Source organism: Phycodurus eques, chromosome 17 (assembly GCF_024500275.1).
Source record: "Phycodurus eques isolate BA_2022a chromosome 17, UOR_Pequ_1.1, whole genome shotgun sequence".
Lineage (NCBI taxonomy): Eukaryota > Metazoa > Chordata > Actinopteri > Syngnathiformes > Syngnathidae > Phycodurus > Phycodurus eques.
The window spans coordinates 3,843,685-4,371,184 of NC_084541.1; the positions used below are offsets into that span (position 1 = coordinate 3,843,685).

The window sequence follows — 527,500 nt, forward strand, 5'->3', positions numbered from 1 at the left end:
TTTTGGGCTGTGCCCGGCCGGGCCCCATGGGTGCAGGCCCGGCCACCATGCGCTCGCCTTTGAGCCCCACCTCCAGGCCTGGCTCCAGAGGGGTGACCCGCGTCCGGGCAAGGGAAACCTAGATCCATATATTTAGTTCGTCATAGGGGTTTTTGGAGCTGTGGTTTGTCTGGTCCCTCACCTAGGACCTGTTTGCCATGGTTGACCCTACCACGGGGCGTGGAGCCCCAGACAACTTAGCTCCTAGGATCATTTGGACACACAAACCCCTCCACCACGATAAGGTGATGGCTCAAGGGGAGGTAAATGACATTTACTGTATATACTTGTTTACTGTATACTGAGTGAATCTTAAAGTATTCTCTATTCAGGTCATGTATTCTAATCAGTCAGGTCAAACCAACATTACAACATGACAGAAATAATGGGTGCTAACTTACTGTAATTAAATTACTTTATTGTAATTAAATTACTTCACACATACCGAAACCTTAGAGCATGATTCGACATTATGCCGGAATGTTTACGTACAACCGTTAGTGCTAGCACTAGCTTGCTAGGCTACATAACGTTTTGTTGCCTGCTTGCGATCAGTATCGTCTTAAAAGTATGTTAACATACCTCAAGCCATCCATGAATTAGTCCTCTCCCGAGCACCGGTGCTCACCATTTTGTTCTTATAATACACAACGCGATCCATTGTTGTTGTCGCCGCCATGGTGACGAGTGTATCCGGTCACGTTTGAGTTGACAATATAAAGCCAAGTGATCATAAAAGACAGGATGCGGTGGTATCGGAATACAAGATTTTATTGCAGTAGTCCGACAAGCAATCGTGAAAGACCAAATTTGTCTTGTAGTCTGATCCAGGCATTACGTGTTGTCTGTCTCAGACACGTTGTCTGTCCTACAGTACTACATCAAAAGACACGAGACAAGGCTAAAAATAAACTAGCTTTTGGATTTAAATATACTACATGATGGCGACGCGGAGTAAATGTTTTTCGCGGATCGATCGAATCAGCGAATTATGACTTAAATGCTACTTATCGGCGGATACCGATCAAGCCGATCAGATTGGTGTAAAGTCTACGAAGAAGAATGGGCAGCTTTACGAGATGAAAAGGCGGTGAAACCAAACCATGTTCTCCTGCTGATTAGTAAAGAATGGAAAAAGCGGTTCAGAAAAAGGAAGGAAAACGTATCCCCTGGTGAACAAAGAGAATCTACTTTCTTTTGGTAGGTTCTGTGCTTTGTTGGCACAGAACCCGATATTATGTGGGTCTTGAAAGATCAGTCAAAATGTTCTAAAAACGGTGGAATAATGGGGAATTCTGCTTTGAAAATGGCTTGCAGTGAATCTGTTTCTTGTTCTGTGATGTGACCGGATTCCTTTTTTTTTTTCCAGATACTATCAAGTTCTCATAAACAATTTAATCTTAGAATTGTTCAACTGACTGTATACTGAGAGTATAAATGTTTTCTTGATCCTCTGTCTTCCACACAGGAGGCCAAAGCTAAGTTTCTTCAGTGTCTACACACGCAAGTAAATGATGATGGCCTTGTCATGATGTCAAAGGCATCCCTCAGGATATTGCCCAGTACTGAGCTACAAGATGGTGCTTTTCTGCATGACTGCTCTCTTTCGCTCTTCACTGACACTCCTGAGTCACAGAACTGGGACCAGTTTTGTTTAGATACCTACTGTAATAACCTGACAACCGTTCTGCTGGGGCATACCTTGCTGTATGCTGAGGTTGTTTCATCTACCATGGACCTGGTTGAAGGGTAACGCATTTTTCTAATCTCAGGCATGTTTTGTGATGATGATTACACTGTTTGCATGTGTGACAGTGTGTATTCTGAGGATGTATAAGGACACTATAAAAATCATCTGCTTCTGTTGAGTTCTTAACTTCAGATGAACAACACAGGGCATAACACATTGTGTCATTACAGCAGAACATGAAGTCCTCCAACCCGACCCCGACCAGACACCACTTCAATACTTTCCAAAAACAAACGACTTTGAGTTTAATAGAATCTACATGCACTTACCTTTGTGGCTGACACAGTTCCTTCTGCAGTGAAGCATTAAAACATCAAGTTTATTTGTATAGCCCTTAATCAAAAGATTCTCAAAGAGCTTCACAGGCCCACAGTTGACAAAGATTTACAACAGAACATAGTCTTAACCCCCCCCCCCCCCCCAAATCGTGCAAGGAAAAACTCAAAACCCCATTAGGGGAAAAATAAACCTTGAGAAGGGATTGCAGATGTGGAGATCCCCCATTCAGGATGGAGCATGGTGTAATGGATGTCAAGTGGGCAACATTTATCACATCGGTACGATGAAGCACTGCATATAGATGCCTTCAGGAAAGTGGTCCTGCCTCAGGACCTGGCCCAGTCGGTCGGAGCAGAATGCTCCATAGGACGACTACAGGAAAGTGGTCCACCCCAGATCTTATCCCAGTTGGTCAGTGTAGAATCCATACAGCAACAGCCTCAGATTAGCTCATCGCCACCTAGCCCCCTCTCCGACAAGGAGAGGAGGGGGGAGAGATGGGACAAGGGACAGTAAAACAGGCCTACATGTACTTTAACTAAATGCCAAAGTGTAAAAATAAGTGTGAAGTCAAGATTTTTATTTTTTTTGTGTGTCCTGTTAGGTCAAGCTGAAAGGAGGATCTCTATCCTTTTTATGCCAGAACAGTTTTACTGTGCCACAGTGGAGTTTTTAAACTGCCACTGTGGTTCTTTGCATTCTGCTCGATATTTATTCAAAATTTCAATTGGACCAAACAAAGTTTTCAAGGGGAGTGACAGAAAAAAACAAAAGGGAGAGACAGTGAAGAGACCAATAAATATAGGAAGAGCAGGCAACAAAAGACAGGAGTTTAGCTGTAATAAAGATGAGGAAAGTAAATATTAATATGCCTAGTACAATGACACAATAGATTTGAGTGTTGTATGGGGCAATAGTGCTACACCCTGTGAAGGAAGGACAGGACGATATAGGACAGGACAAGGACAGAAGGGGAAGCATGTAGGACAGAGGTAACGGAACTGGCTGTACAGCTGAAGTGTTGTAGGACCAGGGTGCTGGGGCAGTGCCGGCTGGCACCCACCTGGGTCCCCCGCTCTGGCTGCTGATGGAGGCGGTGGGGCCCCCCTTTTGCTCCTCGGGCCTGCTTCCTCTTCTCTCCATTCTTTGCGTCCTGCTGTGGTCGCCTCTTCCTCTTCCCGTGGGGGAGACGGGCGGTCCCCAACGGGCTGTGGGGCCTGCTGGGGGGTTTCCTGCCTGGTTTGGGGGGGGGGGGGTCCACCTCCCACATTCAGGGGTGGTTAGTGGGTGCTGCGGGTCTGGGTGGGATGGCCCTCTTCATCGGTGGCCTAATGGGCCCGACCTGCGGGAGCCATGCCTCTTAATCACACAGCACACACTCACAACATTCACTGTTTACATTTCTCACTAATCACATCTGGGCACATACACATATCAAAAGGTTCCTGGGGGACTGGTATGGGATCGGGAGGGTGTGGGTGTCGGATTGGGTTTCAGCACGTATGTGCTGTTTCCCGGTCCGTGCGTCCTGCCCCTCCGCCCTGCCTCATAACCTCCGCCCTGCCTGCCCCCATGGATTTTAAATGCATCACACACACTCCCCATGTTTTAATGCACCACATACACCTATCTCTGGGGGGCGGTGGGTAGGGGTGGTTTAGCTGTTAGGCAGTAGTGCCTGGAAGCCCTGCCCCCACCCCCTCGGCTCACTGACCTATCCAGATTTTAATGCACCACAACACTCGGGGGGGCACTGATTCACAGGGAAGGGCCAATGACTGCCAGTCGGGGACCTGGAAGTCATAGTAACAGGGGGGTGGGTGGGTCTCACTTACTTGGATGGTGGTGCTCCCAAGGCCGGGCCCCCCGGGCTGGATGACTACTTGGTGTTGGGGCTGACCTCTCATGGCCCGCGGCTGCTCCTTGGGTTCCGCCCCCTTATCGTTCCCTTTTCGGGTGCCCCTATCCGCCCTCCTTTCCAACAAACAAGGGACACTCTCCTGCCCTCGGGCTGGGTGGGGACTTGCTGCGGGTTGGAGAGGGTGTCTGTCTGTCTCTCCTGGGGGTGGAGGGGGCGGTGGCGTGGCGGGGCGTGTGGGGCGGTGGGTGGTGTGGTTGCCTGGGGCGGGCGGGGTGTGTGGCATTGGGTCCCTGCGGCTCCCGCTGGGTGGCTGGTTATTGGGGCGCCTCGATGGGGCCGGCGGACCGCTTGGGTCCCTCGGTGTGGGACGTGTCACCGTCCGCCGGGCTGCTCTCGGGTGGACCCTTGGGCGTGATGCCGCCCCTCGATTGATTGGGTGGGGTCCTCAGCCGCTGCGGTGCGGCCACAGCAATTACAGGACACTTCTGTCAGTCTTTGTGCATGTAAAACAGTATCAATTTACTTCCATGTATCTGCAGGCACACTGGGTGTGGGGTCATGCACTTACTGCAACAAATAACTCATGAATATGCAAATCGCTTGTGTATCCCCTCACTTTTACTCTCGTACTGTAGACTTTTATAATTTACATAATTAATGCCACTACACTTCCGTTGTACAGTCGGGTTCACGACCCTTGTCCTGCATGCTTCTTCTCCAGTCCTTGTCCTGTTCTAGCTTGTCCTGGCCTTCCGTCACAGGGTGTAGCACTACAGCCCCATGCAACACTCATATTTAATGTTTCATTGTTGTCGATAATGTAATGATTTACTTCTCTCATCCTGTTTACAATTAGTGCTTTGTCTTTTGTCTTTGTTTCTTTCTTCCTTCTAGAAACTTTGTTCTGTTCGACTGATCAAGTCTGATTCTCAATAAACCTCAATTATAATACCATAGCGGAAGCTTAAAAACTCCACTGTGACACAGTAAAACTGTTCCGGCATAAAAGGGATACAGATTTTCCATTCTGCTTGACCTAACATCCGAACAGGACAAAAATACAAAAAAAGGACTGGCTATTTAAATTCTAAACATCTTTCGAAACTAGGTGCAAGTGAGGGGATACCGAGGAAGTGCGCATAGTTAGTTAGTTATGAGTTATTTATCACAATGCGAGAGTGGACCCACACCAATTGAATTAGTCCCAGGGGTGTGTCTGCGGACACATGCAAGTGAATTGACACAGTCTCTCATGCACGATAACCTTCAGAAGTGTCCTGTAATTGCTGCACCTGCACTGCGGGGGCTGAGGAACCCACCCCACCCACCCGAGAGTGAGGGTCGGGCCCAGGAGCCCACCAAGAGCAGCCTTGTGGACGGGACATCACCCATACCGAGAGACCCAGTGTGGTCCACCGGCCCCACCAAGGTGCCTCTAACCAGCCACCGGAGGAGGCTGCAGGGGTCCAACGCCACTCCCCCAGCCAACCACCACCCACGTGACCCACCTCACTCCCACGAGAGCGAGACACCCCCCCACACCAACCCACAGGGCCAGCCGATCTACTGTAGCCAGTACCCGCCCAGTCCCCGTTTTGTATTAACTGCAGGCTTTTAATACTCGACATGGGAAGACCAGAAAGCAGCAGTTTACAATAGTCGAGGTAAGATGCAATAAATGCATGGACTATGAACTCTGCATCACTAGTGGTTAGGATGGGCCGTATCTTAGCGATATTGTGAAGATGAAAAAAAATGCAGTTTTGGGAATATCCTTAATGTGCATTTGAAAGGAGAGATTTTTTGCTGAGTCACTTTGGGTAATGGTACTTTTGTCAAAACTCAGAGTGGTGTCCTAAAATAGGTGCCTGTTTCTAGCAGGACTAATAATCAACAGCTCTTTTCTTAGGGTTAAGAAGCAAAAAGTTACAGGACAGCCATTGTTTAATCTCAACAAGACATGCCTTCAGATGCGTTGGTTAGTTAATTTTAGTGACATCTATTGTATAGTTGGGTATCGTCGGCATTACAGTGAAAGCTAATCTTATATTTGTGTAACATATTGCAAAACAACAGCATATAAATACTGAACAAAGGAGGGCCAAGAATCGACACCTGTGGGACTCTGCAAGTGACGTTACAATACAAATTACCATGGTTTACGCGGTGCATCCTCTCTGAGAGATAAGATTGAAATCTAGAAAGTGCTGAGCCTGTAATACCGTTATACGTTTCAAGAGGATCTAGTAGTATGTTATAATCGACGGTATCAAAGGCAGCACTGAAGTCGAGTAATAATAATATTGAGGAGGCATAGCAGTCAGTAGCTAGTAAAAGATCATTCATCACTTTTACAAGGCCCGTTTCAGTAGAGTGGTCTGCCCTGAATCTGGACTGAAAAAGTTCAGATTGCTTGAAGCCATGTGATCATTAAGATTCTGTGCTGCAATTTTTGTTCAAATTTTTTGAATAATTTTCAAAATACTTGTATCAGTCAGCAATGTATTAGTGGGTAGTGTATCAGAATGTATAATATGACGCTCTCTTCTACATAAAGAATTATATGTTGTTAGAGTCTTAGCCTTAACCTTACACACTCCAAACCTGTTCTAATAGGCTCGCTAAACACCTGTGTCCTGGCCTGCTCTACTGTGAGTTGTAATGGAAGGCTCAAACAGTAATCTATGTTTCTAGAACGGGTGCTGGCGCCTCCCCCATTAGGGTGAAGGCCATCCTTCCTCAGCAGATCTGTTTCTCCAGAAAGAAGGCTACTTATCTACAAACTGCAGTCCCTGTTCACTACAAAAACTATTCAGCCACTGGTTAAGTGAGAATAATCTGCTAAACCTCTCATCATTGGCTCTCGCAGCCAAGGGGCTAGAGACAAGTAATCGATTCCCACTCATCTTTATGGCGAGATTAGGAGTACTAAATATTTTCTTCTTTTGTCATCTCTGCCTCATTCTTATATCATTGGAGCTGATATGTATAACTATATCCAAGTAGCTAATGTTGTTACCCCCACGTTGGTGTCTAGGCCTGCTGCGTGCCAGCTCCCTAAGGCTAGCTTCAATGTAGAGCGCGCAGGCCCCAGGCATACGCATTACAGTGGCTGGGTTTTTAAGCTTAATGTTACAAGTGATGGAGTCACCTTTGACTAACGTGTGGGAGCCAATAGACCAAGGAGGAATGGTACTAGCTAAAGGAGTGAATCTCTTATACATCTAAACAGGCTTGAAGCGGCTAGGTCGCATCTTAGTCTTAATGCAAACAGGACTAGTAGGTCAGCTACAACCTACGCTTTCAGGTAGGCCTGCCCCATCTTCATCTACAGTTACCAAACTATTTTGCTCTAGTTGGCGGACACATCCCGCTAGCAGGGAAAATCTCTCAATGAGAAGGGTGCAAGTGGTGCACGACTCCAAACTCACGTTTATACGGCCAGAGCTTTGGAAGCGAAGACGGTGGGATAGCCACGTCAGCCTCGTCAGTGTCAGAGCAGTGGTGCAGGCTACTCAGCTCTCAAAAGTTCAAAATGGTGTCAAAAAAGTAAAAACAAAGGCTAAAAAAACAACAACAACATAACAATGCAGGTAGACTGATAAAAGCGAGTTCGTTGTTTTGGGTGTCTCTCAGATACACACAGCGTCGCATGACTGGAGTTGAGAGTGGGCTACGTCTCAATTCGCCAACAATCCATTTTTAACATTACAGGCTTCCTCAGATGTAGCTAACCTAAGTTTTCACTCGTTATTGTCTGAAAAACATCCAGACTGTCAAGCTTGAGCCAACAATGATGCCGCACAGCTCCGCAGTTGTGCGAAGGAGTTTTACATTTCTCAGACAGTGGAGATTTCAAGAATGTTAATAGACTTGTTCTCAAGATATTGTCAACATTTTAAAATGGTGAATGTGTGAAAAATAAAAATATAACAGGCATGGGGATAATAGTATAGCACCTGCAAATTCTATTGCTTTCTGCAATGTGTCAGCCAACACAATTCAATGGAGCATCCTGGTAGCGAATAACTTGCTCTGGCGCTTCAGTCACCTCCAGTATGCAGCTGATAATATGATTTCGGTCAAGATGGTGCCCCCTTCAGTTGGGTAATTAGTCTGTTTTATTATTATTCCATGAACATGGTATTAATCAGAGTACTGTGTTTTGAGTACTCTTTTGTTGATCAATTCAGAAATTGATTTGAAGATTACAAAAATATTTCGTTCTACAGTTCTCCAAAACTCCAGAGCCCTATTTATCTCAATGTATTTCAGATCACTGAACATCCACAACCCTTTTCACACTAAGCTTGTGCTGGCTGTTTCTTACCTCGAGCCAAAATTTGCACTGGTCTTTTTTTTTTTTTTTTTTTTTTTTTTTTAATTTTCTCAACTGGCAAAAGCACCCACCTAGAGCTGGCATCAGCAAAATAATATGATAATGATAAAAGGCTCAGCATCTGAGGACGTTGACCACAGGTACCTGACATGAGCATTCAGCCAGCAAGAAGCCAGCAAACTTTAGGCAATATTAGATTGTGGTTGACAGTCATATGTTTATTCACAGCTCTTTTTTGTATTGAAAAAATACTTTAACTGAGACATTGCAACACACTGAAGGGGGTTTAAAAGAATGTTATCTGCAAGGATCTTAATACGGTATGTTGTTTTTCCCCCAGATAATGTCCACACACAACATTGTTCTGTGTTTAATTGTTTTCCATTGTTTTCTTACTGTTTAATTCAGTACACACAGTCCAGCTGCAATGATGCCATGCTGTTAACAGAACTCACACATACAGCCTACAAACCTGTGGTGGAAAACACAAAACCAGTGTGTGTGGCATATGGAACCAAAACGTGACCCATAATTTGGTATTTTTGGTATTATAGTCTTACAAACTGTATGACCATTTGCTTAGTTTTTATATTGTACATAAGGACACAGTGTGTTGCTCTTTGAAGGTTCTTTTTACCTAATTTTAAGACCTGGTAAACAATATAAATTATGTAAATCATTGTCACAAACAGTTTTCTGTTTCATTTATTTATTTATTTTTTTACCTAAATATTTGTCTCCCTCTAGATTTAATCTGCATTTACCAGAAGATGTTGGTTTAATAGTCGTAGCTGCTCAACAAAGTCATGGCAGAGGTCAGTGCTCCTGGATAGCTAAGTCTGCATACATACTGTCTGTGTACTGACACAGAAACGATTGTGTTTAGGGTGTTTGGCATGTTTGCATGGGTTCTCAAGTCAAATCAATCAAATGTATTTTTGAAAAGGCACATCTTTTTTTAACAAAAATATACACAGTTACATGTTCAAAATGCATTATTAAGCAAGTTTTAAAGATATACAAGTAAAATTCAATCTCAAAATTCCACTCTGAATACAAAATTAGATTTCACTTCGCATTCAGAGCTAAACTAAGAAGGAGCATGACAGCTGCTAGCACAAAAAAAAAAAAAAAGTCGTCCTTTTGGTTTTGACTGAATATACAGTAGATACACGTGTGTCAAACGGGGGTCTTTCGAGCCTGCAACGATTGACACATACATATGACAAGGCCCAAAGAGGCTCAATTTTCAACAAGTTGGACATAGAGAATTTATTAATGGGCTTTGAGCGTATGACTCGCACATTTAGCTGGTTGCAGCATGAATGGGCTTGTAGACTTGTTCCTCTCTTGTTCTTGATGCCTCTCCTCAATCGAGGAGGATGCTTCCAAAATTTGTTAATCTTAAAGCTGAATTCCTTGTTAAATTGTATAGTTCACCTTAGACCTACAGACTCCGATTGTGTGCAACACACGCTGCCCCCCTCCCAAATCAGTTGCTAAAGAACACAACAGACTCAAAGGACTCTACGGAAGATGGTTCAAGCCACAGCAGCGCTCTCAGGATGAGATTGATTCTTGATTCTCCGCATGCTTCCCAATGAAATGAGGACCAGGGTCAAGGAACATGAGCCAGAAGATGGGCTTACTACTAAAAAACGTGCTTGCCAGTATGAGTTTAAGAATACCAAGACAGCACAACACCCAAGTAGCAGCTGACCACACAAAAGAGGAGTTCCACGAAACAATAGGGTCTACAGGTAGAAATCCAGTGAAGGATCTGATTTGCTACCATTGTCAACACCTTGGGGACCAGGCCTCAGTGTCTCCCTTGAAAAAGCTGTTTGGCTTCTGTCACATTTCATACACTGTACTGTATACTTCTTACTGGAGCTTGTGGAGAGGAAACGAGTAGTTTCACCCAACTAATAAATGCAGAACCAAAACCAAATTTCTCTAAAATATAAAACAGCCGATAGATGGGAGTGCGGTTTCCAGAGGGTGTGCAAGCAATTTAGAAAGTTTTAAATTAGGTATTAAGCAAGCTTATTGGCCGGTATGATCTGCAGAGCAATGGATCCTTGACTTTTTTTTTTTTAATTGCAAGGATAACAGGAGAGTTTGTGGAAGAGAGCCAGAATCAAAAGATTATGTGAAAACCACTATCAGCAATGATGCTATTTTCCCCCAAAATACTTAAAAATAAAAATAAAATACTATAAAAATCAGCCAAAAAACATCTTGCCCCAGACTGTTACCGGATTGTAAAGATGTCACTGCTTCTGCAATCGTATTGGTTTCTCCAATACCATGGCCAAGTTTGGGTCAAAGACAGGGATATTTACTTTATCGCGGAAATAATCTAGTCATTCTAGTCAATCTGACATTGTGGAGTAAACTTCAGATCTGTAAAGTAATTCATAAAATTCTCTAAAGCCACCATTAATCACCAGTGGATCAGGGGTTAAACCAGATTTTGCCTGTATTCGCAGGATTATTTGGGAAGTCTATGGGCTAACAATTTGCTTTGCTTGTCTCCATGCTCATAGAACATTGACCTGGACTGGAACAGTTGCTTCGTAGCGTGTTGTGTCATCAACAAGCCATACTCCACTTGCAGCGTTAACCATTTCTTGTATGCTTCCAGCGATTTGGTCATGGAGTATCTTAAATTTAATTCTGCGATATCCTGAGCCAGCTCGTCGAATTTGCTCCTCCATGCCCATGATATTATTTCGCCCCGAATATATGCTTTAATAGTCTCCCACAGTAACGAAGGAGAAATATCTGGGGTCCTATTAGTATGGAGAAATAAATCTGAGATCAGGTATACGATTAACAAAGTCTGCCTCCAGAAGCAACTAAGAATTTAAACGCCAGGGTGCATACGTCATTGCCTTTATTTTTAAAAACAGTGGGTACTGAAAGTATTGAGACCCCCTTAAAATTTTCACTCTTTTTTTATATTGCAGCCATTTGCTAAAATCATTGAAGTAATTTTTTTTCCTCATGAATGAGCAGCACCCCATATTGACAGAAAAAATGGAATTGTTGAATTTTTTGCAGATTTATTAAAAAAGAAAACTGAAATATCACACAGCCATAAGTATTCAGACCCTTTGCTGAGACACATATATTTAACTCGGGTGCTGTACATTTCTTCTGATTATCCTTGAGATGGTTCTACACCTTCGTTGGAGTCCAGCTGTGTTTGATTATAAATATTGGACTTGATTAGGAAAGCCACACACCTGTCTATATAAGACCTTACAGCTCACATTGCATGTCAAAGCAAATGAGAATCATGTGGTCAAAGGAACTGCCTGAAGAGCTCAGAGACGATTGTGGCAAGGCACAGATCTGGCCAAGGTTACATAAAGAAATTCTGCTGCACTTAAGGTTCCTACGAGCACGTGGCCTCCATAATCCTTAAATGGAAGACATTTGGGATGACCAGAACCCTTCCTAGATCTGGCCGTCCGGCCAAACTGAGCAATTAGGGGAGAAGAGCCTTGGTGAGAGAGGTAAAGAAGAACCCAAAGATCACTGTAGCTGAGCTCCAAAAAGTTCTCAAAAGTCCACCATCATTGCAGCCCTCCACCAGTCGGGGCTTTATGGCAGAGTGGCCCGACGGAAGCCTCTCCTCAGTGCAAGACACATGAAAGCCTGCATGGATTTTGCTAAAATCACCTGAAGGACTCCAAGATGGTGAGAAATAAGATTCTCTGGTCCGATGAGACCAAGTTAGAAATTTTTGGCCTTAATTCTCAGCGGTATGAGTGGAGAAAACCAGGCACTGCTCATCACCTGTCCAATACAGTCCCAACAGTGAAGCATGGTGGTGGGAACATCATGCTGTGGGGTGTTTTTCAGCTGCGGGGACAGGATGACTGGTTGCAATTGAAGGGAAGATGAATGTGGCCAAGTACATGGATATCCTGGACGAAAACCTTCTCCAGAGTGCTCAGGACCTCAGGAGGGCTGAAGGTTGACCTTCCAACAAGACAATGACCCTAAGCACACAGCTAAAATAACAAAGGATTGGCTTCAGAACAACTCCGTGACTGTTCTTGAATGGTCCAGCCAGAGCCTTGACTTAAACCCAATTTAGCATCTCTGGAGAGACCTGAAAATGGGATCGTATTTATTTTATTTTTATTATTATTATTTTGATATTAAACAGTTTTAATTAATTCCAAAGTTATGTTAGAGGATGTGGTCCAAAACATGCATATAGAAAAAACTAATTAAGAGCTAAGAGTGAACAAATTGCATAGGTTGTTAAACTAGAGTAATGAATCAATATAGCACAGTAAAGATGGATATTTCGTTGAAAAAATTCAGGAAATTAGCATGGGATGCAAAAGAAAATATGAGCCATATGCCGTTCAGAGTTATGTCACAAGCAACCACGCCAGGGGCGGATATGGGCTGAAATACACTATATTGCCAAAAGTATTCTCTCACCTGCCTTGACTCACATATGATCTTAAGTAACATTCCCTTCTCAATCAATAGAGTTTAGTATGACACCGGTCCAGCTATAACAGCTTTAACTCTTCTGAAAAGGTTTTCCTAAAGGTTCAGGAGTGTGGTTAGGAATTTTTGACCATTCTTCCACAACCGCATACCGGATGTGAGGTCAAACAGTGATGTTGGACGAGAAGGCCTGGCTTTCAGTCTGTACTCTAATTCAGCCCAAATGTGTTCTATCAGGTTGGTCTCAGGACTCTGTGTAGGCCAGTCAAGTTCATCCACACCAGACTCTCCCATCCATGCCTTTATGGACCTTCCTTAGTGCATTCGTGTACAGTCATGTTAGAAATGGAAGAACTGTTCCTGTAATTGGTGATGGCTTGTAGGTCTTGCCACACACAGTCGTTTGCAGAAAACTCATTCTTTATCTTTGCTGCATAGCTTCTTATGGCAATGTTTATTTCCTTTGTCAGCTGGTTTCTAAAGCAAAGACCGGTAGAACATTCAAAGTCCTTGTTGGTCCTCATGTGGAGAAGCAACTCGTCAATTTGTTAGGCAGAGAGCATAGATTAGCGTTATTCACGTCTCCAACAGGCCCCATAGAGTGCAGCTGCTCTTCCGGTTATGTCCCAAAAAACTATGGATTTGTGAAAGTTGGCAAAAAAAAAAAAAAACATCCCGAGTAGCCTGCATGATGTTGAGCAAGGCTTCCCTTGTGTAGGTTAACCGGTATAGGAAAAATAACAAAAAAAGGACGAGAGAGTACAGTACTGAGATGCTATCGTCCATCCATTTTATATCTTAATTATAGTCATGAGTTAGCTGGACCTATCCCAGCTGACTTCATGCCAGGGGCGGAGTACATCCTGGACTGGTCGCCAACACAAATACAGTAGATATATAGTCCGTTCGTACTGCCAGGTATCAGTGTCCCTAATAATAAATAAAAATTGTTTTCATTTCAAGAAAGCCTTGACTTACTCGTCCTCGTACTCAGGCCTATTAAGAAACAAAGTGATTTAAATAGGGTCCTTGTACCTCTGTGCTCGGGCTCTAAGTATAAATAGTTGAATATTTAAAATGACACAAGATGTAATTATTCTACACTTACACTTTTTAGCATCATGTGGTCAAAAATGACTATACATGGAAGCCTGGACTCAAATATGTCAAAACTAGTCCCAATTTTTTAAGAGACATCCTACAGTGAAAGGTTTACTCAGAGGTGTCAAATTGATTTTTGTCACAGGCCACATCGAGTGTTGCTTTCCCCCGGAGGGCCGTTATGACTGTCAACCCATATTATGTAATATTATCACATATTCACAACAATTTGATGGATAACTAAAACAAATTGATATATAACTAATTTTAAAATCAGAAGTCAGTAAAAAAATGTTTTCTCAACTATTATTCAATTTCTTTTAAAAGGGGAATTGATGAAATGTCTCAACGTCATCAAAGGTCAACGCAGTTTGCAATTGTGGTATTTTAGCAAGAAACTTTAAGTCAACACGCATAATTTGCTTTCGCGGGCCTACATGAAATTATGTGGTGGGCCGGATCTGGTCCCTGGGCCACAAGTTTGACACCTGTGGTTTACTGAGAAAGGGAAGTTATCCCTTGCGTAAATGTTTTTAATAATGGTCTGATTCTAAATGTCATTAAATAAATTATATTAATTCATGTAATTTATCTCCCCGCTGCAGGGCGGGGAAGAAATGCGTGGCTTAGCCCTCTTGGCTGCGCTATGTTCACACTATGTGTCCAGATAAAGCTGAGTTCGAGGCTTGGACAGAAGATTTCCTTTCTGCAACACCTGGCTGCTCTTGCTGTAATTGAAGCTGTGCTTACACTTCCTGGATATGAGGTATCATTATTCACATTATATTGTGTCAGCTCTCTCCACACTCATGGAAATATTACCGTACTATGTACAAGTACTGTAGGTGTCAGATTTACTAAATGTTTGGGTGTGGAAAAACAGGCGCAAACTTGATTGCTCACACAAACAGATGGGGAAGCTTATCTACTCACCGGGCACACCCAGGATTGAGCCTGCAAAACGAGGAAAATTGCCCAGTTCTTTTTGCGCCTTCTGGGAGGAGTATATGCAAACTGATGAATTTAACACTTGCAAAGTGATTAATGAAACCTGAGATGAATTGTGATGGCTGATTTTGAATCTTTAAATCCCATGTCTAAAAGTCAGGTTTAAATCAGCCCTCACAGTGCTGCAAGTGTAGCGCTGCAAAATGAGAGGTGGTGGGGAGAACTTTTCTGCTTGTGTAAACATTTCTGAAATGCCACAAACAAAACTGATTGACATATATTCTATTCAATAATGCAATTTTTGAGCTTCTGAATGATGTAAGGGCTGACTTGGAGCCAGTCACAAGGAAGAGTCTTGCCATAGCACCTATGACAAAACGCATCAACTCTGCATTTCCTTGTCTGCGTCGTCATTTCAGTGCACGGTGACAATGTGTGCAGGCCTCTCCCAAGTTGTAAACACGTTACACAGGATGGGCGGATGCATCCCATTCCCACGCACTTGGGGCAAGTTAAATGAAACAAAGCCATGGCTTTTATGCGGTTGCTGGGTTTCCCCAAAATTATCAGAGTGATAGATTTTTTTCTGTAACTAATACCCTATGATTTTGGCTCTTCCACTGACACTTTGAATTCTATCACTGTGTGGAGTTTCCATGTTCTCCCCGTGCCTGCATAGGTTTTTTCCGGCTTTCTCCCACATCCCAAAAACATTGCATGGTAGGTTAATTGAAAATTCTAAATTTCCCGGAGGTGTGAATGTGAGTGCGAATGGCTGTTTGTTTATATATGCCCTGCGATTGGCTGGCGATCAGTCCAGGGTGTACTCTCTCGCCCAGAGTCAGCTGGGATAGGCTCCAGCATGCCCGCGACCGTAGTGAGGATAAGCATTATGGAAAATGGATGAATGGACAGTGCTGTCCTAAATTTTACGTAGTAGTGAAAACCATCACAGCTACCTTAACCGCAAAGCACATCTATTCCATCGAGTTTATACCTGTTGCGAACCAACCCCGCAATCTCTTAAGCGAGTGAACACGCAATTTAACACCAGCTATTTGAACTCTTAGTAAATTAGGCCCTCAAAAATATTGGCAAATAAAGAAAGAGAAAATTAAAGACAGCTTAAAACATTTAATATATAAAGTGTGTGTGTGTGTGTGTGTGTGTGTCTGCATCTGCGTCCGCGTGCATGCGTGTGTGTGTGTGTGTGTGTGTGTGTACATATACAGTGGCTACGGAAAGTATTCAGGCCCCCGTTAAATGTTTCACTCTTTATATTGCAGCCATTTGCTAAAATCATTTAAGTTAATTTTTTCCCCTCATTAATGTACACACAGCACCCCATATTGACAGAAAAAAATGGAATTGCTGAAATTTTTGCAGATTTATTCAAAAAGAATAACTGAAATATCACACAGCCATAAGTATTCAGACCCTTTGCTGTGACACTCATATATTTAACTCTGGTGCTGTCCATTTCTTCTGATCATCCTTGAGATGGTTCTACACTTTCATTGGACTCCAGCTGTGTTTGATTATACTGATTGGACTTGATTAGGAAAGCCACACACCTGTCTATATAAGACCTTACAGCTCACAGTCCATGTCAGAGCAAATGAGAATCATGAGGTCAAAGGAACTGCCCGAAGAGCTCAGAGACAGAATTGTGGCCAAGCTTACAAAAAAGAATTATGCTGCACTTAAGGTTCGTAAGAGCACCGCGGCCTCCATAATCCTTAAATGTAAAATGTTTGGGACGACGAGAACCCTTCCGGCCAAACTGAGCAATCGCGGGAGAAGACCCTTGGGGAGAGAGGTAAAGAAGAACCCAAAGATTACTGTGGCTGAGCTCCAGAGATCGGAGAAAGTTTAGCCCTCCATTAGTCGGGACTTTATGGCAATGGGTCGACGGAAGCCTCTCCTGAGTGCAAGACACATGAAAGCCCACATTGAGTTTGCTTAAAAAACCCTGAAGGACTCCAAGATGGTGAGAAATAAGATTCTCTGGTCTGATGAGACCAAGATAGAACTTTTTGGCTTTTTGTGGAGAAAACCAGGCACTGCTCATCACCTGTCCAATGCAGTCCCAAGAGTGAAGCATGGTGGTGGCAGCATCATGCTGTGGGGGTGTTTTTCGCTGCAGGGACAGGACGACTGGTTGCAATCGAAGGAAAGATGAATGCGGCCAAGTACAGGGATATCCCGGACGAAAACCTTCTCCAGAGTGCTCAGGTCTTCAGACTGGGCCGTAGGTTGACCTTCCAACAAGACAATGACCCTAAGCACACAGCTAAAATAACAAAGGAGTGGCTTCAGAACAACTCTGTGACTGTTCTTGAATAGCACAGCCAGAGCCCTGACCCAAACCAAATTGAGCATCTCTGGAAGGACCTGAAAATGGCTGTCCACCAATCGTTCACCATCCAACCTGACAGAACGGGAAGAGGATCTGCAAGGAGGAATGGCAAAGGATTTTTTTTCTGTCAAAATGGGGTGCTGTGTGTACATTGAGGAAACAAAATAACTTAAATGATGCTAGCAAATGGCTGGAATACAACAAAGAGTGAAAAATTTAAGGGGGTCTGAATACTTTCCATACCTACTGTGTGTGTGTGTGTGTGTGTGTGTGTGTGTGTACACACGCACGCACACACACACACATATATATATATATATATATATATATATATATATATATATATATATATATAAATGCCCAACGCGTTGTCATCGCTTAGGGGCTTAACTGTAGGTAAAATTACGGGACTAAGTTTGGGCAATCTGCCAACACGCATTGGGCCAGCGTGGCAGATAAGGGCCTATTCCTTCTTAATGGCAGTACAACAAAAAACACGGCCCTCATTCACCAGAGGCCAAAGAGCCACTGGCGTTTGGCGGCAGAGGATGCTAAGAATCACCGGGCTAATTATGGCTGCTTACGGACAACGGACTTGGCTATGCTAGACCAGAACACGGTTACTCCTACAAACATTTTAAGTCAAACCAAAGGACAATCTTTAGAGGTAGCAAGAAAGAATCAAAAAAGACATTACGCACGAAATCTTATTTTTGGGACGCTCAACGTGCGAACGCTAAAGGACAATTCTCGATTAGAAGAGCTACAACATGAGCTAGAAGCCATCAAATGGGATATAATTGGACTGGGTGAAATACGTCGGAAAGATGAAGCTATGTTGACTCTCGATAATGGCCATCTGTTTTATTACAGAGGATCAGAAAGTGGACCCAATAGTGGAGTTGGTTTCATTATTAATAAAAGTATTGGCAATTACGTTACCAGCGTCAAAAGTGTTTCCGATAGAATCGTCACATGTATCTATCTCTATTAGAAAGTGTTACTCGCTTCAATTGATACAAATATATGTGCCGACCATCAGCCACACCGACGATGAGGTGGAAGCATTCTACAAGGATTTATCCCATCTTTATAGTCAATCGAAGCACAAATTTTTAATAGTCATGGGTGACTTTAATGCCAGGATTGGCCTTAACTCTGACGAGAAATCAATTGGATCCTACGAAATGGGATCAAGAGACTGAAAGAGGAGAACCCTTAATAGAATTTGCTGAACAAGAAGGCTTATACTTCATCAATTTGTTCTTTAACAAGAAATGGAACCAAAAGTGCACATGGATAAGCCCCAAAGGTAACACTCGCATCATAGACTACTTCCTGTCCTACGACAAAGGGGTATTTACGGATTGCACCACCCTAAACAAATTTGACATTGGAAGTGACCACAGATTGGTTCGGGTCAAAGTGCAAATCAACTGCCAACTTGAACGAAAGAAACTTCTAAAGAGCAAATTTAATTGAATTCAAGAAAGAAGCGACGAGTTTCAAATACGTTTGGCTAATCGCTTTAAAGCTCTTCTAATACTGGAAGACACAGATCTGTCAACACACGACGACGAAATTGTAAACGGGATTGTTCAAACTGCACACAAAGTAGCGCCATCAACGAGAAAGACGACAACATCCACAATATCTAAAGCTACTCTCGACTTAATGAAACAACGACAAGAAATGAAGAAAAGGCGCAGCATTATCAACAAAATTGAATATGTTGAATAGTGCAAGACGATTCGGAAAAAGATACGAGAAGAATTGAGAATTTACAACGTTCGGCTTGTTCAGAAAACGCTTGAAGCAGGACATAAAATGTGCATTAATTCGCCACAAGAAAATATTTTTTTTTTTTAAAATGGAAGATGGAACGATATGTCACAGCCGCCAAGAAATCGTACAACGAGTTAAAATGTTTTATACAAATCTATACAGTGACCCTCATTGAATGATTACTGGAAAGGTAGAAGCAGACCCAGTTCCATTTATCCTGAATGAAGAGGTTGAAAATGCTATTAGTTCACTTAAGGCCGGAAAAGCTTGTGGTCTGGATGAAATTTCTGTTGATATGCTTAAAGCAGCGGCACGGTGGACGACTGGTTAGAGCATCAGCCTCAAAGTTCTGAGGACCCGGGTTCAATCCCCGGCTCCGCCTGTGTGGAGTTTGCATGTTCTCCCCGTGCCTGCGTGGGTTTTCTCCGGGCACTCCGGTTTCCTCCCACATCCCAAAAACATGTATTAATTGGAGACTCTAAATTGCCCGTAGGCATGACTGTGAGTGCGAATGGTGGTTTGTTTCTATGTGCCCTGCGATTGGCTGGCAACCAGTTCAGGGTGTACCCCGCCTCCTGCCCAATGACAGCTGGGATAGGCTCCAGCACGCCCGCGACCCTAGTGGGGAGAAGCGGCTCAGAAAATGGATGAATGCTTAAAGCAGGAGGGAACGAACTTAATAAGATGCTTGTAAAACTATTTCAACCCTGCTTGGACTTGCAAGAAGTACCAGCGACATGGAAAGACGCAGAAATCATTTTGCTACATAAATCAGACGATAAAATGGACCTAAGAAAGTATCGTCCAATAAGCCTGCTCGCAACGATTTATAAAGTCTTTGAGATATTAGACAAACAAATTGAAATCAAACTCCGTGAAGCACAGCCGATAGAACAAGTGGGTTTTCGTAGCGGTTTTAATACTATGGACCACATACAGACAGTTCAACAAATAATCGAATGACACGAGTACGAAATGCCTCTGTGTGTAGCCTTCATCGACTATGAAAAAGCATTGGACTCAGTCACCACCACTTCGATACTGCAGGCGCTAGTAAATCGAGGGATAGAGCCGACCTATATCAACATTCTACAATCAATATACGATTATTCAGGTTCAATACAAATTGATGATAAAAGAGTCTAGGAAATAAGTCTAGGAAAAGGGGTCAGGCAAAGGCGGCGCACTGTCTCGGAAGCTATTTATAGCTTGCCTTGAAGAAATATTTATAAGCTCAATTTTGAAAAAGAAGGACTAAAAATTTACGGCGCTTATTTGAGCCATCTTCGTTTTGCAGACGACAAATTTATTCTCCTACGATGCTGAACAAATACAGCGTCGCATTCAGGAATTAGAGTTAGAAAGCCGTCGCTCAAGTCTGAAAATTAACAAAAGCAAAACAAAGGTGATGTTCAATCGTTACTGTCCACAAAAAGATGTCAAAATGGAGGACTGTGTTCTAGACGCCGTGGACAACTACATCTATTTAGGCCAACTTGTAACAATGGATGGAAATACAAGCACTGAAGTTGAACGCCGCATAAAGCTTGCATGGCAGGCTTATGGAAGGCTGAGTGTTATATTCAAGAACAATCTTCCTGCTTGAAAAGAAAAGTTTTTGATCAATGTATTTTACCAGTCCTCACTTACGGTAGTGAAACTTGGACTATGAATGCCAAAGTTATACAAAGATGACGTGTAACCCAAAGGTACATGGAACACCAAATATGGAAAATAAGCATTAGCGACAAGAAAAGATGCAGTTGGATAAGACGGCAGACGCGAGTTACCGACGGCATTCAAAAAATAAAAAGCCTTAAATGGAAACGGGCTGGCCATGTTTCCCGAAGAGCTGACAAAAGGTGGACCACAGAAACTATCAATTGGATACCACTGGACACAAAGTGACCATGGCAAAGACCTGAAAGTCAATGGATAGATGAAATCATTAAACACACCGGAATACACTGGGAATAAATTGGAAAATGTCGTAGTAGTTGGAAACGTGAAGAGGCCGTAATCCTGCAGTGGATTGAAAATACTCTCATTATTAGAAAATAACAGAAAATTTTGATAAGCCAAATTGACCTAAAACAGTCTGATTTCATGTCAGAAAGGAAAAAAAGTGAATGCGTCTATTGTTATGGCTAAAAACTGGGGTGCGACTATTTATTAGCATGACTGTACATCTTATGTGCCCGGGCAGCTGTGTCTCAGTCGTTAGAACGGGTCGTCCAGTGACTGGGAAAGGTAGCTGGTTTGAATCCCGGCTCCGACTGTCTGCATATCGAAGTGCCCTTGGGCAAGACACTGAACCCCAATTTGCTCCAAGTGGGCATGGCTGCAGTCACCCATTGGTGTATGAATGTGTGGGTGAATGTGAGGCTTTATAAAGCGCTTTGGGCACTGTGATAGTGTAGATAAAGCGCTATGTAAGTGCAGTCCATTTACCATTTATTGCCATTTTTAAGCAAGTATATGATACATTACAACGTGACATCATTAAAAAAAAATCAGTTGCATTAGTTTTGAATAGAATCAATTGTAAATGGTGATATTTTATTATATTCCAACCTTCCTCAGGACATTGACTTGCGGATAAAGTGGCCCAATGATATCTACAACAGCAAACTGATGAAGCTTGCAGGAGTTCTTGTATGTCGCCCATTCGTGTGTGAATGTGTGGGTGAATGTGAGGCTTTGTAAAGCACTTTGGGCACTGTGATAGTGTAGATAAAGCGCTATGTAAGTGCAGTCCATTTACCATTTATTGACATTTTTTAAGCAAGTATATGAAACATTACAACGTGACATCATTAAAAAATATTCAGTTACATTGGTTTTGAATAGAATGCATTGTAAATAGTGATATTTTATTATATTCCAACCTTCCTTAGGACATTGACTTGCGGATAAAGTGGCCCAACGATATCTACAACAGCAAACTGATGAAGCTTGGAGGAGTTCTTGTATGTCGCCCATTCGTGTGTGAATGTGTGGGTGAATGTGAGGCTTTGTAAAGCACTTTGGGCACTGTGATAGTGTAGATAAAGCGCTATGTAAGTGCAGTCCATTTACCATTTATTGACATTTTTTAAGCAAGTATATGAAACATTACGTGACATCATTAAAAAATATTCAGTTACATTGGTTTTGAATAGAATGCATTGTAAATAGTGATATTTTATTATATTCCAACCTTCCTTAGGACATTGACTTGCGGATAAAGTGGCCCAACGATATCTACAACAGCAAACTGATGAAGCTTGGAGGAGTTCTTGTAACTTCCACTGTCATGGGTTCAACATTTCATCTACTAATAGGTAACCTCTTCTTCTGTCCTCCTCGTGCTTAATTAACTCTTATCTTCAAGGTCTCTGCTCTTGCAATCAAGAGTTATTGCAAAAAGATAGACTGCCATTTTAAAGTGTTTAATGGTTTTCAGTACAGCTGTTCTCAAGTCATTGACTTGATCGCATCTGGATTGGTCTGGTGTCTTTGAAAACGCTTTGCCTCTCATTCGACTGAGCAGGCTTTTGGATGAAATTACATAGATGAGTGAAGATATTCACAGGCAAGATCTGCTGTTTGTTACATCCTCACAATGAACCAAAAAAGAAAGCTTTTCAAAAATAAAGTGGCCATGGTCGAAAAACAATTCCCAAAACAGACAAAATAGTGATCACACATCAAAGCCTGACTGAAGTTTGGCAAGAAAATCTTAAACATGGCAATGACTTTTGGAAGTCGATCCTCCAAAAATTCAGGCCATGGGCGCAGGCCTGACCACCAGGTCCTCTCCTTCAAGCCCCCGCCTCCAGGCCTGGCTCCAGAGGGGGACTTCGGTGACCCGCGTTTGGGTAAGGGAAAACTGAGTCCAATTTTTGTCGTCATCATAAGGGGTCGTTGAGCCGTGCTTTGTCTGCTCCCTCACCAAGGACCTGTTTGTCATGGGTGACCCTGCCGGGGGCATAAAGCCCCAGACAACTTAGGTCCTAGGATCATTGAGACACACAAACCCCTCCACCATGATAAGGTGACGGCTCAAGGAGGGGTGTTCAATTCAGAAATGGCCAATAAAAACGGAAAATGACTGTACTTAATATTTTCCTGGAGGATGCATTTGGGTTTAGCCTTTGAAGTTGGTAATAGTGAAAAATTAAGTGAAACAGACAATGATTTTAATCAATTATTTTCCATAAGGAGAATGCTGAAAGAGGAGGATGCTATTCATGTGGCACAGCTTGAAGCAGGCATCAGTAGGAGGCCAAAACAAAAAAGCAAAGAAATGAGGCAAATTTAATTTTAATCTTAAATTTATACATCAACATGTACTGGAGCTGTGTAAATACATGTTTTTCTGTGTGAAGATTTTTTTTTTTTATGTTGCCTTATTGTACTCTTCATTCTTCCAGATTGCTTAATTTGTTTTAAAATACAAATAAAAATTCTCTGCCGGGGCCTGGGGGATTCCCCCAGATCTCCCTACAATGTTTATTTTTATTTATTTATTTATTTGTCACCTTTTTCATGCCTATGGTGTTTGCTTGTCTGATCATGAGATGTGTCTTGACTCACACCTTGGCAATGAGACCTTTTTGTAGGCCATCAATTACCAGCTGATATTCATTTGCACTAACAAGGAGCTGGATTGCTGTTTGATTATTGATAGATTTTAGGTGTTGTCTTGGCTTAACATGCCTTTTTGCACCTCCCTGTCTTCATGTGTTCAATAATTTTTCCCGTGTCATTTCACATTTTTACACACAACTTAATTTCTGACCTTATTTATTTCTTTGTATGTATGGATTACTTGGGTTGTTCCCAACATCTGGTGAAATTGTCATGTCAATAGCACCTTTGGAAATGTATTTATTTGAGAAAAATGGTGACGTGTTAAGTACTTATTTCAGCCGCTGTACATGTACATCGTGTATAACAGCATGGTAAATCATGACAGTTAGTAATTTAAAGTTCATTTTAAAGTTAATTTTATTCTAACCTAAAATTTGACTGTAATAATGAACATTGAACATTTACTGTATATACATATCTGAACAAGAATCAGCCATGTACAAATTTGATGGCATTTTTTACCTGGTCGTTTGGATTGGGAGTGACCACCTGAACTTCGAGGTGTGTTGTCAGCCATCTTGAATCCAACCTTTAATGTGGTATATCCTTAGTAGGAGTGTAATGTCCTCAGAATTGGACACCAGACCCTCGTAGAGGAAAATGTAGTACTGTGGTGTAGACCAGTGTTCCCCAACCTTCTTTGCACCGCGGACCGGTTAGGAGTCGGCATTTTTCTCACGGACCGGCTGTGGTCTGACACACACACACACCTCGCTTCTGCTTCCTCCTTTGCCGTTCGTGGTGCGTCCACTCTGGGAGTAATGCAGGAGTGGGGGTCGGAGCTCCTCAATGAGAGTAGACTTTTAACTCCGTAAAAGTAGTTCTGCCTGTGTCGAGCAGCAACTAACGTCTGTATCAGAGCGGACTTGGTGCGTGAGCGTTAACTGTTGCGATAAACCCGTATTTTAAGTAGGACCGATATAGTGTTGTTTCATTTGCGAATGTTTCGTTCACAAGAACAAATCTTTTCAGTAAACATAATGAACTGAATTAGTTTATGAAATGATTTCGTTCTTTGAGCTCTCCCGCCATTAGCCAGCCCGCTCGGACCGTAAACGGAAACGTTCGAGCCGGCTGGGACCGGCAATGGAAGCGTTCTGTGCAGTCTCGACGTGTCAATTGAGACGGGCAGCTGGTGTAGCGGAAAAGATTCGGTCAATTTTCAAAATAAAACACATTGACACGTGAATTGCAATAAAACAGAAATTATATAAATTGGCCATTCTTTCTCTGTGGCACGGTACCGGTCCGTGGCCCGGTGGTTGGGCACGACTGGTATAGACGACTGAAAATGGGAAGTCCACATACAGTATGCCGACGCCAGGTCTTCTGAGCAAATAGGTAAATTGGATTAACCTGCTAGCAGGAGAACAGCGAAGTATGAAACGTGAGAAACTGGTGGTTAATGCTGGCGCCCATATCGAATTTTAAATAAAACTCCATGCAATACACTTTCTTCTCATAAGAATTATAGTTCAGAAATAAATTACAAGTACTTAAAAATAGGGAGTTACTTTTCAATCACCCGGTATATAGAACAAAATATTGTCAAACAGATGTGTCAGGGCTTGACTAGTATGAACCATGTGAAGTCTGGGATTTTCTGGAGCATGTAAAGAGGTGTTACTAAACATTTTCAGTTTTTTAGCAAATACATTTTGAATGCAAAATTTTATGCCCTGCCCAGCGTGGCACCGAATGAAAAGCTTTGAATAACTTTTCATCTTCAACATCTTCAGATGAGACACCAATCGGATTAAATCTATAGTTCTGTTCGTTAAAAAAAGGTGAAAAATAAGGTGAAAATTGAAAGCAAAGTAAAAATGGTAGATTTCCTGCTGGTTTTAGGGTATGGCTCCAAGAGACTTTTGTAGGACGTGGGCTGTTACGTATGCCTCCCAATTTTGGTAGCCCGAGGTGAAACGTACAGCCGTTGCTGCTTTTTTGAAAATTTGTAGGGTGTGCTACTGAGCCATTAAAAATTGCACAAAAATACCTATAAAATATTAAAAATGTGCACCAGGCTTGATTTGTGTGCAAAGTTTCATGAGTTTCCATGCATGTTTAGACCCTCAAAGCAGTGTTGGGTTCTTGGCAATGAGCGTGGCAAACAGCACGTCGCCACTGCAACGCTGTGTCAAAAACTGACAAACTTTGTATTGTGAGGTCATGAAGGCCTGAACATCATGCGTAGTAAATGTTGGATAGATTGGATTAACCTGCAAGCAGCATGCGGAGTAAATGTTGGATAGATTGGATGAACCTGCTAGCAGGAGAACAATAATGTATGAAATGTAATTTCCTTGTGCCAGTAGGTGGCGCTATTGGTAAGATTAAAATTTGTTCCATAGATCCCTGAAAGTATGGACTGTCATTTAGTGTGCGAAATTTTAAAAAGACTTCAATGAAAGTGCAGAACCATCTCAAGGATGATCAGAAGAAATGGACAGCACCAGAGTTAAATATGAGTGTCACAGCAAAGGGTCTGAATACTTATGGCTGTGTGATATTTCAGTTTTTCTTTTTTAATAAGTCGGCAAAAATTTCAACAATTCTGTTTTTTTCTGTCAATATTGGGTGCTGTGTATACATTGAGGGGAAAAAAATAACAAACGATTTTAGCAAATGGCTGTAAAAAAGAGTGAAACATTTAAAGGGGTCTGAATACTTTCCGTACCCACTATATTTATCTCAGGTGCTGTCCATTTCTTCTGATCATCCTTGAGATGGTTCTACACCTTCATTGGAGTCCAGCTGTGTTTCATTATACTGATTGGACTTCATTAGGAAGGCCACACACCTGTCTACATTGGGTAATGAAAGTATTCAGACCCCTTAAATGTTTCACTCTTTGTTATATTGCAGCCTTTTGCTAAAATCATTTAAGTTCATTTTTGTCCTCATTAATGTACACACAGCACCCCATATTGACAGAAAAAATCTGAATTGTTGAAATCTTTGCAGATTTATTAAAAAAGAAAAACTGAAATATCACACAGCCATAAGTATTCAGAGCCTTTGCTCAGTATTTAGTAGAAGCACTCTTTTGAGCTAATACAGCCATGAGTCTTTTTGGGAATGATGAAGTTTTTCACACCTGGATTTGGGGATCCTCTCCAGTTCTTTCAGGTTGGATGGTAAATGTTGGTGGGCAGCCATTTTCAGGTCTCTCCAGAGATGCTCAATTGGCTTTAAGTCAGGGCTCTGGCTGGGCCATTCACGGAGTTGTTCTGAAGCCACTTCTTCGTTATTTTAGCTGTGTGCTTAGGGTCATTGTCTTGTTGGAAGGTGAACCTTCAGCCCAGTCTGAGGTCCTGAGCACTCTGAAGAAGGTTTTCGTCCAAGATATCCCTGTACTTGGCCGCATTCATCTTTACTTTAATTGCAAGCAGTCGTCTTGTCCCTGCAGCTGAAAAACACCCCCACAGCATGATGCTGCCACCGCCATGCTTCACTGTTGGGACTGTATTGGACAGGTGATGAACAATGCCTGATTTTCTCCACACATACCGCTTACAATTAAGGTAAAAGAGTTCTATCTTGGTCTCATCAGACCAGAGAATCTTATTTCTCACCATCTTGGAGTCCTTCAGGTGTTTTTTAGCAAACTTCATGCGGGCTTTCATGTGTCTTGCACTGAGGAGAGGCTTCCATCAGGCCACTCTGCCATAAAGCCTCGACTGGTTGAGGGCTGCAGTGATGGTTTACTTTCTAGAACTTTCTCTCATCTCCCGACTGCATTCCTGGAGCTCACCCACAGTGATCTTTGGGTTCTTCTTTACCTCTCTCACCACCTCTCTCTGTACCCATTGTATATAAGACCTTACAGCTCACAGTGCATGTCAGACCAAATGAGAATCATTAGGTGAAAGGAACTGCCTGAAGAGCTCAGAGACAGAATTGTGGCAAGGCACAAATCTGGCCAAGGTTACAAAAAACATTCTGCTGCACTTTAGGATCCTAAGAGCACAGTGGCCTTCATAATCCTTAAATGAAAGACGTTTGGGACAACCAGAACCTTTCCTCGAGCTGGCCATCCGGCCAAACTGAGCAATCCTCCGCCAGTCGGGGCTTTTATGGCACAGTGGGCTGATGGAAGCCCCTTAATTGTAAGCGGTATGTGTGGAGAAAATCAGGCATTGTTCATCACCTGTCCAATACAGTGAAGCATGGCGGTGGCAGCATCATGTGAAAAAAAAAAAAACACCTGAAGGACTCCAAGATGGTGAGAAATAATATTCCCTGGTCTGATGAGACCAAGATAGAACTTTTTTGTCACATAGGCATCCCAATTTTAGTAGAACTTGGTGAAATTTACAGCTGAGGCTGCTTTATTGAAATTTTGTAGTGGTCTCCACTACTTTTTTATTTTTTATGTTTTATTATTTTTTTTTTTTATTACAGAATAATCCTATAAAATATTGAATTGTTTGCCAGGTTTGATGTGTGCAAAATATAATGAGTTTGAGTGCATATTTCGACCCTCAAAACAGCGGTTTTCTTGGCGAACAGCATGTCGCCACGGCAACAGCGTTATACAAAATGGAAAAGCTTTTTATAACTTTTCATCTTCCATATCTTTAGATGAGATACTCAGTTTGAAGTCGATATGATTAAACCTCTAGGAGGAGTTCGTTAAAATGTGACCTCTGTAAAAGGCAAAAAATTAGGTGACAATCAGAATCACCCTTATATGCCAAGTCTATCAAAAACCACCCTAGTACGACAATAGACAGCCCATTTTGACAAAAAAATACTTTTGAGACACAAAAACACACCACAGAGTGTCCCTTAGCAATGAAACTGGTAATGTGGTATTGCTGATACAAGTACAGTTGTCCAAATGATGCCACTAGCAATTTAATGGCAAGAGGGAAGAAGCTGTTGAAATGTCTGCTTGTTTTAGTTTGCATTTATCGATAGTACCTACCTGAGGGAAGGAGCTGGTATAGGTGGTGACCAGGATGTAGAGGATCCAAAAGGATTTTGCATGCCCTTGTCTTAGTTCTGGCAGCGTGCAAGTCCTCAAGGGTGGGTTGTGGGGTCCCGATGATTTTTACGACAGTCCTGATTGTCCATTGCAGTTGGAATTTGTCCTCTTTTGTGCGAGCAGAACTGTGATGGATGAACACAGGACTGATTTGATGACTGCTGTGTAGAACTGCCTCAACAGCTCCTGTGGCAGGCCGTGCTTCTTCAGAAGCCACAAGTACATCCTCTGCTGGGCTTTTTTGAGGATGGAGTTGATGTTAGTCTCCGACTTCAGGTCCTGAGAGACTAATTCCCAGGAACTTGAAGTTCTCGACGGTTCTCCATGTTTGGCTACATGGAAAAACTCTTACTCTCCAGACAGAGCTCACAAAATATTTGCAGGAACTTCCCTCAACTAACATTAGTTATTGTGTAACAGTAACTCAGAAGTGGTAGCAGCCTTCTCCAGATGTGCACGCCATAGCAGTATTTGAAGAGATCTGGCGCGAATAGAACATTCTCGTTACCACAACGTCTTTCAATTCCAGGAAAGCAACATCATCCCTGCACTTTGTAATAAATCCATTCCAGTAGCCAACCATTGCGGGCACTGTCTGTCTGTGGTGAAGGACACCAATTTGTACACTAGGAGCTGGGTTTTCTCAACAACATTTTTGAAGACTGAAATATGTCCTCTCCTCGCGTGTGTTCTTTTGAGGGCAGTACTGTTAACAGCTCCTCTTTTGCAATCATGTCAGCAAACTCCATCCGATTAAAAATATTCGGAAATGTCACTCACGTCTGTTGACTCGTCCAACTGCAGTGAGAAACACTCGCAATCTGCAGTCCTTCCTGAAATGCTCCATCAAATCCTGGGCCATGGCTTCCCTGCACCGTGTGACTGTAGTTGAGAGCTGGAGAGCTTTGGTCGAAGGCCCCCCGGAGAGCATGGGGGCCCAGCCACAAACAGGGCCCAACGCAGGAGCCAACTGGAATCCTCAGTTGTGTTGACATCCGGCTCGAAGGACCAATTTAATGTTGGATCTATCTCGCCCAACACCTATAAAAATAGACACAAAAAGGAATGAAGACGCTGGTTTCTTTTGCTCATGAGGAGGACGTATGGGAGATTGTTCAGATTACAGCCTCCCATCACGCTCTAAACAATCTCTCCCGTCGCTCCTGTATTTATTTGAAATAGGGAGGTTTCTAAGTTACAAGACATAACATACTAAGCTACAAGACACAACACACAAAGGGGAGGATTTCAAGGTGAAGACATGAGACCAACACCGGCCACGTCCTTGGTCAAGGCGTCCTTCTCTCTGATGATTCCTGCTGAGTCATCTTCTTGAAGGCGAGACATCTTCCTTTCTCTCACGGTCAGCAAGCAACCATCAAAATCGTCCATAATACTAATGCAAGATAAGCAAATAAATTATAACTTCTACAATATATTTAACATTTCCCTCCTGTTTATCATGTATTTGCACAAATTCTCATCATTTTACAGTCACTTCATTTCGATTTTTAACTGTAGAATCATTTTTATGAAACAAATACATTTGTCATACATGAATGTTGTAGTTTAAACATCGTAATCACCTGGATCAGGAAACAAATCAGGTAAAACAACATCATCATCATCGTCTTCATTATCAACATCCAGTAAAGGATACATCTGCTCCATACGGTTATCCATGGGGGTAATTGCTGTGGTGATTAATCTACTGATTAAAGCCCGAATGCATGGGATACAACAACATCCACACAATGTCAGAATGGCTGCAAAAACAGCAATTGATGTCAATATTGGTGAAATTAGGGTTTTGTATTTACCAAAAACGTCCATCCAGCTGTCCCACAAGGAGGTGTCCACACCAGAGTGTTGATTGAGGGTCCGTAGACCATCGATGGCTCTGGTCAAGCTGCCATCTGAAGCAGTATTGTTTGGAATGTATGTACAACATTGTCCTCCTAACATACCGCAAACACCTCTCTCTCTTGCGACGAGCATGTCAACAGCTATGCGGTTTTGGAACGTCATGAAAGAGGTAGCCTTGAGCTGCTCATGCACAGCTTCCAACCCACTCTGAGTCCAATTTCCTAATCTCTGTACATTGAAGTGGATATAGTTGATCCCATCAACATTTTTATTAATCGTACACCACCAGCATATGAGGTACTCAAATCCTCCTGCAACTTGGTCAGCTAATTTGTATTGATTAGGAACCCCACGAGGAACACCTTTGGCGTCGATGTATGTTTTATGTTGGATAATTTTGCCCCTGCCTCTTGTTTGTCTTTGTTCTAGATTTGACAACAACATTGGTGCTTTTTCCATTAAATCTTGAACAGGCATAGGGTACACAGCTGTCCTAATTTCTTGCCTTTACTAATCATGTTTATACAAGTAAAATTACTCGGTGCTACTAAAGTAGAAAACATTGGTTTGTGTTTGTCGACGTTTGTTACGGGATATATAGGATCCCATGATTTACACCTCTCAGTTGGTATCATTCAGGGTGGGACGTCCCATATACCACATAAACAAAACCAACACATAGTAGCCAAAGTTGCTACGTAACAACCTATCGAATCTTGTAACCAACGCAGGTGTGCCTTTCTGCTGAGTTCTCACTAAACGGGCTGGTCTTTTTTCTTCACTGACCAGCAAGCGTTTTCAGAATCTACACATCTGCTCCCGCTCCGTTATCAGACTTTTGCTCACCTTCCCTATTTGAGTACTCAGCTGAAATGACTCTTTTACAGTGTGTTAAATGAACTCCACTGCCATTGAGGCTGCCACAACTGCTCTGACACAATGCGGTAATGCACACATGACGCTGTCCAATTTAGTTGAAAAATAAGCTATTGGTCTTAGTTTATCACCGTATTGTTGTGTAAGTACAGAGGTCATGTAATAGCTTTTACAATCTACCATTTGAATAAATGGTTTATCATAATTTGGAAGGGCCAGCGCAGTACTGGACACCAAATGTTGTTTAATGTCACAGAAGACATTTTCTGCCTCTGTATTCCATTGAACAGGTGATGTCATTTTAAGGTTGTCTTCATACATTAATTTTGACAATGGTGCAACAATTTCTGCATAGTTTGGAATCCATGCTCTACAATAATTTGTCAGACCTAAAAATTATTATTATGTTTCTTTGTCTGTGGTTTAGGGGCTTTTAAGACTATAGCTTTCCTGTCTTCTAATATAGTCTTTCCTCCTACACTTAAATTATGGCCTAGATATTTGACTTGCCTTTTACACAATTGTAATTTATTTTTGGTAACTTTATGTCCCTCTTCTGCTAGATGATGCAGTAAGGCTAATGAATCTTTGATGCATGTCTCTCCATCTGGAGAATCTTTGCACAATGAAATGTGTGGGACACTGTCAGAGAAGTTTCTTCAAAACAACTGAGACAAGCCTGAGGACTGTATTGAAGTGAACTCACACCAACCAAGATTGTCCTTTTCTGCTCGCAAGGGACAGCAGAGCAACTCACAGGGAGAGTGCTCACCAAGTCTGTCAAAGAATTGCTGCCCTCGTCCGCTATTTATTTGAAGCAAAGCAGGATGAACACAATGGAACTTTACCGAAATGCGCAGCTGCACCGGAAAATGCTCAGATCGTTTCCTGTTATTCTAACAGTTTTTAACAGACAGCATAGTTATACCTCTGCTTGAGCAAGTGTGAAACGGACAGCTTCCTTGTCTCGTCCACAAATCTGCATGGGCGAATTTCTACAAAATGTGAATATGCTTTAAACATGATAAACAGGAGGGAAATGTGAAAGAATTCATTACTATTCTAGTTATCATGATTAAAATAAAACAAAACATCAAACATCATCAAAAGCTATTGCTTGAGTGGGAAGAAAAATACTCAAAAACCCAGTGGGGAAAAAGGTAGAAACCCTTCCCAAGCAAGAGCCAAGCACAAAGGTGAGGGCAATGACTAAAGCTGTTTTTAGTCCAATATATGTATATACAAGGTAAACCCAGAAACATCAAACATTCACAACTGCATTGCTTTTCTGTGAAGTCGTCAAAAAAGGGTTTACATAATAGTAGCTGTAGGTTTCCCAGGATGGACGTAGACAGCAGTCTATGACTGGGCGACTGTTCTGTGTTGGTGCTTTCCTGGCTGCGAGGTTGTGCACCACCTGCCATCAGGCACAGCCCTGCAAGAATGTAAACGGTATATTTGGCCGACAGGACTGCGGTCAGCCTTTGTCCGGTGGTCCGCTCCATCTTCCCGAGAGGGGTTTGTTTGCCATGGAAAACCCTCTCTCCAACTGTGGTCTTTCGTCGGTACACTGAGGTGAACGTGGTGGAGATCCTAACCCGAGGGACTGGCGTCGCTAGGCCCGTCAGCAGGGAATCGGAGGAGCTTGCACTGCGACTGGTGGATCCAGCCGTCACGCCCCTCGACCTTTACAGCCGTAGGAGTCACTGCAATCACCTGGTGGGGGCCGTCCCAGCGTTCATTGTCCCAGCGAGGTCGTCTCAACACTTTGAGGAAGACTTGGTCTCCCACGCGGACGTGGTCTGTCTGTGGATCAGAACACACTGGCAAGTCATTGTGTTTATGCATCTCTCTCCGGTCGAACATGTTTTTCATATGGGCTGGGACCGATGTGCCAGTTGCCGGTGATTCTGACAAGTCGAGGTCTGGAAGTCTATATGGGCGGCCATATAGAATTTCAAATGGGGATAGTGTTTTTCCTTCGGTTGGCACTATCCTCATTGCCGTGGCGACGATTGGAACACAGTCAGGCCATTGTCTTCTTGTTTCCCTCATTGTCTTTACGAGTCTAGCTTTGACAGTTCCGTTGGTACGTTCCACAAGCCCTGCAGACTGTGGATGGTACACGCAATGACGCTTTAAGTTGATTTTCAGCAGCTGTCCAACTTTTGTCACAGCGTCATTCACAAAATGTGTGCCATTGTCACTTCGAATCACACTTGGAATGCCGAACGTTGGAATAATGCGATTACACAGTGCTTTTACGACTGTCGATGCATCAGCATGCGCTGTTGGAAACAACTCAACCCATTTGGAGAACACATCAATTATCACCAAGCAATATTGCATCCCTAATGCTTTGTTTAACTCAATGTAATCCATATGGATTCTGTGAAACGGTTCTGGAGGAAAAGGAAATGTTCCTCTTCGTGGTCTTAAATACCCTTGTGCGTTGTTCTTCAAACAGATAACATTGTTTGCAAAAAATTTTGGAAAATTGTGTAAATCCATGTGTGTGATAATATCGTTGTGTCACTGCCACCATCCCCCCTGTTGACACATGACTCAACCCATGTGTCAATCTTGCTGCCCATTCAAACAATGATTTAGGCAGCCAGGGTTTGCCATCGGCCAATTTGCTGACCCCGTCCGTCCTCGTCAAATTTTGAGCCTTTGTTCTCCCAATGTGTGCGTTCAGTGAGTGGTGCTTTTCTCTGACGTGAAATCAAAATGTCATGTTGCTTTACTGTGTGTGTTTTTGTTTCCTCTTTCACTAGTGCTGTGTCAACAATGGGGATTTCTTGGGCTGCAGCTTTGGCTGCTTTATCAGCGAGTCTGTTGCCAATTGTGATTGGGTCATTTACTGTTAAGTGAGTTTCACATTTACAAATGGCTACTTTGTCCGGCAGTTGTACTGCGTCCAGTAACTGCTGGAGAAGGGCCTTGTGAGGAACTTCTTTTCCCGTTGTGGTTTTGGAGCCCCTGTTTGCCCATTGTCGACAGAACACATGACCTGAGCCCCAGCCATATTGGCTGTCAGTCCAGATTGTAACATGTTTCTTGGAAACATCTTACAAGCCTGAATTGGTGCAGGCAATTCTGCTGCTTGTGCTGAACATACAGATTTCAGTGTTCCTTGAAACAAGACCTTGGTTTGTGTCGTTATAGCAAATCCCACCCTGTTGCGGCCGTCTTCCCCTTTGCTTGCTGATCCGTCAACAAAAACAACCTCTCCAGTCGGGTGGGGAGTGTCCATGAGGTCAGGTCGCGGTTTGGTGGAAATTTGGACGTGGCTTCCACAGTCGTGCGGAGTGCCATCTACTGGTGTGGGCAAAAGTGTCGCTGGGTTGAGTGCCCCACATCTTACAATTGTGATGTGTCCCTCTGACAATGTCGCGGTGCAATGCAAGTGTCGTGCTGGTGACAAAAATGTCATCTTTGTTTCCAACAGAAGGACTGAAACTGCGTGTGGCACTTTCAGTGTTAACTGGTGGAACAAGACTACTTCGTGCTACGGAATCCAATTGTTGCGAATAGTTTGCAACTGGTCTCATTTTTCCTCCATGTTTCTGCAGCAACACTGAGGTCATGAACCCGTTTTTTGCGGTCACTGTCTGCTCAAATGGCTTGTCATAATTCGGTAGTGCTAACACAGCTGAATCAATGAGTTCCCGCTTGACATGATCAAAAGCTTTGTCGCCCTCTGGCGTCCATGCAATTTTGTCTTGTAATGTCATTGGCTTGTCATAAATGATGTCCAGCAATGGTCGTGTGATTTCTGAGTAATTTGCAATCCAGATGCAACAATAATTGCAAAGACCCAAAAATGACATCATTTGTTTTTTTGTTACTGGTCTAGGAGCCTTGGCGACGGCTTGTTTCTGTTTGTCACCGACAATGCGTCCCCAAAATGTATCCTAGATATGTCACTTCCTGTTTCCACAACTGCATTTTGTCTTTCGAAACTTTGTTTCCTGTGTCGTGCAAATATTGCAATAACGCCAATGTATCGATTTTGCATTGTTCTTGGGTGTTCTAAAATGTCGTACACGTGCCAAAATTTGGCTTTTGTGTGGGGCATTAAAGGAGGCCAAACACCTTGTGATTGCTTCTGAGAAAATCGTTGGGGAGTCACAAAATCCTTGGGATAACCTTGTGAATGTTAATTTTTTGCCTTTGAACGTAAACGTGAACCAGTATTGGCTGTCGGGGTGGACAGTAATGCTCCAAAAGGCATTACTTAGGTCCACCACCGAGAACCACCTGGTTCCGGGTATTAATGAGTTCAAAAGAGTGTGTGGATTAGGAACATTTGGCGCACGCGATTGCACTGCTTGGTTTATTGCATGCAAATCCTGGATTAATCTCCATTTGTTTGTTTGTGCTTTTCGGACTGGGAATATAGGCATATTACACGGTGAGTCTGGGCACGCACGTAAAATTCCTGCCTTTTGTAGTTCGTCAACTACGGGTTGGATGCCCATTTCAGCGTCATTTTTCAGCGGGTATTGTCGAACTATTGGTCAATATTCCGTTTTTCCCTGTATAATTACTGGCGGTGTGTTTGTCATGAGTCCAACGTCAGCGGGTCCAATGCTCCACAGCCCGGATGGGAGATGACAAATGGCATCTTCCGCAACAGGAGCGAGCACATAAACTTCGGCTAATCAGCTGTAGTGGACTCGTGCAAACGTATCAAAATTCCATCGAACATGCAATTGGAACCATCCTGATTCTGTTTCTTCAACGTCGGTGAATTTCTGTGACGGGACCCAAATTTCGTGTGGAATCGTTCCGGCCAAATCGTTCGTGTCTCTCCATTCTCGTTGCTTTGGCTTTGCGAGTGAAATGTGTGGCTGTTGCCCAGGAGGAAGCAGCGTTTTTACTTCCGCAGTGAGTCTAACAGTGGCAAAGCACCACTTTCCTTTCCAATAAACGTAATTGACCTGCAGTTGTTGTTCAGCCAATCCCAAAATCAATTTGGTGTAATCTGGATCAGGGCCCGGGGATTCTTTGTACCTAATGGTGACATGCAAATTGTTTCGGTGTTGCATGTCGCCTCCAGGCCGGACCCTCTTGTGAGCTACTTCTAGTAAGTTCTCAATGCCGCATTCTTCCTCGGGCAAATCCAGCGACCAATAATAATGTGCCCCATTTTCTCGAATTTTGATGCTTGCTTCCATTTGCCCCTGTTTGTTGACTGTGATGATAATGTCCAATTGTGTCAATGCATCGTGGCCTAATAAATTGAACGAGCACCGTGGCTGTAGAACTGCTTCTACACACGCCTTTTTATTTGGGTCATCGGGGCTCCGCAACTCGATGGTATGGGACAAAACTAAAGGTTGAACTAAACCGTGAGCTCCGCGCATGTAAACCTTTTTTCTGCTTGGTTTAACTGTCGCGGGGTCCCATTTTCCTAAAACGGTCACATCAGCGCCTGTGTCTACCAGGAAAACGGCTGGTTTTCCCTGGACTAGTAAAGTCAGTTCTGGTTTCATCATGAGTTCAGTTTGATGACGCATTAAGTAATTCTCGAGGTCGAACGTGTTTAATGTTTTCCTCAACATCTTCATCATCAGCGTGATGTGGTGATGTTTGTGTCACGGTCTGGTCTTGGTTAGTCGTGTTAGGTGGTGGTCAAGTCGTCGTCCATTTTCTTTTTCTTTTCTGCAGTCTTACGACTTTGAATTTGTCTGGCCCTATCAAGAAGGGCCTTTCAACAAAACCACTGTTTACCGTGGGTGTTGTCTTTTCTCTTCTGTCTGTCTTTGAGAGACAATTTACTGAGAAGTTTGTCCAATTCTTCACAGTTGTCTACATTTCCAGGAAATCCGTACTTTTTCTACCATTTTCCGGTGAATTGTGTTGTTCCCTTATAATCAATTTCAGCCAAACGGCACTTTTCCTTTACTTCAGCCTCGGAAAGTGGACAATTGGATTTCTTGGTTGACTTTGCCACCATTTCTGACGGTCTTATTTCGTATAGGTGTCTAGATATGGTTCTGGCCTCGTGGAAAAGGAGGACTTTCCGAGTCTCCTGGAGACTCGGACGGTGCACCGTTTTCAGTTGTCGTCGATCATCCACCGAAGAGAAGATGTTGTCATCCGGCTCGAAGGACCAAGTTTTAGAATGTCAGAGAAGTTTCTTCAAAACAACTGAGACAAGCCTGAGGACTGTATCGAAGTGAACTCACACCAACCAAGATTGTCCTTTTCTGCTCGCGAGGGACAGCAGAGCAACTCACTGGGAGAGTGATCACCAAGTCTGTCAAAGAATTGCTGCCCTCGTCCGCTATTTATTTGAAGCAAAGCAGGATGCAACACAATGGAACTTTACCGAAATGCGCAGCTGCACCGGAAAATGCTTAGATCGTTTCCTGTTATTCTAACAGTTTTTAACAGACAGCATAGTTATACCTCTGCTTGAGCAAGTGTGAAACTGACAGCTTGAGTTAAGTGTGAAACAGACAGCTTCCTTGTCTTGTCCACAAATCTGCGTGGACGAATTTCTACAAAATGTGAATATGCTTTAAACATGATAACTATAATAGTAATGAATTCTTTCACAGACACTTGTATTTTTATCCAGTTCCTTTAATTTGTCTGGTAAAATGATTCCTGCCGCAACTTTTGCTTCATTGCCTGAGTACAGATAATCTACAGTAATTTTAGCAGGTGTTGCATGTCGTAGCCTTTTCTCATATCAATGTCTACTTTGTAGGGTGTGATGCCGGCTACGGCCTTTTTCACATCCTCATTAGTCCAGGTCCTTTAGACCAAAATAGTATCTTTTTTTGGTCCTCTTGGACATTTGGATTTGCCACCTCAACTTGACCAAGGCCACGTCCTTGGTCAAGTCGTCCTTCTCTCTGATGATTCCTGCTGAGTCATCTTGAAGGCGAGACATCTTCCTTTCTCTCACGGTCAGCAAGCAACCATCAAAATTGTCCATAATACTAATGCAAGCTAAGCAAATAAATGATAACTTCTACAATATATTTAACAGGCATGATTAGTGAAAATTAACCAAAAATTTTTAATTTTAATTCATTTTAATTCATGAATTAACAAGAGGGGTAATTACTTTTTCACACTGGGCAAGGTAACTGAATAGTTTTTTTCCTTAATGAATAAAATCACCATTTTAAAAAAACATTTTAAGTTTACTTGGGTTATATTTGTCTATTTACATTTTTTTATGATCTCAAAGTGGAGAAACTATGCAAAACTATAAGAATTTGAGAAGGAGGCCAATACTTGTTGACGGCACTGTACCCTTCCCTGAGCCGTCACCTTATTTTGGTGAAGGGGTTTGTGTGTCCCAATGATCCTAGGAGCTAAGTTGTCTGGGGCTTTTCAACCCTGGCAGGATCTCCCATGGCAAACAGATCCTAGCTGAGGGACCAGACAAAGCATGGCTCTGAACCCCCTATGATGAGTACCAATGTTGGATCACGTTTTTCCTCACCCGGACGCAAATCAGGGGCCAGTCCCCGGAGGTGGGGCGTGATGGCGAGCGACTGGTGGCCGGGCCTGTACCCACTGTATATAAATAATCAAATAAATATTTGGTTGCTATTGCGGGGTTGATCTGGAACATAACCCCTGCAATAAACGAGGGATTGCTGTAGTCTAATTGGCAGGGAAGTCTGACAAAAACAAACACTGAAATAACATTTACAACATACTTTAAAGCAAGTACACAGGATTTGATACAAACACACTTGTTGCCAGTTACAACAAGAAGCGCAACAGTTCACAGCCATGGCTAAGTTGTTAAAATTGTCGCTTGCCGCCGTGGGGAACCCGGTTCAGGTCATTGCCCGGCAGAAAAATGTGGTGGGTGGTGGGAAATGTCAACTTGACAACGCTTGAGAGGATGCGGCAACAGAAATTGTGATGGGTTAAATGCAGAGGAGGAATTTCATGTGCATGTGTTCACAACAATAAATGGTTCTTCTTCTATTTGTTTATAATATGCACTTGATAAAATGTTAGTTTATTTAATATATAGTAAATAAAGCATGCACATTTCTATTTTTTTATTTTTGCTTTGAGTCCTGAGACCTTAACCTGAAACACCCCTATGTTCTAATTTTCTTACATAATCTCCAGGCTGTGGTTTCAATGTGAGCAACAGTAATCCAACAGTGTGCATCAATGACCTAATCCAGAAGTACAACATTCAGCACAATTGCAACCTGCAACCCCTGAGCTGTGCACAGCTTATTGCTCGGACAGTCAGCTGCCTGGAGGACCTCATAGACTGCTTTCAACGCGGCGGTGCAGAGGCAATCCTTCCACTCTACTACAAGAGATGGCTTCACAGGTGAGCGCAGGTGACTGGGTTCAGGTTAAAAGGAATGAGGAACTGGTAATTCTGTCGAATGGCCACTGCATGGAATAAGGGCGCTTTGTGTTTATATAGTGGGGAATGGCCTCATGGTAGAAAGTATATATTTTAGCCCCGCTCAAAAAATCTGGCCAAACGAGATGAAGAAAAATAGTCTTCAGCGATATCTCAATAATTCAGTATTATATTGTTCTCAGTCTTTGCACGTTTTCAGCACATTCCTAACCCTAACCCTAACCCTACAACCCCAATTCCAATGAAGTTGGGACATTGTGTTAAACATAAATAAAAACAGAATACAATGAGTTGCAAATCATGTTCAACCTACATTTAATTTAATACACTAAAAAGCCAAGATATTTAATGTTCAAACTGATAAACTTTGTTTTTAGCAAATAATCATTAACTTAGAATTTTATGGCTGCAACACATTCCAAAAAAGCAGGGACAGGGTCATGTTTACCAATGTGTTACATCACCTTTTCTTTTAACAACATTCAATAAATGTCTGGGAACTGAGGACACTAATTGTTAAAGCTTTGTAGGTGGAATTCTTTCCCATTCTTGCTTGATGTACAGCTTCAGCTGTTCAACAATCCGGGGTCTCCGTTGTTGTAATTTACACTTCATAATGCGCCACACATTTTCAATGGGAGACAGGGAGGCCAGTCTTGTACCCACACTCTTTTACTACGAAGCCACACTGTTGTAACACGTGCAGAATGTGGTTTGGCATTGTCTTGCTGAAATAAGCAGGGGTGTCCATGAAAAAGACATTGCTTGGATGGCAGCATATGCTTCTCCAAAATCTGTATGTAGCTTTCAGCATTAATGGTGCCTTCACAGATGTGTAAGTTACCCATGCCATTGGCACTAACACAGCCCCGTACCATCACAGATGCTGGCTTTTGAACTTTGCTTCTATAACAGTCCGGCTGGTTCTTTTCCTCTTTGGCCCGGAGGACACGACATCCACAATTTCCAAAAACAATTGGAAATGTGGGCTCGTCAGACTACAGAACACTTTTCCACTTTGCATCAGTCCATCTTAAATGTGCTCGGGCCCAGAGAAGCCGGCGGCGTTTCTGGGTGTTGTTGATAAATGGCTTTTGCTTTGCATACTAGAGTTTCAAGTTGCACTTACAGATGTAGCCCCGAACTATATTTACTGACATTGGTTTTCTGAAGTGTTTCTGAGCCCATGTGGTGATCCTTTACACATTGATGTCGGTTTTTGATGAAGTGCTGCCTGAGGGATCGAAGGTCACGGGCATTCAATGTTGGTTTTCGTCTTTGCCGGTTCCATGCAGTGATTTCTCCAGATTCTCTGAAACCTTTGATGATATTATGGACCGTCGATGATGAAATACCTAAATTCCTTGCAATTGTACATTGAGGAACATTGTCCTTAAACTGTTCAACTATTTTCTCACACACTTGTTCACAAAGAGGTAAACCTCGCCCCATCTTTGCTTGTGAATGACTGACAGGGAAGCTCCTTTTATACCCAATCATGGCACCCACCTGTTCCCAATTAGCCTGTTCACCTGTGGGAAGTTCCAAACAGGTGTTTGATGAGCATTCCTCAACTTTATCAGTCTTTCTTGCCACCTGTCCTAGCTTTTTTTGAACATGTTGCAGCCATAAAATTCAAAGTTAATGATTATTTGCTAAAAACAATGAAGTTTATTAGTTTGAACATTAAATATATTGTCTTTGTAGTGTATTCAATTACAAATAGGTTGAACATGAATTGCAAACCATTGTATTCTGTTTTTATTTATGTTTAACACAAGTATATATGTTTTGGGGGACTTTCCCTGATCCATTGCTGTTATGTGGACGCAGAAGCGACACAAAATCAAGTGCGGCAGCGACTTATTGGATGAGCCGACTCCGCACTAGCGAGCTCACTGCCTCGTTAGCTTGCTAGCCATTTTGCTTGTTCGCGTACAAGGTAGCACACTAATAAAGTTATCTTTCCCTATTCCTCTGCATGGAATAAGGGCACTAGGTACTTACAGAGTGAGGGAGGGACGACTCATGCCAGAGGCCTGCTTGTGTCATCTGGCTTTGTTTTAGCCCCGCCCCAAAAAAACAGTCATCTGAGAAAGTGAAAAAGAGTTGAATGCAATATCTCAACAATTCAATACTAAATTCTTTGCATGTTTTCAGCTCTTCAAACATATTTAATGTATTTAGAAAGAAAAACAAAACACCACAATTACTTAACTGGGTCTTTAAGTTTTTGGTTGTAAGTGTGGTAAAATGTGAAAAAGTTCAAGGGGTGTGAAATTGTATCCACTGTAATTACAACTACACAAAATCAGGATCGATAGATGGGTTGATATTTTATAAAAGTTGACTGATGTCTATTGTTTTTTTCTTTCAGCGGAGGTCTGGTGCATCTTTGGAGCGAGGATGGACCTGACGCTGAGGTGGTGGGTCTAGATAGCAATGGCTTTCTTCAAGTCCACAATATGAACCAGGGTATTGTTTCAGTTGAGCCAGATGGAAACTCTTTTGACATGCTGAAGAACCTGGTGGTCATCAAGCAACATTAGGACCAAAAATTACCTTGTCCTTGATAAGAGGGTGCTGTATTTATTTCCTTTTATGTATTATTCAATATGTAACTATGTTTTGTTAATCTGACACATTTTGGGCAGTAGTACATACTGTTTTGCTTGAACGTCAGTTTAAATAATTTTGAATACATTTTTATTAACAAAGAATATCCATCCTATTTGTTGTCACAAAATGTATTAAAATCAACCATCATGGACAGTGTTATGTAATAAAAGCAAAACTATCTCAAGAAACAATATGTAAATGAATTTTAATTTTCTGTCATGGTGTTAATAAACCATAAATAAAAGAGAGGGTGATGGTGGCCACACAATTAGTATTTCTCCATTTGTCCACATAGCAACCACAGCTTCACTATTTTCTGCAGTATGGGTTTGTTTTGCATGAGAATTATTTTAATCCAAAAGGGAGTTATTTTTATATCACGGCAGAAAACAGTCAGAAATGCCACGTTTTGCAGGGATAATTTTGACACCATCGGGCACATCGTCACTGAATAAAACTGTTAAATTGTCAGTGCGCCGACTGCAAATGTTTCTCCTCGTGAGATTGGTAAGAAAAGAAATATGATGCCTACAAGCCTTCGGAGGATCCTACACTACCCGCCGCTGTGAGGCGAGCGAGTCGGCTGGGAGCGGAAATGGAAGTGCTGAAAGTTCTGTCACTCACTTCTGAATCTTCGGCAAATGACCAATGAGCACCCAGCGTGCAGGCGGAGACAGGACTTCATTAAACACATTGCCATGTGATTTGCGATTCGCCAGCGTTGTCGCTCACTTCGGCGAATGGCCAATGGGCAGCCAGCATCAGGCACCGCCGTGCAGATGGGCAAGGGACTTAATTGAACTGAATGTACTGTTGCACTCAAGAATGATTCATTCGGGTGAGGGACTTAATTGAACTGAATGTACTGCTGTACTGAAGAACTGAAAAGTGATTAGTTTGTTGATCTTCGTTCGCGAACCGTTAGACATGAGTCATTCGTTCGTTGAACTTCTTCGTTTGTGATCCGCTAAGGAGTGATGTACTAGTACGATGAGTGATTTGTTTGGGCAAAGAATGACATACTAAGCAGTGAACGTACTCGAGTGATTTTAACCGCAAGGACGTCAGGACTAGCTTACACTAGCAGCTGTTTCTTCAAGCTAACAGCTAATGTTGAGTCAGTCAAGCACATGAAAACAAGAACACATTTAAAATAAATGTAAACAAATAATAAATGTATGTATGTATGTGCACATATCATTCCCTCTGTGTCTAATGCGATTATTAAAGCTTTTTATTTCATGATAATAATAATATCGCAGGAAGCAGAGTTGGAGGTGGCGGAAATGAAGATGTTGAGGTTCGCTTTCGGAGTGACCAGGTTGGATAAAATTAGAAATGAGCTCATCAGAGGGACAGCGAAGGTTTGATGTTTTGGAGACAAAGTTAGAGAGAGCAGACTTCAATGGTTTGGACACATCCAGAGGAGAAATAGTGAGTATATTGGTAGAAGGATGATGATGATGGAGCTGCCAGGCAAGAGAGCTAGAGGAAGACCAAAGAGAAGGTTGATGGATGTCGTGAGGGAAGATATGATGGCAGTTGGTGTTCGAGAGGAGGATGCAGGAGATAGGCTTACATGGAAAAGGATGACGCGCTGTGGCGACCCCTAACGGGACAAGCCGAAAGGAAAAGAAGAAGAAAGATTTCATGATAATAATACATTAAACATATTGCGCTTCTCAAGACACTCAAAGATGCTTTACACTAATCCGATGACAATAACAGTAAGGTGGGTGAGCAGGAAGCCCGGGTGGCGGGTGCTGGTGTCAGAGACACTTGTCCACTGCGGTGGAATGCAGAAAAGTCATGGCAGCCAGTAAGAGCCTAGCTGGATGTAAGGAAGGATGTTCGGTAGCTGAGCTTGCTGCACGCATCTTCATGCGTCACAACCAAAGCCGGTATTCGAGAGCTTGCTGAGAGAGAGAGAGGTAGGTGATAATGCATCTTAAGTCTTTTAATTGTTTTATTTTTTAAATCTCCCCCGCCTATAATACGTGACAAACGCATAGTCCTTCGGGGAACGTGAATCTCGAATGATTTTGTGAAAAAGAACGATTTGGTGAATGAATCTTTTGAACATTTTTTTTTTCAATGAACGGAGTCTAATGATTCAGTACACTCTAATGAACTGCTGTGCCCATCACTAACCTTATTGTTTTACGACATGATAATATGAAAACTGACAACATAATGCTAAATTAAAGTAAAGATTGTGTCTTAGGTTAAAGTGTCTCAACAATTATTTCTAAAGTGTGGTTGTGCATTATAATTTAGCCGTTATGCTGTGTTGGGCACACTGTGGAAGAGTAATTGACCAAGACGTCATTCTTTGACACACTTCCTAAAGTAGTCTTTACACGATCAGGAATTTTGGGGCCGATCAGCAAGTTTAAAAAAACGATAACCAATCACCGATCCGATCACAAGATGGAGCAATGTGTCATGCCCATTTACATAACTTGTTCATTTATTGTATACACTTGTGTACTGTATACTGAGTGCTGTATCCATCCATCCATTTTCTGTAACACTTATCCTCACGAGCGTCGGGGGCGTGCTGGAACCCATCCCAGCTCAAAATTATTCTCTAGCATTTTAGACAAAAGTGAAAACATCAATGACCTCTAGGGGGCATTCAAGGATTGGCCACTGACATAAGTTTAGGTCAGTGCAACACTACAACGTGACAGAAATAATGGGTGCTAATTTACTGTAATTAAATTACTTGAATAAATACTGTTAATGACATGCTTACTCTAACTTTCTCACTGTCCCGGCTATATGGACGTGTGTTGTCCAGATTTTGGGTCCATTTTGGCTTTTCCTTTTTTTTTTTTCCCCCCCACGCTGCGTTGCTTGAACGCGGCATGCTCATCCTCCTGTACATTCTTCAGGTGCGAGATCAAATTTGTGTTGAAGCATTTCGATGATGTTCCCCACAACGTACTTAAGTTGTGCACAGACTGGAAATAACTTTATAACTGTTGTTTGTTTGAGACGCCGCAAAAGAGTCCCACACCGATGACGTGTTTTTAACCGACAAGATTGAAAAAAAAACTACTGGTCGTCAGATAGTTACAGTACTGCGCAACAAGACACGTAACAAGGCTAAAAATAAACAAGCTTTTGGATTCATACGCAACGGCGACGCGGAGTTAAATGTCTTGTGCGGAGCCGATCGAAGACGTCATTGATCGGATCGGCGAATTATGACATGAAAGCCGATAAGCATAAAATGCTAATTATCGGCCGATACCAATCAGATCTGCGTAAAGTCTAACCTAAAGTCATGGTTTCATTTAAAAAAAAAAAAAAGACATCAATTCACAATAAATGTGACAGCTAAATATGGTATACACTCCAAGAGTTAACAGAGCTACTATTAAAATACAGCTCAGCCATTCCTTTCTACCGGAAGACCTCAGGCAAGCATTGGAGTGCTGTTCTGAGCAACACCGCCCCTCTTGGGTCTTTCGGTAGAGCAGGGAGGCTAGGCTGAAAATCATGTAGTGGTCGAGGATGGTTAGGGCCACTAAGTTAAGGTCTGTAGCACAGCCAGAATGTGCAAACAGGGGTTTTGACACCTTAGACACCACCGTGATGTCAAACTTCTGAGTTCCTTCAAATCTAAGTTGTTCCAACATTTCAGGGCTGTTGGATTTATTTTACCCAACATTATAATGAATAGACACAAAAGGAATGAAGACGCTGATCTCTTTACTCATGAGGAGGGCGCATGGGAGATTGTTCAGGTTACAGCCTCTCAACACGCTCTAAACAATCTCCCCCGTCGCTCCGACATTTATTTGAAAATAGGAGGGTTTTACAAGACATAATGTTCTAAGCACTAAGACACAACATAAATCATGGGAAACTTACGGTCGAGGGTCCAAATGGGACACTCGTTATTGGTTCGCCGATTATCATGTTGTTTTGTTAGCCCCTTTCGCTACAGTATCGTTGGGATTTCTCATCTTGTGTCTTTCGCACGGACACAACACAAAACATGGGACCAGACCAACACCTGCCACGTCCCCGACCACATCCGATCACGTCCTTGGTCAAGGCGCCCTTCCATCGGATGATGCTGAGTCATCTTGTTGAAGGCGAGACATCTTTCTTTCTAAAAATTGTCCATAATACTAATGCAAGCTACAATGCAAAATACTAATGCAAGCTAAGCAAATAAATGATAACTTCTAAAATATATCTAACAAGGGCCAAATTAAAATTTGTGCTGTTTGAGAAACTTAGAAATCACAATTTGGATGGTAGGTGGTACCAAGTGGCATCCTCACTGTGCAACGTGGCATCTTTGAGGGCATCTTTGATTGCGCAAGCGACAAGAACAGTTTTTCTTTGAAACTCAGGATTGACATGCAGAGCTGTGGAGCTTGTAAGGAAAGACCTGAGGTGGCCTGGATTGGTGGGGCCTGTTGGACCGAGTAGACCGAGTGATTTTAGTAGAGCTGAGGGGTACCAAATGTGGGAGAATTCTTGCCAAATTGTCTCGAAAGGGAGAAATTTCACATAGCCTGTCGTTTATCAACATGTTAGCAATCTGTGTGTGTGCATAAACCGTTAAGAGCGCAGATGACAGCGTGGTTATGGCCTGACTAGTTTGGTTTAACATTACACAGCAAATGTTGAGAAGTAAAATGGCTACTTTTAGCAGGTTGCTTATCAACCAGGAATTGACTACTTTGTTAGCCATGCGTTGACGGGTGGTTGGGATTTTGGACTGCAATTCCCGAAGTTGTCTCTCGATAGTAGTAATGCTACAAACATCCCCAGTGGGGGCGCTGTGGATGTGTTTTATTTTGGTCGTTATGTTAGCGGTTTGCGGTAGAGCACCGTGTTTGGTTTCACCTGTGTCTTGGTTGAGCATCTTCGTTGGCGGACTTGGTGGAGCAAGGATGCTGTCACGGAGGCTGGACTTGCTTGCGGTCACACCGTGTTGACCATCCTTTGTTTCGTGCATGGTGTACCATGGGCGGAGTCTTGTGTGACCCCCCCCTTCGCTGCGTGGAGTCACAAGAGGCTGAGAAGTGAGCTCCGCGGAGGCGCAGTAACAAAAATCCACGATAATGCAAATGAGCAGGTGCAAAGCCAAGGAGAAACCAGAGTTAAGCTTGCGCAGCGCGCAGGAAGAAACTATTGCGAGGGTGGCAAGCCACGGAAAGATTAAATGAAAAACAGGCAACTTCGACATCACAAATGACATAGAACAGAAGAGGAAGGCTGGGAACCAGCACCGAAGGAATTGCACATCCCAAGGGGTCGTTGCAGGTGCACCAGAAGAGTTGGGTTTCAGGTGTTGCATTGGAAACGAAAGGGTGGCCAGGGTGGGAAAAAAGATGGCACAGAGGTGCGCTTTGCAAGGTGTACATAACAAGTGCACAGGAAGTTTGAGGTCTCTGATAAGAGACGATGCCCACGTCCTGTGCTGTTGGAGCCATGCGTGTGTGAAATTCACAAAAGAAGTACAATGACTTAGCGGCCACTGAGAGTGACGGCCAGCTAATCAAGAAAGACACAATCAAGGTTAGAGTGACAGCTGAATGGATGGACCAATGATGAGGGCAGGGGCCCGTAATATGCGACTCATAGGGCGCAGTTTTCCATCTCACCGAGAGGTCTTGTGGTCTCGAAAGCTTGGAAGAATTGGCGCGAGAGCGCCCACAGGTGGACATCTTCAGCATTTCTGGTGTGCACATCACTTTCGTCAAGCTGTCATCTGGCTGGGATTTTGGTAGCGGCGACACATCCATGAGGCTCAGCCCCCCTTTCGTCAAGCTGTCATCTGGCTGCAATTTTGGGAGAGGCGGCGCATCCAGGAGGGTCAGAGCGTAGCACTGGGAGGATTCTAGTCGCTTGCCATCGCTAATTGGAGAATCAGCCGAATGCACAGAGACATTGGAGTCAGACCATCACGGTGGGCTCGCCGAGCTCGGGGGCATCGCCTCCAGGCAGGTACTCAGGCTGTCGTGGGTCTTGCTTCACATTATTCCCCAAGCTGTGGATGAGCTCAAGGATAGCATGTGCAGCAGTACCAAATTCCTTGTTAGCGACCCCTTGTGGGGTTCTGAAGGAGGATACATGACTTTTGGGATTGTCACGTTTGAGCGAACCGGACCAGGCGTCAGTTTTTCCCAGCAAATGTTCAAAGTCTTGGCGCACGTCATTATTTTGGTAGCTCAAGCCACAACTGTTGTGAGCCGACAGCTTTGTGTTGGTCTTTTTATGAATAGCGAATGATGCTACCCCCAAATGTTGCTTTGCATACAGATGCATGTTTCCAACAAAAATACTTTTAAATGTATGTCTTCCTCCATGTTGAGTTTGTTCAAATTTCCGAAGTACGCTTTACGCAAACGACAGTAATAAGCTTGTGGCGTTTCGAGGCTCTCCTGTTTAACAGTAAGAGCCGCCAGGAAGCCGGTTGGGGCCTCTGGATCATCAAATTCTCGAGACAAAGCCTGACAGAGGGGTATAATACATGTGGCTGTTGTCGTTCGATTCAGCTACTTACTTCCTGGTTAGATGTAACTCAAATGAGGTACAATTTATTGTCTGTAGTAGCGGAAGGAAATCGTTTAAGGTAAACGTTAATGTCTCTCAGGTACTCGGCTTTGTCGTGTGAACCGTCATATTTAGGTTCGAATCTCGGAATGTTGCGCGCAATTCTGTCTAGGTCTTTTAAGCTCATACCTGTAGTGACGCCAGGAGAAGAGACAAACGCAGGGGCAGCATTGAGGCGGGCTGCAATTCGCATGGCGAGCTCCCGACGTGGCGGTGCCAGGGTCGGAGAGGGGCGTTGCGAAGTGGCAGGGGCCGTTGACCGTATCCCAGGGAGGTCGGAACCAAGCGCTGCTTTGTCGCTCCTAGGAGGCAGACTGACAGGTGTGCGCTAATTGATGTCATTAGACAGTGTTTGTTGGAGGAAGACGTGTTCCCGGTTGGCAATTAGTTTGCAGGCTGTCTGCAATTCCTGTCGAACAAGTGTTATTTCAGCTTCCTGTTCTAGCCTTAGCTTTTGAAGACAGCACGTCAGATTCTAGTACTGTCAATTGTGACATGAGTTCACACGAGTACTCGACGCGTTTAGTGCGTTCCTCTTTTAGCATCTCAAGCTGCGTTTCGACATCAACGAGGCGGGCTTGTGCAAGGTTTAATCGAGTGTTGGACTCTGCTAGTTGTGCCTCTACGTTGATTTGTTGTTGCTGTTCAGCTTCTAGTTTGGGTCTAATTCTGTTTTCTACCGCATCACACCAGTTTAGCTGTGACACTAAGTTTACAACTATGCAACTGAGCGTTCGAGCAAGATTTTTATCTGTTAAGGTTTTATGCTCAGTGTCAGTCATAGGTTGTGCCATGTTGCTATTGAGGGCTTCAAGGCCAGCATCTTTGACAGATTCTGCATAGCCTGGGACGAGGTTTTTGGTAAGGTTACTTACAAGCCGTGTTAACGAGTCGAGACTGTCATAATGGCTGGGACTTTTTACTAGTTCTGCCATAATTGCGTTTTGTATGCAGTAGCTGTACTTGGCACGCAAATGGATGGTTTGTAATGTAAGCTCGTTTGAGCGGTGGCTTCCAATGATGTTGGCTTTGGCAGAGGAGAGAGGCAAAGCAGAAAAAGTTAAAAAAGCAAAGATTTCCAAACACAAATTTGTTTTGAAACTAAAAATGAAAATATTGTTTTGTAAATAAAACCCAAGGTGATAAAAAATAGACAAGCAATTAATTCATAAACTCCACGTTGTAAGAGAACCCGTTAAATAATTGTGTTTACTATCGTGGGTTTAAATCGTCATCATTTAAATCCATCCAAATCGATGGAAGATGGCGGTATTGCTGTAGCAATGCAGCGCCTTCCGTTGGTAAACCTTTTCGGCATGCCGTAATAAATCTGTTAAAAATCAAAACACAAAACTTAAATTGTACCGGTGGTGTTAAAGCAAACGAGCGAAAACCGGACTGTTTAACACTTGCGATCGTGGGTGAATGCAGGAACTTAGTGTCTCGTTAATGCAGCCCTTTGGGGGGCACAAGCCAGTGCAAACTGTAGGCCGGTCCCAAGAAATGCAGAGGGTTGCGTCAGGAAGGGCATTCGGCTTAAAACTTTGCCTAACAAATATGAACGTTCATCCAAAGAATTCCATACCGGATCGGTCGAGGCCCGGGTTAACAACGTCTGCCACTGGTGCCGTCAACCTGCAGGGCGGCGTTGGAAATTCAGCTACTGTGGGTCGAAGAAGAAGAAGAGGTGGAAAGCGGGTTCTTCGGCAGAAAGAGAAGAGGAAAGCACAGAGCCGAGAACTGAATGGGGGGACTTTGAATGTTGGGACTATCCATCCATCCATCCATCCATTTTCTACCGCTTATCCGGGTCGGGTCGCGGGGGCAGTAGCTTTAGCAGGGACGCCCAGACTTCCCTCTCCCCAGCCACTTCATCCAGCTCTTCCGGAGGGATCCCGAGGCGTTCCCAGGCCAGCCGAAGGACGTAGTCTCTCCAGCGTGTCCTGGGTCGTCCCCGGGGTCTCCTCCCGGTGGGACGTGCCCGGAACACCTCACCAGGGAGGCGTCCGGGAGGCCTCCGAATCAGATGCCCCAACCACGTCATCTGGCTCCTCTCAATGCGGAGGAGCAGCGGCTCTACTCTGAGATCCTCCCGGATGACCGAGCTTCTCACCCTATCTCTAAGGGAGAGTCCCCTACACCATGTAGCGGAAACTCATTTCGGCCGCTTGTATCCAGGATCTCGTTCTTTCGGTCACGACCCACAGCTTGTGACCATAGGTGGGGGTAGGAACGTAGATCGACCGGTAAATTGAGAGCTTTGCCTTTCGGCTTAGCTCCTTCTTTACCACAACGGACCGATACAAAGTCCGCATCACTGCAGACGCTGCACCGATCCGTCTGTCAATCTCCCGTTCCATTCTTCCCACACTTGTGAACAAGACCCCAAGATATTTGAACTCCTCCACTTGGGGCAGGATCTCATCCCCGACCTGGAGAGGGCACTCCACTCTTTTCCGACTGAGGACCATGGTCTCAGATTTGGAGGTGCTGATTCTCATCCCAGCCGCTTCACACTCGGCTGTGAACTGCTCCAGTGAGAGTTGGAGCTCACGGCTTGATGAAGCCAACAGAACCACATCATCAGCAAAAAGCAGAGATGCAATACTGAGGCCACCAAACCGGACCCCCTCTACGCCTTGGCTGCGCCTAGAAATTCTGTCCATAAAAGTTATGAACAGAATCGGCGACAAAGGGCAGCCTTGGCGGAGTCCAACCCTCACCGGGAACGAGTCCGACTTACTGCCGGATATGCGGACCAAACTCTGACTCCGGTCGTACAGGGACCGAACAGCCCGTATCAGGGGGTTCGGTACCCCATACTCCTAAAGCACCCTCCACAGGACTCCCCGAGGGACACGGTCGAACGCCTTCTCCAAGTCCACAAAACACATGTAGACTGGTTGGGCGAACTCCCATGCACCCTCGAGGACACCGAGGGTGTAGAGCTGGTCCACTGTTCCACGGCCAGGAAGAAAACCACACTGCTCCTCCTGAATCTGAGATTCGACTTCCCGACGGACCCTCCTCTCCAGCACCCCTGAATAGACCTTACCAGGGAGGCTGAGCAGTGTGATCCCCCTGTAGTTGGAACACACCCTCCGGTCCCCCGGAGGGGACCACCACCCCAGTCTGCCAATCCAGAGGCACTGTCCCCGATGTCCATGCGATGTTGCAGAGGCGTGTCAACCAGGACAGCCCCACAACATCCAGAGCCTTTAGGAACTCCGGGCGAATCTCATCCACCCCTGGGGCCCTGCCACCGAGGAGCTTTTTAACTACCTCGGTGACCTCAAACCCAGAGATAGGAGAGCCCGCCTTAGAGAACCCACACTCTGCTTCCTCATGGGAAGGCGTGTCGGTGGAGGAGGAGGTCTTGAGGAGGTCTTCGAAGGATTCTCTCCACCGACTCACAACGTCCCGACTCGAGGTCAGCAGCGCCCCATCCCCACTATACACAGTGTTGGTGGTGCACTGCTTTCCTCTCCTGAGACGTCGGATGGTGGACCAGAATTTCCTCGAAGCCGCCCGGAAGTCTTTTTCCATGGCCTCACCGAACTCCTCCCATACCCGAGTTTTTGCTTCAGCGACCACCAGAGCTGCATTCCGCTTGGCCAGCCGGTACCCATCAGCTGCCTCAGGAGTCCCACAGGCCAAAAAGGCCCAATATGACTCCTTCTTCAGCTTGACGGCATCCCTCACCGTTGGTGTCCACCAACGGGTTCGGGGATTGCCGCCACGACAGGCACCGACCACCTTACGGCCACAGCTCCGGTCGGCCGCCTCAGCAATGGAGGCGTGGAACATGGTCCACTCGGACTCGATGTTCCCAGCCTCCCCCGGAACATGAGCAAAGTTCTGTCGGAGGTGGGAGTTGAAACTCCTTCTGACAGGGGATTCTGCCAGACGTTCCCAGCAGACCCTCACAATACGTTTGGGCCTGCCACGTCGGACCGGCATCTTCCCCCACCATCGGAGCCAACTCACCACCAGGTGATGATCAGTTGACAGCTCCGCCCCTCTCTTCACCCGAGTGTCCAAGACATGTGGCCGCAAGTCCGATGACACGACCACAAAGTCGATCATCGAACTGCGACCTAGGGTGTCCTGGTGCCAAGTGCACGTGTGGACACCCTTATGCTTGAACATGGTGTTCGTTATGGACAATCCATGACGAGCACAGAAGTCCAATAACAGAACACCGCTCGGGTTCTGATCGGGGGGGGCGTTCCTCCCAATCACGCCCTTCCAGGTCTCACTGTCATTGCCCACGTGAGCATTGAAGTCCCCCAACAGAACAATGGAGTCCCCAGCGGGAGCGCTCTCCAGCACCCCTTCCAAGGACTCCAAAAAGGCTGGGTACTCTGAACTGCTGTTTGGTGCATAGGCACAAACAACAGTCAGGACCCGTCCCCCCACCCGAAGGCGGAGGGAGGATACCCTCTCGTCCACCGGGGTGAACCCCAACGTACAGGTGCCGAACCGGGGGGCAATAAGTATACCCACACCTGCTCGGCGCCTCTCACCGTGGGCAACTCCAGAGTGGAAGAGAGTCCAACCCCTCTCGAGAGGACTGGTACCAGAGCCCAAGCTGTGTGTGGAGGAGAGTCTGACTATATCTAGTCGGAACTTCTCGACCTCACACACCAGCTTGGGCTCCTTCCCTGCCAGAGAGGTGACATTCCACGTCCCTAGAGCCAGCTTCTGTAGCCGGGGATCCGATCGCCAAGGTCCCCGCCTTCGGCCACCGCCCAGCTCACACTGCACCCAACCCCTATGGCCCCTCCCACAGGTGGTGAGCCCATGGGAAGGGGGACCCACGTTACCCTTTCGGGCTGTGCCCGGCCGGGCCCCATGGGTGCAGACCCGGCCACCAGGCGCTCGCCTTCGAGCCCCACCATCAGGCCTGGCTCCAGTGGAGGGCCCCGGTGACACGCGTCCGGGCAAGGGAAAATGAAGTCCATTGTTTGTCGTTATCATTAGGGGTCTTTGAGCCGTGCTTTGTCTGGTCCCTCACCTAGGACCTGTTTGTCATGGGTGACCCTGCCAGAGGCATAAAGCCCCAGACAACTTAGCTCCGAGGATCACTGGGACACACAAACCCCTCCACCATGACAAGGTGACGGCTCAAGGAGGGGATGTTGGGACTATGACAGGACAATCTCGGGAGTTGTTTGACATGATGATTAGGAGAAAGGTTGATATATTGTGTGTCCAGGAGACCAGGTGGAAAGGCAGTAAGGCTAGAAGTTTAGGGGCAGAGTTTAAATTATTTTACCATGGTGTCGATGGGAAGAGAAATGGAGTCGGGGTTATTTTAAAAGAAGAGTTGGCTAAGAATATATTGGAGATGAAAAGAGTATCAGAGAGAGTGATGAGGCTGAAACTTGAAATTGAGGGTGTTATGGGTGTTGAGGGTGTTATGGGTGTTATGTATAATGTGATAAGTGGCTATGCCCCACAGGTAGGATGTGATGAGAAATTCTGGAAGGAGCTAGACGAAGTAGTTCTCAGCATCCCAGAAAGAGAGAGAGTTGTGATTGGTGCAGATTGTAATGGACATGTTGGTGAAGGAAACAGGGGTGATGAAGAGGTAATAGGTAAGTACGGCACCCAGGAAAGGAACTTGGAGGGACAGATGGCGGTAGACTTTGCAAAAAGGATGGAAATGGCTTTATTGAACACTTTTTTTCCAGAAGAGGTAGGAACATAGGGTGACCTAGAAGAACGGAGGTAGAAGGACGCAGATGGATTACATTTTGTGCAGACGATGTAATCTGAAGGAGGTTAAGGAATGTAAGGTAGTGGTAGGGGAGAGTGTGGCTAGACAGCATAGGATGGTGGTGGGGAGGAAGATTAGGAAGACAAAGGCAGAGCAGAGAACCATGTGGTGGAAGTTGTGCAGCTTTTCGGGAAGAGTGAGACAGGCTCTAAGTGGACAGGAGGAGCTTCCAGAAGACTGGACCACTGCAGGTGATCAGACAGGCAGGCAGGAGAGTACTTGGTGTATATTATGGCAGGAAAGGAGAGAAGGAGACTTGGTGGTGGAACCTCACTGTACAGGAAATCATACAAGGAAAAAGGTTAGCTAAGAAGAAGTGGGACACTGAGAGGACCGAGGAGAGGTGAAAGGAATACATTGAGATGCGACACAGGGAAAAAGTTGAGGTCAAACGAGGCGTATGGTGACATGTATGGCAGGTTGGACACTAAAGAAGGAGAAAAGTATCTACACATACTGGCCAGACAGAGGGATAGAGATGGGAAGGATGTGCAGCAGGTTAGGGTGATTAAGGATAGAGATGGAAATATGTTGCCTGGTGCCAGCAGTGTGCTAGCTAGATGGAAAGAATACTTCGAGGAGTTGATGAATGAGGAAAATGAGAGAGAAGCGAGAGTAGAAGAGGCAAGTGTGGTGGACCAGGAAGTGGCAATGACTAGTAAGGTGGAAGTTAGAAAGGCATTAGAGGAGGAAAAATGGAAAGGCAGTTGGTCCTGATGACATTCCTGTGGAGGTATGGAAGCATCTAGGAGAGGTGGGTGCGGAGTTTTTGACCAGCTTGTTCAACAGAATTCTAGCGGGTGAGAAGATGCCTGAGGAATGGAGGAAAAGTGTGCTGGTGCCCATTTTTAAGACAAAGGGTGATGTGCAAAGCTGTGGGAACTACAGAGGAATAAAGTTGATGAGCCACACAATGAAGTTATGGGAAAGAGTAGTGGAGGCTAGACTCAGGACAGAGATGAGTATTGCGAGCAACAGTATGGTTTCATACCTAGAAAGAGTACCACAGATGCATTATTTGCCTTGAGGATGTTAATGGAAAAGTACAGAGAAGGTCAGAAGGAGCTACATTGTGTCTTTGTCGAGAGAAAGCCTATGACAGAGCATATATATATCCATCCATTTTCTGAGCCGCTTCTCCTCACTAGGGTCGCAGGCGTGCTGGAGCCTATCCCAGCTGTCATCAGGCAGGAGGCGGTGTACACCCTGAACTGGTTGCCAGCCAATCGCAGGGCAGATAGAAACAAACAACCATTCGCACTCACAGTCATGCCTACGGGCAATTTAGAGTCTCCAATTAATGCATGTTTTTGGGATGTGGGTGGAAACCGGAGTGCCCGGAGAAAACCCACGCAGGTACGGGGAGAACATGCAAACTCCACACAGGCGGGGAAGGAAATTGAACCCCGCACCTCAGAACTGTGAGGCTGACGGTCTAACCACTCGGCCACCGTGCCGCTTTAAATGACAGGAGTTCCACAACAGCCTATGAACAGACATACGAACGAGCGAACGAGCTCCAGATAGCAGAGGATGGTTTCGATCAATTGACCTCTGGGTTATGACCCTGCCAGGGGCATAAAGCCCCAGACAACTTAGCTCCTAGGATCACTGGGACACACAAACCCCTCCACCACGACAAGGTGACGGCTCAAGGAGGGGATGTTGGGATGCTGCTCCTCTCTGCATATATATATATATATATATATATATATATATATATATATATATATATATATATATATATACCATCTGAAGAAGAACATATCCAGAGTGAAGTCTTGCATGTGTCAAGCAGACCACGGGCCTCATGCACAAAAGGTGCGTACACACAAAAACATGGCATACGTTCTTTTTCACGGCAAAGTTCAGATGTATCAAGAGTGAAATGACCATGGAAATGCTTTGAGCTCCCGACCTTTTGATTTTACAAACACTTTTCGCTGAAAGTGTTCAAACTTTGCAATGATGGAACGTGGTCGGTTTCCTGGATGAGGGCCTCCTATTCGGTGGACACGATGAAAAGTAATCTTGTAGACTGTATCATGCTGTATCTTGAGTGCGGACATCATGAACTTTTCAATCTGCACCATTCGGACCATCCGCCGTTGAAAAAGGAAAAAGACTTGAAAAGAAAAATGTTGTCTTGTAATAGCTGCTTTTCCATGTCTATGCGACGGGCAATGTTTTTCGTCCAGAATACATGAAAGAAATGCTAATGGAATATAAACTCAGTCGGGCTATGAGATCGACAGACTCAGGTCAAATAGTGGAGCACAGAGTCCAAAGCAAAAATGGTGAAGCAGCATTTAGCTATTGCCCTCACAATCTCTTCTTGTGACTCCAGCACAGCATGGGTGAGATCACGGCGAGTCGGGCAGGCAGCAGCAGCCGGTTGTTGGACCTTAATTGCGTTGGAGACGCTGGGGATGCCAGAACGGGGGGCGAATCCGCCGCGTCTGTGACACCAGTGATGCCAGCACTGAAAAAGAGGATCCTTTTAATTTAATTTTAACATTTACATAGGTTGGATATGATTAAAATCTGTTAAAATGACATATTTGTTTTCGGAGAAGAGGGGTAAATTCTGTCATTTTAACACATTCTAATCATGTGCAACCGATGTACATGTTCAAATTAAGTAAATTCAAAGTACTCTTTTTTTCAGTGAGGGACCGTGGAGGTATCCTCCACGTCTGTGACACCAGATACACTGGGGACGCTGCACCAGAATCTATAAGGGCAACTATGGGTGTGTTGTGAATGGGACCGAGAATGCAAGCAGCGTTTGGGAAATGGTGGTTCAGCTCACCACGGCACTCTCGGGTCGTGGTGAGCTTGGCCTGTGGCAATGAAGTGGCCTGATTTGCCGCAATAAATAGACTGGGTGAAATGGCGCTGACGTTCCTGAGGGTCTTGACTTGTGCTACCGAGTTGCATGGGTTCATCTAGTACAGTGGGGGGTGACATAGGCAGTCGGAGTTGCAGAAGACGGTTGAGAACTAACGATGCAGGGCCCACGGGCGAAATAAATTTACATGGTCTAACCACCCTCTCACGTGTTCTTTCCCTTAACCGGTTGTCAAGGCAAATGGATAGCTAAATGAGATCCTCGAGTGAGGAGGGCTCGTCCTTCAGCTGCTCTGAAAGACCGTTAAAGAAAATCCCCCTTAGCGCGGCGTCATCCCACCCGCATTCACCCGCAAGTATTCGGAATTCAACTGAATAGGAGGCAACGGAACTAGCGCCCCAAGTGAGCGTCAGGAGGCAGCGAGTGCCTTCCCTGCCCTGAACAGGGTGGTCAAAAACCTTCTTTAGTTCGGAGGAAAAGGAGTTAAATGACGTGAATACTGGGGATTTAGCTGCTTTATCGCGGAGAAGGTTAGTGACAAAATCGACCTTGGATTGTTCTGTGGGATAGCTTAATGGTTGTAAGTTGAAGACTAGGGACCAATTTAGGATGAATTGGCTGCATGCACCTAAGTCCCCAGAGTAGGGCTCGGGCGGAGGAACATGAGGCTCTTTGTACGGGAGGCGGGGTGGCTCGGCGGCTGCGGGCTTGGAAGGAGTACTTACGGAAGGTTGGTCTGATTGCATTTTCGAAGAAACGAGTGAGACTTGTGTGAGGGAGTGTAAGGATTCCATGATCTATTGAAGAACTTTGTCCTGTCGCCCTATGTGGGCGCCTTGGAGAATGAGTCCATGTTTTAACGCCTCCATGGTTGCTGGGTCCATGGATGGTAATGTGATATATGGTTTTATTGTGTAACTAGTCTGGGTGTGAACATGGGTGTTTTATTGCAGGGAAGAATAAAATGTAAATCAGATAAGGGTGTGGGAGTGTGATGCAGGAAAGCACCCAGCAGGGTGCATGTGGAGACCACAGGGAACATCTGTTGGCGACAACAATGGCTTCAAAGGGTTGCTGTAAACATAATGAAAAGCAAGAATGTGGAGACAGCGTCTTGAGCCAGCGGCAAATAGCCATCATTTTGCATAGCAACGATGACGTCAATGGACCATGGACCAATGGAGACCACAGGGAACATCTGTTGGCGACAACAATGGCTACAAAGGGTTGCTGTAAACATTATGAAAAGCAAGAATGTGGAGACAGCGTCTTGAGCCAGCGGCAAATAGCCATCATTTTGCATAGCAACGATGACGTCAATGGACCATGGACCAATCAACGACGACAATTCTATACTTCCTCTTTGAAACATTGTATAAGTCTGCGGCAGGAATCGATAGCTTTGTTCAATCTGCGCTGTCTCTGCTGAAGCTAGGATAAGCGTAGCTGCTGACCCAGAGCTCTGAAATATGTATTGACTGCTCTGTCAGGAATAAAATGGTTGGCTTTTAACACGTCGCTATAATTGTAGTTCTTTCACGAAAACGAACACGCATGGAACCTCGAGAGTTGATATGTGATTTTAATGCACAGATTCCTTTAAATGCTGACCCTGTATGTGATCCTGGAAGGACATTAGATAAAAGGACAGAGGAGGACATGGATTCAGTTGGACTGAAATCTCCCCGGTGCACCGACAGAAAAAGGTGACCAGAAACCTGTTGATTAAATCACGAATTCTACACATTGGAAATTGTGAAATTTGGGAGATTTGTGGTACAGTTGTTTCATTGTCAATAGGTACTAGGACATTGTGTTGGTTGTTGTTGTTGTATTAATCGGAAGTCAGGGTAACAAGGGGCCTGACTAGTCAGGGTAACAGATGACCTATATATCAGTGATTACCAGAAGCCATTGGAGGATTTGTGGATTGAAATAGAAGGTCAGTTTTTGGCTGGCATTGAAAGAAACAAACAGAATTTAGAAGTGTGTGGGCAAAGTGGAAAAATTAAAAGTTGGACACTACACGGTGGATGGAGAAAAGAGATTTGAATAAGAAAATAGATGAGAATGAAAAAATTGGGGAGAAATGTTCACATGATTTGTGCGGTGTCCACTGGCATGGCAGCTGTTCAGCAAAAAAGAGCAACAAATCCCCCCGCTAAATCCAATTACGGACCTTCACAAAAGCAGCCCCCCTGTAACTTCGAGGGAGCCGCTCAAATGACAGACCAAGACACCGGGGAAGTAAAACTCCCATCAATTCCGGACGAGCCCCCAGTCAAAAAGGTGGGTTAATATACCAAGAATTGTCTTAAAAAGATTTTGAGTTTTTACAAAAACGGCTGCCCGGACTGACTGCTGGCGGTGAAATGTGGATCCAGCCGCTGAAAAAGTTGACAGACAGTATGAGCCTGGCGTGTGGTGACGTAGTGAGATTGATTCGCGCCTACTGCATTTCAGTTCATCAATCGGATGATATTTTGACACGTTCTGGTCTGAATAATGTCAAACCTGAAATTTGATTTGCCCTCTTTTGCTCCCCCAGTGCTTGCTGTCATCCGTGACATGTTCCCGTCCTCCTCGCCGACGGTGCCGAAGCTCCCGGACTTCAAACCTCTCATGGATCCCAGATCTCATTTCGAAAATTGCATAAGTATTTGGACAGATAAGACAGGGTCACATCCCTAAGGGAAGCAAATGTTATTTATAGAATTGCTTTGCCAGCTGAAGTCCCAAAACTGAACTTATTAAAGACCCTGACCTCATGAAAGGGGGAGATAGCTACTTTAATCGTCATGAGTCTCACCATTTTAAACTTTTTGTCGACAGACACCACAAATCATCAGACGATGTAAAGGACATGCAGGAACAACTTTTGAAGTTACAATTGGCCCAGGCCCGAAAAGTGGCTACTGACAACAAACAAAAAACGGAAAAAAGGTCAGTTAGATGATAAACAATATTATATATATATATATATATATATATATATATATATATATATATATATATATATATATATATATATATATAAGAAATGAAGACAATGAGACGCAACAGGAACGCAGACAAAAGGGAGGGGTGCCTGAGGCCTCTGCTCCTCTCTTATCTGGCCCTGCGGGGGAGGAGAAGCCTCCAGCATATACTGGGTTTCCTCCACTTTCTGTAAACAAGAATGTGATAAGCCTGTATTCGCCTCTGCCAGCCAGACCAGCACATACAAGAAGTAAAATTGGAGCAGAATGATGGGTGAAGTATTAAGTCCAGACTCCTCTCCCAAATTGCAAGATTAACTGAAGGGGACCTGTATCCCATGATCAAAGTGTAAAATTCTGCATATGAAAGTGAAGGAGGCAGAAAAGGCAGTGCAATTCTTGTTGACAGACCTTGCTCAAAGGACCAACGGGAGCAGAGGAAGCGCTCGCCATCCTCCACCGGATCAAGCATGCTTCAACTGCTGTCAGCATGGACACTGGTATCGTCAATGTAATGCTCCCCCACTGATGCAACAGAGACCTCCAGCGGGACCCGGAGGGGCCCCACCTCAAAGAGGAGGCTACAGATCTCCACGCGGCAAAGGTGGACGCAGCACGGCACCCTAGCAACAGCATCCGCAGCAGGCTCCACAGCAACAACAGCCATCTAGCCAGTTCAACAGCGATGAGGACTGGTCCGAATACCCAATGGGCCCGGAGCCAGGGGACGGAGGAAAGGCAGAGCCTCTTTTCCCCGCTAAGGTGGACAAGACAGACATCCACATGCTAGTGGACACAGGTGCCACATATTCATCTGTATGTTTACCACTTCCTGATCCAAACACTCAGGGAAGACGGCCACCTTAATGAGCTTTGCAGGGGTGCCCATTAGTCTGCCAATTTCAACACCATTAAAGACTGAAATTGCTGGACAGACAGTGAACCTGATGGGCAGAGATCTGCTTATCAAAACCAGGGCTACTATCCTTTGCAGCCTGGACGGACTGACGATACGGTTCCCAGATGGGACCGTGATGAACTGTGGACGGAAATTGTCCGCCGGATGGAACATTGTGAAACATGAACTCCTGGAAGCGACCGCTGACATTTATTGGGCCTGACTTCAACCAGAAACAAAGGCGGGAGGCGGCGTCTCCTCGGCCTTCCTGGGGTGGAAGCCCTGGATCGACTCGCTTGCCTCCTACAGCCCTCTGATCGATCCCCTCCATCTCACACTGTACTATGATAAAAATGACGATTTGGTTTACAGAGAAGCCTTTGAGTCAATACAGGATGAAAATGCTGGATGCTCAATAGTACAGGTATTTACATAGGGAAGCAAGGTGTGGCAGCTGCCTCTCCCTTGACGCAAGAGCAGAGTGACTGGTTTATGATGAGTTCGACATCTTTTCCACACATTTCACTTGCACTTGCACAAGATCATGAAGCCTGAGAACTGCGACCCATGGTAAAGAAATGCCATTTGGCAAATGATTGGCGACAAGGTCAAATACCCAATGTGTTGAACTCTCCTAGTACTGAATGTTTTTGTATTCAGGGTCCCGCGGTGGACGAGGGGATGTTGGATCATGTGACACTGGCGCGATTCCATGGCAGAGAGCTCTCGGACCAGGAAGACGGCATACAGCTGTTGAACTCGCTGCCGGACTCACTGTGGTCCGAGGGGCCTGCCGGTGGGGGACTATGTGCATTTGTGACTCTGGTAACATTCGAGGTAGACCCGACTGCTTTTGTTAACGTGCCATAGTATCCCTGTAAACAAGAGGCCGCGGAAGACATTGCAGAGACCCAAATTCTGACTTCCGAATGCTTTGATCCACAAATGATTTTGTGAAACCCTCCGCTCAAGCTGCAGAACTTCTGGCCATGTGCAGGGCACTGGAGTCATCTGAAGGTCAGAGTGTTACTATTTATTAATGGTGCAGCTGATGCCGGGCTAAAAAAAGGTAGCAGGCTATCAAACGGATGATGAATGTAACTATGTTGTTAAACAGGATCAGTTGATTGACTTTCTCCCTGCAGTAACGGTTGGTGTAGTGCGCGACCTCTAAGAGGCGGCGCCAGAGGAAGACAAACGTAAGTGGCAAAATAAAGATGCTGAGTATGACGACAAGGAGAAGCTGTGGTTTGGCCCAGCGATAGGCCCTAGGAGACTGGTGTTACCTACAGGAAAGTTAATCCGGTTAGTGGTTGAGGAAGCACACGCCCCAACACATGAGAGTTATGTGTCAATGCTGTACAAGCTCCGCTTTTGGTGGCACCCTGATCTTCTGCGTAAGGTAAAAGACTTTGGTGTTTTATGTGATTTTTGTCAGAATTTCAGTGTTGGCCCTCCAACGAAGAGGGAACTGCAACACACTGAGATGGGCTGATGCCCGAATGATGTGGTAGTAATGGACTAAACCGACATGGTGGTCCCCGTAATGATGTCGACACTTTTTCTGGATGGCCCGAAGCCTATCCTTGTGCAAAAGAGGACGCACCGTCTGTCATCAAAGCGCTGGTTAACCATTAAGAAAACCCGAGTCGATTGTCATCAAAGCGCTGGTTAACCATTAAGAAAACCCGAGTCGACTGTAAGACATCCTTACAATAGTATGTTGATAGTGCAACAGTATAGTGAATGGCAATACAGTATAGTGAATGCAATCCTTTCCATTTACAAAAGAGGGAGGATGTGCCAGAGGTGTTAAGTTGATTCGCTACTGGGCATAGTGACTTGCCAGCTATGTTGGAAGGGAAAATACGATAGATGAGAATAGAGGGAGTTAGGGTGTTTGTCAGAATAAAAGTATGTTATCTCATGTTTACTCTAATCCTATTTCAAAGCATGCATTTAGCAGTATAATGTTGACTGAGTATAATGTTGATTGTATCATGTGTATTGAAGTTGTCTGTGAGTCTGTTTACACGTTGCTGCTATGTGCTCCCCCAACTTTATAGCAGCAACAGCTGTGCAACTAGGAACCGCCCTCAGAAAATAAAAAGAGAGGAATCGACAGAGTTTATTCAGAGCGATAGGAGTTTGTAAACTGCGAACAACTCTTATTGTTCTCCTCGTGAGTATATAAACCATCTCTTGTCTTCCTTCCTTGTTTATTAAATGTTCTGTTGACATGTTGTTGGCTGAGAGAGGAGGAGTCTGTGCTATGTTCGGAGAACAATGCTGCACATTCATTCCCAACAACACAGCTGCGGATGGCAGTCTCACCAAGGCCATAGAGGGACTCAGAACCCTTAATGGTAAAATGAAAGAACACTCTGGTGTTGACACCTCCATGAGGGACTCCTGGATGAATGCCTTTGGAAAATCCAAAGCCGTGGTGACCTCAATTTTGGTATCAATCACTGTTTTTGCAGCAATTTTGACCTTGTGTGGATGTTGTTGTATTCCTTCTCTGCGTTCTCTCATTAATAGATTGATAACAACAGCAATATCACCCATGGAGTACCAGATGGCTCAAATGTATCCTTTACTTGGTCTTGACGCTGAAGATAATGACACTGATGATGATAATGACGTGCATTATGAGCTGCCGGATTTATTTCTAGATCCAGGTGACTATGAATAAAGATTAACATTGCCTCTGAGTGTAAATGTATTTGTTTTCAAAAAAATGATCCTACAGTCGAAAATCTAATTGAAGAGACTGATGTAAGGTGATGTGAGAATTTGAGCAAATATGTGATAAACAGGAGGGAAATGTCAGAATAAAAGTATATAAATTATCTCGTTTACTCTAATCCTATTTCAAAGCATGCATTTAGCAGTATAATGTTGATTGAGTATAATGTTGATTGTATCATGTGTATTGAAGTTGTCTGTGAGTCTGTTTACACGTTGCTGCTATGTGCTCCCCCAACTTTATAGCAGCAACAGCTGAGTAACTAGGAACCGCCCTAAGAAAATAAAAAGAGAGGAATTGACCGTTTGTTCAGAGCGGTAGGAGTTTGTAAACTGCGAACAACTCTAATCGTTCTCCTCGCGAGTATATAAACCATTTCTTGTCTTCCTTCCTTGTTTATTGTTTATTAAATGTTCTAGGTTGTTTGAACCTGACAGTGTTTATAATGACCAGCTACATACGCCATGAGACAGTGTCTAATTTGCATCATGTACAAGGGAAATTATGTGGAATACCTTGTCTTTGAGAATGTCTAATATGGTGTGAGGATTAATCTGTTTGGTTGTCCCCCCAGATTCAGCAGTAGAGCAGGGAGGACAAAGAGGATTTTTCACATCTGTCTGGCAAGTACATTTTGAGGAGGTTTATTTATTTGTTTATGATATTTATTTTATATCGATATGTTTCGTGTTTACTGTTTGTGTCGTGTTAATTGAAAGCAGAAATGGAGCGCCAATGGAGCCGGCTAACAGAAGTGTTTGTGGAGATGTGATCACCTGCAAGAGTAAGACCCATATTAAATATAGCATCCCAAGATGTTGGGAGCCTGAGTTCAAATTAAGTACTCTTGTGCCATGCCCCTTTATTAGGACTTCAGACCCTTAGTTACCGAGGACAGTGTGACTGACAAGAGAGTACGGTCTAACAGACTGTTGATTGACTGACCTTTGCGACTGTGTACATGAGGAAGAGGGGAAGACTCTGATTTGTGGAAATTACTTATTTTACAACATTACTACATTATTTTTCAGGACGCCCAGGAGGATGCAGCTTGATAGTGTTGTTGTATTGTAGGTTGTTGGATTGCTGACTTAATGCTGATTGTTATGTGATTCTTGGTCTATTGATAGTAACACTTTTGTGAAACAGGTTAACGATTAATTGGGGAATAATATCAATGTTGGGTGACAATTGCCAACTTGTCGCTTCTCTGGAGTATGTATACAGGAATTATGTATTCCACCCCTTTGGCAGGAGTATCTTTTGCAGATTTGTGATTAATTTATATAAGGCTTGTTTGCAGGACTTGTCAGCTGGGCCTCTGCGGCGGGGAATACGACCTGTTTAATTGTGGATGGTGTTGTGTATGCTGGATGGTTTTTTTTGTTTTTTTTTTACCGCTGGTATTCGCTGAGGTGTTTTTTTACGTAGTCTACCTAGTTTGCTTGTTTTCATTCATTTTTCATTTCTTTTATCTTTGTGTATGTGTGTATGGATATTGGGTTTTGGTGTTAAATTGGTCATTTAACATGGGGAGGAATATGTACATCCTGTATGTCTGGCCGAAGAAGGTCATAATCATGACTCTGGTGATCTCCCTGATTATAGTTACAGGAATCTATTTAGGAATGCCCTCAAAACAATAAGAACGAGTGGGAAAGAGGGCCGTGAAGCCAACAGGGGCCCTAGAGTTGAACTACACACTGGGGGAAAGGACGGTATACCAATTAGATTTGTGTAAGGTGGTAGATTGTGTAATCTGGGGCGATCCGGCGGGAAATGACATTTACTTGTGCGCTTTAAGTATAGGACATGGAGGAGCTCACCGGTACCCGGTGAACCTAAAATTCAACGTGAACCACCAGGTGGAATTGTGTTACAGCTGGAAGCAGGTGATTATCCACTCGAAACCGGGATACTGGGTGCCGATGAATGGTAGAAGTTAGCAGTGGAAGGACAGGATCAAACTGGAAAAAGGTAGTATGCACCCGGTAACCTCTGGGGAGCGACACCCCGTACTGCTGACCTTGTATGATATAAATAGCCCCCCGTGGAAAGAGTGGGGCAAACCAGTGTCAACCTTTACGGTCTTAACTTTGGGAATAGATGTCTCGGGGGCCGACCCCCTAGGACAGATTATTATTAATTGGCTACGGTCTTAACTTTGGGAATAGATGTCTCAGGGGCCGACCCCCTAGGACAGATTATTATTAATTGGCTACGACCGACAAAAAGTTCATCTAATCCGATAATGAGAAAATTTGCTAATTTACCACTATCACAAAACACGGATCCGGTAGTTTTTAGAACCTCTAAAGCGACAGGATATGAGCCTAAATAATGACTTGGTCTAGGGGGTGGTATACCGTCGTGTGCTACATGGGGCTAAGGGATGAGCAGCAGGAATTAATACAGGTAATCTTTATCTTAAAAAAATTACTGTGGAAGGTAGGGACACAGTCAAAATGTATCAAAAGGACTGTCTTGTCTGTGCTACTATGAATAACCTCAATTGGATTGTTAATCCTGTGATCCAGGAAAATTTTATTGCTGCTACTAAATTCGAGTCGACCTGTGCCTACAAGCTGATGACTAATGACAATCTGGAGGGTGAGTGCCAGCGCTGGGACTACTTCTATCCTCTAACTAAGGTAAAAGGCGCTCCCCTCTATGATGTTGGAATGGTCCTGTCCCTACCTTGCATCTCCCAAAATTAGAGTAAGGTAACTTTAGGCCCCAAAAACAAGTTTTCCCGATCAAATGGCCACCTGGATCCACGGTTTTGTAATTTCACACTTTTTATTGACTATTATGATGCGGCCCGATTGAGTAAGACGAGGTCTGATTTGTGGTGGATGTGTGGTGATGGTTTGTTGTGGGACTTCCTGCCCATTGGATGGACAGGCACTTGTGCATTGGTCTCGATGATAACCCCCACAGTGATCAAGCCTCTTTCTGAGCAGGAAATCAACCATATGGCGGATTTCATCTGGGAGTGTGACTGGTGGGGTAGCTTACTTAACCTGCTCCCGCCGTGTGGTCAGTGGCTTCAACGTGGGTGGAAATGCTTGGGAATCAGGAGAGGACCCTGCCTACCTTGACGCCATTGGAGTTCCCAGAGGTGTCCCGGATGAGTATAAAGCTCGCTGTCAATTTTCTGCAGGTCTTGAGAGTATTTTTATATGGGTAACCCCGAATAAAAATATTGATTTTATAAATTACCATCATTACCAAATTCAAAGACTGGTAAATTTCACCTCCCAATTGACAGAGGGCATCCATGAGTAACTATCATCTACTTCTCTCATGGCATTCCAAAATAGGCTGGTCCGCGATAGTGTGTTAGCGGAAGAAGGGGGTGCCTGCTCTCGAATCAAGGGTCACTGTTGCACGATTATCCCCAATAATACGGCACCTAACGGAAAGATCACCAGAGCCATGAAAGGTTTGCAAGCCATGTCTGTCAAACTTAAATCAATGTCTGGAGTTGATGACAACCCATTCCATAGCCTGCTGAATAGGATGTTTGGTAAATGGAAAGGTCGCATGCTGACTTTGGCAACTACCATCCTGGTTATCATTGCTGTGCTTGCTTTGTGTGGATGGGCAGCCGTGGCCCAATGGTAAAGATCATCGCCTGCCACCGTGGGGGACCTAGATTCAAGACATCGAGTGGACCATCCGCCAACATCCCCCGGACTCACGGCTGTCCTTGAGCAAGACACTGATACCCAGAAATGCTTCCCGGGCGCTTCAGGTGCCCCCTGCTCCAGTGTGTTCCACTAACATGTGTATGTGTTCACTGTGATGGGTTAAATGCAGAGAAAAAATTTCGTTCGCATGCATGCATGTTCATGACAATAAAAGATGATTCTTCTTCTTCTTCTTCATGTTGTGTTATTCCTTGTCTCAGGAATCTAGTCCTCCGGATTGTTCTCAAGGCCTTTGAGGGGAAGGACCCCCGCGGCCAATATCAGCTGCTGCCCCTGAAAGAGGACGTGTTGTCCTCCCCCTGTCTCATACACACCTGCTCCTGAGAGCATCTTCACTACCTGTGCCTCGTTCACCCTAATTACCCCTTGCATTTAACCTCGTGTCTCATTCTTTCTAGTCGCTAGTTCGTTGTACCTTGTCGTCGCGTTCGAGCATTCCTTGTTTCCATGTCACAGACACACAGTAAAACTAGACCCTGTTCCGATTATCGACCTCGCCTTTTTGCGTCACGTTTTTGGATACAGTAGCCTTTTTTTGGATTGCCTGCCTGTGTACCGACCTCTGCTCGTTGATTAAACCTCTCTCTTTTTTAAACTGTCCATTTGTTTTGGATTAGTAAATTTTTGGATCCTATCCCATGTTCCGTTCATGACAGAACGAACTGGCCATAACATGGACCCAGCAGACTTCGACCCGGTGCGCAAAGCCCTTCGCGCGCAGGGTCAACGCCTCTCGAAGCAGGATGAGCAGCTTGCTGCCCTCCACCTTCATCTAGAGGGACTGTCAGAACATCAGGACAATATGATGAGACAGGTAGCCTCACAGTTTGCAGTTCTTATGAAAATGGGTTGGCACAACACCGATACCGCCACAGTACCAACGTTTTCATGTGAAGCAGTTACTATGCAACCACCTGCCACCTCCGCTGCTGTCTGCCCACAGCTCTCTCGACCGGAGAGGTTCTCTGGAGATTCTGGGAATATTAAGCCGTTCATCACTCAGTGCGAACTCCACTTTGAGCTGCAGGTAGCTGCCTTCCCTACCGAGCGGGCAAAAATCGCTTTCGTCATTTCCAACCTGACTGGTCTTGCGGAGGCGTGGGCTACTGCTGAATGGAGCCGCAAATTCCTCCGTGTGTCATTCGTGGGCTTTTTTCGTAAAGACTATGGAGCAAATTTTTCAGTTTTCCACACCAGATCGTGAGGCAGCTCGCTCCCTTCCCACCTTACACCAAGGCAAGCGCAGGGCTTCAGATTACGCCATTGAGTTTCGCATTCGAGCATCTGAGAGTCAGTGGAATAATAGGGCACTATTCGATGCATTTTTTCAAGGACTATCCCCCGCCGTCAAGGATCGTTTGGTCCTGCTCGACCTGCTGACCGACTTGGACACTCTCATCGCTCTCGCCGTAAAAATCGACAAGAGGCTTTTGGATCGCGAGCTGGACGGAGTTCGGTGGAGGGCTGCGTCACCACGCACTTGGAGGTGAGCCTCGGTGCCCAAACCAAGGCAGATCCCCTATTTCCGGTCTCAATCTACTGGCTAGCGTCACCACGGATGAACCCATGCAACTGGGCAGGTTCCATCTCTCCCCTGAGGAACGTCAATGCCGGCTGGGGGAAGGGCGGTGCTTCTACTGCGGGCAGTTGGGTCATTCTGTGAGAAACTGTCATGTCAAGGTTGCCGGTGCCGATAACAAGGGCATGGGAGCGGTGAGTCTAAATTTCATTAAGGAAGAGCCTACCTGGGTTCTTCCTAAAATGACACGATGCTGTCCTGATCAAGAAATTCATACACCTGTATTAATTGACTCTGACATGATTCATGACCTTATCTTAGGGAACCCTTGGTTGAAATTACATCACTCCCACATTGACTGGTCCTCTGGGCAGGTTATGTCATGGGGCACCAATTGCGCCCAGAACTGTTTCAAGCCTCCATTTAATGTTCAGGGCTATGTTTCAAATGACAATCCACAGACCCCATCTGGGGATCCTGACTTTTCTCAAGTGCCCATTCTTATCGATTACCGGGGTCTCAACGACATAACTGTGAAAAACAGGTACCATCTTCCTCTCATCTCCACAACTTTTGAGTTCCTGGAGGGAGCCAAGGTTTTCACCAAACTAGATTTAAGAAATGCATATCATCTAGTCAACTGCCCACAGTCTGGCATGCATTCCAATCGCCAACAAATTACAAGCGACAATCCCCCCCAAGATGAGAACAATAGCACACTAGCCAACAACTTGAATACCTTCTACTGCAGATTTGAAAAGGACACTTTCACACCCCACACTCACCCAGCCGCACTACCGACCACTATCACACCACCGACTTCTGTGTTAACCATCCGTGAACAGGATGTGAGACGCATCTTCAAACAACAAAAGATTAACAAAGCGGCAGGCCCAGACCATGTGTCCCCATCCTGCCTCAAAGTCTGCGCAGACCAGCTCGCTCCAGTCTTCACTCAGATCTTCAATAGATCTCTGATACTGTGCGAAGTACCATCCAGTTTCAAACGCGCTACCATCATTCCAGTTCCCAAGAAACCTGCAATCTCAGGTGTAAATGACTACAGGCCTGTCGCCTTGACATCTGTGGTCATGAAGTCCTTTGAACGTCTCATGCTGGACCACCTCAAGAGCATCACAGGTCCCCTGTAGGACCCCCTACAGTTTGCCTACCAAGCAAACAGGTCTGTGGATGATGCAGTCAACATGGGACTGCACTTCATTCTAGAACATCTCGATAGTGCAGGGACCTACGCGATGATCCTGTTCGTGGACTTAAGCTCAGCGTTCAACACCATCATCCCTGAACTCCTTTCCTCCAAGCTGCTCCAGCTCAGCGTCTCACCTGGCATCTGCCAGTGGATTTACAGCTTCCTGACGGGCAGGACACAGCAGGTGAGGCTGGGGGAGGCCACCTCATCCACACGCAGCATCAGCACTGGGGCACCCCAAGGTTGTGTCCTCTCTCCGCTGCTCTTCTCTCTATATACGAACGACTGCACCTCAACATACCCGGCTGTCAAACTCCTGAAGTTTGCAGATGACACCACTGTCATCGGCCTCATCAAGGACGGTGACGAGTCTGCATATTGACAGGAAGTGGAGCGGCTGGAGCTGTGGTGCGGCTGACACAACCTGGAGCTGAGCACGCTCAAGACAGTAGAAATGAGCGTGGACTTCAGGAGGCATCCTTCGCCACAGCTGCCACTCACGCTGTCTAGCTGCCTTGTGACAACCGTCGAGACCTTCAAGTTCCTAGGAATTACAGTCTGATTAAATGGGACTCTGTCCTCAAAAAGGCCCAGCAGAGGATGTACTTCCTGCGGCTTCTGAGAAAGCATCGCCTACCACAGGAGCTGCTGAGGCAGTTCTACACAGCGGTCATCGAATCAGTCCTGTGTTCTTCCGTGACAGTCTGGTTTGGTGCTGCTACAAAAAAAGACAAACACCGACTGCAACGGACAATCAAAACTGCTGAAAGGATTGTCGATACCCCCCAACCCACCCTTGAGGACTTGCACGCTGCCAGAACTAAGACAAGAGCGTGCAAAATCCACTCAGACCCTCCACATCTCGGTCACCAGCTCTTCCAGCTCCTTCCCTCAGGTAGGTGCTACCGATCAATGCAAACTAGAACTAGCAGACATTCCAACAGCTTCTTCCCTCTTGCAATCAACTTCTTAAACACCTAACCTACAATTCCATTGCAAGATGCTGGTAATTTCTTTGTCTTGAGTTTGTTGTCACATTTGTGTCAGGCCAATTATACATACTCGTGCACTCACTGTAGTAGTCTCACCACGCTGCACTATTTGCATCTGTTGTTGACCAATACTGGCCACTCAAGCCAGAGTAGCATCTGCTCCATTTGCACACTGATTGAGGAGTATCTGCAACATTTGCACAATCAACATTGTCCCAGATTATTGTAGTACTCGCCTGAATGTCCCATCGCAATGGTCATTGCACCGGACTATTACAATATTAGTCATTCGAACTGCTCTAAGTGCTAGAGGACTCTGCATCTTTTTGCACAATTGTCAAAAAAAAAATATATGTACCGGCATTACCAGATAACTAGCAACCGTTTATTGCTCAGTGACTGTTTTTCTCAATGTCTTTATGTCTCAAAAGTGATCTCTGTCAATTGACTGTCTGTTGTCATACTAGAGCGGCTCCAATTACCGGAGACAAATTCCTTGTGTTTTTTGCACATACTTGGCAAATAAAGATGATTCAGATTCTGATTCTGAGGATAAGGGAGGGGGATGAATGGAAAACAGCATTCAACACACCAACGGGACATTCCGAGTATTTGCTGATGCCTTTTGGACTAAATATCGCTCCAGCTCTGTTCCAGAACTTTGTCAATGATGTCTTGCGTGTTCAATGTGTACGTTTTTGTATATTTGGACAATATTTTGATATTCTCCCCGGATGAGGAGACTCACATCATTCATGTCCGCTCTGTGTTGCAGCAGTTACTGCAGAATGAACTATATGTCAAGGCTGAGAAATGTGAGTTCCACAAGGTGTCTGTTTCTTTTCTGGGGTTCGTGCTGACTCCAGGTGAAATCAAAATGGACCCTTGCAAAGTTGATGCTGTGACTATTTGGCCCACTCCCACGTCATGCAAAGATTCTTAGGGTTCGCTAATTTCTACAGAAAGTTCTTTAGAAATTTCATTTCTATAGCCTCGCCTTTGCATGATCTTACCTCGCCACACAGACCTTTCGTATGGAATACGCTTCGTCAGGCAGCTTTTCAAAAACTTAAATTGAACTTTACTTCCGCTCCCATCCTCACTTTGCCAGATCTCAAACAGCAGTTTGTGGTAGAAATTGATGCGTCTGATGCCAGTATAGGAGCAGTGCTCTCCCAGAAATGTTTCAAGGATGGTAAGTTACATCCTTGTGCTTATCTCTCCAAAAAACTGACCCCAGCCGAGAGAAATTATGACATTCGTGACCGTGTACTGGCAGTCAAGGTGGCTTTGGTGGATAGCAACACTGGCTAGAGGGGGCACATACTCCATTTTTAGTATGGACAGATCACAAGAACCTGGAATATCTTAAAACTGCTAAGAGCTTAAATGCGAGGCAGGCTAGATGGGCTCTGTTCTTCACTAGATTACATTTCACGTTACCCTACCGACCTGGTTCTAAAAATGGTCAGCCAGATGCTTTATCGCGCAGTTTCTGCACAGGGAATTCTTTGTCCAACCCTAAAACCATTTTGCCCAAGTCATGTTTTGTTTCTGCTTTTGTTTGGGACATTGAGACTGCGGTAAAGGAGGCTCTGAAGAACACTCTTAGCCCTGAAAATTGCCCTGAAAACAGGTTTTATGTGGTTCCGACCTTAAGGGGAAGAGTCATCCACTGGGCTCACACTAACCGACAAACTAATGTATGTAATTTCCAAGACTCAATCTGTGGTCGAACAGCGCTTTTGGTGGCCCAATGTTAGAAGGGATGTTACCAATTATGTCAATGCACATACCTGTGCTGTTAAACAACTCTCGTAAACTTCCTTCTGGGGAGTTGCGACCCATGCCAATACCACAACGTCCTTGGTCAGACATCTCCGTAGACTCTGTGACGGGATTACCAGCCTCGAAAGGAAATACCACCATTCTCACACTCGTGGACAGATTCTCTAAAATGGCACACTTCATTGCACTCCCGAAACTCCCCTCAGCTAAAGACACTGCCGAGTTAATGACACACCAGGTATTCAAGTTCCATGGTTTCCCCAAGAATGTAGTATCCGGTAGGGGTCCCCAATTCATTTCGCAATTTTGGAAGGAGTTTTGCAATCTCATAGGAGCTACTCTCAGTCTGTCATCTGGGTTTCACCCTGAAACCAACGGACAAACCGAGAGGCTGAACCAGCACCTTGAGACTGGGCTCCGATGTCTCGCTTCACAGGAGCCACGATCCTGGTCTCAGAAACTGGTTTGGGTCGAATTCTCTCACAATTTCCTCCCCTCTGCATCCACTGGTCTACGCCTTTTCAAGTTGTGCATGGTTACCAACCATCTCTATTTCCCGCCCTAGCCCCAGAGTCCACAGTTCCAGCTGCATTGACCTTGGTGAGACGCTACAGGATGAACGATGCAAGCCTGCCAGATGCTGCTGCGCCAGGGACGGTCCTACCAGACCGCAGCTGACCGCAGGAGGACAAAGTCCCACCAAGCATATTCCACTCCGGGTGGAGTCCGGGAAGCTTGCTCCCTCGTTCGTTGGGCCCATCCCCGTCACCAAGATCATCAACCCTGTCACCGTGAAGCTTAGGCTCCCACGGTCGATGCGGGTCCATGATGCTTTTCACGTCAGCCTGCTCAAGCCCGCCCAGGAGTGCCCTTTGGTCCCGCGTTCCAGGCCCCCTCCTCCTCCCCGGTTCGTGGATGGGGGCCCTGTCTTCACTGTGAGGCGGCTGTTGTCGTCTCGTCGGAGGGGGAGTGGGTTTCAATATCTGGTGGACTGGGAGGGATGACTGGTGGACTGGGAGGGATGACTCGCTCATTCGGGACTTCCACGTTGCGCATCCAGGGGCTCCGGGGCCATCTGGGGCTGGCCGTTAAGGTGGGGGTACTGTCATGGGTGTGTGGTGTGTGAAAAGGGCCATCATTCTGCATAGCAACGATGGCGTCAATGGACCATGGACCAATCAGATGACGACGATTCTATACTTCCTCTTTGAAACATTATATAAGTCTGGGGCAGGAACAGATAGATTTGTTCAGTCTGCGCTGTCTCTGCTGAGGCTAGGATAAGCGTAGCTGCTGACACAGAGCTCTGAAATATGTATCGACTCCTCTGTCAGAAATAAAATGGTTGGCTTTTAACACGTCATTATAATTGTAGTTCTTTCACGAAAACGAATACGAATGGAACCTCGAGAGTTTATAGGTGATTTTAAAACACAGGTTCCTTTTCACTGGACCCAGAAGCAAGCAGAGGCTGAGAGGTTTGTGATGAAAGGTTTATTGAAGAGGATATGGAGATGGATCCTTGAGGCGTACTGGTGGCTTGTTGCGACAGGGAACGTGCGGCAGACGGTGGCGTGAGCAGGTGGATGGCTTGGCGTTGTGGTGGAAGAGGTCAACACGGTGGGGAACACGGTGGGGAACACGGAAGGAGCACTGAGGACAAGGAAAAACACGGAGGTCAGAAGTGTTGCGAGGACTGGCGTAGCTTATGTGTTGGTCAGAAAGCCGGTGGACCACGGGAGAACGTTAATACTCTGATAGTGGGATCTTGGATCGGGCAGGCTTAAGTGCAGGCAGAGTAGCGTGCTGATTGGCAACAGGTGAGCGGCCAAGGTGGTGCTGATTACAGGGAAAAGAGAGAGGGGGAGAGAGGGGCGCAAAGCGCCACCCACGCTCCAACAGCGGAACTGCAGGGACAGACCATGACATTTATTTGAATAAAGTGCAACTGACATCTCTTCAAGTTGGATTAACAGTCTGTTTACCTGCTACTTCTGATGTTGTTTCTCAACATAGAAAATCTAAGCATTAAGTGTTTTATGTTCCATGATTTTTATTATTTCTAATTACATGTTGTTACTACCCATAATACTACTACTACCACTACTAATAATAATTGTGTTGGAAAATGTGTTTTATATATACCAAATATTACTTCTATTAGTTTTATACAACGTTCATAGGCTTTATTTTTATGTTCTCTCCCGGTCATACTGTGCGTACTAATTGTTCCTAGCTATGTAGTGACTACTAGCTGCTATTTGGTAAAGATAAGTTGAGTGACGCTGGACAAAGATAGTTGTTTTGTTTTCTTTCTCTGTCTCTCTCACTCAATATAACGACAGGGTTTCCTGTCTGGGCTTCAGTAAGGGGTGACAACTCGTAAGATTTGTACCTTTTCCTCTCTTTGCAAAGACTTTTATTTCTTTCTTTTCTGTAATAAAAACCCACAAAGACAAGGTTGCTTCCTCGCTTATTCTGTCAGAAAAAGATTTGCCAAAACAGTTGATGTCAGAAGTGGGATCCTAGGCTTGATCGCCGATCCAGAGGACCCGGGGAGTGATTGATCATCCAGGACCATCGCACGAGTCCTGCCTCCACCCAAAGAATTAAGGGAAGTGGGGTTGCCGGGGCTCTGGATGTCGGCTATCACCTCAGGATCCAAACGGACCTGTTGTCCTCCAAACAAAGAATTACGGCAAAGAAAATTTTAATTCCTTGAAAATCGGAGCATTTCATATGGTTTACTGTATTTGAAACAGTCTTGCCTTTGTATTAAGTGGAATTGGTAATTACTCTCCCCGCATTCCATTGGTAAGGTTTGAGTCCTTAAAGCTGAGACTATAAAGTTTCCCGGTTCGAGACCGGCAGTTAGGTTTTGAGGCCCCAGGTTCGAGTCCGACAATTAGGGGTTCGATACCCCGATAATTTCGAAGCCGTTCGAATATTGTCATAAAGAGAAGAGCTTCTAAATACTGTAGTGAGTACGGAAAATGGGAAGTGGGAAGAGCAAAAACTAAGAATTACCAGTGTACACATCACCTATTATGTTTCGTATGAGAGAAGAATATAGAGAGTGATCTGTGGAATGCGTGGCGATATGGATAAATGAATGTGGTTTCCCAGCAACAGGGAGCCTGTGCCTTCTTCTTCTTTTCCTTTCGTTTGTCCCGTTAGGGGTCGCCACAGCGCGTCATCCTTTTCCATGTAAGCCTATCTCCTGCATCCTCCTCTCCAACACTAACTCTGCCCTCATGTCTTCCCTCACGACATCCATCAACCTTCTCTTTGGTCTTCCTCTAGCTCTCTTGCCTGGCAGCTCCATCCTCATCATCCTTCTACCAATATACTCATTATTTCTCCTCTGGACGTGTCCAAACCCTTGAAGTCTGCTCTCTCTAACTTTTTCTCCAAAACATCGAACCTTGGCTGTCCCTCTGATGAGCTCGTTTCGAATTCTATCCGGGCTTGGGACCGGCCTACAGTTTGCACTGGCTTGTGCCCCCCATAGGGCTGCATTTGTGATTCCCACAATCCAATGTGGATTTATTTTTTATTTTTGCAATAATTAACATCCTTATTGTTACATTAAATGTCGTTGTTTCTGTGTATGTTAACCGTGGTTCTTGGAATGTTCTTGCCTAGAAATCTTATTCCTGTGGATGGCACGCGTTGTGTGTGCTGTGCTAGCGGGTTGGTGGAGACAGCGGCTTACTTACTCGCGCTGCTAGGTCACGTGACGGCACGAAACATGCGAGAAGGAGGAACAGCTAAGAGTGCCCGCTCGCCACTCGCCAGTTGCCCTTTGGCGTTGACTCCTGCTAAGTCATGTGACGGCACAACATCGAAACATGAGAGGGGAGATGAGGAGCATAGCTCCGCGTTGAGACAGAAATGGCGAGTATGGCAGCGCCTGTTTGATGAAACCAAAGCAGTGCATGCAAGAGTGAAACAGAAACACAATACAATGATTTGCAAATCATGTTCGACCTATATTTAATTGAATATTGTAATTGTAGTGTATTCAGGACCTAAACCGTTTAGTGATTTATAGACCAGTAGCAGAACTTTAAAATCTATCCTAAAGCTGACTGGAATTCAAATTTGCTGGTGTTGCCTCATTACATGGTATTGGTATTACAGCTACTTTCTGTTAACCACGTTTCATTTAATAACAAAAAGTCCAGATCATATTTTGTAATGATGTCATTAATCAACTTTGATTTAGATTTTTTGACCCAGTGACCTTCCAACAAAAAGAGCTCGTCTTGCAGAGATAACTGGAGACAATGGTTTGATAGATTAACATTTTATCCTAACTAAGTTTGTAGTTCTACTTTTTTTTTGTGGCATATTTCTTTGACCAAGTTTCTGTCCCTTGTAAGTCATCTTCTTCTTTTCCTTTCGGCTTGTCCCTTTAGGGGTCGTCCACAGCGCGTCATCTTTTTCCATGTAAGCCTATCTCCTGCATCCTCCTCTCGAACACCAACTGCCCTCATGTCTTCCCTCACGGCATCCATCAACCTTCTCTTTGGTCTTCCTCTAGCTCTCTTGCCTGGCAGCTCCATCCTCGTCATCCTTCCACCAATATACTTATATATATACATACAATATACTTACTATTTTCTCCTAAGTTTCTCAAACCATCGAAGTCTGCTCTCTCTAACTTTGTCTCCAAAACATCGAACCTCGGCTGTCCCTCTGATGAGCTCATTTCTAATTTTATCCAACTTTCTGTCCCTTGTAATTACAGGGATGCTTGACTCCAATATTGACAATAGCCTTCACCCTATATGTCAGACCTAACATGACATTTAGGCTTGTAGAGAGTGAGTTTTGCATTGGGCTTTGCACCAATGGGACAGGGCGGGGTGTGGGAGATTGAAAGTGCTGCCTCATCTCATTTCGTTCCTCCGATTGGTTGAGTGATGCTGATAAAGCCATCTGGGCCTCGTATTGTCTTATCTCTTGTTCCGCCGATTGTTTGGGAACTATTTTTTGTTTTTTTGTCCTTCAACCCTGTCAACAAAGCCAGTGTTTTCCTTTCGGGCCGCTGAATGACGTACACAGTAAAAAATGTTGGCAGCCAACAACTTAACCCCTTGTCTCTTTAAACAGAAACCGTCTGCCTTGTAAAGATGTCTGCACTCCCAAAAAAAGCGGAAATTGTCAACGAAATACAACGAAATACAGTACACACTTCTTTGAACCACTTACTTCATTGACTGAGCCTACTGAAACGTTCATCTCAAATTCGTACCATTAGGAGAGGTTCACTTATGAAAACCTCAGCATCTTAACATTGCAATTTTGTTAGGAGATCAATGAAATCTCTCTTCAGTACCTCTGATTAATGCTTGACAACATCCAGGGCCCCTGTGTGTATAATTACAGATTTCACAGTTGGGTGCTGATTAGTGATGTCCATTAGGGATTTTTTTTTTTTTTTTTTAGAGATATCAGACACCATGTCCTTAGTAAAACACATTACTTTGGTGTTCTTTTCACTGCAGAAAACATTTCACATCCTTGACAGCTCCAGCACCAACTATTAACGTTTGGGGTGCCATTTTTTTCTAGTATGATTCAGTTTCATACCTTTCAGTGATGGTGGGGGATGAGCATTCTTGGTCAGGGCCTTGTAAAAGTGGCTCAAATCTATTTGTAAGTCTGATCTCAATGTTTTGCATTGACTCGCATACTTTTTTCTTGCCCTTCGGCCGCTCACTCGGGTGAAGCAGCACGCAACGCAAGCCAGCCAGATTCCTCGGTAATCTGCTGGTGTTGTGTTCTACCTTTTAGATGTTGTCCCATAGCTTTGGGCTTTGCCTCCAGTAAATTCCAGGGAGAACTTCTGGATGATCCATGACCGGTTCCACAGTCCACAGCTGTCCTCTTTGTTGAGCTAAGTGGCTGTCTGTTAGGACACTTCTGCTCACCATTTTGAGACATCGGTAGAGTGGTTTCATTCCCCGACTGTCCATTGTACATCCACATACACTTCAAGACAATGGATTTTCGTTTCCAGGATTGACATCCTCTGCAGCAGTCCGTGATAGTCCTCAGTGGAAAAGGGAGGCATCTTTATTGCTGGTCTTGTTGCTAATAGCAGGCTTGTGCTAATTAGCAGGCCAGCCACGCTCACGTAATGGTGAGAGGGTATCAGAAAATATTGGAATATGGCAACAACTAACTATCTACAAAAAAAGTACAGTCCCAAAAATAAATAAATAAATAAATAAATATCCAGGAGTCGCTTCTAATATTTTTTTTTAAGAAAAACAAGGTTATCAGCAAGAAAAAATGCAAACAGAGGCGAAGCAAGCAGAGCAAGCAAAAAAGCATCTGCGAGACAGAGTAAATAGTAGTAAATAGTAGTTTGCACATATACCGGATTGGCAGCCATTTTTGAAAAAAAAGCTGTCTATTTCCCATATGATCTCACTTGTGTCTTCGGATAAATTTATTTGTATGACCCTAAGGTACTTCCATACCAAAGGGTACCTTTGCAGCTTGACTTGACGTCAAAGGCCTATTTTTATTTTGTGTTTAAGGAGTCTAATTTAGTTGATTTGTGCTATGGCAATCATAAAATTCGTGTCAGTCTGCCACCAGAAGTGGTGTGATTTGGGGTTTAAAAATAAGACCAAAACCGGAAGTGCTATGTTGGTTGCCTGAATGCTGGTGGCTTAACACCATTTTGATAGATTTGCTTTGTAAAGTCTACTCATTGATCCTGTTATGTGCCCTTGTCTATTTGTACTGTTTTTGGCCTTCTCTCTTAGAAATGCACATCCACACACCCACACCACTAAACAAGCACGAAGAATTGTATTTATGGAAAAAACTGAAGTAAAGGAGAAAAAGACACACAATATTTGAATTTGCAATTATTTTCACGAGTGCCATGGAAGAGGTTTAGTCTGTTAAAATTGGGTACCTAAAGCATTTTTTTAGTTTTGTTCTCATTTGTGTATTATTGTTATTTGAGCAGTTCACCCGATTTGTGCATGGGTTGACACCACAGTGGCTGGAGGACTGAAGCTTGCAATGCAGTTGGTAGAAAATAGTGTGTATAGGATTATAAATTTGTTTGGCTGTGTGCTTTAATGGCAAATGTGTAATGACACACAAGTAACAGTGCCCCGTTAACAATTGTCATTAACTGTCTGCTATCAGTGGCGTTGCTGGCCTGAAAAGCGTCCTGTCCGAAACATTTAGATGACACCCCTATGCCCCTAGATGGGGTCCTCCCCCCCATCCCGTCAATAGTCACCAATTTTTCAACGTTCAATGTTGGTCCAAATACTAAATTTGCACGCTACACCCAACCGAGTGTGTTATTAGACTAAAAGTAGCTAAGTAGTAGTCACTGATGGTGTAGTGGTACACTCAGATGACTTTGGTGCAGGCAGCGTGAGTTCAGTTCCCACTCAATGACTGTGTGACTGTGGGTGCGAATGGTGGTCTGTGTCTACTGTATATGCGACTGATTGGTGACCAGTTAAGGGTGTAGTTCGCTTTTCACCTGAAGTCAGCTGGGAGAGGCTCCAGCACCCCGCAACCCTGAACAGGATAAGCAGTATTGAGAATGGATGGATGGATAGTTAAGCACTGAAAGATGCTGTGTAGCAATTGCTAAAATAGCATCATAGTAAATAATCCATCCATCCATTTTCTGTACCGCTTTATCCTCACAAGGGTTGCGGGCGTGCTGGAGCCCGCCTCTCGCCCGGAGATAACAACCTGAACTGGTCGGCAGCCAATCGCAGGGCACATACAAACAAACAACCATTCACGCACACATTCACACCTACGGGCAATTTAGAGTCTTCAATCAACCGACCATGCATGTTTTTGGGATGTGGGAGGAAACCGGAGTGCCCGGAGAAAACCCACGCAGGCACAGGGAGAACATGCAAACTCCACACAGGCAAGGCTGGGATTTGAACCCCGGTCCACACAACTGTGAGGCAGATGTGCTAACCAGTCAGTCACCGTGCCGCCCATAATAAATAGTGACAATACATAATAAAATTGAAAAATGCAATTACATGAACCCTCCTTAACATTTCTGCCTGCTCCCTCAAGTATCTATTAAATTTAGGTACTTAAAGCATTTTTTAGTTTTGTGCTCAATTTTGTATTATTGTTATTCGAGTGGTCCAGTTCATCGGATTTGTGCATGGGTTGACGCCACAGTGGATGGAGGAGCGAAGCTTGCAATGCAGTTGGTAGAAGATAGTGTGTGTACAGGAATATAAATTAGTTCAGCTGTGTGCTTTAATGGCAAATGAGTAATGAGACACAAGTAACAGTGCTCTGTTATCAATAGCCACTATCTGCGATACCCGAGTGTGTTATTAGAGTGAAAGTGAAAGATGTAGCAATCGCTAAATTAGCGTCAGAATAAATAACAGAATAAAATTTAAAAATATGCTGCTACATGATGCCCCATTAACATTTCCCCTGGGCCCCCGCAGATAATTTTTATTTTATTTTAACATACATTAAGAAATCACAGAAAAACATTTCTTTACACCACTCAAGTACATGTTGATGTAAAATTTTAAGATTAAAATTAAATCTGCCTCATTTCTTTGCTTTTTGGCCTCCAAATTAATCCAGATCCATTTCCACCTGCACCTGATGCCTGCTTCAAGCTGTGCCTCATGAATAGCATCCCCTTCTTTAAGCACTCTCATTCTGGAAAAGAATTGACTAAAATCATTGTCGTTTCACTTCATATTTCACTGTTACCAACTTTAAAGGCTAATCCCAAATGCATCCTCCAGGCAAATATGAGGTACAGTATTTTTCCATTTTTATTGGCCATTTCTGAATTTGAAGTAAATTAATTCTGTGTTGTGACATAATCCCTAACATCGCTCAGTCGCTTAATACATTTAACATTAACATCTGTAAACTAATTGGACAATTGTAGGCGCGTTTCCTAATTAATACAAGATAGACGAGCAGATCAACTCTGGTCGCCGATGTTACGTGTGCTTCATGGTTCCGCTGGGACCATAACCAGAGCCACGACCCACAGCACCTGAACGAGAAAATACAAAAGACCAGTGCAACAAATACGACACTGGCTGATCTGATGAGAAAAGATGTTGCTTAATCGTAGAAGTAGCAATAGAGGATGTCCGCTCTAGAGGTGGGTAGAGTGGCCAAATATTGTACTCAAGTAAGAGTACTGTTACTTGACAATAATGTAACTCAAGGAGAAGTAAAAAGTAGTCCTCCAAAAAAAGACTTAAATAAGAGTAAAAAGTACACAGTGAAATAATTACTCAAGTACTGAGTAAATAGCACAAACAATAAAAAAAAACAAAAAAAAAAAAACACTTGAAATTTACTGCACGGTGTTTTCTCCAGTTATAAGTGAGATGAAATATCCACGTTTGGCAGACAGTGGCAGACAAATACTACAATACATGCAAGCTGTTGTTTTTGTTCATCTAAATGTAAACAAGAGGAGCGTGCCGTTGCCTTCATGGTAACGACGACCTTCCAAAAATGGTGGCCATTTAGGCACGACGATCAGCCTTATCTATTGTTAATACCTATTCCCGGGAAGCCCAATAGAAGACGTTGTGTGAGGTCATGTGACTTTCTTTTATCGTTTGATTGGTGAACAAGACTTAAACGTTGCTAGCGCTTAAATTAGATGGCGCAAACAGCGCCTAATGCGGAAGTCGAGGTTGTAGTCTCACGTACAAAAAATAAGTTGAAAAATAAGCAATAATTGATAACAAAAAGCAGCGAGCGACATTTAGATCATTGTAACGGAGTAAAAGTACAGTTACCACTAGCTGCCAGCGTTCAAGGAGTACGAAACAGCCTATGACGACAGCGACGGCTTATTTTGAGTTAAAAAACGGCGAATTTCGCCAAAAGGCGAATGATTTGCATTTATGAAAAATCCTTCTCTTGGTTTACAAAGCTTTACATCGCCTTCCACCACAGTACATAACTGACTTGCTCATAAATTACACTCCACCAAGAACTCTCAAATCTAGTAACAACTGCAGTCTAATCATTCCTCCCAGTAACACTAGGAAAGGGGAGGCAGCTTCCAGATGTGTGCATCAATGTCCCACACATCTGGAACAACCTGCCCAAGACAGTTAAACTGGCAACATCAGTGACCACTTTCAAAAACAAATTAAAACGTACCTCTTCGCAACTACTTTGGAGTAATTTATAATTTATATGTGTGTGTGCGTGCGTGTGTTGAGCATGTATGTAGGAAAATGTGTATGTGTTACCTGCGAATGGCTGGCAACCAGTTCAGGGTGTACCCCGCCACGACCGAAGATAGCTGGATTAGGATCCAGCACGCCCGCGACCCTAGTGAGGATAAGCGGTACGGAAAATGGATGGATGGATGCTGTATGTGTTACTGCATTGAGTTGGATGTGTTTTCCTATTTCAATTTGAAAAGCTCTGAACTTTTTTGTCTGCACCATTACTACTTGTATTAAAATGTTTTAACCATTTTAAAGCACATTGGAGTTGCCTTGTGCATGAAATGTGCTTTATAGATGGATGGATGGATGGATGGATGGATGGATAGATAGATAGATAGATAGATAGATAGATAGATAGATAGATAGATAGATAGATAGATAGATAGATAGATAGATAGATAGATAGATAGATAGATAGATAGATAGATAGATAGATAGATAGATAGATAGATAGATAGATAGATAGATAGATAGATAGATAGAGCAAAAAACAATAACAGCATCTACATTCAGCTTTTCAAGTATTTGAAATACAACAGTGTTGAGGTCCAACAGAGGTTAACGTGTCATGACGATAGATGTTTACAAGAGTAAACCACTTACATTTTGAGTAGTTTAGCTCCTCCATGGACTTTGTGTCACAGTGGAGTGCAAAGAATTATGGGGTATGTCTAGCTATGAAGGATGGTCCAGATGGACACTTCAATTAAGGAGGAGGACACATCTGTCAGCCAGATTTGAAAGAGCCTTTGAGCTTCATCAAATTAGAACGGCCTTTGTACGACGCAGTGACGTCACTCCCCTTTAAATGCAGGCTCCAAAGGGTGCAGACCCCGAATTGAGACACGGCAAGCATAAGCCACGGAAGGTGTTCTTCAGAACATACATACTGACATGTACTGCAAACATTACAGGGGGCGCCACTAATAGGAAAACAATTACTTCCAAAATGCAGCAAATTTTAAATTTGTTTTTGTAAATTGCTTGTGTACATCTTAAAATCCAATGTTTACAACAGAAATTCCAAAAATTTAATAAATGGATTTAACTCGCTGTTAAGATTGTGTTAGTGCCGTTTTTCTGGGACTAGGGTTTGGTTAGGAACAAAAATTTGCATGCCAAGGGCCACTTGAATGCAAAGTTTCCCGGATTCACCGTATCTGACATGCAAATCATGTAGAGGACCAGTTGGCATATGCATAGAGTGAACACAGGTGCACTCCAGTCAAAATAACAAGCGTCGATGACCACTCCACGGAGCTTTCAACATTCCCAGAGAGTGTTATTAAAATGAGAACTGTGATTTCTTTGGGATAGTGTACAGGTTGATTTAAGGTTTGGTGTGGAGGGAAGATAAAGAGTTATCTGTAACAGCTCAATCGTAGAAACTTCTCATTTGAGTGGGAGTGCTGAAGATTGAGGATCTAAAAATCTTTCAGCATGCCTCGGTCTTTCCTTGTGAAAAAGAAACATGGAGTTTTTCGAACATGCCAATGGAAAAACTCAGAGCAGACTGAGTGGGGAGAAAATAATTCAGATGGTAAGATTTTCATGTCTTAAAGAAGTCAAACATACGGAGCAGTCCATCACCATATTGTGTCATATACGGAGATAAAATGGTGTAATCCTACCCTTTCAGATCTATTATACACTTAACTATGTTTGTGGTGTTGAATAATGACATAATTCTTGATTTCACCCCCTGTAGTGAGTAAGGACCAGCGACCATGGAGTTTTGATGCTCAAGAGTGTGCCACAATGCCTCAGCCACAATCTACTTTAGAATGGAGGACAGCAATTCAAATTAAATTGCCAACGCCTTTGTCAGACTCCAGAGGAATAATTGCTGACCAAATGCATGACCGAGCCACAAAGATGCTTCAGTGCCCCTTCGATGATCCCACTACACCGGCGCTAGTCGGGAAAGAAAAGGTAAGGTCATGATTTTCTCATGAAATATTGTGAATATCAACACTGCTGCAAGAAAATAATAAATACTAAAAATCACTGTATTGTATTAATGAAGAGCTTTGTTTCATTCTACCAGCCTCAACCCCACAATTTTCCTGGTTCTGGTAGCTTTGTGTGCTCAATGTGCTACAAGATGTTCCCCCTGCAACGCATACTGATTCGCCACATGAAGTGTCATAGCTTGGTAAAGAGACATCCTTGTCGATTTTGTGGCAAAGGATTTAATGATACTTTTGACCTAAAGAGACATATGCGAACACACACAGGTGAGGAATGAGCATCTGTACTTTAATGCATACAAAACTGTTTGCATCACTTTAGCGCATACAATTGGTTACAGTAATCCCTCACTATATCGCGGTTTATTTATTGCGGATTCAGTGCATCGCAGATGTTTTTTTTTTTTTTTTAAAGGTCAGCAAAGTACTTACCTGCACATGACTAACACAGTCATCTTCGTGGGCTTATTGATTTAAATTCGTCAAAAATGAGTCACAGAAGGTCAATTGGGCTTTTGTTCTTAGCAGAAAAAGAAAACTTAGTATCTTACCAGTTTAAATCACAAGTCACAGTCAGGTTTTTAAAATAAATTCACAAATACCAACCTTTGCCCGACAAATAGCGAATGCACACACTCATAACAATATCAACAAGAACAAATTCCAGTAAAGAGCAATGTTTAGTTATATTTTCTACAATTACAGAACTGTAGTTTAAAACATTACCTCGATGAATTATGGGTACCTATAATGCTTTTCGGTGAATATATTGCCAGGACTGTGAGTGTGAGGAACGGTACAAATGGTTAACCCAAGAAATCACCTGTTCACATGATGTCCGCATGGACTTTTGTTCACAACATTTAAGCAGGGCATGCCCCATAGGTGTGTGCTCTTGTTGTGTGTATGTGTGTGTGTCTCTGTGTGTGTGTGTGTTGTGTGTGTGTGATAACCTAAAGTTTACAAATAAAATACCTGCACCTCCCTCCAAAGGGCAGTTTCACAAACTGGCATTGAAATGCATATATGAAACAAATATTTATTTAGTAATTTTTAAAAACAATTGGTCATTATGTCACAGATTTCATGTACTGCGGTTTCTGAAATGTAACCCCAGCGATAAACGAGGGTTTACTGTACTTAATATTAACAAACTGCATTGTATGTCTATGAATATTCTCCAGGTCTTTTTATTCTCAAGGTATTGAATCAATCGTAACTGGACTGTTCTGATTGGAAATTGTCTGGATAGGACAGCTCTAGCCTTGCTAGTCGTGGCGTCACAATACCAAAATTTTGACTTTGATACCATACCTGCATAAAGTAACTCGATACCGATACTGAAACGATACCATGGCAAAAATCTAAAACATCAGTAAGAGCAGTGGAATTACACCTACGCACAATTTAGAGTCTTCAATTAACCTACCATCAGTGTTGCCATAGTTACCTTGAAAAAGTAACATAGTTACTTTACCGATTACTTGTGCTTAAAAGTAACTTACTTACTTTACTGATTACTTGATTTCAAAAGTAACTAAGTTAAAAAAAATACACTTGTTAGTTACTTTCAGCAGTACTTCTCTACAGTACAAAACAATATAGCATTAGCTCAACTGTATCCATTACTTGGTAATGTACGCCACACAAGTTACAGAATGATGTCATCAACATGAACAATAACTTATATATTAGTGTAGTTGAAGCCACACTCAAGAAGCAACTTCGTGCAGACTTGACATGCCAACACAATACATACGTAAACAAGCACACAATCTCACTGCACTTCTCTAAAGACTCTGAAATAATAGATGCTGATTGTGGTCTATGAAGGCAACTGTGTGTACGTAAACGTGAACGTGAGTGACGCACACATACGCACTTAACACTTAATATGTGACGTCAGCCGTGCAGCGCGTTCAACCAGCTCACAGTCCGAACTCCAGATGAAGTTGAAAGTTCTCACTTTTAATTGTAAATATGAATTAAGCTAAGGATTGTAAATCCTTAAGTGAGTCAGTCCTTAACCTCCATGACCGATTTATGACCGCACACTTCGGTTGGGAATAATTAACCCACAATGCATTGCGCGCTTAACACGCCAGTAAAATTGGATTCTTAATCTGTAAATAAAAAAGTAAGTATCAAATACACTTTTTACTAAGGAAAATAACAAAAATAGTGTGGCACCAGTGAAATCCTTCCATCCATTTTCTGAGCCGCTTATCCTCACAAGGTCTGAAGCCTATCCCAGCTATCATCGGGCAGGAGACGGGGTACACCCTGAACTGGTTGCCAGCCAATCGCGGGCAGTGAAATCATGCATTTCTTTGCACGTTTATGGTACTGCGCCGCCCCTGTGCATTGTGTAATAAACAATCACTTCCCAAATCGCTTATATTCATTTGCCGGAGAAAAAAAAAGGAGTGGTCTCGGAAGTGGTGGGCAAGTGAAGACTCATGAAGCACTGAGGCTTCCTAACAATTGTGCCGAAAAAGATTCAAAGCTTCAAGGCTTCAGTGACAGTGACATCTGGTGGACAACTGAAGCCATAGCAACCTCTAAAGAGCACGACTGAAGCACTGGCACTGTTTCTTTCCCATGACAGCAATAAAAGTTCAGAAAGGTCTGTATGGTCATTCAAGCGTTTTATTCATTCATACCAAATAATGATTATATCATCATTACAATAAAATATGCAGATGTTCTCCCCCATACTCTAAAACACATTCCAGTTTAACCCAAAGAATAAATGAAACTCCATGAGCCAATGACACACACTGAAAGACTATAAGCCAATGAAATTTTTTGAAACATTTGAAGGAATGAAGCGCGAAGCGAAACAGCAATGATGTTCGAAGCTTCGAACGTCATCGCACACGTGACACTGCTGTTTTGATACAAGCTCCGACAAGGTGTTTCGAATCACTCCCCTTCAGGAAGAATGACACAGGCTCCAAAGCCTCGGTATCATTTGCTCATCACTAGGTCTTGGTTAATTGCTTCTGCACAGTTGGAGTGCTCTTTGTTCTAATTACCAGCTACACATTCATATTTGGTAAGAGACATTGATGATGCAAAAGTAACTGCTTTTGGTTTGAATAAGTAACTATAGTCTGATTACTTTCCTAGGAAAAGTAACGCGTTACTATCCTCGTTACTCAAAATGGCGGTATTTTGGAGTAACGCATTACTGGCATCACTGCCTACCATGCATGTTTTTGTAATGTGGGAGGAACTACCTGGAGAAAACCCACACAGGCACGGGGAGAACATGCAAACTCAACACAGGAAGTTTCAGATTTCAACCCGGGACCTCAGAACTGTGAGGCGGATTTGTTAAACGTGTCTGTGCTGCCGACGTTTGAGCTTTTATTCAATATTCTTGATATACAGCTTGAGGTCCATGTACAACTGCCTTGACCTACTGTATTATATGATATTTCTGTCACGAATGGAGAGAAGCTGGACCCAAGAGCAGGCGGAGGCAGATAGGTGATGATGAACAGTTTATTAGAGAAAGTAATGGAAGTGGTCCTTGAGGCAGTGGAGGAAGGGACAGTTACGAATCATAAACAGTAAAAGAGAGGGTCCATATAAATGCACGTTGAATACTTTTACTGTTCAACTTTCAGAAGGCCCAGCACACTCCTATGCCTGCACCAACACATTTCCAAGAATGCTAACAGACTAAAGTAGAGAACATTACAACATGCAACAATGAGCTATTGCAACTACAACTCTCATTGGAGCAGTTTGCAGCAGAATGTGAAGCGGCTGGGATGAGAATCAGCACCTCCAAATCTGAGACCATTGTCCTCAGTCGGAAAAGGGTGGCATGCCCTCTCCAGGTCGGGGATGAGATCCTGCCCCAAGTGGAGGAGTTCAAGTATCTTGGGGTCTTGTTCACGAGTGAGGGAAGAATGGAATGGGAGATCGACAGGCGGATCGGTGCAGCGTCTGCAGTAATGCAGACTTTGTATCGGTCCGTTGTGGTAAAGAAGGAGCTAAGCCGAAAGACGAAGCTCTCAATTTACCGGTCGATCTTCATTCCTATCCTCACCTATGTTCATGAGCTGTGGGTCGTGACCGAAAGAACAAGATCCCGGATACAAGCGGCCGAAATGAGTTTCCTCCGCAGGGTGTCTGGGCTCTCCCTTAGAGATAGGGTGAGAAGCTCGGTCATCCGGGAGGATCTCAGAGTAGAGCCGCTGCTCCTTCACATCGTGAGGAGCCAGATGAGGTGGCTGGGCATCTGATTCGGATGCCTCCCGGACGCCTCCCTGGTGAGGTGTTCCGGGCACGTCCCACCGGGAGGAGACTGCGGGGACGACCCAGGACACGCTGGAGAGACTACGTCCTTCGGCTGGCCTGGGAACGCCTCGGGATCCCCCCGGAAGAGCTGGATGAAGTGGCTGGGAAGAGGGAAGTCTGGGCATCCTTGCTAAAGCTACTGCCCCTGCGACCCGACCTGGATAAGCGGTAGAAAATGGATGGATGGAATCAGCGATTGTCAAGCAATAACAAGACCTCTGTCGCTGGTTAGCTTGCAATTTTAATAAACAATTCGGCAAAGCAAGAATATACCCATGTGGCCATGACACTCTCTCAGTCACTTTCTACCAACAACGAACTTACCTTGCCTGCTCCCCAAAATAAAGAAATCTTCAAGCAAGAAAGATGTCATACTTCCTTGACATCGACCACCTCTCTCTTCAGTGTTCAAAAGCCTTGAAGAACCTTTTAATGTCTCAGAAAGGGAGTGCAAATTCAAATTTTTCTTGACATAGACTACCTCTCACTTCTGTGTTCAAAAGCCTTGAAGAACCCTTCTAATGTCACAGAATTCCCCTTTTTCTTGGGGGTAGGAATGTCGCCCTCTGCAGCTGCACATAGTGCATATAGCAATTCCTGGATGTTCCTGTACTGTCAACTTTTCTTTGTGTACTGTAGTGCCAATTCACAACTGTACTGTACGCTACTGTACTTAGTTATCTCTAAATGCAAGTAATAATTTTGTTGTAAATGTGATCTAATTGACAGAATAATGTTATTAATGGCTATGTATGATCACCTCAGAAATGAAGAAATTATGCATTCAATTATGAGTAATGACACAACATAATTTTAAATTCTAGCTATTAAATACAAAATAACTACAATAAAATAAAGTCATTGTTGGACCATTTCAAACATTTGTGTTTTACACACACATTTGTAACATGCTTTGCTATTGTAGAACTCAAATACAAGTGTGCTGTTGCACCCTACCTAATGAGATGATACTATATATGGTCATTTTCAAATAATTTGATCATCCATCCATCAATCCATCCATTTTCTTCCGCTTATCCGAGGTCGGGTCGCAAGGGCAGTAGCTCAAGCAGGGATGCCGAGACTTCCCTCTCCCCAATCACTTCGTCCAACTCTTCTGGGGGGATCCCGAGGCATTCCCAGGCCAGCCGAGAGACATAGTCTCTCCAGCGTGTCCTGGGTCTCCTCCCATTGGGACATGTCTGGAACACCTCACCGGGGAGGCGTCCAGGGGGCATCATAACCAGAGGCCCGAGCCACCCCATCTGGCTCCTCTCAATGTGGAGGAGCAGTGGCTCGACTCTGAGCCCCTCCCAGATGACCGAGCTTCTCACCCTATCTTAAAGGGAGAGCCCGGAAACCCTGCGGGGGAAGCTCATTTCGGCTGCTTGTGTCCGCGATCTTGTTCTTTCGGTCATAACTCGTGACAGTCAGTGAGGGTAGGACACCATTACCTGAATCTGAGAGTCGACTTCCCGATGGACATTCCTCTCCAGAATCCCTGAATAGATCTTATCAGGGAGGCAGAGGAGTGTGATCGCCCAATAGTTGGAACACCCCTTTCTTAAAAAGAGGGACCACCACCCCAGTCTGCCAATCCAAAGGCACTTTCCTGGATGTCGACGTGATCTTGCAGAGGCATGTCAACCAGGACAGCCCCACAACATCCGCAACCTTCAGAAATCATCCACCCCCGGGGCCCTGCCACCGAGGAGCTTTTTAACCATCTCAGTGGCCTCAACCCCAGAGATAGAACCCGCCTCAGAGTCCCCAGATTCTGCGTCCTCATTGGAAGGCATGTCGGTGGAATTGAGGAAGTCTTCGAAGTATTCAGTCCACCGTTTCACGTCCCGAATTGAGGGTAAAGAAGCCCCCCCCCCTTCCCCACCATATACAGTGTTGATGGTACACTTCTTCCCTCTCCTGAGATGCTGGATGGTGGACCAGAATTTCCTTGAAGGCATCCGGAAGTTGTTCTCCATGGCCCCACCAAAGTCCTCCACAAGTTTTTACCTCAGCGACCACCAAAACCACGTTCCACTTTTCCAGCCGGTACCAATAAGCTGCTGCTGTAGTCTCAGAGGACAAAAAGGCCCGATAAGACTAATTTCTTTATCTTGACGGCATCCCTTACCGCAAGTGTCCACTAACGGGTTTAGGGTATTACCGCCATGACAGGCACCCATCACCTTACACCACAGCCGCCTCAACAATGGAGGCGCAGAACATGATCCACTCAGATTCAATGTCCCCCAGCTCTCCCGGGACATGGGTCAAGTTCTTCCGGAGGTGGGAGTTGTTTCTCCCAATCACGCCCCTCAAGGTCTCACTGTCATTGCCCACCTGAGCATTCATCCCTGCAGAACAAGGGAATCCCCAGCAAAGCTCTCTCCAGCTTCCCCTCCAAGGAGTCCAAAAAGGCTGGGTAGTCTCAACTGCTGTTTGGTGTATAGGCACAAACAACAGTCAGGACCTGTCCCCCTACCCGAAGGCGGGGGGAGGCTATCCTCTCGTCCACCACGGTAAACACCAATGTACAAGCACCGAGCCGAGGGGCAATACGGGCTGTGACCATGGATGCAGGCCAGGCCACCAGGCGCTCGCTCATATTGCTTGATATGCGCACGTTGGATCACTGGTTAGAACGTCTGCCTCACAGTTCTGAGGACCGGGGTTCAAGTCCCGGCCCCGCCTGTGCGGAGTTTGCATGTTCTCCCCGTGCCTGCGTGGGTTTTCGCCGGGCACGCCGGTTTTCTCCTAAATCCCAAAAACATGCATGGGAGGTTAATTGAAGTCTCTGAATTGCCCATAGGTGTCAATGTGTGTGCGAATGGTTGTTTGTTTATGTGTGCCCTGCGATTGGCTGGCAACCAGTTCAGGGTGTACCCTGCCTCCTGCCCGAAGATAGCCGGGATAGGCTCCAGCACTCCCACGACCCTTGTGAGGATAAGTGGCTCAGAAAATGGATGGATGGATGCTTAATATGCCTTTTCCATGAAAACTAGCACAAATGCATAGGCCTGTCATGATAATAATTTTTCAAAGACGATATATTTTCCCACGATAAACAATAATATTGTTTTTGAATGCCTCTGAAACAAGGTTATTATCGTAAATGAAAACAAAAAAAAACTAAAACTAAAAGTCAAAAAACATTTTCTTAACAGAAATAGACAACATTAACTAAAATGAAATGTTACATTTGCAAAACTGACTAAAAGTAACTATAATCATAACAAAAATATCCTTCGTTTTTGTCTTTGTCAATTAGTTTCATCCATGAGCTTTCGGCGTTGATTTTAAATGTATTTATTTCTGATCAATACATAAATACAGCGGAAGGAAGGTTAAACAGTCCTTTGGAAATTGTAGTTCACTTACTATGTCGCCAAGAAGTGACACCATTTGGTAGAGCCGTCATGTTACGTCCAAGCTGTTTTTGTTGCTCTATGTTGCTGTCTGAAACGGCTAAGACAACTATCAACTTAGCTAGGGCCTTCACGGAACCTGTACGTTTGTCTTTTGGCGAAAATTCTGAGAAACGGACAACTGCAGTGTCTCAAAATGCCGCTGTTTCCAGCTACGAAAGACAGATGTGATGCCAAAACAAGGAGTTTGTCTCGTTGACACAGCAGGTGATTGAACTACTGCCAACAACCCTTCAGCAACAGCAGGAAAACTTGAAAAGCTTTGTCACAATAATCATGAACTCAACAACAACAACAACATACAGACTGGATGCACTTTCACTGGAGATACAGCAAGTAAAAGCAAGCTTACTTTCTATCTGCCTATCTGTCAAAACATATTTTTAAAAAGGGCATACTACAGCATTTGTCTCATGAATGGTTGTACTGTACAATGTGATGCATCTCATCTAACCTTAGAAGCTTTATAAGCACTGCTCTTATTGCACATCAAATTATGTGGACTGGTATACAGTACCTGTATTTGATTTGTGAATGGTTGTTCATCATTTATAAAGTTTTTTTTTAATGGTCATTTTTTTTGTTTTTATTACACAATACTTATTGTGATCTTTTTTTTTTTAAATCTCACACTTGAAAAATACCCCCAATAAAAAAAACTAAAACTAATACTGAAACTTATAGAAACTAAGAAACTAAACTAAAACTAACTAAACTGAAACTAGAAACTAAACTAAAATGAAGCATTCAAAAAAATAAAACTAATAAAAACTAACAAAAACTCTAAACTAAAACTAAAATCTGAATTTGAAAAAGAAAAGTCAAAATGAAATAAAAACTAACTATGATGGAAAATCCAAAAGTATTATAACCCTGCTCTGAAATCATGAAAAATAAGGCCCACCCTTATTATTATTTATTATTTATTATTTATTTTATTCTACATTTTTGCTTTTAAATCAGTATTGTGGTTATTATTATTATTGTTGTTATTATTATAATTTTGTCACGATACGAAGGTATCAGTTGTGACTGGACCCAGAAGCAAGCAGAGGCTGAAAAGTTGGTGGTGAATGGTTTATTGAAAAAGAAATTGGGAATTGGACCTTCGAGGCGTAATGGCGGGTCGTCGAGACAGGGAGTGTGCGGCGGGCGGTGGAGTGAGCAGGTGGATGGCTTGGCGGCGTGGTGGAAGAGGTCGTCAAGGCGGCGAACAAGGAAGGACCACTGAGGACGAGGAAGAACATGGAAATCAGAATAATGCGAATAAAGCGAAGCTTACGTGCAAGTACTAGGCCGGTGTACCACGGGTGAACATTAATACTCTGGCGAGGGTTTCCAGGAACTGGCAGGTTTTTATGCAGTCAGAGATGATGACGGCTGATTGCAAACAGGTGCACGGCCAAGGTGGTGCTGATTACAGGGAAGGGAGAGAGAGAGGGGCGCAAAGCGCCACCCAAGCTCCAAAACAGTAACTACAAGGATCGCTCATGACAAAATTGTTAATGAAAATTCAGTTTCACCCGGGTGAAATATTCCTCTTGCCAAACTGATCATAAAAAATGTTTCGCCATGTATGCCGTCATTCAGAATAGAGCAAGGAAAATCTCTGTCTGCATATGCTTAATCTCGGTTTATGCCGTGCCGCTCCCGACAGAGCTTGTATGCAACTGAGATCTTGTTTTTTTCACTACTTATCTGTTGTTTTTATCAAGCGATTTTGTAAAATAAACATACAAAAACAACCCCAACTACTGTGCCAAATAGACGACGGACCTCCATCTTGATAAATGACGTGACGTTTACGATAAAATATGCATGTCACATGTCTACACCTGATCGGAATAGATCACATCACATGTAAACAGTTGACGAGAGATCAGCAATCGGAATGAGAATGACAAAAAAAGTGTCCATGTAAACCCGGCCACTTTGTGGTTGGTCCACTGAAGACGATCCCTTCACCTGTCAATCAAATATACGTTGACGTTCGCTGTTGTCAACTACTGGCTGAATAACACTGTCACTGAGGTTATGCTTACTTACAGTTAACATTCCAGTGTTTGTGTTAATTGGGAACTAACACACATAACAACTCTGAGAGGCGCTGAAATTTTAAACAATTGCGCTGCAGTGGAGCGAGCTGTTAAGTTCCTTAGCTCGCTAGCTCGTTAGCTCTCAGGTTAGCTCGCGAGCTAGTTCATTAATTCGTGGCCGGGCTAGTGAACACAACAAACAGTTAACCTTCCTTTAAGTTTCTCTGTTGTGTGAATCTATCCTCTGCACATGGAGCAAGGCTTTGGAGTATTGGATGGAGCCAACGCCGGCAAGAGTGTACTGGTCTGCTGCCGTTCCATGAACCCACTAGCGGCGCATGACACAGCCATCCAACTCTGTCGGCTCACTGTGTGTTGCGCATACTGCCTCACCACAACAATGACAATTTATCAAGTCCGGAAAAACTATTGTGTCCATTTTGTTTATCGAACGATAAGTCGATATAGTAATATCGTGACAGGCCTACAAATGTATCTTAGTGTCTTCAAAGTTCCTTTTTTTGGTTCTTTAACAAATGGTCCTTTTTGTCACTGAAACTGTCTTGACTGTTATTCTGGAGAAAGCCTTGTTGCAATACACCAGAGGGATCTGTGAGCTGGGATGCCAGGATGAGGCGGTCATTTTGCATTCACGCAATAGCATACAGCAAAATAAATGGTAGTATTTCTGATATATGAATGAATATGTATGAATTTGTGAGTGTCGGAACTATTACATGACTTTACCGTTATTACAATTATATAACGACAATAGTTTAATGGATATAATGAGTAGTTAGAATCATCTATGCACTCTGCAAACTGCAAACTGAAAGGCAACACACTCACAATTTTATGACGCTGTCTTTACCGTAATAAAAAGAAATGTATTTCAATGGGCCACCACATTTGCTCTGTCAATAAGGATTGCCTTTACTATGAATGCCTAAAATTTTAAATCATTAATAACTTTTTCAAAATAGGACTTTAAGCATGGCTGTTTCAGCATGGGAGGCATTTACACATATAAAGCCAAAGTGGCATATAAAAAAGCTAAATTATATATATATATTGTTTTTATTTTTTTTACAAAATACAAATGATATGAAAATGACCCATATTGAAATGCTCCCCATGGTGATAATATTTCCATGCATTGGAAAAAAACAGCAATTAAATAAAAAAAAATATATACATATAGTGAATCCAATGTACCCGAAACCTTTTAGCTGTGTATTTCTTATAGCTTTTGCCATTACACTCTTTTGTTTTTGTGAGTGACAGCCCCCCAAAGCGGCTCATATTTTAATAACTACTGATTTTTAGTTATAACTGCCTAAAGGAAATATAAAATGCAAACCTTTTTTGTACTGATTGTTAAAGGGTTAACCAGATTTGTTTGCAGAATTTGTCATTAATATAGTCATTCATTCATTTGTGCAACACAAAACACATTCTATACTAACATGAGCATGGAAATAAAAGATTCACTTCCCCTTGACTACAGGTATACGCCCCTACAAGTGTGAGCTTTGTGAGAAGGCATTCACACAACGCTGCTCTCTGGAGTCTCATATGAGGAAGATTCATGGCATTCACCAACAGTATGCTTACCGCCAGAGGCGTTCGAAGATCTTTGTGTGTGAAGAATGTGGTTACACAGCAAGTTGCCCAAATGAGTACTTTGTCCATTTAAGACAATGCCATCCCAGCAGTCCTGCTCTCCGCAGGTACTATCGCCATAAGCCACAAAGCAACAGCTATTTTGTATCTGAAAATGCTGAAGCCAGTCACTTGGTGTACCCTACATTTTACATGTAAGACCTCTTTTGTGTTTGTAGTAAGCTTACATGCTGATTTACAAATCCAAATAACGATTTTTACTTTGATTGCCATAGCTGAGTCCAATTACTATCTTGCGCATGCTCATATTCACATGCATATTTTATAATTTTTCTTTACCGTTTAAATTAATATTTAGTATACGATATGTTCTACACTTTCCAGTTTTTCTTATTTGTATTTAGCATTTTGTGAATTTGTACTACATGTAATTCATTTTATGAACCTTTGACTTCAGATTTTGTAAGAAATCCATTTGCCTGAGCTTAAACCTGATGGAGAAAAAATACTCTTTTGTGGTGTTTGTCATCATCCCCATATGTTGTTTTCAGTGGTAAATAGGGTGCTTTTGATTAAACATTTTAAAAGATCATCAAAATTCAAAGTGTACATGGCAAAAAAATGAAAAAGTGTCTATTTTGTTATGTTTTGGAATTGAGCACAAAAATTGTAAAATTGACAGATTGTTTTAGTTGAAACAGTATGTACTTAAGAGTTTGGCCTAATTTAATAATGTGAAACAGAAAATGGGCCACAGGAATGAATCTGATTTTAATATTTAATTGGTTGGGTTTACGTGACCTGGAAGTTTTAGTAATGAGCATAAGTTATGTTGGACCACCTGTAACCTTGGGCTTTGGAGTCAGAGGACATGATCGAGTCCCACCACGGACAAAATTAAACACCCGAGCAGAAAAATGTCTCGTAAATTTGACACATCACAGAAAAGTCTCTTCTTAACAAGCTGGACAATGAATGAATAGATCAAAAAATCTATATAAATAAACAGAATAAGAATAGAATATCCATCCATTTTCTGAGCCGCTTCTCCTCACTAGGGTCGCGGGCGTGCTGGAGCCTATCCCAGCTGTCATCGGGCAGGAGGCGGAGCACACCCTGAACTGGTTGCCAGCCAATCGCAGGGCACATACAAACAACCATTCGCACTCACAGTCATGTCTACGGGCAATTTAGAGTCTCCAATTAATGCATGTTTTTAGGATGTGGGAGGAAACCGGAGTGCCCGGAGAAAACCCACACAGGCACGGGGAGAACATGCAAACTCCACACGGGGGATTGAACCCGGGTCCTCAGAACTGTGAGGCTGACGCTCTAACCAGTCGTCCACCGTGCCGTTTTTTGGACATACTTGGCAAAATAAAGATGATTCTGATTCTGGTTCTGAAAATGGTACAGAGACTTCAAGAAATTTTAATGTGACTAGTAGTGTGATCATCTGGAACACTGTCAATTGTGCAAATGCTGCAGATACTTCTCAAGCACATGAGTGGCCAGTATTGGTCAACAACAGATAAGCAAAAGTGCAAAGTGGCGGGACTACTACAGTGAGTGCACGAATAATGTGTAATTGGTCCGACATAGACGTGACAACAATCTATCCATCCATCCATTTTGTACCACTTATCCGAGGTCGGGTCATGGGGGTTGTAGCTTTAGCAGGGATGCCCAGACTTCCCTCTCCCCAGCCACTTCATCCAGCTCTTCCGAGGGGATCCCGAGGCGTTCCCAGGCCAGCCGAAGGATGTAAGTCTCTCCAGTGTGTCCTGGGTCGTCCCCGGGGTCTCCTCCCAGTGGGACGTGCCCGGAGCACCTCACCAGGGAGGGGTCTGGGAGGCATCCGAATCAGATGCCCCAGCCACCTCATCTGGCTCCTCTTGATGCGGAGGAGCAGAAGCTCTACTCTGAGATCCTCCCGGATGACAGAGCTTCTCACCCTATCTCTAAGGGAGAGACCGGACACCCTGCGGAGGAAACTCATTTCGGCCGAAGAACAACAAGACCTTCGGCCGAAGAACAAGACCTTGTTCTTTCGGTCACGACCCACAGCTCGTGACCATAGGTGAGGGTAGGAACCGAGATCGACCGGTAAATCGAGAGCTTCGCCTTTCGGCTTAGCTCCTTCTTTACCACAACGGATCGATACAAAGTCTGCATCACTGCAGACGCTGCACCGATCCGCCTGTCGATCTCCCGTTCCATTCTTCCCTCACTCGTGACCAAGACCCCAAGATACTTGAACTCCTCCACTTGGGGCAGGATCTCATCCCCGACCTGGAGAGGGCACGCCACCCTTTTCCGACTGAGGACCATGGTCTCAGATTTGGAGGTGCTGATTCTCATCCCAGCCGCTTCACTGTCATGAACGGAACAGAGGATAGGACCCAAAAATGCACGACTCCAAAACAAATGGACAGTTTCAAAAAGAGAGGTTTAATATACGGGCAAAGGTCGGTACACAGGCAGGCAATCCAAGAAAGGCAACAGTATCCAAAAACGTGAGGCCAAAAGCCGAGTTCGATAATCGTAACAGGGCCTAGTCTTACTGTGAGTCTTTGACGTGGAAACAAGGAATGCTGGAACGCGACGACAAGGTACAACGAAATGGCGATGAGAAAGAATGAGACACGAGGTTAATTGCAAGGGGTAATTTGGGTGAATGAGGCATAGGTGGTGAAGATGCTCTCAGGAGCAGGTGTGTATGAAACAGGGGGAAGACAAAAACCGGAACACACACCCATGACGTTCACACTCTGCTGCGAACTGCTCCAGTGAGAGTTGGAGGTCGCGGCTTGATGAAGCCAACAGAACCACATCATCTGCAAAAAGCAGAGATGCAATACTGAGGCCACCAAACCGGAACCCCTCTACGCCTCGGCTGCGCCTAGAAATTTTGTCCATAAAAGTTATGAACAGAATCAGTGACAAAGGGCAGCCTTGGTGGAGTCCAACACTCACCGTAAACGAGTCCGACTTACTGCCGGATATGTGGACCAAACTCTGACTCCGGTCGTACAGGTCGTGAACAGCCCGTATCAGGGGGTTCGGTACCCCATACTCCCGAAGCACCCCCCACAGGACCCCCGAGGGACACGGTCGAACGCCTTCTCTAAGTTCACAAAACACATGTAGACTGGTTGGGGGAACTCCCATGCACCCTCGAGGACCCTGGCAAGGGTGTAGAGCTGGTCCACTGTGCCACGGCCAGGACGAAAACCACACTGCTCCTCCTGAATCTGAGATTCAACTTCCCGACGGAGCCTCCTCTCCAGCAGCCCTGAATAGACCTTACCAGGGAGGCTGAGGAGTGTGATCCCCCTGTAGTTGGAACACACCCTCCGGTCCCCCTTCTTAAAAAGGGGAACCACCACCCCAGTCTGCTAATCCAGAGGCACTGTCCCCGATGTCCACGCGATGTTGCAGAGGCGTGTTAACCAGGACACCCTACAACATCCAGAGCCTTGAGGAACTCCGGGCGAATCTCATCGCCTTGCCACTGAGGAGCTTTTTAACCACCTCGGTGACATCAACCCCAGAGATAGGAGAGCCTGCCTCAGAGAACCCAGACTCTGCTCCCTCGTGGGAAGGCGTGTTGGTGGAATTGAGGAGGTCTTCGAAGTATTCTCCCCACCGACTCACAACGTCCCGACAACAATCTCAAGACAAAATTGGCAGCATGTTACAATGTAAGTTAACTGTTTAAGAAGTTAATGGCAAGAGGGAAGAAGCTGTTGGAATGTCTGCTAGTTTTAGTTTGCATTGTTCAATCGTGCCTGCCTGAGGGAAGGAGCTGGAAGAGGTGGTGACCAGGATGTGGAGGGTCTAAGAGGATTTTGCATGCTGTTGTCTTAGTTCTGGCAGCATGCAAGTCCTCAACGGTGGGTATGGGGTACCAACAATTCTTCCAGCAGTTTAAATTGTCCTTTGCAGTCAGAGTTTGTCCTTTTTTGTGGCAGCACCAAACCAGACTCTGATGGATGAACACAGGACTGATTTGATGACTGCTGTGAAGAACTGCTTCAATGGCTCCTATGGCAGTGCGTAGTTCCTCAGAAGCTGCAGGAAGTCCATCCTCTGCTGGGCCTTTTTGTGGATGGAGTTGATGTTGGTCTCCCACTTTAGGTCCTGAGAGACAGTTATGACACAGGGCAGATGGACAGCGTGAGAGGCAGCTGTGGAAAAGGATGTCTCCTCAAGTCCACGATCATCTCTACAGTCTTGAGCGTGTTCAGCTCCAGGTTGCGTCGGCCGCACAAAAGCTCAACTCGCTCCACTTCCCATCGATATGCAGACTCGTCATTGTCTTTGATGAGGACGATGACTGTGGTGTCGTAGGCAAACTTCAGGAGTTTGACAGCTGGGTGCGTTGAGGTGCAGTCGTTCGTGTAGAAAGAGAAGAGCAGCGGAGAGATTTTCAAATCTGGACTAGAAGCTGTTCAAGTTGTCAGCTCTTCCTCTTTTGTTCTCTGCTTGGGAGGATGGTCGCTTTTAGTTGGTTAGCGATTGTAATCCACGCCAGACTGATTTATAGTTGTTAGCGGTAAACTGTTTTTTCTAGCTTTTCTGCATAATTTCTCTTTGCGATGTTAATTTCTTTAGTCAGCTGGTTTCTAGTGCAATTATACAGGGCTATACTCGTACGGCGAGTAGAATGACTTACAGTTAAATAAAACAGCGACTCTGCAGTGTGTGCTGAGCTCCGTGACGTCGGTACACCATTATTTTGTGATATTGAAACATATCCCGTCGACTTTTGTTTTCACAAAGCCATGTCTCTGTGAAGCACAGGGCGGGGGAACGTCCGAAGTCCTTACTGGTCTTTGTGAGAAGATGAAACTCATCCATTTTGTTGGGTAGGGAACGTAGATTTGTGAGGTGACTCGACGGGCATTCGGAATCCTCTCTTACGGAGCTTGACCTGCACTGCGGCTTGCTTCCCCCTGTGGCGTCGCCTTCGTCCCCATCGCCGTACACCGCGGCCGCACCTCCTGTAAGTAACTCAGAGAAAAAACTGAGCAGATTTGCGAAAGTTAGTGAAATACAGTCCGGGGTAGTCTTCCCTCTTGTAGTGCGTAATGTCTCCAAAGACGAACGAAAAACACAAAAAGACAGTACTAGAGATCACGTAACCGAGGCGACCATGCAGTTAGGCGACTTCTTGAATAATAATAATCTAATTTAATTACTTTTGAAATCAAGTAATCAGTAAAGTAACTAAGTTACTTTTTCAAGGTAACTGTGGCAAGATTGTCAACGGGCCACTAGTTAAATAGGCCTGGTTTATTATGTCGGATGCCATTTGAAAAAACGACAATTAAATATATTGTAGTGTCGAGGAAGTAGACGGCGGAATCCCCAGCATGCTGAGCGGCTTTGTGTAAATAGTTGACTTTTTGATTAACTTTATTGTTGATGTTAGATGTTCATCCACCCCGTCTATTTTATCACTGTTCACTAACTGTTGGTTTCTGTATTCAAGCACCGTGAGTTTCATCTTGTGATTAATGACCTGCCTTGTTGTCGCTCAGTTGTGCAGTCTAGTGGGTAATGCATGTGATTGCCCTACATAAAGAATATCATTATCAAAGCCACAGTGCCTCTCGGTACACAACACATGGCATAGTTCACATAAAAGTCAACCTGCCAAAGTGGCTAGTGGGAGAGCAATATTACTAGCCACTGCTGAGATCTATTTGGCTAGTTGGCCGGTGTTAACGTAAAGCGCTAGTTAAAAAGATGAATGAAAATAACAGTGTTGTTTAAGTAATTTGCCCCAAGTCTACAAGTCCCCTAGTGGTGTTCCGTGTGGACCTAAATGAGTTCAAAACATTGCGATCGGACAAACAGAGGTGAAAGCATATCTTCCATTTCAGATGAACTACATCAAGCCGAATACATTCATTCATTCATTCATACATCTACCGTTCCGCTTATCCTCACTAGGGTCGCGGGCGTGCTGCAGAATATCCCAGCAATCTTTGGGGCGAGAGGCGGGGTATTTGTTTAATTAATATATATATATATTATATACTCCATTTATATATTTAATATATTTTAAAATCCATATTTATTTTTTAAAAACAAATTTTATAAACAAGTGCATTGAACCTTTATAAGAAAACAAGATGGCTGATCACAATATTTGCACCTTCAAAACCAGTCGTCAAGGGGGGGCTTAGTTTATTGCCCCTTCAAAACCAATTGATCGTAGGTTTTCACTTATTCTATGTAAACCCGATGCGATTACTTATTTTTCTCACTTTATTTCTGGAGTGACATTAAACAGACCTGTCACAAATAAGAATTTGCATTCAGTAGTGCTGCAATTAGTTATCGATTATTCTACTTTTATTATTCTCCATTTTTATTGGAATAATCAAATATAAGAATAAAATATATTTTTGCTAGGTTAAAGCAATTATGAATACACAAATGAAAATGAGACATTCACTTAACGTACGATCAACTAGTTTCCTCTTTTAGATAATGAACATTGTTCTTCTTAAATTCACATTGTGCATATAGCAGGAACGTGCAATTCCAAACACAAATATAAATAGATTTCAGTTTAAACTTGGTATTTCTTGTGAGTATCAAAAACATAAGGCATTAATGTAAAAATAGAGGAACGCAAGTTTGTCAAATTATATAGCTACAACACACCTGTCATTTGTATCTTCGTTCCACCGGGGATTTCCCCAGTCCGCCCTTGGTCCAGACTGATTGTGGTGGCTAATAAACGGACGTATCTTTACTTATTACTAGAACTTCCAGATCACGTAAATCTGACCAATTAAATATTAAAATACAATTCAGTCCCACGTTTAGGATTTTTTTCCAAATTGTTGATCAGAGCTTAAAATTAGAATGTGAAAATCTGACTGTTTGGTCTCATTTTTAAAATCTTTTTCTTTAGTAATACACCGAAATTTCGGCCGCCAAAATGTTTCAGAGGAAACTAGCCCAAACCAAAAGGTTTCGAATCAAAATTCATGAAATAAAACGACCAAACTAACATCACATGCCTCTCTCTCTGTCTCTTTTTCTCTCTCTCTGTCTGTCTGTGTGTCTGTCTCTTTCTCTCTCTCTCTCTCTCTCTCTCTCTCTCTCTTTCTGATGGCCACTGTGCACAAGTGTGTACACATCAGAGTAAAGACCCATTTACTGTTAACAAGAAAAGCCCTATCGCACTTTGCTGAATATCCAGTTGAACTGACTGGGAGGTCACTTTATTACACACTCCCTACCAGTGCCACACACATTTGAACACTCATTCCATACCAGTGCCACACACATTTGAACACTCATTCCAATTAGGTTAAAATACTTACACGGCTCCATCCACAATCTCCTTTGCGCGCACACACAATTGCACACACATACATATCACGTGATCCACTCGTATCATACAAAAATACATTTATCCACTTACAGTATTATAACCATCACCATCACTTTTATTCCAGGTAAACTATGCAGCATTCAGGCAGTAATATGCGCACTTGGACCCCCAGAGCGCTCGAACTTAGGTTGTAGCCCCTCTCCGACCAGGGCCTAACAGTGTCAAATCACATCCACGGCTCCACAAAAATACCCACGCAAAGTTAACAGCCTCCTTAGTACAACATCAAAACATTTTCCAATGGAAAAAATCTCAGTCACTAAAGGTGGCTCACAGGCTGCCTACCAGCGCGCATGGACGCTCACCTGGAAGAAGAAAGCCGCAATCCAACCTAGGCACCTACATCGCCGGTTTGCACACACCTCCATTTATATTATAGTATATCATGTATGTATGTATGTATGTATTTCTATATACACACTATATATATATATATATATATATATATATATATATATATATATATATATATATATATATATATATATATATATATATATATAGGGCACGGCGGCCGACTGGTTAGAGCGTCAACCTCACAGTTCTGAGGACCCGGGTTGAATCCCCGGCCCTGCCTGTGTGGAGTTTGCATGTTCTCCCCATGCCTGCGTGGGTTTTCTCCCACATCCCAAAAACATGCATGGTAGGTTCATTGACAACTCTAAATTGCCCATAGGTGTGAAAGTGAGAGTGAATGGTTGTTTGTTTGTATGTTTGTATGTGCCCTGCGATTGGCTGGCAACCAGTTCAAGGTGTACCCCCGCCTCCTGCCCGATGATAGCTGGGATAGGCTCCAGCGTGCCCGCGACCCTAGTGAGGAGAAGCGGCTCAGAAAATGGATGGATGGATGGATATATATATGGATATATATATATATATATATATATATATATATATATATATACAACCGACAGGTTGATTTGAAGAAAAAGAAGGAAAAAGAAAAAGAGTCGGGTGGCTGAAGCGCTATGGTGACGTTTTACATGACGTGCTCAGAGAAAACTTGTGCCGCAAATCCTTCCTGCCGGATTCCTCTGTCAGGGAGCTGTCAGAATAACTCTGGGGTCGGCATGGAATGTTCGGCCAGGCACAGCCTCTTTTGGTGCGCCTCCCACGCCTCGTGGTGAGGGGTGGGGCTTCCCGGCTGGGAGCCAGTGTCTTCAGTGGAGTAGGAGAACAAGAAAGCATAGAGAACAAAAGGCGCCGGCCTTTTGTGCCAAGGAACAAGGGGCTGCCTCCAAAGGCAAGAGCGGAAAAGAAAGACCACGCCTCTCAAATGGAATTTCACTCCAGAATTTTCTGTGGGCTAAAACCAGTGGATCTAAAGAAATCTATTCCCAGCGTTTGAATTGTCTCACACACCATGGTTAATCTATGGCAATGAGTGTTTCAACCTTATTTGGTGGCTAAGAACACAATGTGCATTATGTAGCATTTCCGTGTTATCAGAGGTAAACACAGTCATCTTATTCGGTTGACAAACAGATTTGGCAGCAGACCTGAAAGAAACAGTCATTAGTGACATTGGCATCACGATATACACTTCGAACATTCGTGCAAATTCCGTAAAATATCAAAACAGACATTGACTACGGTAAAACCGTATGTACTGACAAAAAGCTTGCAGTGACTCTTAAACGCCAGTGGGTGTCGCCCTCGCTCCAATAATGATCCCAGGTGGTCCATTGCACTTCACTTGAGCTCTGCAAAGGTACACAAGTTCTTGTTCCTTTTGTGGCCTGTCTGACTAATAAATCCATGGTTGTAAACTCTCCAAAACTATCACATTTGAAAAGAGGCTTTCCCAAATTTTTGGTGAGTCTATCAGTTCGCAGAAAAAAGGTCTCTGTTGGAGGAACCAGCAAAAATGGCTGGGGGAGGGTTGATGACTAGTTTATGGCCCAGTTGATAAGAAAACCAGGTTTCCTGTGTCCGGAGGAAAGGAGTTATTTTGTGACCATTGGAAGTGTTCAATCTCATAGAATGGCAATGACCTATGGGTCAGTTCTTGGAACCCTCCTGTTCGGACTGTATATGCTACCCTTGTGTCAAATTCTTCAGAACTTTAATTTTGACTATCATAGCAATGCAGATGACACACAGTTATATATAGCAGTGTCTCCAGATGACTACAGTTCAATTGAGATGTTGTGTCACTGTCTAATACAGATAAATAACTGGAAGAGCCCAAATGTCCTTCATTTAAACCACAATAAAACTGACATAATTGTTTTTGGCAAGAAAGAAAAGAGGATTGCTGTTAGTAAAAACCTGGAGTCACTGTCTTTAAAAATCATATCAAAACAATTACTAAAACTGCCTTCTACCATCTGAAGAACATATTCAGAGTGAAGGCTTGCATGTGCCAAGCAGACCAGGAGAAGCTCATCCATGCTTCTATCTCAAGTAGACTTAACTATTATAATGGTCTTCTGACTGGGCTCCCCAAAAAGAGCAGCAGCTCATTCAGAATTCTGCAGTTCGGGTTCTGACCAGAACAAAGAGGTCACAGCATATTACATTTCGACTTTTAAATGAGATTTCTTGCACTATACGTTGTTTTAATTGTACTTTTATTTTTCTCTCTTTCTTTTAAATCTTTATAAGCTGTCTATTTTCTTTGTTTTTAAATGTCAAATGTTCATGTAAAGCACAGTGCGTTACCTTGTGTATGAAATGCGCTATATAAATAAATTTGTTTTGCTTATGCAAACAGACTGGCTCATTGAGTGTCTGAAGGCAGGAAAGAAAAAGGGTATCAGTTCTTGGGGGTTCCAGTTGACAACAGTGCTTCATAGGGCGTGTTCGTTACTCTCTATAAATATTCATCCATCCATTTTCTTTCCCGCTTATCTTCACTAGGGTCGCACGCTGCTGGAGCCTATCCCAGCTATCTTCGGGCGGGAGGCGGGGTACACACTGAACTGGTCGCCATCCAATCGCAGAGCACGTAGAAACAAACAACCATTCGCACTCACATTCACACCTACGGTCAATTTAGAGTCCTCAATCAACCTACCACGCATGTTTTTGGGATGTGGGAGGAAACCGGAGCGAGTAAACCCACCCAGGCACGGGGAGAACATGCAAACTCCACACAATAACAGTATCCTACTTTAAATAGTTTAAGGTTCTCAATTCCCATGCAGGTCTATTTTCCAATTTACTGAGCAATCAAAGTCGAACCGGCGCCGTCCAATTGCACAACCACGCTTCCACCTCTGCACCCACCTTTTTGTGTATTCATCCTTGTTTTCTTTGTTTACTTTCCATTTCTTAACAACACAGAGCCATTAAATTTAAATAATACCAAATTTAGTCAAACAATTCAAACATTGCAGATTGACAGACAGACCCCACTCCGACCACACCATGCGGCTGCCAAATTGAAACCGTAAGAAAATGCTCACCTTATTGCCGGCCGGAAATCTGAAGCAGCCCCCACAGCGCCGTTGCAGGGAACCATGGCAAAGAAGCGGATCGTGACGACAATTGAGGTGTTTTTTTTTTGCATGTAAGTCTACGCCACTAGTCCCCTGGGTGAACATCGGCTTCCCTTGGGCAGGAACAAATTAAGACTTCAATACACTGTGGGCTAATTAGATTTATTCAATTGCCTACATGTCAAAACAGCTGCTTTCAAAGTCAGATGAGAAAAAAGTCCCCCAAAATTCTTGATCACCAGTATATAAAGGTCTGACTATTAACCCTGCCCCTGGGTTTAACCGGACTGTGGGCACTTCCCATGACCATATATGGTGTTTTCTGCTGGCCATAAGGTGGCTCTCTTGTCCATGAATTAACCGCACGCATGATGGTGTCAAAAAGTCTGATCTGCCTCGAAAATGTTACTCGTTATCTCCTATGATATAAAACAGACTTCTTTGAAGGCACAAACCCCTGTTGTTAAAACAAGGACGTTATTGTCTGAAGAGAGCGGTATAGCCTTCATAAATAAACAAATGGCCTAATGATGTAGAAATACAAAGAAAAGATGGTTTGTTTGATTACTCTCCTAAATGCACTAGGCCATACTCAGAAGTCCTAAATTAAGTAGTATTTCAATATCCTAAATTATCTTAACTGATTGTGCAATGGCTGCACGGTGGGTGACTGGTTAGCACATCTGCCTCATAGTTCTGAGGACCCGGGTTTAAATCCGGCCACGTCTGTGTGGAGTTTGCATGTTCTCCCCGTGCTTGCGTGGGTTTTCTCCGGGTACTCCAGTTTCCTCCCACATCCCCAAAACATGCATGGTAGGTAAATTAAGACTCTAAATTGCCCATAGGTGTGAATGTGAGTGCGAATGGTTGTTTGTTTGTATGTGCCCTGCGATTGGCTGGCGACCAGTTCAGGGTGTACTCCGCCTCTCGCCCAGAGTCAGCTGGGATAGGCTCCCTCTGCACATTGCTGCTTACTTTTGCGAAGGTTATGATTTTTAGGTGGGTCGGTGTTGTGATGCCAAGAGACAAAGTATTGCCTTTATTAAAAGGGAATGAATCTATCCATTCATCCATTTTCCTCCACTTATCTGAGGTCGGCACATGGGGGCAGCAGCCTCAGCAGGGAAGCCCAGACTTCCCTCTCCCCAGCCACTTCCTCCAGCTCTTCCGAGGGGATCCCGAGGCGTTCCCAGGCCAGCCGAGACACATAGTCTCTCCAGCATGTCCTGGGTCGTCCCTGGTGTCTCCTCCCGGTGCGGTGTGCCTAGAACACTTCACCAGGGAGGCGCCCGGGAGGCATCCTATTCAGATGCCCGAGCCACCTCATCTGACTCCTCTCAATGCGGAGGAGCAGTGGCTCTACTCTGAGCTCCTTCCTGATGACCGAGCTTCTCACCCTATCTCTAAGGGAGAGCCCGGACACCCTGTGGAGGAAACTCATTTTGGCCACTTGTATCCGGGATCTTGTTCTTTCGGTCACAACCCACAGCTCGTGACCATAGGTGAGGGTACAAACGTAGATTGACGGGTAAATTGATAGCTTCGCCTTTCGGCTTAGCTCCTTCTTCACCACAACAGACTGATACAAAGTCTGGATCAGTGCAGACGCTGCACCAATCCGCCTGTCGATCTCCTGTTCCATTCTTCCCTCACTCATGAACAAGACCCCAAGATATTTGAACTCCTCCACTTGGGGCAGGATCTCATCCCGAGGGCACTCCACCCTTTTCTGACTGAAGACCGTGGGCTCAGATTTGAAAGTGCTAATTTTCATCCCAGCCGCTTCACACACTGCTGCAAACCGCTCCAGTGAGAGTTGGAGATCACGGCTTGATGAAGCCAACAGAACCAAATAATTTGCAAAAATCAGGGATGCAATACTGAGGTCACCAAACCGGACCCCCTCTATGCCTCGGCTGCGCCTAGAAATTCTGTCCATAAAAGTTATGAACGTAATCGGTGACAAAGGTCAGCCTTGGCGGAGTCCAACCCTCACCGGATACGAGTTCGACTTACTGCCAGCAATGCGGACCAAACTCTGACACCGGTCGTACAGGGACCGGACAGCCCGTATCAGGGGGTTACCGTACTCCTGAAGCACCCCCCTCCCACAAAACTCCCCAAGGGACACAGTTGAACGCCTTCTCCAAGTCCACAAAACACATGTCGACTGGTTGAGCGAACTCCCATGCACCCTCAAGAACCCTGCCACTGTTCCATGGCCAGACTGCTGAACCCTGCCACTGTTCCATGGCCAGACTGCTCCTCCTGAATCTGAGATTCGACTTCCCGATGGACCCACCTCTCCAGCACCCCTGAATAGACCTTACCAGGGAGGCTGAGGAGTGTGATCGCCCTGTTGTTGGAACACACCATGCCATTAATAATAATACCACAGTGTTATTATGTGGGTGATAACTGATAGTGATCGTGAAATGACTAGTTCTTTCCGATCTCCAAGTGTATAATATTATCTGATAGCTGGGGATGCCAGCTTAATGATAAATAGGAGATAGCATCCAAGTGTTGCTTTTACTTCATGACTGTGGACATGACTGCCATCCATATAATGTATTGTTATAAATTCGTTTGGCAATTTATTGTATTGAATTTGATTTTGTTGCAAAATACTGGCAGATGTTTTTGTTTTTACAGGGGTGTTCTAGAGCTGTTTGAGGTCCTGCTTGTACAACCTGTACTCTGGGACTTGTTCATGGACTGTGATAAAGGACAGTGGGCCTCACTGACTGTACACTATATGGAAGGGGACCACTGACCACGGGAGATGCGCTTTCGGGTGTCGTTGGAATTGTACTGAGTGTATGGATCACCAGGTGTTGGTCTGCAGCCAGGTACACTCCTCGCAAATCACCTCGCCGACGCCGGTAAGACTGTGTGATAGTCTCCCGCCCCCTTATCCCGACTTCGAAACTCACATGGACCAAGTCCAAGCGGATGCTGACGCCCTGCGTTCCGACAGCGTTTGCGGGAAGTGCGAATCAAACACGCCGCTTCGTTCGTTCAAGACTCATTAGACTGCGGCCTAACTGACATGCACATGGTCTGCATTACGACCCCTACAAATCCGCCGCCCACATTTGTGCGACAATATTAAATTCGGCTCGTCTCTTACAAGCCGGTACAAGAAACATTTGACGCTACGCTAGAAAAAGGCATCATTCGGCTATGCAATAGCACCTACTCTGCACCTCTCTGGCCGGTTTTAAAACTGAATGGGAAATAAAGGCCCACCATCGACTATCGAAAATTAAATACTCAAATTCCCTTGTGGCGGCACGGTGGACGACTAGTTAGAGCGTCTGCCTCACAGTTCTAAGGACCGGGGTTCAATCCCCGGCCCCGCCTGTGTGGAGTTTGCATGTTCTCTCCGTGCCTGCGTGGGTTTTCTCGGGGCACTCCGGTTTCCTCCCACATCCCAAAAACATGCGTGGTAGGTTGATTGAAGACTCTAAATTGCCCATAGGTGTGAATGGTTGTTTGTTAATGTGTGCCCTGCGATTGGCTGGCAACTAGTTCAGGGTGTACCCCGCCTCCTGCCCGAAGATAGCTGGGATAGGCTCCAGCACTCCTGCGACCCTAGTGAGGATAAGCGGCGCAGAAAATGGATGGATGGAAATTCCCTTGTCACGCTGGGTATGGGCCAGTTCGAACAAGAACTTCCTAATGTGCTCGATGTAGCCTCTGGCTTTTGGACGATTCCGGTTGATCCCACTCACCAACACAAATTGGCTTTCACATTTGCGATCAAACAATACACATTTGGCTATGCCAACTCACTTGCGGAATTTAACATTTTTCTCAACAAGGCCTGTCCTGATGCTGGAGCCAAGGAGAAACCTCATCTATGTTGATGACATCATGATGGGAAGCCCCTCGCTGGACGCCCACCTGGTGGAAATGGACCATGTCCTATCCCAACTTACCACCACTGGGGCCAAAGTCTCCCTTCTAAAGGGACAGTGGTGCCGCAAAGAAGTTGTTGGTCTCCTGGTCAGGGCCTCCTAAACATAAGCGCTCCCAATAATGTGTCCAAACTTTGCAGTTTTCTAGGCGTGTGTAATTCATTGAACACTTTGCGGATATCGCGTGCCCCCTTTCCGAACTTCTGAAAGAGGACACTCCTTTCGTTTGGGGTGACGAGCAAGAAGATGAGGTCCCTAAAAGAATGGTTATGCTCCGCCCCATGTCTTGTGTACCCTGACAGCGAAAAATAATTCTTCCTCGTAGCAGGTTTTTCGGAGCGTTGCCTTAGCGCCAGTCTTTACCAAATGTACGACCGAGACAAAGCGCGTTGTCGCCTACTGCGAGCAAAACTCGAACTTAAGTACTCCAACTGTGAAAAAGCCCTGCTGTCCATGGTCTGTGCCATCAAGCATTTCTGCAACTACCATCAAGCATTTCTGCAACTACATTGCAGGCCAAAAAGTGACCATTGACACGGACCATCATCCGGTTACCTTCCTTAACAACCAACGCATTAGAGAAGGTTGTATCGCGGCCAACCAACGGTTGTATCGCGGCCTGGCTCATAGCGTTGCAAAGCTACAATGTTCAAGTCCCCTATGCTAAAAACTCCAGACTCCCCTTGGCGTCGGACTTGGCCGCCTGACAGTATTGTCTGTCTACCGACGCGCCTTCTACCCCTGCATTGGCGCTGCCTGTTTTCACGCGCCATCGTTATTTCGATGACACTGCGTGCCGTGACATGATAACGGCTGATGTGGATGGTTGTTCCTTCCTCCACCAGGCACAGCTGCGAGCTGGCGTTGGGTTGGCGACGTGCCGTGCGAACCACAACAATTCCAATTGGGCCCGGTGTCCTCACAATATGCTGAAATTGCAGGCATCCTAATAACTTTAACCATAGCAGTGAAACACAAAATCACCACCTCAGTTATCCGCACCGACTCAAACTACGCACGTCTCTCCTTCCATTGCCATTTACCTAAATGGCAACGCAATGGGTTCCTTACGTCTGGCCGAAAACCTGTTAAACACCGTGATCTAATCGTTACAAGCGTTAATTCAAACAAAATGCATATCTACTGGAAGAAGGTCCGAGGTCACTCTCGCCCAATAGGATTTTAATGACTTAACATTAACTTAACATTGACTTAACTTTGGCAAAGCAAGGTGCCCTTCGTGGTACCTCATGGCAGTTTGACGACTCATGGCTTCCCCTCCCACCTAACCCATTGATAACTGTAGTCACGGGCCGTCGGGGCACCTCCTTAGCACCTGCCGCCACTCGGCTGCGTAGTAAGATTTCCGATGACTCTGCCGACCCAATACCTGGCACCCCTGCGTCTCATGACTTTGACTTGACTGCCCAACAATCCAGGGACCCAAGGACTCGCCAAGCTTTCCAACTGGGTCTCCGACTCTGACGCAAACCCTCTAGCTCCTGAATACCTAACCGCCAATCAAGATCTCCCAGACTTGTGGCTGAAAAGGGACAAGCTGCGCCTGGTCAAGGGCCTGGTTGTTTATGTCCCCGAGGATCACTCCATACCTAGGTTTGTGGGCCCTCGGAGCCAAAAGGGGGTAATGGTGACCTACGCTCACGACGCACATTGTCTAGGACACCATGGTGTTAAAGCAACAACCACGGCCCTGCACCAAGTAGTATTCTGGCCACACATGTACAAAAATGTAGCAGCCTACATCAAAGGCTGCCTGGTATGCTGTCAATTTCAGCCAACCAACCCCAACCACAGAGGACCTCTCCAAGAAAGAGGAGTTGCATTCCCCTCGTCTGACCTCCAGATCGACTGGGTGTGACCAATGGTCAAGTGGACACAAGGAAATAAATACTTCCTCACAGTCACATGCACATTCACCAAATGGATAGAGTGCTTGCCTGCAACAAGTTACACAGCACAAACTACCGCCAACTTGCTGATGAACCAAGTGTTCTCCAGATATGGGTTACCCTCTCGGATCAACTCAGACATGGGAACTCACTTCACCAGCGAAATGGGACAAGAACTGTGGTGGCTCCTTGGGATCAAGTCCCAGTGACACATCAGCTACCACGTGATGTCGTCGGGGCAGGTCAAGCGCATTAACTGCACAGTGGTGAGTCTCTTAAAAAATGTGGGACCTCAAACCACAAAGACTGGGATATAAAACTACCATGGATACTGATGGCCATCAGAGCCTCCCCACACGAATCCACAGGAGTGTCTCCCTTCGAAATGATGACAAGAAGAAGCATGACACTACCTCTGCACTTGTTATACCAATCTGGTGAGGCCAACATAGCCACTGCCTATACGACTCACCAATACATGACTGACCTACACACCCATTTAAAGGCTACATTCGCTTTTGCCCAGCAGCATCTGGGGAATAGTACGGAATGCCAGAAGGCATATTATGACCAGAAAGCTTCACAAAACAAATTCCAGGTAGGGGACAAGGTGTGGTATTACCTGTTTGCACAACCAGGCAACTCTAACCACAAAACCCTATGACCCATATCTCATAAATTCCTCTCCCCGCTGGGTGGGACCCTACGAGATTGTGAACAAACTCTCGCCCGTCGCTTACCAAATTAAAATGAACCAAGGCCACAAAGGGACGCTTTTGAAGTGGGTTCATCGAAATCAATTAAAAAGACACTATCGTCACATGGTCCCCGGTGAGGAACCACCGAGTCTCTCACCGGAGCCCCGACTGGAGGCCGGTCCCAACGACAAGGGACCAGTTGATCTGGTCCCAGAGGAATGATAGTTTGAAGCAAACTAGTTTGAAGCACCAAACCTGATCAAGGCCTGGACTCTGGGTCGGACTCAATGCTGGTGCTCCTCGGATGAAAACTCTGAGCCACGCCATTAAATTGACCCCAAGTTCGTAAAGTCACCTGCCTCTTCTCATTTCGTTACCAGGAAAGAATTATGCTGCTGCTGAGCCTCGCGTTGTACCTCCTTCCTGTTACTGCACAACCTGAAATTATTTGGCCGGGACCCGACTCTGGAATCGCCCTGAAGGACCAAGCAGGGCTGCTTATCACCAACTATCGAACCCACGCCAAAAAGTGTTCTTCCACCTCGAACCACGGGATGTGTACCTGAAGCATGTCGGGACGTCCACCAAGACCAGCTACGCTGGATCCACTTGGTCAAGCAACGCTGCCAGCCATGCCGCCTCCGACACGACACAGATGCTCCAACAATTAGAGAAATTTTACATCACTTAGGCCGACCTCAGCGGCATCCCAGACGAGCAAAACGTTTCATGGCTGCCGCATCCCTTGGCACCTTGTTCTGCATAGGAACACCCACGGTCAACGGCATTATCTTACACTGTTAAGAAACAGATTGGGGAACTTCATGGCGAAATTCCTAACATCCGACGCATAGACAAGCCGATAACCTCCAGTAATTAGGGGAAACACTCAAAGTCATGAATCAAACTTGACAGACTATAAGCAACCTGCTGTCGGTGGTCCAAACGAATTACACTCACACACAGATTTTTACCACATTGATGAATGACATACTACGCAAAATCTCTTCATCCATAGACAATTTAGCAATGGGTAGAATCCCTCCATACTTGTGTCGCGATTATGAATGAAATAAGAATTGTAATTCATTTAGAAGGAAACGATGAGTTGGAAGGGGCGCCTGCGTGACTTCCAGGTAATGTGATATATGGTTTTAATTTTTAACTGGTCTGTGCCTGAACTTTGTTGCAGGGAGAATATGGTTGTGGGGGTGTGCTGCTGGAAAGCTCCCAGTCGGGTGCATGTGGAGGCCACAGGGAACATCTGTCGGAGATAACAGTGGGTACAAAATGTTGCTGTAAACTTTATGAGAGACAAGAAATGTTGAGACAGCGTCTGGCACCAGTGGCAAACGGCCATCATCCTGCATAGCAACGATGACGTCAATGGACCCTGGACAAACACAAAACAAACAAGGTACAGACGAACATTGGCAAAGGAAGGGATTTGTGATGTGAGATTAGCAGAATGGGCATGTAGTGAATGCATATAGCTGAGGATTCCTGTTCTTGTTAATTTAAACCCAAATATGAACTAATATGTACTTTTAGTAGACCGCAATGTTGGACTTGAGGCAGGCGAGTCAGGCTCCTGAGTATTAGGCCGGCCCGGTCCGCACCGGGAACAGGTGGATTCGATGGAAGGGAGGAAGAAAAAGGAAGAAAAACAGGAGACCCACGAGTTCCCAGGCAGGACGTCTCTCAAGTGTCTCCATTTGCAAGACGTTCGGAGCAGGCGCATTGCGTCCGCCACCGTTCCCTCGGACTGAGCTCGGGCCCCCAAACAGGGTAGCTCGGAGCGCTTGCAGGAGGCTCTGCAGCCGGGGATCGTCCGATGTGTCCTCGCCACCTCTGGTGAGGTGGGCGTCCTGCCTGGCACGGTCGTCAGCAAGTTGGTCGGGGTGAGACCAAAGAAAAAAACTCTCTCTGATCCCAGCTCCGATCCCTTTTATGGCCGGAGCGGGACAAAAAGGGGGGGATTTACCCCCCTCCTCCCTTTCTACCACCTTCGCAACCACAGAGGGGGCTGGACCACCTTTTGGCATTATTTTTCCATTTTAGGATATTTTTGTGGTTAAAAACCATCCATCCATCCATTTTCTGAGCTGCTTCTCCTCACTACGTGGGTTTTCTCCGGGCACTCCGGTTTCCTCCCACATCCCCAAAACATGCATAAATTGGAGACTCTAAATTGCCCGTAGGTGTGACTGTGAGTGCGAATGGTTGTCTGTTTGTATGTGCCCTGCAATTGGCTGGCAACCAGTTCAGGGTGTACCCCGCCTCCTGCCCGATGACAGATGGGATAGGCTCCAGCACGCCCGCGACCCTAGTGAGGATAAGCGGCTCAGAAAATGGATGGATGGATGGATTTAATATAACGAGACCATTTCCTCACCTTGCATTGTTCCACGCTCATCCTCTTTCATACCTGTAATGAATGTTTCAAATGTAGTGTGGTGTGGAGACCATTACTATCTTCCATGTGACATTTGTGGTGTGGGGTGAAACATTTCACCTGGCTCAGTTAACAACAGATTCGAAGTTAGACATTCAAGTTTGCAGCAATACAGTCACTTGTGGCGTTCATGTGAACGACGGAACGAAACTCCAGACATTGGTTCATCTTAAAATATTAACTCCCAGTCGAGTCACAGACTGTCTTATGAACCAATGTCTGGAGTGTCGTTCCGTCGCCCGTGGGTGTCGCTGTTTCCTGTTCAAACTCCCAAGTGGGAGTCAACGGGGTGGAGGCGCCTTTGTTGGTGTTATCCTTCGACTGGCGGGAAGTTAATTAACTTTGCGTGTGAAGGGTGAACTTGGCATCCTTGGGTCTCCGCATTGAAGTGCCGCACAGCCGTAATTCGCTGAGCGTCGGCATGGCAAAGCAAATGTCTGTGTCTTGTTTTTGATGGTTTATGGCTGTTGATTCGTTTAGCGTCTGCATGTGAAGTTGCGTCTCGCCAGCTTGTAATTGTTTTCCGCGGTAGGGATCGGCGGTAGTGCGAGGCTGGGATGCAGTGTGGCATCTTTGCGTGGCGTGTCCGCTACATATCCCCCCTTCGGTGGCTTGATCTGGCTCGATGGCGGATATAAGCAACGTCTTGTTGAAAGATGGCACAGGTTGGCAGGAACACACACAACAATGCAGTTACCAAAGTACAACCTTAGTGCATATCACCCTCCTTATGGCTATAATGGTTATTCATGGTAACTTCCAACATAAGGTCAGCCTATACGTGTAAATGGCCGTTGGGGTCAGGATTGACGTGTGTGGATAGATGTATGTAGGTGTGTCTATTGGGATGGCAGCAAGAGTAGAAATATGTGGCATGGGCGAAGCTAAAACTAAGGTTAAACATTAACTTGGTGTATAGTGTTATCTAAAAGTCACACAAAAAAAACAAAAAACAAGGGGAGAAACTCAACATGGCTCTACGGAGGAGAAAGAAAGAGAAAGAAAAGGTAGCTAGCTTCAACTTGACAAATAGGGGGCACAGCGGTCAGGTGTACAACCCGGCAAATCAATCAAGGAGAGGGAAGGTGCCATGTAGAGGTTCAAATCTTGGGGAGAGCTGAATCCTAGTCTACATTCAAAAATGGGATAGAGATGGTGCAATTTAGGTCAAGGAGGACCTCCTCCCCTGCCTGTATAGGGTTAGGTTTGAGTTCAGTCGTTCTTTTGCTACGGAAAATTTTGGGTCACGCACCTGAGCACTGGTTCAGAAGACCCTGCAAGTTATGAGTCTTGCGGTAGAGCAGGCAGGCGATGCCGAAGGTCATGCAGTAACCGAGACTGACCAGGGTAATTAAGACGTTATCTGCTGCGGACCAGGAGTGCATGAGCGGGAGCTCGGGTGTTCTGTCCTCCGTGCTAATAGCGTGTAAGGTTTTGTCAATGTGGGTGATGTCAATCACCTGCGTTCCTTCGAACTGAATATGTGTAAGCGTCTCAGGATCAACTGCCAATTTGTACTGTCTGAAAAAGTTAGTAATCTCGATTTTGCTCTCATAATTTTCGGCGACGTCCTCAATATGCAAAATGGCATCTTTGGGGACGTCAAGCCACATGGTTTGATTTGGCAGGGCGAATCTCGTCGTGGTGTTGTGGTGGTCGTAACTCAGCGTTGCGCTTAGGGCTGGTGTGTTGACTAGCCACTTGGACCCAAAAATTTCCGCGTGAGTAGTAGTAACCTGGTAGCGAGGTGTAGCTTCTGCTCTACAACGCAACCCATCAGGCCACAAATGCCATCCGGTACATCTCGGATGAACGTCTTACTGGGACACACGTAATGGATGTCTTTGGTGAGGATGCATGTGCAAATTTGGCGCCAGATCCAGATCAGGATTACTATCGTGATAGGTGACTACTTCGGGAGTACTGATTCGGACGTATGTGTCGCTTTGGCGATAGATGTTGATAGATGTTGCGGGACTCGATAATTGGAAGAGTAACAAGGAAGGCTACTTCTCGGAACTCAGGGTTGACTTACAGAACAGTGGAACTCCCGAGAGAAAAAGCCAAGTGGGCTCGGACAAGGCTAATGGGGCTTGCTAGAGCTTTAGACAGGATGCTTTCGATTAAGCTCAGGGGAACCAAGTATGGAGGGATTCTACCCGTTGCTAAATTGGCTATGTATGAACAGATTTCACGTAGCATGTCATTCATCAATGTAGTAACAATCTGTGTGTGAGCATAATGCGTTTGGACCACCGACAACTGTTTACTTATGCTCTGTCCAGTTTGGTTCAGGATGACACTGTGAGTGTTGAGGACAAGGATAGTGCCCTTGAGTGTCTCACCTAACGATTGGAAGTTAGCGGTTTGTCTCTCCAAGCTGCGTCAGGTGTTAGGAATTTCGGTTTGGAGTTCCCCAATTTGTTTCTTAACCGTGTTTAAGCTGATGGCGTTAACCGTGGAGGTTCCTATGCTAAACAATGTGGCGAGGGAGGCGGAAGCCATGAGTAGGCCCCCTACAAAATGCTTTGAACGTCTGTGGATTCCACTGAGGTCGGCCTGAGTGGCGAAGAATTGTTCTAATTGCTGGAGCATGTGAGTGATGTCGAAGGCGGCATGGTGGATAGCATTGCGAGACCAAGTGGCTCATGTGTAGCTGGTTTTGGTGGACGCCCCGACGTGTTTCAAATACACTTGCCGTGGTTCGAGGGACGAATACTTTTTGGGTGTGCCTTCTACAGTTGGTGATAAGCAGCCCCGGTTGGTCTTTCAGGACGATCCCTGAGGTGGGCCCCGGCCAAATCATTTCAGGCTGTGCAGTGATGGGGAGCAGGTACAGCGCGAATCTCAACAGCAGCATAATTTTTCCTTGGCAATGACAGGAGAACAGATAGGTGACTATACTGGCGTGGGTCGGTCTGGTGCTAAGACTCACTGGTTTCAAACCTTGAGACTGAACCTCAGAGGACCCCCAGTGTAAAGTCCGACCCTGGGTCAAGGTCTAGATCACATTTGGTGTTACAAGCCTAAATTGCGTCGATTTAGCATCCCTGTGGGGCCGGAGATAATGGTCCCTTGTTGTTGGGACCGACTTCCGGTCGGGGTTCCGGTGGGGAACTCGGTGATTCCTCACTGGGGACCCCGGTGGTATCTCTTTATTTGATTGCAATGAACCCACTTTAATAGCGTGCCTCTACGGCTTTGGGACATTTTAATTTGGTACGTGACCGGAGAGGGTTTGTCCACGCTCTCTTAGGGTCCCGCCCAACGGGGAAGGAATTTACGAGATATGGGGCAAAGTTTTGTGTTGCCTGGTTGTGCAAATAGGTAGTACCACACATTGTCCCATATTTGGAGTTCGTCCTGTGAGGTTTTCTGGTCATAATACGCCTTCTGGCATTCCGCACTTCTCCCCAGGTGTCGCTGGGCAAATGCGAATGTGGCCTTTAAATGGGCGTATAGGTCGGTCATGTATTGGTGAGTCGTATAGGCGGTGGCTTTGTTGGCCTCACCAGGTTGGTATAGCAAGTGCAAAGGCAGTGGCATGCGCCTTCCGGTCTTCATTTCGAAAGGAGACACTCCTGTGGACTCGCGTGAGGTGGCCCTGATGGCCATCAATATCAACAGGAGTTTCATGTCCTAGTCTCTGTGATTTGAGGTCACAATTTTTTTTAAGAGACTCATGGCTCGACCTGCCTCGATAACATTGGGTGGTGATGGTGCAACTGGCACTTGATCCCAAGGAGCCGCCACATTTCTTGTACCACCTGGTTCCCCTGTCTGAGTTGATCCGAGAGGGCAACCCATATCTGGAGAACACGCGGTTGATCAGCAGGTAGGCAGTAGTTTGTGCCGTGTCGTTTGGTGCGGGCAAGCATTCTATCCATTGGGTGAATGCGCATGTGACTGTGAGGAAGTATTTATTTCCTCATGTGGACTTGACCATTGGTCCCACCCAGTGAATCTGTAGGTCAGACCATGGGAATGCAACTCCTCTTTGTTGGAGAGGTGCTCTGTGGTTAGGGTTGGTTGGGTGAAATTGGCAGCATACCAGGCAGCCTTTGATGTACATGCTACATCTTTATGGATGTGTGGCCAGTATACTGCTTGGCGCAGGGTCGTGGTTGTTGCTTTGACGCCGCGGTTTCCTGCACAAGGTGCGTCGTGGGTGTAGGTCTGGTGCCTGGGGTGGGACCACTCGGAGGACGGCGACCAGTAAGGCCGCACTCCTTCAAGTAACGACACCCCCATTGACGACACCGCCGAGTCCCCTGTAGCCACCTCGCCACCGCTGAACCGACTTTGAGAACTTGACACGTTTCTCTGCCATCTTGTCCAACCACCGCACGAAGAGCGCTACGGCCCCAATGTTGCTGGTGGAATTAATTTGCATGACTGCCCAACAGACGACATCATCCTGGCCTTGTGGGCTGACAAATCGGCAATCTCTCAGGCACTGTTTGACAACCTACGACTTAAGGATCCTGACCTTCAGTTAACGCTGAAAACATTTCGCTTCTCCGTTAACACCATGTCACCGTCTGCCATCACTGCAGTGGACGTATGCGCCCTGAACCTGCAATGGAACCATCAGTCGTTAACTCACTGCTTCCTATTAGTCCCCAATTTGCCGCATAAAATTTATGTTGGCGCGGATGTACTTGTCGGTACAAACCAGTTAACTGCACAATTAAAAGACCCCACCGTGTGCTCCTTGACGATGAAATGCAATACGATGAGGTGGAGGCTCAGATAGCCGACCTCACTGCTGCAGCTGAGGCTGCACAGTTGCTGCCTAAAGACAGAGGCAGATTAAACTATGATCATGATAAAACAACCGAAGCCCTTACCTCGAGCGAATTAACTTCCGGAGGTCAGTATAACCAGCTGTCCACTGACTCTCTGACTCATCCCAGTACTCTGGCCCCTGCTACAGACAACGTGGGGCCCTCCCTCACCAGAAGTGTCACCGAGCCTGACAAAACATGTGTGTTTTGTCTCTCCTTAGAGACCTCAGACTCCCCGTGCACTTCTTCTCTGAAACTTGCAAAGTGCACCTCCATGCCGTTTTAAGCCTCCCTTCCTACCCACCTCTCCTTCAAGCCACACTCTTCTAGTTCACCTGCACCATCCACGGGTGATGTCTTTCTGTGCTGGTTCCCAGCCTTCCGCTTCTGTTCCACATTGTTCGTGATGGCGAAGTTGCCTGCCTTTCTTTTGATCTTTCTGTGGCTCACCGTGACTGCCGCTCCTTTTCTTCTTCCTTCCTGCGCGCTGCGCAAGCTTGACTTCGGTTTCTCCTTAAATTTGCACCTGTCCATTCGCATTATCGTAGACTTTGGTTATTGTGCCTCTGTGAAGCGCACTTCACCACATTTCGTGGCCTCACGGTGCGAAAGGGGGGGGTCACACAAGACTCTGCCCACAATGCACCATGCACAAAACGGAGGTTGGTCCACACACTGAGACCGGACTGGTCAAGCAACCTCCGTGACAGCATCCTTGCCACGGCTAGGACTGCACCATGTCCATAGACGCCCGACCGAGACATTGGTGAAACCGAACGCACTGCTCCGCCGGAAACCAAAAACATAACGACCGAAATAACAGGTATCCGCAGCGCCCCTACCGGTGACGCGTGTAGCCTTAGTACCGTCATGACACAACCTCGTGAAGTCCAGTCCTGAATCCCCAGACGTTCAAAGCATTTTGTAGGGGGCCTACTCATGGCTGCCGCCTCCCTCGGCACATTGTTTAGCATTGGAACCTCCACGGTTAACACCATCAGCTTAAACACGGTGAAGAAACAAGTTGGGGAACTTCAAACCAAAATTCGTAACATCCGACGCAGCATGGAAAGACAAACCGCTAACCTCCAATCATTAGACGAGACACTCACAGTGTCGTCCTGAACCAAACTAGACAGAGCACAAGTAAACTACTGTCGGTGGTCCAAACGGATTATGCTCACACACATTGTTACCACTTTGACGAATAACATGCTATGTGAAATCTCTTCGTCCATAGATGACTTAGCAATGGGTAGAATCCCTATCTATCTATCGCCTAAAAGACGTAATTAATGTTGGCATCTGGCAAAGCGACACATACGTCCGAATCACTACTCCCGCTTTAGTCGTCTATGACAATAGTAACCATGATCTGTATCTGGCACCAAATTTGTACATGTGCATCCTCACCAAAGACATCCATTACCTGTGTCCCAGTAAGCTGTTCATCTGAGATGCAGCGGATGGGATTTGTGGCCTGAAGCCTATGAAGGATGGGTTGCGGTGTAGAGCAGAAGCTACACCTCGCTACCAGGTTACTACTACTCACGTGGAAATTGTTGGGTCGCTAGTCAATACACCAGCCCTAAGTACAACGCTGAGTTATGAACACCACGACACCACGACGAGACTGACCCTGCCACATCCAACCATGTAGCTCGACATCCCCAAAGATGCCATTTTGCATATTGAGGACGTCGCCCTCTACCACCCGCCAACCGAAAATTATGAGAGCGAAATCGAGATTTCTAACTTTTTCGGACAGTACAAATTGGAAGTTGATCCTGAGACGCTTACACAGATTCAGTTTGAAAGAACTCAGGCGATTGACATCACCCACATTGACAACACCTTACGTGCTATTAGCACTGAGGACTGAACACCCGAGCTCCAGCTCATGCATTCCTGGTCCGCAGCAGATTACATTTTAGTTGCCCTGGTCAGTCTCGGTTACTACATGACCTTCATCATCGCCTGCTCAGAACTCAGAACTTGCAGGGTCTTCTGAACCAGTGCTCAGGTGCGCGACCCAAAATTTTCCGTAGCAAAAGAACGACTGAACTCAAACCTAACCCTATACAGGCAGGGGAGGAGGTCCTCCTTGACCTAAATTGCCCCCCCCCCCCCCCGTTCCTCTCTATCCCCTTTTGAATCTAGACAAGAATTCAGCTCTCCCCAAGATTAGAACCTCTACTTGACACCTTCCCTCTCCTTGATTGATTTGCCGGGTTCTACACCTGACTGCTGTGCCCCCTACGTGCCAAGTAGGAGCTAGCTACCTTTTCTTTCTCTTTCTTTCTCCCCCATATAGCCGTGTGGAGTTTCACCTCATTTTTATCTTTTGTGTGATTTTTACTGAGAACTCTACACCTAGTTAATGCTTACCCTTAGTTTTAGCTACGCCCATGCTCCGTATTTCTACTCTCACTGCCATCCCAATAGTCACACCTACACATCCATCCACACACGACAATCCTGACCCCTACACCCATATACACATATAGGCTGACCTTATCTTGGAAGTTGCCATGAACAACCGTTATATCCATAAGTGGGGTGATATGCACTAAGGTTGTACTTTGGTAACTGCATTATTGTGTGTGTTCCTGCCAACCTGTACCATCTTTCAATGAGATGTCGCCTATATCCGCCATCGAACCAGATCAAGCCGCCAAAGGGGGGATATGTAGCGGACATGCCACGCAAAAGATGCCACCCGACACCGCAGCCTCGCACTCCCGCCGCTCCCCGCCGAGGTAGACAATAGAGGCTGGCGAGACGCAACGTCACACGCAGACGCTAAACGAATCAGCCGCCATAAACCATCAAAAACAAGACAGACATTTCCTTTGCCATGCCGACGCTAAGTGAATCACGGCTGCCTGGCGCTTCAAAGCGGAGACCCAAGGATGCCGAGTTTGCCCCTGGACGCTAAATTCATTATTCATTCACTGTTTTTCCTCCTTTTTTCCCTTCCTCCCTTCCGTCGTATCCACCTGTTCCCGGTGCGGACCAGGCCGGCCGAACACTCGGGAGCCTGACTCACCTGCCTCAAACGTGTTCCAGACATGTAAATCCAACATTGCGGTCTACTAAAAGTACAGATTAGTACATATTTGGGTTTAAATTAACGAGAACAGGAGTCCTCAGCTATATGCATTCACTACACGCCCATTCTGCTAATCTCACGTCACAAATCCCTTCCTTTGCCAATGTTCGTCTGTACCTTGCTTGTTTTGTGTTTGTCTGTGTTTTATCCTGTAGAAAGCCCTTTTTGTTATTAATTTTTCAATAAAATTCACCACTTGCATCGTTTTGTGTGACTGGGTTTGGAACAAAACTCAAAGTTTCTAAAGTGTAGCCACCTTCCGATAAGTGACTGATTAAAAAGGTTTATCATCATTACACCTCAAGTTAAACTTATGACGTGGTGCACCTCATATATATCAAATATCTTGATTTATAACGCTGTGATTTAAAATTACGATAACCTGGAAGTGACGCAGGCGCCACTTCCAACTCACCGTTTCCTTCTAAATTAAGCACAATTCTTATTTCATACATAATAGCTACACAGTGTTTTGAAATTTTTATCCTCTGCTATATTCGGTTCGTTTAAATTTCCGAAGTACGCTTTACGCAACCGGCAGTAATGAGCGTGTGGTGTTTCGAGTCTTCCCTGTTTAATTGTGAAGGATGCAGATAAGCCGGTTGCGGCCTCTGGATCATAAAATTCTTGAGACAATGCTTAGCAGAGAGCCGGGTAATCGGCCAGTACATGAGCCAGTTGTTGTTCTATTAATCTACTTACTTCTCGGCTAGACGTAACTTTAACAAGATACAATCTGTCGGCAGTGGTAGTGAAAGGGAATTCAAGGTCTCTAAGGTACGCGGCTGTGTCGTATGACCTGTTCAGTTGAGGTTTGAACATCGGAATGTTGTGTGCAACTGTCTTTTAGAGTTATACTTGGGGCGGAACTGGGTCGAGCGAGAGTCAGGGGTCAGTCAAAAAGGGAAGCTGCGACTGGTGGGGCCCCCACCCGTGAGGGGACCACACGGCATCCCCCGAAGGTGGATTCTGGCCCAAAGGTTGGAGATGTTTTGTAGGGTTGTGTGACACTTTTGGCGAGGGAGGCCCTCCGGCTGTCTGTAGCAGGGGCCGGAGCGATGGGAAGAGTCAGAGAGCCACCTGACATGGGCTAACTCATCTTCTTGGTCCAGGAGCTGTTGCTGGAGGCAGGACAGCTCCATCTCCAGGACCGCCATATGTGTATTGAGCTCGTAGGACTGTTCCATCTCTTTGAAGCGTTCTGCTTTGAGTGTTTCAGTGTGTTCGGTGAGCTGCTGGATGTCACAGGAAGCTTGACGCAGCAGAGGAGTTGCTCGCTGATGTTCGGCCCGTAATTCAAGCATTTGGTCATTAGATGGTCGGTCGGCTAATTCTACTAACTTAGCTTTTCAGAATCAGAATCAGAATCCTCTTTATTTGCAAGTATGTCAAAAACACAAGGAGTTTGTCTCCGGTAGTTGGAGCCGCTCGAGTATGACAACAGACTTAATACTTTTGAGACATCAAGACATAAAAAACACAGCAACACAAAGACATTTAGTCTGGGAAAAAATATTTAAAATGCAATAATTGATGATAGAAAAATGTAATAAAATAAAAAACAATTTTAAAAAATGGTTTATTATTTTTTTGGTACTAGATAAATAAAAATTCTGGTTAAACTCATGGTTATGACACGAATAGAGAGTGGCTGGATCCAAGAGAAGTCAGAGGCAGCTGTGAAAGGATGAATAGTTTATTGATGAATGGTAATGGCGGTGGTCCTAGGTGGGTTGGCAGGCGGCGGTGGTGTGGACAGGTGGCAGGCAGTGGTGAGGACAGGCGGCTGGCTTGGCGGCAGGAATTACGTGGATCAGGAACACGGGGGGAAAACACACTGGAACAAGGAGACACAGGAGTCAAAAAGGGAATGAGGAATAGGGTGACTTACGGGAGGTAAATGAGCCGTGGTACCACTGAAAGTAACTGCAATACTTCGGCGAGGATTTCCTGGAACAGGCAGGTTTATATACTGGTGGTGATAAGGCTGATTGGAGACAGGTGCTGAAAACAGAGAAGGGAGGGGAGAGAGAGAGAACGGAAAGCGCCATCCCGGCTACAATAATGGAACTGCAGGCAGTATATGACAGTACCCCCCTCTCAACGGACGCCTCCAGGCGTCCTGCCAGGCTTCCCCGGGTGAGCAGCGTATAAGTCGTCCAAAAGGGTATGATCGAGTTAGTTTCCGGGATATCTACAACCGCTCCTCCGGCCCATACCCTTCCCAGTCGAATAGGTACTGGAACCCTAGGCCTCACGTCAAGGATGCTCGACACAGTGAACGCCGGATAGTCGTCAATAATCCGGGGGGGTGGAGGGGATTCGGGCGGAGGGATCAGGGCGCAGGTGGAGACAGGCTTAAGCAACGAGACGTGGAAGGTTGGGTGAATTTTCAAGGACAGTGGAAGCTTTAACCGGACGGAAGTGGGATTGATGATTTTGGTAATCGGGAAAGGACCAATGAAACGGGGAGTGAGTTTACGGGATTCAGTCTGAAGTGAGAGGTCGTGAGAAGAAAGCCAGACAGATTGGCCCACCTTGTATTCGGGCGTCAGGGAGCGATGACAGTCTGCGAGCTGTTTGTTGCGTGCGGCGGACCGGGTCAATGCCCCACGGAAGTCATTCCATACAGCCTGGATCTGATGGAGATGATCCTTGACTGCGGGGACTGCCACTGCCTGCTCCTGCTCCTTGCACAATAGCGGTTGGTAACCATAGCAGGCCATGAATGGGGACATACTGGTAGTGGAACTGGTGAGGGAGTTGTGGGCGTACTCAATCCATGGGAGGAGTGAGCTCATCGGGGATGCGTGCGGCAACACAACGGAGGGCTGATTCCAGGGATTGGTTCGCCCGCTCCGTCTGGCCATTGGTCTGCGGATGATATCCCGATGACAAGCTGGCTGTTGCGCCCACCGCTTTACAGAATTCCTTCCACACCAGGGATGAGAACTGAGGACCTCTGTCAGAGACAATATCGATGGGAATACCGTGGAGTCTGAAGACATGCTGGACAAGGAGGTCAGTAGTTTCGAAGGCGGATGGTAGCTTGGGGAGAGGTATGTAATGGACAGATTTGGAAAAATGATCGACAATGGTGAGAATGACAGAGTTACCTTCAGAAGGAGGTAGACCGGTAACGAAGTCCAGAGCAATATGGGACCAAGGGCGGCTAGGGATAGGCAATGAACGCAGCAGCCCAGCTGGGGGAAGGTGTGAAGACTTCCCTCGGGCACAGACGGAGCAGGCTTGGACGAACTCCCAGGTGTCTTGAACAAGGCTGGGCCACCAGAGATTCTACCGGATGAACTGAATGGTGCGGGTGATGCCAGGATGACAGGTGAGTTTGGAGTTATGAGCCCACTGAAGAACGTCAGAGTGTGCAGAATCTGGTACGACCAGGCGGTTTGGAGGCCCAGTCTTGGGATCCGGGTGAGTTTTTTGGGCCTCCTTAACCACCAGTTTGATTTGCCAAGTGGCAGAACCAATGAAGCACGAGGAAGGAAGAATGGGTTCCGGTTTGTCAGGGCTGGTGGGGGGTGAGTAAAGTCGAGACAGGGCATCAGGTTTGCCGTTTTTGGAGCCAGGACGGAGGGAGAGATTGAAATTAAACCTGCTCAAGAAGAGAGCCCAGCGAGCTTGTCGGGGGTTAAGGTGTTTGGCGGGACGGACGTAAGCGAGATTCTTGTGGTCTGTCCAAATGATAAATGGTTGTTCAGTCCCCTCCAACCAGTGCCTCCACTCTTCCAAGGCCCATATAATCGCCAGTAGTTCTCGGTTGCCGACAGCATAGTTCCTCTCGGCAGGGGACAGATGACAGGGAAAAAAAGGCACAGGGGTGCAGTTTCTGGGTCGTGGGGTCCCTCTGCGAGAGGACAGCCCCTCCCACTGTGTCCGAGGCGTCAACCTCGACCACGAACTGGAGGGAGGGGTCGGGGTGGCGGAGAATGGGTGCACTGGTGAACAGGGTCTTGAGTCGGTTGAATGCTTGGGATGCTGCCGGGGTCCAACGAAAGAGGGAGCTGGCAGATGTGAGGCTAGTGAGGGGGATAGCGACCTTGCTGTAATCACGGATAAACCGATGGTAGAAATTGGTGAAACCAAGGAAACGTTGTAGTTCTTTACGGGTGGTGGGGGTGGGCCAGTTAACAACTGCTTGGATCTTAGCAGGGTCGGGTTGTAGTTGACCTTTGGAGATGACGTAGCCCAGGAAGTGTACGGAGGAGAGATGGAATTCGCACATTTCAGGTTTAACATATAGCCGGTTTTCAAAGAGACGCTGAATGACTTGGCGTACATGGAGGCGGTGTTCTTCGGGGGAGCGGGAGAAAATGAGGATGTCATCAAGTTATACAAATATGAACGGGTTGAGCATGTCACAGAGGACGTCAGTAATGTCTGGAAAACTGCAGAGGCGTTGGTTAAACCGAATGGCATGACCAGATACTCAGTGTCCGAGAGGGGTATTGAAGGGGGTCTTCCTTTCGTCCCCCTCTTGGATACGGATGAGGTGGTAGGCGTTTCATAGATCCAATTTGGTGAATACCTGGGCGTCACAGAGCGGTTCAAACGAGGGGTCGATGAGGGGAAGCGGAGATTTATTCTTCACGGTGATATCATTGAGACCACGGAAGTCAATACATGGGCGGAGAGTGGTGTCTTTCTTTGCAACAAAAAAGAAGCCGGCCCCAACTGGAGAAGAGGAAGTTCGAATGAGTCCGGAAGCCAGAGAGTCATGGATATAGTCCTCCATAGCCCTCTTCTCAGGTCGGGAAAGGTTGTAGAGATGGCTGGAGGGAAGAGGGTCCCCCGGCAGCAGATTAATAGCACAGTCATATGGGCGGTGGGGGGGTAGAGAAATGGCCAGGTCTTTACGAAATACCGGAGAGAGATCATCATATTCTCCAGGGACTCCGGAGAGGTCAACGAGCATGGAAGAGGTTGGTGGTGTACCAGAAGGACGTATAGCTGAGAGCAGGCAGTGTGAGTGGCAGTGAGGGCTCCATCCGGTGATGGCTAAGTGTGTCCAGTTTATGGTGGGGCTATGTCTTTTAAGACAGGGAATTCCAAGGAGTAATGGGGTATCAGGAGAAGGGATAACAAAAAGGGAAATGTTTTCGCGGTGATTTCCTGAAATAAGCTAGGTGAATGGGTAACAGTGGAGATGATACGGCCATCCAGAGCTGTGACCTTCTTCGGAGATGGAAGCAGTTGGAGAGGAATTTGGAGTTGGTGAATTATGGCTTCATGAAGGAAATTGTCATCGTCACTGGAATCAATCAGGGCAGTGATGGGGGTGTTAAGAGCCGAAACTATAATGCAAGCGGGAACGGTCATGCGAGAAGGAGAGCTTGAGGGGATGGAGGTTTGGCTCATCATGACGCTCTCAGGTTGCGGTGAGCCTGGTCTTTTGGCCGGAGGGGACAAGAGGAAATAAAGTGACTGGTTTGACCGCAGTAGATACACAGCCGCTGGACGATACAACGCTGACGCTCCTGTGGATCTAACCGTGACTTAGCAACTTGCATGGGCTCTTCAGTGGTTACGGGCGTGACGGAAAGGCGGAAGACTGTGCGGGAGGCGTTTGTGAAGCTGACTGCGCAGCGCTCGGAGTGGGAGGGTTTTTGCGCAAGCAAACCCCCCTCTCTCGTATACGCTCTCGCAGTCTGTTATCCAGACGGATGGAAAGGCCGATAAGATCCTCGAGAGAGGAGGGCTCGTCCCGGACTGCTTGCTCATCCTTGAGCTGCTTGGAAAGGCCATTGGAAAAAGTGCCGCGTCATCCCACCCACATTCACCCGCTAATATCTGGAAGTCTACGGAATATTCCGCTGCAGAATTAGCGCCCTGCGTGAGCGTGAAGAGACGACGGATGGCTTCTTTGTCCTGAACGGGGTGATCGAACACTTTACGAAGTTCATCGGATAAGGAATTGAATGAGTGGAGTACCAGTTGAAGATTGAAAACGAGTGAGCAATTGAGTAGAAACTGGCTACATGCACCTAGGAGTAGGGCTCGGGCGGCGGAACATGAGGTTCTTTATACGTTAGGCATTGTGGTGCTGAGGCTGCGGGCTTGGAAGGCGTACTTACAGGTGAAGGGTTAGCTAGCATCGTCGAAGAAAGGAGGGATACCTGTTGTGTGAGGGAGTGTAGGGATTCTGTGAGTTCTTGGAGAGTCTATTCTTGTTTTCCTATGTGGGCTCATTGGAGAGTGAGTGCGTTCATCAGTGCCTCCGGAGTTGATGGGTCCATAATGGCCTAAGTATTCTGACACGAATAGAGAGTGGCTGGATCCAAGAGCAGTCGGAGGCAGATGTCAAAGGATGAATAGTTTATTGATGAAAGGCAATGGCGGTGGTCCTAGGTGGTTTGTTAGGCGGCGGTGTGGACAGGTGGCAGGCTTGGCGGCAGGAATTACGTGGATCAGGAACACGGGGGGGAAACACACTGGAACAAGGAGACACAGGAGTCAAAAAGGGAACGAGGAATAGGGTGACTTACGGGAGGTAAATGGGTCGTGGTACCACTGAAAGTAACTGCAATACTTTGGCGAGGATTTCCTGGAACAGGCAGGTTTATATACTGGTGGTGATAAGGCTGATTGGAGACAGGTGCTGAAAACAGAAAAGGGAGGGGAGAGAGAGCGAGAACGCAAAGTGCCCTCCCGGCTACAATAATGGAAATGCAGGCAGTATATGACAGGTTAATTCCATTGATATAAATATATAAATAGGCACCCAAAGTGTTAACAGTTTTGTCTGAAACAATGTTTGTTGATCAAAGCAAAATTATTTATATAGCACCTGTTTCCATTAATAATGTAACACCAAGTGCTTTACAGCAATTAAAATGACAAAAAAACTTTTAAGGTATTTGAGAGATAAGACCAGGCGGCACAGTTGCCGACTGGTTAGCACTTCCGCCTCACAGTTCTGAGGACCGGGGTTCAAATCCCGGCCCCGCCTGTGTGGAGTTTGCATATTCTCCCTGCGTGGGTTTTCTCCGGGTACTCCGGTTTCCTCCCACATCCCAAAAACATGCATGCATCCATCCATCCAGCCGCTTATCCACACTAGGGTCGCGGGAGTGCTGGAGCCTATCCCAACTATCTTCGGGCAGGGGGGGGGGGGGGGGTATACCCTGAACTGGTTGCCAGCCAATCGCAGGGCACACATAAACAAACAACCATTCGCACTCACATTCACTCCACACAGCCGGGGCCAGGAATTGAACCCCTGTCCTCAGAACTGTGAGGCAGACGCTCTAACCAGTCGTCCATCGTGGCAAAAACATGCAGAGTAGGTTAATTGAAGACCCTAAATTGCCCATAGGTGTGAATGTGAGTGTGAACGGTTGTTATTTATATGTGCCCTGCGATTGGCTGGCGACCAGTTCAGGGTGTACCCCACCTCTCGCCCAGAGATAGCTGGGATAGGCTCCAGCACGCCCGCGACCCGAGTGAGGATAAGCGGAATGGAAGACGAATGAAGGAATGAGATAAAACTGTCTGACTGACAAGACGTTTGTTCAATTTATGGACCAGAGTGACTTGGTGTGAGTGACTGTGTGGTCTGGACTGTGTGGTCTGGACGCCCAGACTTCCCTCTCCCCAGCCAATTCATCCAGCTCTTCCGGGGGGATCCCGAGGCGTTCCCGGGCCAGCCGAAGGACGTAGTCTCTCCAGCGTGTCCTGGGTCGTCCCCGGGGTCTCCTCCCAGTGGGACGTGCCCGGAACACCTCACCAGGGAGGCGTCCGGGAGGCATCCGAATCAGATGCCCCAGCCACCTCATCTGGCTCCTCTCAATGCGGAGGAGCAGCGGCTCTACTCTGAGATCCTCCCTGATGACCGAGCTTCTCACCCTATCTCTAAGGGAGAGCCCGGACACCCTGCGGAGGAAACTCATTTCGGGCGCTTGTATCCGGGATCTCGTTCTTTCGGTCACGACCCACAGCTCATGAACATAGGTGAGGGTAGGAACGAAGATCGACCGGTAAATTGAGAGCTTCGCCTTTCGGCTTAGCTCCTTCTTTACCACAACGGACCGATACAAGGTCCGCATCACTGCAGACGCTGCACCGATCCTGCCTGTCGATCTCCCGTTCCATTCTTCCCTCACTCGTGAACAAGACCCCGAGATACTTGAACTCCTCCACTTGGGGCAGGATCTCATCCCCGACCTGGAGAGGGCATGCCACCCTTTTCCGACTGAGGACCATGGTCACAGATTTGGAGGTGCTGATTCTCATCCCAGCCGCTTCACACTCGGACCCCCTCTACGCCTTGGCTGCGCCTAGAAATTCTGTCCATAAAAGTTATGAACAGAATCGGCGACAAAGGGCAGCCTTGGCGGAGTCCAACCCTCACCGGGAACAAGTCCAACTTACTGCCGGATATGCGGACCAAACTCTGACTCCGGTCGTACAGGGACCGAACAGCCCGTATCAGGGGGTTCGGTACCCCATACTCCTGAAGCACCCTCCACAGGACTCCCCGAGGGACACGGTCGAACACTTTCTCCAAGTCCACAAAACACATGTAGACTGGTTGGGCGAACTCCCATGCACCCTCGAGGACCCTGCCGAGGGTGTAGAGCTGGTCCACTGTTCCACAGCCAGGACGAAAACCACACTGCTCCTCCTGAATCTGAGATTCGACTTCCCGACGGACCCTCCTCTCCAGCACCCCTGAACAGACCTTACCAGGGAGGCTGAGCAGTGTGATCCCCCTGTAGTTGGAACACACCCTCCGGTCCCCCTTCTTAAAAAGGGGGAGCACCACCACAGTCTGCCAATCCAGAGGCACTGTCCCCGATGTCCACACGATGTTGCAGAGGCGTGTCAACCAGGACAGCCCCACAACATCCAGAGCCTTTAGGAACTCCGGGCGAATCTCATCCACCCCCGGGACCCTGCCACCGAGGAGCTTTTTAACTACCTCAGTGACCTCAAACCCAGAGATAGGAGAGCCAGCCTCAGAGAACCCACACTCTGCTGAAGCTATATAGACTAAACGGTGAACAGTTGTCATTAGGTAAACATGGTATGATGTGGTCCCAATATATATATATATATATATATATATATATATATTACAAATTACAAAACTTGTAGACAATAGAATGTTTATGGTTGAAAAAGGCACACAGGGGCCTTACTGAAATTCTTAGCTGAATGGTGGTCTGAAAAATTACATGGCATCCCTTGGACAAAGAAATGCTGAGGCAGATTTTATCCAACGGAAGAAAGTCCTTCGATTGTCAGACTACTCAAAACCCTTCAGTCGTTGTTTGCATAACCTCGTGTTGACACAGACACAGTTTTTTTGGGGAAAGGAAAAGTACCCAGCTCGAGCTTTTATTCCATCCACATTTACATTTAGTAATGTTTTGATTATCAGTCTCAAAGATAGTGATAATATACAAATAATTATATTAGTATAATGCTGATAATGGATAATGGGTTGGACGATAGTGACGCTATCATGATAATGTATATAATGAAATAATGATCAATGCGTTTACAAACTACTGTCTAGATGTGGTAGACATGTTAAAGTAAGAATTGAAGTAAGTTGTGGTAGCACAACTGACCGAAATTATTTTCAGAGTTGTCTTAAAATTCTTGGAAAACATTTCTCTGACAGCAGCTTTCTGACAGATTTCAATTTGACCTTAGAAAACATGATAGCTACCACCTGCAAATAAATGCTGGAAAGTCAATTAAATTAGGTCAAGTATATATGAGGATGCATGTGCCCCTATCCATTTTTGAGATTTTTTTTTGCAGATACTCCATTTGACTGGATCCAGGTCTGCCGATGGACACACGAATCATTCAGGTATTGCACATTGACTAATCAATTTCAGGAAATAAGTCCAATCAGCACTCCCAAGGCTGGCCGACAGACCCATGCATGACATCAAACCCCGGTGACTTTGTGCTGATTAAGAACTTCCGGCAGAATATGTGGAGACATCAGCGCTGGCTGGGGTCTTTCCAAGTCCTCCTCGTAACCAACACTGCAGTGAAAGTCGCTGAAAGAGCTAAGTGGTTTCACGCGACGCACTGCAAGAAGGTCCCAGCACCTCCTATGGTCTCGACTCCTCCACTTCCCTCTCCTTCCATGATGGATGACCGTAAAGATCGGCCTAATAAGGCTAAGTAATCACCTCTAAGAAAGAGGATTCACTGTTAGCATACACGTTTAGCTACAATCAGTGCTAGTAACTGATTGCACATTGATAGGTCATAGAGGAGCAGAAGATAGGTCACAAAACTGAGCAACGACCAATCATTTGTCTGAACTGACGCACACGCACACACGCTCGCACTTGTGTAACTCGGCAGAAGAAAATATGACAATGACATCTCCCAGGGGTCTCCTTGGTGGTTTGGTATTAATTGCCATAGTTATTGTGATTAAAATCTGCATTGATGCGCTCACTTTGACAGTTGACAAAATTTTGTACCTGATGAGACGTGACAACTATGGCGAGCTTCTTTGGTTACATACGATTGCCACAACGTCTGCTAATTTCACTTTCTACAGCATAAATGTTTGGTTCCTGTATGTGGCACACTCCTAAAATCGTTCTGCTATTTTTGTTCTTTCATGCGGCATGCTTCTGCAAACCCACATGTAGTGCCTTCCCCACATCCCAATCCGTCAGCACTCCTTCCTCATACTTCGGTTTCTTTTGTCAGTCCACAATAACTTAATGAAACGATCCTTGCTGAAACAGGTTGTCCTCTCCCCTACGTCAATGTGACCAATCATTTTTATTGTTTTGAACCCACTAATGATTCGGGTATAGTGCCTTTGTTTGGCCCAGTTCACATTCGCCCCAGAGTGAAGTTCCGCTATTTTGCTATGAACAAGACCCTATTTGGGCAACGTGTGTATGTTGGGAAGGTACCAAAATCTGTATCTGTACCATGAACAACCTTTGTCTCCAACTCCTCTCTGAACAATTCCCAAACTCTTTTTGGTACTACATGTCATCCCTATATGTCTGCACCTGACCGGGGCACGTTGCCTATTGAAGGCGTGTACAGGCTTTGTGGACACAGTGTTGACACTAGACTCATTCCCGATTAGTCAGGTCGATGTGTCCCTATTGCTTTGACAGACCACTCATACATTATATTTGCCACACCCCGTTCCCGTCGTTGCAGACAGGCCCAATTTAAAGAACATGATTCAGTATGGGGCACAGATGTCTCCACCGATCACAAGGTTTGGAGTACAGGTACCAAGGTATCATACTCACTATTTCTCCAAAATGGGGTGGGCAAATTAATGTTACGATATGAAACTCAAAGTTATCGTTTTTCTAGTTTTCATAACACTACCTTGACCATTTTTCAGATTTCACATGTGGAAATTAATGCAATTTGTGAAGTAGCCCTCCAAAACCGCATAACACTTGATTTACTATTGGCTTCTCAGGACGGTGTTTGTACTCTTTTGAACCAAACCTGTTGCACAGACATTCCTGACAATGCTGGTGATACAGGCGTCATAGCCAGTGGCATTAAAAACCTCACTATACTTCGCGGTGTTGTTGCCCACAGGGAGGTGCTTGATTCGAGCTGGTTCACTGGACCTGGAAGGCAGGCTTGGCTGTATCGCTTTACCAAGATGGCGTCTACCCGTGTGGACGCCTCGGTTACGCGCTCTCGAGTATTGTTTTTGTGTTTTTCCGTGAGTCTTTGGAGAAATTACACGACTCACTTACACAAGGGGAGACTTGCTAACCATCAAGGAGGCTACTCCGGACTTTCTTTCACCAACTTTCGCAAATCCCCTCAGTTCCCCCCCCCCCGAGTTACTCACCGGAGCAGCGACCACGGTCTTTAGCGCATGGAGACGGAGGCAGCGCCACAGAGGGAAGAGAGCCGGCATCCAGGTGGAGCTCCGCAAGAGAGGATACAGATTGGCGTTACCATCCACCTCGCGAATCTACGCTCCCTACCCAACAAAATGGACGAGCTTCATCTTCTGATAAAGACTTTGGACGTTCCGCCGCCATGTGCTGTACGGAGACTTGGCTTTGTGAGGCTGTACCCGATGGCGCCGTCATGCTTCCCGGCTTCCATCTTCACCGGGCAGACCGCGACATGGAATCATTGGGGAAAACAAAAGGCGGTGGGATATGCTTCTATATCAACGAAAACTGGTGTACGGACGTCACGGAGCTCAGCACACACTGCAGCCCGCATTTAGAGTCTCTGTTTTTGAACTGTAAGACATTCTACTCGCCTCGTGAGTTCACATCATTCATTCTCACTGGTGTCTAGATTCCGCCTCAAGCTAACACGAACGCCGCACTGCTAATGCTTGCTGAACAAGTAAATTAAATTGAAAAAAAACACCCGGACTCACCCCTCATTATTCTCGGGGACTTTAACAAAGCTAAACTCAACCACAAACTCCTTAAATACAAGCAGCACATCGACTGTCCTACCAGGGAAAATAACATTTTAGACCACTGCTATACTATGCGAAATAACGCATTCCGTACCAAACCTCGTGCAGCACTGGGCTCGTCTGATGACTGCTTAATTCACTTCATACCGACATACAGGCAAGAACTTCAATGTGTGAAGCCTACAGTGAAAACAGTGAAAAAGTGGACCAATGAAGCAAAGATAGAACTTCAAAGCTGTTCAGACTGCACAGACTGGAGTGTCTTAGAAAATTCATCTGGCAGCCTGGATGAATATACGGACACTGTCACATCCTATATTAGTTTCTGTGAAGATGAGTGTGTACCAACAAAGTAATTTCGCACATTCACTAAAAACAAGCCGTGGTTCACTGCCAAACTTAAGCAACTTCGCCAACCTAAGAAAGGGGCCCTGTATAATCGAGCTAGAAACCAGCTGACTAAAGATATTAACACTGCAAAGAGAAACTACGCAAGAAAGTTGGAAAAACAGTTTAGCGCTTAACGACTAAATCAGTCTGGCATGCATTCCAATCGCTGACCAATTACAAGCGACGATCCCCCCAAGCTTAGAACAATAGCACACTAGGCAACGACTTGAATACCTTCTACTGCAGATTTGAAAAGGACACACCCCACACGCACCCGGCCGCACCACCGACCACAATCGCACCTCTGACTTCTCCGTTAACCATCCACGAACAGGATTTGAGACGCATCTTCAAACAACAAAAGATTAACAAAGCGGCAGGCCCAGACCATGTGTCCCCATCCTGCCTCAAAGTCTGCGCAGACCAGCTCGCTCCAGTCTTCACACAGCTCTTCAATAGATCTCTGGAACTGTGCGAAGTACCATCCTGTTTCAAACACTCCACCATCATTCCAGTCCTCAAGAAACCTACAATCTCTGGTCTAAATGACTACAGGCCAGTCGCCTTGACATTTGTGGCCATGAAGTCCTTTGAACGTCTCGTGCTGGACCACCTCAAGAGCGTCACAGGTCCCCCGCTGGACCCCCTGCAGTTTGCCTACCGAGCGAACAGGTCTGCGGCTGATGCAGTCAACATGGGACTGCACTTCATCCTAGAACACCTCAACACCACTGTCATCGGCCTCATCAAAGACGGCGACGAGTCTGCATATCGACAGGAAATGGAGCGGCTGGAGCTGTGCTGCGGCTGACACAACCTGGAGCAGACCACGCTCAAGACTGTAGAGATGATTGTGGACTTCAGGATGCATCCTTCGCCACAGCTGCCCCTCAGACTGTCCAGCTGCCTTGTGTCAACCGTCAAGACCTTCAGGTTCCTGGGAACTACAGTCTCTCAGGACCTGAAGTGGGCGATCAACATCAACTCCGTCCTCAAAAAGGCCCAGCAGAGGATGTACTTCCTGTGGCTTCTGAGAAAGGACGGCCTGCCACAGTGTGCTGCTGAGGCAGTTCTACACAGTGCTCATCAAATCAGTCCTGTGTTCTTCCATCACAGTCTGGTGTGGTGCTGCTACACAAAAGGACAAACCCCGACTGCAACGGACAATAAAAACTGCTGAAAAGATTGTCGGTACCCCCCTACCGACCCTTGAGGACTTGCACGCTGCCAGAACCAAGACAAGAGCGTGCAAAATCCTCTCGGACCATCCACATCCCGGTCACCAGCTCTTCCAGCTCCTTCCCTCAGATAGTCGCTACCGATCAATGCAAGCTAGAACTAGCAGACATTCCAACAGCTTCTTCCCTCTTGCAATCAACTTCTGAAACAGTTAACCTACAATTCCATTGCAACATGCTGCCAACTTTTTTGTCTTGAGTTTATTGTCACATTTCTGTCGGGCCAATTATACATACTCGTGCACTCACTGTAGTAGTCTCGCTACGCTGCACTATTTGCATATCTGTTGTTGAGCAATACTGGCCACTCATGCCAGAGTAGCATCTGCCCCACTTGCACATTGACTGAGGAGTATCTGCAAAATTTGCACAATCAACATTGTCCCAGATTATCACGCTACTAGTCACTTTAAACTCCATAAACTCCTTGAAGTTGGTCGCTTGTAATTGGTTAGCGATTGTAATGATGCCAGACCGATTTAGACTCGTTCGCGGTAAACCGTTTTCCTAACTTTACTTCATAATTTCTCTTTGCGATGTTAATTTCTTTAGTCAGCTGGTTTCTAGCGCGATTATACAGGGCCCTATCCCCACTTCGATATGCATCCTTTTAGCCTGGTGAAGTTGCTTAAGTTTGGCAGTGAACCACGGCTTGTAACAACAAGAACGTGCGAAATTACTTTGTTGTTCCACGCACCTCTTCACAGAAACTGATATTGGATGTGAGAGTGTCCGTATAGTTATCTAGGCTGCCTGCAGAATTTTCAAAGACACTCCAGTCTGTGCAGTCTAAACAGCTTTGAAGTTCTAGCTTTGCTTTGTTGGTCCACTCTTTCACTGCTTTCATCGTAGGCTTTGCGTATTTAAGTTTATGCCTGTATGTTGGTATTAAGTGAATTAAGCAGTGATCAGATGAGCCCAGAGCTGCACGAGGTATGGCACTGTATGCGTTATTTCGCGAAGCATAGCAGTGGTCTAAAATTTTACTTTCCCCGGAAGGACAGTGGATGTGTTGCTTGTATTTAGGGAGTTCGTGGTTGAGTTTAGCTTTGTTACAGTCCCCAAGAATAATGAGGGGTGAATCTAGGTGTTTTTTTTTTGCAACTTTGTTTATTTGTTCAGCGAGCGTTAGCAGTGCAGCATTCGTGTTAGCTTGAGGAGGAATGTAAACACCGGCGAGAATGAAAGATGCGAACAAGTAGAAAGGCTAGTAGAAAGGCTTACAGTTAAAAAACGGTGACTCTAAATCCGGGCTGCAGTGTGTGTTGAGCTCCGTGACGTCGGTACACCATTTTTCATTGCTATAGAAGCATATCGCGCCACCGTTTGTTTTTCCCGATAACTCCGTGACGCGGTCTGTAGTTGAAAGCCCAGAAGCATTACGGCGCCATCGGGGACGCGTTCACAAAGCCATGTCTCCGTAAAGCACAGGGCGGCGAAACGTCCGAAGTCTTTACTGGTCTTTATCAGAAGAAGAAGCTCATCCATTTTGTTGGGTAGGGAGCGTAAATTCGCGAGGTGGATCGACGGCAATGTCAATCTGTATTGTCTCTTGCGGGGCTTCACTTTGGATGCCGGCGTGCTTCACGTAACCGAGGCGACCACATGGGTAGGCGGCATCTTTTAATTGAGTAATCTCTGCATAAGCGTCGTGTAGCAGTTTTTGTTGATCTCCGGAGGTTAGTTCGCTAGAGATAGGGGTGTAGCGGACATGCAACGCAAAAGATGCCACCTGGCACCCCAGCCTCGCACTACCGCTGCTCCCCGTAGACTGTAACTCCAGAGTCACACGCAGACTCTAAACGGATTAACACAAAAGACTATCTTCAACAAGACACAGACATTTGCTTTGCCATGCCGACGCTAAGTGAATCATGTCTGCCCGGGACTTCAAAGGGGAGACCTACGGATGCTGGGTTCGCCCCCGAACGCTAAATTAATTAACTCCCCACCAGTCGAAGGATTTGACCTGCAGCGACGCCGCCACCCTGCTGAGAGCTGCTACTTGGGAGTTGGAACAGGCAACAGCGACACCCACGGCGACGGAACGACACTACAGGCAGGGGTTCATAAGACAGTCTGTGACTCGACTGGGAGTTAATATTTTAATAAATTTACATGAACGCCACTAGTGACTGTATTGCTCCAAACTTGAATGTGTAACGTCAAATCTGTTGTTAACTGAACCAGATGGAATGTCTCACCCCACGCCACAAATGTCACATGAAAATAGTAATGTTCTCCACACCACATAACATTTGAAACACTTATTACAAGTATGAAAGAGAATGAGCGTGGAACAATGCAGGGTGGGAAAATGGTCTCGTTATCTTGAATCCAATAATTAACATTCCACTGATTTTAAACCACTAAATAATCCTAGAATGGAAAAATAACGCCAAAAGGCAGTCCCGCCCCTCATTGTTCGTGAAGGTCGTAGAAAATGAGGGGGGCTGACACCCCCCCCCCCACCCCCTGTTTGACCCGCTCTGGGAGAAGTTGAGAAGTTTTTGGAGTCTTGGTGCACAAGTCTTTTTGGTCAGTCCGACCAACTCGCAGACGACTGTGCCAGGCAGGATGCCCACCTCACTCACCCGAGGTCACAAGGACACATCGGATGATCCCCGGCTGCCACTTCCTGCAAGCGCTCCGAGCCACCCTGCTCAGTCTGAGGGAAAGGAGGCGGACGCGCCCGCTCCGAACATCACCCGACAGACGTCCTACCTGAGAACTCGTCGGTCTCCTGTTTTTTCCTCCCTCCCTTCCGTCGAATCCACCTGCTCACAGTGCGGACCAGTCCGGCCAAACACTCGGGAGCCTGACTTGCCGGCTTCAAACGTGTTCCAGACACGTAAGTCCAACATTGCGGTCTACTTAAAGTCCGGATTAGTGCATATTTGTGTTTATATTAACGAGACCAAGAGTCCTCAGCTATATGCATTGGCTACACACCCATTCTGCTCATCTCATGTCACAAATCCCTTCCTTTGCCAATGTTTGTAGATACCTTGTTTGTTTTGTGTTTGTCTGTGTTTTATCCTGTACAAACCCCTTTTCATTATTAAATTTTCTATAAAATTCACCCCTTGCATTGATTATGTGTGTGTTTGGATTCGGAAAGAAACCTCGAGAAAGTCTAGAACTCAAAGTTCCTAAAATGTAGCCACCTTCCAATAAGGTTAAAAAAGGTTAAAGTTAAACTTGTAAAAATATGACGTGGTGCCCCTCATATCTATCAAATATCTTGATTTATAACGCTGTAATTTAAAATTACGATAACGCGGAAGTGACGCAGGCACCGCTTCCAACTCATCGTTTTCTTCTGAATTACCCACAATTTGAAAGTCCCCCAATAAACACTACAGAGTGCTGGCCCCATAGGGAGGTGGTACTAAGTTTTATACTGAACCCAAACACAAAACTCCCAATATCTTGCAATAAACCAAGACGGCAGCCGCCATCTTGGCAGGGTCATGTCTAGACACGTCCCCTGCTATCTAGATTGTAGCTATGTTGTCTATGTCTGAGCACATAGCGACCGAACACTGATTAACGAGAAATGAAGATTAGCCCTAGTGAAACTAGCGTTGTTGCATTGCATATTTTATTTGGATATCCGTTTTATGCGCTGCATGCTTTGAACTGTGGGGAGATTTCCTATGTAAAGTTCTGTTGAAAAGGCCTTCGAGGATCACGAACGGATCACGAATCCTGAGCGTTCGCACGGTCCTCGTCTTCTTCCCGCTATGCTCTGGAGTTGCAAACCAGACGAGCTATATGCCCGTTGTGGTGTTGTGAATTGTATTCTGAGTTTCGCTGTGTAAATAGGAGGTTTGGGAAGTCCCTGGTCACGAGAACATGTTCTATACCGAAAATCCCGTTACACGTCAGTCGAACTCTGAGCTAGAGTGCTAGCTCTTTGTGTGTGAAAAAACAATCACACACACGTGGCACCCACGACGGTCGCCATTTTCGCTTTATGTTAAAATCACACGCCTCTCACTGAACCCCTTTTGGTCATTTATAGACTAAAGGCTTCGTAATTTGTCTTCCATCTTCGAGAGACGTGACGTCATCATGACGTTGACCACCTTGGTATCTTCCTTCATGGCGTGATCCGTAGCATAAGCTCCAGGTTGTCCTCGAGTGCCCCTCGTGGACGTTCATCCCATCACGCAACTTCCGGGTATGTGACTGGAAACTTGCGCTGACGAACTCCGGCTCAAGCCGTTAGTAAGCCATTACCGATCGCGTGCTAAGCACCGTGTTCATCCAATAAACGTGGGCTTTCATAATAAGCACCGGCGTGTGTTTTTTGCGTGCTGATAAGATTCCGGTATGCGCTGCGCACACCGCGCTGCGCACACCGCGCAGCCTGTGGTCACCCGTTGCCGAGGCAACCGAACAACCCCGAGAGCTTGCCTGAATTCATGATCGTTAGAAAGAGCGTTTTTAAATTTAAAGCCTCGGTTTTCGCCGACGCCGCAATCGTTCTTTAAAGCATTATGCCTGGTATTTTTAACCAGTTTTGCACATTTACAACGTGAGACTCTTAACGAGTGTCACCGCCAGAAAGCGTCGGCACTGCTATACATATACAGCAACACCACCACCTTGCGCCAGTAAATGTGCACAACACCTTATGTCGAATTAAACTGACAACCACTTACAGTAACCACAGTTAATTAACGGCTCTCTTTGACAAAGTGGAGTTTATAAATTGATTGCTTGGCTGTTTTAATAACTCTGGAAGAAAAAGGAAAACTTGATTTGATTTACATTTTTCCAAAAAACATTTATTTTTTTGAAACTTTTCTTTTGGAATTATTTTTTTTTTAAATTATTTTCATTATGGATTTTTTAAATTCGTTTTTAAATTCTTTTTTTTATTTTATTTTTTAAAATTAATTAATTTACTTATTTAATTTAAGTTTTTCGGGGAAATTCTTTTTGGGAAAAAAAAAATATATATATTTTGGAATTTTTATTTCTTTAAATCGCTTCTTGTTTTTGATGCTTCTTCACTTGGCCTAAAAGCCACACCAGTACGAGGCATACAAGCAATCAATTAATTCACAAGTCTAATCATAAGTACATTTGACTTTTACCCGAAGTTAAATCACACTCAGCTCAAGGCCTAAATCGCTTCACCAATTGAATTGACTTGCAGTGATAGCCATCACACACCGTCAAATCAAGTTGCTTAACTAAATTATAACTAATAATAATTTGTTTACCCATCCATCCATCCATTCATCCATTTTCTACCGCTTATCCGAGGTCGGGTCGCGGGGGCAATAGCTTTAGCAGGGACGCCCAGACTTCCCTCTCCCCAGCCACTTCATCCAGCTCTTCTGGGGGGATCCCGAGGCGTTCCCAGGCCAGCCGAAGGATGTCGTCTCTCCAGCATGTCCTAGGTCGTCCCCGGGGTCTCCTACCGGTGGGACGTGCCCGGAACACCTCACCAGGCCAGACCCAGCCACATAATCTGGCTCCTCTCGATGTGGAGGAGCAGCGGCTCTACTCTGAGATCCTCCCAGGATGACCGAGCCCGGACATCCTGCGGAGGAAACTCATTTCGTCCGCTTGTATCCGGGACAGCTCGTGACCATAGGTGAGGGTAGGAACGTAGATCGACCGGTAAATCGAGAGCTTCGCCTTCCGGCTTAGCTCCTTAGGCTTCGCCTTCCGGCTTAGCTCCTTCTTTACCACAACGGATCGATACAAAGTCCACATCACAGCAGACGCTGCACCGATCCGCCTGTCAATGGAGTGTCTTTGAAAATTCAGCTGGCAGCCTGGAGGAATATACGGACACTGTCACATCCTATATCAGTTTCTGTGAAGATGTGTGTGTACCAACAAAGTCATTTCGCACATTCAACAACAACAAGCCGTGGTTCACTGCCAAACTTAAGCAGCTTCGCCAAGCCAAGGATGAGGCATATCAGAGCGGGGACAGGGTCCTGTATAATCGCGCTAGAAACCTGCTGACAGTTTAGCGCTAATGACTCTAAATCAGTCTGGCACGCATTCCAATCGCTGACAAATTACAAGCGACGATCCCCCCAAGATGAGAACAATAGCACACTAGCCAACGACTTGAATACCTTCTACTGCAGATTTGACAACCCCAACCTGGGAGCTGAATACACTCAAGAGATGATCGTGTAGAGATGATCGTGGACTTCAGGAGGCATCCTTCAGGGGGCGCCATGCGGCCACCTCACGGGTGGCAGCCTCACCAGTCACAGCTCACCTTTTCGACTAACCCCCGACTCTCCCTCCACCCAGCGCTGTTCCAGGTAAGAGACTTAGACAAAGTGGCACGCAACATTCCGAGTTTTGAACCTAAGCCAAATGGGTTACACGACACACCAGCGTACCTTGGAGACCTTGAATTCCACCTTAAATGATTCCCTTTTGCTACTATGGACGACAGACTGTACCTTATCAAAGTTTCATCTAGCCGTGAAGTCAGCAGCTTAATTGAACAACAACCGGCTCATGTGCTGGCCGATTACCCGGCCCTCTGCCAAACATTGTCTCAAGAATTTGTTGACCCAGAGGCCACAACCGGCGTATCTGCAGCCCTCACAGTTAAACAGGGGAGACTTGAGACACCCCAAGCTTATTACTGCCGGTTGCGTAAAGTGTACTTTGGAAATTTAAATGAGGCGAATATGGAGGAGGACAAAAATTTCAAAACACTGTTTGTCCAAAACCTACATCCTAACACCAGCCACCAGCTGGGCATTGCAGCGTGCCCGCGCACACTGTCCAGTGCCCAGTTGCGTGAACTGGCCTCCAATGGTTTTGCTAAACAAAAACACCCTGCCTCTAAAACCTCAGGTGTCTTCTTTACAAACGCATAACCACAGATGGAATTACAGGGCGCTACGTACAACGCACGTGTGACCGACACCACGTTCTGACGTTGTTAAACCCGACAATCAAAAGAAGTCATTTAACCCATACAACCAATCTCGGCCCGCGTACAACAACGGTCCTCGTAACCAACGCCAATTCAACGACAAATCAAAATCATGGAATGACCGCAGCTCTAATTCGTGCCAAACTTACATGTCAAAACAGGGTACACGTAACGATCTGCCTAAATCTGACTCGTCCAACCGAGACCCTAAAACGACAAGTGACAACCGGGAAAAGGGCTCCCGAACCAACAGCTCTCAAATGGAAATGAGTGCTGTGGCAGAAGAATTACCTGAGGTGCTCTGCAGCCTGTCCATAGACAAAAAGCGGGACCCATCATTATGACTTGGACTGACTGAGTCGAACAGGACCACAGAGGAGGCAATAGGTCAACCAGGTAACCTCCGCTGTTCCCCTAATGACCTGCCAAGTGCCTCTGTGACCCCGGCCGACTCTTCGACAACCTCACCTCGCCATAACCTTAGCAGACCACTTGGTGACTACCAACCCCTAAACTCCGCTCGTGCCGTCCTAATCGTCCGACGAGACCCAGGCGAAGCCCCTGACTCGCGTGACATCACATTACTAAATAACGTTTTGCCATTCCGACAGCTTTTGGGTGAACTAACCGCTAAAGGTACATCCCGAAAGTTCTATTTAGCCTTGAGCATGAACTTATCCAAGAAGCTCTGATTGACCCCGAAGCAGACATCACTGTTATGTCCCACGCTGTGTTCCATCAACTTCTGACATTGCTACAAGCCAGTGGCCGCAACCTTCAACTGCAACGCTGCGCGCTATCTGTGCATTTTCAGTAACTAATACCGAGCTAAACACCGTAACTATGCTCCACTGGACAATTGGCCCCATGACATTAGTCCACCCGGTCTACGTGTCTCCAGTTGAAACGGTCCTCCTGCTCATCGGCCAAGACCTGCTCTGCCGGTACGAGCCACTAATCGCTTACAAAAATCTTCAGCTGTGGGCGCAAGGTGGAACAGGCTTTACCACCACCAACCTGGGAACTGTCCTCAGGCCAGGGCCCAGGTTGGGACCACTCGGAGGATGGCGACCTGTCAGGCCGCACTCCTATCAAGTAACGACACCCCCATTGACGACATCCCAGAGTCCCCTGTAGCCACCTTGCCACCACTGAACCGACTTAGAGAACTTGACACGTTTCTCTGCCATCTTGTCCAACCACCTCACGAAGAGCGCTATGGCCCCAATGTTGCTGGTGGAATTAATTTGTATGACAGCCCAACAGACGACGTCATCCTGGCCTTGTGGGCTGACAAATCAGCAATCTCTCAGGCACCGTTTTGACAAACTACGACTTAAGCATCCTGACCTTCAGTTAACACCGTGCCACCATCTGCCGTCACTGCAGTGGGCGTATGTGCCCTAAACCTGCAATGGAACCATCGCTCGTTAACTCACTGCTTCCTAGTAGTCCCCAATTTGCCACATAAAGCTTATGTTGGCGCGGATGTACTTATCCGACTGGCCGTTCAAGTTGACAATATTAACAATATTTTGTGGTCGCACACTAATGGCGGCTCCGCCAACCGCGTTGTCCAACCGTTAAACCTTAAGTCGGGACAAACCATCCCCGAAGTTTTGAGCGAAGACGAAGTTATAGTAAAAGCGTCAACTATCAACTTCCCAATTCGACTGGTCGCGCGTGCTAACAGAGGCGTAACCGGTCCGCATGCGTTCTTTCAGCCTTCGCCGTAGTTTAATGACCTGGGTTTTTCACTGCATGCCACACCCCTCCTAGACGCTTCCCGAACAACTTTGCTGCTGATTCACAACCACATAGGGAACAACATTCACATCCCCAGATCCACGAGGCTTGGCCTCTTGATATGCTCCGACTTCCACGACTTCAATATCACGGTCCCTGTGATTGGTCACCTTCCACTAGACCACTTCCCATTGCCTAGCTCTGGTGGAGTAGATCTCACTGTTCCTTCGCGACACATTGCTCTCATTCCAGTGGGACCTACTGAGTGTGATGACATCATCAGAGTGGACCTGGCTACAGACCAACACCTGGTGATCCATGCGCTCAGTACAATCCCAGCTGCACCCGAAAGCGCGTCTCCCGCGACTTCACCCACTCCCTCAAACTCATCGTGAACCAACTCGCCTGCACCGGTAACACCGTGAGATAGTCGCCTGTTCCCTTATCCCAACTTTGAAACCCACATGCAGCAGATCCAAGCAGATGCTGACCCCCTAAGTTCCGAGGACGAACGACACCGTTTCCGAGAAGTGCTAACCAAACACGGTGCATCATTCGCTAAAGATTCACCAGACTGCAGCCTATCAGACTTGCACCCAGGCCGCACTCCGACCCATCGAATACAACCGCACCGAATACAGTCCCCACTCTTACAAAAGTGGGGACTGCACCTGCGATACCAAGCAGACCTGCCAGGGGTCGCTCCGGTGACACAGGACTTGCTCTCGACCTTTTGAGGCCACTGGACCCCCTAATAAATACAAAAATTGTGCCCTTCGAAAAGCAATTTGTGTACTCTACCCCTAAACATTGGCCTGCATTTTCAGCCATCACGCTGAGACTTCTCTACAGAGCTGGCCCGCTCCGTCGAGGGCCGCTAAGTCATCTTGCTTCTTCCGTGACTTTCACACAGACTCAGACTCCCCATGCACTTCTTCTCTGGAACTTGCAAACTCCATGCCATTTTAACCACCCACCTCTCCCTCAGGCCAGGCCCCTTGTTGGTCACCTGCAGCATCCACTGGTGATGTGAGCCTCCTTCTGTGCTGGTCCCCAGCCTTCCTCTTCTGTTCCACATTGTTCGTGATGGCGAAGTTACCTGCCTTTCTGTTGATTTTTCTGTGGCTCGCCGTGACCAGCACTTTTTCTCTTCTTCCTTTCTGCGCGCTGCGCAAGCTTAACTTCGGTTTCTCTTTAACTTTGCACCTGCGGATTCACATTATCGTGGACTTTGGTTATTGCGCCTCCATGAAGCGCACTTCACCGCCATTCGTGGCCTCACGGCGCGAAAGGGGGGGTCACACAACACTCCGCCCATGATGCACCATGCACAAAACGGAGGATGGTCCACACACTGAGACCGGACCGGTCAAGAAGGTCCAACCTCCGTGACAGCATCCTCGCCACGCCAAGGACTGCACCATGTCCGCCAACGCAGACGCCTGACCGAGACACTGGTGAAACCGAACGCGCTGCTCTGCCGCAAACCAAAAACATAATGACCGAAATAACAGGCATCCGCAGCACCCCCACCGGTGACGCGTGTAGCCTTAGTACCGTCGGGAAGTCCACCAAAACCAGCTACGCAGGAGCCTACGTAAGGCTATCCACCATGCCGCCTGCGACACCACTCACATGCTCCAGCAATTAGAAAAATTTGCCGGTACTCAGGCCGATCTCAGAGGAATCCCCAGACGTTCAAAGCATTTTGTAGGGGCTCATAGCTGCCGGCTCCCTTGGCACATTGTTTAGCATAGGTACCTTCACGGTTAACGCCATCAGCTTAAACATCGTTAAGAAACAAATTGGTGAACTCCAAACCGAAATTCCTAACATCCGACGCAACATGGAGAGACAAACGGCTAACCTCCAATTGTTAGGGGAGACGCTCAAGGCACTATCCTTGTCCTCAACACTCACAGTGTCATCCTGAACCAAACTATTGTCAGTGGTCCAAACGGATTATGCTCACACACAGATTGTTACCACATTGATGAATGACATGCGAAGTGAAACCTCTTCGTCCATAGACCACTTAGCAATGGGTAGAATCCCTCCGTACTTGGTTCCCCTGAGCTTAATCAAAAGCATCCTGTTTAAAGCTCTGGCAAGCCCCATTAGCCCTGCTCAAGCCCACTTGGATTTTTCCCTCGGGAGTTCCACTGTCCTGTATGTCAACCCTGAGTTCTGAGAAGTAGCCTTCCTTGTTACTCTTGCAATTATCGACTCCCGCAACATCTATTGCCTAAAAGACGTAATTAATGTTGGCACCTGGCAAAGCGACACATACGTCCGAATCAGTAATCCCACGGTAGTCGCCTATCACGATAGCAACCCTGATCTGTATCTGGCGTCAAATTTGCACGTGCATCCTCACCAAAGATTACCTGTGTCCCAGTAAGCCGTTCATCCAAGATGTAGCGGGTGGGATTTGTGGCCTGAAGCCCATGAAGGATGGGTCGCGGTGTAGAGCAGAAGCTCCACCTTGCTACCAGGTTAGTACTACTCATGCGGAAATTGTTGGGTCCAAGTGGCTAGTCAACACACCAGCCCTAAGCGCAACGCTGAGTTATGACCACCACGACATCATGACGAGACTCGCCCTGCCAAATCAAAACATGTGGCTCGACGTCCCCAAAGATGCCATTTTGCATATTGAGAACGTCGCCCGCTACCACCTGCCAACCGAAAATTATGAGCGCGAAATCGAGATTTCGAACTTTTTCGGACAGTACAAATTGGAAGTTGATCCTGAGACGCTTACACAGATTCAGTTTGAAAGAACTCAGGCGATTGACATCACCCATATTGACAGCACTTTACGCACTATTAGCACTGAGGACAGAACACCTGAGGAAAAGAACAACTGAACCCGACCTCAACCCCATAAAGAGAGGAGAGGAGGTCTTCCTTGACCAAAATGGCCCCCCCCCAGACCTTTCTACCCCCTTTTGAATCTAGACTAGAATTCAGCTCTCCCCAAGATTAGAACCTCTACTTGGCACCTTCCCTCTCCTTGATTGATTTGTCGGGTTCTACTCCTGACCGCTGTGCCCCCTACGTGCCAAGTTGGAGTTAGCTACCTTTTCTTTCTCTTTCTTTCTCTCCCATAGAGCCGCGTTGAGTTCTCTTATTTTTTTTTTATTTTTTTTTGTGATTTTTACTCAGAACTCTACACCTGGCGGCACGGTGGGCGACTGGTTAGAGCGTCTGCCTCACAGTTCTGAGGACTGGGGTTTAATCCCCGGCCCCGGCTGTGTGGAGTTTGCATGTTCTCCCCGTGCCTGTGTGGGTTTTCTCCGGGCACTCCGGTTTCCTCCCACATTCCAAAAACATGCATCCTAGGTTAACTGACAACTCTAAATTGCCCGTAGGTGTGAATGTGATTGCGAATGGTTGTTTGTTTGTATGTGCCCTGCGATTGGCTGGCAACCCGTTCAGGGTGTACCCCGCCTCCTGCCTGATGATAGCTGGGATAGGCTCCAGCACTCCCGTGACCCTTGTGAGGATAAGCGGCTCAGAAAATGGATGGATGGATGCGAGTAAGTGTAATGCAATTATATGTTTATAAGAATATCTGAATGTGTATCTGTAATGGGACGTATCAAATAAAAGTGTATGCAGTGTTGTGTAAGCGTGCAGCCAGTCATTTCTAACAACTCCCGCTGTTGAGGTGGCCCAAACGGTTATTATCGGCCTAATCATTGAAGTTCTACCTCGACCAGAATAAAACAACCGGGCAATAGAGGTTTGTACGGTCGACAGGTTATACCCGGGCTGCAACTTTTCTTTGTTCTCTTTTCCTAACCTCTAACAATGTTCATGATTTGATTTAAAAAAATAATAATCAGGTTACTCACAAATTAGGGTGTAACCCGTCTCCTGCCCAATGATAGCTGGGATAGGCTCCAGCACGCCCGCGACCCTAGTGAGGAGAAGCGGCTCAGAAAAAGGATGGATGGATGGAACTCTACACCTAGGTAATGGTCGCCCTTAGTTTTAGCTACGCCCAATGCCCCGTATCTCTACTCTCCCTGCTATCCCAATAGCCACACCAACACACATCCATCCTGACCCATATACACATATAGGCTGACCTTATTTTGGAAGTTGCCATGTTGTAGCCATAAGGGTGGTGATATGCACTAAGGTTGTACTTTACTTGTACTGCGTTGTTGTGTGTGTGTTCCTGCCAACCTGTGCCATCTTTCAACGAGACGTCGCCTTCATCTGCCATCGAGCCGGATCAAGCCGGCGAAGGGGGGATATGTAGCGGACATGCTACGCAAAAGATGCCACCTGGCACCCCAGCCTCGCACTACCGCCGCTCCCTGCCGAGGTAGACTGTAACTCCAGAGTCACATGCAGACTCTAAACGGATTAACACAATAGACTATCTTCAACAAGACACAGACATTTGCTTTGCCATGCCGACGCTAAGTGAATCATGTGTGCCCGGGACCTCAAAGGGGAGACCCAAGGATGCTGGGTTCGCCCCCGCACGCTAAGTTTATTAACTCCCCGCCAGTCGAAGGATTGGAACCTCCACCCTTCTGAGAGCTGCTACTTGGGAGTTGGAACAGGCAACAACGACACCCTCGGGCGACGGAACGACACTACAGACAGGGGTTCATAAGACAGTCTGTGACTCGACCGTGAGTCAATATTTTAAGAACTTTACATGAACGCCAATAGTACTGTATTGCTGCAAACTTGAATGTCAAACGTCAAATCTGTTGTTAACTGAACCAGATGGAATGTTTCACAGCTCTGAGGACAGCGACAGCAGATAAATAACAGATCATAGAAGTAAACCACAAGATCATAGTCTCACATACTCATACTCCAGGTCTCTCAGACTGTCTCGCGGCATCAAGCAGATTTTACCCAAAGAGGGAGTTGTTCTTAAAATATTTTCCATGAAAAGATTCAAACAGATTTAACAGACAAATGTGCCCACAAAGGTAAATATGTATGTATGTATATAAATACACAAACGTTAAACAGTCAAATCATACAGCGAGTACACAGTCTTCTGTTTTCATGGAAACCCACAGACTCTCAGCTACAATAATTGGTCAGACCAATTTTTTTTCTGTGTTGCAGAAACAGAAAGCAATTTTATAATTGACTGTTTTTGTGAAATATTGTAATATATATGAATAAGAACAGTGTAGTATGTATGAGTGGTTAAAGTGTTAATTTTGAAAGCAAAAAAAAAAAAAAAAAGATTTAATGATAAAACAATCTGGGGTAGCCGGCACAGTGAGCGACTGGTTAGCACATCTGCCTCACAGTTCTGGGTACTGGGGTTCAAATCCCGGCCCCACCTGTGTGGAGTTTGCTTGTTCTCCCTGTGCCTGGGTGGGTTTTCTCTGGGCACTCCGGTTTCCTCCCACATCCCAAAAACATGCATGGTAGGTTGATTGAGGACTCTAAATTACCCGTAGGTGTGAATGTGAGCCGTAATGCCTAATATACACAAAATTAGGAGTGGCTGGCTTGACTTCTTTTCGAGTGGAGGCTGGCTTTGACCGCAGTTGAGAACTGGAGGTGGCGTTATTGCTTTGAGGATGCAGCGCCACTCGATAGCTTGGTTGGTTGCTATCTCTAAATCTCAAAACTGGTTAAAAATACTAGGCAATAAAGCTTTAAAACAAAATCGCGACATCAGCGTTTTGACAAAATGAGCGAAAACAGAGGCTTTTAAATTGACAAAAGTACAATCGCCATCATGGGTGACTGCAGTAGCTGAGCGGCTAGTTAGTCAGCTCGCGAGGGACGGTCGGTTGCTAGGTAATGTGTGCCGCAAGGTTGCACGGCACTCACGGTGGAGCGCTCACTGAAAATCAGTGCACAACGAAAGCTTAAACAAGCAGGGAAAGCACTTGGCAGTGCTATCGGCAAGCTCAAGTTTATTATTTCAAAAGCAACGACCAAGAATGAACACGATGTCTCAATGTGTGTTCATTAACAGCTTCCTAGCGGCTGAGCAGCGGCTAGGCGGCTAACAGCTTCCCGGTAGTCTACCGGAAGTTGCGTAATCGCATGAACATCCACAAGGGGGCACTCGAGGACAAACCGAAGCATATTCAATGCCAAAAAGAATCGAACCAAAGTGGCGACCTCACGATGAAGTCACGTGGAATGTTCTCTCAACAATGACAGCGAATTACGGACGCCTTGAGTCAGACCAAATTGTGTCCTACGCAGGGGCGTCTTGGTTATAACAAAGCAAAAATGACGACCGTCACGGATGCCACGTGTTTTCCCAAACACTTTACCTCGGAGCCTGACTTACACACAGTAGGCATTCTTAATGTAGAACGCATTTAACTGTAACCAGTGACTTTCCAAATCTATTACGCAGCGAACCTCCAAATAAAATTCCCCACAACTATATAACTTGTCCGAATAGCTACTCCGGTGTACGGGGAAGAACTTACGTAGGAAAACTTACCACAGTTCAAAGTATGCAATGCACAAACAACGGATATCCAAATAACATTTAACAATGGAATAAACTCACCCCAGGTAAACATTCGTAAAGCAGGTCAAACGTGTGATGTAGGTGTGAAGTGAGAGTGTGCAAGTGACTATACGGAAGCTGGAAGTTCCCGTTACCGTTATTTTGAACCCATATATGCACCAATCTGTACTTTAGTGGACCGCACGGACTTACGTTGCGTGTGACACAATTTAGGCAGCCTGGTCGATCGCCCGGATGCTTGGCCAGGGCGCCGGAAAAGGAAGGTTTGAAGAAAAAGGAGAAAGACAAAAAAAAGGGAAAAAAGGAAACAAATAAATAAACTTCAGGTGGAGGACGACCGAAGCCCTTGAGTGGAGCTGGTCGCCACGGGCTGGGTGCTTTGCACTGTCACGCACACACACCCTGTTTAATCTATGCAATGAGTGTTTCAATTTTTTGTGGTTGCTGAGAGCATTTAATATTTGCAATGTGGCATTTGTGTTGTGTGGGGTGAAGCGCCTCATCTGGTTCAGTTGACCAACAGATTTGACATCAGACATTCAAATTTGAAGAAATACAATCACTGGTGACACTGGTGTGGTGGTAAACACTGGAGCATTCATGCAAAGTTTTTCAAATATCAAAACAGACTTAAATTCGGTGAAAAATGTCACTCGTGATTTCGCAGTTGCAGTAACTCTCCACCGCCTGTGGGTGTCGCTCGTGTTCCATCAGTTGTCCCAGTGGGCTTGGCAGCTCCCTGCATGCAATGTTTGAATATCAAAAGAACATCGTCTTGTTAAAAAGGCGGTGAATATTGATTCCATTGTTGTCAAACTGTCGTGAACAGTCACACTTAAAAAGCGGATTTCTGAAATTATTGGTCATCAAGTCAGTTTGCAGAAAAAGGTCTTTGTTGGTGAGACCCTTCAGACTGGCTGGGGGGGTGACTGACTGTTAATTAGTTTAGCGTCCGGGTGAGAAACCAGGTTCCCTGTGTCTCTACTTTGTTGACGGAGTCCGCTGCATGTCAAATTGACACGTTGAATATCATGTGTCAAAGGGGGGTCAGAAGACAAAGACATATTAATACGTTTTCGTTTTTTTTTTTTTTTGTTTGTTTGTTTTTTTTTAATTGTAAGAGTGGTTTTGGCGCAGCTCGACAATACACTGTAATTTTCATACTACTGAACGTGTTTATTGAAGTGTCATCATCAAAATGTCATCTGTTGTGTTGGCTCTGTGATAAAGCTGTCTGCACTGTTTTTAAAATTGAGACAACAGCATATGAAACGTAACCATGAATCTTATGAGAATTGTCACTTGTCCAGAGTCAGTGCTTCTAAATAAATTAACAAACCCAACTCAGTGATTTAATTAAAGTAGAGGACACAGGAGGAATGCATATTTTGCTCACATTACTTTTTTTTTAAGCATGGCAACATTTTCATGTCATGTGTTATTCCCTTAATTATGAATCTCTTTCATTCTCCTTTAGCCCATTAGGTACTAATCTATCTATATTTGACCAACAGAAAACAGTCTTGGCTTTTGCTTGTGTTCTCTTAAGAACCGTAGGTGTTACTAGGCTGTCACCTAAAAGCACACAGCATAGTTTGTTCAGAAATAAAGTTTAGTTAAATTCAGTTTTAAACAATTCAGTGCAATCAATGCAATTAATCATAATCTCAGTTGTTGTTCATTTAACTTTTATAAGGTATGAAGAATTTTTTTAGGGTTAGGATTTATGGGGAAAAAATTGTGAAAAAACATTATTACCACTACATTATACTGTATGTTGCGACTGGAGCAAGATTGTATGACTTGACTTACGACTTGCTGAAACGAAGTAATCACTTCACTCGACTGGCTTGAAATTTAGTGGCGTCTCGGACTGACTTGCTTGATTTTTTTCCCCGCAGTAACTTGGGACTTGTTTGAGACTTGAAGGTTATGACTTGCGACTTGCTTGTGACTTGCACATATGTGACTTACTCCCACCTTTGTTTGTATACAAATAGTTGTGTCTCTGGAGTGCCCGCACGCCACTGTTAATTTTTATTTAGTTTTAGTCAAAGTATTTTGACTAAAATGTAATTTCATTTTAGTCATAATTTTATCTAAATTGTTTTAGTTTTTGTCTAGTTTTAGTTGACAAAATACCATAACATTATAACCGACAAAAACACCAGTAGATTAAGTCGACCAAAAAATAAATAAATTTTAAAAGATAATATGTAAACGTTTTTAATGTCATTCCATTCAGCGAGAGCAGCATTTCTCAAAGTGTGCTCGTAGGTAGCAGTGGTAAGAACCACCAGTGACGTGCGGGCTGCCTATGAAGGAACCACTGAATTAAATAAGTTAACTTCAATACATTTCAGTTAATCTTTTCTAGCCAAAAAGATTCTGCTGCACTTAAGGTTCCTAAGAGCACAGTGGCCTCCATAATCCTTAAATGGAAGATATTTGGGATGACCAGAACCATTCATAGAGCTGGCCGTCCTGCCAAACTGAGCAATCGGGGGAGAAGAGCCTTGGTGAGAGAGGTAAAGAAGAACCCAAAGATCACTGTGGCTGAGCTCCAGGAATGCAGTCAGGAGATGAGAGAAAGCTCTAGAAAGTCAACCATCACTGCAGCCCTCCACCAGTCGGGGCTTTATAGCAGAGTGGCCCGATGGAAGCCTCTCCTCAGTGGAAGACACATGAAAGCCCGCATGGAGTTTGCTAAAAAAACACCTGAAGGACTCCAAGATGGTGAGAAATAAGATTATCTGGTCTGATGAGACCAAGATAGTAATGTTTGGCCTTAATTCTAAGCAGTATGTGTGGAGAAAACCAGGCACTACTGATCACCTGTCCAATACAGTCCCAACAGTGAACCTTGGTGGTGGCAGCATCATGCTGTGGGGGTGTTTTTCACCTGCAGGGACAGGATGACTGGTTCCAATCGAAGGAAAGATGAAAGCAGCCAAGTACAGGGATATCCTGGACAAAAACCTTCTCCAGAGTGTTTAGGACCTCAGACTGGGCCAAAGGTTCCCCTTCCAACAAGATAATGACCCTAAGCACAAAGCTAAAATAACGAAGGAATGGCTTCAGAACAACTCCGTGACTGTTCTTGAATGGCCCAGCTAGAGCCCTGACGTAAACCCAATTGAGCATCTCTGGAGAGAACTGAAAATGGCTGTCCACCAACGTTCACGATCCAACCTGACAGAATTGGAGAGGATCTGCGAGGAGGAATGGCAGAGGAGCCCCAAATCCAGGTGTGGATTTGGGGCAGGTGTTTTGGGAATGATGTGTTGCATCATTCCCAAAAAGACTCATGGCTGTATTAGCTCAAAAGGGTGTTTCTACTAAATACTGAGCAAAGGGTCTGAATACTTTTTTAAATAGATCTGCAAAAATGTCAACCATTCTGTTTTTTTCTGTCAATATGGGGTGCTGTGTGCACATGAATGAGGGAAAAAAACTTAAAATGATTTTAGCAAATGGCTGCAATAAAACAAAGAGTGAAAAATTTAAGGGGGTCTGAATACTTTCCGTACCCACTGTATACGAGCCTTCATTTCTCGGATAAACGCCGAATTTGGCAACCAGTGCAGCCATGGGAGCGGAGCTGCGTGAGAATGCGAGATATGTTCATGGACACTGCGTAATGGGAGTGAATGTGTTCTTTGATAGTTCTTTTGGAATACACTACATAACTGTAAAAATGTATTACTAGGAAAACTATTATTTGTACAAGAATGCTTCAGTTAAAATTCTGTACTATCACACTGTGATAATATGAATTTATTTTGTCTTGTAATATAAGAACTGATAAAATATTTGTTAATATAGTCAGCCAGAGCTGCGAGAAATGCAAACTTATCAATGTCCTTTTACCCTTTTGTTCCTGTCATACTGTGTTGCATGTTTTTCTTTGCACATTGAGGACAAATGTCCCGGTTTTGTTTTAATTACTCATTTTTAAAAAGACCAGTCATGCAACACATTTTTCCTCATGCTTTTGAGATTGTAAGACGAAAGCTGCAGCTGGCTACTAGTGTGGACTGAATGGGTGACAACAATGGGAAAATGAAATGCCAGTATTTTGAGGGTGGAACATATTGTCAGCAACATATTGACAACAAAACAAACTATGAACTAGTTAATTTGTGGAATGGTGAATTTAGTTCAAAAGTTTGAATTATGAACTATGAACTGGACTAGTTAATTTTTGGAATGGTGAACTTAACTTTGAACTAGTTTGCGTAGAAAATGAACTTTCCCAACACTGAAAAAAACAGCTGGCCTGGAGAATGGTGAAGGAGTAAATTGGTGTATCTGATAAGTATATTTATGTTAAGTATATTTATGTTAAGATGGCTGCTGGGGTGCAGCCACACAGTTTGGCAGGTACTGTGCGTTTGCTTACAAAGTCATCCAAAGATCAAATAGGACCATGGATTATGCTATCAACGTATTCCTTTGCTGTTTGGATAACCCTCTATCTTCTGCTAAATTCAACATGTCCAAGAAAAAGGGGCATTCTAACCTTGTATCCAGCCAGATGGAGTCAGCACATGCTATTCACAAGGGTACTGGACTATGGCCATGCTAGGCCACCCCCAGGTGAGCAGAAACAGGCTGTCACAGGCAAACCACTCCTGGGTGTTTTTAATCTCTTGCTGATACTTCTTTTGGCTGGTGATGTTGAACTAAACCCTGGGCCACTGCTAGCTGGGCCTCCACCTCTGCTACCTGGGCCGACATCACTGCCAACTGGGCCTTTACCTCGAGCAGCCGGGCTAACACCAATGCTAGATCAGCTAACATCATTGCTAGCTAAGCCTCCACCTCTACCGGCTGGGCCTCCACCACTGCCACCTGGGCCAACACCACTGCTAGTTGGGCCAACACCACTGCTAGTTGGGCCTCCACCACCGCGAGCTGGGCCTCCACCATTGCCGGCTGGGCCTCTACCACTGCTAGGTGGGCCTCCACCACTGCTAGCTGGGCCTCTACCACTGCCACCTGGGCCAACACCACTGCTAGTTGGGCCTCCATCACTGCTAGCTGGGCCTCCACCACTGCTAGCTGGGCCTCTACCACTGCCACCTGGGCCAACACCACTGCTAGTTGGGCCTCCATCACTGCTAGCTTGGCCTCCACCACTGCTAGCTGGGCCTCCACCACTGATAGCTGGGCCTCCACCTCTGCTAGCTGGGCCTCCACCACTGCTAGCTGGGCTTCCGCCTCTGCTGGTTGGGCCTTTGCCTCTGCTAGCTGGGCCTCTACCACTGCCACCTGGGCCAACACCACTGCTAGTTGGGCCTCCATCACTGCTAGCTGGGCCTCCACCACTGCTGGCCGGGCCTCCACCACTGCTGGCCGGGCCTCCACCACTGCTAGCTTGGCTTCCACCACTGCTAGCTGTACCTCCACCACTGCCGGCTGGGCCTCCACCACTGCCGGCTGGGCCTCCACCACTGCCGGCTGGGCCTCCACCACTGCCGGCTGGGCCTCCACCTCTGCCGGCTGGGCCTCTACCACTGCCGGCTGGGCCTCCACCACTGCCGGCTGGGGCCTCCACCACTGCCGGCTGGGGCCTCCACCACTGCCGCCTGGGCCTCCACCACTGCCGCCTGGGCCTCCACCACTGCCGCCTGGGCCTCCACCACTGCCGGCTGGGCCTCCACCACTGCCGGCTGGGCCCCCACCACTGCCGGCTGATGCGGAAGCTGGGAGCGTAAAGCTATATGCAAACATTGCCAATAAAAGAAACAGGGGGCTTCCAAACCCCGCAATACTAAAGCACCGGAAATGCAGGGTGTTCCAAACCGTTAATAACTCTAAATTAATATGGGACTCAACACGTAAACCAAAAGGCATTATTTGTGCACACTTAAATATACGAAGCATTTTAACAAAAAGTAATCAGGTCAAACACCTTCTCACTGACTCAAATATTGACTTCCTCTGCCTATCTGAGACATGGCTCCATGAATCTTCGCCCTCAGCAATACTATCTGTACCTGGTTATAAAATGTTTAGAAATGACAGACAGGGTTCTAAGGGAGGAGGTGTTATGATTTATGCCAAGGACACTTTTAATTGTAATGAAATACATGTTACATATGAGAATGGATTAGAATTTCTTGGACTAACTGTTTCTTTGTCACAGCAAATGTCTTTTATTCTTGTAGTTATTTATAGGCCACCCTCATCAAATGCCGCTTTTTATGAAAAGCTGGAAATTTTACTGAAACAACTCAATCTTGCAAAAGAGGTGATAATAATGGGTGACCTAAATGTTAATTGGAAAGTTAACAAAGTTAGGAAACAATTGAAAAGGGTCATGGATGATATGGATATGACTCAGGTAATTAATGGCGCTACGAGAATTACAAACTCCACCCGAACTCAGATTGATCTAGCTTTTACTAATAGGCCAGAAAGGATCTTGAAGCCATACAATATGCTCACAGGATTGTCTGATCACGATCTTATAATGGTCACAAGAAAATTAAATAAAAAGCGCTTCAAACCCTTGGCCACCACTGAATCCAATAGGATACCAAAACATGAACAACAAAATTTCCAAGATTCTATCCAAGAAGTAAACTGGGATGTATTACTTGCTGGTAAAAATTTAGATGAGGATTGTTCTAAATTTGCCAACAAAATACAAAAAATTATTATACAATTTACACGGATAATTAAACTAAAAGCTAGAAAGAATGGCCTTCCTTGGTTAAACACATTTATTCTGAAACTGATGAAAGAACACGATCATTCCTTGAAATTGTCGGTCAAATCAGGATACAATAGACACCACTTTATTTCACTGAGAAATAGGGTAGTGAAAGAAATAAGAAAATCTAAAGCTGACTTTTTCATTACTGCTTTGAATAGTGCGAAGGGAAATTCAAAAATAACCTGGAATTATATTAAAAAACTCTTGGGTAATACACATAATAACAAAACAAAACTAATGCAAATTAAATTAAATGGAAACATCCTGACGGAACCTCAAGTGATGGCTGATGCTTTTAACAACTACTTCATTGAATCTGTGTCAGAAATCTCTTCTAAGTTTGCAGTAAAACAAAGGAAGGAATACCCTGCATTGTCTGCAACGCAGTTCTTTACTATTACTTAGACCAATGTTATCGATTTAATTCATTCACTCAAACCATCTAAGGCAAAGGATGTTTTTGGAATGGACACGAACATGCTCAAAGATCTAGGTTCAACTCTTGCTACTCCTATTGCCTCAATCATTAATCTTTCAATTTCATCTGGTCACTTTCCAAAGGCCTGGAAATCTGCTATTGTTACCCCTGTCTTTAAATCCGGTGACTCAAATTGTCTGAATAACTACCGACCTATAAGCATTCTTCCGGCCATTTCCAAAGTTGCAGAAAAATGGGTGTCAGAGCAGATTGTCCATTATTTAAACAGCAGCTCCCCCTCTCTCCACGCCATGCAGTTTGGTTTCAGATCCAAGCATTCCACTGAAATGGCTACATGCCTCTTCATTGAGAAATTAAAATCTTCTCTCGACAAGGGTGGAGTTGTAGGGGCGGTGTTCTTGGACCTCAGGAAAGCTTTCGATACAGTAAATCACTCTGTTCTTCTTACCAAGCTCTCAAAATTTAACTTCTCTCACAAAGCTGTGAGCTGGATTGAATCATATCTGCATGACCGAACACAATCTGTATCAGTTAACAACTACAGATCAGAGTCTCTTAGGCTAACATCTGGAGTCCCTCAGGGATCAATATTAGGCCCCCTTTTATTAAGTCTTTAATATCAACGATTTGCCCACTGTTTGTTCTGAAGCAGAGTGCGTAATGTATGCAGACGACACGGTTTTCTTTGTTCATGGTCGCTCCAAAGATACTGTTGCTGCTAAACTCACTAATACAATGTCCTGTGTCACAACTTGGTTGCAGGAGTGCTGTCTACAGCTAAATGTTTCTAAAACTGTCGGCATGTATTTCACTAAAACAAATAGAGTATCACCTGACCCCGACATACTTGTTAATGGAGAAAAAATGCAAATTGTCAGCCAATACAAATATTTTGGGTTAATAATAGATTCACAGCTTTCCTTTAAAGCCCATATTGACAAATTGTGTAAAAATATCAAATTAAACCTCGCAAATTTTCGTGCAATTCGAAATGAAATGTCAACTGAAGCCGCAAAAATTTACTTATATTCAATGATTCTTAGTCACTTTAACTATTGCATAACCAGTTGGTCCCAGGCTGATCAGAATGCAAAAAAAAACATTGGAAGTTTTGTACAAACAAGTAATTAAAGTGATGGATAAAAAACCAAGGCACTATCATCACTGTGCAATTTTAAAAAAATACAGTCTTTTAAACTGGGACAGTCTTCACATATTTGCAGATTTAAATTTGATTTATAAAGTACTGCATGATTTGGCTCCAGCTCCTCTGGCTGAGTTCATCAGCCAAAGAAACAGCTCTGAGCGTGTCACTCGAGGCTCTGTCAGAGGTGACTGTCTCATTCCTCTGTACAGGAGCACTTTCAGTAAGTCAGCCTGGTCAGTGAGGAGCACTGGTGAGTGGAACTCAGTACCTGAGGAGGTTAAACTGCTTACAACATACAAGGCCTTCACAAAAAAACTGAAAATGTGGTTAGTTAACACCTATAGCTGCCAACACTAAAAGACAAGTATGTTATGATGTTTTTTTTTTTTTTTTTTTTTGTTATGATCAAATGATTTGTGGTTTTATTCTCTCTTAATAGTAAGTCTTTATGTATCCTGTTTTATATTATATTGTCTTGTAGATGTATTTTACTGCTTTTTTACATCATGGCCAGGGGACTACAGATGAAAACTAGCCTTCTGGCTAATTCTGGCTTTTTTAACCATGTGTATTTCATGTGTTTTATGAAATTGCATTGTCCCCTTTCAAATAAACTGATTAATAATAATAATAATGTTACTTGTTTACAGTTGTCGGTTGTACTTTACTGTGAATCGGTTACGTGTGGCACGAATGAACCAAAGTTGCGTTAGGTGTGCCCACAACTACCGCGATCAAACTCGTGTGAGTACGCAGTAAACGCAACATTGTTTGTACGGCCTTGATCCTTGGGATATTTTGACAAAAAACATGTCAAAGGCATGTTATTAAGACACCAGGGAACTGTTTTGAATTGTCGGGGGGAGCATAATGTTGTTTTAAATTTTCACTTCGTAACAAAAGCAAAATGAAACCAATTTCAGCTTTAATATGAATATGTAAGTTTACCTGTAACTTTACATGATGTAGTAATAGTTTCTAACTAAAAGGTGAGCTCCCTCTTATGAACCGCTAACATTTTGAATAGTACAGACACGAAGGAACCTCAGAGCTAGAAGTCTTATGATTAATATGACTGATAACTGCTTCATCATAGATTTGGCTGATGTGATGGTAACAAAAGGCTCTCTGATCTTGAAAGTTTACAGACTATTGTTAACTGTTACTATTTTGAACAATCTGGTGTTTTTTCTCAAAAGTAGCTTTGAAGATGCTGGCTCTGTAGTACTGCAGCTCTTTTATGCTCTCCCTGATGTCCTCCAAGGCTCTGAAACAGAAAACAAAATTCCTGCTTTTTGAATGATCCTCTAAATCTTGAGGTTGAATATTAAAAACAAATTTTAAGTCATTTACAAAGCAAAGGTTTTTAATATTGAGAAAAAAATATTAGAAATAGCAAATCCTGATGAAAATAATTTTAAAATAAGTTAATCTTTATGAAAATGGTAATTGTTTACAAATTTGGAAGCATTATTTGTCTCAATATCTAAAAATAATACTGATGTTCCTTTATTGTGTGAATACTGAGAGGCAGGTATTCAACATCAATTGTATTTATTTCATATTATTTCACCAGGATAACTTATTAAGATTAAAAACCTCAAGCGTTTCATGGCAGCATCCTATTTCACACCATTCACAAATAAAGGGGGAAGGCAGGAATTAACAAGAGCCTGAAGGTTATCGAACCCCCACATTAGGCATGGGACGGTAGGTATCAGATTCTGATGGTATGATAACCTTGAGCAAACATACCACAGTATCACTGTATTTAAATTACAGCTCTAAAATCTATTATTTAAAAAAATTGGGGTAAATAAAAACTTTTTTCAATTGAACACAATCTGTTATTTTTAAACAAAATATGTAATATTTGGTACATTAATAAACATGTTCCATGTTAAGTTTCAATAAATAAATAAATACATACACTGCCACCAGAAGGTATTCCCACCGGTTCACGTTTTCCACATTTTGCTCAGACTTAATCTCAAACTGATTTGAGTATAGTTTTATTCTTAAAAGAAAATCTACATAAAATATCCCATAATGACAAATAAAAACAAATCATCAGACATTTGTGTAAATTTATTTAAAAAAACTTGCACATTCAAACATAATAGGTACATAAATGTTCACACCCTTTGCTATGACACTCAAACTTAAGCTCAGGGGTATCAGATTTCCACTGATCATCCTTGAAATGCTTCTACAACTTGAACAGAGTCCACCTCTGATAAATTCAGTTGATTGAACATCATTTGAAATGGCACGCACCTCTCTATAAGGTCTCATCATTGGGAGTGCATATCAGCCTAGAAACCAAGCAATGAAGTCAAAGAAATTGTCTGTGCAGTCTAAGGAATTGTCTGCAGACCTCCGAGACTGGATTGTGTCAAGGCACAAATCTGGGGAAGGATACAAAAGAATTTCAACAGCATCGAAGGTCCCGAAAAGCACTGTGATCTCGATTAGTCAGAAATGGAGGAAGTTTGGAACCACTGAGACCCTTCCTAGATCTGGCCGTCTGACCAAGCTGAGTAACCGTGGAAGAACGGCCTTGATCAGGTAGGTGCACAAGAACCCTATGGTCAATAACGCAGAGCTCCAGTGTTCTCTTGTGGAGAGAGGAGAACCATCCAGAAGGTCAACCATTGCTAACGCACTCCACCAATCAGACCTTTATGGTAGAGTGGCCAGATGGAAACCACTTCTCACTAAAAGGCACATGGCAGGCTGCTTGGATTTTGCCAAAAGGCACCTTAAGCATTCTCAGACCAGCAGAAACAAAATTCTCTGCTCTGATGAAGCCAAAATAGAACTTTTTGGCCTGAATATCTGGAGAAGAAGAGGCACTGCTCATCACCTGGCTAACACCATCCCTACTGTGAAGCATCGTGGTGGTACCATCATGCTGTGGGGCTGTTTTTCTTCTGCAGGAACTGGACAACTCGTCCGCATAAAGGGTAAGATAACAGCTGCCAAATATAGAGAAATTCTTCAAAAGAACTTGCTCCAGAGTGCTCTGGAACTCAGACTAGGGCGTTGATTCACCTTCCAACAAGATAATGACCCAAAGCACACAGCCAATATAACAAAGGAGTGGCTTCAGGAGCAGCCAGTGAATGTCCGTGAGTGACCCAGCCAGAGCCCGGACTTGAATCCAATTGAAAATCTCTGGAATGACCTAAAAATGGCTGTCCACTGATGCTGCCCATCCAACCTGACTGACCTTGAGAGGATCTGCAGAGAAGAATGGGAGAAAATACCCCAAAACAGGTGTGCCAAGCTCGTACAGACATACCCAAGAAGCCTTGAGACTGTGACTGCTGCCAAAGGTGCTTCAACAAAACATTAAGCCAAGGGTGTGAATACTTAGGTACATATTATGTTTACATTTTTATATTTTCAATACATTTGTACAACTGTCTGAAAATATGTTTGTTTTTTTTCAGATTTTATTTTATGTAGCTTTTTTAAAAAAAAGAAAACTATACTCAAATGAGCTTTAGAATAAGTCTAACATAACAAAATGTGGAAAAAGTGAATGCGTGTGAACACTTTCTGGTGGCACTGTACATACATAAATATTTTTTTTAACCTGTCCTGTTCAGCTGCACGGCCATGCAGAATGGTGGATCTGTATGCCATTTGTGCTGCAACAGTTTTGCTGTGCAACAGGGGAGTTTGAAATACTCCTTCTGCTTATTTTTTAAAAAATTTTATTACTCTTATGTCTATTGAAAATGTTGCCGTACAGAAAAGGGACAAGGGGAATAGGGGTGCAAAACACAGCAGAACAATAGTTAGACAGTCTAGATATTTGACCACAAGTAATGTTGCAACAGTCAAATCATGTTCTTATTTGTGGATGGGGTTACACCCGTTGAGGACATGCAACAACTAACCAATAGAACAAGATGAGAGAGGACAGAAAAGGACAGGAGAGGACAGGATGTGGGAAATGAGCGAGGCAGTGCTACTGATGAGTGGTGCATGGTAAATACATAAATATTAACACTTAGGGAATCGCAATGTCCCATCAGTAGGTAGCTATTTTTACAACGGACCCGAGGGCTACTCATGTGGTCCTTGGGGTCTACCTGGTGCTTGCAGGCACCATATTGGTGATTCCTGCGCTTACATAGTGCTACAAGAAATATATAAAATACATAAATGTAAGAATGTACGAATAAACTTTTGACTATTTTAGGCTTTTAACATTTTTCTAACAAAAACTTTAAAGTAAAAAAAACAAATAACTACAAAAAAATATAAATAAAAATTAAGCACAAACAAAACAAAACAAATCAGCATCCAGATAACTTGCCTACAGATAAGATTGGCATTGAGAAACACCAAGTACCTCAAGCTTTGGCGAGATGATCCAGTTTCTACTATCTGGATATGATCTGTCCTGCTTTTGAGAAGATTCTCTCCTATGCACATTCATTATATGTGCAGCAAGTCAGCAACAGTTCCATTCACTGGCACCGTCATTAATTCTTTTTTTTCTGAATTTGTATTGTCAATAACATTGAAATATGTCCAGATGATTCTCCGATTCTTGCTGCCGTCACTTGTTGCCTTATGAGTGCGTTCGTCTCACAATTAACCCACTCGTTCCCTTATCAGCGCGTTCGTCTTACGTTAACCGAGAAAAAAAAAAGGCTAGGCTGCTCGGCGCTCCATATTAACATCAAAGAGGCTGATTGTTTAGCGTGTGACAGTCTTGCTTTTGCAAGCAGTCAATCATATTGCAGCACCCCCAATCCCCACAAAAAAGCTAATTACCGGTAATGGACAGCAAAGCAGTTATTGAAACCTTGACTTTAACTGCGGGATACCTTCAAAACAGTAATCGGCCCATGCCAACCCCAGACCACACAGAGATCAGCAGAGTGTTGTACCAGAACGAGTTCAATGAACGAAAGTTCATGAGTTCAATGAACTAGTTCATATTTTGGGCGAATGTGAACTACACTTAGTTCGTTTCTGCCTGATGAACATTATTAACAATGCATTCTTTCTGGCGCATGTGAACACTTTTCAAAAGTCTATTGATTGTCATTCAAGAGTTCGAGGTTTTGGTTGGGACTTCCAGGACAAAACCCGTCTGAACACACTATATTAGAGCCATTATATGTCGGGGGACAAATGGCGTATTTGGCAACCGATTCAGTGCAGCTGCCATTCATGTTTCCGTAAGTGAGGGGCATTCAGGGACACTCAGTAAATGGGATAGAACGTGTTATTTGATACAAAATTGTAAAAATTGATTACTAGGAAAATTATTATTTGTATCAGAATGCTTTAGTTAAAACACTGTACAATCACACTGTCATGATATGGAATTAATTTTGTTTTGTTATATATGACTAGATAAGAGGAATGGTGCACTGAACTTTGAACTAGTTCACGTAGAAAATTAACTTTCCCAACACTGGAGATCAGAGCACGCCAGCCTACCGAGCCCATCCCAGCCATCATCGGGCAGGAGGCGGGGTACACCCTGAACTGGTTGCCAGCCAATCGCAGGGCACACATAAACAAACAACCATTCGCAATACGGCACGGTGGCCGACTGGTTTGAGCGTCAGTCTCACAGTTCTGAGGACTGGGGTTCAATCCCCGGCCCCGCCTGTGTGGAGTTTGCATGTTCTCCCCGTGCCTGCGTGGGTTTTCTCCGGGCACTCCGGTTTCCTCCCACATCCCAAAAAACATGCATAAATTGGAGACTCTAAATTGCCCGTAGGTGTGACTGTGAGTGCGAATGGTTGTCTGTTTGTATGTGCCCTGTGATTGGGTGTACCCCGCCTCCTGCCCGATGACAGCTGGGATAGGCTCCAGCTCGCCCGCGACCCTAGTGAGGATAAGCGGCTCAGAAAATGGATGGATGTATATATATATATATATATATATATATATATATATATATATATATATATATACACAACCCCAATTCCAATGAAGTTGGGACGTTGTGTTAAACATGAATAAAAACAGAATACAATGATTTGCAAATCATTTTCAACCTATATTTAATTGCATTCACTACAAAGACAAGATATTTAATGTTCAAACTGATTACTTGATTGTTTTTAGCAAATAATCATTAACATAGAATTTTATGGTTGCAACACATTCCAAAAAAGCTGGGAGAGGGGGCAAAAAGACTGAGAAAGTTGAGGAATGCTCATCAAACACCTGTTTGGAACATCCCACAGGTGAACAGGCTAATTGGGAACAGGTGGGTGCCATGATTGGGTATAAAAGGAGCTTACCTGAATTGCTCAGTCATTCACAAGCAAAGATGGGGGGTCGAGAAGTTCCGACTAGATATAGTCGGGCTCGCCTAAACACACAGCTTGGGCTCTGGTACCAGCCCTCTTGAGAGGGGTTGGACTCTTCTTCATTCTGGAGTTGTCCACGGTGAGAGGGGCCAAGCAGGTGTGGGTATACTTATTGCCACCCGGCTTGGTGCATGTACATTGGGGTTCACCCCGGTGGACGAGAGGGTAGCCTCCCTCCGCCTTCGGGTGGGGTGGGGGGGAGGGTCCTGACTGTTGTTTGTGCCTATGCACCAAACAGCAGTTCAGAGTACCCACCCTTTTTGCCGGTCCAACCTGGCAGGCCGTATTGTGAGGGTCTGCTGGGAACATCTGGCAGAATCCCCTGTCAGAAGGAGTTTCAACTCCCACCTCCGACAGAACTTTGCTCACGTTCCGGGGGAGGCGGGGGACATCGAGTCAGAGTGGACCATCTTCCCGCTTCTATTGCTGTGGCGGCCGACCGGAGCTGTGGCCGTAAGGTGGTACCGACCACCTTACGGCCACAGCTCCGCCTGTCGTGGCGGCAATCCCCGAACCCGTTGGTGGACAACAACGGTGAGGGATGCCGTCAAATTGAAGGACTCCTATCAGGATTTTTTGGCCAGTGGGACTCCTGAGGCAGCTGATGGGTACCGCCTGATGGGTACCGAATGCAGCATTGGTGGTCGCATAAGCAAAAACTCGGGCATGGGAGGAGTTCGGTGAGGCCATGGAAAAAGACTTCCTGGATGGCTTTGAGGAAATTCTGGTCCACCATCTGGCATCTCAGGAGGGGGAAACAGTGCATCATCAACACTGTGTACAGTGGGGATGGGGCGCTGCTGACCTCGTCTCGGGATGTTGTGAGTCGGTGGGGAGAATACTTCGAAGATCTCCTCAATGCCACCAACATGCCTTCCCATGAGGAAGCAGAGTCTGGGGTCTCTGAGGCGGGCTCTCCTATCTCTGGGGTTGAGGTCACTGAGGTGGTTAAAAAGCTCCTTGGTGGCAAGGCCCCAGGGGTGGATGAGATTCGCCCTGAATTCCTAAAGGCTCTCGATGTTGTGGGGCTGTCCTGGTTGACACGCCTCTGCATCATCGCGTGGACATCAGGGACAGTGCCTCTGGATTGGCAGTCTTGGGTGGTGGTCCCCCTTTTTAAGAAAGGGGACCGGAGGGTGTGTTCCAACTACAGGGGGACCACACTCCTAAGCCTCCCTGGTAAGGTCAATTCAGGGGTGCTGGAGAGGAGGGTCTGTCGGGAAGTCGAATCTCAGATTCAGGAAGAGCAGTGTGGTTTTCGTCCTCGCCGTGGAACAGTGGACCAGCTCTACACCCTCGGCAGGGTCCTCGAGGGTGCATGCGAGTTTGCCCAGCCAGTCTACATGTGTTTTGTGGACTTGGAGAAGGCGTTCGACCGTGTCCCTCGGGGAGTCCTGTGGGGGGTGCTTCGGGAGTACGTGGTACCGAACCCCCTGATAAGGGCTGTTCGGTCCCTGTACAACCGGTGCCAGAGTTCGGTCCGCATTGCCGGCAGTAAGTCGGACTCGTTTCCGGTGAGGATTGGACTCCGCCAAGGCTGCCCTTTGTCACCGTTTCTGTTCATAACTTTTATGGACAGAATTTCTAGGCGCAGCCGAGGCGTAGAGGGGGTCCGGTATGGTGACCTCAGTATTGCATCTCTGATTTTTGCAAATTATGTGGTTCTGTTGGCTTCATCAAGCCGTGATCTCCAACACTCACTGGAGCAGTTTGCAGCAGAGTGTGAAGCGGCTGGGATGAGAATTAGCACCTCCATATCTGAGACCACGGTCCGCAGTCAGAAAAAGGTGGAGTTCCCTCTCTGGGTCTGGGATGAGATCCTGCCCCAAGTGGAGGAGTTCAAATATCTTGGGCTCTTGTTCATGAGTGAGGGAAGAATGGAACAGGAGATCGACAGGCGGATCGGTGCAGCGTCTGCAGTGATGCGGACTTTGTATCGGTCTGTTGTGGTAAAGAAGGAGCTCAGCCGAAAGGCGGAGCGCTCAATTTACCAGTCGATCTACGTTCCTACCCTCACCTATTGTCATGAGCTGTGGGTCGTGACCGAAAGATCAAGTTCCCGGATACAAGCGGCCGAAATGAGTTTCCTCCGGGTGTCCAGGCTCTCCCTTAGAGATAGGGTGAGAAGCTCGGTCATCCGGGAGGACCTCAGAGTAGAGCCGCTGCTCCTCCACAGTGAGAGGAGCCAATGGCTGGGGCATCTGATTCGGACGCCTCCCTGGTGAGGTGTTCCGTGCACATCCCACCGGGGACGACCCAGGACACGCTGGAGAGACTACGTCTCTCGGGTGGCCTGTGAACGCCTTGGGATCCCCCCGGAAGAGCTGGATGAAGTGGCTGGGGAGAGGAAGTCTGGGCGTCCCTGCTAAAGCTACTGCCCCCGCGACCCGACCTCGGATAAGCGGTAGAAAATGGATGGATGTACTTGTCTGAGTCGTTTCAATGCAACATCCATCCATCCATTTTCCATACCGCTTATGCTCACTTGGGTCGCGGGGTATGCTGCTAACTGCGGGCAGGAGGCGGGCTACACCCTGCACTGGTTGCCAGCCAATCGCAGTCAATGCAACATACTTACTTGCATACTTTTATTTGAGTATTTATGTGAAGAAGAATCCATACTTTTTTTCCGTTACAAGGATCGACCTGCCGCTCGCTACTTTTATTTATCCATTATTGATCTATAATAGGGATCTATTTTTATATTTCTCTCTCTCAGGCAGATAGATAGACAGACAGACACACACACACACACACACAACCACACAGTATCAATAGGTCTGGTCAGCAATCAGCCTCTGCATTCAGTCATTCAAGTGAATAAAGCAAATAATGTTTCTGTAAGGCCCAATACATGTGTTGTTGGTTTTTGGGCAGTTAAAAAATGTAATTGTGGCAGGTGTGTGTGGACTCCCATATATATATATATATTTTTTTTTTTTTTAATTTGACGTTCATGCTCTGATTATTATTTTTTTTAAATCACAAGTTACTCACAAGTTACTCTTTACTTGAGTAGTTTTTGTCACTGAGTACCTTCTTACTCTTCCTCAAGTAAATACTTGGAGAACTGCTATTTACTTGAGTCATATTATTCTAAAGTAACAGTACTTTGACTTGAGTACAATATTTGGCTACTCTACTTGTCAACCTTTAAATAGGCCGACTGATTCAAGTTTGATGAATCCTGTGATGCTCATGAGAGGACACACCTTGTTTGAACAGGAGACTGTTTCATGAGTTTGTTTTTTTAAATAATTCTGTTGAGCCACAATTCGATAGAAATGTCCGATTTTCATTGGTTAAGTTTCATTACATTTTTATTAATTATTACTTTTTTTTCAGATTTAACTTATTTCTGTGACCACTATGGGTTTTTCGTTCATTAACAGAGGGGTACCAACAATTTTATCCCTATGTGTAGATAGACCACTTGATCGAACACACCTTAACCTGGCCTTTTCTTTTTTTCCCCAAAAAAATCTGAATTGGATTTTCACATTCTGGACTCTTTTCATTTGTCATCGAGTGAGCCTTCTAATGGAACCGACTTTTTCCTTGGACTGATGTTTTTGGGTCATTTTGGTTTTGAGCTCAAAGGATCAGCTTGAAATGTTTTATCTCATTTATGAATGAGTAGATGTTTCACATACAGTTCCTTTTTGTAATTTGTTTTATTTTCATGATTTGATGCTTATGCCCTTTTTAAATTGTATTCATTAAAAAGCCTTTTTCTGATGGTAGAAATGAATCCCTTTTATTTTAAGAATGATAGGCACTGTGTTAACTATATTGGCAGATATAATAACACTTTATCAACACAACCTAGAAAATGTTTTACTCCTATTCTTGAAAGGTTATTTTGGCTATAACATACATTGAAAACAGGTCCTGACTGTCGTATAAAAAACGTCTCATAATCCTAAATCAGTAACAAGTGCATAAAGATCATAAAAAGAGGGAGCAGCTATAAAAAAAAAAAAAAGTGTGGTTAATCTCCGCCCGTCATCTGTTAAGGTTACTCTGTCAATGTGTCGGCTAACTTGAACTTGAACTTGAAATGCAATCATCATGTCACTTGATGCAGAGAAAGCTTTCAATAAAGTTAACTGGGCTTTCCTGTTTGCAGTTCTTTGCAAATTTGGCTTTGGAGACTCATTTATACATTGGATAGCAACATTATACAAATCGCCGAAAGGGACAGTCACCACAAATAGGATTACATCACAAAGTTTTACTTTACAAAGAGGAACCAGACAAGGATGTCCACTCTCACCAATGCTATTTGCAATATTGATCGAACCTCTTGCTAACGCTATACGTCAGAATGCTAATATTAAAGGTATCTGCTCCCTAATGACAGAACACAAAATCAATCTGTTTGCTGATTATATACTTTTTATTTACAGGAACTCAAGTCTTCTCCTCAGGCAGTCTTCAATCTCATTAAAACATTTTCACAAATTTCAGATTACGCTATCAACTGGACGAAATTAACAATACTCCCAATAACAGCAAACTCATGGAATCCTGCAGATCAAATCCCATATTAACCCCATTCCTATAGGAAACATTAAATATTTAGGTATTAATATTTCGCCAAAATACCCTTTGGATGTACAACCGCCTAAAATCCCATGGCTCAAGGTAGTATTTGGAGGACTACTCTTAATAGTTTTACTAGCAATATTAATAAGCCCGTTGAGTAAGAATGACGACTTAAGGCTTCTTCATACTCGTATTGGCTAGGACACCACAGGGTGGAGTTTCCGCTGCATTTTTTGGGCCATTTCCGGTCGCTGTTTTTCCTTTCCTTTCCGTAAGAGGGAACAAAGCAACAACAATAGCGACCGTGGAACAGTGTCTGCTAGAACAAATGGACCTAGATGACCAGATGATACGTTTAATTATGCTGCGAAATCGATTGAGAAGACGGCGGCGTAGATGGTATGTAGAACCAAGGGGCACACTGTGTACATCATCATAGCATGTGACTAAAACGGAACAATCACGAGAGATGATCTCCGCAGCATTCGACGCGTCACAACAAGCTACGCAGACGGGCCGCACGGGGCAATTCGTCGGTCACGTGGCCTTTAGACGGAACTAACTTCAAAGGCATGTATGAATCTTAAAGTCTCACTTAATCCCTGTAAAACATGGAATCTCTAAAGTGTACAACTGGACTTGCTGGAAGACAGTTTTACACCTAATCGGCGTCGACTGGATGGTTGAAAGTCTAGAACCAAGTTAGACCAGCCTGTTACGGTCAAGACTGAGATCCAACGACTTGACTGGCCTGACTGCTGAAGGAAAAGATCGACTTCAAACAAGCCATCCAGAAGGAAAATTTGGGATCCTTGAACTGGATGGTGAGACAGTTTACAGTACAGGAGAATGGGTCCAAGTTGGTACTCATTAGGATACTGGAAAATGTGATGTGAACCGTGTTGCCACTACTTGACCTTCACCTGCAACCCACTGACGAGCGACTCTACAAATGTTCCTGCATCCACACTAACACCATACGTGACTTCCACGACATCACAGCCAAATAGAAGAATTGTATACTTTCGAGCAAGGAACAAACGACGCCAAGGATGCTCCTTGAACAGTAGGAAAAAGGTTCAGAGAAAGGTTCAGGCTGGAGGAGGCTGGATAACAGACCTGACCTGCCTACGACACTTTAGAACATCCCTAAACCTCTGCTTTTGAAACCTTGGTGCTTTTTGTCAATGTCACTACCAAGTCAACATCGATGACATAATCTCGTCTCAACGTAGGTAGTCCAGGTAACGGATAACAAAAATGTGCCCCACGAACAGTGGCTTATTCAATCTTTTAACTGAGTAATGGGCAAGACCAATAAACCACCACACAGCCGCGTTCAAAGCAAACAGCCTAAGAGCCAGTCAGGATCTTAGTGGATCCTATCGCCGCCTCATGTACTATTAACGCCTGCCAATGCCTAAGGACTTACTCTCGGTGCCTCAAGAGGACTTTGACAAGATATACCAATGTGTAGTGAAGAAGATTTTTGATGGATTAAATGCAACGGACTTGAAAGCAAGTAATTCCCTCACTGTCCCCTGAAACAACTTCAGTGGACTGTTTTGACAAGGTGGATACCCAACTGCACTAGTCTATTAAAAAATCTAACCGTCAAAGGAATCCTGCAAGCATGGAAGGGAGTTCACAAAAGGGACATGTCCAGAACCTAGTGGGGATTTCAGCAACAAGAGATGAAAGACTGGGTCCTTCCCTTCTTAAAGGTAACATCTAACTACAGGGTACAATACCAGTTTATGTACACAGTATATTCTCTAGAACAGGAGTACCCATCTACCCATCCGGTTACTGGTCACCCTACCTGTACGTAAATCCCAGGCCATGGCGACTGACCTGTAATAAAGAAAGGACCGTTTGCAAAAGTCGGCCTAGCCAGAAGGAATTGTGGAGACCTGTCAGAATGGAGGGAACACTGTGATAAGCGTAATCAAGGTCAATATGACACCTTTGAACAGGACGCTACATAGATAAAGGACAACCAAGGCATGTGGATAAGGTCAGTACCACCCAATTCAAGCTGTCTCTACAAATTGGTGAGGGAAGGCTTAATGAGAAGGAAAAACCTGCCACGAAATGTTAAGAGTTTTTTAGACTATTGTACGCAACTCTAAGATACTCATTGCTGAAGGACAGGCCTTCCAACAATGTTTGTGCACAAAGAATTGATAGGTTTCGACTGGGGAGGGAAAAACAAGATGTTTAACAATAGGACCTGTTACTCTGCTGAAGAAAGATGGCTGCATTGCATTAACAAACACGAATGCGCCTGCTATGAGACAGGAGGGCTTGCCATTGTCAGAGCTACTGAAGCCGTGGTCAAAACTGTTGCTGAGATCGTTGAAGATGGAGCCTACGAACTTGGACAATGGATCATCAGTGCGACCTGGCACTGGTTGCTGTTGGGAGGTGGCATTATCATCACGCCATAGCAGTCTATGCAGCTGTTAGAGGTGGAAACTACGCTACTTGCCTGAACCGGAAGAAGAAAGAAGTTGCCGAAGTCAAGAAGACAGCCTGGACGTTCTATATATAAACATTCCACGCCTCCAGGGAGGAGCCTCTCAGCCTTTAAAACTCAAGGCTGAGCCGCACCCCAAGTAGTCCAGTTCCCATTTTTGAGCTGAGCATAGCTGGGAAGAAAGTAGACAGTTTGAACCATGGCAAGCAATTTTAAAAGCTACCGGAAGACCTGGTGCCCTTCATGATGTGAGTGAAACAATATTGGTGTCTGTATTTGAAATGGGTATGCTACTGGCCATTGGGACCTTTACAAACCCCACGCGCCCTTTTCTGTTATTAGTGTCAATTGTTAAGACACTGACTTTACGGCTTTACTTTAACATTTATACATTGGGATTGGGTCACTTTTTGGTCTACATACACGGCCAAATAAATATTAAGATAACTCTTAAAGGTATAGCTGAAACTGTTTTGATTTTATTATGGGCTGCCATTGATTTAAGTGCTATTTATTTACATCCATTGTTATATGGGGCAGCAATAATTAAAGCAATTTTGGCCATGGCCTTTGCATTGTATAACATGTGCTTTGCCTCTCAGTTACAACCACGAGCTATTCAAATATGGATATTTCGAACTACCAAACTTGTGAAGTGGGGAGTCATTTGGGGAGTCATTTCCCTTCTACTGTGGTACGTGTGTATTACTCAAATAGCCCTAATAATTTGGTTTATGACTTACACGACATTTTCACGTGTCCCCCGCCCCCACCCCTGCAACAAAGAGTGGGAGACCTAATGTACCAGCTGTTATGCTCAGTGATCAAATCAGAACTGGATCCCTTAGACATAAGGCGAGGGAAGCACCTTTGCCACCCTCTGAAGTATGAGTGAGGAGGAGTTCAATGATCTTGGGGTCTTGTTCATGAGTGATGGAAGAATGGAGCGAGAGACTGACAGGCGGCTCGCTGCAGACTTTACAGTGATGCGGACTCTGTATTGGTCCATCAAGGTAAAGAAGGAGCTTCTTGATTAACCGGTCCTACCCTCATCTATGGTCACAAGCTGTGGGACGTGACTGAAAGAACAAGTTCGCGGAAACAATCGGCCAAAATGACTTTCCTCCACAGGGTGTCTGGGCGATCCCTTAGAAATAAGATGAGAAAGTTGGTTATCTGGGTGGGGCTCAGAGTCGAGCCACTGATTCTCCGCATCAATAGGAGCAAGTTTAGGTGGCTCGGGCATCTGGTTAGGATGCCCCTGGACATCTCCCTGGCGAGGTGTTCTGGGCACATCCCACTGGGGGGATGTCCCCGGGACGACCCAGGACACGCTGAAGAGACTATGTCTCCCGGCTGGCCTGGGATCCCCCTGGAAGAACTGGATGAAGTGGCTGGGGAGAGGGAAGTCTGGGCTTCCGTGCTCGAGCTGCTGCCCCGCGACCTGAACCCGCATAAGCGGAAGAAGGTGGATGGATAGAAGGGTAATTTTTAAGTACACAGAACAAAAACAACTATTGATAGGTACCATGGAGAAAAGAAAAAGATCAAGTGTCCGACCCTTAAGCCTTGCCTGTTTAACATACAGTCATCCCTGAACTCTTGTTTGGAATAGCTCCACTCCAAAATGAGTCCCTATTCTCCCATTCACAATTGCTTATCCTGATAATGATAATACACTTCTAAAATGTTTTAATAGTTACATTTACTAAATTATCCTAGTAACTATGTTAACCCTAACCAGCCAATATCCCCCTACATATCCAGAGGAACATCTTAACTATGACCTACTGTATGTGACACCACACAACCTGAATAGAATATATGTTATTCCGAATCGCAATGTAGGTTTTAACATGAACGGAAGATATGAACGATTGCCTTCAAACTAAAATCAATGTTACTCCTTGACAGTATCTACTTAAGATGCTACTTAAGTAAAATCTAAGTATGTGTTATGACACTTTACACAAGGGTACCCTAATATTCCTTGATTGTCCTCCTCAGCCTCCGGAAACAGCTTCTTGATGTAGTTGTTCACATCGACTGGCGTGTCAAAAACGAATATGTGCTTCTCAGTGGTTAGCAAGAGGCTGGAGGGGTGTATTATCCAGTGTCTATGCATTTCTTTTTCATGTGGCGTCTTTGTCACTGCATCGTATGTTCTTTAATGTTTGTGCACTTCATCAGGCAAATCTGGAAGAAATCTTATCCTGTTGTCCTGGTACTTCAGGTCTTTCTGTGCCCGTGCAGTCTTCAGAATAAGTTCTACTGTATATCTTTGTAATTCAGGCATTTGACAATGATCGTTCTTTGGAAAGAAGATTGTTGGCTCGTTGTGATCCGATGCATCTTCTCCAACACTGGAGGTCCATCCATCCATCCATCCATCCATCCATTTTCCGAGCCGCTTCTCCTCACTAGGGTCGCGGGCGTGCTGGAGCCTATCCCAGCTGTCATCGGGCAGGAGGCGGGGTACACCCTGAACTGGTTGCCAGCCAATCGCAGGGCACATAGAAACAAACAACCATTCGCACTCACAGTCATGCCTACGGGCAATTTAGAGTCTCCAATTAATGCATGTTTTTGGGATGTGGGAGGAAACCGGAGTGCCCGGAGAAAACCCACGCAAGCACGGGGAGAACATGCAAACTCCACACAGGCGGGGCCGGGGATTGAACCCGGGTCCTCAGAACTGTGAGGCTGACGCTCTAACCAGTCGGCCACCGTGCCGCCACTGGAGGTCTTATTTTCAAAATGTCTGCTATGCATTTCTGCATAAATTGGGATGCATCATTCCATTTTTCTTTTCTGGAATGCCCAAAATGCAAAGGTTCTCTATTTTGTTACTCTTATACTTTGATTTATTTTCAAGGTTTTTCAGTGAATTTATTTTGTTTTCAATGGCGGACATCCGCTGCTCTGTTTCACCAGTGCCCCAATACTTTCCTGAATGTACGCTTTAACTAAGTTTATCGCTGAGAGAGAGAGTGAGTCACTCAGTTTGTCAGTGAGGTGACTTCTTAATGCTAGCTCGACATAGAAGCCAAAGGTATGTGACCTTCAAGATAAAAGTCGAGCATAGGGATTGTTTAGGTATTATCAGCTCATTTACAAATTGATGGCACAGCACAAGCACACTTTGATAGGATTTAAAGTATTAAATGACAACTGTACTATCTGAGTTACCTTGCATAAATATTCTTTACCTGTGGGTTGCTTTCTTTTGTGGCACCATCTCATACTCCACTGGAAACCACCGCCTAAACAAAGAAAATGTTCTTGTCATCCACCACACTAAAGAGTTTGTCAATAATCACTGGGGTTTATAACAAATACATTAAAGAGGCCGACAGTTATGTGAAGATCAGAACAATATTATTATTATTATGTTTTTGTCCTGTTCGGTTGTTAGGTCAAGCAGAATGGAAGATCCGTATCCCTTTTATGCCGGAACAGTTTCACTCGTGTCAAGGTGGAGTTTTTAAGCTTCCGCTGTGGTTTCTTAGTGTTATAATTGAAGTTTATTGAAAATCAGAGTCGATCAATCGAACAGAACAAGGTTTCTGGGGGGAGAGAGAAACAAAGACAAAAGACAAAGCACTAATTGTAAACAGGATGAGAGAAGTAAGTCATTACATTATCTACAACAATGAAACATTAAATATGAGTGTTGCATGGGGCTGTAGTGCTACACCCTGTGAGGGAAGGACAGGACAAGATAGAACAGGACAAGGACAGGATGAAGCATGCAGGACAAGGTTGTACAACTGAAGTGTGGTGGGATTAACTATGTAAATTATAAAAGTCTACAGGACGAGAGTATAAGTGAGGGGATACACAAGCAATTTGCATATTCATGAGTTACTTGTCGCAATAAGTGAGCAGCCACACACCCAGTGAATTGACACCGTTTTACATGCACAAAGACTGACAGAGGTGTCCTCTAATTGCTGTGCCCACACCGTGGAGGCTGAGGACCCCACCCAATCAATCAAGGGGCGGGATCCAGGGGTCCACGCAAGAGCAGCCCGGTGGAGGGGACACGTCCCACACCGAGGGACCCACGGCGGTCCGCCGGCTCCACCGACGCGCCCCCACAACTGGCCACCCGGTGGGGGCCGCAGGAACCCAATGCCACCCCACAGACAACCACAAACCCAACTCCCCCACCGCCCCACCACCCCACTCTTCCCCCCACCCCCAGGAGAGCCAGACGCCCCCCCCCAACCAGCAGCCAGTCCCCGCCCAACCTGAGGGCGGGAGAGTGTTCCTTGTTTATTAGAAAGGAGGGCGGATGGGGGCACCCGACAAGGGAACGAAAAGGGGGGGTGGGGAGACCCAGGGAGTAGCTGCGGGCCATGAGAGGGGAGCCCAAACGCCAAGCAGTCATCCAGCCCGGGGGGACCGGCCTCAGGAGCACCGCTATCAACAACAATTCTGTGTAATTTAATGGTGCGTCCTTATTATTCAACATGGCTCGAATTAAGAGGTATTGCATTGCAGTTTCCGAGTAAAAATTCACATTGTGCGCCTCAAAAAACATTGAAAAGCAAAACTGCGAATCACAGTTTTAACGTGGAGACGGTCGCCAAAGATGGAAGCATGCAGAGGCGTATGTGACGCAACGTGACCGACGCGTGGGCAGTAGAATACGGAAGTGACGTTATTCGGTTGAAGGAGCGGCAATGTGAAACGCGATGCTGAGTCGAGAAGAGGAAGAAAAAAAAGACAGAAATGGCGAACGTGATGGCATTTCATCGTGAAATGCAAGGCAAGCACCCATTCTCGTAACATGGATCTTTCTCTCCGCTTAAAGATGCCGCATCATGGGATCCGAGAGAAGAAGGTGAAATTAACCTAGCAACAATCAGTGAGATTAGGGTTAATCTATCTTAGTAACATAACGTTCACACTGCGGAGCGTTTCTGTTAATTATGAGTGCCATTGAATGAAAGTTCTTTAAGTAGTTCACATTTTGGCCGAATGTGAACTTAGTTAATTTCTGTCTGATTAACGTTATTGAGAATGCGCTCATTCTGGCGTATGTGAGTGGTTTTCGAATGAATCTTCATTTTCATTCAAGAGTGCTAGGTTTTGTTAGGGACTTCCAGGACAAAACCCGTCTGAACACACTATATACGACCCTTCATATGTCGGCAACCGATTCGGCCACCATAAATGTTTACAAGCACGAGGTGCGCAAGTACAGTACGCAACAATATACCAACCATAACATTTATCCAAATAATTGTTCAAAAGAATTTTCAGTAGGATACTAGAGTACTAAAATATTCGTTAACTGCAGCATTACATTGAAATACCCCGTTATCCAGCGGCTGAAATAGGTATTTAACACATCACCATGTTTCTCACTAAATATATTTCCAAAGGTGCTATTGACATGAAAATTTCACCAGATGTTGGGAACAACCCAAGTATTCCATACATACAAATAAAGTAGAACAAATAAACTCAGAACTGAAACTTGAATCAAACGTGATACTTTCTCCAACCTGGCACTTTAATACTTCTCAACTGAAAGAATCAGAGTTTGATGTACAGCGGGTATGGAAAGTATTCAGACCCCCTTAAAGTTTTCACTCTTTGTTATATTGCAGCCATTTGCTAAAATAATTTAAGTTAATTTTTTTCCTCATTAATGTACAACCCCAATTCCAATGAAGTTGGGATGTTGTGTTAAACATGATTAAAAACAGAAAACAATGATTTACAAATCATGTTCAACCTATATTTAATTGAATACACGACAAAGACAAGATATTTAATGTTCAAACTGATAAACTGTATTGTTTTAAGCAAATAATCATTAACTTGGAATTTTATGGTTGCAACACGTTCCAAAAAGGCTGGGTCAGGGTCATGTTTACCACTGTGTTACGTCACCTTTTCTTTTAATATTCAATAAATGTTTGGGAACTGAGGACACTAATTGTTGAAGCTTTGTAGGTGGAATTCTTTCCCATTCTTGCTTGATGTACAGCTTCAGCTGGTCAACAGTCCGGGGTCTCCATTGTCATATTTACGCTTCATAATGCGCCACACATTTTCAATGGGCGACAGGTCTGGACTGCAGGCAGGCCAGTCTAGTACCCGCACTCTTTTACAATGAAGCCACGCTGTTGTAACACGTGCAGAATGTGGTTTGGCATTGTCTTGCTGAAATAAGCAGTGACGTCCATGAAAAAGACGTTGCTTGGATGGCAGAATATGTTGCCTGTATGTACCTTGCAGCATTAATGGTGCCTTCACAGATGTGTAAGGTACCCATGCCATTTGGACTAACACAGGCCCATACCATCACAGATGCTGGCTTTTGAACTTGCGTCCATAACAGTCCGGATGGTTCTTTTCCTCTTTGGCCCGGAGGACACGACGTCCGCAATTTCCAAAAACAATTTGAAATGTGGGCTCGTCGGACCACAGAACACTTTTCCACTTTGCATCAGTCCATCTTAGATGAGCTCGGGCCCAGAGAATCCAGCGGCGTTTCTGGGTGTTGTTGATAAATGGCTTTTGCTTTGCATAGTAGAGTTTCAAGTTGTACTTACGGATGTAGCGCCGAACTGTACTTACTGACATTGGTTTTCTGAAGTGTTCCTGAGCACATGTGGTGATATCCTTTAGACATTGATGTTGGTTTTTGATGCAGTGCCGCCTGAGGGGTCAAAGGTCAGGGGCATTCAATGTTGGTTTTCAGCCTTGCCGCTTACATGCAGTGATTTCTCCAGATTCTCTGAAACCTTTGATGATATTATGGACCGTAGATGATAAAATCCCTAAATTCCTTGCAATTGTACGTTGAGGAACATTGTCCTTCAACTGTTCGACTATATTCTCACGCACTTGTTCACAAAGAGGTGAACCTCGCCCCATCTTTGCTTGTGAATGGCTGAGCAATTCAGGGAGGCTCCTTTTATACCCAATCATGGCACCCACCTGTTCCCAATTAGCCTGTTCACCTGTGGGAAGTTCCAAACAGGTGTTTGATGAGCATTCCTCAACTTTTTCAGTCTTTTTTGCCACCTGTCCCAGCTTTTTTGGAACATGTTGCAACCATAAAAGTCTAAGTTAATGATTATTTGCTAAAAAAATAAATAAATAAAGTTTATCAGTTTGAACATTAAATATCTTCTCTTTGTAGTGTACTCAATTAAATATAGTTTGAACATGATTTGCAAATTCTGTTTTTATTTATGTTTAACACAACGTCCCAACTTGATTGAAATTGGGGTTGTACACACAATTTATTAAAAAAGAAAAACTGAAATATCACACAGCCATAAGTATTCATGACAGAACGAACTGGCCATAACATGGACCCAGCAGACTCAGACCCGGTGCGCAAAGCCCTTCAAGCGCAGGGTCAACGCCTGTCGAAGCAGGATGAGCAGCTGCCCTCCACCTTCACTGGAGGGACTGTCAGAGCATCAGGACAATATGATGAGACAGGTGGCCTTACAGTTTGAAGTTCTTATGAAAATGATTCAGAAGAAGGAACCAGTTGGCACAACACCCGATACCGCCACGTTACCAAAGTTTTCATGTGAAGTTTACCATGCAGCCACCTCCGCTGCTGTCTGCCTACAGCTCTCTCGATCGGAGAGGTTCTCTGGAGATTCTGGAAAATTAAGCCGTTCATCACTCAGTGGGAACTCCACTTTGACCTGCAGGCAGCTGACTTCCCCACCGAGCAGGTAAAAATCGCTTTTGTCATTTCCCACCTGACTGGTCGTGCGGAGGCGTGGGCTACTGCTGAATGGAGCCACAATTCCGCCGCGTGTCATTCTTGGGCTTCTTTCATAAAGACGATGGAGCAAATTTTACAGTATTCCACGCCAGATCGTGGGGCCCTTCTCCATCACAAAGATCATCAACCATGACGCTTAGGCTCCCAAGGTCAATGCGGGTCCGCCCTGCTTTTCACATCAGCCTGCTCAAGCCCGCCTTTGAGTGTTTCCCCTAAGTACTACTAAGTAACACTACTTTTGAGTGTTTCCTCTAAGTACTGGAGGTTATCGGCTTGTCTATTCATGCTACATCTAATGTTAGGAATTTCGGCTTGAAGTTCCTCAATCTGTTGCTTAACAGTGTTTAACCTAATGGCGTTGACCGTGAAGGTTCCTATGTTGAATAAGGTGCCGAGGGATGCGGGCAGCCATGAGCAGGCCCCCGACAAAACATTTTGATCCTCTGGGGATCCCGCTGAGGTCAGCCTGATTGACGGCAAATTTTTCTAATTGTTGGAGCATGTGTGTAGCGTCGGAGGTGGCATGGCTGATAGCCTTGCTCGACCAAGTGGCTCCAGCGAAGCTGGTTTTGGTTGACGTCACGACATGTTTCAGGTACACATCTTGCGGCTCAAGGCGGATGAACACTTTTTGGGTGTGGGTTCGACAGTTGGTGATAAGCAGCCCTGGTTGGTACTTCAGGGTGATTCCGGAGGTGGGTCCCGGCCAAATCATTTCAGGTTGTGCAGTAACAGGAAGGAGGTCCTGTTGCTGTTAATTTAAACCCAAATATGCACCAATCTGTACTGCAGTAGACCGCACTTTGGACTTACGTTGCATGGAACACAATTTAGGCAGGCTGGTCAATCTCCCAGATGCTTGGCCAGTCCAGTTTGAAGAACAGGTGGATTTGAGGGGAAAAGGAGGAGAAAAAAAAAAAGCAAAAGCAAAAGAAGAGCTTCAAGTGCAGGGCGGCCGGAGCCCTTGGGTGGTGCTGGTCGCCAGGCGCTCGGAGCAGATGTGCGCCGCCCGTTTCCTTCCCAACGGAGCTTTGTCCGTAAACTGCCCAAGCACACGAAAGGGTAGCTCGGGGCGCTGGCAGGGTGCCTTGAAGCGGGGCAAGTTCAAGGGCGTCCTCGCCACCTCGTGGTGAGTGGTGGGGCTTCCTGGCTGAACCAGGTTCTTCGGCAAGGTGAACGAGCGAGCGATAGACAAGACAAAGGGTCTCCTTTTATGTACAAAGGACAGAGAGGGAGTGGCCACGGGGACCAAAATAGAGATAGACAGCCCATCTTAGTATTACTTTTCCTCCTAGAATAATTTGTGGTTTTAAACCAGTGGGAATAAAATATTAATTATTGTATCTAAGATAAGGAAAGCAGTTCCCGGCTTTTCATTTTCACGCACACCATGTTTAATCCTACGCGAGGATCCTGTTCGTGGACTTCAGCTCAGCGTTCAACACCATCATCCCTGAACTCCTTTCATCCAAGCTTCTCCAGCTCAGCGTCTCACCTGCCATCTGCCAGTGGATTTACAGCTTTCTGACGGGCAGGACACAGCAGATCAGGCTGGGGGAGACCACCTCATCCACACGCAGCATCAGCACTGGGGCACCCCAAGGTTGCGTCCTCTCTCCGCTGCTCTACTCTCTCTACACGAACGACTGCACCTCAGCGAACCCGAATGTCAAACTCCTGAAGTTTGCAGATGACACAACTGTCATCGGCCTCATCAAGGACGGTGACGAGTCTGCATATCGACAGGAAGCGGAGTGGCTGGAGCTGTGGTGCGGCCGACACAACCTGGAGCTGAACACGCCCAAGACGGTAGAGATGATCGTGGACTTCAGGAGGCATCCTTCGGCACAGCTGCCCCTCACGTTGTCCTGCTGCCTTGTGTCAACCGTCGAGACCTTCAAGTTCCTGGGAATTACAATCTCTCAGGACCTGAAGTGGGCGACCAACATCAACTCCGTCCTCAAAAAGGCCCAGCAGAGGATGTACTTCCTGCGGCTTCTGAGAAAGCACGGCCTGCCACCGGAGCTGCTGAGACAGTTCTACACAGTGGTCATCGAATCAGTCCTGTGTTCTTCCATCACAGTCTGGTTTGGTGCTGCTACAAAAAAGGACAAACTCCGACTGCAACGGACAATCAAAACTGCTGAAACGATTGTCGGTAACCCCCTACCCACCATTGAGGACTTGCACGCTGCCAGAACTAAGACAAGGGCGTGCAAAATCCTCTCGGACCCTCCGCACCCCGGTCACCAGCTCTTCCAGCTCCTTCCCTCAGGTAGGCGCTACCGATCAATGCAAACTAGAACTAGCAGACATTCCAACAGCTTCTTCCCTCTTGCGATCAACTTCTTAAACACCTGACCTACAATTCCATTACAACATGCTGGCAATTTTTTGACTTGAGTTCGTTGTCACATTTCTGTGGGGCCAATTACGTATTACTCGTGCACTCACTGTAGTTGTCTCGCCATGCTGCACTATTTGCATGTACTGGCCACTCATGCCAGAGTAGCATCTGCTCCATTTGCACACTGATTGAGGAGTGTCTGTAACATTTGCACAACCATCATTGTCCCAGATTATCGCACTACTCGTCTCTTTAAACCGCATACACTTTCAGCGCCCTTTGCACAATGGTCATTGCACCGGACTATTGCAATATTAGTCATTCAAACTGCTCTAAGTGCTAGAGGACTCTGCAGCTTTTGCACAATTGTCAAAAAAAAAAAAATGTACCGGCTTTACCAGATAACTAGCAACCCTTTACTGCTCAGTGACTGTTTTTTTTTTTGTCAATGTCTTTCTGTCTCCAAAGTGTTCTGTAAATTGACTGTCTGTTGTCGTACTAGAGCGGCTCCAACTACCGGAGACAAATTCCTTGTGTGTTTTTTGGACATAATTGGCAAATAAAGATGATTCTGATTCTGACGTAAAGAGTGTTTCAATTTTATGTGGGTGCTGAGAGCATTCATTATTTGCAATGTAGCATTTGTGTTGTGTTGGGTGAAAGGTCTCATCCGGTTCAGTTGACAAACAGATTTGACATCAGACAAGAAATACAATCACGAGTGGCATTGGTGTGGTGGTAAACACTGGGGGCATTCGTGCAACGTTCTTAAAAGATTACACACCATTCAAATTCAACTTGCGGCTGGCTGGCAGGAACTCTCAACCACCAGTGGGTGTCGCTGGTGTTCCATCCATTGCCACTGAGGTCCTGAGTTGCATTTCAAAGGGGCAAATGGTCTTTTGAACTTTTTTCTTGGCATGAAGGACCAACGGTTTTTAAAACTTTTTGGGTCCTGCGCACCACCAGGGGTCTTTGATGACTGGAAGCCCAGGTTTCTTGGGTAACTGTTAATTAAGTTAAAGTCCATGTGAGATAAATTGGGCATCCTTGTGGCCCTCTGGCACAGCTGGGCAGCTTGAAAGAATGTAGAATAGTCAGCGATTGGGGGTTGCTGGGTGCCATTTGTTCCGTCAGTGCATACTCGCTACACAGTATTGAAAAATAGAGTAACAACTGTAATATAAATCTGCAATATAGCGGGACCGCAAAGCAACAACCATGATATATCGGAGGATTACTATATCTGTACTCTGTAATGATAAATTGCTGGGACTCAATGTTTCCATGACATGTGCGTGCCAGGACTTACTTAGTCCTTAGCAAATTTAGGGTGGTATGATTGGCTTTCCACTTACGTATTATGGTCCTAATGGTGCTTACTGGAACATTCAGAAGCTTAGATATGCGCCTGTAACCAATGCCATCGTTATGTTTTGCAGGAAATACTCTGCAATGGTCTCGAGACAGCTCTTTGCTCTTACCCATCATTAGATGTGTCTTGACTCACACCTCGGCAATGAGACCTTTTTGTAGGCCATCAATTAGGACTGAACCAGCATATATTCATTTGCACTGACAGGGGGCTGGATTTCTGTTTGATTATTGATAGATTTTAGGTGTTGTCTTGGCTTTCCATGCCTTTTTACAGCTCCTGTTCTTCATGTCCTGTACTTCATGTGTTAAATACCTTTTCCTTGTGTCTTTTCACATTACTTCACACAACTTAATTTCTGATCTTATTTGTTCTACTTTCTTTGTATGTATGGATTACTTGGGTTGTTCCCAACATCTGGTGAAAATTTCATGTCAATAGCACCTTTGGAAATACACTTAGTGAGAAAAATGGTGACGTGTTAAATATTTATTTCAGCCGCTGTATTGTCATTTTCCTTTAATCCATCCATCCATCCATCCATCTTCTACCGCTTATCCGAGGTCGGGTCGCGGGGGGAGTAGCTTTAGCAGGGACGCCCAGACTTCCCTTTCCCCAGCCACTTCATCCATCTCTTCCGGGGGGATCCCGAGGCGTTCCCAAGCCAGCCGAAGGATGTAATCTCTCCAGCGTGTCCTGGGTCATCCCCGGGTCTACTCCCAGTGGGACGTGCCCAGAACACCTCACCAGGGAGGCGTCCGGGAGGCATCCGAATCAGATGCCCCAGCCACCTCATTTGGCTCCTCTCGATGTGAAGGAGCAACGGCTCTACTCTGAGATCCTCCCGGATGACCGAGCTTCTCACCCTATCTCTAAGGGAGAGCCCGGACACCCTGCGGAGGAAACTAATTTCGGCCGCTTGTAACCGGGATCTCGTTCTTTCGGTCACGACCCACAGCTCGTGACCATAGGTGAGGGTAGGAACGTAGATCGACCTGTAAATCGAAAGCTTCGCCTTTCGGCTTAGCTCCTTCTTTACCACAACGGATCGATACAAAGTCCGCATCATTGCAGACGCTGCACCGATCCGCCTGTCGATCTCCCGTTCCATTCTTCTCTCACTCGTGAACAAGACCCCAAGATACTTGAACTCCTCCACTTGGGGCAGAATCTCATCCCAGACCCGGATCTCATCCCAGACCCGGATCTCATCCCAGACCCGGAGAGGGAACTCCACCCTTTTCTGACTGCACTGCTTTCCCCTCCTGAGACGTCGGATGGCGGACCAGAATTTCCTCGAAGCCGTCCGGAAGTTTTTCTCCATGGCCTCACCGAACTCCTCCCAGGCCCGAGTTTTTGCTTCAGCTACCACCAAAGCTGCAGTCCGCTTGGCCAGCCGGTACCCATCAGCTGCCTCAGGAGTCCCACAGGCCAAAAAGGCTCGACAGGAATTCTTCTTCAGCTTGACGGCATCCCTCACCATTGTTGTCCACCAACGAGTTCAGGGATTGCCGCCACGACAGGCACCGACCACCTTACGGCCACAGCTCCGGTCGGCCGCCTCAGCAATGGAGGCGCAGAACATGGTCCACTCGGACTCGATGTCCCCCGCCTCCCCCGGAACATGAGCAAAGTTCTGTCGGAGGTGAGAGTTGAAACTCCTTCTTACAAGGGATTCCGCCAGACGTTCCCAGCAGACCCTCACGATACGTTTGGGCCTGCCACGTTGGACCGGCATCTTCCCCCACTATCGGAGCCAACTCACCACCAGGTGGTGATCAGTTGACAGCTCCTCCCCTCTCTTTACCCGAGTGTCCAAGACATGCGGCCGCAAGTCCAATGACACGACCACAAAGTCGATCATCGAACTGCGACCTAGGGTGTCCTGGTGCCAAGTGCACGTGTGGACACCTTTATGCTTGAACATGGTGTTCGTTATGGACAATCCGTGACGAGCACAGAAGTACAATAACAGAAGACCGCTCGGGTTCTGATCGGAGCGGCCGTTCCTCCCAATCACGCCCTTCCAGGTCTCACTGCCATTGCCCACGTGAGCATTGAAGTCCCCCAGCAGAACGATGGAGTCCCCAGCGGGAGCGCTCTCCAGCACCCCCTCCAAGGACTCCAAAAAGGGTGGGTACTCTGAACTGGTGTTTGGTGCATAGGCACAAACAACAGTCAGGACCCGTCCCCCCACTCGAAGGCGGAGGGAGGCTACCCTCTCATCCACTGGAGTGAACCCTAATGTACAGGCGCCGAGCCGGGGAGCAATAAGTATACCCACACCTGCTCGGCGCCTCTCACCGTGGGCAACTCCAGAGTGGAAGAGAGTCCAACCCCTCTCGAGAGGACTGGTACCAGAGCCCAAGCTGTGCGTGGAGGCGAGTCCGACTATATCTAGTCGGAACTTCTCAACCTCACACACCAGCTCGGGCTTCTTCCCTGCCAGAGAGGTGACATTCCTCTCTGGCAGAGAGGAATGTCCCTAGAGCCAGTTCAAGTCAGGAACGTCCCTAGAGCCAGCTTCTGTAGCCGGGGATCGGATCGCCAAGGTCCCCGCCTTCGGCCACCGCCCAGCTCGCACTGCACCCGACCCCTATGGCCCCTCCCACAGGTGGTGAGCCCATGGGAAGGGGGGCCCACGTTACCCTTTCGGGCTGTGCCCGGCCAGGCCCCATGGGTGCAGGCCCGGCCACCAGGCGCTCTCCTTCGAGCCCCAACTCCAGGCCTGGCTCTTCTCTCACAAGCGAGAAGAAGGCGCAGAAGGCGTAGAAGATTAGGAGAAGAAGATTAGGCGCAGAAGGCGTATAATGGCAATTTTTGTTTGACCAGTGACCCGCGTCCGGGCAAGGGAAACCTGAGTCCATAATTTGTCTTCTTCATAAGGGGTCTTTGAGCCATGCTTTGTCTGGTCCCTCACCTAGGACCTGTTTGCCATGGGTGACCCTGCCAGGGGCATAAGGCCCCAGACAACTTAGCTCCTAGGATCATTGGGACACACAAACCCCTCCACCACGATAAGGTGACAGCTCAAGGAGGAGGGGATTTTACTTTAATATTTAATAAAACCCTTGCTTCGGGTCCGTATGATTAACCTGCAAAAAATTGCTCGTCAAAATTAGAAAGTTGATCCTCAAATGAAGAAATGATTTGCAAAACTGCTCCTCAAATAAAAATAAAATATTTCGAGCTGGTGAAACGGTGGACGACTGGTTAGCACATCTGCCTCACAGTTCTGAGGGTTCTGAGGACAGTTCTGAGGACCGGGGTTCGCATGCAAACTCCGCCTGCGTGGAGTTTGCATGTTCTCCCCGTGCCTGCGTAGGTTTCCTCCCACATCCCAAAAACATGCATGGTAGGTTGATTGGAAACTATAAATTGCCCTTAGGTGTGAATGTGTGCGTGACTGGTTGTTTGTTTATATGTGCCCTGTGATTGGCTGGCGACCAGTTCAGGATGTACCCCGCCTCTCGCCCGAAGATAGCTGGGATAGTTTCCAGCACGCCCGCAACCCTTGTGAGGTTAAAGCGGTAGAGAAAATGGAAGAATGGATGGATACTTCGAGCCTTGCAACAAGTTGATCAGACTAACCTGCAAAGCTCCTTAATGGTACTGACATCAATTATTCTGTAGTGGAGATGCTTCATGAACTCTGGCATATATTTGTCCAGGAACCTTTTGTCTGCATGCACAGAATTTCCTGCACAAAAAGGAACAATTCATTCCTGTCTGAGGAAAATTAATGATATCAAAACTGCTGTAGCAAAAAGCAACTTACCAGCTAGGGGACATTGTCCAGGTGGAGTGTGTTGTCTAACAAAGGATGTAAATTCACACTCTGCTTGTTCCAGGGTGGTTTTACTCAACCCTACTGCCTGGGTCAGTCCTGACTGAGAAAGGTTAAGTGGTCAGTGAAAATGAACCAAAAAATGTTTTATTTGCCACAGTTAATTTATGATTTAAGAAGGGGGGGGGGGGGGGGGTGCATTATTTTTTCACACAGGGCCAGGTAAATTTGAATATTTTTTCCCCTTAATAAATACAATGACCATTTAAACAAAATATTTTATGTTTACTTAATCTTACTATTTGTCTTTGTCTGATATTTACATTCGTTTGATGATGTGCAACATTTAAGTGGGGAAATTATTAAAATATTAATAATTATTAAATATTAGAATTTGAGATGGGGCCAATACTTTCACGGCACTGTGCGTGTGTGTATAGTGTATATACACACATACATACATACATACTATGTACCGTATGTGGAGTTTGGTTTCAGTGTTGGTAGTCATTAGTCATATATTTTATGAGTTAATTATTTAATAATATAAGATCTTTGCTTATTCATGGTCATATTTTCATTCATGCTCATTCTTGTCTGGGGATCATGCAGGGGGGGGGGGGGGGGGGTCTAGAAACAACCCTGCATTTAGGTCTATGGTAAGTAATAAATATATAGTAGTCCAATTCTATAACTGCCTTGCTGCTGAGATACCACCACAGAGCAGCAATAGCTTACCTTTCCATGATGCTCTGTACACCACTCAGACATGGATTCCAGTAGTTCATCGGACTGGTTTATTATCAAGTTGGGCCCCTGCCAAGATAGGACATTTGAGTTTAAATTGGAAGGTCATAATAACAGCCAAAATAATAATGAGAATATTTGGATTACCTCAGCCAAAATGTTCAAGTCAGAGTCTGTAATTATGCATGTCATTTCAATTATCTTGTCATTTTCAATGTCCAAGCCTGTCATCTATAAAATGAAAAGAACATGTAATAAGCAAGAATTTGAAGCATGAATTCGTATTTCCATAACATGGAATACATTATGGCACTATGCACAGACACAGAGACAATCACAGACATATACACACACACACACACACACAATCACAGACATATATACACACACACACACACACACACACATGTATTTTTTTATGATTGTGTCACACCTCTAGTATATACAGACCCTTTCCAAAAAAAAATAGAATATCATGGAAAAGTTTATTAATTTCCATTATTCCATTAATTAAGTTCAACTTTCATAGATTATAGATTCAGGGCCAAGAATTTCAAGTATTTATTTGCTTATTTTTACATAATTTGGGCTTCCAGCTCATAAACCCCACGAAATCAGGAATTCAAAACATTTTAATACTGTGAAGAAATCACTATTTACTTTATTTTTTGTGGGAAAAAAGAAAGAAATTAGGGTCACATTAAATCAATCAAAATATGGTACTTTCAAAACAATATGTTAATCAATACTTGGTTGGGAATCCCTTCGCTTGAATCACTGCCTCGATGCGCCTTGGCATTGAAGCAATCAATCAGCCTGGGGCATTGCCTGGGAGTTATGAAAGCCCAGATTTCCTTGATGCTTGTTGTCAGGTTTTCTTTGTTTTTGGGTCTGGTGCCCCTGATTCTCAATGGGGTTTAGATCCGGCGAGTTGGCTGGCCAGTCAAGCACTGTGATGCCATGGGAATCAAACCAGGTTTTGGTGCTTCTAGCGGTATGGGCAGGGTCCAGGTCCTGTTGGAAGATGAAATCTCCATACAGATCCTCAGTAGAAGGATGCATGAAGTCATCTAAAACATTATGGTAGACTCTTGCTGTGACCTTGGATTTAAGAAAGCAGAGTTTACCAACACCTGCAATGGACATTGCACCCCAAATCATGACTAAGTGTGAATATTTCATACTAGACCTCAAGCAGCTTGGGTTCTGTTCTTCACCAGTCTTCCTCCAAACCCTTGGACCATGATTCTTGAACGAAAGACACTTTACTTTTATTGGAAAAGAGGCCCTTGGACCATGGTCAACAGTCCAGTCCTTCTTCTCCTTGGTCCAGTTGAGACACTTCCTACGTTGGCTCAGGCGCAGAAGTGGCTTGCCCCGAGGAACACGATAGTTGTAGCCCATCTCCTGGGATGCGTCTGAATGTGATGGTTTTTGAAGCTGTGTTTCCCACCTCATTCCACTCTTACTGGATCTCTGCTAGATTCTTGAATCTTCTCTGTTTGTCTTAGTTCTGGCAGCGTGCAAGTTCTGGCAGCGTGCAAGTCCTCAATGGTGGGTAGAGGGGGTACCGACAATCCTTTCAGCAGTTTTGATTGTCCGTTGCAGTCGGAGTTTGTCCTTTTTTGTAGCAGCACCAAACCAGACTGTGATGGAAGAACACAGGACTGATTCGATGACCGCTGTGTAGAACTGTCTCAGCAGCTCCGGTGGCAGGCCGTGCTTTCTCAGAAGCCGCAGGAAGTACATCCTCTGCTGGGCCTTTTTGAGGACGGAGTTGATGTTGGTCGCCCACTTCAGGTCCTGAGAGATTGTAATTCCCAGGAACTTGAAGGTCTCGACGGTTGACACAAGGCAGCTGGACAACGTGAGGGGCAGCTGTAGCGAAGGATGCCTCCTGAAGTCCACGATCATCTCTACCGTCTTGAGCGTGTTCAGCTCCAGGTTGTGTCGGCCGCACCACAGCTCCAGCCGCTCCGCTTCCTGTCGATATGGAGACTCGTCACCGTCCTTGATGAGGCCGATGACAGTGGTGTCATCTGCAAACTTCAGGAGCTTGACAGTCGGGTTCGCTGAGGTGCAGTCGTTCGTGTAGAGAGAGAAGAGCAGCGGAGAGAGGACACAACCTTGGGGCGCCCCAGTGCTGATGCTGCGTGTGGATGAGGTGGCCTCCCCCAGCCTGACCTGCTGTGTCCTGTCCGTCAGAAAGCTGTAGATCCACTGGCAGATGGCAGGTGAGACGCTGAGCTGGAGAAGCTTGGTTGAAAGGAGTTCAGGGATGATGGTGTTGAACGCTGAGCTGAAGTCCACGAACAGGATCCTCGCGTAGGTCCCTGCACTGTCGAGGTGTTCTAGGATGAAGTGCAGTCCCATGTTGACTGCATCATCCGCAGACCTGTTCGCTTGGTAGGCAAACTGCAGGGGGTCCAGCAGGGGACCTGTGACACTCTTGAGGTGGTCCAGCACGAGACGTTCAAAGGACTTCATGACCACAGATGTCAAAGCGACAGGCCTGTAGTCATTCAGACCAGAGATTGCAGGTTTCTTGGGGACTGGAATGATGGTGGAGCGTTTGAAACAGGATGGAACTTCGCATATTTCCAAAGATCTGTTAAAGATCTGAGTGAAGACTGGAGCGAGCTGGTCCGCGCAGACTTTGAGGCAGGATGGGGACACATGGTCCGGTCCTGCCGCTTTGTTAATCTTCTGTTGTTTGAAGATGCGTCTCACATCCTGTTCATGGATGATTAACGCAAAAGTCAGAGGTGCGGTTGTGCTCGCGGGTGCGGCCGGGTGGGTGTGTGGAGTGAAACTGTCCTTTTCAAATCTGCAATAGAAGGTATTCAAGTCGTTGGCTAGTGTGCTATTGTTCTCAGCTTGGGGGGATCGTCGCTTGTAATTAGTCAGCGATTGGAATGCACGCCAGACTGTTTTTGAGTCGTTCGCGCTAAACTGTTTTTCCAACTTTGCTGCATAAATCCTCTTTGCAATGTTAATTTCTTTAGTAAGCTGGTTTCTAGCTCGATTATACAGGGCCCTGTCCCCGCTCTGATATGCATCTTCCTTAGCTTGGCGAAGCTGCTTAAGTTTAGCAGTGAACCACGGCTTGTTGTTGTTGAATGTCCGAAATGATTTTGTTGGTATACAAACCTCTTCACAGAAACTGATATAGGATGTGACAGTGTCCGTATATTCATCCAGGCTGCCAGCTGAATTTTCAAAGACACTCCAGTCTGTGCAGTCTAAACAGCTTTGAAGTTCCATCTTGGCTTCATTGGTCCACTTTTTGACTGTTTTCACTGTTGGCTTCGCACATTTAAGTTCTTGCTTGTACGTCGGTATTAAGTGAATTAAGCAGTGATCAGACGAGCCCAGGGCTGCACGAGGTATAGCACGGTATGCGTTTTTTACCGTAGTGTAGCAGTGGTCTAAAGTATTATTTTCCCTGGTAGTGCTGCTACCAGGGAAAATACCAGGGATGTGCTGCTTGTATTTAGGGAGTTCGTGGTTGAGTTTAGCTTTGTTAAAGTCCCCGAGAATAATGAGGGGTGAGTCCGGGTGTTTTTTTTCAATTTCGTTGACTTGTTCGGCGAGCGTTAGCAATGCGGCGTTCGTGTTAGCTTGCGGTGTAATATAGACTCCAGCCAGTATAAACGATGCAAACTCACGTGGCGAGTAAAATGGTTTACAGTTCAAAAACAGCGACTCCAGATGCGGGCTACAGTGTGTGCTGAGCACCGTGACGTCCGTACACCAATTTTCGGTAATATGGAGGCCTGAAAGCCTGCATGGAGTTTGCTGGGAAAAAAAACACCTGAAGGACTCCAAGATGGTGAGAAATAAGATTCTATGGTCTGATGAGACCAAAATAAAACTTTCTGGCCTTAATTCTAAGCGGTATGTGTGGAGAAAACCAGGCACTGCTCATCACCTGTCCAATAGTCCCAACAGTGAAGCTTGGTGGTGGCAGAATCACGCTATGGGGTGTTTTTCAGCTGCAGGGACAGGACGGCTAAGCTCAGGGATATCCTGGATGATAACCTTCTCCAGAGTGCTCAGGACCTCAGACTGGGCCGAAGGTTCACCTTCCACCAAGATAATGACCCTAAGCACACAGCTAAAATAACAAAGGAGTGGCTTCAGAACAACTCCGTGACTGTTCTTGAATGGCCCAGCCAGAGCCCTGACTTAAACCCAATTGAGCATCTCTGGAGAGACCTGAAAATGGCTGTCCACCAACATTCACCATCCAACCTGACAGAACTGGAGAGGATCTGCAAGGAGGAATGAGGATCCCCAAATACAGGTGTGAAAAAGTTGTTGCATCATTCCCAAAAAGACTCATGGCTGTATTAGTTCAAAAGGGTGCTTCTACTACATACTGAGGAAAGGGTCTGAATACTTATGGCTGTGTGATATTTCACTTTTTTATTTTAATAAATCTGCAAAACTTTCAACAATAAATATTTTTTTCTGTCAATATGGGGTGCTGTGTGTACATTAATGAGGAAAAAAATGAACTTAAATTACTTTAGCAAATGGCTGCAATATAACAAAGTAAAAAATGTAAGGAGGTCTGAATACTTTCCGTACCCACTGTATATTTGAACATGGTGTTCGTTATGGACAACCCATGATGAGCACAGAAGTACAATAACAGAACACTTATTGGGTTCTGGTCGGGGGAGGCCGTTCTTCCTGATCACACCCTTCTCGTTCTCATTGTTATTGCCCACGTGAGCATTTAAGTCCCCCAGCAGAACGATTAAGTCCCCAGCGGGAACGCTTTCCAGCACCCCTTCCAAGGACTCCAAAAAGGGTGGGCACTCTGAGCAGCTGTTTTGTGCATTAGAACAGACAACAGTCAGGACAGTCAGTCATCCCCCCACTGGAAGGTGGCGGGAGGCTACCTTCTCGTCCACCGGGGTAAACCCCAACATACAGGCACCAAGCTGGGGGGAAATAAGTATGCCCACACCTGCTTGGCGCCTCTCACCATGAGCAACTCCAGAGTGGAAAAGAGTCCAACCCCTCCAGGAGGACTGGTACCAGAGCCCAAGCTGTGTGTGGAGGTGAGTCTGACGATATCTTGTCAGAACTTCTCAACCTTGCACATTAGCTCAAGATCCTTCCCTGCCAGAGAGGTGAGATTATAAATCCCTAGAGCCAAATTCTGTAGCCAGAGACCGAATCACCAGGGTGCCTACCATCGGCTGCCACCCAGCTGACAACGCACCTTGGCCCATACCACAGGTGGTGAGCCGATGAGAAGGGAGACCCACATTGCCTCTTCGGCCTATGCCGATCCGGGTCCATGGGTGTGGGCGCCCCCCTTAAGGCCTGGCTCAAGAGGGGAGCCACGGTGACCCGTGTCCGGGACAAGTAAAGTTAGGTCAATTTTGTTTGTCATCATAAGGGGTCTTATAAGCCGTACTTTGTCTGCTCCCTCACCTAGGACCTGTCTGTAATGGGTAACCCTACTAGGGTTATAAATCCCCAGACAACTTAGCCCCTAGGATCGTCGGGAAGTACAAACCCTTCCACCACGATAAGGTGACGCCTCAGGGAGGGGGCATCATTAGGTTTGGAGGGAAAAGATGGAAGCATGGGGGTGGCAGCTTCATGATGTTGTCCTACTGGAGGGATTGGTGCACTTCACAAAATAGATGGCATAATGAGGAAAGAACATTATGTGGAAATACTGAAGCAATATTTCAAGATATTAACCAGGAAGTTAAAGGTTGGGCGCGAATAGGTGTTCCAAATGGACAATGACCTGAAGCATACTGCCAAACTGGTTACAAAGGACTTGATAACAAAGTCAGTGTTTTAAAGTTGCAATCATATCTGATAGGATCTGATCTAATTTTCTTAAATTCATAAGGAGACCTAAAAAGACACCTGCAAGCACAGCGGCCTACAAAGTTGGCTCAATTACACTGGTCAGGAGGAATGGGCCAAAATGTCTGCCAACTACAACACCAATTCCAATGAAGTTGGGACGTTGTGTTAAACATAAATAAAAACAGAATACAATGATTTGCAAATCATGTTCAACCTATATTTAATTTAATACACTACAAAGACAAGATATTTAATGTTCAAACTGATAAACTTGATTGTTTTTAGCAAATAATCATTCATTTTATGGCTGCAACACATTCCAAATAAGCTGGGACAGTGCTTACCACTGTGTTACATCACCTTTTCTTTTAACAACATTCAATAAATGTTTGGGAACTGAGGACACTAATTGTTGAAGCTTTGTAGGTGGAATTCTTTCCCATTCTTGCTTGATGTACAGCTTCAGCTGTTCAACAATTAGGGATCTCAGTTGTCGTATTTTACACTTCATAATGCGCCACACATTTTCAATGGGAGACAGGTCTGGACTGAAGGCAGGCCAGTCTAGTACCCGCACTCTTATTACGAAGCCACCCTGTTGTAACACGTGCGGAATGTGGTTTGTCATTGTCTTGCTGAGGGGCGTACATGAAAAAGACGTTGCTTGGAAGGCAGCATATGTTTCTCCAAAACCTGTATGTACCTTTCAGCATTAATGGTGCCTTCACAGATGTGTAAGTTACCCACACCATTGGCACTAACACAGGCCCATACCATCACAGATGCTGGCTTTTGAACTTTGCGTCCATAACAGTCCGGATGATTCTTTTCCTCTTTGGCCCGGAGGACACGACGTCCACAATTTCCAAAAACAATTCGAAATGCGGACTCGTCAGACCACAGAACACTTTTCCACTTTGCATCAGTCCATTCCAAAAACAATTCGAAATGCGGACTCGTCAGACCACAGAACACTTTTCCACTTTGCATCAGTCCATCTTAGATGAGTTCGGGCCCAGAGAAGCCGCCGGCCTCGCCCCATCTTTGCTTGTGAATGACTGAGGAATTCAGGGAAGCTCCTTTTATACCCAATCATGGCACCCACCTGTTCCCAATTAGCCTGTTCACCTGTGGGATGTTCCAAACAGGTGTTTGATGAGTCTTTTTTGCCAACTGTAGCTTTATAGGAATGTGTTGCAGCCATAAAATCTTGGAATGTGTTGCAGCCATAAAATTTGAAGTTCATGATTATTTGCTAAAAACAATCAAGTTTATCAGTTTGAACATTAAATATATTGTCTTTGTAGTGTATTAAATTAAATATAGGTTGAACATGATTTGCAAATTCTGTTTAACGTAACCTCCCAACTTCATTGGAATTGGGGTTGTGTAAAGAGAAGCTTGTGGAAGGATATCCAAAACGTTTGACCCAAGTTGTACAGTTTAAAGCAATGGTACCAAATATGAATTAAAATGTATGTAAACTTCAGATTTTAAAGTGATGAAAAAATATCTAAAAATCATTATTTTGGCATTTATCAAACACAAATAATTTGATAATCTTAATTGACCTAAAACGGGAAAAGTTTAGTCCGACTTCATGTGAGAAAAAAACAACAACAATAAAAACATATTTTTATATCGTGAATAGCAAATTCTGTTTAAGTGTACATAAAATGTACACTTAAACAGGTAGGTACCATACAGACCATTTTGACAGTCAGTCATTTTTGGAAAGTCTTGTCATGTTGCTACTATATGTTTGTATACAATTTAATTTACTGCTCAAAAAAATAAAGACACATCCTAGATCTCAATTAATGAAATGTTGCCGTTGAAAATCCGTATTCATTACATAGTGGAATGCGTTGACAACAAAATAACATCAACATACATAAATAAATAAATAAATAATAACATAAATAAGGTAAATCAGAATTATAATCCCATTGAGGTCTGGATTGGCAATCATATGTAAAATAAAAGTGGAAAATAATTTCACAGGCTAATCCAACTTTAGTGGAAATTCCTCAAGACAAGTCAAAATGATGCTCAGTAGTGTGTGATGCCTTCATGTGCCTGGATGACCTCATTACAACGCCTGGGCATACTCCGGCTGATGCGGCGGATGTTCTCCTGAGCGATATCCTCCCAAATCTGGATTAAAGCATCAGTCAGATCCCAGACAGTCTGTGGTCAAACATGGCCTCGGTGGATGGAACAAGAAATTATGTCCCAGATGTGCTCGATTGGATTCAGGTCTGGGGAACGGGCAGGCCAGTCCATAGCAACAATGCCTTAATCATGCAGGAACTGCTGACACAGTCCAGCCACATGAGGTCTAGCATTGTCATATGTACATCAGAAGGAACCCAGGGCCTATTGCACACGCATACAGTATGGTCTCACAATGGGTCTGAGGATCTTATCCCGATATCTAATGGCAGTCAGAGTACCTCTGGCTATCATACGGAGGGCTGTGCAGCCCTCCAAAGAAATGCCTACCCGCACCATTACTGAGCCACGTCCAAACCGGTCATGCTGAGCAACTTCTGTGGGTTGTAGACACCGCCTCATACTACCTTTAGGTGTGAGAGCGCTGACCAAATACAAAAGTGACCCCCCCAAAAAAATCAGTCAGAAAAGATGAGAACAGAGAAATGGCCTGTGGTCACGACCTACAGAACCACTCCTTTATAGGGTTTGTCTTGTTAATTGCCTCTCATTTCCACCTGTTGTCTGTTCAATTTGCACCACAGCATGGGAAACTTATTCACAATTAGTATTTCTTCCTAACTGGACAGCTTGATTTCACAGAAGTGTGACTGACTTGGAGTTACATTTTGGTGTTCAGGTGTTCCCTTTATTTTTTTGAGCAGAGTTTTTATATTGTCTATATTTCCTCATACAAAAGAAAAACATATCGTAGGCTCTCTTATTGGCATTTCCGTCATTCATTTCAATGGGGCAAGATGTTTTGAGACAAGAGTGATTGATGTTCCAAGTGTTGTCACAGAACAACTTGTATCTCAAGGCACCAATGTATTTAAAAACTACAAATACGAGAGCCCCCACCCTGGAATTGTGGTTTTTTGTTGTTGTTGTTGTTTGTTTGCGGCTCCTGGCTAGTATGAGGTCTGAAATTATTTATGCCCCAGAACTGTGAACCTTTACCCTCTATCCAGCAGAGTGACATATACACTGTATAGGAGGGTTTGCTGAAGAGGAGTGTAACATAATTCTGTGAAAGAATTAAATGAAGGTAGTAATCCTACCTGAACTAAAACAGATAACGTTTAGTCTGATTTCATGTGAGACAGTGAGGGGGGAAAACTTATCTTTTTATATAGTGTATCTAAACTGGTTTCAACTGTGGTTTAAACACACGGACGCACACACTATTATTTTTTTAACTGTTCAACAGTTGGGCACCTTTAAAACGCACCAACCACTAGTTAACCAATTCACTGGTGCATTAGAAGTTACTCGAACAGGCTGTTATGACTTGCCTCAAGATCCACCCACACCATCTTTTGGGACAAAGTAGCGTTCATGGTCTTTCTTCAACAGCCTACGACGTGGAAATTCAAACCCGAGATTAAACACGTCGTTAAAGTTGTTTTCGAAACAAATCATGCGTTAAGAATGATAGACTGCAATGTAAAACAAGAAAACCTGTCGGAAAAACACTCTGTCGGTGTACAAAGCAGAACGAGGCGATAACGCCAACGCGTGTGTGTGAGACGTTGGCTGTGTCTCAATTCCGGGTAGACCGGCTTAAGCGACGTGCCTACGTGGCGGCCACCTTGGTGGGGGCATCACTCCCATCGAAGGAAATGCATGTACAGTCATCAATTTTCTTTACTGCTTATCCTCACTAGTTGAAAATAAACTATAACTTTCCGTTAGTTCATGGCACATAACTCCCCACCACTCACCTCATGAAAACCTAGTAAACCTCATGAAAATCGCTTGAGAAATGTACAAGTTACGACTTGAATTTGAATGTCCATGCATTGCCTTCGATGGGAACGTCGACCTTTCTAACATGGCCGCTACATAGGCACGTCGGTTAGCCGGGCTACTACACCGCGCTGGGGTATCTGGTGGTATTTATGTCACACACACGCTCGGCTGCTAGTGTCGTCAGAACAACATCCGGGTATCTTTTGATTTTTATTTTTTTTGTACAATATTTAATGCAACCTTATGGGAGTCACAAGCCAGGGCAAACTGTAGGCCGGTTCCACGCCTGGATAAATGCAGAGGGTTGCGTCAGGAAGGGCATCCGGCTTAAAACTTTGGCAAACAAATATCCAAAGAATTCCATACCGGATCGGTCGTGGTTAACAACGTCTGCCACCATCAACCTGCAGGGCGCCGGTGGAAATTCAGCTACTGTGGGTCGAAGTATAAGAAGAAGAGGTGGAAAGCGGGTTCTTCGGCAGAAAGAGAAGAGGAAAGCACAGAGCCGAGAACTGAATGTGGGGACTTTGGATGTTGGGACTATGACAGGAAAATCTCGGGACTTGGTTGACATGATGATGATGAGAAAGGTTGATATTGTGTGTCCAGGAGACCAGGGGGAAAGGCAGTAAGGTTAGAAGTTTAGGGGCAAGTTTAAATTATTTTGCCATGGTGTAGATGAGAAGAGAAATTGAGTCGGGTTTATTTTAAAAGAAGAGTTGGCTAAGAATGTCTTGAAGGTGAAAAGAGTATCAGATCGAGTGATGAGGCTGAAACTTGAAATTAAATGTGTTATTTTTGTGTTATTGAGGGTGTTATTTTTGTGTTATGTATAATGTGATTAGTGGCGATGCGCCACAGGTAGGATTTGACCTAGAGGTGAAAGAGAAATTCTGGAAGGAGCTAGACGAAGTAGTTCTGAGCATCCCAGACAGAGAGAGAGTCGTGATTGGTGCAGATTGTAATGGACATGTTGGTGAAGGAAATCGGGTTGATGAAGAAGTGATGGGTAAGTATGGGATCCAGGAACATAGGGTGACCTTCAAGAGGGGAGGTAGAAGCACGCAGGTGGATTACATCTTGTGCAGACAATGTAATTTGAAGGAGGTTACCGACTGTAACCTCCTAGTGGTAGGGGAGAGTGTGGCTGCATAGGATGGTGGTGTGTAAGATGACTCTGGTGGTGGGGAGGAAGATTTGGAAAACAAAGGCAGAGCAGAGAACCATGTGGTGGAAGCTGAGACAGGAAGCTTTTCGGGAAGAGGTGAGACAGGCTCTTGGTGACAGGAGGAGCTTCCAGAAGACTGGACCACTGCAGCCAAGGTCATCAGAGAGGCAGGCAGGAGAATACTTGGTGTATCTTCTGGCAGGAAAGGAGAGAAGGAGACTTGGTGGTGGAACCTCACAGTACAGGAAACCCATCCATTCATTCACCCATTATCTGAGCCGTTTATCCTCACAAGGGTCGGAGGAGTGCTGGAGCCTATCCCAGCTATCATCGAGCAGGAGGCGGGGTACACCCTGAGCTGGTTGCCAACCAATCGCAGGGCACATATAAACAAACAACTATTCAGACTCACATTCACACCTACGGGCAATTTAGTGTGTTCAATTAACCTACCATGCATGTTTTTGGGATGTGGGAGGAAACCGGAGTGCCTGGAGAAAACCCACGTAGCCGCGGGGAGAATGTAAAGTTCTTAAAATATTAATATAAATAAATACACCCACCTGTTCCCAATTAGCCTGTTCGCCTGTGGGATGTTCCAAACAGGTGTCTTTTTTGCCACCTGTCCCAGCTTTTTTGGAACGTGTTGTAGCCATAAAATTCCGAGTTAATGATTATTTGCTAAGAACAATAAAGTTGATCAGTTTGAACATTAAATATCTTGTCTTTGTAGTGTATTCAATTAAATATAGGTTGAACATGATTTGCAAATCATTGTATTCTGTTTTTATTTATGTTTAACACAACGTCCCAACTTAATTGGAATTGAGGTTGTTATTTCACATCTTTCTTTGTGTCCCACAGTCTTAATTTCAAATTTCCCCAGATGGAACAGATGAGGGGTCACTGATGATGGAGTGGTACACTCGCCTGACTTTGGTGCGGATGGCGTGGGTTCAGTTCCCACTCAGTGACAGCGTGAATGTGAGTGCGAATGGTTGAACTTTACATTTACACTAGTGACTGTATTGCTGGAAGCTTGAATGTCTAACGTCGAATATGTTTTTAACTGAACCAGATGTAATGTTCTCCACACCACACAACATTTGAAACATTCGTTACGGAAATGAAAGAGGATGAGCGTGGAACAATGCAGGGTGAGGAGATGGTCTCGTCACCTTAAATTCATCCATCCATCCATTTTCAGAGCCGCTTCTCCTCACACTTGTTTCTATGTGCCCTGCGATTGGCTGGCAACCAGTTCAGGGTGTACCCCGCCTCCTGCCCGATGACAGCTGGGATAGGCTCCAGTACGCCCGCGACCCTAGTGAGGAGAAGCGGCTCAGAAAATGGATGGATGGTTTTAAATCACAAAATTATCCTAAAATGGAAAAATAACGCCAAAAGGCACTCCACCCACTCGGTGTTCGCGAAGGTGGTAGAAAAGGAGAGGGGGAGGAGGGGGGTGAAATCTCCTTGTTGATCCGCTCCGGGCATAAAAGGGGTTGGAGCTGGGATCACAAAAATAAGTTTTTGGGAGTTTTGGTATAGAAGTCTACCTTTGGTCTCACCACGACCAACTCGCTGATGACCAGGCAGGACGCTCACCTCACCCGAGGTGGCAAGGACACATCGGATGATCCCCGGCTGCAGCCACCACTCCTCTCATTCATGCACATATATTCTGTTTTACTTCAGCTCATCTTCATTCCTCTTCTTTCCAGTGAATGCCTCCATCTTTCTAACTGTTCCTCCAGCTGCTCCCTGCTTTTACTGCAGATCCCAATGTCATCTGCAAACATCATGTTCCACGGGGATTCCAGTCTAACCTCATCTGTCAGCATATCCATCACCACTGCAAAAAGGAAGGGGTTCCCTGATGCTGTCCCACGTCCACCTTAAATTTGTCTGTCACACCTACAGCACACCTCACCGCTGTTCTGCTGCCCTCGTACATGTCCTGTATTATTCTAACATACTTCTCTGCCACTCCAGACATCCGCATGCAGTGCCACAGTTCCTCTCTGGGTACTCTATCATAGGCTTTCTCTAGATCTACAAAGACACAATGTAGCTCCTTCTGACCTGGCGCCTGTACATTGGGGTTCACCCCGGTGGACGAAAGGGTAGCCTATCTCCGCCTTCGGGTGGGGGGACGGGTCCTGACTGTGTGGTTATGTGGTTCTGTTGGCTTCATCAAGCCGGGATCTCCAACTCTCGCTGGAGCAATTTGCAGTCGAGTGTGAGGCGGCTGCGTGTGTGGGTTGCGCTCGAGTATAAAGACAAACTACGCGCCGAATAGCCGCAATGATGTCAGCGCTAAAGAAGCCTTTAGAGAATGGGTGAGATGCTCGTTCTTCTGGGAGTGGCTCAGAGTCGAGATGCTGCTCCTCCGCATTGTGAGGAGCCAGATGAGCTGCCTCGGGCATCTGATTAGGATGCCTCCCTGGTGAGGTGTTCGGCCCGGGCACATCCCACCAGCAGGTGACCCCAGGGATGACCCAGTTCACACTGGAGAGACTATATCTCCCGATTGGCCTGGGAATGCCTTGGGCTCCCCCTGGAGGAGCTGGAGAAGTGGCTGGGGAGAACTGTGCTTCCCTGCTAAAGCTGCTGCCCCCGTGACCTGACCTCAGATGAGCGGAACAAAATGGATGGATGGATGGACGGAACTAGGCACCCATCCTGGATGTGGCCCCAGGTGGAAAATGTATGACAACTTGAAGAGATAGATAATAAGAATGGTAACAAAAGAGCCAGAACAAACTCCAAAGAAATTAAACTGAACCTGGGTGAACTCCTTGGTCAAGGTACATCAGTGGCAGATTGCACCATCCGTCGTTGTTTCAGCCAAAGTGGACTTCATGTGAAACGACCAAGAAGAACACCACTGTTGAAAAGAAATCATAAAAAGCGAGACTGAAATTTGCCAAACTGCATGTTTTTTGTTTCCACATCTTTTTATTACATTTTGTAATAGTACAAACAGCACATAAAATGAAATTGACAAAACAAGAGTGGTCTCTATCTTGAACCCGGAGTTCCGCGACATTCATTTCTATTGAGACTGTTGGGCATGAGCACACACAAAACAAATCATAACTCGCTGAATTTTTAAGTGATTTTCGTGCGGTGTGTGTGTTTTTTATTTATTTATTATATATTTTTTATTTATTTATTTTTTTTTTTTGAGTCGCTCATTTGAAAAGTTGGTAACAAAAGAGTATTAATCATTTTTCTACAGTCTGCGGCCCAAAAGATAAGGCGAGTTTAAAATGTGCTTAAGGACATTGGTTGTTGTTTTCGGTGTATGTGGACATCCATCCATCCATCCATCCATTTTCTGAGCCGCTTCTCCTCATTAGGGTCGCGGGCGTGCTGGAGCCTATCCCAGCTGTCATCGGGCAGGAGGCAGGGTACACCCTGAACTGGTTGCCAGCCAATCGCAGTATGTGGGCATGTGGCCCCTCAATTATTCTTACCTTTTTTATTCCAATTATACAACAAACATGTTTCCTCTACTATACCTGATCAGTTTTAAGTTGTAATTGCGCCATTAAAACACCACTCGATGGCAGACATCACTTTGTAGCACTTTCACCGGGTCTTCTCCATCAAAAATATCATCAAGCAGTTTATTTGTTCAACAAATTTAAAGGCAAGTCTGTGTGCCTAGTTTTCTGAGAGACATTGTCAGCCATGATTGTTACTCTGGCTCACCTAGATGCTGAATGGGACAGAGTTGTAAACATCCATCCATCCATCCATTCCCTATACCGGTTATTCAATTCTGGGTCGCAGGGCACCTATCCCAGCTTACGTCGGGCGAAAGGCAGACTACACCCTGGTCGCCAGTTAGTCGCAGGGCATATATAAAGACATACAACCATTTAGACTCACAAACACACTGTCACTGAGTGTGAACAACTCAACCCACCGACGTCAGGCACACCACTACACCGTCAGTGAGCTGGGTCAAAATCATCCATCCATCCCTTTTCTGAGCCGCTTCTCCTCACTCGGGTCGCGGGCGTGATGGAGCCTAACCAAGCTATCATCGGGCAGGAGGCGGGGTACACCCTGAACTGGTTGCCAACCAATCGCAGGGCACATATAAACAAACAACCATTTGCATTCACATTCACACCTACGGGCAATTTAGAGTTGTCAATTAACCTACCATGCATGTTTTTGGGATGTGGGAGGAAACCGGAATGCCCGGAGAAAACCCACGTAGGCACGGGGAGAACATGCAAACTCCACACAGGCGGAACCCTGAGAACCCCGGTCCTCAGAACTGTGAGGCAGACGCTCTAACCACTCGTCCACCGTGCCGCCTTCTCCTAAATTAATTACTTTTTAATCTAAACCAATAAACGCTACAACCATATCATGCATGTTAGTCAACTGGTGTACGAAGTTGCTGAGCCGGCACATCAAAGCAAATACTCTCTTACAGGGATTCTACTGTACTGTGAAAATGTCTAAATAAGGTGCTATTAAAAATACACTGAACAATAGAGTGACCTCCCAGTCAATTCAACTGGATGTTCAGCAATGCTCTATCGGGCATTGCTTGTTAATCGTAAATGACTCTTTACCTTGAGGTGTACACACACGCACACACACACACACACACACACACACACACGTGTGCGACGGCTGTCAGTGTTCAACATGTCACGTTATGCATGTTACATGTTACTTGGGTTGTGGTTGTTTTGTATTAAAAAGTATTTCGGTCCGAAACCTGAAATGCACTTTTGGGCTATTTTCGGCCTAGACATTTCGGTGCATCGCTAAAATTAAGGTTATGTATTGTGCATAAAAACCCGCTGCTGTTGGTTAAATTGACAGTATGTACAGAACCAACATTCAAAGCAGAACATGTAAGACATGGAGACAGATTTACAGATTTAGTTTTTTATTTATTAAAACAACATTACAGCTGACAATGAAAAAGGGACAAAAAAATTTTCATACTCCGAAATTGCCTGCATTCCACTGGCGAAACGGTTGTAGTGTGGCGTCACCTCTAGTTTGAGCAGAGAGGTACTTTTATTTTGCAAACTAAAAGCTGGCTTGCTGCTTCCGGGGTATGATCTGAGAAGTGAGCCGGTGACTCCACACTGCACGCACATACTCTTGGTTCTAGTGATGGGCATTGCAGTTCTTTTGAGTGTAGTGAATCATTCGAATCAGTTCATTAAAAAGATTCGTTTAAAAGATTCGTTTAGTTCTTTTTCACAAAATCATTCATTTAATGATCCATCCCTGAGGTTCACGTTCACTCAACACATTCACCGAAGGACTATGCGTTGTTGTTGTCATGTATTGTAAACTAGGAAAGGTGGGGGGATTATAAAAAAAATAAATAAATAAATAAAATAAATAAAAAACTTCGGCTAAATGATCACCTACCTCTCTCTCTCTCAGCAAACTCTTGAACACCCGGCTTCGGTTGTGACTCGTGAACATGCGTTCAGCGAGCTCAGCTATCGACCATCCTTCTGCGTCCCCTGACGTCCAGCTAAGCTCTCGCCAGCCGGCGTGACTTTTCTGCATTCCACCGCGGTAGACAGCGTCGCTGACACCAGCCCCCGCCAGCCGGTCTTCCTGCTCACTCACCTTACTGTTATTGTCATCTGATTAGTGGAAAACGGCTTTGAGTGTCTTGAGAAGCGCTATTGAAGTTTAATGTGTTATTATATAATGAAATAAAAAGCTTTAAGAGACATTAGAGACACAGAGGGAATTATATATATGTGTACGTAAAAACATTTATAATTAATTAACATTTATTTTAAATATGTGTGCTTGTTATCATGTGCTTGACTGACTCAACGTTAGCCGTTAGCTCGAAGAAACGGCTGCTAGTGAAAGCTATCCCCGCGAGGACGTCAGGACTTGCGGTTAAAATCACTCATGAGTACGTTCACTGCGCAGTACATCATTCCATGTGCAAACGAATCACTCATCGTACAAGTACATCGCTCCTTAGCGGATCACAAAGAAGTTCCATGAACGAATCACTCGTGTTTAACGGATCGCGAATGATAAGTTCCACGAACGAATCACTCTTCAGTTCTTCAGTTCCTCAGTACATATGTTCACTGAACGAATCACTCAGTTCATTTAAGTCCCTCCCCTGAATGAATCACTCTTCAGGTCTTCAGTTCCTCAGTACACCAGTTCACTGAACGAATCAAGCTTTAGTTCCTCAGTACACCAGTCCACCAGTTCACTGAACGAATCACTCAGTTCACTTAAGCCCTTCCCCTGAACGAATCACTCTTCAGTTCTTCAGTTCCTCATTACACCAGTTCACTGAACGAATCACTCAGTTCACTTAAGTCCCTCCCCCGCTTGTACGGCGCTGCCTGCTCATTGGTCATTCGCCGAAGTGAGTGACAACCCTAGCGAATCGCAAATCACATGGCAGTATGTTTAATGAAGTCCTGCTCCCGCCTTCACGCTGGCTGCTCATTGGTCATTCGCCAAAGATTCAGAAGTGAGTGACAGAACACTTTAGCAGTTCTGTGTCCACTCCCAGCTGACTCGCTTGCCTGACGGCGGGTGGCGGCCAAGTAAAGTTCAGTTTGTTCAATAAGAAGATTCGTTCTTCTGAACAAAACGTTCGCGAACGAAACAACACTACTTGGTTCGACTCAACGGCCGACCAAAGTTATTGAGGTATTCACGCTTATTTTCATTCATTAATAAATGGTAGTGTCGTGTTGCGTTGTGGACTGTACGTACAGATTTTATACAAATGAGTCAAAGAGCTTTTGCGGCATCCCAAATAAACCTCAAGCTAAACTAAAGCTTACGTGCAGCCATCACGTGACAAGTGGAACCAATACTTACCATTTGTTTGCTTTCGGCACTTTATATAATAGTACAACACTTAACTTCATATTAAATTCATCCATCCATCCATCCATTTTCTGAGCCGCTTATCCTCTCTAGGGTCGCAGGCGTGCTGGAGCCTATCCCAGCTGTCATCGGGCAGGAGGCAGAGTACACCCTGAACTGGTTGCCAGCCAATCGCAGGGCACATACAAACAGACAACCATTCGCACTCACAGTCACACCTACGGGCAATTTAGAGTCTCCAATTAATGCATGTTTTTGGGATGTGGGAGGAAACCGGAGTGCCCGGAGAAAAGCCACGCAGGCACGGGGAGAACATGCAAACTCCACACAGTCGGGGCCGGGGATTGAACCCGGGTCCTCAGAACTGTGAGGCTGACGCTCTAACCAGTCGCCCACCGGGCCGCCTTCATATTAACTTGATTTGCAATATAATATTGTGATAGGAATCACATTATTCTAATTGAATGATGTTTGACACAAAAGCTACTCCGGACTTTCTTTCACGAACTTCCGCAAATCTGCTGAGTTTTTCCCCCCCCCGAGTTACTCACCGGAGCAGTGACCGCGGTCTTTGGCACATGGAGGCGAAGGCGACGCAACAGCGGGAAGCGAGTCGGCATCCAAGTGAAGCTCTGCAAGGAGAGCGTACAGATTGCCGTTTCCATCGATTCACCTCGCGAATCCACGCTCCCTACCCAGCAAAATGGACGAGCTTCATCTTCTGATAAAGACCAGTAAAGACTTCGGACGTTCCGCCGCCACGTGCTTTACGGAGACTTGGCTTTGTGAGGCTGTACCCGATGGCGCCGTCATGCTTCCCGGCTTCCATCTTCATCGGGCAGACCGCGACATGGAATCATTGGGGAAAACAAAAGGCGGCGGGATATGCTTCTATATCAACGAAAACTGGTGTACGGACATCACGGAGCTCAGCACACACTGAAGCCCGCATTTAGAGTCTCTGTTTTTGAACTGTAAGCCATTCTACTCGCCTCGTGAGTTCGCATCATTAATTCTCGCCGGTGTCTACATTCCGCCTCAAGCTAACATGAATGCCGCACTGCTAATGCTCGTCGGGCAAGTAAATTAAATTAAAAAAAAAAAAAACACCCATCATTAAAATAAAAAAAAAAATCACCCCTCATTATTCTCGGGGACTTTAACAAAGCTAAACTCAACCACGAACTCCCTAAATACAAGCAGCACATCGACTGTCCTACCAGGGAAAATAGGATTTTAGACCACTGCTATACTACACTAAATAACACATACCGTGCCAAACCTCGTGCAGCACTGGGCTCGTCTGATCACTGCTTAATTCACTCAATACAGGCAAGAACTTAAATGCGTGAAGCCTACAGTGAAAACAGTGAAAAGGTGGACTTCAAAGCTGTTTAGACTGCACAGTTTCTTTGAAAATTCAGCTAGCAGCCTGGATGAATATACTGAATATACGGACACTGTCACATCCTATATTAGTTTCTGTGAAGATGTGTGTGTACCAACAAAGTCATTTCGCACATTCAATAACAAGCCGTGGTTCACTGCCAAACTTAAGCAACTTCACCAAGCGAAGGAAGGTGCATATCAGAGCGAGGACAGGCCGCTGTATAATCGAGCTAGAAACCAGCTGACGAAAGAAATTAACAGTGCAAAGAGAAACTATGCAGCAAAGTTGGAAAAACAGTTTAGCGCTAACGACTCTAAATCAGTCTGGCATGCATTACAATCGCTGACCAATTACAAGCGACGATCACCCCAAGCTGAGAACAATAGCACACTAGCCAACGACTTGAATACCTTCTACTGCAGATTTGAAAAGGACACTTTCACAACCCATACCCACCCAGCCACACCACCGACCACAATCACACCTCTGACGTCTGCGTTAACCATCCACGAACAGGACGTGAGACGCATCTTCAAACAACAAAAGATGAACAAAGCGGCAGACCCAAACCATGTGTCCCCATCCTGCCTCAAAGTTTGCGCGGACCAGCTCGTTCCAGTCTTCACACAGATCTTCAATAGATCTCTGGAACTGTACCATCCTGTTTCAAACGCTCCACCATCATTCCAGTCCACAAGAAACCTACAATCTTGGGGTCTAAATGAGTACAGGCCTGTCGGCTTGACAGCTGTGGTCATGAAGTCCTTTGAACGTCTCGTAGTGGACCAACTCAAGAGCCTCACAGGTCCCCTGCTGGACCCCCTGCAGTTTGCCTACCGAGCGAACAGGTCCGCATATGATGCAGTCAACATGGGACTGCAATTCATCCGAGAACACCTCGACAATGCACGGACCTACGTGAGGATACTGTTCGAGGACTTCAGCTCAGCCTTCAACACCATCATCCCTGAACTCCTTTCCTCCAAGCTTCTCCAACTCACCACCTCATCCACACGCAGCATCAGCAGTGGGGCACCCCAAGGTTGTATCCTCTCTCCGCTGCTCTTCTCTCTCTACACGAACGACTGCACCTCAATGTACCCGGCCGTCAAACTCCTGAAGTTTGCAGATGACACCACTGTCATCGGCCTCATCACAGACAGTGACGAGTCTGCATATCGACAGGAAGTGGAGCGGCTTGACCTGTGGTGCGGCTGACACAACCTGGAGCTGAACACGCTCAAGACTGTAGAGATGATCGTGGACTTCAGGAGGCATCCTTTGCCACAGCTGCCCCTCACGCTGTCCAGCTGCCTTGTGTCAACCGTCGAGACCTTCAAGTTCCTGGGAATTACAGTCTCTCAGGACCTGAAATGGGCAATCAACATCAACTCCGTCCTAAAAAAGGCCCAGCAGAGGATGTACTTCCTGCGGCTTCTGAGAAAGCATGGCCTACCACAGGAGCTGCTGAGGCAGTTCTACACAGCGGTCATCAAATCAGTCCTGTGTTTTTACATCACAGTCTGGGTTGGTGCTGCTACAAAAAAGGACATCCTTCGACTGCAACGGACAATCAAAACTGTGAAAAGATTGTCGGTACCCCCCTACCCACCCTTGAGGACTTGCACGCTGCCAGAACTAAGACAAGAGAGTGAAAAATCCTCTCTGACCCACCACATCCCCGTCACCAGCTCTTCCAGCTACTTCCCTCAGGTAGACGCTACCGATCAATGCAAACTAGAACTAGCAGACATTCCAACAGCTTCTTCCCTCTTGCAATCAACTTCTTAAACAGCTAACCATTGCAAGATTCGGGCAATTTTTTTGTCTGGAGTTTGTTGTCACATTTCTGTCAGGCCAATTACAACTCGTGCACTCACTGTAGTAGTCTTGCCATGCTGCACTATTTGCATATCTGTTGTTGACCAATTCTGGCTACTCATGCTGGAGTCGCATCTCCCCCACTTGCACACTAACTGAGGAGTATCTGCAACATTTGCACAACCAACATTGTCCCAGATTATCGCACTACTCGTCACTTTAAACCGCATACACTCCTTGAAGTCTCGGCGCCCTTTGCACAATGGTCATTGCACCGGACTATTGCTATATTACTAATTCAAACTGCTCTAAGTGCTTGAGGTCTCTGCATCTATTTGCACAATTGTCAAAAAATGTTTTTTTTTTTAAATAAATAAAATTGTACCGGCATTACCAGATAACTAGCAACCCTTTATTGCTCAGTGACTGTTTTTCTCAATGTCTTTATGTCTCAAAAGTGTTCTCTGTCAATTGACTGTTTGTTGGCGTACTAGAGCGGCTTCAACTACCGGAGACAAAGTCCTTGTGTGTTTTTGGACATAGTTGGCAAATAAAGATGATTCTGATTCTGATTTAAGGCAAATCCTGGGTGCTGCTGTTGTACAGAAGGTTTGCTGGATATCTTTGCTTGGCATCAGCTGGCCCAAATTTGCATACTGCGATAAAAAGCCACAAAAACGAGGTTTCTCAGCCAATATTATATAGGAACGGATGGTGCTCTTGCCACTCAATGTAATGCACATTCGCAAAAATTATGTTCCTGATGTTTCGCGAACGAAAAGCTTGGCTTTTTAACTTGCATTAGTTATCATCCATGCATTTTCCGTACCGCTTATCCTCACTAGGGTTGCGGGCGTGCTGGAGCCTATCCCATCTATCTTTGGGCAAGAGACAGGATATACCCTGAACTGTCACCAGCCAATCACAGGGCACATAAACAAACAAACAACCATTCGCACTCGCATTCACATCTCCGGGCAATTTAGAGTCTTCAATGAACCTACCATGCATGTTTTGGGGATGTGGGAGGAAACCAGAGTACCGGTAGAAAGCCCACGCAGGCACGGGGAGAACAAGCAAACTCCACACAGGCGAGGCCGGATTTGAACCCAAGTCCTCAGAACTGTGAGGCAGATGTGCTAACCAGTCGTCCACCGTGCCGCTATTAGTTATCATAATACATCCTTCCATCCATTTTCAACACAGCTTATCCTGGTTAGGGTCGCGGGACGCTGGAGCCTATCCCAGCTGACTTCAGGCGAAAGGCAGACTACACCCTGAACTGGTCGCCAGTCATTCGCAGGGCACATATAGACACGGACAACCATTCGCACTCCCATTCCCACCGTCACTGAGTGGGAACTGAACCCACGCTGCCTGCACCAAAGTCAGGCGAGTGTACCACTACACCATCAGTGACATCATAACACATCCCTCCATCCATTTTCTGAGCCGCTTCTCCTCACTAGGGTCGCGGGCGTGCTGGAGCCTATCCCAGCTGTCATCGGGCAGGAGGCGGGCTACACCCTGAACTGGTTGCCAGCCAATCACAGGGCACATAGGAACAAACAACCATTCGCACTCACAGTCATGCCTACGGGCAATTTAGAGTCTCTAATTCATGTTTTTGGGATGTGGGAGGAAACCGGAGTGCCCGGAGAAAACCCACGCAGGCACAGGGAGAACACATCATAATACATCTTAATGCAATTACTGATTATCTTTGTTTCTTCTGCATTGCAAATAAGTTGGCTCCACACTTTGTATTTTGTAATACTTTATTTATTGTTCATATTATTTATACTTTATTCATTAATTCATTTTCCGTACCACTTATCCTCTGTAGGGTCGCGGGCGTGCTGGAGCCTATCCCTGATATCGTTGGGCGAGAGGCAGGGTACACCCTGAACTGGTCGCCAGCCAATCGCAGGGCGCACAGAAAGAAACAACCATTCGCGCTCACATTCACACCTACGGGCAATTTACAGTTTTCAATTAACCTACCGTGCATGTTTTTGGGATGTGGGAGGAAACCGGAGTACCCTGAGAAACCCCACGGGGAGAACGTGTTAAACACAGGCGAGGCCAGATTAGAACCCGGGTCCTCAGAACTGTGAGGCAGATGTGCTAACCAGTCATCTACCGTGTACACCTTATTATTATTATTGGTAAAAGATTATACCTTGTACTGTATTCATTTGTTTATTCCATCCTCTTTTGCTGATTTGTTTTAAACTTAAGATGTTGCCATGGCCCAATGGTTAAGATCATCACCTGCCACCGTGGGGGACCTTAGGTTCAAGACACCGACTGGACCATCCGTCAACATCACCCGGACTCACGGCTGTGGTGTCCTTGAGCAAGACACTGATACCCCGAAATGCTCCCCGGGCGCTTCAGCTGCCCCCTGCTCCAGTGTGTTCCACTAACGTGTGTATGTGTTCACTGTGATGGGTTAAATGCAGAGAAGAGATTTCATGTGCATTCATGCATGTTCATGACAATAAAAGGTGATTCTTCTTCTTCTTCTTCTTGCTTTGTTATATATGTCAAAGTGTATAGGATTATATGGAAAAATAAATGTTAAATAGATTTTTTGAAATTTGAAATTCTCCCATCCACTCAACAGACAAAAGGACCAAAAATGGGTTCCACTGAGTACCGGTATCGATTCCCACTACCGGGAATAGGTACTGTACCGGTTTAAATAGTGAAAGGTACCCATCCGTAATCAAGACACACTACAACTAACTTTGGGTAACATAAATACACTTGAACAGTGATGATTAATGTCCTGATTACAGAAAAAAATCATAATAGCGCAATGCATGCTGGGAACCAAAGTTGATGCGAGAAGTATACTCAAGCTGCCGAGCTCTGAAATTAAAAGCAACAAACTGATTTTTTTTTCTTCACAAGAATCTTTGACACTTTGTTTAACGTGCCTGAGGAGTTACTAAAATGTCTCCCCCAAAAACATGGATATACAGTATATAACGCCGTTAATAGGTTGCAAATGCATATGGTGGGTTGGAAAAGTGGCAGGACAGGGGAGACGCACAACAGGACTCCTTTAACTAAGGAGAGTGAAGTGCCCTATCCTGCAAAGTGAGTAGGCCACATAATTTGGGGGTTTTGAATGAAGTGCAGGGCAAACACAGGATATTATTAACATTTTGAGTGAGTTGATTTGTGTGAAAAAATGCACAAATAAGTTCTTGCACTAAATGTTGGTTTGCTATTCAGCAGTTCTGTACCATCTTTGAATGGTCATTTTTATGTAATAGAGCCCTTTGTGTTGGAAAAAATAATTCCAGTATGTGGTTATTTTTTGATCGCTTCAAGCCCTTTGTTGTTCAAGAGTGGATCTAGTCAACACATTATGATTTGAGCATGACATATATTAAGATACATTAGTTCAATAAAAAAACATTCACATATTTTGATCATATTTAAAATGGCATTGTTGTCATACATCTGGTTAGGAACTGTGGTCCCCTACATCATTTGAGTTGCCCATCCCTGTTCTAGCATATGCCACCACATCTGCATATGTTTGAGCCGCCACAATATATCCACCTAAAGATGGAGTTTGCAGTTTAAAAAAGAACAAACACTTTTTGTCAGTATGACCTGACAGAAGAATGTTATTAAATGAACTTCTGAGGAATCATACCTTTCTAGGCCCATTTTCTGCCTGTCATTTAATCTTAATTAGCACTTCGTGTCAATATCCAATCAGAGACTGTAGAGCCAGATGCCTTGATCAAGGGGTGTTGTCAATCATTTGCACATGTACACGCAGCCTCGCAGGGACAAGCAGCAGCCTCTCACAAAAGGAGACTGTTATAGTTTCTTGGCTGGATTCCAGTGGCGTGCAAAGTTGCAGGGAGAGGAGGGGGGGGGGGGGGTAATGGCCCCCAGCATTCACTTGGGAGGGACCATCGAAATGGGTCTGGGTGGGCATCCCATAAAGTTTGATCCTCATTCCCCTCATCCTCATATTTTGGGTTGTAGGCATACTGTAGTTTGCTAGCCAACTGCACACTGTAGTGGTACAAATACAGTAGGCCTTGTAACTAAGTAACTTGCAATTGCATTGTATAGCCACTGCTGGAATGAAGGCGCTCAGTACTTATATAGTGGCACAGGGCTGACACATGCCAAAAAGTGAATAGAGTTTTCACCCATTCTCTCATTTGGATGAGAAAATGGGGTCAGATGAGAATCTCCATCATATCCTTGTCCACTTCCTGTGGAGTGCTTGTGGCTGGGAGGTGTTGCTGTGAGTGGGTCTGGGACTGGACAGGGATCCTTCGCTCCAGCGTGCTGGTATGAAACACTGGCCCATCTATACATGACATAAATAAGAACGTGAAAACTCGTAAAATAAAATCCATCTACAACCCCAATTCCAATGAAGTTGGGATGTTGTGTTAAACATAAATAAAAACAGCATACCATGATTTGCAAATCATGTTCAACCTATATTTAATTGAATACAATACCTTATTGTTTTTAGCAAATAATAATTAAATTAGAATTTTATGGCTGCAACACGTTCCAAAAAAGCTGGGACATGTGGCAAAAAAGAGAAAGTTGAGGAATGCTCATCAAACACCTGTTTGGAACATCCCACAGGTGAACATGCTAATTGGGAACAGATGGGTGCCATGATTGGGTATAAAAGGAGCTTCCCTGAATTGCTTAGTCATTCACAAGCAAAGATGGAGCGAGGTTCACCTCTTTGTGAAGAAAATAGTCGAATAGTTTAAGGACAACGTTCCTCAACGTACAATTGCAAGGAATTTAGGGATTTCATCATCTACGGTCCATAATATCATCAAAAGGTTCAGAGAATCTGGAGAAATCACTATGTAAGCAGCAAGGCCAAAAACCAACATTGAATGCCCGTGACCTTTGATCCCTCAGGCGGCACTGCATCAAAAACCGACATCAATGTGTAAAGGGTATCACCACATGGGCTCAGAACACTTCAGAAAACCAATTTAGTAAATACAGTACGGCACTGGAGCCGTAAGTGCAACTTGAAACTCTACTATCCAAAGCAAAAGCCATTTATCAACAACACCCTGGGCCCGAGCTCATTAAAGATGGACTGATGCAAAGTGGAGAAGACTTCTGTGGTCCAACGAGTCCACATTTCCAATTGTTTTTGGAAATTGTGGACGGTTCTACTCCGGGCCAGAGGAAAATAACCATCCGAACTGTTATGGACGCAAAGTTCAAAAGCCAGCATCTGTGATGGTATGGTGCTGTGTTAGTGCCAATGGCATGGGTATTATTTGCTAAAAAAAAAAAAAAGTTTATCAGTTTGAACATTAAATATCTTGTCTTTGTAGTGTATTCAATTAAATATAAATATATATATTGAACATGATTTGCAAATCATTTTATTCTGTTTAACACAACGTCCCAACTTCATTGGAATTGGGGTTGTACATATACATTCATGACACGTGCTCAATAGCAGCACAGACTTTTTATATCCATATCATTGGTGTCCAAACCAATGAAATAAGCCATTTGCGGCCTTCCGGCCATTTTTTTGTGGCTTGCGGCATGTACTCAAAATAACATTGAACATGGCCTGCGACCGTAATTTTACCGGCCTCGATATATCGTCATGTGTCGCATTGCAACTGTTTTACCTCGACTCTTCTCCAAAGAGACTGGGTGACAAGAGGATTCACTCTGTGAAACAGTCACATCATCTCAAATTTATAAATAAAACAGATTCAGGCTCTGTTCACAAAAAATGGACTTAAACCAATATTAAACATTTGGCACAGAAGCTTAAACAGTAATTAATGCCATAGCATGCAATATACTGCGAATCAAATTTCCACTTGGTTAAGAAAAAGTGCCAAGTAGGAACACTAATAACAACACAAGTAGATCAAGCAAACTATTTTGATTCAAGATTTGTACTTCTTTTCAAAAGTCTGCAGCCTTTTTTTAAACGCTGCTCTGTCAACATGTTCAATGGCTACATTTCTTACAATAGTGAGTACGCTATACTGTATACGGTATAATGTGAGCATTACGCGCAACCATATACGCTGTCACTTTGCCTTTGCATTGTTGGGCAAAGGCTTCCATAATTGCAAGCTGACAGGAAATGTCCCACCGTGTGCTTTGTTCCCAGCAGAAGAAATTGGGTGGGATGGTTGTGTTTAAAATTTTTTTTTTTTTCACTTTGAGGTTTTAAGTTGTGGATCCAATTCTAAAATTTCCCACATTGTCGCGGTGGTGTTGGAAATACAGATCCTTTCCAAAATAAATTTAATATCATGAAAAAGTTTATTCATTTGTATAATTCCATTCAAAGAGTGAAACCTCCATAGATTATAGATTCAGGGCCCACAATTTAAACAATTTCAAGTATTTATTTGTTTATTTTTTCATAATTTGGGCTTCCATCTTATAAAACGCACAAAATCAGGAATTAAACAAATTAGAATACTGTGAAGAAATCCCCATTTACTTCTCAGTTTTAGTAGAAAAAAGAAAGAAATTAGGGTCACATTGAATCAATCAAAATATGATACTTTCAAAATGATATGTTAAACTTCAATACTTGGTTTGGAATCCTTTTGCTTTAATTACTGCATTAAACCAGGTTTTGGTGCTTCTGGCGGTATGGGAAGGAGCCCGGTCATGCTGGAAGATGAAATCTGCATCTCCATAGAGATCCTCAGCAGAACGAATCATGAGGTCCTCTAAAACATTCTGGTAGACTGTTGTGGTGACCTGGCAACCAGTTCAGGGTGTACCCCGCCTCCTGCCCGATGACAGCTGGGATAGGCTCCACCACGCCCGCGACCCTAGTGAGGAGAAGCGACTCAGAAAATGGATGGATGGATGGATGTTGTGGTGACATTCGATTTAAGAAAGCAGTTTACCAACACCTGCACTGGACATTGCACCCCAAATCATGACTGACTGTGGATATTTCACACTGGACCGCAAGCAGTTTGGGTTCTGTTCTTCACCCGTCTTCCTCCAAAGCCTTGGACATTGATGCCCAAATGAAAGGCACACTTTACTTTCCTCGGAAAAGAGGACATTGGACCACTGGCAAACAGTCCAGTCCTTCTTCTCATTGGCCCAGTTGAGACGCTTCCTACGTTGGCTCAGGCTCAGAAGTGACTTGGCCCGAGGAACCCAACAGTTGTAGCCCATCTCCCGGATGCGACTAAATGTGACGGTTTTTGAAGCTGTGACTCCCGACTCATTCCACTCTTTCTGGATCTCTGCTAGATTTTTTAATCTTCTTTGTTTGATAATCCGCTGAAGCCCATGGTCATCTCTTTTGCTGGTGCATCTTCTCCTGGGACATTTTGTCCTTCCACTAGACTTTGAAACATAGATATGTTTGGACACAGCACTCTGTGAACAGCCAGCCTCCTTTGCTATGAACTTTTGTGGCTTACCCGTCCTATGGAGGGTATCAATGATGGTCTTCTGGCCAGTTGTCAAGTCTGCATTCTTGCCCATATTAAACCCAGTTGAGACAATTGAACCAAACTGAAGCAATTTAATGACACCTGGGGAAACCTGTACAGGTGGCCTGGCCTGTGCTTTGAGTTTAGTAGATGATTAGTGTGTGACACTCAGTTTAAAACATTTATGGCCTGCAAAATTTGGGCTGATTTCTTCACAGTATTCTAATTTTTTTAATTCCTGATTTCGCAGGTTTTATGAGCTGGAAACTCAATTATGTAAAAATAAACAAATACTTGCAATTGTTTAAATTGTAGGCCCTGAATCTATAATTATGAATGTTTAACTTTTTGAATGGAATTATAGAAATAAATAAACTTTTCCATGATATACATTTTTTTTGGAAAGGGTCTGTAATTCCATTATTGGCGCTCAATTTTCTGTAACTGTGCAGCTACCGGCTCACCGTCAGAAAACTTAGCTTCATGTACGCGAGCGCCCGCATTTCCAAATGCAACAGACACGCACACGGCCAATCAGACAGAGGGTCCCCACCCGTCACTATCTCTGATTGGTTTAGAGACCACAATGGGTTTCATGTGTGTGCTTTCAAGTTGTAGAAATATTTGTTTCTTACTCAAGATTACTACACCCCCTGTTTTTTTTTTTTTTTTTTTTTTGCTGCACCATTCTGAAATTAGGGCGCATATGCGGCCAAATTAGTCGCACTCTAGAGTCCTGTCTCGTCAAAAATTACAAATATGAAACAAAATCATACGCAGGATTTCCAGCAACTCGAGTACGAATCCATAGCTCTAGACGGAGATTGATCGTACTTTATGCGTACCTGCTAATTTTTGTACGTCTCAGACGCGGGACGTACGTCAAACGAGATGACTCCAAATTCAAATTATGTTATTCAAGTTCAGTTTTTTAATGCAATTATTCATCCATCCATCCATTTTCCGAGCCGCTTCTCCTCACTAGGGTCGCGAGCATGCTGGAGCCTATCCCAGCTATCATCAGGCAGGAGGCGGGGTACACCCTGAACTGGTTGCCAGCCAATCACAGGGCACATACAAACAACCAACCATTCGCACTCACATGCACACCTACGAGCAATTTAGAGTTGTCAATTAACCTAGCATGCATGTTTTTGACATGTGGGAGGAAACCCGGAGAAAACCCACGCAGGCCCGGGGAGAACATGCAAACTCCATACAGGCGGGGCCGGGGATTGAACCCGGGTCCTCAGAACTGTGAGGCAGACACTCTAACCAGTCTACCAATGTGCCGCTTGCAATTATTCAAGTTTAGCCAATTAAAATTCTAATATACATTATTCAAATTCAGTTGCTGGTAGCATATATTTCAGCCCATAGTTTGTAGATGTTTTCTATCTACTATACATACATATCAGTCAAATCACAAGTTGTCTCTGATTACATATAAAATATAAACATGATTCTCAGTTTGTAATCTTACCAGCTGCACGTTCTGGGATGTGAACGGGACTGGGGCTGGACAATCGACTTGGCACCATCATGTTCTGAAGGGCTGGGGTGCCAGGCTTACTGGTGTCCTGACTCTGATTCTTGTCCGTCTGCGTGCAGCTATCCCTGCTGCCTGTCTTTGAGTGAACCGCTGTAATTTGTGTGGGAGGAAATACTGGGGAGGGAGATGATGTGATAGATTCTGTTCTGAGAGAGTCTGTGCGAAATTCTGGACCAAGCAGAACCCCTGAAGGAGAAGAAAAATTCACCATGATTCCTTTTAAGACTAACTACTACCATCACCATTATACTCCAAGCACACTGTTTGTGAAAGTATGCACATTAACTAACTCTTACCTAGGCTCCCTTTCCAACTGCTATCTTTGCGTTCTTCAGTGACAGCCGAGCTATTGACTCCAATGCCATGAGAGAGTAGCCCTGAACTTCCAGGACCAGTGTTTGAGATGGACATAAGAGACTTGGAGGGCCTCATTGTAGATGGCACATCTAACTTGATTGGCTCCTTCTTGGAGCGCTGGTGGAGTACCTTGATCATAGCATCTTTCTCTATGATCTGGGCATGGAGATTCTTTATCCTTAATAAAAAGAAGAATCGATTTAAAAAACATATTACACTGAATTAGGGCAGTGTGAGGTGAGGTAAACCTCGGGCAGATCATTTGTCAGTCGCAGGGCTGATACAAAGACACTGAGGGGAACGTTAAGGCCTTTTGACACTGTACATATCAGAGCGCAGCACACCATCGACAAACATTACAAACACCCCCCCCCCCCCCCCCCCCCCCCCAATTCTTTCCAAAAGACCAACCCACAGCCTGGAGGAGGTGGCCCACTGGTCCATCTATAATACAGACAGTAAACTGAACCAATCAGGATATACAACCCCAATTCCAATGAAGTTGGGACGTTGTGTTAAACATAAATGAAAACAGAATACAATGATTTGCAAATCATGTTCGACCTATATTTAATTGAATCCACGACAAAGACAAGATATTTAATGTTCAAACTCATAAAGTTTATTGTTTTTAGCAAATAATCATTAACTTAGAATTTTATGGCTGCAACACGTTACAAAAAAGCTGGGGCAGCGTCATGTTTACCACTGTTACATCACCTTTTTTTTTAAACAACATTCAATAAACGTTTGGGAACTGAGGACACCAATTGTTGAAGCTTTGTAGGTGGAATTCTTTCCCATTCTTGCTTGATGTACAACTTCAGCTGTTCAACAGTCCGGGGTCTCCGTTGTTGTATTTTACGCTTCATAATGTGCCACACATTTTTAATGGAAGACAGGTCTGGACTGCAGGCAGGCCAGCCAAGTACCCGCACTCTTTTACTACGAAGCCACGCTGTTGTAACACGTGCAGAATGTGGTTTGGCATTGTCTTGCTGAAATAAGCAGGGGAGTCCATGAAAAAGACGTTGCTTGGATGGCAGCATATGTTTCTCCAAAACCTGTATGTACCTTTCAGCATTAATGGTGCCTTCACAGATGTGTAAGTTACCCATGCCATTGGCACTAACACAGCACCATACCATCACAGATGCTGGCTTTTGAACTTTGCGTCCATAACAGTCCGGATGGTTCTTTTCTTCTTTGGTCCGGAGGACACGACAGCCACAATTTCCAAAAACAATTGAAAATTTTGACTCGTCGGACCACAGAACACTTTTCCACTTTGCATCGGTCCATCTTAGATGAGCTTGGGCTCAGATAAGCCGGCGGCGTTTCTGGGTGTTGTTGATAGATGGCTTTTGCTTTGCATAGTAGAGTTTCAAGTTGCACTTACGGATGTAGCGCCAAACTGTATTTACTGACATTGGCTTTCTTAAGTGTTCCTGAGCCCATGTGGTGATATCCTCTTCACGTTGATGTCGGTTTTTGATGCAGTGCCGCCTGAGGGATCGAAGGTCACGGCCATTCAATGTTGGTTTTCGGCTTTGCCGCTTACATGCAGTTATTTCTCCAGATTCTCTGAACCTTTTGATGATATTATGGACCCTTGATGATGAAATCCCTAAATTCCTTGCAATTGCATGTTGAGGAACATTGTCCTTAAACTGTTCGACTATTTTCTCACATACTTGTTTACAAAGAGGTGAACCTCGCCCCATCTTTGTTTGTGAATGACTGAGCAATTCAGAGAAGCTTCTTTTATACCCAATCATGGAACCCACCTGTTCCCAATTAGCCTGTTCACCAGTGGGATGTTCCAAACAGGTGTTTGATGAGCATTCCTCAACTTTCTGTCTTTTTTGCCACCTGTCCCAGCTTTTTGGAACGTGTTGCAGCCTTAGAATTCTAAGTTAATGATTATTTGCTAAAAACAATAAAGTTTATCAGTTTGAACATTAAATATCTTGTGTTTGTAGTGTATTCAATTAAATATAGGTTGAATGTGACTTGCAAATCATTGTATTCTGTTTTTATTTATGTTTAACATAAATAAAAACTTCATTGGAATTGGGGTTGTAGAACGAAAGCTGCCCGACTCCTTCCCTTTAACATAGAGGAGGTGGCCCATTGATCCAACTTATATACAGACAGTAGACTGAGTCAATCAGGATATTGTATGAAATCTGTCTCGTGTCACTCCCACTACTAGTATCCCAGTTGTGTAGAGTAGTGAGCGACGACATAGTGAAAGAAACATGCAAAAACAAAAATAAAAAAGAGTGCAAAGAAATTTAAGAATCTCATCTGAGATGATGCAAAATGTGCCAGAATCACAGATACGTTTGTTGGGGGGGGGTTGCTGTGGCCTCCAGCCCTTGCTGTGACAATAGCAGTATGAACAGGTAATAAATCAGCAGCAGAACGATGGAGGAACAGCCACAGAGTGCTGGGTTTTGAAACCGGGGGACAAAGAGAGTGGCAAAGTGTTTGCCGGCAAGCAGGTTTTAACATTTGATCAATAAGGGACTTTGAGGTAAACCTGCCAACCTAAAAAAAATCACTTCCAAAACAATTTGTCCGAATTTGTCTGAATTTCCATATTTTCAGAATTTTGTCAAGAACTTGACTTTGTGACAGACATAATCGATAAGACATAATGGCTTCAATATTTGTCATTTTAATGTTTTTATCACCCATGTAATAGCGGATGCAGTTCCAGCTTGAATCAAACTACCAGTATATGAGCTTTTGACATTCCATAATCAAAAATATCTGTTTGTGGATTAATTAGCATTTTGCCAATTCTGTTTTCAACCCCGGTGACAAATAAGCAAGCCTATTAAAACAGATTAATCAGATCTCAAACGTCAAAATTAAAACTCAGCACTCTATTTTACTCTACTTGTATACGTCTTCTCTTGCATGCTATTTAACATATTTCCTACATTTCCTACATCCACAATTGCTGCTGAAACGATGCAAATTTCCCCATTGTTGGACTAATAAAGGTTATCTTATTACAATATTTATTAATAATAATAATATACTTTTAACCTGCCCACTTTCTGAAGTGACTAGAGACTAATTAATTTCCGGTTCAGACGGCGTCCTGTGTGGACTTGTATTATTTTATATTTAGATCTATAAGCATATATTAATTGGCCTGTTATTTTGTTGTTCAAAATTGGTTACTCTGCCCAAAAACACGGTTCCAGCCAGACCTATGTGATAAGAGTACTGTATCACCAAATCACTTATTTTGATGTTTTCCAACTGCATGACACGACAGTTTAGCAATTAGCTTTGTGACACTCGTAAGAAGCATGGTAAGAAGTGTTGGTTATTCGCTACCATGGAGGTGATGATCAGTGACACAATGCGTTGACACCGGACACAAAGAGAAAACTCGCCTCCGCGGCTTGGCAGCCAGGGGATGTGATAAAATAACATGCACCAAGCAGCTGTTCAATGTGGTCGCGCCGGTAATGTCAGACTCTGGACCCCTCCCCAATATCCAGAACAATCAGTGTTATGGCCGTGGCTGTACAGTAAGCACCTTTTAACCCGAAGCCATAGCTGCTATGTCAGGGATATTCAGAAAAAAAAACTGTACATATTAGAGATGATTTTAATAAAAGGGATGAAAGAATCAAACAAAATTGGTGGAGTTAACAATAGATGCTAAATTTTTGGTATTTAGGAAGTTGATAATACAGTAGGCTACATTATAATTTAAATAGAATATTCCAAAGGCGTGGGCCATAGTGGCTGAATCCAGCCTCTTTGTAAATTTTTGTTCTAGCCGTTGGAATGCCAGAGGACCCCAGGGGCCGGGATTGTTGATATGATATATGAATATCGGATAGATATGATGGCCCAAGACCGTTAAGACATTTAAAAAACTAGCAAAATAACCTTTAAAAAAATTAATAAATATGTCATCTAAAACACAAAGGGGCCAATGCCGTGATCTTAAAACCGCTGTAATGTGTTCTCAACCTCTGGTCTTCGTCACCACATGAGCAGCTGAGTTCTGCAGTAGTTGTAGATTAGAGATAGTCTTTTTTGGAAGACTAGAGAGCAGGGCATTGCAGTAGTCTAAACGACAGGAGATAAAAGCATGCATCAGCACCTCTGTGTTAGCCTGAGAGAGAAACGAGCAGACTTTGGCTATATATTTAAGATGGTAAAAATCTTGGTTACATTCTTGATGTGTGGAATAAAATTATGTCCAGAGTCAAAAATCCCATCCAGGTTCTTTACACATTGTGATGGTTTAAAATCTTGTAGTTTTGGCAAAGGTTTTTCTCTCTTCCCTTCAGGACCTATAACTAAAACTTCTGTTTTGTCCTGGTTGAGCTGTGGGAAATTTAAAAAGGGTGTGTTCCAACTACAGGAGGAATCACACTCCTCAGCCTGGTAAGGTCTATTCAGGGGTGCTCGAGACGAGGTTCCGTCGGGAAGTCGAATCGCAGATTCAGGAGGAGCAGTGTGGTTTTCCTCCTGGCCGTGGAACAGTGAACCAGCTCTACACCCTTGACAGCGTCCTCGAGGGTGCATGGGAGTTCGCCCAACCAGTCTACATGTGTTTTGTGGACTTGGAGAAGGCGTTCGACCATGTCCTTCGGGGACTCCTTCAGGGGGTGCTTCTGGAGTATGGGGTGCTGAACCCACTGATACTGTTCTGTCCTTGTACGACCAGTGTCAGAGTTTTGTCCTCATTGCCGGCAGTAAGTCGGACTCGTTTCCAGTGAGGGTTGGACTCCGCCAAGGCTGCCTTTTGTCACCGATTACGTTCATTACTTTTATGGACAGAATTTCTAGGCGCAGCCAAGCCATGGAGGGGGTCCGGGCTGGTGGCCTCAGTATTGCATCTCTGCTTTTTGCAGATGATTTGGTTCTGTTGGCTTCATCAAGCCGTGATCTCCAACTCTCACTGGAGCGGTTCGCAGCCGTGTGAAGCGGCTAGAATGAGAATCAACACCTCCAAATCTGAGACCATGGTCCTCAGTCGGAAAAGCGTGGAGTGCCATCTCCAGGTCGGGGATGAGATCCTGCCCCAAGTGGAGGAGTTCAAATATCTTGGGGTCTTGTTCACGAGTGAGGGAAGAATGGAATGGGAGATCGACAGGCGGATCGGTGCAGCGTCTGTAGTGATGAGGACTTTGTATCGGTCTGTTGTGGTGAAGAAGGAGCTAAGCCAAAAGGCGAAGCTTTCTATTTACCAGTCGATCTACATTCCTACCCTCACCTATGGTCACGAGCTGTGGGTCGAAAGAACAAGATCCTGGATACAAGCGGCCGAAATGAGTTTCCTCCGCAGGGTGTACAGGCTCTCGCTTAGAGATAGGGTGAGAAGCTCGGTCTCCCGGAAGGGGCTCAGAGTAGAGCCGCTGCTCTTCCGCATTGAGAGGAGCCAGATGAGGTGGCTCGGGCATCTGTTTAGGATGCCTCCTGGACGTCTCCCTGGTGAAGTGTTTCGGGAACGTCCCACCGGGAGGAGACCCCGGGGACGACGCAGGACACACTGGAGAGTACGTCTCTTGGCTTACCTGGGAACACCTTGGGATCCCCTCGGAAGAGCTGGAGGAAGTGGCTGGGGAGAGGGAAGTCTGGGCTTCCCTGCTAAAGGTACTGCCACCCCCCTCCCCCCCGGCGACCCGACCTCGGATAAGCGGAAGAAAATGGATGGATGGATGGCCTTTTAGTTTTGGCCAGTCCAAACACATAGTGTTGCTAAATATTGTAGAAAGGCAAGAACATGAGATTGCATTAACCGCTATTTTCAAGGCATCCAGGCTCTATATGATGTTTTTTGAAAAATGCACCAGAAGTGCGAGGATGCTCCAGTGTATTTTGCCGCCTTGCAACCCATGAAAATACCCATTATAACTTTCCTACTAGATAGATTTGTGGTGCAAGGAAACCGGTCTTACCTTTTGCCCCACTTATACATACAGTATAGAATCACAAATGCAAACAACTCTACATCGCCCAGTGTTCATTTTGTTGACGAACAATTTTCCTCATAGTCAACGACTTTTTTTTCTGACTAAAATGAGACAATGACCCGACTAGTTATATGTCCATTATGGTTTTGGGGAATCTTATTTATAGTTTCACTGCATAAATAGGAGATTTCAGAAGTCACTGGCCATCCGAGAGGCGTCCCTCTGTTGTGTGTCAGTCGAACTCTGAGCTAAAGTGTTAGCTCTTTGTGTTTGGAAAAAAAAACAAAAACGTGACGCCTGTAACGGTCGTCATCTTTGGCTTGTGTTGAAACGCTCAAAAGCAGACTGCCATTTAGTCATTTTCGACTTAAGGCTTCGTCTTTGGGGAAGACGTGACATCATCGTGACGTCGCCACTTGGGTTCATTCCTTCGTGGTTTTGAACCGTTGGACAGGCTTTCGAGTGCCCCCTCGCAGACGCTCATGCCATTACACTGCTCCCGGTAAACCGGAAGCTTGTTAGCTCAGCCGAGCTAGGAAACAGTTAGCGAAGGCGTCGAGACAGCGTGTTCCTTCTTGATCACTGCTGGTGAAATAATAAACTTTAGCTTGCTTATAGCACCGCCGAGTGCTTTTTCTTGCTGGTTTTAAGCTTTCATTGTGCGCCGATCTCCTACGAGTACTCTGCTGCGAGTGACGTGCCATCTTGCGTCACATGTTGCATAGCAACCGACTACCCCTCGAGAGCACGGCTAACTAGCCGCCTTCTTAATTAATTGAAAAGCCTTCATTTCTGCTCGTTTTTCGAAACGCAGACGCCTCGATTGTGTTTTAAAGCTTTATGCCTGGTATTTTTAACCAGTTTTGCGATTTACACAACGGTTACAACAAGCTATGCCAACGAGAGGTGCTGCCTTGCAAACGCAGTAGCGCCACCGTCCCTTCTCAGACGTTCCCTACACAACAACTTGATTTAAACACTGCCTCACGTTAATAGTGAACAATTACTTGGCGGTTTCGTTTCCGAAGGGGAGCGATGAATTAATTCCTTGTTTTCATTTTTTATCATTTCGGGTTTTCATTTTTTTAAAACAAAAAATAAATAAAGGAAAAACCTGATTTGATTTAAAAGTTTTTCAGAAACAAAAAAATTGTGTTTTTATTTCATTTAAAAAATTTTTTTTTTTTTTACATTTTCTTTGTATTTTTTTTAAATTTCTTTTTCTTTTCCAAATAGTTTTTCTCTCGTTTTTGGCTTTTCCCTCTGCCTAAAGCCCACACCATTGCTTTCCAAACAATCAATTAATTAATTTACAAGCCTAAGTATAAGTTCATTTGACTTTTACTAAAGTTAAATACAAAATGAAAAATGAAATTAGCTGAACTCCTAAATGGCTTTCACAAATTGAATTGACTTGCAGTGATAGCCATCACACACTCAAATAATTTTTTTTTTTTTTTTTTAAACTAAATCATAACTAAAGTTAATTTATTTATCAAAGCTAAATAAATTAATTGGTTAAATTAGTTTCAAATTTAGTTAACAAGCTGATTTGTTTCACTCCACCAAGTGCCCTTCACAATTGTTTTAAATCAACAATTAAATTACCAAGTCTCACACAGCAACTCTTCTGCTGCGTCACGCTTCCGGTGACATCCCGCGGCTCACCGAACGCACAAAAACGCTCACAGCAAAACGCTCCAAAGAGATGGAACAGTCCTACGAGTTCAAGACAAAGATGGCAGTCCTAGAGACGGAGCTGTCCTGCCTCCAACAACAGCTCCAGGATCAAGAGGATGAGTTCGCCCATGTCAGATGTGAGCTACAATTACCTCGACAGCTATCCGCCGACTCTCCGACTCATCCCATCTCTCCAGCCCCTGCTACAGACAGCGGGGGGCCCTCCCTCGCCAGAAGTGTCACAGAGCCCTACAAAACATTGCCAACACCCCTTCTGGGGGCGCCGTACGACCTCCTCCCATGTGGCAGCCCCACCAGTCGCAGCTTACCTTTTCGACTCACCCCCGACTCTCCCTCAACCCAGCGCAGCTCCAGGTATGACTGTAAAAATACAAAGTTGCACGCAACATTCCGAGGTTTGAACCTAAGCCAAACGGGTCACACGACAGCCGCGTACCTTAGAGACCTCGAATTTCACCTTAACCGATTCCCTTCTGCTAATACTGACGACAGATTGTACCTCATTAAAGTTACGTCTAGCCGGTTGCTGGCCAATTATCCGGCTCTCTGCCAAGCATTGTCTCAAGAATTTGATGATCCAGAGGCCGCGACCGGTTTATCTGCAGCCCTCACAGTTAAACAGGGGAGAGTTGACACACACCAAGGCGGTTGCGTAAAGCGTACTTCAGAAATGTAAATGAACTGAATATGGAAGAGGACAAAAATGTCAAAACACTGTTTGTCGAAAACCTACATCCAAACACCAGTCACCAGCTGGGCATAGCAGCGTGCCCGTGCACACTGTCCAGTGCCCAACTCCGCGAACTGGCCGCCAAAGGTTTTGCTAAAAACCTTCCTCTAAAGCACAAGACTCGGGCGTCTTCTTTACCAATGAACCGCCGCAGATGGAATTAGAAGGAGCTACGTGCGACGTGCGTGATGGACACACAACGCTCTGGCGATGTTAAACCTGACAATCAAAAGAAGTCGTGTAATCCAAACAACCAATGTCAGCGTGACGGTCTATGTGTCTCCAATTGAATCTGCCCCCCTACTCATCGGCCAAGACCTGCTCTGCCGCTTCGAGCCACTAATTGATTACAAAAATCTTCAGCTGTGGACGCAAGTGGAACAGGCGTTACCACCACCATTTAGGGAACTGTCCTCAGACCGGTGCCTGGTGTAGGACTACTCGGAGGACTGAGACCTGTCAGACCGCAGTCCTTCAAGTGACGACACACCCATTGACGACACCGCCAAGTCCCATGTACCCTCCACACCACCGCTGAACCGACTTAGATAACTCGACACGTTTCTCTGCCATCTTGTCCAAGAGCGCTACTGCCCCAATGTAATAATAATAATTTGCATGTCTGCCCGACAGACGATGTTATCCTGGCCTTGTGGGCGGAAAAATCGTCAATCTCTCAGACACTGTTTGACACCCTACGACTTAAGCATCCTGACCTTCAATTAACGCTGAAAATGTTTTAGCTTTCCCGTTAATAACGTGCTGCCGTCTGCCGTTACTGCAGTGGGCGTGTGCGCCCTGAACCTGCAATGTAACCATTGCTCGTTAACTCACTGCTTCCTTGTTGTCCCCAATTTGCTGCATAGAATTTATTTAGGCACAGATGTGCCTAAATAATCCGACTGACCGTTCAAGTTGACACCATTCACAATGTTTTGTGGTCGCGCGCTAATAGCGATTCCGCTAACCGTGTTTTCCAACCATTAAACCTTCGGTCGTGACAAACCGTCCCTGACACAAGTTTTGAGCGAAGACGAAGTTATAGTAAAAGGTGGGGATATGTAACGTACACGCCATTAAAGATGACACCCAGCAACCCCAAATCTTGTGCTGTTCCGCATACCTGCCTCAGCTGCCCCGCTGAGCCAGGTATGCGGAACAGCACAAGACACAAGTTTTGACACAAAACTGACACAAGTTTTGAGCGAAGACGAAGTTATAGTAAAAGGTGGGGATATGTAACGTACACGCCATTAAAGATGACACCCAGCAACCCCAAATCTTGTGCTGTTCCGCATACCTGCCTCAGCTGCCCCGCTGAGCCAGGTATGGGGAACAGCACAAGATCTAAGGAAAGCCTGGTCCACTTATCAAAGAAGAAGTACGGGAGACTTAACTTCGCACATGTATGCTAAATGAATTACCAGCCAGTCCGAAGGAGCTCATCAAAGCTGAGACATGGAAAACGGGTTTCTCACTCAGATGCTAAGTTAATTAACGTTCACCCCCAGCCAGCCTGGAGAGTCTCACCAACAGAGACTTGTTTTTTTTGGGACACTGGCTTGAAGACCAAGAAGGTGAGAAACCCGCTGTTCGGTGGCTCCCCATGAAGCCACGGTGACATTTGTTCCTTCTGTCTGGGACAATGGATGGAGCAATAGCGACACCCACAAGCGGTGGAAAGTTACTCCAACTCCGGGAGAACTAATCACAATTATTATTATTATTAATCAGTTTATTTGAAAGGGGACAATGCAATTTCGTAAAACACATGAAATACACATGGTTAAAATAGCCAGAATTAGCCAGAAGGCTAGTTTTCATCTGTAGTCCCCTGGCCATGATGTAAAAAAGCAGTAAAATACATCTACAAGACAATATAATATAAAACAGGATACATAAAGACTTACTATTAAGAGAATAAAACCACAAATCATTTGATCATAACAAAAAAAAAAAAAAAACATCATAACATACTTGTCTTTTAGTGTTGGCAGCTATAGGTGTTAACTAACCACATTTTCAGTTTTTTTGTGAAGGCCTTGTATGTTGTAAGCAGTTTAACCTCCTCAGGTACTGAGTTCCACTCACCAGTGCTCCTCACTGACCAGGCTGACTTACTGAAAGTGCTCCTGCGCAGAGGAATGAGACAGTCACCTCTGACAGAGAGCCTCGAGTGACATGCTCAGAGCTGTTTCTTTGGCTGATGAACTCAGCCAGAGGAGCTGGAGCCAAATCATGCAGTACTTTATAAATCAAATTTAAATCTGCAAATATGTGAAGACTGTCCCAGTTTAAAAGACTGTATTTTTTTAAAATTGCACAGTGATGATAGTGCCTTGGTTTTTTATCCATCACTTTAATTGCTTGTTTGTACAAAACTTCCAATGGTTTTTTTGCATTCTGACCAGCCTGGGCCCAACTGGTTATGCAATAGTTAAAGTGACTAAGAATCATTGAATATAAGTAAATTTTTGCGGCTTCAGTTGACATTTCATTTCGAATTGCACGAAAATTTGCGAGGTATAATTTGATATTTTTACACAATTTGTCAATATGGGCTTTAAAGGAAAGCTGTGAATCTATTATTAACCCAAGATATTTGTATTGGCTGACAATTTGCATTTTTTCTCCATTAACAAGTATGTCGGGGTCAGGTGATACTCTATTTCTTTTAGTGAAATACATGCCTACAGTTTTAGAAACGTTTAGCTGTAGACAGCACTCCTGCAACCAAGTTGTGACACAGGACATTGTATTAGTGAGTTTAGCAGCAACAGTATCTTTGGAGCGACCATGAACAAAGAAAACCGTGTCGTCTGCATACATTACGCACTCTGCTTCAGAACAAACAGTGGGCAAATCGTTGATATAAAGACTAAATAAAAGGGGGCCTAATATTGATCCCTGAGGGACTCCAGAGGTTAGCCTAAGAGACTCTGATCTGTAGTTGTTAACTGATACAGATTGTGTTCGGTCATGCAGATATGATTCAATCCAGCTCACAGCTTTGTGAGAGAAGTTAAATTTTGAGAGTTTGGTAAGAAGAACAGAGTGATTTACTGTATCGAAAGCTTTCCTGAGGTCCAAGAACACCGCCCCTACAACTCCACCCTTGTCGAGAGAAGATTTTATTTTCTCAATGAAGAGGCATGTAGCCATTTCAGTGGAATGCTTGGATCTGAAACCAAACTGCATGGCGTGGAGAGAGGGGGAGCTGCTGTTTAAATAATGGACAATCTGCTCTGACACCCATTTTTCTGCAACTTTGGAAATGGCCGGAAGAATGCTTATAGGTCGGTAGTTATTCAGACAATTTGAGTCACCGGATTTAAAGACAGGGGTAACAATAGCAGATTTCCAGGCCTTTGGAAAGTGACCAGATGAAATTGAAAGATTAATGATTGAGGCAATAGGAGTAGCAAGAGTTGAACCTAGATCTTTGAGCATGTTCGTGTCCATTCCAAAAACATCCTTTGCCTTAGATGGTTTGAGTGAATGAATTAAATCGATAACTTTGGTCTCAGTAATATTTGTAATAGTAAAGAACTGCGTTGCAGACAATGCAGGGTATTCCTTCCTTTGTTTTACTGCAAACTTAGAAGAGATTTCTGACACAGATTCAATGAAGTAGTTGTTAAAAGCATCAGCCATCACTTGAGGTTCCGTCAGGATGTTTCCATTTAATTTAATTTGCATTAGTTTTGTTTTGTTATTTTGTGTATTACCGAATAGTTTTTTTAAAATAATTCCAGGTTATTTTTGAATTTCCCTTCGCACTATTCAAAGCAGTAATGAAAAAGTCAGCTTTAGATTTTCTTATTTCTTTCACTACCCTATTTCTCAGTGAAATAAAGTGGTGTCTATTGTATCCTGATTTGACCGACAATTTCAAGGAATGATCGCGTTCGTTCATCAGTTTCAGAATAAATGTGTTTAACCAAGGAAGGCCATTCTTTCTAGCTTTTAGTTTAATTATCCGTGTAAATTGTATAATAATTTTTTGTATTTTGTTGGCAAATTTAGAACAATCCTCATCTAAATTTTTACCAGCAAGTAATACATCCCAGTTTACTTCTTGGATAGAATCTTGGAAATTTTGTTGTTCATGTTTTGGTATCCTATTGGATTCAGTGGTGGCCAAGGGTTTGAAGCGCTTTTTATTTAATTTTCTTGTGACCATTATAAGATTGTGATCAGACAATCCTGTGAGCATATTGTATGGCTTCAAGATCCTTTCTGGCCTATTAGTAAAAGCTAGATCAATCTGAGTTCGTGTGGAGTTTGTAATTCTCGTAGCGCCATTAATTACCTGAGTCATATCCATATCATCCATGACCCTTTTCAATTGTTTCCTAACTTTGTTAACTTCCCAATTAACATTTACGTCAGCCATTATTATCACCTCTTTTGCAAGATTGAGTTGTTTCAGTAAAATTTCCAGCTTTTCATAAAAAGCGGCATTTGATGAGGGAGGCCTATAAATAACTACAAGAATAAAAGACTTTTTCTGTGACAAAGAAACAGTTAGTCCAAGAAATTCTAATCCATTCTCATATGTAACATGTATTTCATTACAATTAAAAGTGTCCTTGGCATAAATCATAACACCTCCTCCCTTAGAACCCTGTCTGTCGTTTCTAAACATTTTATAACCAGGTACAGATAGTATTGCTGAGGGCGAAGATTCATGGAGCCATGTCTCAGATAGGCAGAGGAAGTCAATATTTGAGTCAGTGAGAAGGTGTTTGACCTGATTACTTTTTGTTAAAATGCTTCGTATATTTAAGTGTGCACAAATAATGCCTTTTGGTTTACGTGTTGAGTCCCATATTAATTTAGAGTTATTAACAGTTTGGAACACCCTGCATTTCCGGTGCTTTAGTATTGCGGGGTTTGGAAGCCCCCTGTTTCTTTTATTGGCAATGTTTGCATATAGCCTTACGCTGCCAGCTTCCGCATCAGCCGGCAGTGGTGGGGGCCCAGCCGGCAGTGCTGGAGGCCCAGGCGGCAGTGGTGGAGGCCCAGGCGGCAGTGGTGGAGGCCCAGCCGGCAGTGGTGGAGGCCCAGCCGGCAGTGGTGGAGGCCCAGCTAGCAGTGATGGAGGCCCAACTGGCAGTGGTGTTGGCCCAGGTGGCAGTGGTAGAGGCCCAGCTAGCAGAGGCAGAGGCCCAACCAGCAGAGGCGGAAGCCCAGCTAGCAGTAGTGGAGGCCCAGCTAGCAGAGGTGGAGCCCCAGCTATCAGTGGTGGAGGCCCAGCTAGCAGTGGTGGAGGCCCAGCTAGCAGTGGTGGAGGCCAAGCTAGCAGTGGTGGAGGCCCGGCCAGCAGTGGTGGAGGCCCAGCTAGCAGTGATGGAGGCCCAACTAGCAGTGGTGTTGGCCCAGGTGGCAGTGGTAGAGGCCCAGCTAGCAGTGGTGGACGCCCAGCCGGCAATGGTGGAGGCCCAGCTCGCAGTGGTGGAGGCCCAACTAGCAGTGGTGTTGGCCCAGGTGGCAGTGGTAGAGGCCCAGCAAGCAGAGGTGGAGGCCCAGCCGGCAATGGTGGAGGCCCAGCTCGCAGTGGTGGAGGCCCAACTAGCAGTGGTGTTGGCCCAGGTGGCAGTGGTAGAGGCCCAGCCGGTAGAGGTGGAGGCCTAGCTAGCAATGATGTTAGCTGATCTAGCATTGGTGTTAGCCCGGCTGCTCGAGGTAAAGGCCCAGTTGGCAGTGATGTTGGCCCAGGTAGCAGAGGTGGAGGCCTAGCTAGCAGTGGCCCAGGGTTTAGTTCAACATCACCAGCCAAAAGAAGTATCAGCAAGAGATTAAAAACACCCAGGAGTGGTTTGCCTGTGACAGCCTGTTTCTGCTCACCTGGGGGTGGCCTAGCATGGCCATAGTCCAGTACCCTTGTGAATAGCATGTGCTGACTCCATCTGGCTGGATACAAGGTTAGAATGGCCCTTTTTCTTGGACATGTTGAACTTAGCAGAAGATAGAGGGTTATCCAAACAGCAAAGGAATACGTTGATAGCATAATCCATGGTCCTATTTGATCTTTGGATGACTTTTTAAGCAAACGCACAGGACCTGCCAAACTGTGTGGCTGCACCCCGGCAGCCATCTTCTTTTTTTTTTATCAATCTGCACCGAATTTGAATGATGTATGATATTTTAAGAACTTTGCATGAACGTTCCCAGTGTTACCATCACAGCCGCCATCACAGCTGATTGTATTTCTGCAAATTTGAATGTCTGATGTCAAATCTGTTTGTCAATTGAACCTGATGAGATGTTTCACCACACACAACTTTTTTTTTCTTCCTCCCTTTTTCCACCAGATCCACCGGTTCCCCGTGCGGACCGGACCAAACATTCGAGAGATCGACCAGCCTGCCTAAATTGTGTTCCACGCACGTAAATCTAATTTGCGGTCTACTAAAGTAGAGATTAGTACATATTTGGGTTTAAATTAACGAGAACAGGAACCCCCAGCTATATGCATTGTCATCCCATGCTCATTTCCACCCTCACATCATGTTACTCTGTCCTTTGTTTTGCTTTTTGTTCCCCTGTAGATTCCCCGTTAGATCTCATAAAATTTTCTATAAAAAGTCACTACTTGTTACCTATTTGTGTGTTTGGGTTCGACGAAAGACCTCTGGTTATCGAGAACTCATATCTAATTCCTGGAGCAACCTTCAGATTACGATAAATAGAGGTTTTTCGTCACTTTGTCCTGACGTTTCATACATCTAAAAAGAGACATGGTGCCCCTTTTCGAGTTAAAATAATGAGATTTTAATGCCGAAACTTAAAATCACACAAACCGAAAGTAACACAGACGTCGCTTCCGGTTTATTGTTTTCTCCTAGATTAATTACGTTTTTATCCAAACCAAAAAGCAAATGTGAAAAGTGCTTAAACACCCTTTTTATTTTATTTGTTTTGACTAGTGTAGTAACTGTATAATCAGTTATTAAAATGCTTTGAGAAAAGTTTACACTTTCAACAGGGAGTAAATAAGTCAAAATTCTGCACCACTGATAGTTCTAAATCTGATACCTGCTTTCCATGTCCAAACATCGGCGATTAGCCATTAGAATCTCTTCTTCTTCTTTTTGAATGCGAGCCTCCACTGATGTGTCATAGCTGCTGCTGGGAGAATGGCTTAACATCGCGACAGAGGTATCCCTGAAAAACAGACAGTAGCATCTTTAAGAAAAAAACATTAAATGACTCAAGAAGGGTGAAATAGGCAACATTCTGTGTTGAGATTGCGCGAACCACTAAGTAGCCAATTGGAAAATACATTGTAAAGAACCATTCACACATTCTCATGTACAACTACAGTAAATTTTCTACATTACCTTGGAGTACAGGGTGGCAGTAGCACCGTAAATACTTGGTTTGGACAGGGGAACGAAAGATAGTTTATTCTGATGGGGACTAAAAAGGGACTCATGGGAGTGCTTTTCCACTGACTTAGCATGACAGAGGTCCTCTCAATCAAGGTCCTAAAACTGCTCAGAGGCACAGCATTGTTAAACCAAAAGCTGAGGGGGCTCAAGCATCTACTTTGAATGCCTCCTAGAAACATTCCTAGTGAGGTTATCCAAAGTGTCCAGCTGGGGTAGGATACCTCAGGGGACAGACTAAAGTCATGCCTCACAGATAGCCAGGAAAACTCTGTGTATACCCCCCCACATCACCCCCACCCCAGGGGAGGTAGTTGGAGACAGGGAAGTCTGGGCATCCCTGTTTAGACTGCTATCCACATGACCTGCCCCACGTTAAATGTTAGCCAATTGATGGCTATATATTTTTTCATATATCTATAGTACATTATTAATGTTCTTTATATGTTCACTTTCTTCACATTCAATAAGTTATACAATTGTCATTTAATGAATTACAAGGAGGAAATAGCTGCTATCACAGGGTGCAAGTCACACTAGTTGAAGCATTTTACACTCAAACAGATACTGAATATAATAGAATAATAATGAATATCCCCTCCTTGAGCAGTCACCTTATTGTGGTGGATTGGGTTGTGAGTCCCAGTGATCCTAGGAGCATAGTTGTCTGGGGCTTTATGCCCCTGGCAGGATCACCCATGGCAAACAGATCCTAGGTGAGGGACCAGACAAAGCACGGCTCCCAAAACCCCTAAGATGTTTAAGAATACAGGAAGAGGTTTTCCCTTGCCCGGACGCGACACAGGGGCGGCCCTGTGGAGGCAGGCCTGGAGGTGGGGCTCGAAGGCGAGCGCCAGGTGGCCAGGCCTGCACCGATGGGGCCCGGCCGGGCACAGCCCGAAAGGGTAACGTGGGTCCCCTGTCTCATGGGCTCACCACCTTTGGGAGGGGGCCATAGGGGTCGGGTGCAGTGTAACCTGAGTGGCGGCTAAAGTCAGGGACCTTGGCGATCTGATCCCCGGCTACAGAAGCTGGGTCAAGAGACGTGGAACATCACCTCTCTGGCAGGGAAGCAGCCCGAGCTGGTGTTTGAGGTTCCGACTAGATATAGTTGGGCTCGCGTCCACACACGGCTTGAGCTCCAGTGTCAGTCTTCTTGAGAGGGGTTGGCCTCTCTTCCACTCTGGAGTTGCCCACAGTGAGCGACGCCGAGCAGGTGTGGGTATACATACTTACCCCGGTGGATGAAAGGGTAGCCTCCCTCCACCTTTGGGTGGGGGTACGGGTCCTGACTGTTGCTTTTGCCTATGCACCAAACAGCTGTTCAGAGTACCCACCCTTTTTGGAGTCCTTGGAGGGGGTGATGGAGAGCGCTCACGCTGAGCCCCTGCTGGGGTACTTAAATGTTCACTTGGGCAATGACAGTGAGGCCCTGAGGGGCGTGACTGGGAGGATCGCCCCCCCCCCCCCCAATCACAACCCTAAGGGTGTTATGTTATTCGACTTCTGTGATCATCACGGATTGTCAGTAACAAACACCATGTTCAAGCAAAAGGGTATCCATACGTGCACTTGGCAACAGGACACCCTAGGTCGCAGTTCAATCATCGACTTTGTGGTCGTGTCATTGGACTTGTGGCCGCATGTCTTGGACACTCGGGTGAAGAGAGGGGCGGAGCTGATGCCGGTTCGACCTGGCAGGCTCAAACATATTGTGAGGGTCTCCTGGGAACGTCTGACAGAATCCCCTGTCAGAAGGAGTTTCAACTTCACCCACGTCACGGGGTAGGCGGGGGACATTGAGTCCGAGTGGACCATGTTCGGCACCTCCATTGCTGAGGCGCCCGCCCGGAGCTGTGGCGGTGAGGTGGTCAGTGTCTGTGGTGGTGGAAATCCCGTACTCGTTGGTGGACACCAGGGGTGAGGGATGCCATCAAGCTGAACAAGGAGTCCTATCGGGCCTTTTTGGCCTGTGGGACTCCTGAGGTAGCTGATAGGTACTGGTTGGCCAAGAGGAATGCAGCTTTGGTGGTTGCGGAAGCTAAAACTCTGGCATGGGAGGAGTTCGGTGAAGCCACGGAGAATGACTTCCGGAAATGATTTGAGGAAATTCTGGTCCACCATCCGGCATCTCAGGAGGGAGAAGCAGTGCACCATCAACACTGTGTATAGTGGGGACGGGGTGCTGCTGACCCTGACTCAGGACATTGTGAGGTGTTGGGGAAAATACTTTGAAGACTTCGTCAATTCCACCAACACGCCTTCCCATGAGGATGGAGAGTCTGGGGTCTCTGAGGCGGGCTCTCCTATCTCTGGGGTTGAGGTCACCGAGGTGGTTAAAAAGCTCCTCGGTGGCAAGGCCCCGGGGGTAGATGAGATTCGCCCGGAGTTCCTCAAGGCTCTGGACGTTGTGGGGCTGTCCAAGTTGACACACCTCTGCAACATCACATGGTAATTGGGGCCAGTGCCTCTGGATTGGCAGACTGGTTTGGTGGTTGTGGAGGGTTTGTTCCAACTACAGGGGAATCACACTTCTCCCTGGTCAGGTCTATTCAGGGGTGCTGGCGAGGAGGGTCCGTCGGGAAGTCAAATCTCAGATTCAGGAGGAGCAGTGTGGTTTTCTTGCCGTGGAACAGTGGACCAGCTCTACACCCTTGGCGGGGTCCTCGAGGGTGCATGGGAGTTTGCCCAACCAGTCTACAATGTTTTGTGGACTTGGAGAAGGCGTTCGACCATGTCCCTCGGGGAGTCCTGTTGGCGGTGCTTCGGGAGTATGGAGTACCGAACCCCCCAATATGGGCTGTTCGGTCCCTGTACGACCAGTCTCAGAGTTTGGTCCGCATTGCTGGCAAGGTCTAATTTGTTTCCGGTGAGGGTTGGACTCCGCCAAAGTTGCCCTTTGTCACTGATCTTCTGTTCATAACTTTTAAGAACAGAATTTCTAGGCGCAGCCGAGGTGTAGAAGGGGTCCGGTTTGGTGGCCTCAGTATAGCATCTCTGCTTTTTGCAGATGATGTGGTTCTGCTGGCTTCACCAAGCCGTGATGGACACCTCTCACTGGAGCGGTTTGGAGCCGAGTGTGAAGCAATTGGGATGAAAATCACCACCTCCATATCTAAGACCATGTTCCTCAGTCGGAAAAGGGTGGAGTGTTCAAGTATCTTGGGGTCTTGTTCACAAGTGAGGGAAGAATGGAGCGGGAGATCGACAAGCAGATCGGTGCAGCGTCTGCCGTGATGCAGACTTTGTCCATTGTGGTGAAGATGGAGCTAAACCGAAAGGCGAAGCTCTCAATTTACCGGTTGATCTCTGTTCCTACCCTCACCTATGATCACGAGCTTTGGGTCGTGACCGAAAGAACAAGATCCCGGATACAAGCAGTCAAAATGAGTTTCCTCCGCAGGGTGTCGGGGCTCTCCCTGAGAGATAGGGTGAAAAGCTCGGTCATCCGGGAGGGGCTCAGAATAGAGCCGCTGCTCCTCCGCATTAAGAGAAGCCAGATGAGATGGCTGGTGCATCTGATTCAGATGCCTCCCGGACACCTCCCTGGTGAGGTGTTCCGGGCACGACACGCTGGAGAGACTACGTTTCTCGGCTGGCCTGGGAACGCCTCGGGATCCCCCCGGAAGAACTGGATGAAGTGGCTGGGGAGAGTGAAGTCTGGCCGTCCCTGCTAAAGCTACTGCCCCCGCGACCCGACCTCGGATAAGCGGTAAAAAATTGTTGGATGGATGGATATTGCATGCATTTGCTCGGAGCTAAATGCGCTAATTCTCCATTGTGGCAAAGTCGAGCTCCGGACTAGAGCTTTAACTCTTTTGTGTGGGGAAACACGTGGTGGTTGCCATTTTCTTTCTGCTTTGTATATTGCAGCCACAAGGTCGCCATTTGGTCGTCTGCTTAAGGCTTAAAGGGTTCGGTAGTTTGGCATCTTTGTTGGGAAAATTCCAGGTGATGTCATTGTGAGGCTGCAGTCTGGTTCTTCTTCGGGTGGATTGTGTGCTCGAGTACCACCCCGTGGATGTTTGTGTCATTAGGTAACCTCCGGCCCCCTCCTCTCGAAGCTAGCCGTTAGCCACCTAACCGCTAGCAAACTACTGACGGTCGCCTGTTAAGACACCGCGGCCAATCGATGGTTGTTACTTTGGAACAATAAACATGTTCGTGTCTGTCGCACCACATTGTGCTTTTGTGCTGGTTTGCAAGTGGTTTTCCGCTAGTTTAACCTCACGCTGCGCGCCGCGAGTCACCGCAATGTACCGCCGCCGCTTGGTTACCTAGCAACCGAGTCTCTTTTTGCTAGCCCGGCTAGCTCGCATAATAGCTAAACTATTGTGTCTACCCACGATCGCGAGCGCTTGCTTTTTTTAAATTTAAAGGCTTCCGTTTTTGCTAATTTTTCCAAAACGCACTTGTGTTTCCGTTTTTTTCGTTTCGTCGACAGTAGCACTGCCTTGCTCATTTTCCCACATCTTGTCCTACCCTTTTCTGTCCTCTCTTTTCTGGTTCTCTTGGTTAGTTATTGCATGTCCTCACCGGGTGTCTCCCGTCCAACCCCGTCCAACCCCCCCCTCCCCTAATCTACAAATAACTGTTGTAATGTTACTTGTGTTTAAATATCTAGACTGTGTCACTATGTTCTGCTGTGGTTCACAACCCTAGTCCCCTTATCCACTGTGTCCTTCTGTCTGTCCCTTAAAACCTTTTTCTGCCTGGCAGCATTTTCAATAAACATCAGGTTAAGTAAAACAAAATAAAAAATTAAGCAGAGGGATTATTTAAAACTCCCCTGTTACACAGCAAAACTGTTCCAGCACAAAGGCATCCAGATCCACCCTTCTGCAAGGCCATGCAGCTGAACAGGACAGGTTTAAAAAAAATAAAAAATAAAAAAATATTGGCGGTCAGATATTTACAGGACTACGTCAAAAGACACGCGACAAGGCTAAAAATAAACTAGCCTTTGGATTCAAACTATACTGTACATGATGGCGACACCGAGAAAATTAGGATTATGACATTAAAGCAGATGAGCCGATCAGCATGATATGCTAATTATTGGCCGATACCGATCAAGCCGATGAGATCGGTATAAAGTCTAGTTTTATGGTAACACTGATTGGTATTTGGAACTGTTCTGATTCCCTTCACCTCGACCAAAGCCTAAGTCCCATCTGAAGAAAAACAGCCCCAAAGCATGATAATGTCACCACCATGCTTCACTCTAGTTGTGGTGTTTATTTACTTTTTTATTATATTTTCTTTTAAAAAACATTTTTTGCAATGAGCAGCGTTCTTTTCTCCTGCCTGAGCCGTCACGATCGTGATGGAGGGCTTTGTGTGTCCCAATGATTGAAGGGGGTATATGCTGTCTGGGGCTGGATGCCATTGCCAGGGTCACCCATGTCAAAGAGTTCCTAGATGAGGGACTTAAGGGCACAGCTGAAAAAACCCCTATGATGAACACGTCTTTAGAAAAACGTTTTCCCTCACCTGGAGACAGGTCACCAGGCCCCTTCTCTGGAGCCAGGAAGAGAGGTGGGGATCGATGACAAGCACCTGGTGCCAAGCCAAAAGAAGCAACATGGGACACCACCTGTAGGATGCACAGTGCACTGGGGCGGTGGAATGTAGGGACCTTGACAGTCTGTTCCACGGCTGCAAAAGCTGGCATTTGGGAGGTGGAATGTCACTTATCTGGCAGGCAAGGAGCCCGAGCTACTGTGCAAGGTTGAGACGTTCCGATTAGATATCGTCGGGTTCACCTCGACACACAGTTTGGACTACACTACCAGTCCTCTTGAGAGGGGTTGGACTCTCTTCCACTCTTGAGTTGCTCCCCCCACACCCAAATGTATTGTGAGGGACTGCTGGGAATGTCTGGCAAAATCCCCTGTCAGAATGAGTTTCATCTCCAACCTTCGGCAAAACTTCGAACATGTCAAACCCAATTGGTAATTTGGGTTAAATGGTTCAATCAGTTGTTCCTATTTTAGTCGGATGTGTACAAGATGAACAAGAAGACAAAAGTCCCTTTTTCTCAAGCGTTACTGGCCTCTAACTGCTAAAACATGTCCTAAAAGTAGTCGGTAATCCAGGAATCTGTGGCTTTTCACAAGTGAGATCGCATTGAGATCACTTAAGAACAATCACTAGTTCAGAGGGCGATGAAGGGATTGAGGAGCTCATCCTCATGGCAGCTGATGAAGTGGTTGCGGTGTGTTATTACCTAAAATGGTGGAAAGACTGAATGTAGAGACTGGTAAGGTTTTTAGCTAAATGGCCACCTGCCACTGTGAGGATCCCGCGTCAAGTCACCAACCAGGGCAAAAGAATGTGTCTAAAAAATAAAAAAGTCAGCCTTGTCAGAGTGGACAATGTGCTACTATACTGTATATGCATAATATTTTGGGACAGTGTAGAGATGAAATGGTATGAACATTTTATGTCACCGCAAGAGCATCATCATCGACATTGAGACAATTTTTTTTTTATTGTTCTATTACAGTATACATCAGTTGATATCTTGCTCTTCTAGACCACTAAATGGACTGCACTTATGTAGCACTTTATCTACACTATATATGTCAAACGCCCGGCCCGGCGTACAATTATATCCGGCCCGCGAGATGATTTTATATTCTAATTATTAATGGCTCGGCAATATTAAGCGCTGATAAGGACACAGATTGGCGTTCCCGTCGATCCACCTCGCGAATGTACGCTCCCTACCCAACAAAATGGACGAGCTTCATCTTCTGTTAAAGACCAGTAAAGACTTCGGACGTTCCGCGGCCATGTGCTTCACGGAGACCTGGCTTTGCGACGCTGTACCCGATGGCGCCGTCATGCTTCCCGGCTTCAAAATTCATCGAGCGGACCGCGACATGGAATCATCGGGGAAAACGAAGGGCGGCGGGATATGCCTCCATATAAACGAAAAATGGTGTACGGATGTCACGGTGCTCAGCACACACTGCAGCCCGCATTTGGAGTCGCTGTTTTTGAACTGTAAACCATTTTACTCGCCACGTGAGTTTGCATCGTTTATACTGGCTGGAGTCTATATTACACCGCAAGCTAACACGAACGCCGCATTGCTAACGCTCGCCGAACAAGTCAACGAAATTGAAAAAAAACACCCTGACTCACCCCTCATTATTCTCGGGGACTTTAACAAAGCTAAACTCAACCACGAACTCCCTAAATACAAGCAGCACATCGACTGTCCTACCAGGGAAAATAATACTTTAGACCACTGCTACACTACGGTAAAAAACGCATACCGTGCTATACCTCGTGCAGCCCTGGGCTCGTCTGATCACTGCTTAATTCACTTAATACCGACGTACAAGCAAGAACTTAAATGTGCGAAGCCTACAGTGAAAACAGTCAAAAAGTGGACCAATGAAGCAAAGATGGAACTTCAAAGCTGTTTAGACTGCACAGACTGGAGTGTCTTTGAAAATTCAGCTGGCACCCTAGATGAATATACGGACACTGTCTCATCCTATATCAGTTTCTGTGAAGAGGTTTGTGTACCAACAAAATCATTTCGGACATTCAACAACAACAAGCCGTGGTTCACTGCTAAACTTAAGCAGCTTCGCCAAGCTAAGGAAGATGCATATCAGAGCGGGGACAGGGCCCTGTATAATCGAGCTAGAAACCAGCTTACTAAAGAAATTAACATTGCAAAGAGGATCTATGCAGCAAAGTTGGAAAAACAGTTTAGCGCGAACGACTCAAAATCAGTCTGGCGTGCATTCCTGACTAATTACAAGCGACGATCCCCCCAAGCTGAGAACAATAGCACACTAGCCAACGACTTGAATACCTTCTATTGCAGATTTGAAAAGGACAGTTTCACTCCACACACCCACCCGGCCGCACCCGCGACCACAACCACACCTCTGACTTCTGCGTTAACCATCCATGAACAGGATGTGAGGCGCATCTTCAAACAACAGAAGATTAACAAAGCGACAGGACCGGACCATGTGTCCCCATCCTGCCTCAAAGTATGCGCGGACCAGCTCGCTCCAGTCTTCACTCAGATCTTTAACAGATCTTTGGAAATGTGCGAAGTTCCATCCTGTTTCAAACGCTCCACCATCATTCCAGTCCCCAAGAAACCTGCAATCTCTGGTCTGAATGACTACAGGCCTGTCGCTTTGACATCTGTGGTCATGAAGTCCTTTGAACGTCTCGTGCTGGACCACCTCAAGAGTGTCACAGGTCCCCTGCTGGACCCCCTGCAGTTTGCCTACCAAGCGAACAGGTCTGCGGATGATGCAGTCAACATGGGACTGCACTTCATCCTAGAACACCTCGACAGTGCAGGGACCTACGCGAGGATCCTGTTCGTGGACTTCAGCTCAGCGTTCAACACCATCATCCCTGAACGCCTTTCAACCAAGCTTCTCCAGCTCAGCGTCTCACCTGCCATCTGCCAGTGGATTTACAGCTTTCTGACGGGCAGGACACAGCAGGTCAGGCTGGGGGAGGCCACCTCATCCACACGCAGCATCAGCACTGGGGCGCCCCAAGGTTGTGTCCTCTCTCCGCTGCTCTTCTCTCTCTACACGAACGACTGCACCTCAGCGAACCCGACTGTCAAGCTCCTGAAGTTTGCAGATGACACCACTGTCATCGGCCTCATCAAGGACGGTGACGAGTCTGCATATCGACAGGAAGCGGAGCGGCTGGCGCTGTGGTGCGGCCGACACAACCTGGAGCTGAACACGCTCAAGACGGTAGAGATGATCGTGGACTTCAGGAGGCATCCTTCGCCACAGCTGCCCCTCACGTTGTCCAGCTGCCTTGTGTCAACCGTCGAGACCTTCAAGTTCCTGGGAATTACAATCTCTCAGGACCTGAAGTGGGCGAACAACATCAACTCCGTCCTCAAAAAGGCCCAGCAGAGGATGTACTTCCTGCGGCTTCTGAGAAAGCACGGCCTGCCACCGGAGCTGCTGAGACAGTTCTACACAGCGGTCATCGAATCAGTCCTGTGTTCTTCCATCACAGTCTGGTTTGGTGCTGCTACAAAAAAGGACAAACTCCGACTGCAACGGACAATCAAAACTGCTGTAAGGATTGTCGGTACCCCCCTACCCACCATTGAGGACTTGCACGCTGCCAGAACTAAGACAAGGGCGTGCAAAATCCTCTCGGACCGTCTGCACCCCGGTCACCAGCTCTTCCAGCTCCTTCCCTCAGGTAGGCGCTACCGATCAACGCAAACTAGAACTAGTAGACATTCCAACAGCTTCTTCCCTCTTGCGATCAACTTCTTAAACACCTAACCTATAATTCCATTACAACAAGCTGGCAATTTTTTGACTTGAGTTCGTTGTCACATTTCTGTGGGGCCAATTATGTATTACTCGTGCACTCACTGTAGTTGTCTCGCCATGCTGCACTATTTGCATATACTGGCCACTCATGCCAGAGTAGCATCTGCTCCATTTGCACACTGATTGAGGAGTATCTGTAACATTTGCACAACCAACATTGTCCCAGATGATCGCACTACTCGTCACTTTAAACCGCATACACTCCTTGAAGTCTCAGCGCCCTTTGCACAATGGTCATTGCACCGGACTATTGCAATATTAGTCGTTCGAACTGCTCTAAGTGCTAGAGGACTCTGCATCTTTTTGCACAATTGTTTTTTGTCAATGTCTTTATGTCCCCAAAGTGTTCTGTAAATTGACTGTCTGTTGTACTAGAGCGGCTCCAACTACCAGAGACAAATTCCTTGTGTGTTTTGGACATACTTGGCAAATAAAGATGATTCTGATAACATATAAACTACAGATCCCATAATGCAGCGCGACAGCTGCCGATAGGCCAGCGGCGCTAGCCGGAAGCAGTCCCTGACCAATCAAGTCGAGCGTCTTTTCCGCAGCACTAATTTGAAGCTAGCGGTTAGCCCCAAACAATGGCGAAGAGAAAAGTTGACTCCGAAAACAGAATCTTGTAAAACCAATGGGAGGCTGAGTATATGTGGCTGAGTATGTTTACTGAAAACCCGTGTGTCTTATTTGTGGAGCTAATGTTGCTGTACTTAAGGAATTGAATCTACGACGGCACTACCAGACAAAACACGAGGATAAGTTGAAAAACCTGAATGCGGCGCAGAAGCTCCAGAAAGTAGAAGAGTTAAAGAAGAATCTGACATCTCAGCAGACATTTTTCACCCGAGCGAAATCCCAAAGTGAAGCTGCGGTAAAAGCAAGTTTTATTGTGGTGGAGGAGATCGCCAAATCAGCTCGTCCATTTACCGAGGGAGAGTTTCTGAAGAGCTGTATGATGAAGGTGTTTGATGTCTTGTGTCCAGACAAAAAGCAGATGTTGCCCAATGTAAGCCTGACTAGAAATACAGTTACTGAGCGCATTTGTGAGCTGGCCACTGATTTAACAACACAGCTGATCGAAAGAAGCAAAGACTTTCTTGCCTACTCTGTAGCTGTGGTTGAAAGTACAGACGTTATGAACACTGCACAGCTGGCCATCTTCATTCATGGAGTGGACTCCAGTTTGTGCGTTATAGAGGAAATATTGGACATTAAATCGGTGCATGAGACAACAACAGGAAAAGACATTTTTGAAAATGTATGTCAAAGTGTAACCAACATGAAACTGCCCTGGGACAAACTTGTTGGACTGACAAGAGATGGAGCACCAGCGATGTGCGGGGAAAAAAGTGGGATTGTGGGAAGGATGCGGCCAAAGATACAGGATGAAAAGTACACTGATGAGTTAAAAGTATATCACTGCATCATACACCAAGAAACGCTGTGTGGTAAAGTCCTTAAAATGGAACATGAGCACTGTAACGCAAACTGTAAACTGCATACAGCACGTATGCATGCACGCATGCAGCAGTGGCCCAATGGTTAAGATCATCGCCTGCCACTGTGGGGGACCTAGGTTCAAGACCCCATCTGCCAACATCCCCCGGACTCACAGCTGTGGTGTCCTTGAGCAAGACACTGATACCCCGAAATGCTCCCCGGGCGCTTCAGCTGCCCCCTGCTCCAGTGTGTTCCACTAACGTGTATGTGTTCACTGCGATGGGTTAAATGCAGAGAACAAATTTCGTGTGCATGCATGCATGTTCATGACAATAAAAGATGATTCTTCTTCTTCATACGAGCTAAAGGCATGATTTATCGGCAGTTTCAGTCTTTCTTGCGAGAAATAGATTCAGTTTGTTGACATTTTTTTTTTTTTGTCAATGTCTTTCTGTCTCCTAAGTGTTCTGTAAATTGACTGTCTATTGTCGTACGAGAGCGGCTCCAACTATCGGAGACAAATTCCTTGTGTGTTTTTGGACATACTTGGCAAATAAAGATGATTCTGATTCTGATTCCTTATCATACAGAGGTGCGTTGGCTGAGTTGGGCGAAAGTGCTCAATAGAGTTTTTGAGCTCTGCAAGGAAATCTGTCAGTTTATGGACAGTAAAGGAAAAGACTCCACAGTTTTGCAGGATGAAAAGTGCAAGTGTGAGTTGGCGTTTCTGGCTGACATAACACATCTCAGCGTCTTAAATTTGCAGCTCCAGGGACGATGTATGATGCAGTGAAGGCATTTCAAGTGAAGCTCCTCTTATGGGAGACACAAATGCAACTTTCCTCACTTTCCCTGTTGCCAAGTAATGACTCAAGTCAGCGCAGTGATGTTCCCAAATGTGCACTTCGCTGATAAACTGAGTGCACGTTGCACTGAGTTCGCATGGCGCTTTGGTGACATTGAAGCACAAAAAAAGATAATGAGCTGCTTCGCAACCCATTTGTTGTCGACGTGGAAACTGCACCTGCACAGATTCAGATGGAGCTAATGGAGCTGCAGTGTAATGAGACGCTAAAGGCAAAGTACGACACTACAGGGCCTGTCCAGTTTATTCGCTTCATTCCTGTAGCAAAGCCCCATCTTCGTCGACATGTGGCTCGAACGATGTGCATGTTTAGTAGCACTTATCTGCGTGAAAAGCTTTTCTCAGTGATGAAGATAAACAAAACAGCACACAGGAGTCGTCTCACCGACTTTACATCCATCCATCCATCCATTTTCTGAGGCGCTTCTCCTCACTAGGGTCGCGGGCGTGCTGGAGCCTATCCCAGCTGTCATCGGGCAGGAGGTGGGGTACACCCCGAACTGGTTGCCAGCCAATCGCAGGGCACATACAAACAAACAACCATCCGCACTCACATTCACACCTACGGGCAATTTAGAGTCTCCAATTAATGCATGTTTTTGGGATGTGGGAGGAAACTGGAGTGCCCGGAGAAAACCCACGCAGGCACGGGGAGAACATGCAAACTCCACACAGGCAGGGCCGGGGATTGAACCCGGGTCCTCAGAACTGTGACATTTACATCAAACCTGAATGAACTTGTTGCCAAGAAAAAAAATGCCAAGCATCCAGCTCTAAGAGAATGGCATAAGAGCAAAGCAAACTGCCAGGCAAAACATTTGCTGAAAAGCACAAATTTAATTAATCTTTTGAGGCTGTTTTGCAGCATGATCATATTTTAATTATATAATTTCTGAAAAGGCATAAGGCCCGCGACCTTGATTGTTCTTTGAGTTTCGGCCCCATGTGCAATTGAGTTTGACACTATCACAGTGCCCAAAACGCTTTACAAAGCCTCATATTCACCCATTCACACACACATTCATATACCAGACATGCAAACACCGAAAGCATGAAAGAGGTGACCAAAGAAAAAAACAATGTAGGGATCCCCCGGCGACCAGCAGACAATTATTATTATTTTTAACACAAATTAAACAATCTGGAAGACTCTGAAGACTACAATAAGGCAAAAAAAAAGTAAAAGTAAAAAGTAGTCCACCAAAAAAAAAATACTGGAGTAAGAGTAAAAAGTACACAGTGAAATAATTCAGGAAAATAGTAACTTCTGATTTTGTTTTAACCATAGCATGAACGTCAAGGCGGCACGGTGGACGACTGGTTAGCACATCTGCCTCACAGTTCTGAGGACCGGGGGTCAAATCTCGGCCCGCCTGTGTGGAGTTTGCATGTTCTCCCCGTGCTTGTGTGGGTTTTCTCCGGGTACTCCGGTTTCCTCCCACATCCGCAAAACATGCATGATAGGTTGATTGTAGACTCTAAATTGCCCTTAGGTGTGAATGTGTGCGCGAATGGTTGTTTGTTTACATGTGTCCTGCGATTGGCTGGCGACCAGTTCAGGGTGTACCCCGCCTCTCGCCCGAAGACAGCTGGGGCAGCCTCCAGCACGCCCGCGACCCTTGTGAGTATAAAGCGGTACAGAAAAAGGATGGATGGATGAACATCAATAAAAAACAAAATTACAAAATAAAATGTGAATGTGCAAATTCTGATGTTGCTGTGTGTGTATGTGTTTGCGCGTGTGTGTGGGTGTTTATGCACATTCAAAACTATAACAACACATTTAGGCAGATTGTGCCAGACAAATACTACAATACATGAAAGCTGTTGTTTTTGTTCGACTAAATGTAAACAAGAGTAGCTCGTCGTTGCCTTCATGATAACAACGAACTTCCCAACATGGCCGCCACGTAAGCTGGGCTGGCTTATCTAGTGTTAATACCAATGTACCGTTATTTCTTAACAGCAGAAGCAGCAGAAGTGTTTTTTTTCTGGTCTCGTCAACTCTTGTGACTTGTCCAAAGCAGGTCCCGAGCGCACAGGCGGAACCTCAGGCCAATGCGCTTGCATATTCGTGTGCCACGGAGTAATATTCAGAAATTAGATCTCTGTGTGGATGTGTGGAATGGATGTAGCTACCAGCATTCAAGGAGTATGAAAGAGCCTATGACGTGACTGCGATGGCGACCCACCGAGGAAAAACTGATCGGATCTATACAATTCACGTAAATGGCCTATTTTGAGTTCAAAATAGCAAATTTTGCCAAAAGGCGATTGATTCGCATGTATGATACACCAATGGGAAACTGCTGCCATGCAAGGCACTGCCAGGCCCACTGGGAGCAAATTAGGGTTCAGTGTCTTGGACACTTCGACATGCGGACAGTCGGAGCCGGGATAGAAACCAACGACCCTTGGGTCACAGGATGGCCTGCTCTACCAACTGAGCCACAACCGCCCACTACTTTTAGCCCTGCCCACAATGTGTAGCTTGGGTCAGGTCCAACCATCATAAAGCAAGAGCCCAGTCCAGTGTGAAGCACCGGTGATATTGTTACTTCCATGGAAATCTTTTGAATAATAGATCATCGGACAACACCACTGTATCACCAGTACATGAGATGCTAATGTCTTAAAGAAAAGAAAACAAATCTCATTATGATCTTACACATCATGCATCATATGCGCTTCTACCTTTGAGAAGCAACAGAAGCGGCCGCCTCAAGTGCAAACTGTCTCATGACGCTCTCCTCCAAGTACTTCTGTTCCCACTTGGTCATATCAGCCTCCAGAGCCAAAATACGCTCCTCCTTCTCCCTCAGGTGCTCCATTAATGCAGTGACACTGTACTCTGATTGGACCACGCCGTTGTTTTGTGTGCCTCCCTGACGCTGGAAAGAAAAATATATTTTAATTACAATAACTTAAAACTTGATGACAGCTACATGGACACAGAATTTTAAGAAAGCGTCACAGACATTCATTTGTTTTAACTCATTCATTGTCAGCCTTCCCAGTTAACATTGATATTTGACTTCTAAAGCCGTCAATGGCAGTGAATGTGATTTAATAATAGAAAGGTCTGAAAGAACTCTGATGACATTTTCCGTGCATCTATTTATTTATGACAGAAGAACAAACTGATACACTTTTTAGCAATGGGAATTATTTTTAGAGAACCAACTCTTTTGGATCTGCTCACTAAAAAGAGTTTGGCTCTTTGGGCTCCCGAACGACACTTCGGATTTTTGTTTCTTAAAATTAATTTATTATGCAAAAATAATGTAAAATTATGCATACTAATGTAGAACAAAGTGCAATCTTTTCCATTATATTCATTATAAAAATATCCCATATTTATTTACTCAGTGTGATAAAAAAAATACATAAACATAACTAGAGCTGCGAGCAGCTAGTTAGTGCCCTTGCACCCCTGGCAACGTTGGAGTACTGGCACGTTGGGGTACTGGCACAGTGGGGTACTGGAATGTTGGTGTACCAGCACATTGCAGATACATTGAATACAAATGCACAGCAATCTTCAGATTTATATTCACGTAAAGTGTGGAAAACTTGATATAATTTTCCTTCCACTTCACAATTATATGCGACTTTGTGTTGGTGTGTCACAAAAATTCAACAAAAGACAGTGATTTTTGTGATCATAAGGCCACAAAATGGGAGTATTTGAAAGGGTATGACTACTTTTACGATGCACTGTACATACAGGGCTATCTTCAAGAAGTTTTGGTGTGTGTGGCACGTTCGCCAGTATGTGGGCCTATGACTACAAATAAATAATTATTTGTAGATGTCTTCCGGCCGGGACTCTAATCAAGTGTGTGACATTTTGAAAAGATATGGGCATTTGTAGTTAAGTCAAAACAGCTTTTGTTGTCGCGGCAAAACAAAGCAACAGCGTTCCACAAAATAAAAAGCTTTTAATAACTTTTCATCTTCATCAACTTTGTATAAGACATGCAAAGTTAGAAGTGGATTGGATGAAAACTGTAGAAGAAGTTAGTTAAAATATTATCTCTATGAAAGGCATAAAGTAGGTCATGTGAAAGTAAATTTAAAATGGCAGACTTCCTGTTTGGTTTAGAGCATGGCTCTTGTGTGTCGGTGTTAGGCTGTTACATATACCTCCCAGGTTTGGTAGACCTAAGTGAAACGTACAGCCAGGGCTGCTTTGTTGAAGATTTGTAGGGGGCGCTACTGAGCCATTTTTAGACTTTTAACAAAATGTCTTAAATATTTAATATTTCACCTGGCTTTGTGTGTGTGCCAAGTTGCTGGGTTTTTGTGCTTGATTAGACCATCACAAAAAAAAAAAACAGGTGACAAAATAAACTCCATTTCGAAGATAAATAAAAACAGAATACAATGATTTGCAAATCATGTTCAACCTATATTTAATTGAACACACTACAAAGAGAAGATATTTAATGTTCAAACTGATAAACCTTATTGTTTTTAGCAAATAATCCTTAACTGAGAATTTTATGGCTGCAAGACGTTCCAAAAAAGCTGGGACAGGTGGCAAAAAAGACTGAGAAAGTTGAGGAATGCTCATCAATCACCTGTTTGGAACATCCCACAGGTAAACAGGGCAATTGGGAACAGGTGGGTGCCATGATTGGGTATAAAAGGAGCTTCCCCGAATTGCTCAGTCATTCACAAGCAAAGATGGGGCAAGGTTCACCTCTTTGCAAATCATGTTCAACCTATATTTAATTGAATACAGGGTCATGTTTACCACTGTGTTACATCACCTTTTCTTTTATTTTTGCTTGATGTACAGCTTCAGCTGTTCAACAGTCCGGGGTCTCCGTTGTTGTATTTTATGCTTCATAATGCGCCACACGTTTTCAATGGGAGACAGGTCGGCACTGCAGGCAGGCCAGTCTAGTACCCGCAATCTTTTACTACGCAGCCACGCTGTTGTAACACGTGCAGAATTTGTCTTGCTGAAATAAGCAGGGGCGTCCATAAAAAAGACATTGCCTGGATGGGAGTATATGTTTCTCCAAAACCTGTATGTACCTTTCAGCATTAATGGTGCCTTCACATATATGTAAGTTACCCATGCCATTGGCACTAACACAGCCCCATACCATGACAGATGCTGGCTTTTGAACTTTGTCCATAACAGTCCGGATGGTTCTTTTTCTCTTTGGCCCGGAGGACACGACGTCCACAATTTCCAAAAACAATTTGAAATGTGGACTCGTCGGACCAAAAAACACTTTTCCACTTTGTATCAGTCTATCTTAGATGAGCTTGGGCCCAGAGAAGCCGGCGGCGTTTCTGGGTGTTGTTGATAAATGGCTTTTGCTTTGCATAGTAGCGTTTTAAATTGCACTTACGGATGTAGCGCCGAACTGTATTTACTGACATTGGTTTTCTGAAGTGTTCCTGAGCCCATGTGGTGATATCCTTTACACATTGAGGTCGGCTTTTGATGCAGTGCGGATCGAAGGTCACGGGCATTCAATGTTGGTTTTCGGCCTTGCCGCTTACATGCAGTTATTGCTCCAGATTCTCTGAACGTCTTGATGATATTATGGACCGTAGAAGATGAAATCCCTAAATTCTTTGCAATTGTACGATGAGGAACAGTGTCCTTAAACTTAAACTTAAACTTTTCTCACGCACTTATTCACAAAGAGGTGAACCTCGCCCCATCGTTGCTTGTGAATGACTGAGCAATTCAGGGAAGCTCCTTTTATACCCAATCATGGCACCCACCTGTTCCCAATTAGCCTGTTCACCACTGGGATGTTCCAAACAGTTCTTTGATTAGCATTCCTCGACTTTCTCAGTCTTTTTTGCCACCTGTCCCAGCTTTTTTGGAACGTGTTGCAGCCATAAAATTCTAAGTTAATGATTATTTGCTAAAAACAATAAATGTTATCAGTTTGAACATTAAATTATAAATTAATTATTAACATTATGAATATCTTGTCTTTGTAGTGTATTCAATTAAATATAGGTTGAACACAATTTTCAAATCATTGCATTCTGTTTTTATTTATGTTTAACACAACGTCCCAACTTCATTGGAATTGGGGTTGTATTAATTGTGGCATCAAATGAACTCTGCGCTCATATGAAGACAGGAAAGGGTAATCTTGCACCTGTCTCCTTGTGTCTCTCTCTGATACCATAGTGTTTTACAAACATGATAGGTTTGTTGGCAAAAGACAACTATGTTTCTCTTCGTATAAATTGACTTCAATAGTTAGGCACTTCCTCGCAACCACAAACAAGCATTCGAACTGTCTCCTTTAATGTAAGTTTTTATTAAATTGTCTGTCATTTTCTCTCAAAAGTGTTTGTCCTGTCTATCTTGTCTCTTGTTCTGTCTATTCAGGGATAAAATTTTTCCCGTGATAACTTGGTCCTTCGAGCCGGATCCTAATATCCTCCCCACCTAGAGGTTTGGACCTGAACCGTTCATGGGGAGTCCTGGACTCATGCTTCCCGGCTTCAACATTCATTGAACGGACCGCGACATGGAATCATCGGGGAAAACAAAGGGCGGCGGGATATGCCTCCATATCAACAAAAAATGGTGTTCGGACGTCACGGTGCTCAGCACACACTGCAAGCTCGCATTTGGAGTCGCTGTTTTTGAACTGTAAACCATTCTACTCGCCACGTGAGTTTGCATCGTTTATACTAGCTGGAGTCTATGTTACACCTCAAGCTAACACGAACGCCGCATTGCTAACGCTCGCCGAACAAGTCAACGAAATTGAAAAAAAAACACCCTGACTCACCCCTCATTATTCTAGGGGACTTTAACAAAGCTAAACTCAACCACGCGAGGATCCTGTTCGTGGACTTCAGCTCGGCGTTCAACTCCATCACCTGCCATCTGCCAGTGGATTTACAGCTTTCTGACGGGAAGGACACAGCAGGTCAGGCTGGGGGAGGCCACCTCATCCACACGCAGCATCAGCACTGGGGCGCCCCAAGGTTGTGTCCTCTCTCCGCTGCTCTTCTCTCTCTACACGAACGACTGCACCTCAGCGAACCCGACTGTCAAGCTCCTGAAGTTTGCAGATGACACCACTGTCATCGGCCTCATCAAGGACGGTGACGAGTCTGCATATCGACAGGAAGCGGAGCGGCTGAAGCTGTGGTGCGGCCGACACAACCTGGAGCTGAACACGCTCAAGACTGTAGAGATGATCGTAGACTTCAGGAGGCATCCTTCGCCAAAGCTGCCCCTCACGTTGTCCAGCTGCCTTGTGTCAACCGTCGAGACCTTCAAGTTCCTGGGAATTACAATCTCTCAGGACCTGAAGTGGGCGACCAACATCAACTCCGTCCTCAAAAAGGCCCAGCAGAGGATGTACTTCCTGCGGCTTTTGAGAAAGCACGGCCTGCCACCGGAGCTGCTGAGACAGTTCTACACACTGGTCATCGAATCAGTCCTGTGTTCTTCCATCACAGTCTGGTTTGGTGCTGCTACAAAAAAGGACAAACTCCGACTGCAACGGACAATCAAAACTGCTGAAAGGATTGTCGGTACCCCCCTACCCACCATTGAGGACTTGCACGCTGCCAGAACTAAGACAAGGGCGTGCAAAATCCTCTCGGACCGTCTGCACCCCGGTCACCAGCTCTTCCAGCTCCTTCCCTCAGGTAGGCGCTACCGATCAACGCAAACTCGAACTAGTAGACATTCCAACAGCTTCTTCCCTCTTGCGATCAACTTCTTAAACACCTAACCTATAATTCCATTACAACAAGCTGGCAATTTTTTGACTTGAGTTCGTTGTCACATTTCTGTGGGGCCAATTATGTATTACTCGTGCACTCACTGTAGTTGTCTCGCCATGCTGCACTATTTGCATATACTGGCCACTCATGCCAGAGTAGCATCTGCTCCATTTGCACACTGATTGAGGAGTATCTGTAACATTTGCACAACGAACATTGTCCCAGATGATCGCACTACTCGTCACTTTAAACCGCATACACTCCTTGAAGTCTCAGCGCCCTTTGCACAATGGTCATTGCACCGGACTATTGCAATATTAGTCATTCGAACTGCTCTAAGTGCTAGAGGACTCTGCATCTTTTTGCACAATTGTTTTTTGTCAATGTCTTTATGTCCCCAAAGTGTTCTGTAAATTGACTGTCTGTTGTACTAGAGCGGCTCCAACTACCGGAGACAAATTCCTTGTGTGTGTTGGACATACTTGGCAAATAAAGATGATTCTGATTCTGATTCTGATTGAGAGAAGCTTCCCCGGCTAAGTTGCCGACAAGAGGAGGCCTGTGGGGGTTCACATTCTTCATAAATGGACAGCTTTGAAGGTGGCAGAATGTGTGTTCAATGAAAGGATTGAGTGATGTCAAAGTTGCTCGCTGAGGAGCCGAAGATAGTGTAATAAATTGGCCTAAGGCTTAATGCAAGATGGTCGAAGAACCACCTGAAATGTAGAATCATTACTTGTAATTGTCTTGAAGGTTGATTGAAGACTAAGACTCCCTATCCCCCGCGTAGATTTTTGGCACTGCTTCAACAATCTGAAGTCAATTTTTGTTCTGGGACCTAATGTTAAGTAGTTTGGAACTGCTTGAACGATCTACTGTTGGCTGGGGATAGTATAATTTGGCCTAGGGCCTTAGGTAAGATTGTCAAGGAATCACCTGAAATGTTGGATGATTACTTTTTTGAGGACCTATTCCACTTATAGATATTCGGTCTGGGACCTAATGTAAAGTTGTTAGGAACTGCTTGAACGATCTACAATTAGTCCACTGCCTGTGTGAGAAGATTACAGGAAATAATTACTCCGTATAGGCCAGGGGTATTCAACTAAAATTGAATTTATTTTCAGGCAAAGGTCCGGAAGACCTTAATGTCAAACTATTTTTTGTGATATGCGTAAGTAAGCAGCCGAGTCGTTGTATCCACATCGGCATGTAATCAATACCTCTGACAAATCAAATGAATTCAGTACGATTCAAAAACTTTTTAAACATTTTGTGACGGTAACACAGAAGCAAAAATTTATGATTGTAAATATTTATAATTTTCTTTCATTTCAACTTAAATAGGTCTACATTTCATCCATCCATTTTCTTCTTCTTCATTAGCCGAGGTCGGGTTGCGGGGGCAGTAGCTTTAATAGGGAAGCCCAGACTTCCCTCTCCCCAGCCACTTCAACCAGCTCCTTCTTCACCACAACGGACCGATACAAAGTCCGCCTCACTGCAGACGCTGCACCGATCTGCCTGTCGATCTCCCGTTCCATTCTTCCCTCACTCGTGAACAAGATCCCAAGATACTTGAACTCCTCCACTTGGGGCAGGATCTAATCCCCGACCCGGAGAGGGCACTCCACTCTTGTCTGACTGAGGACCATGGTCTCAGATTTGGAGGTGCTGATTCTCATCCCAGGCTCTTTACACGAAGAGAGAGGTGAGAGATGGAGATCACAGCTGGATGAAGCCAACAGAACCACATCGTCTGCAAAAAGCAGAGATGCAATACTGAGGCCAGCACACCAGACCCCCTCTACGCCTCGGGTGCACCTAAAGATTTTGTCTATCAAAATTATGAACAGAATCGGTGAGAAAGGGCAGCCTTGGTGGAGTCCAACCATCACTGGAAATTAATCTGACTTACTTACGAACCAAACTCTGACACCGGTCGTACAAGGACCGAACAGCCCGTATCAGTGGGTTCGGTACCCCATACTCCCGAAGCACCCCCACAGGACTCCCCGAGGGACACGTTGAATGCGTTCTCAAAGTCCACAAAACACTGGTGTTTTGGTGGTGCTGGTACTCTATTCCACGGCCAGGCCGAAAACCACACTGCTCCTACTGAATCTGAGATGCAACTTCCCGACGGACCCTCCTCTCCAGCACCCTTGAATAGACCTTACCAGGGGGCCTGAGGAGTGTCATCCCCCTGTAGTTGGAACACATTCTCCGGTCCCCACCAACACAGTCTGCCAATCCAGAGGCACTGTCCCTGATGTCCACGCGATGTTGCAGAGGCGTGTCAACCAGGACAGCCCCACAGCATCCAGAGCCTTTAAGAACTCCGGGCAGATCTCATCCACCCTCGGGGCCTTGCCACCGAGTAGCTTTTTAACCACTGTGGTGACCTCAGCGGCAGAAATAGGAGAGCCTGCCTCAGAGATCCCAGACTCTGCTTCCTCATGGGAAGGTGTGTCAGTGGAATAAAGGAGGTCTTCAAAGTATTCTCCCCACCTACTCACAACGTATCGAGTCGAGGTCAGCAGCGCCCCATCACCCCTATACACAGTGTTGATGGTGCACTGCTGCCCCCTCCTGAGATGACCAGAATTTCCTCGGAGCCGTCCCGAAGTCTTTCTCCATGCCCTCACCGAACTCCTACCACGCTCAAGTTTTTGCCTCAACGACCACCAAAGCTGCATTCCACTTGGCCAGCCGGTACCCATCAGCTGCCTCAGGAGTCCCACAGGCCAAAAAGGCCCGATAGGACTCTTTCTTCAGCTTGATGGCATCCCTCACCAACGGGTTTTGGGGTTGCCACCACGACAGGCACCGACCACCTTACGGCCACAGCTCCGGCCGGCCGCCTCAGCAATGAAGGCGCCCAACATGGTCAACTCGGACTCAATGTCCCTGCCTCCCCCGGAATGTGGGTGAAGTTCTGCCCGAGGTGGGAGTTGAAACTCCTTCTGACAGGGGATTCTGCCAGACGTTCCCAGCAGACCCTCACAATACGTTTGGGCTTGCCAGATCGGACTGGCATCTTCCCCCACCATCGGAGCCAACACACCACCAGGTGGTGAGCAGTTGACAGCTCCGCTCCTCTCTTCACCGACTGTCCAAGACACGTGGCCGCAAGTCAGATGACACGACCAAAATTTCGATCATCAAACTGCGGCCTAGGGTGTCCTGTTGCCAAGTGCACATATGGACACCCTTATGCTTGAACATGGTGTTCGTTATGGACAATCCGCAATGAGCACACAAGTCCCATAACATAACTGAACTGCTGTTTGGTGCATATACACAAACAACAGTGAGGACCCGTCCCCCCACCCAAAGGAAGGGAGGCTCCCCTCTCGTCCACCGGGGTGAACACCAATGTACAAGCGCCGAGCCGTGGGACAATAAGTATACCCACACCTGCTCGCCGCCTCTCACCGTGGGCAACTCCAGAGTGGAAGAGAGTCCAACCCCTCTCGAGAGGACTGGTACCAGAGCCCAAGCTGTGTGTATATATATACCTAGTCGGAACTTCTCGACCTCGCACACCAGCTCGGGATCCTTCCCTGCCAGAGAGGTGACGTTCCACATCCCTAGAGCAAGCTTCAGTAGCCGGGGATCGGATCGCCAAGGGTCTACATTTCAAAATAAAATAAATAAAATATGAAAACATGCACGTTCAAACAAAGTGCTTCAGAAAAATAAAGGAGGGAAAAGTTTTTTAACCTCTTAACACAACTTTCTCAACTAATTTTTTAAAAACATTTTAACAACACATCCAAACAACTTAACAGTTTTAGATTGTCACTTTCTTTCCATCTTTGCCTCCCTCCCCTTCTTGCTCAGTGAGGAATTGAGCTCTGGCTTGTCCTGCCAGGCTTTTAAAACCTGGCCTTGAATGGAGTCAGGGCCATCCTGATACACATCTGGAGGTTCTTGTTGGTAAGTCTGGAAAGATATTTACTTTTTATTATGTTCACTTTGGAGAAAGCCGCCTCACGTGTGTGAGGCAGCGGGTTGTGGCACTGGTTGTGGTCCCAGCAATTCATATTTCATATGCATACATATAAATTATTAGTTTTATATAACCGTTGCTTGTATTCGGGTTTCATAACCCGGTTACACTTTCAGTGTAACTTTGCTTAGCCAGGAACAGCCAGCTATTGTTTTGTCTGTCGTCTCCTGATAAGGATGCAGCTGTGACTAGAAAACTCGTCTTAGTGTCTCCAAAAGCAACACAGTCCTGAGAGACAACAATTTTGAAGACATTCGAAATTGTAAAATATAAAGTGGAGCGCTTCCCACAGGTTAGAGGAACCTATTATGTTAAGGGTGAAATGGGTGATAAGGGAGAGCGAAAGCAATAGCGCAAGAGGAAAAATATGCGACATTTTTGCAAAAGAAAATAGAGATAAACAGCACGTGTCTGGAAATGTGGTTGACTGTGAGAATTGGATGCGAAAAGGGGCAGACGCTTTCCGACAAAAACTACGTGTCGGGGAAGTTACTGATAACTCTGTATCGCCTATGGTCGAATTTGTCCGAGTTGGCCTGAGGGAGGATGTCAGGTCGTGGTCGCGAGCTGGGTTCCACAGTAGCTTCCACAAATCAACCACCCTATGACAAAGATCAAGGAGAGTGTAATTTGGAAAATGACCAACAACAATATAACCAACCTACAGCACAGCCCTTTACACACAGCACTTCTGTGGCCCCCTCCTCTCCTCATACAGCCTGCTGCAATACCTCACAAGAGCAGCTGCCTCCCTCCCACAGCGCCTGGCCTTGCAGAATGTACTTGACAACAGCTCATGGTCATCAGAGCATCGCTGAACCACATGTAACGAGGTCGAGGCCGGATACTTGACAAGGGAGGGGACGCGGAGGGGGTAGAAGAAGAATAATCACCACAACCGGAAGGAGCAGCCTGACTGGGTGAATAAATCACCTCTGGTTAAGAAGAGCAAAACACTGTTAGCTACAATTGGTGCTAGAAACTGATTGCATGTCAATAGGTCATAGAAGGGCAGAAGATAGGTCATAAAAGCCAAGCAACGACCAATTACCCTAACTGACTCGGACCCGCACCCCCCCCCACACACACACACACACACACTTAGGCCACTCGGCAAAAGAAAGATGACGTCTCCTGTACTGGGGGGTTTTCAAACCGCTCCTCTGTATTTTTGCATTAATTATCATAATTATTGGGATCAATGTTTTTATCAGGCGGCACGGTAGCACATGTGCCTCACAGTTCTGAGGACGCGGGTTTAAATCCGCCCTCGCCTGTGTGGAGTTTGGATATTCTCCCCATGAAAATTTGTGTGTGTGTGTGTGTGTGTGTTGCATCCCCCCCTCTACTAATATCACTTCATTGGTATGACTCCGCTCAGACAGCGATTGTGTGTGTGTCCTTACCTTATGTTTTGACCTCCAAAGTTCTGCATGCATTCAGTCCTATTCCCTCCCACCTTTGGAAAGGTAAGTGTGTGTGTGCAGCTGGACTGGAAAAGCACGAACAACTAGGTTTCTCTACCCCCTTCACCTGTTATGCTCTTAAAATTGATTTGTTATGCTTGTAACAATACTCAGGCTGCAACAACTTCACCTTTGCAATTTGCACATTTCAACACTCTTTCCTTTTTAACCAACTTCTTAATTCTGCCCCATTACCATCTAAAACCTACCGTATTTTCACGACCATAAGGCGCACTTATAAGTCTTACATTTCTCCAAAGTGGACTGGGCGCCTTATAATGCGACGCGCCTTATGTGTGCACCGAGAAATGTTGTTGTGTGATGAGCGCTCCGCTTGAATTTTTATTTATTTATTTATTTTTTGACCGCTTGACTGACTGGGAGCATTTACTGCCGACACGCTGCTTATACAGAGGAAAAGCGGACGTGGCTGAGGAAAGCATGGGGACGTAAAGGGGGAAGGGTGCGTGAAGGAGGATGCTAAAGCCACGCCCCCAGTAGGTATATAGTGCCGGGGTGTGCATTGTGCAAAACAACATCGGTTTGGCTAAGGACCCCCGAAAATGGCACCTATGGAGAGACACGCTTACGAAGCACAGTTTAAACTGCAAGCTATCAGTTACGCGGAGGAACATGGGCCGCGAGAGAATTCAAGATCAACGAATCCATGGTTTGCGAATGGAGGAAGCTGGAAAACGAGCTTCGCCAAGTCAAGAAGACGAAGTTGAGTTTCCGCGGGAAAAAAAAGAAAAGCAAAACGGGGAAACAAGGCGAGGTGGCCCGAGTTGGAAGACCAACTCGAGCAATGGATTAATGAACAAAGAACAGCTGGGAGAAGCGTCTCAAGTCACCATTCGACTGAGTGCAATAACTCTGCTCATGTGCAGCAAGTGAGGAAGCTTGCCATCATTCCGGGAGGCTTGACTAAGGAACTCCAACCGCTGGACATCAGTGTAAACAGAGCGTTCAAAGTGAAGTTGCGAGCGGCGTGGAAGTGATGGATGACAGATGGCGAACACAGTTTTACTAAGACGAGGACGCAGCAAGTTACGCTACAATTTGTGAATGGATTGTGGATGCTTGGGCTAACGTGTCTGCTTGCACTGTTGTTCGAGCTTTTGTAAAAGCCGGCATCATTTCTGAGGAGCCGCATGCCAACGAGACTGACCTGGCGTGTTTGATTGAGAACTTGCCCAGCTGTTCATTTTGAATACAGAAGATGAGGACTTTGATGGATTTGTGGATGAGGATAGATAAAAAAATAACATGAGTACATTGTTAAATACTTCACTTCAATAAAGTACAACCGAACTCACTTTTGCTCCCGCTGCCTTTTAAAAAACATTGTTTTAGCGTGCATGCATGCTACTGTATGCTTTAAGCTAGCGTATGTTTTACCATGGCTGCACCCAATAATATGTACGTGTTAAATACAGAAATAGACCCCGTAACTGAGACTGCGCCTTTTAATATGGTGCGCCCTATGGTCGTGAAAATACGGTAACTCCTCTTATGTCCTGCTAGTCAGCTAAACACTTCCACACTATAAGTCAAGACACCGCTGACTTTTTATCATATGGAAATGTGAAACTGCAACACAAATACATACCGCGGTAAGTATACGTGACGTGAACAGACTTCACTGCTATAGGCACATGTGGTAATTAAACATTGCACACAATTAACATTGCTCACAATTCACATTTGCATGTTCGATAAGTATAAGTAAGTAGTACAACTAAGATAAGTAGTACGACTACAGAAAAACACCTGGCCGTTCCATTCACTTCCCTAACTGTACACACTGTCTTTCAACAAACCTATTTCTCATAATAACTGGCGGAGCCAGAACATCTTACTAGTTGCTTGCATGTTTGTTCAGTATGTGTGGTGGCTTCATTATGACGGTAACCAAATCCTTCCCTGCTAGTGACCAGCGTTTTCGGGAGATGTTTTGTACATACATGTTACACTGTTATGTCATTTTGATTACCCCATATTATATTTAATGTTTTGGTTACTTAGTGTTTGGTAATGTTATTCTTATTTGATTAACAATATTGATAATTATATTATCAAAACGGAGGATGTTGAATTGGAAAATTTATTTCATATATATACATAAATATTTATTTTAGATAACTGAGGCTAAGCGGTACGGAAAAGGAATGAATGAATGTGATGTATTATGGTTCCATCACTCGGTTACACTTTCAGTGAAATTTCGCTTAGCCAGAAACAGCCAGCTATTGTTTTGTCTGTCGTCTCCCAATAAAGATGCAGCTGGCTGGGATGTGTGTGAATCTTTTCCTCATGGAGATTTACTAAATCTGACTGAAGGACTTTCCTTATAATCTGTCGCTTTTTTGTTTGTTTGTTTGTTTTTGGCTTCAGAGAGAGTGTGGGGGCTTGCAAAGTGCATGAGGACCTTCTCTCTCCTCTACCTCTTTTTTTCTCCCTCTTCTCTTTTTGTTTATACCATGTAAATAGCTCTTAATATTCATTCATTCATTCGCCCGCTCATCCTCACTAGGGTCGCGGGCGTGCTGGAGCCTATCCCAGCTGTCATCGGGCAGGAGGCGGGGTACACCCTGAACTGGTTGCCAGCCAATATATATATATATATATATATATATATATATATATATATATATATATATATATATATATAAATAAAAGACAAGACTGCTTCCTTAATTATTCTCCAAAATCGATATTTCCAACACAATGGCTACTTTCCTCAGACCTGGAAAGGTTTTCTCAGGGACCATTTGGAGACGATGCGATGTTGGCTCCACGGTCGCGACCCAGTGTATTGAAACTCTGCGTTCCCCCTTTAAAAATTGCAATTGTGCTTTTTCACCTTATGATGACAATGTTTGCCACAGTTATGCATCGGTACACAGACGTGTTGGTTTTCTCAATGTCTAGTTTAAAAAAAAAACACTGATTTTAACTCGCTGCTATTGCCACAAAATCAAAAAGCTGTTCGGTTTCTTACCTGTTTTACACTCTATCCCAGCTTTCAAATAACTTCTCTTATGAAAAATCCGATTTACAAAAAGTGGAATAGTTTTAGTTCACAAAGTCTAACTTGCATTTTCATTGCCAACAGATGGTTCACTTTTGAGGTCATGGCTGATTTTGATAGGCTTCCATTGCCTCAAAAACAAAATGGCGTTGAGTTTCTCAGCTGTTTCACACTCTACAGCATCCCAGATTTCAAATGACACCTCATGATTAACAAAAAAGTGGAAGAATTTGGTTAAAAAAGTCTACCTGTTGCATTTTTGCTGCCAACAGATGGTTCACTTTTGAGGTCATTGCTGTTTTTGATAGGCTTCCATTGCCTCAAAAACAAAATGGCGTTGAGTTTCTCAGCTGTTTCACACTCTACACCATCCCAGATTTCAAATGACACCTCATGATTGACAAAAAAGTGGAAGAATTTTGGTTCAAAAAGTCTACCTGTTGCATTTTCACTGCCACTTTTGAGGTCATTGCTGTTTTTGATGGGCCCCTATACCCACAAAAATAAAATGGTGTTGAGTTTCTCACTGATTTTATCACTCTAAACCAGGGGTGTCAAACTCATTTTAGTTCGCGAGCCACATTGACCACAATTAGATCTCATGCGGGCCGGACCACAATATTTGTGGCTTAAAATCCACAAATAACAGCTATTCAAAAATTTCCCCATTGTTTTGGTGCAAATAATCAAAAGTACTGTATTTTTATGATCATAAGGCGCACTTAAAAGTCTTAAATGTTTCTCCAAAAAGTCTGCTTGACTGACTGGGAGCATTTCCTGCCGACACGCTGCTTATATAGAGGAAAGGCGGACGTGACTGAGGACAGCATGGCTGGATGGACGAGGAGAAAATGAGAGAGTGGCTGAGTGAGGTGTACGTAAAGAGACTGGATGTTTTTTTCCACGCGTCAGCGTCCCTGTTGATCTGTGACTCCATGCACACCCATGTCACAGACGCTGTGAAAAACCAAGTCCAGCAAATGAACTCGGCTTGCCATCATTCCGGGAAGCTTGACGAAGGAACTCCAACCACTGGACATCGGTGTAAAAATGGCGTTCAAAGTGAAGTTGCAAGCGGTGTGGGAGCGATGGATGACAGCTGGCGAACACAGTTTTACTAAGACTAGGAGGCAGCGCCGGACGAGTTAATCCACCATATGTGAATGAATTGTGGATGCCTGGTCTAAGGTATCTGCTTTGACTGTTGTCCGAGCTTTCGCGAAAGCCGGCATCATTGCTGAACAGCCGCCCGGCAACAAGACTGACTCCGACAATGACGAGAGGGACCCCGGCATGTTTGATTAAGAACTTGCCCAGCTTTTCATTTCGGATACAGAACATGAGGACTTTGATGGATTTGTGGATGAGGATTGATTAAAAAAAATAACGTGAGTACATTGCTAAATACTTCAATAAAGTACAACCAAACTCACTGTTTACATTGTTAAATACTTCAATAAAGTACAACCGAGCTCAGTTTTGCTCCCCCTGCGTTTTTAAAAACATACGCTAGCATGCATGCTAGGGTATGTTTTAGGCTAGCTCATGTTTTCCCATGCCTGCGCACAATAATACGGTGCGCCTTATGTATGTGTTAAATACAGACGGAGACCCCGTAACTGAGACTGCGCCTTTTAATATGGCGCGCTTTATGATTGCGAAAATACGGTACTTTCAGAAAATATTCACATTTATTAATTATCTTTTTGCAAATGTTGTTGCAAATCATATGCGCAGTTTGAAATTTTTAACCAAAAATAATTTCAACAGTATTATGAATCAGTGCGTGTGCACGATTTAGTTATGAATCCTTTGTAAATGTATACATAAAAATTTAAGTTGCTGCAGTGAATGGGGAAAAAACAACAACAAAGTTCCAACAAACCAACCTCTTTTGAGGTGAAGCTTTTGACTGAAATTTTATAATATTTAATGTCTTAAAACATTTCAACAGAAGGTATTTACTTTCACAGTGTGAACATGGCACACCATTTTATATTAGTGTGCTCTTGAAACTTGGCATTCTGTGGCCTTCACAAGTGCATCAATGTCATTTAAGTGTTGTCAGTACACTCTCCAGTGGACAAAATTAGCAACAAAAGTTACTTTTATTGAAAAATAGCAGTGAATGTGGCCGGATTGGACCCCCTGACGGTCCCTAAGACGGGCCCTGCTCTACACCATCCCATCTTTCAAATGAGACCCAATATGAACATTTTGAACGGCAAAAAAAACAGAAAAAAAACCTAAAATGGAATCATATGCCATCAAAATGGCCAACATTTGCATTTTTCAAAATGAAGTTTGCCTATTGCCACAAAATCAAAATGTTAAGTTTCTAACCAGTTTCACACTCTACACTACTCCAGCTTTCACATGAGACTCTTTATGAAAAATCCCATTGGCAAAAAAATTGAAGAATTTGCTTTCAAAGCATCCTACATTGGCATTTTCATCAAGATTACAACAAGTGAGTGGAGGTACCTCAACTTGTCTAAAACTCAGCCACCTGTGTGTGTGATTTGTATGTGCATGCGCAAATACAGCATGCTCTTGTTTTTTAAGGGTGAAAGTTGTGTGTGACTGTAAAATGTGGACCCTGAGTACCAAAAAACCCCACAAGTTCTGTCGCCGCCTATGTTACTGTTACTTTTACCATTAATGTAACCAAACAGTTTTTGTCCATCGTCATATCAGGGTAACAAACAAAGCAATGTATTAATATGGTCAGTTAAAGTCTGAATAACAATCTCATCATTTAAATTTTTGACCAAAAAAAAAAAAGACACTTCTATTGTTGTTTTACCAGGGTTGTTGTTATTATCACTCAACAGAAATTGAATTTGGATTTTCAAAGTGAGGATGCTTTTCCACGTGACCACAACCCCATCTGTCAATACTGAAGCGCTTGGGAGTTAAGGGACAAATGGCAGATGAACATGGTCCTCTTTCTCCTCTTCTGTCTTCAATGTGTATTTAATAATAACATACTGTAAGTGTCTCGAGTCCACATTCTTTCATGTACAGTGTCATGATAAAATACTGTCCTTTTCTCAAATTCTCTTTTTTTTTTGAAGTTTCCCCACTTCAATGTTTAAGATCATCAAACAAATGTATCAGACAGAGAGCACAAGTAAACATAAAATGCCATTTTTTTTTAATGTTGATTTCTTTCTTTTTTTATTAGGGAAAAAAAATTCAAAGCTATCTGGCCCTGTGTGGAAATTCTACGTTCCCCCTTGTTTATTAACTGTGGCTTATAACATTTTTGGGAAAGCCGAGTTCATTTTCATTGACCACACCTGAATAACCCTGATGACCCTTCAATCACTGGACGCCCCGCTCCATCTACCGAGCCACAACTTCCGGCAATGCTGAAGGAACTGACACAGGTTGTACAGGAATTGAACAGCCAGATGACTCTGAATGCAAATTATTTGATTTTGTTTGCCAATCAAAATGTTCATATTGCATCTCATTTGAAAGCTGCAGACAACAGGAAGCAGAGCTGGAGGTGGCGGAAATGAAAATGTTGAGGTTCTCTCGAGCAGTGACCAGGTTGGATAAAATTAGAAATGAGCTCATCAGAGGGACGGCCAAGGTTAGATGTTTTGAAGACAAAGTTAGAGAGAGCAGACTTCGATGGTTTGGACACGTCCAGAGGAGAGCGAGTGAGTATATTGGTAGAGGGGACTCCATCGTTCTGGTGGGAGACTTCAATGCTCACGTGGGCAATGACAGTGAGACCTGGAACGGCCTCGATTGGGAGGAACGCCCACCCCGATCAGAACCCGATCGGTGTTCTGTTATTGGACTTCTGTGCTCATCATGGATTGTCCATAACGAACACCATGTTCAAGCATAAGGGTGTCCACACGTGCACTGTGTGGACACAATGAAAATGTTGAGGTTCTCTCTACCAGTGACCAGGTAGGATAAAATTAGAAATGAGCTTATCAGAGGGACGGCCAAGGTTAGATGTTTTGAAGACAAAGTTAGAGAGAGCTGACCTTGATTGTTTGGCCACGTCCAGAGGAGAGCGAGTGAGTATATTGGTAGAAGGATGATGAGGATGGAGCTGTCAGGCAAGAGAGCTAGAGGGACACCAAAGAGAAGGTTGATGGATGTAGTGAGGGAAGACATGAGGGTTGTTGGTGTTAGAGAGGAAGATGCAGGAGATAGGCTTACATGGAAAAGGATGACACGCTGTGGCGACCCCTAACGGGACAAGCCGAAAGGAAAAGAAGTTCTTAACCTCTATGAAAGTGGATCGCGACTTTGCAACAAAAGGAAAATGCGAGTACCAAGGTGACAACAGTTGAGAACCACTGTTTTAAATGACATCATTTGCTGCTTTTTTCTTTTTATTACAATTATCATTTCTGTTTACCGTAATTTCTAGTGTATAATGTGCTTTTTTCCCCCCAAAAAAATTGTCAAAAGTAAATATTGCACATAATACATTGGTTTAGAAAATATTACATTTTATAAATGTATGCCGCCATCTAGAGGTTAGGAAAAAGCTGTACACTTTCATTCCAAAATTCCACCGCCACCTAAAATCTTATGAGAAAGGTGTACACTTTCATTCTAACATGCCACCGCCACCTAGCGGTTATGAAAAAGGTGTAGCCTACACTTTCATTCCAATATGACAGGGGTATGTATGGCTGCATATATGTACAGTTGTGCTCATATGTGTGTTTTTCTTTTTTTTTTTTATTTTTAATAAATATGACGGATGACTGAACAACAACCATCATTAATTTCTTAATGGTTAAGTTTATTTTCATGATAATGCTTTTCTGAAATGCTTGACCAATTAATTTGAACCCCATTAAAATAGAATTTAAGGTTTTTCGCCTGGCCCTTCATGTTTGCTTTAAAGAATTGTACCCATCTTACAAATTCTGCCTGGGTAATCAAACATATGAGCACAACCGTGTGTTTTCTCATTTACTAAATAAGAGTAGGGCTGTGTATTTTAAAATAAGAGCAAGTAAATAAAAAGAAGGTATTACGTGTACAAATAAAGTGCTTAACTTCAGAATATTTTTTGGGGAAAAACAAACAAAATACAGATAATACTTCATGTTTTGATCATATGGGTAGAAGCAAAATCATGCATTGTAAAAATGCGTTATACATAGGTAGAAGGGTTTTCCAGAATTTTGAGGTCAACTTTGTGGGTGCGCATTATATACGAGAAATTACGGTATATGTTCAAAAGAAGCACGGAAATATGAAGACAAATGCAACATTCGTCTCCTAAACCTTCTTCATTGGATAATTAAAGAAGCCATTTTGAAAAATTATGTCCGTACAAGCATTGACAACCTAACCTGTCCCCTTGAACCTGTTGAGATATCCAGCTATTTTGAGCCATGGGCCTTGCCATCCTTCAACAGGAGGGATGGTGACCTAATGGATAAAAAATTCACAACAAATGGATTCTCAAATTATTCCCCCCAAAAAATTATTTTTGTTTACAATGCAAAACCTGGCGGCACGACTGGTTAGCGCATCTGCCTCTCAGTTCAAATCCCGGCCTCGCCTGTGTGGAGTTAGCATCTTCTCCCCGTGCCTGTGTGGGTTTTCTCTGGGTACTCTGGTTTCCTCACACATCCCCAAAACATGCATGGTAGGTTAATTTAAAACTCTAAATTGCCCATAGGTGTGAATGTGAGTACGAATGGTTGTTTGTTTATATGTGCCCTGCGATTGGCTGGCGACCAGTTCGGGGGTGTAGCCCGCCTCTCGCCCAAAGATAGCTGGGATACGCTCCAGCATGTCCGCGACCGTAGCGGCACAGAAAGATCGATGGATGGATGGATGCAAAACCTGTGCTAACCATAATCCTCGGGGGGCTATTTGACCCAAATTAAATAAATGTGAAGGAAAGAAATACTGTTTGGTAAAAATAGACCCTTTTACAAAATGGGCAGAAACATTTCCATCAGCCTCACAAGATGCTCAAACGGTGGCAAAAGCTTTGGCAAAAGAAATTATACCCAGATTTGGCATACCTGAGAAATTCTATTGTGATAATGGAACACACTACATTATTTAATGAGGAAATTTTGGAGATTAAGAGAGAAATTTGGACAATTTACAATAACACAGGTTCTATTAAAATATCAACTCACAGGTTCTTACAGGTGTTTAGACACTATAAAAGCATCGGACCACACCAGTCATCAGTAGCACTGCTTTTCTCATTTCCCACATCCCGTCCTGCCTTTTTTTGTCCTCTCTCATCTCGTTTTACTGGTTTGTTGTGCCCCCACACAGACGTCCCCAAATAAGGACACAATTTGACTTTGTAACGTTACTTGTCAAATATCTACACTAACTATTGTTCTGCTGTGGTTTACACCCATATTCCCGTTGTCCATTGTGTCCCTCGGTTTATCCCCGAAGACCCTTTTCTGTCTGGCTGCATTTTCAATAAACATCAGAGTGGTTAAAAAAAAAATAAAAAATAAGCAGAGGAAGTATTTCAAACTCCCCTGTTGCACAGTAAAACTGTTCCAGCGCAAAAGGCATGCAGATCCACCATTCTTCATGGCCATGGAGCTGAACAGGACAGGTTAAAAAAAATAAAGAAAAATTTGAAGAACATTTCAATATCCAACAAAAAAACTGTTTAGCATGCATAATCTGCAGGATTTTTTAAATGCATAATGGTACACAAAAAAATAAACTGGGTAGAATTGGTTGTAGATTATTTCTGGTAATGTTCTTCCAGGAGATCATTGGGTCCTCATTAAAGGAATTAAAAAAAAAAGAGAGAAAAAAGTGGTCAGAAGAAATGTGGAAAGGTCCATCCATCCATTTTCCGTACCGCTTATCCTCACTAGAGTCGTGGGCGTGCTGGACCCTATCACAGCTATCTTTGGGTGAGAGGCGGAGTACAGCCTGAACTGGTCGCCAGCCAATCGCAGTGTACACATAACCATTCACACTCACATTCATACCTACGGGCAATTTAGAGTGTTCAATTAACCTATCATGCGTGTTTTTGGGATGTGGGAGGAAACTGGAGGACCCAGAGAAAACCCACGCAGGCCGGGGAGAACATGCAAACTCCACACAGGGCAGGGCAGAATTGGACCCGGGTCCTCAGAAGTGTGAAGCAGATGTGCTAAGCAACCGTGCTGACTATATAGTAATTCAACTACCAAAACTCAACATCTGATTAGTAACAAATGAAATAATATTTAAAAATGGAAATAAAAATCAAATATATATTTAGCAATTAGAAATAATTTTGGGAATCCTAATTGACCTAAAATAGAAAAAAATTCAGTCTGATTTCATGTCAGGCAGTCAGGTGGGAAAATGATCTGCTGTTCCTGTGCACATCTTGGCCTCTTAGGAGCAGTGTGGTGTGATGCATGCATCTAGCTACACGTATGCAGTAAAAAACAATAGAAGAGGAATGTGATAAAACATGAATTTAACTTGTTTTTCACAGATTATGAAGTATATATGCCTGTGAGTGTTCTTATATCTGTATGTGTTACTACGGAGCTTGTGTATCAATATTCGTTATTCGAAGGGAAAACCCACCTGTGATCTAATGCTAATTCTTGCAAGCCCGTCAATTGAGTTTTCTATTGACTGTTAGGATGAACCTGGCGATCTGTAAAATGATCATGTGTGTCTTGTATTGAAATATACTCCTTCTTTTTCTTTTCCTTTCGACTTGTCCCGTTAGGGGTCGCCACAGCATGTCACTCTTTTTCATGTGAGCCTATCTCCTGCATCATCCTCTCTAACACCAAAGGCCCTCATGTCTTCCCTCACTACATCTATCAACATTCTCTTTGGTCTTCCACTAGCTCTTTTGCCTGACAGCTCCATCCTCATCACCCTTCAACCAATATACTCATTCTCTGTCTTATGGAGATGTCCAAACCATCGAAGTCTGGTCTCTCTAACTTTGTCCCCTAAACATCTAACCTTGGCTGTCCTTCTGATGAGCTCATTTCTAATTTTATCCAACCTGGTCACTCTTAGAGAGAACCTTAACATGTTCATTTCCTCCACCTCCAGCTCTGCTTCCTGCGGTCTCTTCAGTGCCACTGTCTCTAATGCGTACATCAAGGCTGGCCTCACCACTGTCTTATAAACTTTGCCCTTAATCCTAGCAGAGACTCTTATGTCACATAACACACCTGACAGCTTCCTCCACCCGTTCCAACCTGCTTGGACTCGTTTCGTCACTTCCTTACCACACTCATCATTGCTCTGGAGTTTTGACCCCGAGGATTTAAAGTCTTCCACCCTTGCTATCTCTTCTCCCTGTAGCCTCACTCTTCCCCCTCCATCCCTTTCATTCATACACCTATATGCTGTTTTACTTTGGCTAATCTCCAGTCCTCTCCTTTCCATGCATGCCTCCACCTTTCTAACTGTTCCTCCACATGCTCCCTGCTTTCACTGCACATCACAATGTCATCTGCGAACATCACAGACCACGGGGACTTTAGTCTAACCTCATCTGTCAGCCTATCCATCACCACTGCAAGCAGGAAGGGGCTCAGGGTTAATCCCTGATGCAGCCCCACCTCCACCTTAATCTCCTCTGTCACACCGACAGCACACAGTTCTGCTGCCGTCATACATGTCCTGTACTATTGTAACATATTTCTCTGCCACTTCAACTTCCCCATGCAGTACCACAGTTAGTTCCTCTCTGGGTACTCTGTCATATTGTTTCTCTAGATTTACAAAGATGCAATGCAGTTCCTTCTGACCTTCTCCATCCACACCCTCATGGCAAATAATGCATCTGTGGTACTCTTTCTAGGCATGAAACCATACCGTTGCTCGCAAATACTCACTTCTGCTGAGTCCAGCCTCCACTACTCTTTCCCATAACTTCATTGTTTGGGTCATCACCTTTATTCCTCTGTAGTTCTCACAACTCTACACATCACCCTTGTTCTTAAAAATGGGCACCAGCACACTTTTCCTCCATTCCTCAGGCATCTTCTCACCCGCTAGAATTCTGTTGAACAAGCTGGTCAAAAACTCCGCACCCACCTCTCCTAGATGCTTCCATACCCCCACAGGAATGTCATCAAGACCAACTGCCTTTCCATTTTTCATCCTCTTTAGTGCCTTTGTAACTTCCCCTTTACAACTTCCTGGTCCAACAAACTTGGCTCTTTTACTCTTTATTCCTCTCTGATTTTCCTCATTCATCAACTCTTCAAAGTATTATTTCCATCTATCCAGCACACTACTGGGACCAGTCAACACATTTCCATCTCTATCCTTAATCACCCTAATCTTCCTTTCTTTCTTTCTTCCTTTGTTTTCTTAATCTTCCTCCCCACCACCAGTCATTTTACACACCACCATTATATGCTGTCGAGCCACACTCTCCCCTACCACTACCTTACAGTCAGTAACCTCCTTCAGATTACATCTTCTGCACAAGATATAATCCACCTGGTTGCTTCTACCTCCACTCTTTTAGGTCACCCTATGTTCCTGCCTCTTCTAGAAGAAAGTGTTCACTACAGCCATTTGCATCCTTTTTGCAAAGTCTACCACCATCTGTCCCTCGAAGTTACTTTCCTGGATGGTGAATTTACCCATCACTTCTTCATCACCCATTTCCTTCACCAACATGTCCATTAAAATCTGTACTAATCACGACTCTCTCTCTGTCTGGGGTGCTCAGAAGTACTTTGTCCAGCTTCCAGAATTTCTCTTTCACCTCTCGGTCACATCCTACCTGTGGGGCACAGCCACTAATCTCATTTTTCATAACTCACTCAATTTCAAGTTTCAGCCTCATCACTCGATTTGATACTCTTTTCACCTTCAAGACATTCTCAGCTAACTCTTCCTTTAAAATAATCCGTAGTCCATTTCTCTTCCCATCTACACTATAGTAAATAATTTGAACCCTGCCACTAAACTTCAAGCCTGACTGCCTTCCACTAGCTCTCCTGGACACACAGCATATCAACCGTTCTCCTAATCATCATGTCAACCAACCCCCGGGCTTTTCCTGTCGTAGTCCCAATATTCAAAGTCCCCACATTCATTTCTAGGCTCTGTGCTTTCCTCTTCTCTTTCTGCCGAAGAACCCGCTTTCCACCTCTCCGTCTTCAACCCACAGTAGCTGAAGCTCCACCAGCACCCTGTAGGTCAATGGTGCCGGTGGTGGACGTTGTTAGCCCGGGCTATGACCGATCTGGTATGGAATTCTTTGGATGAACGCTCATATTTGTTTGGCAAAGTTTTAAGATTTATGCCTTTCCTGACGCAACCCTCTGCATTATTCCGAGCTTGGGACTGGCCTACAGTTTGCAGTCTCTTGTGGCCCGCCTGGGGGTGCATTTATATATACAATGTCTGTAATTCATTTTGTTGCATGTTTAACAGTAAACTATACCTGGGGTGTCATTAATTAGTTTAAAGCATGAGAGGGCAGAGGTTGTCACTTTTCAGTCACTTATATTATACCGTCACTTTGTCACTTTTCAGTCACTTATATTATACCGGTATTGAAATACTCTGAAAAGGTACATTGTTTTATATGAAACTAAGTTATTACTGCTTCATTTGGCTTGCTCTTTGTACCTTTGGATTATTTTGACACTTTGTGACATTTAAAATGCCAGAAAATGAATAAAACCGATCTTTTTCACCCGATCTCAATCAGCTGAAAATCCTGTGCTCGACCCTGATTACAATCATAATGTGATTGGATTGGGACATACCTACCTCCAGACCTGTTCAATCAAGAAATCACTTAAATAGAACCTGTTTGACACAATTAAGTTGGCCAAAACATCTCAAAAAGCTGCAATAAAATGCCTCGATCCAAACAAATTCAAGAACAGATGAGAAATAAAGTAATAAACACACACTACACTACCAAAAGTATTCGCTCACCTGCCTTGACTCAGATATGATTTTATGGATCCATGTTGATCCAAAAGTCACTCATCCCAACATGCTTGTGTTGTGCTTTGAGCAAATCAGATTTTGCCATGTCCAAAACCTCCATCTGAAGAGCTGCCTCATAAATACAAGGTATTAGTATTTTGGCTTCTGCAGTCCACTGGCCATCAGCTGGAACAGAGAACGGCTGTCTCAGGAAGAGGAGGATGTCACGAGATTTTAGGGGAGCTCTCAAATCATTCCTTGAAGTTTTCTGCCAGACTCAATACAAAATATTTCATCGCTGGATGTTCCTGCATGTGGTACTTTTCACAGTGCTGCCGCAGACGTGGAAAGTGCAACTTTCTTTCATGAATCTCTCTCTCCAGAACGTTCAGCTTTGACTAGAAAGCTTCAACTGCTTCGTACATGTCAGCAACAGTGTGGTATTTGCCCTGTAGTTGCAGATTTAGGTGATTTAGATGAGACATGATGTCACACAAAAAAATTAACATCTACCATCACCTTCTTATCATTTACAAAGGTCAGAAATTGTTACGCATTTTTGTTCTGCAGCTTGGGAAAAAAATTATGCAAGCTCATCCTTGCAGGTCAGACACCCGCTCCAACACACGGCCTTTGCTCAACCATCAAACAACATTATGCAGCAAAGGATCCTTGTGTTCAGCTGACATTTCCTCCAGCAATGCTCTGAAAAGACAATGTTGCAGACTGGAGCTCTCATGAACGAAGTTAACAAGTCGTGTCACAGTATCCACCACCTGTTGCATTTCTCCACTGAGTTTAGCGCAGAGCAGTGTTTTGTGTATGATGCAGTGAAATGTCAGCAGTGCTGGGTTAACGGTGGAAAGCTGGCTCACCAAGCCCTAGCTCCGTCCGTCACAACTAACACATCCATCCATCCATCCATTTTCTGAGCCGCTTCTCCTCACTAGGGTCGCGGAGCCTATCCCAGCTGTCATCGCTGGAGCCTATCCCAGCTGTCATCGGACAGGAGGCGGGGTACACCCTGAACTGGTTGCCAGCCAATCACAGGACACATAGAAACAAACAACCATTCGCAGTCACAGTGATGCCTACGGGCAATTTAGAGTCTCCAATTCATGCATGTTTTTGGGATGTGGGAGGAAACCGGAGTGCCCGGAGAAAACCCACGCAGGCACGGGGAGAACATGCAAACTCCACACAGGCGGGGCCGGGGATTGAACCCGGGTCCTCAGAACTGTGAGGCTGACGCTCTAACCAGTCGACCACCGTGCCGCCACAACTAACACAATTTTTGTCAAATCCAACCCATTCTTCTCGAAGAAATTTGTCAACTCGTGAAAGACTATGTCCCTGGTTGTGCTCCCCGGTAGAGGAAACAAAGCCAGCTTCTCTTCCCGAAATGTCTTCCCATCAAAAATCTTGCAAACACAGCCAGTTGTTCCATATCGGTTTGGTCACACGACGTATCCATGGCAAGTGAAATGGCTTCTGCTTTCTTCAAATCGGTGAGTACACAGGATAAACAATCCTCTGCTAAAACTTCGACTCTTCTTGTTGCTGTGTTAGCCGACAGTGGCACTTGCTTTAACAGCTCCACAGCTTCTTTCTTCTTTTTCGCATAATGACTTAAAACTTCCCTTATCATTACAATTGCACACTTTTTAATCAATTCGGCATCAGCAAATGGCTTCTTAGCTTTTGTAATGGTCCATGAAACTTGCAGTGATGCAGCTTTTGCGCTCTCTTGTGCTGATGTAGACTTGTTTAAAGTAGAAACGGATTGCTTGTATGCCGTCAACATGCTTGCTTGCTATTTTCTTTTTACGCTGATCCCATTTTATTGGGTAATTGGCATTGGCACCATGCGTGGTGTTAAAGTGCCGCTTTAGATTTTTAGCTTTGCAGACAGCAACAGTCTATGTGCAGATTAAGCATGTCGGTTTTGCATTGGTGTGTTCTGGTAATATAAAACAGAACTGGTCTGTCCACTGTCACTTGAACTGACGATTTTCTTGGGCCACCTTGCGCTTCTTTGCAAAGGTTATATTGTTCTCGGTTGATAATTAATATTACTTACAGGTCATATTTCACTTTTCTAAGGTGGTCGGTAGATGGTTACTGACGGTGTCGACGAAGCACGCGCACATCTTCCCCGTACGCCCTATCCCAATATTACTGGCTCCAGGACACATGCCGCTCCACTATGATTGGCTGGTGTATCCCGGAAGAACACGCCCTACTGCGTAGTATGTACACTTGCGAAAGGACATCACCGGTCAAGTCTATGGTGTGGGATGAGGTCCAAATGAGCCAAACACACTTTATTCACCTCATGGAAGGTTCCAGCGTCACTGAGTGGACATGGGCCAGACACTTGGCTCTTGCGGGCCTGATATGGCCCGCGTGCTGCTAATTGGGGATGGCTGCCATAAAGCATTGACTACATGAAAAAGATGACTTTCAGATGTGATTCAAACACCAGAAAAATGAGAAACGCTCACTTTCCAACCAATTGATGTGAATTTCTTACCTTAATGTCTCAGAAAATGTGCTTTAATTGAGAGGGTACAGTGAAATCACCATGAGAACTTTTCTCATGGTGATTTCACTGACAGCGATGAGAAATCAATGACACTAATCGGCTGCTGCTGTGTACAAAATAAGAAAATCATGTCTGGTATCAACAGAAAGTTTGGGGTTCTCCGCAGATGAGGATTTTTATCAAATGTAAAGACCCATCCATCCATCCATCCATTTTCGGAGCCGCTTCTCCTCACTAGGTTCACGGGCGTGCTGGAGCCTATTCCAGCTAACATCGGGCAGGAGGCGGGGTACACCCTGAACTGGTTGCCAGCCAATCGCAGGGCACATACAAACAAACAACCTTTCACACTCACATTCACACCTACAGGCAATTTAGAGTCGTCAATTAACCTAGCATGCATGTTTTTGGGATGTGTGAGGAAACCGGAGTGCCTGGAGAAAACCCATGCAGGCACGGGGAGAACATGCAAACTCACCACAGGCGGGGGCGGGGATTGAACCCCGGTCCTCAGAACTGTGAGGCAGAGGCTCTAACCCAGACATGTCCAAAGTCCGGCCCCCGGGCCAAATCCGGCCCGTGTTCATATTTACACTGGCCCGAAGCCTCTGTCATAAAACCAATAATATGTGGCCCGGCAGTACAAAATACACGCGCAATTTTATATTTCACCACAGGATGGCAGTAAACTTGTGGCTGAACTCTCTCGGGGCCGTTTTGCGCATGATCTGTTTTTTGCCAATTTCTAAAATGGCAACTGGAAGTAAGAAAAGGAAAGTTGATAGCGAGGGCCGACGTTTCCAGGACAAATGGAAGTCTGAATATTTTTTCACTGAGTTTAGAAACAACTGCGTCTGCCTAATTTGCCAAGAGACTGTGGCTGTGTTCAAGGAGTTCAATATAAAGAGGCACTACCAGACAGAACATGCTAATTACGACAAGCTAACTGGGAACGAACGCAGTGAAAAATTTAAGCAACTGGAAGCTGGTTTAACGGCACAGCAACACTTTTTCACAAGAGCCAGTGAGTCGAATGAAAATACAACAAAGGCAAGCTATGAGGTGGCAACGCTGATTGCCAAGCACTGCAAACCTTTTACTGAGGGTGAATTTATTAAAGACTGTGTGATGAAAATGGTGGAGAACATTTGTCCTGAGAAAAAGCAACAGTTCGCCAATGTTTTCCTGGCTCGTAGCAGTGTCACGAAGGATTGATGAAGTTTCTTCTGATATTAAGAGACAGTTGGACGCAAAAGGAGTGGAGTTTGGAGTTTGATTTTTTTTTCGTGAGCCTGTGACGAAAGCACGGATGCATCCGACAGCGCTCAGTTACTGATTTTTTTTTTAGAGGAGTGGACAGTGAAATGAACATGCGTGAAGAGCTACTTGACCTCCAGAGCCTTAGATGGCGCCTACCAGTGTGGCCGCCTCGGTAACGCGCTCTCTAGTATTGTCTTCGTTTTTGTGTTTTTCGTCCGTCTTTGGAGACCTTACACGACTCACTTACACAAGGGGAGACCTGCTAACCATCAAGGAGGCTACTCCGGACTTTCTGTCACCAACTTTCGAAAATCCGCTCAGTTTTTTCCCCGAGTTACTCACCGGAGCGGCGTCCGCGGTTTTCGGCGCATGGATGCGGAAGCGGCGCCACAGAGGAAAACGAGCCGGAATTCAGGTGAAACTCCGCAAGAGAGGACACAGATTGGCCTTCCCGTCGATCCACCTCGCGAATGTACGCTCCCTACCCAACAAAATGGACGAGCTTCATCTTCTGTTAAAGACCAGTAAAGACTTCGGACGTTCCGCGGCCATGTGCTTCACGGAGACCTGGCTTTGCGACGCTGTACCCGATGGCGCCGTCACGCTTCCCGGCTTCAACATTCATCGAGCGGACCGCGACATGGAATCATCGGGAAAAACGAAGGGCGGCGGGATATGCCTCCATATAAACGAAAAATGGTGTACGGACGTCACGGTGCTCAGCACACACTGCAGCCCGCATTTGGAGTCGCTGTTTCTGAACTGTAAACCATTTTACGCGCCACGTGAGTTTGCATCGTTTATACTGGCTGGAGTCTATATCACACCGCAAGCTAACACGAGCGCCGCATTGCTAACGCTCGCCGAACAAGTCAACGAAATTGAAAAAAAACACCCTGACTCACCCCTCATTATTCTCGGGGACTTTAACAAAGCTAAACTCAACCAAGAACTCCCTAAATACAAGCAGCACATCGACTGTCCTACCAGGGAAAATAATACTTTAGACCACTGCTACACTACGGTAAAAAACGCATACCGTGCTATACCTCGTGCAGCCCTGGGCTCGTCTGATCACTGCTTAATTCACTTAATACCGACGTACAAGCAAGTACTTAAATGTGCGAAGCCTACAGTGAAAACAGTCAAAAAGTGGACCAATGAAGCAAAGATGGAACTTCAAAGCTGTTTAGACTGCACAGACTGGAGTGTCTTTGAAAATTCAGCTGGCAGCCTGGATGAATATACGGACACTGTCACATCCTATATCAGTTTCTGTGAAGAGGTTTGTGTACCAACAAAATCATTTCGGACATTCAACAACAACAAGCCGTGGTTCACTGCTAAACTTAAGCAGCTTCGCCAAGCTAAGGAAGATGCATATCAGAGCGGGGACAGGGCCCTGTATAATCGAGCTAGAAACCAGCTTACTAAAGAAATTAACATTGCAAAGAGGATCTATGCAGCAAAGTTGGAAAAACAGTTTAGCGCGAACGACTCGAAATCAGTCTGGCGTGCATTCCAATCGCTGACTAATTACAAGCGACGATCCCCCCAAGCTGAGAACAATAGCACACTAGCCAACGACTTGAATACCTTCTATTGCAGATTTGAAAAGGACAGTTTCACTCCACACACCAACCCGGCCGCACCCGCGACCACAACCACACCTCTGACTTCTGCGTTAACCATCCATGAACAGGATGTGAGACGCATCTTCAAACAACAGAAGATTAACAAAGCAACAGGACCGGACCATGTGTCCCCATCCTGCCTCAAAGTCTGCGCGGACCAGCTCGCTCCAGTCTTCACTCAGATCTTTAACAGATCTTTGGAAATGTGCGAAGTTCCATCCTGCTTCAAACGCTCCACCATCATTCCAGTCCCCAAGAAACCTGCAATCTCTAGTCTGAATGACTACAGGCCTGTCGCTTTGACATCTGTGGTCATGAAGTCCTTTGAACGTCTCGTGCTGGACCACCTCAAGAGTGTCACAGGTCCCCTGCTGGACCCCCTGCAGTTTGCCTACCAAGCGAACAGGTCTGCGGATGATGCAGTCAACATGGGACTGCACTTCATCCTAGAACACCTCGACAGTGCAGGGACCTACGTGAGGATCCTGTTCGTGGACTTCAGCTCAGCGTTCAACACCATCATCCCTGAACTCCTTTCAACCAAGCTTCTCCAGCTCAGCGTCTCACCTGCCATCTGCCAGTGGATTTACAGCTTTCTGACGGGCAGGACACAGCAGGTCAGGCTGGGGGAGGCCACCTCATCCACACGCAGCATCAGCACTGGGGCGCCCCAAGGTTGTGTCCTCTCTCCGCTGCTCTTCTCTCTCTACACGAACGACTGCACCTCAGCGAACCCGACTGTCAAGCTCCTGAAGTTTGCAGATGACACCACTGTCATCGGCCTCATCAAGGACGGTGACGAGTCTGCATATCGACAGGAAGCGGAGCGGCTGGAGCTGTGGTGCGGCCGACACAACCTGGAGCTGAACACGCTCAAGACGGTAGAGATGATCGTGGACTTCAGGAGGCATCCTTCGCCACAGCTGCCCCTCACGTTGTCCAGCTGCCTTGTGTCAACCGTCGAGACCTTAAAGTTCCTGGGAATTACAATCTCTCAGGACCTGAAGTGGGCGAACAACATCAACTCCGTCCTCAAAAAGGCCCAGCAGAGGATGTACTTCCTGCGGCTTCTGAGAAAGCACGGCCTGCCACCGGAGCTGCTGAGACAGTTCTACACAGCGGTCATCGAATCGGTCCTGTGTTCTTCCATCACAGTCTGGTTTGGTGCTGCTACAAAAAAGGACAAGCTCCGACTGCAACGGACAATCAAAACTGCTGAAAGGATTGTCGGTAACCCCCTACCCACCATTGAGGACTTGCACGCTGCCAGAACTAAGACAAGGGCGTGCAAAATCCTCTCGGACCGTCTGCACCCCGGTCACCAGCTCTTCCAGCTCCTTCCCTCAGGTAGGCGCTACCGATCAACGCTAACTAGAACTAGTAGACATTCCAACAGCTTCTTCCCTCTTGCGATCAACTTCTTAAACACCTAACCTATAATTCCATTACAACAAGCTGACAATTTTTTGACTTGAGTTCGTTGTCACATTTCTGTGGGGCCAATTATGTATGACTCGTGCACTCACTGTAGTTGTCTCGCCATGCTGCACTATTTGCATATACTGGCCACTCATGCCAGAGTAGCATCTGCTCCATTTGCACACTGATTGAGGAGTATCTGTAACATTTGCACAACCGACATTGTCCCAGATGATCGCACTACTTGTCACTTTAAACCGCATACACTCCTTGAAGTCTCAGCGCCCTTTGCACAATGGTCATTGCACCGGACTATTGCAATATTAGTCGTTCGAACTGCTCTAAGTGCTAGAGAGAGCATCTTTTTGCACAATTGTTTTTTGTCAATGTCTTTATGTCCCCAAAGTGTTCTGTAAATTGACTGTTTGTTGTACTAGAGCGGCTCCAACTACCGGAGACAAATTCCTTGTGTGTTTTGGACATACTTGGCAAATAAAGATGATTCTGATTCTGATTCTGATTCTGATTAAGGACCAAATAAGAGGGAAATATTTATTTGCTTCTGTTTGTTCCGTCGTACATGACATAAAATTAAAGTGGAATAAAATCACGGGGATTATTAAGGATGGCGCACCTGCCATGGTTGGCGAGCACAGTGGATTATCAACCCTAGTGTGTAACAAAGGAAGCGAAGAAGGAGGTAAAGCTACAAAACTCCATTGTATTATTCACCAAAAAGTTCTATGTGCCAAACCGTTTCCGTGGATCTCAGTGACGTTCCAGCCCACCTGCAGTTGGAGCTCATTGAGCTGCAGTGTGACACAGAGTGTCGCAGCCGGTACCAACAACTCCCTCTTGTCAACTTTTACCAGCAGCTGGATAAAGACAGGTTCCAAGAGATTCTTACATTTGCTAAGAAAATGTTGAGCTTGTTTGGCTCGACATACTTGTGTGAGAAGACATTCTCAGTCATGAACATGAATAAGAACCGCGTGAGGACAAGACTAAGTGACTCCCACCTGCGTGACATCTTGCGCATTAAAACCACCGCTTTTGAGCCAGACCTGCCCCATTTACTGCAGTCAAGATCTCAGTATCACCTTTGACATTAATGCAAACATGTTGTTTGTTGATTCTGATGAATAAAGTTTGAGTTTGAGTCAAATTTCATAAAAATACTTTATTTTGCATTTCATTAATTTTTATTTTAACCTTCATTTATCCAGGTCAGGCAGTTATAAGATCTACCTAGCAGCAGACAGCATAGTAAAACAGTAAAATAAAAATACAAAAAAGCATTCCCCTCGTCGGTAGCATGTAAAATTAATGCTGGCCCGCATGAGAATTGTTTTACGGCAATGTGGCCCCTGAGCCAAAAGGTTTGGGCACCCCTGCTCTTACCAGTCATACACCGTGCCGCCAAATGTAAAGACCCTTTCCAAAAAATTTGAGTATCATGTAAAAGTTTATTTATTTCCATAATTCCATTCAAAAAGTTAAACTTTAATAGATTGTAGATTCAGGGCCCACAATTTCAAGTATTTGTTTATTGTTACATAATTTAGCTTCGAGTTCATAAAACCCCCGAAATCAGGAATTCAAAAAAATGTCATACTTTGAAGAAATTAGCCCACATTTTGCAGGCCATAGATGTTTTAAAGTGTCAAACACTAATCATCTACTAAACTTAAAGCACCTGCACGGTTTCCCCACGTGTCATTAAATTGCTTCAGTTTGGTACAATTGTCTCAGTTGAGTTCAATATGGGGAAGACTACAGACTTAACAACTGCCCAGAAGACCATCATTGATATCCTCCACTGGATGGGCAAGCCACAAAAGTTCATAGCTAAGGAGGCTGGCTGTTCACAGAGTGCTGTGTCCTAGCATAGCAATGGAAAGTCGAGTGGAAGGACAAAATGTGGCAGGAGAAGATGCACCAGATGACCATGTGCTTCAACGGATTATCAAACAGAGAATATTCAAGACTATAGCAGAGATCCAGAAAGAGTGGAATCAGGCTGGAGTCACTGCTCCAAAAACCACCACATTCAGACGCATCCGGGAGATGGGTTACAACTGTTGAGTTCCTCGGGTCAAGGTACTTCTGAGCCTGAGCCAACGTAGGAAGCGTCTCAATTGAGCCAAGGAGAAGAAGGACTGGACTGTTGGTCAGTGGTCCAATGTCCTCTTTTCCGATGAAAGTAAAGTGTGCCTTTCATTCGGGAATCAAGGTCCGAGGGTTTGGAGGAAGACGGGTGAAGAACAGAAGCCAAGCTGCTTGAGGTCCAGTGTGAAATATCCACAGTCAGTCATGATTTGGGGTGCAATGTCCAGTGCAGGTGTTGGTAAACTGCTTTCTTAAATCCAAGATCACCACAACATGCCGGTCCGACGTGGCAGTCCCAAAGGTATTGTGAGTGTCTGCTGGGAACGTCTGGCAGAATCCCCTGTCAGAAGGAGTTTCAAATCCCACCTCCGACAGAACTTTGCTCATGTTCCGGGGGAGGCGAGGGACATCGAGTCCGAGTGGACCATGTTCCGTGCCTCCATTGCTGAGGCGGCCGAACGGAGGTGTGGCCATAAGGTGGTCGGTGCTTGTCACCAATGGTGAGGGATGCCGTCAAGCCTTTTTGGCCAATGGGGCTCCTGAGGCAGCTGATGGCTACTGGCTGGCCAAGCGGAATGCAGCTCCTCCCATACCAGAGCAAAAACTCTGGTATGGGAGGAGTTCGGTGAGGCCATGGAGAAAGACTTCCGGACGGCTTCGAGGAAATGATGCTCCACCATCCGGCGTCCAGGAGAAGGGTCCATCGGGAAGTTGAATCTCAGAGTCAGGAGGAGCAGTGTGGTTTTCAACCCAGGACACGCTGGAGAGACTACGTCCTTCGGCTGGCCTGGGAACGCCTCGGGATCCCCCCGGAAGAGCTGGATGAAGTGGCTGGGGGAGAGGGAAGTCTGGGCATCCCTGCTAAAACTACTGCCCCCGCGACCCAACCTCGGATAAGAAACTACTACTACTACAAAAAAGGACCAACTCTGACTGCAATGGACAATAAAAACTGCTGAAAAGATTGTCGTTACCCCCCCAAGAGCATGCAAAATCCTCTTGGATTCCCTCAGGTAGGCGCTATTGGTAGGCGCTATTGATCAATGCAAATTAGAACTAGCAGACATTCCAATGGCTTCTTCCCTCTTGCCATTAACTTCTTATAGTTAACTTACAATTCCACTGTAACATGCTGCCAATTTTGTCTTGAGGCTGTTGTCACATTTCTGTCGGGCCAATTATACACTAATCGTGCACTCACTGTAGTAGTCTAGCCACCCTGCACTCCTTGCATATCTGTTGTTGACCAACACTGGCCACTCGTGCTTGAGAAGTATCTGCACCATTTGCACAATTGACGTTGTCCCAGATTATCGCACTACTAGTCACTTTAAACAGCATACATTTCTTGAAGTCTCTGTGCCATTTGTACAATGTTCACTGCACCAGACTATTGTTCTATTAGTCATTTCAAACTGCTGTAATTGCTCAAGGACTCTGCATCATTTTGCACAATTGAAAAAAATAAAATAGAACATTAAAAAATTGCATTACCACATTACTGGTAACCTTTTATTGCTCAGTGACTGATTTTATATTTTTTATGTCTCATCTCAGTATTGTGTGTTGTGTAAGACTGTGTTGTCTTACTTGAACAGCTCCAACTACCGGAGACAAATTGCTTGTGTTTTTTTTTACCTCCAGTACTTGGCAAATAAAGATGATTCTGATTCTGAGTCCAGTGGTCTCGGTTTGTTACACCACTGTATTGAACGGTTCGATACAGATACATGTATTATTGCAACTCTACTATCTATCCATCTAGCTAACCATCTATCTACCTACGAACCTACCTACCCAAGCAATCCATCCATCCATCCATCCATATATATATATATATATATATATATATATATATATATATATATATATATTAGATTTCATGACCATCAAGGTACAGAGGTAGGTTTCTGAGCCTAACTGTACAGTAGTGAAAGAAATCCAGTCTTTCTACCTCAGAAGGTCTACATTCTTACTTGCCTTTGCTGAAGTGTATGATAAAGACTTAGAAAACCTGAAGCATGAGCTTCATCAGGTCAAGAGACTCTTGGAAAGGAAAGAGAAGAATGGAATGGAAAAGCCATCAACACTACTATAGTTTGTTCTTTTCCTGGAGTCTTAACAGGGGATGTTTTTTTTCATTAACTATTTAGATGGGATCTACCGATCGAAAATCAGGGTCAATCACATGATTTTCAGCTGATCGAGATCAGGTGAAAATTATCTTTTTTTTCCCCATTTTCTTACATTTTAAATGGTACAAAGTGACAAAATAATCCAAAGGTCCAAAGATCTTGCCAAATGGAAGAGTAATAGCTTCATTTTATATTACACAATTTAACCTTTCAGGTTTTTTTTAGGACGTGTATGTCTGTGAAAGAGAGACACACACACTTGCTGAACGGCTTCATCAACGAGAGAACTCCTGAGGTAGCTGATGGGTACTGGCTGGCCAAGCAGAATGCAGCTTTGGTGGTCGCTGAGGCAAAAACTCGGACTTGGGAGGAGTTTGGTGAGGTCGTGGAGAACGACTTCCGGACGGCTTTGAGGACATTCTGGTCCACCATCCAGCGTCTCAGGAGGGGGAATCACTGTCAACACTGTGTATAGTGGGGATGGGGCACTGTTGTGAGTCGGTGGGGAGAATACTTGGAAGAGCACCAACACGCCTTCCCATGAGGAAGCAGAGTCTGGGTTCTCTGAGGCGGGCTCTCCTATCTCTGGGGGTGTGGTCACCAAGGTGGTTAAAAAGCTCCTCGGTGGCAAGGCCCCAGGGGTCGATGAGATTCTCCCGGAGTTCTTAAAGGCTCTGGATGTTGTGGGGCTGTCCTGGTTGACAAGCCTCTGTATCGGTCTGTTGTGATGAAGGAGGAGCTAAGCCGAAAGGTGAAGCTCTTTATTTACCGGCAGATGCTACTCTGGCATGAGTGGCCAGTATATACAAATAGTGCAGCATGGCGAGACAACTACAGTGAGTAGTTTCTCTCTCTACACAAACAACTACACCTCAACGCACCCGGCTGTCAAACTCCTGAAGTTTGCAGACGACAAGTCTGCGTATCGACAGGAAGTGGAGCGGCTGAAGCTGTGGTGCGGCCGACACAACCTGGAGCTGAATACTCTTAAGACTGCAGAGATGATCGTGGACTTCTGGGGGCATCCTTCACCACAGCTGCCCCTCACGCTGTCCGACTGCCCCGTGTCAACCGTAGAAGAGACCTTCAAGTTCCTGGGAATTACAGTCTCTCAGGACCTGAAGTGGGAGATCAACATCAACTCCATCCTCAAAAAGAGCTGTTGAGGCAGTTCTACACACCAGCCATCAAATCATTCCTGTGTTCATCCATCACAGTCTGGTTTGGTGCTACTACAAAAAAGGACAAACTCCGACAGCAACAGACAATCAAAACTGCAGAAAAGATTGTCGGTACCCCCCTACCCACCCTTGAGGACTTGCAAGCTGCCAGAACTAAGACAAGAGCATGCATAATCCTCTTGGAGCCTCCACATCCTGGTCACCACCTCGTCCAGCTCCTTCCCTCAGGTAGGCGCAAGCGATCAATGCAAACTAAAACAAGCAGACATTCCAACAGCTTCTTCCCTCTTGCCATTAACTTCTTAAACAGTTAACTTACAATTCCATTGTAACATGCTGCCAATTTTGTCTTGAGATTGTTGTCACATCTCTGTCTGACCCATTATACAATCCCAATTCCAATGAAGTTGGGACCTTGTGTTAAACAGAAATAAAAACAGATTACAATGATTTGCAAATCATGTTTGACCTATATATAATTGAATACACTACAAAGACAAGATATTTAATGTTCAAACTGATAAACGTTATTGTTTTTAGCAAATAATCATTAACTTAGAATTTTATGGCTGCAACACGTTCCAAAACAGCTGGGACAGGTGGCAAAAAAGACTGAGAAGGTTGAGGAATGCTCTTCAAAAGCACCTGCTTGGAATATCCCACTGGTGAACAGGCTAATTGGCAACGGGTGGGTGCCATGATTGGGTATAAAAGGAGCTTCCCTGAATTGCTCAGTCATTCACAAGCAAAGATGGGGCGAGGTTCACCTCTTTGTGAACAAATGTGTGAGAAAATAGTCGAACTGTTTAAGGACAATGTTCCTCAACGTACAATTGCAAGGAATTTAGGAATTTCATCATCTACGGTCCATATCATCATCAAAAGGTTCAGAGAATCTGGAGAAATCACTGCATGTAAGCGGCAAGGCCGAAAACCAACATTGAATGCCCGTGACCTTCGATCCCTCAGGTGGCACTGCATCAAAAACCGACATCAATGTGTAAAGGATATCACTACATGGGCTCAGGGACACTTCAGAAAACCAATGTCATTAAATACAATTCAGCGCTACATCTGTAAGTGCAACTTGAAACTCTACTATGCAAAGCAAAAGCCGCCGGCTTCTCTGGGCCCAAGCCGCCGGCTTCTCTGGGCCCGAGCACATCTAAAATGGACTGATGAAAAGTGTTCTGTGGTCCAACGAGTCCACATTTCAAATTGTTTTTGGAAATTGTGGACATCGTGTCCTCCGGGCCAAAGAGGAAAAGAACCATCCGGACTGTTATGGGCGCAAAGTTCAAAAGCCAGCATCTGTGATGGTATAGGGCTGTGTTCGTCCCAATGGCATGGGTAAATTACACATCTGTGAAGGCACCATTAATGCTCAAAGGTACATACAGGTTTTGGAGAAACATACCATCAAAGCAATGTCTTTTTCATGGACGCCCCTTCTTAGTTCAGCAAGACAATGCCAAACCCCATTCTGCACGTGTTACAACAGTGTGGCTTCGTAGTAAAAAGAGACCCGCACTCTTTTACTTTACTGGCCTGCAGTCCAGACCTGTCTCCCATTGAAAATGTGTGGCGCATTATGAAGCGTAAAATACGACAACGGAGACCCCGGACTGTTGAACAGCTGAAGCTGTACATCAAGCAAGAATAGGAAAGAATTCCACCTACAAAGCTTCAACAATTAGTGTCCTCAGTTCCCAAACGTTTATTGAATGTTGTTAAACGAAAAGGTGATGTAACACAGTGGTAAACATGACCCTCTCCCAGCGTTTTTGGAATGTGTTGCAGCCATAAAATTATAAGTTAACGATTATTTGCTAAAAACAATAAAGTTGATCAGTTTCAACGTTAAATATCTTGTCTTTGAAGTGCATTCAATTAAATATAGGTCGAACATGATTTGCAAATCATTGTATTCTGTATTTATTTATGTTTAACACAACGTCCCAACTTCATTGGAATTGGGGCTGTGCGTCAAATTGAAAATGAAATCGTCATGAGTTTGTACATTTAATATCTGGTATTTGTAGTTTATTCAAATGAATATTGGTTCAAAAGGATTTGCAGATCATTGTATTCTGTTTTTATTCACATTTTACATTCCAATGAAGTCCCAACTTCTCGAACTACTCTCTTGTAGGCTAGTCAGTTGCATGCTTATGCAGGTGTGCAAAGGGGAGGATGTAAAATTAATACAGCTACTTATCATAACACATTGCTTCTGAAAGTGTGTCTGTGTAATGTGAAATAAAATAACTTGCATGATTTTTAGTATGACAGTCAGCGATCAAATAAAAATGGACATGTCAGAAAATAAATTGCTACCCAAAGTTTAGGGCTCTGGTTATTTGTGTCTTGTTTTGCATAGAGTAATATGGTTTCACAATTATTACCGGCTTCTCTAGTTCCAATGTGGCCTACAATGAAAACGAGTTAGACGCACCTGTGATGTAAGACTTTCTGTCATCTGTCAAAATCAATATAGGTTTTTGTACCTGTTGCATGCGTAGTGATTCCAGCTCTTTCTCCAGCCTTGTACGAAGTCGATGTTCAAGTTGTTCTCTCTTCTCACAAGCTGCCTGTAGCTGAGCCAGAGCCTGCTGCATTCTTTCCACCTTTTCCACATAAACTTGTTTCTTCTTTAGCTACACACACACACACACAGACACAGGCTGTTAAGGCCCTTTCAACTTTTCCCCAAAACTATATACATTTTGTTGGAACATGGCATGTTCACACCACCGGAATTCTTCCGAAAATAAAGTTCCTGGTAATTTTGGGGATTGAATAGGGTCCCTGTAATACTTTAGAGATGGTCCAGGAACCTTTTCCTTGGGAACAACATTTCTGTTTAGGTGATGACTTGCGGCATTACATTACAGTTGTCATGTTTAGAAAAGATTACGGCTGTTTATTTGATCCTTTTTTCAGGATGCTATGAGATGGAGGACTTCTCGACAAAAAGCTATCACAGATGTGAACAGCCAGTGAAGTACAGGCTGTGTATTTCTTCTTTCCTTTAGGAAGTGTGCAGAGAAAAGAGTTGAATGGAAGACTATTGAACAATATTTGATGTGTCAATGTTTGAAGGTTGGTAGATTTATTTATCCTGTAAGAAATTCTGGAATCCAGTAATGGCAGTCTTATTTAAAAGACATCACAACAAGAAGCATCCATTAAACAAGCATGCAGTTATTGTACATATCTACGAACATTGAGAAGCAGAGGTTAAAAGGTGCAAAAGTGGCAGTAATTAACAAAATCAAAAGCAAGGCATGAATTAAAAAAGAATAGTTAAAAGCATTTATAATAGTTAAACAAGAAACACGAGTGAAAATATTGTTATAATGTGCATTCTGTCTGTGTGGCAGCGTGGTGCAACCAGTCCCCTTTATTGCCGCCCCAGATCTCCAACCACAGAGTGAATGACACCAGCACAGACTTGTATGAAACGAGAGCTCCTGTGTTTCTTGGTACAATGTTGGATTGGAATACCGGTGGATCTCCTCATACAAGTCCTCCTCGAAACAGGTGCCCATCTGCCAGTATCTGATTCTTTATACTGTATTTAAAATTTGATGTACAGTATTCCCTCGTTATGTCACGGTTCATGTATTGTTAGGCTTTACACGATCAGGATTTTTGGGGCTGATCACCGATCAGCGAGTTTAAAAAAAAAAGATAACTGATCACCGATACAATCACAAGATGGAGCAATGTGTCTATGTAAATGGCGTGTTCATTTATTGTGTACTGAATATCTTCAAAAATATTCTCTTGTCAGGACGAACCAACATTACATTATCATTATCAACATTATCAACACCATACGTTTTTCCCCTCACACAATACATGCGCAATCCATTGTTGTTGTCGTGGCCGTGGTAACGAGTGTACCCAGTCACGTTTGAGTTTACAAGATAAAGCCCAGTGATCGTAAAAGACGGGATGCGGTGATACCGGAACAAGATTTTATTGCAGTAGTCTGACATAGTGCAATCATGGAAGCCCAAATTTAGGGCATTACATGTGTGTCCCACACTGCCTACGCTTTAAAAAAAAAAAAAAAAAAAAAAAAACTTTATTGGCGGTCAGATATTTACAGTACTACGTCGAAAGACACGCGACAAGGCGAAAAATAAATAAATAATAATAAATAAATATATTTTGTATTCAAATATACTGTACGCAATGCGGAGTAAATGTCTTTTGCAGAGCCAATCAATGATGTCATTGATCAGATCGGCAAATTATGACATGAAAGCCGATGAGCATAAAATGCTAATTATCGGCCGATACCGATAAAGCCGATCAGATCGGTGTGAAGTCTATTTATTGTTGATTCAGTGCATCGCAGATTTTCTTTAAAAGTTCAATGTAGTGCAATTACTCACCTGCACATCCCTGATACAGTCAACTGATTTCAATGTGGCACCAATGACTCATAGAAGGTCACTTGGGCTAATGTTTTCAGTAGATAAAGAAACCTTACTGAGTACATTGTCTGTCTGTCAGAGTTTTATGAAATAAATTCACAAATAACAACCTTAGCTCGATGGATAGCTAATGCACACACTTTTAACAGTATCGACAGGGGAAAAAAATGCAAGTAAGGAGCAAAATTTAGCTTGATTTACTGTAATGTAAATGTAAACATCACGGCAATGAATTCTGGGCACGCGTAATGCTTTTTGCTGACGACATTACCGGGACTGTGAGTGTGAGGAGGAGTGCAGATGGTTAACCTAGGAAATCCCCTGTTCACACGTCTGCATGGGCTGATGTTCATGTCATTCAAGCCAGGCATGCCGAATAGTACGTCTGGGCATTGTTCAGAATGTCACCATTTAATTTTGATTTTAAAGGTTGCAATTTGATTCGATATTGATTCATTAGGTTGCAATTCAATTTTGATTTAAAATGCTCCACTATCAATTCAGTAGAAATATAGAAATTTTCCATCCATTTTCTTCCGCACATCCGAGGTCGGGTCGCGGGGACAGTAGCTTTAGCAGGGACGCCCAGACTTCCCTCTCCCCAGCCACTTCATCCAGCTCTTCAGGGTGGATCCCGAGGCGTTCCCAGGCCAGCTGGGAGACGTAGTCTCTCCAGCGTGTCCTGGGTCTTCCCCGGGGTCTCCTCCCGGTGGGACATAACCGGAACACCTCACCAAGGAGGCGTCTAGGAGACATCCTAAGCAGACGCTCGAGCCACCTCATCTGGCTCCTCTCAATGTGGAGGAGGAGTGGCTCTACTCTGATCCCCTCCCGGATGACCGAGCTTCTCACCCCATCTCTAAGGGAGAGCCCGGACACCCTGCGGAGGAAACTAATTTTGGACGCTTGTATCTGGGATCTTGTTCTTTCAGTCACGACTCACGCTAATGACCATAGGTGAGGGTAGGAACGTAGATCGACAGGTAAATTTAGAGCTTCGCCTTTCGGTTTCTTCTTCACCACAACGATACAAAGTCCGCATCAATGTAGATGCTGCATCGATCCGGCTGTCAATCTCCCGTTCCATTCTTCCCTCACTCGTGAACAAGACCCCAAGATACTTGCACTCCTCCACTTGGGTCAGGATCTCATCCCCGACTTGGAGAGGGCACGCCACCCTTTTCCGACTGAGGACCATGGTCTCAGATTTGGAGGTGCTGATTTTCATCCCAGCCGCTTCACACTCGGCTGTGTACCGCTCCAGTGAGAGTTAAAGATCCCGGCTTGATGAATCCAACAGAACCAAATCATCTCCAAAAAACAGAGATGCAATACTGAGGCCACCAAACCGGACCCCCTCTACGCCTTGACTGCGCCTAGTAATTATTTCCATAAAAGTTATAAACAGAATCGGTGACAAAGGGCTGCTCTGGCTGACTCCAACCCCCACCGGAAACGAGTCCGACCTACTGCCAGCAATGCGGACCAAACTCTGACACTGGTTGTACAGCGACCGAACAGCCCATATTCAGGGGGTTCAGTACCCCATACTCCCGAAGCACCCCCCACAGGACTCCCCAAGGGACACGGTCAAACACCTTCTCCAAGTCCACAAAACACATGGTTGGGCGAACTCCCACACACCCTCAACGACCCTTCCGCGCGTGTAGAGCTGGTCCACTCTTCCACAGCCAGGACGAAAACCACACTCCTCCTCCTGAATCTAAGATTTGATTTCCTGACGGACCCTCCTCTCCAGGACACCTGAATAGACCTTACCAAGGGGGCTTAGGAGTGTGATCTCCTATAGTTGGAACACACCCACCGGTCCCCCATCTTAAAAAGGGGTCCACCACCCTGGTCTAGCAATCCAGAGGCACTGTACCCGATGTCCACAAGATGTTGTAGAGCAGGGGTGTTCATTGCGTCGATCGCGATCGACCGCGAAGGTAGTATTGGTAGATCGCATGACATCACGTGACATAAAAAAAAAAAAAAAGACATCAGCCTATCATCCATCCCGTTGCTTGATTGATATACATATATAATCGATGATATCTGAATTTTTCCGACACTTAGCACACGCACGTGCAAACAACGCTGCTAAAAGGTAACTGCAGATGCGCAAACAACGGCGGCAAGTCTGTCAAAACTAACAAGCTAGTCAGTGAGTTACCTCCAATTTTTCTCTCTCTGTTTTCTCTTAAACTTAAGAAAGGGTATACAAATGAGTGGGGGAGCTGGACCAAATAAGAAGACAAAAACTTTCCACTTTCATACGGAATGGGACGAGCAGTATGTTTTCACGATGACATTTTCGAAATGCGTATGCCTCATCTGCTAGTCTGCCATCGCATTACCAAAGAAGGGAAATGAGGAGCGGCATTTTAGGACTGTGCATGGAAAATACGACACTGACGACACATCCCTGGCTGATTCACTTCAGTGCAAGTCATCGGAGTAAACTCAGGTAATGACAAAAAAAATTACATTTTTAATTATGTTGTGTTGTGCAAGATTGGCTCATGCGGTGATGCAAGGTACATCAACATACATTGGTGCTCAGCTGTGTCGGCGGCCCAGAATTTTAGCTCACTGGTAGCGCTCTGCGCTCACAAACCGGCGACATGGTAGCGGCCCCCGCCCCCCAAAAAGAAGGTAGATCGTGGGAGGTTGGCTGCTTGAAAAGTAGATCTTGGGCCACCAGAACACGCACCGACCACCTTATGGCCACAGCTCCAGTCAACCACCTCAACAATGGAGGCGTGGAACATGGTCCACTCGGAATCAATGTCCCCCGCCTGCCCCGGGGCGTGGGCGAAGTTCTGCCGGAGGTGGTAGTTAAAACATCTTCTGAGAGGGGACTCTGCCAGACATTCCCAGCAGACCCTCACAATACGTTTGGGTCTGCTAGGTCAGACTGGCATCTTCCCCCACCATCAGAGCCAACTCACCACCAGGTGGTTAACGGTTGACAGTTCCAACCCTCTCTTCACCCGAGTGTCCAAGACATGCGGCTGCAAGTCCAATGACACAATCACAAAGTCAATCATCGAACTGTGGTCTAGGGTGTCCTGGTGCCAAGCGTACATTTGGACACCCTCATGCTTGAACATGGTGTTTGTTATAGACATTCCGTAATGAACCCAGAAGTTCAACAACAGAATACCGCTTGGGTTCTTATCTTATCATTCAGATCTTCCCAATCAAGCCCTTCCAGGTCTCTCTGTCATTGCCCAGGTGAGCGTTGAAGTCCCCCAGCAGAACAAGAGAGTCCCCAGCGGGAGCGCTCTCCAGCACCCCCTCCAAGGATTCCAAAAAGGGTGGGTACTCTGAGCTGCTGATTGGATGCATAGGCATAAACTACATTCAGGACCCATCCTCCCATCCTATGGCAGAGGGAGACTACCCTCTCGTCTACTGGGATGAACTCCAATGTTCAGGCATTGAGCTGGGGTGCAATCAGTATGCCCACACCTGCATTGCGCCTCTCACTGTGGGTAACTCCAGAGTGGAAAAGAATCCAAACCCTCACGACAAGACTGGTACTGGAGCCCAAGTGGTGTGATGTGGTGAGTCCAACTATGTCCAGTCGGAATTTCTCGACCTCACACACCAGCTCAGGCTCTTTCCGTGCTAGAGAGGTGAAGTCGTAGAGCCAGCTACTGTAGCCGGGGATCGGATAGCCAAGGTCCCCACCTTCGCCTGCCGCCCAGCACACACAGCACCCGACCCCTTTGGCCCCTTCCACAGGTGGTGAGCCCATAGGAAGGGGAACACACGTCCCCTTTCCGGGCTGTGCCCGGCTGGGCCCCATGGGTGCAAGCCCAGGCACTGGCCATCGAGCCCCACCTCCAGGCCTGGCTTCAGAGGGGTGCCCCGCTGACCCACGTCCAGGCAAGGGAAAACGTGGTTCAATTATTTAACTTATCATAGTTGGTATTTTAGCCGTGCTTTGTCTGGTCCCTCACCTAGGACCTGTTTGCCATGGGTGACACTGCCAGGGGCATAAAGCCCCAGACAACTTAGCTCCTAGGATCACTGGGACATGCAAACCCTTCCACCACGATAAGGTGACTGCTCCAGGAGGGGATGAGAAATGTGCAATAAAAGACAGATATTTGTTTCTTTTTAAAAAAAATCAAATCTGTTCAGACAGCAACAGAAATGGTGGGGGCGCTTCCTGGTCTCAACTGATGCGCCAACATACAAGGAAAGCATTCTGGGATTTGTAGTAATAGCGCCGTATGTGCTATATCCTGGCGGGCCAGCTCTAATACACATTTGATATGGTCTTGTGGGCCAAATATAATTACATTGGGCCTGTTTTGGCCCTCAGGCCTGAGTTTGACACATATGTTTTAGTCAGTCAGTGTTGAGGGGCCACAATTGACACATGCAGGATGTTAAAATGTTAAACTGTGGCTCTTCCAGGGGATGGGGATTAGGAGGCACCACTATAAGAAGTGGCCACGATGAGTTAAGTGCAGGAGGTGAAGCAATGCTGATATTAAGTTAGAGTTAAGGTGCTATTAAGTTACTTGGAGTATTTAAGAAAATTAAAAGAACACAATACATGTAAACATGCATGTCTGTTGTTCTGCTTTTCTTTTATTTGAAAATGTTTTTGTTGTCTTTTTCACAATTACATAAAAGAAGTGACCTGCTTTGTCAGCCACTGCTTGTTGCAGACAAACTTCCTATTCACAGTAAAATATTTTGCAGACACCACAACTCGAGTCACTGTCAATCTATGTAAGACTACTATTCATCAGCATGCATGGTCATGCTGAGAAAGTTTGTCACACTAGTGCTACCAGTGGAAAAGTTAGTGTGTTAGTGCCCTGCTCTTACCTCCTCCTCTAGTTTGACCACTTTGGCTTGGGCATTGTTAAGGGCCTGGTCTCTGATTTCAATGTGTCTCCTCTGGTCTTCTGTGGTGGAGTGCAGCGCATTCAGCTCCATCTCTAGTTTTTCCTTCTCACGCATAGTCTCTTTGTCTAAGCATAAAACAAACACACACATTAAAAAGGGTTCCCTCTGTCATTCTTCTTTACATGTGTATGTCAGGGTGTATGGATTGATGGTTGGAAATCTGAATAAATTAAAGCAAGTCAAGAGTGGGCCATAATTTCTACAATGCTGTGAGAGACCGATTATGTCATTTTGGCTATGAGCAGTCTTTGGCGTCTTCATCATAATCTTGTATTTTTTAACTATGAAAATGGGTTTGATTTACAATCTGAATTTTGTGGGGACCTCTAAAATTAAACTGATATGAAAGAGACCTCAAAGCTAGCACACACAAACTAAAATACTATTTTCAGTCATTATCCATCCATCCATTTTCTTCCACTTATCCGAGGTCATGTCGTGGGGGCAGTAGCTTTAGCAGGGAAACCCAGACTTCCCTCTCCCCAGCCACTTTCTCCAGCTTTTTCGCGGGGATCCCGAGGTGTACCCAGGGAAGCTGAGAGACGTAGTCTCTCCAGCGTGTCCTGGGTCGTCCCCGGGGTCTCCTCCCGGTGTGACGTGCCCGGAACACTTCATCCGGGAGGCATCTAGGAGGCATCCTAATCAGATGCCCGAGCCACCTCATCTGGCTCCTCTCAATGCGGAGGAGCAGCGACTCTACTCTGAGCTCCTCTCGGATGACCGAACTTCTCATCCTATCTCTAAAGGCCTCTTTATACTCCCGCGGTCGCGCGGCCGACAACTCCCCCATTGCATCACGTGACCGACGAATTGTCCCACACAGCACCTCTGCATAGCTTGCCGCGCACCCGACAAAAATAGTTGCTGCGCGTCGAACGCCGCGGAGATCATCTCTCGTGATTGGTCCGTTTTTGTCACATGCTGTGATGACATTCCAGTGTGCCCATTGGTTCTACATACCATCTACGTCGCCACCTTCTGAATCGATTTTGCAGCATAATTAAACATATCATCTGGTCATCTAGGTCCATTTCTTCTGTCGCGGTTGCCATTTTTCTGAAAGGAAAGTAAAAACGGCTACCGGAAATGTAAAAAAAAAATAAATGCCGGGGAAACTCCACCCTGTGGGTCCTATCCAATATCAACTGCAGCACACTTTCAAGTGCGCCTGGGTTGCGCTCAAGTATAAAGGCAAACTACGCAAGGGACAGCCGCAGTGACGTCAGCGCGGTTGCCGTCCACGCAGGTATAAAGAAGCCTTAAGGGAGAGCCCAGACACCCTGCGGAGGAAACTCATTTCGACCCACAGCTCGTGACCATAGGTGAGGGTAGGAACGTAGATCGACCGGTAAATACAGATCTTCGCCTTTCGGCTTAGCTCCTTCTTCAACCAATTCAAAGTCCGCATCACTGCAGACGCTGCACCGATCCGCCTGTCGATCTCCCGTTCCGCCTGTCGATCTCCCGTTCCATTATTCCCTCACTCGTGAACAAGACCACAAGATATTTGAACTCCTCCACTTAGGGCAGGATCTCATCCCCGACCTGAAGAGGGCACTCCAGCCTTTTCCGACTGAAGACCATGGTCTTGGAAGTGCTGATTCTCATCCCAGCCACGACCATTGTCTCAGATTTGGTATTTTCAGTCATTATTTTAAAAAATAAATAAATAAATCAGAGCCTTGAAAACGTCAAAGCTGTTATCTCAATATTGTCTCTGCAGGCTTTGGTCTCGGTCCACCACACACTTTCAATAAGTATATTCCAATACAGCGACACGGTGTACGACTGGTTATCACATTCGCATCACAGTCGCATCACAATCCCGCCTTGCCTGTGTGGAGTTAGCATGTTCTCCCCGTGCCTGCATGGGTTTTTTCCGGGTACTCAAAAAAGACTCAAATAAAGTCAATAATGTGTGTGTGTGTGTGTGTGTGTTTGTGTGTGTGTCTGTATTTCTTCTCACTCTTTGCAAGCAGTTGGGATATGGTCTTACGGTTGTTTTCTGAGCCATCAGACTCTTTAGCAGTGAGCTGCTTGTTGGCGGTCTCCATGCGGTCTATTAGACAAGAATACACAGCATTAAAATGTAACTTGTGATGCCGTAAAATTAAATAGAATAGAAAAAAAACATTTTCGGCGTTAGTCAATATGATTCCGAGTAATTTGGGACAAAGATAAAATCTGTCACTTAAAGCAAGCACACATAGCGATTCCATTGCATTATCACTTGTGGCTGTAGCATTTCATCACTAAGCTGCAGAATTATATTTTTCAATTAGTGGAGCGGTTTAGTGGATGACATTGCCTAACACACATATCCATCATCCCCAGGTCGACAACTTAGCATTAGCACTTAGCATATAAAAACATTATCATAAAACTGTTGTTTGTTTTTATGTGCCCTGCATTTGGCTGGCGTCCAGTTCAGGGTGTACACCGCATCTCGCCCAAAGATAGTTGGGCTAAGCACCAGCACGCCAATGACCTCAGTGGGTATAGGCGATTTGGAAAATGGATAGATGGATGTAGCCCGGCTTAATTTTTGGCTTTGAAATGATAGTGCTTCGGCCACAGTGTCAAAGCGCTCTTTCATTCTCGAACTTTGGTCGGACTAGCTGCCAAGTCATTAGCTGACAAATGCAGTGTGGGGGTGGTTATTATCTTAATTATCCCTAAAGGTTGCCGCACACCAAGCGACGGGGCCGAACCCAACTGTACTGTCACGCAGTGTGCGTGGTTTGTTATCATGACTGGCCGATCAGTTGGCCACTGTTTCTGCTTTGATTCTGAATTTGAATCGCCGGCGCACACAGTCACAGCTTTTAGCCAGTCAATATTCACACAAACTTTCATTCATGCTGGCTGAAAATTAATTTCTGGGTTTTTATGCAAGAAAGACACAACCGCTGCTGCACCGCCCCAAGCCAAATAATTGCCATCCATAAATCATCACATATTGTGTTTAACATCAATACTTAACTATATTATATGGTATGTTTCCATGCTGGCGCTTACACAACACACCAGGCCACACACACACTAGCGTTTGTTTGTTAAAATTGATCACACGATGTTATTAACACAACACACACAGACAGACACACACACACACACGGCACACGCCGATAAAGGCCTCTTTATACTCCCGCGGTCGCGCGGCCGACAACGCCCGCATTGCATCACGTGACCGACGAATTGCCCCGCGCGGCCCCTCTGCGTAGCTTGACGCGCACACAGCAAAAAATTTTCCTGCGCGTCGAACGCCGCAGAGATCATCTCTCGTGATTGGTCCGTTTTAGTCACATGCTGTGACGACGTACTCAGCATACCATCTACGTCGCCACCCTCTCGATCAATTTTGCAGCATAATTAAATGTATCATCTGGTCATCTAGGTCCATTTGTTCTAGCAGACACTGTTCCACAGTTGCCATTGAAGAAGAAGAATCACCTTTATTGTCATGAACATGCATGCATGCACACAAAATTTGTTCTCTGCATTTTACCCATCACAGTGAACACATACACATGTTAGTAGAACACACTGGAGCAGGGGGCAGCTGAAGCGCCCGGGTAGCATTTCAGGGTATCAGTGTCTTGCTCAAGAACACCACAGCCGTGAGTCCGGGGGATGTTGGTGGATGGTCTAGTCGCGGTCGCCGTCCGCGCGAGTATAAAGAAGCCTTAACATTGAGGCTAACTTAAGGAAGGGCTGCCCAGCAAAGGAAGAAAGAACTATTGTCTGAAAACAATGCTCACTCGACTTCTGGCTGACTTCTGGTTCCTACAAGAGAAGGAAGAGAGTCCAGCTCGCTTTTATACTCAACCATAGCTTTGTAATTTTGTAATTCCTACTTGCTGTAATAAATACACAAACACAAGTTGATTTTATCTGGGTTTTATTTGGGGACAAGATCGCCAACCAAACATGAAAAGAACAGGGAAGAAGGAATTCCAATGAGGGCTTTTTCCTTCCTCACTGACAAGGCTGAGAGCACACTCGGGCCTCGTCAAGGAATTCCTTACAGAATTGGCGCCATGACCCGGATTGTTTGAGGTGACCAAGCAGGAGGAGAAAACCTTTTACTAATTTCTGCCAGATCAGGGTGTGGTCCTTTCAATGTTTGTTCCAAATTACTGTCCCTAAAATATCTTGTTTGAGAGGTATCGTTAGGTATAATGGACCAATTTAAGGTCATTTTGTTGAGAGGAGGAGCAAGTCTTTTTTTTTTTTTTTTTTTATATAATCGTAAATATCGCCATGGGTTGAATTGTCTGTGTGCACACCAACTAAAGATTTTAAGTCCAAGAATTATACCGCCGTGTTAATTCTAAAAAAGGTTTCGGTGCCTTGGAATTGATCAGTATATAATTCCTAGGTTGCAATCCCCACAACCTAGTGGCATCTGTGGTCCGAAAATAAATCCGGTAGAATTGTAAAAAAATTCTGAAGGATTTTTATGTTACGGAGGCGAGGAAAGGGAGGTAAAAGAGCTGAAGCTGATTGTGTAAGAGACAACGCCTTAAATTGGTTGGAGGCAGTGGAGTGACTTAGCAGTAGTAGTAGAACAGGAAGTGAAACCTAAATGCCATCCATCCATCCATTTTCGAAGCCGCTTAACCTCACAAGGGTCGCGGGAGTGCTGCAGCCTATCCCAGCTATCTTCGGGCAGGAGGCGGGGTACACCCTGAACTGGTTGCCAGCCAATCGCAGGGCATGTGAGAGAGAAACCTAACTGTGCCACAACTACTACTTCTTCTTTTCCTTTATGCTTGTCCCGTTAGGGGTCGCCACAGCGTGTGATCCTTTTCCATGTAAGACTATCACCTGCATCTTCCTCTCTAACACCAACTGCCCTCATGTCTTCCCTCACTACATCCATCAAACTTCTCTTTGGTCTTCCTCTTGCTCACTTGCCTGGCAGCTCCATCCTCATCGCCCTTCTACCAATATACTCGCTATCTCTCCTCTGGAATGTGTCCAAACCATCGAAGTCTGCTCTCTAGAACTTTGTCTCTAAAACATCTAACCTAGGCTGTCCCTCTGATGAGCTCATTTCTAATCCTATCCAACCCACTCACTCCTAGAGAGAACATCAACATCTTCCTTTTCTCCCCGCCACCTCCAGCTCTGCTTCCTGTTGTCTGTCAGTGCCACTGTCTCTAAACCGTACATCATGGCTGGTCTTATAAACTTCGCCCTTCATCCGAGCAGAGACTCTAGTGTCACATAACACACCTGACACTTTCCGCCACCCGTTCCAACCTGCTTGGACCCGTTCCAACCTGCTTGGACCCGTTTCTTCACTTTCTTATCACACTCACCATTACTCTGGACTGTTGACCCCAAGTATTTAAAGTCATCCACCCTCGCTATCTCTTCTCCCTGTAGCCTCCCTCTTCCCCCTCCTTTCATTTATGAACATATTTTTTCCCCGAGTTACTCACCGGAGCAGCGTCCGCGGTTTTCGGCGCATAGAGGCGGAAGCGGCGCCACAGAGGGAGACGAGCCGGCATTCAGGTGAAACTCCGCAAGAGAGGACACAGATTGGCGTTCCCGTTGATCCACCTTGCGAATGTACGCTCCCTACCCAACAAAATGTACGAGCTTCATCTTCTGTTAAAGACCAGTAAAGACTTCGGACGTTCCGCGGCCATGTGCTTCACGGAGAACTGGCTTTGCGAAGCTGTACCCGATGGCGCCGTCATGCTTCCCGGCTTCAACATTCATCGAGCGGACCGCGACATGGAATCATCGGGGAAAACAAAGGGCGGCGGGATATGCCTCCATATCAACCAAAAATGGTGTACGGACGTCACGGTGCTCAGCACACACTGCAGCCCGCATTTTACTCGCCACGTGAGTTTGCATCGTTCGTACTGGTTGGAGTCTATATTACGCCTCAAGCTAACACGAACGCCGCATTGCTAGCGCTCGCCGAACAAGTCAACGAAATTGAAAAAAAACACCCGGACTCACCCCTCATTATTCTCGGGGTCTTTAACAAAGCTAAACTCAACCACGAACTCCCTAAATACAAGCAGCACATCGACTGTCCTACCAGGGAAAATAATACTTTAGACCACTGCTACACTACGGTAAAAAACGCATACCGTGCTATACCTCGTGCAGCCCTGGGCTCGTCTGATCACTGCTTAATTCAGTTAATACCGACGTACAGGCAAGAACTTAAATGTGCGAAGCCTACAGTGAAAACAGTCAAAAAGTGGACCAATGAAGCCAAGATGGAACTTCAAAGCTGTTTAGACTGCACAGACTGGAGTGTCTTTGAAAATTCAGCTGGCAGCCTGGATGAATATATGGACACTGTCACATCCTATATCAGTTTCTCTGAAGAGGTTTGTGTACCAACAAAATCATTTCGGACATTCAACAACAACAAGCCGTGGTTCACTGCTAAACTTAAGCAGCGTCGCCAAGCTAAGGAAGATGCATATCAGAGCGGGGACAGGGCCCTGTATAATCAAGCTAGAAACCAGCTTACTAAAGAAATTAACATTGCAAAGAGGATCTATGCAGCAAAGTTGGAAAAACAGTTTAGCGAGAACGACTCTAAATCAGTCTGGCATGCATTCCAATCGCTGACTAATTACAAGCGACGATCCCCCCAAGCTGAGAACAATAGCACACTAGCCAACGACTTGAATACCTTCTACTGCAGATTTGAAAAGGACAGTTTCACACCACACACCCACCCGGCCGCACCCGCGACCACAACCACACCTCTGACTTCTGCGTTAACTAGCCATGAACAGGATGTGAGACGCATCTTCAAACAACAGAAGATTAACAAAGCGGCAGGCCCGGACCATGTGTCCCCATCCTGCCTCAAAGTCTGCGCGGACCAGCTCGCTCCAGTCTTCACTCAGATCTTTGGAAATGTGCAAAGTTTCATCCTGTTTCAAACGCTCCACCATCATTCCAGTCCCCAAGAAACCTGCAATCTCTGGTCTGAATGACTACAGGCCTGTCGCTTTGACATCTGTGGTCATGAAGTCCTTTGAACGTCTCGTGCTGGACCACCTCAAGAGTGTCACAGGTCCCCTGCTGGACCCCCTGCAGTTTGCCTACCAAGCGAACAGGTCTGCGGATGATGCAGTCAACATGGGACTGCACTTCATCCTAGAACACCTCGACAGTGCAGGGATCTACGCGAGGATCCTGTTCGTGGACTTCAGCTCAGCGTTCAACACCATCATCCCTGAACTCCTTTCAACCAAGCTTCTCCAGCTAAGCGTCTCACCTGCCATCTGCCAGTGGATTTACAGCTTTCTGACGGGCAGGACACAGCAGGTCAGGCTGGGGGAGGCCACCTCATCCACACGCAGCATCAGCACTGGGGCGCCCCAAGGTTGTGTCCTCTCTCCGCTGCTCTTCTCTCTCTACACAAACGACTGCACCTCAGCGAACCCGACTGTCAAGCTCCTGAAGTTTGTAGATGACACCACTGTCATCGGCCTCATCAAGGACGGTGACGAGTCTGCATATCGACAGGAAGCAGAGCGGCTGGAGCTGTGGTGCGGCCGACACAACCTGGAGCTGAACACGCTCAAGACTGTAGAGATGATCGTGGACTTCAGGAGGCATCCTTCGCCACAGCTGCCCCTCACGTTGTCCAGCTGCCTTGTGTCAACCGTCGAGACCTTCAAGTTCCTGGGAATTACAATCTCTCAGGACCTGAAGTGGGCGACCAACATCAACTCCGTCCTCAAAAAGGCCCAGCAGAGGATGTACTTCCTGCGGCTTCTGAGAAAGCACGGCCTGCCACCGGAGTTGCTGAGACAGTTCTACACAGCGGTCATCGAATCAGTCCTGTGTTCTTCCATCACAGTCTGGTTTGGTGCTGCTACAAAAAAGGACAAACTCCGACTGCAACGGACAATCAAAACTGCTGAAAGGATTGTCGGTACCCCCCTACCCACCATTGAGGACTTGCACGCTGCCAGAACTAAGACAAGGGCGTGCAAAATCCTCTCGGACCGTCTGCACCCCGGTCACCAGCTCTTCCAGCTCCTTCCCTCAGGTAGGCGCTACCGATCAACGCAAACTAGAACTAGTAGACATTCCAACAGCTTCTACCCTCTTGCGATCAACTTCTTAAACACCTAACCTATAATTCCATTACAACAAGCTGGAAATTTTTTGATTTGAGTTCGTTGTCACATTTCTGTGGGGCCAATTATGTATTACTCGTGCACTCACTGTAGTTGTCTCGCCATGCTGCACTATTTGCATATACTGGCCACTCATGCCAGAGTAGCATCTGCTCCATTTGCACACTGATTGAGGAGTATCTGTAACATTTGCACAACCAACATTGTCCCAGATGATCGCATTACTCGTCACTTTAAACTGCATACACTCCTTGAAGTCTCAGCGCCCTTTGCACAATGGTCATTGCACCGGACTATTGCAATATTAGTTGTTCGAACTGCTCTAAGTGCTAGAGGACTCTGCATCTTTTTGCACAATTGTTTTTTGTCAATGTCTTTATGTCCCCAAAGTGTTCTGTAAATTGACTGTCTGTTGTACTAGAGCGGCTCCAACGACCGGAGACAAATTCCTTGTGTGTTTTGGACATACTTGGCAAATAAAGATGATTCTGATTCTGATTCATCCCACCTTGCCCCAAACGGCTCTGAGGGGTGGTACCATTCTGTTGTCTTCATGTCTGTTTTTGAGTTCTCTCTCTCTTTGTTGTTCTTTTCCATTTTAGTCTTTCCTCCTGCGCTTCCAGTCACAATGCAGCCCTGCAGTAGCTGATAGAGCGGATGACAGACTCTGGAAAAATATTTCACAAACCGTCGGTAGTATCCGCAAAACCCAAGAAAAGAACGGAGAGCAGTGATGTTCTCTGGGCGTGGCCACGACTTCACAGCTTCGATCTTTGAAGGATCAGTAGCAATGCCATTGCTAGAAACGACATGCCCAAGATAGGTTACAGAGGGACAGCATTACTGACATTTATCCAAAGTTAATTTAAGTCCCTCTTCCTTTAATCTGTCAAGCACTTTAAGAAGGCGCTGCTCATGTTCCTCCAATGTTCTCCCGAAAACAATGACATCTTCAAGGTACACTAACACTTCCAGCAGATTCATATCATAAACCGTCCTTTCGATGATACACTGAAACGTGGCTGGTGCTCCGCAGATGCCTTGTGGCATTCTCTCAAATTGATAAAATCCTGCCGGACAGGTAAATGCCGTTTTTTCTTTGTCAGCATCACATAAAGGGATCTGATAGTAGCCACTTCGGAGATCAAGCACGCTGAACCATTTGCTACCACTCAGGCATGTCAGGGCATCCTCCACACGTGGGACTGTATACTGGTCAGGAATTGTTCTCCTATTTAATGTCCTGTAATCCACGCACATAAGTATGGTCCCATTTTTCTTGCGGACCACAACGATAGGTGACGCATAGGGGCTTCTAGACTCTGAAATTATTCCAGCTTCTTTCAAATCATTTAAATGTTTTCTCACATCCTCCAAATGCTTTGGAGGTAAGCGTCTAGAGCGTTCTCTGAATGGTTTGTCCTCCGTCACTCGAATGCTGTGTTGTGTGCTCTTCGCACAACCAATGTCAAACTCACTACAGGAGAAAACCTCTTTCCTTTCCATCATTCTCTGACACAGCCTCTCCTTCCACTCAGGAGGCACAGGAGAATCTACGAAATTGAAAGACGAGGGGGATAGTTGAGATGTGGACGGCTTAAATGACTTCTTTTCAGGGACTGCATTTATTATATCCACCGTGTGCAAATGAGCAATTTGCATACCACGTTTCAATGTCACAGAATGATTTGATACATTTCTCAAAGTTACGGTGATACGACGACAATGAACAGCGCTTGCTTTATCAACAACAGGCATCACTAACAGTTCTTCAGGGAAGTAACCCTCCTCTGGGCGTTCTACAAGAACAGCCTGACCAGAAAACCCCCCCGCAAATTTTGGCACGCCAACCACTTTTGCAACGCCACCAGGAGACAGCACTAAGGGCTTCTCTCGAGTGAACCAGACTGTTCCTCTTTTTAGGTCAGCTGTGTCATCTGGGGTGCTCCGAAACTTCTCATAAGCCTCTTTTATTGCTGGGTGAACAGACATGTTATGTAAGAAATTATCTCCGTTTTGTGTCTTGCAGGACTGAAATAAGCTCCGAACTATGGAGGTGTTTGTGCCAACCACAATAGAAATCTCACCTTTCATGGCTGGGTCTGGACACACAAGCACAAGTGTTTCTATGGTCTTAGCTACACCCACTACATCTCCAGCAAACTCAAGTTTTAAACACATATAACCATCATATGGATATCGGTCTGGACTGAGGCCCCAAATCTCCAAGCACTCAATAGGGGTCAAGGGCAGGTGTTTCAGATACTTGTCATAAAAGGAGCGGTACAGCAGGGTAACTTGGGACCCACTATCAAGCAAAGCTTTGGCGTCGATGCCCTCAACTTGTACAGGAACAACAGAACTAGGTCCAATTAAACCCTCTGGCAAATCAGCCTTGCTTTCTTTTAGCGTATCACACTTTGTGGAACGTGTTCTCTCTAGAGCATCAGGCCGTTCCTTTACTGAGCTCCTGGGAAGTTTCCCATCAGCTGTTTTGCTTTCAGGAGACGCTTATTTACTTTTCGGAGATTCTCTGGGTTTTCATACTCCCGCTGAAAATGACCATCTTCACCACATTTGTAGCAAAAAACATCTGCACCATATTGAAATCTGGGAGTTCTCTCTTTCCCAGTTGCATATTTTACAGCAACTTTTTGAGTGTGGTTCTGGATTGCATGCTGTGGTGGACTTTCTGATGTGGCGACAGAGACAGATAGCAGACTTTTTTCACTTTTAAGCCCCTGCAGTTCCTTCTTCAGACTCTCTATGGCATGGTCGGTCTCCACTCCAACAGCTACTGATGGTGCAGACTCTGGTTGTTTTGACACCACTGACGCCGTAGCACAACCTGCACACTTAACCGCAGATGAAGAAACAACATTCTTCACTCTTTCTCTTTGAAGAACCATCCCCTTTTCTTGCTGGAATGTGTTACGGAACTTTACCATGAGATCAGCTGCACTATCTGTGGTCCCAAAAGCTGTTTCTAGGGCCTTAAGATACTCATTGGCAGTGGCACTGGGGTTAGTGGCTCTTAAACCCCGGACAATATCTGCTGCAGGCCCTTTAAGACTTTCAGCGATTCTCTGTTTCTTGACATCAGAACATTGCCACTCATCCAGCAGGTGGGTGGTCTGTTCCGCCCAAGAGTCATACTCCTCTTCTCCAGGTAGTGTTGGCTTTATGCCCGAGAAGAAGCGAAGTTTACGATAGCCTTGTCCGTCCATAGGCGGGGCTTGACATTTTTTCACAAACAAAGAGATGGCATTGACAAGCTCTGTGTTCAAGTCAGGAACAACGGGTGGGGCAGGCGTGGTCTTAAGCAAACCTGTCACATCATCTAAAGTCTTTCCTTCACTGGCTAAGAATGATACTAGCTTGGATTGGAAACCTCTTTTGTCACTAGTCACATGGAAAGTCTGAAAATCAGGGACACTTACTACCCACAATTCTGATGGGTCCCCAGCAACCAACTGTTCAGGTAAGTCAGTTTTAGTCATGTCATCTGTGGTCTCAACTAATACGGACTGATTGTTGTTTGTGCATGTTAGACACCGTCCTCTGATTTTAGTGCGACCAAAAATTTTAGCTTCATCAAGTACCTTATAAATGTTCTCATCAGTAACATCAAGAGAAACCCCACAAAGCACAATAGAATTCTTAACATCAATACCTTTGTCGTCACACCATTTGATTATTTGTTCGGACTCCATGTTTTGTTTTGAATTGTTTTTTTTTCCAAAACCAGTCACACAAAACACACTCAGTAATGTGATTACAGTGCTATTACAACCCCGGTCAATGTTGACCGAATTTCTTCTCTTTTTTTTTTCTCTTTGCTCACAAATACACTAGTGAACAATAACAATCCCGGACGAGCCCCCACATGTAGCCCTCACTGGCAGTACTCACAAAACCGTTGAACCCTCAGTTCACTGGGGAAAAGAAACCGAAACCGATTGGCGTAGGAACGCGCCCTCAAAACGCTTCAGTAGGCACAGCGACTGGATCCCGTAGCGTCAAAGCGGCAGCCCGGTGGCGTTGAGCAGGCAGGACCCGTCGCGTTGAGCAGGCAGAACCCGTGGCGTTGAAAGAGTAAATCCATTCGCGTTGAAACAGTAAATCCGTTCGCGTTGAAACAGTCAATCCGTTCGCGTGGAAAAAAACAGTTCAAGACCCCCCCAAAAAAACAACTCTTTCCTCCCGCCGCATCTCCCGCTCTTTTTCCACGACCCACCTCCTTCTTCGAATCCCATTGGACGCACCGCCCCTTCAATCAATCATTAAAAAAAAAAAACCCTGAAATGTTCACAGACCCCTTCGGAACGCAGGACACCCCAGTATCCATCCACACAAAGAACCAAACAAACTTTGAACTAATTTTCACAATCAGCAATTCAAACAAATACAGTTCAACACATTTTAGTCAGTACACTACATACATATAGATGATCATCTCGAGAACCTAGTTCAGCTAGGAAATTGCGCCCTAAAGTATTGCAGTAGATTATTGGATGATTTGTTTATTGAGAAGAAGCATGCACAAAAGGGGTTTAACAGGCACAAAAAACCTGTCTATATTACTTACTTCCTTGGGTCGAGTAATTACAGTAGAGGGCAGATCCCAACCACAAAAACTAATAAATACAAGTCTAAAGCAATGCAAAATCTAACACTGAGGAACGTGTGATAATATTTGGCCATGATTTCCGATTGTTGTTCGTGAATTCCAAAATATTGCTTAAAATGAGAAACAATTAGGTAAATTGCCAATGGAAAAGCCTTTGTGTAAATGATAAAGTCACTCAGACGAAAGAAGCTTCTACATATAACACAGACTTCACAAATTTCTGACGGTACAAGACCATTTACTCAGACTGGACGAAAAACGCCATTGGGGAGTTTTATCATTGCTTCCATTGATTCACATGCTAAATCTAGGCTCTTTGCTGAACAAAATGGATGAGCTGCTTCTCACAAGGCCCAACAAGGACTTTGTACATTTTGTCACTCATTACTTTACAGAAACTTAAAAGCATCCCTGACCAGCTGCCTGGCTTCCAACTTTACTAAGCAGACCAGGTTATAGAGCTTACATGAAAAAAAAAGTTGGTGGAATATGCTTCTCGTTGCCATCTTTATATTTTTTGTCCAGAGTGGGACTCGAACCTGTGTTCTCAGACACCAAAGCCCAAGTACGTACATGCTAACCTCCTGCTGCTCAATCTTTGTCAGCAATATTACATTGATACGGCCATATTACATTGATACGGCCATATTAAAGGGATAGACCACCTGTCAGTAACTGACCATAGTCTTACAACTGCTCTCAATACTATTTAAAAGACCCACAAACTTGAAACAAAACGTTGTAGCATAGTCTAGGGACAAAGCAGAGGAGCTTAAATGGTGCTTTCTCCGTACGGAATGTGAAATTTTCTTTGTCGATCACTGCCCATGTGTCTTTCGGTGTTAACTCTAATGAAAACATTCTTTCATTATGTGTGTTACTCGGAAACGGACGCTATAGTGCTTGGTTACTTTGAACTTTGCTTGTGGCAAATGGGAGTGACGTCATACCACGCTGTGATCGCACCATGGTGAAGGGGGACAACAGACTTTTTTCATTTACAACTGCTTCAGGCAACAAAGAGCAAGGATGTTTCATGTCTTCATGTTTTATGGTTTGTATGCTTTTTTATTTTTTTAAATTGTATTGTTATTTTGTAACAGTGGACTCTTGGAAAAGTAATTGCAGCCTGCTGTATGCTCCACATACACTATTTTGCCAAAAGTATTCGCTCAACCGCCTTGACTCACATATGAATTTAAAGTGACATCCCATTCCTAATCCTTAGGGTTCAATATGACGTCGGTTCACCCTTTGCACCTATAACAGCTTCAAAGGTTCCCAATATTTTGGACAATTCCATGCTCCCAACTTTGTGGAAACAGTTGTTCCATTTCCAACATGACTGTGCACCACTGCACAAAACAAGGTTGATAAAAACATGGATGACAGTCTAGTGTGGAGGAACTTGATTGGCCTGCACAGAGTCCTGATCTCAACCCGATAGAACACCTTTGGGATGAATTAGAGCGCTGACTGAGAGCCTTCTTGTCCAACACCAGACCTTGACCTCACAAATGCGCTTCTGGAAGAATGGTTAAAAATTCCCACAAACACACTCCTATACCTTGTGGAAAGCCTTCCCAGAAGAGGGTAAGCTGCTATAGCTGCTCAGGGTGGACCAACGTCATATTGAACCCTATGGATTAGGAATGGGATGTCAATTATGTTCATACGGATTAGGAATGGGATGTCAATTATGTTCATACAAGGTAGGTGAGCAAATACATTTGGCAATATCAACAAACTTTATATAGGTTCATATATTAGTACATGGATTATAGATTAATTAAATAAACAAAAGTGGTCATTCTGCAGGTGTTCCATGTTCTAAAAGATACCAATCTCCAAATGATAGCAGGTTAGTTGCAGCACAAGGAGCAGGAAGAACAGGGCTGTCACATCAAAAAGTGTGTAGGATTCTTACTAAATGTCTATGTACGCACAAAAGCTGAAAATGGAGTACAACCAAAATCCTATTGTGACAAAATAACTTTAAATACCTTTATAAGTTTATTTAGCCTTTGTCCAGTTAACTTTGCTTAGATAGCCATTCTGTGTAAAGCTTTGCAGGACCAGCAAGCTTTTGTTTTGTCTAAAAGATAAGACAGCTGCTTGCTGCACAGGCTGTACAAGCTGGTGTGTGAATATCTTTAATGGGAAATTACTGGATCTGACTAAAAGAACTCTTTTATCTGTGATGTTGGGGACTCTGGCTCAGAGTGTGCTGGGGGAAGCGGGCATGTAGCATCTTTGCTTGCTCTGCTCCTATCTTCACCCCTCCTCTATTCCTCACTCCCTCTTTTCAGACCCTCTCTCTCTCTCTAAATATGTAAAATAGACAAGACAAGCTTGTTTTCTTAATTATTCTGCAAGAGAAGAATTTCGAACACAATTGTGATGATGGGGATGGGATCCTAGGATTGATTGCCCATCCAGGGGACCCGGGAGTGATTGATCATCCGGGACCAATACACGGGTCCTGCCTCCATCCAAAGAATTAGGACGGGGCGCTGCCGAGGCCCTGGATGTCGGGTATCACCTCACCATCGAAACAGACCTGTGCTGTTCTCAAACAAACAACAAAGAATTACAGTAAAGAAAATGTTACTTCCCCCACCCTGAGCCGTCACTTTATCGTGGTGGAGGGGTTTGTGTGCTCAATGACCCCTTATGATGATGAACATATACTGATCTCAGTTACCCTTGCCCGGACGCGGGTCACCGGGGCCCCCCTCTGGAGCCAGGCCTGGAGGTGGGGCTCGAATGCGACAGTGACAGTGTGAATGTGAGTGCGAATGGTTGTCCGTGTCTATATGTGCCCTCCGACTGACTGGCGACCAGTTCAGGGTGTAGTCCGCCTTTCGGCCGAAGTCCACTGGGGTAGGCTCCAGTGCCCCACGACCCAAACCAGGATAAGCGATGTTGAAGATGGATGGATGGAGTTGCCCATGCTGAGAGGCGCCGAGCAGGTGTGGGCATACTTATTGCCCCGACTGGGTGCCTGTACATTGTGGTTTACCCCGGTGGACGAGAGGTAGCTTCCCTCTGCCTTCGGGTGGGGGGACAGATACTGACTGTTGTTTGTCCCTATGCACCAAACAGCAGTTCAGAGTACCCACCCTTTTTAGAGTCCTAGGAGGGCATGCTGGAGAGCACTCCCGCTGGGGACTCCACGCTCACGTGGGCAATGACAGTGAGACCTGGAGGGGTGTGATTGCCCCCCACCCGGCCAGAACCCAAGTGGTGTTCTGTTATCAGAATCAGAAACATCTTTATTTGCCAAGTATGTAAAAAACACACGAGGAATTGGTCTCCGGTAGTTGGAGGAGCTCTAGATGACCGCTACACAGCGGTCATCGAATCAGTCCTGTGTTCTTCCATCACAGTCTGGTTTGGTGCTGCTACAAAAAAGGACAAACTCCGACTGCAACGGGCAATCAAAACTGCTGAAAGGATTGTCGGTACCCCCCTACCCACCATTGAGGACTTGCACGCTGCCAGAACTAAGACAAGGGCGTGCAAAATCCTCTCGGACCGTCTGCACCCCGGTCACCAGCTCTTACAGCTCCTTCCCTCAGGTAGGCGCTACCAATCAACGCAAACTAGAACTAGTAGACATTCCAACAGCTTCTTCCCTCTTGCAATCAACTTCTTAAACACCTAACCTATAATTCCATTACAACAAGCTGGACATTTTTTGACTTGAGTTCGTTGTCACATTTCTGTGGGGCCAATTATGTATTACTCGTGCACTCACTGTAGTTGTCTTGCCATGCTGCACTATTTGCATATACTGGCCACTCATGCCAGAGTAGCATCTGCTCCATTTGCACACGGATTGAGGAGTATCTGTAACATTTGCACAACCAACATTGTCCCAGATGATCACACTACTCGTCACTTTAAACCGCATACACTCCTTGAAGTCTCAGCGCCCTTTGCACAATGGTCATTGCACCGGACTATTGCAATATCAGTCGTTCGAACTGCTCTAAGTGCTAGAGGACTCTGCATCTTTTTGCACAATTGTTTTTTGTCAATGTCTTTATGTCCCCAAAGTGTTCTGTAAATTGACTGTCTGTTGTACTAGAGCGGCTCCAACTACCGGAGAAAAATTCCTTGTGTGTTTTGGACATACTTGGCAAATAAAGATGATTCTGATTCTGATGACAACAGACAGCCATTTTGACAAAAAACGAGTGGACTATGTTTCGTTCCACCATTGTTGAGATGGCCGACCGGAGCTGTGGCTGTAAGGTTGTCGGTGGCTGGCGTGGCGGCAACTCCGAACCTGTTGGGTGATACCAGCAGTAAGGGATACCGTCAAGTTGAAGAAGGAGTCCTATCATGCCTTTTTGGCCTGTGGGACTCTGGAGGCAGCTGATGGGTACATGCTGGCTAACCAAAAGGCAGCTTTGGTGGTCGCTGAGGCAAAAACCTAGGCTTGAGAGGAATTCGGTGAGGCCATGGAGAATGACTCCTGGGAGGCTTCGTGGGAACTCTGGTCCACTATCCGGCATCTCAGGTGGAGGAAGCGGTGTACCGCTAACACTGTGTATGGTGGAGATGGGGCGCTGCTGACGTCAACTCGGGACGTTGTGAGTCGGTGGTCCGAATACTTCGAAGACCTCCTCAATTCCATCCACACACCTTCCCATGAGGAAGCAGAGCGTGGGGACTCTGAGGTTTGCTCTCGTATCTCCGGGTTTGAGGTCACCAAAGTGGTTAAAAAGCTCCTCGGTGGCAGGGCCTCAGGGGTGGATGAGATCCGCCCGGATTTCCTGAAGGCTCTGGATGTTGTGGGGCTGTCCTGGTTGACACGCCTCTCCAACATCGCATGAGTATCGGGGACAGTACCTCTGGATTGTCAGGCCGGGGTGGTGGGTCCCCTTTTTAAGAAGTGGGACCGGAGGGTTTGTACAAACTATAGGGGGATCACCGGTCCCGGTCACCAGCTCTTCCAGCTCCTTCCCTCAGGAAGGCGCTACTGATCAATGCAAACTAGAACTAGCAGACATTCCAACAGCTTCTTCCCTCTTGCAATCAACTTCTTAAACACCTAACCTACAATTCCATTGCAACATGCTGGCAATTTTTCTGTCTTGAGTTTGTTGTCACATTTCTGTGGGGCCAATTATACATTACTTGTGCACTCACTGTAGTGGTCTCGCCACGCTGCACTATTTGCATATACTGGCCACTCATGCCAGAGTAGCATCTGCTCCATTTGCACACTGACTGAGGAGTATGTGCAACATTTGCACAATCAACATTGTCCCAGATTATCCCACTACTCGCTTGAAGTCTCGGCGCCCTTTGCACTATGGTCATTGCACCGGACTATTGCAATATTAGTCTTTCAAACTAAGTGCTAGAGGACTCTGCATCTTTTTGCACAATTGTCAAAAAAAATAAAATGAAAAATGTACCGGCATTACTAGATAACTATCAACCCTTTACTGCTCAGTGACTGTTTTTTGTCAATGTCTTTATGTCTCAAAAGTGTTCTCTGTCAATTGACTGTCTGTTGTCGTACTCGAGCAGCTCCAACTATCGGAGACAAATTCCTTGTGTGTTTTTTGGACATACTTGGCAAATAAAGATGATTCTGATTCTGACACTCTTCAGCCTCCCTGGTAAGGTCTATCAGGAAGTCGAATCTCAGATTCAGGAGGAGCAGTGTGCCTTTCGTCCTGGCCATGCAACAGTGGACCAGCTGTACATGCTCGGCAGGGTCATTGAGGTTGCATGGGAGTTCGCCAACCAGTCTACATGTGTTTTGTGGACTTGGAGAAGGCATTCGACCGTGTCTCTTAGGGAGTCCTGTGGGCGGTGCTCCGGGAGTATGGGGTACTGACTCGCTAATACAGGCTCTTTGGTCCCTGTACAACCGGCATCAGAGTTTGGTCTGCATTGTCGGTAGTACGTCCAATTCATTTCCAGTGAAAGTTTGACTCCGCCAAGGCTGGCCTTTGTCACTGATTCTGTTCATTACCTTTATGGACAGAGTTTCTAGGTGCAGCCAGGGTGTTGAGGAGGTCCAGTTTGATTACAACAGTATCACGTCGCTGCTTTTTGCAGATGATGTGGTTCTGACGGCTTCATCAAGCTGTGATCTCCAACTCTCGCTGGAATGGTTTGCAGCAGAGTGTGAAGCAGCTGGGATGAAAATCAAGACCTCCAAATCTGAGACCAAGTCAGAAAAGAGTGGCGTGCTCTTCCCTGACCCAAGTGAAGGAGTTCAAGTACGTCTGGGTCTTGTTCACAAGTGAGGGAAGAATGAATCGACAGGCGGATTGGTGCAGCGTCTGCAGTGATGCGGACTCTATCAGTCTGTCGTGGTGAAGAAGGAGCTAAGCTGAAAGCTCTCGATTTTCCGGTCGATCTACCTTCCTACCGTCACCTATGGTCACGAGCTGTGGGTCGTGACCGAAAGAACAAGGTTGAGGATACAAGCAGCCGAATGAGTTTCCTCCACAGGGTGTCGGGGTCCCCCCCTATCGAGATAGGGTGAGAAGCTCGGTCATCCGGGAGGGTCTCAGAGTCAAGCTGCTGCTCATCTGCATCGAGAGGAATCAGATGAAGGGATCTGGTTATGATGCCTCCCGGTCTTTCTCCCGGCTAAGCAAGAGCTACATAGGTTCACGCATCACATCTTTGCATCCAATGCCACATCCTCCACCTACGTTCCCGAATCCCTCCTCTCTTTCTGCAACAGATGACTGTGAATCATCAGCATGGCAACGCTTAATCATAATGAGGCTGAGTACTTCTTTTCCTTTTGGCTTGTCCCTTTAGGAGTCGCCACAGCGCGTCATCCTTTTCCATGTAAGCCTATCTCCTGCATCCTCCTCTCGAACACCAACTGCCATCATGTCTTCCCTCATGACATCCATCAACCTTCTCTTTGGTCTTGCTCTAGCTCTCTTGTCTGGCAGCTCCATCATCATCATCCTTCTACCAATATACTCACTATTTCTCCTCTTGATGTGTCCAAACCATCGAAGTCTGCGCTCTCTAACTTTGTCTCCAAAACATCGAACCTTGGCTGGCCCTCTGATAAGCTCATTTCAATTTTATCCAACCTGGTCACTCGAGAGCGAACCTCTACATCTTCATTTCCGCCACCTCTAGCTCTGCTTCCTGTTGTCTCTTCAGTGCCACTGTCTCTAATCCATACATCATGGCTGGCCTCACCACTGTTTTATAAACTTTGCCCTTCATCCTGGCAGAGACTCTTCTGTCACATAACACACCTGACACCTTCCTCCACCCGTTCCAACCTGCTTGTACCAGTTTCTTCACTTCCTGACCATCATTGGTCTGGACGGTTGACCCCAAGTATTTAAAGTCCTCCACCCTTGCTATCTCTTCTCCCTGTAGCCTCACTCATCCCCCACCCCTCTCATTCATGCACATATATTCTGTCTTACTTTGACTAATCTTCATTCCTCTGCTTTCCAATGCATGCCTCCATCTTTCTAACTGTTCCTCCACCTGCTGCCTGCTTTCACTGCAGATCACAATGTCATCTTCAAACATCATGGTCCACGGGGATACCAGTCTAACCTCATCTGTCAGCCTATCCATCACCACTGCAAACAGGAAGGGGCTCAGGGCTGATCCCTGATGCAGTCCCACCTCCATCTTAAATTTGTCTGTCACACCTACAGCACACCTCACCACTGTTCTGCTGCCCTCGTACATGTCCTGTATTATTCTAACATACTTCTCTGCCACTCCAGACTTCCACATGCAGTACCACAGTTCCTCTCTGGGTACTCTGTAATAGGCTTTCTCTAGAATCAGAATCATCTTTATTTGCCAAGTATGTCCAAAAAACACACAAGGAATTTGTCTCCGGTAATTGGAGCCGCTCTAGTACGACAGACTGTCAATTCACAGAGAACACTTATGAGACATAAAGACATTGAGAAAAACAAGTCACTGGGCAATAAAGGCTTGCTTGTTATCTGGTAATGCCAGTAAAAAAAAAATTCATAGTCTGGGACAATGTTGATTGTGCAAATGTTGCAGATACTCCTCAGTCAGTGTGCAAATGGAGCAGATGCTACTCTGGCATGAGTGGCCAGTATTTGTCAACAACAGATATGCAAATAGTGCTGCGTGGTGAGACTACTACAGTGAGTGCACAAGTAATATATAATAGGCCCGACAGAAATGTGACAACAAACTCGAGACAAAAAGAAAAAAAATTGCCAGCATGTTGCAATGGAATTGTAGGTTAGGTGTTTAAGAATTTGATTGCAAGAGGGAAGAAGCTGTTGGAATGTCTGCTAGTTCTAGTTTGCATTGATCGGTAGCGCCTACCTGAGGGAAGGAGCTGGAAGAGCTGGTGACCGGGATGTGGAGGGTCCGAGAGGATTTTGCACGCTCTTGTCTTAGTTCTGGCTGCGTGCAAGTCCTCAAGGGTCGGTAGGGGGGTACCGGCAATCCTTTCAACAGTTTTGATTGTCCGTTGCAGTCGGAGTTTGTCCTTTTTTGTAGCAGCACCAAACCCGACTGTGATGGAAGAACACATGACTGATTCGATGACCTCAGCAGCTCCTGTGGCAGGCTGTGCTTTCTCAGAAGCCGCAGGAAGTACATCCTTTGCTGGACCTTTTTGAGGACGGAGTTGATGTTGATCGCCCACTTCAGGTCCTGAGAGACTGTCTACAAAGACAGAATGTAGCTCCTTCTGACCTCTGTACTTTTCCATAAACATCCTCAAGGCAAATAATGCATCTGTGGTACTCTTTCTAGGCATGAAACCATTCTGTTGCTCGCAAATACTCACTTCTGTCCCGAGTCGAGCCTCCACTACTCTTTCCCATAATGTCATTGTGTGGCTCATCAACTTTATTCCTCTATAGTTCCCACAGCTCTGCACATCGGCCTTGTTCTTAAAAATGGGCACCAGCACACTTTTCCTCCATTCCTCTGGCATCTTCTCACGCGCTAGAATTCTATTGAACAAGCTGGTCAAAAACTCCACAGCCACCTCTCCTAGATGCTTCCATACCTCCACAGGAATGTCATCAGGACCAACTGCCTTTCCATTTTTCACCCTATTTAATGTCTTTCTAACTTAACCCTTACTAATCATTGCCACTTCCTGGTCCACCACACTTGCCTGTTCTACTCTCCCTTCTCTCTCATTTTCCTCATTCATCAACTCCTCGAAGTATTCTTTCCATTCATCTAGCACACGACTGGTACCAGTCAACATATTTCCATCTCTATCCTTAATCACTCTTATCTGCTGCACATCCTTCCCATCTCTATCCCTCTGTCTGACCAACCTATATAGATCCTATTCTCCTTCTTTAGTGTCCAGCCTGTCATCATATGCCTCTTTTTTTGCCTTTGCCACCTCTACCTTTACCCTATGTTGCATCTCAATGTATTCATTTCGCCTCTTCTCGGTCCTCTCAGTGTCCCACTTCTTCTTAGCTGACCCTTTTCCTTGTATGATTTCCTGTACTGTGAGGTTCCACCACCAAGTCTCCTTCTCTCCTTTCTTGCCAGAAGATACACCAAGTACTCTCCTGTCTGCCTCTCTGATCACTTTGGCTGCAGTGGTCCAGTCTTCTGGAAGCTCCCCTCGTCCACCGAAAGCCTTTCTCACCTCTTCCCGAAAGCTGCACAACACTCGTCCTGTCTCAGCTTCCACCAGATGGTTCTCTGCTCTGCTTTTGTCTTCCTAATCTTCCTCCCCACCACCAGTCATTTTACACACCACCATCCTATGCTCTCTAGCCACACTCTCGCCTACCACTACCTTACAGTCGGTAACCTCCTTCAGATAACATCGTCTGAACAAGATGTAATCCACCTGCGTGCTTCTACCTCCGCTCTTGTAGGTCGCCCTATGTTCCTGCCTCTTCAGGAAAAAAAGTGTTCACAGCCATTTGCATCCTTTTTGCAAAGTCTACCACCATCTGTCCCTCCAAGTTCCTTTCCCGGATGCCGTACTTACCCATCACTTCTTCATCACCCCTGTTTCCTTCACCAACATGTCCATTACAATCTGCACCAATCACGACTCTCTCTCTGTCTGGGATCCTGAGAACTACTTCGGCTAGCTCCTTCCAGAATTTCTTTCACCTCTAGGTCACATCTTACCTGTGGGGCATAGCCACTAATCATATTATACATAACACCCTCAATTTCAAGTTTCAGCCTCATCACTCGATCTGATACTCTTTTCACCTCCAAGACATTCTTAGCCAACTCCTCTTTTAAAATAACCCCGACTCCATTTCTCTTCCCATCTACACCATGGTAAAATAATTTAAACCCTGCCCCTAAACTTCTAGCCTTACTGCCTTTCCACCTGGTCTCCTAGACACACAATCTATCAACCTTTCTCCTCAGAATCAGAATCAGAATCAGAATCCTTATCATTATCTTATCATCAATCCTCCTTATCATTATGTCAACCAACTCCCGAGATTTTCCTGTCATAGTCCCAACATTCATAGTCCCCACATTCAGTTCTAGGCTCTGTGCGTTCCTCTTCTCTTTCTGCCGAAGAACCCGCTTTCCACCTCTTCTTCTTCGACTTCGACTCACAGTAGCTGAATTTCCACCGGCGCCCTGCAGGACGTTGTTATCCCGGGCCACGACCGATCCGGTATGGAATTCTTTGGATGAACGCTCATATTTGTTTGGCAAAGTTTTAAGCCGATGCCCCTCCTGACATAACCCTCTGCATTTATCCGGGCTTGGGACCGGCCTACAGTTTGCACTGGCTTGTGCCCCCCATAGGGCTGCATTGATAATGAGGCTGACTATGGTTGAATAAATTGCCTCTATGAAACTGACACGTGCACTCCCATAACTCAGCCGAAGATGATGACCTCTCCAGAACGCTGGGTGGGGGATAGAGCCACTTTGCCTGTGGTTTTGTATAAATTGCCATTGCCATAGTTAATTTTATTAATGTGTGTGTCAATGCTTGCACTTTTGACAGTCGACAAGATTTTGAACCTTACAAGATGTGACACCTATGATGAGGTAATTGTTACATGCGACACTGCTATCACTTCCTATGGTGTGAAAATAACTATCAGACAGCAATTGTGTGTGGCCTTGGAATGTTCTCAATACAACCTGTAATTGTTAAGAATGTATGCACCCTCTTTTGGAAAGATAAATGTGTGTGCAGCCGGAAAGGGAAAGTACAGAGAACTCGGTTCCTCTACACCCATGTGGCACGTTCTCAAACTTGAGCTCATTGGCAACTTCACATGTATAACTTGTTTCCTCCTTCACCTTAACCTTGACCTAAACTTCTTTTCTTACTTCTGCCCCCTGTACCACCTAAACCATGTAAAATTTTGATCAAATTTATTGTGCCTGCTTAGTCCTTAGTAATTTTGTTTACTTGATTAATTTATGTGATTGTTTATTAAGAAGGGGGGTTTCTTGTCACAAAACTACTTATGAAACATTTGTATGTTTATTTGTTCAGTGTTCAGTGCAACTTTGCTAAGACAGTCATTCTGTGTAAGCCTTGCAAGCTTTTGTTTTGTTGACAAAATAAGACAGCTGCTTGCTGCACTGGCTGTACTAGCTGGTGTGTGAATCTCTCTCATGGAAAATTACTGGATCTGACGAAAGGAACCTCGATCTGTGTTTTTGGGTCTTCTGACGGAACTGTAATTAAAAAGCTATCTGAACTTGACACCGCTCTTTGGGAGTAAACGATAAAGTTGATAATTAAACAGGAGTTAAGACTAGTTCTGATCTTTAAAAAACATTTATAAATCACAAAACTATTCATTACTATTGATGAAAGCAGAAAACAAAGATTATCTTACCATGTCTACGTCTGAAGGGGACGGGATGTCAGAGTCAGAGGTACACGTACTCGAATAATTGATGTTAGTAAGTCAGCGTATGCCTAATTACATTACTAATAAATACACGGATTTTTAAATCTTGAAATGATGAAGTAAGCATTTTTTGAAGATGCATGTAGTCATAAAATGTTACTGGCATAATAGATACAGTGGGTACGGAAAGTATTCAGACCCCCTTACATTTTCCACTCTGTTATATTACAGCCATTTGCTAAATCGTTTAAGTTCATTTTTTCCCTCAACACATTGACAGAAAAGTAATTTTTGTTGTAACTTGTCCAGATCTGTGCCTTGCCACAATTCTGTCTCTGAGCTCTTCGGGCAGTTCCTTTGACCTCATGATTCTCATTTGCTTTGACATGCACTGTAAGCTGTAAGGTCTTATATAGACAGGTGTGTGGCTATCCTAACCAAGTCCAATGAGTATAATCAAACACAGCTGGACTCCAATGAAGGTGTCGAACCATCTCAAAGACAATCAGAAGAAATGGACAGCACCCGAGTTAAGTACATGAGTGTCACAGAAAAGGGTCTGAATACTTATGGCTCGTTCGGTCAGAGGGGGAGGACCTCCTGCACGGTTTGAGCTGGGACATTTTCCATTCCTTTTTACCGGAAGACCTCAGGCATGCATTGGAGTGCTGTTCTGAGTAGTGCCGCCGCTCCTGGGTCTTTCAGTAGAGCAGAGAGGCTTGGCTGAAAATCATGTAGTGGTCGAGGATGGTTAGGGCCAAGAAGTTAAGATCTGTAGCACAGCCGGAATGTGCAAACAGGGGTTTTGACACCTTAGTGTTGGTCATGTCAAACACCTGAGTTCCTTCAAATGTAATTTGTTCCAGCATTTTGGGGCCAAATTCAAATTTGCGCTGTTTGAGAAACTTAGAAATCACAATTTGGCTGTCATAACTGCTGGATGGTAGGTGGTACCAAGTGGCAACGTGGCATCATTGAGGGCATCTTTGGTTGGGCCAGCGACAAGAACGGTTTTTCTTTGGAACTCAGGATTGACATGCAGAGCTGTGGAGCTTGTAAGGAAAGACCTGAGATGGACCGGATTGGTGGGGCCTGTCAGGGCCATAGACAGAGTGATTTTAATAGAGCTGAGGGGTCCCAAATGTGGGAGAATTCTATCTTTTGCAAAGTTGTCTAGAAAGGGCGCAATTTCACATAGCCTGTCGTTTATCAACATGTCAGCAATCTGTGTGTGAGCATAAACAGGAGCGCAGACGACAGCGTGGTTCTGGCCTGCCTATTTTCGTTTAAAATTACACAGCAAATGTTGAGAACTAAAATAGCTACTTTTAGCAAATTTCTTAACAACCAGGAATTGACTACTTTGTTAGCCATGCATTGTCGGGTGGTTTGGATTTTGGACTGCAATTCCCAAAGTTGTCTCTCGACAGTAGTAAGGCTACGGACGTCCCCAGTGGGGGTGCTGTGGATGTGTTTTATTTTGGTCGTTATGTCAGCGGTTTACGACGGAGCAGCCCGTTTGGTTTCAGCTGTTTCTTGGTTGAGCATCTGCGTTGGCGGACTTGGCGTAGCAAGGATGTTGTCACGGAGGCTGGGCTTGCTTGCCCGGTCCAGTCTCACCGTGTTGACCATCCTTTGTTTCGTGCATGGTGCATCGTAGGCAGAGTCTTGTGTGACCCCCGCCCCCTTCGTTGCGTGGAGTCACAAGCAGCTGAGAAGTGAGCTCCACGGAGGCGCAGTAACAAAAGTCCACAATAATGCAAATGAGCAGGTGCAAAGCCAAGGAAAAATCAGAGTGAAGCTTGCACAGCGCGCAGGAAGAAAGAATCGAGAGAGTGGCCGCCAAGGCGAGCCACGGAAAGATTAAATGAAAAGCAGGCAACTTCGACAACTCGAACCAAGTAGAGCAGCGGAGGAAGGCTGGGAACCAGCACAGAAGGAATTGCACATCCCAAGTGGTCGTTGCATGTGCACCAGAAGAGTTGAGTTCGAGGTGTTGCCTTGGAAACGAAAGGGTGGGCAGGGAGGGAAAAAAGATGCCAGAGTTGTGCTTTGCAAGGTGTACAGAACAAGTGTACAGGAAGTCTGAGGTCTCTGATAAGAGACGATGCCCACATGTCCTGTGCTGTTGAAGCCATGCGTGTGTGAAAATCACAGAAGTACGACGACTTAGCGGCCACTGAGAGTGACGGCCAGCTAATCAAGAAAGACACAATCAAGGTTAGAGTGACAGCTGAATGGATGGACCAATGATGAGGGCCGGGGCCCGTAATATGCGACTCATGGGGCACAGTTTTCCATCTCACCGAGGGGTCTTGTGGTCTCGAAAGCTTGGAAGAATGATCACGAGAGTGCCCACTGGTGGACATCGTCAGCGTTTCTAGTGTGCACATCCCTTTCGTCAAGCTATCATCTGGCTGCGATTTTGGCAGGGGCGGTGACGCATCCAGGAGGCTCAGCGCGGAGCACTGGGAGGATTCTCTATTGTGTTCTGGCCGCTTCAGGGGCCGGTGCAACTGTGCATAAATCTCGCGCCTCGTATAGTCAATTAATGGCATGAAACGACTTAGCAGATCTTGTCCAATGAGCAAAGGTACTGACTTGAAAGGTGACACGAACACAGGATGTATTATGGAATGTGGCCCTATTGTCCAGTGCAACCACACTCGCGAGCTTAAGTGGGTGTTCACCAAAGCAAGGGAGCGAATCGTCATTTCAGTGTTGAAGGTTGAGTGTACGGCTGTCTTGCTGTACTTTGTCACGCAGTAGGTCAAACAGGTCCTCAGACATGACAGTGATGTCTGCTGCAGTATCCACGAGTCCGTCATATTGGAACGTACGTTCAAGTGTGCTTGTCAAGTACAATTTCCCTGATGTGTCATTAACGGTGAGTTTACCAAGAAGACGCTGAAATGGTTTCTTGTCTTTTTTGTTTGACAGGTAGCTGAAGTCATTCAGTGAGTCACAGAGCATGGTAGGAGACTCTCGAGGTCTGATTGTCGAACTGGGTTTTGGTCCGCGAATTTTGATTTTAGTAATGGGTGTTACCTGTTCATCGCAGTGGTCGGTTAATTGCTTGCACACGGCCTGTTGGACGGGACGCTTGTCATTGCTAATTGGAGAATCAGCCGAATGCACAGAGACGTCAGAGTCAGAACAGACCATCACGGCGGGCTGGGCGAGCTCGGGGGCGTGGCCTCCAAGCAGGGGGTCAGGCTGTCGTGGGTCTTGCTTCACATTATTCGCCAAGCTGCGGATGGTCTCACGGATAGCATGTGCAGTAATACCGAATTTGTTGTTAGCGACCCCTTGTGTGGTTGCGAAGGAGCATACCTGACTTTTGGGCTTGTCGCGTTCAAGCGAACTGGACCAGGCGTCAGTTTTTTCCAGCAAATGTTCAAAGTTGTGGCAGGCGTCATTATTTTGGTAGCTCAAACCAGAAATATTGTGATCCAACAGTGTTGGTCTTTGTGTTGGTCTTTTTATGAATAGCGAAGCCTTTAGCATCTAGGTCGCGCAGTTGTGAGCTGGACAGCGTGCAGGGGCATGCTGCTACCCCGAAATGTTGCTTTACATACGGATGCATGTTTTCAACAAAAAGAGTCTTAAAATGTATGTCTTCCTCCATGTTGGGTTTGTTTAAATTTCTGAAGTACGCTTTACGTAAACGACAGTAATAAGCTTGTAGCGTTTCGAGGCTCTCCTGTAACAGTAAGAGCCGCCAGGAAGTCAATGTCTCTCAGGTACGCGGCTGAGTCGTGTGAACCGTCAGATTTAGGTTTGAATCTCGGAATGTTGCGCGCAATTCTGTCTAAGTCTTTTAAGCTCATACTGTAGTGACGCCAGGAGAAGAGACAAACGCAGGGGCGGCATTGAGGTGGGCTGCGGTTCGCGTGGCGAGCTCCCGACTTGGCAGTGCCAGGGTTGGAGAGGGGCGTTGCAAAGTGGCAGGGGCCGTTGACCGTATCCCAGGGAGGTCAGAAGCAAGCGCTGCTTTGTCGCTCCTAGGAGGCGGACTGACAGGTGTGCGCTCATCGACGTCATTAGACAGTGTTTGGTCGAGGAAGACGTGTTCCCAATTGACAATTAATTTGCGGGCTGTCTGCAATTCCTGTTGAACAAGTGTTATTTCAGCTTCCTGTTCCTTTTGAAGACGGCACATGTCAGATTCTAGTACTGTCAATTGTGACATGAGTTCACATGAGTACGCAACGCATTTAGCGCGTTCCTCTTTGAGCATCTCAAACTGCGTTTTGACATCAACGAGGCGGGCTTGTGGAAGGTTTAAACGAGTGTTGGCCTCTGCTAGTTGTGCCCTTAAGTTGATTTGTTGCTGCGGTTCAGCTTCTAGTTTGAGTGTAATTCCGTTCTCTTCCACATCGCACCATTTTAGCTGTGACACTAAGTTTAAACTATGCAACTGAGCGTCCGCACGAGATTATCTCTTTAGGTTTTATGCTCAGTGTCAGTCATAAATTGTGCCATGTTTCTATTGAGGGATTCAAGGGTAGCATCTTTGACAGATTCCGCATAGCCTGGGACGAGGTCTTTAGTAAGTTTACTTACATGCTGTGTTAAGGAGTTGAGACTGTCATAATGGCTGGGACTTTTTACAAGTTCTGCCATAATTGCGTTTGCGTGTGCAGTAGCTGTACGCAGTAGGAAATTGAATGGTTTGTAATGTAAGCTCGTTTGAGCGGTGAGTCTAGTTTGGAAGAGATGCACAATGTAAGCAGTGTAATTACTTGTTAAACAATTAAAATAGTGTTTGCGAACTATGGTGTCAATGTTCATGACGTAACTTTTAAAAATATTTGAGAACATGCACAGAAGCAGTATTAGAATAGAACAAAATTGTCGGAAAATTTTGTATACAAATTAATTCGATCGAATTAAAATTGCTGCGCAAGGTTGAGCAATTTAATCTTTGATTCAAAACCCTTGCGAAGGCATCTAGGTGGAGTGAGAAGAATTAGCTTGTCAACTAAGTTTGAAATTATCCATCCATCCATCCATTTTCTGAGCCGCTTCTCCTCACTAGGGTCGCGGGCGCGGTGCAACCTATCCCAGCTATAATAGGGCAGGAGGCGGGGTACACCCTGAACTGGTTTCCAGCCAATCGTAGGGCACATACAAACAAACAAACATTCACACTCACATTCACACCTACAGGCAATTTAGAGTTGTCAATTAACCTACCATGCATGTTTTTAGGATGTGGGAGGAAACCGGAGTGCCCGGAGAAAACCCACGCAGGCACGGGGAAAACATGCAAACTCCACACAGGCGGGGCCGGGGATTGAACCCCGGACCTCAGAACTGTGAGGCAGACGCTCTAACCAGTCGTCCACCTTGCCGCCATTTGAAACTAATTCAACTAATTAATTTATTTAGCCCTGGTAAATAAATTAAATTAGTTATGATTTAGTTACGCAGATAGATTGGACGGTGCGCGACGCTGTCACTGCAAGTCAATTCAATTTGTGAACGCAAGATTGGACTTCAGCGAATTCACATACGTTTTATTTAACTTTGGGTAGAAGTTAAATGTACTTATAATTAGGTTTGTGAATTAATTAATTGCTTGTGTGGCTTCCAATTATGTTGGGATTGGCAGCGGAGAGAGACAAAGCAGAAAAAGCTCCAAAAGCAAAAATTTCCGAAGACTAATTTGTTTTGAAACAAAAATAACAATTTAGTTTTTGTAAATAAAACCCAAAGTGATTAAAAATAGACAAGCAATTAATTAATAAACCACTTTGTAAAAGAGTAAGTAACTGGTTACTGTAATGTATAGTGCACGTACGCGGACGGAAGATGGCGTTTATCGCTTGGGTGATGCCAGGGCCTTCGTTGCTAAAGCTTGTCATACTCTCACGTTGACGCAAACGTCCATGAGGAGGCAGTCGAAAGATGGCGTACTACGGAAGCCTCTAAGTGTTACGCGAACGACCATATGGCGAAGCCTCGTGGTAGCAATACACAAAGCAGACATAAAAAAATGAACACTCTAGTTTTACTGAAAGGCTAATCTTAGTTTTCTCACGTTTGCAAGCATTTACCGTAGACACAGCAAGCATTTGCTGTGTCTACGGTATGGAATGCTGCTCAACACAGATTACGTTTAGACATGCCACATACAAGATGGCGGGCGATGTGTCGATTTTACTGAAAATATCTTGTATTTTTGTGTGTTCTGAATTCAAAACTTTAAAGATTTCAAGTTTTGAATTCAGAACACACACGGGTTGCATCAATATGTAGCGATTATGTATGAAATAATAATTGTAAATAATTTATTATAAAGTAATATGCCGGGAGCGACGTTTGCGTTACTTCCGGTTTATCGTAAATCGTAAATCAAACTAATGTCTCGAAAAGGGCACCATCTCACATTTTTAAAGTTTAGGCAAAATGACGACAAACCTTTTAAATCAGTATCATGATCTGGAGGTTGCTACACTCTACGACATTGAGTCCTAGAGGCTTTTTACACCTAGCAACTCTGTATGCCACTTTGTAAGAGGCAAGTTGGGCATTATGAGACACTGATGCTGCTTCAGTAAAGAAACTCTGTTGTGCACGACAGACACTTATCTTTGTGTTCGGGATGTGAAGTCTCCAAATGACGTCTCAACTTGTTCGGCTTCATGCTGTCAGCCAGTATTTTGAGACAGTACACACTGTGGTCTCTCCTCATTACCCATTGTTGTACAGTTGAAGCTGTGGGCAAGATAGGCGTCGGCACATTTTCACGTCTTTGCTTTGGTCGGCTTACTTGTTGATTTGTCATCTGTTTTGTATTTAAAGGGTAGTCCTCTCACAAACCTGTCCATGCTTGCGGTGAATTTGTTTTCCTGTATTGTTTAATTTTTTTTAACAGCCCTCTTTTGGTGGTGCTCGGGAGTAAAATTACCTCCATTTGCTGGGTGTAACTTAATAATGAAAAGTGTTCATGGTGGCCCCACGCCCCCCTAGGCGCGGGGTCTTAGTTCTGGCTGCGTGCAAGTCCTCAAGGGTGGGTAGGTGGGTACCAACAATCCTTTCAGCAGTTTTGATTGTCCGTTGCAGTCGGAGTTTGTCCTTTTTTGTAGCAGCACCAAACCAGACTGTGATGGAAGAACACAGGACTGATTCGATGACCGCTGTGTAGAACTGCCTCAGAAGCTCCTGTGGAAGGCCATGCTTTCTCAGAAGCCGCAGGAAGTACATCCTCTGCTGGGCTTTTTTGAGGACGGAGTTGATGTTGGTCGCCCACTTCAGGTCCTGAGAGACTGTAATTCCCAGGAACTTGAAGGTCTTGACGGTTGACACAAGGCAGCTGGACAACGTGAGGGGCAGCTGTAGCGAAGGATGCCTCCTGAAGTCCACGATCATCTCTACAGTCTTGAGCGTGTTCAGCTCCTGGTTGTGTCGGCCGCACCACAGCTCCAGCCGCCCCACTTCCTGTCGATATGCAGACTCATCACCGTCCTTGATGAGGCCGATGACAGTGGTGTCATCTGCAAACTTGAGGAGTTTGACAGTCGGGTGCGCTGAGGTGCAGTCGTTCGTATAGAGAGAGAAGAGCAGCGGAGAGAGGACACAACCTTGGGGCGGCCAATGCTGATGCTGCGTGTGGATGAGGTGGTCTCTCCCAGCCTCACCTGCTGTGTCCTGCCCGTCAGGAAGCTGTAAATCCACTGGCAGATGGCAGGTGAGACGCTGAGCTGGAGAATCTTGGATGAGAGGAGTTCAGGGATGATGGTGTTGAACGCTGAGCTGAAGTCCACAAACAGGATCCTCGTGTAGGTCCCTGCACTGTCGAGGTGTTCAAGGATGAAGTGCAGTCCCATGTTGACTGCATCATCCGCAGACCTGTTCGCTCGGTAGGCAAACTGCAGGGGGTGAAATGACTTTGTTGGTACACAAACCTCTTCACAGAAACTGATATAGGATGTGACAGTGTCCGTATATTCATCCAGGCTGCCAGCTGAATTTTCAAAGACACTCCAGTCTGTGCAGTCTAAACAGCTTTGAAGTTCCATCTTTGCTTCATTGGTCCACTTTTTCCACTGTTTTCACTGTTGGCTTCGCGCATTTAAGTTCCTGCCTGTACGTCGGTATTAAGTGAATTAAGCAGTGATCAGACAAGCCCAGGGCTGCACGAGGTTAGCACGGTATGCGTTTTTTAGCGTAGTATAGCAGTGGTCCAGAATGTTATTTTCCCTGGTAGGACAGTTAATGTGTTGCTTGTATTTAGGGAGTTTGTGGTTGAGTTTAGCTTTGTTAAAGTCCCCGAGAATAATGAGGGGTGAGTTCGGGTGTTTTTTTTCCAATTTCGTTGACTTGTTCGGCGAGCGTTAGCAGTGCGGCGTTCGTGTTAGCTTGAGACGGCATGTACGCTCCAGCGATGATGAATGATACGAACTCACGCGTCGAGTAGAATGGCTCACAGTTAAAAAACAGCTACTCCAAATGCAGGCTGCAGTGTGTGCTGAGCTCCGTGACGTCCATACACCATTTTTCGTTGATATAGAAGCATATCCCGCCGCCTTTTGTTTTCCCCGATAACTCCGCGATGAAGATCGGTGAAGATGGAAACCCGGAAGCATGATGGCGCCATCGGGTACAGCCTCACAAAGCCAAGTCTCTGTGAAGCACATGGCGGCAGAACGTCCGAAGTCTTTACTGGTCTTTATCAGGAGATCAAGCTCGTCCATTTTGTTGGGTAGGGAGCGCACATTCGCGAGGTGGATCGATGGGAACGCCAATCTGAATGCTCTCTTGCGGAGTTTCACCTGGATGCCGGCTCGCTTCCCTCTGTGGCGTCGCCTGCGCCTCCATGCGCCGAAAACCGCGGACGCCGCTGCGGTGAGTAATTCGGGGGAAAAACTGAGCGGATTTGCGAAAGTTGGTGAAAGAAAGTCCGGAGTAGCCTCCTTTATGTTTAGCAAGTTACCGTTGTGTAAGTGAGTCGTGTAATGTCTCCAAAGACGAACGAAAAACACAAAAACAAAAACAACACTAGAGAGCGCGGAACCGAGGCGACCACACTGGTCGGCGCCATCTTACTGTGCTTACGGTCTTGTCAGCTTGCCATCATTCCGGGAGGCTTGACGGACCGCTGGACATCCGTGTAAACAGGGCATTCAAAGTGAAGTTGTGAGCGGCGTGGGAGCCATTGATGACAGATGGCGAACACAGCTTTACTCAGACTAGGAGGCAGCGCCGGGCAGGTTACACCACAATTTGTGAATGGATTTTGGATGCTTGGGCTAACGTGTCTGCTTGCACTGTTGTTCGAGTTTTCATAAAAGCCGGCATCATTTCTGAGGAGCCGCACGGAACGAGACTGACTCCGACAATGTTGAGAGGGAACCTCGCGTGTTTGATGGAGAACTTGCCCAGCTGTTAATTTTGGATACAGAACATGAGGACTTGGATTTGTGGATGAGAATTGATCAAAAAATAACGTGAATACATTATTAAAAACTTCAATAAAGTACAACCGAACTCAGTTTTGCTCCCGCTGCCTTTTTAAAAAACATTGTTTTAGCGTGCATGCATGCTACCGTATGTTTTAAGCTAGCGTATGTTTTACCATGCCTGCGCCCAATAATACGGTGCGCCTTATTTATGTGTTAAATACAGAAATAGACCCCGTAACTGAGACTGCGCCTTTTAATACGGTGCGCCTTATGGTCATGAAAATACGGTAAGTGTATTTTTACCGTAAAGAACCACAAGACAAAGTTCATAAAGACAGCTCCTGATCCATAGCATAGCTCATCGCTACTATGTTTTATTATGATCTCTATAATTTTACTGCTAGTAACACAACCATAAATTCACTAAAGATCAATTGCAGTTAAAATATTTAGATATGAAGCCTTAACCCACTCAGATGATGGAAGTTCTGAAATGGCTGTATTCACAGGGAATATGTCTAAACACGTCCAGCAATTACGCTTAAGGGGATATCCCTGCTTCTCCTCCCCTCCATTATTACATGTACCTCTGACACTGAGATCCCGCCCTTTTCAGACGTAGACATGGTAAGATCTTTGTTTTCTGCTTTCATCAATAGTAATGGTTTTAATATGATGTACAGTATTAAAAAAAAGGTGATTTAAAGATCAGAAATAGTCTTAACTTAGTCTTAACTTTCTGTCACCAACTTTCGAAAATCCGCTCAGTTTTTTCCCCGAGTTACTCACCGGAGCGCCGTCTGCGGTTTTCGGCGCATGGATGCGGAAGCGGCGCCACAGAGGAAAACGAGCCGGCATTCAGGTGAAACTCCGCAAGAGAGGACACAGATTGGCGTTCCCGTCGATCCACCTCGCGAATGTACGCTCCCTACCCAACAACGAGCTTCATCTTCTGTTAAAGACCAGTAAAGACTTCGGACGTTCCGCGGCCATGTGCTTCACGGAGACCTGGCTTTGCGACGCTGTACCCGATGGCGCCGTCATGCTTCCCGGCTTCAGCATTCATCGAGCGGACCGCGACATGGAATCATCGGGGAAAACGAAGGGCGGCGGGATATGCCTCCATATCAACGAAAAATGGTGTACGGACGTCACGGTGCTCAGCACACACTGCAGCCCGCATTTGGAGTCGCTGTTTTTGAACTGTAAACCATTCTACTCCCCACGTGAGTTTGCATCGTTTATACTGGCTGGAGTCTATATTACACCGCAAGCTAACACGAACGCCGCATTGCTAACGCTCGCCGAACAAGTCAACGAAATTGAAAAAAAACACCCGGACTCACCCCTCATTATTCTCGGGGACTTTAACAAAGCTAAACTCAACCACGAACTCCCTAAATACAAGCAGCACATCGACTGTCCTACCAGGGAAAATAATACTTTAGACCACTGCTACACTACGGTAAAAAACGCATACCGTGCTATACCTCGTGCAGCCCTGGGCTCGTCTGATCACTGCTTAATTCACTTAATACCGACGTACAGGCAAGAACTTAAATGTGCAAAGCCTACAGTGAAAACGGTCAAAAAGTGGACCAATGAAGCCAAGATGGAACTTCAAAGCTGTTTAGACTGCACAGACTGGAGTGTCTTTGAAAATTCCGCTGGCAGCCTGGATGAATATACGGACACTGTCACATCCTATATCAGTTTCTGTGAAGAGGTTTGTGTACCAACAAAATCATTTCGGACATTCAAAAACCACAAGCCGTGGTTCACTGCTAAACTTAAGCAGCTTCGCCAAGCTAAGGAAGATGCATATCAGAGCGGGGACAGGGCCCTGTATAATCGAGCTAGAAACCAGCTTACTAAAGAAATTAACATTGCAAAGAGGATCTATGCAGCAAAGTTGGAAAAACAGTTTTGTGTGTGTGTGTGACTCAAAATCAGTCTGGCATGCATTCCAATCGCTGACTAATTACAAGCGACGATCCCCCCAAGCTGAGAACAATAGCACACTAGCCAACGACTTGAATACCTTCTACTGCAGATTTGAAAAGGACAGTTTCACACCACACACCCACCCGGCCGCACCCGCGACCACAACCACACCTCTGACTTCTGCGTTAACCATCCATGAACAGGATGTGAGACGCATCTTCAAACAACAGAAGATTAACAAAGCGGCAGGACCGGACCATGTGTCCACATCCTGCCTCAAAGTCTGCGCGGACCAGCTCGCTCCAGTCTTCACTCAGATCTTCAACAGATCTTTGGAAATGTGCGAAGTTCCATCCTGTTTCAAACGCTCCACCATCATTCCAGTCCCCAAGAAACCTGCAATCTCTGGTCTGAATGACTACAGGCCTGTCGCTTTGACATTTGTGGTCATGAAGTCCTTTGAACGTCTCGTGCTGGACCACCTCAAGAGTGTCACAGGTCCCCTGCTGGACCCCCTGCAGTTTGCCTACCAAGAGAACAGGTCTGCGGATGATGCAGTCAACATGGGACTGCACTTCATCCTAGAACACCTCGACAGTGCAGGGACCTACGAGAGGATCCTGTTCGTGGACTTCAGCTCAGCGTTCAACACCATCATCCCTGAACTCCTTTCAACCAAGCTTCTCCAGCTCAGCGTCTCACCTGCCATCTGCCAGTGGATTTACAGCTTTCTGACGGGCAGGACACAGCAGGTCAGGCTTGGGGAGGCCACCTCATCCACACGCAGCATCAGCACTGGGGCGCCCCAAGTTTGTGTCCTCTCTCCGCTGCTCTTCTCTCTCTACACGAACGACTGCACCTCAGCGAACCCGACTGTCAAGCTCCTGAAGTTTGCAGATGACACCACTGTCATCGGCCTCATCAAGGACGGTGACGAGTCTGCATATCGACAGGAAGCGGAGCGGCTGGAGCTGTGGTGCGTCCGACACAACCTGGAGCTGAACACGCTCAAGACGGTAGAGATGATTGTGGACTTCAGGAGGCATCCTTCGCCACAGCTGCCCCTCACGTTGTCCAGCTGCCTTGTGACAACCGTCGAGACCTTCAAGTTCCTGGGAATTACAATCTCTCAGGACCTGAAGTGGGCGACCAACATCAACTCCGTCCTCAAAAAAGCCCAGCAGAGGATGTACTTCCTGCGGCTTCTGAGAAAGCACGGCCTGCCACCGGAGCTGCTGAGACAGTTCTACACAGCGGTCATGGAATCAGTCCTGTGTTCTTCCATCACAGTCTGGTTTGGTGCTGCTACAAAAAAGGACAAACTCCGACTGCAACGGACAATCAAAACTGCTGAAAGGATTGTCGGTACCCCCCTACCCACCATTGAGGACTTGCATGCTGCCAGAACTAAGACAAGGGCGTGCAAAATCCTCTCGGACCGTCTGCACCCCGGTCACCAGCTCTTCCAGCTCCTTCCCTCAGGTAGGCGCTACCGATCAACGCAAACTAGAACTAGTAGACATTCCAACAGCTTCTTCCCTCTTGCGATCAACTTCTTAAACACCTAACCTATAATTCCATTACAATAAGCTGCCAATTTTTTGACTTGAGTTCATTGTCACATTTCTGTGGGGCCAATTATGTATTACTCGTGCACTCACTGTAGTTGTCTCGCCATGCTGCACTATTTGCATATACTGGCCACTCATGCCAGAGTAGCATCTGCTCCATTTGCACACTGATTGAGGAGTATCTGTAACATTTGCACAACCAACATTGTCCCAGATGATCGCACTACTCGTCACTTTAAACCGCATACACTCCTTGAAGTCTCAGCGCCCTTTGCACAATGGTCATTGCACCGGACTATTGCAATATTAGTCATTCGAACTGCTCTAAGTGCTAGAGGACTCTGCATCTTTTTGCACAATTGTTTTTTGTCAATGTCTTTATGTCTCCAAAGTGTTCTGTAAATTGACTGTCTTTTGTACTAGAGCGGCTCCAACGACCGGAGACAAATTCCTTGTGTGTTTTGGACATACTTGGCAAATAAAGATGATTCTGATTCTGATTAATCATCAACCCCATCGTTTAGTCCAAAGAGTGGTATCAAATTAGGATGGCTTTATAATCACATTCCCGTCAGAAGACCATTAAGACTGTGAAACATTACAATTGTTTAATTGACTTATCATATTACCGCATATACACAACTAAATACTGGCTAACAAGTTTTGAAACCATAAAGTCTGGGACAGTAGTCTGTTTAACTAGTGCAATAGCACATCAATTTATTACGTCTGGACATGTCGGTACAAATTTTAGCAAGGATCATGGATGTTGACACACGATTTGCTTTCACTGGTAATATTAAAACAAAAACAAATGTTTTGTTGGCTTCCCCTTGAGTTTGTCTGACTTTGGGCTCATTATTTACATTGTATTGTGCTTTATGTGTTGCTGGTAAAACAATCATGAATCCATATTACAGTTTTTTTTTTTTTAAATGTTTACATTTGTTCATCAATATTTGGGAAATCAGCAGCTTGTAATTGTCATATGGTGTAGTGAAAATTACTTCTACAGATTTTCCTGCTTCACAAATATCTGTTAACCACTCATTTAATTGACTTAACATTATTGTTGGATAGTTTTGAAACCAAAATGTCCAGGCTAATAGTCTGTTCAGTTATTGCAAAATCAGAATCATCTTTATTTGCCAAGTATGTCAAAAACACACAAGGAATTTGTCTCCAGTAGTTGTTGCCGCTCTAGTACGACAACAGCCAGCCATTTGACAGAAAATACTTTTGGCACATAAAAACACAGTATGGCGAGTCACTGAGCAAAAAAAGGTTACCAGTAATGCCGATACATTTTTATTTTTTTTGACAATTGTGCCATTATTTGTCCTCTCGAAATTTAGAGCAGTTAGAAATGACTAATAGAGCAACAGTCTGGTACAGTGACTATTGTGCAAATGGCGCAGAGAGTGGCCAGTACTGGTCAACAATAGATATGCAAATAGTGCAGAGTGGCGAGACTACTTCAGTGAATGCACCAATAATGTATAATTTATTATACATCTAAGTAGACACCCCTTTTTTTATGGTAAATGCTGTTTTTAGTGTTTTAAAATGTATTGCTATGTATATTAGTCTTAATTTAAACCTGTTTGACTTCTTAATCTTAATCCAGACTGGAAAATAAGCCATCCAAACCTCTCCTTCCTCATACTGATCTGGTAAGATCTCTGTTTTCTGCCTTCATCAATACTATTGAACCATTTTAATTTTGAAAATATATGGTGTAAAAATGTTTAATTGGTAGCTGTGATATGTAAAATGCTATTTTATAGACCTCAAAGGAGATTTTACATGTAATTCTTGCTAAAATCTGATTCTGACTCCTCCTACTGACCCTATGTCAACACCCTTGTTTCTTTTCCTGACTTGCCGTGACATGTTCGGGGGTGACCTTGTGTGACCTGATGCTATAAAGTTATATAGTCGAACAGTTTAAGGACAATGTTCCTCAATGTACAATTGCAAGGAATTTAGTTATTTAATCATCTACGGTCCATAATATCATCAAAAGTTTCAGAGAATCTGGAGAAACCACTGCATGTAAGCGGCAAGGCCGAAAACCAACATTGAATGCCTATGACCTTCGATCCCTCAGGCGGCACTGCATCAAAAACCGACATCAATGTGTAAAGGATATCACCACATGAGCTCAAGAACACTTCAGAAAAGCAATGTCAGTAAATACAGTTCGGCGTTACATCCGTAAGTGCAACTTGAAACTCTACTATGCAAATCAAAAGCCATTTATCAACAACACCCAGAAACACCGCTGGCTTCTCTGGGCCCGAGCTCGTCTAAGATGGACTGACGCAAAGTGGAAAAGTGTTCTGCGGTCCGACGAGTCCACATTTCAAATTGTTTTTGGAAATTGTGGACGTCGTGTCTTCCGGGTCAAAGAGGAAAAGAACCATACGCATTGTTATGGACGCAAAGTTCAAAAGCCAGCATCTGTGATGGTATGTGGCTGTGTTAGTGCCAATGGCATGGGTAACTTACATATCTGTGAATGCACCATTAATGCTGAAAGGTACATTCAGGTTTTGGAGAAGCATATGCTGCCATCCAAGCAACGTCTTTTTCATGGACGCCCCTGCTTATTTCAGCAAGACAATGCCAAACCACATTCTGCACGTCTTATAACAGCGTGAGTTTGTAGTAAAAGAGTGCGGGTACTAGACTGGCCTGCCTGCAGTCCAGACCTGTCTCCCATTGAAAATGTGTGGCGCATTATGAAGCGTAAAATACGACAACTGAGACCTGGGACTGTTGAACAGCGGAAGCTGTACATCAAGCAAGAATGGGAAAGAATTCCACCTCCAAAGCTTCAACAATTAATGTCCTCAGTTCCCAAACGTTTATTGAATGTTTTTAAAAGAAAAGGTGATGTAAAACAGTGGTAAACATGACCCTGTCCCAGCTTTTTTGGAACATGTTGCAGCCATAAAATTCCAAGTTAATGATTATTTGCTAAAAACAAGTTTATCAGTTTGAACATTAAATATCTTGTCTTTGTAGTGTATTCAATTAAATATAGGTTGAACATGATTTGCAAATCATTGTATTCTGTTTTTATTTGTGTTTAAAATAACATCCCAACTTAATTGGAATTGGGGTTGTACGTGACACAACCTGTCCCTGTTTAACCTCACGATGGAGCAATACTTTCTGCAAAAAGCTGATAGACTCCTCCTACTGACGCTGTGTCAACCCCACCTGTGTTTCCTGAATAGACATGTCAAAACATGTTCGTGCGTGACCCCATCCCCTCCTCCTACCCTCCCCTCTCTATGACATCTGCCCTCAGACAACATGACCTCGCGTAACCGTGTTTGGCCTCGCATGATCCTTTTGAAGTAACAATTTTATACTATGTGATATTTTTATTGGTTTATAACCCTTTAAAGTACAGGCTACATTGTTTTTATAACCCTTTGAAGTACCAGGTGACCTTGCGTGACCCTTTAACGTTCTGGTTATATTGTTTTTAGAACTGGTTGAAGTGGCAGTTTTATTATTTTATATACGCTAGAGGGAGCCATAATGATATCACGTGATCAAAACAAAACAACTCAAGGTCCAAGGTCAAAGCCATAAACCTGTCAAACATGACCTGTCAAGAGTTTAATGAAAGCTCTATTTGATTGTTTTTTTACTATCTTCTTTCAGGAGGCTATCTACGTGCGAATACACATCATGGTGTAGCTCCTTTAGACCGGTATTGCCACAGTATAATATGTGTGCCTTAGGAGAATGTAGTGTGGATCAAGGTATTCTGGCAAACGGTGAAATGCAGGGTTCTCCACAATATTAAATGCGAGGTTGGCCAGCATGATAAACGCCATAAGTGTCAGCGTGCCAACTCTTACCTTCTTACTGTCATTGCTATACAGACAGGTATTGTCTGTCATTTGCTTCAGTGTTCGTTTTGTTAGCTTTTCTTTTTCCACGCTGAGTTTCTTGAACTCGACATGCTCCTCCATGCATCCCTTATACTGTACTGATTAAATTTGTTGATGCTCCCCTACAAGGTATTGCAGTGCTGCACAGATTGCAAACAGCTTGAGCTTTATCTGTCTCAGACGCCGCAAGAAGTCCCACACAGCAACATGTTTTTTCACTGACAAAAAAAAGTATTGGTCATCAAGTCTGTACAGTACTACGCCACAAGAAACGTGACAGGGCTAAATCCATTCACAAAAAAAAAAACTAGCCTATCCCAGCCATCTTCGGGCGAGAGGTGGGGTACACCCTGAACTGGTCGCCAGCCAATCGCAGGGCACACATATAAACAAACAACCATTCACACTCATATTCACACCTTCGGTCAATTTAGAGTCGCCAATTAACCTACTATGCATGTTTTTGGGATGTGGGAGGAAACCAGAGTAACTGGAGAAAACCCACGCAGGCACGGGTAGAACATGCAAACTCCACACAGGCGAGGCCAGATTTTAACCCAAGTCCTCAGGCGGATGTGCTCACCAGTCGCCCACCGTGACTATTTTATTTTAATATTTTTAGTCTTTGTTTAACAATATGTCAAACTTTAAATGTTTTTGCTATATACATTTAACACAATTAGACAAACAACAAATCAATGGATAAATAACCTAACATAAATAATACCACTCCAAGGGTCACAAGTACAAATTTAAATAACATTGAAGACATTGAAATGGGAGCATAACATTCGACACTTTGATTATTGACCACTATCAAAAGTTGATGCTATACGATGCCCAACTCCGAGCTGCTCCCCAATATGCCTCGGGGAGCTGCCTCAAGGCTCGAAGGCGGAAGTGAAAGTAAAACATAATTTTCTGATTTGAACTCCAATTTTAATATAAGCATTATTAAAAGATAGTAATAAGTACCAACCAAATTGTTTTTTTTTCATGTATTTAACGTACATGCATACATATATGATTCATCTTATGCGACGTGAGAATGTTAAATGAGTGTTTTTAGCAGATAAATATTGACGTACAGTATGGTTTGAACACCAACCCATGAACAAGCTTATCGACTGACAGCAGGCAGAGAAAATGATGTTTAATCTCACAAATGTCACAAAGTATCCAGTCACACAAACACATACTGTGTCACACCTCTGTCACTGTCAAACTGTTAGGAAGGAAAATTGGGCCAGTTTGCCTTATCTTAACAGGTCACAAATTTAACCAACCTCTCACAAAGTAAATTTTGGGATTTTCTCCACAACTTAAGACAAAGTACATTTGAAGTTGGTATGCAGTAAGTAAGTAGTTGACGGTATATTAGCCGGGACAGTGAGAACCAGGATAAGCGGTGTTGAAAATGGATGGATGGCTGAATCATATCAAAACAAATACCCCCAACCCCCTTTTTTTAACCTGTGCTATTTGGCTGTTAGGTCAAGCAGAATGGAGACTATCCCATTTATGCTGGAAATGTTTTACTGTGCAACAGTTTTTTATACTGCCACTGTGGTTCTCTGTATTATGATGGCTAGTAATTTCAGTCAGACAGAACAAGGTTTTATAGAGGAGTGACAGAAAGAAAAAGGTAATGACAGAGGGGGAAAAAAGTTGGAAAAAATCATTTTATGCATTATTTTTTATCATTATTTAGCTTCTTTATACTGATGTTTATTACTTGTACTGTGTTTTGTAGCACCGTGGGCACTTGAGTACCACAATTTCAATCCTCAGTGTGTGCTACGCATATTGTAGAATTGACAATAACAATAATTGACCTTGTACCATAATCAGCGTCACACTGGATTTGAGTATTGTACGGGGCATTAGTGGTACACCCTGTGAGGGAAGAACAGGACAATGTAGGATATGACAGGACAGGGACAGGAGGTGAAGAGCAGGACAAGGGTAGTGGACCTGCCTGTACGACTGGAGTGTGGCGGGAGTGGCTATGGAATTTTTTTTCTCTAGAAACAGAGTGCAAGTGAGGGGACCTCCTAAGAGGTTTTGCAAGGTCATAAGTTATTTATAGCGAGTAGGGAGTGGCTCCACACCCACTGATTGAGTCCCAGGGGTGTGTGTCTGCGGACTCACGCAAGTAAATCCACAGCCTCACATGGAAAATAAACAGCAGAGGTGTCCTGGAATTGTTGCGCCAGCATAATGTGGGCTGAGGGCCACATCCCACCCAGCCGGGTAGGGGAGGGCAGACAGGACAGCACCCACACCAAGGGACCCAGGGTGGTCCACAGTGCTAGATAAACAGGTCACCCGGAGGAGAACATGGGGACCCACCACCGCCCCCCAGGTATGAGAGAGATGAACCAAATTGGCAGGGAAAACTCCACTGTGGCACAGTAAAACTGTTCCGACATAAAACGGATACAGATCCTCCTTTGTGCTTCGGGAGGCAATGGTGTACTACTATAATACCTTGCTAGTTGAGAGTCTTTCCTAGGATTGAAGCAAGGGTTTCCTATGAGTGTAAAATCCATCAGGGCTCCCTCTCGGAGTGAATTTAATTTTCTCTAACTTCAGGAGAAATAAGACATCATGCAGCCACATTTTTTAAAGGTGGGTGGTTGTGGAGATTTCCATGAGTGAAGGATCCTCCTCCGTGCAATCAAGGAGGTAACGGCAATAACATTGTGGCATGCATGCTCGAAGTGGCAAGATTGTCAGGAGACCTAGCGAAGAGTGCTACATGCAGAGACGAATTGATGTTTATGTCTAGAATATCGGATATGGACTTGAAGAAGACCAAAAAAGGTTTAATCACCTGTGTCTGGAAATATTCTGGAGTTTGTTTGCTGTATTGAAGTCAATGAAGCACTTTAAATTGAATAAGTGACAACCTAGCACTGCTAGAGGAAGAATTAACAGCCCCAATGGCTTTCCACCAAAAATCTTCAGAGAGGTTGGTTTGAATAAATACTTTTTTTTTTTTTTAATCAGTCCTGGTCTTCTCTACCACGCAGGGTTAGAATAGATTAGATTTTTTCATTATAGTTTTTATTTCATTGGGACTGTCGCGGGAGCCTATCCCAGCTATCATCGGGCAGGAGGCGGGGTACACCCTGAACTGGTTGCCAGCCCATCGCAGGGCACATACAAACAAAACAACCAGTCGCACTGACATTCACACCTACGGGCAATTTAGAGTCGTCAATTAACCTACCATGCATGTTTTTGGGATGTGGGAAGAAACCGGAGTGCCCGGAGAAAACCCACGCATGCACGGGGAGAACATGCAAACTCCACACAGGCGGGGCCGGGGATTGAACCCAGGTCCTCAGAACTGTAAGGCGGACGCTTTAACCAGTCGCCCACCGTGCCGCCTGTGTAAAATACCATTTTAAAAAATTTATGAACTTACTAACAGATAAACGACCACAAATCAATGGCTGGTATTCCCTCCCTAAGGTTACGCCCATCTGTAACAATGACCTTTTTACGCCAGCTCAGGATGACTGGCAATTTGGATCTATGGAGATGATTGGCCTTCGTTGTCTGGGTGACTTGTACATTAATGATGTCTTTGCCAGTTTTGACTAACTACGCTCTGCATTCAACTGAAAAAGCTCTGACGTTTTTGATATTTTCAGCTCCATAATTGTGCTCGGACCACTCGCACGCATTCCCTCAAATCCAATGCCTGTGTGACATCAATTTGGCACTTAAAGCGGGGGCTCTGCCCAGGGGTCAGGTTTCCTCCCTGTATGACATCTTGTCTACAAATAATGATTGCGTGGTGGTAAGGTTATTATAGTAAATGAAAACTAATTAAATAAACTTGTATTGAAAAAACATTGTAGTTCAGAAAATAAAAACTAAAATGTTTGTTTTTTTTAAAATGACTTAACTGAAACTACCTCGTGCGGCACGGTGGACGACTGGTTAGAGCGTCAGCCAGAGACTCTAAACTGCCCGTAGGTGTGAATGTGAGTGCGAATGGTTGTTTGTTTGTATGTGCCCTGCGACTGGCTGGCAACCAGTTCAGGGTGTACCCCGCCTCCTGCCCGATGACAGCTGGGATAGGCTCCAGCACGCCCGCTACTCTAGTGAGGAGAAGTGGCTCAGAAAATGGATGGATGGATGGATGAAACTACCTCGTAAGTGTACAAAACTAACTATAATTATCGCAGAAAATGTCCTTAGTTTTCGTCTTAGTCAATTAATTTCATACGTGAGCTTTCGGGGTTGATTTTAAATGTATTTATTTCGTTACGGCCGTACAGAAGGAAGTCGTTTAGGAATCGTAGTTATTTTACTGTGTGTCGCCTAGAAACGACGTCATCGAGCAGGAGGCAGTAAAACAAATTAGTTATGGCTTTAATAAACAAAACAAAAAGATTAGATATGGCTGCCCTTCGTCTGTCACTCAACTCAGCCTGAGATGCGCTGCAAGGTAATAAGTATATGATATGGATTCATTGGAAATATTCCACTGCCATATCTCTCTGAGTTGACAGTGAGATCACTATTTACCCTTTGTATAAAGTGTGTGTATGTGTGTAAAACTACTTTTACTTATGTTATTCACGCAACACCTAAACACTAATACACAATCAAAAACAAAGCAGGCTACAATGAAGTTTCATGCAAGAGCTTTTGGTGGAAAATTTCCACACAAGAAAATTTTTAACAGTACAGAAAAACTCAAAACAATATTTTAAAATTATATAATAAAGGCTTATAATAAAGATTAAAGGTGCTGTAAAAAATACTAAGTTGTTGGTCAGTAACCCCATGTCTTGTTTTAGTGCAAATTTGAGAGAAAAACGTTTCACACAAGAATATTTTGATAGAAAACTCAAAAACAATACTGCTAGTATTAGAAAATAGATAAAACTACAATAAATTTTAGAAAACATTGTGCATACAGTCCACTAGTACTACTAATACAAACTGTACATTGGACTAGAGAACTGTCCTAAGGTGCATATAGTTGCTTTGTAAAACATTTAATAAAATAAAAATAGAGCTTAAAGCCTGACGAGGACTCCTGAACTGTCTTTTGGTGAATCATAGCCTTTACCTGACCTACAAAAACAGGAGATCAGTCCATTTACTCTCAACCATGACGCCAATAATAAAATGAAATGTAAACAAAATGAATGACATTCCTCCAAAAAATAAAGCATTTACGTGCTTTATGGGCTCTCCTTCTTGTCCTTCGGAAAATTTGCATTGAGGAAGACAAGTGATCTCACTTTTGCAGGCTTGAGGCGACTTCTCCTCTCTGTGATTAGTTTTCCAGTTTTAGAGAAGAATCTCTCAGATGGAACTGATGTGGCCACAATGCAAAGCTTGTTAGCCATGAGTTTGCTAAGCCTGGGTTACACAGGCACCTGACCTTTCCACCACTTGAGAGGATCTTCATTTTTTGGAACAAGAGCCTCCTCTCGGTACGCCTGAACCTCAATGACAGCGTCTGCTGTGGGGTTCTGAGTTGCCACTGTTCCAGCTGCCTGCTCATAGAGGTGGGAGATACAACAATGGGTTGGGAGATAAAACAATTTTATTATGAAATTTTGATATTAGAATGATGCCATCCTAGATTTAGAGAAAAAAATGGTGATGAATTTTTGCCACCCTTACTTCCATGTGGAAATAGCTCCAAACAACTGATTATTATTATTCTATTTGTCATTCGCTTAATTTTTTTCTTATTCATTTATGTACTTGTGTTTTGTTTGTTTTTCTTCTTTCTCACACTTTAGACTGATTTGCTTGGTGAAAGCGCACATGCATGGAGTGGGGATCCTCTCTTCTTGACCCTGTGTTTGCGGTTCCGGCGTATGTAGGGGGAGGACTCGGCTGTTAGGCAAGTTAGGTCCTGGATTGACCTCCCGGAGAGCTTTGATGGTGTGATGGTGGACTCGCCCATGTTCCGTGGGTGCTAGGGCGGTGCCAGCTGATGTCCATCTTGGTCCCCTACTCTGGTTACTGGTGGGGAGCGGTGGGGTCCCCCTGTTGCTCCTCGGGCCTGCTGCCTCCTCTTATTTCCGTTCCTTGCGTCCCGCTGCGGTCACCTCATCCTCTTCTCGTGGGGGGGGGGTCCCCCTGCGGGGTGTGGGGTTTTCGTCCCTGCCTGGTTTGGAGGCAGGGGTACATCTCCCACACTTGGGGGCGTGTAGTGGGTGCTGGCTGGAATGTGAGGGGAGTCCCGGGGTTAGTGCTGCTGGGCTGGATGAGGCGGCCCTCTTTATCTGTGGTTCTCCTGCCTGATGGGCCCGACCTGCAGGAGCCATGCTTCTAAATCACTCAACTAGCACACACTTACACCACTCACTGTTAATATTTTTCGCACTCGTCACATCTGGGCACACATACATATCCAGGGGTTCCTGGGGGACTGGTATGGAGTAGGGAGGGTGTGGGTGTCAGACCGGGTTTCAGTACCTCAGTGATGTTTCCCGGTACGGGCGCTCTGGCCCTCCGTCCTCCCTGCCCCCCAGAATTTTAATGCATCACACACACTCATCGCCATTTCTTTTAATGCACCACATACACCCATCTCTGGGGAGCGGTGGGTCTTGGGTGGGGGGGACTTGGCTGTTAGGCAGCAGTGCCTGGCAGCCCTGAACCCTGGCTCACTGGCCTCTCCAGATTTAAATGCACCACACCACTGATACACGGGGTAGGACCAATGACTGCCAGTCAGGGACCTGGCAGTCATAGTAACAGGGGGGCTAGGGGGTTCTCCTTAGCTTCATGGAGGCTCCTTAGCTCCTCAGGCTGGGTCCCCCCGGGCTGGATGACTGCTTGGCGTTGGGGCTCCCCTCTCATGCCCCACGGCTGCTCACTGGGTTCCCTCTCCCTTATCGTTCCTTTGTCGGGCGGCCCTGTCTGCCCTCCTTTCCAACAAACAAGGGAAACTGTCCCACCCTCAGGCTGGTCGGGGACTGGCTACATCGTGTGCCCTGCAGGTTGGGGGGGGGCGTCTTGCTCTCCTGAGGGTAAAGTGGGTGGTGGTGGTGGCGGGGCACGTGGGGCGGTGGGGTTGGCTGGGTGGGTGGCATTGGCTCCCTGCGGCCTCCTCCGGGTGGCCGGTTGTCGTGACACCTTGGTGGGGCCGGCTGGCCACCCTGGGTCCCTCGGTGTGGGATGTGTCCCGTCCGCCAGGCTCCTCTCGGGTGGACTAATGGGCCCGATCCCGCCTCTCGATTGATTTGGTGGGGTCCTCAGCCACCGCACTGCAGGCACAGCAATTTAAGTCTCTTCTGTCAGTCATTCTGCATGCGAAACGGTTTCAATTCACTTGCATGTGTCCGCAGGCACACACCCCTGGGAATTTTTTGCTGGGTGTGGGGCCACTCACTTTTTGCGACAAATAACTCATGAATATGCGAATTGTTTCGGTCTCCCCTCACTCGCAGTCTTGTCCAATAGACGTTTATAATTTACAGTCACTCCCACCACACTTCAATTGTACAGCCGGGTTCACGACCCTTGTCCTACATGCTTCTTCCCCTGTCCTTGTCCTGTCCTATCTTGTCCTGTCCTTCCCTCACAGGGTGTAAGCACTACTGCCCCATACAACACTCATTGTTCTAGATATAAAGGATTTACTTTTCCCATTTACCATTAGTGGTTTGTCTTTTGTCTTCTTTTTCTTCTTTTTCTTTTTTTTTGGACATACTTGGCAAATTAAGATGATTCAGATTTTTTTTTTGTTATAATTTAGTTTTATACATTTCAGTGGTGGTGGGAGATAAGCATTATTTGCCAGTGTCTTGTAAAAGTGGCTCAAATCTATTTGTAAGTCTGATGTCAATCTTTTGCCTTTACTTGCGTCGTCTTTTTTTTTGCCCTTCGCTGTAACTGTCCACAGCCACTCTCTCTCTCAGAGTTGAAGAAGCATGCAATGGACCCAGATTCCTTGATAATGTGCTGGTCTTCTGTCCTCCTTTTTGGATGCTGTCCCATATCTTCAGGCTTTGCTCCCAGTAAATTCCAGGGAGAACTACTGGATGATCCATTACAGTTTCCAGAGTCCACATCCGTCCTCTTTGTGGAGTGGCTGTCTCTTAGCATGCTCCTGCTTACCATTTTGAGACATTGGTAGAGTGGTTTCATTTCCCAACTGTCCTTTTACATCCACATACATTTCAAGACAGTAGATTTTTGTTCCCAGGACCGCCATCTTCTGTAGCAGTTTGTGATAGTGTTCAATGGAAAAGGGAAGCATTTTGTTGCTGGTCTTGTTGCTAGTAGCAGGTTGTGCTAATTAGCAGGCCACGCTCACGTAATGGTGAGGGGGTATAAAAAAAATATTGGAATATGGCAACAACTGACTGTCTACAAAAAAAAAGTACAATCCCACAGGTTTAAAAATAGGCAGAAGTCACTGCTTCTAATATCGATGGAATAAAAACAAACTTAGCAAGAAAAATTTTAACACAGGCTAAGCAAGCAGAGTGAGCAAAAAAGCGTCTGCATTGTATGAGAGCAGGAGCAAATGGTTTAGGCTAGTTTATGGGGCCATTAACCATTTCACACAGGGCCAGGGTAACTGAATAGTTGTTTTCCCTTAATAAATTAAATCAGCATTTATAAACAGCATTTTAAGTTCACTTGGGTTATATTTGTCTGATGTTTACATTTCTTTGCTCTTCTCAGAATATATTGACTGTGAGTACTGTTATATTAAATATCTAAATGTTTGAGCTCAAATGTCTGTTGCTCAAAGGGAAATATATGCATTTCCCATTATGTGTTAGCATTTGCATTAAGCTAGTGGACTAAATGCGAAGCTATGTGCATGTTTTAAGTACACAAAGTGCAATTCACCTAGTTTTATGTTTAAATTTACAGTAAACTTTAACTGGGAGTGGCATGAAACAGTGTGAAGCCTCTTTTTAAAGAATTGCTCACTATTTGCCAAAGTGCTGCTTATTGTTGAGTTAAGTTCACTGCCTGTATACAGCGCTCGTATCTCAAGTTTGCGATTGAAAGTCAAAGTAAAAAAAACACACACACAGAGAAAACGCAAAATGACGGCTCGTATCATGAAAAACTTGTAAGTCAGGTCATTTGTATCTCAATGCACAACTGTACATTGTTGCAAAAGCTTTTGGACATTGCTGCTTTCTTACCTCTTAGGTCCCTGTTAAAGTCATGCAGACGCCGGACCTCCAATTCTAGCTTGTTCCTCATTGTTTTCTCCAGAGCTTCCCTCTTGGAAGAAGAATTAGCAAGGGTTTCGTAGGCCTCTGATACCAGCTGAATCTCTGTTTCAAACTGCCAGAAGAAATAGGTGGAATGAAAGGAAACAACCTGATGATGATACAGTTTGGTGTGAATGATCAAGGCAGGTTGACCCAAATATAGGCAACCCAGAACTAATGCAAACTCACACAGACAAGAGTTAAGGCAGTAGGCTAAGAAACTAAGAATGTCCTGCAACCAGGACAGATGAGAACAATAGAAATCTCAAGTGATGACATCCCCAGTGCCATCAATACATACTTGAACATAGTCAGTCAAGCATAACTGATACAGATCAGGGATAAAATACACTGTAAGCTATTGCAGACCTGTCAACCTTGGGAAATATTTGGGAGTACCACAATGTGCTAACACATGCACATACACACGTACGTACACATGATTGTACTTAACACAAGATTTTCCCCATAACCCTTTTTACTCTTTAATGTCAGTACCGTGCAGCTGAAAATTTTGATTTTGAGTTTAGGAAACCTGCCACTAATGTATGCATTTTTCACACTCTTCCTCCTAAAAAAGCGGGTCACAAAGACTTCCCATGTGAGAGCAATTGGGTCTCTCTGAGGAATAAAACAGCTGTGTGGGCAGAGCCCATTTTCTGACAGAAATATCTGTCATGTAATGGGTAATTTTTTAATTTAGTTTACTGTGGGCAGTGGCAATGATGTCAGTCATTACATTGTTCACCCCGGGACTCAGCTGTTTAGACACCAGTGCCTCTTAATATTTGATACAGTTTGTCCACTACTGTGAAACATGCTTTACGAGCACTTGAAGCCCTCTGTGTTTGCGCCTCATCTGTTGAATTGCCCATTCAGACCTCCCATTTTAGATTGGTCTCTTTAAAATAACATTTATTTTGAACAGTTCTCTGGTAATAAATAACCGGTTTAAAGAAGAGAAATTCCTCCTGCACAAGACTCGACATTACTTTTTTCTTTGACAAGCAGTTTTGCTAATCAATGACTTCATTTAAGGAGCAACTTTCTAATTTTGAGGAGCATTTTTTCTTTTTTTTGCAGGTTAATGCCTGAAGCAAGAGAGGGGTATATGATCTGAGAGGCCTTTAGGTCCTCCTCCTCCTTCATCCACCTGTCCCACCTCCCTGTCGCAGCACCATGGGGAGCAGAGCCTTCAGTAGCTCGTTTTTGCTTGATTGGTTTTGTTTTATTCTCTCTGTATAATTATGTTTTTATTGTTGCTTTATTGGATCTACAGTGTCCTTGAGGGTCTTGAAAGGTGTTTACAAATGTCATTATTATTATAGCGTATATGGATTTGGGATAAAACGTAATTTACTTGAGAAATGAATTCGTCTAAGTTGAACGCCTGCGTTCACGTCCGGGTTAGTCCGATTTATGTTTTAACATTAAAATCAGACATTTTATCTCAAAAAGAGGCACGTCTCTTTTTAGATGTGTAAAACTTTTGGGGAAAAAAGTGACGAAAAAAACCTCTATGTCTCATAATTTGAAGGTTGCTACAGGAATTAAATAAGAGTTCTCTCAGCCCAGAGGTCTCTTATCGTATCCAAACACACATACACATACAGGTTCTGGGTTTTATATAAAATTTAATTAAATCTAACAGGGGAATCGATGGGGAAACAATGCAGAGAAAATTAAAACAAGTTACAGGTAAGCATTCGTAAAGCAGGTCGAACTTGTGACGTAGGTGTGAGGTGAGGATGTGCCGTGAGCAATGCATAAAGGTGGGATTCCGGTGGCCGTAAATTTAAACCCAAATATGCACCAAGCTATACTTTAGTAGACCGCACGTTGGACTTACATTGCGTGGAACACAATTTAGGCAGGCTGGTCAATCTCCGGGATGTTTGGCCAGTCCGGTCGAGGGCAGGTGGCATTGATAGAAAAAGAACGAAGAAAAAAACCAAAAATCTTTAAGTGCAGAGCGGCGGAAGCCCGGGAGTGGCCTGATCACTGGGAGCGGACGTCCGCCACCCGTTTCCATCCCAACGGAGCTTCGTCCTTGAGTTGCCCAAGCACCTCCACGGGTAGCTTGGGGCACTGGCAGGGTGCACTGCAGCGGGGGAAGGTCCGGCGCGTCCTCGCCACCTCGTGGTGAGAGGTGGTGCTTCCTCAGCAGTTCTTCAGCAAGGTTGAACGAACGAGCGACACCAAGCACCAAGGAGCTTCGGCCTTTTACGCATTAGAGAGAAAGAGGGCGTGCCCCCCCTCAGTGACCAAAAGGGAGATAGACCGCCTCTTAATGTTACTTTTCCATCCTAGGATTATTTTGTGGTTTAAAACCAGTGGGATAAAAGATTAATTATTGGATCTAGGACCTTTTTAATCCATGCAAGCTGGGACAGGGTCATGTTTCAACCTTATCTTGTTAATAGCTAATGACAATGTTTGTTTGTATAACATTTCTGTGATCGTTTTGAGATAAACACAAGCTATTCGGTTGGCAAACAAATTTAACCAGCAGACATTCAAATTTGGAGAAATACAATCACTTGGGTTGTTCCCAACATCTGGTGAAATTTACATGACAATAGCATATATTTAAATATATTTAGTGAGAAAAATGGTGACGTGTTAAATACTTATTTCTGCCGCTGTATAATAATTTAAATTGCATCGGGACATACGTATAAATCTTTCAGACAAACTTGTGTCCAAAGTTACCACAGGTGTCCCAGGTATCATCCATCCATCCATTTTCTGAGCCGCTTCTCCTCACTAGGGTCGTGGGCGTGCTGGAGCTTATCCCAGCTATCATCGGGCAGGAGGCGGGGTACACCCTGAACTGGTTGCCAGCCAATCGCAGGGCACATACAAACAAACAACCATTCGTACTCACATGCACACCTACGGGCAATTTAGACCTACCATGCATGTTTTTGGGATGTGGGAGAAAACCCACGCAGGCACGGGGAGAACATGCAAACTCCACACAGTCGGGGCCGGGGATTGAACCCGGGTCCTCCGAACTGTGAGGCAAACACTCTAACCCGCCTGTCTCAGGTACCAACATTTCAAAATTCTAAATCACAGCGATGTAACAGCATCTTTGATTCTACATTGATAACAATGGTCAACAACAAATTCGTCTTAAGATTTTTTACCTGATTTAGCACAGTTTTGATGTGCTGAACCCAAATATCACAGGTTTTGCTCAATCAGGTCAACCTTTTTAACTACAAATCTCCAGTTTTGTTTACATGTACAGGTATTTGCACTTTAGAGTAGACTTTTCACCGATTTTATTGACCTGATCAGTATCGGCCAATAATTAGCATGTTATGCTGATCGGCTTTAATGTTATAATTTGCCGATCCGATCAATGACTCGCAAAAGACATTTACTCTGCGTCGCCATCATGCACAGTATATTTGAATCCAAAAGCTAGTTTATTTTTAGCCTTGTCGCATGTCTTTTGACATATATATATATATATATATAAATATATATATATGTCGGCGGTGTGGGACAGACAACACGTCTGAGACAGACGACACGTAATGCCCGGCTCAGACTACAAGACAAATTTGCGCTTTCACGATTGCACTATCTCAGACTACTGCAATAAAATCTTGTATTCCGATACCACCTCATCCCGTTTTTTACCATCATTGGGCTTTATCTTGTCAACTCAAATGTGATAGGATACACTCGTTACCGTGGCGACGACAACAAGAGTGGATCGCGGCGACTGTATTATAAGAACAAAATGGAGAAAAACGTGTGTTGGTGGTCACCGGTGCTCAGGACAGGAGAGGACGTTCGTTTAAGACTTGCTTTAGGTATGTTCCCGTACTTTTAATACGATACGGCTCACAAGCAGGCAACAAAAACGTTGTAGTCTAGCAAGCTACTGCTAGTACTGACGGTATACAGTAAATGAACAGGTAATTTAAATAGACACATTCCTCCATCTTGTGTTCAGATCGGTGATAGTTTTTTTAAGCTCGCTGATGGGTCCCAAAAATCTTGATCGTGTAAAGCCTACTTTAGAGGTTCAAATAAACGGATTTTGAACAATGATGATGTAACATTCAATTTACAGGTACTTACATTTATCTACTGTTCAATTTACAGAAAACAAAGTTTGTAATATTTCCATAGTAAACTTAACAACTTTGCAAAAATAACCTGACCTGAACAGTCACCCCCACCCAGGCCAACCAGCTCCCCAAAGGATGTGTGAATGTATGCGGTGCATTACAAATGCACGGGGGAAAGACATGGTGGGCCAGAGAACAGGCCGGCGTGCTGGAACACCTGGCTAATTGTCCTCCCCAGACCGGCACTACCCTACCCCCACTGACGGGTGTATGAGGCATTAAAACTGGAGGACAGAGAAGGGGGGCAACCAGACCGGAGACCAGTACAGATGTGCCAGTACCTGGCCCGGCGTTATCCCCATCCATCCAGTGCCCAATGTGCGAAATATGGACAGTGTGAGTAGTAAAATGTGCTGAGTGTGTGAAGTAAGAGGCTAGACTCCTGCGGGACCGGCCCGACCGCCTTGAGGACCACAGAGAAAAGGGGGGCAGCCACTCCCCACCCCACAGACAAATCAACCGAGGCACACTCTGAGGCGGACTGGTGATCATACGTGGAGGGCGTGCATGCCCGCATGGGCTGGCGCTTCGCCGGCCGGCCCGCTCCTTAGCGAGACCAAGACGGCCCAGCCAACTCAGCTACCCTCACACGGACCCCATCACTCATTGGCGGCCACTCCTCACCCAGCTTCAGCCTGGCGAGCACCAAGTTTTTCCAGCCTACTTCAGATATGCCACGCACAGGTCGGCGACTCTAAGCCCCACCCAAAATCTGTGCTTTGCAGTTTTGCTTTTTAGTGTGTTTTTATGAGGTGTAAAATGCTAATTTTGACTTACAAATTGCGTTGTGAATCTGCCTATTTTGAGCCTTGCTCCAAGTCATTTGCATCAATAAATCTGATGTAAGCTATTTGAAAAGTATTTTTTGCTGTCTGTTGCTTCTTCCACCTGCACCTATCTTGTCAATTGTCCCTAACAAATCATACATGCACCTTACCATAATATTTTTTGATAGGACTAACCATCAAAATATACATGCATTGATATTGAAAACAATGTATACATTTTATGAACAATCATGTTTACCAATCCGAGATGAGATTTTAACAATGTCAGCTATCATTCTCAAGAGTTAATTATCGGTTAAAAAGAAAAGTTAGCGTTCTACATACGTAATGGTATCCTTTAATGGTAACGTTTTCAGCACAGGTGCCAAACTCAAGGCCCAGGGGCCAGATTCCCAAAGTTGGCAGGTTTGCTACATTTTCAACAAATTCCCCATTTATACTTTTCACATCCACCCACCCATTTAAAAAACGTTAAAAGAAACCAGTCTTCAATCACTTTTACTCATCACAGTGCATTTTTAGAGGGGGAAGAAGAATCTGGCGCTCTGACATAAAAGCTCTTATGTTACCTTGTGCAGCTTGGTGACTTTATCACGGCAGGCATCCATCTCTTGCCTCAGCACTCTGTTCTCTTCATTGAGCATGTCCACCCTCTGTTGAGCATGTGCCATTATTTCAAAGGTCTGCCCCTGCATGTGGGAGTAAGAATGTAGATGGGGGAAATGTCTGGCTTGAACAAAGGGTTGAGGCTGTGGATGGGGCAAGCCTAGAGAATGCTGTTGTTGATATGGATGAGTCCGTTCCTGTTTGTTGTGAAACAGAGGCAAGGAGCCGTTGGAGTCATTAGGAAAACCATGACATCTTTGTGGTGTTGTGTTGAGAGGCACAGGGGTGAAAGTCTCACCTACCTGGTTGGAAACAAGACCCTGGAGATTGCGAATCCCCATGCTGTGAAAAGTCTCACCACGATCATGTGGCTGTTGGTGGGGGGCAGATAGGTGCGAGGAATAGGGGGTATGAAATGGACTTGGTAAGCTATACATAGTAGAAGATTGGGCCCGGGACAAAGAACCAGTGGAGGTGATGGAAGAGGTGGGGCTGTGGTGGTGAAGGTACTTTTGGAAAGTAACCGAACCCTCCTTATTGGACCTGAGGACAGAAAATAACCCATGTTTTCATTAACACAGCCTGGGCCGGCTCGCCCATTAGGCAACATACGCAGATCTTATTTTTTAAATATGTTTTTTAAAATTCTCAGCTGCCTCATTGGTTGACCGTCATTTTTAAAGTCTCAAACTTGAAACTAGAGAGAGAGAGAGAGAGAGAGAGAAAGACAGGCAGACAGGCACAAACTCAAATTCCAATGAAGTTGGGAGTTTGTGTAAAATGTAAATAAAAACAGAATACAATGATTTGCAAATCCTTTTCAACCTACAGTATATTCAATTCAATACACTACAAAGATAGATATTTCATGTTCAAACTGCTGAACGTTGTTTTTGTTTTGCAAATATTCACTCATTTTTAATTTGATCCCTGCAACACATTCAAAAAAAGCTGGCACAGGGGCAACAAAAGACTGGGAAAGTTGAAGAATGCTTAAAAGAACACCTGTTTGGAACAGTGCACAGATGAACAGGTTAACTGGAAACAGATGCGTGTCATAATTGGGTGTAATGCTGCGTTCACACTGGACACAAATTGGACATTTCATGCGGCATAATTACATGTAAAGTCAATACAAACGGCACGGAATGGCATCAGGCGACAGGAAAGCCGTGTGACACTAAGTGAATCAGGGGAACATGCGAAACACCACCGCACCGAACGATCACATATAGTCATTACAAATGCCACTCTCAACAAGGCTAACAGTGATGGCTCTTTGCAAGATGTGAGCAATGCATGGCATGTGTTGGAACGGGAGGTGTTTTACTGGATGGGGCGGCCCTCTTCATCAGTGGTTGTCCTGCCTGATGGGCCTGAGCTGCAGGAGCCATGCCTCTTAATCACTCACTGAGCACATACTCACGCCACTCACTGTATGTATTTTTCTCACTAGTCACATCTGGGCACATACACACATTCAGAGGTTCCTGGGGGACTGGTATGGGGTCGGGAGGGTGTGGGTGTCGGACCGGGTTTCAGCACGTCTGTACTGTTTCCCAGTCTGGGCGCCCTGCCCCTCCGCCCTGTCTGTCCCCCTGGATTTTAATGGCATCACACACACACTCATCCCCACATTTTAATGCACCACATACACCCATCTCTGAGGGGTGGTGGGTCTTGGGTGTGGGAGGTTTGCAGTGCCTGGCAGCCCTGACCCGCCCCTCACTGCTTCTCCAGATTTTAATGTACCACACCACTCGGGACTGGGGGCACTGATATACGGGATAGGGCCAATGACTGCCAGTCGGGACCTGGCAGTCAAAGTAACAGGGGGAGAGGTGGGTTCTCGCTTAGCTTCATGGCGGTGCTCCTGAGGGCGGATGACTGCTTGGCGTTGGGGGTCCCCTCTCATGACCCGGGGCTGCTCCCTGGGTTCCCCCCCTTATCGTTCCCTTGTCGGGTGCCCCTAACCGCCCTCCTTTCCAACAAACAAGGCACACCCTCCCGCCCTCGGGCTGGGCGGGGATTGGCTGCATCGTAGACCCTACGGGTTGGGGGGGGGCGTCTGTCTCTCCTGGGGGTGAGGGGGGGGGGGGGGGTTTGGCGGGTGGGCTGGTATCGGGTCCATACGGCCTCCTCTGGGTGGCCAGTTGTCGGGGCGCCTCGGTTGGACCGGCGGACCGCCCTGGGTCCCTCGGTGTGGGAGGTGTCCCGCCCACCGGGCTGCTCTCAGGTGGACCCCTGGGCCCGATGCCGCCCCTCGATTGATTGGGTGGGGTCTTCAGCCTCCGCGGTACAGGCACAACAATTACAGGACACTTCTGTCAGTCTTTGTGGATGCGAAACGGTGTCAATTCACTTGCATGTGTCCGCAGGCACACACTCCTGGGACTCTTTCGCTGGGTGTGGGGCCACTCACTTATTGCGACAAATCACTCATGAATATGCAAATTGCTTGGGTAGCCCCTCACTCCCACTCTCGTCCTACAGACTTTTATAATTTACATAGTCAGTCCGACCACACTTCAGTTGTACAGCCGGGTTCACGACCCTTGTCCTGCATGCTTCTTCTCCTGTCCTTGTCCTGTTTTATCTTGTCCTGTCCTTCCCTCACAGGGTGTAGCACTACAGCCCCATGCAACACTCAAATCTAATGTTTCATTGTTGAAGATATGTAATGATTTACTTTTGTCATCCTATTTACAATTTGTGCTTTGTCTTTTGTCTTCGTTTCTCTGTTCAACTGATCAATTCTGATTCTCAATAAACATCAATTATAATACAAAGAAAACGCAGCGGCAGCTTAAAACCTCCACTGTGACACAGTAAAACTGTTCCGGCATAAAAGGGATACAGATCCTCCATTCTGCTTGACCTGACTGCCAAACAGGACAAAAAATAAATTAAAAAAATGTGCCTGCTTACTGTATTTCACAAGACAATGCCAAGACACATTCTGCACGTATTACGTGGCTTTGTAGTAAAAGAGTGCGAGTACTAGACTGGCCTGCCAGCAGTCCAGACCTATCTCCCATTGAAAATGTGTGGCGCATTACGAAGTGCAAAACACGACAATGGACTGTCGAGCAACTGAAGTTGTACATCAAGCAAGAATATGAAGAATTCCACCTATAAAGCTTCAACAATTAGTGTCCTCAGTTCCCAAACACTTATTTAGTGTTGTTAAAAAGAAAGGTAATGTAATATGGTGATAAATACGTGATAAATAAAAATAAATAAAAACAGTATACATTGATTTGCAAATCATGTTCAACCTATATTTAATTGAATACACTACAAAGACAAGATATTTAATGTTCAGACTGATCAACTTGGTTGTTTTTAGCAAATAATCATTAACTTAGGATTTTATGGGTGCAACACATTCCAAAAAAGCTTACCACTGTCTTACAGCACCTTTTCTTTTAACAACATTCAATAAACGTTTGGGAACTGAGGACACTAATTGTTGAAGCTATGTAGGTGGAATTCTTTCCCATTCTTGCTTGATGTACAGCTTCAGCTGTTCAACAGTCCGGGGTCTCTGTTGTCTTATTTTACGCTTCATAATGTGCCACACATTTTCAATGGGAGACAAGTTTGAACTGCAGCCAGGCCAGTCTAGTACCTGCACTCTTTTACTACAAAGCCACGCTGTTGTAATACATGCAGAATGTGGTTTGGCATTGTGTTGCTGAAATAAGCAGTGGCGTCCATGAAAAAGATGTTGCTTGGATGGCAGCGTATGTTTCTCCAAACCCTGTATGTGCCTTTCAGCATGAATGAGGCCTTCACAGATGTATAAGTTACCCATGCCATTGACAATAACACAGCCCCATACCATCACAGATATTGGCTTTTGAACTTTCCGTCCATAACAGTCCAGATGGTTCTTTACCTCTTTGGCTCGGAGGACACGACGTCCACAATTTCCAAAAACAATTTGAAATGTGGACTTGTCGGACCACAGAATACTTTTCCACTTTGTATCAGTCCATCTTAGATGAGGTCGGGCCCAGAGAAGCCGGTGGCGTTTCTGGGTGTTGTTGATAAATGGCTTTTGCTTTGCAGAGTAGAATTTCAAGTTGCACTGAACAGTATTTATTGACATTGGTTTTCTGAAGTGTTCCTGAGCACCTTCCTTTACACATTGATGTCGGTTTTTGATGCAGTGCCGCCTGAGGGATCGAAGGTCACGGGCATTCAATGTCGGTTTTCAGCCTTACCGCTTACATGCAGTGATTTGACAATGTTGAGGAACATTGTCCTTAAACTGCTCGACTATTTTCTCATGCTCTTGTTCACAAAGAGGCGAACCTCGCCCCATCTTTGCTTGTGAATGACTGAGCAATTCAGGGAAGCTCCTATTATACCCAATCATGGCACCCACCTGTTCCCAATTAGCCTGTTCACCTGTGGGATGTTCCAAACAGGTGTTTGATGAGCATTCCACAACTACTCGCATGCATTGCTCTGGTGTGATTTTGGCCCATTCCTCCACACAAGCAGTCTTCAAATCTCGAAGGTTCCTTGGGCTTCTTTTAGGACCTTGAGTTTCAGGTTCTTTCCATAAATGTTCGATTGGATTCAAGTCAGGTGATTGGCTGGGCCATTTCTAGCAGCTTCATTTTTTTTTCTTTGAAACCAATTGAGAGTTTCCTTGGCATTATGTTTTGAATCAGTATCCTGCTGAAATGTCCACCCTTGTTTCATTTTCATCATCCTCGTAGATGGCAGCAGATTTTTGTCAATAATGTCTCGGTACATTTGCCCAGTCATCCTTCCTTCAACAACGTGAAGTTTACCAGTACCATTTGCTTAAAAGCAGCCCCACAACATCATGTACCCACCTCCGAACTTCACTGTTGGTATGGTGTTTTTAGGGTTATGTGCAGTGCCATTTCTCCTCCAAACGTGGTGTGTATTATGGTATTCAAACAGTTCTATTTTGCTCTCATCCGACCAGACTATATTCTCCCTGTATTTGGAAGTATATTTAGTGAGAAAAATGGTGATGTGTTAAATACTTATTTAAGCCGCTAAACTTCGAAAGGTGCTGTTGACCTAAAAAATTTAGTTGTTGGGAACAACCCAAGTATTTCATACATACAAACAAAGTAGAACAAATAAGCTCAGAAATTAAGTTTTGTGTAAAAATGTGAAATGACGGGAAAAAGTATTGAACACATGAAGGGAGGTGCAAAAAGGCATGGAAAGCCAAGACACCTAAAATCTATCAATAATCAAACAGCAGTCCAGTCCCTTGTCAGTGCAAATGAATATGAGCGAGTTCAGTCCTAATTGATGGCCGACAAAAAGGCCTCATTGCCAAGGTGTGAGTCAAGACACATTTCATGATGGGTAAGAGCAAAGAGCTGTCTCAAGATCATTGCAAAGTAATTGTTGCAAAACATAACGATGGCATTGGTTACAGCCGCTTATCTAAGTTTCTGAACGTTCCAATGAGCACGATTGTGGCCATAATACTTAAGTGGAAAGCCAATCATACCACCATAAATTTGCCTCGATCAGGTGCTCCTCGCAGGATTTCTGACAGAGAAGTGCAAAGAATAATCAGAAGAGTTGTCCAAGAGCCAAGGACCACCTGTGGAGAGCTTCAAAACGACCTGGAATTAGCAGGTACTGTTGTCACAAGGAAAACGGTGAGTAATGTACTCCGCTGCCACGACCTGTATGCACGCTCAGCACACAAGACCCCACTGCTGAAAAAAAAGCATGTCAAAGCTCGTTTAAAGTTTGCTGAACAACATTTGCACAAACCAGTTAAATACTGGGAGAATATAGTCTGGTCGGATGGGAGCAAAATTTAACTTTTTGGATGCCATAATACACACGACATTTGGAGGAGAAAGGAGGCACTGCACACCACCCTAAAAACACCATACCAACAGTAAAGTTCAGAGGTGGGAACATGATGGTGTGGGGCTGCTTTTCAGCAAATGTGAACTAATAATAATATAAACTTCACATTATTGAAGGAAGGATGAATGGGGGAATGTACCGAGACATTCTTGACAAAAATCTGAGGATGATGAAAATGAAACGTGGGTGGACCTTTCAGCACGATAATGATCCAAAACATACTGCCAAGGAAACTCTCAATGGGTTTCAGAGGAGAAAAAAAATAAATTAAAAATTTTTTTAAAAAGCTGCTCGAATGGCCCAGCCAATCACCTGACTTGAATCCAATTGAAAATCTGCGGAAAGAACTGAAACTCTCAAGGTCCATAAACGAAGCCCACGGAACCTTTGAGATTTGAAGACTGCTTGTGTGGAGGAATGAGCCAAAATCACACCAGAGCAATGGATGCAACTAGTTTCTCCATACAGGAAGCATCTTCAAGCTGTCATTGCAAACAAAAGCTTTTGTACAAAGTACTAAATAAATACTAATTAGGGTGTTCAATACTTTTTCTCTGTCATGTCACATTATTACAACTTAATTTCTCATCTGATTTGTTCCATTTTCTTTGTATGTTTGGATTACTTGGGTTGTTCCCAAACTGGTGAAATTTTCAGGTCAATAGCACCTTTGGAAGTATATTAAGTGAGAAAAAATTATGACGTGTTACATACTTGTTTCAGCCACTGTCCATATATATATACACACACACACACACACACACACACTTCACATGGGCTCACCACCTGGGGGAGGGGCCAAGGGGGGTTGGGTGCTATGTTAGATGGGCAGCGCCTGAAGGTGGTCTGTTCCCTGGCTACAGAAGCTGGCTCTAGGGACATGGAAGGTCACCTCTCTGGCAGGGAAAGAGCCTGAGCTGGCGTGCGAAGTCAATACATTCCGATTGGACATAGTTGGGCTATCCTCAACATACAGCTCCAGTACCTGTCTTCTAGAGAGGGGTTAGACTCTCTTCCACTCTGGAGTTCCCCACAGTGAGAGGTGCCGAGCAGTTGTGGGTATACTGATTGTCCCCCAGCTCGATGCCTGTATATTGGGGTTACCCCGAGTAGATGAGAGGGTGGCATCCCTCCGCCTTCAGGTGTTGGGGGTCTTGAATGCTGTTTGTCCCTGTGGACCAAACAGCAGCTCAGAGTACCCACCCTTTTTGGAGTCCTTGGAGGGGGTGCTGGAGAGCATTACTGCTGAGGAAGCCCTCATTCTGCTTGGGGACTTCAACGCTCACGTGGGCAATGACAGTGAGACCTGTAAGGGAGTGATTGTAAAGAAAATCCCACCCGATCAGAACCCGAGTGGTGTTCTGTTATGAGAATTATGTGCTCGTACGGACTGTAACGAACACCATGTTCAGACATAATGGTGTCCACATATGCACTTGGCACCAGGACACCCTAGGCTGCAGCTCTATGATCGACTTTGTAGTCGTATCATTGGACATGTGGCCACATGTCTTGGATACAAGGGCGAAAAGAGGGGCGGAGCTCACCGGTGGTGAGCTGGCTTCGATGGCAGCGGAATATGCCGGTCTGACCTGTCAGACCCAAACGTATTGTGAGGGTCTGCTGGGAACGTCTGGCAGAGTCCGCTGTCAGAGAGAGTTTCAACTCCCACATCCGGCATAACCTTGCCCACATCCAGGGGGAAGCGGAGTCAAAGTGGACCATGTTCCGTGCCTCCATTGCTGAGGCGGCTGACCGTAAGGTGGCCGTAAGGTGGCCTGTCGTGGCAATCCCCGAGCCCAACGGTAAAAGATGCCGTCAAGCTGAAGAAGGATTTCTATGGAGCCTTTTTGGCCTGTGGGACTCCGGAGGCAGCTGATGGGTACCGACTGGCCAAGTGGAACGTGGCTTTGGTTGTCGCTGAGGCAAAACCACAGGCATGGCAGGAGTTCGTTGAGGCCATGGAAAACAATTTCCGGACAGCTTCGAGGAAATTCTGGTCCACTATCCGCCGTCTTGGGAGGGGGAAGCAGTGCACAATCAACATGTATCGTGGGGATTGGGCGCTGCTGACCTCAACTTGGGATGTTGTGTTTGTGGGACTAATACTTTGAAAACCTCAATTTTACCTTCCCATGAGAAAGCGGAGTCTGGGAGTTCTGAGGCGGGTTCACCTATCTCTGGGGTTGCAGTCAACGAGGTGGTTAAAAAGGTCCTCGGTGGCAGGGCCCCAGGGGTGGATGAGATTTGCCTGGACTTCCTAAAGGCTCTGAATATTGTAGGGCTGTCCTGGTTGACATGCCTCTACAATATCACGTGGACATCGGGGACAGTGCTTCTGGATTGCCAGACCGGGGTGGTGGTCCTCCTTTTTAAGAATGGGGACCCGAGGGTGTCTTCCAGCTACAGGGGGAATCACACTCCTGAGCCTCCCTGGGAAGGTCTTATTCAGAGGTGCTGGAGAGGAGGGTCAGTGGGAAGTCGAATCTCAGATTCAGGAGGAACAGTGTGGTTTTCGTCCTGGCCATAAAACACTGGACCAGCTCTACACCCTCGGCAGGGTCGTTGAGGGTGCATTGGAGTTCGGCCAACTAGTCTACATGTGTTTTGTGGACTTGGAGAAGGCGTTGAACAGTGTCCCTCGGGGAGTCCTGTTGGTGGTACTCCGGGAGTATTGGGTACTGGACCCCTGATACGGGCTGTTCGGTCCCTGTACAACCGTTGTCAGAGTTTGGTCCACATTGCCGGCAATAAGTTCAATACTTTTCTCGTGAGGTTTGGACTTTCCCAAGGCTGCCCCTTGTCACCAATTCTCTTCATAACTTTTATGGACAGAATTTCCAGGCGCAGCCAAGGCATTGAGGGGTTCCAGTATTACGTCTCTGCTTTTTGCAGATTATGTCGTTCTGATGGCTGCATAAAGCAGTGATCTCCAACTCACTGAAGCGGTTCGGAGCCAAGTGTCAAGTAGCTGGGATGAGAATCAGCACCTCCATGGTCCTCAGTTGGAAAAGGGTGGCATGCCGTCTCCAGGTCGGGGATGAGATCCGGCCCCAAGTGGAGGAGTTCAAGTATCTTGGGGTCTTGTTCACAAGTGAGGGAAGAACGGAACATCGACAGGCGGATGGGTGCAGCGTCTGCAGTGATGCAGACTTTACCGTTGTGGTAAAGAAGTAGCTAAGCCGGAAAGCGAAGCTCAATTTAGCGGTCGATCTACGTTCCTACCCTCACCTATGGTCATGACCCACAGCTCGTGACCGAAAGAACAAGATCCCATGTGAGGTGGCTGGGGCATCTGATTCGGATGCCTCCCGGAAGCCTCGCTGGTGAGGTGTTCCGGGCACATCCCAACAGAGGGAGACCCCGGGGAAAACCCAGGACACGCTGGAGAGATTACTTCTCTCGGCTGGCCTGTGAATGCGTCGGGATCCCCCCGGAAGAGCTGGATGAAGTGGCTGGGGAGAGGGAAGTCTGGGCTTCCATGATAAAGTTACTGCTCCTGCGACCCGACCTCGGAAAAGCAGTAGAAAATGGATGGATAGGTGGATATATTGCATACTGTAATAAACACCTATCCTTCATAACAATGTCGGATTTATTTCAAAATGAAACCAACGAAACAGCCTCTGTTATTGTGGATGAGCTTTTTCTCTCACCTGAATGAGCCATACTCTGGTGGAGGCTGATATCTGACATGCGGCACTTCTCTTGAAGGCTCCCTCCCTCTCTGCCCCTGATGAAAAGGACTTCCAGTCTCTTGCTGCTTCATAGGTGACCTCATTCCTTTAAAAGGGTAGTCTGGAGGTGGGCCACGATACTGGGGCTTGTAGTAATCACCTGGCTGCCCTGGAGGGGAAAGCTGTGGGGAGAGTGAAGAGCTAATGACTGGAGCATGCGCCTTGACACCACTAGTGGCAAGGGAGAGCTGCATTAGCCGTTCGCTTAGAGAACGGACATGCCCTTGTTTAAGATCCTTTAGTCCATCATCTTGGTGTACCTTAACTGCCCCATTAACACGCTGTACGGTGGGCCGACCTTCTGTGCGCACCTTAGAATCAGTTACCCCAGTGACATAGAAGGTAGCACCCACTGAGGTAGGGAGTGTCTTCTGTTGGGGCTGGTTGCTCTGTTGTTGATGTAAAAGAGGTGGACCATGGCCACGGAAGTACTGTGACTGAACTTTAGCTTCCTCATAAGTAGGGAGTTCTTCTGGGCTTTGGCACTGACCCTGGCTAGTTGAACCACCTCCACCGCTGCTTCCTCCTCCTCCATTGCTCACACCACCACCCACTGCTCTGGAACTTAATTTCTCCAGACCATCTGCCTGTAGCTCCTGGCCCTGGGGCTCCTGTCGGGCAATGTGGGGTGTCCTGGAAAGCTCTTCTGAAGCGCCAGCCTGCCCGCTCCCTCCACTGCCAGCTCCAACTCCTACCTGCTGTTGCTGCATCACAAAACTCAGATTCATCTGCTCCTGCAAAAGACGCTGCAGGACGGTGCTACTGCCACGTCCAGCACTGTTACTGCTTCTGGATGACTCTTCAGTTGTGGTCCTCATCTACGCCGTGCATTGACTACGAAGTTCAAAGAAAGCCAAGCCCTGTCCAGGGTCTTTACTTCCTAAAAAGAACAGGTGGAGAATGTTGAGAAAGAGTAGAATACAGCATGGATGCAACTTTAATTTGTAAAAAGGTAAAAGGTGAAGGGTGTAGAGCGGGGGTCACCAACATTATGCCTGTGGGCCTATTCTAAAATTACCTCACCAGTAATGGGACACTGATTTCCAAGGAATGTTGGAGAAGTGATTTCAAAATGTAAACACTTGCAGTGATTTACATAAGTGTTGCATAATGATACCTATCAATTATATATTCAGTTTCCTACCTTGTTAAAACATTGTTGATAACTGTGAAAAATCATTAACATAATCAGTGTCTACAGCATCAGAATCATTTGCCAAGTATGTCAAAAAAACACAAGGAATTTGTCTCTGTTAGTTGGAGCCGGTCTAGTACGACAACAAACAGCCACTGTGACAGAATATACTGTACTTTTAGGACATCAAAACACACTACGGAGAGTCATTAAGCAATGAAAGGGTACTAGTAATGTGCGAATGCTGATATAATGACAATTGTGCAAATGATGCAGAGTCCTCTAGCAATTTACAATAATCTGGTACAGTGAAAATTGTGCACTGTAAAGAGATGGATGAAATTTATTATTCAAGGTTGGCACTGGGTCATGAAACCTTTTAACCAATGTGGCTAAACAGTATAAAAATTTCCTAGCCACACTGTAATTAGCCACAACATCATGTGTGTTTATGTGGCCAAACCTTTTGCCACACTAAGCCAGTCCTTGTCACTGGGAAGCCAATAAACTTTTAACGATGTGGGCCCAATTAAAACTACCAAGTCATCAATCAGGACTAGGGCTAAACAATTGGGGAAAATACTCTGTTTGTTGTTGTTGTTTTACAAATATTGCAATATAGTATGCAACTTTTTAAAATTAAGTTTATCAGCATTATTCACGAAATGCAAGAAATAAATCATTTATAGTATGACCAACACAACATTGGATAAAGCTACAGACAAACAACTCTTTCCTGTAGGCCAGGCTTAAATGTTGTGATGAATTCATATGAATAACAAATCTTTATTTAAATATTGAATTGCAAAAATAAAAACCTTCCATCACAGTAGCATACTTGACTGATTGTTTTAACTTTCTGTCTTGTAAACATGTAGTACAATGATGCTCTTGCCAGTAGCAGTAGCACTGCTGTCAGTGTCAGCTGAGTATAAAGTGGAGTGACACAAGTGACATTTTTCATCACCAAAATGTGAGTACAAAAGCGGTTGAAATGGTAAACTATTTTAAATGTTGATTAATTTTCTTATCAATTACAGTAAAAGTGTAGTCATTTGTAATATAATAATTAAGAAAGATCTTAAGGACTTTACCTAGCTAAGGAAGTAGGGGCATTTTCTCAAATTCAAAAACTATTCTAAATCTTAAGATGTCAGATTGTAACAAATTTCAAAAGAACGAAAAAAGTAGCACAATATTTCAGTTAATGTGGACGTGGGTGGGTGTGGTGGACGGGTTCCTTAGGTCTTCAAATGAGTAGCTACTGCCCTGGGCCGAGTCAGCGCTGACACCACTCAGCATGACACCCAAGCTGTGAGTAGCGGCTTGTGCAGTGATGAAGAAGACCGCTAGCTAGCTGCAAGAACTATTCTGAATTGCAATACACAAGTGGCCATCAACATTTCAAATGTAAAGTACATGGCTGTAATATGCGTCAATCTGGTGCCAAGCAGCGGCATTGGGTCTTTCTTTCCCAAATGTACTTCTCCCCTGCAGCTGGGGAAGCCCGGGAGCCTGTCTGCTTAATTAGCAGTGGCTGGATGGTAGATTGAAGCATTTCACAAAGCAGGGGGAAACACAACTAAAGAACGAACACCGTTCACACACACCAGAATGAGTATGCTCACTTCAACGTTTATCAGGCAGGGCTTTTGACCTATGATAATGATAAATATAAATGGACCTAGGTAACCGGCGCCCTGCCTGGAGGCTCTAAGGCGAGCACCTGGTGACCGGGTCTGCAGCCATGGGCACAGCCTGAAGAGGCAACGTGGGTCCCTCTTCCCATGGGGTCACAACCTGTGGGAGGGCCCAAGGGAGTCGATGTGGAGTGAGCTGGGTAGGAGCCGAAGGCAGGGACCGGCAGTCCTACCCCCAACTAGAGAAGCTGGCTCTAGGCACGTGGAATGTCACCTCTCTGGCAGGGACAGAGCCAGAGCTGATGTGCGGGTTTGAGAAGTTACAATTAGATATAGTCGGGCTCACCTGAACAGACAGTTTGGGATCCTCTCGTACCAGTCCTCTTGAGTGGGGGTGGACTCTCTTCCACTCTGGTGTTGCCCACGGTGAGAGCCGCCGACAAGGTGTGGGCATATTGATTGCCCCACGTCTCGATGCCTGTACATTGGGGTTCACCCCAGTGGACGAGAAGGTAGCCTCCCTCTGCCTTTGGGTCGGGGGACAGGTCCTGACTGTTGTTTGTCCCTATGCACCAAACAGCAGTACAGAGTACCCAACCTTTTTGGAGTTCTTGGAGGGGGTGCTGGAGAGCACTCCCCCTGGGCACTACCTTGTTTTGATTGTCCATAAAGACCATGTTCAGAGATAAGGGTGTCCACATGTGACACCCTAGGCCGCAGTTCAATGATCGACTTTGTGGTCATTTCATTGGACTCGTGGCCACATCTCTTGGACACTTTGGTGAAGAGATTGTTAACCAATCACCACCTGGTGGTGAGTTGGCTCCTATAGTGGGGAAGATACTGGTCCGACCTGGTAGGCCCAAACGTATTGTGAGGGTCTGCTGGGAACGTCTGGCAGAGTCCCCTGTCAGAAGGAGTTTCAACACCCACCCCCGGACAAAACTTCACCCATGTCCCGGGGGAGGTGGGGGACATTGAATCTGAGCGGACTATGTTCCGCATTTCGATTGTTGAGGAGGCCGACCGGACCAGTGGACATAAGGTGGTCAGTGCATGTCATGGCTGCAAGGCCCAAACCCGTAGGTGGACACCAGCAGTAAAGGATGCCGTCAAGCTGAAGGAGGAGTCCTATTGGGCCTTTGCGGCATGTGGGACTCCGTAGGCAGCTGACCTGTAACAGCTGGCAAACCAGAACACAGCTTTGAAGGATACTGAGGCAAAACCTTGGGCGTGGGAGGAGTTCGGTGAGGCTATAGTGAACAACTACCAGACAGTTTCAAGGAAATTCTGGCCCACCATCTGGAGTCTCAGGAGGGTGAAGCAGTTCACCATCTACACTGTGTTTAGTAGGGATGGGGCGCTGCTTACCTCAACTCTGAAGATTGGTGAATCGGTGGGCCGAATACTTCAAAGACCTCAATTCTACCAACATGCCTTCCAATCTCCTATCTGAGGTTGAGTTTAGCGAGGTGGTTAAAAAAGCTCCTCGGAGCAGGGCTGCGAGGGTGGATGAGATCTGGCTCCAGTCCCTAAAGGCTCTGAATGCTGTGGGTCTGTCCTGGTTGACGCCTCTCCAACCGCACGTGGACAATGGGAACAGTGCCTCTGGATAGGCATAACAGGGTGGTGGTCCCCCTTTTTAAGAAGGGGGACCGGAGGGCATGCTCCAATTATAGGGAGATCACACTCCTCAGCCTTTCTGGTAAGGTCTATGGAAACCGAACATAAGTCAATTTTCACCATGTATGCCATCATTTGGAATAGAGCCCGGAAGCGCTCTGTCTGCGCATGATTCGTCTCAATGTAAATGCCGAGTGAAATCATCCTTTACACACAGCGTAAATATGGTGGCTCTCGACGGTGCGCGTACGTGACGGAGATCTTATTTTTAACTACTTATAAGTTGTTTTTCTCGTTTTTTTTAATATATGAAAACACTCCCAACTACTGTGCTGAACAGACGACGGACCTCCATCTTGAAAAATGACGTGACGTTCACAATGAAGTGTGCATGTCACACAGCTGTTCCGAGTAGTGCCCATGTATACACTCGATCAGAGCAAATCCCCTCACATGTAAAAAGTTGACCAGAGATCATCAATCAGAATGACAAGAAACGTCTCCATGTAAACCTGGCTACAAGGTACAAGGTACTTTTATTGTCAATTCTTCAATATGCGTAACACACAGGACTGAAATTACGGTACTCAAGGGCTCGTGGTGCTTCAAAAAGCTAAATAGAACTATGATATATACAGTATAAAAAGTATTTAAATGTGCAAAATATCAAAGATCAGATGACTTATGCAACAGTCAAGGTCAGAGAACCAAGGCAAACAAGATAAATTAGATGACAAAACCTGAATGCTGCTAAAGTGGCTGGTGCGACTCTCAGGCTGGTGTGTGTGTGTATTGATGTGTGAGTGTGTGTGCATGTTTGCGGGGCATCAGAGTTCAGTGTTCAGGTGGGCAGAGGACAGAAGACGTAGAGGGGGCAGAGCAGGCAGAGTTCCGCTTTCTGACAGCCTGATGAATAAAACTGTCTTTGAGTCGGGTAGTCCTGGCCCACAGATTCCGAAGTCTCCTCCCTGATGGCAGCAGATTGAAGAAGGTGTGTGATGGATGGGTGGCATCCCCCACTATGCGGAGGGCTTTGCGGGTGAGGCGGGTGCTGTAAATTTCCTGCAGGGAGGGAAGAGAGGTTCCACTGATCTTATCAGCTGCCCTCAATATGAGGTGGAGAGTTATGCGGCAGGATGCGGTGAAGATATCAGTCAAGATGCTCTCTATGGTCCCTCTGTAGAACGAACACATGATGGGGGTCGGGGCTCTGGCTCTTCTCAACTTGCGCAGAAAGTAAAGACGCTGGTGATCTTTTTTGGCCAGTGATGAGGTGTTGCTGGTCCAGGAAAGGTCCTCTGTGATGTGCACTCCAAGGAACTTGGTGCTGCGGTGGAGAGAGTCCGTTGATGTTCAGGGAAACATGCTGGTAGTGCGCTCTCCTGAAGTTCACAACAATCTCCTTGGTTTTTTCCACATTTAGGGAGAGATTGTTGTCCGTGCACCACTCGGCCAGGCGGCTCACCTCACTCCTGTCTCTGTCTTGTTCTTGTTGCTAATGAGACCCACCACAGTCTTGTCGTCTGTAAACTTGATGAAGAGGTTGGAACTGTGTATGGGTGTGCAGTCATAGATCAGCAGGGTGAAGAGGAGGGGGCTCAATACACATCCTTGAGGAGCCCCCGTGTTCAGGGTGATGATGCTGGATGTGTTGCTGCCTACCCATATTGCCCGCGGTCTCCCTGTCAGAAAGTCCAGCAGCCAGTTGTACATCGAAGTGTTGAGCCCCAGCTGGTCCAGTTTGTAGATCAGTTGTTGAGCGATGATGGTATTAAATGCTGAGCTGAAGTCTATGAACAGCAGTCTGACATATGATTCCTTAGAATCCCGGTGTGTGAGAGCAGAGTGGAGGGCCTCAGAACACTACCAGGTATATTACCCGGTTTCCGTGTGTTGATCCTGTCGAGAGATCTTTTCACGCTGTCCTGAGTCAGTGTCAGCACTTGGTCACCAGGAGGGGGTGGTGTCTTGTGTGCAGGGGTGCTGTTGTGTGCCTCAAAGTCATTTAGCTCATTTATCAGGGAGGTGGAGCTGTCACAGGTCTGTGGTGATGGTTTAAAGTCTCTAATGGTCTGAATACCATGCCACAGACTCCTGGTGTCACCGCTGTCACTGAAGCGGTGGGTGATCTTCCTGGAGTACTCCCTCTTGGCCTACCTGATGCCACGGGACAAATTGGCCCTGGCTGTTCTCAGCCCCTCCTCATCCCCAGATCTAAAAGCCGCGTTGTGGACCTTCAGTAGATCTCCCCCGACAGCCACGGCTTCTGATTAGCACGGATGGTGATGGACTTAGTGGTGGTGACATCATCCATGCTTTTGCTGATGTAGGCAGTAACAGTCTCTGTGTACTCCTGAAGGTCTGTGTTAAAGTTGTAGGTGGCAGCTTGTTTGAACATGGTCCAGTCTGTGGTAGCAAAACAGTCTAGAAGTGCCTCAAGTGACACTTCTGGCCACACTGGTACCTGTTTCCTAACAGGTTGGGAGACTTTAACTAGTGGTCTGTAAGCTAGCATTAGCATAACAGTGAGATGGTCTGAGGCGCTGAGGTTGGGGAGGTAAAGGGCCTTGTCGGCCCCTCTCAGGGGGCTAAAGACATTGTCCAGTGTTAATACCCTCTGTAAATAAAACAGCTGGCACTTCAGAGCCATAAACTCCAGGTGCGGTGAGCAGTGTTGACTGACCAAGATAGCTTCCTGGCACCAGGCAACATTGATGTAAACACACAGTCCACCGCCGCAAGTCTCCCGCAAGAGTTCTGTCCGCTCGGTAGCGTGCCTGCCGGCCGAGCTGAATGGCGCCGTCTGGAACGCTGCTGTTAACCCATGTTTCCACAAACACAAAATCATAGCACTCTCCCACAGTCTTACTGGTAGAGCGGAGTAGTCGAATGTAATCCAGCTTGTTGTCCAGAGAGCACGATGGAGGGAATAGCAGGCTTGTGTGGTTTAGCCGCTAGCCTAGCTCAGATACCTCCGCTTTTGCCCCATTTTTGCTTCCTCCTTCGCCGTTCGTGGTGCCTCCACTCTGGGCACGATGCAGGAGTGGGGCTTGCATCGCAGCTGTTGTAGGCACCCGGAGCTGCCCGCAGTTCCGTAACTCCTCAGTAAGTGTACACTTTAATGCCGTAAAAGTAGTTCTGCTAATGTCGAGCAGAAGCTTACGACTGTATCTGCGTCTTGGAACATGTAGACATGACGAAGACTGACTAAAACACTGACGTATTAGACGAAAAACACGAAAACACGTTTCTTTTGTGACAGAGAGCAGCCGCTGCGTATGCATGTGCCGCCATCTTGGGGGGTGGGGATGGGTGATGGTTGGTGAGCTGAAGACCAGCCCCTCCTCTATTAATTGAATATATGTTGAAGTTTGTTGTCGTCAACTATTGGATGAATAACGTCCCTCTGTGTGTTAATTGGGGACTAACACACACAACAACTTTGAGTGAAGGTCTGATGTTTTAAACAACATTGCTGTGGTGGAGCAAGCTGTTTAGCTCTTAACCCGTTAGCTCGCAGGCTAGTCATTAGCTTGCAAGCTAGCTTGTGAGCTCGCAAACACAACAAAGAGTTAACATTGCCTGAATGTCTCTGTTCTGAATATAGGTGTTGCACATGGAACAAGGCTGTGATGTATTGGACGGAGCCAACACCGGCAAGAGTGTACCGGTCCGCCAGCATTCCATGAGCCCACTAGCGGCTAATGACGCAGCCGTCCAACTTACCCACGCACCGGCTCACCACAACAATTACAATTTATCGAGTCCGGAAAAACTATCCTGTCAATTTTAATTATGGAACGATAAGATGACAGTAATTATCGTGACATCCCTATAAGCGGCTCAAATGAGTTTCCTCCACAGGGTGCCCGGGCTCTCCCTTACAGAAGCTTGGTCATCCAGGAGGGGCTCAGGGTCAAGCTACTGCTCTTCCGTATGAAGAGGAGCCCAGGAGCTCAGGCATCTGGTAGAATTGCTGAGGTGGCCGACCGGAGTTGTGGCCGTAAGGTGGTCAGTGCCTGTTGTGGCGGCAATCCCCGAATCCGTTGCTGGACACCAGCGGTGAGGGATGCCGTCAAGCTGTAGAAGGAGTCCTATCAGGCCTTTTTGGCCTGGCCAACTCCAGAGGCAGCTGATGGGTACCGGCTGGCCAAGCGGAATGCAGGTTTGTTGGTCACTGAGGCAAAAACTCGGATGTGGGAGGAGTTCGGTGAGGCCACGGAGAACGATTTCCAAACGGCTTCAAGGAAATTTTGATCCACCATCCGGGTTCTCAGGAGGGAGAAGCAGTGCACCATCAACACTGTGTATAGTGAGGATGGGGCACTGGTGACCTCTACTCGGGACGTTGTGAGGCGGTGGGAGAGTACTTCGAAGGCCTCCTTAATTCCACAGACATTCCTTCCCATAAGGAAGTCGAGTCTGGGGTCTCTGAGGCGGGGTCTCCTATATCTGGGGTTGAGGTCACCAAGGTGGTTAAAAAGCTCCTCTGTGGCAAAGCGCCGGAGGTGGATAAGATTCGCCCGGAGTTCCTAAAGGCTCTGGATGTTGTGGGGCTGTCCTGGTTGACACATCTCTGCAACATCGCGTGGACATCGGGGACAGTGCCTCTGGATTGTTAGACTGGGGTGGTGGTCCCCCTTTTTAAAAAAGTGGACCAGAGGGTGTGTTCCAACTAAGGGGGAATCACACTCCTCAGCTTCCCTGGTAAGGTCTATTCAGGGGTCTGTCGGGAAGTCGAATCTCAGATTCAGGGGGCGCAGTGTTGTTTTCCTCCTGGCCGTGGAACAGTGGACCCGCGCTACACCCTCGGCAAGGTCCTTGAGGGTGCATGGGAGTTTGCCCAACCAGTCTATATGTGTTTTGTAGACTTGGAGATGGCGTTCAACCGTGTCCCTCGGGGAGTCCTGTGGGGGGTGCTTCGGGAGAAACCCTGATATGGGCTGTTTGGTCCCTGTACAACCAGTGTCAGAGTTTGGTCCGCATTTCCGGCAGTATGTCCGACTCGTTTCCGGTGAGGGTTGGACTCCGCCAAGGCTGCCCTTTGTCACTAATTCTGTTCATAACTTTTATGGACAGAATTCCTAGGCGCAGCCGGTGCGTAGAGGGGGTCCAGTTTGGTGGCCACAGTATTGCATCTCTGCTTTTTGCAGATGATGTGGTTCTGTTGGCTTCATCTAGCCGTGATCTCCAACTCTCACTGGAGCAGTTTGCAGCCGAGAATGAAGCGGCTGGGATGAGAATCAGCACCTCCAAATCTGAGACCATCGTCCTCAGTCGGAAAAGGTTGGAGTGCCTTATCCAGGTCGGTGTGGAGGAGTTCAAATATCTTGGGGTCTGTTTACAAATGAGGGAAGAATAGACCGGGAGATCGACAGGCAGATCGGTGCAGCGTGTGTATCTGTCCGTTGCGGTGAAGAAGGAACTAAGCCGAAAGGCGAAGCTCTCTATTTACCAGTCGATCTACATTCCTTCCCTCACCTATGGACACGAGCTGCGGGTTGTGACCGAATGAACAAGATCCCAGATACAAGCGGCTGAAATGAGTTTCCTCCGCAGGGTGTCCGGGCTCTCTCTTAGAGAACGGGTGAGAAGCTCGGTCATCCGCGAGGGGCTCAGAGTAGAGCCGCTGTTCCTCCGCATTGAGAGGAGCCAGATGAGGTGGCTCAGGCATCTGTTTAGGATGCCTCCTGGACACATCCCTGGTGAAGTGTTCCGGGCACGTCACACCGGGAGGAGAACCTGGGGACGACCCAGGACACGCTGGAGAGACGTAGTGGTCAGAATTTCAATGGTGTTTCAACATCAAACAATGTGCAAAATGATCTAGAATCAACATCAGCTGTTCAATGTTGATTAAGTGACTTTTGGCAACATTCAATATTGTTGATAATTGAAATATTATTGAAATTTTTTTGCTCTACAGTATGTTCAGAATTTCAACGTTGTTTCAATATAGAAAAATGGTGCAACATGATGTAGAATCAATTTCAGATTTCAGCATTGATTCAGTGATGTATTGTTGGAAAAAAAAAAACATTGGTTCAGGGTAGTTTCAATAACTACTTGCTGTCTAGGTATTTATCTTTCTACAGTTTTTATAAAGTAACCCTCCCAACCCTGTTTATACTGTAGCATAGACATAAAGTACGTGCAAAGTTAAAGAAACCCAGACTGCTTTAAAGAGGACTGTACAGGAAAACAAACTACTATTAAAATAAAGCGCAATAATTGCAGTAGAAATGATTTATCTATTTTCGGTTAAGGACTATGATTTTAACAGGTAAATTGCTTTGTTTAGCTTATAAATAAATTGCAATATAATTCAAATCACAAATGATAAAATTGTGATTGTGATTTTGCACAAAAAAATAAATAAAGTGTTGGTACATTTATGCAATTGTTTTTACATTTATTTATGTCAATCCTATTGTTGTGGTAATGCTTCAAGTGGTTTTCCCAGGGGAAGAGGGTTAGGAGGCCTCACTATAAAGACCTGGCCCGCCTGAGTCAAACAAATCTTGTTGAAGACAAACTTCTTGTTCACAGTGAATATTTTGCAAATATCATCTCGAGTCACTGTCAATCATGACTTCAGACGAAACTATGGCATGCCATGGTCATGCTGTACTTCACCAAATCATGTGCTGGTGCCACCAACTGAAAAAGTTGGTCGCACTGGTGCTACCAGTACAAAAATGTGTGTTAGAGCCCAGTTGTAATCATGTGGTGTTCTTGACATTACCAACGCATCACACCACACACTTAAGGCCAATCCAAATTCTACCCCTAGACCTCGTTTCACCCCTTAGCTCTCAGGTTTGCACGTTCACGAAAACAAAGGGGTGTCCTGATTCTATGGGGAGAGATATGTCTCAAAACTATTTGCACATGTTTTTCAAATACACAAATTATTTCCACGTGTTTTTCAAATCCACAAATATATCCGAAATTCACACATGTATTTTTCAAATCCATAAATATATCTGCAATTTACACATTTTTCAAATCCACAAATTATCCGTGATTTACACACATTTTTCAAATCCACAAATTATTTGCACGTGTTTTTCAAATTCACAAATATATCCGCGATTTACAGTTTCTTTTTTTTATGTTGTGTGTGCATTTATTATGACTTATCATTTGCAAATACTAAATGTTGCCTGCGAAGTGTTTTACACTACGTTAAGTTGTGAAAGATGCAATGCAGCAATCGCTAAGTTAGCGGCCTAATATATAATGATGATAAATAATAAGATCAAATAAAAATGTTGTCACATGATGCCCCCTTAATGTTTCTGCCTGCCCCCTCAAGTACGTATTCCTAGAACCGGCCCGCCACACAGCGGGAGAGACAGGCAGGAGTAGAACCCCAGCCCTCAACACAGTTTTGCTGTTGTTTCTTGTGTTTTTACTCATGGAGTGGTGATGAAGGAAGTTCTCAAGTTAACACATGAAGAGACCAAACATACCTAATGTGTATATACTGTATTTGCAATTCCCAAGGCATTGCAGGGATAAAGAATGAACACAAAAACGTCAGTTATTAGAGAGAATATCGTCCTCTGACATGTTTAAATGTGTCGAGGAGCTTTTTTAGCGAATTAAATTAAGGAGAGATCTACACAAAACAGACAGAGGGCAGTTAAACAAATGCCATCTAAATATGTATTTTGGAAGTTTTCTTCTTTTAGAGTGAAAGAGAGCATGGATCCATATACTGTACTTTAATCCCAAATGAATAGAACATGAAAACACAATTTTATCCTGACGAGTCATGGCTCAAACAATTATGGAATAATTTGATTGTAGGCTCCTCATCTTAAAACAATGTATTCTACTGGTTTGTGAATGATGGAAAGTTATCTATACTGTAGCTGATACAGACAGACAGCCCTCCTCCAGATGTGAAACGTACACTGACTATAAGTTCATGTCAACATCAATAACTACGTCTTGGCGTGGAGATAATTGTAATGGTAAGAACAAGAGCAATACAATAATGCTAAGAATTTCAATAATGGATCATCAACATATTCAGGAAATCACTGTATATTTTCAGTGAAATAGTTATAGAAGCTCAAAAGTAATAAAACAATTTAAATTCTGTCTGCAGCACAATGCCCAAATAAATAAATAAATAAATCCAGAAAAGCAAGGCGAAGAAGTGTCCGGCAAAGCAAAGAGTAGCAAATCCATCCATCCATTTTCCATAGCGCTTATCCTCACGAGGTGCTGGAGCCTATCCCAGTTGACTCTGGGCAAGAGGTGGGGTACACCCTGAACTGGTCGCCAGCCAATCGCAGGGCACATACAGCATAAACAAACAACCATTTGCACTCACATTCACAGTCTTCAATTAACCTCCCATGCATGTTTTTGGGATGTGGGAGGAAACCAGAGTACCTGGAGAAAACCCACGCAGGCACGGGGAGAACATGCAAACTCCACACAGGCGAGGCCGGATTTGAACCCGGGTCCTCAGAACCGTGAGGCAGATGTGCTAACCAGTCGTCCACCATGCCGCCACATTCCCTTTCACTTGGCAGAATATTCTGAAATGCACCAACAAACTACATACCATATTTTCACGACCATAAGGCGCACTTAAAAGTCTTAAATTTTCTCCAATTTTCTCGCCTTATAATGCGGCGCGCCTTGTGTGTGCTCCGAGTTCCAAAATCTGTAAATGTTGTTGTGTGACTTTGATGAGCGCTCCGGTAAACTGACTGGGAGCATTTCCTGCCGCCACGCTGCTTATATAGAGGAAAGGTGGATGTGACTGAGGACAGCATGCGAACGTTAAAGGGAGAAGGGTGCACATGAAAGAGGACGCTAAAGGCACGCCCCCAGTAGGTATATAGTGCCGGTTGTCGGGTGGGCGGCCAAGCCACACATATAAGCGATGGTACAAAAGGTTGTAATTGGCATATGTGGCTGGGTTCATGTGATTGAGCTTAGCCCCAGTTTCAATTCCTGGTTCAACCACCAGAGGTCGACAAACCAAAATTGGATCATAAAGTAAGAGTCGCCAGGTCAAGCATAAGTCTTCTTATATATATCAATACTATTGAAACCCCTTGTCATAGTAAACAAACACATACTGAGGTCAACTGCTTATATAATCAATTGCTTGATTTTATATCCTTGAGATAATTTTGATGATTCTCTGTGATGTTATAATTCAGATGTTCTTTTGGAAATCAGTGATAAAAAGTACATCAAGCCTAATAAGGCTGTTACATATTATTTTGACTTATGTATTACTAATATACAATGCTTTGGAACAGCTTTTATGCAAAGATTGTAACCTGTGTAAGGTTGTCTCTCTCAGGCAACGAAGCACACGAATGCTCTACGAAGTAAGCACGGACCTGTTGAAATGCATGAGAGATTTGTATTCACATGAATGTATAAATATTTAACTGACAATTAACATATACACAGGTATTGCAGAATGCTTAAGAGATTAACGAGAAGTGATGAAGTGTATTGGTTGTTTTCAAGACATATGAAATATGCTTGTCATTGAATGAATGTATTGAAGCGCCTACAAGACATGAAATATGCTTGTAGTCGATTGTATTTACTGTGAACCTATTTTGGGTGAGCAAAAGGGAGGTCAAGTCAGGACACTGAACGAGTAATGGAGAGATAGGTGCTTTCCACTTAGGTCAAGTCAGGACACTGAATGAGTAATGGAGAGATAGGTGCTTTCCACTTAGGTCAAAAGTCAGGACGCTGGAAGGCTGGAACCGAGGTTATAAGAACTCCCCACACTGACAAACGGGGCTCCTTACTCTCTCGAGTTAGGGAGACACACGTTCTTTTTCCCATCGCAACGCTCAGGGACAAGCTGGCAGGAGGACTTCATTTTTGAATCTTCTTATTTAATTGGGTAAGACTAAAAGGATATTATAATAAGGTAACTAATAGAACCTCTATCGACATTGCGCGGATAAGGGAAAAGGGCTAGTCAGCTGTTCAGGTATTCTTATGTCCAAATTATCTTATTATTAATTGGCATTACGGCTCCGTAGGACTTGATCACTCCTTAAAAGCTCACTCAAAAGGTAAATACTTATTTTGTGATTTATTACTTTTAAACTACTTCTATTTCTTTCCATTATTATTATTGTTCATTTTATATTACAAACCCATACTGTCATATTATCGATTTAACCTTATGTAATCACTGAAATAAATACCTTGCTTTAATTCTATTCTATCTTTGTCATTCTTATAATGAGAATTAATCTCAACCTTAACACTCAACCTCTTGTAAGTGATTGAACTTCGACGATACCAATACCACCGGGTAGTATTACTATTCCTAAAAAGAGTAACACATCCAAATCACTTCGGCTTAATACAAACACCAATCCGTACGGTCCTAACAAGGACTGTTAAATTTACTAGGTCTTTAACAAGTGCCAACGATTTTTAAGGGATGAAGCTGCCGTAAAAATGGAGTACTCATTTTAATTTTCCTTTCACTCGGTGCGGTTACTCATCAAGGGGTGATTAGTGAGGGCAGACCGGATTGGCTCCGTAAAACTAAAGGCAGTGAGCACACCTAGGTGAATTCATCTCGACGCCGGCTTAACAGCTCCTCGTCCCCTCGCGCTCACGGTGTTGGTGCCGGCCGGGGGAAAAAAGGGGGGAGCTCGACCCTTTAAACGGAGAGTCGGTCAGGACATTTCTCCCGATTAGTCCTGCGGGTAAGCGAAATCTGATACGGTATATGCATTGTGCAAAACAACATCGGTTTGGCTAAGGACCCCCAAAAATGGCACCTACGAAGAGACACGCTTACGCCCCGGCAACGAGACTGAACTTGCCCAGCTGTTCATTTCGGATACAGAAGATGAGGACTTTGATGGATATGTGATATGTGAGTACATTGTTAAATACTTAATAAAGTACAACCGAACTCAGTTTTGCTCCCGCTGCCTTTTTAAAAACATACGCTAGCATGCATGCTAGTGTATGTTTTAAGCATGCATGCATGCTACCGTATGTTTTAAGCTAGTGTATGTTTTACAATGTCTGCGCCCAATAATACGGTGCGCCTTATGTACGTGTTAAATACAGAAATAGACCCCGTAATTGAGACTGCGCCTTTTAATATGGTCCACCTTATGGTTGTGAAAACACGGTACCTGAATTGAGCTGCGTGGTATTATTCTTTCAGATTCGAGAGACCCATACCTCCTTGAACTCTTTTAGCAATTGTAAAGTTACATATCTCAATATATGTCCATGAATGAGAGGGGTGGTGGGGGAAGAGTGAGGCTACAGGGATATAGAGATAGCAAGGGTGGAGGACTTTAAATACTTGGGGTCAACCGTCCAGAGCAATGGTGAGTGTGGTCAGGAAGTGAAGAAACGGGTCCAAGCAGGTTGGAACGGGTGGAGGTAGGTGTCAGGTGTGTTATGTGACAGACGAGTCTCTGCTATGATGAAGGGCAAAGTTTATAAAACATTGGTGAGGCCAGCCATGATGTACTGATTAGAGACAGTGGCACTGAAGAGACAACAGGAAGCAGAACTGGAGGTGGCGGAAATGAAGATGTTGAGGTTCACTCTCGAGTGACCAGGTTGGATAAAATTAGAAAATGAGCTCATCAGAGGGACAGCCAAGGTTCGATGTTTTGGAGACAAAGTTAGAGAGAGCCGACTTCGATGGTTTGGACGCGTCCAGAGGAGAAATAGTGATTATATTGGTAGAAGGATGATGAGGATGGAGCTGCCAGGCAAGAGAGCTAGAGGAAGACCAAAGAGAAGGTTGATGGATGTCGTGAGGGAAGACATGAGAGCAGTTAGTGTTCGAGAGGAGGATGCAGGAGATAGGCTTACATGGAAAAGGATGGCGGGCTGTGGCGACCCCTAAAGGGACAAGCCGAAAGGAGAAGAAGAAGAAAGTTACATATCTCACTCTGGGGTGTTTGCCTCCCCAAACGTAACTTGATATTGTCCTATCCCATTTTATAAACTCTGTTTGTGGAACCTCTACTGGCAAGGATTGGAACATGCACAGAAGCCTCGGCAATATATTCATTCTGATTGCCTCAATCCGAGAACTAAAATCCATTGCTAGAGTGGACCATTTCTCTATATCCATTTGAATGTCTCGATTTATATTATTATAATTCACCTTGTACAGATCAGATCGATTTTTGGTCATATGTACCCTAAATATTTAATCGTTTCTTGGTTCCAATTGAAATTAAATAATTCTTGTATAAACCTCGATGGAGTGTAGTGAAATGTCAGTACCTGTGTTTTTAGTATATTCATCTTATATCCTGAAAGGTGGCCATATGTTTCAGTCTCATTCATGCGGGTAGAGATTCCTCTCGGCGTCTGATGTAAACTAATGTCATCAGCAAAAAGCCCTCTTATTTTCTATACCATTTATCGTTACTCCTCTAATTCCCTCATCTTGTCTAACTGCTTGAGCTAACGGTTCGATAAAGAGAGCAAACAAAGTGGGTGAGAGACAGCAACCCTGTCTAGTCGATCTTTGAAGGTTTATCCTGTCTGACAGGCTGCCAATAATTTTAATTCTGGCATTGGGTTGATGGTATCGTGTTTTAATACATTGCACTGATTTAATATTGAAACCAAACCTTTCCATTACTTTGTATAAAAATGTCCAATTTACTGAGTCAAAAGCTTTCTCAACAGCTACACTTATCAACACTGTGTCCTGTTTTTCCATTGAGCTTGGTCTATTATATGTAGTGTTCTTTTGATGTTATCCTGCGCTTGTTTTTAAATAAATCCTGACTGATCTTCATCAATTAAGTCTATTACAAATGTGTTGAGTCTATCTGAGATAATCAGAATCCTCTTTATTGCCAAGTTTGTCAAAAACACACAAGGAATTTGTCTCCGCTAGTTGGAGCCACTCTAGTATGATAATAGCCATTTTGAGATTAAATACTTTGAGACATGAAAACATAAAAACACTACGGAGAGTCACTTAGCCTCTAGCAATTTAATGGCAAGAGGGAAGAAGCTGTTGGAATGTCTGCTGGTTTTAGTTTGCATTGTTTGATAGCACCTACCTGAGGGAAGGAGCTGGAAGAGGTGGTGACCAGGATGTGGAGGTCCCATTAAGATTTTGCACGCTCTTGTTTTAGAGCCCATAATAGATGTATGATAGATGTATGTAGATGTATGTATGATGCCAAAAGTAAAGGGATTAATTCTTCCATGAATACTTTATACCATTCTGCACTATATCCATCGCTCCCTGGACACGTTTTGTTTTTAAATTTTTTTAATTTCATCCGTCACCTCCTTCTCTGTAATCTCAGCAGTTAGTTTTCTATTTTGTGAAGAGCCAATCGAAGGATTAAAAAAATTCCTCCTTCTCATCATCTCCTGCTGAGATAGGTTGTGCATACAATTTACTATAGTATGTTCGGAATAATTAATTGAAAACTCTAAATTGCCTGTAGATGTGACTGTGAGTGCGAATGGTTGTTTGTTTGTATGTGCCCTGCGATTGGCTGGCAACCAGTTCAGGATGTACCCCGCCTCCTGCACGATGACAGCTGGGATAGGCTCCAGCACGCCCGCGACCCTAGTGAGGAGAAGCAGCTCAGAAAATGGATGGATGGATGTTCGGAATATCTTCTCGATATCCTCTGGCAAGCATACCAGTTCCGACGTATATGGATCTCTTATTTTATTGCTATTAATTGCGCGCTGTTTTTGTATGCGCATCGCCAATAATTTGGTCACCCTTGGACCTATTTCGTAATTGAGGAATTTGTTCTCTTTCTCCATTTCTTCTGTCAGTATTATGTTTGTTTTCTAAATCTTTCATTTCTTTGTTAATATTTGGGTCTTTTGTGTTTTGAGATTTCTTTTCCAGTTCCCTTAATTTTTTTATGTATTTCCCACACAACTCCAATTTATTCTTTTTTATTCGTGCTGCTTCCGCAATTAGTTTGCCCCTAATGACCAAGTTCATTGCATCCCAAAGTATTGTGTGGTCTACTTCTCCATTATCATTTACAGATGTGGTAATGTCTGTTTTAATTGCCTTCTTCCTCGTTTCATTTTTGAATATGCTCGTATTCAGCCTCCATATTGTTTGTCATTTTCTATTATTCAGACCAATTTTTAAATACAGTGGGTTGTGGTCTTGACACCACTGCCGCTCCAATGTTACGCTCCTCAACAAGATGACACTCTCCTACACTCTGTATATCCTTCAATGGACTTTATCAGCAACTGAATAATGTGTATATTCCCTCTCGAATGGATGTACGAGTCTCCACACATCTATCAGACCCATCTCCTCCAATGACATGTTGATATATCATGACAGTTGTTTCCTGTTTCTATTTAGACATGTTGTATTCCATTTTTAATGGTTTTGTTTCATGCTCATGTGTGCTCCCCAACAAGAATAAACAAAGTAATTATGTACCACAATCTGAAGAGAAAAATTCAAAAAAGGGGCAGGGTTCAAATTTTGGGGGTGTTTCCAACATATCTCAGTGCACCTACTACTAAGTGCAGAGGAAGTCCTCTGACTTGAGGGCCTCTCCCGAGACCTAACACTGTCATTTGGTCTCTATGTGAGCAGTGGTAGGGAAAGCTAATCAACAGGGGAAGAAATGTGGTCGGCTATGGGTGCCTAGCAACCATTCCAAACTCTGTGCTGATCACTCCGAACCGGCGTGTTTTGAGAAACATTTAGCAGAAAGCATTGGATACTCAGGTGTAGTAAGGCAGAGGCTGAAACTAGCTCCCGTGCCAACTATTTTTCCTACGACCATCGGGACCTCAACCGCCAGCAAGAGAACAAAATCTCGCAGCCACCACGGTGCAGGGGCGAAGCGGCGCAGACAAGAAGTGAGGATTTCCTTGTATCTACAACCACAATTCCAATGAAGTTGGGACGTTGTGTTAAACATAAATAAAAACAGAATACAATGATTTGCAAATCATATTCAACCTATTGTCATGAACGGAACAGAGGACAGGACCCAAAATGCAAGACTCCAATACAGATGGACAGTTTCAAAAAAGAGAGGTTTAATATATGAGCAGAGGTCGGTACACAGGCAGGCAATCCTAAAAGGCAACAGTATCCAAAAAACGTGAGGCAAAGAGGCAAGATAAAAAAATGAGAACAGGGTTTAGTCTTACTATGAGTCGGTGACGTGGAAACAAGGAATGCTTGAACGTGACAACAAGGTACTATGAACTGGCGACCAGAAAGAATGAGACAGGAGGTTAAATGCATGGGGTAATTAGGGTAAACGAGGCACAGGTGGGGAACTCACTCAGCACACTCTTACACCATTCACTGTAAATATTTTTTTCTTTTTTTCCCCACTAGTCACATCGAGGCACTTACACATATTCAGCGTTTCTTGGGGGGGGCAATATGGGGTCAGGGGTTCCGGGTGTTGCACCGGGTTTTAGTAAGTCAGTGCTGTTTCCCGGTCCTGGCACCCTACCCCTCCGTACTGCCTGCCCCCCAGGATTTTAATGCATTTCACACACTCATCTCTGTCCTTTTAATGCACCACATACACCCATCTGTGGGGTGGCAGCGGGTCTCGGGTGACGGGGGTTTTACTCTTAGGCAGCAGTGCCTGGCAGCTGTCCCGTGAGTTCATGTCACAGGTGTTACTATTTGTAAAAACATTTACTGTATTTTTAAAAAAAAAAAGTGCTGCAGACCTGCAAATATCTTTTGGGGGCATGAAGTCATTGGAGGCGTGTCCACTTTGAAAAGCCCATGGTAAATCAGCACCTTTGCTTCATATAAGAAATTAATTGAAGAATTAACGAGAAATTTCATGAGAGGATTTAAGATGCATCACTGGTGTTACATAATTTATAGTAAGCGGTAAGGTACTTAAAATAATTTATTTAAGTATATGATTAGCCACAGGTTTGTTTACTGCGCTCACCGGAAAAGTGACACGCGGTGGAAGAGACTTGATGATGAAATGTATCTTCACAAGGCTCGAATTAAGCGGTTTCACATTGCCGTTTGAGAGTTAAAATTAGCATTTTGCGCCTCAAAAAACACATTGAAAAGCAGAACTAAGAATCACAGTTTTACCATGGAGACTGTTGTGGTGAGCCGGAGGCTCACACAGTGAGTCGACCAACAGTGGTACGGGTGTGCCATTAGCCGCTAGTGTGCTCGTGGAACGTCAAGGTAATTGTTTATGTTATGTAATACATGCATGTCACTTCCAGCAAGTTGTGAAATATAGTTTAGCTAAAATTTAGGTTTCAATTACGCGTATTGAGCACTCCCCGAACATAACCGAAGGTGTGGTTACTCGATCCACCGCAGCGGTTACCGGAAGTGACGTTCCAATTGCCAAACACAGCGCGCTACACACTATAGGCAATAGCGCGCAACGTGTTGGAATATGAGGAGGATTTTGACGTACAGGAGCACCCAACTGAACTTGGCATCGTCAAACGGTACATGTTTGAGCCGATCAGGAGGTCGGAACCTGACCGGGATGACGAAGAGTAGCCAAGTAGCAGCTGTACAACAGATAAAGAGAGCAAGAGAGCGGCCACTGGCTCGATGTGACAGTATGTCACGGCTTGAAACAATGGCACCCCAGGGGTGCCAATATTTTTTAGCAAGACTATACATATTATATATTCATATATGTTTCAGTGACACGGCACAAGCTTTTACGTAGTATGCAGTATTCCTATATAATTGTGTGCCTCTCGCTCAAGTAGCTTTATAACATGCCGCACAGAAAGTCTTTGCCGTGTTTGTTGGCTTGTCATATAGGCAAAAGTACAGACGACAGTACTGAAAAGTACTGCGTGATTATTTTTTTCCGACTGCTCAGTGCATAATAACCATAACAGAGTCGTAGGTATATCCAAGGAAATCCGCACCTCGTCTGCGCCACTTCGCTGCTGCACCGTGGCGGCTGCGAGATTTATTTCTCTTGTTGGCGGGTGAGGTTCTGATGGCTGTAGGAAAAATATCTGGCACCGCAGCTGGTTTCAGCCTCTGCCTAACTATACCTGAGTATCCAATGGTTTCTCCCAAGTCTTTCTCAAAACACGCCGGTTCAAAGTGATCAGCACAGAGTTTGGAATGCTTGCAAGGCACCCATAACTGACCACGTTTCTTCCCCTGTCAATAGACTTTCCCTATCCACTGGTCACGTATTCCATTTTCACTTGGAAAGCCAAAGAAATGCTTGCCACTGCCTGAACCATTTGTACAACCAAATGCCACACAAAGACTTCATTTATTGACAATAGATCAGTGATTCTCAAAGTGTGGTACAAATACCATTTGCGGTATTAGACCTCCCCTTAGTGGTCCACTGCAGTATCACTGCCTGAGTACAGTTCACTTGTAATTAACTTTTCAATACATTAGCATTTCATATTTTTGAACTGTTTTTCAACTTTTATTTAGATACAATTTTATTTAACCTTAATGTGCAATACATTTTAATTGAATTATAAAGTTCCGTTTTGTTTTTTTCTATATTGAAGTGCAGTGTTGTCCCAGCTATCTTCGGGCGTGAAGCGGGGTACACCCTGAACTGGTCGCCAGCCAATCACGGGGCACATAGAAACAAACAATCATTCGCGCTCACATTCATACCTATGGGCAATTTAGAGTTTCCAATTAACCTACCATGCATGTTTTGGGGATGTGGGAGGAAACCCACCCAGGCATGGGGAGAACATGCAAACTCCACACAGGCGGGGCAGGGATTTGAACCCCGGTCCTCAGAACTGTGAGGCAGACCTGTTAACCAGTCGGCCAGTGGTTTACAATAAGATAAAATATCCTCTTGTTTTGATGAACACAGCCCACTACACTAACTGCATTTTACTGTTGGTCATGATGGTGGTACTTGGAGGGTTAAGTATTTTTTGTGGGGTGGTACTTAGTGTAAAACGTTCGAGAACCACTGGAGCAGATTATCGAAAAACCATAAATCTGCAAACCAATGGTAGGATGGGGACGGGGACGGGACGTCAACTGTTACAATTTGTCAACATAAATCAACCCCCCTTGCATGTTGTCAAATAAACTTGGTTCTATCGTGGTGGTGATGAATGCAGCACGCAGCTGACCATCCTTGAGGACACCGCGTCTCCCCCCACACTGCAAAGTCAGTCAAAACCAAAACCTGGATTGATCAAGTCTCAGCTGAGCTAAGGAAATATTCAGCTCAACTTCACTTAAGTGTGCAAGCCCCTACAATTCACTTTTTCTCGGTTACATGATCTCCAAATAGTCACCAATTGAGTCGTTAACTTATGCGAGCATTACTATGAAGTTCTTAACCCATTGGAAAAGCAAACGGGTTTAACTTTTGGAGTCTTCGCTGCCCTTTGTTCTCATTGGATTGCCATGTGAGTTTCAGATACGATTGGCCCCAAGAAAAAGACAAAACTAAAAGAGAACCAGAACAAACTGAAAAGACGTTTACCTTTCAATTACGTCCGTGTTTCTTCCATCCGTCTTCAGTGAAACATGACTCGCAACTTTTATCCGTTACCGCGAGACTCAGGCTGCATCTCACTATGCAGACACCGAATACTACAATTATCCGACCGCTCAACTGTGAACTTTTTGATTGGTTATTTATTCAACAAAAACGCTTAGATTTCATCGGATTGCATAGAAATGTGTTTTTCCATAAAAAGGAAGGCAGGTCAGGAGGCAGGAAGCGCGCCCCCTCCCATCCGGTAGACGATATTCAAAGAATGCTGCAAAAGTCGTGCACACAAATAATCAAGCACAAGATAGACGACAGCATATTTTGGTGTCGAGTTTAAACCTGAAGTGGGGCTATGCATTGCATTCCTCAACAACACGCAGCAAAACCCGGAGTGTTAACATTTCAGGGTTACATTTTTGGGAGGTGATTTTAACTCCCAAAGTCTAATTTTGACATTTCACAATTTTTCGGATTTAAATGGTGTCCAGACTACTCTGCTTATTTTACAGAGTTGATGGTGGTAGATGAACTCCTCAGAGATGTGATTCGTAAAGCTCCACATTTGCAGCTACACTTCTTCAGTTTGAGAAAGACGAGTCAGCGGCATTTTCCCACTCCTGTATTTTTACATGGTAAATTCTGTTCAAACTTACTTAAATAATTATGGCGGACGACTGGTTAGCACATCTGCCTCACAATTCTGAGGACCAGGGGCCAAATCCTGGTCCCACCTGTGTGGAGTCTGCATGTTCTCCCTGTGCCTGCGTGGGTTTTCTCTGGGTACTCCGGATTCCTCCCACATCCCAAAAACATGCATGGCAGGTTGATTGAGGATTCTAAATTGCCGGTAGGTGTGAATGTCAGTGCAAATGGTTGTTTGTTTCTATGTGCCCTGCGATTGGCTGGCGACCAGTTCAGGGTGCACCCCGCCTCTCGCCCCAAGATAGCTGGGATAGGCTCCAGCACGCCCGCGACCCTTGTGAGGAGAAGCAGTACAGAAAATGGATGGATGGATGCGGTGAACTGCAGTAGTATGAGAAGAATATATGTTGTAACGACAGTGAAAGCCTTCCTACTCCCAGGGTGCTTTGCGGTGCCCATTTGTAAACAAAAATAATTATTGAAAGTAACATTTATTATTTCATCCATCCATCCATTTTCTACCGCTTATCCGAGGTCGGATCACGAGGGCAGTAGCTTTAGCAGGTATGCCCAGATTTCCCTCTCCCCAGCCACTTCATTCAGCTCTTCCGGGGGGATCCTGAGGCTTTCACAGGCCAGCTGAGAGACGTTCCCGGGTTCAACTCCCGGTGGGACGTGCCCGGAACACCTCACCAGGGAGGCGTCCACGAGGCATCCAAATAGGATGCTTCAGCCACCTCATCTGGCTCCTTTCAATGTGGAGGAGCAGCGGTTCGACTCTGAGCTCCTCCCGGATGACCGAGCTTCTCACCCTATCTCTAAGGGAGAGCCCGGACACCCTGCAGAGGAAACTCATTTCGGCCGTTTGTATCCGGGATCTTGTTCTTTCGGTCACGACCCACAGCTCGTGACCATAGGTGAGGGTAGGAGCGTAGATCGACCGGTAAATTGAGAGCTTCGCCTTTCGGCTTAGCTCCTTCTTTACCACAACAGACCGATACAAAGTCCACATCACTGCAGATGCTGCACCGATCCGCCTGTCGATCTCTCGTTCCATTCTTCCCTCGCTCGTGAACAAGACCCCAAGATACTTGAACTCCTCCACCCGGGGCAGGATCTCATCCCCGACCTGGAGAGGGCATTCCACCCTTTTCCGACTGAGGACCATGGTCTCAGATTTGGAGGTGCTGATTCTCATCCCAGCCGCTTCACACTCGGCTCCGAACAGCTCCATTGAGAGTTGGAGATCACAGCTTGATGAAGCCAACAGAACCACATTATCTGCAAAAAGCAGATATGCAATACTGAGGCCACCATACCGGACCCCCTCTACGCCTCGGCTGCGCCTAGAAATTCTGTCCATAAAAGTTATGAACAGAAACGGTGACAAAGGGCATCCTTGGCGGAGTCCAACCCTCACCGGAAACGAGTCCGACTTACTGCTGGCAATGCGGACCAAACTCTGACACTGGTCGTACAGCCCGTATCAGGGGGTTCGATACTCCATACCCCTGAAACACAGGACACAGGACTCCCCAGGGACACGGTCAAACGCCTTCTCCAAGTCCACAAAACACATCTAGACTGGTTGGGCGAACTCCCATGCACCCTCGAGGACCCTGTCGAGGGTGTAGAGCTGGTCCACTGTTCCACGGCCAGGACGAAAACCACACTGCTCCTCCTGAATCTGAGATTCGACTTACCGATGGACTCTCCTCTCCAGCAGAAGAGTGTGATCCCCCTGTAGTTGAAACACACCCTCCAGTCCCCTTTCTTAAAAAGGCGGACCACCACCCCAGACTGCCGATCCAGAGGCACTGTCCCTGATGTCCACGCGATGTTGCAGAGGCGTGTCAACCAGGACAGCCCCACAACATCCAGAGCCTTTAGAAACTCCGGGCGAATCTCATCCACCCCCGGGGTCCTGCCACCGAGGAGTTTTTTAACCACCTCGGTGACCTCAACCCCAGAGATAAGAGAGCCCGTCTCAGGGACCCCAGACTCTGCTTCCTCATGGGAAGGCATGTCGGTAGCATTGAGGAGGTCTTCGAAGTATTCTCCCCACCAACTCACAACGTCCCGAGTCGAGGTCAGCAGCGCCCCATCCTCACTATACAGTGTTGAGGGTGCACTGCTTCCCCCTCCCGAGATGCCGGACAGGCACCGACCACCTTACGGCCACAGCTCCGGTCGGCCGCCTCGGCAATGGAGGCGCGGAACATAGTCCACTCGGAATCGATGTGCCCCGCCTCCCCCGGAACGTGAGCAAAGTTCTGTCCAAGATGGGAGTTGAAACTCCTCCTGACAGGGGATTCTGCCAGACGTTCTCAACAGACCCTCACAATACGTTTGGGCCTGCCAGGTCAGACTGGCATCTTCCCCCACCATCGGAGCCAACTCACCACCAGGTGGTGATCAGTTGAAAGCTGCGCCCCTCTCTTCACCCGAGTGTCCAAGACATGGAGCCGCAAGTCCGATGACACGACCACAAAGACGATCATCAAACTGCGACCTAGGGTGTCCTGGTGCCAAGTGCACGTGTGGACACCCTTATGCTTGAACATGTTGTTCGTTATGGACAATTCGTGATGAGCAGAGAAGTCCAATCACAGAACACCGCTCGGGTTCCGATCGGTGGGGGGGATCATTCCTCCCAATCACGACCTTCCAGGTCTCACTGTCATTGCCCACGTGAGCATTGAAATCCCCCAACAGAATGATGGAGTCCCCACCCTATGGCCCTGCCCACAGGTGGTGAGCCCATGGGAATTATTACTATTATATAATACATACTGTATATACTTCAGAATCAGAATCAGAATCATCTTTATTTGCCTAGTATGTCCAAAACACACAAGGAATTCGTCTCCGGTAGTTGGAGCCGCTCTAGTACAACAGACTGTCAATTTACAGAACATTTTGGAGACATAAAGACATTGACAAAAAACAATTGTGCAAAAAGATGCAGAGTCCTCCAGCACTTAGAGCAGTCCGAATGACTAATATTCCAATAGTCCGGTGCAATGACCATTGTGCAAAGGGCGCCGAGACTTCAAGGAGTGTATGCAGTTTAAAGTGACGAGTAGTGCGATAATCTGGGACAGATTACTCAGATTACTCATTTACTCAGATTACTCATTCACTCAGATCTTCTATTGAAGATCTGAGTGAAGACTGGAGCGAGCTGGTCCGCGCATACTTTGAGGCAGGATGGGGACACATGGTCCGGGCCTGCCGCTTTGTTAATCTTCTGTTGTTTGAAGATGTGTCTCACATCCTGTTCATGGATGGTTAACGCAGAAGTCAGAGGTGTGATTGTGGTCGCGGGTGCGACCGGATGGGTGTGTCCTTTTCAAATCTGCAGTAGAAGGTATTCAAGTCGTTGACTAGTGTGCTATTGTTCTCAGCTTGGGGGGATCGTCGCTTGTAATTAGTCAGCGATTGGAATCATCATAGTGTTTATAATATTAACGCTTCCTTTATGGAATATTTGAGTTGTTTAGAAACATCGTCACAGTGTTAATATTATTAACTCTTTCAAAACTGTTTATTTAACTCTGAACCAGTAGTTTCCATATATACTCTGGGTGATTGTTGATTTCAACTCTGGAGTTAAATTTGTGTTTTCCAATTTGCTGTGCAGTGCTTGTGAGTGGAACCCCAGGGAGTGTGCAACACTAATACTTGCTTGTACTGTTATACATAATATTGCTAAAAAGAGGAATGTCCCTCTCTGTGATGAGCTCAATGATGCACCTATGCCAACTAAAAATTAAGACAGAACACTGACTTGCTCTCAGAATGAGGGAGTGACTGGACATGCAGTAAGGGATGCCATTGTCAGAAACTATTACTGAACAATGATTTTTGGATTTGTCTGTTAATATTAAGTTTCTAATTAGAGTTAATTGAATACTTTGCTTGATTTTTAAAATTTTTGAGATGATTATTGTATTTCTACTTTAACTATACTTTAACTCTCTGTAGTGTGAAGTAGACTATAATTTCAACTGTATGGTTTGAAAATCAGTTGGGGGTGTGCGGGAAGACAAAAAAAATCAACAAATTAATGGATATCTACTGCATGATAAATGTTATTCATTTGACCAGTTAGAATTAAATTTAAATCACACTTTGTTCATGAAAGCCAGCCTGAATCCACCTAACTGCTCGGATCTGAATAATCCCTTTCTTTTTTTTTTTTTGTCCATCAAAGTTAGCCCAATCCACTAAAGTTTTGAACAACACAAATTGAGGGTTCGATCCAGATTCAAACCAGGATTGTATTACGTGATCTAATTGGATTTCAGAATCCGTTTTTGGTTTGAACAACCCATTTTCAAGAATTGATCCAATCCATTATCCAAAATCCAATAATATTAGCCCAGGGGTGGCAGAAGAATTAGTGGCTATCGCTATTGTTGGGAGATTTACTTTGGAAATGTAGTTGGTTACAATAGCAAGTTACCCTATAAGACTTTATTTGAGAGATCCCACACATAAAGGTAAAACAATCTGGGATTTAATAGTTTGGGTGGTATTGTGTGTGCTGTGCTCTGATATCATCAACACTGAACACCATCCATCCATCCATTTTCCGCTTATCCTCACTAGGGTCGCGGTCGTACTGGAGCCGATCTCAGCTATATTTGGTCGAGAGGCGGGTTACACCCGGAACTGGTCGCCAGCCAATCGCAGGGCACATAGAAACAAACAACCTTTCAAACTCACATTCAAATCTATGGGCAATTTAGAGTCTTCAATCAACCTACAACAATGTTTTTGGGATGTGGGAGGAAGAAGAAGAAGAATCACCTTTATTGTCATGAACATGCATGCACTCGAAATGTTTTCTCTGCATTTTACCCATCACCGTGAACACACACACTTGTTAGTGGAACACACTGGCGCAGGGGGCAGCTGAAGCACCCGGGTTATCAGTGTCTTGCTCAAGGACACCACAGTCCGGGGGATGTTCCGGTCGGCGATCCTAACCATTGGTTCACAGCTGCTGGAGAACACCCACGCAGGCACAGAGAGAACATGCAAACTCAGCACAGGCGGGGCTGGGATTTCAACCCTGGACCTCAGAACTGTGAGGCAGATGTGCTAATCAGTCGTCCACCGCCGAACAGTGAACAGCACACATTTAAATATTCTGTTCAAACTCCGGAATCGAAATCTCGCATGATCACTCGTGATCTCACAAAACCGAAGAAGAAACACTTCCGGCTTTGCGCCCATGTTACCCGAACATTCCTGAAGGTTGCCGGAGCAGGGAGATTTAGGAAATGGTCTTTCTTAAAAACGATTTGCTTTGGAAAATACTTCTTGCCATCTGTGGAACCCACTTTAATACAAAAAAAAAAAGACGACATCGGGTAAGACATGCTTGTTTTTATTTACAGTCGTTTTATTTTGGTTGAGTCTGGGTGCTTCTTGATTGGCTATATTCATAGTGTCACTCGGGCGAAGTCGGCTCTCCCCCACACACGAAGACTTTTCGTCGTAAATATTGAAAACGTTCAATATTTAAGATTGTCGGCCCCAACCTGTTTCGGATCCTAAAATCGGGACGAATCCACTCTTAACAGACATCAGACCTAAGGGCAATCTTATAGGTTAATCTTATATGTAGACTTTACGCTGATTTGATCGGTGTTATCGGTATCGGCCGATAATTAGCATTTTATGCTGATTGGCTTTCATGTCATAAGTCGCCGATACGATCAATGACTTCATCGATCGGCTCCGCACAAGACATTTAACTCCTTAGTCTTCGTCTTGTATGAATCCAAATGCTAGTTTATTTTTAGCCTTGTCAAGTGTCTTGTTGCGCAGTGCTGTAACTATTTGACGGCCAATAAAGTTTTTTCAATCTTGTCGATGAAAGTGAGAAAGTTAGAGTAAGCATGTCATTAACGGTATTTATTCAAGTAATTGAATTGCAATAAAGTAATTTAATTACAGTAAGTTTGCACCCATTATTTCTGTCGGGTTGTAATGTTGATTTGACCTAAACATATGTCAGTGGCCAATCCTTGAATGCCCCCTAGAGGTCATTGGCGTTTCAACTTTTGTCTAAAATGCTAGAATAATTTAGCTGGGGCTCCAGCACGCCCGCAACCCATGTAAGGATAAGCTGTACAGAAAATGGATAGATGGATGGATACAGTATACAGTACACAAGTATGTACAATAAATGAACAAGTCATGTAAATAGACACATTGCTCCATCTTGTGATCGGATCGGTGATCGTTTTTTTTTAAAAACTTGCTGGTGATCGGCCCCAAAAATCCTGATCGTGTAAAGCCTACTTATAAGATTTAAGATTGTCTGGTGTTTTATGCGCCTATAAGCACATTGGGAAGGGGCAAAATCAGCACAAAAACAGGCCAATTGTCTATGTGTGTACCCGGCCTCATTTAAAATGGCGATTATTTAACCATTAAGTCTTAAAAGACTGTGTAATTGATTATAAACAGCCGTGTCATTATGGCCAGGTTACTGTCTATTTCACGTCACTGCGAGGAGACGCAGAAGTGACACAGTAATCACAGCCTGTAGCAAATTTCATTAAATTGGATTTTTGTACATGATGTAGAGCCGCTGCTCCTCCACATCGAGAGGAGCCAGATAAGGTGGCTGGGGCATCTGATTCGGAAGCCTCCCTGGTGAGGTCTTCCGGGCATGTCCACAATATAGACAATATCGCTTCATATAACAAACCAGTTAAGTTAATGTTCCATAAAAAAAGCCCAAAATAATAAAAATGAAGCTGTTCAAAAGTGTAACTGAGTCTTATCTTTTCAAAATCTCAGACAAACTAATAGAAGGTGGCACTTCGAGATCATATCCGGAAAAATACTGTCTGTCATCTTTGAGACTATGGGAGAATGGCAAACGAACAGACAGCCAATCACAAGTGTCGGCTTTAGAATAAGGAAATGATGTAACAAAAAAAAAAATCTCTTTTCGACTATTTTTCCAAATGTAATTTAAATTGTAATCATGTACATTTCCCAAAGTAATTGTAATTTAATTGCACATTTTCTCCCAGTGATGTAATAAATTAAAATTACTAAATAATTACATAATCATTCATCCATCCATTTTCCACACCGCACAACTATTTTTGAATCAACTTACCTGTTCTGTAAATTAACGGCAGGGTTTTGTCTCACTTCCAAACATTTACGTCACGCAACATCTTTTCAACTGACCCTTCACACATTCAAAATGCAGCGGTCAAGAAGGCTGAAATCAATTAGTTTCTCAATCGCTTTGCCTTGGTCAAATGATATAGAAAGGATTGTTTACAAGTGGTGCCATCAAAGCTATTGCCACCCAGAAGTACGTGGGACGTCATGGTGAAACGGTCTATATTTTGCATACAGCAAATGGATCCGTCCACACAGGTTTCTTGCAAGTATTTCTTAAACAACTTACAGGAATTATTGTCATGTAAAGGCAGCTTATTGTGCTATACGCCGACCAGCCACAACAGTTGACCACCGGAACGACAAAATGACATCCAATACAAAAGCTATATCTATAATTTTGTCTTTAATAATATTGTGGGTTTATTGACACTGTCAGAGCTATTCATTTAACACTATTTATTATGGTGGTTGGAGTTGGAGTGGTCTACTCTATCACGAGAGCTGTGTAATATTCCGGCTACCTCAAGTTACATGGGAGCATAAAAAAATAACAGCGCCCTGTTACTAAGGTCACTGGGGTCAACATAAATGTAAATGCTTATTTTTGGCAACGATACCTTTGCAGGGACAGGACACACTATTGTCAGTGATGGTTTCCTCTTTTATTTTATTAAAAGATTGATACAAAAACACCATCAAGGTTTCCAGAACGCTAATAGTTCTAACAGTTTGGTCAAACAACAAACAAAAAACACTGTACAGAAAAAACTATTGTAGAGGGGGATCTTCGAAAAGCCAAATTTCCTGCTGTTATACCACTTGTCCTCAACAAATGCGTCAAACGTCTTCGGATCAAGGAGCGAGGAAAAGGTGCTTCCTTTCAAACAAAGGAAAGGCCAGCACTTTAAAATGAATTCACCTCCACTTTTCCAAACTGACAGCTACCAACTAGCTGCAATACAGTGGGTACGGAAAGTATTCAGACCCCCTTAAATTTTTCACTCTTTGTCATATTGCAGCCATTTGCTAAAATCATTTAAGTTTCAGTCAATATGGGGTGCTATGTGTACATTAATGAGGGAAAAAAAATGTAAATTATTTTAGCAAATGGCTGCAACATAAAGGGTGAAAAATATAAGAGGGTCTGAATATTTTCCGCACCCACTGTATATACTGTGGTTCTGCAACTTGGAAAAAAAAGTCTCACTTCTTTAAAAAAAAAAAAACTTTGTCTTGGCAGAGTAGGGAATTAATGTATCCATTATACTCAGTTAAAAACACAGAAAAATACAAATCTACTGTAGATTGTTAATCGTCACCAGCTGTTGAGTTACATTATGTTGGACGGTGAAAGGAGCATCCTGGTGGGCCGTTGGCTTGGCAGTGTGCTCCATCTTCAACAGCTCTCAATCACTGTGAAGATCGTACATAGAAAGCAATGGCAAACATACCAATTTTATTAGTATTGACAGCATATGTGATTTGACATTTCAATTCACCTCTTTTCACCAAATTCTGCCTTAAAAATGCAATGGTGCACAGTCGCATTACACCTTTTCAATATTCAAACTCATTCAAAACACAAAACCTAAAACGCTGTCTTAGGTCAGATCCGCTTGTATTTTTCTTTGTCCAAAAAGCTAATCACTTATGAAATAATGGAACAAGATCAAACGTGGCATATGCAACAGGTTCAAATAAACTAAAGAAAAACAACCTATTGATTGAACCAATAAAATTTAGACTTTAAATGCACAAAAACCCCATCTGCATTTGGTCGAAATTGGATTAGCATAACCATACTATTTGACTGCAAACTACATTTCTATTGTATGAACCCTCCTTGAGCTGTCACGTTATCGTGGTGGAGGAGTTTGTGTGTCCTAATGATCCTAGGAGCTAAGTTGTCTGGGGCTTTATGCCCCTGGCAGGGTCACCCATGGCAAACAGGTACTAGGTGAGGGACCAGAGAAAGCACAGCTCCAAAAACCCCGATGAAGACAAACAATTCAGGAAGACGTTTTCCCTTGCCCGGACGCTGGTCACCGGGGCCCCCCTATGGAGCCTGGCCTGGAGGTGGGGCTCGAAGGCGAGCGCCTAGTGGCCGGGCCTGCACCCATGGGGCCCGGCCGGGCACAGCCTGAAAGGATAACATGGGTCCCCCTTCCCATGGGCTCACCAGCAGTGGGAGGGGCCATAGGGGTCGGCTGCAATGTGAGCTGGGCGGTGGCTGAAGGCAGGGACATTGGCGATCCGATCACCGGCCACAGAAGCTGGCTCTAGGGATGTGGAATGTCACCTCTCTGGAAGGGAAGGAGCCCGAGCTGGTGTGTGAGGTCGAGCAGTTCCGACTAGAAATAGTCGGGGTCGCCTCCACACACGGCTTGGGCTTTGGGACCAGTCCTTTCGAGAGGGGTTGGAGGTCACAGAGGTGGTTAAAAAGCTCCTTGGTGCCAAGGCCACAGGGGTGGAGGAGATTCGCTCGGAGTTCCTAAAGGCTCTGGATGTTGTGGGGCTGTCCTGGTTGACACGCCTCTGCAACATTGCGTGGACATCAGGGACAGTGCCTCTGGATTGGCAAATTGGGGTGGTGGTCCCCCTTTTTAAGAACAGGGACCAGAGGGTGTGTTCCAAGTACAGGGGAAACACACACCTCAGCCTCCCTGGTAAGGTCTATTCAGGGGTGCTGGAGAGGAGGGTCTGTCGGGAAGTTGAATCTCAGATTCAGGAGGAGCGGTGTGGTTTCCGTCCTGGCCGTGGAACAGTGGACCAGCTCTACACCCTCGGCAGGGTGCTCGAGAGTGCACGGGAGTTTGCCCAACCGGTCTAACGTGTTTTGTGGACTTGGAGAAGGCGTTCAACCGTGTCCCTCGGGGAGTCCTGTGGGGGGTTCTTTGGGAGTGTGGGATACCAAACCTCCTGACACGGGCTGTTCGGTCCCTGTATAACCGGTGTCAGAGTTTGGTCCGCATTGCCGGCAGTAAGTCAGACTTGTTTCCGGTGAGGGTTGGACTCTGCCAAGGCCTGCCCTTTGTCACCGATTCTGTTCATAATTTTTATGGACAGAATTTCTAGATGCAGCCTAGACGTAGAGGGTGTGCGGTTTGGTGGCCTCAGAATTGCATCTCTGCTTTTTGCAGATGATGTGGTTCTGCTGGCTTCATCATGCCGTGATCGCCAACTTCTCACTGGAGCAGTTCGCAGCTGAGTGTGAACCGGCTGGGATGAGAATCGGCACCTTCAAATCTGAGACAATGGTCCTCAGTTGGAAAAGGGTGGCGTGCCCTCTCCAAGTCAGGCATGAGATCCTGCCACAAGTGGAGGAATTCAAGTATCTTGGGTCTTGTTCATGAGTGATGGAAGAATGGAACGGGAGATCGACAGGCGGATTGGTTCAGCGTCTGCAGTGATGCGGACTTTGTATCGGTCCGATGTGGTAAAGAAGGAGCTAAGCCGAAAAGCGAAGCTCTCAATTTACCGGTCGATTTATCTTCCTACCCTCACCTACCCTCAAGTTTGGGAATATTGACTGACTGAAGTGACATGTAATCGTAAAATGGACGTTTATCACAGCCAAAGACACCCACATACATTGTGAGCCATGTTGTACACAAGACAAGGTGATGTAGCGCTTTTGCCGGGTTTTTATGAACACTTTTTTTGTCATTCCGATTGAAGATCTCTATTCAACCGTTTCCATGTGATCTATTCTAACCGGGTGTATACATGTGCACTACTCACCCATGTGACATGCACACATCAAACAAATACTTGATAAAACAAGTTACAAGTAGTTAAAAACAAGATCACCATCGCATACGAGCTCTGCTCGGAAGTCGTCATATTTACGTGCGTGAACGATGGTTTGTTTATTATGAAGGTGACAACTACACAACTACAGTATAGGCACAGTGCTTGTAAATTTGCTCAGTGTGGTCACTGTGACATTCACCTTTTTGATTCAAAGTGTCATGATCAGAAGGTAATATGCTGATATTACCTTCTGATCATGACACTTTGAATCAAAAAGGTGAAAAACATGACAAAAGTGTTCAGAAAGGAATAAAGGTAAAACACAGAAGGGTTTTGGTGAAGTCAAATGAAGGAAATATTTGTTTCCTCTCAAGGTTTCTTCATCTTAGTTTGAACAAATTGAACACTACCCAAACTCCTAGTAGTATAAAGAATTTTTGCCTTATTCCTCATCAACTGGTCTAAACTCAAGAAGACTTTCCAAAGGTGAGAAAGGTATTTTAGTGCCAGTGTATTTTCAAAAACGTAATAGTCAACCGGGGGGGTGGGGGTGCATTTTCAGGAAACCACTTATTTATTTATTTTAGGGAGGCTGTTCATCGGTTTTAACACATACTCCCAAATAATTTTGGGGGGCTTGAGAAGTTTTTAAGGGGGCTTCAAAATAGCCCTAGCGACGCCCCTGGCAGAGAGCTTGAAACAGTTAAGTGTCTCAAAGGTCGATGGTGACAATCGAAGATATGGTTACAATGCACATTGGCACAAGTGCAATCAATCATTTAAATGTAAGTTACAATGCTTGTACACAACACATTTTCCCACATGCGTTTGGAATTTAAGTGTGTGAAGGTTTTCTTTCTTTGTAAGATAAGGCTTCCATCTTGCCACCCTACCCCATAGTACAGACAAATGAAGAAGGGAGATTGTTGCCACATGTACCAAAACAGCTAGGACTTGCCAGAAATTCCTGAGGCCTCATTTAAGAGTGCATAGAACAGGTTCTAAATTCGTTAGTAGGAGTGAAATTTAAAATCTGTGCATCCATTCATTGTCTGAGCCCCTTATCCTCACAAGGGTCGCGGGCGTGCTGGAGCCTATCCCAGCTATCATCGGGCAGGAGGCGGAGTACACCCTGAACTGGTTGCCAGCCAATCGCAGGGCACATATAAACTCACATTCACACCTACAAGCAATTTTAGAGTCTTCAATCAACCTACCATGCATATTTTTGGGATGTGGGAGGAAACCGGAGTGCCCGGAGGAAAACCACGCAGGCACGGGGAGAACATGCAAAATCCACACTGTGCACGCACAAGAAAATCCATATTTATACGATGTGCAGGTACCTGCCACACGCACACCAGTACGCAGTGTGTCTTGATAAATCCCACCTGGTATAAACTGCCAGGTTTGTGCACACTGAGCCTCATTTGCATTGAGAAACACATCCATTTGATCATATATGCAGGGATCTCGTTTGATGTGCGTCTCGCGTCTGAGATGACCAAAAATTAGCAGAGACGGATGAAGCATATTTAATCTGCTTCCGTATTTTGGGATTATAAAGCGCAATATCAATGAACGGGTCTTTCAATACATAAAGTGCACCGGATTATAAGGCGCAGTAAGTGAAACAAAACAGCCAGATAGGTCCATCTTTATTCAACTCATTCACAGTAACTCTCACCATTGTTCAGTTTTAACACATAAATACAAAACCATACACTCACTTTTTCAGTTCATTACTCTTCCACCAAAAAAAAAAAATCTATCAAATTCTTCATCGTCAGTGTCTGAGTTTAAATTGGGCGATTTTAGCATCAAGCATGCCCGGATCCCTCTCGTCATTATCCGAGTCAGTCTCGTTGCCGTTACTTATCTGTTCAGTGATGATTCCGGCCTTTGTGAAAGCTCGGACGACACTTGAGACTGATACCTCAGCCCAGGGATCCACAATCCTTTGGCAGATAGTGGCGTAACTCGCCCAGCGTTGCCTCCCAGTCTTGCTGAATGTGTGTTCGCGTTCTGTCATCCAATGCTCCCACGCAGCTCGCAATTTAACTTTGAACGACCGTTTGACACCAATATCTAGTGGTTTGTGTTCTTTGGTTAATCCACCTGGAAGAATGGCAAACTCCGAATCAGTTTGCTTCACTTGGTTTTTGACAGTATCACTGAGATGGGCGCACATGCAGTCGCAGATCAGTACGGACGGAGATTTGTGGAAAAAGCCATCCGGTCTCTTGATGTACACTTCTCTCAGCTACTCACTCATCTTCTCCTTGTCCAGCCAGCCCTTTGGGTTAGCCTTGATGTGCCGTGAGAGCTCTTCTGGTGTGCCACGGGAAATGATCAAATTCCACTTAATTGGTCAGAATATTATTTATTTACAACAAATAATGTATCTTTGGGCGGCACGGTGGACGACTGGTTAGAGCAGGCATGCCAAAGTCCGGCCCGTGTCCAAATTTCCTCCGGCCAGAAGCATCATGTCATAAAATCAATAATATGTGGCCCACCAGCACAGTTCAGCACAGTAAACAATACAGACATACAAAAAAAAAAAAAAGCCATTTTATATTTCACCAGAGGGTGGCAGTAGACCTGTGGCCACTCTTGTCGTGTGACCCCTTTGTGAACTTTTACCCCTGTGGTAATGGCAAAATGGCAACTGAAACTGGATTTCTTCACTGACATACGAAACAACTGTGTCTGCCTAATTTGCCAAGAGACTGTGGCTGTTTTCAAAGAATTTAATATTAAGAAGCATTACCAGACGAAACATGCTAACTACGACAAGCTACCGGCGAACAAACGCGCTGAAAAACTGAAGCCACTGGAAGCTGTTTTGATAGCACAGCGGCGCTTTTTCACAAGAGCCCGTGATTCAAATGAAAATTCTACAAAAGCGAGCTACGAGTCTCAGTGAATTGATTTTTTGTGATGATCAAACCACAGTTTTGTCAAATTTCTGTCATCTGATTTGACTATACTATATATCAAATACTATAGTCAAATCAGATGACTATATTATACATTATAATAATAGTATAATCACTATACTAGCTGCATAGTCACTATACTATTCTTTGTCAAAATGCACTTGGATGTGATTTGTTAAAACAAAATCAATAAATACATGTTTCTAAAAAATTTCAGTCAACATTTATAAAATAGTTCATTTGTATTTAATTTATTATTATTTTAACCTTTAACTATCCTGGTAATGCAATTGAAAACAGATTCTCATTTGCAATATCGACCAAGCTGCAGACAGCTAAGTGATATATTTACATATTTACATGTTAATTTACAATGGTAATGGTTCGAGGAATGTCAGGCCGAATGGTCGGCCCCCATACATTTTCATCTGACCAAATCTGGCCCTCTTTGCAAAAAGTTTGGACACCCCTGGGTTAGAGCGTCAGCCTCACAGTTCTGAGGACCCGGGTTCAATCCCCGGCCCCGCCTGTGTGGAGTTTGCATGTTCTCCCCGTGCCTGCGTGGGTTTTCTCCGGGCACTCCGGTTTCCTCCAACATCCCAAAAACATGCATGAATTGAAGACTCTAAATTATCCGTAGGTGTGACTGCGAGTGCAAATGGTTGTTTATGTGTGCCCCGCGATTGGCTGGCGACCAGTTCAGGTGTACCCCGCCTCTTGCCCAAAGATAGCGACCCTAGTGAGGATAAGCGGTACAGAAAATGGATGGATGGATGTTTTTTGGCATGTGTTTGCACTATTTTATAGTGCTGAGTTTTATTTGTTTTGAGATCTAAAAGATAGGTATAAAATTACATTATATCTTTGTTTTAATCAATTTAGCTTTTACTAACTTTAGCTTTAACTAACCTTTTTTTTATATTTGTTAAAAGATGTCATTACATAAAAAAAAAGAAAGTTTACATGAAAATGCAAAATTTGAATGAAAAGAAGCAGTGAGAATAAATCTCATACTTTCGGCCCCTTTTAACAAGAAATAAAAAACAGTTCAGAAACACTTCCATGAAAATTTTGTCAACTTTGTCAATAGCTAACTGGAAATGATATTGTTGCGTATGTGCAATAAATAAGCATAGTTCATAAATCTTTGACTAGATTTTTAATGCGCTTATCTAACACCACGGTGCCAGGCTGCACCACCCTGCCAACCACTACAACTAAATTTTCAACCAAGGAGAAACACTGATTTGTGCATTGACTGAATGAAATCCTTTCCTATTCACGTAGTTGAAATCATTGTGTGATGGTGCTTCAAAGGTCAGATGACAAAGATGTCATGTGGTCAGTTAAAACTCATATTGCATTGTTTATATGTTATGTAATACATGCACGTAACCTCCAGCAGGTTTTCAACCCTAGTTTAGCTAAAAATTAGGTTATATATGTATATATATTGACACCCGCTCCCTCCCAGACTGATCCCACTCCCTCCCAATCCCATGTGAGTGTGTTTAAAAAAAAATAAAAAAAATAAAAAAAATAAAAAAAATTTGTTTTAAATCACGAGACAAAATCTTACTGAATTGAAAACCATGGTTTCTACTCTCAGTGATTTTGTTGTCACAGTTCCCACTCTCGCCAGTTCAAGTCACTTTTGTTCCTGCCCTCGCCGCTCCCGGTGACTTGCATTCCCACTCCTGATGTTCCTGGTGATATTTGCTCCCACTCATGCCAAATTCCACGATTAACAGTGAAATTCACTCCCATCCCGCAGGAATCCTGCAGGACCCGGTGGGGATTGCAATATGATTGGAGAAGATGACTGGATGCAGCAGGGGTGAACTCATGTGGGATTCATATGTGGGCTGCTCACTGCTGGGGCACTTTGTCTGAAAACTCCCCCCCCCCCCGAAAAACACTTCATATTGGTGATGGAAAGCTTTAGCTGCTTTGAATCTGTGACTTTTTAAAACCGCGGTATACCATCAAACCGCTAACTGCCCCATGGCTTGTCTCCAATGGTTGTTAAATTCTCATAAGCGTTATTGTTACATTACTTCCCTTTCCCTAGACTGAATTCGGGAGGAAACAGGTCTTACCTTTGTCGTGCTCTCACTAACAGTGTTAAACGACAACTCTTCCAACTGCTGCACTGCCACAGAATGAACCTGTCATGGGTCGACAATAGCATATATGAATTAAAGCTAGAGCATACTGAATTCCACATTTTGACCAAAAAAAAAATTTACACACAGTCACTACAGTGTGTCCTACGTCTGCCCAGAGGGTCTTCTACTGTTTGGTAGGGTTGGGCATCGTTTGAATTTGAGAGATTCCGGTTCCAAAAGATTCGGAATTGGGTCTGGGTCAATTAGGTCTGGGTCAAAAAAGTTTGCATGGTTTAAATAAAGGGTGTAAAAATTATGAACATCCATTTTATTAGCAGGCCGCAGCATAGACTAAAATGAACATTTGACTCTAGGTTCTTTATAACCAGTATCAATATCAAACCTATGAACTAAAATGCAATTGTGTGTGGAACCAACACAATTGACTTCATATTCATTAATTAATGTTTCAGCTAAAACTTAAATATAGCATTGTTAAAATAGTTATTTGGGACTATTTCATCAGCTTTAACTTGACTTCCTGTTTTAAGCTTGGAACCTTTTATTTTGAAGGGTACGCACCGGAACTCAGCATTTTAGCATGAAAAGTAACTTCAACTTTAACATTAACTTAGAGGCAACTTTTTTTTTTTTTTTTTTTTTAATGGATGGAACCAAATGCACCGGCACGGTGGACGACTTGGTTAGCAGATCTGCCTCGCAGTTCTGGGGACCGGCCATACCTGTGAGGAGTTTACATGTTCTCCCCCGTGCCTGGGTGGGTTTTCTCCGGGCACTGCGGTTTCATCCCACATCCCAAAAACATGCGTGGTAGGTTGATTGAAGACTCTAAATTGCCCGTAGGTGTGAATGTGAGCGCAAATGGTTGTTTGTTTCTTTGTGCCCTGCGATTGGCTGGCGACCGGTTCAGGGTGTACCCGCCTCCCGCCCGGAGATAGCTGGGATAGGCCCCAGCAGCCCGCGACCCTAGTGAGGATAAGCGGAAGAGAAAATGGATCGATGGATGGAACCAAATGCTGTAAATCGCTGATTCCTTTCCCTACCCACCGATGAGGCACAAGGTTAGTGTTTGTGACACTGTGAGACACCATTTTTGTGAATTTCGTCCCAATTCATTGTAACGTAAAGTATCTACGATGACGTTTTAGCCCAATGTCAAGCTTTTTTTTTTTTCTTTTTTGGTCATCGCCGCTTACATTGATTTGAAGACTAAAATAAACGCTAAAAACCATCAGTGCAAAAGTGCAAGCAACCGTTTACCTTGTTAGCTGTCTCAATGTTGGCATGGACTTATTTTATTGTTTCACTCATCCAGAGAGTTGACTTCACTGAAGCTCCGTGTGGTGAAGGCTGAGGCGCGGAGCACGTCAGACGCTACACATTGTGAAAGCCTCCTTTGCACAATATAATCTCATTCCAAGTGTTGCATTAGGCGACTGGTCATTAATTTTAACAAAGTTAAGACACTTTTGTTCGCTGCTGCCGCCGTTTTGGCACAAGCACGTCTTCGTGCGCCTTCTTCTTTGTTGGTTTTCGCCGCTTCTTCGTTGGTTTTCGCCACTTCTTTGAAACTGGGAACCAAGATTTTAAAATTTGAAAGGTTCTGGGAGAACCCGGTTCTAATTGGTTCTCGATTCTCAATGCCCTACCCTACTGTTTGGGCACACCTGAAATTCCAGTAGGTATCTATACCAGAAGCGTCAGTCATCTCAGCTGATCCCCCCCGCCCCCCTTTCAGTTGTCATACCACAGGGAGACAGGGGTCCTCCCCACTCCCCCCATCAGGTCCCCGCCTTCCTCTCCACTCTCCTAGCGCCCTGGCTTATCATTGCTCACGGCAGGTGCATGACATGGAATCTCTTTTGGCGGTCTGTGACCTTTTCGGGTGGTAGCTGGTTCCTGCGTTAGGGCCCTGTTGGTGGTTGGGTCCCCCTTCTCTCCGAGGATTGGTGTTGGGCATCAAGAATCGATTAGAACCAGGACTAACGTTCTGGTTCTCCCAGAATTGTTCAAATGTAAAAAATGTGGTTCCCAGTTTTGATGCCCACAGTCCGCCAACCCTGAAGAAGAGAGTGGTGAAAAAACAATGAAGAACACGCACAAAGACGTGCTTGTGCCCACCAGCGGCCGCAAACAAATTAGTGTCTTAACTTTGTTTAAACTAATGACAAGTCGCCTCAGTGCAGCACTTGGAATAAGATTTTATTGTGCAAAGGAGGCTTTCATATTGCACCGGACTATTGCGAGATTAGTCATTCGAACTGCTCTAAGTGCGAGAGGACTCTGCATCTTTTTGCACAATTATTTAAAAAAAAAAAAAAAAAATAAAAAAAAAATACAAAAACAATTTTGTACTGGCATTACCAGATAACTAGAAACTCTTTATTGCTCAGTGACTGTTCTTCTCAATGTCTTTATGTCTCAAAAGTGTTCTCTGTCAATTGACTGTCTGTTGTCGTACAAGAGCGGCTCCAACTACCGGAGACAAATTCCTTGTGTTTTTTTTCTGCATACTTGGGAAATAAAGCTGATTCTGATTCTAATTCACGATGTGTAGAAATCTGACGTGCTCCCTCCAGTTCAGCCTACACCACACGGAGCTTCGGTGAAATAAACTCTCAGTCACTTGGGTGAGTGAAACAATAAAATACGTTTATGCCAACATTGAGGCACCTAACAAGGTAAACGGTTGGTTGCATTTTTGCACTGATGGTTTTTAGCGTTTATTTTAGTCTTCAAACCAACGTACGAGCCGATGACAGAAAAAAAGCTTAACATTGAGCGAAGACTTTACTAAATTCAAACTAGCAACTTTACATCACAATGAATTGGGACAAAATTCACCTCCACGTCTCACAGTATCACAAACACTAACCTTGTGCCTTGTTTCTCTTCTTCAGTTTTGAGAGATCACGTGTGATCTCGTGAGAAATCGAGTTCGGTGCTTGAACAGTCTGTAGGTGTGTGGTATTCTGTGTTGATATTATCAAACCACACCACACACAATGTGACCAAAACTGCCAGATTTTTTATGTTTACGTGTGGGATCTGACAAAGATAAAAAAAATCTTTTAATATTTTTTAATGTCTTTATGTGTGTACCAGGCCTTAGAGATAGGGTGAGAACCTTGGTCATTCAGGAGGGGCTCAGGGTCAAGTCGCTGCTTCTCTGTATCGAGAGGAGTCAGATGAGGTGGACTGGGCATCTCGTTAGGATGCTCCCTGGACGCCTCCTTAGTGAGGTGTTCCAGGCATGACCCACTGGGAGGAGACGTTAGAGAGACTACGTCTCTCAACTGGACTGGGAACGCCTAAGGATCACACCGGAAAAGCTGTACGAAGTCACTAGGGAGAGAGAAGTGTGGGATTCCCTACTTAAGATCCTGCCCCCGCGACCTGACCCGATATAAGTGGAAGAAAATGGAGGAATTGATAGATAACTTAATAAATGACCGTATTACAGTGCCGTGAAAAAGTATTGGCCCCCTTCTCAAATTATTATATTTTTGCATAGTTTCGCCACTTTAATGTTTAAGATCATCAAACAAATGTAAATATTAGACAAATTTGACCTAAGTGAACTTAAAATGCTGTTTTTAAATGGTTATTTAATTTATTATTGATCATCTCTACAGTCTTGAGCGTGTTCAGTCCCAGGTTGTGTCAGCCGCACAAGTGTCCTTTTCAAATCTGCAGTAGAGGGTATTCAAGTCGTTGGTTAGTGTGCTATTGTTCTCAGCTTGGGGGGATTGTCACTTGTAATTGGTCAGCGATTGGAATGCATGCCAGACTGATTCAGAGTCATTAGCGCTAAACTGTTTTTCCAACTTTGCTGCATAGTTCCTCTTTCCAACGTTAATTTCTTTAGTCAGCTGGTTTCTAGCTGGATTATACAGGGCCCTGTCCCTGCTCTGATATGCGTCCTCCTTAGGTTGGCGAAGCTGCTCAAGTTTGTCAGTGAACCACGACTTGTTGTTATTGAATGTGCGAAATTACTTTGTTGCAACACACACCTTTTCACAGAAACTGATATAGGATGTGACAGTGTCCGTATATTCATCCAGGCTGCCAGCTGAATTTTCAAAGACCCTCCAGTCTGTGCAGTCTAAACAGCTTTGAAGTTCGATCTTTGCTTTATTAGTCCACTTTTTCACTGTAGGCTTCACGCATTTAAGTTCTTACCTGTACGTCGGTATTAAGTGAATTAAGCAGTGATCAGACAAGCCCAGGGTTACACGAGGTATAGCACGGTATGCGTTTTTTAGCGTAGTATAGCAGTGGTCTAAAATGTTATTTTCCCTGGTAGGACAGTCGAAGTGCTGCTTGTATATAGGGAGTTCGTGGTTGAGTTTAGCTTTGTTAAAGTCCCCGAGAATAATGAGGGGTGAGTCCGGGTGTTTTTTTTTCAATTTCGTTGACTTGTTCGGCGAGCATTAGCAGTGCGGCGTTCGTGTTAGCTTGAAGCGGAATATAGGCGCCAGCAAGAATGAATGATGCGAACTCACGCGGCGAGTAGAATGGCTTACAGTTCAAAAACAGCGACTCCAAATGCGGCCTGCAGTGTGTGCTGAGCTACTTGCCGTCCCGTACACCATTTTCTGTTGATATAGAAGCATATCCCACCGGCTTTTGTTTTCCCCGATAACTCCGTGATGTGGTCTGCTCGGTGAAGATGAAAACCCGGAAGCATGACGTACAGCATCACAAAGCTAAGTCTCCGTAAACCACATGGCGCCGGAACATCCGAAGTCTTTCCTGGTTCTTATCAGAAGATGAAGCTCGTCCATTTTGTTGGGTAGGGAGCGTACATTCGCGAGGTGGATCGACAGGAACGCCAATCTGCATCCTCTCTTGCAGAGTTTCACCTGGATGCCGGCTCGCTTCCCTCTGTGGCGTCGCCTACACCTCCATTCGCCGAAGACGCCGGTCCGGTGAGTAACTCGGGGAAAAAACTGAGCGGATTTGCGAAAGTTGGTGAAAGAAAGTTCGGAGTAGCCTCCTTGATGAGTCGTGTAATGTCTCCAAAGATGAACGAAAACCACAAAAATAATACTAGAGAGCGTGTAACCGAGGCGACCACACTGGGAGGCGCCATCTTGGATCCCTTGGCACCATAAGTATTTTTGACTTTTACCAAAGTTAAATAAAATATGTGAATGAGCTGAAGTCCTAAATTGCTTCACAAATTGAGAAGACTTGCAGTGATAGCCATCACACACAGTCAAATCAATTTGTTTAACTATATCATCACAAAATTTATTTATCAAAACTAAATAATTGGTTAAATTAGTTTCAAATTTAGTCAACAAGCTGATTCGTTTCACTCCACCAAGTGCAATTCGCAACTATTTTAAATCAACAATTAAATTGTCAACTCCATCCATCCATTTTCTACCGCTTATCCGAGGTTGGGTCGTTGGGGCAGTAACTTCAGCAGGGACGCCCAGACTTCCCTCATCCAGCTCTTCCGGGGGAATGCCGAGGCGTCCCCGAAAGACGTAGTCCTGGGTCGTCCCCGGGGTCTCCTCCCGGTGGGACGTGCCCGGAACACCTCACCAGGGAGGCGTCCGGGAAGCATCCGAATCAGATGCCCCACACACCTCATGTGGCTCCTCTCGATGTGGAGGAGCAGCGGCTCTATTCTGCGATCCTCCGGGATGACCGAGCTTCTCACCCTCTCTCTAAGGGAGAGCCCGGACACCCTGCGGAGGAAACTCATTTCGGCCGCTTGCATCCTGGATCTTGTTCTTTCGACCCACAGTTCGTGACCATCGGTGAGGGTAGGAACGTAGATCGACCGGTAAATCGAGAGCTTCGCCTTTCGGCTTAGCTCCTTCTTTACCACAAATACAAAGTCCGCATCACTGCAGACGCTGCACCGATCCCCTTGTCGATCTCCCGTTCCAGTCTTCCCTCACTCGTGAACAAGACCCCAAGATACTTGAACTACATCATCTGCAAAAAGCATAGATGCAATACTGAGTCCACCAAACTCCCCCTTCTACGCCTCGGCTGCGCCTTGAAATTCTGTCTATAAAAGTTATGAACAGAATCTGTGACAAAGGGCAGTCTTGGCGGAGTCCAACCCTCACCGGAAACGAGTCTGACTTACTGCCGGATATGCGGACCAAACTCTGACTCTGGTAGTACAGGGACCGAACAGCCCGTATCAGGGGGTTCGGTACCAGATACTCGAAGCACCCACCACAGGACTCCCCGAGGGACACTGTCAAACGCCTTCTCCACGTCCACAAAACACATGTAGACTGGTTGAGCGAACTCCCATGGACTCTCGAGGACCCAGCCGAGGGTGTAGAGCTGGTCCACTGTTCCACGGCCAGGACGAAAACCACACTGCCAGTCCTGTATCTGGGATTCGACTTCCCGACGGGCCCTACTCTCCAGCACCCCTGAATAGACCTTACCAGGGAGGCTGAGGAGCGTGATCCCCCTGTAGTTGAAACACACCCTCCGGTCCCCCTTCTTAAAAATGGGGACCACCACCCCAGTCTGCCAATCCAGAGGTACTGCGATGTTGCAGAGGCGTGTCAACCAGGACAGCCCCACAACATCCAGAGCATTTAGGAACTCTGGGCGAATCTCATCCACCCCCGGGGCCTTGCCACCGAGGAGCTTTTCAACCACCTCAGTGACCTCAACCTCAGAGATAGGAGAGCCCACTCAGAGAACTCAGACTCTGCTTCCTCATGGGAAGGCGTGTCGGTGGAATTGAGGAGGTCTTCAAAGTATTCACTCCACCGACTCACAACGTCTCGAGTCGAGGTCAGCAGCGCCCCATCCCCACGATACACAGTGCCGGATGGTGGACCAGAATTTTCTCAAAGCCGTCGGGAAGTCTTTCTCCATGGCCTCACCTAACTCGTCCCATACCAGAGTTTTTGCTTCAGCGACCACCAAAGCTGCATTCTGCTTGGCCAGCCGGTACCCATTAGGTGCCTCAGGAGTCCCACAGGCCAAAAAGGCCTGATTGGACTCCTTCTTCAGCTTGACGGCATCCCTCACCATTGGTGTCCACCAACGGGTTCGGGGATTACCGCCCGACAGGCACCAACCACCTTACGGCCACAGCTCCAGTTGGCCGCCTCTGCAATGGAGGCGCGGAACATGGGCCACTCGGAATCAATGTCCCCCGCCTCCTCCAGAACACGAGCAAAGTTCTGTCTGAGGTGGGATTTGAAACTCCTTCTGACAGGGGATTCTGCAAGACGTTCACAGCAGACCCTCACAATACGTTTGGGCCTGCATCTTCCCCCAGCATCGGAGCAAACTCACCACCTCTCTTCACCCGAGTGTCCAAGACATGCGGCCGCAAGTCCGATGACATGACCACAAAGTTGATCATCGAACTGCGACCTAGGGTGTCCTGGTGTGGACACTCTTATGCTTGAACATGGTGTTCGTTATGGACAATCCGTGAGGAGCACAGAGGTCCAATAACTGAACACCGCTCGGGTTCTGGACGGGGGGGGCCGTTCCTCCCAATCACGGTCTCACTGTGATTGCCCACGTGAGCACTGAAGTCCCCCAGCAGAACGATGGAGTCTAGCCGAGAAGTAAGTAGCTTAATTGAACGACAACCGGCTCATGTGCTGGCAGATTACCTGGCGCTCTGCCAAGCATTGTCTCAAGAATTTGATGACCCAGAGGCCGCAACCGGCTTATCTGCAGCCCTCACAGTTAAACAGGGGAGACTTGAGACACCCCAAGCTTATTAGTGACGGTTGCGGAAAGCGTACTTTGGGAATTTAAATGAGCCGAATATGGAAGGGGACAAAAATTTCAAAACACTGTCGAAAACCTACATCCAAACACCGGCCTCCAGCTGAGTGTAGCAGCGTGCCCGCCCACACTGTCCAGTGCCCAACTTTGTGAACTGCCCGCCAAAGATTTCGCTAAACAAAAACACCCTGCCTCGAAAGCACAAGACTCAGGTGTCTTCTTCACAAAAACGAACCACCGCAGTTGGAATTAGAGGGCGCTACATGCACCGCACATGTGACTGACCCAACGTTCTGGCGACAATCAAAAGAAGTAGTTTAATCCATACACCCAACCTCGGCCGGCGTACAACAATGGTCCTCGTAACCAACAACGCCAATTCAATGATGAATCAAAATCATGGAATGACCGCAACTCAATGTCAAAACAAGGTACACGCAACAACAAGCCTAAATCTGACTCGTCTAACCGAGACCCTAAAACGACTAGTAGCAACCGGGAAAAGGGCTCCCGAACTAACAGCTCCCAAAGGAAATTTAGTGCCGTGGCAGAAGAACTCCATGAGGTGCTCCGCAGCCTGTCCAAAGACAAAAAGCAGAACCCATTATTATGACTAGGCCTGACTGAGTCGAACAGGGCCACAGAGAACACGATAGGTCAACCAGGTAACCTCCGTTGTTCCCCTAATGACCTGCCAAATGCCTCTGTGACCCCGGCTGACTCCACGACGACCTCACCTCGCCATAACCGTAACGGACCACTTGGTGACGACCAATCCCTAGACCTCACTCCAATTGAATCCATCCCCCTGCTCATCGGCCAAGACCTGATCTGCCTAATCGTCCGACAAGACCCAGACGAGGCCCTTGACTCGCATGACATCATGCAACAAAATAAAGTTCTGCAATTCCGACAGCTTTTGGGTGAACTAACTAACTAAAGGTACTTCTCGGAAGTTCTAGTTAACCTTTACACTTGAGCATGAACTTCTCCGCAAAGCTCAGATTGAGCCCTCGGCAGACATCACTGTCATTCCACGGCGTGTTCAATCAACTGACATTGCTACAAGCCAGTGGCCGCAACCTTCAATTGCAACGCTGCGCGCTAACTATCCGCGCATTTTCAGTGACTAACACCGAGCTAAACACCTTAACTATGCTCCACTGGACAATTGGCCATGACTTTCGTTCATCCGGTCTACGCGTCTCCAATTGAATCCGTCCCCCTGCTCATCAGCCGTCCCCCTGCTCATCAGTCAATTAGTGGCACTTTGTGCCACTAATTGATTAAAAAAAATCTTCAGCTGTGGGCGCAGGTGCAACAGGCATTACCACCACCAACTTGGGAACTATCCTCAGACCACTGGAGGACGACGACCTGCCAGGCCGCACTCCTTCAAGTGACGACACCCGCATTGACAACAGAGTCCCCTGTAGCCACCTCACCAATGCTGAACCGACTTAGAGAACTTGACACGTTTCTCTGCCATCTTGTCCAACCACCGCATGAAGAGCGCTAACTGCCCCAATGTTGCTGGTGGGATTAATTTGCATGACTGCCCAACAGACGACGTCATCCTGGCCTTGTGGACGGACAAATCTGCAATTTCTCAGGCACTGTTTGACACCCTGCGACTTAAGCATCCTGACCTTCCATTAACGCTGAAAACGTTTCACTTTCCCGTTAATACCATCGTCTGCCGTCACTGCAGTGGCCATATGAGCCCTGAACCTCCAATGGAACCATTGCTCGTTAACTCACTGCTTCCTAGCATTCCCCAATTTGCCACATAAAACTTATGTAGGCGTGGATGTACTTGTCCGACTAGCTGTTCAAGTTGACACCATTAACAATGTTTTGTGGTCGCGCGCTAATAACAACGCCGCTAACCGTGTTTTCCAACCATTAAACCTTAAGCCGTGACAAAACATCCCAGACGCTTGCGAAGTTTTGAGCGAAGACGGAGTTATAGTAAAAGCGTCGACTGTTAACGGCCCTTTTCGAAAGGTCTCACGCGCTAACCAATCAGGAACCGGTGCTGTTGTAGACAAAGGCATCATTCGGCTATGGAATAGCACCTACTCAGCACCTCTCCGTCCAGTTCTAAAACCGAATGGTAAATGGCGGCCCACCATCGACTATCAAAAATTAACACTCAAATTCCCTTGTCATGCTGGCCAATGGCCCAGCTCGAACAATAACTTCCTAAAGTGAGTAATGCTAAATTCTTCACCTTGTCACAGTTTGGCAGGTCCTGTGCGTTTGCTTAAAAAGTCATCCAAAAATCAAATAGGACCTTGGATTATGCTATCAACCTATTCCTTTGCTGTTTGGATAACCCTCTATCTTCTGCTAAATTCAACATGTCCAAGAAAAAGGGACAATCTAACCTTGTATCCAGCCAGATGGAGTCAGCACATGCTATTCACAAGGGTACTGGACGATGGCCATGCCAGGCCACCCCCAGGTGGCCAGGAACAGGCTGTCACAGGCAAACCACTCCTGGGTGTTTTTAATCTCTTGCTGATACTTCTTTTGGCTGGTGATGTTGAACTAAACCCTGGGCCAGTGCTAGCTGGGCCTCCACCTCTGCTACCTGGTCCAACATCACTGCCAACTGGGCCTTTACCTCGAGCAACCGGGCTAACACCACTGCTAGATCAGCTAACATCATTGCTAGCTAGGCCTCCGCCGCTGCCGGCCGGGCCTCCGCCGCTGCCGGCCGGGCCTCCGCCTCTGCGTGCCGGGCCTCCGCCTCTGCGTGCCGGGCCTCCGCGGGCCGGGCCTCCGCCTCTGCGGGCCGGGCCTCCGCCTCTGCCGGCCGGGCCTCCGCCTCTGCCGGCCGGGCTTCTGCCTCTGCCGGCCGGGCTTCCGCCTCTGCAGGCCGGGCTTCCGCCTCTGCAGGCTGGGCCTCCACCACTGCTAGCTGGGCCTCCACCTCTGGTAGCTGGGCTTCCACCTCTGCTAGCAGGGCTAACACCTCTGCTAGCTAGGCCTCCTCCACTGCTGGCAGATGCGGAAGCTGGCAGCGTAAAGCTATATGCAAACATTGCCAATAAAAGAAACGGGGCTGCCAAACCCCGCAATACTAAAGCACCGGAAATGCAGGGTGTTCCAAACCGTTAATAACTCTAAATTAATATGGGACTAAACACGTAAACCAATTCTTTGTGCACACTTTGTGCACACTTAAATAAACGAAGCATTTTAACGAAAAGTGATCAGGTCAATCACCTTCTCACTGACTCAAATATTGACTTCCTCTGCCTATCTGAGATATGGCTCCATGAATCTTCGCCCTCAGCAATACTATCTGTGCCTGGTTATAAAATGTTTAGAAAAGACAGACAGGGTTCTAAGGGAGGATGTGTTATGATTTATGCCAAGGACACTTTTAATTGTAATGAAATACATGTTACAGATGAGAATGGATTAGAATTTCTTGGACTAACTGTTTCTTTGTCACAGCAAATGTATTTTATTCTTGTAGTTATTTATCAGCCTCCCTCATCAAATGCAGCTTTTTATGAAAAGCTGGAAATTTTACTGAAACAACTCAATCTTGCAAAAGAGGTGATAATAATGGGCGACCTAAATGTTAATTGGGAAGTTAATAAAGTTAGGAAAAAATTGAAAAGGGTTATGGATGATATGGATATGACTCAGGTAATTAATGGCCCTACGAGAATTACAAACTCCACCCGAACTCAGATTGATCTAGCTTTTACTCATAGTCCAGAAAGGATCTTGAAGCCATACAATATGCTCACATGATTGTCTGATCACAATCTTATAATGGTCACAAGAAAATTTAATAAAAAGCGCTTCAAACCCTTGGCCACGACTGAATCCTATAGGATACCAAAACATGAACAACAAAATTTCCAAGATTCTATCCAAGAAGTAAACTGGGATGTTTTACTCGCTGGCAAAAATTTAGATGAGGATTGTTCTAACTTTTCCAACAAAATACAAGAAATTATTATACAATTTATACGGATAATTAAACTAAAAGCTAGAAAGAATGGCCTTCCTTGTTTAAACACATTTATTCTGAAACTGATGAAAGAACGCGATCATTCCTTGAAGTTGTCGGTCAAATCAGGATACAATAGACACCGCTTTATTTCACTGAGAAATAGGGTAGTGAAAGAAATAGGAAAATCCAAAGCTGACTTTTTCATTACTGCTTTGAATAATGCGAAGGGAAATTAAAAAATAACCTGTAATTATATTAAAAAAAACTATTGGGTGATACACAAAATAACAAAACAAAACTAATGCAAATTAAATTAAATGGAAACATCCTGACGGAACCTCAAGTGATGGCTGATGCTTTTAACAACTACTTCATTGAATCTGTGTCAGAAATCTCTGCTAAGTTTGCAGTAAAACAAAGGAAGGAATACCCTGCATTGTCTGCAACGCAGTTCTTTACTATTACAAATATTACTGAGACCAAAGTTATCAATTTAATTCATTCACTCAAACCATCTAAGGCAAAGGATGTTTTTGGAATGGACACAAACATGCTCAAAGATCAAGGTTCAACTCTTGCTACTCCTATTGCCTCAATCATTAATCTTTCAATTTCATCTGGTCACTTTCCAAGGGCCTGGAAATCTGCTATTGTTATCCCTGTCTTTAAATCCGGTGACTCAACTTCTCTGAATAACTACCGACCTATAAGCATTCTTCCGGCCATTTCCAAAGTTGCAGAAAAATGGGTGTCAGAGCAGATTGTCCATTATTTAAACAGCAGCTCCCCCTCTCTCCACGCCATGCAGTTTGGTTTCAGATCCAAGCATTCCACTGAAATGGCTACATGCCTCTTCATTGAGAAAATAAAATCTTCTCTCGACAAGGGTGGAGTTGTAGGGGCGGTGTTCTTGGACCTCAGGAAAGCTTTCGATACAGTAAATCACTCTGTTCTTCTTACCAAGCTCAAAATTTAACTTCTCTCGCAAAGCTGTGAGCTGGTTTGAATCATATCTGCATGACCGAACACAATCTGTATCAGTTAACAACTGCAGATCAGAGTCTCTCTTAGGCTAACCTCTGGAGTCCCTCAGGGATCCATATTAGGCCTCCTTTTATTTAGTCTTTATATCAACGATTTGCCCACTGTTTGTTCTGAAGCAGAGTGCGTAATGTATGCAGACGACACGGTTTTCTTTGTTCATGGTCGCTCCAAATATACTGTTGCTGCTAAACTCACTAATACAATGTCCTGTGTCACAACTTGGTTTCAGGAGTGCTGTAGGCATGTCCATCCATCCATTTTCTGAGCCGCTTTTCCCCACTAGGGTCGCGGGCGTGATGGAGCCTATCCCAGCTATCATTGGGCAGGAGGCGGGGTACACCCTGAACTGGTTGCCAGCCAATTGCAGGGCACATACAAAGAAACAACCATTCGCACTCACAGTCATGCCTACGGGCAATTTAGAGTCTCCAATTAATGCATGTTTTTGGGATGTGGGAGGAAACCGGAGTGGCCGGAGAAAACCCACGCAGGCACGGGGAGGACATGCAAACTCCACACAGGCGGGGCCGGGGATTGAACCCCGGTCCTCAGAACTGTGAGGCTGACGCTCTAACCAGTCGGCCACCGTGCTGCTGTAGGCATGTATTTCACTAAAACAAAGTATCACCTGACCCCAAAAAATGCAAATTGTCAGCCAATACAAATATCTTGGGTTAATAATAGATTCACAGCTTTCCTTTAAAGCCCATATTGACAAATTGTGTAAAAATATCAAATTAAACCTCGCAAATTTTCGTGCAATTCGAAATGAAATGTCAACTGAAGCAGCAAAAATTTACTTACATTCAATGATTCTTAGTCACTTTAAATATTGCAAAACCAGTTGGTCCAATGCAAATGCAAAAAAACCATTGGAAGTTTTTTTTACAAACAAGTAATGAAAGTCATGGATAAAAAAACCAAGGCACTATCATCACTGTGCAATTTAAAAAAATACAGTCTTTTAAACTGGGACAGTCTTCACATATTTGCAGATTTAAAGTTTATTTGATAAAGTACTGCATGATTTGGCTCCAGCTCCTCTGTCTGAGTTCATCAGCCAAAGAAACAGCTCTGAGCGTGTCACTCAAGGCTCTATCAGAGGTGACTGTCTCATTCCTCTGCGCAGGAGCACTTTCAGTAAGTCAGCCTGGTCAGTGAGGAGCGCTGGTGAGAGGAACTCAGTACCTGAGGAGGTTAAACTGCTTACAACATACAAGGCCTTCACAAAAAAACTGAAAATGTGGCTAGTTAACACCTATAGCTGCCAACACTAAAAGACAAGTATGTTATGATGTTTTTTGTTGTTATGATCAAATGATTTGTGGTTTTATTCTATCTTAATAGTATAGTAAGTCTTTGATTATGTATCCTGTATTATATTGATTGTCTTGTAGATGTATTTTACTGCTTTTTTACATCATGGCCAGGGGACTACAGATGAAAACTCGCCTTCTGGCTAATTCTGGCTTTTTTAACCATGTGTACTTCATGTGTTTTATGAAATTGCATTGTCCGCTTTCAAATAAACTGATTAATAATCATGTCGATGTAGCTTCCGGCCTTTGGACCATTCCAGTGAATCCCACGGACCAACACATATTGGCTTTCACTGTTGGCCAACAAACAATACACATTCACCAGGTGTCCATTTGGCGACGCCAACTCACCGGCTGAATTCAACCTTTTCCTCAACAAGGCCTGTCCTGACGCTGTAGCATGACATCATGATGAGGAGCCCATCTCTGGATGCCCACCTGGCGGAAATTGACCACGTCCTATCCCAACTTGCTACCGCCGGGGCCAAAATATCCCTCCTAAAGGGACAATAGTGCCGCAAAAAGGTCAATTATGTCGGTCTCCTGATTGGCCCGAATGGCATTGGACCAGCCGTATTCAGGGCCTCCTAAACATAAGCGCTCCCACTCATGTGTCCAAACTTCACAGTTTTCTCAGTGTGCGTAATTATTCCCGGCAGTTCATCGAACACTTCGTGGATATCGCGCGCCCCCCTCACCGATCTCCTGAAAAAGAACACTCCTTTCGTTTGGGTTGACGAGCAAGAAGCCGCGATGCAGTCCCTAAAAGAGCGCCTGTGCTCCGCCCCATGTCTTGCCTGCCCTGACAGCAAAAAAGAATTCTTCCTCCAAGCAGGTTTTTTGGACCATTTCCTTAGCGCTGGTCTTTACCAAATGTACGACCGAGACAAGCGTGTTATCGCCTACGCAAGCAAAACTCTAAATGGTCCCGAGGTTAAATACTCGGACTGTGAAAAAGCCCTGCTCTCCACGGTCTGGGCCATCAAACATATCTCCAACTACACTGGAGGCCAAAAAGTGACCATTGTCACGAACCACCATCCGGTTACCTTCCTTCACAACCAACGCATCAGAGAAGGAACAGTCACCAACGCTCGTATCGCGTCCTGGCTCATGGCATTGCAAAGCTACAATGTTGAGGTCTGCTATGCTAAAAACTCCAGACTCCCCTTGGCAGCAGACTTGGCCGCCTGCCAAAATTGTCTGTATACAGACCCATCCGCAGAACCTCCCACCCCGGCATTGTCAATGACTGTTTTCACGTGCCATCGTTATTTCGATGAGAATGCATGCCACGACATGATAACAGCTTATGACCCATGCAATGTCGGTGACGTGCCGTGCAAACCACAACAATTCCAATTGGATCTGCACTCCTCCCAATATGCTGAAATTGCAGGCATCCTAATAACCTTAACCAAGTAGGTGGTTTTGTGTTTTACCGCTAAGGTTATCAGTACCGACTCAAACTACGCACGTCTTGCATTCACCTGCCACCTACCAAAGTGGCAACGTAATGGGTTCCTCACGTCGGGGCGAAAACCGGTCAAACACCGCAATCTAATCGTTACATGCAACCATCTAGTTAATTCGAACAACATGCAGGTCTACTGTAAGAAAGTCCGAGGTCACTCTCGTATTCCGGGACCTGATAAAATTATTAACGACTTAACTGACTCTTTCGCGAAGCAAGGTGCCTTCTTCCATGGCAGTTTGACGCCTCATGGCTTCCCACCCCACCCAACCCATCGGTGACTATAATCACACGCCGTCAAGCGACCTCCGCCGCACCTGCCGCCGCTCAGCCGCATGGTGACACTTCGTATGTGACACGCTAAAGACGTCAATGGCATTTTTTAACAGGGATGGGTGGGGGAGTGGCGTGTGCAGTTTATGTGTGATCGTCAAGCCTCTGGATAACTGCAATGAGGATTGGCACCCTGTAGAGGGCAACAATGCCTTGAGGTGAATATCCCTCCCTCAGAAGAAGAAGAGGAGGAAGGAGGGGGCGAACCAGCGGGGTAGAAGAGACAATGAGAAGAGACAAACATAAGGGCGGAAAAGAGAAAAAAACAAATGAAAAAAATCCTGGGAAAAAAAAAAAAAAGAAAAAAAAAAAACTTTCGTTACAAGAAATTTAATTCGCCAAGGCAAGAAAAATATTACTGTGACCGACAGGAATGACGCCTTAGATCATGCAGGGAATAAAGGATGATGCTCCGAGCCGATCGCACAAAATGCCAGCCCATACATATGGCGAGATGCTCTCGGCCGCTTGCTGGCTGATCATCTGCCAACCAGGATTTTAATAATCCGGAATCGTCAGAGCGTGAACTTCCTTTTGGATAGCCAGGCGAGCTTCCTCCATGAAGATCGACGATTTTTTTTAATATAAAAACAATTTAGTCCCAGTAGTTCACGTTACAATGTAACATCTGTTGTCAGTACTGATTTTAATTTTCCATTTCGTCCAGGAATTCAACACCCCCGAGTCGAACGTGTTTTAGGATTGCGAAGAAGAAAAGTCGTTTCTTTTTTTTTTTTTAACCCTTGCAAAACACATCAATAAAAAGTATTCCCTCGGGTTCTGCACAGGTTCTGCTTTGAGCAGAAGTAGTGACTGGTTTCAAGGAGAATGACTAATGTAAATTCTGTACATTGTAAAATATTTTTCTGTCAAAAGTACTCTCAGTGTTGTTTTATGTTCAGAAGTTTGAGATTTTCACTAAAGAAAATAAATATTGGTGTCAAAGTCATTGTAGTAGTAGTACCCGGAGAAAAGCCACGCAGGCACAGGGAGAACATGTAAACTCCACACAGGCGAGGCCGGATTTGAACCCAGCTTCTCAGTACTAGACTTGACACCGATTTTATCGGGGCCGATCGTTATCGGCCGATATTTAGCATTGTATGCTTATCGGCTTTAATGTTATAATTCTCCGATCAATGACATCATCAATGACGTCATCGATCGGCTTCGCGAAAGACATTTTCTCTGCGTCGCCGCGAGCTTTTGAATCCAAAAGCTAGTTTATTTTTAGCCTTGTCGCGTGTCTTTTGACGTAGTACTGTAAATATCTGACGTTATTTTAAAAATATATATATATAAAATAAACATGTCGGCGGTGTGGGACAGACAACACGTCGGAGACAGGCAACACGTAATGCTCGGATCAGACTACAAGACAAATTTGCTCTTTCACTGTCAGACTAATGCAATCAAATCGTGTATTCCGATACCACTGCATCTCGTTTTTTACAATCATTGGACTTTATCTTGTCAACTCAAATGCGACCGGATACACTTGTTACTGTGGCGACGACAACAAGAGTGGGGCGCGTCGACTTTGTATTATAAGGACAAAATGGGGAAAAACGTCTGTTGATGGTCACCGGTGCTCAGGACAGGAGACGACGTTCGTTTAAGGCTTGCTTGAGGTATGTTGACGTACTTTTAATACGATACGGCTCACAAGCAGGCAATAAAATGTTATTTATCCTAGCAAGCTCGTGTACCACGAACGGTTGGACGTAAACATGCCGCCGTTCTGTCGAATCATAGTATGATGACTTCACCCACACCGAAACCTTTTTCGGTGTGGGTGAAGTAATTTAATTAAAAATAAAGTAACTTAATTACAGTACGTTAGCACCCATTATTTCTGTCATGTAATGTTGGTTTGACCTGACTGATTAGAATACACGATCTGACTAGAGCAGTGATTTCCAACATTTATGGAGCCAAGGAACATATTTTACAATTGAAAAATCTCACGGCACACCAACAAACAAAAATGTCACAAAAAGTGTATACATTAATTACTGTATTTACTTCCTGTCACCTTATAGAAGACCATTCATTTGTTCTGTCTGTCACTATGCCTCACTGGCATAAATAGAGGAACAAGGATACATTATTTATTGTAAATATAATTTTTGGAGCAATTAAGTACACAAGTATATACAGTAAATGAACAGGTCATTTAAATAGACACATTCCTCTGTCTTGTGATCGGCTCGGTGATCGGTTATCGTTTTTTTAAACTCGCTGATCGGTGATCGACCCCAAAATCATGATCGTGTAACGCCTACTCAGAACTGTGAGGCAGATGTGCTAACCAGTCGTCCACCATACCGCCACTCATCATGGTCAATATTTAAAATAGTATGAAAGATGACACGAGTGATTGCTGCTTTGGTTGCGTCCGGTGGCCGAACCGCTAATGCTACGTAGCAATAGCACGTACATAGCAGCATGTAAGTGTGGTGGCAGCAGTGACAGGGTGTACCTATGATCGCATTTTATGCTTCCACATAATCACTTGCGTGGTATTTTTTGGAGAAACTCGTTGCTCGACAGACGGGCCTCTGTGGGAACTCGTTTTCTTTAAAGCTTAAAGGACAGTGTGTTGAGCGCAATGAGATGCTACCAAGTCCACAAAAAAAACTTGATTATAGAACTATGAACAATATCAAACTGATTTTGATGGATGTCAGTCTGCATAATGTGGTATTCATAAAATGTTGAGTGCATACCTCCACACCAGTTGTCCGTTGAAAGTGTTGAACCAGTGCAATGATACTGTTGAGGTGGTCTTGAATGGAGAACATGGACACTTTTTGTGCAGCTGCAATCTCAGTCATCTGGGAGCGCAACACAGTGTGTTTGTCTTTAATGGCCCTCAGTCTCTCCATCATCACAATTGAGCTCTCCTGCGGGCAAAGTGACAAGTGAAAACAGCTTGTCCCAACTAATTAATTATCAAATGCTACATAAAGTGGTTGAAAACCCCAATCAAAAGTAGAAGGCTAAAAATAACAACAATCTAGCTCAGTGGTTCTTATCCTGGTTAGAACACCGGAGGTTCGGTGAGTCAATCTCAGGCGGTCAGTAGAGATCAAGACATATGTGAGAGATCAAGACTCTGTGTGTGCGCGCGCGTGCGTGTCCGTCCGGTGCGTTCTATTCCATTCACGCCACTCATACAAACCCCAATTCAAAAATGTTGGGAAACCGGTGTGAAATGTAAATCTAAATAAAAACATACATATATATACATATATACATATATGGTAACATGGCAAACTGCCGCGAGCAGGTCAGGAATCTCAGATTAGCGCCGCACATTTCTGAAATATATCTAAAAGTTCACAACCCTTAGGTACCTGTATACAACGATACAATGTGATTTGTCTTTTTTATTTTTAAATACCTATGTATAATGCACTCTATCGACTTTTTGAAAATAATTTGGAGAAAATTTGCGCATTATTCACGAGAAATTACGGTACTTAAAAACAGGGAGTTACTTTTCAATCACCCTGTGTACACACACACACACACACTACGGACACAAGTTTGTCTACAAAACTCACCAAATTTGATTCAAGTTGAGGCAATTGTGTGGCTGCAGTAATGAAATAATCAGAGATTTTTCTCAAGGTTTATATATGGAGCCATTAACTTTTTCCCCACCACAGGTGCAATACACACTAAAGGAAATAGTATTTTTTTCCTGATTTTCCTCTGCTTTGCTAAGCTCCGCAACGGTCTTGAATAAAGGTGTGGTAGTTAAATATCACCTCATGGGAGAATCCATTCTCAGCAGTCCGGTTGATCAGGTCCAGCTTCAGGCGCTTCTCGATGACATCCAGGTCAGCTTCTGCTTTTGAAAACTGCAAAGACACTCTACTTAGATTTAAGCTTTGTTATATATAAATTGGCAGCTTTACATAACCACACAACCTTCCACAGAACTCACTTTTTAACATGTACCGTAATTTCTTGTGTATAATGCGCACCCATATATAATAGGCACCCCCAGTTGTCCTCAAAATTCTGGAAAACCTTTCTACTCATGTATAATGCATTTTGACAATGCATGATTTTGCTGCTCCCATATAATCAAAACATGAAGTATAATCTGTATTTTGTTAGTTTTTTTTTTTTTTAAATAATTCTGAAATTAAGCACTTAATTTTAATACATACTTTCTTATTTACTTGCTCTTATTTTGAAATTCACAGCCCTACTTTTATTTAGTAAATGAGAAAACACACAGTTGTGCTCATTTTTTAATTACCCAGGCCAAATTTGTAAGATGTGTACAATTCTTTAAAGAAAACACGAAGGACCAGATGAAACACATTTATTTGATGTGATTCAAATTAAACTGTCAAACATTGCAGAAAAGCATTATCATTAAACAAAAAAGCATAACCATAAAGAAATTAATGATGGTTCTTCAGTCATCACTCTCATTTAAAACAAAAACATGTTTCACAAATTCTGCCTGGGTATGTAAACTTATGAGCACAATTGTACATATATGCAGTCATATGTACCCCTGTCATATTGGAATGAAACTGTACAACTTTTTCATAACCTCTAGGGGGCGGTGGCATATTGGAATGAAAGTGTAAAGCTTTTTCATAACCTCTAGATGGCAGCATGCATTTATAAAATGGTAAAGTCTTTCATTTTCTCCGATACCAATGCATAATGCGCACAATTGACTTCTGACAATTTTTTTTTGGGGGGGGGGAAATGCACATTATACACAAGAAATTACGGTACTCAGTAAGACAGCTGTACTGAAGAGAGCTGGCACGTTTAGTACGACAGACACACTTCTGAAAATTAGATATCTTTAGCAAGAAGAGGGCGATACGGTGGACGACTGGATAGCACATCTGCCTCACAGTTCTGAGGTTCAAATCTGGCCTCGCTTGTGTAGAGTTTGCATGTTATCTTTGTGCCTGTGTTGGTTTTCTCCGGGTCCTCCGGTTTCCTCCCACATTTCAAAAACATGCATGGTAGGTTGACTGAAGACTCTAAATTGTCCGCAGGTGTGAATGTGAGTGTGGTTGTTTGTCTATATGTGTCCTGCGATTGGCTGGTGACCAGTTCAGAGTGTACCCCGCCTCTTGCCCAGAGTCAGCTGAGATAGGTGATACCCTAGTGAGGAAAATGGATGGATGGATGGATAGATAGCAAGAAGAGGAAACTGGGAAACGCACCAGATTGTTAAGACAGACAAGAAAAACAGACCTACAATGAGGTCCACAAATATTGGAACATCGACACGATTCTTATCTTTTTGGCTTGAAACACGACCACAATGGATTTGAAATGAAATGAACAAGATCTACTGATGACTCCACATCGCCTTGAAAGATACTTATTTTACAACACAGCACTGAAAAGCCAAAATCATAGGGTGTAACACGTTTAAGATACAGTGTAAGATACAGTGTTCCCCCTGTTATATAACGGTTCATCGTTCACGCCCCTGCTACATTGTGAATTTTTTCTGCGTTTCATTATGAGATTTTACAGTGTAATTACTGTAACGCCCTAGGCTGTGGTAAATGAAACCCACAGTTGCCGATGTGCTTTTCATTTTACTGAAAGCCAGGAGAACAGTAAAATAGTGAGCACACTCTTGCAGAAGCTGCTGTCAGCCACAGCTCTCACCCAGATACTTATAAACATAACATGCCACCCCACCAGGCCCCGCCTCTTAATGGAACATGGCTGTACACAGATTCTACAATAAATAGCGTTTTCTATGTTTTAGGCTCGATGTACAATGTGTTTAAAAAGTGTTTTATTATGATGAATGTGCTTCAAGAGTGTGGCCGGTCACATTTTGCCCCTATAATTTAGAGCTGAGTAAATTAGAGTAAATTACGCACGGCCAGTTAAACTTTACGATTTCTTTTTTTATTACATATTTTTTGTTGCTAACAGCTGCACAGTGTACCGGTAATAATTTAGTACCATGAGATTGACCATGAGAAAAATAAAATGATAGTTCGAAGGATAGAAAACAATTTTCCAAATAAGAGCAAAATAAATTTTTTCACTTTGTTAATTTATTCATGTCTGTTCCAATACTTTCGCTCACTTGAAAAGTCAGTGGGTTCAAACAAAAGGTGCTCTGTCCTGATGAATAAATTAATGAATAAAAGTAGCGAGCGACATTTGGATTATTGTAACGGAGTAAAAGCACCGTTACTTCTTAAAAGCAGAAGCAGCGAAAGTTTTTTTCTGGTCTCGTCAACTCCTGTGAGCCAAAGCAGGTCCCGAGCGCACAGGCTGAACGTCAAGCCTATGTCTGTAAGTATTCACCAGGTTTTCACACACTGTTGCTGGTATTTTTACCCATTCCTCCATGCATATCTCTTCTAGCCGACAACACTAACGTCAGGTGATTTTCACCCACACAAGTCTTGTCGTGATTTTCATTGTGTTGCTGCTGTCATTAATGCTTGGTTTGTTTCCCTCCTCCAGTCTATGTTTTTTTTTCCACAGGCATGTGTTTGGGTGATTTTCAGAGTAACATATTTTACGGGTGGAATTTACCCAGTGTGAGCATTTTGTGTGTTTAAATCAGGCGCTCTTTGCACATTCAGGCCGGCCACATTCTCTCCCCCATTTCATCCACAGCTGTCATCCTGTCACAGGCCTGGTTACTCTGGTATGCTAACAAGTGAGTAACATGTAGCTAATGTAAATTTATATCTCCAATCGTTAGTTATGCAGATTTCTTCTGTGGTATGACCCTTGTGGGGACCATGAATGCAAACAAAAGAGAGCGCCCACGTGATGAAAGAAAGAAAATCGCAAGCCAGACTCCAGTGCTTTTCACCAAAGAACTAACTTCGTGTGTCCTTCCTCCGTGACGCAGCTTCAAGACAGAAGCTTGTCCTAGTCTTGTCATCCATGCACACACAACCAAGTATTGGACTCACACAAAAGCCTGAAGTGATCAAAATTTACAACCAAACGAAAGGCGGTGTTGATACCTTCGACCAGATGTGTGTGTGCTCAATACAGCTGTAGAAGAAAACCCAAGAGGTGGCCACTGTGTGTGCAATATGGCATGATGAACGCTGGTGTGATAAACTCAAGGATCATACACAAGAAGAATGCCATGAAGAGAGGTGACATACAAATGGAGAGGGTATATGCAGGCTTTGGCAATGGCACTCATCAAGCCATGGGCAGAGGAGAGGCTCCCCTCTTCAAGTCTGTCACATCAGCTCAGAATCCTCATCTGCAGCGTGTGAAAAATTCCTACACCTGGGACTTATGCGAGCGAGGTTGGACCAGTGGCAGCAGAAAGCGGAGGTCCCTTTGAGAGGTGTGCTGACTGCGCCACAGGCTCGGACTGGAAGACACGAAACAGCTGTCATGTCTGCTGTCGACCAGTGTGTCCTCGCCATTACAACCCTGCCTTTACCGACTGCATGTATGGCATAAGGTAAGTCCAACAATTTGCATGTAATCCTTAATTAGTATTATGGCTATGAATAAACATCACTTAATGGTCATTTCCAAGGAAATTTATATAGTCAAAAAAATATGGTCATTTTTCCCCTCACAAAGTGCAATTATTTGTTTCTCTCTCCCGCAGTTGTCAATGATGCAGGAAGATTGTGCCTTCACCAGACAATGCTCACATATCCCAGAAATGGGTGGACTGAAGAACAAGTTGCCAGCTCCATTATTATTTTTTGTTTGGAAATTTTTCATTAAGGATTACCTCATTTTTTAAATATTTTTCTACCTTTTTAAAGGGTCCCCCCATGGTACCTTTTTTTTTATTTTATTTTATGTGATATTGGAATTGGGAAATTAAAGAACAGTACTATAACTTGGCATTCAGTGTTGTACTTTTAGATAAATTGATGAAAACTGTATTTTAACCGAGATATTATAATCGGGTAAAATTTACCCGTTAGTGATGGTGTTACTAATTTAACCTTAGCGTTCTAGGGCTAGAGCAGTGATGTTTTGGGCCTAGAGCAGTGATGTTTTGGGGCTGTCGCTGGGCAACAAAGACTTTCAACTCCCTCCAAAGATTTTCTATGGGGTTGAGATCTGGAGACTGGCTAGGCCACTTCAGGACCTTGAAATGCTTCTTACGAAGCCACTCCTATGTTGCCCGGGCGTTGTGTTTGGGATCATTATCATGCTGAAAGACCCAGCCACGTTTCATCTTCAATGCTCTTACTGATGGAAGGAGGTTTTCACTCAATATGTCACGATACATGGCTCCATTCATTCTTTCTTTTACACGGATCAGTCGCCCCAAAGCATGTTTCCACCCCAATGCTTCACAGTAGTTATGGTGTTCTTTGGATGCAACTCCGCATTCTTTCTCCTCCAAACACGACAAGTTGTGATTTTACCCAAACGTTCTATTTTGTTTTCATCTGATAATATGACATTCTCCCAATCCTCCTCTGGATCATCCAAATGCTCTTTAGCACACTTCAGACAGGCCCGGACATGTCTGGCTTAAGCAGGGGGACACGTCTGGCATTGCAGGATTTGAGTCCCTGGCGGCGTGGTGTGTTACTGACGGTTGCCTTTGTTACTTTGGTCCCAGCTCTCTGCAGGTCATTCACTAGGTTCCCCGTGTGGTTCCTGGATTTTTGATCACCGTTCTTGTGACCATTTTTACCGCACGGGGTGAGCTCTTGCGTGGAGCCCCAGATCCCCAGATGGGACAGCTGGCAAAAAAGACTGAGAAAGTTGAGGAATGCTCATCAAAGACCTGTTTGGAACATCCCACAGGTGAACAGGCTAATTGGGAACCGGTGGGTGCCATGATTGGATATAAAAGGAGCTTCCCTGAATTGCTCAGTCATTCACAAGCAAAGATGGGGCGAGGTTTACCTCTCTGTGAACAAGTGCGAGAGAAAATAGTCGAACAGTTTAAGGACAATGTTCCTCAACGTACAATTGCAAGGAATTTAGGGATTTCATAATCTACAGTCCATATCACCACCAAAAGGTTCAGAGAATCTTGAGAAATCACTGCAAGCGGGAAGGCCAAAAACCAACATTGAATGCCCGTGACCTTCGATCCCTCAGGCGGCACTGCATCAAAAACCGACATCAATGTGTAAAGGATCTCACCACATGGGCTCAGTAAATACAGTTCGGCGCTACATCCGTAAGTGCAACTTGAAACTCTACTATCTAAAGCAAAAGTCATTTATCAACAACACCCATAAACGCCGCCACCTTCTCTGGGCCCAAGCTCATCTAAGATGGACTCATGCTAAGTAGAAAAGTGTTCTGTGGTCCGACGAGTCCACATTTCAAATTGTTTTTGGAACTTGTGGACATCGTGTTCTCCGGGCTAAAGAGGAAAAGAACCATCCGGACTGTTATGGACGCAAAGTTCAAAAGCAAACATCTGTGATGATATGGGGCTGTGTTAGTGCCAATGGCATGGTACCCTACACATCTGTGAAGGCACCATTAATGCTGAAAGGTACATACAGGTTTTGGAGAAACATATGCTGCCATCCAAGCAATGTCATTTTCATGGACGCCCCTGCTTATTTCAGCAAGACAATGCCAAACTACATTCTGCACGTTACAACAGCCTGGCTTCGTAATAAAAGAGTGCGGGTACTAGACTGGCCTGCCTGCAGTCCAGACCTGTCTCCCATTGAAAATGTGTGGCGCATTATGAAGCGTAAAATACGACAACGGAGACCCCGGACTGTTGAACAGCTGAAGCTGTACATCAAACAAGAATGGGAAAGAATTCTACCTACAAAGCTTCAACAATTAGTGTCCTCAGTTCCCAAACGTTTATTGAATGTTGTTAAAAGAAAAGGTGATGTAAGACAGTGGCAAACATGACCCTGTCCCAGCTTTTTTGGAGCGTGTTGCAGCCATAAAATTCTAAGTTAATGATTATATTTGGTCGAACATGATTTGCAAATCATTGTATTCTGTTTTTATTTATGTTTAACACAACGTACCAACTTCATTGGAATTGGGGTTGTAGATGTACAATTTTATATACAGTGGGTACGGAAAATATTCAGACACCCTTAAATTTTTCACTCTTTGTTATATTGCAACCATTTGCTAAAATCATTTAAGTTCATTTGTTCCTCATTAATCGACACATAGCACCCCATATTGACAGAAAAAAACAGAATTGTTGAAATGTTTCCAGATTTATTAAAAAAACGAAAAACTGAAATATCACACAGCCATCAGTATTCAGAACCTTTGCTCATTATTTAGTAGAAGCACCCTTTTGATCTGATATAGCTAAGTGTCTTTTGGGGAATGATGTTTTTCAATAGGCTTTACACGATCAGGATTTACAATATTCATTTACATAATATATTTAATATAGGCGGCACGGTGGACGACTGGTTAGCACATCTGCCTCACAGTTCTGAGGTTCAAATCCCGGCTCCGCCTGTGTGGAGTTTGCGTGTTCTTGATTGGAAACGCTGAATTGCCCTTAGGTGCGAATATGAGCGCGAATGGTTGTTTGTTTCTATGTGCCCTGCGATTGGCTGGCGACCGGTTCAGGGTGTACCCCGCCTCAGAATCAGAATAATTTTTATTTGCCAAGTATGTCCAAAAAAATACACAAGGAATCTGTCTCCGGTAATTGGAGCCGATCTAGTACGACAACAGACGAAGATAGCTGGGATAGGCTCCAGCAGCCCACGACCCTAGTGAGGATAAGTGGTAAAAGAAAATGGATGGATATTTAATATATAATTTACAATAAATAATGTATCTTTGCTCATCTTTTTATGCCAGTGAGGCATCATGACAGACAGAATAAATGAGTGGTCTTCTATTAGATGGCAGGAAGTAATGAATGTATCCACTTTTTGTGACATTTTTGTTTGTTGGTGTGCAGTGAGATATTTCAATTGTAAAATATGTGCCTTGGCTCCATAAATGTTGGAAATCACTGCACTAGTCAGATCATGTAGTCTAATCAGTCAGGTCAAACCAACATTACAGAAATAATGGGTGCTACGTTACTGTAATCAAATTATTTTATTGTAATTAAATTACCTCACACACACCAAAACATTAGAGCATGATTTGACAGAACACCTGCTTACAAAAGTTAGTGCTAGCATAGAAACCATAGAGAGCCCCGCGTAATAAGCAAGGTTTTCGCAACCATCAATGTAGAGTCTATGTGTTCACATTGGAAACGTATCTCGGTACGTACCATTCCCTCAAGGTTTTCCACCGTCGTCTGCATGTTGAAGTAGTAGTTTGTCTCGTCCTTCTTCTTTTGCTTCTTATTCTTCTTCGGCGGTTTGCAATTGCAAGTTATATCCGCGTTATTAGAAAACCCACACGATTTCCAGGCAGGACGCGCCCTGCTCCAATATTACAAGCTCCTGGACACGCACCACTGCACTATGATTGGCTACTATATCCCAGTAGAACACGCCCTAACCCAGCCTAAGAGCCTGTTTCTGATCCTCTGTGATATTACTTTGATATTTTGTACTTGGACGATAGTGTGACAAAGAGATTTCATTCCTTCTAATAGCCTAAACCGCCCTAAACTCAAAACCCCATAACAAACCTCAGTCTTTTAGCCAACGTCCAGTTGATCCATCGAAAACATTTAGCCAGCTCGCTGTGACTGCCGTCTCTCCGCGCACACTCATGAAATCCCGCACACACACAACCCGAGATTCACTCGTAACACACTAAAATACACTTGTCCACTTATTATTTTCCACATCATGCTCATACCGTACACTCCATCCCAGACAGCAACTTGCAGACCATTCATTCAAACTCCATGTGCAGCCCGAAGCGGACCGGAAACGCCCCGACCTACATCAAAACCTCTTCGACCGGTTTGGAAAGGCACCTTAACACAACCGCGGCTCCACAAAAGAGTTAACAGCCTCCTTTATCCAAACACCGAAGCGTCTTCTGACAACCAAAATGTACGGTACTGTTTTCAGGCTGCTTCCCCGGGTACGTAGAGCCGGTCCGCTCTGTACACCCGGAAGTAGAATGCCACGACGCAACCCTGTTGTGATCACATCCGCCCAGCACACGCGTTAATTTATCCATCCATACATCCATACATTTTCTGAGCCGCTTCTCCTCACTAGGGTCGCGGGCGTGCTGGAGCCTATCCCAGCTGTCATCGGGCAGGAGGCGGGGTCCACCCTGAACTGGTTGCCAGCCAATCGCAGGGCACATAAAAACAAACAGCCATTTGCACTCACAGTCATGCCTATGGGCAATTTAGAGTCTCCAATTAATGCATGTTTTTTGGGATGTGGGAGGAAACCGGAGTGCCCGGAGAAAACCCACGCAGGCACGGGGAGAACATGCCAACTCCACACAGGCGGGGCCGGGGGATTGAACCCGGGTCCTCAGAACTGTGAGGCTGACGCTGTAACCAGTCGCCCACCGTGCCGCCGTTAATTTATCTATTATTTAATTTATCTTCCAGTATATCGAGTGCATACCTATGTATACACACAATAGTTATACCTTTTTTATTTATGTAATAAATATAATGGGTACCCTTTAAAGCGCTTTATCGATGTTAACATAAATATTAATATAATGATATTTATTATAGTTCTAGGGTTTTCTTTATATTCTGTACACAATTAATAAGTCGTATCACACAGAATATTCGTATCATTCACACTTACTCCACGTTTTTTCCCCAAATCTCATGCAAGCCTTTTTTTTCCCAAATAGAGCTCCATGATTTGTTACTTAATTTCCTCACAACTTGATGACGCTCGGCTTCAGATTAGTGTCGATGAATAACGACTGGGAGTTGAACCCTCGTATCCATAAACACACCAACAGATCCACCTCTGCCCCGCCTTAAATATGTATTCCACTGCCTTATCCTGTCCCAAAGCGTCGTTGTGATTACTTAATCCCAATAACCGTGTCAGCTATCTTTGGAGGCCTCACATGGACCTCTGACCTCACTTCTCTCACAGACCACGCTTTCACTCTCTTTCTGCTAAATGGTAACCTGGCCAGGTTGTATGCAATTGATAACTAAAGACTATGCACTATTGTACTCACAGGGCGACGTGACTTGCTAATATATGGCCTGACTGACATCAAGCGGTTATGCGAGCTCAAACATTCGCACAAATGCATTCGTTCTGAAGCCAAGCGCACACCCCCTGTCGAGCATACTACCAGTAACACTTTGTTTCCTTCGTCGGAAACTCTCATTTGACTACATCGCATGTCTTCCCATTCATCCAGGATGGTAATCCCCTCTTTCACTCTTCATCTACAACCCCAATTCCAATTAAATTGGGACATTGTGTTAAACATAAATAAGAACACAATACAATGATTTGCAAATCATGTTCGACCAATATTTAATTGAATACACCACAAAGACAAGATATTTAATGTTAAAACTGATCAACTTTATTGTTTTTAGCAAATAATCATTAACTTAGAATTTTATGGCTGCACCACGTTCCAAAAAACCTGGGACAGGTGCCAAAAAAAAGTTCAGGAATGCTCATCAAACACCTGTTTCCTTCAGGTGAACAGGCTAATTGGGAACAGGTGGGTGCCATGATTGGGTATAAAAGGAGATTCCCTGAATTGCTCAATCATTCACAAGCAAAGATGGGGCGAGGTTTACCTCTTTGTGAATAAGTGTGTGAGAAAATAGTCGAACAGTTTAAGGACAATGTTCCTCAACGTACAATTGCAAGGAATTTAGGGATTTAATCATCTATGGTCCATATTTTCATCAAAAGGTTCAGAGAATCTGGAGAAATCACTGCATGTAAGCGCCAAGGCCGAAAACCAACATTGAATGCCTGTGAACTTCGATCCCTCAGGCGGCACTGCATCAAAAACCAACATCAATGTGTAAAAGATATCACCACATGGGCTCAGGAACACTTCAGAAAACCAATGTCAGTAAATACAGTTTTGTGCGACATCCGTAAGTGCAACTTGAAACGCCGCTATGCAAAGCAAGAGCCATTTATCAACAACACCCAGAAACGCCTCTGGCTTCTCTGGGCCTGAGCTCATCTAAGATGGACTGATGCCAAGTGGAAAAGTGTTCTGTGGTCCGACGAGTCCACATTTTAAATTGTTTTGGGAAATTGTGGACGTCATGTCCTCGAGGCCAAAGAGGAAAAGAACCATCCAGACTGTTATGGAAGCAAAGTTAAAAAGCCAGTCTCTGTGATGGTATGGAGCTGTGTTAGTGCCAATGACATGGGTAACGTACACATGTGTGAAGGCACCATTAAAGCTGAAAGGTACATACAGGTTTTGGAGAAACATATGCTGCCCTCCAAGCAACGTCTTTTTTATGGACGCCCCTGCTTATTTCAGCAAGACAATGCCAAACCACATTCTGCACGTGTTACAACAGCAAGGCTTCGTATTAAAAGAGTGCGGGTACTAGACTGGCCTGCCTGCAGTCCAGACCTGTCTCCCATTGAAAATGTGCGGCGCATTATGAACCGTAAAATACGACAACGGAGACCATGGACTGTTGAACAGCTGAAGCTGTACATCAAGCAAGAATGGGAAATAATTCCACCTACAAAGCTTCAATAATTAGTGTCCTCAGTTCCCAAACGTTAAGTGAATGTTAAAAGAAAAGGTGGTGTAACACAGTGGTAAACATGACCGTGTCCCAGCTTTTTTGGAACGTGTTGCAGCCATAAAATTCTAAGTTAATGATTATTTGCTCATAATAATCAAGTTTATCAGTTTGAACATTGAATATCTTTTCTTTGTAGTGTATTCAATTAAATATAGGTTGAACATGATTTGCAAATCATTGTATTCTGTTTTTATTTATGTTTAACACAACGTCCCAACTTCATTGGAATTGGGGTTGTAGTACTTTTAAACTTAAACCATAACAAATTTGGACGAGGAATTCAAAGCTCCACTCGACACAGACCCCTCCGCACCGTTCACCTTCTGCCGCAACTGCTATCGCTTTTGGTGACACCGCGCGGCCGCCAGGTACACACGTGAGAAGACGCTCACCTTATTGCCGGCGTGGGACCTCGTCGGCCCTGCGGTGAAGTTGACCGGCAGCCAGAACAATGAATCAGAATCAGAATAATTTTTATTTGCCAAGTAAACCAAGATGGCGCCTACCAGTGTGGTCGCCTCAGTAACGCGCTCTCCAGTATTGTTTTTGTTTTTGTGTTTTTCGTCCGTCTTTGGAGACCTTACACGACTCACTTACACAAGGGGAGACCTGCTAACCATCAAGGAAGCTACTCCGGACTTTCTGTCACCAACTTTCGCAAATCCGCTCAGTTTTTTCCCCGAGTTATTCACCGGAGCGGCGTCCGTGGTTTTCGGCGCATGGAGACGGAAGCGGCGCCACAGAGGGAAATGGGCCGGCATTCAGGTGAAACTCCACAAGAGAGGACACAGATTGGCGTTCCCGTCGATCCACCTCGTGAATGTACGCTCCCGACCCAACAAAATGGACGAGCTTCATCTTCTGTTAAAGACCAGCAAAGACTTCGGACGTTCCGCGGCCATGTGCTTCACGGAGACCTGGCTTTGCAACGCTGTACCCGATGGCGCAGTCATGCTTCCCGGCTTCCACATTCATCGAGCGGACCGCGACATGGAATCATCGGGGAAAACAAAGGGCGGCGGGATATGCCTCTATATCAATGAAAAATGGTATACGGACGTCACGGTGCTCAGCACTCACTGCAGCCTGCATTTGGAGTCGCTATTCTTAAACTGTAAACCATTCTACTCACCACGTGAGTTCGCATCATTCGTCCTGGCTGGAGTCTACATACCGCCTCAAGCTAACACAAACGCCGCACTGCTAACGCTCGCCGAACAAGTCAACCTCATTATTCTCGGGGACTTTAAAGCTAAACTCAACCACGAACTCCCTAAATACAAGCAGCACATCGACTGTCCTACCAGGGAAAATAATACTTTAGACCACTGCTACACAACGGTAAAAAACGCATACCGTGCTATACCTCGTGCAGCCCTGGGCTCGTCTGATCACTGCTTAATTCACTTAATACCGACGTACAGGCAAGAACTTAAATGCGCGAAGCCTACAGTGAAAACAGTGAAAAAGTGGACCAATGAAGCAAAGATTGAACTTCAAAGCTGTTTAGACTGCACAGACTGGAAATTCAGCTGGCAGCCTGGATGAATATACGGACACTGTCACATCCTATATCAGTTTCTGTGAAGAGGTTTGTGTACCAACAAAATCATTTCGCACATTCAACAACAACAAGCCGTGCTAAACTTAAGCAGCTTCGCCAAGCTAAGGAGGACGCATATCAGAGCGGGGACAGTGCCCTGTATAATCGAGCTCAGAAACCAGCTGACGAAAGAAATTAACATTGCATAGAGGATCTATGCAGCAAAGTTGGAAAATCAGTTTAGCACAAACGACTCTAAATCAGTCTGGCATGCATTCCAATCGCTGACTAATTACAAGCGACGATCCCCCCAAGCTGAGAACAATAGCACACTAGCCAACGACTTGAATACCTTCTACTGCAGATTTGAAAAGGACAGTTTCACACCACACACCCACCCGGCCGCACCCCCGACCACAATCACACCTCTGACTTCTGTGTTAACCATCCATGAACAGGATGTGATACGCATCTTCAAACAACAAAAGATTAACAAAGCGGCAGGCTCAGACCATGTATCCCCATCCTGCCTCAAAGTCTGCACAGACCAAGTCCTGTTTTAATTCCTCATTTTAGAAAACAAGTTTTGGAGATTGTAATATGAAAGCTACGGCTAGGCTACTCATGTGGACTGAATGATTGGCAACAGTTGAGAAATCCCATTTGGAGGTGTCGCCCAGACCACCATCGGAGCTGGTTCTGGCCGCCAAAGGCGGGAATGTAACGAATATCCGACCTCCACATAAACACAAATACTGACCTATTTCTTTGGACAAGACCCCCATGTCACTGGATGTCTTTGTCAAGTTATATTGACACTTAACCAGATATAGCTCAGTCTTTCCCCCTCCTAAAACTTAAGAAAGACGAGGACTTCACCGTGGAGATACGCAGGATGACCCAGAAGATCTGCAAGTCTCCTCATGACCCCCACAATGTGACCGGGCGAAGGAATTGATTGACGACTGTTGAACAATGGAACAGACTTTCTTTTATCAGCTCTCCAGATGCCGGTCAGCAAACGCAGAAACAGGCGTCGCGTGTCACCGAGAGGACATGTTTCTCATCCAGTGTCATTAATGGAACATGGTCTCCCAGTGGTGATCAAAGACATTGCCAGTTGGACTCCTTGTGATTGTGTACCTTGTGGTGGAAGTCGACAATAAAATAACACCAAACAAAAACAAACCTCCATGAATATTCTAAATGTATACCTTGACGTCTGTGTCAGTGTTGATTCTACAGGCCTGACTATGAGACTACTTGAGAAGAACTGTACCACTGGGTTTGAAGCCAAACAGTACAAAATGGTGTTGTATTGAATAATAAGTAGTTGATTTGCCAGAACTAAAGTTGAAGCAATCATTTTGTATGCTGGACCTCTGCGTGAGACAGTTTCAAAGTTGTAAATTGTTTATTTGAAAATGTGTTGAGTTTCCACCCATCCTTAGAGTGTGACTCATCCATATAGAATTAAATTTAACATGGAAACGCGAGTCAATTAGTGTCCTCAGTTCCCAAACGTTTGATTGAATGTTGTTAAAAGAAAAGGTGAGTAAAACAGTGGTACAGTGGATAGTGTCCCATCTTTTTTGGAACGTGTTGCAGCCATAAAATTCTAAGTTAATGATTATTTTCTAAAAATAATAAAGTTAATCACTTTGAACATTAAATATCTTGTCTTTGTAGTGTATTCAATTAAATATAGGTTGAACACGATTTGCAAATCATTGTATTCTGTTTTTATTTATGTTTAACACAACGTCCCAACTTCATTGGAATTGGGTGTGTAGAAGATCCATCCATGCATCCATTTTCAACACCGCTTATCCCGTTTTTAGGTTCGCGGGGCACTGGAGCCTAACCCAGCTGACTTTGGCTGACGCCAAGCGCGTGCAAAATCCTCTCGGACCCTCCGCACCCCGGTCACCAGGTCTTCCAGCTCCTTCCCTCAGGTAGGCGCTACCAATCAATGCAAACTAGAACTAGTAGACATTCCAACAGCTTCTTCCCTCTTGCGATCAACTTCTTAAACACCTAACCTATAATTCCATTAGAACAAGATGGCAATTTTTTGACTTGAGTTCGTTGTTACATGTCTGTGGGGCCAATTATGTATTACTTGTGCACTCACTGTAGTTGTCTCGCCATGCTGCACTATTTGCATATACTGGCCACTCATGCCAGAGTAGCATCTGCTCCATTTGCACACTGATTGAGGAGTATCTGTAACATTTGCACAACCAACATTGTCCCAGATTATCGCACTACTCGTCACTTTAAACTGCATACACTCCTTGAAGTCTTGGCGCCCTTTGCACAATGGTCATTGCACCGGACTATTGCAATATTAGTCATTCGAACTGGTCTAAGTGCTAGAGGACTCTGCATCTTTTTGCACAATTGTTTTTTGTCAATGTTTTTATGTCTCCAAAGTGTTCTGTAAATTGACTGTCTGTTGTACTAGAGCGGCTCCAACTACCGGAGACAAATTCCTTGTGTGTTACTTGGCAAATAAAGATGATTCTGATTCTGATTCTGGACGAAGGGCGGACTATACCCTGAACTGGTCGCCCATCAGTCGCAGGGCACATATAGACATGGACAACCATTCGCACTCACATTCACACCGTCACTGAGTGGGAACTGAACCCACGCCCGCACCAAAGTCAGGCGAGTGTACCACTACGCCATCAGTGACAGATATAGAAGGTTATATACACTTTTCAGAGGACAGACCAAAAAAATAAATAAATAAATAAATACAAACATGAAAATAGTTCTCACCACTAGCTTTATGGAGCTTCAAGAATAGCTTGGGATATGTCTTTGAAGTTCAGAAGTTCCTGAAGCCTCTTTATCAGGTCTGTGATGGAACCCTCTGCAGAGAGTCTGGTGAAGAAGGAGTTAAGCCGAAAGGCGAAACTCTCAATTTACCGGTCGATCTACGTCGATCTACATTCCTACCCTCACCTAATGGTCATGAGCTGTGGGCCTGGGAACGCCTCAGGATCCCCCCGGAAGAGTCTGGGCTTCCCTGCTAAAGCTACTGCCCCGCGACCAGACAATGGATCGATGAATGGATATTGCTAGAGTGTAATTGGAATCACTTTTCAGAAGGTTAGATTTTTGGTTCATAACTGTAATAGCACATTAACTGTCTTGTTAAATTGCAAAGACCATTCCAGTGAGCCCACAGGAAGAATAATATGTGGTAATATTAAGATGTTGTGTAAATCAATATGAATTACACATAAGAGTCTGTCATGATATCGTTTGGGAAAAACTGTTTCACCGTTACTGCTTTTATTGACAGGATATTGCTGTTGAGACTTTAATCACCTTATAATATGAATGCACTGCTGTATATTATACAGTATGCAGTGTATATTCTAACAATAAAAAACATGATATAAGTTTCTTCATTTTACCTTCTTATATGAACACAGAAAACATCTGTATTGGTCAATTTATAATAAGAGCATGACATTGTAAAAGACATTGCTACTACTTGTACTGTATTTATTTTAAACACATGTATATTTAAAATGTTTACTTTTTTGTCCGACAATTCACTGGAGACTATCCATGGTATATCGACAGTATCTGCCTCAGCAGTGTTTGGAAAGTCCAAGAAATCTAGCTGATTTAATATTTGCTTTGTGTTCACTTCCTCTTTTATTTTGTAAATGTCTCTCCTCTTATTTCAGGTAACTTTCCTTTGCTTGATACTTTGCAAAGTTTGTTGTTCATTACAGTTTTTCCTCACTAAGAGTGTCTTAATGTTCATGGTTGTAATCAGCTTTTTACTCTTTGAGTTATTTTGTTTTGGACTTTTTAACTACACAATATATTATTTGAACTTTGTCGCTTATGTGTTGTGAATTGTGCATTTTGTTTAAGACTTGTTTCGGTTGGGACAGTGTTCTAGATTCTAACTTCCTTAGTCTGTAACTGGATTATCAAGGAATAACTGTGTCTGAGTTTGTTCCATTACAATATTATGGTAGCTTTTAAAAACTGGGGTTTAAACATAATATACCAATGTTGAATGCTCACAAGGCTGCCCTTTGTCACCGATTCTGTTTATAACTTTTATGGACAGAATTTCTAGGCGCAGCCAAGGCGTAGAGGGGTTCCAGTTTGGTGGCCTCAGTATTGCATCTCTGCTTTTTGCTGCTGATGTGGTTCTGTTGGCTTCATCAAGCCGTGACCTCCAACTCTCACTGGAGCAGTTCGCAGCTCTCAATTTACCGGTCGATCTACATTCCTATGCTCACCTATGGTCACGAGCTGTGGGTCGTGACCGAAAGAACAAGATCCCGGATACAAGCGGCCGAAATGAGTTTCCTCCGCAGGGTGTCTGGGCTCTCCCTTAGAGATAGGGTGAGAAGCTCGGTTATCCGGGAGGATCTCAGAGTAGAGCGGGTGCATCCCACCGGGAGGAGACCCCGGGGACAACCTAGGACACGCTGGAGAGACTACGTCCTTCGGCTAGCCTGGGAACGCCTCGGGATCCCCCCGGAAGAACTGGATGAAGTGGCCTGGGGAGAGGGATGTCTGGGCGTCCCTGCTAAAACTACTGCCCCCGCGACCCAACCCGGATAAGTGGTAGAAAATGAATGGATGGATGGATGGATAATGCTCACAACTTTATTTTTGTTTTGCTTTTTGCAGAAACAAGAAAGATTTCAAAGACAAAACATGACACAGACTGCTTGGACAGCAAAAGAGAGAAGTTGTCATGTTCCTATTGTACAGCTATATGAAAACTCTAATACTAACAGTGCTTATTACTGCATTGTAAACAATTAGATATGCTCATCAATTCAAATCTTCTCTCAGCACAAGACGAAAACAGCACCTAACAAAACAGAAAAATACTGTGCCTATAAACAGTTTCACACTTCGAATTACTCAACCATTAACTTCATAACATGAAATGTGCAAATTGTCACATCAATATCAACATATGCAAACCATAGCTTTTGTCCTTGGTTACCTTGCCAGTGTGCAAAGTGCATAAATACCCGCATATCACTTTATCTATCAGCATGATAAAACACAGTCCTTATATCGCTGTGGCATCACCACTGTGTGACCAGCTCGGGTTGTGACACGGGTGTATGTCCTGCTCTGGCAGTGTGGGGGACAGAAACAGTCCCTAAACCTTCATATCCCACAGCCAGCCTGTGGCTGACTGCGGATATTGATCTCAATATCAATGGGGTCAGTGAAAGTCACTCCAGGTGCACACTTAAGGTGTCTGCGATTTCTCCTTATGACACCTCCCGAGTGCAACTGAACCTCATAGGACCTCCCATCAGCTGGCTTCAGCACCCTGCCTAATCTCCAGACAGTGTTGGGTGGGAGTGGCTGTATCCTCACACAGTCACTTATGGTAAGTGTGTCCAAGTCTAGCTAATTTGTTGTAGTATGTACTCTGACATTCCTGTTTGTTTTTCAGATTCTGGCTGATCCGGACAACGTTTGGTCTTAGCAGGCTTTGTTGGCAGCAGTGTTTTGGTACAGCGACTGAGTAGTCACTGTGATGGACTGCTATCCAGGCCCTGTGACGGTGTGTTGCGGTGGTCAAGAAGAGCAAGATAAGGATCCTGTCCAGCTACTTTGGCTTTGATGAGAAGTCTTTTTACTGTCTTCACAGCTGATTCGGCTTTGCCATTGCTCTGTGGGTAACCCGGTGATGAAGTCACATGCTGAAATCCCCACTGTTTACTGAAATTTTCAAAATCCTGGGAATGCATATTGTGGGCCACTGTCTGATATCACTGTGTCCGGAATACCTTGGCGGGCAAAATGAACCTTCAGTTTTCTTATCATGGTGGTAGATTTAGTATCTGCCATAGAGTATATTTCCCAAAAGTTTTAGAAATAATCCACAGTGATGAGAGACTTTACTGTCAAACACAAACAGATCTGTGCTCACCTGCATCTCATGTGACTTTAGTGTCTCTTTTTGTGGTTTGTTGTCCATTGATCTGCAGATGTCACACTATACATGACCAGCCAATAGATACACTCCCTAGCTCTGCATAGGCACCCTTCCACAGCCAGATGTGATGAGTGTAATCGGCTTGTGATGTCTGAGCTCAGTGCATCCAGAATGATGGCACGTTCAACCCGGAAGACTATTCCATCTTGGTGGCTTAGTTTCCTTGCAATGCGAAGTAAGGCCTGATTTCACTCAGTACCTGAGACTAGTCTTTGGGACATTTCTGGGTCATTGTTTTAATGAAAAGATGCAATGTCTTGTCTTTGTCTGTGGCAGACTGTATGTCATGTAGTCTGTCTGAAGAGATTGGTAAGTGTTGCACCATGTTTACCATCTTTACTTCGCTTTCACAGGTGTGCTCTCAGGGAGATAGGCTCTGCTGAGTGTGTCAGCTAGCAGCATGTCTCTTCCAGGCACATACACAACGTCCACATCATATTTTTGTATGCGCAGCATCATGCCCTGCAGTCTTTTAGGGACACTCAACAGGGGTTTTTGTACTAAATTTCTAAGGGCTTGTGATCGCGTTGGACAACGACTTTTCGATCATAGGTGTATTGGTGAAAAATGTCCATGCTGATAATCATCACTAAAAACCTTTTTTTCTATTTGGGCATAGCGACCTTCCATACTTGCATAAGCCACTGGGGCTTCCCCCTCTGCATGTGCGCTGTGCCCAAACCTGTGTCTGAAGCGTCACACTGTACTGTCAGCTCCTCGTCAGGGTCATAATATTTCAGTACTGGAGCATTTACTATTGTCTCTTTAAGTTTAAGGAATGCCTCCTCAGGATATGTTTTCCATGTCCACTCACTGTCTTTTTATGGCAGGTTTCTCAGGACGTTGAGAGACCTGTTTTAGCCTCACCCTGAGAGGTGAGGCTAAAACTTCGTGAGGTAGTTAACCATACCTAGAAGCCTCTGCACTCCTTTTACATCTGCTCAACTGCATGCACTTTTCCAGGATCTGGTTTGAGTCCTTCTAGCATCCCTCTGGTCTCCTTTTGTCTAAGTCTGAAGGTTTCTGCATTCAGTTTTATGTTCTTTGCCCTGCATCTGTCAAGGAACTGTTTAAATTTTTCATCGTGATCCCATTCTGCTTCTTCTTGTGTCGTCTCTAAATCCTGTGATCAGGATGTCATTTGCAAAAATGTACAAACCAGGAACATTGTCCAATTGCCTGTGTGAGCTTTCGCTGGAATATTTCAGGGGCCAGACTTACACCCATCAGCATCCTCAACCATCTGTACCATCCGAAAGGAGTGGCGAATGTTGTCAAATAGCTGGACTCCTCCTCCAGCTGTACATGCCAGAATCCACTCTTGACATCGCATACTCTGAACACTTTGGCTTTTGATAAGTCTGGTAAGATGTCCTCGATGGTTGGAAGTGGCAAGTGACTGCGCTTTAGTGCCTTGTTCAAGGATTTGGGATCGATACAGACTCTTGGCTTACCATTCTGTTTCTGTACTGCCACAATAGAACTGTGCTGCATTCAACAGGAGTGATTATTGCTCTGTGTTGCAGGTCTCTGAGCTCTTCCTTCAGTGGTTTCATCAAGGCCACTGGAATCCGTCTCTTCGGCAGCTGCACTGGCTTCACTGTGCTGTCAATCTCCATTTTGTATTTTCCTGGCAGACAGCCATCTCCAGAGAACACGTCAGCATAACTTGTTTTGATTTGTTCCATTGTTCACTGTCATGTTGCAGTGTTTTCTGTGGTGACTATACATTTGATATTTGCATGTTGCATTTCAATCAGTTTCATTGCCTCACTGGCACTCCTACCCAGCAGTGGCACTGCAACATGCGTATTTACCATTTGAAACCCGATAGCGATATTTTTTGTGATTTCTGGGATTTCTTATTTAAATTTTTATCACATTTCCCCAATGACCTCAGCTTGCTTTTGTTGTACATAACTAGTACACTTTTAGTGTGCTCTAACTTGATGTCTGGATTCAGGAAGTTAATGGGGATAATGTTGCAACTAGCACCACAGTCTATTTGGAATTTGACCATGTCTTTGCCGAGTAACATGCCAGCAAAGAGGAAGCTGAGTGTCCTCTTTAACTGTTCTTCTCTTTTCCACCATTTACTCTCTCTGATTCCACAGCTTTACTCAAGTCTGTCTCAACTCCATCCACTGTCTCAGTGATACATGTTATATCTTCATATTCATCAGTCAATTATTATGTTGCAATAGTACTCACATTTTTCTTCCATCTTTGGGTCGGTTTACCTTCACATTTCACTGCAAAGTGGTTCTCTTGCCACACTTTGCGCACTTCTTCCCGAATGCCAGACATTTCTTTTATTTTTCTCATGTGTTTTCCTGCAGAATGTGCAGTCTACTGTGTTGAACTGCGATCCTTGAAACACATGCACCTGTTCTACCGTCGGCCCTGTGATGGTTTTAACGTTCTCCTTAGAGAGCTCCGCGGCTCTGCACAGTTGCCAAACACGTGTCTAGTGTCAAGTTTTTATCCTGCAATAGTCTCTCTCTCATAATTGTGCTGTTGCCACCACACACAATCCTATAACGAATGAGCGAGTCTCTCAACGTCCCAAAGTTGGATGTTTTTGCCAGCAGTCTGAGTTCAGTGACATAACTGTCTATAATTTCACTGGTGCCCTGGTTCCTCGAGAAGAAACGATAATGTTCAGCAATCTCTTTCACGCTTGGGTTGCAGTCCTCATCAAACTTTGTGATTATATCCTATTTTCCATGCATCTTTAGCTGTGTCGGCCATCAGGGTATCCAAAAGTTTTCTGACGCTCTTGTGGACAAGATAGCAGAACAGTTTTACCTTCTGTTTATCATCAGCCTCGGGCACTTGCCAGATCCACATAAAGCGCAAACCCGTCCCTCCAATTCCTCCACATTTTCGCAAGGTTGCTTGAGTCCAAAAATAGCATCTGCGGCGGCTTCAGTCCCTCCATGGCGTCACACAGCAGTCTCACACTAGCGGCCATAGCTAGCATCAGGTAACTCTCTTCCGACTGGACAAAACATACTCAGACCGAGTCCTCTACTGCTACCACCATGTTAAAGTTCCTCACAAGAAACATACTCTCTGCTTACTGTTTTAACCATACGCGCTTACAAATTTTATTGAACTTTTTCGTGTCGGGTACATTCAGCTTGGTCCAGTAACTCCTATGGTGTCACTTCCAAGAATGTCCGTGTGTCACACTGAACTAAAACAAAGGTTCCTAACAATAATTCCTATTGTCACAAGAGTCATTATTAATTATTAATGACTCAGTTTAACAAAAGAGAGCACAAATAGTCGAGAAGTGACAGGCAGCTAACAACAACAACAGGAGCTAACGTTTGCTGCTCCTCACAACATACAAGACTGTTCACAATTCCTCCCAGGTTGAATGAACCATTTTGCATCTTTGCAAGGTGCCCTTAGGTATTTGGATTAAAGCAATTTTATAATAGAACTTTCCCATCAAAAGTTATTTTCTGAACATCCATCCATCAATTTTCTGTACCGCTGATCCTCATGACGGGTCGCGGGTATGCCAGCTAACTGCGGGCGAGAGGCGGGGTCCACCCTGAACTGGTCGTCAGCCAATCGCAGGGCACATATAAACAAACAACCATTCGCACTCACATTCACATCTATGGGCAATTTAGAGTCTCCAATGAACCTACCATGCATGTTTTTGGGATGTGGGAGGAAACCGGAGTGCCCGGAGAAAACCCAAGCAGGTACGGGGAGAACATCCAAACTCCACACAGGTGGGGCCGGGATTTGAACCCCGGTCCCCAGAACTGTGAGGCAGATGTGCTAACCAGTCATGCCGCCTATTTTCTGAATATGTTTGACGTACTTGTTTTATGACTTACATATTCAAATTGATTTGAGGCCCTGGTACGCCTTTCAAATTATCCCCCACACCCGTGTCTCTCACTCACACACGTACACACACACACCCACACACACACACACACACACACACACACACACACACACATTGTGACACCCCTGGAAGCAGTAACCGGCCAACCTCTTTTTTCAGATATGCAGCTTGGTTATGTTGATGGCCAATAAGATTAAAATGTGTGTTGAGCAAAGCACTTACCATGAATGCCTTTTAGATGTTACATGAAGGTATATGATTGTGAAAAACATTTACAATTACAAAAAGGGCAATGATAATGGGTTCTCATTGCTGATGTTTTGTCCTTGCAGAAGCAGGCCACCACAGATTTGTCTGAAAAAGAAAGAAAGAAAAAAAATGTTTGAAAAAAGTCATATCACATCATAAAACTGTACTGAACAACACACCGTCATTTTGCACAAAGTGAACTGCATCTGTTTAATATTTTTTGCGCAGATGATCCTGTGAGCAAGTTGCATTTCTTGACAAATAACACATTGAGGACTTTCACAGGCCAAGAAAGATGCAACATCAGAAAACACGTGACGCGAACCTAATAAACACAAAAAAGTGAAAACACAACCCTGGGATCAAACTTTATACATAAAAAAGTTGCTCGAGTGATAAATAATAATTTCTGATATCTTTGAACAGTGATTCATCACACTGACTGATTTAAAAAAGTTTTAAATCTAGAAATGACGTGGCTGTAAAATTGAGAGTCTGTGGATACATATAGTATAAGAAAATGGTATTAGGCTAATAAAATAAAAAAATGTGTCCATGTCATAAGTGGCATAATAAATCAGTCTTAATAGGGGACTGAGTTAGTATTTATTTATTAGATTGTATTGCATCTGTGGTCCTCGATCACTGTATTTATATAATGACAAGGTTAAATGCCCACATCCAATAAAGATCTCTATCTATCTATCTATCTATCTATCTATCTATCTATCTATCTATCTATCTATCTATCTATCTGTCTATCTGTCTGTCTGTCTGTCTGTCTGTCTGTCTATCTATCTATCTATCTATCTATCTATCTATCTATCTATCTATCTATCTATCTATCTATCTATCTATCTATATACAAACAACTATTCGCACTCACATTCACACCTATGGGCAATTTAGAGTATATGTGTGTGTATGTGTGTGTGTGTGTGTGTGTGTGTGTGTGTATATATATATATATATACATATAAAATATTTGTCTCCAGCCGAACTGTCGTGCTTGTGTGTGCGTGTATATAAGAGGAGTGTGCAAGTAGGAAGTGCATTGTCAGACAGGGGCAGGGCTACAAAACATCCGTTCACAAAACAGGAGTGGTGGAAGGCTATATTGTCCCATCCGAGCCGTCTCATTCGGTGAAATCAGCCCACTGAAATGAGTAAAGTGATGAGACGTTCTGTGTATCAATTGTGGTAATGTCCTAACGTCCATAATGGCCCCTCTACGAAAACCGCTCTCAATTGGTGCAGAGGAGGCAGGAATTGGGAGCACTTACAAACACTGCAGTGAGATAAAAAGAGTTACAAAACAGTTGATATAGTTGATGTATCAAATAAATCTCTACAATTAGAAATAATTTCCCCAGATTTATTTTTTCTGCTTCAGAAAAAAATATTTGTAATGTAACGATAACAGGACAAAAACATTTTTTTTCCCTCAGGAGCTCCTTCAGAAAACAGGATGACAATGATGACCACCATTTTGGGCTCATGTCAGTCGTGGTCAGTTTTCCACAAACTGAGATTGCATCACATAGGCTAGAATGACAACACTAAAGACACTGTGTAAGACCTTTTCCTAGGTTTTTTGACTGGCTATTGAAAAAACAATAACAAACAGTATGAGTCGTTAGTCGTAAAAAGAGTATATATTTAAGTAGGATAATACCATATGAAAAACATCTTTCTTTTTTGTTGTAGGTTAAGAGTAGTTAAGATTTTTGTAACTGTGACTATCCTATCCATCTATCCATCCATTTTCTGTACCGCTTATCATCACTAGGGTCAGAGCGTGATGGAGCCTATCCCAGCAATCTTCGGGCGAGAGGTGGGGTACACCCTGAACTGGTCGCCAGCCAATCGCAGGGCACACATATAAACAAACAACCATTCACACTCATATTCACACCTACGGTCAATTTAGAGTCGCCGATTAACCTACTATGCATGTTTTTGGGATGTGGGAGGAAACCGGAGTACCTGGAGAAAACCCACGCAGGCACTGGGAGAACATGCAAACCCCAGACAGGCAAGGCCAAAAACATGCATGGTAGGTTAATTGAAGACTCTAAATTGCCCGGAGGCGTGAATGTGAGTGCGAATGGTTGTTTGTTTATATGTGCCCTGCGATTGGCTGGCAACCAGATCAGGGTGTACCCCGCCTCCTGCCCGATGATAGCTGGGATAGGCTCCAGCGCTCCCGCGGCCCGTGTGGGGATAAGCGGCTCAGATAATGGATGGATGGAGCTCCAATTTGTATTTAAGTATTATTAAAAGATAGTAATAAGTACCACACAAATTGTTTTTTTAATGTATTCAACGTACATGCATACATATAGGATACAGCTTATGTGACGTGAGAATGTTAAGATAAATACTGACGTACAGTATGGTTTGAACATCAACCCATGAACAGGCTTATCAGCTTGAGACCAGAGAGAGAAAATGATGTTTAATCTCACAAATGTCACAAAGTATCCAGTTACACAAACACATACTGTGTCACATCTCTGTCACAGTCAAACTGTTAGGAAGGAAAACTGGGCCAGTTTGCCTTATCTTAACAGGTCACAAATTTAACCAACCTCTTTCAAAGTTAATTTTTATGGACGTTTTGGATTTTTCTACACAATTTAAGACAAAGTACTTTTGAGGTTGGTATGCAGTCTGAAGTAAGTACTTGACGGTATATTAAATGTGCACTATGTCTGATTTTATTCTCGTCTGTGATCTCATTGAAAATAGTTGTAATTTGTGATATGGAAAAATTAATCATGAGCTTAATTACCACTTTGCCTCTTCTTTGGCGATGCCTACTTTTCTCTCAACATCAAAAACACCACTTAAACCCATTTAACATTTTGCTGTTTTCTGCAAGGGTTGAAAAAAATCTATAAGATTTGTATGTAATGGAGAAAAAATGTTTATTGCAATAGTGTTTGTCTTGCCTTCATTTGTAGAGTAAGGGAGGAGAACTTGTAGAAACCAGAAGCTTTTTATCGGATGGCATTTGTAATGCAGCTCACGCTGAAAATAACCAACATTTAGCTTTAGTTTAAATGGATTTTTTTAAATATAAGTATTAAAAGTCAATCATAAATATATGCCTAAATGTTAAATACAGTATTACGTAAATGTTAAATATATAGCTAAATGCTAAATGAAAATACATCTATATATAAAGCTGAAATCTAAATGTTAAATATATGTCTAAATATAATCTTATCAAATTTGGAATATATATATATATATATATATATATATATATATATATATATATATATATATATATATAGACCCCCTTATATTTGTTCAATATAAGGGGTCTACTCAACCCTGTTCAAAAGCCAGGTTTTTGTATATAAAATAATTAGACCAAGATGAAAAATTTCTAAACAAATAACTCCCCCCCCCTCCCATTTTTTTTTTTAACCAGTCCTGTTCGTCTGTTAGGTCAAGCAGAATGGAGACTGTATCACATTTATGACGGAAAAGTTTGACTGCGCAACAGTTTTTTTATACTGCCACTGTGGTTCTTCTCTGTATTATGATGGCTCGTAATTGAAAATTTCAGTCAAACAGAACAAGGTTTTATGGAGGAGTGACAGAAAGAAAAAGGCGACGACAGGGGGAAAAAAGTTGTAAACTGTAAGAAAAATAATAAGAAAGACAAAATCATTTTATGCATTATTATTTATCATTATTTAGCTTCTTTATACTGACGTTTATTATACTTATACTGTGTTTTGTAGCACTGTGGGCCCTTGAGTACCACAATTTCAACCCTCTGTGTGTGCTACGCATATTGTAGAATTGACAATAATTGTACCTTGTACGCGGCACGGTGGCCGACTGGTTAGAGCGTCAGCTATATACATTTAACACAGAGCGTCAGAATCGGAGACTCTAAATTGCCCGTAGGTGTGACTGTGAGTGCGACTGGTTGTTTGTTTATAAGTGCCCTGCGATTGGCTGGTAACCTAATGCCCGATGACAGCTGGGATAGGCTCCAGCACGCCCGCGACCCTAGTGAAGGAGAAGCGGCTCAGAAAATGGATGGATGGATGGATGTACCTTGTACCTTGTACCATAATCAGCGTCACACTGGATTTGAGTATTGTATGGGGCAGTAGTGATACACCCTGTGAGGGAAGAACAGGACAGTTGTAGGATATGACAGGACAGGGACAGGAGGGGAAGAGCAGGACAAGGGTATTGGAGTAGGAGTGGCCCCACACCAAGCGATTGAGTCCCAGGGGTGTGTGTCTGCGGACTCATGCAAGTACATTCACCGACTACTCACATGCACAATAAACAGCAGAGGTGTCCTGGAATTGTTGTGCCAGCATAATGGGGGCTGAGGGTCTCTGGCGCTTTGGGGCGGCTCCAAAGCGCCAGAAAAAACGGACACCCGGAGGAGAACACCTACCGCCGCCCCACCAGGTGTGAGAGAGATGAACCAAATCGGGAGGGAAAACTCCACTGTGGCAGAGTAAAACTGTTCCGGCATAAAAGGGATACAGATCCTCCTTTGTGGTTGACCTAACAGGACAAAAATTAAATTCGGTAGGAAATGGTGTACTACTATAATACCTTACTAGGTGAGAGTCTTTCGTAGTATTGAAGCAGGGGTTTCCAATGAGTGTAAAATCCATCTGGGCTTCCTCTCAGAGTGAATTTAATTTTCTCTAACTTCAGGAGAAATAAATGCAGCCACATTTTTTAAAGGTGGGTGGGTGTGGAGATTTCCATGAGAGAAGGATCCTCCTCCGTGCAATCAAGGAAGTAACGGCAATAACATTGTGGCATGCATGCTCGAAGTGGCAAGATTGTCAGGAGACCTAGCGAAGATGGCTATATTCAGAGACGGATCGATGTTTATGGCTAGTATATCGGCTATGGACTTGAAGAAGAAATGCCAGTCTTTAACCAATTTAGAACAGGACCAAAAAATCTGACTTTGGTTGCAAGAGGAATGGGAGTACATATCACAGGTTTCATCACCTGTGTCTGGAAATATTCTGGAGTTTATGTTTATTGTATTGAAGTCTATGAAGCACTTTAAATTGAATAAGTGACAACCTAGCACCGCTAGAGGAAGAATTAACAGCCCCAATGGCTTTCCACCAACATTTTCTTTTCACTTTTGCAGGCTTGAGGCGACTTCTCCTCTCTATGAATATTTTTCCAGTTTTAGAGAAGATTCTCTCAGATGGAAGTGATGTGGCCACAATGAAAAGCTTGTTAGCCATGAGTTTGCTAAGCTTGGGGTACACAGGCAGCTGACATTTCCACCACTTGAGAGGATGTTCATTTTTTGGAACAAGAGGGTCATCTAGGTACGCCTGCACCTCCATGACAGGGTCTGTTGTGGGGTTCTGAGTTGCCACTGTTCCAGCTACCTGCTCATAGAGCTGGGAGATACAAGAATGGGATGGGAGATAAAACAATTTTATTATGAGATTGTGATATTAGACTGAAAAAACTGATGAATTTCTGCCATCCTTACTTCCTCATGGAAATAGCTCCAAACAACTGATTTCTGAGCAGCACTGCCTGCTCCTTCCTCTTGGACGGGTTGCTGGATGGCGTCACTGCTGCTAATTCTTGGTGTCTTGCTACTGCAGTTGATACTCTTTGAAAAGTCTTTTCTGCAGTTCTGCCATCCATGAATGGCCATCCTTTTGAATCTTGAGTCAAGCGCAGCAGCTCCCGCAAGGATGTGGTTGGATTCCATCACCCGAGGCTCTCTGCATTCGGCTGGCCAGCAGTATTACTTTGGGCGCAGTCATGTAGCTAGTGTGAAAAAGATAAATGTTATTATAACGATACAATTATAAAGTTATACCAACAATAATACATACTTTGATGTATGACACAGTATCTTTTATGGATGAAATATTCATAATTTAGTATCAGGTAATTTGCATGCATGCTATAGAAAAACCCCTGCTCGTGGTGGAGGGGTTTGTGTGTCCCAATGATCCTAGGAGCTAAGTTGTCTGGGGCTTTATGCCCCTGGCAGGGTCACCCATGGCAAACAGGTCCGAGGTGAGGGACCAGACAAAGCACGGCTCAAAGACCCCTTATGATGATGTAATAAAATGGACTTAGGTTTCCCTTGCCCGGACGCGGGTCACCGGGGCCCCCCTCTGGAGCCAGGCCTGGAGGTGTGGCTCGAAGGCAACCATGGGGTGCACAGCCCGAAAGGGTAACGTCGGTCCCCCTTCTCATGGGCTCACCACCCTTGGAAGGGGCCCTAGGGGTCGGGTGCAGTGCGAGCTGGGCGGTGGCCTAAGGACCTTGGCGATCCGATCCCCGCCTACAGAAGAGCTGGCTCTAGGGACGTGGAATGTCACCTCTCTGGCAGGGAAGGAGCCCGAGCTGGTGTGTGAGGTCGAGAAGTTCCGACTAGATATAGTCGGACTGGCCTCCACGCACAGCTTGGGCTCTGGTACCAGTCCTCTCGAGAGGGGTTGGACTCTCTTCCACTCTGGAGTTGTCCACGGTGAGAGACGCCGAGCAGGTGTGGGTATAGTTATTGCTCCACGGCTCGGCGCCTGTACGTTGGGGTTCACCCCGGTGGACGAGAGGGTAGCCTCCCTCTGCCTTCGGGTAGGGGGATGGGTCCTGACTGTTGTTTGTGCCTATGCACCAAACAGCAGTTCAGAGTACCCACCCTTTTTGGAGTCCTTGGAGGGGGTTCTGGAGAGCGCTCTCGCTGGGGACTCCATCGTTATGCTGGGGGACTTCAATGCTCACGTGGGCAATGACAGTGAGACCTGGAAGGGTGTGATTGGGAGGAACGGCTCCCCCGATCAGAACCCGAGCGGTGTTCTGTTATTGGACTTCTGTGCTCATCACGGATTGTCCATAACGAACACCATGTTCAAACATAAGGGTGTCCACACGTGCACTTGGCACCAGGACACCCTAGTTCGATGATCGACTTTGTGGTCGTGTCATCGGACTTGCGGCCGCATGTTTTGGACACTCGGGTGAAGAGAGGGGCGGAGCTGTCAACTGATTAGCACCTGGTGGTGAGTTGGCTCCTATGGTGGAGGAAGATGCCGGTCCGACGTGGCAGGCCCAAACGTATTGTGAGGGTCTGCTGCGAACGTCTGGCGAAATCCCCTGTCAGAAGGAGTTTCTAACTCCCACCTCCGACAGAACTTTGCTCATGTTCCGGGGGAGGCGGTGGACATCGAGTCCGAGTGGACCATGTTCCGCGCCTCCATTGCTGAGGCGGCCGACCAGAGCTGTGGCCGTAAGGTGGTTTGTGCCTGTCGTGGCGGCAATCCCCGGCATCCCTCACCGGACACCAATGGTGAGGGATGCCGTTAAGCTGAAGAAGGAGTCATATCGGGCCTTTTTGGCCTGTGGGACTCCTGAGGCAGCTGATGGGTACCGGCTGGCCAAGCGGAATGCACCTTTGGTGGTCGCTGAAGCAAAAACTCGGGCATGGGAGGAGTTCAGTGTGGCCATGGAGAAAGACTTCCGGATGGCTTCGAGGAAATTCTGGTCCACCATCCGGCCTCTCAGAAGGGGGAAGCAGTGCACCATCAACACTGTGTATAGTGGGGATGGGGCGCTGCTGACCTCGACTCGGGATGTTGTGAGCCGGTGGGGAGAATACTTCGAAGACCTCCTCAATTCCACCGACACGGCTTCCCATGAGGGAGCAGAGTCTGTGTTCTCTGAGGCGGGCTCTCCTATCTCTGGGGTTGAGGTCACCGAGGTGGTTAAAAAGCTCCTCGTGGCAAGGCTCCGGGGGTGGATGAGATTTCCTCAAGGCTCTGGATGTTGTAGGGCTCTCCTGGTTAACGCGCCTCTGCAATATCGCGTGGACATTGGGGACAGTGCCTCTGGATTGGCAGACTGGGGTGGGGTGGTGGTCCCCCTTTTTAAGAAGGGGGACCGGAGGGTGTGTTCCAACTACAGGGGGATCACACACCTCAGCATTCCCTGGTAAGGTCTATTCAGGGGTGCTGGAGAGGAGGGAAGTTTAATGTCAGATTCGGGGATAAGATCCTGCCCCGAGTGGAGGAGTTCAAGTATCTTGGGGTCTTGTACACGAGTGAGGGAAGAATGGAACGGGAGATTGACAGGCGGATCGGTGCAGCGTCTGCAGTGATGCGGACTTTGTATCGATCTGTTGTGGTAAAGAAGGAGCTAAGCCGAAAGGCGAAACTCTCGATTTCTGTGGATCGTGACAGAAAGAACAAGATCCCGGATACAAGTGGCCGAAATGAGTTTTCCTCCGCAGGCTCTCCCTTAGAGATAGGGTGAGAAGCTCGGTCATCCGGGAGGATCTCAGAGTAGAGCCGCTGCTCCTCCACATCGAGAGGAGCCAGATGAGGTGGCTGAGGCATCTGATTTGGATGCCTCTCGGACGCCTCCCTGGTGAGGTGTTCCGGGCACGTCCCACTGGGAGGAGACGCGGGGACGACCCAGGACACGCTGGAGAGACAACATCCTTCGGCTGGCCTGGGAACGCCTCGGGATCCGCCTGGAAGAGCTGGATGAAGTGGCTGGGGAGAGGGAAGTCTGGGCGTCCCTGCTAAAGCTACTGCCCCCGCGACCCGACCTCGGATAAGCGGTAGAAAATGGATGGATGGCTATAGAAAACTACCGCTGACCAGTTGAACTACATGCCTTTCTGCACTGAGTTCAACAGTGACCTCTTCAAATGGCTTCAAGAGGGTGCATATCTCCTGCAATGTAGTCCATTCTTCTGGAGATAAAGGGTGGACAGGCGCATTGGTGACGGCCAGAGTGCAGACAATGGGGTTCTTGTTGGCGAGGAAACCATGAAAAAGAGAGTTTTCCGGTTCTCCTGCTTTCTCCTCTTATTGCAATACAGTGAGCTTTCCCACGATATCACAATCATTATTGTACCGTTAGATTAATACCATGATAAAACCGAACCATGAGATATAGATATCGTTACATGCCTAATAATGGTCCGATGAAACCAAGATTGAATTTATTGGGCATAATTCCAAAAGGTATGTTTGGCACAAACGCAACGCTACTTATCACCCCAAAAAACATACTTACATTGAAGCATGGTGGGGGCACCACAAGGCCCGTTTTGCTTCAGCTGGAATTGGACCCTTTGTGAATGATGAGGGAAATACAAACAGTTCCAAATACCAGTCAGTATTAGCACAAAACCTTTAGGCTTCTGCTCGAAAGCAAAAAAATCCAAAAGATAATTTCATCATCTGAACTTTTGGGCGGGTGGGGTAAATCACTGGCACTTCCAATGGTGGCAGTTCCGTGCTGACTGTGATTGGTTAATTCTGAACACAGCCAAAGGGTGTGGATTTGTGCAAGTTTTTTTTATGTTTACTTCTCCACTCTTTGAGCTGATCTTATTTCTGTATATATTCTATATTTATATTCTATATTTGCAACTTCCTAGGTCCACACTCTTCTGTTTACATGCGACCTCCACCCACCAGAAATTCCATCTTGGAGCGAAGATATTTAGCGAGGCGGGAGGAGGTAAGAATGTTTGGGGGAAAGGAGACGATCGTTCCTCGATGATGTTATTTCATGGAAATGTCTACTAACGATGTCATTGATGTGTGTCACAAATGAACCGTCTGTGTGGCTGAATTATTACTATCACCACAAATGTCTACTTTATGCTTTATATTTCAAGTGGGATTAAATTAAACTCTTCATAATTTTGCAGATGCAAAGACGATCGTGATTGGTCTATCCCAAATGTAACAGATGACCAAGCAGAGAAAAAAAACGAAGAATTACTGACACAAAGACCACAAAAATAGTCTGAAATGGAGATGTCTTCCATTTCTCATCCAATGCCGGATACTGAACAACTTTGGAAAATAACACAAGGAGGTAAACATGAACTCGAGTTCCTTAAGACAAAAGTAAGGAAGCAGCAACATGACATTGAAAGACTAAAAGATGAAAAACATGACCAGGACCTCCTTGTAAGAACTTTAAGATTACAAATGAAACATTATACTCAGAAACTTGAGATGAGCAAAAAGACAGCCATGAAAGAACAAATGCATCTTCAGAAAATATTGACTTTCATCAACAAAGAGATGCAAATTTTGAGGGGTCAACATAATGAGATTAAAACTCAACACAATTTAGAATTGATTAATTTTTTAAAGTCAAAATCAGAGGAACACAAGGAAGGCCTCACTGAACATAAACACCAGATAAAGCAGCAGGTGACAGGTGGCTGTATTCAAAGCCTAATGACTAAAAACTGGAAAACAATTATTGCCGCAAAGGTACGCCAAGGAATACATGCAGAAAAGCATAACACATTTGAACCAAGAGTTAAACAGAAATGGAAAAGAAGTTTTACAATTTAAACATGAAATTAAGCACATCACTAACGTGATGACTGTCATTGTCAAGCATATTGAGAAAATTTGGCCTCAAATGCAAAGACATACTCAAATACAAAAAGCTGCATCCACAGGAATTAAACTAAAAGAAATTGTAGAAAAATACAGCATGCTGGAAAACAATGGACAACAACTGGGGGATATTATAAAACATACAGTAAATACAAGAAAGCATATGGAAAAAGACAAGATCACACTGTACCCAAAGAACAAAGTGAATGCTAAAATACACAAAATATTTATTGAAGAAAAAAGACTTAGAAAGCACTTGGCAAGAAGATTGAATGCTAAAGAATACACAAAAAGAAAAATTAAATGCATGAGATATCAAGTCAAAAAAAAACATCAAGAACTTGATCAGCGACTACAAAGAACCATGAAAGAGAGGGATGAATTAGAAATCCTCAAGCTAAAGTTGCAAAAGCAAAGAGATGAGCTTGATGAAAAACAGAATGATTTGATGCAAACAATGGAGACAATGGCTAAACACTGCTGTAGAGGTGCACAACACGTGCAAGTGCACGTCAATGAGATGACGAGAATGAAGTCTGCTAAGAGGGTAAGTCTATCTGTCTGTCTTTCTGTCTGTCTGTCTATCTATCAATCATTTCATTATCATTTTATCTATTGTATTTATTTATTATTTATTCAGAGTTTTCAATTACATCCTCCTCGCAATGATTCTGAGGACTACCTGTATGTGTGTCTTGTGCGGCATTTGATACTGTTGACCGCAATAGCTTAGTAGCTCGGTTAAAGCACCATGTGGCCATTAGTGGTGGTGCTCCTGATTTGTTTAAATCCTTATCTGGCACGCTGAATTGTGTGTGTGAGCCTTGGTAGTTTTTAGTCATGCTCTGATCTGCTGTCTTATGGGGATCCACAGGATTAAATTTTAGGGCCACTGCCCTTCTCTTTGTGGTTGCTACCTCAGAAAGCATGGGATTTCTTTTCATTTCTAATGCTGATGATAGTCAGATTTATATGCCACTTAATAAAGACGCCTTTTACTTAAACCTTTCCTTAATTGCTCTTATTGTGTCTCGAAGACATTAGAGCCTGAGTGGCCTTGAACTTGTTCAACATTAATGAAAAGAAAACCAAACTAATGTTGTTTGGTCCCAGTGGCTCTTGTAAATACACCCCATTGATTTGGACCCCTTGCCACATTTTGTGAAGCCAACAGTCTCAACCTTGGGCTTTAAATTGGACAGTGATTTTAAATTGGATCTGCAAATTGGTACGGTAGTGAAGTCTAGCTTTTTTTTCATGGGAGGGAGCTGGTCTGCCTCTCTTAGCTGCTGTATCCCAACACTCCTGCCCCGTACCTCAGGCAAGCTGACCAGCTGTTCCTGGAGGTAGTGAAGTAAAAGCGAAAGCTCAGAGGGGATAGTGATTTTTCAGAGGGGATAGTGATTTTTCTTTTTTCTTTCGCTGGTCCCAAACTATGGAATGACCTCCAGTGCACATTAGAAAAGCCCTTTGTTGTCCATTTTTAAAACCTGCCTTTTAAAAACAACCAATTTTTATTCCTTGGTGTTAAACACAGCAAGAGACTTGAGCCAATATTGTGTCATTTGTTTTTATTGGTTTTTGCATTGTTACGGTTTATTTGTTTTATCTTTGAAAAATAATGCAAATATTAATCGCTATTACAACGTATGCCCAGGTTTTAATTTGTGGTTTAAATATAATAGTAGCTTTTCAATTTTCCTATGTTTTTTTTTTACCCTTAAAACGATGGTGAGAAACGGCACAGATTTGTAATTGGGTAAGAATGATTCATATAATTAACTTCTTGCAGTGTAGCAATTACCTGTACATTGTGTTTACTGTTGACAAAACCTTGAATTAAAAATAATAACAAACCAAAACATTCTTTTTTTTGTAAAGGATAAAATGAATTTGAAGAACCCTCAGTTCAGCAGATGGAAATATAAAGACCCTCCAATAAACAAATTAGACGTGTTTCCGTCTAATGAAGAAGGCCAAAATGAAACATACAAAGAAGTCAAGGATGACACACTTGTACCTAGTGACAGACCAAAAACTGAGATGAAAATGATTGAAGAAATACTTATGGCTGAATTAATAAAACAAAGGGAACGTACTGAAAATGAGGCATATGAACTCAGGGTGAAAGAAGAAAAACTGAGAAAGACAATAGAAAATTCTATGGATGATATGAAGGGGAAGAATCAGGAGGTTAACAGACTCATAATGGATATAAATAATTTGCAAAGACCAAAGACTCAAACCAAAGATTTCCTTTCAAAGGAGGAATACAATGAGGATACAGAAAAAGAATTAGATCAGAGAAACTATAAAAATAAACATTGGGGAGACTTATTAAGTGACAAACATAGGAAGGAAGAAGAGAAAAAGGTGCCTAAAATAACTCAACCTGTGCAAGAAATTTACAAGTTCAACAGTTTAAGGGAGGATGTACGAAGAGAGAAACAGCAGCTTGATGGCAAGGATCAAGTAATTAAACAAGAGCTACAAGAATTAGAGTTGCTTGAGACAGAGCTTGACATTAAGAAAAAACAAAGTGAACAAGCATTAAGAAAACTGATGAGAAAATTCAAGGCTATGACAATCATCTGGTTTAAAATGAAGCAAGAAAGAGGATTAATGAATGAAGAGACCAAAAAGAAGGAAAAAGAGTTTGGCAAAATGCAAGAAAAAATAATAAAAGAGAGGGATGGCTTGGAACTTCTGAGGTGCAAACTGCAACAGCAAAAGGAATTGTCTGAGAAGCGACATAGAAGTACTGAAGACTTAACTGTTGTAATTAGTGGATGCAACAATTTGAGGATTAAATATTTGGAAAGTATGAAAGTACAAAACGTATTTGGTAAAACAAATAAAGAACAAATTAGTTCAAAGGTCAATAAATACCTCATTGGTATCCATGACATCATGCAAAAGATCAGCATACAATTGGAAACGATTCGGAAGAAAATGGAAATTCTGGAAAATGCAAAGAGTCATCTATGCAAACAAATAGCATGTCTCACTACTTTTAAAAGAGAAAGCAAGACTCTGACATTTGATGTGAGGATGAAAAAAGAAAGGCTTATGATCCCCTTCAAAAAAGAAATTCATGAAATGCTTGACATCAGGAAAGAAATGCAAATACAAAAAATAGAGCTTGATATTAAACGAGAAAGCCTGAAAAGAGAAACCAAAGAGGCTGAAGTGTTAAAGTCTGAATTGGAGATAAAACAGAAACACAAACTAAACCTTTTAAGAAAACTCAGTCGAATAGAGCAACACAATAAAAAAAAAGATGCTGAGATCAAATTAGAGGAGAAATCCCTCAAACGGGAGACACGGAAGCGGCAAAAAGAGCTGAATCGGCATCTGGAGAGGGTTATCAAAGAGATGGATCGTTTGGAGATCCTGAAGTGGAATATACAAAGATGCCAGAAAGAGTCCACGATGTCGATGGTCACAAAAGTCTCCAATCAGAGTCAAAACAACTGTGACATTATTTCTAAATATATGGAGATTCATGCAATTATGAGAACACACTGTGAATATATGACCCAAACAATTCATGACATCAAGCAAAAGATAAGTAAACAGCAGAAAATCACAACGAACACGAAATATGAAGTATCACACATACGTTTTGGATTGAAAAAAGGAAATGAAATTTGTCATTTAAAGAAAATAACACAGGAAGTCATTGAAATTATAAAGAGAAGAAAAAATGGGCTGGAATTGTTGAAGTATGATTTAAACAAAACTATGGCTGGCATACAGCTACAAATTACTTTTCTGGAGAAGAGAAAAGAATTAATGAAAGAAACAACAAATGAATTGGAAATCACAATCTGTGAGATCAGACACAATAAAAAAAATCTCTGTGGAAGGAACCAGCTGGGTAGTGTGCTAAAATACATGGTAAAAAAAAGAGAAGACCTTATTGAAATGAAAGAAGATGTTGACGCTAATACGGACAGAGTGGGCAATGAGAGGGAAAAGTTACTTTCAATGAAGAATAATATTGATGTTGAGAGAAGACTAATTATTGAGAAGAAGAAGCTGGCACAATTGCAGTCGGACTTTAAAGTATGGGAAGATCACCAAATGACAAACATACAATCACTAGAAACAAAAAAGACCAATCTCCAGGTGGTGAATAAGAAGAAACATGAAAACATTTACAAGAAAGTACGCAAATTCGAAGCCAACAAGGATGACGTGGAGAAAGTGTCAGTTGCGTTGAATAACACACTTGAAAGCCTTGATCAAACGACTGGCCAAGTATTAAAACATACCAAACTGTTGCAGAGGGAAAGGATCAAGCTGGAAGGTCTGTTGTCAAGCATGGTGAAACAAAAAGAAGAATTTGAGGAGAAGAGGGAACATTTTGAAGCTGTTGTGGAAAGAGTCAGCAAAGAAAGAGAAAAGGTCATTTCAATAAAAAATAATGTTGAGGCGGATAGAAGAAGCCTTGCCATTGAGAAGGAGATGATAAAACAACTGCAGTCTGACCTGAAAGTCTGGGAAGATCACATATTGACAAACACACAATCACAAGAAACAAAAAAGACCCTTCTCCAGGAGGTGAATGAGAAGAAACTTGAAAATATTTACAAGAAAGTACTCAAATTGAAAGCCAACAAGGATGACGTGGAGAAAGTGTCAGTTGCGTTGAAGAACACGCTTGCAAGCCTTGATCAAACGACTGACAAGGGATTGAAATATAACGAACTGTTGCACAGGGAAAGGATCAAGATGGATGGTCTGTTGTCAACCATGGTGAAACAAATAGAAGAATTTGAGGAGAAGAGGGTACATGTTGAAGCTGCGATCGAGAGAGTTAGCAACGACAAGGAAAATGTCATTTCAATGAAAAATAATGTTGATGCGGATAGAAGAAGCCTTGCCATTGAGAAGGAGGAGATAGAACAACTGCAGTCTGACCTTAAAGTCTGGGAAGATCACTTATTGACAAACACACAATCACTAGAAACAAAAAAGATCCTTCTCCGGGAGGTGAATGACAAGAAACTTGAAAACATTTACAAGAAAGTACTCAAATGCGAAGCCAACAAGGTTGACATGCAGAAAGTGTCAGTTGCGTTGAAGAACACGCTTGGAAGCCTTGATCAAACGACTGACAAGGGATTGAAACATACCAAAATGTTGCAGAGAGAAAGGATCAAGCTGGATGGTCTGTTGTCAACCATTGTGAAACAAAAAGAAGAATTTGAGGAGAAGAGGGAACATGTTGAAGCTGCGATGGAGAGAGTCAGCAACGACAAAGAAAAGGTAATTTCAATGAAAAATAATGTTGATGCGGAGAGAAGAAGCCTTGCCATTGAGAAGGAGAATATAGAACAACTGCAGTCTGACCTTAAAGTCTGGGAAGATCACTTATTGACAAACACACAATCACTAGAAACAAAAAAGACCCTTCTCCAGGAGGTGAATGAGAAGAAACTTGAAAACATTTTCAAGAAAGTACTCAAATGCGAAGCCAACAAGGTTGATATGCAGAAAGTGTCGGTTGCGTTGAAGAACATGCTTGCAAGCCTTAATCAAACGACTGACAAGGGATTGAAATATAACGAACTGTTGCACAGGGAAAGGATCAAGCTGAATGGTCTTTTGGCAACCATTGTGAAACAAAAAGAAGAATTTGAGGAGAAGAGGGAACATGTTGAAGCTGCGATGGAGAGAGTCAGCAACTACAACGAAAAGGTCATTTCAATGAAAAATAATGTTGACGCGGATAGAAGAAGCCTTGCCATTGAGAAGGAGAAGATAGAACAACTGCAGTCTGACCTTAAAGTCTGGGAAGATCACTTATTGACAAACAAACAATCACTCGAAACAAAAAAGACCCTTCTCCAGGAGGTGAATGAGAAGAAACTTGAAAACATTTACAAGAAATTACTCAAATTCGAGGCCAACAAGGATGACATGCAGAAAGTGTCGCTTGCGTTGAAGAACACTCTTGCAAGCCTTAATCAAACGACTGACAAGGGATTAAAACATTCCAACATGTTGCAGAGAGAAAGGATAAAGCTGGATGGTTTTTTGGCAACCATGGTGAAACAAAAAGAAGAATTTGAGGAGAAGAGGGAACATGTTGAAGCTGCGATGGAGAGAGTTAGCAACGACAAAGAAAAGGTCATTTCAATGAAAAATAATGTTGATGCGGATAGAAGAAGCCTTGCCATTGAGAAGGAGAAGATAGAACAACTGCAGTCTGACCTAAAAGTTTGGGAAGATCACTTATTGACAAACACACAATCACTAGAAACAAAAAAGACCCTTCTCCAGGAGGTGAATGAGAAGAAACTTGAAAACATTTACAAGAAAGTACTCAAATGCGAAGCCAACAAGGTTGACATGCAGAAAGTGTCGGTTGCGTTGAAGAACACGCTTGCAAGCCTTGATCAAACGACTGACAAGGGATTAAAACATTCCAACATGTTGCAGAGAGAAAGGATCAAGCTGGATGATGTTTTGGCAACCATGGTGAAACAAAAAGAAGAATTTGAGGAGAAGAGGGAACATGTTGCAGCTGCGATGGAGAGAGTCAGCAACGACAAGGAAAAGGTCATTTCAATGAAAAATAATGTTGACGCGGATAGAAGAAGCCTTGCCATTGAGAAGGAGAAGATAGAACAACTGCAGTCTGACCTAAAAGTCTGGGAAGATCACTTATTGACAAACACACAATCACTAGAAACAAAAAAGACCCTTCTCCAGGAGGTGAATGACAAGAAACTTGAAAACATTTACAAGAAAGTACTCAAATGTGAAGCCAACAAGGTTGACATGCAGAAAGTGTTGGTTGCGTTGAAGAACACGCTTGCAAGCCTTGATCAAACGGCTGACAAGGGATTGAAAACATACCAAAATGTTGCAGAGAGAAAGGATCAAACTTAATGGTCGGTTGTCAACCATGGTGAAACAAAAAGAAGAATTTGAGGAGAAGAGGGTACATGTTGAAGCTGCGATGGAGAGAGTTAGCAACGACAAGGAAAAGGTCATTTCAATGAAAAATAATGTGGATGCGGATAGAAGAAGCCTTGCCATTGAGAAGGAGAAGATAGAACAACTGCAGTCTGACCTTAAAGTCTGGGAAGATCACTTACTGACAAACACACAATCACTAGAAACAAAAAAGATCCTTCTCCGGGAGGTGAATGACAAGAAACTTGAAAACATTTTCAAGAAAGTACTCAAATGCGAAGCCAACAAGGTTGACATGCAGAAAGTGTCGGTTGCGTTGAAGAACACGCTTGCAAGCCTTGATCAAACAACTGACAAGGGATTGAAATATAACGAACTGTTGCACAGGGAAAGGATCAAGATGGATGGTCTGTTGTCAACCATGGTGAAACAAATAGAAGAATTTGAGGAGAAGAGGGAACATGTTGAAGCTGCGATGGAGAGAGTCAGCAACTACAACGAAAAGGTCATTTCAATGAAAAATAATGTTGATGCGGATAGAAGAAGCCTTGCCATTGAGAAGGAGACGATAGAACAACTGCAGTCTGACCTAAAAGTCTGGGAAGATCACTTATTGACAAACACACAATCACTAGAAACAAAAAAGACCCTTCTCCGGGAGGTGAATGACAAGAAACTTGAAAACATTTCCAAGAAAGTCCTCAAATTCGAGGCCAACAAGGATTACATGCAGAAAGTGTCGCTTGCGTTGAAGAACACTCTTGCAAGCCTTAATCAAACGACTGACAAGGGATTAAAACATTCCAAAATGTTGCAGAGAGAAAGGATAAAGCTGGATGGTGTTTTGGAAACCATAGTGAAACAAAAAGAAGAATTTGAGGAGAAGACGGAACATGTTGAAGCTGCGATGGAGAGAGTCAGCAACGACAAGGAAAAGGTCATTTCAATGAAAAATAATGTTGATGCGGATAGAAGAAGCCTTGCCATTGAGAAGAAGAAGATAGAACAACTGCAGTCTGACCTTAAAGTCTGGGAAGATCACTTATTGACAAACACACAATCACTGGAAGCAAAAAAGATCCTTCTCCGGGAGTTGAATGACAAGAAACTTGAAAACATTTACAATAAAGTACTCAAATGCAAAGCCAACAAGGTTGACATGCAGAAAGTGTCAGTTACGTTGAAGAACACGCTTGCAAGCCTTGATCAAACGACTGACAAGGGATTGAAATATAACGAACTGTTGCACAGGGAAAGGATCAAGATGGATGGTCTGTTGTCAACCATGGTGAAACAAATAGAAGAATTTGAGGAGAAGAGGGAACATGTTGAAGCTGCGATGGAGAGAGTCAGCAACTACAACGAAAAGGTAATTTCAATGAAAAATAATGTTGATGCGGATAGAAGAAGCCTTGCCATTGAGAAGGAGAAGATAGAACAACTGCAGTCTGACCTAAAAGTCTGGGAAGATCACTTATTGACAAACACACAATCACTAGAAACAAAAAAGACCCTTCTCCAGGAGGTGAATGAGAAGAAACTTGAAAACATTGACAAGATAGTACTCAAATGCGAAGCCAACACGGTTAACATGCAGAAAGTGTCAGTTGCGTTGAAGAACACGCTTGCAAGCCTTGATCAAACGACTGACAAGGGATTGAAACATACCACAATGTTGCAGAGAGAAAGGATCAAGCTGGATGGTCTGTTGTCAACCATTCTGAAACAAAAAGAAGAATTTGAGGAGAAGAAGGAACATGTTGAAGCTGCGATGGAGAGAGTTAGCAACGACAAAGAAAAGGTCATTTCTATGAAAAATAATGTTGATGCGGATAGAAGAAGCCTTGCCATTGAGAAGGAGAAGATAGAACAACTGCAGTCTGACCTAAAAGTCTGGGAAGATCACTTATTGACAAACACACAATCACTAGAAACAAAAAAGACCCTTCTCCAGGAGGTGAATGACAAGAAACTTGAAAACATTTACAAGAAAGTACTCAAATGTGAAGCCAACAAGGTTGACATGCAGAAAGTGTTGGTTGCGTTGAAGAACACGCTTGCAAGCCTTGATCAAACGGCTGACAAGGGATTGAAACATACCAAAATGTTGCAGAGAGAAAGGATCAAACTTAATGGTCGGTTGTCAACCATGGTGAAACAAAAAGAAGAATTTGAGGAGAAGAGGGTACATGTTGAAGCTGCGATGGAGAGAGTTAGCAACGACAAGGAAAAGGTCATTTCAATGAAAAATAATGTGGATGCGGATAGAAGAAGCCTTGCCATTGAGAAGGAGAAGATAGAACAACTGCAGTCTGACCTTAAAGTCTGGGAAGATCACTTACTAACAAACACACAATCACTAGAAACAAAAAAGATCCTTCTCCGGGAGGTGAATGACAAGAAACTTGAAAACATTTTCAAGAAAGTACTCAAATGCGAAGCCAACAAGGTTGACATGCAGAAAGTGTCGGTTGCGTTGAAGAACACGCTTGCAAGCCTTGATCAAACAACTGACAAGGGATTGAAATATAACGAACTGTTGCACAGGGAAAGGATCAAGATGGATGGTCTGTTGTCAACCATGGTGAAACAAATAGAAGAATTTGAGGAGAAGAGGGAACATGTTGAAGCTGCGATGGCGAGAGTCAGCAACTACAACGAAAAGGTCATTTCAATGAAAAATAATGTTGATGCGGATAGAAGAAGCCTTGCCATTGAGAAGGAGACGATAGAACAACTGCAGTCTGACCTAAAAGTCTGGGAAGATCAATTATTGACAAACACACAATCACTAGAAACAAAAAAGACCCTTCTCCGGGAGGTGAATGACAAGAAACTTGAAAACATTTCCAAGAAAGTCCTCAAATTCGAGGCCAACAAGGATTACATGCAGAAAGTGTCGCTTGCGTTGAAGAACACTCTTGCAAGCCTTAATCAAACGACTGACAAGGGATTAAAACATTCCAAAATGTTGCAGAGAGAAAGGATAAAGCTGGATGGTGTTTTGGAAACCATAGTGAAACAAAAAGAAGAATTTGAGGAGAAGACGGAACATGTTGAAGCTGCGATGGAGAGAGTCAGCAACGACAAGGAAAAGGTCATTTCAATGAAAAATAATGTTGATGCGGATAGAAGAAGCCTTGCCATTGAGAAGGAGAAGATAGAACAACTGCAGTCTGACCTAAAAGTCTGGGAAGATCACTTATTGACAAACACACAATCAATAGAAACAAAAAAGACCCTTCTCCAGGAGGTGAATGAGAAGAAAATTGAAAACATTTACAAGAAAGTACTCAAATGCGAAGCCAACAAGGTTGACATGCAGAAAGTGTTGGTTGCGTTGAAGAACACGCTTGCAAGCCTTAATCAAACGACTGACAAGGGATTGAAACATACCAAAATGTTGCAGAGAGAAAGGATCAAGCTGGATGGTCGGTTGTCAACCATTGTAAAACAAAAAGAAGAATTTGAGGAGAAGAGGGTACATGTTGAAGCTGCGATGGAGAGAGTTAGCAACGACAAGGAAAAGATCATTTCAATGAAAAATAATGTTGATGCGGATAGAAGAAGCCTTGCCATTGAGAAGAAGAAGATAGAACAACTGCAGTCTGACCTTAAAGTCTGGGAAGATCACTTATTGACAAACACACAATCACTAGAAACAAAAAAGACCCTTCTCCGGGAGGTGAATGACAAGAAACTTGAAAACATTTCCAAGAAAGTCCTCAAATGCGAAGCCAACAAGGTTGACATGCAGAAAGTGTCGGTTGCGTTGAAGAACACGCTTGCAAGCCTTGATCAAACGACTGACAAGGGATTGAAATATAACGAACTGTTGCACAGGGAAAGGATCAAGATGGATGGTCTGTTGTCAACCATGGTGAAACAAATAGAAGAATTTGAGGAGAAGAGGGAACATGTTGAAGCTGCGATGGAGAGAGTCAGCAACGACAAGGAAAAGGTCATTTCAATGAAAAATAATGTTGATGCGGATAGAAGAAGCCTTGCCATTGAGAAGGAGAAGATAGAACAACTGCAGTCTGACCTAAAAGTCTGGGAAGATCACTTATTGACAAACACACAATCACTAGAAACAAAAAAGACCCTTCTCCAGGAGGTGAATGAGAAGAAACTTGAAAACCTTGACAAGATAGTACTCAAATGCGAAGCCAACAAGGTTAACATGCAGAAAGTGTCAGTTGCGTTGAAGAACACCCTTGCAAGCCTTGATCAAACGACTGACAAGGGATTGAAACATACCACAATGTTGCAGAGAGAAAGGATCAAGCTGGATGGTCTGTTGTCAACCATTGTGAAACAAAAAGAAGAATTTGAGGAGAAGAGGGAACATGTTGAAGCTGCGATGGAGAGAGTTAGCAACGACAAAGAAAAGGTCATTTCAATGAAAAATAATGTTGAAGCGGATAGAAGAAGCCTTGCCATTGAGAAGGAGAAGATAGAACAACTGCAGTCTGACCTTAAAGTCTGGGAAGATCACTTATTGACAAACACACAATCACTAGAAACAAAAAAGACCCTTCTCCAGGAGGTGAATCAGAACAAACTTGAAAACATTGACAAGATAGTACTCAAATGCGAAGCCAACAAGGTTAACATGCAGAAAGTGTCAATTGCGTTGAAGAACACTCTTGCAAGCCTTGATCAAACGACTGACAAGGGATTGAAACATACCACAATGTTGCAGAGAGAAAGGATCAAGCTGGATGGTCTGTTGTCAACCATTGTGAAACAAAAAGAAGAATTTGAGGAGAAGAAGGAACATGTTGAAGCTGCGATGGAGAGAGTTAGCAACGACAAAGAAAAGGTCATTTCAATGAAGAATAATGTTGATGCGGATAGAAGAAGCCTTGCCATTGAGAAGGAGAAGATAGAACAACTGCAGTCTGACCTAAAAGTCTGGCAAGATCACTTATTGACAAAAACACAATCACTAGAAACAAAAAAGACCCTTCTCCAGGAGGTGAATCAGAACAAACTTGAAAACATTGACAAGATAGTACTCAAATGCGAAGCCAACAAGGTTAACATGCAGAAAGTGTCAATTGCGTTGAAGAACACTCTTGCAAGCCTTGATCAAACGACTGACAAGGGATTGAAACATACCACAATGTTGCAGAGAGAAAGGATCAAGCTGGATGGTCTGTTGTCAACCATTGTGAAACAAAAAGAAGAATTTGAGGAGAAGAAGGAACATGTTGAAGCTGCGATGGAGAGAGTTAGCAACGACAAAGAAAAGGTCATTTCAATGAAGAATAATGTTGATGCGGATAGAAGAAGCCTTGCCATTGAGAAGGAGAAGATAGAACAACTGCAGTCTGACCTAAAAGTCTGGCAAGATCACTTATTGACAAAAACACAATCACTAGAAACAAAAAAGACCCTTCTCCGGGAGGTGAATGACAAGAAACTTGAAAACATTTCCAAGAAAGTCCTCAAATTCGAGGCCAACAAGGATGACATGCAGAAAGTGTCGCTTGCGTTGAAGAACATGCTTGCAAGCCTTAATCAAACGACTGACAAGGGATTGAAACATACCAACATGTTGCAGAGAGAAAGGATCAAGCTGGATGGTGTTTTGGCAACCATTGTGAAACAAAAAGAAGAATTTGAGGAGAAGAGGGAACATGTTGAAGCTGCAATGGAGAGAGTTAGCAACGACGAAGAAAAGGTCATTTCAATGAAAAATAATGTTGAAGCGGATAGAAGAAGCCTTGCCATTGAGAAGGAGAAGATAGAACAACTGCAGTCTGACCTTAAAGTCTGGGAAGATCACTTATTGACAAACACACAATCACTAGAAACAAAAAAGACCCTTCTCCGGGAGGTGAATGACAAGAAACTTGAAAACATTTACAAGAAAGTACTCAAATGCGTAGCCAACAAGGTTGACATGCAGAACGTGTCAGTTGCGTTGAAGAACACGCTTGCAAGCCTTGATCAAACGACTGACAAGGGATTGAAACATACCAAAATGTTGCAGAGAGAAAGGATCAAGCTGGATGGTCTGTTGTCAACCATTGTGAAACAAAAAGAAGAATTTGAGGAGAAGAGAGAACATGTTGAAGCTGCGATGGAGAGAGTTAGCAACGACGAAGAAAAGGTAATTTCAATGAAAAATAATGTTGATGCGGATAGAAGAAGCCTTGCCATTGAGAAGGAGAAGATAGAACAACTGCAGTCTGACCTAAAAGTCTGGGAAGATCACTTATTGACAAACACACAATCACTAGAAACAAAAAAGACCCTTCTCCAGGAGGTGAATGAGAAGAAACTTGAAAACCTTGACAAGATAGTACTCAAATGCGAAGCCAACAAGGTTAACATGCAGAAAGTGTCAGTTGCGTTGAAGAACACGCTTGCAAGCCTTGATCAAACGACTGACAAGGGATTGAAACATACCACAATGTTGCAGAGAGAAAGGATCAAGCTGGATGGTCTGTTGTCAACCATTGTGAAACAAAAAGAAGAATTTGAGGAGAAGAGGGAACATGTTGAAGCTGCGATGGAGAGAGTTAGCAACGACAAAGAAAAGGTCATTTCAATGAAAAATAATGTTGAAGCGGATAGAAGAAGCCTTGCCATTGAGAAGGAGAAGATAGAACAACTGCAGTCTGATCTAAAAGTCTGGGAAGATCACTTATGGACAAACACACAATCACTAGAAACAAAAAAGACCCTTCTCCAGGAGGTGAATGACAAGAAACTTGAAAACATTTACAAGAAAGTACTCAAATGCGAAGCCAACAAGGTTGACATGCAGAAAGTGTCAGTTGCGTTGAAGAACACGCTTGCAAGCCTTGATCAAACGACTGACAAGGGATTGAAATATAACGAACTGTTGCACAGGGAAAGGATCAAGATGGATGGTCTGTTGTCAACCATGGTGAAACAAATAGAAGAATTTGAGGAGAAGAGGGAACATGTTGAAGCTGCGATGGAGAGAGTCAGCAACTACAACGAAAAGGTCATTTCAATGAAAAAAATTGTTGATGCGGATAGAAGAAGCCTTGCCATTGAGAAGGAGAAGATAGAACAACTGCAGTCTGACCTAAAAGTCTGGGAAGATCACTTATTGACAAACACACAATCACTAGAAACAAAAAAGATCCTTCTCCGGGAGGTGAATGACAAGAAACTTGAAAACATTTTCAAGAAAGTACTCAAATGTGAAGCCAACAAGGTTGACATGCAGAAAGTGTCGGTTGCGTTGAAGAACACGCTTGCAAGCCTTGATCAAACAACTGACAAGGGATTGAAATATAACGAACTGTTGCACAGGGAAAGGATCAAGATGGATGGTCTGTTGTCAACCATGGTGAAACAAATAGAAGAATTTGAGGAGAAGAGGGAACATGTTGAAGCTGCGATGGAGAGAGTCAGCAACTACAACGAAAAGGTCATTTCAATGAAAAATAATGTTGATGCGGATAGAAGAAGCCTTGCCATTGAGAAGGAGAAGATAGAACAACTGCAGTCTGACCTAAAAGTCTGGGAAGATCACTTATTGACAAACACACAATCACTAGAAACAAAAAAGACCCTTCTCCGGGAGGTGAATGACAAGAAACTTGAAAACATTTCCAAGAAAGTCCTCAAATTCGAGGCCAACAAGGATGACATGCAGAAAGTGTCGCTTGCGTTGAAGAACACTCTTGCAAGCCCTAATCAAACGACTGACAAGGGATTAAAACATTCCAAAATGTTGCAGAGAGAAAGGATAAAGCTGGATGGTGTTTTGGAAACCATGGTGAAACAAAAAGAAGAATTTGAGGAGAAGACGGAACATGTTGAAGCTGCGATGGAGAGAGTCAGCAACGACAAGGAAAAGGTCATTTCAATGAAAAATAATGTTGACGCGGATAGAAGAAGCCTTGCCATTGAGAAGGAGAAGATAGAACAACTGCAGTCTGACCTAAAAGTCTGGGAAGATCACTTATTGACAAACACACAATCAATAGAAACAAAAAAGACCCTTCTCCAGGAGGTGAATGAGAAGAAAATTGAAAACATTTACAAGAAAGTACTCAAATGCGAAGCCAACAAGGTTGACATGCAGAAAGTGTCGGTTGCGTTGAAGAACACGCTTGCAAGCCTTAATCAAACGACTGACAAGGGATTGAAACATACCAAAATGTTGCAGAGAGAAAGGATCAAGCTGGATGGTCGGTTGTCAACCATTGTAAAACAAAAAGAAGAATTTGAGGAGAAGAGGGTACATGTTGAAGCTGCGATGGAGAGAGTTAGCAACGACAAGGAAAAGATCATTTCAATGAAAAATAATGTTGATGCGGATAGAAGAAGCCTTGCCATTGAGAAGAAGAAGATAGAACAACTGCAGTCTGACCTTAAAGTCTGGGAAGATCACTTATTGACAAACACACAATCACTAGAAACAAAAAAGACCCTTCTCCAGGAGGTGAATGAGAAGAAACTTGAAAACATTGACAAGATAGTACTCAAATGCGAAGCCAACACGGTTAACATGCAGAAAGTGTCAGTTGCGTTGAAGAACACGCTTGCAAGCCTTGATCAAACGACTGACAAGGGATTGAAACATACCACAATGTTGCAGAGAGAAAGGATCAAGCTGGATGGTCTGTTGTCAACCATTGTGAAACAAAAAGAAGAATTTGAGGAGAAGAGGGTACATGTTGAAGCTGCGATGGAGAGAGTTAGCAACGACAAGGAAAAGATCATTTCAATGAAAAATAATGTTGATGCGGATAGAAGAAGCCTTGCCATTGAGAAGAAGAAGATAGAACAACTGCAGTCTGACCTTAAAGTCTGGGAAGATCACTTATTGACAAACACACAATCACTAGAAACAAAAAAGACCCTTCTCCAGGAGGTGAATGAGAAGAAACTTGAAAACATTGACAAGATAGTACTCAAATGCGAAGCCAACACGGTTAACATGCAGAAAGTGTCAGTTGCGTTGAAGAACACGCTTGCAAGCCTTGATCAAACGACTGACAAGGGATTGAAACATACCACAATGTTGCAGAGAGAAAGGATCAAGCTGGATGGTCTGTTGTCAACCATTGTGAAACAAAAAGAAGAATTTGAGGAGAAGAAGGAACATGTTGAAGCTGCGATGGAGAGAGTTAGCAACGACAAAGAAAAGGTCATTTCAATGAAAAATAATGTTGATGCGGATAGAAGAAGCCTTGCCATTGAGAAGGAGAAGATAGAACAACTGCAGTCTGACCTAAAAGTCTGGGAAGATCACTTATTGACAAACACACAATCACTAGAAACAAAAAAGACCCTTCTCCGGGAGGTGAATGACAAGAAACTTGAAAACATTTCCAAGAAAGTCCTCAAATGCGAGGCCAACAAGGATGACATGCAGAAAGTGTCGCTTGCGTTGAAGAACATGCTTGCAAGCCTTAATCAAACGACTGACAAGGGATTGAAACATACCAACATGTTGCAGAGAGAAAGGATCAAGCTGGATGGTGTTTTGGCAACCATTGTGAAACAAAAAGAAGAATTTGAGGAGAAGAGGGAACATGTTGAAGCTGCAATGGAGAGAGTCAGCAACGACAAGGAAAAGGTCATTTCAATGAAAAATAATGTTGACGCGGAAAGAAGAAGCCTTGCCATTGAGAAGGAGAAGATAGAACAACTGCAGTCTGACCTTAAAGTCTGGGAAGATCACTTATTGACAAACACACAATCACTAGAAACAAAAAAGACCCTTCTCCGGGAGGTGAATGACAAGAAACTTGAAAACATTTACAAGAAAGTACTCAAATGCGTAGCCAACAAGGTTGACATGCAGAACGTGTCAGTTGCGTTGAAGAACACGCTTGCAAGCCTTGATCAAACGACTGACAAGGGATTGAAATATAACGAACTGTTGCACAGGGAAAGGATCAAGATGGATGGTCTGTTGTCAACCATGGTGAAACAAATAGAAGAATTTGAGGAGAAGAGGGAACATGTTGAAGCTGCGATGGAGAGAGTCAGCAACTACAACGAAAAGGTCATTTCAATGAAAAATAATGTTGATGCGGATAGAAGAAGCCTTGCCATTGAGAAGGAGAAGATAGAACAACTGCAGTCTGACCTAAAAGTCTGGGAAGATCACTTATTGACAAACACACAATCACTAGAAACAAAAAAGACCCTTCTCCAGGAGGTGAATGAGAAGAAACTTGAAAACATTGACAAGATAGTACTCAAATGCGAAGCCAACAAGGTTAACATGCAGAAAGTGTCTGTTGCGTTGAAGAACACGCTTGCAAGCCTTGATCAAACGACTGACAAGGGATTGAAACATACCACAATGTTGCAGAGAGAAAGGATCAAGCTGGATGGTCTGTTGTCAACCATTGTGAAACAAAAAGAAGAATTTGAGGAGAAGAAGGAACATGTTGAAGCTGCGATGGAGAGAGTTAGCAACGACAAAGAAAAGGTCATTTCTAATGAAAAATAATGTTGATGCGGATCGAAGAAGCCTTGCCATTGAGAAGGAGAAGATAGAACAACTGCAGTCTGACCTAAAAGTCTGGGAAGATCACTTATTGACAAACACACAATCACTAGAAACAAAAAAGACCCTTCTCCAGGAGGTGAATGACAAGAAACTTGAAAACATTTACAAGAAAGTACTCAAATGTGAAGCCAACAAGGTTGACATGCAGAAAGTGTCGGTTGCGTTGAAGAACACGCTTGCAAGCCTTGATCAAACGGACTGACAAGGGATTGAAACATACCAAAATGTTGCAGAGAGAAAGGATCAAAGCTTAATGGTCGGTTGTCAACCATGGTGAAACAAAAAGAAGAATTTGAGGAGAAGAGGGTACATGTTGAAGCTGCGATGGAGAGAGTTAGCAACGACAAGGAAAAGGTCATTTCAATGAAAAATAATGTGGATGCGGATAGAAGAAGCCTTGCCATTGAGAAGGAGAAGATAGAACAACTGCAGTCTGACCTTAAAGTCTGGGAAGATCACTTATTGACAAACACACAATCACTAGAAACAAAAAAGATCCTTCTCCGGGAGGTGAATGACAAGAAACTTGAAAACATTTTCAAGAAAGTACTCAAATGCGAAGCCAACAAGGTTCACATGCAGAAAGTGTCGGTTGCGTTGAAGAACACGCTTGCAAGCCTTGATCAAACAACTGACAAGGGATTGAAATATAACGAACTGTTGCACAGGGAAAGGATCAAGATGGATGGTCTGTTGTCAACCATGGTGAAACAAATAGAAGAATTTGAGGAGAAGAGGGAACATGTTGAAGCTGCGATGGAGAGAGTCAGCAACTACAACGAAAAGGTCATTTCAATGAAAAATAATGTTGATGCGGATAGAAGAAGCCTTGCCATTGAGAAGGAGAAGATAGAACAACTGCAGGCTGACCTAAAAGTCTGGGAAGATCACTTATTGACAAACACACAATCACTAGAAACAAAAAAGACCCTTCTCCAGGAGGTGAATGAGAAGAAACTTGAAAACATTGACAAGATAGTACTCAAATGCGAAGCCAACACGGTTAACATGCAGAAAGTGTCTGTTGCGTTGAAGAACACGCTTGCAAGCCTTGATCAAACGACTGACAAGGGATTGAAACATACCACAATGTTGCAGAGAGAAAGGATCAAGCTGGATGGTCTGTTGTCAACCATTGTGAAACAAAAAGAAGAATTTGAGGAGAAGAAGGAACATGTTGAAGCTGCGATGGAGAGAGTTAGCAACGACAAAGAAAAGGTCATTTCTATGAAAAATAATGTTGATGCGGATCGAAGAAGCCTTGCCATTGAGAAGGAGAAGATAGAACAACTGCAGTCTGACCTAAAAGTCTGGGAAGATCACTTATTGACAAACACACAATCACTAGAAACAAAAAAGACCCTTCTCCAGGAGGTGAATGACAAGAAACTTGAAAACATTTACAAGAAAGTACTCAAATGTCGAAGCCAACAAGGTTGACATGCAGAAAGTGTCGGTTGCGTTGAAGAACACGCTTGCAAGCCTTGATCAAACGACTGACAAGGGATTGAAACATACCAAAATGTTGCAGAGAGAAAGGATCAAGCTGAATGGTCGGTTGTCAACCATGGTGAAACAAAAAGAAGAATTTGAGGAGAAGAGGGTAACATGTTGAAGCTGCGATGGAGAGAGTTAGCAACGACAAGGAAAAGGTCATTTCAATGAAAAATAATGTGGATGCGGATAGAAGAAGCCTTGCCATTGAGAAGGAGAAGATAGAACAACTGCAGTCTGACCTTAAAGTCTGGGAAGATCACTTATTGACAAACACACAATCACTAGAAACAAAAAAGATCCCTTCTCCGGGAGGTGAATGACAAGAAACTTGAAAACATTTCAAGAAAGTACTCAAATGCGAAGCCAACAAGGTTGACATGCAGAAAGTGTCGGTTGCGTTGAAGAACACGCTTGCAAGCCTTGATCAAACGGACTGACAAGGGATTGAAACATACCAAAATGTTGCAGAGAGAAAGGATCAAGCTGGATGGTCGGTTTGTCAACCATGGTGAAACAAAAAGAAGAATTTGAGGAGAAGAGGGTACATGTTGAAGCTGCGATGGAGAGAGTTAGCAACGACAAGGAAAAGGTCATTTCAATGAAAAATAATGTTGATGCGGATAGAAGAAGCCTTGCCATTGAGAAGGAGAAGATAGAACAACTGCAGTCTGACCTTAAAGTCTGGGAAGATCACTTATTGACAAACACACAATCACTAGAAACAAAAAAGACCCTTCTCCAGGAGGTGAATGAGAAGAAACTTGAAAACATTGACAAGATAGTACTCAAATGCGAAGCCAACACGGTTCACATGCAGAAAGTGTCAGTTGCGTTGAAGAACACGCTTGCAAGCCTTGATCAAACGACTGACAAGGGATTGAAACATACCACAATGTTGCAGAGAGAAAGGATCAAGCTGGATGGTCTGTTGTCAACCATTGTGAAACAAAAAGAAGAATTTGAGGAGAAGAAGGAACATGTTGAAGCTGCGATGGAGAGAGTTAGCAACGACAAAGAAAAGGTCATTTCAATGAAAAATAATGTTGATGCGGATAGAAGAAGCCTTGCCATTGAGAAGGAGAAGATAGAACAACTGCAGTCTGACCTAAAAGTCTGGGAAGATCACTTATTGACAAACACACAATCACTAGAAACAAAAAAGACCCTTCTCCGGGAGGTGAATGACAAGAAACTTGAAAACATTTCCAAGAAAGTCCTCAAATGCGAGGCCAACAAGGATGACATGCAGAAAGTGTCGCTTGCGTTGAAGAACATGCTTGCAAGCCTTAATCAAACGACTGACAAGGGATTGAAACATACCAACATGTTGCAGAGAGAAAGGATCAAGCTGGATGGTGTTTTGGCAACCATTGTGAAACAAAAAGAAGAATTTGAGGAGAAGAGGGAACATGTTGAAGCTGCAATGGAGAGAGTCAGCAACTGACAAGGAAAAGGTCATTTCAATGAAAAATAATGTTGACGCGGAAAGAAGAAGCCTTGCCATTGAGAAGGAGAAGATAGAACAACTGCAGTCTGACCTTAAAGTCTGGGAAGATCACTTATTGACAAACACACAATCACTAGAAACAAAAAAGACCCTTCTCCGGGAGGTGAATGACAAGAAACTTGAAAACATTTACAAGAAAGTACTCAAATGCGTAGCCAACAAGGTTGACATGCAGAACGTGTCAGTTGCGTTGAAGAACACGCTTGCAAGCCTTGATCAAACGACTGACAAGGGATTGAAATATAACGAACTGTTGCACAGGGAAAGGATCAAGATGGATGGTCTGTTGTCAACCATGGTGAAACAAATAGAAGAATTTGAGGAGAAGAGGGAACATGTTGAAGCTGCGATGGAGAGAGTCAGCAACTACAACGAAAAGGTCATTTCAATGAAAAATAATGTTGATGCGGATAGAAGAAGCCTTGCCATTGAGAAGGAGAAGATAGAACAACTGCAGTCTGACCTAAAAGTCTGGGAAGATCACTTATTGACAAACACACAATCACTAGAAACAAAAAAGACCCTTCTCCAGGAGGTGAATGACGAAGAAACTTGAAAACATTGACAAGATAAGTACTCAAATGCGAAGCCAACACGGTTAACATGCAGAAAGTGTCAGTTGCGTTGAAGAACACGCTTGCAAGCCTTGATCAAACGACTGACAAGGGATTGAAACATACCACAATGTTGCAGAGAGAAAGGATCAAGCTGGATGGTCTGTTGTCAACCATTGTGAAACAAAAAGAAGAATTTGAGGAGAAGAGGGAACATGTTGAAGCTGCGATGGAGAGAGTCAGCAACGACAAAGAAAAGGTCATTTCAATGAAAAATAATGTTGATGCGGATAGAAGAAGCCTTGCCATTGAGAAGGAGAAGATAGAACAACTGCAGTCTGACCTAAAAGTCTGGGAAGATCACTTATTGACAAACACACAATCACTAGAAACAAAAAAGACCCTTCTCCAGGAGGTGAATGACAAGAAACTTGAAAACATTTACAAGAAAGTACTCAAATGTCGAAGCCAACAAGGTTGACATGCAGAAAGTGTCGGTTGCGTTGAAGAACACGCTTGCAAGCCTTGATCAAACGACTGACAAGGGATTGAAACATACCAAAATGTTGCAGAGAGAAAGGATCAAAGCTGAATGGTCGGTTTGTCAACCATGGTGAAACAAAAAGAAGAATTTGAGGAGAAGAGGGAACATGTTGAAGCTGCGATGGAGAGAGTCAGCAACGACAAGGAAAAGGTCATTTCAATGAAAAATAATGTGGATGCGGATAGAAGAAGCCTTGCCATTGAGAAGGAGAAGATAGAACAACTGCAGTCTGACCTTAAAGTCTGGGAAGATCACTTATTGACAAACACACAATCACTAGAAACAAAAAAGATCCTTCTCCGGGAGGTGAATGACAAGAAACTTGAAAACATTTACAAGAAAGTACTCAAATGCGAAGCCAACAAGGTTGACATGCAGAAAGTGTCGGTTGCGTTGAAGAACACGCTTGCAAGCCTTGATCAAACGACTGACAAGGGATTGAAATATAACGAACTGTTGCACAGGGAAAGGATCAAGATGGATGGTCTGTTGTCAACCATGGTGAAACAAATAGAAGAATTTGAGGAGAAGAGGGAACATGTTGAAGCTGCGATGGAGAGAGTCAGCAACTACAACGAAAAGGTCATTTCAATGAAAAATAATGTTGATGCGGATAGAAGAAGCCTTGCCATTGAGAAGGAGAAGATAGAACAACTGCAGTCTGACCTAAAAGTCTGGGAAGATCACTTATTGACAAACACACAATCACTAGAAACAAAAAAGACCCTTCTCCGGGAGGTGAATGACAAGAAACTTGAAAACATTTCCAAGAAAGTCCTCAAATTCGAGGCCAACAAGGATGACATGCAGAAAGTGTCGCTTGCGTTGAAGAACACTCTTGCAAGCCTTAATCAAACGACTGACAAGGGATTAAAACATTCCAACATGTTGCAGAGAGAAAGGATAAAGCTGGATGGTGTTTTGGCAACCATGGTGAAACAAAAAGAAGAATTTGAGGAGAAGAGGGAACATGTTGAAGCTGCGATGGAGAGAGTCAGCAACGACAAGGAAAAGGTCATTTCAATGAAAAATAATGTTGACGCGGATAGAAGAAGCCTTGCCATTGAGAAGGAGAAGATAGAACAACTGCAGTCTGACCTAAAAGTCTGGGAAGATCACTTATTGACAAACACACAATCAATAGAAACAAAAAAGACCCTTCTCCAGGAGGTGAATGACAAGAAACTTGAAAACATTTACAAGAAAGTACTCAAATGCGAAGCCAACAAGGTTGACATGCAGAAAGTGTCGGTTGCGTTGAAGAACACGCTTGCAAGCCTTAATCAAACGACTGACAAGGGATTGAAACATACCAAAATGTTGCAGAGAGAAAGGATCAAGCTGGATGGTCGGTTGTCAACCATTGTGAAACAAAAAGAAGAATTTGAGGAGAAGAAGGGAACATGTTGAAGCTGCGATGGAGAGAGTCAGCAACGACAAAGAAAAGGTCATTTCAATGAAAAATAATGTTGACGCGGATAGAAGAAGCCTTGCCATTGAGAAGGAGAAGATAGAACAACTGCAGTCTGACCTTAAAGTCTGGGAAGATCACTTATTGACAAACACACAATCACTAGAAACAAAAAAGACCCTTCTCCGGGAGGTGAATGACAAGAAACTTGAAAACATTTCCAAGAAAGTCCTCAAATGCGAAGCCAACAAGGTTGACATGCAGAAAGTGTCAGTTGCGTTGAAGAACACGCTTGCAAGCCTTGATCAAACGACTGACAAGGGATTGAAATATAACGAACTGTTGCAGAGAGAAAGGATTAAGCTGGATGGTCTCTTGTCAACCATTGTGAAACAAAAAGAAGAATTTGAGGAGAAAAGGGAACATGTTGAAGCTGCGATGGAGAGAGTCAGCAACGACAAGGAAAAGGTCATTTCAATGAAAAATAATGTTGATGCGGATAGAAGAAGCCTTGCCATTGAGAAGGAGAAGATAGAACAATTGCAGTCTGACCTTAAAGTCTGGGAAGGTCACTTATTGACAAACACACAATCACTAGAAACAAAAAAGACCCTTCTCCAGGAGGTGAATGAGAAGAAACTTGAAAACATTGACAAGAAAGTACTCAAATGCGAAGCCAACAAGGTTGACATGCAGAAAGTGTCGGTTGCGTTGAAGAACACGCTTGCAAGCCTTGATCAAACGACTGACAAGGGATTGAAACATACCACAATGTTGCAGAGAGAAAGGATCAAGCTGGATGGTCTGTTGTCAACCATTGTGAAACAAAAAGAAGAATTTGAGGAGAAGAGGGAACATGTTGAAGCTGCGATGGAGAGAGTTAGCAACGACAAAGAAAAGGTCATTTCAATGAAAAATAATGTTGATGCGGATAGAAGAAGCCTTGCCATTGAGAAGGAGAAGATAGAACAACTGCAGTCTGACCTAAAAGTCTGGGAAGATCACTTATTGACAAACACACAATCACTAGAAACAAAAAAGACCCTTCTCCGGGAGGTGAATGACAAGAAACTTGAAAACATTTCCAAGAAAGTCCTCAAATGCGAAGCCAACAAGGTTGACATGCAGAAAGTGTCGGTTGCGTTGAAGAACACGCTTGCAAGCCTTGATCAAACGACTGACAAGGGATTGAAATATAACGAACTGTTGCACAGGGAAAGGATCAAGATGGATGGTCTGTTGTCAACCATGGTGAAACAAATAGAAGAATTTGAGGAGAAGAGGGAACATGTTGAAGCTGCGATGGAGAGAGTCAGCAACGACAAGGAAAAGGTCATTTCAATGAAAAATAATGTTGATGCGGATAGAAGAAGCCTTGCCATTGAGAAGGAGAAGATAGAACAACTGCAGTCTGACCTAAAAGTCTGGGAAGATCACTTATTGACAAACACACAATCACTAGAAACAAAAAAGACCCTTCTCCAGGAGGTGAATGAGAAGAAACTTGAAAACATTGACAAGATAGTACTCAAATGCGAAGCCAACAAGGTTAACATGCAGAAAGTGTCAGTTGCGTTGAAGAACACGCTTGCAAGCCTTGATCAAACGACTGACAAGGGATTGAAACATACCACAATGTTGCAGAGAGAAAGGATCAAGCTGGATGGTCTGTTGTCAACCATTGTGAAACAAAAAGAAGAATTTGAGGAGAAGAGGGAACATGTTGAAGCTGCGATGGAGAGAGTTAGCAACGACAAAGAAAAGGTCATTTCAATGAAAAATAATGTTGAAGCGGATAGAAGAAGCCTTGCCTATTGAGAAGGAGAAGATAGAACAACTGCAGTCTGACCTTAAAGTCTGGGAAGATCACTTATTGACAAACACACAATCACTAGAAACAAAAAAGACCCTTCTCCAGGAGGTGAATGACAAGAAACTTGAAAACATTTACAAGATAGTACTCAAATGCGAAGCCAACAAGGTTAACATGCAGAAAGTGTCAATTGCGTTGAAGAACACGCTTGCAAGCCTTGATCAAACGACTGACAAGGGATTGAAACATACCAACATGTTGCAGAGAGAAAGGATCAAGCTGGATGGTGTTTTGGCAACCATTGTGAAACAAAAAGAAGAATTTGAGGAGAAGAGGGAACATGTTGAAGCTGCGATGGAGAGAGTCAGCAACGACAAGGAAAAGGTCATTTCAATGAAAAATAATGTTGACGCGGAAAGAAGAAGCCTTGCCATTGAGAAGGAGAAGATAGAACAACTGCAGTCTGACCTAAAAGTCTGGGAAGATCACTTATTGACAAACACACAATCACTAGAAACAAAAAAGACCCTTCTCCAGGAGGTGAATGACAAGAAACTTGAAAACATTTACAAGAAAGTACTCAAATGCGAAGCCAACAAGGTTGACATGCAGAAAGTGTCAGTTGCGTTGAAGAACACGCTTGCAAGCCTTGATCAAACGACTGACAAGGGATTGAAACATACCAAAATGTTGCAGAGAGAAAGGATCAAGCTGGATGGTCTGTTGTCAACCATTGTGAAACAAAAAGAAGAATTTGAGGAGAAGAGGGAACATGTTGAAGCTGCGATGGAGAGAGTCAGCAACGACAAAGAAAAGGTCATTTCAATGAAAAATAATGTTGATGCGGATAGAAGAAGCCTTGCCATTGAGAAGGAGAAGATAGAACAACTGCAGTCTGACCTAAAAGTCTGGGAAGATCACTTATTGACAAACACACAATCACTAGAAACAAAAAAGACCCTTCTCCGGGAGGTGAATGACAAGAAACTTGAAAACATTTCCAAGAAAGTCCTCAAATTCGAGGCCAACAAGGATGACATGCAGAAAGTGTCGCTTGCGTTGAAGAACACGCTTGCAAGCCTTAATCAAACGACTGACAAGGGATTGAAAACATTACCAAAATGTTGCAGAGAGAAAGGATAAAGCTGGATGGTTTTTTGGCAACCATGGTGAAACAAAAAGAAGAATTTGAGGAGAAGAGGGAACATGTTGAAGCTGCGATGGAGAGAGTCAGCAACGACAAGGAAAAGGTCATTTCAATGAAAAATAATGTTGACGCGGATAGAAGAAGCCTTGCCATTGAGAAGGAGAAGATAGAACAACTGCAGTCTGACCTTAAAGTCTGGGAAGATCACTTATTGACAAACACACAATCACTAGAAACAAAAAAGACCCTTCTCCAGGAGGTGAATGAGAAGAAACTTGAAAACATTGACAAGATAGTACTCAAATGCGAAGCCAACAAGGTTGACATGCAGAAAGTGTCAGTTGCGTTGAAGAACACGCTTGCAAGCCTTGATCAAACGACTGACAAGGGATTGAAACATACCACAATGTTGCAGAGAGAAAGGATCAAGCTGGATGGTCTGTTGTCAACCATTGTGAAACAAAAAGAAGAATTTGAGGAGAAGAAGGGAACATGTTGAAGCTGCGATGGAGAGAGTTAGCAACGACAAAGAAAAGGTCATTTCAATGAAAAATAATGTTGATGCGGATAGAAGAAGCCTTGCCATTGAGAAGGAGAAGATAGAACAACTGCAGTCTGACCTAAAAGTCTGGGAAGATCACTTATTGACAAACACACAATCACTAGAAACAAAAAAGACCCTTCTCCGGGAGGTGAATGACAAGAAACTTGAAAACATTGACAAGAAAGTACTCAAATGCGAAGCCAACAAGGTTGACATGCAGAAAGTGTCAGTTGCGTTGAAGAACACGCTTGCAAGCCTTGATCAAACGACTGACAAGGGATTGAAACATACCAAAATGTTGCAGAGAGAAAGGATCAAGCTGGATGGTCTGTTGTCAACCATTGTGAAACAAAAAGAAGAATTTGAGGAGAAAAGGGAACATGTTGAAGCTGCGATGGAGAGAGTCAGCAACGACAAAGAAAAGGTCATTTCAATGAAAAATAATGTTGATGCGGATAGAAGAAGCCTTGCCATTGAGAAGGAGAAGATAGAACAACTGCAGTCTGACCTAAAAGTCTGGGAAGATCACTTATTGACAAACACACAATCACTAGAAACAAAAAAGACCCTTCTCCAGGAGGTGAATGACAAGAAACTTGAAAACATTGACAAGATAAGTACTCAAATGCGAAGCCAACAAGGTTGACATGCAGAAAGTGTCAGTTGCGTTGAAGAACACGCTTGCAAGCCTTGATCAAACGACTGACAAGGGATTGAAACATACCACAATGTTGCAGAGAGAAAGGATCAAGCTGGATGGTCTGTTGTCAACCATTGTGAAACAAAAAGAAGAATTTGAGGAGAAGAGGGAACATGTTGAAGCTGCGATGGAGAGAGTTAGCAACGACAAAGAAAAGGTCATTTCAATGAAAAATAATGTTGAAGCGGATAGAAGAAGCCTTGCCATTGAGAAGGAGAAGATAGAACAACTGCAGTCTGACCTAAAAGTCTGGGAAGATCACTTATTGACAAACACACAATCACTAGAAACAAAAAAGACCCTTCTCCAGGAGGTGAATGACAAGAAACTTGAAAACATTTACAAGAAAGTACTCAAATGCGAAGCCAACAAGGTTGACATGCAGAAAGTGTCAGTTGCGTTGAAGAACACGCTTGCAAGCCTTGATCAAACGACTGACAAGGGATTGAAATATAACGAACTGTTGCAGAGAGAAAGGATCAAGATGGAGTCTGTTGTCAACCATGGTGAAACAAATAGAAGAATTTGAGGAGAAGAGGGAACATGTTGAAGCTGCGATGGAGAGAGTCAGCAACGACAAGGAAAAGGTCATTTCAATGAAAAATAATGTTGATGCGGATAGAAGAAGCCTTGCCATTGAGAAGGAGAAGATAGAACAACTGCAGTCTGACCTTAAAGTCTGGGAAGATCACTTATTGACAAACACACAATCACTAGAAACAAAAAAGACCCTTCTCCGGGAGGTGAATGACAAGAAACTTGAAAACATTTCCAAGAAAGTCCTCAAATGCGAGGCCAACAAGGATGACATGCAGAAAGTGTCGCTTGCGTTGAAGAACATGCTTGCAAGCCTTAATCAAACGACTGACAAGGGATTGAAACATACCAACATGTTGCAGAGAGAAAGGATCAAGCTGGATGGTGTTTTGGCAACCATTGTGAAACAAAAAGAAGAATTTGAGGAGAAGAGGGAACATGTTGAAGCTGCGATGGAGAGAGTCAGCAACGACAAGGAAAAGGTCATTTCAATGAAAAATAATGTTGACGCGGAAAGAAGAAGCCTTGCCATTGAGAAGGAGAAGATAGAACAACTGCAGTCTGACCTTAAAGTCTGGGAAGATCACTTATTGACAAACACACAATCACTAGAAACAAAAAAGACCCTTCTCCGGGAGGTGAATGACAAGAAACTTGAAAACATTTACAAGAAAGTACTCAAATGCGAAGCCAACAAGGTTGACATCCAGAAAGTGTCAGTTGCGTTGAAGAACACGCTTGCAAGCCTTGATCAAACGACTGACAAGGGATTGAAACATACCAACATGTTGCAGAGAGAAAGGATCAAGCTGGATGGTCTGTTGTCAACCATTGTGAAACAAAAAGAAGAATTTGAGGAGAAGAGGGAACATGTTGAAGCTGCGATGGAGAGAGTCAGCAACGACAAGGAAAAGGTCATTTCAATGAAAAATAATGTTGCCGCGGATAGAAGAAGCCTTGCCATTGAGAAGGAGAAGATAGAACAACTGCAGTCTGACCTTAAAGTCTGGGAAGATCACTTATTGACAAACACACAATCACTAGAAACAAAAAAGACCCTTCTCCAGGAGGTGAATGACAAGAAACTTGAAAACATTTACAAGAAAGTACTCAAATGCGAAGCCAACAAGGTTGACATGCAGAAAGTGTCAGTTGCGTTGAAGAACACGCTTGCAAGCCTTGATCAAACGACTGACAAGGGATTGAAACATACCACAATGTTGCAGAGAGAAAGGATCAAGCTGGATGGTCTGTTGTCAACCATTGTGAAACAAAAAGAAGAATTTGAGGAGAAGAGGGAACATGTTGAAGCTGCGATGGAGAGAGTCAGCAACGACAAAGAAAAGGTCATTTCAATGAAAAATAATGTTGATGCGGATAGAAGAAGCCTTGCCATTGAGAAGGAGAAGATAGAACAACTGCAGTCTGACCTTAAAGTCTGGGAAGATCACTTATTGACAAACACACAATCACTAGAAACAAAAAAGACCCTTCTCCGGGAGGTGAATGACAAGAAACTTGAAAACATTTACAAGAAAGTACTCAAATGCGAAGCCAACAAGGTTGACATGCAGAAAGTGTCAGTTGCGTTGAAGAACACGCTTGCAAGCCTTGATCAAACGACTGACAAGGGATTGAAACATACCAAAATGTTGCAGAGAGAAAGGATCAAGCTGGATGGTCTGTTGTCAACCATTGTGAAACAAAAAGAAGAATTTGAGGAGAAGAGGGAACATGTTGAAGCTGCGATGGAGAGAGTTAGCAACGACAAAGAAAAGGTCATTTCAATGAAAAATAATGTTGATGCGGATAGAAGAAGCCTTGCCATTGAGAAGGAGAAGATAGAACAACTGCAGTCTGACCTAAAAGTCTGGGAAGATCACTTATTGACAAACACACAATCACTAGAAACAAAAAAGACCCTTCTCCAGGAGGTGAATGAGAAGAAACTTGAAAACATTTACAAGAAAGTACTCAAATGCGAAGCCAACAAGGTTGACATGCAGAAAGTGTCAGTTGCGTTGAAGAAAACGCTTGCAAGCCTTGATCAAACGACTGACAAGGGATTAAAACATTCCAACATGTTGCAGAGAGAAAGGATAAAGCTGGATGGTGTTTTGGCAACCATTGTGAAACAAAAAGAAGAATTTGAGGAGAAGAGGGAACATGTTGAAGCTGCGATGGAGAGAGTTAGCAACGACAAAGAAAAGGTCATTTCAATGAAAAATAATGTTGATGCGGATAGAAGAAGCCTTGCCATTGAGAAGGAGAAGATAGAACAACTGCAGTCTGACCTAAAAGTCTGGGAAGATCACTTATGGACAAACACACAATCACTAGAAACAAAAAAGACCCTTCTCCAGGAGGTGAATGACAAGAAACTTGAAAACATTTACAAGAAAGTACTCAAATGCGAAGCCAACAAGGTTGACATGCAGAAAGTGTCAGTTGCGTTGAAGAAAACGCTTGCAAGCCTTGATCAAACGACTGACAAGGGATTGAAACTATACCGAACTGTTGCACAGAGGAAAGGATCAAGATGGATGGTCTGTTGTCAACCATTGTGAAACAAATAGAAGAATTTGAGGAGAAGAGGGAACATGTTGAAGCTGCGATGGAGAGAGTCAGCAACGACAAGGAAAAGGTCATTTCAATGAAAAATAATGTTGATGCGGATAGAAGAAGCCTTGCCATTGAGAAGGAGAAGATAGAACAACTGCAGTCTGACCTAAAAGTCTGGGAAGATCACTTATTGACAAACACACAATCACTAGAAACAAAAAAGACCCTTCTCCGGGAGGTGAATGACAAGAAACTTGAAAACATTTCCAAGAAAGTACTCAAATTCGAAGGCCAACAAGGATTGACATGCAGAAAGTGTCAGTTGCGTTGAAGAACACGCTTGCAAGCCTTGATCAAACGACTGACAAGGGATTGAAACATACCAACATGTTGCAGAGAGAAAGGATAAAGCTGGATGGCTTTCTGGCAACCATGGTGAAACAAAAAGAAGAATTTGAGGAGAAGAGGGAACATGTTGAAGCTGCGATGGAGAGAGTCAGCAACGACAAGGAAAAGGTCATTTCAATGAAAAATAATGTGGATGCGGATAGAAGAAGCCTTGCCATTGAGAAGGAGAAGATAGAACAACTGCAGTCTGACCTTAAAGTCTGGGAAGATCACTTATTGACAAACACACAATCACTAGAAACAAAAAAGATCCTTCTCCGGGAGGTGAATGACAAGAAACTTGAAAACATTTTCAAGAAAGTACTCAAATGCGAAGCCAACAAGGTTGACATGCAGAAAGTGTCAGTTGCGTTGAAGAACACGCTTGCAAGCCTTGATCAAACGACTGACAAGGGATTGAAACATACCAACATGTTGCAGAGAGAAAGGATCAAGCTGGATGGTCTGTTGGCAACCATGGTGAAACAAAAAGAAGAATTTGAGGAGAAGAGGGAACATGTTGAAGCTGCGATGGAGAGAGTCAGCAACGACAAGGAAAAGGTCATTTCAATGAAAAATAATGTTGACGCGGATAGAAGAAGCCTTGCCATTGAGAAGGAGAAGATAGAACAACTGCAGTCTGACCTTAAAGTCTGGGAAGATCACTTATTGACAAACACACAATCACTAGAAACAAAAAAGACCCTTCTCCGGGAGGTGAATGACAAGAAACTTGAAAACATTGACAAGAAAGTACTCAAATGCGAAGCCAACAAGGTTGACATGCAGAAAGTGTCAGTTGCGTTGAAGAACACGCTTGCAAGCCTTGATCAAACGACTGACAAGGGATTGAAACATACCAAAATGTTGCAGAGAGAAAGGATCAAGCTGGATGGTCTGTTGTCAACCATTGTGAAACAAAAAGAAGAATTTGAGGAGAAGAGGGAACATGTTGAAGCTGCGATGGAGAGAGTCAGCAACGACAAGGAAAAGGTCATTTCAATGAAAAATAATGTTGATGCGGATAGAAGAAGCCTTGCCATTGAGAAGGAGAAGATAGAACAACTGCAGTCTGACCTAAAAGTCTGGGAAGATCACTTATTGACAAACACACAATCACTAGAAACAAAAAAGACCCTTCTCCGGGAGGTGAATGACAAGAAACTTGAAAACATTTACAAGAAAGTACTGAAATGCGAAGCCAACAAGGTTGACATGCAGAAAGTGTCAGTTGCGTTGAAGAACATGCTTGCAAGCCTTAATCAAACGACTGACAAGGGATTGAAATATAACGAACTGTTGCACAGGGAAAGGATCAAGCTGAATGGTCTTTTGGCAACCATTGTGAAACAAAAAGAAGAATTTGAGGAGAAGAGGGAACATGTTGAAGCTGCGATGGAGAGAGTCAGCAACTACAACGAAAAGGTCATTTCAATGAAAAATAATGTTGACGCGGATAGAAGAAGCCTTGCCATTGAGAAGGAGAAGATAGAACAACTGCAGTCTGACCTTAAAGTCTGGGAAGATCACTTATTGACAAACAAACAATCACTCGAAACAAAAAAGACCCTTCTCCAGGAGGTGAATGAGAAGAAACTTGAAAACATTTACAAGAAAGTACTCAAATTCGAGGCCAACAAGGATGACATGGAGAAAGAGTCGCTTGCGTTGAAGAACATGCTTGCAAGCCTTAATCAAATGACTGACAAGGGATTGAAATATAACGAACTGTTGCACAGGGAAAGGATCAAGATGGATGGTCTGTTGTCAACCATGGTGAAACAAATAGAAGAATTTGAGGAGAAGAGGGAACATGTTGAAGCTGCGATGGAGAGAGTTAGCAACGACAAGGAAAAGGTCATTTCAATGAAAAATAATGTTGATGCGGATAAGAAGAAGCCTTGCCATTGAGAAGGAGAAGATAGAACAACTGCAGTCTGACCTTAAAGTCTGGGAAGATCACTTATTGACAAACACACAATCACTAGAAACAAAAAAGACCCTTCTCCAGGAGGTGAATGAGAAGAAACTTGAAAACATTTCCAAGAAAGTACTCAAATTCAAAGCCAACAAGGATGACATGCAGAAAGTGTCGCTTGCGTTGAAGAACACGCTTGCAAGCCTTAATCAAACGACTGACAAGGGATTAAAACATTCCAACATGTTGCAGAGAGAAAGGATCAAGCTGGATGGTGTTTTGGCAACCATGGTGAAACAAAAAGAAGAATTTGAGGAGAAGAGGGAACATGTTGAAGCTGCGATGGAGAGAGTCAGCAACGACAAGGAAAAGGTCATTTCAATGAAAAATAATGTTGATGCGGAAAGAAGAAGCCTTGCCATTGAGAAGGAGAAGATAGAACAACTGCAGTCTGACCTTAAAGTCTGGGAAGATCACTTATTGACAAACACACAATCACTAGAAACAAAAAAGATCCTTCTCCGGGAGGAGAATGACAAGAAACTTGAAAACATTTACAAGAAAGTACTCAAATGCGAAGCCAACAAGGTTGACATGCAGAAAGTGTCAGTTGCGTTGAAGAACACGCTTGCAAGCCTTGATCAAACGACTGACAAGGGATTGAAACATACCAAAATGTTGCAGAGAGAAAGGATCAAGCTGGATGGTCTTTTGTCAACCATTGTGAAACAAAAAGAAGAATTTGAGGAGAAGAGGGAACATGTTGAAGCTGCGATGGAGAGAGTCAGCAACGACAAGGAAAAGGTCATTTCAATGAAAAATAATGTTGATGCGGATAGAAGAAGCCTTGCCATTGAGAAGGAGAAGATAGAACAACTGCAGTCTGACCTTAAAGTCTGGGAAGATCACTTATTGACAAACACACAATCACTAGAAACAAAAAAGATCCTTCTCCGGGAGGTGAATGACAAGAAACTTGAAAACATTTACAAGAAAGTACTCAAATTCGAAGCCAACAAGGATTGACATGCAGAAAGTGTCAGTTGCGTTGAAGAACACGCTTGCAAGCCTTGATCAAACGACTGACAAGGGATTGAAACATACCAACATGTTGCAGAGAGAAAGGATCAAGCTGGATGGTCTGTTTGTCAACCATTGTGAAACAAAAAGAAGAATTTGAGGAGAAGAGGGAACATGTTGAAGCTGCGATGGAGAGAGTCAGCAACGATAAGGAAAAGGTCATTTCAATGAAAAATAATGTTGACGCGGATAGAAGAAGCCTTGCCATTGAGAAGGAGAAGATAGAACAACTGCAGTCTGACCTTAAAGTCTGGGAAGATCACTTATTGACAAACACACAATCACTAGAAACAAAAAAGACCCTTCTCCAGGAGGTGAATGACAAGAAACTTGAAAACATTTACAAGAAAGTACTCAAATGCGAAGCCAACAAGGTTGACATGCAGAAAGTGTCGGTTGCGTTGAAGAACAAGCTTGCAAGCCTTAATCAAACGACTGACAAGGGATTGAAACATACCAACATGTTGCAGAGAGAAAGGATCAAGCTGATGGTCTGTTGGCAACCATTGTGAAACAAAAAGAAGAATTTGAGGAGAAGAGGGAACATGTTGAAGCTGCGATGGAGAGAGTCAGCAACTACAACGAAAAGGTCATTTCAATGAAAAATAATGTTGACGCGGATAGAAGAAGCCTTGCCATTGAGAAGGAGAAGATAGAACAACTGCAGTCTGACCTTAAAGTCTGGGAAGATCACTTATTGACAAACAAACAATCACTCGAATCAAAAAAGACCCTTCTCCAGGAGGTGAATGAGAAGAAACTTGAAAACATTTACAAGAAAGTACTCAAATTCGAGGCCAACAAGGATGACATGGAGAAAGAGTCGCTTGCGTTGAAGAACATGCTTGCAAGCCTTAATCAAATGACTGACAAGGGATTGAAATATAACGAACTGTTGCACAGGGAAAGGATCAAAATGGATGGTCTGTTGTCAACCATGGTGAAACAAATAGAAGAATTTGAGGAGAAGAGGGAACATGTTGAAGCTGCGATGGAGAGAGTCAGCAACGACAAGGAAAAGGTCATTTCATTGAAAAATAATGTTGACGCGGAAAGAAGAAGCCTTGCCATTGAGAAGGAGAAGATAGAACAACTGCAGTCTGACCTAAAAGTCTGGGAAGATCACTTATGGACAAACACACAATCACTAGAAACAAAAAAGACCCTTCTCCAGGAGGTGAATCACAAGAAACTTGAAAACATTTACAAGAAAGTACTCAAATGCGAAGCCAACAAGGTTGACATGCAGAAAGTGTCAGTTGCGTTGAAGAACACGCTTGCAAGCCTTGATCAAACGACTGACAAGGGATTGAAATATAACGAACTGTTGCACAGGGAAAGGATCAAGATGGATGGTCTGTTGTCAACCATGGTGAAACAAATAGAAGAATTTGAGGAGAAGAGGGAACATGTTGAAGCTGCGATCGAGAGAGTCAGCAACTACAACGAAAAGGTCATTTCAATGAAAAATATTGTTGATGCGGATAGAAGAAGCCTTGCCATTGAGAAGGAGAAGATAGAACAACTGCAGTCTGACCTAAAAGTCTGGGAAGATCACTTATTGACAAACACACAATCAATAGAAACAAAAAAGACCCTTATCCGGGAGGTGAATGACAAGAAACTTGAAAACATTTCCAAGAAAGTCCTCAAATTCGAGGCCAACAAGGATGAAATGCAGAAAGTGTCGCTTGCGTTGAAGAACACGCTTGCAAGCCTTAATCAAACGACTGACAAGGGATTAAAACATTCCAACATGTTGCAGAGAGAAAGGATAAAGCTTGATGGTGTTTTGGCAACCATGGTGAAACAAAAAGAAGAATTTGAGGAGAAGAGGGAACATGTTGAAGCTGCGATGGAGACAGTCAGCAACGACAAGGAAAAGGTCATTTCAATGAAAAATAATGTGGATGCGGATAGAAGAAGCCTTGCCATTGAGAAGGAGAAGATAGAACAACTGCAGTCTGACCTAAAAGTCTGGGAAGATCACTTATTGACAAACACACAATCAATAGAAACAAAAAAGACCCTTCTCCAGGAGGTGAATGACAAGAAACTTGAAAACATTTACAATAAAGTACTCAAATGCAAAGCCAACAAGGTTGACATGCAGAAAGTGTCAGTTGCGTTGAAGAACACGCTTGCAAGCCTTGATCAAACGACTGACAAGGGATTGAAACATACCAAAATGTTGCAGAGAGAAAGGATCAAGCTGGATTGTCATTTGTCAACCATTGTGAAACAAAAAGAAGAATTTGAGGAGAAGAGGGAACATGTTGAAGCTGCGATGGAGAGAGTTAGCAACGACGAAGAAAAGGTAATTTCAATGAAAAATAATGTTGATGCGGATAGAAGAAGCCTTGCCATTGAGAAGGAGAAGATAGAACAACTGGAGTCTGACCTAAAAGTCTGGGAAGATCACTTATTGACAAACACACAATCACTAGAAACAAAAAAGACCCTTCTCCGGGAGGTGAATGACAAGAAACTTGAAAACATTTCCAAGAAAGTCCTCAAATTCGAGGCCAACAAGGATGACATGCAGAAAGTGTCGCTTGCGTTGAAGAACATGCTTGCAAGCCTTAATCAAACGACTGACAAGGGATTGAAACATACCAACATGTTGCAGAGAGAAAGGATCAAGCTGGATGGTGTTTTGGCAACCATGGTGAAACAAAAAGAAGAATTTGAGGAGAAGAGGGAACATGTTGAAGCTGCGATGGAGAGAGTCAGCAACGACAAGGAAAAGGTCATTTCAATGAAAAATAATGTTGACGCGGAAAGAAGAAGCCTTGCCATTGAGAAGGAGAAGATAGAACAACTGCAGTCTGACCTTAAAGTCTGGGAAGATCACTTATTGACAAACACACAATCACTAGAAACAAAAAAGACCCTTCTCCGGGAGGTGAATGACAAGAAACTTGAAAACATTTACAAGAAAGTACTCAAATGCGAACCCAACAAGGTTGACATGCAGAAAGTGTCAGTTGCGTTGAAGAACAAGCTTGCAAGCCTTGATCAAACGACTGACAAGGGATTGAAACATACCACAATGTTGCAGAGAGAAAGGATCAAGCTGGATGGTCTGTTGTCAACCATTGTGAAACAAAAAGAAGAATTTGAGGAGAAGAGGGAACATGTTGAAGCTGCGATGGAGAGAGTTAGCAACGACAAAGAAAAGGTCATTTCAATGAAAAATAATGTTGACACGGAAAGAAGAAGCCTTGCCATTGAGAAGGAGAAGATAGAACAACTGCAGTCTGACCTAAAAGTCTGGGAAGATCACTTATTGACAAACACACAATCACTAGAAACAAAAAAGACCCTTCTCCAGGAGGTGAATGAGAAGAAACTTGAAAACATTGACAAGATAGTACTCAAATGCGAAGCCAACAAGGTTAACATGCAGAAAGTGTCAGTTGCGTTGAAGAACACGCTTGCAAGCCTTGATCAAACGACTGACAAGGGATTGAAACATACCACAATGTTGCAGAGAGAAAGGATCAAGCTGGATGGTCTGTTGTCAACCATTGTGAAACAAAAAGAAGAATTTGAGGAGAAGAGAGAACATGTTGAAGCTGCGATGGAGAGAGTTAGCAACGACGAAGAAAAGGTCATTTCAATGAAAAATAATGTTGATGCGGATAGAAGAAGCCTTGCCATTGAGAAGGAGAAGATAGAACAACTGCAGTCCGACCTAAACGTCTGGGAAGATCACTTATTGACAAACACACAATCACTAGAAACAAAAAAGACCCTTCTCCAGGAGGTGAATGAGAAGAAACTTGAAAACATTGACAAGATAGTACTCAAATTCGAGGCCAACAAGGATGACATGCAGAAAGTGTCAGTTGCGTTGAAGAACAAGCTTGCAAGCCTTGATCAAACGACTGACAAGGGATTGAAACATACCACGATGTTGCAGAGAGAAAGGATCAAGCTGGATGGTCTGTTGTCAACCATTGTGAAACAAAAAGAAGAATTTGAGGAGAAGAGGGAACATGTTGAAGCTGCGATGGAGAGAGTCAGCATCGACAAGGAAAAGGTCATTTCAATGAAAAATAATGTTGATGTGGATAGAAGAAGCCTTGCCATTGAGAAGGAGAAGATAGAACAATTGAAGTCTGACCTTAAAATCTGGGAAGATCACTTATTGACAAACACACAATCACTAGAAACCAAAAAGACCCTTCTCCAGGAGGTGAATGAGAAGAAACTTGAAAACATTTACAAGAAAGTACTCAGATTCAAAGCCAACAAGGATGACATGCAGAAAGTGTCGCTTGCATTGAAGAAAACTCAAGAAAACCTTGATCAAATGATTGACCACATATTAAAACATAACAAACTGTTGCAGAGGGAAAGGATCAAGCTGGATAGTCTGTTGTCAAGCATGGTGAAACAAAAAGAAGATCTTGAGGAGAAGAGGGAACAAGTAGAAGCTGCTGTGGAAAGAGTCAGCAAAGACAGAGAAAAGGTAATTTCAATGAATAATAATGTTGACACGGATTTAAGAAGACTTGCCATTGAGAAGAAGAACGTGGAACAACTGCGGTCTGACCTTAATGTCTGGGAAGATCACCTAATGACAAAGACACAATCACTAAAAACAAAAAATAAGCTTCTCCAGGAGGTGAATGAGAAGAAACCTGAAAACATTTTCAAGAAAGTACTCGAATTCGAAGCCAACAAGGATGACATACAGAAAGTGTCTCTTGCGTTGAAGAACTCGCTTAAAAGCCTTGATCCAACGATTGACCACGTATTAAAACAAAACAAACTTTTGCACGGGGAAAGGATCAAGCTGGATAGTCTGTTGTCAAGCATAATGAAACAAAAAGAAGATCTTGAGGAGAAGCGGAAACATGTTGAAGCTGCGTTGGAGAGAGTCAGCAACGACAAGGAAAAAGTCATTTCAATGAAAAATAATGTTTATGCGGACAGAAGAAGCCTTGCCATAGAGAAGGAGAAGATGGAACAACTGCAGTCTTACCTAAAAGTGTGGGAAGATCACTTATTGACAAACACAGAGTCACTAGAAACAAAAAAGAGACATCTCCAGGTGGTAAATGAGAAAAAACTTGAAAACCTTTCCAAGAAAGTACTCAAATTCGAAGCCAACAAGGATGACATGCAGAAAGTGTCGCTTGCGTTGAAGAACACGCGTGCAAGCCTTGATCAAACGGCAGACCAAGTATTAAAACATAAACTATTCCAGAGAGAAAGGAGCAAACTCGATAGTTTGTTGTCAAGCATGGTGAAACAAAAAGAACTGGAGGAGAAGAGGGAACATCTTGAAGCTGCTGTTGAGAGATTCAGCAATGTGAGGGAAAAGGTCATATCAATGAAGAATTATGTTGATGCGGATCGAATAAGACTTGCCATTGAGAAGGAGAAGTTGGAACAACTGCGGTCTGACCTTAAAGTCTGGGAATATAATTTAATGACTAACAGACAATCACTAGAAACAGCAAAGGCCGATCTCCACGGGTTGCATGAGAAGAATCTTGAAAACATTTTTATGGAAGGACTCAAATTAGAAGCCAACAAGGATGGCGTGGATCAAGTGTTGCTTGCGTTGAAGAACACACATTCAGGCTTTGATCAAACGACAGACCGAGTATTAAATCATCACAAACTGTTGCAGAGGGAAAGGATCAAGCTGGATGTTCTACTGTCATGCATAGTGGAAAAACATGAGGAAGAAAACCCAAATGTAAAACTCTTAATTGAAAAAGAATACCTTCAGAATCTGAAGAGCATGATCAAACAACAAAAAGAGTGCCTGCTTGGATCCAAGGACATTTTTTGCAAAGAAATACTGGCGTTGCATTTCATCAAGTTTGATATGAGACGAGAAATGGTTATGCTTGAAAAGAATATTCACATGTTTAAAAACAAATACTCCAAGGTTGAAATAACAGAAAATGACTTTAGGAACTGTAAAGTAGAAATTGATACGTTACTTCAAGGGATAAAGAAAGAATCAAAGAGCATTTCTGAGCTAAATGTTCAGGTTCAAATTCAAATTGATGACCTGCAAAACGGTAAATATTTTCAACAGCAAAGGAAGAATGTTTTGTTTGAAGCAAACAATGACATTTTACAGAAATTGTTTGCAAACAAGGATAAGAGAGCCGACAAAATTACCCAATACAATGATTTAATCCAGGTTTGTTTTGACAATTTATTTTCACACATTTTAAATCAGAGAGAAGCTATTGGAAACCAAAATATCACACTGAAAAAACTCCATGCAGAGTCGAGACACTTTAAAAAAGTGTTGTTTCGGAAGAATACAATAAAGGACAAAAAGGACAAAGAATATTTAACTTGCTTAAAAACTAAGGAAGAAAGAAAAAACACTATTGTTCAAAAGTTTAATCACGATATTACCACGTGGAAAAGCTGGTTGGGTATAAGGGCTCCAATACAAGAGAAGAGACACATTGAAAATGTCAGTGATGATATAAACAGTGTACAAAAACAAATTTCTCCGATACAACAAAGTGTTAAGTTTGAAAAAGAAATCATGAGGGAGAGGATGCAAATAAGAGTCCAACAGTCAGTCCCAGGAGTAGTTGAATGCGCCAAGCTCGGCAAAGCAACAAATGCCGGTGAATTTCTTAAATCAAAATTAAAACGCTTAAATCAAAGTCTATATGATAACTTTCAAAAGATTATGCATCAATTGGCACACAAAAATAAATATTGCCTCTATTTGGGTAAAATAATGGAAGATGTGTGTTATGGACTTGAGCAGAAGCTACTGATCAGTGGTTATTATAAGCTGATAGAACAAAAGACCACCCATCTCCTAATGACAAAATCAAACAAGGGAATACAAACTGAGGTTCCATTAAAAGAGTTTAGAAAAATTTATGAAAATATCAATAAAGAGCACAATAAATCTGTTCTACAGAATACAACAGTGAAGCAGACAGAACGATTTGAAACAAAGTGCCTTGAAGAGGATAAACATCATAATATAACAAGTCAATTCATGGAGTCAGAAAGAGAATATCGTCTAATTGTATCCGTCAGTGACAAAGTGGGTAAAGAACAGAAACAGGGGGTTTACACTCAGCCTGAATCATTTGTCAAAAAAGGTTTTCCCACAGTAAACAATATCTCGAAAAGAGATTGCATGCGAAAAATTTGGAAGGATACAAATGTGCAAAAAAAGGAAATTAATCAGATGAAATATACAGGGCATGAGATGAAAAAACACTTGGAGAAACAGCTAAAGGTAATTACCAATTTTGTTAAAACATATTGGATACACAAAAAAAATACATTTGTCGAGAAGAAAACTTTAGATCAAGGATTTGGTAAGATATGGGGAAGTAATTCAGAGATAAACCATAAAATACAGGATAAAAAGTATTTTCACCTTGAGAAACTTAAAGTTGAGATTCTCTGTGATATTGAGACCCTAACTGTCAAAAAGGAAAATAGGAGCAGGGCACTGAATACTTGCTCATCAAATACTCAGTTGGACATGTCAGTAGAAAATCATAGTAGATAAAGAGTTTAGGCTAGTGGATTATTATTACAACTACTATTTTCCTCATGGCAGTTACTGTGTATTTCCTGTGCAAAGTCAGGGAACTCAGGATATTTGTGCATGTCCAGCTTGCTGATTGTAATTTACAATCTTTTCAAATGTGTTGAAATGTCTAATATCATCTAAAGATTGTAAATGCATGTTATGTCAAAACAGCTAGGGTTCATTACTTGCAACTTTTTGATTTTTGATAGTATTACAGTGCTGTGAAAGGTATTGGCCCCCTTCCCAAATTCTAATATTTTTGCAGTTTCCCCACTTAAATGTTTAAGATCATGAAACAAATGTAAATATCAGACAAAGATACCCCAAGTAAACATAAAATGCTGTTTTCAAATGGTGATTGCCCTGTGGGGAAAATGCCCCCCGCTTGCTAAATCGTTAATTAACTGTGACTAATCACATGTTTTGGTTCATTTTTAATGACCCCACGCAAGCCTGATAAACTCTAGACCTGTTCAATCAAGAAATCACTTGAATAGAAGCTGTTTGAAACACTTAAGTCGGCTAAAAGATCTAAAAAAGCTCCAACAAAATGCTACGATCCAAAGAAATTCAAGAACAAACGAGAAAAGGTAATTTACATCTATCAGTCTTCAAAAGGTTACAAAGCCATTTCTAAACCTTATTATACTCAAACGGAGTTAACATGGACCAGTGGTGAACCTTCATCACTGGTCCAAAAAAAAAAAAAAAAAAGAACAAAGACTCGCCAACTTGTGCAAAAAAAACAACAACCAAAAAAACACATCTGACTTTTGTCTCTATGGACTGACAAGCCGAAAATTTTACTTTTTGAAAGGTTTCTCGTTACCTCTGCCATAAATGTAACAAAGCATTTCAGAGAAAGAACATCATACCAACAGTCAAATATGGTGGTGATGATGTGATGGCCCGTGGCTGCTTTGCTTCTCCAGAACCTGGATGACTTGCTGTGATTGATGGAACCATGAATTCTGCTCTTTACCAGAAAATCCTGAAGGAGACTGTTCGGCCATCACTTCATGACCTCAAACTTGGGTTCTGCAGATGGAAAACAATTCAAAACACGCAAGCAAGTCAACTTCTGAATGAAGTTGTTTTGTTTTGTTCCCGTAATAAATAAAAATCACCATTTATAAAAACTGCATTTTTGAGTACGTTGACTTGGGTTATCTTTGTCTGCTATTTACATTTGTTTGATAATATTAAACATTAAATGGGGAAACTATGCAAAAAATCTAACTAAGAATTTGAGAAAGGGCCAATACTTTTTCACGGCGCTGCACGTGTTTATTGCAGTATAAAATATTTGTTCACAGTGCGGGAGTGTTCATGAATCTTGAATGTTGAAATCAAATTTACAGTATAATAATAGACATGCTCTGTGTTAACTGCTGGAGGCAGGAAGTCTTTTAAATGTTAAAAAAAAGAAAAGAAATACAACAACAATATTTTTTTAACAATACTTTGTATTTCATTTTTCTTGTGCTTATTTCTGCCATATTTGTTTTCCAGCATAAACCTTTGAAAGAATGCCAAATTTGTGTCCCCTTTTATGTCTCCGTTTACAGTACATTTTAATAAATATAAATATTACATGATTTCTGGTGAGTATGAAAGGGTTCAAAAAGTTCAGGTACAGTAAATCCGCAAAATATTTACAACATATTATAAATTTAAAATAAAGTATATAAAACACTTTCCATGGGCTCACCACCTGTGGGAGGGGCCATAGGAGTCGGGTCCAATGTGAGCTGGGCGGTGGCTGAAGGCAGGGACCTTGGCGGTCCGATCCCCGGCTACAGAAGCTGGCTCTAGGGGCGTGAAATATCACCTCTCTGGCAGGGAAGGAGCCCGAACTGGTGTGTGAGGTTGAGAAGTTCCGACTAGATATAGTCGAGCTCACCTCTACACACGGCTTAGGCTCTGGTACCAGTCCTCTTGAGAGGGGTTGGACTCTTCCACTCTGGAGTTGCCCACGGTGAGAGGAGCCGAGCAGCTGTGGTTATACTTATTGCCCCCCGGCTTGGCAACTGTACATTGGTGTTCACCCCGCTGGACGAGAGGGTAGCCTCCCTCCGCCTTCGGGTGTGGGGATCGGTCCTGACTGTTGTTTGTGCCTATGCACCAAACAGCAGTTCAGAGTCCCCACCCTTTTTAGAGTCCTTGGAGGGGGACTCCATCGTTCCGCTGGGGCACTTCAATGCTTACGTGGGCAATGACAGTAAGACCTGGAAGGGCGTGATTGGGAGAAACGCCACCCCCGAGCCCCGATCAGAACCCGAGTGGTGTTCTGTTATTGGACTTCTGTGCTCATCACGGATTATCCATAACGAACACCGTGTTCAAGCATAAGGGTGTCCACACGTGCACCTGGCACCAGAACTACCCTAGGTCGCAGCTCGATGATCGACTTTGTGGTCGTGTCATCGGACTTGCGGCCGCATGCCTTGGACACTCGGGTAAAGAGAGGGGCGGAGCTGTCAAATGATCACCACCTGGTGGTGAGTTCGCTCCGATGATGGGGGAAGATGCCGGTCCGACTTAGCAGGCCCAAACATATTGTGAGGGTCTGCTGGGAACATCTGGCCGAATCCCCTGTCAGAAGGAGTTTCAACTCACACCTCCGGCAAAACTCCACCCACGTCCCGGGGGAGGTGGGGGACATTGAGTCCAATTGGACCATGTTCCGCACCTCTATTGCTGAGGCGGTCAACCAGAGCCGTGGCCGTAAGGTGGCTGGTGCCTGTTAAACTGAAGAAGGAGTCCTATCGGGCCTTTTTGGCCTGTGGGACACAGTTGATGGGTACCGGGTGGCAAAGCAGAATGCAGCTTTGGTGGTCGCTGAGGCAAAAACTTGGGCATGGGAGGAGTTCGGTGAGGCCATGGAGAATGACTTCCAGGCGGCTTCGAGTAAATTCTGGTCCACCATCCGGCGTCTCAGGAGCGGGAAGCAGTGCACCTTAAACACTGTGTATAGTGGGCATGGGGCACTACTGACCTCGACTCGGGTAGTGTTGTTACTTTCGCGAACGTTTCGTTCAGAAGAACGAATCATTTTAGTGAACGAACTGAACCGAATCAGTTTATGAAATGATTCATTCTTTTAGCTTGGCAGCCGTGAGGCGAGCGAGTTGGCTGGGAGCGGAAACGGAACTGTTGAAGCGTTCTGTCACTCACTTCTGAATCTTCGGTGAATGACCAATGAGCAACCACCGTGCAGTCGGGGGCGGGACTTCATTAAACTTACTACCATGTGATTTGCGATTCGCCAGCGTTGAGCAGCTAGCGTCAGGCAGCGCCGTCCTGGCGGGAGAGGGACTTAATGTGAACTGAGTGATTTGTTCAGTGAACTGGTGTACTGAGGAACTGAAGAGTGATTCGTTCAGTGAACTGGTGTACTGAGGAACTGAAGAGGGATTCCTTCAGGGGAGGGACTTAAGTGAACTGAGTGATTCGTTCAGTGAACTGGTGTACTGAGGAACTGAAGAGTGATTTGTTCAGTGAACTGGTGTACTGAGGAACTGAAGAACTGAAGAGTGATTCGTTCAGGGGAGGGACTTAAGTGAACTAATTGATTCATTCAGTGAACTGATGTACTGAGGAACTGAAGAACTGAAGAGTGATTCGTTCATTGAACTTATCGTTCGCGATCCGTTAGATACGAGTGATTCGTTCGTTGAACTTCTTCGTTTGTGATCCGGCTAATTTTTGCACACATCAAGCACACATTCAAGCACACATATTTAAAATAAATGTAAATTAATAATAAATGTATGTACGTACACATACATATAATTTCCTCTGTGTCTCTAATGTGATTATTAAAGTTTTTATTCCATAGAAATAATAATAAGAATACATTAAACTTATATAGCGTTTCTCAAGACACTGAAAGACGCTTTCCACTAATCAGGTGACAATAACAGTAAGGTGAGTGAGCAGAAAGCCCAGCTGGCGGGGGCTGGTGTCAGTGACGTTCCACCGCGGAATGCAGAAATTCATGCCAGCTGGCGAGAGCCGAGCTGGACGTCAGGAGACGCGGAAGGATGGTCGGTAGCTGAGCTCACTGCACGCATGTTCACGACTGACAACCGAAGCCGGATGTTTGAAAGCTTGCTGAGAGAGAGATAGGTAGGTGATAATTAAGATTATTATTTTTTGTTTATTTTAAATCATCTCCCTGCCTTTACTCGTTTACAATACATGACAACAACAATGCATAGTCCTTCGTTTAACGTGTTGAGTAACCGTGAACCTCAGGGATGGATCATTAACTGAATGAGGAAGCACTAGAATGATTTGGTGAAAAAGAACTGAACGGTTCGGTGAACAAAATTTTTGAACGAATCTTTCTAATGAACTGATTCACATTATTCAGTACACTCAAAAGAACTGCCGTGCCCATCACCTAGACTCGAGACGTTGTGAGTCGGTGGGAGAATACTTCGAAGATCTCCTCAATTCCACCAACACACCTTCCCATGAAGAAGCAGAGTCTGGGGTCTCTGAGGCGGGCTTTCATATCTCTGGGGTTGAGGTTACTGAGGTGGTTAGGGTGGATGAGATTCGCCCGGAGTTCCTAAAGGCTCTGGATGTTGAGGGGCTGTCCTGGTTGACACGCCTCTGCAACATCGCAGTGGACATCTGGGACAGTGCCTCTGGGTTGGCAGACTGGGGTGGTGGTCCCCCTTTTTAAGAAGGGGGACCGGAGGGTGTGCTCCAACTACAGGTGAATCACACTCTTCAGCCTACATGGTAAGGTCTATTCAGGGGTGCTGGAGAGGGCGTCTGTCAGGAAGTCGAATCTCAGATTCAGTAGGAGCAGTGTGGTTTTCGTCCTGGCCTTGGAACAGTGGACCAGCTCTACACCCTCAGCAGGGTCTTTGAGGGTGCATGGGAGTTCGCCCAACCAGTCTACAAGTGTTTTGTGGACTTGGAGAAGGCGTTCGACCGTGTCCCTCGAGGTATCATTAAAAGAGTCCATGTTCTCGCAGAGGGCTTTGTTGTGTCTGGCTACATGAGCGCCCGAGAGGGGAGACAAACGGAGATAAGGGGGACGCATATCATGCTCAAACGGTCACACAAGTAAATAAAAAAAAAGGTGAGTAACACGTTTATCCAAGATTAGCAGATAACATTGGTTAGTAAACAAATTATTTTCCAAATTCTTCATAATTTTATGGAAACACCACAGATCACACCAATGTCAGGTCACACCTTCATCTCCGGAAGCCAATCCCCAATCCCCGGAACCCATATCCACTTCTATTCCTATGCATATGTATTTCATCCAAGGATAATCCATATGCATAAATATTAGTGGTCCTATAAGAAACAAATTGTGTTTCTAAAGTTAACTGTAGACGTTATGCCACTTTATGGGACAAAAACACAATTCCGAAGTGAAGCCTTCATAATAGGTTTACTCCAAGGAAAGGAGAAGAAAGAGTGGGGGGGGGGGGGGGGGACATCTTAAAACTCCCCAAATTTGTTTCTATTAAGACTTAGCCAATTTTAAACCTTTTTATCATGAACCGTAATAATCAGGTGGATGACATCGTCATTCACATGAGTTAATTGACCATTATTTATTATTTACATCAAGAGGTTTCATTTTCCAATAGGCATTAAATTTCCATTTTGACTCCCCCTTCTCTATACATTTCAATATAAAGTGCATAGAGATTCTGCCAGCTCCTCATAAGCCCATCCCCAAAAACCATCTCCTCCATTAGTATTTCTCGTTGAGTCCATCCGGGTCAATATTATGTATTATGTATTACTCGTGCACTCACTGTAGTTGTCTCGCCATGCTGCACTATTTGCATATACTGGCCACTCATGCCAGGATTGAGGAGTATCTGTAACATTTGCACAACCAACAATTGTCCCAGATGATCGCACTACTCGTCACTTTAAACCGCCATACACTCCTTGAAGTCTCAGCGCCCTTTGCACAATGGTCATTCCACCGGACTATTCCAATATTAGTCGTTCGAACTGCTCTAAGTGCTAGAGGAATCTGCATCTTTTTGCACAATTGTTTTTTGTCAATGTCTTTATGTCCTCAAAGTGTTCTGTAAATTGACTGTCTGTTGTACTAGAGCGGCTCCAACTACCGGAGACAAATTCCTTGTGTGTTTTGGACATACTTGGCAAATAAAGATGATTCTGATTCTGATAGTGCCCAACTTCTGGATCCAAATTCGTCCCACCCTATGTCTTTGATCTCTAGTTCAATTCACCTTACTTTCCAAACCACTATATCCTAAATTCTGTATTCCACACACACAAAAAATATAGCACCGTAGTGCGACTCTGTTGTCTAATGTAGTATTTATGTTCAGAAATTCTTATTTTCAAGGTTCTTCCCATCTCACCTATCCATCCATCCATTTTCTGAGCCGCTTATCCTCACAAGGGTCGCGGGTGTGCTGGAGCCTATCCCAGCTGTCATCGGGCAGGAGGCGGGGTACACCCATGAACTGGTTGCCAGCCAATCGCAGGGCACATACAAACAGACAACCATTCACACTCACAGTCACACCTACGGGCAATTTAGAGTCTCCAATTTATGCATGTTTTTGGGATGTGGGAGGAAACCGGAGTGCCTGGAGAAAACCCACGCAGGCATGGGGAGAACATGCAAACTCCACACAGTCGGGGCCGGGGATTGGACCCGGGTCCTCAGAACTGTGAGGCTGCCGTCTCACCTATATAAATTTTATTACATTTTTGACATTGGATGGCATATACCACATTCATGGTTCCAGGACCCAGCTGTTGACATATCGGTTGGCCCTGGCCCGTGACCCTGTTAAAAATGAAAGGTGAGTGCCCCAAGAAAGCTGCATCCTTACATTTCTTATTTTTGCGGTGATCTAAAGCCGTGTGAACTAACAAATCTCCCAAATTTAAGTTTTTTCTAAAAGCAGTTATGGTTTTTAATCTTTTCAGCGGTTCACATCTTTCTTGTGTCCATTTGAAATTGTTTTTCAATTCCAAATTTAATTTATTCAAATGCCGTGCATATGTCAATGGACATGTCATGACCACTTGGATGAGCGGGGAATACTCCCTCCTCCTCCTGCAGGTATCATTTCCTTGGAACAAGAGTGAAACCTCTGCTTTAATCTTGTGAAGAAAACGCTTCGAGTAACTCTAAAAATTGTCCTTGTAGCTAACTCTGCATCCTCAGGATATGTACAGATTCTGTTGAAACGAATTAATTGAGATTTAACATGGCCTTTAAAAGTATGTTGTGGGTGATAACTCGTTTTATATAAGAGAGCATGTCTGTTTCTTTATAGTACAATTTAGTGGCCAAGGTTTTGTAATTAGCCTCATGTTCATTTTCTACAAAGAACACAGTGGTGTCCAAAAATGCTATGCTTTCTTGTTGTATATTATGTTTCAGTTTGATTTTCATATGATGAGAATTCAACATTTGTAAAAAAAAAAAAATCATAAAAACCAGCTGTCAAACTACTCCAGAGTCCAGAGATATCATCCAAATAGCGTAAATATAAAAGGGGTCGTTGACAACATTTTAAGAAGGTCGTTTGTTCCAAATCAGCTAAATATATATCATCATAAGGAGGGGAATACTACGGAGCCCCCCTGGTGCCAAGGTATGAGAAAAATTTAATTAATTGATAATCTGTTCCCTCAATTTAGTCATCCGTTCCCTCAGTTTAGTTATCTGTACCCTCAATTTAGTAAACTGTACCCTCAGTTTAGTAATCCGTACCCTCAGTTTAGTAATCCGTACCCTCAGTTTAGCAAATGTCTGGGGCTCCGTATACCTACGTATATCTGTCAAGTGAAGTAAATTATATTTGTATGTTATATTCTTACTCATGTGGATTCTGTGTTTCCTAAACACAGTACTAAATTGAGGGTACGGATTACTAAATTGAGGGTACAGTTTACTAAACTGAGGGTACAGATTACTAAATTGAGGGTACAGATTACTAAATTGAGGGTACAGTTTACTAAACTGAGGGTACAGTTTACTAAACTGAGGGTACAGATTACTAAATTGAGGGTACAGTTTACTAAACTGAGGGTACAGATTACTAAACCGAGGGTACAGTTTACTAAACTGAGGGAACGGATTAGTAAATCTTTTTGGACCATATCCAATTCGAACGAAGAGAAAAGTACCATCATGTTCGATCTGTGGGGGTCTGGATGATTCAGTTGCCCCGGCACATGTTTAACTCATTCACTGCCAGCCGTTTCCTGAGCAGGGAACCCCTAGACTGGCAGACATTTTTGAGCAATTTCACTCATTTTTCAAGCCCCACGGAATATTGTGTACTATGAATATCTAAACACCAAAACCACTAAATGAAAGATCAGACTCTCTTCTTTCATCAGTAAAAAGGTTTGTCTCTAGCTCATACCGTTGTTTAGTAATCAGCATTCGAATATAGGCTACTTTCAGCCAATCCTGTTTCTGGAAGAAAAAAAAACAGAGAAAGAGCCTTTTTGTGAAAACAGACACATCAAGCAGAACAATGACTTTGACTCCAATATGTTTTTTCTTTAGTGAATATCTCAAACATCTGAACATAAAACAACACTGAGAAAGTACTTTTGACAGACAAATTATTTATTTACAAGTATAACTGTACAGAATTTACATTAGACAAAAATGCATGAACAAATGAGGCTCCCACACTTGCACTTTTTCCCTCCAAATTCTCCTCCTCTACTGTTTGTTCAATAGTCCAGGTTTTTATTACCTTGCGCAAAGTTTTATCCACATTTTATTTTATTCTTCTGTTGGCAGTGGATGGGATCCTGTGTGGTTGTCATTCTCCTAGAAACCAGTCACTACTTATGCTCGAAGCAGAACCTGTGCAGTTTAGAAATATAACTATTACTATAAAAATACATTGTTGTAATTGCTGTCGTGGGACGTGGAGAGAAAAAAGCTTGCAATTACGGTACCTTTTTTGTTTGCACCTACATACTCGAATGGGAGTCGAACGTCTGCTGGATGCATACGCTGTAAATCAAAAAAATAGGATTCGGACATACGATTACTAGAGAGTAGTTTTTTTTATTGATTACGTGTTTTGCAAGGGTTAAAAAAAAACAACATTACTTTTCTTCGTCGCAATCGTAAAAAGACGTTCGACTCGCGCGTGCTGAATTCCTGCAAGATGGATGAAATGGAAAATTCTAATCAGTACTGGCAACAGATGCTACATTGTAATGTGAACTAGTGGCACTAAATTATGTTTTTATGTGACAAGGATTGAAGGAGCGTGTTTGCTCGCTAAATGTAGCTAACGCGAGTTGCAAACGAGTTACATTCGCCTTCTTCGGAGGAGGCTTGGGATGAAGTTCGGCTGGCTATCCAGACGGAGTTGGATGGAATCAGATTAGTACCAAAAAGATTCACACGAAAATTTTTAAAACGTATACGTGAAAAAAAGATTCACACAAAACTTTTTAAATCGTATACGTGAAAAAAAAGATTCACACACGAAATTATTTAAATGGTATACGTGATAAAAAGATTCACACAAAACTTTTTGAATCACAAACGTGGCAATTTTTTTTTTGCGTTTCTGTTTTTTTTCGCTTTCGCTTCTGTTTTTTTTTTCGTTTTCGTTTCTGTTTTTTTCGCGTACGTTTAATTTTTTTCGCCCTTTCGGTCCCCCCCGCTTGCGATCTGTTTTTTTTCGATTACTTTTGGCACAAACCTCTCGGCGGGTGGGTGGGCTTTTTGAGGAATGCATCCTCATTGGCTAATACGTTTTGACTGACAGCTCTTTGCCCCCGGATGTTGTTCTGTATTTTGCGCCGTGGGGCGAAAATGTTTCTCTACTCTACTGCGCATGGGTCTGGTTCGGGAGCAAGCCAGTGTGCCCAGCACAGCGAGTGGACAAGCGTTCAACTACTGTATTTGGGCTCACTTCAGTTAAATGTAAGTAATGTATCTGTCATATATGTTGTCAATGCTGTACTAGGAAGAAGTGATGTGGTAATATTATGCTAGTAACATGTTAGAAGCGCACAGCCACAGTTCATCAACAATTTAGCAGCTATTAAACCGGCTCATCTATTGTAACTTGCTAACGTATCTAGCTTCCATATTCATCTTCTCTTGGTCTTTCTCTAGTCTAGGAACTGACTCCGCCTCTTGTCTGACCTCTCCTACAGAAGACCTAGAATGGAGTCTCACGTATGTCAATGAATTGTGTATTGAACGGCCCACAAAAGCATATTATATGCGTCAGCTTCCATGATTCTTGCTCAAATTTGCACCAAATTTTCAAATTCATATATAATAAATAATACCGTTGCGATATGGCAACCTTTTTTTTTAACATTTTTTTTTACCAAATCCTTTTTAACAATAACTTGAACAGTAATTGAAGAAACTTATGCTTGACTTCTTGAGTTTTTCTTTGTTTTCAGTCATGGCAACTCTCTTAGGGAAACTGTAACTACAATGTGACCAGCCATAAAAATGAGTTTCTCACCCAAACTATTAAATTTTATTTTTTGTTAGCTTAAATCCATTTTTGTTAGTTTAAATTCAAACATATTGCATTAATCTATCTATCTATCTATCTATCTATCTATCTATCTATCTATCTATCTATCTACATCTTGCATTATTCTGTCCATCCATCCAACCGAACGAACGATCTCAGCTGTTGTTTATTGCCTCTCTGATCAATTTACACTCGGGAACGGAATAAGGAGTTGGGTATGTCGTATGTGTAGACTTTAAGGTTACTTTGTACTGACCTGGGAATGTGTGTTTGTTCCTGCAGGACCAAGTGACAAGAAATCTTGCAGAGGATTCACACACGATTCAGTCTCCTTCTCAGAAATGAATCCATTGATTTGGAATACCTCCTCGATGTTGCTCAACAAGAGCTTTCATTGGCAACAGTGGCATCCAATTACCTGAGCATCCCACAAGAAGTCCTTAACAGTCTACAGGAGTTGATCAACACCCTTAGGTTGAATGTTGTATCTGCTCCAGCTCCTAAAGCCTCCGGTAACGTGTCAAATACTGTAACTGTAAATTATGGGAATCGGGGACGGCCACGCCTGGAAATTGACTCTGATAACGTTCATAGTCTCCTATGTACTGGTATTCCAGTGGAATATTTTTCAAGGTTGTATGGGGTGTCAAGAAGAACACTGAAAGAACATGGCCTTTCTGTTCGTGGATTCTATTCACAAGTATCTGATGATGAACTTGATCGTGTTGTCAGGTCCATAAAAACAAGAATGCCCCATGCTGGGTATAGACTGGTAAAAGGTGAGCAGTTAGCCAGAGGCTACCGTATTCAGTGGCATAGGGTGAAGGCAACTATGCAGCGGGTGGCTGGAGCAGGAGTTTTGGCAAGGATGGTACAACTTGGATTTGTAGCTCGCAGAAGCTACTGTAGTCCTGCACCATTGTCCTTGGTTCATGTAGACACCAACCATAAGTTAATCAGGTGAATATTTCAGTCTTCTGCTTACTTTGACATGCTCACTCATGTTTCTTGTTTTTGTTCTTTGGCAATCACATCTGAAAATGTATATTATCACCTGCTCAGATTTCATATTGGGATATTTGGTGGGATCGACGGTTTCTCAAGAAGGGTAGGTGAAAGATTGGTGTTGGAAAAAGATATACCGTATTTTCACGACCATAAGGCACACCGCATTAAAAGCCGCAGTCTCAGTCACGGGGTCTATTTCTGTATTTAACACATACATAAGGCGCACCGTATTACTGGGCGCAGGCATGGTAAAACATATGCTATCTTAAAACATACGGTAGCATGCATGCACGCTAAAACTGTTTTTAAAAAGGCAGCGGGAGCAAAACTGAGTTCGGTTGTACTTTGTTGAAGTATTTAACAATGTACTCACGTTATTTTTTGTTCAATCCTCATCCACAAATCCATCAAAGTCCTCATCTTCTGTATCCGAAATGAACAGCTGGGCAAGTTCTCCATCAAACACGCCAGGTTCCCTCTCGTCATTGTCGATGTCAGTCTCGTTGCCGTGCGGCTCCTCAGAAATGTTGCCGGCTTTTACGAAAGCTCGAACAACAGTGCAAGCAGACACGGTAGCCCAAGCATCCACAATCCATTCACAAATTGTGGCGTAACGCTGCCTCCTAGTCTTAGTAAAGCTGTGTTCGCCATCTGTCATCCATCGCTCCCACGCAACTTCACTTTGAACCCCCCGTTTACACCGATGTCCAGCGGTTGGAGTTCCTTCGTCAAGCCTCCCGGAATGATGGCAAGCTCAGAGTTATTGCACGCAGTCAAATGGTGACTGTAGATACGCTTCTCCCGGCTGTTCTTTGCTCATTAATCCATTGCTCGAGTTGGTCTTCCAACTCGGGCCACTTCGCCTTGTTTTAGCGGAAGGTCAGCTTCGTCTTCTTGACTTGGCGAAGCTTGTTTTCCTGCTTTCTCCACTTGCAAACCATAGATTTGTTGATCTTGAATTCTGTTGCGGCTGCTCAATTCCCATGTTCCTCCGCGTAACTGATAGGTTGCAGTTCAAACTGTGCTTCGTAAGCGTGTCTCTTCGTAGGTGCCATTTTCGGGGACCCTTATCCAAACCGATGTTGTTTTGCACAATGCACATACCAGCGCTATATACCTACCGGGGGCGTGCCTTTAGCGTCCTCTGTCACGTGCACCCTTCCCCCTTTAACGTCCGCATGTTGTTCTCAGTCACGTCCGCCTTTCCTCTATATAAGCAGCGTGTCGGCAGTAAATGCTCCCAGTCAGTCAAGCGGAGCGCTCATCGAAGTCACACAACAATATTTACAGATTTTGTAATTTGGTGCACACATAATGCGTGCCACACTATAAGGCGCCCCATCCATTTTGGAGAAAATTTAAGACTTTTAAGTGCGCCTTGTGGTCGTGAAAATACGGTACTCAAAATTGAGATATTTTTTTTTTTTTTCACCCAATGTGACGGTAGTCATATCCAGACCGACCTTCTCTTTTTATTAGCCTTTGTTGAAACTTCATGATAGTGAAATCTATATCTCCCCTTTCCTTTTACATAGATTCTATATCTTGATGCTGCCACAAACAACAAAGCCTCAACAGCATTCTCCTTCTTCATGGATGGTGTCCACAAACATGACTGGCCCTCAAGGTAGGAAGTACATCAACGGATCATTATTCTTTGTTGTATGGGTTAATCCCATAGAGCCCAGCACAAGGCATGATGACTGATTACATTCTTTTAGAGAGCGTGCTGAGCAGGGAGTGGAAAATGTTGACATCGCACGATGCATATTCTCTGTACTAGGAACTGGACGTGGCAGCTTCATTGCTGGAGAAAGTGTCCCCAATCAAAGGTAAAATCCACCAGATTAAGTTACAGCACAATCTAATTTAAGCATGGATTAAGTGTTCAATTTCTGTTTTGTTTTCTTTTACAAAACAATCTTTAATTTTATACTCAGAATGAAGAGGCTGTGGCTGTGATATGTGGTCAGCTGTCACTTGTAAGTACTATGATGTACTTAATACACTGGAAGAAAGGGGACTGTTTGACCTCTCGGACGAGATGCACCTCTATTGTGTGCATTACGTGTTTCTCCCACAGCTCAAGTCTGATCTGAAGTGCTTTATGAGAAGTTGGAACACGCATCCAATCAGAACTGAAGGAAACTTTTCTCCGGAACAGCTGTGGTACATTGGAATTCTCCAAACACCTGTGGCTGAACCAAATATTATAGAGGTACACTTGAATTCACTTAATAAACACTTTACTTAGATCACTATTTCTCAAAGGTTTTACACCAAGTCCCACCTCTAAAAATACTTTGCTCCCTCTAGGGACCACCAAAATGATCAATATTAAAATTAAGTAGTGTAGTAGGCCCAAGTGTTCAGCTAAAATGAGGCAGGCTTTACTGCTGACAGGTATAATTCATAAATTGTACTCCAAACCACTCCAACATTAGGCCCAGTTTGAACATTAACACTGCATTCAATGTAAAAAAAAAATCATAAAACAAAAAATAAAAAGATTGTACCTAAATGTTTGGAAATAAACACTTCTGAAAGATCAAATGCAAATTTGTTGTTCTTCAAGGTTAAATACACAAAACTGTAGCAAAGAAAATGCATTGTACCGGATTATTATTTTATTTTTTTAAAAAGGTGAAGCCAATAACATTATGCATACATTTTAAACACTTCATTTTGTGATTCTTTTGACTACCACTATAGGGAATACTGGTGGTACTTGCCACATACACACATCCCAGGATTTTAACCAGAACCAGAAATAAGACATTACTACTGGTTTAGTATCTCTTTGGATCCCATGTTTTAGATTGGAGTTTCAGTACTAATTACTTTTAAAGCTCTCCATGGCCTTTCTCCCAGTCACCCAAGAGGGTAAAGGTCCCCTGGTATTTTGGGTTATTTTATTGGATTGTAAATATTAACTTAAATGTTTATTTAAAATTGAATTTAATCAATAGTAATTTATTCAGGTTGAGATTGTTATTACTGAACCCTAACCCTATTATTTTATAAACCTTTAAATCAGGTGACAAGACTGCAACAGGTTAGCAGTTAAAGCATGTAGAGTTTTCTTTTTGGTTTTAGGCCAGCTTCCAGTGCAATCTTCCTCAGTAGTCTTCTTCCTATTGTGGGAATTTGCAAACAGTCCACTATGTCCCCCCCCCCCCCAAAAAATGGTCCCGGCTTCAAGCCTAAGTATGTTTGATCAGTCTTCATTGTTCTAATGTAACCTGTTTTTTCAGGTTTCATCTTTTTCTCCAGCATAACAGCACTGATCCTAACCCAGATGATGGGGTGGTAGTGTCAGACATCCCTTGCCCCCTGTCCGACCATTGCGTTGATGTCCTTTAGGGATTAATAAATCCCATCACTTCGACCTTGTGTGACCAGGAACTTTATATTCAGACACTAGATCTTCTGCGAAGACTGAGTGAAGTCTAATTCATTCACTGCAACTTTGAACTGAGACACTATCAGCAAACTTGTAAAATGTAGAATTTTAAAATTTCATATTTTGTCATGAGGTATTTATGTGGATGACTGCAAGTTTCAAGTAGTATCAACATTCAAGATTTAGTTTGGAGTTTATTTTTCCAAAGATTATTTGTTGTTCATTCAGTGCCTCTTTGATGTCGTGTTAAAACATTTTTTTTTCTATATATTATCTTTTGTTCAAAATCGCCTGGATGCTGTGTATTTCCTTGTCTGAAATCCTGTCCAGGTTGAATTGCATATGACTTTGTTTTCCAATTCAAAATAAAACATTGTATTGTGACTTAATAATAACACTTTTGAAACTGGTCCACCCTCAGAACCCACCATAAACTGCAATAAATAACAATCAAGTCATCACTCAATCAACTTAACATATTTGCATTCTCAGACAGCAAAAAGTACAACCAGTAAATACAAGGGTGCAAAAATGCAGACTCCTTTCCCTCCTGTGCAAAATGCCAGTTTCTTTTAATAAGAAAACATTGCACTTAATTGTATTGTACTGTATAAAACAGGAGTAACATTTTTTTCTTGACATAACCTGCAAACACACAAAATGAGAACACAAAACATCCCAACTATATAACACTAATAGCATTTGTTCCCCACATAACTGGGCAACACAAAAACAATTTGCACATGGCATCTTCCTTTCTGTATAAAACACAGTAACATTTGTTTGCACAATGTGGGGTCTAATGGCGGTTAGCATACAAGCTTAATGGTGCATTATCACAACCAACTGATATTTTCTTCACTGCAAAAATTCCAGGGAAAGACCTGTAAAAAAATATGATACAGTAAATTAACAGCACTGCACAGCATGTTCAAATAATAACAATCTATGTTTGACCATTAGTTTGACAGTACTGTGTTTTGTCCTCCAGAGCATATATGTCAAACTCAGGCCGAGGGGCCAAATTTGGCCCACGATGTATATATTTGGCCCGCAAGACCATATTAAATGTGTATTAGAGCTGGCCCGCCAGTATATAGCACATGCGGCACTAATATTACAAAACCCAGAATGCTTTGCTAGTGTGTTGGCCCATCAGTCGAGACCCACGAGCGACCCTTCCCTTTCTGTTGCAGTCGTTAGCAACTATGCTACCAGTCTACTCGAGCAAATTTACAATTCCCCGTCCCAAAAATGGCCAAACGAAAGATGGAAAACAGTTAACTTCCAAGACAGGTGGGAGGCAGATTATCTGTTCACTAAAGTAAAATATAATATATATAATATAACAATTTAATTAATGTTTTTTCTTTAATGCCCTTTATCAACACCTAGGCAGGGAATGTTAATAGTTTGAGGTTTGGATTTTTATTGAAGGACATTCTTATTTTTTGGGTTGTTTTGTTGTTGGCCTTTGATTGAAAGATTTACATCAAAGAGAAAGGTAGTTGGAGATAGACAAATAGAAGATAGAGAGACAGAAGAATTCATGTTATCTATTTAAATACAAAACAAACAAATACCACTTATGTCTTTTATCGCAAATTTCATTTCTCAGGTTTATAATATTAAAGTTTGTTTATTCCAGATTCAGTGTTTAAGCAAAATTTTAGTTTGTTGTCAATAATAAACTTTAACGCTACATTTCTCCAGAAAAGGGAAATATGCACATCGCAGTGATTTTTCATTAAATATTGAGTTTGGCCCATGACGTTGTCCCAATTTCTATTTTTGGACCACTGTGAATTTGAGTTTGACACCCCTGCTCTAGAGTAATTGCTGTTAGATGTATTAAAAATATTAATTATTAAACATGACTTAAAACCTAAGACCTGGCAATTTCTTCATCCACACTTGGTCTCTGACTCGTTCCCTGACTCTTTTCTGTGCTGGCGTTGCCCAATGACCGATTCAGAATTGAAATAAGGTTCCGTACAGCTGCTGGAGCCTCCATTCCAGGGGTAGAATCTCGCTTCAAAGTGAAGATTAACTAGTTTAGTGACAACACTGTACATGTTCTGCAGATAGTAGGTATTATTGAGCAACTTCATTAATACCCAAAGTATTGTGTGATAGATAGTGCAACAGTCTGATTTCAAATGATAATCTGTAAAATGTTGCTGAAAATTGTTAATTAATGGTTTACTGCACTCCCACTGAAATGCTGTCAAAGTGTCAAGGCACTGTTACTTGTTGGCACAAATACTTGACTGGTATTTAGACCATAAAAAATGTTTTAAATCACACTAGAATTTGTTAGTTTGGACAGAAAAACAACTAACACAACATCAAAGAGCAATTCATATATGTACTTGCATGATAGTGTTCATTCATTATACTTAGCACACATGGAAACTTGCAGTGTCCCACATTTTTTGGATGTATCAATTATAACTAACAAAAATAATTACTTCATTTACTTACCTGGGACTGCATCATATGTCTATGTGTGAGCTCAGACCGAAGGCAGAGGGAGTTCCAAGAGAAAGAAAGCAAACAATAATAATTGTGTGAATGAATTCCATATTTAATTAAGTCATACTGGTCAGTGGTGATAAGTGTTTAATGTTATTCAGTAATAGAATGCTCAGATCACCATAAATTTAGGAATAAAAGTGGCCATAGTAGTATATATACATGAATGAATATGGCTAATTACAATAATCGTAATCTTCTATTAGATGGCAGGAAGTACATAGAGTAATTAATTAATGTAATATTAATGTTTCCACATTAATGTATCCACTTTTTGTGAAATTTTTGTTTGTTGTTGTGGCGTGAGATTTTTCTATTGTAAAATATGTGCCTTGGCTCCTTAAAGGTTGGAAATCGCACTGCGGTCAAGCCAGCCTCCACTCGTAAAGTAGCAGTCAAGCCAGCCGCCCCTAATTTTGTTCATACTAGGCATTACGGTAATAGGTCGCCAACTCGCGGCAATAGCCACCTTCAAAATAAAAGCTTCCCAATAATACGGACATCAATGCTCTTCGGTTAAGGAAGGCAACCAGCAAAGTTAATTTGAATCTTGAGATGCATTAAAAAAAATGAGTTTATTTGATATCTTATGAAAAATAAATGGCAATGGACTGCACTTATACAGCGCTTTAGCGACACCATCACAGTGCCCAAAGCGCTTTACAAAGGCTCACACACACATTTATAAACCAATGGGCGACTGTTGCCATGCAAGGCGCTGCCTGGCCAACTGGGAGCAAATGAGGGTTCAGTGTCTTGCCCAAGGACACTTCGACATGCGGACGGACAGTCGTAGCAGGGATTCGAACCTGTTCTACCTACTGAGCCAAAGCCACCCTAAAATAATCCCATTGGTATCGCAAGACAAGTCCAGATCTGTGTGGCAGACCACCAAAGACTCCACTAAAAGAGGTTTGATGAAGATCTGATGTAGTTTCTGAAAACTGCATTTTTTGCTGTAATTACCCCTGACTGAAAAAAATATGTTAAATAAAATCTATGACCTATTGCAACACCGGTCCAGTACTGGGGGACACTACACCACCCCAGGTCTCCAACAAGAGTGGTCCCACCCAAATCTGATATGGCATTTCAAAATAAAAGTCCCTGAAATTTGTATATTTCACTGTCACTACCACTGATTTAAAAGATTCATTAAAAATATTCTATGAGATATCACAACACCAGTCCAGTTCTGGGGGACACTACACCTCCCCAGGTTCCCAACAAAAGAGGTCCCATCTAAATCTGATGTGGCATTTAAAAATAAAAGTCCCTTGAAATTGGTATATTTCACTGTCACGACCACTTATTTAAAATATTCATAAAAACAAATCTACGAGATATCGCAACACCAGTCCAGTTCTGTGGGACAGTAGACCATCCCAGGTATCCAACAAAAGTGGTCCTACCCAAATCTGATATCCATCCATCCATCCATCCATTTTCTACCGCTTATCCGAGGTCGGGTCGCGAGGGCAGTAGCTTTAGCAGGGACGCCCAGACTTCCCTCTCCCCAGCCGCTTTATCCAGCTCTTCCAGGGGGATCCCGATGCGTTCCCAGGCCAGCCGAGATACGTAATCTCTCCACCGTGTCCTGGGTCGTCCCCGGGGTCTCCTTCCGGTGGGACGTTCCCGGAACACCACACCAGGGAGGCGTCCGGGAGGCATCCGAATCAGATGCCCCAGCCAACTCATCTGGCTCCTCTCAATGCGGAGGAGCATCGGTTCTACTTTGAGCTCCTCCCGGATGACCGAGCTTCTCACCCTATCTCTAAGGGAGAGCCCGGATACCCTGCGGAGGAAACTCATTTCGGCCGCTTGCATCCAGGATCTCATTCTTTCGGTCACAACCCACAGCTCGTGACCATAGGTGAGGGTAGGAACGTAGATCAACCGGTAAATTGAGAGCTTCGCCTTTCGGCTTAGCTCCTTCTTTACCACAACGGACCGATACAAAGTCTGCATCACTGCACCGATCCGCCTGTCGATCTCCCGTTCCATTATTCCCTCACTCGTGAACAAGACCCCAAGATACTTGAACTCCTCCACTTGGGGCAGGATCTCATCCCCCACAGGACTCCCCAAGATACACGGTTTTCCAGGTCCACAAAACAGACTGGTTGGGCAAACTTCCATGCACCCTCGAGGACCCTCTCAAGGGTGAAGAGCTGGTCCACTGTTCCACGGCCAGGACGAAAACAACACTGCTACTGCTGAATCTGAGATTCGACTTCACGACGAACCCTCCTCTCCAGCACCCCCGAATAGACCTTACCAGGGAGGCTGAGGAGTGTGATCCCCCTGTAGTTGGAACACACTCTCCGGTCCCCCTTAAAGGGGGACCACCACCCCAGTCTGCCAATCCAGAGTCACTGTCCCCGATGTTCACGCGATGTTGCAGAGGCGTGTCAACCAGGACAGCCCCACAACATCCAGAGCCTTTTGGGAACCACACCCAGGGCCTTGCCGCCGATGAGCTTTTTCACCACCTCAGTGACCTCAACCCCAGACATAGGAGAGTCCGCCTCAGAGAACCCTGACTCCGCTTCCTCATGGGAAGGCGTGTCGGTGGAATTGAGGAGGTCTTCGAAGTATTCTCCCCACCGACTCACAACGTCCCGAGTCTAGGTTAGCAGCGCCCCATCACCACTATACACAATGTTGATGGTGTGCTGCTTCCCCCTCCTGAAACGCCAGATGGTGGACCAGAATTTCCTCGAAGCAGTTCGGAAGTCTTTCTCTATGGCCTCACCGAACTCCTCCCATGCCCGAGTTTTTTCTTCAACGACCACCACAGCTGCATTCCGCTTAGCCAGTCGGTACCCATCGGGTTCGGGATTGCCGTCACGACAGGCAATGACCACCTTATGGCCACAGTTCCGATCGGCCGCCTCAGCAATGGAGGCACATGGTCCACTCGGACTCTATTTCGCCCGCCTCCCCCGGAACATGAGCAAAGTTCTGTTGGAGGTGGGAGAAACTCCTTCTGACAGGGGATTCTGCCAGATGTTCCCAGCAGACCCTCACAATACGTTTGGGCCTGCCACGTCGGACCGGCATCTTCCCGCACCATTGAAGCAAACTCAACACCAGGTGGTGATCAGTTGACAGCTCCGCCCCTCTCTTCACCCGAGTGTCCAAGACATGCAGCCGCAAGTCCGATGACACGACCACAAAATCGATCATCGAACTGCGAACTAGGGTGTCCTGGTGCCAAGTGCACGTGTGGGCACCCTTATACTTGAACATGGTGTACGTTATGGACAATCCGTGATGAGCACAGAAGTCCAATAACAGAACACCGCTCGGGTTCTGATCAGGGGGCGTTCCTCCCAATCACGCCCTTCCAGGTTTCACTGTCATTGCCCACGTGAGCATTGAAGTCACCCAGCAGAACGATGGAGTCCCCAGCAGGAGCGCTCTCCAGCACCCCCTCCACGGAGTCCAAAAAGGGTGGGTACTCTTAACTGCTGTTTGGTGCATAGGCACAAACAACAGTCAGGACCCGTCCACCCACCCGAAGGCGGAGGGAGGCTCTCGTCCACCGAGATGAACCCCAACGTACAGGCGCCCAGCCAGGGGGCAATAAGCATACCCACACCTGCTCGGCGCCTCTCACCGTTGGCAACTCCAGAGTGGAAGAGAGTCCAACCCCTCTCGAGAGGACTGATACCAGAGATCAAGCCGTGTGTGGAGGCGAGCCCGACTATATCTAGTCAGACTTCTCGACCTCGCACACCAGTTTGGGCTCCTTCCCTGCCAGAGAGGTGACACTCCACGTCCCTCGTGCCAGTTTCTGTAGCCGGGGATTGGATCACCAAGGTCCCTGCCTTCGGCCACTGCCCAGCTCACACTGCACCCGACCCCTATGGCCCCTCCCACAGGTGTTGAGCCCATGGGAAGGGGGTGCAGGCCCGGCCTTCAGGCGCTCGCCTTCGAGCCCCACCTCCAGGCTTAGCTCCAGAGGTGACCCAACTCCGAGTAAGGGAAAATGTCTTCCTGAATTGTTTGTCATCATAGGGGCTTTTGGAGCTGTGCTTTGTCTGGTCCCTCACCTAGGACCTGTTTGCATAAAGCCCCAGACAACTTAGTTCCTAGGATCATTAGGACACAAACCCCTCCACCACGATAAGTTGACAGCTCAAGGAGGGGCCAAATCTTATGTGGCATTTCAAAATAAAGGTCCCCTGAAATATGCATATTCCACTGTCACTGCCACTGATTTAAAACATTCATTAAAAAAACTATGTTACTACTACTTCTGTTCAGAAATAATTAGAAATAATCCTGTTCGTATTGCAATACCTTTACCCTTCATACATCACAATCACAGGATGCTACTACATTACTTCCATCAACATTTGACGTAGTATATCTGCAATCTTTTAAAACCCCAGATTGTTTTATCATTAAATATGATTTTTTTGGGTATCAACATTAACACTTCAACCACTGAAGTAATTTCTCATGCCAGTCTGACACTGGAAGGAAGACATGCATGGATCCATCCATTTCAACAGCACTTATCCTGTTGATTCGCGGGGTGTTGGAGCCTACACATACTGAGTTTTGGCAAAAGACAGAAAAAACCCTGAGCTGGTCGGCAATCAGTCGCAGGGCACATTTACTGAAGAGACCATCACTGACACAAGGCTGGCTGCATTGAAGTCAGGCGAATGAACCACGACACCATCAGTAACTGGAAGGAAAACAGTATATTTTAAATAGTTAAAAGAAAGACTGTTTTCTATTTCTTTTTTAAATCTTGATCAAACCTCTTTTGGTGGAGACCTGGTGTGGTGTACTGTCCCCCAGAACTGGACTGGTGTTGCGATATCTCGTAATTTTTTAAAATTAATGTTTTAAATCAGTGGTAGTGACAGTGAAATATAAAAATTTCAGGGGAGTTTTATTTTGTAATGCCACATCAGATTTGGGTGGCACCTCTTTTGTTGGAGACCTGGTGTGGTGGACTGTCCCCCAGAACTGGACCGGTGTTGCGATATCTCATATATATTTTTTTGTGGCATTTCAAAATAAAAGTCCACTGAAATTGGTATATTTCATGGATGGATGGATGGATGGACATCAGATTTGGGTGGGACCACGTTTTTTGGATACCTGGGGTGGTGTAGTGTCCCCCAGAACTGGACTGGTGTTGTGATAAATCAGATTTTTTTAAAAGTAATTTTTGAAATTCGTGTCCATGACAGTGAAATATACCAATTTCAAGAGTCTTTTATTTTGAAATGCCTTCTTTTGTTGGAGACCTGGGGAGGTGTAGTGTCCCCCAGAACTGGAGTGGTGTTGTGATAACAAACAGATTTTTTAAAATTTATTTTTGAAATCCGTGATTATGACAGTGAAATACACCAATTTCAAGAGTCTTTTATTTTGAAATGCCACATGAGATTTTGATAGCACCTCTTTTGTTTCAGACCTGAGGTGGTGTAGTGTCCCCCAGAACTGGACTGGTGTTGTGATAACTAACAGATTTTTTTAAAGAATTTTTGAAATCCGTGATCATGACAGTGAAATATCCCAATTTCAAGAGTCTTTTATTTTGAAATGCCACATCAGATTTTGATGGGACCTCTTTTGTTGGATACCTGGGGTGGTGTAGTGTCCCCCAGAACTGGACTGGTGTTGTGATAAATCAGAGTTTTTAAAAAGTAATTTTTGAAATCCGTGTCCATGACAGTGAAATACACCAATTTCATGGGACTTTTATTTTGAAATGCCACATCAGATTTTGATGGGACCTCTTTTGTTGCAGACCTGTGGTGGTGTAGTGATAACTCACATATTTTTTTGAAGAAATGTTTAAATCCGTGATCATGACAGTGAAATATCCCAATTTCAAGAGTGTTTTATTTTGAAATGCCACATCAGATTTTGATGGGACCTCTTTTGTTGGAGACCTGGGGAGGTGTAGTGTCCCCCAGAACTGGAGTGGTGGTGTGATAACAGATTTTTTAAAATACATTTTTGAAATCCGTGATCATGACAGTGAAATACACCAATTTCAAGGGTCTTTTATTTTGAAATGCCACATCAGATTTTGATGGGACCTCTTTTGTTGCAGACCTGGGGTGGTGTAGTGTCCCCCAGAACTGGACTGGTGTTGTGATAACTAACAGATTTTGGTCAAGAATTTTTGAAATCCGTGATCATGACAGTGAAATATCCCAATTTCAAGAGTCTTTTATTTTGAAATACCACATCAGATTTTGATGGGACCTCTTTTATTGAAGACCTGGGGAGGTGTTGTGTCCCCCAGAACTAGACCGGTGTTGTGATAACTCAGTTTTTTTTCAAGAATTTATAAATCCGTGATCATGACAGTGAAATATCCCAATTTCAAGAGTCTTTTATTTTGAAATGCCACATCAGATTTTGATGGGACCTCTTTTGTTGGAGACCTGGGGAGGTGTAGTGTCCCCCAGAACTGGACTGGTGTTGTTATAACTCAGATATTTTTTTAAAATAATTTTTGAAATCCGTGATCATGACAGTGAAATATCCCAATTTCAACAGTCTTTTATTTTGAAATGCCACATCAGATTTTGATGGGACCTCTTTTATTGAAGACCTGGGGAGGTGTTGTGTCCCCCAGAACTGGACTTGTGTTGTGATAAAAAAGTTTTTTTTTTTTTAAATATTTTTTGAAATCCGTGATCATGACAGTGAAATATCCCAATTTCAAGAGTATTTTATTTTGAAATGCCACATCAGATTTTGATGGGACCTCTTTTGTTGCAGACCTGGACTGGTGTTGTGATAACTAACAGATTTTTTTACAATTAATTTTTGAAATCCGTGATCATGACATTGAAATACAACAATTTCAGGGGACTTTTATTTTGAAACGCCACATCAGATTTTGATGGGACCTCTTTTGTTGGAGACCTAGGGAGGTGTAGTGTCCCCCAGAACTGGACTGGTGTTGTGATAACTAACAGATTTTCTTAATGAATTTTTGAAATCCGTGATCATGACAGTGAAATATACCAATTTCAAGAGTCTTTTATTTTGAAATGCCACATCAGATTTGGATGGGACCTCTTTTGTTGGAGACCTAGGGAGGTGTAGTGTCCCCCAGAACTGGACCGGTGTTGCGATATCTCATTAAAAAGATTTTTTTCAGTCAGGGGTAACAGCAACATATGCAGTTTTCAGAGATTTTTATTTTGAAATACAATATCAGATTTTCATCAAACCTTTTTTCATGAAGTCCTTGGTGGTCTGTCACACAGATCTGGACTTGTCTTGCGATACCAATGGGATTATGTTGGGGTGGGTTTGCCCTCAGTAGGTAGAACAGGTTCGAATCCCTGCTACGACTATCCGCATGTCGAAGTGTCCTTGGGCAAGACACTGAACCCTAATCTGCTCCCAGTGGGCATGGCAGCGCCTTGCATGGCAGCAGTCGGCCATTGGTTTATGAATGTGTGTGTGAATATGAGTCTTTGTAAAGCGCTTTGGCCACTGTGATGATGTAGATAAAGCGCTATATAAGTGCAGTCCATTGCCATTTATTTTTCCCAAGATATCAAATAAAGTAATTTTTTTCATGTATGTATGTATGTATGTAATGTATCTCAAGATTCAAATTAACTTTGCTGGTTGCATTCCATAACCGAAGAGCACTGACGTCCGTATTATTGGGAAGCTTTTTTGTATATTAGCACATCACTTTGTCCTAGTACAGCATTGTCAACATATATGACAAATAAATTGTCAACATATGACATACATTACTTACATTTAACTGAAGTGAGCGAAAATACAGTAGTTGAACGCTTGTCCACTCGCTGTGCTGGGCACACGGGCTTGCTCCCAAACCAGACTCAAGCGCAGTAGAGTAGAGAAAAATTTCTGCCCCACGGCGCAAAAGACAGAACAACATCCGGGCGCAAAGAGCTGTCAGTCAAAACGTATTAGCCAATGAGGATGCATTCCTCATTAAAAAGATTAAAAATCCCCGTTAAAAAACGCCATTGACGTCTATAGACGGCATTGGCAGGGAATAGATGGATTCTGAATGACGTCTTTGGACAGCATTGGCAGGGAATGAGTTAACTGGTCCAACAAATGTTCCAGAACCCTCTGGGCCGTCTTGAGTTTTTCAGTGTACTGGATCCCGTACATCAACTTGAAATCTGAAGTAAGTAAATTCTGTCAAAAAGTTATATTTCTTCACTATTGTTTGATTCAAATGTTCAATCAGTTCTTGTTTATCACAAGAAAAAAATGGCACCCCAAACGTCTTTACAAGGCTGACGGTTTCTGTCTAACTAGACAAGGGGTTAAGTTATTGGCTGCCAACATTTTTTACTGTGTACGTCATTCAGCGGCCCAAAAAGAAAACATTGGCCTCGGTGACACGGCTGAAGGACAAAAAGATGCAGTTGTTCCCAAACAATCGGAGAAACAGGAGATAAGGCGACACGAGGCGCAGACTGATTCATCAGCGGCATCCAAACAATCGGAGGAGCGAATGACAAATCAGATGAGCCAGCACCTTGAATCTTCCACAAATGTCTATACTAGACACATTTGACCTCTCTCAACATATTAAGAGTCCAACCCACACTCAAGGTCACATCTGAGACCTGGTCATCTCGATGGATGTTGAAATTCTATCAACTGACATCAAGGATATGGCTATTTCTGACTGATCTTTTTGTATTCTTTGAATTACAGATTCTTCCAAAAGTTCAGTCAACCTCTATGTCTATTAAGAAAAGGTACATAAATGAGAGTACCACCACTAAGTTTATGGAGACCATTGCTGTGCCACAAACTGTGAATGCTGAGACAGTTGATGAACTTTTGGATAATTTCACCTGTAAAATCTCAAATGTCATGAATGCTGTCGATCCTATTAAAACTAAGACAATCTTGAGGCGACCTAGAACACCGTGGAGGAGCACAATGATAGTAAAGAACTCTAAATCAAAGTGTAGGAAAGCAGAACGTAAGTGGAGAAAAACTAAACTCCAAATTGACTATGACCTCTTCAGACAAAGTCTTTGTAATTTTAACCAAGAGTTAGTCAGGGTGAGACAGCAACACTTTTCTGAAGTCATCAGTAAGTACTTCAACAATACTTGCACTCTGTTTACTGTGGTCAACAAGCTCACAACCCCCCCGAATCCCGAATCAGATAGCTCCAGAACTCCTAACAGCAGATAAATGCAATTAACTTGCTTGTTTTAGTGAAAAAATGCAATCCATCAGGTTAAATATTAGCATCTTCTTCTTTTCCTTTCGGCTTGTCCCGTTAGGGGTCGCCACAGCGCGTCATCCTTTTCCATGTAAGCCTATCTCCTGCATCCTCCTCTCGTACACCAACTGCCATCATGTCTTCCCTCACGACATCCATCAACCTTCTCTTTGGTCTTCCTCTAGCTCTATTGCCTGGCAGCTCCATCCTCATCATCCTTATTCCAATATACTCACTATTTCTCCTCTGGACGTGTCCAAACCATTGAAGTCTGGGCTCTCTAACTTTGTCTCCAAAACATCGAACTTTGGCTGTCCCTCTGATGAGCTCATTTCTAATTTTATCCAACCTGGTCACTCCAAGAGCGAACCTCAACATCTTCATTTCCGCCACCTCCAGCTCTGCTTCCTGTTGTCTCTTCAGTGCCACTGTCTCTAATCCATACGTCATGGCTGGCCTCACTACTCTTTTATAAACTTTGCCCTTCATCCGAGCAGAGACTCTTCTGTCACATAACACACCTGACACCTTCCTCCACCCGTTCCAACCTGCTTGGACCAGTTTCTTCACTTCCTGACCACACTCACCATTGCTCTGGACGGTTGACCCCAAGTATTTAAAGTCCTCCACCCTTGCTCTCTCTTCTCCCTGTAGCCTCATTCTTCCCCCACCACCCCTCTCATTCATGCACATATATTCTGTATTACTTCGGCTAATCTTCATTCCTCTTCTTTCCAGTGCATGCCTCCATCTTTCTAACTGTTCCTCCAGCTGCTCCCTGCTTTCACTGCAGATCACAATGTCATCTGGAAACATCATGGTCCATGGGGATTCCAGTCTAACCTCATCTGTCAGCCTATCCATCACCACTGCAAAAAGGAAGGGGCTCAGGGCTGATCCCTGATGCAGTCCCACGTCCATCTTAAATTCCTCTGTCACACCTACAGCACACCTCACCGCTGTTCTGCTGCCCTTGTACATGTCCTGTATTATTCTAACATACTTCTCTGCCACTCCAGACTTCCGCATGCAGTACCACAGTTCCTCTCTGGGTACTCTGTCATAGGCTTTCTTTAGATCTACAAAGACACAATGTAGCTCCTTCTGACCTTCTCTGTACTTTTCCATCAACATCCTCAAGGCAAATAATGCATCTGTGGTACTCTTTCTAGGCATGTAACCATACTGTTGCTCGCAAATACTCACTTCTGCCCTGCGTCTAGCCTCCACTACTCTATCCCATAACTTCATTGTGTGGCTCATCAACTTTATTCCTCTATAGTTGCCACAGCTCTGCACATCACCTTTGTTCTTAAAAATGGGCACCAGTACACTTTTCCTCCATTCCTCAGGCATCTTCTCACGCACTAGAATTCTATTGAACAAGCTGGTCAAAAACTCCACAGCCACCTCTCCTAGATGCTTCCATACCTCCACAGGAATGTCATCAGGACCAACTGCCTTTCCATTTTTCATTCTCTTTAATGCCTTTCTAACTTCCCCCTTACTAATCATTGCCACTTCCTGGTCCACCACACTTTCCTCTTCTACTCTCCCTTCTCTATCATTTTCCTCATTCATCAACTCCTCGAAGTATTCTTTCCATCTAGCAAGCACACTGCTGGCACCAGTCAACATATTTCCATCTCTATCCTTAATCACTCTAACCTGCTGCACATCCTTCCCATCTCTATCCCTCTGTCTGGCCAGCCTGTATAGATCCTTTTCTCCTTCTTTAGTGTCCAACCTGCCATACATGTCATCATATGCCTCTTGTTTGGCCTTTGCCACCTCCTACCTTTGCCCTGTGTCGCTTCTCAATGTATTCCTTTCGCCTCTCCTCGGTCCTCTCAGTGTCCCACTTCTGCTTAGCTAACTTTTCTCCTTGTATGATTTCCTGTACTGTGAGGTTCCACCACCAAGTCTCCTTCTCTCCTTTCCTGCCAGAAGATACACCAAGTACTCTCCTGCCTGCCTCTCTGATCACCTTGCCTGCAGTGGTCCAGTCTTCTGGAAGCTCCTCCCGTCCACCGAGAGCCTGTATCACCTCTTCCCGAAAAGCTGCACAACACTCGTCCTGTCTCAGCTTCCACCAGATGGTTCTCTGCTCTGCTTTTGTCTTCCTAATCTTCCTCCCCACCACCAGAGTCATCTTACACACCACCATCCTATGCTGTCTAGCCTCACTCTCCCCTACCACTACCTTACAGTTGGTAACCTCCTTCAGATTACATCGTCTGGACAAGATGTAATCCACCTGTGTGCTTCTACCTCCGCTCTTGTAGGTCACCCTATGTTCGTGCCTCTTCTGGAAAAAAGTGTTCACTACAGCCATTTGCATCCTTGTTGCAAAGTCTACCACCATCTGTCCCTCCAAGTTCCTTTCCTGGATGCCGTACTTACCCATCACTTCTTCATCACCCCTATTACCTTCACCAACATGTCCATTACAATCTGCACCAATTACGACTCTCTCTCTGTCTGGGATGCTCAGAACTACATCATCTAGCTCCTTCCAGAATTTCTCTTTCACCTCGAGGTCACATCCTACCTGTGGGGCATAGCCACTAATCACATTACACATAACACCCTCAATTTCAAATTTCAGCCTGATCACTCGATCTGAGACTCTTTTCACCTCCAAGACATTCTTAGCCAACTCTACTTTTAAAATAACCCCGACTCCATTTCTCTTCCCATCTACACCATGTCAGGATTTGATAGTTGACCAAAAAAACTGTAGAGAAAATGGTTCAGCAGCTGAAATCATCAACAAGCTGTCTTGACTCAATACCATCTTTTTGGACTTTTTGACCAATTTCAATCATGTTTCCGAACTCATCACAGTACAGAATCTGCTCTTATCAAAGTGCTAAATGATATATGACTTGGGAAAGGTGTCAATTCTGGTCTTGTTGTACCTCAGTGCGGCTTTTGATACGGTAGCTCATAATAGACTGGTGAACAGGTTGGAAATGTGGGTAGGACAACATGGAACAGTCCTTAATTGGTTCAGGTACTACCTGGAGGAAAGGAGTTATTTTGTAACCATTGGAAGTGTTCAATCTCATCGAATGGCAATGACCAATGGGGTCACTCAAGGGTCAGTTCTTGGACCCCTCCTGTTCTGCCTGTATATGCTACCCTTGGGTCAAATTCTTCAGAACTTTAATTTTGACTATCATAGC

At 44.4% G+C, this 527,500-nt stretch overlaps 7 protein-coding genes and 1 long non-coding RNA gene across 21 annotated transcripts in view; 5 read left to right on the top strand and 3 right to left on the bottom strand.

Annotated features, from left to right (window-relative positions):
• The window catches only part of hlcs (holocarboxylase synthetase (biotin-(proprionyl-CoA-carboxylase (ATP-hydrolysing)) ligase)), a 97,465-nt gene extending 54,910 nt beyond the window's left edge, over positions 1–42,555 (top strand). For 3 of the 4 annotated variants that reach the window (XM_061701990.1, XM_061701991.1, XM_061701992.1), the window contains 7 exons: positions 1,508–1,788; positions 9,016–9,083; positions 14,454–14,614; positions 21,838–21,909; positions 22,149–22,263; positions 39,426–39,639; positions 42,056–42,555. In XM_061701990.1, coding sequence (XP_061557974.1) covers positions 1,508–1,788; positions 9,016–9,083; positions 14,454–14,614; positions 21,838–21,909; positions 22,149–22,263; positions 39,426–39,639; positions 42,056–42,227 — 1,083 coding nt within the window. In that variant the 3' untranslated portion in view covers positions 42,228–42,555. Of the gene's footprint in view, positions 1–1,507; positions 1,789–9,015; positions 9,084–14,453; positions 14,615–21,523; positions 21,910–22,148; positions 22,264–39,425; positions 39,640–42,055 lie in introns of those variants that run through there. The other variant, XM_061701994.1, reaches the window with a different exon arrangement.
• Positions 42,556–43,731: 1,176 nt separating this feature from the next.
• Positions 43,732–68,387, top strand: LOC133416283 (uncharacterized). Of its 4 annotated transcripts, XR_009770236.1 has the most exons (4): positions 43,732–44,228; positions 60,064–60,458; positions 60,903–61,961; positions 62,052–68,387. It is a non-coding gene; the product is annotated as an uncharacterized LOC133416283 (long non-coding RNA). The 4 variants fall into 4 exon arrangements; XR_009770235.1 differs by lacking the exons at positions 43,732–44,228; positions 60,064–60,458 and having other exon boundaries at positions 60,489–61,961; positions 62,052–63,852; positions 63,933–68,387; XR_009770237.1 differs by lacking the exons at positions 43,732–44,228; positions 60,064–60,458 and having other exon boundaries at positions 60,489–61,961; positions 62,052–63,573; positions 63,707–68,387.
• A 17,112-nt stretch (positions 68,388–85,499) lies between these two features.
• LOC133416352 (putative transcription factor Ovo-like 1) lies at positions 85,500–97,488 on the top strand. Its single transcript, XM_061703201.1, has 3 exons — positions 85,500–85,556; positions 85,672–85,861; positions 96,880–97,488. The coding sequence occupies exons 1-3, from the start codon at positions 85,500–85,502 to the stop codon at positions 97,191–97,193; spliced, it is 561 nt and encodes a 186-aa protein (XP_061559185.1). The 3' UTR covers positions 97,194–97,488.
• Positions 97,489–130,529: 33,041 nt separating this feature from the next.
• On the bottom strand, positions 130,530–201,272 carry smfn (small fragment nuclease). Of its 4 annotated transcripts, XM_061703008.1 has the most exons (8): positions 201,045–201,272; positions 191,839–191,922; positions 191,683–191,760; positions 190,936–191,047; positions 190,749–190,857; positions 178,874–178,927; positions 131,270–131,359; positions 130,530–131,192 (listed from the first exon to the last, which is right to left on the bottom strand). In XM_061703008.1, exons 1-8 carry the CDS (start codon positions 201,087–201,089, stop codon positions 131,078–131,080), a joined length of 687 nt encoding a protein of 228 aa, XP_061558992.1. In that variant the 5' UTR covers positions 201,090–201,272; the 3' UTR covers positions 130,530–131,077. The 4 variants fall into 4 exon arrangements, with proteins under 4 accessions (XP_061558992.1, XP_061558995.1, XP_061558993.1 ...); XM_061703011.1 differs by lacking the exons at positions 130,530–131,192; positions 131,270–131,359 and adding an exon at positions 161,765–163,551; XM_061703009.1 differs by lacking the exons at positions 130,530–131,192; positions 131,270–131,359 and adding an exon at positions 161,765–163,572.
• A 13,278-nt stretch (positions 201,273–214,550) lies between these two features.
• On the bottom strand, positions 214,551–387,360 carry amot (angiomotin). Of its 3 annotated transcripts, XM_061702364.1 has the most exons (13): positions 387,141–387,360; positions 364,180–365,140; positions 354,940–355,180; positions 354,601–354,834; positions 349,021–349,165; positions 300,376–300,468; positions 298,329–298,474; positions 291,534–291,683; positions 252,278–252,474; positions 237,564–237,692; positions 222,074–222,312; positions 221,709–221,963; positions 214,551–217,107 (listed from the first exon to the last, which is right to left on the bottom strand). In XM_061702364.1, exons 2-13 carry the CDS (start codon positions 365,076–365,078, stop codon positions 216,974–216,976), a joined length of 2,862 nt encoding a protein of 953 aa, XP_061558348.1. In that variant the 5' UTR covers positions 365,079–365,140; positions 387,141–387,360; the 3' UTR covers positions 214,551–216,973. The 3 variants fall into 3 exon arrangements, with proteins under 3 accessions (XP_061558348.1, XP_061558349.1, XP_061558347.1); XM_061702365.1 differs by lacking the exon at positions 364,180–365,140; XM_061702363.1 differs by having other exon boundaries at positions 354,601–355,180.
• Positions 387,361–395,583: 8,223 nt separating this feature from the next.
• On the bottom strand, positions 395,584–431,796 carry ska2 (spindle and kinetochore associated complex subunit 2). Of its 3 annotated transcripts, XR_009770194.1 has the most exons (6): positions 430,890–431,796; positions 423,448–423,540; positions 422,401–422,577; positions 403,753–403,821; positions 396,293–396,371; positions 395,585–395,835 (listed from the first exon to the last, which is right to left on the bottom strand). XR_009770194.1 is itself a non-coding variant. In XM_061702497.1 (5 exons), exons 1-5 carry the CDS (start codon positions 430,920–430,922, stop codon positions 396,369–396,371), a joined length of 375 nt encoding a protein of 124 aa, XP_061558481.1. In that variant the 5' UTR covers positions 430,923–431,796; the 3' UTR covers positions 395,584–396,368. The 3 variants fall into 3 exon arrangements, 2 of the variants coding, with proteins under 2 accessions (XP_061558481.1, XP_061558482.1); XM_061702497.1 differs by having other exon boundaries at positions 395,584–396,371; XM_061702498.1 differs by lacking the exon at positions 403,753–403,821 and having other exon boundaries at positions 395,584–396,371.
• Positions 431,797–448,519: 16,723 nt separating this feature from the next.
• Positions 448,520–462,387, top strand: LOC133416353 (centromere-associated protein E-like). Its single transcript, XM_061703203.1, has 6 exons — positions 448,520–448,672; positions 455,428–455,510; positions 455,704–456,959; positions 458,294–460,405; positions 460,676–461,410; positions 462,382–462,387. Exons 3-6 carry the CDS (start codon positions 456,297–456,299, stop codon positions 462,385–462,387), a joined length of 3,516 nt encoding a protein of 1,171 aa, XP_061559187.1. The 5' UTR covers positions 448,520–448,672; positions 455,428–455,510; positions 455,704–456,296.
• A 30,849-nt stretch (positions 462,388–493,236) lies between these two features.
• LOC133416215 (cytadherence high molecular weight protein 2-like) lies at positions 493,237–498,334 on the top strand. The gene is made up of 2 exons (XM_061702973.1): positions 493,237–493,246; positions 494,111–498,334. Exon 2 carries the CDS (start codon positions 494,120–494,122, stop codon positions 497,591–497,593), a length of 3,474 nt encoding a protein of 1,157 aa, XP_061558957.1. The 5' UTR covers positions 493,237–493,246; positions 494,111–494,119; the 3' UTR covers positions 497,594–498,334.
• Positions 498,335–527,500: the final 29,166 nt, after the last annotated feature.

Bases quoted from the DNA above. Each gene is read 5' to 3' on its own strand.
- LOC133416215 (XM_061702973.1), top strand. From the start codon at position 494,120: ATGAAAAATAATGTTGATGTGGATAGAAGAAGCCTTGCCATTGAGAAG.
- ska2 (XM_061702497.1), bottom strand. From the start codon at position 430,922: ATGCAGACGACGGTGGAAAACCTTGAGGGAATG. The intron at 423,541-430,889 runs GTACGTACCGAG...GTGTCTTTGCAG, and splicing joins TGGAAAACCTTGAGGGAATG to TTTTCAAAAGCAGAAGCTGA. The intron at 422,578-423,447 runs GTGATATTTAAC...CTTTGCCCGCAG, and splicing joins AGAATGGATTCTCCCATGAG to GAGAGCTCAATTGTGATGAT.
- LOC133416353 (XM_061703203.1), top strand. From the start codon at position 456,297: ATGCAGAAAAGCATAACACATTTGAACCAAGAGTTAAACAGAAATGGA. The intron at 456,960-458,293 runs GTAAGTCTATCT...TTTTTTGTAAAG, and splicing joins GAATGAAGTCTGCTAAGAGG to GATAAAATGAATTTGAAGAA. The intron at 460,406-460,675 runs AAGAATAATATT...ACGACTGGCCAA, and splicing joins GGGAAAAGTTACTTTCAATG to GTATTAAAACATACCAAACT.
- LOC133416352 (XM_061703201.1), top strand. From the start codon at position 85,500: ATGCTTCAGTGCCCCTTCGATGATCCCACTACACCGGCGCTAGTCGGG. The intron at 85,557-85,671 runs GTAAGGTCATGA...TCATTCTACCAG, and splicing joins CGCTAGTCGGGAAAGAAAAG to CCTCAACCCCACAATTTTCC. The intron at 85,862-96,879 runs GTGAGGAATGAG...CCTTGACTACAG, and splicing joins ACATATGCGAACACACACAG to GTATACGCCCCTACAAGTGT.
- smfn (XM_061703008.1), bottom strand. From the start codon at position 201,089: ATGAACGCTACTTTGTCCCAAAAGATGGTGTGGGTGGATCTTGAG. The intron at 131,360-178,873 runs GTAAAGAATATT...TTCTGTTTTCAG, and splicing joins CAAAAGAAAGCAACCCACAG to CACCTGTCTCCAATCAGCCT. The intron at 131,193-131,269 runs GTACCACGACCC...TCCTTGTTCCAG, and splicing joins TATTGCAGTTACTTTCAGTG to TGTGTTTCCCCCCCGTGTTC.
- amot (XM_061702363.1), bottom strand. From the start codon at position 365,078: ATGAGGACCACAACTGAAGAGTCATCCAGAAGCAGTAACAGTGCTGGA. The intron at 355,181-364,179 runs GTGAGAGAAAAA...TTCTGTCCTCAG, and splicing joins CCAGAGTATGGCTCATTCAG to GTCCAATAAGGAGGGTTCGG. The intron at 291,684-298,328 runs GTAAGAGCAGGG...GTGTGTGTGTAG, and splicing joins TGGTCAAACTAGAGGAGGAG to CTAAAGAAGAAACAAGTTTA.